Raw genomic sequence first — 576,716 nt, 5'->3', positions numbered from 1 at the left:
TATAACAACCCGGGCTTCCTAGATTTAAAACAAATCAGAGTTTCTTGGTCCACATTTGTCTGAATAGTGAGAACAATACATTTCACTAAATATATCTTCAGGAATAGAGATGATGCTCTTGAAAGATTTGCCCAGTTATTGTTAGTTGCATCTTTAGAACTGGCCTGCTTTACTGACAAAAAGGTGGCACAGAGACTTCATCATAAGTGACGTCTGGTCTGTAAAATAAGTTAGCTTTGCTCCACGTTTTATCTCTTTGCTCCACGTTTTGTCCCTTTTCAAAAGTCATCCTTCTAATCTTACCTCCCAATTACCCAGAAAATTCCCTCTACTGTAGCAAAGTTATCTAAAAGTAATTAATAGGCAGTGGTACTGATTCGATATGTTACACCTCTAAAGAATATTAAAGGTGACCAATACAGGTTTCACACCAAAAGAATTTATTGATTATTGCAGGTAAAATATCAAGCACTGTGGTCCAGAGACAAAGGAAGCCCTAGGTATAAATTTTTTGTGGTGTAATCAAACAACATAGACCATCTCATCAGGCAGTTTTGACATTTCAGCTGCCTCTGTGTAAAAGATTTTAACACATAGCAAAAGCAATTTGGAATTATGGTTCAATAAAACCAAATATTATGCATATTGAAAAGTAAAAAAAAAATGATAAGCTAATAATCATAACAATTCAAGATGTGTAACTGGAGAAAAAATGCGTTAGGCATCTAGAAAATAACTGAGTAATAATGTGTCTTAGGAGAATCAACTAAGTGATGATACAAGCAATTTGCAGTAGTAATAAGCAATCTTGTTGAGAGAACATCCAAGTTTTGGGGCCAAGTTTAGAATTATCATCAACATCAATTAACACAATTTCCTTCTTTTATTTTTGCCACTGGTTCAGAAACTATGCTCATCTAATTACTCTCAATTACTGTTACTAATATACTTGAAAATATGATATTTTATAATAATAATAATAATAATAATGCACTGATATTTTTTTAAAGTGTTTTCCTTGGATGTGTGGTGACCTTAGAAATAATTTTGCTATATGAAACTGAATATATAACATACTAAAGTAATCATTTAATGTTTATAAATTTTATACATTATTCTATCACTAATTTTTTGGTAGAGCTATTGGCTCCCAGTCTTTTTTTATTTTTTATTTTTGATAGAGTTTTTCTTGGTAAAATAAATGAAAGTCATTCTTACATCATATTATGTCAACAAACAGAGACCTAATGGCTTAAAGCAGAAAGCTTTCCCTTAAATCTACATAGTTATCAGCATCAAGAAAAGAAATAATAAAGATCAGAGTAGAAATAAACAAAATAGAGTCTAAAGAAAATAATACAAAAGATCAATGGAAAGATCTTTGAACAGATAAACAAAATATAAATGTTTCACCAGCCTCATCAAGAAAAAAAGAGAGAGGACCCAAATATAAAATCAGAAATGAAAGAGAAGTCACAAATGACCCTACGGAAATACAAAGAATAATAAAATAATACTATAAGCAATTACATACTGACAAATTGGACAATTTGGAAGGATGGATAAATTCCTAGAAACGGTCTTCCAAGTCTGAGTTAAGAAGAAAGAGAAAATCTAAATTGACGAATTATTATTAACAAAATCCAATCAATAATCAAAGAACTTCCAACAAACAAGTCTTGAACCAGATGGCTTCACAGGAGAATTTTACCAAACATTTAAAAAAGAATTAACAACTATTCTTCTCAAACTATTCTAAAAAATTCAAGAAGAGAAAAAGCTTCCAAGCTCATTTTATGAGGCTATCATTACTCTGATTCCTAAGCCAAACAAAGACATTACAAAACAAAACAAGACAAAACAAACAAACGAACAAACAAAAAATTATAGGCCAGTATCCCTGATGAATATAGATATAAAAATCCTAAACAAAATATTAGTAAACTGAATTCAGCAACACATTAAAACGATCATACACCAGACTCAAGTTGGATATATTCCTGGGATGCAAGTTTGGTTCAATATCCAAGAATCAATTAATGTGATACACCACATTAAAAAATTGAAAGGAAAATTATATGATCACATTAATAGAGCCAGAAAAAGCATTTGATAAAATCCAGCATTCATTTATGATAAAAAAAAAAAAACTCTCAGTAAATTGGAAAAAGAGGGAAGATATCTCAACATCATAAAGGCCATATATGACAAAGTCACAGCTAATATACTCAATGGAGAAAAGCTAAAAGCATTTCCCTTAAGATCAGGAACAAGACAAGGATGTCCACTCTCACCACTTTTACTCAGCATGGTATTGGAAGTCAACCACAGCAGTCAAACGAGAAAAAGAAACAACAGGCATTTAAAGGGGAAAAGAAGTAAAACTGTCATTATTTGCAGATAATGATATTACATAGAGAACTCTAAAGAGTCTACCCCAAAACTGTTAGAATTGATAAATTAATTCAGTGAAATAGGAAGATACAAAATTAATATTCAGAAATCAGTTGCATTTTTGTATACCGATAATGAACTATCAGAAAGAGAAATTAAGAAAACAATCCCATTTACAATTACATTAAAAAAAGATAAAATACTTAGGAATAAATTTAACCAAGGAGGTAAAAGACCTCAGAAAATTATGTCATTGAAGAAAGAAATTGAAGAAGATACAAATAAATGGAAAGCTATACAGTACTTACAGATAGGAAGAATTAACATCATTAAAATGTCCATACGACCCAAAGCAATCTATAGATTTAATGAAATCCCTTTCAAAATACCAATGGCATCTTTTCACAGAACTTGAACAAATAATCCTAAAATTTATATGGAAACATAAAAGACCCCAAATATCCATGGCAATCTTGAGAAAGAAGAATAAATTTGCTCTCTGGTATAAAACTAAACAAGGCTATTGTAATCAAAACAGCATGGTACTGGCATAAAAACAGACACAAACAGAATAGAGAATCCAGAAATAAATCCACACCTATATGGTCATTTAATCCATGACAAACAGTACGAGAATATACAATGCGGGTAAAGACAGTCTTTCGATAAACAGTATTGGGGAATCTGGACAGATACATGCAAAAAAAATGAAACTGGACCACCTTCTTACACCATATACAAGAATAAACTGAGGATGGATTTAAGACTTAAATGTAAGACCTGAAACCATAAAACTTCTAAAAGAAAACATAGACAATAAACTCTCTGGCATTGCTCTTAGTAATATTTTTTTTTTCTGATATATCTTTTTGGGCAAGGGAAACAAAAGAAAAAATAAATGAATTATGTCAAACTAAAAGTTTTTGCATAACAAGGGAAGCCACCAACAAAACAAAAGGAACCTACTGAACAGGAGAGGATATTTGGCAATGATACATCTGATAAGAGGTTAATAGCCAATACTTATAAAGAACTCATACAACTTATCACCAAAAAAACAAACAATCCGATTAGAAACTGGACAGAGGACTTGACTAGGCATTTCTCCAAAGAGGATACACAGATGGCCAATAGACATATGAAAACGTGCTGAACATCCTTAATTATCAGAGAAATACAAATTAAAACTACAGTAAGTTATCATTTCATACCTGTCAGAATGTCTATTATCAATAAATCAAAAAACAAGTGTTGGTGAGGATGTGAAGAAAAGGGAACCTTTCTGCACTCTCGGTTGGATTGCAAATTGGTGTAGTCACTATGGAAGACAGTTTGGAAGTTCCTCAAAAAATTAAAAATAGAACTACCTTATGACCCAAGAATTGCACTTCTTGGTATTTATCTGAAAAACAAAACAAAACAAAACACAAATTTGAAAAGACATGTGCACCCCTGTGTTCACTGCAGCATTATTTACAATAAGCAAGATATGGAAGAAACCTAAGTGCTCAACAATAGACTACTAGATAAAGAAGTTACGGTATATATATACACACTAGGATATTACTCAGCCATAAAAAATGAAATCTTAACAATTTGCAACAACATGAAAGGACCTAGAGGATGCTAAGTGAAATAAGTCATACAGAGAAAGAAAAATACCATGCAATTTGACTTACATGTGAAATCTAAAGAACAAAATAAACAAACAAAATGGAACAAGCTCTTAGGTAAAGAGAACAAACCAGTAACTGCCAGATGGGAGAGGGGTTGAGGGGTTGGGAAGCTGAGTGAAAAACGTGAAGGGATTAAGAAGTACAATTTGGTACTTACAGAATAGTCGTGGGGATGTGAAGTACAACATAGAGATTATAGTCAATAATATTCTAGTAGCTACGTATAGTGCCAGGCCAGTGCTAGACTAACGGGGGGATCGCTTCATAAATTATATAAATGTCTAACCACTATGCTGTACATCTGAAACTAATGTAAAATAATATCAATTATTAACTGTAATCGAAAAATTAACATTAAAACAAAAAGAATAGAGTTTTCTTTTAGTTTCAAAAGTCCAGATGATAATAATAGGAATATAATCAAGGATTGGATAGTATCTTTTCACTTTGTGAGAAATGAATGAAATGAAACACAGCTCACGCCACTTTTCAATTGTTCTAACTTAGCTTTCAAGAAGTCCTGAACAGCAATATTTATTATAAAAAACTTGTCAGAGAGAAGTCATTCATGACTACATGAAAAAGTAGTCAGACATCCTTCTACACTTGGGAGAGAGAGAAGGGCTAAGGTCAGCATACAAATAAATTTTGTTAGACAAATGGGGAATATGAATGTAAAAGAATTGACTTGTTAAACATATTTGGTTCATCATTTTGTGCCAAAAAATGTCACAATCTTATTTGTGGTAAAGGAGCCAAATGACAAAATCTTAAGAAAGGAGAGAGGAACTATAAGAGGGTTGTAATAAATTATGGACCTTAATGTCAACATCTGGTATGAAAAAAAAAAAAGGGTGAATGCATTAAACACAGGGGCAAATACCTGGAAAGGTACAGAGAATTGGCACACGACAAGGCTTGGTATGGAGAGGACAAATCAACCCAGTCTTTCTCTCTGCTTCCCAGTCATAGCCCATGTGGAAAAAGATGTGTAAAAATTCAGGAAGCCTTTGAGATCTTCCCATTTGAAACTGTCAATAACAAAACCCTAAGATGTGATCGTGTCATTGTTAGTAAACCATGCAAGTCACCAGAAGATTTTTTTTTCCTAGCTTGTGGCAAACCAGGGTAATAAATCAAAGCTCGGCCTAGTGCAGGTTCCCCTTTGGTGGGTGGGCATCGTTATTGCCTGGAGGGCTCGTAGAAATGTGGATGACTGGCCTTGCCCCAGTTTCTGATTAGGTAGATCTGGGGTAGGACCTGAGAATTTACATTTCTCAAGTTCCCAGATGATTCTGCTGGTCTGGTGAGCACACTCTGAGAATCAATAGGGAAACTGGGAGATATAGAGATCTTTGATACAGGCACCTTTATCAACTACCTGTATAAAAGCCTTGTGCTAACTCTCTTTGTGGTCACAGATGATCAATAATGTATTGTGCCATGATGTCTCTCCTATTCAAAAATTATTTCCTAATTTAGTTCATACTATTTTAAATACGCATCTTCTCTTTCCATCTATAGTAAATTACATCAATGCCTCTGATTCCTCACATCTCCCGGTATCCAAATATTTTACAATTTCCCCTAGAAGAGAGGCAGAATAGTTTTTCCTTACTTCTCAATTCTAGGTTGGGCTTGTGACTTACTCAGGCAATAGCATGAGGCAGAAGCGACAATGTACAGTTCCCAGACAAGGCCTCAGCAGGGCTTGCATAGTTCGGTCTCCTGCATCACGAGAAAGACAAGGGTGAGCCAGCCACTGGCCCCAGGTGGAGGATGAGAGAAGTAGGGGCGGGGGCACAGGGGCCACTTCTGCTGAGCTGCCTACCAAGCCTGGCCCAGAGCAGAACTATTAGCCAACCACATACACATCAAGGAGCCTGGGCACCATCATCCATGCATCCATGTCTGGCTGAGACAAGTCACGCCCCACTAGATCGATAGGTTACCAATCAACCCATAAACGTGTAAGTTCCACTGATAAATGGTTATTTATGCCATTGAGTTTCGGGGTGGTTTGTGAGGCATTAAAACTTAATACATGACCCCTAGACACTAAACCTTCTTCTTCTTCTTTTTTTTTTTTAACACTAGACTAATTTAATTAATCAATGTCATAAAAACTAGATTTCATTTAATTCTACCTTTGCTGCCAGCATCTGTGGGGGAAAACGTTTCAATAACTCAACGTCATGCCTGTTCTGCCTCAGGTAACAGTGGGAATTGTGATTTTGTATAAATGTAGGAAATAAATTATTTGTGCAAGCTATTATTCCAACGTCTGACATCTAGTCACATCTGCTTCTAGAATATAGAAACCCTCTCACATTGTAAGCTTTGATAAAATTGGAAATAAATTTGTTAATACTTGAATTTTATATAACTTTACTACTTTCTTTTCAACATTAGAAAGTATTATTTTAATAAATAGTGACATTGTTCATGATCCTATACCTTGAATACAGAAAAATGTTTAAAAAATAGGTAAGTGGCATTACAGTTGATGGAAGAGAGATTATATTAATTTTAATAATGAAAATTGGAAGTACTGATTTCTCGTGAGGTTACACAGCTAGTATCACTTTTCCTCCAACTATCTAAGACACAGAAGCTCGCTGTATTTCTCATCAATAGCTCATTGGAAATTTTTAAAAAATCAATTTTATTTCTTCAAAATAAGAGATTTATATAGTCAAACTATTCTATCAATGTAATTAAGCACTCAAAAGAAGCATTTAAGAAATCAAAGAAATTCTATTTGAAAAGTATCAGGGAGAAAATGTCTCTATATGTTGAGACTATGGATATAAACTAAAAACAATGGCTTCTCACAAGAAACTAAAAATAGATGCAATACTAATATACAATCAGATGTAAACCACTCAAGCGCTTTCTTTAAAATTCATTTCCGAAGAATTCAAACTAGCCTGCTTCATTCTTCATTTACATTTGACTATATAAAGCTTTCAATTCTTGCTTCTCAGCATCCAGATATTGCTACTTAATAGAGGCCAAAATAACTGCTTATTTATGCCTTTCCATAAGTTCTCCTGATAGATTTTCAATGGACTTCTATTTTTTTTTTCTTTTGTATGTACGGTGAGAACAAATCACCATAACTATTTCTCACATTTCCTGTTTCCTATCACATCCATCATAGTGAAGGCGACAGCATTTCTCTTGCATAATTTTGGCCATGTCCTCCGAGGGACAGGGTCTGCCACTCCACAAGGACATCTGGAAAGACGGCATTGTGACAAATATTTATGGAGGAAAATTAGATGCCAGGCACAGTTTTAGGCTTTAGGGATACAGAAATGACCAAAACTTGCTTTTATGGACAGACAAAAATATGTATGTAATGTATCAGAAAGAATAGATGCTATAAAAAGGTTATTTATTCCCTCTGAAGAACTAACAGGCTTTCAGATATGTTTGCTAATTCTCTCAGCCTGTCATTTAAAATGGGACGCTAAAATCTTAGGATGTACAAACAAAGCAACTTTTGCTAATGAGTAAATCCCCAAGAGAAAAAATTTTCCTAGGATACAAAATGAAGCAATACTCCTTTTACTGACATCTAGTTTTCTAGTACCACTGAATCTGTCGGCTAAAGTTAGAGATGAATATATTTCGAGGCACTTTGGAAAGAAAGGAAGAGTAACAACATTTGGCCTTTATTCAGGCATATGTGCAAAGCGACAGTGTCAGAGTTTTTGAAAATGAGAATTGTTCGGCTGTGTTTCATGACTCTTATCTTCTTTCCCTTTGACATCTTTTTATATTAAAGAAACGCCTTCAGAACAATAAATGAATGAATGAATGAATGAATGAACGATTTTTCCAGCGAGTCTCGCACTAAAGCAAAAAGGAGTTAAGATGAAATCAAGCCTCGTGTTGCAAGTACCTGTTTTAAGAAAGCCTAAACACTTCAGAGTGAACGACAAGATTAGCACAGATCCCGTGCAGGAAAGTACAACTGTGGCTGCCTGAATATTTGTCAGAAAGCAACTCCAAAGGTCGCTGACCTCTGCAAGGCCGGGTCACTTGCCAGTACTGGGTTGGATCCCATGGAGCGAGTACGGAAGAGCTGCGAGGTGCGAGGCGCCCACCCCAGGAGAGGGGACTTCTCTGTCCTGGATTTCTACGTGATTCCCACAGAAACTCGAAGAGATTTTCTTGGCCGTGCATCATGAGAACCTATTAGGGTTCCTGGAGATAAAACCTAAGAATGTATGCAGCTCTCCAAAGGTGTGACCCCGAGGGGTTTATCACTGTCATGCCTTCAGCAATTTGCTAAAATTACCACTTAAGTGTCTGTCTCTTCCAGTTGTGATTCCAGTGGCTTCTGTTCCAGTTAAGCTGATCTCACCTGTGATTCTCTATATTCACCTGTTTCTCCCAATGTGGGGGGTGGTAATTTGCGTTACAATCTCAGTTCTCTAATGGGTCCAAGAAAAGTCATTGATTTTTCAGATTGCTCAGCTTAAGTCTCACTGTAAGTGTGGAGTGAGGACTTCTAAGCTCTTTACTTGTCAGAGGTAAAACCGGAAGTCGAATACATGATTTGCAAGCCCCTGCCCCCGGAAAACTTGCTCCACTCAGCCCTGGCTCACGGCGACCTTGGCCATGTGCCCCTGGCTCCCACTGCATCACATCCTGAGCCTTATCCACACAGCTCCGTCCTGGGATCATGCGACTGCAGAATGGCGAACGAAGGCACTTAGATTGTGCGTTCTGTTCACTCACCCCAACCCCAATTACTCCGAAGAGAACTCCTCCACATGGGGTAGGTTTCCAACCCCTCATCAGTGGGCAGAGCTTGTCCTGGGTACAATAACGAGGAGGCAAGTGGACATTTGCGCTCTTCGACTTCGCTTTCAGTGACAGCGCGCAAGACGCTTACCGCTCTCATACTACTTGGGGTCCCCTCACTTTAAACCCCTGCACCGCCCAACAGCTCAAATAATAGTTGGGGTTTAGATTCCTATTAACATGGTTTTTAAAGGCCTCTAAGAGCTCTCCAAGTAAAAAAGAAAATTAAAACGACATTAAAGATGTTTTCAACCGCAAGGTCGCAAGAAAGGGGCATTTTAGAAAGTACAAGACAGATCTTGAGTGTCAAGGTAACGTAATTTTGTCAGCTATATGAGGCATAAAGCGAAGGAATCTTAAGTAATAGAACCTACTTAAGAGTTAAAATAACTGAAAAAAAATATTGAAATATATATAGTATTGCATTAAATAAATGAAGCACTCAGAGGGTAATAGTTGTAAATATTTAGAGGAATGAGTACTTGCTTCAATCTGGGAGTGGTCAGTAATACTGGATACTCTTTGAACATCCTTTTAAGTCTCACTGCTAGCATCTAGGATAATACTAAGGATGAAAGAGAATTCCAGTGAGTAGAGGTGAGAGGTAACCCTGCCTTTAGTATTCTTTATGTTCTCAAAGAATTTCAGACAAACTGGATATGTCAGCTCCATAATTGAGTCCAGGTCTATATATACTAGGGGAGTGAGATGTGTGATGGAGACATCTATTCTATTCAGGTCCCGACAGCCAGTGACAGGGGCATTACATTCTGTCCCCTGACTGCCGGCCAGTCACATAAGTCATTACAGAATTCCGAAGTCTTGGGGTCTTATCTACAAAGGTGTGTGTGGGAGGTATTCGCAGTTCTTATCAACTCATTTTCATTTGTGCGCTCGGTAAATTGATTCAGGGAACCATTTGGAAGAATGTCTTATAGAAATCTTAAGCTATTTTGCCGTTGAAGAAATGTCACCACACTCAAGTCTCTGATAAGACCCAGAGCTTTATTACTTAATTTTTTAAAAATTAAATAACCATATATTTTTATTGCTATCATTACAAATTGTGTTTGGCTCTTTACAGATATATGAATAATTCTGGCTCTGACTTTGGGGGGAGGGTCTCACGAAGTTTATTCTTGTTAAAGAAGAGGTTTAAACTACTGATAGACCAGGGGGAAATTTATTGCTTTGCTCTCTCAAGATCCAGCCTAACTATAAGCCCATCTACGAAATGCTCCTCTAGCATTTTTTGACTCCTATAGCACTTTGCATATTCTCCTGTTGAATCACACCTCCTTCACTGTAACTGGTTTATAGGAAGAAGTGTCCAAGTCCCCAGTTGGACAGTGAACACATTGAGATACAGGAGGGTCTTATTCCCCATTGCACCCCCATGCCTAGCACTGTGTCTAGGAAATAGGAAGCATTCAGTTACTGCTGAATGAATACGCTTGAATGTGTTACTTCCAATTATTTGATTAAATCGGGCAGGTACTTAGCCCTCTCACGTCTTGACCACACATCTGCCTACACTTAGCACAGAAGTGGGAGACATGGAGCTGGGAATGGGCTAGCTGAGGCTGCCCAGTGGTGGGTGCCGGTGTGGATGGCAATGAACCCGCTCCATGAAGTCACACTGGAGCCAGGAAGATCCGGGGTGATAGTTTCTGGGCCACACATTTGCGCTCGATTTTATAGTTTCCTGTCTAACGTTCTAAGTTTCCAAATTTTTCATAGTTACCATCTTTTACTTTTATGGTTCAACAAGGACCAGAAACTTGTTCATTTTCATATAAAATAAAATCATATTTCTAAGGAACAAGGCTTATATTATGGTAACCACTATGAGGCTCTGCCTGCCTTTATCATATCTTCTCCTCTGTCTTAGACTTTGGTAGGTACCATAACCAAAATAAGGATGCAACCTCCCAAGGTGACTATTTTGAGTGGGTTACACTCATTCATTATGTTTCAATTAGAAAAATGGCTATAATATTTTATAATCATACAGTCTGGAAAACAATGTGAAGAAATCACCCTAATACATTTGAAGTAGTAAAAGAACAATGCAAAACAATATTTAAAGTTCTAAATTGATTGGTGATGGCAGTCGTTGTTAAAGAAGTTGAAATTTCAGGACGAATCCTAGGAGATTTGTAATTTCTTCCCTTGGAGCTTTGTGGCATCTCTAGAGGTGTCTGAATGGACAAGCTTCCTCAGACTTGGATCTAAACAGGGAGGTATCACCTGGGTTGTTTTTGTCAGCATTCAACTATTAAACTTGTGATATGAAAAGAGGGGGCCGGGGGAGAATTATATACCTTCCTTGTTACCTGGGAAGACTAGTTTGGTTCCTTGCACAAATCAGGGGTGACACCCTTACCTGAGCTAGGTATAGTTTTAGGACGGACATTACAAGTCATAGAGAGCCAAAGCGGTCCTCCACACTTCCCTTCATTCTTTGCCCAAGGAAATGCTTGCTATGCAACATGCAAATATTACACAGACCGCATCTCAGGCCACAGCCAAAAGCATTTTCATTCCAAGAGTCTCATCGGTAAAACTTTTGAGTTGGCATAGCTTGCTTATCTTGGGGAGCCAATGCATCAGGGGCTGTTTGTATCCCTTAGCCAAAAGGTGGGACTACAAACAGGTGATTACCAAAAGGGAGACCTCTTTTATTACTTCTCTAAAACCAAAATGTCAGGTATGGGTAATATTCAGTCATAATTACATTGTTGCAAAGGGCAGAACCTCTATAGTCATGAATAGCAACATAACCCCAGATGGAAGAATGTTCTGCCAAAATCGTTACTCGCAATTTTGCAAAATAGCCATATCTATATCTATATCTATCTGTCTATATAGCTGTATCTATATATAACTACATATAACTATATTCTAGGCAAGTTGCACCTTGGGATAAGTGATAGGCAAGAGTCATGATTTGCTCTTTGTTTCCACTGAGAAAGGGAAAAAAATCATAATGGAAGGATATTGGGAAGATTCAAGTTTCTTAAAGGGAATTTTACTGAGGGTTCTTTGAGCTCCTGGAACAGCCTCATGGAGACAGATTGTAAATGCATGTAAGTAGTAACTTACATTATGCGCCCATTTTTAGTTTCTGCATTCTTAGCCTTTCTTACTGTTCTGTGATTTTCACACCATCACCATCGACCTGTATGCATAAAGTTAGCTATTCTCAGAAACACGGTATCATTTCCTTCAGGTGGAAGTCCACTAACTCATGACTATTGTGTCATTCTTTTCAACTTAAAATCTTCCCTTTTTTGAAATTGAGGAATTTCCTCTTACCTCTCTTCTTCAACGTTATTCCCTCAATGGATGCAAAGACAAATTGATTCATAATAATCCAAATCCTATCAAAAAGGCAAAGAATACTTCCAAAATTTTATTCCACGCACCACAAAACAAAGCAAGTGGGAAGAGTGAGCGTATCGTGGACTGAGAAGGTGAAAAAAGTTTTACAATAGAGGTAAGTCGTGAGATAAGCCACGTTCGAAAAATTGGGATACAATAAATGGTAAGATCAGTGATTAAGGACAAGATTATTCCTCAAACCTTTTTATAACATAACTTCTTTGTGAGAGACCAGCTACCCCACTCTGAATTAGATCCAAATATATGTTTGCCATTCAACACTGGCCTTTGAAAAATAGCAATGAACGTAAATAATACTGACTTTCTGGGAGAAGAGAAAACACATTGCATCTGTTAAACCTGCCATCTTAATTACGTATAAACACATGCAACGACCAAAAGATTTTCATCTCGTGTGCTAGTCTGCTAAACATTAGCGCACTCTATGCTTGCTGTAGTATGACTTTATGATGTTATATATTAGCTGCGTGTTTATCCCATTGCTTACAAACAGCAGGCTTATTCTAGTTTACAATTTTACTTTTAGCCATTCTGAGCATAGGAATTTTAAAGCTGTTCTTACACACCTATGAAAGAGTTATTGATTAACACCCAATGTCATTGTAGAAATTCTTCTTTTTTGTAAATTCCCAGTTGCCAACAGAGATCAGATTTTAAACACTATTTAGCTTTCCCGCTCACGCTCTCAAGTCCCTGAGAACACAGGATTCCAGTAAGTAGGCTCTCTCACAGTGCAGTTAAGTTCTATCCTCTGCTCAGAATACTCTTTATTGGCATTTGATTCTGGCGGTGCTAATGCATTTAAATAAATCTTCCAAAGGTGAAAAAAAATCTGTTGCTTTATAATGACTGTGTTCTAATTCTTCTACAAGGGATACTATAAGCATTTAGATACTACTGCTACTTTTACAAAAAGACTCAAACTCATTGAATTATTTGTGTGATACAAGTTACAAGTACAGATTCACGGGAGCTATGTCAGCACAAAAACTAAAGAGGAAAAAGCGATCAATTATCCAGTGAAATCCAGCTATGTGGCTGGCTAAAAAAAATCTTCAGTCTCTAAACCTTTCCATAGCTCCTCACCTATTCAATGCTTACTAATTATTTCTCTACTATTTCTAATCTCATATGAGCCACACAAATTTTTAAAAATTTTTATGTAAAGTTGATTATGGAATTATTATTATTCCATAATAAACCATAAATGTATTATGGAATTATTATTAATTCTATAATAGACCATACTACCATTTTTCATGCCAGTTTTTGAAGAATTTAGCTGTTAAGTTGGTTTCCAAGAAACATTTGCTGAAAAGTGAGATAACCTCTGAATTGCATGTAAATCAAGCTGGTAAATCCACACTGAAACATTTAGAAATGAAATAGTTTCTTCATAAAGAGCTTGAGATATAAATCGAACAAGAAAGCTCTATATGCTTGAGCACACACTATCAATGATTTTGCATTACCTCATATGATATATCTTATTTTTTTGGGGGGGGTGGCGTGATGTGACTGGAAAATTTTTGTAATAGGGAAGTAAAGAACATTTTCTTTTCTACTAAACTTTTCCTTCATGCTATCTGAGAGATGGAGAGTTGCAGAAAGAATCATAGAGCAGAACTATAAATCTCAGAAGATCATCTAACACAAGCACCTATAGATGAGGAAACTGAGACCCAGAAAAGCAGTAGTATAATCTGCATGGCAGCTCGCGAAAGGACCAAGAAAATCACAGGGACATTAAAAAAAAACCTATAGAAGCTTTTTGCTTTTTATGCAGGTAAATCTGAACCAGGGCTGAAGGTAAAAGGAAGGAAGGAAGGAAGGAAGGAAGGAAGGAAGGAAGGAAGGAAGGAAGGAAGGAAGGAAGGAAGGAAGTTAGTTGACAGAAATTTTCCATTTCAAAGGTATTAATGGACCAGAAGAATTCTGCTATCTTTCAAGTTACAATTAAAAAGAAAACAAGAAAAGAGAAAAAAAATAAGGATGACCATAGTTATGAACCATGGAAGCTACCTAATTATACCCCGAAATTATGTACTTTCCTAATTCACTTTAAAGTATCAATTAAGATTTTATAAATTAAGTCCCTTTTGTCACACACACAAACACACGAACATACGTGCCAATTAAGAACTTGAGAGAAGAGGTAAAGAAGAAAAGCCTTGAGGAGAGAGCTCTGCCTGGAAGTCTAAAATGATTTTTCCTTTTGATCATATAAGACTATATCTTCTGGAAGCAGCATATCCCAAAAACAGGAAACAGGAGGGAAATAAACCCCCCTTGGGGAGCTTGATTTGCAAAATTGTCATAAAATGGTGTTGCCCACAGCTCTTGGTATACAAATTGTTATGTACTATTATTATACATTGTCTTCAATTGTGACATGTGAACAAATCTTACCTCTGAACAAGTTCAAGTTTCATAAGCATTAGGGTGACATCCCTTACCACCTGTAAAGCCCCGTTTATACTCAACACAATCCTAATGACATGATAGCTACTTAAGAAATATTAGATTGAACTGAATTGATTAAACGCAATTTGTTACTGATAAATAATAATAGTTTTGGAAAGATGGAATCTTAACCCAGAAAAACATCTCACTATTGTATATCATTCTCTCTATAGAGAGATTTCCCCTCTCCCTCGTTCCCTGCTCCTCCCCAGCCCCTAGCCTCAGTGCCGTGGTAGTAATTTTATTTATTCAAATCGATTGAGAAAATTTTATGCATATGTTCAGAAAACCCTTACTGAGACACATCGCCACCACATACCCCTCCTCATCCTCTCCAGAGTCCGGTGTGAGGCACATACACCGGAAAGTGTCGGAATAATTTTAGGAGCATATTTTAAGGCTAGATCAATAAAAGATAGTAAATTAAGATTTCCAAGGTATCTTTGAACTAAGTCGGGGAAGTATTTGGAGACTTGTAGATAGGCATGCAGCGTCTGTGATGAGGGGATAAATTACTATAGGAATAAAAAATTAAAGGGCAATAGAAAACACTGGCCTGGGCTTTGCAGACAGCCTCCTGGGGCTACGAGGAGAGCTAGCCGCACAATGGCAGGTGTGCGCACATGTTTGTCGGGGTTACCTGTGTCTCCCCATGCACCCTTGCATATTTTCATCTTCCCCGAATATTTCATCTTGTTTGCAACAGCAATCACTCTTTTATCTCTACTTAAATATTATACATTCATTGTACAAAAACTCACACTTCACATAGCTATTTAGAAAAAAAATTACACTTGTCTGAAATGTCATCACCTTGATCTGGATTAATAACCACTAGTCATGTGTTCTTTGACCCATTGAATTTGCTCTTTTTTAAATTATTTATTCATGACCTTTGCCTATTTTTCTTGTCCCCCCCCCCCCTTATTAGGTTATAAACACTCTTTGTACGGTACTAATATCAACTGTGTTTGTCAACTGCTTTGCACATATTTTTAGTAATTTTGCCATATCACAGATTCTATTTTTGTAGTATTTATGATTGTGTGTGTTTGGTAATTTTCTATAGAAAAGCTTTTATATTTATAGAGTTTAATGCATCTGTTCTTCCCTTTGTAGCTTCTGGGTATTCTGTTGCAGGAAGACGTGCTTTTTGGAACACTATGGGGCTGGAGGCACCTGATCATTGTAATATTTGCTGTAAGAACTAGAGGAATTCAAAGTTTGCCAGGTGTCCAGATGCATTAATATCCGTTGTTCCTGAATGGTGATGTAAACCTGTATCTAAAATGACAAGAACATCACAAAACCTAGGCTATTTCTCTACTGGCAAGATCCCGCCTCCTCTGAATGTGCGTCCCCAGCAATTGCGCACCCCACGCATGCTCCAGGAAAAAAGAGGGAAAAAAACCCACAAAGGCATGCCATGTGCAATTGTTCTGGAAACGCACCTCGTTTCTGCTCTTTTGCGTGTGTGTTTATGTCTAACTAGATCGGAACCTATCTGCCTACCAGCATCCTCTGCTCTTGGATGTCTCATAGGTGTCTCAAACGTAAAATGCTCCAAAGCAAACTCTTGATTTCCACATCCCTCTAAACTTGCCCCTTTCCTCCAACTTTCTTTATCTCAATAAAGTTTTATTTATTTTGTCCCTCAGGTCAAAAAGCCTGAAGCCACCCATGATTCTTTTTTCTCACACCTCTCAGCCAGACCGTTGGCAAACCTTGTCGACCCTTCTATCCAAACAAGAGTCCACATCTTGCCTCTTCTCACCCTGCCATTTCCACCACCCTAGTGGTGAAATTGGCTATCGTTCTTAAAGAACTATTTTCCTTGATATTCCTTTGCTTTTAACTGTCATGAAATAGCACCTTCATACACACACACACACACACACACACACACACACCCCAATACTTATGTTTGAAATAATCAGAGGTTATCTTCTCAAAATTATGTTCTTTTTCACAATTATGAGATATTTCTAAGATGCCGGTAGAAGATAAATCACATACCCAATAAGGCAATGTCATTTTGCTTTCAACTGCTTTTAATTTGAGGTATCTATATAGAAAATATTTATGTGTGAAAATAGTTATTCATTTAAAAATAGCTTTTCCCTAGAAATAATAAGAATATACCATTACGTGTAAATTTGTAGATCATTTATTTAGGTTTGTATATCATTTATTGATCATTGGACTTGTTGTCAGATAGTAGAGAAGGAACATTTAGATGACATTTATCTTTCTCTATACATGTAGTGCATTATATGTGTAATATAATATATCACATATAGTATGTATAACATATATATGTAAAAACATATTCATATGTATGTGATATATGTAAAAATATATTATTTTGCCTACCACTCTGGTTACATCTACTGGCTTTATCAATGACCATAAACAGTGAAACAATCTGAAATAACTGGATCTCATGAAATATCTTTTAGGTAGGTGTATTATTTAAGGCAGCATTATTTCTACATATATAATATTTCTTATGGACCACATGTTTTTTGGTTAACCCATTAAAACCATTTCTCCCCTTTTTAGTTCTGTGTCATAACGAACTAGTATATCAAGAAGAGACATACTTGATTGATAACTAAGAAGTTACCTAACTGAAGAAAAAAATATACCCAGAGGCTCGCTGTAGTGCTATTGTCAAGGTCTAGAATGGGGGCCTGGCCCAGGAGACCCCTTAAAATAATGCATCGAATGAGGAACTTCTGAGGACCCTGAACTTTGGTGAGCTTACACAAAAGGGATCTAGTGAGTCATGATTAACCAGGGAAATATCTTACAATAATGCACTGTGATTTCCAAGCACACCGTTGTCATTATTTTATGAAGTAAAAAACGTTTTTCTAAACACTCGATGTAATTATTCTCTTTCATTTATTCGAATGGTAAATGACACTATCTAAAACTCATAAAATGGAAATAGCAGCCCCTTTCTTTTCTGTACATTTCTATCTAAATGAAATCTACCCTACCTCAGGGCTTGCGTTCAGTGTGATGTTTTTGTTTAGTCTCAGTGTATAGCCAATACTGTGGGCTTCGACACGACGATTCTGAAAGCATTTATTCATTTTTTTTCTATTTCAATTCTGTTTTAAAAACTTAGAAATATATTTTCTAGGAGGAAAAAAGAAGCATCTCAAAGATTTTTTTTTATTTGTGCTTTTTGCTTAGCATTTTATTTTTTATAAGTAAGCCTCAAAAGAGTGCGTTTTGCTATTGAAAATCTCACACTTCTATGAGTCTTTGCGGTAACGGTAAACAGGGATAGAATGTACCAAGTAACCTAGCAACCATCCAAATTCCATCTGCATTCCTGGCCTGTGCTCTGGTTCTACAGGAAAGAACCCTTCGGTCTAGGAATAGACAAGTAAGAGCTGGAGAAATTGCAGCAAGCAAAGCATTATGTAACACCAGGGTTTTGATTTTTACAGTTGCCTGTTTTTTTTTTTTTTTTTTTTTTTTGCTTTTTTGTTTTTTAAATTCTAGTAAGAGGACCAAAATTTTAATTCAAGTGACTGGAAGAAAAGAGTTGCCATTTCCTGAAGGGAGAGCAAGTTTACGGAGGAGAGGGAATTAAAAGTTCAGTTTCCAACATTTTCATTTTGAAACACCTTAACAGGTGTCTCCTTGGAGAGGAAGATTGTAGTTGGCAGCCAGTTATCAGGCAAGGAGAGGAGCGAAGTGGCCGAGGAGAGGTAAAATGAGCTCTGAGGTGTGCCAACGCTTCAATGTTTCGAGGTCTAATGAGGATGCACTGGCTCAGGAGACTGAAAAGAGGTCCATGACAGGCAGGGACATGCTAGAACCCAAGGGAATTAAGTGCGACAAGCAGAGTGATCAACCGCGCCCAGTTCTGCTAACTGGGAGGCAAGATGACAACAAACAGTCGTTGGCTCTGGCGACGTGGAAGTCGCTGGGGACAGGGACAGGAATTGCTTCGGAGCAGTGGTGAGGACAAAAGCTGGACGGGTGTGCATTCAGGGGAGACCAAAAGGGGAGGCCATCTCTTCGGGGCTTCCTGGCAGAGGGCGAACCCTGGGTAACATAACGGAGACTCTCAATCATGCACTGCCTTTAACCTTGTGATTTGGGGCAAAACTTTTAAAATTAAAGTGCTAAATTATATGATCTTTATCATTCACTAGAATCTACTTTTCTACTCTAGAATCCTTCCTTAATTTAAATATGCTTTCTCAATTTGACTTTATTTTCTTAAATATTTTTTATATTTAAATCTGTCTTCTCTTTCTCTCTCTCTCCCTCCCTCTCTCTCTTTCTCTCCCCTGCCCCACCCCCATCTCTCTCTGTCTCTCTCTAAGTAGCCAAGAAGAAGAGGAAAACTACCATATAACCATTTGTAAGCCAATTAGGAAATATGAGCTAATAGCAGTAAAAAGTTACATGAAAACTGGACAATTTTTAAATTTTTGAAATGAGAAACCATCACACAATTTCCAGTCAGGCCATTCTCTATAATATTGTTAGACTACGTAGCCATCCTTGCATTTAACATTGTTTAACATTGCTATCTTTCTTTCCTTTTTTTTTCCATATATAGAAGCTTTTCTAAAAACTCAAACACACGCCTACTTATAGGATGGCTTTAATGTCATCTACTGATTAATTTTATATTCATAAAGTGCTTTGAGCTCCTCAGGAAATATGTTTAAAATGAATAAGCAAATACCTGGCTATATCTTTTATTTGTTCCAAGATCAAGTGACATTTTTTATCTGATTGAAGAATAAATATTAAATATAGATAATCTCAAATAATTAGGTGCTAGTTTTTATGTCCTCCTTTCACTGATAAAATCCATGGGAACTCTTTGTAGGACCTTAGTTTTTAAAACCAAGCCAAAATATAAATCTATGGTAGATTCTTTCTCAGTTGGGTCCCTCAACCATTCCTTGAGGAGCAGGGAGGTTGGGAAGGAGTCTGTCCCTTGGCCTGTCCTTGCCTCATAGCATCTACCATCCCAGCTGCAAACGATGGCTCACGAGGCTGAAATCCTAGCAACCATCTAGCAACAGGAACTCCTGGAGGAGCTGAGCCAAAAGCCTGGATGATGGGCTGGAACTTATTTCCCATCAGCCTCAGAGCTTAGGACTGAGAGACCCAAACTTGTGGCCACCTGAGCATATCATTTGGTTCTCCTTCAAATCAATGCTCTGTAACATGTGTTCACCCTTCATTTAGCAAAAATACAGACCCTCCTCTCTCCTTAACTGCCCCTGGCAATTTAGCTATGGTCACAGACTTAACACCCCCGAAATTGTGGCCCCATTCTATTTTGAGAATAATGGGCATCTGTTGTGACTTAAACGTGTTTTATTTAGAGTAATAAAGAAATTATTAGTTTCCTTTTTTAAAAATTAGTAGGCTTTTTTTTTTTTTTTAGGTTTTAGCCTTATCAAACTGAGCAGAATGTACAGATAATTTCCATATACCCCCTTCCTCTCCCCTGCCTCCCACAGATTCTTCTATCATTAACATCTTGCATTGGTGTGCTACACTTGTTATAACTGATAAACTAATATTAATACAGTGTGGTTACCCAAGGTCCATAGTTTATATTAGGGTTCGCTCTTTGTATTGTGCATTATATGGGTTTTGACAAATGCATACTGTCAAGTATCCATCATTACAGTACTGTACAGAGTGGTTTTGCTACCCTAAAAATTAATGTCCGTAACTTTTCCTTTTTAAATAGTTTATCCAAGTATTTCTTACAGAAGATATCCATCTCATCCCCTTTTCAGTGATGTTTCGTTACCTGGAAGGTGTTTTAACATCCCTTCCAGAGGGCCAACTGCCTTTCTGGTCATCATAATCAGACGCTCGCTATGGGGATGGTAAAATTGTTCATTTTTGTTTCAATCTTCCCGAGATAGGATTGCAAAAGTTATGGCTAGCAAGGGAGACAGTGACTAAATATATCTAGTGTTCATACCTGATGTCAAACAGAGGCGAAAATGATGAAGTACAAAACTCAGTGGAGAGTTCCCGGCCTGCTAAATTTGCATAAACATGAAACAGAAGACAGGAAAAGAGGTGATGCCGGCATTAAGGCAAGGTCAAGTGACACATCAAATGCTGGTTTCTTTATACTAAGTTCTCTCGAAGAAGAGTGAGTTTCTTCCTGAAGCAAGTGCAAGTTTCCTGTCTTTGAGAGAGACTTAAATGCAAATCATCTGCTACGATTGTATGCAGGACATGAGTCGGCTTGTTATAAGACATGTAAGTCTAAAGATAATGGGAGGGCAGATCGGATGCTCGGAGTACACAAGAGTTGCCCAAATGACTCAAGCCTGGGCGGAATTCTGCAACTCACGTTTTGAGCATACTGTGCTTATAGAAAAAAGGAAAAAAGTGTGAGCTGAAATATTGGGGTTGGAAAAGATCAATACAACTCGAGCTTTTCAGATCAATGGAAAATTAACAGCACAAAGGAGAGACAATGCAGTGACCTGGAAAGATGACATTTAGACCCAGAGCTAAATTCCAACCTAACCCCTGTCACTTAGCAGCTCTGTGACCTTGCTGAGCTTACAAAACCTTAGGACCTCTAAATTTCTCCATCTATAAAATGAAGCAAATTATTTTTGCAATCAAGTTTGACCAGCATTATAGAGGACTTGATTCACAGTAGGTTAGGACAAAAATTTGAACCACTATTTTCTTTCCTATGGCATAGCCTCTTAAGGAAATTGATATTTTTTAATTGAACTCCTTTTCTTTCTCTAGAAAAGCTTTATCACTGAATTATCTATCTCAGAGCACAGTATGCTTTGTGTCGGCTGATTGTTCATTGTAATTTAACGAAAAATGTCTCTACCTTTTTAATTTGATTGAATTATTCTATTACTATGAATAGACAGTCTGCAGAGGAATAACCATTCGTCTGCCATCAGCAGAAATGAGTTTCACCTCACAAACTTAAATTATCTGTTGGACTTCTTTTTCATGAACAGTCTTTTTTAAAAAAAAAATTGATGATAGCACAAGTACAGTAACTTTTTCTAAGCCAACATGACGGTGGATTTAAAATATAGATGATTATCCTTTCAGAGAAAGAAAAAGCAAGTAACACAGTCTTGTTTCAGCCAGCTTGTCTTTCTATAGGAAAATGGCTGGGAATATAACCTTACACAGCGGCGGTGCTGAAGGGAAATGTAATACATAGCAATGAGTCTTCCCAGGATACAGATAAGCATGGACGAAATCTACTTAGAGTACATTTTTTTACTGTCAGTTTTTCAGTCCCTTTATCCTAATGGGAGTTGTTCTGAACTTTAATTTCCCACATATACAATGAAGTTTAGAAAGATCAGAAAATCCAAGAGAAGCTTCAGAAAAAAACCAAAACAAAACTGTTTCTTCTTTAGCAGCAAATGTTTTATGTAAAACAAGACACTTAAGAGGAGAACATTTATGATGTATCAGTTTGTTCAAAGACAGAACATTAATTTTTAATCATTTTTCTGACTTCGATCAAAGCATACTTTAACATTATTTTAAACTCTGTTTTTAATTTAGCTATTATAATATTGTCATTAATGAGCCCCAAATCAAACACTTTTCTGTATGTGGACAAACTATCTGCAAATTAGCCCATCACCAGAGTCTGTTTGCAGATATAGCCAATCAAGCATTTAGAATTTTTCTCATGGTCACCTTTGTTTTTCTAACTTTAATAGATCTAATACAACTAAATGAGAGATATCACAACCAAGCCCCTGGACAAATGCTTACACTTCCTTATTTCAATTATGGTGTCTTATCAGTGTGGTGACTGAGGGACAGAGAAAGACTGGCACTAGGTATGAGGAAGAAAGACATTTACAAGACTCCTACTTAAGGATCTTATTAGAATTTCAACCCTTGTTCCAATTTTGGCACTTGAAAATAGATAGCGCATCATTCACTTGAGAAATAAATCATAATTGAGCACCTATTATGTGCCAAGACTATCGAAGGCACTGAGGATACAGCAGTGAACCAAACGGAAAAGGTCTCTGTCCTCAGGAGGCTTCCACTCTAACAGAACCTAGAGAAGAACATCAACACATAAACATAAAACCTATTTCAGAGAATGGCAGGTTCTTAGCAGACAGATAAAGAGGGGAAGGGCATAAAGTGATGGAATGTGCTCTTTTAGGTACGGTGGCAGGGAACACTGTTTGAGGAGGAAACCTTTGGAAGAAGCAAATGAATGAAGTGAAGAAATGAGTTATGTGCATATCTGAGAGAAGAGCATAGTGGGCAGAATGAACAGCAAGGACCAAGATGCTGAGGTAGGAACATGCTTGGGCTATCCTTCGAGCCTCTGGAAGGCCAGCATAGCTTAGCCAAAGTGAACAAGGGGAAGTAGGTATTATGATCCATGGTAAAGAGTTCTGATTTTACCCTATGATGGAAAGCCTTGGAATTCAAGCTGGCAGTGACTTGCTCTGATTTCAAGGTTAAAAATAAGTGTGTTTTACTGCCATGTGGAGACTAGACCATGGAGGAGCCAGAGAGAAGGTAGGAAAAAAGTTGGAGGCTTTTGCAATAGTCCAGAAAATATTGGCGGAATTCAAAGCCATGTGACTATCTGTGGTCACCCAGGAAGTGAGTAGTGGTAGGAATAGTCATCGGCCTGAAGAATTAGCCTTACGGGGAGAAGATTTTTTTTTTCTGTGTCCCCAATGTGAAGGCCTTTACTGGAACATTCCCAGAGAAAAGACTACAGCCTTAGAAATCCATAGTCACCAGGAGGATGCATGTCTGTAAACAGCGGTCATTCTTCAGAGGGGAAATGGGGTTGATAATGTAATAACCAAAGTTCTTCTCATTGTCTAAGTACATAGAGAGTGGAGAGTGCTCTGGATGGCATGGATGGAATCCAGGCACACTCATTCCCGGAGCCTCCGTTTCCTCGTTTATAAAATCCAGTAGTTGTAAAAACTCTCTGAGTTTTCTTCATGTTTTAAAAGTCGATTCTCATATTTTACTATTTTCTAACTATATTTTATGATAGACTACTTCTAATATATTTTACTTTCTTGATATGTGTGTGTGTGTGTGTGTGCACGCACACGTGTATATGTGTATGGATGTATATATATACAGAGAGACAGAGAAATACAAGTTTTAGAACTAAAGTTCGGTCCAACCAAGTGCCGTTCAGAATTCATATGCCGTTATTAGTCTTATATTCACACTGAAAATTGTTTTCTTCTTCCATCTTCTGATCTTCTGGACAGTAATGCTATCAGGATAATTCAATTGATCAATAAACTTGCATTTACTGAAGCAGAGTTAAGTCCAGAATTTCAGAAATTCCACTATCGGTTACTACGTGCTGTTTTCCTAAGACTGAACGAGTGCCCTTCCTCTATAGATTCTAACTTGTGCAATATGCACTCTGCCATCTTTCATTTTATCAAACACTGTAAACACATGGAATTAAATGTGCTGCCCCAAAGCATGCTACCCTATGCAGGATCCATACTGAGCCATCAGGACAAGTGAGAGCATTGTATTATAATTTTCTACCCTAGTTCATTGCTACGTGTTAATTCAAAGTTTCCCGAGGCCATAGGGAGAAGATGACAGAGGAATTAGTCAAGTAAGTTAAATCATAATGACAAAAAATTTAAAATTCCTACAACCACAAGGTATTGATCTTTTTTAAACTCTTACACTTTACAAAGCCTATTTAAGGAGGAATGCATAAAAGATGGTTTGTTTAAAAGAATTTCCTAAACCAGCTAGAATATTTATATAAAAATTAGAGTTTTTTTTCTTTTTTTTACTTAGTCCCTATCTTAGGCTATTTGACGTGCATCTCACGCACACACGTCTTCACAGTTATGCAATACATTTACCTAAAAGGGATCATGACCTAAATATACAAAAAAAAAAAAAAAAAGATGTACTTTTGGAAAAAAAGAGAATACATTTATACAATGAAATAATAGGCAGTTATTAAAAATCAAACTTTGAAGATTATTTCATGATCTAGGGAAATGCTCCTGAAAATATTAAGTAAAAAAGAAGTGTACAGAAGGGATATGACTTCAACGTTTTTACAAAGAAACATATTTTAAATTACTAGTGATTTTAAAAAGGCCGAAAGGAAATGTTGATTCTCTAAATGATGGAATTAGAAGTTATTTTTACTTTATTTTTATTATTTATGATAACAGGCATGTGTTTTATATTGAGAAAAAATGTTATTTTGGATAGATTAGAAATGTGAAATCAGATGTTAAAATTATGCTGTATATTTAATATGGAGATAACAGAATCTCATTTGCCTTTTTAATATTGCCGTAATTTTATGATCACCTGTGTACCTGGTATCCAGCAGCTTTTCATGTATAATCTTAAGATTATTTCCACAGAACTCTGATTTGGGGAGGGTCAGCTGTTCTTTTTACATAGGTCTAAATACAGCTTAACACTGTTAAAGAAAAATTGGTCAATGATACTTGTAACAAGACAGTAAGGAAGATTTTACTTGGGGAGGCTTTGCGATGGGCATGGGGACCACTGAAATGGGGGCTTGCTGTTGTGGGAGAGACTGGACTCGGTTCCAAATACAACACAGCCAAGTGGGAATTGATAGCCAAAGAGCGAGTGAGCATTGGTGGATGGAAAATCGCTAAGAGGAAACATGAAGGCTAGAGAGGATTCTGGCTAAACTGGCCTGAAGGGATTCTTGCTGAAGACAGGCCAAGCAAGAGCGGTCACCTGGGGGATTGTGACGAACAAAGAACCGTGTCAGATATCGAGGGTGATCAGATGGGAGATTCTAGCTAAACCATCGTAATAGGACTCTTGCTAAAATTGTAAAATGCAGAGACAGAAGAGTCTAAAAGTTGAGGCTGAATTGAAAAACTCAGGGGAGCCCGAGCAGAGTTTGGTCAAGGAGAGAATCTTTGTAAACACAAATTGAGAAAGTCCATACAATTTAAATGGCATGAATTCTGGAACCTAGTATATATCTCAAAGTTTTGTTTTATATTCATTCATTTGGACCAAGTGATTTCCGTGTTTGGAATGTACAAATTAGAATGTTTAAATTAATCCAGGTGTGAAACCAGCTCTTTAGAAACTGAAGAGCGAATGTGTAAATAACAATTCACCATAACGCATATTTCACATTAATTCATAAAACATAATATGCAGCAGGTGTCCATATCATATATAAGTATTGTTTCATGATTGTTAATTGAAGCAGAGATTAACTTTACCTCTGATTTTACTTTTATTCTAAGAGACAGAATAATTTTTGCGCCTGGTTATGCTCAGACACGAAAATCTATGCATTGAGATGTAAACAATCCAAACACAGTAAGAAGAAGTTAGGAAGGATGACACAGAGTCTATTTTAAATGCTAACGAGTAAAACAGATTTTTATAAGCTGAAATATGTAAGCCTCCAATTTTCCCTTTCGTGTTTAATTTTGCAAGATTTTGACACTAAATGACCATCAATTTTATCTTTTCATACATTTAATTAATTAAAGTATCTGTTTTATGATGTTAGGTCTTCTTTTCACATTTTACATTCCCAAAGGGGGAGAACTATGTCTGCTTCATTTGAATCTATAATACCTGAAATAATGTCACTTGATTGCAATTGTAAAGATGACAAGGATCGTGATAAGCCTGCTGCTGCAATTCAGAAAAGAGAAAAGCCTCAAAAATACCCATCCCACAAGCTTAAAACACAGTTTTGCTGAGACGACATATTATCGGCTCAAAGAAGCTGTAGCCACTTTTCAGAAAGGCCCCGAATAATTGTAAAAGCATAGACAAAAACAAGAGGTACTAATGTATTCACTCCAGGTGGCTTTTCAGCAATGCATTAATTCTTGAACATGAATATAAATAAAGTTAAATTCATCCCAATCTATCATAGCACTTCTTTGACAACATAGAAGTCAACCAAATAAATCAGAATAATAGGATTTTGACAAAACAAGACATTTATCTATTTCCAGAGAAACATATTGGTCACACAACTTATAAATTGCCAATAGAGCTTCTCCATCCATCACCAAGATTCTCATCTAATGACAGGGGAATAATCGCCATACCTCTATCATATCATGCAATCTTTTGATATGTCAGGAAGTGAAGCAATATGTAAATTCAGCCTTCCAAGTGTGGACGACACCTGTGGGGTGGTTTTTTTTGTTTTTTTTTTTTTTTTAACTAACAGCATCTGAATTCTCTCTGAATAAGCGTGGAATGTTTGTCTGTAATTGTTCTATGGCTTCAGACAGCCTTCCACCGAAGGGGTGAATTTTTAATTTTGGACCTTCCTACAACCTATCATAGCCTTTTCCCCACTAACATACCTCAAAAAAATGTGCTTCCTAAGATTTTTCTAAAAATCACAGTGGATCAAGGGGTCCAGATTTAGTTCCAACTCATTGCATCTCTTCAGCTTAAAAACGGAATTTTTTCTAATCTGAAATCTGTAGGCACCGACCAGCCTTGAATATGGATATTTTAATAGATGAATTGGGAAGCCATTCCCAAATTTTACATGTATATATATTTATACCCATATAATAAATATAAATGTACATATGATAAGATCATGTGTGTGTGTGTGTGTGTGTGTGTGTGTGTGTGTGTGTGTAAATATAAGCTTGTCTAGACTGAAAGAGTGAAACTCAGCTTATGTCGAATGAAAAAGGAACCCTGCTATTAACCAGGGAGAGACAGACATACCAAACCAGCTGTGTAACCAACAGCAACGTCGTCTCTCCCAAGACCATGAAACAGTCGTAAAATGCCATAACCACTCTCTTTTTGAGTGACTACTGCTGAATGTCACCAGCGACATTCTCAGGCCCACTTTGCTGTTACCCAATTGCTAAACCTCCCTTGCCTCAGGACTGCACATCATAATCCCCAGTCGGTCTTCATTTAACCTAATCCTGCCTCAAAAGCAGTGAGGAATTGAGAACCGATCCCCACTGGCTTCCATCGAACCCCCCTCAGAAGCCTTCAGTGAGAAGTCACACCTGGTAAAAGACACTTTCTCTCATCGAGCAGCGTTTCTGGGCTCCTCCGGAGGGCCTGCCCTCTGTGTATCAATAAATCTGATTTTGGCAGGCTATGGGTTCTGCCCTGGTGATTAAGTTTCACAGGTTAGAAGTGTTACTGAGGGTTCTCTGAGCCCTTCCTCGTCATGCACCAAGGCCCTAACCCCATAATAATGTGCATGTTTGAGCCACCTTGAATCTCACCTACTCTAGACTTCTCTGTCCCCTGTGAAATGGGTTTTGCACTGAACCAGGGGTTTGATGATTATTTTGGCCCTTTGGCGTCAAGTTTATTATTTGTCTCCCAAGATTCGGGGGTTGTAAATCTGACTTTGTGAGACTACAGGTTTGTTCTTGGTGGTCTAGGAAAAAAAAAATATCTATAGCTATATAAAAAATATGTATAAATATATATATAATTATTTCTTCAGTTCAAAGACAAAGACAGACTTTTTTTGAGATTAAGTTACATTGAAAGTACAGATTTATATATTAACTTTCTAGTTTAATTTTAGTTATTTAGTTATTCGTGCTAACTTCTAATATACTTATTATGATGATTTTGCCGCTACAATGAACTCCCAATAATCACAAATAAGCTAGAATAAAGAATATACATGTATGTAAGAATGGATATAAATAGAAAGAAGAACTAGAGAATTTATGCGATGGGTATATGAACCCCTCTTGGAAAATTACTTTTCAGAGAATATAACTTTTTCTGAGACTTCTTGATCACCTTCATAAAAATAATTTTACAGCTCTTTTATGACTGATTATATGAGTGGATTCATCTTGCCCCTTTTATTCACCAAATAACTTCCTTTATAAAAACAAAATCAGACAAGAACAGAGAAGACTTGGGCCGATGAGCAGACTCCTTTTCCTTTCTCGAACCCTCTGATAATCTGCGCTGCTATTTTAAGATCCATTTTCATTCTACAACTGGCTGGAGCATGAAATGAACTAAAGTAAACGGAATTGAATGGAACCGAACTAAACTGATGAAATAATGTGACTTTCGGTATACTTTACGCCTTAAGGACAAAACAGATGCCTCGCTCATCTTTCTCCCAGAGGTCCCCAAGCTGTGATCAACCCACACGAGACTCTCGGTGTGTGACTGTTGTGTTTCACTAACAGCCATCCACTCCTCACTACATAATCCCTCTGATTTTATCAGGGCTGAAAATATCCTGAATTACATTTAGAGATATATTTTGCTAATTGCCAGAGCACATAACTTTATTCGAACATATCCTTTCCTGCAATCAGATGTGAGAAAACTGAATTTAAGAAACAAGCCAAGAAAGAAATGAACTTGAATTCTCAGCACCAATTTTCCCTTGATTTACCTGGTTTCCCTCTCCTCATCCCATTGACCATTTCTTCTATTTTTATCCCCATAATTTGTCTAGTATTTATTGAATGTTTGTTACAGGCCAATCAAAGCGCTAAGCACTTTCCATGTATAATCACAGCATGATCTTCACAGCAGTTTATAGAGGAGGAAACAGACTTGCCTAAGGCCACCCCAACAGTCAGTTTTGGACCATGTCCTGTTCAAATCTAATCTTGATTCTCCGAATCCATATCATTATTTACTGCAATGGTGAAATCTGGAGTAGACGCGATGCTGTTAGTGCACGAACTAGCCACAGATTTTCCAAGAACTAAATAGGAACTCTCAAAGAACCCGACACGTCCCTTAGCACTATTTCTGCTGCCTCCTTTGTCCTCACTGCCCAAAAGCTCTCCCAGCACCTGAGGTCAACCCCCTCCTCATCCTCCATCCAGCTACATTTCTCTTACCTTGTTCCTGGCAGCTCAGGACTGACTTAAAATTATATAGGAGAAATTACTTCATAATTCCCAAGACGAGAGTTAGTACATTAGGCAGTCTATCACCAGATTTAAAGTTTAGTAATTTCTCAAATCAAAATTGGACAAGGGGGAGTCTCAGGGCCATTTGCACAAGGATCGCTTCAAATATCTGAGAAGACAGGATGGATGCTTGTCAGTAACCTCCCTCTGGATGCTTGACGCGCTTAGGCCTGATATATACAAAGATGCTTATAAATATACAAACTTTTTTGAGGTTATATACAACCCGCATATAAAGTTACATCTGAGTTTTATGACATTTAAAGTGTTCTTTTTTTCTCTTGTTTTCTTGGTTGCTATCAACTCAGCACATTTCTACTTGAGAATCATTAGATAATGAATTTATATTTAGGAAGAGAAAATCCTTTCACTTGAGAAGGGCGCAGATGTTGGTGTTCCAAAGTGCCAAATACCAGATGTGGGTGCTGAACCCTCAGTTTCACGGCAGGATCCACTATCTGAAGACGCTCCTTGAAGACAAGGCTTTCTGAAGACTCAGTTATTCGGAACAATCGTTGCCATTTTCACGTAGCAGATAGGCAAATCATTCTTTCATCATAAACCTTTTTTGTTGGGAAACAGCTTACTCGAATTCTGGGTAGCATGTTTACTTTAATGTTCTTTTCCACAGAAATCCATTCAAAATAACTCCACACTCTTGGCAGTTTAGCTAAAAGATGAATGTCAGACTTCTTTAAAAAGAAAATTATTTGGACAGAATTCTGACTGAACAGCATGTGATTTATTTTTATTTTTTTATTTTTTTTTGTTTTTTTAATATTGCTTTTATTTTCAGTTTGGGTTTTGTTGTCATCAGCTATAAACGCACATAGTCGAATTAATAAAAGTCTTTTTAAAGACACGAGAAAGAACAGGGCCCTGACCCGCTGCCCAACGCATGAGCACAGTTCCCACTCTCTGATTTATAGTTTTCTTCTTATTGTTGTTCACATTTTCCTCCATAACTCTAAATAGCTTGTACTGTGCCTTTTAATATTGTTTTCAGAATAATGTATACATTTCTCTCTATAGAAGATGAAGATTCATTCACTTTCCCTCAACCTGACCAACTTCCATTATCACCTTATACTAAGTGTAGTTTGATTCCTAGTTGATTGTTACCTTATTTATGTAAATACTGTGCCATATGTTAATCTATAACAACTTTTCTGGTTGTGCAATGTTTTTATTTTACCTGGAGTCAATAATTGCCACATTTTTGTTTGCTTAGTTGTGCAGTACTCATGGCTAATTCATCTGCAAGTTTTATCTCAAGTGTCTAAACTTCCTCTTGGAAGTTTCAGGTATGTCAAGTACTCTTATTAAGTTCACCTTAATAAGACGTTTCCTCTGACATCTGCACTGGTTTCTTCCAAGGCCATCTCCTCAGCTGGCTCTTTCTTAACCACTCACTTAAGGTTGGATTCCTTGCCTTGAATCCTGTATCGTCCGTATTGTTGGTTCAGTTCGTTTGTTGGTGGAGCCTATTCTCAATAGCATCCTGAAAGAGCATGTGTGTGGGAAGCAAATTTGACAGTTTTGGTCTGAAAGATATATTCTTGATTGTTAATCATTTTTCCTTCGGGGTATGTAAGGTATTACTGAGGACTTCTTACTTCCAATACTGTTTTTGAGAAGTCTAAAGCCATTCTGTTTCCCAATTTCTTGCATGAATTCTCCTTCTGGATGCTTTTGGGTACTTCTCTTTGCTCCAGTATCTGAAATTCACATTTATGCGTTTGGTGTATTTCTATGTTTATAGATTATGCTACATAGTCAATGGGGCCTTTTCATCTGCAAACTCACGTTCCACAATTCTGGGTAATTTCTCGAATTTTCTGCTTCGATAATGTCTTCTCTCCCCTTGTCTTTTTTCCATGTTATTCAGATGTTATAATTTACAGATTATTCTTGAATTTTTATGTTTTCTCTTTCTATTTTTCTCTTGTATCTCCTGTTGAATATTTCATTTTTATCATATTTTTATTTCCTGGAGCTTTCTTTTTCGTTGTTGCTGTTGGCGATTGTTCTGTTTATACAGAATTTGCTTTTACTGCATAGATTTCTGCTCTTATCTTTCTGTTAAAATAAGCATTTTTTTTCCCTCCCTGGACAAGTTGCTTTTCTCTGTGTGTCTATTTTGCTCTCATTCTTTCTTACTAGACACCTTCCTCAGATAACCAGTGATCTCGAAGAGCTTACATTTAAAAAACAAAACCTGATTAGAAAATCCATGCATGCTGATGAAGCTTATCACCTGTGAACTGTGACCTTCATTTCATCTGCTGGACCTTTTTATTTAAAAAATCCTAACAGCAGGGCTTTTTGTTTGTTTGTTTTTGCACACCCCCCCCACCATCCCCCCCTTGGCTAGTCAGATTGCCCAGAGAAGATTCTTCTACCTACCTTGAGGCTAAAGCCTGATCCTCTGTTTGGGGAGCCAATTCGGGAAAGAGTTCAGGTGTCTCAAAACCTATTATGTAAACTTCCACTCAACTCTTCTGAAAGGCTTCCAGCCCCAAATTATCTGTTCCACCCAGGGTCCTAGCATAAACTGATGGTAATTCCAATTAGGATAACTTTAAAATGGTTTGATAAAAGAATGCAAAGTGTATAAACTGTGTAAGAAAACTCCCAGACAGAGTGCTGAATCTCTTGTTACCAGCTGTAGGCCCAAAGGATTAGGGAGGAGGGGCTTACTAGAACCTAGAAGGAGGTAGTCCCGTAGAGAGGTCAACTTCCGAGGAACTTTGACCTTCAGTAGAGAGAGGAAGTCTTCCCAAGGCGACCTCCCAGATAGGGAAATTGGAGAATAAATGCCTTTACTTTCTTCTGATTTCCTGTCAGGGCTCTCCACTGGCCAAACCCAATGGAAAGTCAAAGAATAAGGGGTCCTTTACTTTAACCCAGGGTCCTTTACTTTAACCCATACAGGTCAGCCTCCTGGGGCAAAGGAAGGGCAGGAAAGGTGGAGAATGTAACTATAGGGTGCGCATGAGAGGTATCTAGCACATCTCTAAAGAAGAACTCCAGAGAATAATCGAGGTACAAATGGCAAATAAAAATTGTATACATTTAAACCCTACAACACTATAAATCGATCTATGTAGACACTGTGAAATGATTACCACAATCAAGTTAATTAACACATCCATCATCTCACATAGTTACAATTGTTTTGTCTGTGGTCAGAACACTCAAGATTTATTTTCTTAGCAAATTTTAAGTATGCCGTGTTATTCTCTGAGTCACTATGCTGTGCATTACATCCCAAGAACTTATTTATCTTATAACTGAAAGCTTATAGCTTTTGGCCAACATATACCCATTTCCCCTGTACCTAAGCCCCTGGCAAACATCGTTCTACTCTCTGCTTCTATGAGTTTGACATTTTTAGATTTCACTTATTCATCAGATTGCATGGGCCATATTTGTCTTTCTCTGACTGGCTTATTTCACTTAGCATACTGTCCTCCGGATTCATTCATGTCACCACAAATGGTAGGATTTCCTTCTCTTTTTGACTAAATAATATTCCATTCTACATATATGCCACATTTTCTTTATTCATTTTTCCATTAATGGACACTTAGTACATTTCAATATCTTGGTTATTATTATGAATAACACTGCAGTAAATATGGGGTTGCAGATACCCCTTTGAGCTCCTGATCTCAGTTACTTTGGATATTATTCAGAAGTAGGGTTGTTGGATTATAAGGTAGTTCTAGTTTTTTGTTATTCTGGTTTTTTTTTTTTGAAACTTCATGCTGCTTTCCATAATGGCTGTACCAATTTACATCTCAATCGACAGTGCACAAGGGTTCTTTTTTTTTCTCTATACCCTCGCCAGCACTTGCTATTTCTTGTCATTTCCACAGTAGCCGTCATAACAGGTGTGAGGTGATGTCTCATTATGGTTTTGATTTGCATTTCCCTGATGATTAGTGATATTGAGCACCTGTTTATACAGCCGTTGGTCTTTTGGATGCCTTCTTTGGAAAAAAATGTCTATTTGGATCCTCCATTGATTTTTTAATCAGATTGTCATTTCGCTATTGAATTGTATGAGTCGTATATATTTTTTTGGATTTTAACTCCTTATCAGACATGCGGTTTGTTTCTTAAAATCATGAATGCTGTCCAAAATTTTGCAATTAACACCACGAGGCTCATGGGGAAATGAGGCTATAGGAACAACACTCAGAACATTTTTCAGTGACACATCAAAAAAGATAAACCCTGATTAAAAAAAAAAAAAACAGGAGCACAATTTTACATATGATAAGTGGTTAAGAGATATACAAGTACTATGACAAATATCACGCTTTATCCTCAAAAGATCAGCATTTTCTAGAGGACGTGAGTGAGCATCACAGGTGTGGCGTTTAGTGAGCAGTTATGAAGGTGGATGGACGGTCAGCTGAAACGGGAGAAACACTACACCACCAGGTGTGGATGAGTGTGACTTACAACACAGGGCCACGAGGTTGCCAGGGGGTGTTTGACGTGTGTGTGCTCAGCTGGTGCGACTTCCTGCTTTCACCTGGTGTTTCTTGCGAATGAAACAGCACAAGCACACACAAAATTCTCGTGTTTCAATTGTTCCCTAATATCATATTCCATACATCATCTAAGAACACAGTCAGGTTTTGAGAACAAGCGTTGGAACTGACCACATTCTCCTCCAACCTAAGCACGCAGACCTCCTCTCAGTCCTCCAGTTTCTCTTTACCTCTGATTCTGCACACAAGCTGAAGACTCATCTGACTGTCCTTGAACCCTCCTTTTTAGATTTGGTGACGGAGAAGGAGGAAGTTGAAACTTCATAGTGTGCAAGAAGAGAGAAAAGGCTAAGTGCCATCATCTAATAATAATTTTTACTCAAAAAATATTTTAATAAAAATTTTTAAATTTTTTAAAAAAATTATATTTAAACATTTTAATTTTAGACATAAAATAAAATGACCTCACTAGTCTCTAATTCCATTAAGGAGAAAATCGTGTTTTTTCTCTTTTTATCTCCAGTAAATTGTACAGTACTTGGCACATAGTAGGTGCCCAATGGTATTTGATGATTTCATGAATGTACATTCCATTAGAATAATAGTTATATCATCTTCGAGTGTCTTTAATATCCTGCTTCAGACTCTATAAATAGGAAAATAAGCTTAAAAAGGAATAAACTAATATAAAGACAGTTGGTAGCAATGTCTTAACACCAAAACACCTAATGACATATATATAGTTATGATATATAATATATATTGATATATATATTACATACATATATATTTGATACATATATTACATATTTATATGAGAGAGATATATATTTATTTATATCTCATAAAACTTTGGAGCACAAGGATCTATTCTGCTTTTTCACAGGATGAAGGAGGGAGGGTTATATCATCGGAAGACCTTCGGCAGGACTTGAGAAAATGTGCTATGTAAATGACAGACTCTAAAGTATCAGGCCCAAAGAGCCTGTCATTACTTTATTTCTGTGGCAGAAATTTATGGCCTAAAGTTACTACCAAATATGCAAAAATAAAGTTCCTGCTTAGACTGATTTGTGTCCCAAATCTTCATCGCATCCTCAAGAACCAAAAAGATACTTAGTTGCTTTGCAAGAATTTAAGAAGTATGTGGCAGTTTCTAAGGTGGAAAAGAACAAGCAAACTAGCTAAGCCAAGGAGGTTTTCCAGGAAGAATTTTCTGTGATGTTCTTCATCCAAAGCACTAAACAGAAATAGCACATTCAGATGTTTCTCTCAAGAAACACCTATTTAGTTTGGTAACTAAGCTGTCGAATTCCCTGTAGTTCATAATATTTACTTGTATGTTTAAAGATGCTTCTAATGGGAAGATTATTAGAGAGTCAGCAGATTCTTTACATGAAAATAAGCTAGATTTAAAAATAGTAAATGGCCTATTTTCATGTTTAAGGCCCATCACCTAATAATAATTTTTGATGATGAAATTATAATGTTACAAAATAAAATAGAATATATTTGGAGAAATGCATTGACAGATACTTTAGAAAAATCAAAAATCTATTGACGAGTTATTATTTCAAAGAAATTTGTAATAAAATCAGTTAAATGGGAATCAAAACATATGCCAGTCATTATTCACCAATTACAAGACTTACGAGGGTCACTAAATGCCTTTGTTTATAAAAGAAATGATTAAATACAACCATTTTTATTAAACTGTGGATTCAAATTAAGATAAAAGCATTATACGGTGCACAATTCCCAAAAAGGTCAGTTAGATTTCAAAATACTTAATGGAGAACAGGAAGTACAAGCAGGATGAAAGCGCCCCTAAAAATATGGATTTCGTTTCAGTAAAAACTGGCACTATAAAAAATTAAGGCACAAATTAGAAGACATTCTAGTTATGTCCTACCAGAAATAACAGGCATTCTGCCTGCTACTACCCAGCTTTTAAGCCAGAGAGCATTAATTTAATCATTCGACTGAAGAGTCATAAGGTTTAATACACATCTGTTCTTTGCTATGAGGTATAGGCATGGCATACAGTTTCTGTCTTCTAAGAGCTTACAATCTAAATAGGAAGAAATAAGATCAACGGTACAAGGATTAAATATAAAACAACTGCTCAGGAGACATCACAAAGCAATGCATTGTTATTTACAATGTGTGTGATCACAATCTTTGCCTTTCTTTTGGGAAGGTATATATGAAATTCAATTATTTTTACAGTTAACTCAATACTGAGTACTGAATTATCATGCTCGCACTACAAGTATTAACTTATTACGATATGAGATTAAGAACATAACCAGACTTGGTAACACAAATAACTCAGTAAAAAGAAAGAAACCCTTTTTTTCTGAGTCATAAAAACCCTCCAAGGAATTCATGTTTCTTTTGGAAGGATGAATTTTCAGAAGGCTTAATAAAGAACTTCCAAATTGATTTTGAATAAAAAGCAAAAATATTTTAATGCAGTAATTAAATGCTAATCACTGAGAAAAGAGATGAGTCAGCATTCCTTCAGGCTTTGCGAAGAACTTGCTTGTATGTAGCCAACAAGGAAAATTAGTTACAATAGATAAAATCGTTTGGGTTGATTCCTTTATTCTCAGCCCCTAACTGCTTCTCTCTCTCTGGATTCCTCACTCTAGAGAAGAGCCTTTCATCGCCCCAAATGCCCATGCTCCTCAAAACTTTGTCCCCCGCTATTCCTCTGAAACTGCTATCAAAAGTCATTAATGGCTGTCTCGCATTGCTACATTCAAAGGCCAGTTCTCACTCATCGCACTTGACCTCCCGGCAGCCTTTGCACGGTTGACCATCCCGTCCTCTATAATGCACTCTCTCCAGCTGACAGCATGTGCACTCGGTTCTTCCCTACCTCGGTGGTTCCTTTGCTAGCTCTTCCTCTTTCCCCTTTTTCTGAACGTTGGATTGACCAAGGGGTCTGTCTTTGACCTCCTTTCTCTTTGCTTTCATCCTCAAGGTGACCTCACCCATTGTTCATGGTTCTAAACGCCATGCTTATACCTCCATCTAAGAACGTAGATCTCCAGATCAAAACTTTCTCCTGAGTGCTAGACTTGAATATCCAGCTGCCAACTTCAGTCCTTTGCCTTGATGTTTATGAGGTATCTCAAACCTATATTGTCCAAAACTGAACTCTGGGCCTCCCCCACCTCGCACTCAAATTGCAGCCTTCATCATCTCAGTCAACAGCAACTCCATCTTTTAGCGTTTCAGGCCCAGAATCACTGTTTCCTAATTTGTCAGGCAATCAAGAGGATTTTACTTCTGAATGGATCCAGAATCTAGCCATTTATTGCCACGTTCATGGCGATCTCTTTCATCCAAGCCACCATCAGCTCTCATCTGGATTAATGTTTAATAGCCCCAAACAAGTCCTCCTGCTTTATCTCTGCTGCCCTGTAATACATTCTCAGAGGAACAGCCAGAGTGAGACTCAAATGAGTCTGATCTTATCACCTCTCTGCTCAAATGACCCTGAAATGACTCCATATTTCGTTCCGAATAAAAACCAAATCCCAAGGATCTTGAAGGCCCTACACGGTCAGATCTCCTCATTAACTGTCTTGCTCCATCACCCCTCATTCTGCCTCCGCACTGCAGGATGTGGGCCTCCTTGCCCCTACTCAGATTTCACCTTCTCAACGAGGCCGGTCTTAGCTCCCTCATTTAATAAAGAAGCCTGTCCCCACTTCCCTGAAACTTCTCTGTGCTTCTCTTCTTGCCACAGTACTTATCACCTTCTAACATACTTTACAATGTATTTGTTTATGTTCATTTTTGTGGTCCTTTTCTTTCAGGGACCTTTGTCTATTTTTGCCACTGGCAAACCTAAGCACCTAATACAGTGCCCAGCACAGGCCTGCATTTAGTTAATACTTGAGAAAAGAGTGAATAAGGAACTCAACCACTTCCCAGTGGCTCCAATCACGTACTTTAGAACCATCCTCCATTCTTCATTTTGCCTAACAATCTCCTCATTCCTACCTTGGAAATGTACCTAGAATTAAACGACTTTCGCTCCACTGCCATGGCTCTGACGCAAGCCGCCACTGTCTACGGTGAGCTCTGGCACAGAAAGCTTCCACTTGGCTTCCTCGCTTTCTCCCTGTTCTCCATGAGTCTGTATTTCACAACACAGCCAGGGAGACTGGTAAAACCCTTAAGCACGTAACGTAACGTCGTTCTTCTCAAAATCTTTCAGTGATTCCCATCGCACTTAGAATAACATCGAATCCCAGTCTGAGTTTACAAGGCTCTCCTTGATTTGGACCCTACCTATGTTCTAATTTCTTTCTTTCCTCTCTCCATTTGCTCACTCCACTCCAGCAACATTGACTTTCTAGCTCTTCAAATAAGGCAAAGTTAGTCCTGCATTAGAACCTTTGTGCTTGTTCTTCCTTCCACCTCTTTTCCCAGATCCCAGATTTCCTCAGGGCTCACTCTCTCCCTTCGCTGAGTCTCCCCTGAAATGTTAGAACTTCAAGGTTGTCCCTGACCATTGTACTTAACAGAATCCCTTCAGTATTTCTCTTCCATCACACTTTATTTTTCTTCGTGATATGCATTATATACGGTAACATTCTGCTATATATTTGTTTATTGACTCTTTCTTCAAAAATATGATCCCCATAAATCAGGGACTTTTTCTATCCACTGCTCTATCTCTGTGCCTAGAACATCGCCGGCACATACATAGTAGTAGAATCTCAGCAAGTATTTACCGAATGAATGAGTGATTGAATTATCAAGAGATTTACTTTAATCCTTGAGCTGGATAAAGCAACAAACGGAAATATATTCAATACACTAGTTTTAAATGTTATGAGCGCTAAATTCCATTCAATAGATTGAGCTTTAGTCACCAGAATTAAACATGAGGTCACTCAAAACAATCCATACCATTACTTGGTTCCAAGTTGTAGACAGACATAATTTGTTTTACACGTAAAAACAGCTACATCTTTTTTTTCATAAAGATCTGTGACTTCTTTCTAAATGTAAAATTGGAAAGGATTTTATTCTCTTCTATTCAGCTATTACCTCATGCAGAAATTCTACTCCACAAACTAATTGCTGAAGCAAGAATGAATAATCCCAGAACATGGCTTTGCCCGAGATTAGAGTCACAAATCGTAATTGCTTGGATTTGGTCCCATAGACCAGATGCTCGACCAAAAGAATTCTTTTTGAGGTTTCTCCAACTACAAATTTTTGCATCACAGGCAATACGTTGCTGAGTATTTACTTTTAAAGCAGACGGACACACCCCTCAACATTTAATAAGATTTTAGCTATAAAATTTCAATGTGTTATTTCCAGTACCTTTATCATCCATCTACTGAGGTCATAATGAAAAATAAATAAATAGTGATAGGAGGAAAAAGTATGAGAAAAAATATGTACTAACATATCAGGTGATTGCTACTGTTGGTTTTATCCTACTTTGGATCTCGGTTTTTACTATGCTGTTATAATGTTGATTTCTATAAGGTTTGGTCAAATGTTGACTTTCTTCCCTCAGGTTTTGTCTAAGTGCTAACCATGTGGAAAAAATTACAATGTGCCATTATACATACATGAATTGTTTTATTAGTAGAGCACAGAAACATCTTTGAGAATTGGCGAAAATCTCACCAATGGTGTATGCAGTAATCCCTAAGCTATTTGCTAAATATTTGAGCAAACAGAGCATTGTTTATTTAGTTCTTGTTAGCTCCCCATGTGCATTCTTGGAATGAGGTCCTCGGTTTTCTGTTTGATTTTAAGGGAGGCCACAACCAGGAAATCGTAAACCTGAACTAGAGAAGCTACAGATTATTCCGTTCAAAAACAAAAAACAAACAAACAAAGAAACAATCTTTTCTGATTCCTCACCTGTATCCAATGACTTCGCTAGCTCCACTAGCATATTGTGATGACCTTTGCCAGTTCACCCTTTAAATGTGGGCCCTGAGGGATTCTAGCATCATTTGTTAACTGCTGGAGGCAACTGCCTGTGCTGGCCTGGGGATTTAAAAGATTTCAAGGTCATGTGTTCCAGAGTAAAATGATCTTCCCACAGCTGGACATCCGAGGTCCCAGGCTTGTTTCTGATTGCTCCCTCTTACATGTTCATCTGTAAACACCTACCTCCTGGTTCAAAATGTCAGAGAAAAACATTTTCTCCTCCAGTTCCTGTTTTGCTCCTCCTTCACACTACTCCAAAGACAAACAGAGCTTTCAGTAGCTCTAAAACTAAGGGTGGGTGAACCTAAGAGATTTTCTAATCCATCTGCCTTCCTAAAGCAGGATCACGCCTTAATGATCTCAAGAGAATGACAGCTTGGTACCAAAAGAGCTTAATAGCAATTTAAGATAGTCTCATCCTGAGCTATCCAAACTAATTGATGGTTTTACAGTCTGGGCCTCTCTTAAGTCGTGTTCATCAGGAAAAATGTCACAAAACTTTCCACAGTATATTTAACAGCAACATTCTAGTGTATTGGCTTAACTTGTTATTATCATTTCAAATTAAGACTATTGGGCATGAAAATTGCGTTTGCAAAGCAGACTCATGTTGTTAGTGGTTGGGGCAAGGATATTTTATTAAGTAGTGACAACTCATGTCTTTTACAATCTGGTGTCCTTGAGCAGTATCTAGTGTGTAAATTAATGGGATCTTTGGAACATCAGGGAAGTTATGGGATGGTTTATGGATCAGGGCCTTTGTTACTGAGCTTTGCAACTCATTTCTCAAAAAAACAGAGAGAAAGTGAAAATTGATATCAATATTTCTAGTGAGTTATTTGCAGCTATTTTATTTTTAATAATTTACTGTTTTATAATAAATAAATGGGAAAAAAATCTTTTAAACTTAGATACCAAATCGCTATTTAATTATAGAGTTGTCATTTGAATGAGTACCACTTAGTGCTTTGGGGGTGAACTATGAGAAGAAAAAGCTAATTGAGTTATTTGATTACAACTTCAGTATATTCACATGATAATATATAATAAATGCCTTCCAGATTTTAAAAATCACAATATCTTCAATTTTAATTAATTAAATTTCAATTTTCCTTCTTTTTCTGGCTCTACTATTAAGAACTATATTAACTTACCAAGAGCTATTCTTTTCCTTTCCATGTCATATCAATATAAAAAAAATTATATACTTATGTTAATAAAGTCTGGAAGGATTAAATAGAAAAGTTTTGTAACCCTCATGTTAACTGAAACTAGCATACCATTTAAAGCCTAAATAAAATTTGTTTGAAGTAGATTTCCCTCCACTTCTGAAAGGCTTGGTCCTTTTGCCTGGCTGCCCTATAAACCCATTAGGTTTAAAGTCCAATAATCTAATAATTTTTTTTGAGCTATATCACAGTGTTGGCTCTGCTAGATCAGCTTTTCCTAAAAAATGATATGGCTTTTAAAACATGCAGATTCAAGTCTTCTTTAATTTAAGGAAGGTTTTCTTAAATTATAGTTTAAATTATTTAATCTAAAAGCCCTCTTTCCACTCTGTTCTCCTGTACTGTATGTTACATTTGCATTAAAACGCATTGGCAGACTATCATATGTGGGAATGTCAATTTTGCACGAGGCTTTGTCCGAACGATTCTACATATGTTATTACATGAACATATTTATAACCCCATGACTTAGGCATCAGTATTCCCATTTTTATAGCTGATGACCAAGGGTCAGGAGCAGTAGGTGTCAGAGCTGGAATTTGAGCCATGTTTTTTTCCTCTACAAACCTTATATTTTCCAGTGCATCATCATTACAAGCGAAAAGCCGACATACGCAAATTCCATGATGACACAAAAAAAGGATACACAAATATCTATTTTTAGATGCTCAAGTATGTGACTACAAAGAATGTGGAAAAATAAAAAGTGATCAATCAAAGCAGATTTTTTTTTAATACTGGATTAGGTTATTTCCTTAATTACAGACACAGCAATTAAACGTCACCTGTTTAAGGTAAAAATTTAATTTCAGAGAGGAAAAATGGTGTAAAACAGTGATTTCTTAATGATAGAACTGAACATATAAAGTGTTTTTTGCATTCAACTGTGTCTCAACACAAAGTTATGCTTCTATTGTCAAGATGCTTTTTAGTATATTTATGAACCCGTGAGGTGAGGAGATGTCTCATGGAACAGTGTATAATGATGTTTCTTTCTCTTCAACTATGAGATAAATACCCGGAAGAACCTCTGCGTGGCTGCTGGCCAGCACACCGGCTCCATGGCTGCCCTGTTGGAGAATTCAAAGTCATATGGTCTAAAATGAGGGTATGGAAATTGTCCCAAAGGGAGATGGAAGCAATAGCTCTGTCTGCAGCACTGTAGGAGCCCGTAAAGACAAATATTGTTCATCACAAAAAGGTTAAGAGTGTTCCCCAAATGTCGCCATCGAGCATTTAGCTATGTGTCTTTTGTTAGATAAGAACTGAATTAAACTTCGACTTTGATTCCAGAACTGAATGAAAAATCCTCTCACTCTTTTGCATATTAAAATATGTGGACTTGTCAATCATGAAATGATTTTAATGTGACTTTGATGTTCATGTATCATCTCTAATTTCACATTCCACTTCAAGAAGTTCCTTTAAATCGCCTCTACAGGTGGTTGGAAAATTCAGAAAAGAGCTTAAAAAAATAAGTCCCGGATGATTTGAGAAGGCTTCCCCCACCCACTTAAGAGTTCTCTGGATGCACGTCTGTCCTTTTGACCTCTCGGTTGTGACTATGGAATCCTTATGTCACCTTCATGCTTCTGGCTAAGGATTTCTGAACAAATTCCTATAACTATGAACATCAGCCATTGCTTCTTGCTGATTTTTTCCACCTGCATCGTTCCACTGAAACTCTTTGCTCCTCTTGTTCAAAGTAACCTTGAGGCCATAAGAAATCCTGACTTGATGGCAGACACCATAGAGTCAGCTAGATCTTGCCCATCGAAGTAAATAAAGCAGCCCGTCTTAGCCTCTTTCAGCTTCTCTCTTCTTTTGCTCAAGGGAGTCCTTGCTTTCCCCAGAGAGGAAAAATCACTCCAGTCAAGAGATATGAATGTAGAAGTTAGTACCGGACTTTTCTTTTAGCCAGTGGTTACCAAAGACCAAGAATTCGTAAAATGCACTATTTAAATGGATAAAGGTGGGTTTGGCAAACAAAATCAAAATTCTCATTCTATCTGCATAAAGGTGGTTCTTTTGGTTGTTAAATTTTTTTCCTCCCTTCTCCAAACCCTCTCCAATGTCATTAGCCTGCTGTACATGGGTAAATGTTGAAGTGATACATCTGGCTGCAAATTTTTCCAGAAAATAAAGATAAATGTGTCATCAGGACAAAGAAAAGAAGGAGAAAAGGATTGGGGTCACTCGCAACACCAGTGAACAAGTCTTAGCATCCCTGGCCTCTGCTTTACTCCTTGTCTCTCTGGGGGCATTGGTGAGACTGGAGTTATATGTCTGGTATTGGGAATGAATGAATTAAAGTAAAAGGAAGTTGCATGCTCACATTTTAAAAGCTTCTGACAAAAAAATATTACTTTTTAAAATATTAAGAGATATAAAAGCATCTAGGTGAATATTTCACTATTTGTCTTGAGCATTAAATTTTCACAGCATAGTAGCACAGACTGTGTTTAATGCATTTCTTATTCTAGCAACAGACATCTGTTAAAAATGAACTTTCGAAATGCCATTTGGATTTGCACAACTGGAATCAGAATCTGCTCCCCCACTTAATAAATATTTGACCTTGAGCCAGTTAAATAACACTCTGAGTTTCCTCATTCGTAAAATGGAGATAATAATAGCGCATTTATAGAGCATTGTTTTGTGTGTTATGTGAACTAATCTGAAAAAAAAGTTCTTAGCAGAATGCCTAACACAAAATAAATCTTCAAAAATACTAGCTCTATGTGAGAAAAGAAAGAGAGGGCAAATAAAATAGACTTGGGATGGGCAGAACGAGGAAAAGGGTCCCGCTTTCTAAAGGTGAACGTCAAATATTTAAAATCTGGGTCAAAATCAGTTCAGAAGAGATGTAATATAATTCTTAAAAGGACACTCCAAAGAAGTATAGACCAAAAATACATTGAGGAAATGTGTCAAGATGACAAATTTATGCACTAGAAATATATAATAGGCTATTAGAGAAAAACTGAAATGCTTTGAGCCCTATTCATATTTATTTCAAGAGAATGTAAAGGAAATAAAATATGACCCTCTAGCAAACTCTTTTCCATCACACTTGTTGGAGTCAAGAGGTCACTTAACACATAACAGCAACTTTTTTTTTTTTTTTTTTGGTCCACTGATGAGAATTAGCATGAGGTAGAGAGAGAGAGTTCCAGCGGAGAAAAGCTACTGTTTCAAGACAGACAGCCCTGAGACTGGTCATCTGTTCATTAACACTGATTTACTGAGTGCTGTCTGTGTGCAGGCACAGTGAAAGGCACAGGGATTAAAACAAAAAACGAAACAACCAATGAACAAAAGCAAATGGGATCCCGTTGTTTCTATGTGTTGGCTATTGTGAATAATGATGCTGTGAGCATGGGAGTGCAGATATCACTTTGAGCTTCCAATTTCAATTTTGTTGGATAAATACCCAAAAGTGGAATACTGGGTCACATTTTTAATTTTCTGAGGCACTTTCTTACTGTTCTCCATAGTGGCTGTACCAATTTAGATTCCTACCAACCATGTAGAGAGTTCCAGTTTTCCCACCTCTTGCGCAAAACTGGTTCCTTCCCTCCCTTCCCTTGAAAGGAACTTTCTAAGGGTACGAGTGTATGTCCGTTCTTCTTCTCTTCTCTTCTTTCTTCTGGTCTTTTCTTCTTCATCCTACCTCCTCACTCTCCTCTTCCTCCTCCACCTCCTCTCTCCCCTTCTTCTCTTCTTCTTTTCTTTCTTCTTTTCTATAATAGCCATTCTAACAGGGGTGAGGTGATATCTTACTGTGGTTTTGATTTACATTTCCCTGATGACTGGTGATGTTAAGCATATTTTCATGTACTTGTTGGCCATTTGCCTGTCTTCTTTGGAGAAATGTTTATTCGACAGATAGAAACAGAGAGTAAAATGGTGGTTGCCAGGGGCTGGGGGGAGGAGGACATGAAGTTCAAGGGGAATAAAGTTCCAGATAAGCAAGATGAAGAAATCGTAGCGTCTGCTGCACGATAGTATGATACAGTTAATAATGCAGTATTATGCATTCAAAAAATTTTTAAGAATATACATCTCACATTAAAGTGAGAAAAAATAAATGAAATTTATTGTGGTGAAAGTTAAAAATAAAACAAAGCATGGCTCACGCTTTCATGGGGCTCACATTCCAGTGGGATGTGAGAGGCCAGGTGTTAATCAAAGAGTAATCCACAGGGTTGTTTATTGTAAACTGGAGCAAAGCATCATGAAGGAAAGGAAAGAAATGTAGCCCTAAGAGATTACAGAGAAACACAAATTCTTGAGGGCAGAATGCATGGGATATCTGGAGATGCGAGATTTATACCGAAATCTGATTACTGTTCGGTACTCAACTATTTATAGTTAAATAGTGATTCACTAGGCATGGAGATTGTGTAAGGGAGGAGAAGGCGGTGTTTCCAGCCTTGGGGAGCAGCACATACCAGTGCCCTGTGTTAAGAGAGAGCGTGGTGTAGCCTAAATGGCAGTGTGGCTGGAGAGAAAGAAGAGAGGGATGGGGGGAAAACCCAGAATTAGTGACACCTTCTGTGTCTGCTTTAAAACTATGTGAAATGAACAACGCTCTCAGCTGAGGACTCAATTATGTCTCTTTGTCTCAGTATCTGATAAAACTGTGGATGCCTCCTTTTTGGGGGGCAAACCAGTACTTAGATTCTTTTGATAGTCACGAAACAGAAATATGGGTAAAATCAGAGGCACAAAATTATTGAAAAGTTTCATTCTAGTCTCCCTTTATTCCTTACCAACATCGGCACGGGGAAATGCCCTGGGAATATTCACATGGTTCCTACACTCTATCCAAAGATGGGGTTTGTCAGCTTTACAGTTTCGGGGCTTCAGAGCAAGTGCAGTTTACTCCAAGGGCAAGGCAACCTCTCAAGCAACATAATTTCCAGAGACGGTACATTTTCAAGGGATTTTTTTTTAGATCTTACTGTTCTCTTCATTCATTATGAATGGGAAGCTGTCTCCAGGAAGTGACTTAAGGACAATGCAGGCGAGACTCGCAGTGGATAATCTTACCCACTCCCCGTGAGAAACCGCGTGGTAGCGCTGAGATGACTCGAGTGAGGTCCACTGAGGGGACTTTCCTTAGTGAACCCATGAAACAGGCCATTAGAACAGTCCAGGTGAGAGATGAGAAGGGCCTGAAATGACAGCAATGAGAGGACGACGGGGGACAAATGCATTCGGGAAGTGTAAGGGTTACACCGTCAGGACCTGTGCCCGACAGCGTTGTGTGGGGACAGGAGGAGTCCTGAGTGGATCCCGTGTCACTACCTGGGGTGACTTAGGGATTCGTGAGGAAATAAAGTAAGTTTATTTTTAAACATATGGAATCTGAGTGCCTGGAGAGCATATTGTCAAGTTGTCCAAAAGGAGCTGGATTTTAAAGCCAGAGGCTCAGAATGTTCTGGCCTGAAGATTTAGATAGAATCTCTCTGATTAAAAGTAAAGGGCTTTACCGATGCGCCCTTGGTGGGATTGTAAACTGATGCAGTCACTATGGGAAACAGTATGGAGGTTCCTCAAAAAATTGAAAGTAGAACTGACATATGACCCAGAAATTCCACTTCTGGGAATTTATCCAAATGAATTGAAAACACTAATTCGCAGAGATATATGCACCTCTATGCTCATTGCACCATTATTTACAAGAGCCAAGATATGGAAGCAGCCTAGGTGAACATTGATAGACGAATGGAAAAAAAAGATATGGTACATATACAATGGAATATTAGTCAGCCATAATAAAGAATGAAATCTTACCATTTCCGAAAACATGGATAGAACTACAGGGTATTATAGTAAGTGAAATAAGTCAGACAGAGAAAGACAAATACCATATGATCTCACTTACATGTTGAATCTATAAAACAAAGTAACTGAACAAACAAAACAAAACAGAAACAAACTCATAGATGCAGAGAACAGCTGATAGTTGCCAGATGGGAGAGAGTAGGGAAAACTGGTTAAAAAAAAAAAAAAAAGGTAAAGGGAATTGAGAAGTACAAACTGCCAGTTATAAAATTAGTTATGGGGATGTAAAATGCAGCATGGGGAATACGGTCAAGAGAATTATAGTAACTATGTACAGTAACAGATGGATATTAGACTTATCAGGGTGATTACTTCATGAGGTATATACATGTCTAATCATTCTATTATACACTTGAAACCAATATAATATTATAAGCCAACTATCTATCTATCTATCTATCTATCTATCTATCTATCTATCTATCTATCTGTCGTAATAGATTTTAGCACCGGACATGACAGAGGCACACACAGAAGGTGAGCAGGGTCTGAGGAGCAGAGGGGCCAAACGGACAGAAGAAACTGAGCTCTCAGAGGCTATGAGGTTTTGGTCACAGATGAAAATGATCAGCGACATTAAAGGCACCAAAGAGTTTTCAGTGGAAAAAATTCTCTGTTGTGTGTGACAATTAGTAAGTCTTGGCGACCTTAGCAAGAACACTTTTGATATAGTAGTTGGAGCGGAAGTCAGATTTCAGATGGCTGGACTCTATGGTTCTGAGATGCTTTGATGAAGAGAGAGAATAAGTGTTAGATGACTCAGAGAGGGTTACAGGCCAAGGGGTTTTCAGGTGTTTTAAGTAAAAGGCTGAAATGGAGAAATGGAACAGAAATTGGGGTCCAAATTTCCAATTCAGTTGCTCTGGGTAAAATAACATAATTCCTTAGGAAGTGATCCATATTTTCAAATTTCTGTAATGAAATACATGTCTGTATAGTCTTCTTTTAGGATGGGTCAATGCTTCTTTCAAGGGACCCTGGGCAAGCCGCTCGGTGCCTTGACAAGGAAAACTCTTCTTCCGTGCTTTAGGCATAAATATTTCCACCCAGGCACAGTGGTGAGTCAGCACAGCTCAGGCTTAACTCCGTGAGGCCAAGCCAAGCAAAGCCTTTGCCCGAGGTGCCAGAAAACCTGTATCTGAAAGATAAAAATGTCCAAATAACCATTTCTAAGGGGAAAAAAATGCAATTTTCTCCTCCTGGAAGTAGCCATTTTGTGCCTCTCCATCCTTTCTTCTAATTATGGGTTTCATTACATTTCATCAATCTGCAGACTTCACTCTGATTGAAACGTGTCTGTCTGTCAGTTTTCCACTTCACTGTGTCTGCGATTAGCTTGCGTTTGCTGACCTCTGATCTGTCTCGATGGATTGCCTTGACCGAGGATTCTCCTTGCTCTGAGAGGTTTCCATTTGCTTTGGCCTTATTGGCATTTGTCTAAGGCTGGGCCCCTTCTTCAGGGTCCCTGGCCCCTTCTTCTCATTATGTTCTCAGGGCTACCTGTTGGTTACAAGTAGACCCTGTGTCCCAACTGCTATTTACTTAAAGAACATGAAGATTTAACAAGCGACCTGAAGAGTCTCAAAGCATGTTATCTGTTTGTTGCTCAGAGATAAGTCTGACACGTTTCAGACCTTGCATGACTACAGATCAACATTATGAATGCAACGTCTTGGAAGAGTTTGAAGATAATTAGGAAGGAAGGAAGGAAGGAAGGAAGGAAGGAAGGAAGGAAGGAAGGAAGGAAGGAAAGAAAGAAAGAAAGAAAGAAAGAAAGAAAGAAAGAAAGAAAGAAAGAAAGAAAGAAAGAAAGAAAGAAAGAGAAATTTACAGAGGTCGATACAGATCAAATTTCTGGAAAGCAGACTCTCAGCTGGAGATGTGTGCAGCTGGCTTACTGGGGAGGTGCTCTCAGGGGTGACACCTGTCATGAAGTCAGGGCAGCAGGACTGGGTGGAGGAAGAAGGTGAGCCGTGAGGCAGTTGTGACGTAGATGGCAGATGGGCCCCCAGAGAGCTCGGGAGCTGGGTTGGCCCTTTGGTGATTTCCTGAATTGAGGTGGGGGCTGGGTCTCTATCATTATATGTTGGTTGCCCCATGAGTGGGCACCTAGCAAGGGGCTCACTGTGAGCCGGCATAGGTCATCACCCAGAGTGGCTGGGGCAGCGAGTCACCTAATCCAAAGGACCGGGTAGTGCACTACGCCATCCATGGTGCTTCTCAGCCCTCTGGGTCACAACACTGCACAGAGGAGTCCAGGATAAGCAGAGTCAGGTGGGGTCACTCCAGTTATAAACGGGAACCCTACCTCTCTCTTCCCTTTCCTCACTATCTTCCTCCAGGGCCGTTGCAAGAATGCATTTTCATTTTAGAATCTCAGAAGTTCTTGCTTAATCCTCAAGAATCCCATCATCTGACACGCTAGGGAAGCCCCTTTGGGGAGACCACTCCCCACCTTCGAACGCTGCTCCATTTCACTTCCCACCTCAGCTCCCGAAACCCAACCACCACAGCTCAGCTCTTGTGAGGAAAGTGACGCTACCTCAGGGGAACCACTATGTCTGAGGGAATATTCTATGATAAGAGTTAAATGATCTGAAAATCATGATCGAGGAATCTTTCACTGCAAGTGATTCATCCCTGTGGAGATCGTTCAGGTTTTCTTTCTCGGGAGAAATCTCCCCTGCAAACTTGGCTTCCTCTTTGAGGAACCATATAATTATAGAAAAGAACAGAGAACACCATGCAGATTGAAATGACAGGTTCTTAGTCCTTATAGGAACCTGGATGCTGAAATGACAGCATTCAGATGCCCTTTAGTTCACCTTTCAATGTGGGCTTTTTCAGAACTGGGAACTTTTTCAAATGAGGCATGCTAGCTGCCTGAACTCTCCTTCATTCTCTTACCTCCCTTGCCTTGTGCGAAGAAGCCCTTTAAATTGCCTTCGTACCTGTTTACTTTCCTCCAAAACTGCCTTTCTTTTAGTCCCTCTACTGAGTTTCTTTGATATCTTTGTTTGAATGGAAAATAATACATTTGAGCCACTGCTATGACATTAAAACAAACAAACAAACAGAAAACTATTGGCTGCTCAGAATGGTCCATGCATCGCATCCATCATTTACAAGCTCTTCCCGCAAAACGAGGTGGAATTTGTATTCATGATGCTTCTCTTTTCTTTTTCCTGGGCTGTCCTCCACTCTGTTCCCTCATTCTCTCCACCACACACATTCAAATCACTAAGGGCAATTCTAGGAGCCGAAGGCACGCTTCCTCACACCAGCAATGAAACTTTTTTTTTTTTTTTCTCATTATCTATAACAGTACATCTGGCTGGATCCCTATTTATTCACTGCTTACTCAGCAAAAGCAGGTAGTCTGGAAAGAGTTCAACTGTCAGAGTCAAGAAAGTGATTTTAGGACAGACAGTGTTTGAAAATGGAAACACTTTTCCTGACACATGCTATAAATCCACAGTTAATGTTGTCTCCAGGAGTCTTCTGCCAGGTTATCTCTTTCATCACGCGCCAGAATAAGAAAGGACGACACACTGCATAAAAGCATCCTGTCAGCCAACTAAGAAGCTCACGTACCCGTAGGAACGATGGAAAAAGTTGCCTTCTTGTCTCTCAGATGTACCCTTTTTCTTCGCTGTGTACTTCTCTGAAATGTAGGGAATGCTTGCTTACATTTCTTAGGTTTGTATATTAAAACTTCTGGAAAACAGCACACAAAGCACTTGATTGTTTAAATGAGACTGTTTTTATTTCAATAACGCAGGCTCCCTTCCCCTTTATAATGTGGTTCCCTTCTGTGGCCATCTTCCTCTGTGGAAGCTTGAGGGGAGCCTCAAAGCCTACTCTTTGGGATGAACCCATAATCAACAGCCCTGCCCTCTACACACCTCAGCTCAAATGAGCGAAGCTATTAGGATCAGAATCGTCTGGTGAAAAACCAAAGCATCAAGCTATGTGCCACAGCAGAATGAAACATTTTCCCATGAGCGCGCAATCACTCCCTTAGCCACAAAAGATAACACTTATGATTTCATCAATAAATCACTTGTAATCAAGACATTCAAGCTCAGGTTCAAAGGGACTGGAATTTTAGCTCTGGAGTTGATAGGTAAATTTGTCAGATGCTGAGTCACGTGAATAAATGGTGAAAAAGGAAGACTATTAAATACCTCAGGAAAAAAAAATTTTTTTAACTGGAAATTTGACCTAGATGTAAAAAATAAAGTTGAGAGCTTATTAAATATTTGCTTTTCTCTTTCTTATACCTTTGACTGCTATTTCTACTATGATCTGAAATTATATTCTTGAAGTCATTGCTGTCTGTCTAATGTGTGTAGCTTAATTAGAAGAGGAATTTCTCTTTGTATTTCATCTGCCACATAATCGAATTAACTTTAGGAATTTCATGTCATTTTTACTTCAGACTCCAAAGACACATGCCACTAAGAAACACTTGCGGACACACATCTACTTTAACAGTCACCAGGTCTAGCTACAGGAAAAAGAGAGAGGTGTCTTTTCTGTTTATAAAGAGATAATAGTGGATGTGTTTACCTACACTGAAAATCAGGAAGTAAGATGCTTTCTTTATAAAATGTATTATGCATAAGCTCAGTTTGAGGTAGTGTTTCTAAACCAATCCATTTTGAAAAATGACCAAAAATGAAAACCTTTTAGAACCAAAAGAGATTTATCTAGCCCCATCTCTTTTCGTGAATGAAGCCACTGAGGGCTGCAGATGTTAGAGAAGGAACATCTACTTCTGCTTCCCAGAATCAACTCAATAGACCCATAGTCAACATCCCTGCCCCAACCCACCTATCACAACTAAAATTTGTGAAGCCGTATGACTGAATCATCCAACGAGGGCCAAAGCAGTGGCCGCATGCCACCCCAAAATGGAAATTTTCTGCTGGTCTCCTCGCCCCATGTCCAATGAGTTTTTATATTATGTTATATTCCCTTAAGGAGGAACAGAATTCATTTTCCATCAGATAATATCATAAAATATCCTGCTTTATAAATGACCAATCATGTGGCAGATAGAGATTATTAAGTTACTAAGGAAGAGGTTGCTTACATGGAGATCTGAGCTACTCAGAGAATTCTCATATCCTGTGTCTGATGGTAATCGCTTCTTTTAACAACAGGGTTTAAATAGCAATTAAGAAGGAAGAATCAGACATCCCGGCTCGTGCTGGTTATCCGAATAAGAGACAATGGTAAAGTGCACTCGTATTTTTAAGACACATCAACTGAATACAGATATTAATATATAATATTAATGTATCATATATTTATTATAGAGTTAAATATTCACTGTAATTTTCATGTCTTTTGGCAATTTTCTTTTGGTTTATAGGTTAAGTTTAACAATGAGGCCACCTAAATGAATATCTTGTGACTTTTCTGCTTAAGTTTTGGCCAGATCTAGGTTATTTAGAAATATGAGTTTTTCCCAACAAGGAGAAAGATTGAAATCAGCTCTTCTATTCAGTAAGCTCACTTGAACATGAATGGAATCTTGCTATTGGTATTTTAGGTGAGGAAATACGTTCTTGCTTGTCTGACATCTAAGACACAATTACCGAAGAATGAATATTTCTTCTTTAGTAATCACAGTAAAAAAATTAACTTTGACTTGTTTCATACAACAAATGAGCATAAGAATATGATACAGTCAGGGATCCAGTGACCACTGACACCTGAAATAAGTCAATGAAATGAAGATAATGTATGAGTTTCTCAGATTATCAAGGCCCAGCTGGAAATGAGGTAGTATGAAATCTGGCAGTGGAGTGAAAGGTGCAGGGCAGGTGGCAATCCTGAAAGGCAGTGTTAGGGGTTGATAGCCAGTCCTGTCCACTATCACTGTTGTTTTTTTATTTTTCTGTTTTTTATTTTATTTATTTATTTATTTATTTATTTATTTATTTATTTATTTATTTAGGTGAGGCAACCCTTGGTCGACCTCACCGATTGCAAGGACTTTGTCAGTTTACGATCCCTTATTTATTTATTTTTTTATTTTTTACGCCTATAGCACCTTGTCTTCCTACGTAGTCTCCCATCCAAGTACTAACCAGGTCCAACCCTGCTTAGCTTCTGAGATCAGCTGGGATCGGGCTTGTTCAGGGTAGTATGGCCATAGACTCTACTGGTTTTTATCTCGCTTTTTTAAAGTTATTAAAAAAGACAAAGCTATTGACATACAGAAGAAGGAAAACTATAAGGACAAATCATAAAAACTAAAATGTATAGCCTATAAGACACAATTCAGAAAAAATCTAATTTTTGTATACAAACTCTTAACCAGCCTAGGTAACACCAAACACGGTTATGGTATGGTAGATGGCAAAGCTTTGAACATAATGTAAAATGATGAAAAATGAATTCAAACAGGCATCATAAAATCACGCCCCAGTCTTATTTTTTTTAAATCATAGAAAAATCATGAGCTTCTGTCTATAATAGTTTATTAAGAAATAACAGTAAAACATAAACACTAGGAGATCTTTAAATAAACAATTACTATAAGCAGAGTCCTGAGGAAATTTGAATGTTAAGAGAAGATAAACCTTAATGGACTGAATAGGTTGAAATTATTCCCTGAGATTTTTTTATTTGTTGCAAACCTTAGAAACAATATAGTAGAAAAATGATAAATTAGAAGAGCCCAGGCAAGCTAAGTTTTTTGTTTTTTGTTTTTGTTGTTTTTCTATAGCCTTGTTTTCTACGGTAGAACCAAAGTCCAGATCTGTATATATTTTAAAAATCTGAAAGGGTCAGATAACTTTTTTCCTTCAGGAAAATTCGATGGCCTCAGCTCTTGCTTAAGTTTTATTCAGCTGCTCCTAATAACTTTTTAATATTGGTTCCATAGCTTAAGACAGATGTCTTGTGAGCTTTCCAGGAAAAAAGAAAAAATCATTAAATGTGCAGATCCTCACTATGAGCCAAGAAAAGAAAGAGAATGTTCAAGGCAAGATGTACCTTGCACCAAATTCCCCTAACAGTGTGTTTTGACATCAGTATTTTTGCCTCAGTATTTAAGTGATTCAGGCAAAATTACTAGGTTACATTTTCTTTCCCACTTGGAGACACTATTAGATAAAAAAAAAATCTTTCCCTTCATTTTGGTAGAGTTGTTTGGTAAACTTTAAGTTAAAAATTATTACACTTAATGATGAATAGGAACATGGATAGATGGATAGATGAGCAATAAATCAAATAGGATAACAGTAGAATCTAGACTGTAGAAAAATAAATGTTGACTATAACACTCAATTTTACTGTATATTTGAAAATTTTTATAATTACATGCTGAGGGAGAAAAAAAAATCACAGTGAAAAAGAAATGACCTTTCTAAATACCACCACCACAAAGAAAGGGTTTATTTCAATAGTCGCAAGTCAAATCCAACATCATGCTTGTAAAAATAAAGAAACAAGCAAATGAACAAATAAAAATTATCGAGAACCTTCCAAGTGCTTTATGAGGGTCACTTACCAATATTTACAACATTAGAAATTAAAACGGAGAATTTTTTAAAATATTTATTTATTCATTTATTCTTAACATGTCAATAATGAATTATTACCCGTTAATGTGAAAAACGTATTTTTAATGGGACCTAATTTCTGGACAACTCAATTACTATTCACTCTCGAAAGAAAGTGCAAAAACAGTAAATACCAGTCCGATTACGAAAATAGTTCTGACTTCATGATTCCCCCAAGAGAGTCCTTGCATTCCTCCACCCCAAGTAGTCCCTGGATCACACTTTGAGAACCACTGCCCCTGAGGCAATGACTAACACTCTGAGGGTTCTTAATGACACCTGCCATTGCAAAACTTGCCTCTGGACTGGTCATGGCAGCCTATGTACACGTACAAAACCAAGGTTGAAGTAATAATGAGTTTCAAGGAGAGGTAAGTGACCTACTTACTTTGTATACGCCACCCAAATGGCTGAGATAATAGTAGGCGAATTAGTCTCTAGGTTTGAATTCTTCAAGGGGTTTTGTTTTCTTCCCCTTTGGAGCCTTTAAAGCTGATTTTTTAAAAACAGCTTAGCTCCTTGGAAACATAGTTACAAATGATTTCTTCATGTTCCCATCCCCATAATATGGGCAAGCAAATTGAAGGAACCCAATACAAGTCATCAGGGGCTGGCAGATGGATTTCCACCATCTGATGTACATCTAAGCTTGCCCTGCCTCTCTGACTGGATCTCTCTGTGTTTGCACTAACTCCCCAGACATATTGGCAGCCGACTGCTGGACCTTTGTTCATGCCCTCTCTCTGTATAGCAAACTCCGACTCATTCTAAAGGCCAACCAAAATTGTATTTGGCAATCTTTTAGCCTTTGTCATCTAATAACTCAGAAATTCTAAGCTCCATTTTTAAGAAAGAACAAACCGAACCTTGGAGGATGTAAATCTCCCAGGATCCCATACAAGTAATTGGCCTAGACAAAAATAATACCAAGGTCATCTTTGATCATCATGACCCATGTGCCAATGAATTGTCTCCTGTGCCTCTGTATACAAAGCTGACTGCATTCCTGACTCAGTAAGTCAAATATATTTGTCTCTCATGTTAAAACTGGAAGGGCATTTATTTGTGCTATGCTTTTCTTTTTTGTACTTCACTAAAATAATGTGGAGTTTTATCGCAACAAATGCAATTTTTGTTTAACTCTGAACTGTAGGTTGTTCGAAGGTAAAGACCACGTCTGCATTTCTTCAGCCTTTCCTCTTTGGATTTTCACAGTGCTCTCTCACAGGAGTGACTCCTTAAGAGCTAAAGAATAATTTGTTGTTTTTTTTTTCTCCTCCTCAGAATTAACTATTTAATGTCAGCACCGTTTCATCCATTTATTCAGCCAACAAATAGTCATTAGACATCTATCACATGTATTAGATGTTGGGGATACATGGCTTCCATTTGTCTCTTTTTATAAGGTTATTCACAACCTCAGAGAGTTCGAGAAACCTGTGTGATCCGAGTAGTACTGATGTATCGCCTAAACCTAAATCCTCAAAACCTTGCCACCACCATCTTCTGAGAGACCAGCAGGAAAAGCCCCATCTAGTTGACCTCACTCACACAGATGCTCATTTCTTTCCATACAACTCTGTCACCCACTAGCTGCCACCGCCCCCTCTCCTGAAACCTTTCCCCAGGTTCTCTGTAACTCACAGCAAAACCAGCTAAATCCTCAGCTCTGCTTGCGACATTCCCTCCAAGCTTTGGTCTGAAACCTGGTCCAATGAGAACCATTGAACAACGCTTCCTGGAGTCCTTTTAAGTGGATACTCCCATTTCTTCCCATGTGTAGTGTCTCGCAGCTTGGAGAGGAGGGGGTGTCCTGCTCACTCGTCATATATGGATATTGAAATTGCTTTACAAAGAGAAAGATAAGAGCTCTTGGCTTTTGTCCCTCTCTCTTCTTTAAAGCTCCCAAACCTTGCAGCTTATGCCATCAGAGCATCAACACATATTTCTTGAGCATGTGCCATGTGTCAGACACTGTCCTGGGCATTTGAGACTTAGCAATAAAACTAGAGTAAGATAGCTCTGGAGTCTAGTAAAAGGAAAACATACAAAATAAAGTAAGTGAAATATATAGTATGTTAGATGGTGATTGTTCCTGTTGAGAGAAATAGAGCAGAAAACAGGGGAAATATGTTAGGATGGATGGGGAGGTTGATTTTTATAGGATAGTCAGAAGCCATCTTACTGAGAAAAATGAAATATGAGCAAAGACCTCAATAGGTGAAGGCAGAAACAATGCTAACATCAGATAAGATTAGCATTCCGGGCAGAGGGAACGGAAAGGCCTCAAGAAGAAGCAAGCACACGGGAAGTCCATCTGCTCACCTTCTTGTTACAGTCCTATCTGTCACCTCTTGGTCACACCCCTCGTTCTTTAAAGGTTTAGCTCCCGGCTCGTCTTTACTGTCTTCAATACCATCCTACCTCTTGATGCTCCTTCAACACCCCGGCCTCCCAGCTCCCTTGAATCCCTTTTCTCTTGTGACTGCCTCAGCATTACTTATAAATGTATTTCTGTGGTCATACCCTAGATGTGTCATGTCCAAAAACCCAAGCGTCCCGATACTTGAACTTGAAGCATCTCGCTTTCTGACCCCGACTTCTTTTTCTACTTTATTCCCCCTACATCTCCAGCTTCTACAATTCTTTAGTCCCAACAGATTATACAATCCGTTGACACTTCTGCACTGTCGCTGCATTCCGAGCTCATGTCCTCACTCCCCTCCTCATCCAGCCTGGCCTCCGTGGTCCCTCATCACGATGCCTATGCATCGTAATCCTCAGGAGCTGTGCTCCCCTTTTCCTCCATCTTACTTCCTCAGCAAAACTCCCGTCCTGGTGAAATCTAGTTCTCTGCCTACCCCATGTTGAGTAGCAGTCAACTGTTAGTGGACATTTAGGTTGTTTCTGGCTGGGGGCTATTAAGCATAAAGCAGATTCACCCAGATTTCACCTTTGCTCACATCATTCCTCCTGTAGGATGTGGCTGACTTTTTTTTTTTCTCTCTCTCTTTCTAGGTGGGAATCCAATTACATGAGCATTGGCCAAGGCTCATAAGCTAACCACTACTATCCTTCTCTTTGTAAAGCAATTTCAAACTAACTACATATTTTAATAAAAATTGTATACTCACTACCAGGATTAGAATATAGCTGCAAATTCTGTTAGAAGTCACAGCCACCACCATGTCTTTCTGGCAAGAAGTGATGCAGTTAATGCACGGGTCAGGGCAAAGGCACATGCAGTATGATAAGGACGTGCTCACTAAATAATATAAATTACTTCCCGGTATGCCATGTCTGGGACAGCCCTAGCTGTACCATAAGACTGTAGGGCAAATTGGGGAAACCCAGTGCTAAGAATATTAGACCTTGCCTGGCACCCAAGTTCTAGAGCTCTTCTCTCCCCCAAGCTCACCACTTGACTTTCATCTGAGGGTTTAGCATCTGCATTCTGGTTCTCACACAACCTGTATACCAGCCAGAAAGGATAGATTTAAGCACTCTCAACACAACACAGAGACAGCTGGCACCAAGTCCCCTTGACTTGGAAAAGGAAATAATAATAATAATAATAAAGCAGAAATGACTAATCCTGTAAAAGTCTTTCTCTGCATATATATTTTCTTTTCTCTTGGGAAATTATCTAGGAGAAGAACTGACAAGTGATAGGGTAGATGTTTATTTAACTTCGTAAGAAATAGTCACACTGTTTCTGAAGTGGTGTTACCACTTTAGAATCCCTCAGCAATGTATGACGATTCTGGTTGCTTAACTTGTCCTCCAACATTTTAACTAGAAGTCAAAACCAGTACTTCTTAGTGACTGATTAAAATTCAGTGCAGGGAAGATGATGCACAATTTACTCCTTGTAGCCTCACAAAATAACCAGGTGTATATCAGTAACACCAGCCATTTCCCCAAAGGGAGAAAAAAAAATGACATCTGTACTCATTTATGAAAAATAAAAAGGAAAAAATACTGTCTTGCATTCTAGGAATTGAAAAATAGCTTCATTGCCACTGCTGACACTGGAAATTCCATATCATCTAACATAGGTACCTCTATTATTACTAGAAATGGAGTCAGTTATAGGCAGTAACTGTTTGTAGTCAAAATTTCATAAAGATTTTGGGTCAGTGGACTGAAAATAACTACAGACCTATAGTGAATGGGACAGGCTCTAAAGCCTTATGATCCATTTTGGTCAAAGTTCTACTTCTTTAACTTGCATTAGTAACAGGAATTTTAATATAAATATAGTACTGTTATCAGTACAGCAATACTTTATGGTTTAGAAATAATCTTCCAAGAGAGTGTCATCTGTAGTAATTTACCACGGCTATAACAAAGTACTGCCTCCCCCAAGCTGGAAAGAGCTACAAAGAACTGGCTTTCTCTAGGTATTAGAGCACTTGATTGGGACATATAAACATTTATAAACATTTAAAGCATTGTGGGTCTGAGAGTTTGCTTCCTTATCCTGAAGTATCTGGGACCAGTCAATCATGGAGTCTCACTCAGTAAGGAACAACAGAATTTTTTTTTATCATTGTCATAGATGAAGATTTTTTCCATGACACCTATGTGTACATACTGAATTATTCTCACAGCTACTTTTGTGAATTTGTTCAAGGAAAGTTACTTTTATTGGGAAACACATTTTTTTTTTAATTCTAGGAATAGTGATCTAGGATTTAATGGCAGGCAGAACTGCCATTCCCAAAATGTCATTATTTTAAATGGAAATTCTTGGTCTATGATGAAAAAAAGAAACAAATATAAAAAAGAAAAAAAAATTAACTCTATCTCTTAGCTTTTGCTGCTTATCAAACTGGAGTTCTTCACCCTAATTACCCATCACCCACATTGCCACCCCAAAGTAAGCACGCACCTACTTTTTCTCAGCACCCCGCATGGCAAGTACAGCTGAGCCAATAATGACACCAATGTCCTAGATTAGAAATTTGTGAATTTGGAAAAGTTGGGTCATTCCCCTTAGTCTTCTTGACCGCACTTCGCACACCTTCTTAAGTAATAGAGAAGTAGCTTGAATATTAATGAATAGTCTGGATTTTTTCCTAAACAAAGCTCTATATCTAAATAGAGCTTGTTGCCCAGATAGGTGTCGTCAGGAGGCTTTGCTTCTGCCGTGCAGAGGTTTTTGAAATTCCCCACTGGGAACACTTTTTTTTAAAGCTTTCGATGCCACATTCCTTTCAATAGCAGCAATGGTGGAGCACGGTTTCTCATGAGTGGTAGATTGGATTTTTGAGAACCAATGCAACAGAAAAATGTCATTTGTTTAGGGAAATACCTTGCTGGAACACTTTTGGGTGAAAACAAGATCCATGGCCTGCCACAGGGAAGTCAAACACGTTTCCCAACATGATGGAATCTACAGTGAGATTCCGCTTTTCCATGGGCAACACACTTGATAGTTTCTATTTGATTCTAGTTCATTTTCTTAAGATGCATGCTCCAACTCATAGAATGGGTTTCTCAGCCCACTAATAGGTCACAAAAGCAACTTGAAAAGCACTTGTCTAGGAGGAATCAGGAAAACACAGAAAAGCTAATCTACTCTGAATAAAAAATTAGCAGGAATTTGGAGGAGGAGGGAGGGAGGATTGAGGGAAATCAGAGAGAAGAGTGGTAGGAACTAAGGAACATGGCAATAAGTTGGGAGATGGAGAAAATGGCCAGGGAGAAATTCTCAGTAAAAAAAAAAAAAATACGTGAAGACTTCTAAGATGAGGGTTAACGGTCTATCTTAAAGTGTGTAGTGACAGCTGTGTAAAATAATTAACCACTCTCATTACTACAAAACTTCATTAAAATCGTGTTGTACTTTGCAGTTTGCATTCATTGCATTTTGGGGAGACAAACAAGAGCGGTGCTTGCATAAGAGCATGCAAAACGTGGCAAGGTCATTCAAAGACTGAAATATTTCAATGAAATACGACTCAGAGCCAGAAGAGCGCTAACCATGTAACCCAACTTCCTCTCTCCCCTACAAAAAAAAAAAAAAAAAAGGAAAAGAAAAGAAAAACAAGGAAAAAAAGCTCAAACACTTTTCAAGGACACTAGATGTCTTAGAACTCATGGAGTGAAGACAAGTCTATTTTCTTTGAATTTCAAAGGCTAAGATACTTGCAGATAGTATCTAGGATGCACACCCAGAATTTCATTCAGAGCCAAGGCAAGTGATTGAGGTACATTATCAAGCTGAGTATTTCCATTTGGAGGAAAATGTTTCACAGAAAGCATGCTGTTCGCTGAGCTTTGAAATAGTAAAATCATTAAGTGCAAAGACTTAGGTTGTTCTCTTCATTGTGCACAGACCTTCTTGAATACCTTAGAACTTGATGACGCCCAGTCCACTCCCGTGAAGACAAATTCTGCAGAGCCCAGTCTTCGAGCTCAAAGAAACACATTAACTTTGCGTTCACCTGTTTTTGCATATGCTTTCTTAGGTGTCAGGTGTTCGGTTTCTTGATCGGAGTAAAAAGAATCTGTTATATTCAATATTTATTCTTGCCTTCACTGACTCTGTGCTAATTTAAGCCATTTAGTCATCCAGTTTCTAAATCAATCTTGACCAAAGTGAGTCAAAGATCAGTAGGCTTTGATGCACCAACTGCTGCATCTAAAACGACTCTCATCGCTAATAAATCCAGCATCCAGGGAGGCTGTGGTGAGCCCAGGTCATCTGCCTGCCCATTGCTCGTTGGCCATCAGGTCACCTTTGCTCTTTATTTACATCTATCTGATAAGGATTCTGCCTAAATTGTTAGGGGACCTTATCCCAAACTCTGGTGAGCTTAATTTTGATCCCATGAGCTTAATTTTGATCCTATGCTCCTGTCTAACCCCCGAATCCTCTCACTTATACTCCCAGCACTACGGGCAGGAATCCTAATAAATAATCTGTCTCCCTCCTACTCACATACTTTGACTGACACTCTTCCCAGGACTCTGGAACACCAGCTGCCCTATCCCTTGCCAGAATCAGATCATCTTGGAGACCAGCACTGGTCTAAGCAAATCTGGATGTGATTATGTTAACTACCCCCACCCAATTCCCAACGGCCCCTGGACTGGCCCACGTGACCTCCCTCAGGTCGCGTCACTTCGTCTCACCGTCCTTCCCTCACTCACTCTCCAGAGCAGGGGCCTCGTGCAATCTGCCCTGTGCCTAAACTCGCCAGCAGAGGCACTCAACACTAGGCCACTTTAACCTGCTTTTTGAAAAGAACGAAATAAATATTAGGCCCTTTCCATTTCTATCCCAAGGTATGGAAGTAGCTGCATAGAAATACGTTTTGTGTTCATACCTTTCTTTCAGAACGAGTCCATTTGCTCACCCAAATCTTCACCAGCCTGAAGACTATCGACTGGATAAGTCTACATCTCTGACCTCTAGAAAGCTGCTTCCTGCTTCCCCATAGATGGCTGCCCGTCACCTGCGAAACCCTGTACTTAGCAGCAGCTCTTGCTCTTAGCTTGGCTTTGTGAATGTTCCCTCTGCTTTGTCATGGGAGCCACTCAAAGATATTTAAGCAATTGGATGTATATTCTTTGCTCCAAAAGTGGTTATTTGTTTTTATATTTATTTTATGACACGTATAAACAAACATAGCATAAGACGGCCAGCATCGCAAATCAAGGCACGTGCTGCCTGTCTGTGATGATCTGTGCTCCTCTGTGAGTCACTTTCTCACACCTTTCTCTGTTTACACCCTATACATCTTTTTTAAAATTCAAGTGTATTTAAATTAATTTTGATCTAAGAAATTTAGCATCCTCTCATACCCCTAGAGATCACTGGTAATGCCTAGGAATAATCCTACATGACAGGACATGACAATTATATCTCAACCACGTTAACAACTCACACAGACCTGAGTCTATGTGCTGATAGAGCAGATGCTTCAGAATCACTGATCTTTCTGTATTTCATCTCCCACAGACAAGCCAACATCTGAGGTACCCTTTTTCATTACAGAAGTTCCTCTTTACTTATTTAATGAGGTAATAATTCTGTTTTTGCTCAAATGTAGGGTTCTGAATTCTAATTTTTTTAATTTCAAAAGGAAAAGAAAAATCTTTGATATTTTAAAATTTCTTCTTTAAATGGAGGAAAAAATTAAACGGCACATGTGATGGTAAAACATACACTTCTCTGAAAAATTTCTTACACAATTAAAGAGGCACTGTTTACCTTACTTTAACTTCCTTCCAAAACAATGTGTTAGTTTTCAAATGTATTTTTGTGGAAGCCTCTGCTCTTTGAATATGCCGAGTCTATACTCACTGCACCAAAGTTCCGGGTGGCAGCAACAGAGATGCAAAGAATTGTTCTACAAATGACAAGTAGCAGAATCTTTTTCACTAATGTTGACCATGATTCATCTTTCAAAGTCACTTTACTTTCCTGATACATGTCCTACTGATTCCTTTATAGGAAAATTAGTTTAAGTAGTTTTTAAAAGTATTTCTGAATTTCAAGAACAGGTGATAATTTTATGTGACTGTAATTTGACTTTTGGGAATTCTAGAGAATTCTAAAGGCATCATGGGTTGAGTTTGCTTGTTCATTCCTCCTGACTTTCCTTGTTAAAAAAAATTCTGTAGCTCAGGAAAACCTCACCTGAGCAGAGGATGCTAGCGCAGGTGAGAGACCTTGCCCACCCCCTAGCTTTCCCTCTCTCCCCTGTAAAGGAATCTAGATGAATACTTCATTGCTATCAGAACAGAGAAAGGCAGATTGTACCAACGAGCAAGCGCTCCTTCCTCTATTCAAGTAAACGTAGAGCAGGACACAGGTTAAAATTACTGTACACAGAGATGTTTTAAATGTTCTGGCTGGCTGCTCAGAAAAGTCCCACCAAGCTCCATTTCCCTTGATGAATTTGCTACGCCCCAACGTCTGGTCTCAGGCTTTCCAGGTTAAGAAACCTGATTTTACTGAGTCCATCAAGGTAGCTCTGTCACCCCTCAGAGGCAAACCTGCCCTAATCAAGTTCACAGAGACCGAACGCCTGTTTATTATTATATAATGAGAAGCACATATATGGGAAGGCAAGCTATTGAAGGTTTTCATGGAGAGCAAGGAACTGGAACGCAGAAGTGAGGTGATCTTAAAATGAATCTCCCAGCGAAACGGGCTTCAGGTCCACCCACCAGCCACAGGAATAGCTCTGCTGATGAAACAATAACAATCGTTTATTGTCCTGAGGTCTCGTCCTCCCTGGGTGGTATTTGGACGGCTCGTCTTTGATGATGGGGGCACTTACTTTTGTCTCTGCTTTTTGTTATTGTCCAACCCCTTTGGCTCATACACTTATGGATAATATTTTGGTTTCTGTTCGATTACAAACACAGCAATCATTTCACCCACTCTGTTCAACTCCCAAGCTCTTAAGATGATAGAGTATACATTCTACATGCACCAAGGTCTTACTTGCCATAGTGCCTACTCACAGCAGCAATTATAGCAATTAATAATTCTACTGATAATTAATGAGCACTTACTATGTGCCCGGAACTCTACTTGGGAGGACGATGTGTACAGGTGAGGTGGGAGATGTACTCCAGCCCTAAATGCTTTTGTCTGTCTGTAGAGGGCAAACTACCTCATGCCAAACATTTTAAAACTATAAATGGCAGTATAAAACCATAAGTGGTTTTAAATACAGACGAATTACTGTTGAGCTAAAATAGGTGAGGCTTTCTGGAGAAGGGAGGATGGAGCTAGCTTTCGAAGGGTGAGTGAAAGAAATAATAGAAAGTGATTTTCCAGTCTGAAAAAGAATCGTACACGAAGAAAATAATACGGAAGTTAGTACAAAAGCCTAGAAAGTACTGGAACATAGGTACTCAAAAATACATAATTGCATAAATGTGATAAAGTTGCATAATTGGACCATCACGAGAAAAAAAAAAACAACTTCTTTTAGTAATATGGAGGAGTAGACCAAGTCTTGAAGCCAGGAGCAGTCATACCGACTTGATATCTTATTAGATATACAAAAAACACTGGAGACTCAACTAAAATAATAACTTTCCAGGTTCTTTTTTCCCTTTCTCAATCAAAAGGCAAGCATTTTTATTGTGGCATAATTCCACCCGCAAGGAGTTCTACTCAAAACACATAGTGCTTAAAATGAAATTTCCAGACAAATTACAAGCAATGATCCAAGTAGGTATAACTATTCACCTTTAGCATTCTGCACAACTCTTTTCTAAAATCAGAAGCTTTTCCCAACTTTAAAATTGTGATATGGAGGTGGGAAGACTCATTTTTTTTTTTCTCATTTGTTTCTCCCTTTCCCTTTCTTTCCACCTTTCTCATTCATTTATCCATTCAACAAATATTTAGTGCTTATTATTTGTCAGGCTAAGAATAAAGTAAGTGCTGACAAAGAAAAATGACATGATGCTCCCCTAATGCAGAAAAGAGACAGGAAGAGGTAAGTAATAAGAGATAAGTAATAAGTGTGTGCTGGCAGGGAGCAGTGTTGGGAAGCGAGCGTTTCAGGCAGAAGGGGCGGCGTGGGGGAGGGCCCTAAGACAGAGTGGTCCTTGGCCTATTCGAAGCGCCCCAAAGGAGGACAGTTTGGCAAGAGCATGTTGAATTAGAGGATAGGGGAGAGGAGCTGAGGTGCTTGGTGGGGTACTCCAGGCATAGCTCATGAAGCACCTCTCAGGATGAATTTGGTCAAAAGCGTGAGCAGGACCTTGACAGATTTATACTTTTTAAAGATCGCCCTGGTTTCCAGGGGGATACTAGGTTCTCAGGATGCAAAGTAAGGGTGTAGGAGCACTGGGTAGGACTAGCACTGGAGCCCTAGTGAGAGCTGACGGTGGCTTAGCCTGGGAACAGTAGTTAGAGAGAAGTGAGTGGATTTCGGACACATTTTGAAGGTAGAAAAGATGAAACTTATTGATGAATTGGAGGTTGGGAGGAGAGAGGAAAAAACAAGAATGTCTGCTTATCTCTCTCCCTCCTCCTTCCCATATGCAGTCCGCAGTCTCTTTAAAAAAATTTTTATAGCACATAATTCATGGTGACATCTCCCTGCCTTAGGTTAAAGGGGAGTTTAACTATAGTAAACGCCACACAAACAAACATCCTGATTTTCGACAGTGCTATAAATAAGAAGTAGATATATCTGAAATACAATTCTCAAATGACACTTTTAATCGTATGAGAAAGAAAAGCAGGCGATAATAGCGTGCTATGCATTTGTCATCAGACCAGAAACCATTATCTTTCATTATGAATTGTCTAGAGAGACCACAGTGAGAGTCACAACCTCTATTCACTAGTGATTTAATTAACACGAGAGGGGATTTAATTATATAAACCAGGGTAATGTCAAGGAAAGTTCCACACAAACGCACCACCTAGAGAGTGAAAGTTTAATCACCATATCTCACGATGGCAATTGTTTTAACATACGAAGCCCAGGAGACGGGTAGAGATGGCACATGTCCCTGAGTAGAGATGGCACGTGTCCCTGAGTGCTGCAGCCACATCACAGTGTGGCACGTCCTGGCACGGTCTGTGTCCCACTACGAATTCTGTCCCCAAGCTTAAAGTGCTAAGTCCCAACTTTGAATACGCAGATGCGTTTATTAGTAGAAGTAGAGCAGTGTTTTTTTAAAAAGTGTTCTCGAAACAACCTTTAGAAACAGGCAAGTCGAAGCAAGTTGGCAAATGAAGTCTGTGGGTACCTTCATCCCCTGAGTCCTCGTCCTCACACACTCGATATCAGAAGGGCTTGTTCGATTTCAACTCGGATCCTTGGAAGTGACTTAAAAGAAATAATTGTGCAGGGGAGGTTTGTTCCTTTCAAGAAGTAGAACACGGAGCTGCATAACAGCCTATATTCAAAACTGTAATTGTGGCCAAAATAGGTGCCGATCCAAACACAAAAATCCTCATATTTTGCAGCTCTGAGGTAAAAGTATCCGCCCTAATGCAGCTTGGTTTGCAAATGTTAGTAACATAAGTCAAACTTATTGCTTTTTATTATTTTTGTGTTGTTCTTCTCTCACTTTTAGCTCCCAGTGGAGGGGAGCTACCTCCAGACAGCCCCTTAGTTGTACAACAAATATGTCTTGAAGATATATCTTCTATTTGGGAACATATTTGTCTGGGAGAAAAATGTCAGAAATTCAGAATGTCTTAAAAAGCCCATTGTAGCCATATCTCCACAAACAAACAAAATGCTACTTCTGTCCCAGCGATGGCAAGAGCTGTATCTTGGTCTGACTTCAGGCACGGAGCAGTGTGGCACTGAATTGTCCCTACCCCTCAAAATCACGTTGAAGTCCTAACCTCCAACGTGCAGATGTGACCTGATTTGCAGACAGTCATTGCAGATGTAATTGGTTTAGTTAAGAGGGAGGTCTTGATGGAGCAGGATGGATCCTAACCAAACATAACTGGTGTTGTTAGGACAGATGCGCACACAGGGTGGATGCCACGTGAAGACAAGACGATGCTTCCGCAAGCTAAGAAAGTACCAGAAGCGACAAGGGGGGCCTGGAACACCTCCTTCCCTGGGGTCCTCAGAGGGCGCTCGTGGTACTCTGTTACCTCAGCCCGAGGAAACCAGCACGAGGACCATGGGGTGTTCCACCGCGCTGACCTTCCTTACTACCTGCTCTGCCCTTCACGAAAAGACTCCTTCCTTCCACGGTATTCTCTTCTCGTACTCGACAAAACCTCATCTAGCTCAGAGGTCCCTCTTTGCTTAGCCCAGGGCTTCTCCATTCGGAGCACGCACTGGAAACTTCCAGGTGATTCCCAGGTTCCGCTCAGGTAAAAATCGCTGTACATCTTCCCCTAGGCCCGACCACTCAGCTGCATGACCATGCAGGCAGAGTGCAGGTATGAGATCACCTGGGCAAAGCCGCCGACTCGGAGACGGACCCTAGACTTCCATATTACAAAGAGGGGTGCAATTAATGCAATAACTTGAAGCTTCTGTAATAGGATTTCCAATTTAACCTAAGTTTTGTTCACCTTAAAATTCAATAATGACAAGAGAATTAGTAGCACGAGCTCTCCAGAAGATTGTTCACAAGGTGAACCAAAGAATTTTGGGGGCAGGCAGGGGAAGGGAGATTCGCAGTGGGAGACAATTAAAATATACATGTTCAGTAATAGGAAAGAAGCCAGGCATTGATATGAAGAACCATCCCGAGCTTGGCAGAAGATCTGTTATGCACATAGCCTCTAGCCCCTCAACCATGGAATCATGGGCCATAGCATAAAAATGAGAAATAAAATGGCGGAGTCTGTGGCACTGAGAGGTCCAGGCCCATCGGTCCAGGCCCAGCATTCCCTGACAATGGACGTGGCGAGACTCACTCAAGGCATCCAGGAGCTGCCCCTGCAGGAGCCTCAGTCAGCGACGTCACCAGGAATAACGAGCGAATCTCGCAATGAGGCGCCAAAGCATCATGCTATGGGGCAAGAAAGAATTTGATCAGAGCACAAATGAAACACCTAGGAAGTAACAACCTGTCTGGAGATATTTAAGGAGGGGCTCTGGGCAGGGCGGGGCGATGGAAAGAGCCAGAAAAATGCATCTACTTATGGTTCTTCTTGTCATTCCGATTTCATTCCCAGGAAAGAGTGACCTGAGAAAAAGAGATAAAGCTTTCTCCCTCGCTGTAGCTGACATTAATGGAGAGATATACATGGGCACAGTCACGAGCAACTCAAATGGAATCGGGAGTTGCTCACGAGAGCTCTGGTTATCTGGGACACTTTACCTGGTGAGTTTGCGCCATGATTATTTAAAAATCAATTTCATGAATGAGTGCCTATTCGCCAGCACTCTCTCCTTATCAAGAGAAGAAAAGATATGAACGTGTGATTGATATGCTTCAAGAGTCCTTAAAATCCGGTTAAAATTACTGCAGAAAAGACCAGCCCAGGAGAGGGAGGCGTAAGTGGGAAGGCATGGGCGGCTCGCAGGGCAAAGATGGTGCAGCCCCAGGAGGTCCACGGACCGAGTGTGGAGGAAAACCAGGAGCACGACAGCCATTTATTTCAAAAACATCTTTAAAAACCCACATGATACAGTACTTTCAGCTTCTCTAATAAAGAAGTTTGTCTTTCTCATAAGAGTACTCTAGCTACGACTCGGGGAAAATTGAATCTCATGGGAAGTTGCTCTTATTCGATAATAAGTTATTTTTAAAAAATAGTTATTTAAATGAGTTATTTAAAAAAAAAACCTATGGAAAGACACTAAGACTCTTGAAGTCCATGCAGTCTCTTCCTCTAGTCAAAACACTAAGCCTGTGACTCCCCTGCAAATGCCCTGAACCCCCAAAAGATCTAAAAGCCCGACCAAAGCATTAAATAGGCCTCCCTACTAGGTCAGAAATTTCTTTCCCTAGCAGCAAGAACTCCAACTCTCCCTCCATTTTTCCCATCATAAATTCTGTCACCATCTTTCGCAGATGCCCTGCTGATGAGGCTAAACGTCAAACTGTTGGTTTGAGGTCTTCTCACTGAAAAATGGCTGCGCGTTTCTTGCTTCCGACCCACTGGGTTCGGACACAGCACCCCTGGGAGGCAAAGCTGGACTCCATGTCCGACTGGGCTTTTACAGCTGCCTGAGGGTGTGGGGCCGAGAAAGGACCCCTGGGAGGAATGGGAAGGAGAAGGGGATGCCGCTCACACAGCGTCAGGGTGTCCCCAGCTGCACGTGCAGTGTGGGCGGAAAGCGAACATGCTGAATGGGAAAGTCGACACGTTGCTCTGCAGAGAATGAGCAGAACCCCAAAGGTTACGTTAGGATCCAAACTCTACGCCGGCACAGCCGAGTAGCAGTTCATGAGAAGGAATGCAGAAGGAATGAGTTGACAAAGTCACTATTTGGTCCAGTGTTCCTTCAACTTGGAAGGAAGGAAAGAAAGAGAGAGAGAAAAGAAAAAAGCCCTTACTATATCTGCTTCTCTCGACCAGCCTAGAAGCTTTGCATTACATTTCACTTTCTGTAGTTGGTATTATGAAAATATAGGTGTACGGGGAAAAATCAGCTACAAAGACCACCTCCCCCTCACCGTCCCATTATTCGCTGCTGGGATACTCATGCATTTAGAGACGAAAACAGTAGCCATTCCGGGACACGATGTTGCTCACTGAGAGCAGGTGTGACATGAGGGAAAGGAGCGTCCTCACCTAGAAGGAATGGCGGAGTGCCACGTGGGGAGTATGGCAAAATGACTTCCTGTCCCACCGGGAACGTTTGCAGCTTGCTCTCAAAGTTCAGGTTACTCTTCCCAGCAAAAGAATCAAAATGAAGAACACAGTTGCCATCACCGCTAAGTGGGTGGGTCAGAGACACTGTAAAGCGAGAGACACAGATAAACAGAGAAGACCTAGCTACCAGTACGCCTGGGACTACGCCACTTCCTGGGTGATGAAGGACAGCAGTGGGTGTTTTTGCAGAATGCCGGATGGGAAATAAACCACCCGAAAAGCGATCAACGAAACTCTACATTTATTGTGAACTTGGAGGATGTTTATTTTATTTTTATTTTTTTGCATAAGTTTTAACTGAAGCCTCTGAATTTTTTTAGAGCTTAAAAATAGTTATTTTTCTCTCTCTGCACATGTGCATCAGTTTCCATACAGAATGACGTGAATCTGGAGCAGGAATCTCCCAACAGAACCAGCAGAGCATGAATCACAGAGGATGAAATGAGAGAATCCCCAGCCCTGCTTAGGTGAGGATGCCACCAGTTTCTAATGAGGAAGAATTAAAAGGCGAGAAGTTCACATCGGAACATTATTATGTGTTACGTCTGGTTCACAGCATCATCGTACTTCTGTTCACTGTAGGGCGAATGCTTATTCTCACTCCATGAGTTAATTCTGTTTCAAATAAATTTACTGGAAAACTTTCATGGACTAGGAAGTATGCTAGAGAGGCCCCAGAGATACTTTATATATATATATATATATATATATATATATATATATATATATATATATATATATATTTTTCAATCATTCTCAAAATCCTTTCATCTTTTTGCAATGCTAGTTCATTCCCTCTCCAAATATTGCCATAACAAGCCAGGGGAGCCCAAAGGACCAGACACGATTCCAGTGGCCAGAGAGAGTGTGCAAAACAGGTCAGCATCCCAGCTGAAGTATTCTGCCTCCAATCTTTTATCCGACTGGAGGAGCTGTGTGTTAAAAATCCTTTTTTTTTTTTTTTCTTGATTGGATGTTTTCATAAACTCCTTTTCTGGTTGTTTTTGGTAACCGTACCATCCGCTACAATGGAATTTTAAAAGTTCAAAAGGACTTTTGAAACCAGACAACTAAAAGTGCGTTTTGGACCCCCTAAAGTTGTCGTGTGGATATTTTTGAATTGTGCTCTTAATGTCTATTTCTCTACCAAGAATGGAGCAGCCGCGGTTGAACTAATGTTTAAGTGATCTAACGACCTGGAAATGTGGGGATTTCTTACACCTTGCTTTCATCTCGGGGCAAAACTATGAGCTTTCATTAAAATGAAAATCAAACTTAAATAGCTTAGACACTTTCAAGCTGTGAACATCAACCATATGTGCAAACCTGGGCAAGTTTCGTCTCTGTGGGATTTTCGTGAGTGGGTGTAGGAAATGGATGATCAGATGACTGGACAGATGTTCAAAGAGATCCTGGCATGGCAAGAGAAACTGCATTCATTTCGGCTTCCTTAGAGGCAAACAGAAAGAACAAACAAACGCCAGGAAGTAAGGCAAAGAACGTTAATTGCAGGCCGGATGACAAAGCAACTTAAAGACGCAAGATTCCATTAACAGTGAACACATTTTCTTAGGGACAAAACATTCCTTGAAAAGGGAAGTAAAATTATGATGTTGGTACCTAGTGTGTAACTCTCACAAAGGGTTCAAACACAGGACAGTTTCTCAAATCTATGCATTGTAGCTGATGTAAAAACAAGACTAAGCCTCAGTCTACATCAATCAGAAGTAGCCTTTCCTCTGTCTTTGGTCTTCAAAGAAAGGTTGCGTGCAATGTTTTCTTCTGCTTTCAATGACGTTCAAGGGCCTGTGTAGGAACTGATCTGCGAAAAGAAGCTGAGGAAGGCCGCCTGGAAACCTAAGATGAAAATGAAAGAAAATCTTACAGAATCTTTGTTATGTATTGTTATTCTGTAAAGGGATCTTTTCCAGTGAGTTTTCTTACTCTGAGGATCAGAACCATGACTGTACAAGACGAGCAGACTTCATGATGGATCCAGTTGGACAGAAACGTGACCTCTGTCTGTGACACTTACTGAAACACCATTAACCAACCTGCCCTAGAGGCAACTGGTTAGAACCTTTCTTCTTGGGGCCCATGTTTACAGCTCTTTAAAACCAATCAGCTTCTAACTTTTCTGAGTTATATAGATATTGATAGCTGGGAAGCGTTGCTTACATTGACTTCATCCCCTCATTAGGCACTGATAAAGTTGAAGAAGATGTATTTTACCAAACCATGTGGTTGCCTTCTTTACCTACACAAGGTGTGTCGCTATAGGACTTCTCTTCACTTGGCCAAACATCTCCTTTTGCTTTGACTTGTGAGTTTACTTCCAAAAACATGTTTTTTTCAAAATAAATGCTTGTAGGCTCAGTGATCAACTAAGAAATAAAGGCTAAATTGATTCACTTCTCCTGTCTCCTTGCTTCCCAAGGGGGGTGCTTATCTGTTTTTTTCATTTTCCTAACTAGGTTGTTACAGAGTCTTCAGGAAGTTAGAGATTCTCTGCTGCTTTTAACGAACCTAAGTGTATTTCACGTTTAAACATAAATAAATAAAATACGTTCACATGAAAACCTGCACATGAATATTTATAGAAGTTTTATTCATAATTGCCAAAAACATCCCAAATGTCTCATGAATCTATCCCAAATGTCCGCCCCTTGCTCAGTGGGTAAATGAACTGTGGTGCTTATGTACAATGGGATACTTCTCAGCAGTGGCCTTGTCATTACTGCCGAATCCTGTGAAAACACAGATACGGCTAAAATGCATCATGCCAAGTGAAAGAAGCCAGGTTCACAAGACTACATACCATAGGAATCGACTTATATGACATCTTGGAAAAATACAAATAGGGATAAAAAGCAAATCGATGATTTCCAGAGGCTGGGGAATGGTTGACAACAAAAGAGCTTGAAAGAATTTGAGGGATAATGGAACTCTTCTCTGATTGTGTTGATTATACAACTGGATGTGTTTACCAGAGGGTGAGATTTTACACTATGTAAATTATACCTTAATTAAAAAATGAATTAATTACATGAACTGCATTTGAAATTAGAAATACAATGTAATGGTTAGGGCATACGAATGCTGAAGAAAAAATCTGATTCATTCCTACTCTAAACTTAGCTGTGGTCGATGTCATCGAAGTCTCCAGATTCAAGGGCATGAGTGATGAGATCAAGAGGTTATAAGAAAAATTAAGGAAAACAAATAGAAGAATAAAGTGAATACAATTTCTGCCTCCCTCAATCTTTGCTTCTCATCAGTGCCTGCTCATAGCTTGTCATGTTAAGACAGGACTTATCTAAGAGCAGGGACATCTAAATTCAATGAATGGGTCGTGCCCCAAAGGCCCGTTCCAAAGGCAGTAGTAAATGGAATGTGTAGTGCCTTAAGAAGGGTTAAGACAGGACTTAAAATAAGGGCAGGTGGGTTCCTGGGTGGGCCTTTGAAACTCGCCTACCTGCAATGCAGGTCAGGAATGGGAGTCTTGATTCTAAGCAGAGTATAGAAATAAGGGGCCAGAAAGCATATGAAGAAGGGAGCTGGGCCTCTGGATCGACGCATCCTTGGCAGGGCCCGTCCTAGACAAACTTCAGAAATGGATGGCTTAAGCTTTCGGCCTGTCGCCCCTTCCATAACTCTCCTTGCCCCTTGTCTTAGGTGACTATTGTCGTCGAGAGACCTCAGTCCTTAACGAAGGGAACATGCTCAGGTCTGCCCTTCCAGTCGACTCCACCCGTTGCATTTAGGAGAGAAATAACTTGAAATTATTTTAGATTTCAGTATACAGAACAAAAAGAATCTTTGGATTCTCTCAGGGGATTGATAATCGATAAGAAATACATCACCGAGTGAGAAGGAAAACTGGTCATTTATCTAGTTTAACACGCCTTATTTTAAGTAAATAAGCTTCAGCCTGAGATAAAATTTCTTACCCAAGGCAAGAGCATATTTAGCACACACAAATCACAAGTTTATAATAAAGATCTTTTTAAAAAGTAAAAGAATGGTTGTTTATGTTCAATGCGGGTAACTATAAGCAAAGTTACGGAGTTAATGAGTTAGACCGAAATGAATTCTTATCGTCTCAAGTTATGTCACTTTTATTATTTTTCTATCCTTGTTCTCCATCCCTACAATCGCTACCTAAACAAGTGGAAGGGTCGATCCATGTATATTCTCAAGACTTGCAAATGAATCCACGAGGTAAAAATACAGCTTTCCTTTTTATTTCAAATTAGTAGAAACCTATAATAATCCTATCATAGAAATTTTCCAAACATCAATCATTTGGCTGCCGCCTTCACAATCTTTGCTGTAGCTAAGACCGCTGTGCTCATGTGTCCTTCATATTTTTCTTTAGCTGAAATTACATTAAAAGAAAACTTTACATTATGACTTAAAATTTAAAAAAACTACTAATTATAGTAACTATCTTAAGATAAAGCCTAAAAAAGTAAAAATCAGCCCTGTTGGTAGTCGGAGATAGTCTTAATGGAAAAATCGATGATCTTTCTAACAGAACCTACGCAAAGCCACAGAGCAGCTGCAAAATGAGCAACATTTTTTTAATGAAGGTGCTTTCTTACAATTACTATTCCCAGATTGTCCTCATTCTGCCCACCCTCTGAGCGAACATCACTGAGACACCTATTTGCTGCACTGATAGCAACAGTCTAGAACTGAGCCTGGCTCCTTCCACCCCTGTATTAATTTCTTGGGGCAGTTGTCACAACGTATCACAAACTGAGTGGCTCAAACACTTAGAAATGTATTCTCTCACAGTTCTGGAGGCTACGAGATATCACCTGGGCCCTGCTTTTCCTCGCCTCTCCAGCTTTTGGTGTTCGTTAGCGATCCTTGGTATTCCTTGGCATGCGGATGCATCACTCCAGTTACATGGCTGCCTTCTCCCCGTGTCTTCACATCTTCTTCCCTCTGTTCATGTCTGTCCGTGTCCAAATTCCTCTTTTCATAAGGACACCTGTCATATCACATTGGGATTTTCCCTAATGACATAATTTTAACTTGATTACCTCTGTAGGGAACTTATTTCCAGATAAGGTCATATTCTGAGGTACTAGAGGTTAGATTTCAACACATCTTTTTTGGAGAGGACACAATTTAATTCATAACAATCCTTTCTCAGAATCCTTTGGCACAAGGCCAAATTGTATAGTAGGTGGGTCCCAACCCCGTCTTACGAGGATGCTACATGCATCCTCTGGGCACTTCCCTTTTGCAGCAAGTTGAATAACCTTGACTTTGACTTCAGATGCATTCCTGGTGGTCTTTACCAGCTGGACTTCAAATGTCTTAATGTCATTTTAGATCATCTTACCACCATGGTATATGCACCATGCTTTGTATCTATGAAATAAGGTACAATAGTACTTACCTCACTTGTGATGGCAATTAATTAATAACAAGTGCACACTCAGCTCAGCCTGGTCATGTACTAATCGTTCAATTAATGTTGGCAATAATAATGATGATTCATAGGGATATCATGTACTATAAATTGTCAGGGAAATGATCGGAAACACTAATCTCTGGGACTTTGCAGGATTCATAACATTTTAGAATATGGTGCTAGACTGGTCCTTAATGATGCTGGTCCAGCCTCCTCAACTGTTGGAGGAAGAAGCTGAGCACTGGATGGATTGGGTGTCGCTAGAGACCACTTTGTGATTCTCCATTGTCAACAGCACCCAATATCAAAGACCTATGCTGAACTCTTCAATCAGACACAGCTGTATGTATTATGCTCTCTCCCCTGAAAACAGCACAGGCTAATGAATTGCTTCCTTATCTGGTTCTAGTTTTCTGTCAAGTCTCTTCAAATGTCAATGTTAAATCCTCAGTAGGAGGATTTAATCACACTGAGGGTGGAAACAGAAAACGTGGGGACATCCTGCTTCTATCAAGCATAATAAAGTCATTTTTAGAAGTGAATTACATTGAAATACCATGTTTTCATTCCCCCACCTGGCCAAGTAAATAAATGAAGTTTTATAACTAACTTTATAAAACCTAGAAGTGTTTTTTTCTAGTTTTTAAAATTTAAACACATTCCAAAAATCTAAAAGGAAGTGGTAGAAATGAATATCTTTAAAGAAAAGGAAGAATTAAAAATTATGGAATATATCTATCTCTAAATTGTATTAACTCTCTATACTTAAAACAATCTTTTATAGAGTGCAATATAATTCTGAGTGTTTTCCTGTGTTCCTCTTGTCTCTGGAAGTCAGAATTGAGCCGAGCACTAAATACAAGGCAAAGATTTAGCAACACCATGACCTTGGGTTTCTGGTATGATTCGTTATACATACCTGTCTTCTCTTTTTTCTCCTTCCTCTTTTCTGATTACCTTCTTCTCCATGACCTTTAATCTTGCACTCGTTTATTTATTCTAATGTTTACCGAGATTCTACATAAGAACTAGGTTTTGGCAAAGTGAAAATGGAAAGTTGTTACGGGCTGAACTGTGTCTTCCCCAAAATTCACATATTAAAGACCTAACACCTGGTGCCTCAGAATGTGACTCTATTTGGAGACAGGGTCTTTAAAGTGGTAATAATGGTAAAATAGGATTGTTTGGCTGGGACTTGATGTCCTTAAAAGAAGAGGAGATTAGACCACAGACAACAGACATGTGGGGACACAGAGAAAAAAGTGGCCATCTACAAGCCAAGGAGAGAGACTAAGAAGAAACCAAACCTGCCAACATCTCAATCTTGGATGTCTAGCCTCCAGAATTGTGAGGAAATAACATTTTTGTGTTTAAACCACCCAGTCGGTGGTATTTGGTTATGGCAACTGTAACAGAGGCACAATTTCTACATCGAAGGGCTCAAAATTGAGAAAGAACAGCAGATAAGAAAAAGAAAATTACAGTGTGGTAATTGCTATGGCACAAGGAAGCATGAGGGAAAGATCTGCTGCTCAGATCAAGGGTGGTGGCCATCAGAGAAGACTTCCTGGAGGAGGTGATACCGGACATTCCAAGCCAAAGGAACAGCATGTGCTAAGACAAAAACATCTGTGAGTGGCAAATGAAAACCTAGTTTGCATTCTAACTTTAATAATTTATTTACTTAACTATTGGTCAGCATCCCCATTAGCAGCTTTTAACCCTCGAAGCAGTGAATATCGCGTGTTCTTCATTGTTGCAAATTAGTTCTAGCTCGATGCTGCCTATGCAAAGGAAGACAATGGATGCTGGCAAATTACACAGAGATATAAACTGTGGAGGTAGATTTCTCAACTTCTTTAAGGCTGTAATTCTATTTAGTGAATGCTTGTTAAGTACAGTGTACCTCAAGCAGTGGATTTTGGCCACCTTCCGCCCCAGGACATTTGGCAATATCCGGAGACATTTTTAATTGTCCAGACTTGGTGGGAGGGAGGGATCTATTCCATGTGGTGGGATTGAGGCCAAGAAGCCTGCTAAATATCCCATAATGCACAGGACAGCAACCCCCACCCCTCACCAAATAAAAAACTTATCCAGCCCACTGTACCCATAGAGCCAAGATTGAGAAACTCCGCCTTGAAGTAATGCTGACCTATAATGGCCATAATATTGACGAGAGACCATCCATGTTTCAGGATCATATTGTGAGTCAATCTAGTACCAATCATCGCAATAAGATCAATTTGGAGCAGGACTTATGCAGACTCTCACCGATTTTTTCTAACCTTTACATTAAAAAGCCGTGACATTCATTTTAAGGAACCCAAATATCATTGCATAATACATGTATTATATTGTTTGGTGTTTCTTTGCTCTTGCTCTCACATTATTTCCTTCTGATCAGATCGCACAGCGATGGGGAATCTATAACCAACAAGAGAACACGCACTTCATCACGTCAGGAGACATCCTCCACCTCCGCACACCTCTTTGCACTGGACAAACAGAAAGAATGTTGATTTTTTTCCCCCCTCTATTCATTTAAATTAGCAAATGACGAAGCCACTAAAGCAAGTTAATGGCCTGGTTAAAGTTTGGCACTTCCTTAAAAGTTTCACCTCATTATGAAGGTTTAATATAAACATGAAATCGGCTTAATTAAACTGGACCATCGGAGCTATAAAAGTTCTTCCCACAAACTCTGGGGCATATGCAAGGCCTGTTTAACCACTTAATTGCCTTCCTCCTGAACCAGACCCTGTGAATTTCTAGTCCAGTCATTTCCTCCTTCCTATTAAAGTATAACCACAATGGAAACATTTTGCGGGTTCCTCCAAAATTAAAATAGAACTACCTCATGACCTAGCAATTATACTTCTGGGTATTTATCCAAAAAAAAAGTCCAAAAAGCAAAAAACAACTCAAAACACTAATTCGAAAAGATATATGCACTCCTGTGTTCACTGCAGCGCTATTTATAACAGCTAAGATACAGAAGCAACTGACGTGCCCAACAGACAATCAAATAAAGAAGAGGCGGTACATATATACAATGGAATATGACACAGCCACGAAATGAAATGAAATGAAATGAAATGAAATAAAATAAAATAAAATAAAATAAAATAAAATAAAATAAAATCTTACTATTTGCAACAACATGGATGGATGGACCTAGAGTGTATTCTGCTAAGCGGGATAAGTCAGACAGAAAGACAAATACCATATGATTTCACTTATACGTGTAATCTAAGGAATCAAATAAATGAACAAACCAGCAAAGCAAAAAACAGACTCATAGATAGATAGAGACAACAAACTGATGGTTGCCATATGGGAGGCGCGTTGGAAGGTTGGGTACAAAATAGTTACGGGGATGTGAAATACAGCATAGGAGATATAGTCAATAATATTGTAATAGCTATGTATGTTGCCAGGTGGGTACTTGACTAATTAAGGGGATCACTTTGTAAATGTCTAACCACTATGCTGTATGCCTGAAACTAATATACGATAATATTGAATGTCAACTCTAATTAAAAAATAAATTTTTTAAAGTAAAAATACATAAATAAGTAAAGAAGAGGAAAATAAACATTGCAGGCAATGAGTGAGCATAGGCAGATGACAGAATCATGCCCTGTTTTATGTTCTACAAAGACAATTCATCAACGTTTCAGTTCTTTTGGAATGGGGCAGTCCATCTGCTTTCCGGCCTTAGGGCCCAAAAACATTTGAAAACATTTCTCTTCCAATTTTCTGTCAGCTGAGATAAAGTTGGATGTGAATGTTGGCAGTTTAGAGAACATCAGGCTTGTTTTTTTTTTTTTCTTTTCTCCTGAGAAGGAGGCACATTTCTGAGCCTCCCTTTCTTGAAGCCATTGGGATGGGTTCTGCTAGCCTTCAAGATACAGTGACAGGCTACTGGGGATTCAGATTTTTTTCCAAAAAAAGAAAGAAGTATCTGTATGAGTTTTAGTCCCTAATTTCTAATCACTCTGGATTTTATTTTTTATTTATCATTGCCCAGATGATCACTGGCTATTCAATACATTGTGTTATGAACATGAAAATGAAAAATAAAACAAAGAATGAATGATTTTATCACAATCGACCAGCAGCGCCCAAAGAAACTGGAAGTCAACTATTTATACAAAGAAGAAAAAAAAGTTGCTCGCTAAATATGCTTAAAGGTAAATCCAAAATTCCCAGGTCAGCCTATTAAAATGAAATGAATCAATAAGCACTCATTCAATGAAAAAACAAATACTAAAATTCTCATTTTATTCATTTATTAATTCATAACGATCCTAGAAAATCTGCTATGAGCAAAATGTTTTGGTATACTCTGAATACGAAGATGAGACAGATACCATAGTGCGGTTTGGAAAATATCTGTGTGAATACGTAATTACAGTGTAAGGTAGAGAATGATGATAAGAAGAATCCTTCAACTACTCTCAAAACTTGTGGCATGAAGTTCAACCTCCAGAGCTCACCCATTTGGCTCCTGGCTACGTTTCCTGACACCTCCCTCTATGTCTTCTTTGCTTCCACCAGCATGAACTCCTACCACCAGCTTTCGTATATAACTTTTCCCTTTCGCCGGATTACTCTTCCCATCTTTCTTTTCATCTAATCAACCCTTGGCCTTCAAAATTCAACCCAAAGCACCACTCTTGCAGAAAACCTTGCATGAAGACTCTCTTCTATCCTACCCCACACAGCAAACACTATGTTATCTGATTCCCCAGCTAAGTCCTTGAGGACCTGACATAGACCCTGATCAGTGAAATAACTTAGAAGATCAGAGAGATTTTGTATGTCATTTAAGTTGTACCTAAATGAAGGTAGGGTTTAGACTATCAGAGGTCAGAGAAGGCTATTCTGCTATGATGGGAGGAATGAGGGTAAGAGCAAGGTCATGTACAAAACAAGTGCCAATGTGGAGGTGATCCTGCGCTTACAGAGCCTCTACTGGGTGTAAGGAGTGTACAAGTTGCTTTATTCGTTTATCCCATGTAATCCTCACAGCAGCAAATAGCAAATACCATGTCTGAGATTTGGTACTCATCCAGTGGAGTAACAGAAGTATTGGTGAGAAAGGTAAACTGGGGCCAGAAAGGAAAATCCCTGACCCACAGGGAGCTTTTGGAAATATCTGTCAGAGTGGCAGGAAGACCATGCACGCTAAACATCCTGCAATGTACAAGGCAACCCCTCACGATGAAGGATCATCTTGTCGAAATGTCATTACAGACCAACGGGGCATCCTCAGAAATTTTGAACATAGGCTAAAGAAAAGGAACATTATTTGGCACCTAACGGGGAGTGACTGAGGGCTTTATCATTTCCCGAGGTATGTGGAGAATAAAACATGCACCTCTTACACACCTAGGTGAAGTGCTGGCCACATCGCAGGGGTGACCCGAGAAGGAATGGCCATGGAAACAAAATTCTTCACTTATCCCTCTCAAACTCAAGCGGAGATCGAAGCATCCTGGCCTAGAACTCATGTGGAAATTGGCACCATGATCTTCACCCTGCCTCGGATATGCTGTGTGAACAAACTGAAGCTCTATGGAAATTATTTTTGAACTTCCTCAAGCTTTTCAGAAAGATTAAGTTTGTTTTTGGAAGGGAAAAACAAAATTGTCTTATTCTGAATTGAGACTGAAATTGAAAGACATTTTTTTTTTGCTTTGGGGAAAGACTTCAAATGAACAACTTTTCAAAAAGAATGTGTCATTAAAAAGACGGTAGAAGTTGAACCCGGTTCCAGAGGTGTTAAAATGATGATCTAATTTTACTCTTGGTCGTGAGAAGATATAGTCATTAACCTTCACGCACAAAACGCAATTATCCCAGGCCACCGATATAAGAAGAGGTGGACCTAAGTAATGTTTCTGAAGCGCTTTGGGAGGAGGTACCATCCTGAGTGCCTCATGTCTAGACAGTTAGGAGTGTAAACTTCCAAAACAATGGCTGTGTCCTTATAACTTAGGACTCCAAAAGTGAGGTGTAACATGGGAATCAGCAGGATAGTTTAGTTATTTGACTATTTTTGGTGGACAAATTTGTACCTACGAGTGGCCCTGATGGCCCATTTACAAAGATGCTGTGAGGTAGTATAAGCCTCACACATCTGCACACTAAAGATATAATACACCTCACCTGGGAAAAAGCAAATGGTGGCCTCTACATTCCAGAATTTTACGCCACAGACTAGATTACGCACTTTAAGTTTGCCTAAATGATGAGATTCTGGTTTCAACTCTTCCCCTTGGTTCTTCTCATCCCCTGCTGCTGCGTGTTTGTTTATCTGGGCTTGCAAAAGCAGTCTGGAATCAAAATTGTAAAAGTCCTTCTGTCCTCACCTGAGCCATGTTAACAGCAGCTGGCCAACCGGCTGCGAAATGCCATGAGCTAATGACGTGAGCGAGGGTGAGCGAGGAGAGAATTACAGATGTGAATTGCTGGAGTTAAGAAGTCATATTTCCCTTTTTACGCCTTTTTTTTTTTTTAAGGTCTCTATGAACAGATGCTAATAGTACTGAATTTGTGAGATTCTCAGCAGGACGCTCTAATGAGTCCTTTCTTCATCCAGAAGTCCAGGATCAGAGAGTGGCAAGAAGGGGGAATAGAGAAAGGTTTAATTGGATTACTTCACTACGTTAAGGTGGCCGGAAAAATACATTTACACTTGAATTTCAGATACAGAAGGAATAATGTTTTAGTATAAAGTGTATCCCATGAAATATTTGTCCGAGTATGGCATGGGATACACTTCTACAGTAGTTTCCCCTTACCTGTGGTCTTGCTGTATGCGGTTAACCGTGGTCAGAAAATATTAAATGGACAATTCCAGAAACAAACAATTCGTAAAGTTTAAATTGTGTGCTGTCCTGAGTAACATGATGAAATCTTGAGCCATCCTGCTCTGAGATGGGAATTATTCTTTTGTCCAGTGCCTCCATGGTGTCGATGCTCCTACCAGTTAGCCACTTAGTAGCTATCTTGGTTATCAGATCAGTTATCGGGGGGTGGGAGGGGGAGGGGTAAGGAGAAAGACTACATTCACACAACTTTTATTATAGTATATTGTTATAATTGTTGTGTTTTATTATTGGTTATTGTTGTTAATCTCCTCATGTGCCTAATTTATAAATTAAACTTTATCATAGGTATGTATGTGTAGAAAAACAAAAAACAGGATAGATAGGGTTTTGAGCACCAACTTGGGGTCTTGGAATATATCCCCCATGAAGAAGGGGGAACTACTGTCCTCAAAAACTATTCATTATATAGCTGAAATTCAAATTTAACTGGGTGCCCTGTGTCTTTGTTTGCTAAATCTTGCAAGCCTAATTAAGATAAAAAAAATTGATGAGCAGAGGCCTTCATTTAATTCCCAAGTTCAGCATGTTGAAAGGGGGTAGTGACACCATTATCAAGGACAAAGGCAAAGGCATAACGTTGAGCTTTGGGGTGAGTTTGGGTATTTATATTTGTACATGGGTGTGCTCTGATGTACTCAGAATTCACATCACTGGAAACCATCCCAAGATCACTGAAGGAATTGAATATTATTGATGTTTCCTCCAGCCTCTGCTCTTCCCCAACACCCCCCCCCCCCTCCACACAATTATCCTTGCAACACGAGCAGCTCCCCTCTTGACTAGATGGGAAGCAGAAACCGAGGCAGGAAGGAGGTATATGTTGCCCGTCTTTCCAGAATTTACAACCGGCTTAGGTTTTTACATTTTATATAAGACTTTTTCCTTCTTATAGTCTCCACTCAAGGTCCTATATAAGTAACCAAGTAGATAATGTATAGTTTGCCTTCAACCAGGACACAATGCAACAATTGTAGTATGAATTTGGAGGGAAAAATAAATGATATGCTATGGGTACATTGAAATATCATTGTCTTATGAAAATGAAGGGTCAGCTCGGGTCTTCGGTTGTCCACCAAGTAAAAAAAAGCATACGTAAAAATTCCATCACCTACCAGAAACCCAATGCATCTCCTATCTCATTATGTGCCGTTTGGGCAATAAAGAGAAGCACAAGACATTTGTGGTCATCAGCAAGCATTATTTTCAAGCCACCCCTGAAAATCCCGAAGATGGATATAACTGTCGAGATAACACTCTCTTCGTGACATAGAGGAAAGGCACATGGTAACAACTTCTGCCTCCCGAGGCTGGGAAACCTCAAGCATGTAAAATGTAAAGTGGAGTAAATTGTTTAGATTTCTACGGTGCTGCCTGACTTACACCACAGATGAATAAACACAATAAGACGGACTAGATGCCGCAAATAGTGTTTACGAACCACGTCCGCTCAAGATGCTGTGGAAACAAGCTACAGCTGCAGCCTGGAGATGTCAGAGCTATTTGACATACAAATCTAGAATCAAAGAGCTTTTGTGGCCTTCTTCAAACAATTGAAGAATGGCAATGAACCTATGGTGTAGGCGATAGTACTTTACAATACTAATATACTAAAAGAATAGAGGGATAAGAGCATGACCCCGAAACCTTGATTTTCACATTACATGGTTGGAACGTGGCTGGGAAAACATTATGATTTTAAAAGTCACACACACACACACACACACACACACACACACACACAGCAGGCGTGAAAGTGAAATTCTTATTACTTCAATATAAACTTCAGTTCAACTGAATCCAACAAGCAATTTAAGGCCTAGATGAGTGAGTATAGCAATTACCACAGATTCAGAACCAGCCATAGCATAAAACACAAGATGTCCCTTTCCTTTTTTTTTTTTTTTTAACTCTTTCTTTTTGCAAAACGAAAATATTGCCATCTTTGGGCTTTAAACATAACTTTGAAATGGTTTGAAAAAGAATCCAGTCAGAAAATGTTAAGCCATGAATTAGGTTTAGAAGAGTTTTCTTATCTTGGCTTCGATGTGGAAAAGTAAGGATAAATCAGTCCTCGAGATTAAATCTCGGGGTTTCTCAGCAGGAGCATTTTGCTGATTTTCCTGGCAAATAGGGCAAAATGGGAAGTCTAAGATAAAGAGATTTAAAAGTGGCTCTCTTGTAATTTAAAAAAAAATTTGGGGGGTAGAATCTATGAACATGTAAGAAATTATTGCGACTTACAAATGTTAGTATAATGGGACTGTGTTAGGCTCCTTTTCTCACTAAGAACAGCTCCACAGTATGTGAAATATGCAGACTCCTTTGCATCAAAACAATATAAGTTCCTAGGTAAAGGTAAGACTTTTATCTGGGATTTTACTATTACTTAGTTAAATGTTACTATTATAAGTTACATAAAACATACTATAAAATGCATACACTGTATTATATATTATTATGAAAATTATAGAATTATACTATTTTACCATTAGTTAATCATATCCACTAACACCTCAGTGCCCTACTGACGAGTGGCAAAATAAGGTTTTTGGAAGAAACCATAAAACAAACAAGGCGTGTGGACCCAATGAGGCATTGAGGACTCGGGGAAGCAAGAGGAGAGAGTTTGTAAGTGCTGGAGGGGGACTCGAGGTAGGAAGAAAGATATTCCAGTGCAGATGGAAAGGCCTCAAGTGACTTTCTGTCATATGGAGCTTCGACACTTTGAAGACTCCAGGCAGCTTTCCAAGGCTCCGTTTGTGTGTGGTGATAACCCCGCACCTGCGAGGCTGAGGCAGGGAAACTGGGAGACTCCATACGCCGTGAAAATAAGTGGCGGCGACCCGTAAGAGGGGAGTGGGCCACAAAATATAATCATGATTTGGAGGTAGAATAGCTACAATTTCGTATGGCCGTGCCGTTCGTGAGTGAGATGATTCTCTGATGCACGTGCCAGTAGAACTTCATCGTTTCCAACCTCATCTTCCTTCTCCCAGGTTATTGCTGCATTGAGATAGAGACCCAGCTAGCCATCCTTATATACCGCCTTAATAAAGATTCACGAAGCACTTCACTGTAATCCTTTCGGACTCTCACGCGGTGGGGGACGGTATGATCACGCCACCCCGCCAGTCCTCTTCCCTAGAAAATGCTGGAATGCACATCTGCTCATGCCCCGTATGGTATGTAGTTGAATTTCTGTACCTGGAATGTTTATAGCTTGGCTCTAAAAGGAAAGGCCACCTTCTCCTTAAGATCAGGATTCAGTACTGTGATAGAGGACACTTCGCTTCATGCAGAAAACTTATCAATAAGCCGCTGCCTCAGAGTCAGTGACGATTCATCTTTCCCTTTCGGTCCTGTTGTCTATCACTGAGAATCGCCTGATTAACTTTTCTTCTGGTAGCTACAAAAATGAACTTTTACTCAAATATAATTCATTCTATGTAGTCACTTAAATTTACCAAGCCATGGAAGGATACTAGATTTGCATCTGCAAGGGGTAACATATTTGCAAGAACTTCATATCGTAAAGAATTTTGTTTCCATCAACAAGATTTTCCTCAGCAAGGACTGTACAACTGCCAAGTGCTCTAAATCTACAATTCGGCTGCTTCCTTATCTGTTTTTTCTGCTGTCTGAATCATTCTTCCCAGAGCTCAGGACTTTTTCTGATGTCTAGTTTTTTTTCATTCACGTTAGAATGGTTTTGTTTAGTTGATTTGTTTGGGAGTAGGGAGTCAGTCTCTGTCTTTCTGTCTCTCTGTCTCTCTGTCTCTCTCTCTTCTTCCCCACTCCCACCCCCTTCTTCCTCTCTTTCTTTTTAAAACTGTTTTCAGGCATTACACTGACTCATCTGAATTTATTGATTTGGTGGTGCGTACTCATGATCACCCATTGTGTCTGGAGCCTACTTTTTCTTAGTACATAATAGGATTTTCTCTCCATTGCAGTCTATATATTGCCTGTCCTTGCTTCGGCTAATACCATGTCAGCCTGGGCACCGCAGACAATGAAGTAAACTTTCACTGTAAATTGGGTGACTTTAAATTGCGACCCTTTACATTCCTTTTTATTCTATTGCTATGCTTCAGTAATCAAAGCTTTACAGGTAGTTTAGCAAAGAAATATCCGTCGCCATTATTATTTAACTTAATTCTTACCTTGTGAACAAGGTAAGAATTTTCTTACGTCTAAAAGCAATAAATAAATAAATGTATAAAACTGAAATTCTTATTTCTCAACAAGGAGATGAGGAAAATAAAAGAAACAGTGGCTTCCCTTCCTGTTTTTCTTTCCAACGTGATTCTTTTCTAGCACCTTTTCACTTTTCATCGTATTATAGCTTATTATTCTCCCTGTTCTGCTTCCAACCACCTCCGCCACCAGCTGCACTTAGAAAAGTTCAGATAAACAAATTCATACTTTTACGACGTGATTAAGGTGTCTTTTCTCTCCCTGAGGATTTCATTTTAATAGGGAATACTTTTTAATCCAAAAGAATGAATCCCTAACAGAAGAATCTCCTGACAAGTAGAAATAAAAGATAATCCAAGGGCAGAGGGAAGTTTTCTGGTGTCTTTCAAATCATGCCAGATTTGAGACTTCTTTGATCAGTATTCTACCATCTTTGAGAAACACATTTAGGTACCTTATAAAAATAGACAAAAACTAACATCATAAAATTAAGGGTGAGGGTACAAATAATAATAGAGGGCAAGATAATCAGGGATAATAGCACACAAAATATACATACAATAACAATTTGAATGATTGCTAGAACTGGCCTTTAAATTTACCTCCAAGCATCTTAGATACAAAAGCAAAGGGGAAAATATAACTAGCTAAAATTCACAGCATAGATAAGATTGCAAACACTGTTTAGATGATACTACACTCCAGATTAACCAACTAGCTTCTGGGTGGGGTTAGTATTATATATAATTCATAAAAAAAAAAAAAACCTCATAAATGCTCATAAAGTGTTTCCTTAGCAGTTATTCACGACAGCCCCAAATGGGAAATAACACAAATGTCCATTAAATGAATAAATAATTTGGTATTACATCTAATGAAACACTGTTCCACAATAAAATGAATTGAATTACTGATAAATATGGGTGAATTTTTAAATTATTACGCTGAGTAAAAGATAAACACAAAAGTGTACATACTGCTCGGTTTTATTTACAAAACATTTTTGAAAATGTAAACTGATCTGTAGTGACAGAAAACAGATTAGTGGCTGCCTGGGGACAGGAGTGAAGGAGGAGTGAACTACAAGGTCATGAGGAAACTTTCGAGGGTGACAAAAATGTTATGTATGTTGATCGTGACAGTTGTACGGCTACATACGTCTGTCAAGTCTCATTAAATTGTGTACTTTAAATGTTTTCTTTAAAAAAGCAAAAACAAAAAACTGGAAACAACTCAAATGGCCACCAACGAGGGAATGAATAAACAAGTTGTGACACATTCTTACATGGAACACTGCCCCACGATAAAAAGCGATGACCTGACAATACACACAACAGCATGGCTGAATCTCAAAATAATTATGCTGAGTAAGCTCCTGAAAAACTAACCTATAGGGACAGAAAACTGATCTATAGGGACAGAAATTACCTCAATGGTTACCTGAGAGTGGGAGGAGGAGTGGGAAAAGGGAGGAATTATGAAGGGGCATGAGAAAACTTTTGGGGATTTGGGGTATGTTTAATATCTTCATTGTGGTCATGGTTTCATGCCTATAGACGTAACCCCACATGTACCAAATTACGAACTTTAAATATATTCAGGTAGAGTTATTAGTTTGGTGTAGCATTTGGATTTTTCTAGTTCTTCTGGTCATTACCTTCAACTTGATTCAGGGTCACTAAAGGCTTCACTAAAATTTGTGATCGATTTTTGATTTTTCAGTCCTTGGACTGACTCAAAAGGTATTTTCTCTCTTACTATTTACTTACTAAAGTAAATAGTAAGAGAGAAAATGTCCTCCCCTTGGAAGGTTTCTGCTCAAAGATAGAATTAATGTGAGTGAATCCCCCAAGAGCAGATTCGGCCATGGGAATATTCATGAATCCTTCCTATCTCTACATAAACCACTTTTGCCTTTAACTTCCATTCTCTTAGAAATCTTCCTCTCCTTTGAGAAGTTTTATATTCCCTTTTAATTCATACTAAAGTGCTAGTGATAAATACAGGCATATTTGATTTTTAAATGGTTTAAGAAAAGATATATGGGGAAAGCTGGAAATATTGCTGATTTCAATATTTCTTTTTTTCTATGACCGAATAGTATTTTGTTATACGCATATTCCACATTTTAGTATCCATTCATCGGGCAATAGACATTTAGATTGTTTCCATGTCTTAGCTATTGTGAATATTGAGATTCTGACTTTAATTCTTTTAGATCTCTATCCAGACGTGGAGTTATATGGTAATTTTATTTGTTGGACCATATGGTATCTATTTCTTCTAGGTCGTTTGATTTGTTGGCATATAATTGCTTAGCGTAGTCTGTTATGACCCTTTCTGTTCCTGTGGCATTAGTTGTAATGTCTCGTCTTTTGTTCCTTATTTTATTTATTTGAGTCTTTTCTCCTTTTTTCTTAGTTAGTCTAGCTAAGGATTTTTTTTTTTTAATCATTTCAGAAAACAACTGTTTTATTGATTTCTTTTCTATTGTTTTACTATTTTCTATTTCATTTATTGTTGCTCTAATCTTCGTTATTTCATCTTTCAGCTAACTTTGGCCTTGTTTTTTTCTTTCTTTTCTCCCTCCTTCCTTAAGGTATAAACTTAGACCCTTTGAGACCTTTCTTCTAAGAAGAAACTGAGTTTCTTCTTAGTTTTGGTATGTTGTATTTTTGTTTTTGTTTGCCTCATGGTATTTTCTAACTTACTCTTTTGCTTCTTCTTTGACCCGGTGGTGGCTCAAGAGTGTGTTGTTTAATTTCCACAATTCTATAAAGTTTCCAATTTTCTTTCTGCTACTGATTTCTAGTTTTATTACAGTGTGGTCAGAAAAGATACTTGGTATAATTTTCATCTTCTTAAATTTGTTAAGACTTGTTTTGTAATCTAACATGTGATCTGTCTTTGAGAAAGATCTATGTACACTTGGGAAAAATGGGTAGCTTTCTTTCATTGGGTGGAAGTTTCTGTATGAGTCTGTTAGGTCTATTTGGTATGTAGTGTTTTTTCAAGTCCTGTGTGTTTTTTTTTTTGATCTTCTGTCTGAATGTTCTCTTCATTGTTGAAAGTGGAGTATTGAAATCTCCTATTATTGCTTTGCTGTTTTCTAATTTGTCCTTTAGTTCTGACAGTGCTTTACATTTATAGGTACTCTGATATTGAACACAAATATTGTAAGTGTTACATTTTCCTGGTAGATTGTCCCTTTTATCATTATGCGATGTCTTTTTTGACAGTTTTTGAAAAGTGTTTTTTGTTTGTTTTTTGTTTTTTGGTTTTTTTTTGATATAAGTATAGTCATCCCTGCTCTCTTTTGGTTACCATTTGCATGAAATATCTTTTTTAATCCCTTCATTTTTAGCCTATGTATGTTCTTAAATTTAAAGTGAGTTTCTTGTAAGCAGCATATAAATGAGTTATATTTGCCCTAATCCATTTAACCGTTCAATGTCTTTTGATTGGGGAATTTAATCCATTTATATTTGAAGTAATTTTTTAGGACTTTGAGTGATAAACACACAATAGAATATACCAATGTCAAATGATAATGTACATCTGAAAATTGTATAATTGTATTAACCAATGTTACCCCAGTAAACTTAATTTTTTAAAAAAAAGTAATTTTTTTATAGGGAAGAATTACTGCTTCCATTTTATTAGTCATTTTCTACTAATGCTTCATCCTAAGGACTGGTCCCCACTCTAGATGGTGATCTTTACTTCAAAAACCCATGCAAAATAATTTAATAGCTACTTGATCTAAATGAATAGTTGTGCTTCTCAAAGACAGATCTTCAGTGTTTGTGACAACTTGTCATCTATGAGCATATTTTTTTTAAAAAAACTACTTACTTTTAAATATATAATGATGCTTCTTTAGCAGACTTGTGCATTCTGATCTTATGTGGTCATGAATACAACTATCAACTGCTTGATAAATAAGAAATGTGTTACCCTTCATCATCAGCTTCCTAAGAAAATTAAAATTTAATATTTAAATTTTCCATAAACATTCCTTTCTTTTAAAAGTCATTGCTCTAGATGACTTTTTGCAATTTTTCTTATTACTAAATAATAAAAAATAAATAGCTGTAGATTTATACTACGAAATGAATGACAGTTACTGTATGTAGTAAGAGAATTCAGACCACTCTCTAAACTTTCTGTGGCAGGAAGGCAGGATTGCTTAGCCTCTAGTGCCCACACAAATTTCATATATATATATTCCCATATTCCACTGACTTCATTGACCAGCAACCTGATGGTTTAATGCATCTTGAAGGTTATAAGAAGGCTATAGTAAAACTAGCCAATACACTAAGTGGCAGTGAGTAAGCAGCATCAGATACTTCTTCTACCATTATTGAAACAGAAAGGAATTAGTTACCTGTTGCTGTGAGAGTCTAAGAGTGCTTGGTTTTATCATTGGATGCCCTGAAAACTGTTTTTAAAAGGGAATTTTTAGTTATCTTGGGTCTAGAAAGGCTCATAAAGGAGAGACAGGTTATTGCCTGTGGTCTTTCATATTTACTTATGTTATAAGGTTAATAAAGGGGAAACTTTTCACCCATGCCTTTACCATAATGTGGGATGATACTATAGCAGAAAATGAAAGGATAAAATGAAGGTCTATCAACCTCCAGCCTTAGTTTAAATGCAACTATTAATAGTAAGATTAATAATAAGTAAAAACCATATCAATATAACTCTTAATAATAAACAAACGATTATGTTTAAAACAATTTGGACAAAACCTAGATGGCCCCCTAAAAGATGCTGTTTCTGCTCTTGTGTGGCCCAGGGCCATATGCCTTTGTCTCCTCCCATCTCTTTCTGAAACTGATTCGTGCTTACTCAACTGCCAAAAGGATCGAACGAAATATTGTATAAAATTCCTCTAGCTCTCACATATTATGGTCTCTTTTGAGCCATTTTTAGCTTAACACATTAAAAAATCAGAAATATTTCTGTGCTTTACAACAGGTTAAAAGCTAATTTAACATTTTTTTATCATCGTTCTATTATTATGTTCATAGTTCTTCACATGCAGTATACTGAAATATTGCATAGTTCAGGTGTTATGTAACAATCTTCATAAGTGATTTAGGTTTTATTTTCAACTGTGACTTTTAAACATAATTACTCTATGTGTAAAAGAATATTTGTTTTTTCTTTGAATAATATTTGTTAGCCCCAAAGCTATTTCTAATGAAAGCAATTCTATTTCTGAAAAAACAAAAACAAACAAAACAAAACAGTAATCGCCTTCTTTACCCCTTTCACTTACTTTTAGCTTACTCAGCATTTACAGTTTACACTAATTTGTGTGCCCTTCATTTCATTTTCACTAATTGGAGGCAGTAGTTACGTGCTGAGAAGATCGTCAGGTAATTCCATCGACTTTTAGTATAATGATTCCTCCAGGTGTATCACCCATTTCCTGACCTGTAGACTTCTAACTTGACAACTACTACCATTGGCTCCAGGACTGGTTGTTGAACTTGACCTTGTTGTAGCTTTGACCCCTGGCCTGGATCCTAACCCAAGAGTAGTGCTTACACCCTTGGAGTTAGAAATGTGAGAATGACGCTCCTGAGAAGAAATGTTGCATCAGTTCCTAAACTGCAGGTTTCTAGGACTATAGAGCTGTTACGTTGAGCTCTCACTTTGTTTTGGAGCAGCACCTGCTTGGCCCAGCACTGCCCTGGGTAGTCATATGCTTTCACATGGACCCATACTCACAAGGTCTATAACATATCAGTAAAATATAAATCAACTGGTCTCCCTTCTGCAAGGTCAGATGCACACTGGAGATGGGTCCCAGATTCCACCTTTAAGATCAGAAAGTCTTAGGCTACATTTCCAGATTCCCACTAGAGTTGTATCCCAGAGTGGGAATAAAACAAGAATAAGAAAAGCAGTGACTGCCTGAGCACCATGAGTCATTGATGAGTCCTGAGTAACCTAACAGGTTTTGATCAGCAAATTTTCTAGTAAAAAAAGAAGTAATTTAAAATATTACAAAAATATGCCTGTATTAAAGGTGAATATTATTTTCTGAAACATTTATTTAGGCCGTGTGTGTGTGTGTGTTGTGACATAAAATATTTTTTTTTACTCTGAGTCTACATCAAAACAAGTTTGAAAGCCATTGCCTTGAGAGACTCAGGATATTTACTAAGGAAAAAGTAAACTCATTTAAAGGCCCGAAGGGAAAAATAAAGACTTATGCTAGAGAGAATAGCAGAACTAAAGGCAGAAAACGTAAATTGCAAAGGACAAATTTTGGCTTAGACAGTGAATAAACAATTCCTTCCCAAGAATGAAACAACCAGCTTCTAGAGGACATTGGTTTCAATTTAAGAAGTAGCTACATGGTCACCTGCATGAGCTGTGGAAGTGGCAATTCCCACGTGTAGAGACTAGTGGCTCTGGATGATTTTTGTCCACTTCTTTGGACATCTGTTTTTCTACGGTGATCACAAACCCCCAAGTTGCTGGTTTTTGCCATTGAATTCTAAGTTTTTAAGCTATTATGCATGTTTTATTTTATTTTTTTTTTAATAATTTGGCCTCTTTTCTGCACATTTATATAATGTCCTTTCTTTAAAATAGCACTTCTCAGGGTTTGGGACTGAGAGTTTCAAAATGGCAAAAAGCAATTGCTTTAGTTGAAAAGTAGTCCAAGTTATGGTCCATTTTATTTATCTTTCTTTTATGTTCCAAAAATATGAACCACGTATTACAAAATAGACAAGAACAAATAAAATAATACCAGTTGCTGAGGGAACACTTTGAAATCAGTAGTTACAAAAATAGCACATTTTCCACTGAAGGCTACAGCATATTTTAAAATGAGAAGCTATATAAAATGGTCAAGATTAGTATGCTCATGGTTCACAATCGGGTAGGCATATAAATTCGGGACAGGATGTCACATTCAACAAAGATGTGACAAAGTAAAATATGATAGTGGCAAGGGTTTTGATTTCCAATCTCAAAATTCAACATGCTGAATTTATAGATTCTCAGATACAGGCCTGGCCCCTGGTATCTGGTTATAAAGCTTTAAGCATTACAGATAGAGAAAACTTTCAACAGGATGAAATGCCACGTTAGGTTTTATAAAGATCATTTCAGTAAAGAAAATTAATGATTTCACTTGAACTTCACCACCTGGTTCCACAGTCGAGGAAGGTTACAGGAGGTTATTTACCTTGCCAGAGAGGACATTAGTCTACGGATATCAACCTTCTGTCCTATTCTCTATTCTATTCTCTTCCATTCTATTATATTTAAGCTAATGGTTCCTAACTGCCAAGAAGAATCAAGCAACTTACAATCCTCAGAGAACCATACGTTACATTGATCTCCTGGGTCCCCCACAGGTAAACACACAGAACAGATGGAAACAAGAAATCAGTTAATGAGATAAACTGGCAATTCACCCCACGTGACAAGCCGTTGAAGACATTCATATGATCAGAAGCTTGAACAGGTCAAAATTTATTTTACATTAAATCAATTAAAAAATTCAAATGCAGTAAGTAAGCAATACTGGTTCATTCAACCTCATTAAGTATGCAAAACAGTCATCTATACGCTTAATCACAAGGGTCAGAGTATGCACTAAATAACTTCACAAACATAGATAATCAAATATATTTTTGCTGTGGAAGCCCAAATTGATCACCCAGTCCAGTTTTCCATCAGCAATAAAATATCCATTAGAGCTTGAAAGAAAATAAGTGGCATAGTAATATACATGAGACCTAGAACATTCTCAATTTCTTGTTATTTTTTCAGTAATGCAGATGCCTATGCCCCTTTCACACTGAAGGAAGAGAGTGTTGGTACATGGGCCAAGTGTTCCAGGTGACTAGATTTTAAAAGTTCTAGTAATTAACTTAGACTATTTATACCCTGGGAATATGATGTCGACCACTTGTCATTGGCAAACAGGTTCATGAGCTTTCGCGGCCTCACAGACAACTGCTTCTTCCTGTCACAGCAGCTCATTATCCCAACGATTTCATAAAACACACTCCCATCTGTGACCTTGGCCTTTGCCATTGGTAGAATGCCATTGTATTAGTGTAGCAGGATTTTCCTTTCATATGTTTCGCATTGTTCTCATCCATTAAAATCTCTGCTAATATTGAAGTGGATTATTTTTCTCTGATGTCTGTCTCTCTCTGGTCATCATTCCTTTGATAATACTGCTCATTTGCAGCTTCTTTTTCATATTCCCTAAACTTCATCTTTTTCATAAAAAGCCCTTTTTATTTCTTTTAAATCCCATGCTTTTCAGTTCATGGGCACTTTTTACCCCAGTTGCTCCCTCGCGAATGAATCTTTTCAGTCGGACCACTCCCAAATCTTTTAGGTCTCAACAGGATTTTCAGGAATACAGACCAGGGCAATGCAGGCCATGTCACGTCTCTGTTTAGAGGACGTCTGCTGTATTTAATTGTGCTCTCTCTGAGGATGCTAAGTTTCTATTGTACTCGTGAATTTTAACTCTCCTTTCTAGAGCACCAAGCTGACTCGGTTTCTAAATTCATTTCCAAAGGAATTTCTACCAAGTATAACATCCTTATTCTGCTGCCATCTATTAAAAAAATGGGCATGGAGCAGCCTCCGGGCTCTCAGTTGTTATTGTTCTTTTTTCTTTTCCTGTATATCTCGTAGTCTTAACTGGGCATTTTTGATTTTGATTTGTTCTTGAGTTAACAGGTTACCATTCAAATTAACCCTGGCAATTCCTTTCCACTCTAAGACAGGATGCTTTCTATACCAGAAGGAGGGAAACAGAAGTGAAGGCCAGAGCTCACTTCAGCTGTGCCTTTGACCTGAGGCTGCAAAGAACCAGCTGCACTCAGACACCTTCCTTCTGGTGACAATGTTGAGGCCTGACTCTGATTCCGAGCAGTACCTGGGGTAGGCAGGGTACAGGTTTTGGAGTTGGGTGCTTGCAGCTTTGCATCCCAGCTCCACCTCTTACTTACTATCTGTGGGAATTTAGGCAAATTATTTACTCTTTCAGATCCTCAATTGCCTCCATAGGCTTCGGTAAGAAAGTAAAGGTACTGTGCATACAGCACAATAAGCGTTAGCTCTATTATCTTTATCAACAAGGATTTGGCAAAGTGTTCACTGCATCTCATTAATTGATTTAAGGATCTTGGTGTTTTACAGTATGGTGGGGTTAGAATAACTTCCACTTCCTCTATAATTAGAGTAACTTCTTTGAGTTTTCCTACAGGTCAATCTCTATGGGACCTCTATAGTCCAGATAATTTCCAGTGAAAGAGACCACATGGAAGAAAGGAAAAACAATTTAAGACTAATAGGTTAAAATAAATAAATAAAATAAATAAATAAATCAAAATCCTTGTTACCCAGAGAGTATGTTTCTCTAAAATGGAGATTTTCTTCCATTTTTATTTTCGATCAATTCTATCAATAATTGAATCAATTGTGGGCTGCGCTATGCTACGCTCTGGAAAAAATCAAGAGAAGTAACAACCTGATCTCCGACTCACAGAAGTCGCACAATGATTCAGAAAACCAGACGCGTGCACATGAGAAGTGTTAGCATAAGACGAAATATAATTTAATGCCAGCAAATGTGAGCTGGAAATTCGGAGGGCCTGGTTTGCTGCTCTGAACACAGCTGATACTCAGCCCATACTCATACCTAATACCAGTCATAATTTATAACCAATAACATCAGAGAATATATGCCTAGACACCTCAAAATAATAATTTTCTGAATATAAAAGTTGACCGTCTTTACCACCAATACCAATGGTGGCTATAAAAGTTGGCTTTTTGTTTTTTATTTTAACTAACAAATAAAATGAAACAAAAAAAATTTAAGCACACTGAATCATAGGAGAATTAGAGCAAAATAAATGGAGTGCGGGCCATTCCCCCTCCTGGACCCCAACGATTGTGGTGATTCATACGTATCCGAGATGCTGAGATACCCTGACTTTATGTTCCTGTGGAAGAGGCTTATCAACAAGCTTTCCTCTGAGCCTTTCTCAAGTGTTCACCTCTACAAAGGCACTTTCTTCCCCTAGATTCTTGTCACTGTTCCTGTCAACTGCTGTTGAGAGATGGACAGCCCAGACATAACCTGCAAGCCTGTCTTTCCGGAACACAGGACCAACTGGGATGCTCAGAGAACACAATTTTTTCCTCTCAAATAAGTACCTCTCCTTTGTTACTTTACCCTCATGTCAATGAACTCCTATGACTTGAAAAAGAAACCCTCTTTAAAATCTTTAGATAAAAAAGAGGCCAAGAAAACATGACCATTCACCGACCTCAAGCAATATCCAGTTATTATGGCACAAAGGCAGCGAGATTCTCTGTTGGGAGAAATTTCATTATCCTACCGGATATTAAAATCCTGATATCAAGGTTGTCAACATTGTGATAACAAATACAGCCCCCAAAGTGATGGCTTCTTGGAATGTATCTTTAAAGATCATTTATAATCCAGTAATATCACTACCACCCTGGCTGCTAGTATTGATTAGCAGTCAACTACATTAATCAACTGCACACAATGAAAACCTCGGGGAGAAAGAAACACAGAAATGAAGAAAAGTCAGAAGGAACTTCTCCAGGACCGTATCCACCAAGGGAAAAATCGCTTTGCTTTTCTTCAACTTCTGATCTCTCTGTTATGATAAGAACCAAGAGCAAAGTACAGTTTCAGCAGCGTAGAGAAGAAATAGAGAATACACTAGGAAGTTATCATAATACTGAATGTGACTTATTCATTCTAAGCTTAAAGATAAAAATAAAATCAGAGTTTATAAAGAGATCTCTGGCATCTTTAGTAAGAAACCCCTTATGATGAGATTCAAAGCTGGGAGGCGGAACTTAGACGATTCCCACATGCATTTCCCATGATGCAAGAGCGGAGAGCCAGTGCTATTGAAACTTGTAGGCCAAGGTTCACAGTGGGATGTAATGCTCCCAGATACCCCAGGTGTGGAAGGTGGAGCTGTGTATGCAACACTCATGTAAATAACTGAAGAGAAAGACCTAAGAACGCTCTGTTCCACTTATGCAGAAGGACCAGCTGTGTTGGTTTCTAGAACACTTTCTACTCTGCTTTTCTGAGGAGATGTGGGCTGCCAGATAGTACTTAGCAAACCCCTGGATATGGATGTGTGGGACACTTGGAATGTTCTAATGGCTGGGCCATCCAATCAGCAATAGCTCCTGTCCCTCATTGAAGCCCTAGACCAACAACGAACACTTTTAAGTCACCAAGTCAATGACAATGGACTCACCCGAACCCAAGGGTGGTTGGTGTTTAAGTATCACTTATTTAAGTTTTCCTATCACCAAGCTACTTTTTCTATTCCTGCCTAGAAACAATTCTTGGGCTTTCCAGATGATTATTTGTGTCCGCCTGGGTCATGAGAATGCTACTATAAAAAAGCAACTATGGGACATTTTCTACTCAAAAAACGTAATACAATTAGAGGACCCAGTTGAGAAGAACTGCAGCAACTCTCTAAGAAAGCATGTAATTAACTCGTAACGTGAGGACGTACGTACGTGCACGTCTAATCGATCCAGCCTGCCGTGGTTGTGGGAGTCAGGGGCTAGAATATTTGTCTTTTCTCCTCTTTCTTTTTCACTCTCAGCAATTCCTCTGACCTCTTCTGACCTCCAGATCCCAATGTCTTTTTTGGAATTTTCTAATCCTTTAGCCTGACTCTCTCTCAAGACTCTATGCTCAGCAATATGGACAGGCTGTTTTCTTTTCTGTGTTCTGAAAGTGAAATTAATAGTTTCTGTGAAACAAGGTTAAAAGGAAAGGCTACTCTCTTCGAAACAACAGTTTAGTTATTTACATTTTTTCCCCTTTTTTAAACAACACTTCTGTACCCCACACATATACACATAACTATGAGGCAAGGGAAAGATAAACATTTATAAAATAAAAAGATGGAGATACTAACAAGATGTTAAGTGAGAAGCCTTCATCTCATCATCACAGAATAATGGCTGGAACCTCAGAGCCAAAAATACAAAGAGATGTTCACGTATTCTAAAGAAAGGGGATGATCAATAAAGTACATGCTAAGGGGTTATTAAAAATAAAAACAGACAGGTGACCTTAGCTCCACTACCCTCATCTCAAGCCAAGTAATGAAGGCTTCCAGAAAACCACTCAATGACTGTGCCGATGTTTCCAGGACAGAAACATGCCCTGTTGGATGCTTGCCAATCTGCACAAAGGCACAGGTCTCTGTTTAATTAAGGGGCTCAGAGGAGTAGGAAGACAGATATCTTAGAACTCGATGTGTCCCCTTGAGTTTATACAACATAAAGACTGGTGCCTGACACTTACAGAAAGTCTAAAGATTAGAAACTTGCTGAGGTTTTCCTGCCGATTCAGCAATTAGAGAGGCTACTGTGAAAGCACAATGCCTTTCCTGTGATGAATTTACCTGTGAAAAAGACTAGACTCCCCAGAAGTTAGCTTGGCTTGATTTATCTTGAAAGACCAAGAGGTCTGACAAGGAGGTAAGTGATCCCAACAAAGAGGCTGTGAGCGGTACGCCACAGCAGAGTAAGCAAGAAGACATTTTTGTCAGAGTGTGACAGGAAATTTCAGAAGTCCCCAGTGGGAGGATCTCTGAATAAACCTGTATTAGCTTTTAGTTATCTATTGCTGCGCAAAAACAGAATCACAAATTTTTGCGACAACACACATTGTTATCTCACAGTTTCCATCCAGGCATGACTTAGCTGGGTCCTCTGCAAGGCTGCAGTTGAGGTGTGGTTGGGACTGGGGTCTCATCTTGGGCTCGACTGGGGAAGGATCTCACTTCCGATCTCACATGGCCATGGGCAGCATATTTGTGAGTGTCATACTGAGAGTCTCAGTTTCTTGCTGGGTCCTAGCTGGAGGCTGTCCTCAGCTCTTTGTCATATAACCCTCTCCATTGGCAGCTTACAATGTAACAACTAGTGTCAAAGCCAGCAGAGGAAATACAGTTCTCTCAAAAGAAAAAGAAAAGCTTGCCGTGAAAGAACAAGCCAGCCTTGTGATGTTGACCTTGACAAATGGCATTTGAGGGAGGACCAAGGAAAAGCTGAAGACAACACCAGCCGCCTGAGACATGAGCACTGTTTATCTTTCCCATCTGTCCTCCCTTTCTGCCAATTCTGGAAGAGCCAGGACAGGTGAAGTGGAAGACAGGAGAGGCAAGATCCCGGAGAAATGGCTGAAAATATCCCTTCCCTACTGCAGACCTCTAATCTTATACCAGCCTGGGAGCTGAGAGGGAGGAAAAAAGCATGAAGATAAATGAGGAATTAAACAATTTTTTTTTTATGATATTTTGCTAAACTTTAAAAATCTAGACATAAGACTATCTGAATACATCGAAGTGACTGAAAAAGCTATAAGATCATCGAAGACATCATTCTGGAAATATCATTTAAGCATTAATTTATTACAAAAATATTTTAAATTTAAAAATTAGTTTATTCTAGAGCTTTATTGCTATTAAGTCCAGTTGATTAATGAAACTATTTTTCATAAGCTTATTCAGGAGGCTTATTTAAATGAGGAATACAGAGGTATGAAGGAAAAAAAGAAGAGATAGAAGAATGAGAAGAAGAAACAAGAACATGAAGAAAGAAGAGAAGAAAGAAGAGAAGGCTGGAAGGAGAGCAAGGAGGAGGAAGGATGAGGAAGAAAGAAAAGGGGAGCGATTCACCCAGAGGAGACTGGGTTTTATGAGGCGTCTATCTCAGATATCATAGGGACAGATGAAAGACCAGGGAAAAATAGGTTGCTTTCTGACTTGTACCCAAACAGGTCTAGTTTGTTCATAAAATGGAATACGACTGTCTTCAAAGAGTTACTATTTCAGTAGAAAGCAAAATGAATTACTCTTAAATCATTGGATCATTCTCTGCTCTTCCTTATGGATTTCATTTGCTCCTAATCGAAAATGCCATTGAAAATTCAATCAGGCAATGTCTCTTAGTAGCACTGAGTATCTGCAAGATACACTATCATTATTTTTCAATTTATATAAACAAATTTTTGTAAATTTTGTTTACATAATTTAGTCTCATCTACAAAAGTAGGAAATAACCAAAGAGTATCAGAATTCTTAAAATGACTTCAGTCCATCCCTCCTCACTTCTAGGCCTAGTTCCCAGTTGTATTATTTGTTTTGTTGTTGTTGTTGTTTTTAACCCTCAGGCTATTTTTTGTTCTTAACCTCTTTTTCCAAACATTATGCTTTGTTTTTGAATCTTAATTTTTAAAATGTTAGGCATTATTTGTCTGCCATTGTGATAAAGATTTCTCCTTTTAACACTAACACACTATCCCTCACCCAGCTTTCCATTACAATTACATCATAATTTTAAATTCATCATTATTTGCTATTGATTTATGTAAATAAATACATATGTAACATATTTTCCTGTAACACTAAGTATAAATCCATAATTACACTTTTAATTTTTTTCCCTTAAAAAAACTTTTAGTCTAATTATTTTTCATATTTTTTCTTAAATAACCTGTCCAACATCAGCCTTCTTTCTGGAGAACCTTGCTGGAGTTTTCCATTCTCCTGCCCCAAGCTGGGCTGGCTCTTTCCTAGGTTGGCTGCAGCCTGTCATTTGGGGGCTTTTTGCTGATCCCCTAATTGAGATCTACCATTTCCAGAGCCCGTATCTTCCTCTATTTTGGTTTACTCTTTTATTTTGCTGAAGCAAATCTTTACCTTCCTTTAAAAAGATGCACAGCAGGAAAAAATGTCACTTGCTGATGGAAATTCATTTTACAGAACAGGGTAACAAAGTCCTTTAAGTATGTTTAAAGTCTTCAAATAGATACATAAAGTTTCTTGATGATGACTCATCTATTAAATAAACCTTGGGAATACTCAGCCTATGGATTTTTTTTTTTAATGTGGTAATAAATGTCCTCATTGATTGAACCAGGTTTTTATTACTTACCACAATTAAAAAAAAAAATCTTCCTTGCTTCTACATAATATCTTAGGAAGTGTCAAGGTCATCCAGGTAAACACCGCTACAAAGCAAGCAAAATCTGCAGCCTAGTTTTGCTCTAAGTCATAACAAGATGTAAACTTGTTCGATATGTGCTTAAATCACGGTAAGTTTTCTGCCATTTACAGAATGAGAAAAGGTAAATTTAGATTTTGACAAGAAAATTTGTAATTAAATATGCATGATAAAAATTAACATAATATTGAATGTCAAATGTGACTGAAAATTTTCTTAAAAATACAAATAAAAGAGCTGGTGAATAGAGGAAGGAATTAAGGATAACCACAGAAATAATAGAACTATACTAGATTCCAAATCAATCAAGGGAAGTAAAAAAGAAATGTAGGAAAAATAGAAATCCAACACACAATCAGAAAAGGACAGAAAACAAAGCAAATTAAAAGGATGTTGAACACACACATGCACACACACAATAGGATGTTAAACACACACTTACACAATAAGGCAACATTAAAAAGTCCAAATATTTCATACTAGGCAATGGTAGTGCATCTGACTCCAATTATTTCAAACTAAAACTATTAAGCGGGAAAGTATAGAATTGGATAAAAGTGTGTACATGGTACTGGGGAGAGCTATAAGTTACCTATACAGAGGTGTATGTAAAACAAAAGTCATAATATGGTTGAAAATAAATAGATATAAAATGTCGTACAAATATTTATAAAAAGAAAGCCATTGTAGTCATATTAATGTTTGACAGATTAGACTTTAAGAAAAAAATTAGAAATGAAAAGATACCACATAATAATAAAAGAAAAATCCACCACAAGGATACATAAATCGCAAGCTAGCAACATAGCATCTAAATACATAAAACAAAAACTTACAAAGATATGATGAGAAAGTAACAATAGATAATCTCAATGGGATATTTTTCTTATTGTTAAAATTTTGTATTAAAATTATTAGGGCGACATCAGTTACTAAAATCAAATATGTTTCAGGTGTACGATTCAATAATAATAAGTCATATGTATATTGTATCATGTGTTCACCATCCTCAATGGGATATTTCAACATAACCTTTCTGAAAACAATAAATCAAGAACCCACAGAGAGTAAAAGACTTCAACGACACACTTAAAAGCTTCATCTAATATATGTAAAAACCCGTGCCATTCAAATGTGGATCATGTACTCTTTTCATACATATGAGGAATATTTGCCAAACTTTCATGTATCAGTCCATAAATAAAGCTTCAAATATTTCAAATAATTTATACCATACAGACTACATTATGATAAAATAACAGCGATATAAAAATAAAAGAGATATATATATATACATATATATAATCAAAACAAAAATAGGCATTTAAACGTACATTTAAAAGGAAACATTCTCATGGAGAATCTCATAGTGAAAATTGCCAATTACATAGGAATGAATAACAGATACTACATAGCAAAACAGGTGGGATTCAGCTAAAATGGTATATACCGATAAGTTTATAGTGTTCGATATCGCTATTAAAACATAAGAGAGCCTTAATTTCAAGAAGCTAGAGAAATAACAAAAGAGTATAACCGCAAAAGTACGAAGGAAGTACAAGGAAACAAATGTTAAAGACAAATACAGATTTAATAAAATGAAAAATAAATATAGCACATCAAGATAATTAAAAGCTGATTCTTAAAAAATAATAATTAAAAAAATACCTCCTGCAAAACTAACAGAAAAAAACAGAAAGGCAGAAATAAACATTACTAGCAACAAAAATGGCACCAATGCAGATAAAATAAGATGTAAACATCAAAAGGAGATACTTTGAAAAACTTTATGCAAGTTAAAACAATGAGAATAACTTTTTAGAATCCTATATATCGTTCAATTCTCAAGAAGAAATTGAAAACCTCAATAATTCAAAAATAGCCATTAAAGAAATTTAAGGGTAAAAACCACAACTAAAAAAAGAATCATAAACCAATTTCACAGTTAAACCCCATTATATGTCAAAGGAACAGATAGATAATTCTCATCTTATCCAAGCTATGTCAGAAAAAAGATAAAGCTCTTACCTGGCATCAATCATTACTAATATCTTCAAAAGCATAAGCAATTATGAGGCACAGGAGAAGCAGAGAGAGGTCGTAGACCTCCCGCATCACACCCTAGGGCCTTCCTCCCTGGACCCATCCTCTGGCCCAGAGTAATACTGATGCTCATCGATGGTACACACATTACTACCACACACAGCAGGGAGCATTTAGGGCATGAAATATCTCCATTTATATCCCAGATAATTCTATAGTTTATGTACATTCCCTATGCCTAGCAACTCCCTCTACAGATTCTGGTTTACCAGTAAGTGATCTTAAAGCTGGGACATCATGCTAAGAGCATTCTAAAAAAAGGACTTCCCATCCGGGCAAATATTATTCATCTACTTACCAGAACATCCAGTTATCAGCGTTGTTTAAAAATTTATCAGGATTTAGCCACCTACCTTCTTTCTCTGGGAGAAGGACCGATGGTATAGCTGATTTAACTCTTTCCTCCTCACTCGCAATACCGATTTCATGAAACCCATATATCTTTGATGCTCTAAAAGAAGACCAGACAAGAAAAGAAAAAAATTGAGATCAAGTTTATTTATAAACATAAGTACAAAAATCCTAAAGAAAATGCTAAGAATGTTTTTTAAAAAGGTAGCAAAACGAATTTGAATTTATTTCAGGAGTTCAAGGATACATGATGTTAATAAATCACATTTAAAAATTAAAGGAAAATAATGATGTTTTTTTCAGTAAAAAAGCATTTTGTAAAATTCAAAATATGTTAAGCATGTATCCAATAAAATATTAGTGATAAAATATATTTTTAGAATTTCTAACATGTTGCATATTCATGTTATGAACATTTTTAATTCATTATTTATTAAAATAATTTTGAAATACCTAACACCTATAAGAAAAGAAAAACGAATTGATAAATTTGCAAAAGACGTGAACAGTCAATGTACAGGAGAAATCTGAATGGCAAAAGAATTTGAAAGATGTTCGATCTCACCAATAAGGGAAATGCAAATTAAAACAACAATGAAATACTTATGATCATCAAATATTTAAAAAATCTCATCAGCTGGGCTACCTTTACTAGAATTGAAGGTGTGCATACCTTCAAACCAGCAATTGTCCTTTCTAGGTGCTATCCCAAAACAATTCTATCTGCTCAGAGATCTGTGCTCAAATATTTATTGCATCATTGGTGGCGATATTTAAAAACTGGGAAAAGTAGGAGAAGATAAATAATTTATGGCATATACAAAATGAACTAATTAGATCTACTTAGTCTAAATGGATAGAAAAAAATGCTCAATAGCAGAAGAATATTGGCGGTATAATACTGTTTATATAAAATGTGAAAACATTCGAAACGATATCTCTAATGTTTATCAATAGATGTTTATTAATGGTAAAAAAAGATGTCTGGTCATGATCAACACGAAATTCAGGAGAGCAGTGACCTCCAAGAGGGAGAAAGGAAGAAAAATGAGGTCAGAAGGGGCTTCTGCTATATTCTTAATGTGTGTTTCCTAAAATTATCTTAGGCATATATGACTGACAAAAATTTTGCATTTGATAAACTTGGTTTGTAGTTATACTGGTGGTCATATTATTATTCGTTATTCTCTCTATGGGTTTTAGTAGTTACGGACTGGTTGGCAGCTCCGTATACGAACACAGACAGAGGTGGCTGATGGTTAAGGTTCATTGATGGGAGAAGGCGCTGGAAGTCCCTGGTACCCCAGGAGTTCCAGTGCCAAAATATGCGGGGCTGCTTGCTGAGAAGTTGTGGGTGAATGAGGAAAGAGAACTGGGGACCTGTATTCCCCAGCACCGTATCTGGGCTCTCTAAACGGGATAAACCTGGGGTGGTAGAAGACAGATTGGATCTTCTAGTCTGTCTCATTGTGTCCCCTCCCTGCTGCAGTGACCTTGATGTTCCCCTACCTGTCACCCTCCTATCATCTGCTTTCCACCTACATTACCAATACTCGGACTCTCCAGTTCGCTTCGTCCCTGAAGGTTTATCCACCTTTGTCCCTTTACTGTTGTTTGAATGGGATCTTTAGAGAGAGAAAAGAGAATGTGTATGATTAATCTGACATCCTTAACCTGAATGATAATGAACCTGTATGAAGAGAAAAGCTAAAAAGAGAGGGTATTACGACAGGCTGGATGTCTGAATGCCCCTGAAATTTGTATGTGGAAACCCTAATTCCCAGTGTATAGAGATGGAGCCTTTGGGAGGTACCCAGGTCATAAATGTGTCCTTGTTAGAAGAGACACTAAAAAGCTTGCTTTCTGTCTCTGCTCTCTGCCATGTGAGGATGTGAGGAGAAGGTGGCCACAGGCAAACCAGGGAATGTCCCTCCCCAGACACCAGATCGCCAGCCTCCAAAACTATGAGAAGACAATATTTGTTGTTTAACTAGGCTACAGTATCTGGTTACAGCAGACTAAGATGGGTAGTGGAGATACTCTTTATTACATCCTGGGTGACTTGGACATGTTTTCACATTTTAGCACGTGAAAACTAGCAGATAGGATCCAATAACACAAAACTAACGTGGAAAAAGAGGAATGAAAATTTCATTTGGAGACGTGCACAAATAATCCTGGACAACCCCTAGTCCGCTAAGCATCCGTGTTTTTGCTCTCGTGTTCCATACACAAGCATCCTGCTTGGGAGCAAAGCTGCCCACGTCACAACTGCCGCAGTTGGTTCTCTTTTCAGTCAACAGGAGGACCCTTCGCGAATCACCACATACCACAGATGGAGGTAATGATTGGTGTGTGTTTGATACCTAGAATTTTTAAATGCCGAAGGAACATTTCTGGCAGCAAAAATCATACCAAACTGGGAGTTTCTAATTATAAAAATCACTGTAGAGATTATTCAAATAAATTTAAAGATAATCCAATAGGACTTTGAATGCTAAATTTATTTATTCTTGTGCTTCTAACCTAACATATAAATTTATCTGCTAGAAGAGAAACATTTAAGAAGAGAAATACAGAAGGATAAAAGGATCGTAGATAGTAAATTGATCATAGATAGCAGCTTAGGCATGATACATAACTTAAAAATATTTTTTAGTTTTGAGGAGCATTGCTATCTGGGGGAAGAATTTTTCATGGGCTGTTCTAAGTGCAGAAAGTCAAATTCTCTTGGCCACATGTGACTATCAGAGAGCGCTTTGCACTACTGTGGACGGCTGACCACTGGGCTGGAAAACTGAGCTCATCTAGTATCAACTGTCACATTGCTCAATGAGAAAACATTTTGGTTTTTAGCAGATTTGGCATTCAAGATATGAAATAATTGGTTTTCAATGATATCCTCTTCTCGTCTGCCTCCCCGTACACACAAATAAGCAGTTAATCATCACAGAAAGTGCTCTTGAGAGAGAAAGGAAGGGAGGGGAAGAGAGAGAGAGAGAAAGAGAGAGAGAGACAGAGACAGAGAGAAAGAATGCGTTTTCGGGGCAGGAGGCAGAACGAGCCAAACCTTTTAAATAGTGTAATTGTTCAATCATCTGGAGAAGAACAAATGAAGTAATTTACATTTTCTGTTTTAAAAATGCAAACCCTCTCATCAGAAGATGACAAACGGTTTATGAACACTGTCCCTGACAAACGCTCCAAAATCGCTCTCTGTTTGAGAGTAAAAATATAAGCCGCACACAGGTCAATAGCCTTCCCAGCATTAGCAAGGAGTGAGCAGAGCTAATTTCCACACCACAGTTTATCTCTCTCCCAACAGGAGCTGGGGGCCAGCCAGGTGCTGATGCTGGGGATTGCTCTGCTAGTCCTCCCCCACGAATTGCAAAGCATCACATTGCCAGAGACCAATTCGAGTTCACATTGTTAATGCTCGGCCTGATTTCCCCTTCATCCTTTGTTTATATACCTTCATTTTAATATCTTTATGATCTTTCAGCATGCGTCTCTCCATCATTACAGCCTCTCAAATATCACAGGACCTCGGCTGAGACTATGCTTTTGAAGAATTAACTTGCTCAATCTTTCAACATTTTCCAAGCCAGTAATCTTGCATCTTAATGCCAGTGAGCATATGCCACATCCGGACCGATGGGAGGTATTCATACGTTATCAGGTAGATTCATGTCCCCCAGTACTTCTCCTGTCATTCATCATAGAGGCGATCTCTATGACAATCTCTCATCTGTTACCCCCACCTTTACCACCCCACATTCTTCCATACCTTTCTCCACATTCAGGATCAAAGCAGAAAACAGAGAGGTCTAGGAGAATAACCCCTCGTTATTTTGGAGGGCCTGAAATCTCTCTTCAATGGCACCTCGATGTTGGGGCTGGCAAGGTGCGAGGCCCTAAATCTTTGTGTGTTAGTCAGGATTTTCCATAGGAACAGAACCAACAGTGTGAGTGTATGTGTATGCCTGTTTGTGTTGAGAGAGAGAGAGAGAGAGAGAGAGAGAGAGACAGAGAGAGAGAGAGAAAGAGAGAGAGAGAAAGAGAAGAGAGAGAGAGAGAGAGAGAGAGATTATAAAGAATTAGCTAACATAATTGTGGAGGCTGAGAAGTCCGAAAATCTGCAGTTAGCCAGCTGAAGACCCAGGAAAGCCAACAGTATAAATTCCAGTCCAAAAGCCAGCAGACTGAAGACCCAAAAAGAGACAATTTTTCAGTTCAAGTCTAAAGACAGGGATAAAACTGATGTCCCAGCTAAAGCATTCCAGAAGAAGGAACACCCTTTTGCTAAAGGGGGTGTCAGGCTTCTTGTCCTACAGCTGTGTGCTTCATAACCACCGAGGTCTCTAAGATTACAACGGAGCTGAAAAATTCCTATGCCTAGTGATGCCTTAACCATAGTGAAGTCCTCTGTAGCCAACCTGAACATCACAGTACAAAGCATTACTGCTGTGTGCCAGTTTCAGTCTATCTTATCTATTTAAACAATGTCTGGGGGTGCTCACGTGGGGCCTGTGAGCTTCCCATGGACATGTCCCCTTTCTAAACCAATGTTACAGCCAGGCCGACCCTTGTGGTTCTTACTGTGATATTAAGATGCCCTTCAACAATATACATTGAGGAACTTGGAAAGAAAAAAAAAAAGTTTATTATTGCAGGAGCTCTTAGGGGTAGAAAGAGAAAGCACATGGTCCTGGGCATGGGGTTCTGTATTTATTGGGGTCACACATAGAGGTCTGTGTTTTCCTGGGCTCACTCTTTATTGGTGAATTTAAAACATAACCGAGAATTTAAAGCAGGGGGAGAGAAAAAAATTAATCTAAGTGGTCAGTTATCAAAATCAAAATCTCCAAAACAATGGAGCCTCCATGGAGGGAGGCAGCCTGGCTGTGTCTAGTCCTGTGGCCCGCAATTTGTTTATTCTAGAGAGCCTTGCCTGAAGTGGGTGCCCGGACAGTTAAAGCTTAAGTCAGGGACTTGCATGGCAGAGCTTACGCTACGATCGCTCCTGTTTGTGGTGATGCTGGTGTAAACAAACCTACTGTGCTGTCGGTCATAGAAAAGTATGGCACCTACGATGATAGTAGTCAGCTATACCACCGAGGTGTGCGTACGTGCACCCCATGATGTTCGCACAACTATGAGAAATTACCCAAGGAAGCATTTCTCAGAACAAAACCCCGGTTAAGCGGCCTGTGATTGTATTCAGGTCTTCAACAGAATGGACGCCAGCCACCCGCATAGAGGAGGCCATCTGCTTTACTCAGTCTACCAATTCAAATGTTAATCTCATCTAAAACCACTCTCTCTCTCTCTCTCTCACACACACACACACACACACACACACACACACACACTCAGAATAGTGTTTGACCAAATATCTGGGCATGCAGTGGCTCAGTCAAGTTGACAAGTAAAATTAATCATTAGACCTTGGTTTACAGTCTCAGCTGTAAATTGGAAACAAGTAAGAGCTTTTTAAAACCTTGATGTAAAATCTGAATCCCAGACCAACTGAAATTAGAATCTCTGGAATGTGAATCAGGCATAAGTATTTTTAACGACTGTCCAGTCAATTTGCAATGTAAGCCCAAGGTTGACCGCTATTCCCCAAGATCACCCTACATGGAATTATCTTTTTTCTCTATGTAATATATCAGTTGCACCCAAGCAGGAATGCAAGTCAGGTGTCAGCCGTGTGAGGAAACGGGCTCCGTGTGGAGCTTCAGTTTTCGCTGTAAGTTGCAGATGGTAGCAGAGATGTCCGGCCTGCAGAGGTAGGTTGAAAGAGAGAGTTTTCAAAGAGAAGTATACGCTCCTGATAACTGTTCTGCCTGCAGTAGATGTGAGTTAATGGCATTTACGTCTTGGCGGTGACACCGCATTATTGATGGTTACCTCGATAGGCCACAATTCTTAAGTACTGTTCTGGAAAGTTTAGCCTTAATCTACTTCTCTAGTTCTCCTGATCATTAGGGGAGCTAATTAATATCTTTTAATAAAGCCCCTTTCTGTTTGCAGCCCAGCACCCACACCAATCCATTTCTATGAATCCCACTGTGCGATAAACGTCCCTCTGTACCCCTAACGCATCTTCCTCTCCATGTCTCATATATCGACTCTTAAATATAATACGTTAACAGTGTATATCTGTAAACCAGTTTCTCCCACTACACCAAAAGCTGATCTATCCGCAGCAGGGACCATGTCGTATTCATTTTGGAGCCTTCATTGCCCAGCCCAGTGCCTGGTGTACATAATGACCACTCAGTGAGTGGTGTTGTTTTTGTTTTGTTTTTTGTTTTTTAACAGAACTGAGTATTCTTCTCTCGCAGCTCTAATCACAGTCACCTCACACATGAGTTTCTCTCTACTGGCACACTGTAAACTTCCTTGAGGATTAAGGAAACTTCTGTTTCATCCTTTTACCTCCACCCCAACTCCTACAAGTATAGAGAATTAAAGACAATCATTGTTTAAGTGATAACCTAGTTGAGGCATGATTTTAAAGTTCCATCACAGAGAAGGCAATAATACATTAAGAAGGTGAAATTCTCTTATGGCAAAATTTTCCAGAGCAGACAAGTACAGTGTTTCAGTTTTGAGCCAACAAATTTCTTAAATTTTTAAATTCTGAATAACTAAATGGATCGATAAATCAGCAGCAGCTATACGTGTATAGCTCACTAACCGGAAGAAAGAGAAGCTGGGTTCAAATCCTACTTATGGACACAATTCAGTCCACAGCACACACTCGTAACTTGTTAAAATTAACACCTCCTACTTTTTTGCAGGACTCAGACTGATCTAAGTTCATATATGAATTCAATAAAACCAGAAGAGCCAAACAATCTTGAAAAAGAACAGGATCGAACGACTCATACGTCTCTATTTCAAAACTGACTACAAAATCTCTAGTAATCAAGATTGTGTGCTACCAATTAAAATATGTAGATATAGACCAATATATAGAACTGAGAATCCAAAATGAACTCTTACATTTATGATCAGTTTATTTTTGACAGGGGTGCCAAAATAATGCAACAAGAGAAAGAATAGTGTTTTCAACAAATGGCTGAGACAACTGAATATCTACATGCAAAAGGATGGTCATCGAATCCTTACCTTGCACCATATATAGAGATCAAAGACCTAATTGTTAAAGCTAAAGCTATAAAACCATTAGAAGAAAACACCTGCAAACCTTTGTGTCCTGTACAATCTTTGGAGGTATAAGGCTATGACTTCTTAGATATAACACTGAAAGCACAAATGACGAAAGAAAAATATAGATGAATTGCTCTCATCAAAATTAAAACATTTAGAAAAATTAAAGCATTTTGTGCTTAATGCGCGCAATCAAAAAAGTGTAAAGATAATGAATGCATCGTATAGTATAAAATATTTAAAAATTATATTTCTGATAAGGATCTTGCATCTAGAATACATAAAGAACTCTCACAGTTAAGAAAAAAATATATGTTTGAAAAGAGATTTGAATAGATCTTTTTCCAGAGAAGATTTACAGAATGACCAGTAAGCACAAAATCTCTACATTGTAATATAATTCTCCCATTAAGAAGAATGCAGTATTGATACATGCTACATCATGACTAAAACTTAAAAACATCATGCCAAGTGAAAGAAGCCAAATGAAAAAGGCCACAGATTGCATGATTTTCTTTATGCGAAATGTTCATAATAGACAAATCTATGCAAACAAAAAATATACCAGTGTTTGCCAAGGTTTGGGGAGGGGGTGGAGAGGAAGCAGAGAGGAATAGAGAATGACTTATAATAAGCAAAAAGTTTATTTTTGGAATGGTGAAAATCTCATAGCATTATGTAGCAGTAATGGCTGCCCAACTTCATGAATATACTAATAGTTCACCAAATTGTATACTTGAAATGACTGGTTTTCATGGTCTATTAATTACTTCAAATTTTTAAAACTTTAAAAAATGTAAAGGATGAAAAGGGTAACATTTGTCCAAAAAAAAGCTGGTATGGCTATGTTAATATCAAGCCAAGTAGATTTTATAGTAAAAAATGACACTAAAAATTCTCAGAACTCAATCATCAGAGTCGAAATTGGCAAAAAAAATAAAATTGAACTGATACTTCATCAATGGAAATATACAAATGGAAAATAAGCTCATGAAAAGATGCTCAATAACCTTGGTCATTATAGAAATGAACGTCGAAATCAAAATGAAATATTATAAGTACCTATTAGAATGGCTTAAATAATTTAGACTCGTGTCAGGCAGGATATAGAGGAAGTGGACTGTCACATTGTACGTCTACTTTAGAAAACAATCTGGTAGTTTCTTAAAAATTAAACATACACCTATGAAAGGCCGCAGCCACTTTCTACTAGTATTTACTCAAGAGCAGTGAAAACCTATGTCCATCCAAAGATGTGGACATGAGAGTTCACAGCAGCTTTGTCATAGTCAAAACCTGAAAACCACTTCAATGTCCATCAACAGGTGACTGGACAATCTGCACGTTCTGCATGATTCCATTGGTACGATTTTCTAGAAAAAGCAAACTAGTCTATAGAGATGGCTTCTCATCAGTTACCTGAGAACTGGTGGGCAAGGGGCCGGGAGTGGAGCCAGGAAGTGTGGAAATTTGGGAGGTGATGCTCATTATCTTGATTGAGGTGAAGTTTTCATGCTGTATGCATTCGTTAAAAGCAAACAAATTGTATACTTTCAATATGTGCAGTTTAGTGTATTTCAGTTACATTTTAATAAAACTGCAAAACTATTTAGCCACCGACATGTTTTTGTTTACTAATCTTGGGTCTGTTATATTTGTATTTTCCCTGTGGATTAATTCTCAGAACCTATCCATCCCTGTCATTCCTCCTTCTAAAAGATTTTTTTCTTATTTTCTTTTGGTCCAGAAATGCATCTTTGATAGCTTCCTTAACTTTGTTTTCAAGGCAAAGTAGATATCCACAAAGCATATAAAATTTCTCATGCAATTCTCAGGAAAGGGATTAGGGAAAGGGAAAATTGGGGTCTCCTTTCAATATGTAAGATGTGAGGTACTTAGCTAGTCACACATTCTGTAAAATATGGTGAAGCAGCCTGACCAAGGCACAGGCCACGGGAAAAACATGGAGAGCCAAGACATGGCATGGCGTGCTGCCTTGCTCATAGAGCACAGATGTGGCAGGCTGCATTTTCTGGAGATGTCCTCTTTGTGATTTCGACACTCTTCCCTATTGAGAAGTGGAGTCTCTGTTGTCACCCTTTGAATTCACGCAGGCTTGTAATGGGGGCCGAAGTGACACGATGTGACCTCTGAGGCCAGATCATACAAGAAGATACAGCGTCTTCCTGGTTCTCACAGGACACTTGTTATTGTAACCCAGGCACCATGCCGTGAGGAAGCTCAAACAGCTACAGGGAGAATCAATGTCAGGGTGTTCAGGCCAATGACCCCAGCTGTGTCAACTGTCAGTCATGTGCATAAATGAGACTTCAGATAGTTCCAGTTCTCTAGCCATCAGATCATCCCAACTGAAGTCCTAGGTATTGTCATACAGAGACAAGTTGTCCCCTTAGTCTCTTTTTCCAAATACCAAATCAACAGAATAAGAATATCTTAGCATGATAAAAATAGTTGCTTTATGTCTCCGAGCTTTCAGGTAATTTACTACACAACAATAGAAACTGGAACAAGAGGCCAGACAATCATTGTCTTTATTAATTTCCATCCATCAGGAGTCCATCATTATCGCTGATATCCTTAAAATTACTTGTTAAGGTCATTCATTGGGAGGAAGACGGAAAACAACATGCTCTATAGCATGTTTCTGCAAAGACCGTAAGCGTGAAATCCACTGATAAGGGTGTGATTTCAATATATTGATGCTTTGGCAATGAAGCAATGTAGAAACCAAATGGAATGCTTTCAATGAAAAATTCAAAACCATACACTCTTTTAGTAAGAAATTCCTAAAATGAATTAATTAGTAGAGCTAATGCTTATTGACTCATAAGCATATTTTTTATCAGTAACATTATTTTATTAAATATGATAAAATTAGAAACAGAGAAAACGGGCAAAAAAAATCAGCATTCTTAATTTTGGTAAAATATAACATTTATATATAAAATTTATTATTTTATAATGAATTTAATGTTATTCACTCTGAAATGTTCACCAGCACAGGCGCCGCTTAGCCAAAAGTTCATTGATGTCACTTTGATTTTCCAGCTCAGTAGGAAATCACATAGTATTCAGAAAGTTAAGCCACAATTTTCCAGCTTACTTCAGTAGAAATGTATTGAGCACATACTAAGAAGACAGCAGCAGGATAGCTCCACATCCTCTCGCAATGTTCCCTTCTCCACAGGCATCTTAACACCATCAGTTTTCTGATGGGAATGGAGGTGAAAGGGAAGTCCACCAGAATGAATGGAATGATACCATCCCTGTCAGATCCTGAAACACAATGTTCTAGCTGGATGTAACCCACCCGGGACAAATGATACAGCTTTTTAGAATCAACTGGCTCAGTCAGTTAAGTAAATCTTTGGGCTAATGCCTTCTCAAAGACTTCTACTTGTTTCTCTGAACTAATGAAACTGACTGGCTGTTTTGTTATTGCACACACCCAATACTCCCCGTGCTTCATTTTAATCTACATAGCCTTCCCAAGCTAACAGAAGGGGATCGAAATTCTTAAAATTGTCCATGCCAAGAATCATAAATGAATTTTTCAATATTATTTTTTCCTGGCCAAAAAAATAAATAAATAACAATGTGCTAGAAAGAGCACTAGATTAGAGAGTCGAGATAGAGTTGGCCGTGTCACTGTCACCAGCGAGCTCCGTAATCTAAAAGAAGGCCCCCCTCTTTCTCATTTTTGTTGTGTATCTGTGATTCTAAGATACCGAACTATGTCACTTTGGCTAAATAGATGTTCTATTGCCTAAGCTTTAACAAACATTAAAAATATGAAGTTATGTTTGAAGTTTTTGGTTGTGAGAATCTGAGTCACAGGACTTTAGTTCATGACACAAGTAATAGAATATCTTGGCTAAACTAAGATGCCTGTAGACTTTTCAGCCCCAAGAGAAGCTACTCATATTTGGTAAATCCCGGGATAGCTAAACACCCAGAACAAGTTTAAGCTTTACTACTATGACTAGTGAGCCCCATGGCTTTTTAAATGTACTGGTTCTTCATTGCTTTGGGTTACATTTCTTGGCCTTTATGATTTGGTTTAAAAAAAAGAGGAGAGAAAATAAACTAATATTTACCAAATGGATAACATTTTTTGAGGACCTGATTTGGTTCTGGAGAGGTAATATTGCAAGTCATCGGAAGACATCTGTGGGACAGAGATCATTTTCCCAAGGTCGTCCAGGTCAGAAGTAGAACCTGGGTATTTCCAGCCACAGGGGTTATTTTGCACTCTGCAGCACAAAATGACACTGCCAAGATATTGGAACAAACATTGACTCCGATGTGCTTTTCTTTCTTCAACATATCTCCCCAACGGTCTTGTCTCTGGAGCCCTAAATTCCACACTATTGACATGATTGATTTATCATATCAGCTCACTGATATGATATACTGATGCCCATTAATAGGAAAATGTAGTATGCAGCTAATTGTGCCCATTTTGCTTTTATCTTTGTGGGCATGTTATCAACCCTTTTCCAACGTACACGTCAATAAATGTATACCAGAAAACAAATGTATATAGGAAAAAGTCCAATAAAGACTCTTTACCAAGTGATGAAGGCACCAATAGCTGTTCCTGGACTGAAAAAACTCATGGTCTAGGGGATACAAATAAAAATATAAATCATTGCTCTGCAGCTGTTCACAATCAAATGTCTAGAGTGGAAGAATACAGGAAGTGAAGCAGGGTTATAAAAATAGTCTAAGAAGCTTTCAACAAATCACAACAGGGTACATTGGAGGACTGGGCTAGATGTTGTCCATTTTTTTATGAAGAAGTGTGAAAAAAAGAGCTTATTAGTCAGGGTAAAGGTAGGTAAAGAAATGGCCCTCTCAAATTAGGGATTTTGAGGAGGGAATAACCAGAAACAACTTACAAAGTATGGACCAGTGTAGACAGGTGTAGGACAGGTAACATGGTGCCCCAGGACTAGTTATCACACCCAGACGTGAAGGAGCGAAAGGGAAGGGTGGTATTGAACACACGGGCAGAGAGCCACGTGACCGGAGCCACGGCCTCGGTGAAGGACACGGCCCCCCATTGGTGACTGCACTTGGAGGGAGGCATGAGAATAAATACCTTCTCCTCACCTCTTCCTCCCGCCAATCTCCTCCTGGTGCTTGCCATTGGTCAAACCCAACGAGAAGCCAGAGGTCAAAGATGTTGTTTGAACAATCTAGCTACCTAGGACAGAAAGGAGAGTAGAAAATGAACCTGGACAGGCACGTAGAAAGTATTCAGACAGGGAAGTCATGTAATTTATAGAGTTTGTCCCCGAACTGTTGAAAGCCATGTGTTGATTTAAAAAACAATGAGCAAAGTTAGGGCACTTTTGATTGTATGCTTGAAGCTGATAGTCTTATCTGCATACCTCATGGAAAAGACTTCATCTTTCTGAGGAAACAATCTAGAGGAAAGAATGACCCACTTCTATTTGAAGAAAGAAAAATAATATATTTTACAGCTTTTATCAAATGGAAAAGAGAATAATTCATTGGAAAGCTATGTTCCCACCATCTACATACAGAGAAAGGGAGCCAACCCAAAACCAGGACAGAAAGGAAGGTGTGCGTTCATGGCATGTTTTGAAAGCTAAAAATACACTTTCTCCAGGAACTAAAAAGAATAGTTGAGTGAAAACTTAAAGCAGAGAATCAGACTTTAGAGGCTGCATCAGTTTCAGATGATGTCAGATTTAGAGGTTTATTGTTTCAGGGAATATGTCTCTGTCTTACATAAGGCTTCACTTCTTGAATGGTCTTCTTGTTTGTTATTTTTTTCTTTTTCATGTTAGCTACTTGTAGAAATTTTGATGATTGAAGAAACTACTAGAATTTTAGATGTACAAAATTTGAGAAGTGTAATTCCAAGGTGATAGAGAGGCAGGGCTCCTTCTGAATTAGGGCCACCTGTGTTGAAAAACCCACCTCTTAATCAATGACCAGTACTAGTCTGGGAGCTTAATTGCCTAGCAAACTGGACTCAACATATTTCAGAAGAGTCATCAATTCATTTTCTTCCATAGTGGCCTGATTAGCCACTGCAACAAATTTGGTCCCCCATGATCACTAAGAAGATAGATTAAACCATCCTCCATGACCCCTGAACTAACCTGAATCAAGACCTCACCTTACCTCTATCAAGTGTGAGTCAGATACGCACTGTATGAACATTTCAAGAATGTGCTAATGCCCAGAAGAGTTCAACCAATGTTTTTGATGCCTGGGTTCAGTTATGCACAAGAAGGAAGCAACTTGATTTCTCTCCTTCATCCTCTTTAAGCTGCTCTAGGGGATGAATAGAGGAACCCATAGTTTTCTTTAGGCACTCTGGATACCAATAAATAGATAAATACTCATAATTTGTAATCAGGTATTCCATTTTCCATTTGTCATCCCACCTCTAGCTCCTCCCCTTCCTCATAGCTCAGAGCTTATCCACATTCAAAAAACTAGAGTAGATTCATTTCCCTCCCCCCTCCATATCCTCCCCTACTCAGGAGTTTCTTATAGCTCCTCTTGGGTTGGAGCCACAGGAGTCAAAATAGGTAGGGGGACAAAAGGTCTTATGGAGTGGTGCTGTGGTGGCCAGGCGTTGGTGTCCTCTGTGTGGAAGATGCTTAAACGACCTTCCATAGCTGGAGGTGGCTCTAGGGCTGGGGCTACTTTTCATCCACCTATTAGCAAACTCTGCCAATGGAGGTGCCAACACTAGTCCTTAGCATGTATTATTCTCAGCTAAAAAAAAATCCAAGACCATGATAAAGTCCTATTTAATATTCTTTTATATCAAAAAGAATTGAAGTTGCAAGGTGACAGGATATAATGACAACAGCCTTGCCCTCGGCATCAGAACATCTGGCTTCCTACTTGGAATGGTTACTGGCTGCATTTGTCTGACCAAGTCCATTAACTCAACTAGGTCTCATCACTTCTTCTATATTCTGTTCTTGGTTGGGTAATGAGAGCTCAGAGTTCTTTCCCATACATAGTTATACTATTTTCCTATGAAATAGGACTGCATATATTGTACAGTCCAAAGGATTAGAGATGTTCCAAGCCACACAGTAGGAGAGCTCCACAAAGCACGTCACTGCCATGTCAGAACCCATATCCAGGCGGGTGTAGGACATGAACTTATCGAATTCAGAAATCTGGAATTCTTGCTATTTTCTAAAACCTGTCTGCTTACCCCATTCTGCTCTACCTTCACAAATATCTTTTAGCATTTATATTTTCTTTCTTGTGCTCTGCTATATTTATGTGGGTTTTTATCTGATACTTTAAAAAAAGTATTTGCAAAATATATCCGAACCAGATTCAGAAAATAAAAATCTCCCATGGACTCAGGCTGTCAGAAAATGTAAAACTTTTCAATGTTCAGACACCAGGGTTTTCTGACCTGAAACTGTCAAACCTCTTCCATCTGACTCTAATTCTACCTTTATCCAATTATAATTTATTAATTACCAAAATAGAAGAAACTGACGGTTTGTTGAAGGATAGCTTTTTAATTGCTAATTTAAGGAGTTTCATGATAGAAGCAAATAAGTAAAAAAAAAAAAAAGAAAGAAAAAAGAAAAGAAAAAGAAAAAAGATACTTACTAATGACATTAAGATAGTGTTAGGTAAAGACAACCCTTAAGAGACAAGGCTCTCACTGTGAGTGCTTTTGATTAAATCTGATGATAGCCCTTGTGGCCACATAGGTGTGTACCCTTCTGGGAGAAGGCCTATTGTTAAACTTCGGTACTCCTTTGTAATAAAATAGATACCAGAATCATACTGGGAAAATTTCCTAGCCACATAATTTCAGGCTATGTTAGACACAAACCAAATACAAGTGTACTGAACTTCTGTTAAAGGAAGCATCGTGGGTGGTAAAACCACTCCAAACCACCCAATTAGGAGTCGTGGTTCATCTGTATGACTTTAGGGTAACTTATTTGACTTCTCTGGGCCATGATTGCCACCTTCTTCAATTTTTTCATCAATTTTTTCAGCTTATCCAGTTGTTCCAGGACCTTCTCCCATTGAAATGCAATGGCACGTTTGTCAAAATCAACTGGCCATACCATCGACAAAAAGACAAGAGACAACAAATGCTGGCATGGATATTGAGAAAAGCAGATCCTTGTGCACTGTTGGTAGGATTGTAAATTGCTGCAGCCACTATAGAAAACAGCATGAAGGATCCTTAACATTAAAAATAGAACTACCATATGACCCAGTAATTCCATTTCTGAGCATATATACAAAAGAAATGAAAACATTAACTCAGAAAGATATCCAGACCCCCATGTTCATAGTAGCATTATTTACAATAGTCAACATATAGAAACAGATAATCTAAGTGTCCATCAAGGAATAAATGGATAAAGAAGTTGTGAGATTACACACACACACACTGGAATATTATTTAGCCATAAAAAATGAGGAAATTCTACCATTTTCAACAACACAGATGGCCCTGGCAGGCATTATTCTAAGTGAAATAATTCAGACAGAGAAAGATAAACACGTGTGATCTCATTTGTATGTGGAATCTAAAATGAAAAAAAAAAAATCAAACTCATAAAAAAAGAAATCAGACATGTTGTTACCAGTGGTGGAGGGTGAGGGAATTGGAGGAAGATGGTCAAAAAAAAAAGTCCTAGGGACATAACCTACAAATGACCACTGTAGTTAACACTGCTGTAAGATATTGAGAAAAATTATTAGACTAAATTCTAGACATTCTCAGAACAAAGAATTTTTTTATTTGTTTTTTTTCTTTTCTCCTTTCTTTTCTTTATATGATATCTATATAAGATGATGGATGTTAGCTGAACCTATTATGATAATCATTTCGCAATGTACGTAATTCAAACCGAACGCCTTCGACTTACTTATACAGTGATGTATATCAATTATTTCTCAATAAAACAGAGAAAAAATCAATTGGCCATATAAGTGTAGGACTAGTTTTAGAGGCTCTTCTAGTCCATAATTCGTATAAAGCCATGATTATAATATCTTTGTACCATAATTTTAAAGTCTTGAAAGCAAGTAATGTAAGTCCTCTAACTTTATTATTTTGCAAGGTTGTTTTGACTATTCTAGGTTCTTTGCATTTATACATAAATTTTAGAATAATATTGTCAATTTGGGCCCCAAAATTTTGCATTTTGATTGTGCTACACGTATAGATAAAATCCAGAAAAACTGATACCTTAACAGTATTGAGTTTCCCAACCTATAAACAAAAACATTTCAGTTTTCTGTAAAGCAATCTTGCACATCCTTTGTTAAATTTTTCCCTAAGAATTTTAAGATTTATGCTATTGCAAATAATTTTTTAAATGTCATTTTCAATTATTGGTTACTACTTATAGAAATATATTTAAATTTGGTATATCGGCCTTGAGAATTTGCTAATTCTAGTTGTTATGTTGCATCTTCCCGAGGGTTTTTGACATAAACATGCCAACTGCAACTAAAGGCAGGTTCATTTCTTCTTTTCTAATATATGTGCCTTTTATTTCTTTTTCTTGCATTATTGCACCATGACCTTAAATATAATGTAGGATAGAAGTGGCGAAAGCAGACGTCCTTGTCCTGTTCCAGATCTGACAAGAAAGTGTTCGAGTTTCTCTTTTAAATTCTTCATAGGTGGATGTTTTCAGATTGAGAACATTCCCTTCTATTTCTAGTTTGCTGAAAGTTTTACATCATAAACAGGTTTTGAATTTTTCAAACACTCTTTCTAAACGTACTTGAAATAACCATATATATATATTTTTATTCTCTTCATTCTTGATTACGGTGGGTATTGATTTTCTAGGGCTGCTCCGACAAAGTCTTGGTGGATAAAACAACAGAAATTCATTTCATCACAGCTCTGGACACAAAAAGTCCGAGATCAAAGAGTTGGCAGATAAGCTTTCTTCCGAGGATCATGACTGAAGGGTGTGCTACAGGCCTCTCTCTTTGGCGTCTTCGCCTTGTGTTATCACGTGATCTTCCTTCTGCATATGTCTCTGTCCAAATATCATCTTCTCATCAGGGTACCAGTCATACTGAATTAAGACCCATCATAATGACTTCATTATAACTTAATTACCTCTTTAAAGACCTTATCTCTAAATACAGCCACATTTTGCAATACTAGGGGTTAAGACTTCAACACATAGATTTAGCGGGGAGGGAAAAGGTGGGATGTGGGGTCGCACAACTTAGCCCCTAAACAAGATGCATTATTTTTTTACATGTTACTGCATTCTATTTACTAACATTCTGTCAGGATTTTTGCATCTGTATCATGAGCAATATTGGTCTGTAATCTTAATTTCTTGATCTCCTCATGAGGTGATCAGTTCCCTTGCAACTCTAGCATTCAATGATAATACAAGCTGAGAAGAACAGCTCTGTAAATGTTCACCTTGCCTAAGCTGAGCACCAGAAGAGAAGCTTAATATGCAATATGGGGTGACCAAGTCAGCTGCACTATTGCACATGGAATGATCACATTTTGCTCCGCCTCTCCACAGATCCAAACTCATCCATTCTCTAGACCCTGCCTCCATCTTTGTGAGGACTCCCCCTCCAGTCCCCAAGAGGGCAGTTGCCCTAGACTTCTCACTACCTACCCTTTATTATGTGCATGTGGTATCACTGCTACTAGACATGAACTCTTCGAGGGGAAAAAACAAATCTCTGTTCAATTTGTTTGTTGTGTCTCTCGGAATCTAGGACACAGTGGAAGCATCAAAAATATTTAATGAAAGCAACATTTTCACTTCTTTATATGCTGTGCATATACATATCTGTTCTACATCTGGGCATGATTCACTCACTCCTGCGTTCTATCGAGTCAACAGTTTTCATTTTATAACAAGCCCCAGAGTCTCAGTACGAGACAACCTAACCTTGACAGCAAAAAATATAACTGCTCTTCCTAGACTATAGGAATTCCTTCTCTTCAAAATTCTAAATCTCTTTTGGACTATAGAGCCCACGTTAAAGACATTTAGCTGAATTGTTAGTTGTAGCAACAACACATTTGCAAAACTACATTTTTCATAGTTATGATATAACCCAGCGTTTCTTGTGATCTCTCTATATAGGTAAGTCCACATTTTATTACGGTTGGAACCACCTACCCTTGGATTTATCCCTCTGAGCTACGAGATAATCAAACTGGCTGGAGTTAACAGTGTTTCAAGGTACCATACAGCCCTGAAACTCAGTAAGAGAGCGAGATAACTGGTAATGGAAACCATGTTTCAGGAAATAGCTGTTTCACGAACAACATCTGTCTGCCAGGTGTGAAATGGCAGTAATGGGTACTTCGGAATGGAAATAGATTTTCAAATGGAAATAGATTTCAAATATCAATGTACCATCCTACGAGATGGGTGTCTGGCTTATTGTGTCTTCTTTCAAATGTGATTACTTCTGAGGCCACAACTGAAGGAAACTCAAAGTAATTCTATTTCGAAATGCAGTCTTGGCCAGGGAACTCGATTTGGAATCAAGAACTATCATCCAGGGACTTGCCCCCAGTGATCTTTCTCCGTTCTCTAGATGACTATGTTTTAAGTGACTGGCATAGTATGCCACCGCGTCTATCTTGCCTGCCCTGGAACCCTGTGGTCGGAAAGGATGACGGCATCTCCTGAACATCTGTAACCCACAGCCAGGAAGATTCAGAGCTATAAACAGCTGCAGTGGTCATCACGGAACATCCGTTTCTTTGAGCAGCTTTTTCGCTAACCAGTTGTCTCATCTTGACACAAACACTTAGAATCTCTATTAAACCTGTTTCCATTCTAGGTGATACAGAGGTGTGTACAGTAGACCATACCAACCAGATCATAGATTTTTTTTTTCTTTTTTCGTGAAATACTGCTCGAGATGATGATTCCTTGGACTACTAGTTTAGGAAACGCTAACCTAGCCAAATGCCACAAGCAAGGGGCCTGACTCAACGGTTGCATAAATGTCACAGTATTAGTATTCATGAAGCAAGGTTGGGTCACAAAGGGCTCAGGTGTCACAACCTCAAAGGTATGGCTACTGAGTTTTTGGGTTGTGGAGCAGATGGGGAATTCTGTCCATGCCAGCCTTTCCAGATGTGCCAGAAATAGGGGCTTCCATGAGTAGGAACATGAATAAGAAAGGATCTTGTTCAATCTTGTTTGAATGAGAGATAGCATGGCCATTGATGTAGAAGACAATAAAAGAGAAGGAAGGTCCTGCCAGGATTGAGACAGGCAAATTTTTTTCTGTCCTCCTCGGGGAAGTTCCACAGAGGACAAAGCCCAAGTTGTACTTCCTTGGAAAGAAAGAATGGATGAAACTAGGACTTTAGTGTATTTCCCATTTAGGAAAAAAAAAGGTGCAACTCACTGCCAGCGTTAATTTAATTTTACACAGACACACTCTTTGAGGCTGAAGCAAATCTGACTGGTTTTCAGCGTGAAAATAAAATATAAAAACTGTTATTGGAGTTATTTCTAAACAGAACTTGTCTCTAATCCTAATGTAATAGAAATGTATACATAAGTCAATTCATCAAATGAATCTGTGGCTAACAACCATTTGAAAACATTAACATAGGAATGCTACGTTTTCCAGGATTTGATGTTTTTAGCAATTGAGAATTCCTATATTTTGTAGATGGGAACATCACTACTAAAAACAGAATGCTATAAATAGAATGATGTCATTTGTTTCTAAAGACTATCGATATACTAGAGCGATGCAAAAAATAATAACAAAAGGGAGATATTTCACGGCAAACTTTGGGGTGAGGTTAGGACTATAATCAGTGAGTTATCTCAGGGTAAATGCTACAGCCGTAAGCACCGCCAGCGAGTATTCTCAAGGCAAATGGGAAGTGGGTTAGTTTCAGACAGACTTGGATGAAGGCTGAGCTCTGCCACTTGGTCTAGTTACGTGACAGAGGTATGTTTGTCTGCAGGGGGCAGGCCTCAAGGAGAAAGTGTCACCTAAAGCAAGACCTGAGGATTCGTATGGGTTAGCCAAGGGAAGAAAGAGGGGCTTTTAAGCAAAAGAAACAGTACAGCTGAGGCATAAAAGCGAGGAAGAGTGGCTTGTTGGAGACACTGGGAGGAGCTTAGCGCGGCAGGAGGGAAGCCCTGAGGGAGGCGAGTCGGAGCGATGAGTCTGGAGATGCCAACAGATCATGACGGGCCCTAAGAAGACCGGGCTTCATCCGAAGGGCAATAGGTTCCAACAGAGAGCAATGACCTAACCAAGACGTGGTAAGCGACAGAAATGACTATGCCCCTTCTGTGGATCATTAGACTCAAGGAAAAGCAGAGAGACAACTCGAGAATGGTGTCCAGTTTTCTAGAGTAGGCGACTGAGTGAATAGAAACAAAATCCGGACCGCAGACCGTGTGTCCAAGAAGCAAAGTTGTCATTGAATTCCAACATCGCCATCAGATTCCAAAGCGGCAGCAGTTCATGGCAACGGCAGAACAGAGAATTACAAATCAAAAAAAAAACCAGTCTTTTTCAGCCACCTGAAAACATCAGCTGCTCATCATTAACTATTAAATAACAAGAAAAACGCTCTTGCCACAGTGCCGTATTGAGTGTCCTTCAAATGAAATAATTTAGATAATGGGGTCAGGCTGGAACCCTTCTGAAAGACGACAGTCCGTGCCAGGCATCTAGAAAATACTCGCAGAGTTATGGAATATTTTAGAAGCCAAATGTCGGCTTTGCTTTCTTAGCACAGGAAATTCGACGAGCCTGGCAAAGTGCAGCTTCCCACCTGCGAGAGCGTCGCGATACCCACCAGGTGGAAGTCACTGCGAGCGAAAGAAAATTTTCAGTCGCTGACTGTCAGGCTTGGTCATAAATGGTGAAGGACGCGGAGACCCTCAAAATGGGACGCTGCACTGGGCTGGTGGCGACCACAATTTCTACAGGGTGCTGGATTCAATGAGAAAGAGACTTTCTTAAAGCCCCTGTTTATTTATTTTTTTTGAATGGCTATTTAAACAGCTGTGAGCTTAAGAGCTTAGAAAAGATCCCCCCCACCCCTACTTCCTGTGCAGAAATCCTGGCTTGTGCGTTACAGGGAGGAGGTGCCGTGGAAGACTTAGAACACGAGCCGGCTCACTTCCCACCACTTTACGTCGCATGACTGTTTTGTGACCAGACAGCATCAGGCCATATATACCTTTTGCAGCCTTATTCAGGATCCCTGAACAATCTCTAAAATGTACGATTTCTCTCTTCTTCTTTGCCCGTAATTTTCCTGTATGTCTTGGCTTTTGCTGTCCTCACGGTCCAATTATATTTTTTATTTCTCTCGCTCAGGGACCTAAGACGCCACCAGGAATTTTAAAATTGGGATCCTTTTATCATCGTCCCTTATCATCAGCCACCGACGCTGATTCTGTGTGCTGTTTTCCTCACCATGGCTGCCAACCAAATCGCCTCCAGCTACAGTCACATGACATTACACGAGCTAAAGAGAAATGCAGAGGACTCGGTCCACACCCGGATCATCTCCGGTGAAGATGTGTGTCTGTACTGAGTGGACATTCATCGGGCATCAAATCACACTGAAGGAAACGTGTCTTAAATATCGTGTCTAGCAGGTTACTGGAAAACGTACTTATATATTGCATTGCTTTTTGAAAAAATTAAATGTGACAGCCTAACTAAAATGCAGTATCTAATAAAGATAATATCGAGAGCATCACACGGTAACTTTTATCAGTGATATTGGAGATTTTTCTCCCCTCGCCGCCTACTTCCATCAGAGAGCTAATAATTGCAGCTAATAATCAGACTCACGAAAAAGATTCTAATTGTGAGATGTGAGGACACGTGTTTATTTCTAATGCCTCGGCGGTAAACCTCAACAAAACAATCAACCCTTCAGTAATTTTTGTTCCCCAAAAAACCATGAAGCTGGCAATAAATCTATAAGCAAAGGCCAGATCTATATTAGCGAAACGAAGCAGAGAATTAAAGCAATTATCTAAATAATTTATTATGAGCCTGGGGTAGGTGGCTGAATTACTTAAATGAATATTTCAGGGAGAAAATGCATTTTTAGTAAAAGGACTTTGAAGACTCTCTTGGCTCACTGCACATAGAATAGGAAAATCATTATAATTATGAAGTCCATGTATACAGAAAGTACCCCCTACTGGAGCTTTGCTTTGAAAATGCAAAAACATTCAAAAATGTTACTGTGGTTAAGGATTTGAGGCATTCGGCAAAACAAAACAAAACAAAACAAACCCTAAACCAAAAAACAAGGCTGAAGAGAATGAATGTTTCGGTCACTTAGGGTTCAGTCCTATCCACGCAGAACAGGCTCAAAGATCCTTTTAGTTGTACTTCCCTTCCCTGCATTCATCTCTAGGTGAGTTGGAGGTCAACACTTACCCCGACTGCAGTTTCTTAAGATGGGGTGTTCCTCTGCTTTCTTCAGTGCTTAGCAAATCTCAGAAGGAAGGTTGTCTTTGCTCTAACTTGGTCTAACTCTGTTTCTATATTCCCGTCACGTAAGCGCCTTGGTGGCAGGCCCTTGAACTGGTCAGGAGGATGCAGAGCAGAGAATCAGACTCTCTCTCCAAGCAGAGGGACTTGCAACTAACATGCAGCTCATAGACCAGCAGGATCAGCATCACCTGAAGCTCGTTAGAAATACTGAGTCTCAGCCCTCACCGGAATCTGAACCGGCAACCCAGGAGACTGACGTTTGTGAAGCGCTGATCTTCACAACTCTGTGGGATGAGGAGGGCAAGGGGCAAATTTTGAGCATGAGCAATCGAAAGAAGGAAAGAGGGAGAGGGATCCCAGAAGGCTGCAGGGTCCAAAGCCTAGAGGTCTGAAAAAAAAGCAAAAGGGATGCGAATAAAACAGGTTATTGAATTATGATCCCAGGGCCTGCTGTCTGATGCTTCCAGCTGAGTGTCAACACCTGGGGATCACAGGTGTTAATGATGCTCACAAAAGGCTCAGAGGCCTGGCTGAAAAAACGCAAATGCCTTCAGAGAAATGCCTGCAGCCCTGTTGATGGCTTCCTTCCTCAAAGGCCATGATGTACCCAGAGGATGGCCATTCCCTCGGTATTTGTAAGTCCCCGGGGGTGGGCAGGGAGCTAGCAGAGGATAGATGACAGTCCCCTGCTTTCAAAGTTTCCCCCACCTGAGTCAAGTGTGATAAAAACTGCTGTTTCCACAGTGCCTATTGTGTTAGTTTTCTTTGAATGTGTTTCTGCTGCCGTTCATTTAATTATTTTATTGACTCGTGTCACAGAGCTTGCATCCTGAGGCTTTTTTATTTTTATCTTTTTTTTTTTTAAGGAGAAAACTCGTTTCGGAATAAATTACAGATTCCACATGTGGCTGAAACCCATTTCCTCTTGTTCAGTCCTCAGAAAAGATGGCGAGCAGCTGGCCACCTTCCTCCACGTACACTTAAGGGGATGACGGAGTCGCAGAAATGCCCTCATCTGAGAGCAGGACTCCAGGCCACTGTCCTTGCTCAGCATCTGCAGTGGCCGTTTTTTGAGGGCCAGCTACGAGTGAGGCGCGAGGCTATTGTCTCTTTTTCGTAACAGATCCAAGTTCCCACTCGGTTCCCCTTTCCTCAGTTTACCTGCCCTTCAAAAGGTGACAAAACTACCTGCCCTGGGTGATCCCTGAGAGCAGTGCACAAAAAATAAGGGCTTGTTACTCCCGTGGAGTTTTCATTTTCGTCTAAGACTTCCTCAAGCCCTCCACAGACATTCCCAGGTGGGAATGCTGTCACCTGTGCTGAGAAGGACCCCTTCTGATCAGGACCACTTCCTGCACTAAGGAGGCGCCACTGAACCACTCCCGTCAACCCCCTTCTCCTCCGCTCCTTTCCACAGAGCCAGCCCTCCCTCGTGGGGCGGGGCGGGAGGCTCTCTGCCTTTCCCTCCCTAAATGAATTACACACTCTTGCTCGTTATTAAACTTGTCACACCTTATACTTAATTCCAATCCTGTCTGTTATACTATTAGCCACACACACACACCCAGCTAGAGCTATTAGCAAGTCATCCCCGGAGCCCTACTGAGTCACATCGCCCAAACACCATCGGTGACATCAGTTACCCACCAGCTGCAAGACAGTTTAATTTATCTGAACATCAATGTCTTGGTGAAGTCTGACTGACTGTCCTTTAACACACCTAATCAATACTGCAAATGCTCTAGGATAAAATTCAAGATTCCGGATAACCCTTCTGGTGACATGAGACTCGGACTCGATAGAATGTTTATTAAATACCACCTCCCCCTCCACTGGGCTCCTATGTGAGGCATTTCACCTATATTATATTATTCAGTCCTTCGAGTGGCCTCTTGAGATAAATTTCAATCTCCCAATTCTGCATCCAAGGAAATGGAGGCTCAGAAGCGAAACGACTCGTCCAGTCATGGAGCTACCTGGAAAACCTGAAGTTCAAATCTAAGACCCTCAATTTCAAGTCCAGACGTCACTCCACAAAACCACAGCTGCCATCGAGAGCAACGTGGAAGAAACATTTGCGGCACCGTTCACGGAAGGCCTTGCCTCGATCATATCCGGGAGCTTTGTAAAAGCGTCTCGAGATGCTTAAAGAGGAATGTCACTTGCTTGAGTTAGCCGAATATCTATTTTCCTGTCACTACTTACTTCATAAGGGCGCAAAACACACGAAGTGCTGACTGCGGTGCTTTATAGCGCTCGTTTAAAATGACTAAGTGTTATTTCATATTTGGCAGTGACTAGTACATTTTGTCAGTCTCAAAGAATTTTTGGCCAACAGGTTTTGTTCAGGTCCACAGTTGTTAACTATTAGAGCTGTCTGGAAAAAAAAAAAAATCAGATTGGGCTGGTTGAGATATTCAACTGATGGCTGCGGTCAACCAAAACTGAGACTCTAGTTCTGCTACGCTGCCAGGGACCTGACGTGGAGAAGAAGCTAATTTTCCCCACAAGTTCAGGACGTAGGCTCCCGGATATGAATTAAATGTTTCTGTTCTAAAGATGAGCTATGTAGAGTATACTATTCTGCAGGTTTAGACCCGCCAACCTGTTGAGGAAATTATCTTTCATAAGAGAAAAACCAACGAGTTGTATTATTCAGAAATATCATTCAACTATTGGCAACAAAACCCAAAAATACTAGTGACTCCTTTGATTTCTTTTTCACATAAAAAAAAAAAATCTGGAGGCAGGCAGTTAAGGGTTTGTGTAGCAAACTTTCTACCACACTATCAACTGCCCAGGGTCCACCCATCTTTCTATCAACCTTTTTGTATAGCCTCCATTGTCAATACGGTTTCTTGGTGCTTGCTGGCTGCTGGGGCTCCAGCCAGTATCTCCACATTCCAAGGAAGCAGGAGAAAGGAAGAAAGGCAAAAGAAGGCCGAACAGCTATCTGAGGCCTCCTTAAGAAACCTTCTCAGATGTTCTGTACAAAGCTTCCTACCGTCAGGAGAAGCCAAGGTTGTGTCTTTTAGTTCACAGCCAATAGAAACTGAAAAAAAAAAAAAATAGTGAATGGCTATTAAATAGTTGACTAAGAATCTCTGCCAGTTGCCAAGGGATGAAAGGCTCCCTGTCCACTTGGAACCTTCTCTGGGTGGATAGCAGTCATGGGTTCATAAGCTTTTAGAGAGATCAGCAAGTCTTAGAAAAGCCACTGGAGTTGGCAAGACAGCCGAGGGAAGTGAGGCTTGGAAATGCCAATCTTGAGTTGTTTGGACCGCACCACACTTCCTTACAAAGCCGGGCTCAACGTGTCTTTGTGTTGTTTAGGGTGTCTATACGTATTTTTTTCTTTCCTTCTTATTGAGGAATAAAGCAGAGAAGACTAAGATCAAATAACTAGCTTTATTACCGATAAAGGTGACAGGGAGGGCAGTGTAGTTACAGAGCAGTAACTGAAAGGGCTTCTCCTCACCCTCGCTCGCCCCATCTCCATCAGCTGGACCGCTGGTAGCAGAACATCATTTACCAGGGCCTTAAACAACAAACACTTCACTCTCCGTCCTGGAGGCTGAAGTCTGAGATCAGGGTGCCTGCCGGGGTGGTTGGGTTCTTGGTAAAGGTCCTGATTAGGTCCTTTCTGAACTTCACCTTGGTTCAACCTTGTGTTTCTTTCTCTTTTATAAAAAAGACATTAACCCGTCATGGGAACTCTACTCTCATGACCTAATTAATCTTAATTTCCTCATTGAGGCCCCACTTCCAACTCCATCATGTTGGGGATTAGGGTTTCAACACGTGAATTTTGAGGGGACACACACATTTAGTCCATAGGACCCACCCAGTCACAAGCAGCACTCACTGCCCTAACAGGACAGCCTCTTGGAGGTGTAAACCGGGAAAGGGTACAGACAGACACACCAGAATCCATGCCCCCTGCAGGAAGGTGGACCAAGGAAGGAAGGGGCTGCACTGCGCATGCTCCGTGCCTTCTCCCAGTGAGAGAAATGTCCCCGCCACCCCTGCAGGGTACAGAGGAGACAAGGAAAGATGAGAGGGCATCCTTTTCATCACCTACAGTGTGTTTGTTTTTGTCCTTCATACTTCCTCCCCTAAGACTATACACACGGCTGACTTCCTACGAGACTTACCGTGTGGTCGGGCAGAAAGGAGTCTGGAAAACTAAGGCGCAAATAGGTCAGGGAATTTACTCAAGGTCACACAGCAAGTTGGGGACAAAGCCAAAACCGAGGTCCAAGCATCCCACGCCACTTTCTAGCAACTTTCTCTGCATTTGGCTGCCTGTCTGGTGATCTTCCTGGGCTTGGCACTCACTGGAGACGTCCTGGGGGGCTGGGATAGCTTCTGAGACTTTGGCCAATATTGAGATCATTGTCCCAGCAGCGAGCAGCAGTCTCGGAGGGTAAAGCACCTTCTGGGTAACAGGATAGCACGGGGATAACATGGTAAAAACAAAGAAACAAGCAACAACAACAAACGAAACAAAAAACACTAGCTGGAAGCTGACATAGCCTAGTCAGGAAGACAGACGAGGAAACAAAAGGCTCTCGTGTGACAAGAGCAATGACAGACATGCGCGTGGCTGCTAAACAGGGGAGGGGACTGGCCTTTGGAGCAGAAAGCACGCGGGGCGGAAGATCGCGTCGCCTTCGGATCATCGCAAATCGCTGGCATGTCTGGATCGGGAGATAAGAGCGAGTGCGGAGGGACAAATGGAAAGAGGACACGGGGCAGGTCGCTGTGGCCCCTGGTTAGGCCCCGTCAGAGGCCCTTCGAGGCGGTGAGGTCATCACAGGTGTCCCCTGGGGCACCTATCACTTGAACAAAAATAAACCCAGAAGCCTGTAATCTCGTTTCGATTGTTCCAGTTCCTGTGGTCAAGTCCGGCCGCCAACATCCACGCAGACTCACAGATACCACCGGCTCCCTGCCAAACCGTTTCCTGTCCTGTGGACCCGGAGCGGCCCGGGGAATGTGCTTTTTCCTCAGACGGACTCTTCGCGTTGTGCGTTTGACATCTGCACTTAGGCCTGGTCTGTAGCTCGGGCTTCTTCCTCAAATGGGAGGCAGAGAAGCTGGAAGCAAAGTCAAGCAGACTCAGCGCACCTGAGAGCCGGCAGCCGAGCGGGCTGAATCGGAACCGGGGGCGCTTCGTTTTTAGTCTCCACTTCGGGTTTAAAGTCTTTGAAATGGCCTTCTGCACAAGAAAGAAAAAAGAAAGAAAGAAAGGAAGGAAGGAAGAAGGAAGGAAGGAAGGAAGGAAGAAGGGAAGGAAGAAGGAAGAAGAAAGAAAGAAAGAAAGAAGAAAAAATTGTAGGTATAGGGAAGTTTTTATTTTCATTTTTTAATTGCATTTATCGGGGGTGACATTTGTTAATAAAATTATATGGGTTTCGAGGGTACGATTCGATAATACATCATCTGTATATTGGATTGTGTGTTCACCACCCAAAGTCAAATCTCCTCCCCTCACCATATATCTTTATCCTCTTTTTACCCTTTTCTATCTCTCCCCTGCCCCCTTTCCCTCTGGTATCCACTAAACTGTTGTCTGTGTCGATGAGTTTTGTTTGTTTGCTTGTTGCTTTCACTTTTCTGAGCCATAAATCTTTTTTCCAAAAGTTGAATATCCCGGATCCTCACAGAAGAGGCAAACACCTGTCCTGCCGAGTCTTCCCCAATTTATCCCCCCGACGCTCCTCGGTAGCCAGGAGACACCTTCATAGACCCCTCCCTGGACCCCCGGCAAGATGCGGTGAAAACGATTCATCTCCCAGCCAGCCTGAGAGCCCCCTGCAGTTCCAACGGGAAGAAGACGGGGCGTCTATATAATGGTCCTCGTGATGCCTCGCTCCTTGCTGCATCTGCGGGTCTGCGGATGTGGGTCTTGCCGCCTCACCTGCCTCCCGAAACCCTCCCAGTTCCTCCAGGTTAAAGCCCCAGCTCCGGCCCCCGGCAGCGCTGTGCATAATCCAGCTCCAACCCCATTGGAATCGTTGGAGCTACAGGATCCCGCTCGCGTGGGATTTCCAAACCCTAGTCAAGGGCTCAGTTACGGTAAAAATAGTAAATGTAGCGCCACTCATGGAACTCGCTGTCCCTGGGGTTTCCAGGCCTCCTTACTGCCTTAAGTGTTTTTTTTTTTCTCCTGGATATATTCCAGTTTGCCAGAGTCTAAGAAAAACGAAAATTTAAAAATGAAATTTAATTGCCCATGACTAGAGGGCAGAATTATAAGATCTCTTTTTGTTTATTCATTTGTTTGTTTATTGGTGAAAAGGCATGGAAGGCAAAATGTTTAGTGATGGCTCTTATATTCTGGGCATTTCGTGTTTATTTCATCCTCTAATGTTTATGCAGCAGGTAGGACGAGGCTAGACCACCAGGAAGAGAAAGAATCTTTGTTGATTTTTCTTTCTTGTAGAAAACAAACAAACAATGAAACAGAAAATCACTCTTCAGACCTGAATGTCTTCTTGGATTCTTCAGGTATCAAGCGTTTTCCAGCTTGTAATTCTCTCTTCCCTGGGGCTGGCCCTTGAGCCTGCGGTTTGAAAAAACATTTCTCTTCAGATGTCAATGTGGGCGAGGGAAAAAAGTAGAGGAGCAAAGAGAAGGTTCCAGCTCCCTCTCAAGGTCAGAACTTGGTCACATGACCATACCTACCTGCAAAGAGTCTGGGAAATGTACCCTTTGTTTGATGACCATCGGTTCAGCTAAAATTGATTTTACCTTGGAAGAAAGGGAGAGTTGCTATTTAGGGACAACTGGCAGTGTCTACCATACCTTACAACAACTCCATGAAGCAGAGAGTATTAAACTCACCAAACAAATGGGGAAACTGAGGCCCAAAACATTTAAGCAACTTGCCTGAGGTCAGTCATCTAGAATGTGGTATCACCACTACCTAAATTGAAATTTGTTATACCAAAGACTTTTATTTCCTCCATATGTCCCCATAATAAGAATAAAATGACATGTATATATAAAATTGTCAGATTTTCCAATGGTTGTATCCTGTCCTTGGTTTTCGGTATGCTCATGGTGAACTAAAGTATGTCCCCTTCTCGTATTTCTCTTGCCACTGCCACCGGCCTAGTATAAATCATTATTGCCATCACCTACTAATTAGAACCTCTTCTCTTCTCTGGTCCTCCTCTAATTTATTCCCCACACGGCAGGAAGTGTGGGCTTTTAAAAATTCAAGTCTAATAATTTTATCTCACTGCTTAAGAACATTTAACAACTTCTCATAGCTCTTCGGTAAAAACCAAAACCATTAATGAGATTGCCAGGCCTTGCATCTTCTGGTCCCCTCTACCCGCCCTCCCCCATCCCCCAGCTTTGTCTCTCATGAGTCTCCTGTGCTCCTCTAAACGTCTGTAGATATTCCATGGTTTCTCCTACCTCAGGTCATGCTTCCCCTCTGTCCAGAGTCTCTTTCCCTATATTTTTGTCTCCTTAACATTTTAAGTCTCAACTCAGAAAAACCCTCCTTTACACCCCACACTAGGAGAAGTCTTTCCGGTGTATGTTCTCAAAGTACCCTGTGTTTTCTGGACCCTGAACACAGTTTGTAACTATGTATGTGTTTTCATATCATATAATTTATTCCCGTTTCTGCTAGTCTGTAAGATCTCTGAAGGAAGGACCATTTTTCCTTATCATGGTATCTTCAACATCTAGCAAATGTGTGTTGAAAGAAAAAAAAAAACAGTTGAACCAATAACTTCCAATTTTTAGTTAATTTTAAACCAAAATGCAAACGTTACATTTATCTCTTCATTCACTCAAATTATTACTGAGCATCTACTATTCTCTAAGCATTATACTAAATTTTAGAAATAATGCCGTGGACAAGACAAGCTACATTCCTGCCCTCACAGAGATTACATTCTTATGGGAAGATAAAGAAGGACAGACAGATGGACAAATAGGTGGATAGACAGCTAGATGAAAAGGAAGGATAAAGGGAAACAAAGGAAGGAGAGAGAGAAAAGAAAAATATGAGGCTATGTTAAGTATTGTGAGGAGAAGTATAGCAGAATAAGACAGGAAAGTGGTGATGTGGGTGTGAGATATGTAGGCAGAGAGCCTGGAAAGGCTTTTCTAAGGTGGTGATATTTGAACAATACTGATCGATATTAAAGGGAAATCATGTAAATACTTGAAATAAGAGCATTCTAGGGAATGGTAGGCCCACTGTGGCTAGAATAGAGGCTTCAATACTGAGGTGGAACGTTTCAATCTACTGAGATAAAAATAAACTCTTAATTCTCCCAATAGCAGAATAACTTTCAGCTTTATGTCCTCTATAAATCTGGTAGATATGACAGGTATAATGGTAGAGCACGGTGACCCATCATTTTAATCTACCCCCAAGGTCACTCTTGATTAAAACAATGGTTGTGTTCAAATCAATAACTTTTCCTACTAAATGTTTAGTGAAGAACAACCAATTCTATTCTATCTCTTCCACAAAAAATGATGGCATACTTCTCAGTTCATTTTATGAGGCTTATATTATCCTGAAGCCAAGACTAGAAAAAGACAGCACAGTAGAAGAAAACTACAGACAACTCAGGAATATAAATGTGAAAATCTTTTTTTAAAATATTAGCAAAGAGAATTCAGCAATGTATACAATTATATACTTCGATTAAATGGATTTTATCCAGTCTGGCTCAAAATGCAAGAATCAATGATATTAAGAGGCTGAAAAAAAAATCATATAATCACATCAATAGGTGCAGGAAAAGCATTTGAAAACCTCAACACCCATTCATAATTTAAAATACTCAGAAAAATAGGAATAAAGGGAACATTCTCAATTTGAGCATCTACAAGAAACCTAAAACTCACACTATACTTAATCTAGAATGACCGGATGCTTTCCCTATAAGATCAGAAACTCAGTACAGGACTTGTATGGTAAAAACTGCAAAATTCTGATATAAAATATAAAAAACTAATATCTACAGAAATGGAGACACGTGTCATGTTCATGAATTGAAATACTCTATACGATATAGAAATTAATTCTCCCCAATGCCCATGTATATTTACATAATTCCTATCAAGATCCCAGCAAGATTATTTTGTATGTACAGACAAGATTTTTCTAAAATATATATGGAAAGGCAGGGGAAGTAGAATAGCTGAAACAATTTTGAAAAATAAGAATAAAGTGGAAGGAATCAGTTCATCCAATTTCAAAATTTATTATACAGCTCTGGCAGTCAAGACTGTGTGATATTAGTGGAAGGAAAGATGCATAGATAAATGGAGCAAAATAAAGAACCCAGAAATAGACCCACACAAATGTGCCCAACCGATTTTTGACAAAGGCACAAAAGCAATGGAATAGAGGAAGGAGAGCGTTTTCAACAAACGAAGCAAATACGCAAAATAAGAAACCTCGACCTAAACCTCATACCTTATATAAAACTCAAATCAAAACAGATCACAGACTCAAATGTAAAACATAAATGAAAAAAAATCTTCAAGTTCTAAGTCTAGGCAGAGTTTTTATACTTAACACAAAAGCAGAATCCAAAAAATAAAAAAAATTTTTTAAATAAAATTGGACTTCATCAAAATTAAAAATTTTTGTTCTATGAAAGACCTTTTAAGAGGATGAAAAGTCAAGCTTCTAGCTTGAAGGAAATATTTGCAAACCACTGATTTGACAAAGGATTAGTTAGTATCTAGAATATATATTTACAAATCTCTCAAAATGCAACAGTAAAAATAAATCTAATTAGAAAATGAGCAAACGCATGCACAGACATTTCACAGAAGACAATAATGGTAAATAAGCACATAAAGCTTTATACTCAACATCATTGGTCTTTAGGAAAGTGTGAGGTATCACTACGCACTTACCAGAATATTTAAAATTAAAAAAAAAAAATAAGTGACAATGTCAAATGCTGGTGAGCATGCAAAGAAATTAGATCATTCATACAATGCTGGTAGGAATGTAAAATGGTACAGACTTTCTGGAAAATAGTTTGCAGTGTCTTAAATACTAACCCCGCAGCTATCAATGATTCAGCAACTGCCTTCGTGGGCATGTATCCCAGAGAAATAAAAACTTAGGGTTACACAAAAATCTATACACAAATTTTTTAACAGCTTTCTTTCTACTAGTCTAAAGTTGGAAATAACCAGGTGTCCTTGGTGGGTGACTGGTCAAATAAATAGTGGTACGTTTATCTATACTATTGAATACTACCCAGGCAATACAAGGAGACTCATGCCAGCGGGGGGAGGGGCGCGGCAGGGAGGAGGTAGGAGGCAATCCCAAAGGTTACATGTTGTATGGTTTCATTTACATCTCATCTTGAGATTACAAAATAATAGAAATGAAGATGCAATGAATGGTTGTCAGGGATTGAAGACAGAGAAGAAAAGGGCAGGAGAGAAGTAGGCGTGGGCCGTGAAAGGATGACAGGAAGACTCCCTCGCGAGGATGGATGTGTCCTGTATCTAGACTCTGTCAATGTCGATATCCTTGCTGGGCTATTTCACCACAGTTTTGCAAGACATTCTCATTAGGGAAAACTGAGTAAACTGTGCACAGAATCTCTCTACACAATTTCTTATAAATGAATGTGCATCACCAATTACCCCAAAATTAAATGCCGAATTAAAAAAATTTAAAATAAAGTTTATGTTTAAATCTTTTTCCTTGTAGGACTTTTTCATCGTAACCTGCTTAGCAACTTCCTTATGCCAACATCATCAATTTTTACTGTTTATTTTGACATTTATTTTAGTATACGATATTAAAAAAAAAAGGTTCTAATGTGGTTTTCAAAAACTCTTTGTTAATCAATCCATCCATTTGTCACTGGTTTGTGACATTTTCTTTATCACACACTAACTTCCAAAATATACTAGGGATGGTTTTCTTAGCATTCTTACTTTGTTTTTTCAGATACATACAGAATGTTTTTGTCCAAGCCAAAGAAGAAATTCTTTGTGATTTGTTTCAGGATCCATTAAACATATAATTATTACAGAAGCATTAACATATTGGCAATGTTTAATCTCCCCGTACAGAAATGCTGTTTTCCATTTATTCATAGTCTATCACTCGTCAAAGTTCGACATTTTATTCGTAGGTTTGGTTGCTCCTGTGACTGCAGTGTTTGCTCCCAAGCAGACAGGCGTTGCTGTCCAATTTTTTAGTTTTATAGAATTCACATTTCTAAAGCAGAGATTAAACGGAAGGGGAAGAACTCGTCTTTGTACCCATGTTTAGGCAATCATTTATGGATTACCGATCATCACTTTTATCAGCCCTGAATTTAGTAAAAATTCCCCCCACCTAATATTTGCCCTAACTTGGTAGGCTGTCCTAATTTCAATTTTTTCCTTTTCCTGTGTCTTTATAGATGTTCTAGTAAGAATCTGCAAGCAGCAACATGGACACTTACCAAATGTCACTATGTACCAAATTTTTTATTTTTCCACTCTGAGCATAGGTCCCAGCCATCCAAGAGTACATTCATACTACGTGCATCTTGCCATATTATCCATAGTGATATCTTGACAGATTTTGCCAAATGTTTTCCCTAAACCAAGAAACTCTAGGTCTTTGTCACTCCCCCGATCCCTAAGCTCATAAAACATCTTCACGAAAGATGATGAGATTAGTTTGGCGTGATTTATCCCTGGTGACTCCGTGTCTTCTAGCAGTCAACACATTCCTTTCAAAGTGTTCATGAGACATCTGCTTAAAATTCATTCTATAATTTGACCGAACGTTGACCACAGCTATTAGTCAGTAGTTTCCGGAGTTCACCCCTTTTCAAAACCCGTGACATTTTCATATCATCCATTTTCTGGTCCCTCTCTTGTTGTACGTGATTTTTTAAAAAAAATTACCAGGGGTAAGTCCCTGACTATATACTTACATTCCTCCAGCACCCTGGGAGAAATCTTGGCTGCACCTGGAGACATGAACTCATGACGCGAATTAAGGCTTGCTCTCCGCGTCCAGCCCTTTTGGGTTGCAGTTCCTTTATTACACAGATTGTGCTGCTCTGTTCGAATGTGGAGACAAGAGAGAGAACCAGTAGCTGTGGGGATGCTGTTATTCTTACCAGGAAAATTGCCACAGAAGCAAAGTACATCCATTGCGATGATTATATATGGTGACGGATGGGTACGAGATTTACTGGGGAGATCCCTTTGTAAGTCACAGAAACGTCTAATTGCTACATTGTACATCGGAAACTAACATAATGTATATTGTACATTAACTCTAAATAAAAAAGGTTGTATTAATTTAAAAATCAAAATAAAGCGCACCCTGACTTGTGACCAAGAACGACATCCGGGTTTCTGGTGGCATGCTTTACTCTCTGATCTGGATGCTTTTCCTGGTTTCTCAGGTTCAGCTCTGTCGCCTGCCTGTTTCCTCTTCTTGGAAACCCCCATGTGCCGTGACCACTTTGAACATCCAGCTCGAACTTCCGGTCTTATATCTCACCCCTAATGCTTGGATTGGACCTGGCATTGAGACCTTATGATATACCCCTGTCCTGTCGTTTCTGGGTGAACGTCCCACAGCCAGTTCTCGAGTGTCTACGTCCCTTCGCCTTCCAGCCTGCCCTGTCCTTGCCGCCACGGCCGGCGTCTCAAGCATCTTCTCCCAGGGTCCACTGCTATCCGCATGAATTTGTCAAACCAACCTGCTCTGCAGCACCAACTACTGACCCCACAGCCAGAGTGCCTGCTCTCTGGGGACACACGGCATGTCATGACCAAGGCACTTAAAGCATATCCCACCCCACCTCCTCCCTGATCAATTCTATTCTTGTGGGTGCATGGCTTCTTTGCACCCACATGAACTGGACCTTGCTACATGTAGATAAAGAATGGATGTTTATTGAAATGATTTAAGTAATAGTGATCTACCTGCATTTGCTTTGGAGAAGACTCTGTACGTTGTATAGCTGCCTGTTTTCACGAAGCAGAGGTGTCCTTCCAAAACCAGTGTCATCTTTGCCGAAGCACAGGAGAGCCATTACAGTGGCATTCCTGATCGGGGCTGAGACAGCCCTCTCTCCCACTGTCCCCATGTGACTACACAAGCCCTTGAAACAGAATAGATTCAGACCTAGAACTTCCCAAGCATCATTAGGATCCCTCGGCTCACGGGACACCATCCAAGTGCCCAGGGCCTGTGTAACCCCCCCAGGACAGGACCCACCCAGAGTTCACATCACGGCACTGGCAGGAGACTCCAGGTATCTATCATGCAGGATATTTACCTGCTGTGCGTTCAAAGGATGCCAACCAAAATTAAGCCACCTTCCCGATTCTGTGTGAAACACACAGGACTTGAGACGTTCCTGTCCATTCCCACGGGATTGCTGAACTCTGATGCATAGGGCATACGTTTCATTCCAACATGGCTGCTGCCCGTGGGGACCAGACTATCCCTTGATTTACGAGCATCACCACCCTGCGCCCACTTCACCCACAGACCAGTCAGATGTCCTGTGTAACTATAGGAACTACAGCTAATCAGTACGTGTTACTGTGTCGTTACCTATCCACCTTTATTTACCAGCGAGGATGTGTGTGGTATCAAGAATTAACTTACTTCTAATTAAAATAACCATTACATTTCTATCAGAAGTTTATGAAAGACTGAGAAACTTAAGGAAGTTTAAGTGTATGATTTCCTAGCATACCGATTATTCACATATTGAATTTTTAACCTAATATATTATAGCAAAAGAGATTCAGGAACAGTACACAGCTGCCCTCTTGTGTTACTTTCTCATAAGTAAATCTATTCGTGTTTAACTCGCAGCGATTCAATTAGCTATGCGTGTTTAAAGGTCACCATGTACCATTACTTTTTGGCTTCTGAAATTAATATCCCAAATGGTCATTTACAAAGCACAATATGCAAAAATATGCCAGCTCTCTCTATCAATAGAATCAGAACTTATTGGCATACACATCTAAATATTTAAAAGATAATATAATTTACTCGGTTCAGGTCTTCTCCTTACCCAAATACCCAGAAGTCTTAACACGCTTTTGTATCATCTCATTATACTCAATTAGTGCTCGATTAATATTTAATCTGTTCTTACTGACTGACTGCATGGATTTGTACTAATTCTTTGCTACTGGCCAATTCAATGGCCCCACAGAAGATGAAGTGAAAACAAGTTCCCTTTTACAGCAACTGAAAACGGCATCTCCGCCGAGGGCTACTGTGGTCTCTGTGCCTGTTTAATAAGCACCTCTTGGGAACAAAGTTCTGTGCTAAGATCATTACAAATAGAACACAGAGCACATACAATAAGAGGGAAAACTCATCTCCGCTGAACAGATAAAGAAACCCAGGCACAGGAGTTAGGCAGTGCCTTCCAAGAATGAGTAAACATTCTTGGGCAATGGTTACCCCGTTCTTCAGACTGTAACTCTGCCAGCGAAGAAAGCTACTCATCCTTCAGCATCTCCGCACCTCCGGCCAGCTCCACGAGCTCACAGTCAGCCAGCTTGTCAGCATCCTGAAAAGAATCTGATTCAAGCGAGAGGATGTTTAGGGAATGAACATGAGTTTACCGTCAGCGTTGACGTAAATGATGTTCTATTTCTTTATTAAGTTGTTGTGTTTCCTTGTTAAGTACCGTGTGGGTCTGGTCTTGTATAGTATTTCTCTGAACTAGGGAAGGGTGATGTAAGAAGTTGAAAACAAGCCGTGTGGTTTTGGGGAAATTAGAAACTATGCTTTCGCAGTGGCCAACGCTGGTTACCATAACCAGGTAAAGAGAGGATACAGTGGTGATGTAAGACCGAACGAACCAGTTGTTCAGTCTTAATTCCTCACCTCCTTGCGGGTAGAGCTTCTAGAAGAACTTACAACAAAGAGATGGAACTAAAATGTCATGAAGAAAATACATGCCGAGGAGCTATATCCTGTGACCACAAACAGACATGCATGGAGGTTCTGGAGAGGCCTCGGAGGTAGAGGAAGCACGAGGAACAGAGGAAAAGGGGAGACCGCACCTCCACGTTGTATCGATAATACACCCGACTCTTCTAGCCGGCGGGCAGGGGCTCCAGAGTGGACATGAAATGAAATCGATGCTGATACGTAGACTCCAAGCCGATGAAACAGGAGCGATGTCTGCGGGGGGGGGGAGGTGCGGGAAGCCATTCTTCTGTGGAACATAACTCAGCAACGGGGCTTTGGGACGTGTGGCAGGGGATCGCTTGGCTCACGACACCAGCCAAGGGGTGGAGTCAGAGCAGGAGACCCAGGGCACAGCCTCGCTGCAGAGCCACGGCCCCCGAGACAGCATGGTGCAATGGGAACACCCTGGCCATCGAAATCTTGAGTCTTGGGCTCCTGTCCTAGCTCTGTGACTAGCTTGCTGTGTGACTCTGAGCCAATAGCCTCACCTTTATGGTTTCTAGTTCCTACATCTTTCAAACGTCCTCCTTGAGCACACAGACAGACCCTCCACTCTTAAAGCTCACTAAACTCAGTCCCTGCCATACCACACGTGGTTGTGCCTGTGTGCCCACGAGTACTAATTTTTTCATTCACTGTTGGGCTGAACTGTGTCCCTCCCTAAATTTATATGTTAATAGCTCAGAATATGACTGTATTTAGAAACAGTGTCTTGGAATGGTAATTTAGTTAAATAATGTTATAAGGATGGCTCCTAACCTAATACGATTAGTGGTACTACAAGGAGAGGAAATTTAGACTCAGACAGGTATAGCGGGAAGGTTGTCACCTGCAAGGCAGGGAGAGAAGCCCCAGAAGAAGCCAGTCTTGCTCACACCCAAATCTGCCTTCTGTCCTCCAGAACTGTGAGAACATTAATTTCTATTGATTAAGCCACTCAGTCTGTGGTACTTTGCTATGGCAGCCTGAGCAAACTAATACAGTTGCAAACTCTTTTCCTACTCATCCATCCTCTTTCATACTCCGTTCCCTCTCTGCATTTTCCTTTCTCTTTATACTTCCTCTTACCCTGCAACCTTAAACACTTATGGGTTAATGGGCACAGTCTCCACTACGCCCTTCCACGTCTCTCTTTCTGTTCTGCGTACTGTATATATGTATGTGTGTTTGTGTGTATATATATATATGTATGTATATATATACACATATACACACACATATGTTTGTGTATACGTATATATACACATACATACATATACATATACACACATATATATACATATGTGTGTGTATGTAATTATGGCATTAACATGCACCAGACAGAAAGCGGTTTCTGTAACTAAAAGGGGTACCCATGGAAAGTCAGACAAACAATGGCATTCAATGTCAGAAAGGGCTTGAGAAACAGCCAAATAAACTGTTGCTGGGAATATAAATTAGTACGAACTTTCTGGAGGGTAATTTGGCTATACACATCAAAGGTTGCTTTTTAAAAATTCATACGCAAATGCTGACTATCCCAGGGAACAAAATGGAAAACCAAAGAGTTAGGGAGAGGGGGAGAATGAACTGCAAATGGCCAACAAGCAAGTGAAGAAAATGATAATCCTCCTTAGCAATCACGGCAATGAAAAGATATAAAAAAGAACAACCTGCCGATGGTAGGTATCTACATTACTAAATCTTGCTGAGTGACAGATTAACAGTATTTATTAAAAGGCTTGAAAGTTTATGTTCCTTTTGTCCCAGCAATTCCATTTTAAGGAATTTAACTGAAGGAGACAATAATGGAAATAACAATATGAAAATATTCATTGCATCATTTTAAAAGAGATGCAATCTAAATATCCAGTAAGAGGGTGAAATATATATATATATAGAGAGAGAGATATATATATCAATATAATGAAATATTTTCAAAAAATTATTTAGTGATAAAAGAAATTTTCATTATATAATATTAAATAGAGAAAAGGTACATAAAATTACATCTAAGACAATTATTGTTAAAAATATATGCACATGTATAAATATCCTGTGAGGATACACATCACCACCAATAATTTCTTGGCAAGTTTATAAGTCATTTTGTTCTTTTCTTCACTCTCCTGAATGTTTTATAGTTAGAATGGATTTCTTTTTTTAAAAAAGCATAGAACAACATGTTTACTTAAAAAAAAGGAATGGAAAGGATGAGATAAAAGGAAAGGAAGGAGAAAACAGAACCATGCACATTGGGAAGGGGTGATGTCATCACGTGCCACACATTTGTCTTACGGTCTGAGTCTGAACTCAGCTGGCATCACAAGTTGGGCATATATTAAGTATTTAAAAAAAAAATGTTGGTTGACAAATGATATTTCATAACAACCTGGGTCGAAGTCCTGATGCCGTCGACCTACCCAAATGACAAGCTATCTGCATTTGGAGCAGATGGCGACTTAATTCTCCCTACTGAATCTTCTCAGGAGAAGGAAGGGTTGGACCTGGAACAAGAGAACAGATTCTGACTGAGTATCAGCACTCTGAAGACTCTGTCTTCCTCTTATCTTAATTTGCAGTCCTCGAGTCTTAAAGGAAAGAGATACCGACTTCCTGACCTGTGAAAAGAGAGTCTGGACACCATCAATGCTTCTGCTACTCCTCGATGTCCTTACTGTGGTTTGGGGAATCAAAGCCAGGCCACCGCCTGGGATCACTTTCCTCAGTGCTCACAGCTGTTACTGGGACATGAAAGGAACAAGGATGACTGGATATGAGCTCACTGTCCTCCTCCTCATTTTACACACACTGAGAATCCACCAAGAAAACTAGCAGCTGATGGGAGAGGCACAGTGGCAGAAAACAGAAGAACTGAAGTTTTATCCATCCTTTGAATCACCTGCCATTTGATTATGACCAAGTTGCCAATTTTCTTGGTCCATGAGCTTCTGTCTATAAAATGAGACAAGCATGCCGTATCTTCCTGAAGGCAAAGTGTTGGACTGAGGTCTCCGCTCCCCTAAAACTCTGTGAGTCTAAGGGGAACGTGCATGGAGATTCAGACATGTCGCCATCCAAACTCATCTACCTCAGAAACGTGCGATTATCCAAATTCAACAGAATGCAGATTCTCTACTCGAACTTTTAAAAAATCCATAAAAGAGCCGGGGCATCACAGAATCCTAAATTTAAAGAATGTGCCCCAACTTGCACTCACGTGAAGTTAATTTTCAGCATTTTTCAGATGCATCCTGAATCCAGCTTTTCGATAAAAGGGTTAAACGAATGCATCATCGTTTTGTGGATATTGCTATACTGTAAAGACACAAAAAAATAAGCAAGGACAACACAGATTCTACTTCCTGATACTGAAATAATTTCAAAAGATCCAATTCTACTCAAAGCTAAAACTTTCGAGTTTTTCATCCAAACAAGACATCAGGAGCTTTGTGTCTGCCCTTAACTCAGCCACTTCCTCTCCTGCCATGATTATCTTCGGGATTTCACTCATCTGACACAGTTCTCTTTGGGATGAGGCCTTCTCTCCACCCCAATCATAATATAAATCTTTGACCTGTGCATAAACATAATTAAATTAAATCTTTCCAATTCTTAAGGGTTAAAAATTACAAAACTGCCATTTTAGAGTCTCAGCCATGATCAAATAATTTATATCAAGACCGAAAGCCTCATTCAAAGTTCTGAAAATGTTTCGCCTTCGCATCCAAAACTTTTTAATGACACTAAGAGTCTGGCACAATATAATTACTGGTCTCCTACTGCAAACATCTTTTACTCGCCTGCTTGGAAAATGAATCATCATGAGAACTATCCTCTCCCTCAACTTCTATATCTTTCTGGAACATAAATCATAGAAAATAGGAAAATCTCATCATGCCCTTGTTTCTCCAGCTACAGGCAGAGGGGAGCCACACCACCTGGACCACTGGATGACACTTAGAGGGAGCCTGCTCAGATGTGTCACGAAAATATGTTTGTCCCACAGGTATTTCAGGAACCTCTTCTCCCAACCCCATGGAAATGAATGTAAACCAGAAGGAATATGAGGTGTAAATAAATGATACTATGTATTGTTACAATATAGTTTATTCCTTGAACAGGATTTTAATTGCATAGGCCCACTTATACATGGATTTTTTTTTTAATAAATACATTGGAAAAATTTTGGAGATTTGTGACAATTTGAAAAAACTCACAGATGAAACTACGTGGCCTAGAAATATCAAAAAAAAGAAAAAAGAAAAAATTGGTATTTATCTATGAACCCATAAATGTATTTTCTCTTCCTTATTATTTGCTTAATAACATTTTCTTTTCTCTAGCTTAGTTTATTGTAAGAACAGAGTATATAGTACATATAACATACAAGATATGTGTTAATTCAGGGGTCCCTGTCAGGAACTGGGTCGCACAGCAGGAGGTGAGCAGAAGGCAAGTGAGTGAAGCTTCCTCTGTATCTGCAGCCGCTCCCCAGCACTAGCATCACCGCCTCAGCTCCGCCTCAGATCATCAGGCATTAGATTCTCATAGGAGCACTGGTCCCTCGTGCCAAAAAGGCTGGGGACTTCTGCGTTAATTGATTATGTTACCAGTAAGATTCTGGTCAATAGTACATTATTAGTGGTCAAGTTTTGGGGGAGTCCAAAGTTATATGTGGATTGTCAACTGCATGGGGGAGGGACATCAATTATAAAAATATGACACCATGGTTGGATCATTAACACTGCCCTTTTTCTTAAAAAAGCAACAAAACGAAAAGTTGTGTAGACATTCAGAAGTCGCCTTTTGTGGCACCATCTTGAAAATCAAAAAATTTCTTTCTGAACAAAAGCTGTACATGCAGCCAAGAAATGTTTGCAAATATCAATAATGTTCTGATAACAAGCATTTTATTAGGCATTGATTAAGGAAACCAAATACATCCCAAATATTATTAATGATTAATTTAAATGAGGCAATGGCATCCAAGATAAAGTGTGCAAATATACTTTCAGACTTTTAAAGGAGGCAGACGTTCCATTTTCTTGCTAGAATTCTATAAAACAAAGCTATAGTTTACCTCAGAGCAAGGACTTACATGAAATCACTAATGACTTTTTTGCACTGTGAGTAATTTTTCTCTGGACTGTCCAGTTAATGTAGCAAGTCTAACTCATATAACATATTATATAGGAAGGACAACCCCCAAATCTTTGAAATCTAAAATGAGCGAGAATGGCGTTTTAATCAGTGGTCCTCCTGCGACTGTATGACATAAACTCCAATAAGCACACACTTTCCAAAAATATTCAAGGAGGAGGTAAGGACACAGGAAAGCCTACATAATAACCAATCATCCAAAAAAAGGAAATGAAGTATTCCACATCTATAAAACTCTGTTTATACAACTAACGCTTTTCAACCTGCTGAATGTTTTTAAAGAAGAGTAAGTTATAATTAGAATACTAAGAGCAGTATATACACATAAATTTATGTACATGCATACCCTGACTTTTGTCCATGAAGAATTTTATTAAAATGATGAAAATCTGCCACTCTGACTTAAATTAAAATATAGGAGTGGACTGGAGTACTTCTATTACTGGCTGCCAATGACTCAACTCTCCCGCACACCTAATGCCAACCTGGACACATACTGCTCTCGGTGTGGCTTTCAGAACCCAGTTCGAAAAGCAGCTCCTCAAAGAAAGTCTTCTGCACCTGCCCCCAAATCCACGGCCACGAGAACTCGGGAGCACTGGGCTTCCCTTCTGTAACGTCTCAAACTGCAATTCAGCAATTCGTTGTGTAAGTATACACGAGCATATACAAGTGTGTAAATATGCATTCTTAGTTGTGTAGTATGTGCAAGCATTGTGCGGAGAGTTTCTATGTCTCTTTCTTGAATCACCTAAACACTTAGTGAATGTCTGCTGAATGGATAAGTTGCCGTTACTGCTTCATCCACCTTAATCCAGAGTAAGCCTGACAAAATGAGGTCTTTCTGAAAGCGCCCCCAAAACAAGTCAGCATTCGTCCCTGGAACGACAGTGCCCACATCACTCAGGTGGCCCCAGTTACTCCCTTGTTCTTTGCCAAACATGTAGACATCACGAGAACATTCCCCCTAGTCCTTTCTTTGTACTTACCCGCTGGTTGAAGTTAAACTCATTTGCTATTAATTATGGGTACCCTTCGAAGGGCTCAGGGAAACAATTCCTAACTAACGTGATTTTCAATGGAATGTATAATGTACTATATCATAAAACAAAAGAAAATTTAAGACAACTTTGGGTCCTTTGAACTATAATAATGTAATTGACATTTCAATCACATTTGCCACTGCTTCATTTGAGGGATGTGGCGCGAATCTTTCCAACATTCGTGACATTTGTATGTTTGCCAAGATAAGAGGCGGTGGCCTCACAGGGACAGCCGGACACAGCCTCGTGCACCGGGCAGGAGTGTGGGCACACCCTCAGCAGCAAGCGTTGGGGCTCCCTAATTGCAGGGGCATCCATGAACGAGAATCCTTTTCTTTTCCTCTTTTAGTGACTTCTGCCTCTTCCGACCACCTACTTTACTTTTTACTCAGTCTACTCTGAATATCTTTTCCGCATCTCATGACTCTTTCTTGCTCATGTTTTCCACCTACTCCCAGCTTACCCATACTCCTACTTCCTTCTTTCTCTTCTAGCTTTTAATAATACAGCCAGTTAAATAACTTGCTTTATGCTGTGAACTCAGGGATCCCTGATTTGGATGGGTTCAATCACCATCATCCCTACTGGGCAGAGTTCTTGTGTCATTTCCATTAGGGGGACCTGGGCCGCCTATACTATAGATCAGTCACCTCGATCCAGTAACCTATAACCAGAGTGCTGACATCAAGGGAGATAAGGTTCATTTGGCTTTGGATAACAACCCTCTGGCTATCTTGGACCGAGAACCAGAAACAAGTTCATTGAAAGGTAATCGAATCTAAATTTGGGATGCAGAAAAGTTCCTAACTTTTTCAAGTGGAATAACCAGAGTTCGGAGTTGGCTCTTTCTCTATTTTAGTCTACTAGTTCCTTTCATGTTTGGTACTTAAAAAAAAAAAAAAAAAGTGAAAGGTGGCAAAGATCAAAATGTCATGGTATAAGTACAAAATCAGTAACTGGGTCCTCTGTTCTAATATTGACTTTTCACCCTTTAAATCTATTTTCTCATTCTATTTTTCATCAGAACTCTGCTGCTCCAAATACAAATATAATAGACAAAGGCCTGAGAATTTTGCTTAGAACTACAGAAAGTAGTGTAAGTTCTCCCTTGGACTGTATCCAGTTTTCTGCCATCACAAAACTCTTATTCAATCCTGTTTAGGAGAAGCAGATTATGTAGAGAAAGGAACAAAACTTTCCTTTTATCTACTTTTTAATTTATGATGTCTGAGTATTTTTGTAAAACGTTATTTTGGTCGACTTCTGGTGGTCATGTATGTCTCAAATTCCTATAAAAGTAACTTCACAAAATTTTAAATTGGTAAAATTACAAGCATAGTATATTCCTAAATTATTTTAGTTTAGAAAAGAAATCTTGCTAAGTTATTTATTTCTCTGTGGCTTGGGTTCCAAAGAGTAAATTTATTATTGTGAAGGGGAAAAAAATCTTGGAGGGGGAAAAAGAGTAAATTCTTCAAATAAATAAATAAACAAATAAGTGAGCTTTTTTGTAATTTGAAATAGCATTATATTTGATGATTACTATCATGCAAATATTCATTTCATACTTATGGAATATAAAAAAGAAACAGAAAATTCAAGATTAAAAAGAAGTGTTTATTCTAGGATCAAGTGTCCTAAATATGTCATCTGCAAATTTTATCAGTTTATAATTAGGAGAATTTATGTGCTATCAAAGAGGTACTTCTATAAAAATAATACAATAAGGCTGGTCAAGGTCTTAGTCTCAATAGATTCACATGAGGATAAAACTAGGGACTAAATCACTTTTTCCAACTATGGAAAAATTAGAAAAGCAATTATGTTCTATGATAAATGAGCCATTCTTAGCTGAGAAATCAGAGCATCTTCTCATTTCATGTACTTAATTTGTGCATTTTCTGTTACTGCTGCAAGCTGTTTCTTTCATCTTACAAATTCAAGAAAATTATAATTGTACTATTGAGGACATACGAAGAATTTCATCTCAAAAGAAATGAACTACAAAGACGTTTTGTTGTACTTTGATATGAAATCAGAAAAATTCTGAACTTTAAAAATCATAATATTGTTACCATTTAAAACTAAGTCTATTTGCAGGAGGAAGACATATTTTGAATAACTCATCAGTGTAAGTGCACTAAACCCAACATATACCTTTGATGAGATTCAATGTGAGTTGTCGTGATAAACCTAATACCCAGAATATTATCAGTGACCCCATGCTCCAAAAACCAAGAAGTGGAATCATTTTGTTATATCCTGCATTTATTTAAGCAAACCGAATGTGTAGAGATAGGAAATTAAAGCGTTATCATGTTTTACAAATACAGAAAGAAGACACAGAATAATAATACCCTGAAAAAAGTGCATCTGAAAACACAGTTCTGTCATAGGAGAACATTTGCAGTGACCACACTGAAGCCATGGCCGACAGATCCACCCATCACTCTTGTTATGACATCGTTCAAGTAGTTTTAATAGATAAATCAGTGATTTGCTTTTAAACAAATAATAATACTAATGATTATGGTAGCCTCGAAGGATTCGTGAGTGACTATACCGCACATACGTGATGGTAGGCTCAATGCCACTGTACAATATGCAGGGGGAAATATGTCTTATTACACAATTGCCGTGACATCCACTAAAATGTGAACTAGTTTGCATAGGTTAGTCCTTTGGGCAGCACGATGTTGCTCTAGTCCACCAAGGCTTAAAGATTCACAGTGTAGAGGACAAAAACATGAATTAAAGCATTTCTACTAAAATATATTTTAATAGCTGGTGTTAATAATTTGCATAACAAAAGCCAAATTATATTAGTAACATTGTGTCATTCTCTAAGTCCCTTCAATTGAAAAAACATTGTTTCCTTCAAAGCTGTACCTCTCAAAGTTAGAAGAATCTTGCAAATTAATCATCAACCACAATTTGACAGATTTCGAAGCAAACAGAAGCCAAAGTGCACGATGATTCAATTTTGCGTAATCACAGGTCAAAGGCTAACGGTTCCACACTATGCTTGTATCACGCTTATGGCTGCTTCTAAATGCTAAGCCGCTCATCATGTGGACACCAAAAGTGGGGACTATGATGCAGATTTCTCTTTTCTTTTAAGAAAATCATTCTTACTAGCAACTGGATTACAAAGAAGTAGATACTACGCAAACTGGATACCATATATCAAACACAAAAAGCATATGGAATTCCCATGAATACACTAAAGTAATATGGACAGTTGGGGAGGAAATTTGCCCTGGGAATCCCTTCCAGGATTGTGGATTCCAGTAGTTTAAACATCACGGAATGACGGCCACAGTAGCATCATACAATGTCCTGATTTTTTTTTTGATCAGCAAAAGTTGACGGCTCCCTGGAAAGGACCCCAGTGGGCATGGAATACTTGAGAAGGGCACCTTCATTTTAGCATTCGTTTACATAGCTTCTTACTTAACTAAAGCCTTCTCACCTCCATATCACGATAACCCCAAACGAGCACAATCCAGCCACTTTCAGACAATCAGCAGCAAAGAGCTAAAGTATCATGAACTCATGAAATGACTTTCCTCTTGTGCAATGAATGCAGCCTTGAAACATAAATCTTCTATCGTTGTCTTTCCTATTTTTTAAATTAATTATTTTTTCATGGTGACATTGGTTAACGAAATCCAGTGTTTCAGGATAAATCTTCTATCTTACAATAGGTATTTTATTTTAAATCTCAGACCTAAAGTCAATGTTTATGCATCTCAACTATATATAAATCCACAGAGAACCTTTCAGAAATAGATAGGAGTCCATATTTTCTAAAGTTCTAAATCTTTGGAGGTAAAATACAATCAGCTATCACCTCATATACGTGTCAGGAGCTAATCTCGTTTCTCCACCGCAAAAATACCAATCATGTATAATAAAATATTACTATAGAACAGGCAGAAGCTTGCTTGCTTGGTTTTCTTTCCAACACCGTGGTGGATAAACCAGGGTATCAAAAAGGCACCTCTTTCTTTATAAATCTATATTACAATTGGGGTATAAACTATATCCACTTTCTACAGGGATGTGTTATTAAAGGGTCACACACATTTTTAAAATCTTTTCACTAAAAACAATCCTCTGGAGAAGGATAAACCTGCAAAAGAGATGCATCTCCTGAACATCCACTGTTTTAGAAGAGCTGGCTTCTTGACCCCTAGCTCACCATGGAGAGGATAAGGAAAGAAACACAACGGGTAAAACTGTCAAAACCGCATCTTCATCCTCTCTGAGCAATGGACCTCGTGGTGGTATGAGAGGGGCCGCTCTAGTCTCATCCATCGTCCTGCAAGGTGCTCTTGGAAATTGTGCTTGCAAATTCCTGTGCGGTGTCTGGAGGTGGGAGGGGAGGCCTGAGAAGGTGCAGGGGCATGTGACCATCAGATACGTATTTCAAACCAGGCTATGCCGCGGATGTGTAAACAATAACAAGAACACACAAGGAAGTCGTTTTGCCACAGGTGAGAGAGAGAGGAAGCTTTCCTAGAGACAAAGAACTAGTAAAAACGTTTACTACAAAACCTTACAACAAAAGCATTATATTCTGTTGCTATGCTTTTTCTCCAGAAAGATATGATCCACATACAGGTTTGTTTTCGAAACCTTTCAAAGCATATCAAACTGCTCCTTGTGCTTTATCAGGCTGGAGAACACATCAAATTTATAAAAGCAGGTGCATGCTCTCTGTAAAGTCTACTTAAACTTGATTTTTAAAAGATGTGTTTGTTAAACCCTTCTTTAACCGTCAGTGTAATGTATGAGACATCTGTTATGAAATTAAATGGGGGGGGGGGGTGTGGAAAAAGGTAAAGTTGTTCAAGAATGTAATTTTGAAAATGATGCTGTCAAAATAGCACTTTAATATTATACATATACGTTTCCTGTATTTCCACTGAGATGGTTACTATCCTGACAAATTTTAGAAACGATAACAATCCTATCAGATTACAGTGTCAGGAACATGTGATATCTTGTTCTACCTCAGTCTTTATTGTAAAACTACTTCCCTCTAGTTAAATTCTGATCAGATCTTAATTCCTAAAGGCTGGAAGCAGAAACACCTAGCTGTGCAAACACTGTGTATAAAGCTTAAAATCTTAGGAGAATTATCCCCCAAATAAGTATGACTTTTACATTCAATGAATCTGATTTTCTGATCTTGAAATCTGTGAAAGAGAAAACCAATGGAATATCAAGCTGCTACTTTATGGTAACTTTCCCCATCATAATCATTTTAAGTTAGTTTTCTTTGAGCTTCTATAAATGTGCTAGCTATCACAAATTGTACCTGTCCTACATTTAGTCTCCAAATTTAATCAAAAACTATGCCTTTTTATAATCATGAAAAGAGGTCTGTCTGGGTGAGACGTCAATGTTTACTTAATGATATAATAAAATTGAGCCAACTTACTTCCCTTAGTTTTAATACACAGAAAATTTTGCAAGAATATTGCAAGATCCGCTTGTGTTTGTAGGTTTGTGTACAAGACATCAAAACCAACATGGGCTTTAATCCATTTAATCATGACTGGTCATTTCAATGCTAGAAAATCAGTCAAGTGGTTATTTAGCAATCTGTAAAGCCCCCTCAAAAAAATCTGTAGTAATATTCTCAATTTTTTTCTGTTTAATTTTTTAAAATTTTCAGTTACAGTTGGCATACTTTTTCTCTTTTCAATTTATGTCTGTCATGTAAATGCAGCTCACATGTGATAAATTTTACTTAATACTCTTTAGGCTGAGTAAAATGATTTTCAAAAGTATTTGCTCAATTTTCAAAGGTGTAAAGGAACTAATATTTGCCTTTGGACTAATAAGCATTTCGATAAAAGACATTTTACAGGGTATTTTGTTAATTTCTTTGAATGTATCATATAAGGTAGATATCCCCAAGACCCATACATTTTATTACAGTTTTGTAACTTTGTTTTTTTAGCTTCATCACAACTGTAGAGTCAGACCCTGCTTAAATGCTACCCTGTTGCAGTCCCCAATAACTGGCACAATCAGAAAAACAAAGTTGCTGATAAACAGTAATTTCTCGTGATCTTGACCTTGAACTCCAGGTGGAATTTCGTGAACCATCAGCAAAGGCTGCAGTCACGGCTGTGAATCCAGCAAGAAACCACAAGGTCATTCATTTGGAAATCAAACTCTGACAGTTCCTTTTTTAATGGGCTTATACCTAAAATCTCTGATGACATTTCTAGCTCACCTTCTGAATGTGATTTAGAAAATAAAAAGCAGAAAGTAGAAAGGAAGCCTTTTCATTAACCAGCTTCAGTGGCTAGATTTCCATTCCAGAATCCGAATACCACTTTCCAAAATAAGAAACCAGATCATCTCTATCTCTCTGGGTGAAGTTGGTAACTTTTCTTTGCTGGTTTTCTCCAGCACACTTCACAGTCCACTTTGTCACTGGCTTGTGTGAAGTTTTCTTAACTTTTAAATCAATGGCGGCATTAAGTTAATGAAAGCTGTTCAGTAAACACCTAAATCACTTATCTACTAGAGTACACGACTATTTCCTAAGGCGCAAATCCTTCGAAACTAGAGTGCGATGCAGCAGGAGAATCTCAAGCAACTTTTCGAAATATGTTTTTCTGATGAGCTGGCAACTAGAGGAAAGGCTTTTAGAGACCAGCCACACTCTCTGCTCTAATCACAGGGATGGGCGGGACAGCTGCCTATGTTACAGAAGCTTGAACCTACATGTCATGCAACAGGGTAAGGGCAATTAGGAAACAATATAGATGGCCTTAAGTCTGCCCTCTGCAGAGTAGCTGTGAAGTCATTTGGTTCTGATAGTCTATGGAACCAAGCATACACTTGGGGCCACAGAATGTAAGTGGGGAGTAGAATGTGCCTTAGTCCAAATGAGAAATAAAGAGAACCAAGCTAGCCAAGGAAACGAAAAATTTTCTTGGTTCAACAGAAGTTTCCAGGTCCCTAAGGCCACCAGTCGATTTAATTTTAACCCAACTGTTATTCTGCCACTGCTCGCATTTATTATATTAGGCAATTTTCACTGGAATTGGAAACTGCCTAATGACTCCAAAACAAAATAGTTTTTAAATTATTGGCTGTGTTACTGAATTAAGAGAACTGGCTTCCGGTGATTCCAAAGTGACAGCTAAGAAGTCTCATACACTTGTTACATTTACGGGACAATCAACATCTCTATTAAAGTCTACAAAAATACATTTCCCAGAAGGATTCGATAGCCAATCAAAAGAAACCAATAATACAATTAGCAGCACCAGGTCTCCAGACCTAATTATTCTGTTTGTAGGAATTACTGAAAATGCTGCTGTTTTCAGCCCAGAAGTCATTCCTTCTTCCTGGTGCCTGTGTGTCTAATTGTCAGAGTAAGGAGAGATTATTGTAAAATAACTGCCAAGTTGTCTTAAAAGTAGCTTCTATCTCTTAAAAAGATTAGGTTTAGTATACATCAGAATAAAGCTCAAAGGGCCAGGAGAAAGAATTAATTAACAAACTCGATGTAATTCGCGGGGAGCATCCCCGTTTTCCCGGTTCTCTGCACCGTGCCGTACATCCAGCCGTCATCGATGGGCTGCACGTTGACGATGTAGTCGCCATCCCTGAAGGAGACCTCGTCTTCATCCTGGGCACTGTAATCGTACATGGCCCGGTAGGTCCTCTGAGAAAAGAGAGACGGGGTCACACGATGAATACCAAAATGGTCACAGCCACACATGCCAATCCCAACGAACCGGCCCGCACACAAAGTAAAAAACTATTAGGAATCTTGCCAAGTACATTTATTTCTGGAGATCTAGAAACCGGAGCCTGCTGCCCTAACTCTGCCCATGTTAAGTTTACTAGACAAGCCAAAAACTATAATATTTGGGGGCAGAATGGGGATAGAGCAAACCACTAAATACAATCGCTAGCCCATCGAAGAGTAAGCTCTGAAGAGTAAAGCCCAACTGCCCCGAGTTTCAGCTTAGATTGCATAGTTTCTCCCCGGGTCCCCAGGATTCAGAGAACAAAACCTGCCAAAGTGGCAGACAGATCGAAGTCACTGCAACTGGTCCCCTGGCACAGGCAATTAACTTTTCTTAAACAGATATTAAGAATGGTTATTTTCTCTCACAAATATATATATAAAACAAATAAAAGGGGAAAAAATCAATAATATACTCATTTTGTTGGTTTTTGTATCATAGTAGTAGAAATTTAGCATGTAAATGTTCTAAATATTAAGGTAAATATAACTAAATCCTTGATGAAGAAAATGTTTGCCTCCTGACTTCAAACTACATTACAAAGCTATAGTCATCAAAACAGTAGGGTACTGGCATAAAAACAGACATGTAAATGAATGGAACAAAATAGCCCAGAAATAAACCCATGCATTTGCAGTCAACTAATTTATGACAAAAGAGCCAAGAATATACAATGGGGAAAGGACAATCTCTTCAATAGATAGTGTTTGGAACACAGGACAGCCACATGCAAAACAATGAAACGGGACCTCCATTTACACCGTACACAAAAGTTAAGTCAAAATGAATGAAAGACCTGAATGTACAACCTGAAACCATAAAACTCCTACAAGAAAACACAGTCAGTAAGCTCCCTGATTTTGGTCTTGGTGATGTTTTTTTGGATTCAATACCAAAAGCAAAGACAACAAAAGCAAAAATAAACAAGTGAGACTATATCAAACGGAAAAGCTTCTGCACAGCAAAGAAACCCATCAACAAGATGAAAAGGCAACTTACCTAATGGGAGAAAATATTTGCAAATCATAAATTTGATAAGGGATTATTATTGAAAATATAAATTGAGGTTTACTATGCTTGTTTTCATTTAAGGTCTAGAGTTTAGCTAATATGAACATCAGACAATCTCAAAATCAATCGAACTTATACACTGAGGAAATTGGCTGAGCCATAAGGATTTTAGAGTGACTAAAGATAACTTTCAAACTGTTGAGGTGGGGGGTGCACCTGTTCCTGAGTTCTCAGGCAAAGGCCAAGTGACTATGTCAGGAGCTTGGAGAAGGAATTTCAGCACGAGATGTCACATTTGACTAAATGACCTGGAATACCACTTCTGAACTTTACATTTAATGAATCGATGCTTCAAGATTTCCAACGAGAGGGTTCAAAGACATGTTGATTGTGTCATGTAGGTTTTAGTGGCCACTCTGATTAATGTCAAGATTAACCAGTTAAAATGACCAAATATTTGTGCTTAGCAGCCCTGAATGAAGATCATAATTGGCTAATACTGATCATGAAGTTAACAATTAAGATATCGTACTGCTAGATTCTTTGTGTTTTATCCTTTACATGTTTTCACATTACACACTCCTTTCTCAGTGGTTTTTCTCTATAACCCTTTAGCTTCCTTCAAAAGGGTTAGACAAATGGAAGCATACCATTTACCTTTTATATGAAAATGTGCATGTCTATCAACCGATGAATTGATACAGAAGATGTGGTCCATACATATATAATGGAATATTAATCATCCACGAAAAGGATGAAATCTTGCCATTTGCAACATGAATGAGCCTAGAGGGCATAACGCTAAGTGAAATAAGTCAAAGAAAGACAAAGACCATATGATTTGACTTATATGTGGAATATAAGAAGACAAATTAAATGAGCAACAAACGAAACAAAACAGATTCATAGATAGAACAAACTGATAGTTGCAAGGGGTGGGCAGGAAGTAGGAGAAATGCATGAAAAAAGTAAAGGGTAATAAGAGGCACAGATTTCTAACTATAAAATAAGTCAAGGAGATGTAACGTAAAGGACAGGGAATTTAGTCAATAATATCATCATAACTTTATATGGTAACGGATGGTTACTAGACTTATTGTGGTGATCATACGTAAGATACGTAAATGTCACATACTACATTGTACCTGAAACTAATATAATATTGTACGTCACCTAGACATTAATAAATAGTAAATTTTAAAATGTAAAATAAATAAGACTCTTTTTAGCATCTAAAAAAAAAAATGTGCAATAGTCAATTCAACTCTCTTCCACGTTTATATTTTGGAGATGAAATGGAAAACCAGGAGAGAAGGCACGTTTCAAAATCGACACTTACTAGATTCTGCGAATGCTGCATTGACCTCATGGATGAAAGGCTGGTCTGGTGCATGTACCCATAGCCTTGGGAATGGCTTTGCTGATAGGCTCCAGGAAGAACAGGTGCTGTGTACGAAAACGCACATAGATTCCTTAAAGCAGGTCTCAAAACACCCCTCCCGACCCCTCGAATGACTTCATGCTCTTCTGGACTCTTCTGAAACAAAATCCCATTTTCGGTGTCATGTGAAATTTGAGTATTGATGTTATAAGTGATCTCTAGATTAGTATAAATTTCAGTAATTTAGGATATATATAGGGAATCAGTTGAACATACAGTCAAAATATATTAGAAATATCTGTATTACTCTATCACAGACGCTATGTTAAAATAACACAAGTGCAAAAATAAATTTCCCATAATCCCTATTTTCCCCATAATCCCCAAGTAAAATCATGTTTTCACTTGGCCGTGGTGATCCTCATAGGCATTAAAAAAAGGATATTTAAAAGAATTTCATTGGATTGTCAAACCAATGACAGAGTGTGAACGCTTTCACTGGATACTTCGGAAATAATGGGATGTTCTAAATATTTTAAGACACAGAGCTGAATGTTACTTTTACGAAGATGGTAAACATAGCAAATATTTAGCAATGTATGTTTATCAGTTAATAGTAGTTCTACATCCTTAAAATAAACCTTTACTTACAACACACGAATTCCCAATTTTATTTTGGCTGTAAGTCAAGACTAAATCAATCAGCTGAATATGTTACAAAAGCCTGAGAAAACCAACCACTTAAGGAATTTCACAAACATATTCTTCTACATCAAAAAAAAAAATAGTATCAAAATAGTATTCACTTAGTTTGTGCTGTTCTCACCACTAATTTTGACATTCAAAAAACAGTTCCTATTTGGAAGAACACTGAATTCTAGAGAAACCAACACAGAAGCTAGATAAAAACCACAGAATCAGTTGATCAGTTTGTGTGTTTCTCTGAAAGTATGTTTAAGAACTGGTAAGTAGAAGCTTGGGCTTTAAATGAGGATATTTTACTAGTATGTCCTTCATTATGTTTTTAATTAATTAAAGGATACATTAGTAAAATTTGCATGATACACGTGCTATAAAAATCCAGAGCAGTTGCATTTTTGTTGCGTATATAAAGAAATTATTATGGGTTGATTTATTCAGGGCAGTTTTTATAGTAAAAGAAAAAAGCAGATGTAATTCCTGAGTATTATGAATGATTAATGTTTTATAAGTGGCACATTCATTCTAATGATATATGAGAACATCAAACTTTAAAGAAGTTTAATCATCAGAAAATTACAAATCATTAACGTGTTTTCCAGACGATAATGATATTATGTTAAAGTGCATTTTTTTTACTAGGTCTTGAATTAATTCATATTACAATGTTGTTACAAGTTGTGTTGATTTAATGTCTAGATGTGTCATCAAAGAGAAATTGCCAAGATCTTAACTTGGATTCGTAGTACATTATAAAGTTCTTAAAACATCACACATCAAATACTTCAGAAAAATCGTACTTTTTAACATTATCAACTCAGTTTAAATATTTAATGTCAAGGGATGTCAAGGATATTGTCAAAATTCTCTCATGAAGAAAAATAATGAAATCCCCATGAATATCTAGGCCCACTTAATCAGCTGAATAAAAGAGCCTTTTCTGTGTTGGAAGCCAAAAGCACTAACCATTTATTCATTCCCTTGACTTTCAGCAAATATTTATTAAGTGACTTCATGTGTGCACAGGGTTTACCCCACTGCTTGTCATTTAGTAAACCTCCCTAAAGTTGACAATTATTGCTGTCCACTATGTTCAAGGCTTGCCAGGCCCAAGAAAAGTGACAAAAACAACTGCCCTCCCAGGACAGTAATGGCCCTGGACATTGGCTGTTTAAAAATGGCTCTGGATCCTTAGGGCTTTTCCAGTTTAATACATTAGTCAGTGATTCCAACTGCGTGTTCCAGATTGGCACTCCTGAACTGGTTTTTATCCATTAAACAAGTCATTTCATTAATTATCATTTTAATGTATTCATAAATACTAAGTAAGATTAAGTAAATAACCCCGTAAATTTATTTAAAGTAAAAGTTAAACTTTTAATCCTTTGTTACACTATTTAACTCTGACCTTTAAACTTTGATGTACAGGGTGAAACACAATCATCTTAAAATATTTTTGGGGAAAAAACTAACAAGAAAGGACAACAGTGAAAAAAATGTTAAATTTGTTATTTCCTATGATGTAATATGTTTATGTTTACATAGTTTGTACACCATACTTCTAGTCTAGTGCCCAGAAGTACTGACAATTCAAGAAGTTTTTTACAACGTTCTCTAAATTTTGCATTTAAAAATCAAGTATATTTACATCTACTTGATTACTCAAGTTTGACCTTCAAAGGGAATCTGTAGGTATTATCGAATACAGTGGGAAGCAAAAGTAATATATTCGTCCTAAATTTGCATGTGTTTGAGAGAGCAGGATTATATGCTAAAAATGAGAAACCTTGAAGTAAACATAATATATCTAGTCTCATGGTTTTTCTTCATGTCTCTGTTGATTATTTCCATTTTTCTCTCTGGGTGCATTATTTAATGCAAGTTCTCTGGAGTCATCAAACCTTATTATCTATCTTATACCTGGTACAGTGAAAGAGTTTTTAGGAAGCTCTTGTTGGGGCTATAAAAAACATAACTGAGAGCCCAGACAAATCAATTTAGTAAAATCAAATGCCTAAAACAAAACAAAACAAAAAAAGCAGACAAAAGCAGACTTATACGAGACAAAATAGACTTTAAAACGTAAGTTATAACATGAGACAAAGAAAGACCCAGTGATCCCACTTCTGGGTATTTATCTGAAGGAATCCAAAACACTACTTCAAAGAGACATGAGAATCCATATGATTATTGAGGCATTATGTACAATAGTCAAGATATGGAGGCAACCTGGCTGCCTATCGATGAGTAAATGGATAAAGAAGTGGTACATATATACAGTACAGAATGAAATCTTGCCATCTGCAACAACAGGGATAGACCTAGAGGGTATTGTGCTGAGCGAAGTAAGTCAGACAGAAAATGACAAACACCATATGATTTCACTTATATGTGGAGTCTAAAGAACAAAATAAACAAACAGAGACAAACTCATAGATACAGAGAACATTTTGATGGCTGCCAGATGGGAGACAGGTTGGGGGCTGGGTGAAAAACAAAAAGGAATAAAGAAGTATGGATTGGTAGTTACGAAATAGTCGTGGGGATGTAAAGTACAGCATAAGGAATATAGCCAATAATATTGTAATAACTATGTATGATGAGTAATAGATTTATCAGGGTTAAGTTATAGAAATATTGAAGTTATAGAAATATTTAATCACTATATTGTACCCCTGAAACTAATATAATATCATATACCAACTGTAATTTAAAAATTTAAAAATTTAAAATTTTAGTAAATACCACTTTAAGAGACAGACATTGATTTTTTTTTATTGTTTTGCTATACAAATGCTTTTTATGAACCATAGGTAAAACAAGCAAAAGAAAATTAAAAGCAGTAGCTTTGGAAATTGGGTTTATTAAGAACTTAGCTAAAAGATAGTTATTCCATGTGAGTCTGAGATCGATTCCATAAAAATATGGAACTCAGAGGGTAGGGCAAAAGGTTGATAGGCTAATTCCATGACAAGCAAGGACTTCTACAGAAGAGGGGAGTGCACAGCGCCCTCTTTGTAAACCAGTGGCCAGATCCCACGGGCGTTGGTACAGATGCATGATGATAAAGGAACAATGGTCTTACAACCCAAGAGCTTTGAGTTTGAGGGGTTTTATTGCAAAAACGTGGAAATCACACACAATAGCTTTCATTATCCTAAGGCAACAATAAAACACAAACGTGTGACTCAACTTTCATTTCACATTGGTAAGATTTATTGACCCGAGATCCAGAAGCCGAGAAAGGCGCTAAGGGCTTCAGGCTTGATTTGGAGCATCCTTTATCCAACCCAATATCACTTTCACTGCACAATAAAGTCCTTGCACAAACAGCCAGTTTACTACTACTTTCTATTTGATGTGTATTCTTACAACGGAAGGAGATAAAACCAAGATAAAGAAGTAAGTAGACATGAAGATTATGAAACAGAAGATGAAAATGGAGGAAGAAAAGATTTAGGAGCCTTCACAAATCTGAAACCGAAAAAAATGAGGAACTACATGCAAACGTACAAAGGTTAGAGCAAACGAGCCAAAGAAATGCACCTACAATAAAGGTGCATTTCCGGGGGACATGCCCAGAGCAGGTGAAAGAAGAGAAGGGGAATTCCTACGTGTACTCGGTGTGCGTGGACTTCCATGTTGTCTTTTAGTCATTCAAACAGCTGACTTAGCTAGGCATCATTCCCGCTTTACAGAATAAAACACAGAAGATGACAGATTGAGTGGGAAGGTGGTAGAACAATCATCTCCTCATAGTGACATGACAAAGGTCTCCCCTCATTAAAGATGAGCCTCGCTCTGACCGTGACTGTAGGGTAATAGTCGATGGCCAGACTCCAAACGCAAACAACAAAAAGCGTGCTTTATCAATGCCTTGGTCCATTTAATCTGCTGTAACAAAACATTACGAAATGGGTGGCTAAAACAAGAAACATTTATTTCTTATAATCCTGGAGACTGGGAAGTCCAACTTTAAGGCATTAGCAGGTTTAGTGTCTGGAGAGATCCCGCTTCCTGGTTCAAATTGCCATGTCCATGTGCGGCAAGAGGGGAGAAAGGTGCTCTCTGGGGTCCCTATCATAAGGGCACTAATTCATTCATGGGGGCCCCATCCTTACGGCCTAATCATTCCCCAAAGGTCCCACCTCCTAACACCATCGCAATGGGGGTTAAGATTTCAACATATGGGTTTGGGGGTGCCGCAAGCACTCAGTCTATAGCAATTAGGTAACTACAGACATAGCACAGAGAAAACGATTTGGGGATTTTTCTAACAGGCTTACTTTTTAAAAGTTCCAGAATAAGGAGAAAATCACCAGAAGTTTTCCTACACAGAATACAGGGTGCAGTAAAATCACTGTCATAGTTCTAACACTGGACTATGTTTTTATCAGTTAATGCATGTCAGAGAACTTAATGTGGTTTTTGCAGGGCAGGGTTAGGACAAAGAATATTTAGACAATCACAAGGGGAATCCTAAACTGAATGAAGACATAAATATAAAAGAGAAAGTGTAGATATGCTGCTAGTTTTGCACAAAATATTAAATAATGAGCTATATCCTAATTAGATCTCACCTAGGCCGTGAGCAAGGCAGTTGAGTGGTAATAGAGTAGGCTCATAATGTGAACCCTCAAATAGCTTTTGCATTTGCCATCGAGAGTTCCATGTCAGAACCCCAAGTCTCCATGGCATCTGATTCTCTTCCACAAACCACAAGTAGGTACTGAATCCACAACATTTATGCCCAATCCAGCAATGAGAAGCTATTTTTTGATTTGAGAAAATTCCTAGCACTATAAAAAATTCTTTTCCTTCCTGGCAAAAAAAAAAAAAAAAAAAAAAGAAAGAAAGAAAGAAAGAAAGAAAGAAAGAAAGAAAGAAAGAAAGAAAGAAAGAAAGAAAGAAAGAAAAAGAAGAAAAAGAAAAGCTAGATTGCCTCTAGGTTTTAGTTGTTGGTTTTTAATGATAAGCTGTGTACAGACAGCTGCCTAAGACACAGGCTTGCTACTTAATAAACCGCGAATGAACAGACTTTAACATAAAAATTAAATGACCTATAACTGCGTTAAAACCAACAAGTTTCAAAAACACACTTAATCATCATAAGTGCTCAAATGTTGGAAATCATATGCAAAAACAAAAGCAATCGTTACTTTGAGCTCAGGTAGGGACCCTGAACTGTAGGAAGGAAGCAGACAGAGGAGGAATCAGCAACTTGCAGTGGTTCCCATCCTGGCTGCATATTAAATTCACCTGGGATCTTTTAAAACCATGTTAGGTCCATGTCCCAGGCCAAAGAAATCAGAATCTCTGGGGTGGGAATGGGAGGAACTGGACATTTGTGCTTTATTTTTAACATCCTCTAGTGATGAACCACTGAGCTACCATCAGCTTCCTTCTCCCCCGAGTGATGCAAATTTAGGGGCGCATGCGGCTCTATTTATGCTAGCCCCAAATTCCCTGTCCCCCCATCAAATGGACTAAATCTTTTTGTCACCCTCCCCCATTCATATGCTGAAACCTAACCCCTGAGGCGATGGTATTTTGAGGTGGACCTTTAGGAGATGACTAGGTCATGAGGGTGAAGCCTCATGAACGGGATTAGTGCCCTTATGAGATGAGGCCAGAGAGCTAGCTGGTTCTGCTTCCATCATATGGAGACACAAGTTGGAGACAGCAATCTGCAACCTGGAAAAGGGACCTCACCAGGCCGGACCATGCTGGCAGCTAATCTTGAACTTCCAGCCTCCAGAACTGTGAGGAAGTGATTTCTGTAGTTGATAAGCAATGCATTCTATGGCATTCTGTTACTGCAGCCGGAACAGCCTAATACATGCACCTTGCCTGATGACCTGTTTCTAATAAACACAGGATTTAGGAAGCAACCAGAGATTCTGAGAAGAAATTTGAGTCAAGAGGAAACTCACTGGGGAATAATTCAGAGGCCAATACGCAACACTCCTGGTAAGACGAGCACCACAAGGCACCACCAAGGGGAAGCTGACTAATGCAAGCTGACCCTACCTCCTGGGGACTGACCAGAGCAGAACCTAGTCACCATCTGAGAGGCCGGGGGTACTGTGTAGCCAAAAATGTCTTGGGAAATTCAAAAATTATCTCTCAAGCCAATGCTAGGGTCCTAACAGTTTCCTCATCTAGATTCACTCCCATAACATCTCTGTTTCCATTTTCTAGTCTTGGATAAATTTTATTAGTATAAGTTACTCAAAACCTCTTTTAAGAAAATGCAGTACACACGAAAATATTTAAGCACCTAGTTATGTGCCCCTATGAAACTTAATGGGGGAAAGATGGAACAGAGGATTATTTCTCAAGGAACACAAGATGTGAGTACAATAAAATTTAAATAATGTAAATGGAATGCTTACAATTAGGGGAGCGAACTCAGTTGGTTCAGGACTAACCCAGTTTTAGTTCTGAAAGATCTTCTCAGGAAGGCCCTTTATCCTGGGCAAACCAGACGGTCAGCCTCCCTACTCGCAACGTGCCAGGCCCTGGGCTTAGCATGTCACATGCGTTAGCTCGTGTAATCGTCCCCTTTTTACTGATGGTAAATCCCCAGTTTTCACAGATGGAGACAAGGTTAGCAAGATCCAGAACCTTGGTCAAAAGTACCAGAGCTAGATAAGAGCCAAGATTTAAAAGCCAAAAATCTGGCGTCAGAACCTGAACTCTTGACTATAGCACACCAAAATGACCATGGAAAGGAATGACAAGACAGTTTAAGATTCGTCTCCAAGTAACCATTGTGAATTCAGAGATGTGAAAGAATACCACGCTCTAGAGAGCAGAGAAGCTTCTCGAAGTAGTGAGGACTTGATCTGAAGCTGGAAGAGTCGGCAGTCGACCATTCATTCCTGCCAGTGGGGCAGACAGGAGTGAGAGGGAGGGATAGGCAAAAGGAACAGGGTGTAAACGCTGAGGAGATAAGCACCTCAGGCTGACTATGCTTCACGGAGGTTTCTCTTTTTGTCACTGGCTTTTTTGTGGTAAACCCTGGAGTTTAAACTCCGTAAGTTTATGTGCGTGTGGTTGATGAGGTGTGCCAGACCACCTCTGGAAGAAATTGCAGTGAGAATAATTCATTCACTTTTGAAAAAGCAAGCTCGAATCACAGAAAGTAGCATCCTATCTGAAGCAATGGGTTTTAGATTTTTTCAAGTATCATTTCGGCATTTGATAAGTCTCTGATGTGTGTGTGTATGTGCTTAATCTTTCTTTTTCCCATTGTTAATGGCATCCATTTTCTCCCCCAGAGCAATTGTCACTTTATCTTGTATGAATAATTTCAAGTCTGTATCCAAATCACATCTCCACTTTCCCACTAAGCAACAGAGGCCCCGTGATAATTCTCCCTAACAATTTTCAACATCATTCTGTAAAACGTTGTCTGAAAATGTTACTCCCCCAAGTCAGCATCGGAATAGTGACAAGCTCTTCTCCCACAGATGTTAAGAATTTAGTTGAAAATACAATTAAATCCAAGTGATTATTTAAACATTTTCTTCCTTAAACTTAAGTAATTGTCTATAATGTTGCTTTAATCAAATGCATGTTGAATATTTAAAGTTTCTAATTACTTGTTAACTACAAAAGGAAATATATACAGATTATGTACTTTTCAGAACTACCATACATATATATTACTTTTGACCATTTCATTTATGTATTTGGTTTAGTTGTCTCCAGTAAGAATTTTTAATGTATTGTTTTGGGATTCTGCAGTTCCTTAATATTGAGAAAACATACAATTAGTTATATTTTAAATTATCGCCTAGAAAAGCAGTGTGTTCTGATTTCAAAGCTAACTGGTTTTCTCTAGAAAAAACAAGTGTGAATGTTCTCCAACGTAACTGAACTAAGACACAATATGATTTGAATAAAACTAGAGATTTAAGAATACCTGTTATTTTGCCTCAGCATAATCTAGCCAATTTACTCCTACATTTAATATTTTAATTTCGACTTGCATATTTTTTTTTTTCAGATTTGTCTCTAGTTTTTAGCTACCTACACCAGGATAAACTCCCCGACCTATAACTATAACCTAAATCGCAAAGAAAAGCTGGATTGTCACTGAAGGGAAAAGAAATTATTTCTGCCCCGAATTACAAAGTCTTTAATAATGTTCTCATGGCACACTCATGTGCAGGCAATCCCCCAAAACAAAACAAAAAAGAAAAGACAGGAATGTACAGTATAGATATACGTGGAGTTTCGACAAGAGCTACAAAATGTGGGGCAATCCTTTGAGAAGATGAAACCAATAAAGACCTTGAGGAGGCAGGTTGACAGGGATGCTGTTTCTATTTGGTAAGTCATATCACCAAGACTAGCTTTGGGACATAAATTATGCCATGACTGAAAAGCCAGCTTAGAGCAAATCTTAATTTTCCTCACTAAATACGATTGCAAATATTATGTAAGTAAATCAATCTTACACAGGAAGATTCTTCATTTAAGTACAATGAAAGAAAATCTCATAATGTCATTGCAGAGAATATTCTGTAACTACTCATTTTTATGAATAAATACATATGTATATATAATATATTTTTAAAGACTTAAAACTGGGCTATGCATTTGGTTTGTCTCTTGTGCTAATCAATTTAAATCAATTCACCTCTTGGGGACTATCATCAATCCCAAATAGTTCCCAAATAGTTTTGCATTAGACACACTTAGTGATAAGCCACACTAAGTATCACATATAGACACATCTCGGTGTTGATTATATTCTGAATAAGAAAGTGTGTCTATATTTCAAGCAATACACACCTATGAAATGAACTCGTTGTGTACCTGACATGATTTGAAGATAGGAAAATGTAGGGAGATGAATGTAAAGAACTATTTGGGTCTTATAGAGCCTGAGCTTCAAGTTCAAAACTAGGGCTGGAGAAACAGGCAGGTATGAAGAGTCACAGTCATGTAGGGAGGTGAGCAGCAGGTCATTGTGATCAAAGGCATACACTTATAAGGATGTTTAGACAAGATCTTGGTAAGATCCTAGGTTTAAGAGACAGACTAGTAAACAACAAGTTCAGTACACACGGTCAGGAATATGGTGAAAGATGAAAGTGAAGAACCAGAATGGCTGGAAGATGAGCCATGGGCAGATGAGGAATATTGTAGGGGGAAGATTAGGCAATAAGGAGCAGGGAACCTGGTCACAAGAGGAGCAGCATGACAATCAGCCTAGGCAGCAGGACGCGATGAACAAACAAAATGCCGACACATAACATATCATCCAGCTGTATCGGCCCATGGAAATTTTAAGTAGTTCCTGTAAGTCAGGATCCCATCCCTATGACCTACTGGCCTGGGGCCTGGGGCGGAAGGATGTGGGGCACCTGGATGAAATAGGAAGTTGGGGATAGCAGGGAAATTCATAACTCCGAAAACACAATTATGACTTTACTGTTTGATGTATAAGACAGATACGTAAATATGTAGGTATACGCAGTCTATTACCTGACCTGGACATCAGTTTGAGCCATAAAAAACAAAAACCACTATTTCCATTTTCATTTCGATGGTTGGACAATATGTAAAACAAGGATATCTATTCTCTCCTTCACATACATGCCACTTGACAACTTATAAAGCTCTTCCAAAGTTTTTTTACTTGACGCACATACTATAGCCACATTTATATCTTTCCTGATGATCAAACCTCCTCTTTTTCTCAATCAACTCAGCTTCACAGGAAATACACTTTTAATGTTTTATAGTTTGCTACTTTAAGTGTCAGATGGTTCTCCTTCATACACAGATGGAACCCTTTGATTTAATTTTGGCAAATCAATGAAAGACACATGTGCATCTCGGAACAGGTGCTATTCATTAGTATTTAATCCTTTCCCCAATTTCACACTCAGAAAAGGAAACTTATGACATTTCTTTCATTCCAAGTCTCCTGGTACTAAGAATATGAGTTTCCCTAAGTATGTCAAAATCAATCGGAATCCTAAACCTTTTTCTTAGGGGAACAAAAGAACTAACTAAAAGTTTTTAAAATTTGCCTTGAAACGTTTTGAAATTTGTAAAAATTTCTAGAAATCGTACGATGTGTGCTTTTTAATAAGCTAGATGGCTAAACATAATCATGTAATATTCTACTAACTGGATTTTACATTATAAAGGAATCATTCATTTTCCTATACATTAGTTTCATACAGAGATTTAGTATTTCAATGATCAATTATTTAAATTTTTTCAAACATGTATGGAGATGCTAAAACAGCACTTTTTTTGACAGACACTAACAAACTTCTCAAACTCAGATAGGAAATAACACTAAAAAATGGTGGGGAAACACACAGCTGAGATTCTCTCGTTAAATGTATTTGCTTTACAGAAGTCAGGCTAAGAAGGAGTTGGGATTTTTTCTGGAGACTGGAGATTGCCGATCAGTAATCAGAAAACTGAAGTAGTGGTCACAATAGAAATACTGGCAAGTTTATTTTAAATGAAGACCAAGAGTTCAAAATCAGGAGCGTGTTTTCTAGTAGGTTGTTCTGGTTATCTCATTTTAAAACTATGCTCATGATTAAAAACTAATAACTCTGAACTTCGATGCCATCTATAAATCATCAAACAAAAATCTTCAATGGGAAAAGAGAACCAACAGACTTATAGATTCTAGTCATATTAAAAGAGACTTTGAAACACTGCTGGTTGGAAATACTTCACTTTCAAAATATATTAACAGTTTATTACTGTACCTGAATTTAATATTTCTGTTCAGTTTAATGGCGAATTTAACTATTAATGATGGCGATTGTCCTTAGTAACTCAAAACACATCCCCATGGTCGTTGCTGAGTCTAGGCAAGTGATGATTTGTTCTTGCATTTTCCTCCTTTTATTTATCATTTACCTATTGAGCTCTTCCCATCCTATGCCAGGTACTGGAAGGGAACATTTTTCTTGGGGGAACTAAAGTACTAACTAAATGAATGACACATTCATTCTGTCTCTACAGAGTTTATGATCTAATGATAAACTAGGATATACTGAGCTAGAAGCCATAAAAGGCATGAATTTCAAAATTCTGATGGGCGCTTCTACTTTATTGAGTCCCTGCTGGGAACAGATGTCATAACTAAAATACACAAAACACTAAGATGAGAAGTACTTATAGGAGAACAGACGTGTTAACGTAGGGATGATTTACTGATTTCTTGGTTATGAAAGGTCATTAGCTGACTTAGGCTTTGTCATAAACACAAGTTACAATGTTACATTCCAGTGATACATCTTACATTACTGCTTTTTAAAAACTTATAATAAGAGTTATCATCGCTCTGTTATTCTCAAGTTGAATTAGCTTTAAATAAACATTGATAAAGACTAATGCCAAGTTTTAGTAATTTCACACATGGCAAAGCTTTTCTTTATATTTCAGATCAAATTTAATTTGAATATATTTATATATCCCATATTGTTTATTGAATGTCTATTGTAACATAGGTACTGCTTTAGGTACTAGTTATAAAATAGAGAATAAAAGCAGGCCGAAAGATTCTGTTTTAATAGAGTGTGTATCTTGGGGGAGATATAGGCACTATACAAATAAACCGATTAATACATAATGAAATATCAGAATGACGGTCACCAGGGGCTGGAAGGAGGATGGGGAATTGTGCAATGGGTATAAAGTTTCCGTTATACGAGAGGAACAAGTTCGAGAAATCTGCCGTATAACATAGAATCTATAGACAACAATAACTGTAATGTGCACTTTAAAATACGTTGATGACAGTTCTCATAGCACATGTTTTTACTACAACTACCTCCTGCCCTCCCCATGAGAACACAAAGCAATGTACAGGTTGTAGACGTCTGTACTTTGATTGTGGTGATGGCATCATAGTACAAAAGCCTATGTCCAAACTCATCCAAATGTACACATTAAATGTGTGCAATTTTGTATATAAAGTATGCCCCCAATAAAGCTCTAAAAAGAGTTATAAAGAAAAGTAAAGCAGGGTAAGGAGACAGAGTGTTATGGGTGCATAGAAGGTTGAGTGCCTTCTATGTAGAGTGATCAAGGAAACCCTTTCTGACCAGTTGCCATTTAATCTGAGACCCGACGGAAGTATGCTAGCCACACAAACACCTGGGAGAGTGCTCCAGGCAAAGGGACAAGCGGCTGCAAAGGCTCAAGGCAGGAGAACGCCTGGCATGCTACAACGGCGAGAGAACTGTCTTAGCTGGAGCGAGGAGGCTGGTGGAAGGTGAAGAAATCGAGGGCCGGACTATGCAACACCTCGCAGACCACACACCACGATTTTCAGTCTGAGTGCGACTGGAAGCCATTAGAGCATTCTGAGCAAAAATATAACGAGATCGGGTGAAAGGTTTTAAAGGAACGCTGGCAGCCGGGTGGAGGCCAGACCCAAAGTGGCAAAAATAGAATTACAGAGACCAGGAACCTATTTCTGCAGTCTCAGGCAGACAGGATGGTGATTGGTGATTTCCTCAGGGTACAAGTGGTGAGAAGTGGCTGGATTTGGGACGGATATGTTTTGAAGACAGAGCCAACAGGCTTACGGAGGGACGAGATGTGAAGCATGAGGGGAAGACAGGTGATAAGAATGATGCTATGGTTTTTGCCTACGTATGAGCGTGAATGATTACGTCATCAGCTGAAATGGTGAAAACAAAAAAACGAAAACAAAAAAAACAAAACCAAAAACAAGAACAGATGTTTGTTTGTGTGAGAAGACAGGAAATAAGAATTTGTTTCCAGACGTAAGATTTGAGATGCCGATTAAACATCTAGCAGTTGGCTATTTTGTCTGGAGGCTGGGAATCAATAGAGTGGAAAGGTGCTTTGATTTTAATGTTTCTGCTTTTCTACATAAATGACAAATGCCAACAATAAGGCAGGCTGTGAAGTTTGGAATAAAAATCCACAACGCTCTCTGCACATCATTAGCCCCTTTAGATGACTACTAAGAAGGCCCCTGGTCACTTGATGTCCAAGGAGTTGATGCTACGGTAAAGCTTAAATTATCCAGTGCAAAACAGATTCTAAGACAAGCTCCCAAGGCAGAGACTCAACCGCCTATCAGTCTAGGTAACTGGTCCTCTAAGTAGCTTCTAATTTACAGGTGTAACACTAAGAAAAGTGCCCTGAAATTACGTTCAGTTGAACCCCGTCTCTGAAGGGACTTGGCTCAGCATTGCCATACTCTGGTTCTGGTCTTCCTTTTCTGCCCACCTGCTGACACACACAGCCCCTGGGCGCCGGATGTACCAAAACGCACCAAGCTTCCAGTGTTCTGCGTTCTCTCATATGCTACTTTTCTGCCTACAACTTCCCTCCCCTCCCCTCCTCTCCTTTCCCATTTCCTAGCTAATTCTAAACCTAGGCAATACGCCACCATAATGCCTTCCTGAGCAAAATGGGTTTATGTATCTGGTCCACTCGCCAGAATGTGGGTTCTTTGAAGACAATAGCTGCGTCGTTTGTTTTTGTGGTCCCAGCATCTCACAAATATAGGGGATAGTACATAAATGTTTGGCGAATAAACAGATGGAATGATGGGTGCCTATAAAATGCCAAGACAGTTGGCTACTTAACTGGTGTACCGCTTTCTGGGATGCCTGCAGCAATATACTGACAGTTACGAAACGTACTGAGGCATCTCTCGCAACCTAACGTTTTTCGAGAACGCATTACATGGGATGGAGTGCTAGAAGCACGGCCCAGCTAGCGCTGTCACAGGATTTGGACATTTGTTAAGGCAGGACTAGGTCATCCCAATGAGATTCTTTCACAGTAAAATGAAAACGTTCACAAGCTCGAAACGGCGGAAAGGGCTCTTCGAAAAGTGTATCTGCTTCCCCTTTGCCATCCTTCTTGTATGCTCCAGAGGAAGACCGAAACACACAAAATACTGAAGCAAGACTGGACACGAATTCAAACTGAGAAGGGTAAACAAGGGATGAGACTGCAAATGTAAAGACACGAGCAGCAAGACGGAGCACTGTTAGCTAAGCAAAACCAAAGAAATACAAAGTGGTACCAGAAGGCAAATGCGCACTGCAGGCAAGTGAATTAGACGAATGTGAAGATCAAAGAAAACCTCACAGTGATATAAGCAGAAGCCATCAGGACTGTTTCCACTCCAGGAACTGTATCAAATGAAAATCGGTTAACTTAATCTAATACCGAAAGGCAATAAAGATCATTTCAAATAATACTATTCAAGAATCAGCCCCCAATTCGATGAAGTTTAAATAAAAGCCTCCTTAATTGCATCAAAGTAACACAATAGAGATGTAAGATGAAAACCCTTTGGTAACTTAATACCTTGGAAAGTAGACTGAAATGTAAAGAAAGCCCAAAATAATCACATAAGAAAAATGAAAATATTCATTGATCAAAGCAAGATGGGAAAGTATCATGAGAAACACATAACTAAAACAATGATAAAAACGTAAAGCAGAAGGCTTCCACGTTAATGCTCATGAAAACCAAATGGGAATGATGAAAACGATGTCCTTTAGCCTCAAGGAGATGAGCTGATTGTTTAACCGTTTGTGCCAACGATCAGAATTTTCTCTAACTCTCAAGAAGAACCCGAAAAATGACGGCTCTCATAACCGCGCAGCTGCTTAATCCACAAAGTAAGCAGGCCACCACCAGGACATAAACACATTCCCATACAAAGCAGGGACAGAGAGAAAAATAAATAAAAGTTCATTTAAGTTTATGGCACTTAGCAGAGGAAATGTAAAATTTCTTAGAAAGCTTCCTGTTCTATATCCTTCTCATGACACATGTGGAATCTGAGCCTAATAAAGTCAGATCATCTCCTGTGAACCCAGACCAAGCAGAGAGGGAGGGAGCCAGGGTGAAGTTCAATGCCGTGTTCCCCGCACCGCGTGGTGTCCACTATAACACAGTGCTGCCGCACACCTCACCTGACAGCAGGGAGATGGCCCACTTATTATTAAAGGACACCTCTCTAGGACATAAAAACACTTATCATAAAATACCCTAATCTAAAAAGAAACTAAAAAGGCTGGACCCAAAAAATAAAAAAGGGCATTTCTAAATCCTACAAACATATTCTTTTGCTCCATCTTACCACTAACGTGTATTTTTCTAAAATTCTTTTTAATGTCTCGGATAATATTTAAACAAACAAAGGCTGTCATGACCAGAGACATTAAGGTTTTCATCAAACAGTTGTCATCATCATAAAAATTTCATCCTTCTACGTAGTCAATCATCGCCTCCTCACCAGGACCCAGCATAGCGCACATTTCAAAGAGGACCCTAAATTTCAAAGCAACCCAAAAAAGTCATGGATACCACTCTTTTTCTTCCCCACCAGAAAAAAAAATATATACTGGGACTGTTTCCACTTTAGGCTTTTTTCAGCTGTGCTTTAATGTTATTGAAACATATCAAAACATCATCAAAACAAAATGCAAGAATTTTCTTGAAAGCCTTCCAAGATGGAATTTTCTTTTAAGAAAAATCATATTTAGATTTATATACGCAGTTCTAGTTTTTTAAATATTAATTTATTGTATATCTAAAACTAATGTAATGTTATATATTGATTATATCTCAATAAAAAAAAATGAGTGAGCCAAAAAAATATAATTTGACCATTTCACTCACCAAATATTTACTGAGTGCTTAATCTAAGAGCTGGAAATAGATTGGTAAACAAATCAGCCAGTATCTGTGCTCTCGTGGGACTTTTTAGTGAGACAGAGATAGATAAGCAAAAAAACAAATATGTATCTCAGGTGGTGTCAAATGCTGTGCAGAAAAAAAAAAAAGCAAGGTAAAGGGACAGACAACACAGGAAAGGGTACTATTTTATCTCCGGTAGTTAGAGAGGTCTCTCTGATGAAGTGACATCTGAACAGAAACATGAAGAAAAATGAGGGGAGGCAAGCAAATATGGGGGTGGTGGGAGCGTTCCAAGAAGAGCGAGCAGTAAGCACAAAAACCCAGGCAGGAGCTTCCTTGGGAGGTTTGAGCAAAGCTGGTAGACCAGGATGGGGTGGGCGGGGAGGGCAGTGGACCAGCGTGCTGAGAATGGCAGGCAATGAGCTCAGGGCGGCAGCCAACACCCAGATAGACTGAGGGCCTCGTCAAGCAGCGATAGTGAGGATTTGGGTTACATTCGGATTGACATGGTAGCAGAAGCGTGACATGATCTGACTTATGTTCCAAAAAGATGCTTCCATTTTTAATTTTTTTGAAGAAGCTCCATATTATTTTCCATCGTGCCTGTACCAGTGTGCAGTCCCACCAGGAGCGCATGTGGGGTCCTTTTCTTTCTTGCCCACATTTGTTGTTTGTTGACTTTTTGATAATAACCATTCTGATACATGTGAGGTGATATCTCATTGTGGTTTCAATTTGCATTTCCCTGGTGATTAGTGCTGTTGGCCATTTTTTCATGTGTCTGTTGGCCATCTCTATGTCTTTTTTAGAAAAATGCCTATTCACGCCTTCTGGCCATTTTTTAATCAGATTTTTTTTTTTTTTTGATGTTGAGTTGTACGAGTTCTTTAGATACTTTGGATATTAATCCCTTTTCAAATGTGTCATCAGCAAATATTTCCTCCCAATTAGTCGGTTCCCTTTTTGTTTTGTCGATGGTTTCCTTTGCTGTACGAAAGCTTTTTAATTTGACGTGGTCCCATTTGTTTATTTTTGCTTTTGTTGCCCTTGCCTGAGGAGACATATTCAAAAAAAATATTGCTAAGAGTTGTGTCAAAGAGTTTATTGTCTATGTTTTCTTGTAGGAGTTTTATGGTTTCTTACATTTAAGTCTTTGCCCCATTTTGAGTTCATTGTTGTGTATAGTGTAAGAGATACATATTTCCGGTTATAAAATTAACAAGTCACAAGGATGGAAATACAGTCAACAACATCTTAAGAACCTCGTACGATGACGGATGGTTACCAGACTTAGCATGGTGATCGCTTTGTTAGGTATGTAAATGTTGAATGACTGTGTTGTACAACTGAAACTAATGTAATATTTTATATTAACTATATCTTAATTAAAAATAATTACAAATTAAAGATCCTTTCGAATGCCAGGAGAAGAAGAGACTGAGGCAGAGGGTTGGCAACATGAGTGGCAAGAGCAGAAACAGAGAAGTTGGTCAGGAAGCTACCGCGATGATCCAAGGGGAAAGAGAGCGGCAGCTGAAATCAGTCGTGGGGGCGGGGGCAGGCACAAGCCGCTGGATCCTGGGTGTCTTTTTCCTGATAGAGCTGACGAGGTTTGCTAATGGGTTGGATGTGGGATGTAAGTGAAAGACAAGAATGGAGGACGACTCTAAAGGGTTTGACTTCAGGCCCTGGGGAGTTGCAAGCTGGGAAGCACGAAAAAGTAGCAGAGTTGGAGCGCGGGGAGGCAGGAAGTGGGGAGACGCTTTGGGGCATATTAGGTTTGACATGTCACTAATCATTTGAATACAAACACAAGGTGCCAATTGGTAGAATGTGCTTTGCTGTACTTAACATAAATGTAAATTAGGAGTACACTACCTTGGATCCTAAAATCTTTCAAATAAACACAAGTGACTTGTGGGTATATCACCACAAGACTTATTGGTACTTCTTTGCTTTTGCAATAGAAGTAACTTCATACCTCCTATACCTCAATTTCCAAAATAGGAAATGTCGCTGAAGACACAGCATCTTGGTGTTCGTGACCCAAAAAAAAAGAAAAAAAAAGAGAGAGAGAAAGAGAGAGAATGACAGAAGTTTATAAATGCCTCCAAAGAGTCAGCTTTTCTTACAAGGCATTATTTGAATTTCCGGAACCTCCTCTTTCCTGCCAAAAACCTCCCCTCTGCCACCTTCCATGAAGTCTGAAATTCCCCCATTTTAAAAGATGTAATTACTACCTCTTAACTGTATGTTATTCTTACTCGAATTCTAATAGAAATGCAAGACTATTTATCCATATCTTCCTTCAGTGGAGACATGTTCTCATTCATTAGGCATAGCAGAGTATCCGCTTGCTAGAAATCATTAGAAAAAAAGGCTTGACAGCTTGAGAAGAGAACAAGATAAACTGAAAGCGTCGGGTTTTTATAACACAGCTTCAGAGCCAAGAATGGAACTGGGGACAACTGAGCCTGGACTTGGTCGCTGGATCAGCAGGACCTGAGACACCTGTAGGGGCTCTGAGTTCTTCTCTACATGGATTCAACCCAGACCTTAACACTGACAAGGATGATGACCTTCCACGCTCACCCAGTGCAGGCTTCTCCTCTGAACTCTGCCTATCGATGCCTCCATTGGAATGTCCCATTGACACACCATTTCAGTGCCCTGTTCTCTCTACCAGAAACATTTTTCTCCCAAAGCCCCCTTGGCCCAGTTAACTTCCGGTCAGCACTCATCTCTCAGCTCAAACCATCTTCCCTGGAGAAGGTTTCCCTGACATCAAGGCCAGAGGGAATTCCTCTGTAATATATCTTGTGGCCCACCACCTCCTCCCACCCTCCTCTCATACTGCTTACTCTCCTCATAGTTATATGTAATACTTGGGTAAGTAGCTGCTTAATGTCAGGGCCTCACACCAAGCCCCGAGCCCCTCAGAGCAAATGCATGTCTCTTTTGCTCTCTGCTGTATGCTTTGCCAGATCCAAGCCCTTGGCTGGTGTCAGACAGCACTCGATAAACAGTTGGTGAGTAAATGATGGTGAATAAAAGAGTGAATGCTGCACAGGTGTGTACAGACAGTGACAGGGGCACCGTGGAAGCAAAGAGTCTATGGGATGTCACATTTGGGAGAGACACCGACTCCAGTATGCTGACCTGAGTTAAAGTTAAATAAGGTTGCTTGAAATTTGTTCTTGTGTTTGCCTTGGGTTTTACTTATCTCATCATTCTGTTCCTATAGAACCACAGAGACACTAAGGGGAGAAATCAATAGCCCCAAATCAAAAAAAAAAAAGAAAACTCTCAAAAAGTTACTGAACCCTTTGTTAGAGAACCAGACCCAGAAAGGGGAGCTCCCTCCCGTTTACCTTAACTACGGTACAACAAAACTAGTTTATAAATATTTCACTAGAATCACAGAGAAATGAGATCTGGAAACATTTTCTACCAAGGTGAAATCCAAAAGAAAAAAGAAATAGAATATAAAAAAGTGTTTGTCAGGGCTGGAGGATGGGGAAAATAGGGAGATTGGTAAAACGGTACCATAAATTCAGCTCTAACAATGAATAAGGTCTGAGATTCTCATGTAAATTATGGCGGCTATAGTTGATAATACTGTATTGCAGAACTGAACTTTTCCGAGACTAGAGTGTAAATGGTCTCACCAAAAATAAGAATAATAAATAAATAAATCTTTAATAATAGCTTCATCAGCAGGATTAGTTTAACATCTAAAACAATTTCTAGATCTGACCCACCAACCTGGATGCAGAAAACAGAAGGTAGAGGGAAAGGGTGGATATGTAAAAGATAGAAAAGTTTATTTGGGAGAATGGGGGGAAAGGTTAAAGACGTACACATTAGTGGCTGCTCGATGGTCACGGGGATGGGGAGCATGGAACAGGGAATGCAGTCAGCAGCAATGTCATGGCTAGGTGGAGGGCCAGAGGAGAGAAAGCGCAATCAGGAGAATCACTTTATAAACTATATAAATGTCTAATTAATGTACTGTATGCTTGAAACTAATAAAATTAAATTAAAAAAAAAAAACTAACATCCCAAATATCATACCCAATTTCTTTGTGGCAAGATCTAACTCTCATTGCAATTGTCTATAAATCTTTAAATGCACACATTTCACAGCAACCTCTTAGCCATGCAAGTGTTTCTATACGAATGACTTCCGTAATGGGATCAGATACAAACTCTGCAGAACTCAAGTTTACACTCTGGCCGTGTATATCCATCACATACAACTCCTGTGAAACAGACCCACGAAGCATATCCCAAGACCCTTTTATCTTTAAAGATCCATGTGCAGTGAAAATAGTGGAGACAGGAAAACCAAACATGCAAAAATGCAAATTAGTAGGTTTAAAAAAAAAAAAAAAACGGATTTGACTTTCTAAACGCGATTTAAAATTTTCAAATACACCCCGGCTAAATGTTTATGCAAAGGTGAAGAATGTGTTAAAAACACACGTGTGACACATTTTTAAAAATGAATGAATTTTCTTTGAGAGTGGTTCATGCTCGATACCTCCTTCATCAGATGGCCTTGTCGCCTCACTGCAGCATGAAAAGCTAGGGTAAATCTCAGAGATTTCGGACTTGTCATCTCCCAGACCTGTCCCAAAAGTGCTGCTCGAATGAGATCGAGACCGCTGTCTCCTATAGTGACTCGCCTTTTCTATATTGGAGGGAAAACATTCATACGTGTGATTAAAGCGAACTGAAGAACAAAGAAAACAAGAAACTACTTCAAAGATGAACAAAAAAGAAAAACACTTCCTTATTAAATAATAATCCAAAACCTCGGCTATCGTAGGTTCTAATTACCTATTCCCAAATGTCAGTGTACATTGCGTCAATTATGTTAATGACCTAACAATCATTTAGACTCATTTTTTATCTATTAAAGGAGAGATGGGATATGGGAAATTGATGAGAACTAAGAAAACATTACCAAACTAATAATTTTCTATCTAAGCATAAAGTCTGGTGATAACTGTTTTCAAGTATCACAAAGCCTATAGTATTTGTTGCTTAGTCCTTATTTTTAGAAAATTAAATGACAATTTGGCTAATTGTATAGATAGAATTGACTATAAAAGTATTAGAATTCCTATTTTGCCTTGGGCTTTCAATTTTATTAATGTCAACAATTAAATCTAGAATAAAAATCAGGGAGCAGGGCAAGACCTAAATGGTCTATGGCTCTTTATAATTGTTTAAAATAATTGCATAATTGTCAAAGCTTCGGTTTGCCAAACATGGTCTGAAAGTCTGAAATGTCAAACTATGCTATCACTATACCCAGATATCCAAGCCATTTGGTTTTTGCTTTTAATTATAAACACATAGTCTAAGTAAAAAGTCAAACTTCCGACATAAACTATAATTCTGCACTAAATAAAAACTCAGAAGTAAATTTTAAGGATTCTTGAAAGTCTATTTTAAGATATTTATGATGCTACACAGAAAACTCCCCACCGTTTTAGACATAATTCTTTAAATCTACCTTTAAAATGTTGTAACGGCGTTTTTCATGAAACCAATCTCCTTTATGTCTTAGCAGTTCAGTACAATCTAAATAACTGCATTTGAAAGCCAAGAAAACTTATTAAATCATATTCGCTAATAAAAAGCAGATGTCCGTAAGGTCTAGATGCTTTTCTAAATGAATCTAGAACTAATTTGGATGTATTGAGAGTCCTTTTACAAGTTTCGTTTTCATAAATGATTAAAAGTATTCTAAAGCAGCCTAGCACTTTTTGTGGTTTTTCGAATCCTCAACTTTAAAATTTACATGACACACTTGGCACAATGAACCTCCGTGTAGCTTTACTTCCAGGATAAAACCACATAAATGGGGAGGAACTCGAAACGCAGGCAGTACCCGAAAGCATATGCAGACTTCTAGACTGAATATTGTCTTCGAGGGGATCGATGTCGAAGATGGAGCCAGGATCTGTGCGCCAAACTTTGAGGTCTTTTACCAAAGGGGAAGAAATCAACACATCGAGAATGAATTAAAAAAAGAAAAAAGAAAAGAAAAAGACAAAGAAAGTCAGCACCAAAAAACGTCAAGTGAAAGTCTGGAAAAGGATGGTTGCAAAAAGCAAACATGTGATAAGCAAACCCACGCTGCTGCAGATGTCAGGGGAGAACAAAGGGAATTCACGTTCACCAGGATTTACGAAATCTTTATGATCAAATTTAAGTCGCCCTGTTTATTCTCCGCTGACCTTCCGCGTGCAGCCTGTGACTCATCACCCGGCACACGTGCACGCCAGACAAATCCGTGCGGCCCTGTGCTTTCCACACACTGAAACAGGTAGAATGTCTGATCAAAACTCCTGATTAAGGACATATGAGTAACTCACGGGAAGTGACTGAGAGATTTTGGTCTGAGCGAACAAAACAAAACATTCTCTCCCCAAAACAGAAACAAATGTTGAAAACGTAGGCAAGTGGCAGCCCAGTTTTCATTCTGAGCTAGTGAGCGCGAGCTGACCCACATAAGATACATTTATTCAAAAAGCGAAAGGCACCCAGTAAGGACCAATGAGAGGGTTGGACAGACGAACGAGGAGCAGTTTCTTGCTCTCAGTGGACCACAGATTAGTTCACTGCTATGGTCAGTAATCAGACCGTGCAAGCCAATTTACTCTCCTGTTTCAGCTGGAGGCAAAATCCAAATCTAATAACTTCCAGGTTGATCGGTCTCACCACCTAATGGTTATCAGGTTCTAAAATGATCTGTATAGCACTGTACCAACAAACAGGGGACTAAAAACCTAGGTATGGACCCATGGCAGAAATGGAACTTGAGTAAAAGCAATCAACTAGCAGCCTGAAACTGTAGATCTACTTGTCTGTCTTTAATAATATACAGGGCTTACCATAGACCAGGCACTATTCACAGTTATAACATAAATCATTTAAATCACAACATATTAAAGTAGGTACTGGTACTATCTTTATTTTATGGATGAGAAAACTGAAGCAGAGAGAGACAAAGTTAGCTTGGCCAAGGTTACGACTAGTCAGTAGCAGAGCCTCCAACAAAAATAGAAGCCACACACAAACCAATAGTCTGAATTGCTCAGAAACTCTCTAAACCTGTATTTCCAGGGCTGGCTCAGAAGTTAAATGTTTGCTCGATGTAGTCCATTTTGTGGTTTCATAGACCAGCCCTCAATGGAAAATATTTCCCCCAATTAGAAAAAATAAACTGACTTCTGGATTGCCCGGGAAGTGAATAATTTAGAGGTTTCTATCTTCTACTTTTTAAAAAATAAGAATTCCTATCTCAAAGGTCATGAGTCCCGAAGTCTAGACGATCTCACAGTTTCCAGCAAGGAAGGACCTCACATTCATTCCTGGCCCTTGCCCTAGGGCAGGACCCTGGTGCAGGCTATGAAGACTTCAGCATCTCTGTCCTCATGAGACGAGCCAGACCCTCTGCACTATCCCTTAACACAAAGCAATGAAACTCTCTAATTCTCTGATACTTTTGATGAAAACATCATGACTCGGACCCAGCTTACTGTGATCCTTTTAAGCAATCGACTTGGGAATATCAGCAAAGTTGCCAACTGTCTACAAACACGCCTGGAAGCCCTTTTGGCAAAATACCTTCAGAGTTGCTTAATAATTTCCCATGTAACTCAATGCCCTGACTCAGTACCCCATTGCACATTAAGACCTGAGCCTGTCAAAGGTACACTTACCTCACCCAACTCACCTCTAAATGGCCTTTCACTAGTCCCCCAAAATAACAAGCTTCTGCCTTTGAAGATGAAGTTGACCTAACATGCCTAAGAAGCATGTTTCATGGTTACCGAAAATAGTATTTGAGCAATATAGTTGGGCTAGCTGTGAAAATTTAGAAGCCAACTTGCTCTGAAGAAGACAGTAGTCACTTGGAAGTATGGGTCATTGATACGTGTTGAAACATCAATATCGTTCCTGTCAAGCCCTGTCTTAGACTTTGACCCTTGGTGTCTCAGCAACCCTTGCACACTATGCTCCTAAGATTTTCTGACTGACTAGAAGGAACAGCTGGAAGAGAAGGTTCCTGCCTCTCCAATTTATGGGACTTTCAGACAACTCTTGGTTATCCCAGTACAGAGGCAATATTTAAAATATATATAAGCTATTCGTATTATGGGATACCATCAGAATCTCCTGGCATGTTTATTTGTGGTAAAAAGACCTAAATAAAATTATTTCTGTCTACGGCCATGCCACCCTGAACAAGCCCGATCCTGTCTGATCTCAGAAGCTAAGCAGGATCAGGCCTAGTTAGTACTTGGATGGGAGACCAACTAAGAAGACCAGGTGCTATAGGTGTAAAAAAATAAAAACTAAGGGATTATAAGCTGACAAAGTCCTTGCAATCTGTGAGGGTTGCCTTGCCTAAAAAAAAAGAAAAAAAAAATTATTTCTGTCACCCATGCAGATGATGTCTTCAGTACAATAAATCGGTCAAGCACATTAGCTAAAGGAAAAAAAATAAAATAGTTGTTCAACCTTTGTTAGCATTCATATCAGATATTTGGGTGCTTCTTTGCTTAACAAGTAGGAACATTCTTAAGACCAGAAAGTTATGAAACACAGAAAATACCCAACAACAGAAAGGATTTGCAACGATATCTGGTGAACGCCGTGGATCCCCTCCAACACGGTACAAAAGATAACACTTTGCCTGTGGTCCATTTTCAGTCAGGCATCATATCAAAGACTGGAAGAGGAGGCCAATGACCAAGGAGGGTAACTCTAAAGCTAGGGCAAAAACCATCTTTTCCACTGTGCATCCCTGCCAAGATGCCCGTCGGCCAGCTCACCGACAATGATCCCAGGTCTCCTGTCCATCTCCACGATGTGCGGATGGACCCCTTTGTAGGCGGCGTCGCTCACGACCTGGGTGTTCTTCCTCACTCGCTCTGTCACAGGGTCGTCCATGACAGGAGTGAAGCCCCTTCCCTTTGTCTTTTCAAAATCTTCATGATATTTTACCTGAAAAAAAAAAAAAAGGAAAAACAGTATTAGCTCAAATGGAAATTTCCTGATTGCTACACAGGTCACAGAATTTGGATATAATGACAGCGGTCACTGTACCACTCTATCTAGATTGTTTTCTACATATATGTATCTTTTCCAATTATTCCAAAAATGACATCTGAAACTTCAGCTTCCCAGCATCAGAAATCAAATCCTGATACATTCACAGTTTTTCACTATGATTAGCAGCTCTTTGAAATTACATATAAACCACTATATCAGTAAGAATTTTTAAAAGATATATATTAAATATATATATATATATTTAATTCTGGTTAGTCTCTAAAGGTGCTAACTTAGGTACAAATTAATTTCCTATTTCTTAGCCTTTAATATGCAACAAAATGATAAGCTGTTTCCACACAAGTATTCAAGAAAAAAATCTTATTTAAAATGAGATTGAATTACAAATAATAATATATATGCAATTTTGTATATAATTACAAGAACACATACATACTTCAAAACATACATTTTTCATGTTCTGAAATCAGACTAGGGTGATATTATTCGACTCTGTAAATTACTATAGAAACCACTGAATTGTACACTTAAAATAGGTAAACTTTATGGTATATAGATTATATCTCACAAAATTGTTCTTAAAAACACACATATTTTTATATTCTTTGAAACATGCAAACACACCAGACAGACTGTCTTAAAATTGAATGGAAATAAGTCCAGCCAAACATCTCTCATAAAATACATTTGTAGTAGTCATGTTAGAAATAAAAACACGCCCCCAAAAAACAACTGAGAAAAATTATTTTATTAGACTGAATATTTCCGCTACATTTCAACATGATTAAAAATTCTCCCCCAAATGACAGACCCATCCACATTTCCATGCTTTGTTAGTCATCCAGATTAATGGTGAACAAACGCCGTAGATACACTGGTGATGCGTTCCTTAGTATATTTTAGTTGGGAGAAGATGGATCTGCTTGTACCCTACCATGGAAATATGATTTTGTGCTTCTTTGACATGTCTCAGACCAGGTGTATCTAAAATCAGACTTGGTCTACCTTTCATCTGTTTTTGGTCCTGGGTATATTTTACCTGCAAAGTAAGTAGTAGAACATACTTAACAATAAGACAATTATAATAAAAACATTACATAACTTTTTCAACCTTTCCAAATGAGTGAGACATAATACAATACATTTTGAATTATTTACCAGGTAACTTGTTCGGTGAATTACATTTCCTTCTAGAACAACAATCTAAAATTTTACTCTCAAAGGTTTCCTTTAACGACTGTAGCAAAAATGATATAATTCTCTCCATCAACTGAAAACAAATGTGTGAATAAAGAATATCCACTAACAATGCAGGCAGTAAAAGTGGTAATCATGCTTAAACAAGGAAAATCTAAAATTAAATGGAACCTAAATTTACTTTTATGTTCCTATATTTCCCCATTTTCCACCATAACACTATTGGAAAATGCATACCAATCTTCCCTCCATTTCCTTTGATTTCTCCCCTCTGTAGAGTGGAAGGAATAATGAGGAACAAATCGAGTTTCCTTCTAAACAGCCACAATTTAAAGGTAATTCATGTTGAAATCAGTCAGCATCTCTGGACTGGAACTTCACTGGAGAGCGACAAATCATAGGCTAAAAGCTGATTCCCGGGCCCAGAGTTCCTCTCAACAGCTGACCATCTGAACACTGCTATTTGTGACGCTGAGTATGTGTAAGATTAGACTACCGCTTATTGCAAACCTGAGGGCTTATGTGCAATTCAGAACTACAGCCCTGACATTCAGTAAGAGAAAGCACACTACCCAAATAAGACACTGATACACACCAGGGAACCTTAATGAATAACTGATTTCTATATTAACTATATATATGTTTCTTCCCTCTAAGATCTTACTTTGGAGTAAGGACTCATTTTTTTTTTTTTTTTTTTTTTTTTTTTGCGGAGAGCATATAACAATCCACATTCGATGGAATACATCTGTAAAATGATAATTATTTGACTTACGCATCAGAGACTACCACTTTCAAAGACACTGGTTTAAAAACATAAATCCCTGTTTAAGTGGACATAATATCGTTTAAAACTAAACTTTAAATATCATTGTTGGTCATATCTGGAAGTATCAATGAAGGATTGCAAGAAAATGTAAATGTATACAGTGGCAGCTTCTGGAAATCATCTAGAACAACACATGTACTTATTGCAAAAGTCCCAAATGTTTCTTGGAAACAGATCTTTGTTTTCACAGGAAAAAAAAAAACAGGATTGTAAGTAAATAATAAATGACACATCCTTTGTGATAGTCCAAAATGAATAAAACCACTTGCCGAACTAATATTTTCTTGATTCTTCTTTACTCTTTCCATTTCGGGAGTTACACTTAAAGCTGTAGCTCTTCCCAGCTGACCTTTATAATAAACCTATCATTTCAGAGAACAAAAAATAGAATACTGTGAATCAATTCAACTAAATAAGAGTCTCATAGTATTTATTTTAAAGAGCTAGCCAAGGAAAGGAAACTATGAAAAAAGATGTCATCAGAGGTCTAGTCATATTTTAAATATCTACACCTTAAATCAATCTATTTTAATTCATCCCAAAGCAGTGAATGTACTCAAATATATCAGCATATCATCAGTAAAGCTATAATAACCATTCCATCACAAAGGAATATAATAAAAAATGGCTTCATGGATATTACTTAAAGGTACTCTACCCATATAGAATGGTACCATAATGTCACGGTTTCTTAGTAATTTACAGTGGTAGAACTTTTGAAGGTATGTTTTTAAATAGATGACCATGGTCACACATGAAAAGGCCAGTGTGCTTCCCACCCCTTCCTTCCTCCTTCTCAATAACTATGTTCCTTTTTGAGAGTAACAGAGTCACGTCAAGTGTGACTCTAAATATATTAGGAAAAGATGAACATTTACTTCTCCAAAATACAGTTGTTAGAAAAAGTGGCAGACAATAACCTGCCATCGTTTAATAATCTGGTCAAATGACTTGAAAGTTTTGAAGAATACAAGGTTTCTTTGAACCTAATAGATTTCCAAATTTCCTCTTCTAAAGAACCCCATCTATATGTTAATGACTTCAGAAGAGAATTCTCTCAGCGAAGTCCAATGGAGGATTATATAAACTGAAAGGAACAGAGGAGGCCAGGAGTTAGTGTCTGAGTAAAACCTGACAGCCCTAATCAAGTGCCCCTAAAAAAAAAAACGGGCCTGTCCCATGAGACCTGTTTAGCTATGCACACTTTGTAATTTCTTCCTAGACATCATCCAAAAATAAAATAAGAACAGCTGGGAGTGGGCTGGATGGGCTACAGAACAAAAACACACACAGGTAGGGTCATGATGCCAGGAGCTACCACTGCGTCCCTTTAAGGAACCACACAGCAGCCATGAACATGAACACACCGTAAGAGGGATACACAATAAACTGCAAACAAAGATTATACGGGCATGTCCCTGGAAACTGGAGCAGGAACACCTGGCTGTCCCCACAATACTTAAGACCCTGAAACCTTTCGAATAAATTGGTAGTCGATTGAAAGCAGATTTCAAAATCAGCTCAAGGTCAAGAATATTTTGTAGAATAATCCCTTCGCTGACATGTCGACAATACGTTTGATATCATATGAAAGAAGCTGCTAAGATCACACATTGCTGATGTTCTTCTGATTTTCTTTAACCCTCTTCAGCTCCGGTGGGTCAGAAATGGCGGTAGCCTGTTTGATCTCTCCTTTGTATTTTACCTGTGGAGGGTAAATAAGAATTTTAATAGAGAACAGAATGGTCTCCACCCAAATACCACAGAGGATAAACCTCAGAATTAACTCTATCTATCTTTTTATACGTTTTTTTTTTTCCATCATAGATATGCGTCAACCCTCCTGGTCACGTTTGCCCCTAGAATCTGATTCGTCTGATTGGGCAAGCGCAAGTGTTGGCTTCTCAAAACGAGTTTTTAATAAACAATTTGTTGTTCCATATCAAAACTAGCTGCAAAAATTCCAGGGTGGAAAGTAGTGAAATTATAAGGGGAATACATTGAAATGAAATCATTATAAGAGAATGACAGCGAGGTCGCCATGGCAACCTGGGAAGGCCACTGGCCCTCTTGATGACCCTGGGGCTTCAATCTTCAAAAAAAAAAAGCTAAAGAGAAGGGAGTTGGGGGGATGGAAGAAAAAGTTGAAAGGCTTAAGAAGTACAAACTGCCAGTTATAAAAATAGTCACAGGGATGTAAAGTACTGTAAAGGGAACACAGTCAACAGCATCGTAATAACTACATAAGCTTCAGATAGGTGGGTACAGGACTTATCATGGTGCTCAATTCATAAGTTATATAAACGTCTAATCACTATGTTGTACATCTGAAACCAATATAATACTGTATGTCAACTACGAATTTAAAATTAGTTAATTTTTAAAATCCTCAAAAACTGGGAAATCTGTCTCATTGTCCAAGACTCTTGTGGTTACAGGACAGGTAATTCTAATAGTGGAAATTCCAGTTGAAATTTTACATATGCTGTTTCCTTATTTTATATTCTGCTTCCTCGTTATTGTTATTTTCATTTTTCTGGAAACTCTGTGAGTGTGAGGCCAAGATGGTTTTGTTTTCTTACAGTTTATGACTAGTGGAATACTTAGCATGTATCAAGAGCTTAATAAATATCTACTGAATAAATGACTAGATTAGGACAAAGAAAAATGAAAGCAAAAAAAAAAAAAAAAGAAGCTAAAAATTCCTCACTCCCACTGCCCTCCAGGGATATTAAAAGATCAAAGCAGTGCTCACCCCAAATTTATCCTCCACCTGGGAGAACTCACTCAAATAAATTATAAAGTCTTTCAAAATTACCTGTTTGTAAGAAGAAGGCTACTGTTTATATTGGTAAAAGTTCCATAAAAGGATCAAACAATGGAAAAAGTTACTATGGTGGGGGCATCTTTGAAAAGACTTCTGAATTCCAGGATGCTTGGGCTCAAATCCCTTATAAATTGTGGGATCCCAGCATGTCTCCTGACCTCCCTGAGACACAGACTAGCCAGAGAAATAAACTGTGCCAACCTCATGGAAAGACACTTTGTACAGGGTCCATGTCAGAGGTATCTCATGACGGTCAACTATCGTTGCTTTATTAGCAACAGATTATTGAACGACTGAATAATGTTTTCTGTTTTACTCATAAGGCCCCCTGCCCTGACACCATGTCATAGAACCCCAATCAAGCCAGGTCTTCTTTTGCCCTATTCCAACAGGTAATTTCTTCTGAGATTCATAACAGACCCACTCTTCTCCAGGTCCTTAACTGGATGCAGTTTTAGAGATTTACCAATAAATTATGAAGTCCATGAGGACAGAAACTGGGTCTTATCCATCCAGGAAAATATCTGGCATGTTGGGTTTCTTAATGAAGATTTCCTGAATAAACAAATGTGGCTAAATTATAGCAAGACAGTCCCCACTTTCCTGGGCTCACACGAGAGGGCCACAATTTGTGTCCTTTTATATGGGATTAGGAAAAGGACCATCTGCTATAGAGGTTTCGAAGCTTTTCCAGAGAGTGTTTTGAAGAATAAAATAGGCAATGTTTGATAAAATATGAGAAAACAGAGATAACTTGCCGGACTCAGCTGCTCTTGGTTCCTCTTCACTCTCTCTATCTCTGGCGTCACGCTCACTGGGGTTGCCCTGTAGCTTGGCTCTTTGTACTGGAGCTGGGAGACAAGGCGCAAGGCCGTGTGAGGTTATGGGAAGGACACGTGGACCCATGTAGCGGAATACATTAGAAGAAATGTACACAGCTCCAGAGCACTCAGTAGTTAAAATTTTCATTAGGATTTAAGAGTGAGATACGTATTGCTAAGAGATTTTATCACACTGACCCCGGACTAAGCTTTTTCTTATCCAAATGGTTTTGAATTCCACCCTTGGTTGTTTGTTATTCTTCCAATGGTATCATGTATTCGATCTCATCAGTATTCAATCATAATAAAGGATCCTTTCTGGGAATTCGTTTCTCTTCATAGCACTAAAGCAACATTTATTAAATTACTATTTTATATTTAGAAAGAATAATTCTGCATTCTTATCATTAGAAAAGAGGGCAGTACCAAGCGCTATGCTTGTGCCTCAGTGATGAACGGTCATGATACAAAGGCATCCTGAACGTCAAAGTTTCCTTCTTTGCAAGCTTCCAACATGGGAAGGACCAGCCCGCTGACCTACTACATTGAGGCGCCCTTTCTTAGCCCGGGGATCAGACCCATCATTTGAGGTCAGCTTCCTCAGCCGTTCTGCAACACCCCTGGAAATAAATAAGCATCCAACCCAGGGGGAAAGAAACGTATGTCTGTCCATTAAATTTTTGACGGGCAAAAGTAAAACTCAAGGTTAAAATCCCATTATAATGAACTCCACAGGAACAGACTCGGTGATTTTTTTTTCTTTTCTTTTTTTTTTAGAATTTAAATGTAGCGTTAAGGAACTTCTTTTCCAAGAAATCACCAGGCTTGAGATTCTCACCCTCAGCAGTGAACATGCAAGTGAAGAGGTGTTTGATAAGCTCGGAAAATAAGTGACAAAGGGACAGGTCCCCCCTCCCGTGATGTGAGACTTTCTTTGTGCCATGGTATGTAGTTTCTGAGTTCAGGCAGATGTGGTGTCTGGGAAAATCGTCTGAGTGAAAGTGGGGCAAGATCCATTGTAATCTATATTTACGGCAACATAGAAGGAGATTGCTCTGGGCGGAGCTCAGAGGGGGAAAGTCTATAGAACAACATTACTGACGTACAGAGGCTATTGCAGCCACTTTCTAGTGGATATAAGTTTGGGGATATAAATTTAATATGGAGAGTGTTCATACCTTGCAGTCATCTATTTACAAAGTTGCTAAGTGCTTTATAGCCGATATCTCACTGCATACTCTAGTCCCTGTGTTATGAGTGAGGAAACTGAGGCCCAGAGAAGTTGGTGGCTTATGCAGGTTATACAACTAGGGTCTGGGGCTGGGATCGAACCACCTGTCCGGGGTCCACGCTCATCCCCATTACTCCAGAGTTACTCAGATTTCCACCATTTGCACACCACTTCCCATATGCCATGCCAGACATCAAATGTGCTGTCATTCATGGTACATTTTTTTCACCTAATTAACTCACTATTATTTTCAAATAAAGTTACTTTTAAGGGAGTGTTACGTTTCTATGATAAATTGAAAACTAAGAACCCTTCTTTCTGAACAAAAGACACATAAGACAATTGAATCACTAAGTCAAGACCTGATCACTGGCAGGCCACTTAACACTACTGGGACACCGCGGGGCTCCCAGCTGCCTCCTGGTGACCTAGATCACTTCTCTCTCCACTGTCATCTCGTGCCGCCCTTCACCCCAGGTGCCCATCACACTAAACCTTCCCCTCCTGGAACAAGCCTTGCATGCTGAACATACTCAGTTTCTCCTGCCGGGAAGACCCTTCCTCACAAAATCCACCCCAAACCTTTACTAATGCTTCTAGATCTAGCTCAAAGGTTACTCTTTCTCCAAGGGTTTTCCTCTCTCTCACTGACACAGCTTCCCTTCCCTGCATTTCCACAACACTTCACAGGAGGAATTACTTATTATTAAATGAGATATTGCATGTAAAGTACTCAAAAGCATAGTAAACACCCCATAAATATTAGTTTTTGTTATAACACTTAAACAATGCATGATCGTTATGCATTCTTCTGTCTGCTTCTCCTAGAACCCTTGAGAATCTTCACAGCCCCTGACCTTAGGGTATACTCACTCATTTGAATTCCCCCAAGAAGACAGTAGGAATTCAATAATATTTTTTTAATAAGCAAATGCATGTGAAGCGTTGAGCGAGGGATGATGAAAGACATAAAGATGTGTGAAATCTTATCTCTACCTTTCGAGACATGGCCCTCCTGTAATGGGATTCATTATAACGGGACATCGCCGGGCCAGGCGGCATGCCCTCGCTGTATGAGCCAGCCAGTAAAACAGAAAACGATACTTAGAGAAATACGATCACACATTGCTGATGTTCTTCTGATTTTCTTTAACTCGCTTCAGCTCCGGAGGGTCCGAAATAGCTGTCGCGTGTTTTATCTCTTCTTTGTATTTCACCTGCAAAATTCGTTAAAACAAAATTATGTGAGTTTTATTCAACCGAAGGCTTAAAGAACAGTCAAGAACTCTTTATTTGTCACTAGTGCATAATTAAATTTTTATTATTTCGACATTAATTTTCCTTTAATGAGAACACAATTTTTTTATTTGATCTGATACTTTCAGGATTCCTTTATATACAGTGCAAATAAGCCTATATCTATTTACCTATCCATCATCGTAAGAGTTTTTTTTTTTAATTAAACTAAGCAAGTGTTGCTCATGAAAATGTTTTATTACTAGGCACATGCACAAAAATACCTTGGAAATTATCTTAAGTAATATAATAATTTATTATTTTCTATCCAAACTGCAGTTTCTATTTATTAACATGTTAATTAAAATTTACCATGTATTTAAAGGCAAACATCAAAATGAGTCAGCTACACAGTCTAGGAAACACTGCTTATCTGGCTGATACCACTCGAATAATCCAGAATAAGGAAAAAAATTAAGTGGCTACAATAAAAGGAGCAAAACGGAGGTAAAGGGATGTACTAAATTAAGCAAAGGTCACTGTTTCCTGATCACTATAGAAAAGCCAGTGGCAGAAAGAAAGTCAGAAAGTATCTTCTCCCCACAGTCGCATTATGTAAAGCCAGCCTAAGTTCGGTCATCGACTTCACCCAAAAGCTCCTCCTCTAAATTTATTTAGAGGAACATCAACTCAACAAATGGTAATGCCAGCACACAGTGAGGCATGGGACACAAAACAGCTCTTTAACTTACAAAATGATTAGAGATGCCCTTATATCAGGTGATATTTTAATGTCTAAGATTTATGAAGGATTGGAGTCAAGAAAAAGGACACACACGCATGTATTTATATGTATGAAAACGAAGGCTAGACTTAAAAGGCACACATTGAATTTGAGCAAAGATTTGAATCTACACAAAACATATTTTAGAAATCACTTGGTAAGATTTAAAATGATTAAAGCTGAAATCTATGCTGACAGTCAACAAAAGCGGCACCTAAAATATCTTACGTGTTATGTATGTCTCAGTATCTGCAGATTTAATATGAGTAATAATGCCAATATTAGTTTGGATCCAAAAAAAGTTAAATTGAGAGTATACCAGGAGAGGCTACCCTCAAATAAAATTCAAAAATAGTTCTTAGAGAAAGTTAGTAGCTAAGTGGCTTATACTCTGGAGGTAGAAAATGTCGAGATCTTTAAATGTTAGAGAATCATATCTCGATTTGACAGATCTAGCTAATCTTGAAAGGGCAACTTTCCATTTGAATACTAAGCAGGAGTTTATGGCCCGACCACATAGAGACACAGAACTATGAATTTATTTGTTGGCTGGGACAGGCAGCGGGATGCCGGGAGAGGAATGATATACAGTACTACTTTGTGCGATTTTCCTCGAGTGAGAAGTTAAACATGATTAAAGATGAACAGTTTTGTTTTCCATAGGACTCCAAACTCATCAAAACAGCACAGTCATTTCACTGTAGGCAATAGAGCTGCGCGCTACAGAACACTTATAACATCATATTCCAGTACACTGACGGTACGTTTCAAATATTATCATTTGAAAGTGAAGGAAACAAAACATTTTACACTTCTCTGCCAAACGAATTCCTCTCCCAGACCTGAGTGTCACAAGAGACAGGCTCTCACCACGGTGGATTGGAATACATTTATATAACCTCATGATTAGACCCTTCTCCTCTGTTTTCTGGAGGAGATCGCTTCATTCATGCTACAGGGATTTTATTATACTAGTATTCTGTACAATTTCTGCAAATTCATTTTGAAGCATGCTTTACTACAGTATCACCTTGCCTTTTCTAAAGTTTTCTCTGCAAATGCCAATGCACGCTAACATTCTAAGGATGCCAAGTAACGATCAGAGTTCCTGACAGGTGAGTCGAATCAAGGCAGTTCTACCGGGATTACTTCAAAAAACGCTTTGTCTTCAAGGTGAAGGTAAAGAGAAAGGTCAAGAAGGGGATTTAAGCAAAGAACCCTTTTGATTTCCTCTACAAGAAACTGAACACATCACACGGACATGGGAGAATACCCGTTGAGGTGAGGATAGCAATAATCCATTGTAAATGTCAGGCATTGAATGGAGTGGTTATACTCATAGCATTAAGCATCTCCTCTACCCTTCCCCCTAGCTCAAAGGGAATTGAGTTACAAATTGCAGTGAAGGTGCATGTTTTTCTTTGCTGGAAACTGGAAGAAGTAGAAAGCAAATGGAGCCTTTGAAACGTCTTAAACCACCGAATAAATGTTCTAGAGCCTTTAATCATTTTCCGGGGTAATATTCCTTCCTCCCAAGTTGTAGAGTAGGACTGGGATTTATCTTTTCTCTGAAAAATTTAATACAGTTAAAATTCTGTTTGAAAAGATAAAATCTAATCTTAAACGTTGTTACTGCACCACTCAAGTGATTTACCTCGTGCACTATGATATATCAAGATGAGGCCCTGGCCTTAAGATCACAGGGAACAAGGCTAGTTTTCCTTATGAAAGTGAGAACTTCGACATTTGATGAAATAGCATGTCGACAAAGTGAAAAATAAAAGAAAAAGGCAGCCAGTTTAGCAAAGAACGAAAAACATTCATCCAACTTATATTTGCTTTTGGAAAGGATAATTAATGCCATAAAGAACTCAAATATTCTGCTGACTTTTCTTCACTCATTCAATCTCTGGAGTATCTTTTACTGTTGTGCCTGCTCCTACTTCTTTCTTATAAAACACCTTTATTATGAGAGAAGGAAAAGAATAATTATATGCTTATTAGAATTTGAGTCCTCGATTCGATTCTTATTAAAGAAAGATAATTTCCCAGGTCTTAAAGTAATGTGAATACAGATCAATGTTACATTAATCAATTAAGTAATCCATTATGAGAATAAATGTCCAACTTTGGTTTCATATGCCATAATCTTATAACTAATGACCCTCTCACACATGTTCCAGGGCAGCGGTCCCCAACCTTGTTGTCATCAGGGACTGGAGAACCTATGAGGCTAACACCTGATGATCTGAGGCGGAGCTGAGGCGGTGATGCTAATGCTGGGGAGTGGCTGCAAATATAGATGAAGCTCCGCTCACCTCCAGCTCTGTGACCTGGTTTTTAACAGGCCACGGACCTGTACCAGTCCTCTGTCCAGGGGTTGAGGACCCCTATTCCAGGGCATCCCTGGTATCTTAAGTGGCTACAGATTATTTGCTCTAAGGATATGTTAGAAAGCTTCTTCAAATATGAATGTCACATGGATGTTTAAGAAGAAAAAAACAGTGCATATTATAAAAGCTAACTAAATGGTTATCATTTAATTCAAAAACAACATGAAATCTTAAGCAAGTGCTATTCTCCCAACACAAAGATGCCCTCATTCTCGTCAAAGAAAATATCAGCTCTATCATCAACATCAACATAACTCAGCCTATTTTCCTCATCTTCCACTTATTCATTATTCCACAACTCTCCACCTCTACCAATATCCACCCCTTTCGAACACAAAGCAAAGCAGAAGAGCTCTACGGAAAAATAGAATAATTATAAGGAAGTCGTGAAGACAGAACTACTTCCTCAGTCTGCAGTAATCCTGTGGGCCCTGGTCGGGGCGTAGGAGATGTTTTCTTCCAAAAGCTGGAAATCAGGAACATGACAGGATCACAGGAGCTAAGGACCAAAGCAGCCTTTTTCTCTGACCCTGTCTTCCAACGAGACTCCATTTCTCAGCAGAGCTCGACTACAAAGACCTGCCCAGCACACCGTGAGGGTCAGTGCTTGCAAATTCATTAGAAAGTAGAAAATATACTAGAAGTCTTCAGACTTAACAGAATTTATATTTTGACGAGACATTTGCTTAACTACTACATGAGTTAATTCTGTATTAAATGCTGGCTGTATGGCGAATTTTCATAATTTTAGAATTCAAATTCATATATCTATTAAACATATAGACCTCATCTCTCATTTAATGGTGCTGATGTAATTCCTATGACTCAAAATAAAAATGTGTAAGTTTAGGAATTGGTTATAAACTAATAAATTCCTAGACATATTATCAGTGCAAATAATCGATGACAAGGAAGGAAATCAGTTCATACGACTATTTGCGTTTTCACAGTAAAATCTGTTTGGATGATCCAGACCTCTTTCCTGGGTGAAATTTAAAAATTCAGTCAAAAATAACTATAGCTTGTACCAATGAAGAAAATTTAATTTGTAATTCTAAAGCAATCATGATAAAGTATAATTCGCAAGAACATTTGGCATTCTTATTTAAAAAATGAAAATAATATATTTGATAGGAAATTCAAGCAATGTAGCAAACAAAAACAAAAACACACAAACAAAACCAGAAAAACGCTCTTCTTACAAGCTAAAATCTCAGTCAGGCAACCGAAAAAAAAATAATGGCTACTTACTGCACTAATGTTTTGTTGAGTTGTCTTAATTCTCTGAATTTCAGGAGTGTCTGCCACAGTAGAATAGTTAGAGAGCATCTTCTCTGCTTCATCTTTATACTTTCTCTAGAAATAAAAACAGTTACTCTGTGTGTGTGCGTCCACACGCGTGCACACGTGTACGTGTGAGAAAGGCAAGAGACGGAGAAAATGGTAATGATAGTACTTCCGGTTCTACCATATCACGTGATTCAAAGCGGTTGTTGATGCAACAGTAAAAATAAAGGGACTGTGCAAAGAGAGTGGCCTCGCCTCTGCTCAGGCAGTAGTTCCCAGCGCAGTGCATCCCACAACCAAGGGAGGGCTTGACCTCTATGGCACTCTGTGTTTCCACAGGCTGTCCTATCCCTGCTCAAAGCCTCCCCACAGCTCCTGCGAGTAACCTGGCTCTCTATACCTCCTTGTTTTCGCTTCTGGATTTATGCTCTGCTTCTTACTTCAGAAAAAGATGTATTCGATTAAGGGAAAGGTACAAGTATTTTTGTGGTTGAGATAAAAATCTCAGGGTTTTTTTTTTTTTTTATCTACTAAATGTACTATTATGAGCTCTGATACCACCTGGACAATGCCTTCTGCTAGTACCAGCACTCACATAATACTCACTCTGCAACACGTACTGCTCTAAATACCGAACACACATTAGATCATTTAATTATCCCCGCAAGTCGATATTGTCATTATTCCCTCTTACAGATGGGGAAATTGAGTCATTAACTAAGAAGTGTCAGAACTAGGATTTAAAATCAGGCACTGTGACTCCAAAATCAGTAATGTTAAGCATATGGCATGCCGTTACTTGTTGAGAAAGGTAATTATTCTTCCTGTTGAAATGCACCTCAGTGTCATTATATCCTCTTAAGAATTCCATTGTATCCAAAATATTATATTTCCTTAAAATTAGATGTATCCTGTGTCACACTCAAAAAATCAACTGTTAAGTTAAAGCAGGAATTCCGGCTCAGCCATCACTTCCTCTGGGAAGCCTTTACTTTCTGATAGTGTATATCGTGGTTTATAATACTCTGTCTGCATGGTTATTCGATTACTAGATTAGCCTGTAGCTCCCCAAGGTCAAAACCATATCTAATTTTGCATTTAAATGGGTGCTCAGGGTATATTTGCTGAATGAATGAATGAATGAATGAGTTTGATAGTCTTGAGATAGCAACTTCTCTCCACTGACTAAAATGGCCATTTGTCTATTTTATGCATTTATCTAGGGTATTAATTTAGCTGATATAGTCAGCACCGACTTCAAGGTCACATGCCACCCTGAGACACTAAGGACAGACGGACGTGCACTTCAGGGCCACGTCGACTGGTGTGTCATCCAAGGAACATGAGGAGCAGACAACTGCTTTGACATTTGACCCTGCCCTCTTAAAACTGACATTTCCAACCAATATAATGTTTAGAGTCCTTGCTTATGTTTTAAGCAGATTTTTAACAAATTTAGTCAAATTTTGTCAAAAGTTCTTTCCAACATAAACCCATTATCCAAATTTAACTCCTTAGTATTCTATAATCATTTTAATTTTTTTTTTCATTCTCCTTTACTGTATTTTTCCATCCGGATTCATTCTTTTCCACGCAAATTTTACAGCAAAGAAATTTTTCTCTAATAAACTTTTGCCCAAATCATATTTTAATTCTTCCACTAAATATTTTCTTTTGTGGTCATTCTTTCTCCCGTATCCAGTTTTTTTCTAGAGGCTATATGACAGGTATATGGCAGACTGCATTTTACCAGGAAAACTTAGTTCTTCATATTCACTTTTATCTTACACTTCACGCAGTTTTATTCACTCTTAGTTTTAGTTGGAACTGATTATTTTCATGATAATATTTATCATAAAATGGATAAAAGACAACTCACTTGTGATCTTGTTTCTGTAGTAAACGTCAAGGGTGCAAGAGAATTTAAAGAAAAAGGTCAAAACGTCCTTGGACTCCAAACAGGGGGCCTCAGCAGAGAAGCTGCGACATTGAATAATGTCTGCTGCCTTGAATTTGCAGGAGTTGTCCCTTTCATCAGTGAGCTTAATTAACTTTGGCCAGTGGTTCCTTCGTAATAGAGTGCACTGACTTTGAATACAGTACACTCAAAAAGGTATCAATCATAGAAATGCACATAACACATGGTGACCAGGTATTAGAAGACATTATTCTGAGCATCTTCATTCTCTTACCAACCTGGCTATAGATTTCAGATGCCCTCTTGGCCCGAAGCATATCTGGAATGTCCATGCTCACTTGCATTCCTTTCCCTTTGATTTCATTTTCTAAGTCTTTCTTATATTCTTTCTAAAAGAGCAGAAAATGATCATCAGAGCTTTGCTTAACCTTCCAAAGAAGGTAGATTTTTATGTGTTTGTATCTCAAAGCCACACATATGGAAATATCACTTACATTCTTTCTATATGCCATTCAATGCGCTTGTTTTAAATGGCATACGTCATTCATTTCTTACCTCGCTGGCCATTTCCGATGCTTTCTTAGCTCTCTGGATATCAAGCGTGTCTGTGCTCACCTGCATGCCCTTCCCTTTAATTTCAGTCTCCAGATCTCTTTTATAGTCTTTCTATAGAAGATAAAACATGCAATTAGGGCTCTAGAACAATCTTAAAAACTTGATGTCCTTTCCACATCAGGATCACGACTTCTGGAGATAAGCTGGACCATTATTTCTTTTATTTCCATAAAACTATAAAGTTTTAACTTGTGATAGAAACGTCACTAGGAATGACCTATTGATAAGAAATCAGGAAGTTTTTTCCTACTAACCTGAATTAAAGAAAACAAAGTTAGTCAGGGAAAAATTTTATATTTCAAAGTGATAAAATTGATCAATTGTAGGTTAATGTATAATTTGGTTGATGAGTATCAATAAAACGGGATTGTAAAATTGCAGCTTTTTGCATTGTAGTGAATAATTGCTGGTTGCTTGCCTGGAATGTGACCCCTCTTTTGCTTTCATTAGCTCCCTAAATTTATCACTGGGCATCTCACTGCTCCCTCATTCTAAACCACTCAGCTTGGGTAAGACTACCCAGGTCTGTGGGTCCTGTGAGATTCAAATCGGTCCTCATACCCCACCCCTGGCCCTTCATGACTGGTTCAGGGATAGGTGCATTCATTTTCCGCACAAGTTATCAAGAGACTTTCTTTTCCTACTGGGCATGAATGGAGAAGAAAATGGTGTCAGGAGCGGCTGGGTGCCTCTTTGGGAACAGGAGAAGAAAGCCTGCCTAAGAACTGAAAGACAGAAACCAAAACCAAATTACGTGGCTTGAGTCCTAGATCAAGCTGTGTCTAAGAATTTCTCTGCTGTTTGGCAGAAAAATAATAAATTATTAGCTATTTTGAGCCAGCTTGAGTTGGATTATCCATTACTTTAAAAAAAGTGTCAAAATTACACACACATACAAATGTCTTAAAAGACTCTTGTCACATTTTAAAACTGCTAATTATAAAATTCAGCAAACTCTACAGTTATAATTGTACATGTTATTCTTCAATGAAAAGTTTTATTAAAAGGAAAAAAACTACTGACTATATCTAATTACATTTCCTCCAAAACAGTTATTTCCCATTGTGTTGACATACTCTAGATTTGTAGATTATTTCTTTTAAAGTAAATGTTGTCTTACTTATTTGTGATGTTCTAAATTTAGAGTAGTTGTAAACAAAACTCAATTTCACAGAAATATTATATTTTCCCCTAGTTTCTGCTTGTAATCTGCCTATTCTCACTGACCTAGATCCTCATTTTCACTTTTTTGAATAAAAATCCAAATAATAATGTTATCTTTCAAAAGAATAACATTCAATTATTACTCTGTCTGTAAAAAAGCTCCAAGTTTTTAGTAAACCTCTTAAGGCTCCAAAACAAAACTTTATTCAAAGGACAATATATGTAGGAACTAAGGCAGCCATCATAGACAGCCACCAAGATCCCAGGGTAGAAAGTATGTCATTTAATTTTCCAATATGAAGTTCTAAATCTAAAAGCATTCTGAAGTCCATAAGTAAGACTACATAGGACATGAGGCACATCAGTTACTCACCGATGCATACTAAAACACCCTAAAACTTAGATGGCTTAAAACGACGTGACGACATCTATATTTCAAAGGCGAGCCCCAGTACACACTTCCTTTTAGAGCCTCTGTCTGTCTGTCTCATGAGTTTGCTAATGCCATTGGCTAAAGAAAATCAGAGTCAAGCCCATAGGTACTAGAAGGTTTGACTATTGAGAATCATTCATGTAAAAATATACCACATTGACATGGACTTTGTTAATCTATGTCGCCATAATAAATAAAAATAATAAAAATAAATAAATCAACTTTGTACTATGGCAACGTCCCAAATTCTAGTTGAAAAGGATTTGAAAGCCTGTCAATAGGGCAAAATGGGACGTGGCTATGATTATATGCAAATGAAAACTATGGATTATAAGATAATAGCATCACCAAAATTAGCTCGGGCTCTATGTAATTATAGTACAGCTAACTTCGCCAGACCTATTTTTCCCCTAGGTTCTTAATAACTAAATGTACACCATTTTCCTAATATGTGGTCCCAAGATACACAGAGAAATCTAAATCATAATCTTATCCAATTAATCATTATCATAAAAAGAAAAGGCGTGACATTCCAACTTTTTGTAAAATACGTTGGAGAAGCCTGTTTTTAGGTAAAAGTGCGAAATACAAAATTTCTGTTCTTTCCACATTCTTTTCTCCAGTGACAGGATGCTTTCTTTTGGCTTCAACAATCAGTTCCATGAAGATGCTTTTGAAAACTCTTCCCCAGCCTCAAATTCCCTGCCCACACCCCATACTCCAATCTAGTACCTTGAACTGACACTGGATGTCACCCCCTCCTCACAATAATGAGAAAATTTAGAAATCTATGAGTAGTAGTTTGACAGTTACTGGGTAGTCACTCAGAAGCCCAAGGAGGCCAGCATAAGAAAGTACTATTAAATCTAAGAAATGAATAACAAGAAAGAGCCAAAAAAAGAACCAACCATGCAAAGACCAGGGGGAAGACTTTCGCAAAGACAGCAGAGCTGGACAGATACCCTAAGACCTGCAGGGCACACACTGGAAGCCTGCGAGGCTGGACCACAGTGATGAGGAGAGAGGATGAGTAAGAGGCATGTTTTGAGCATGAGAACACGGAGTATGGTGTCGACGCTGGACGTGACTGGAAACCACTGGAGAGTTTTGAGTAGGGGCAGGGGGATGGGTAACATAATTTAATACTTCAAGGATTGTTCTGGCGGCCGGGCAGAGAATGGGTACTAAGAGGACAATAATGGAAGCAGAATTCTGGTTAGGAAGCTATTGTAATGATCCAGGCGATCGAGATGGTAGCTTGGACTAGGATGAGGAGAAGAAGATGGGTTTAGGAAACCATCATGGGGGTGGAGTCAATAAAACGTTGACAAGAGGAATGAAAGTGACCTCTGGGATTTCAATGATGCCATTTGTGAAGATGGGGATGGGAGAACAAAGCAGATCCGAGGAAAAATTAAGGGTTCTGATTTCAGCATGTAATGTCGACTCCTTGTTACAATACACTATACATGTCATTTACATGTGGTGATGCCTATGAGACATCAAAAGCTACAAGGTTGCAGATGCACATCCATGTTATGGAATACTTAATTTTTCTGTAAGAATTAGGTAAAACTAACTATTGAAGTGACCTGGAAAAGGGTCTATAACATGAAGTGAGAAAAGGAAGCACAAAACAAAGTTCTTGTTATTTAAGTTTTTTAAGTCTGTGTACAAACGTATACACAAATATAGATCTGGAAGGTTCTATAACAAATTTATAACAATGGCTATCTCTCGAGAGGAGAATAGAATTAGGGCTGGGTGAAGGAGGTTTTTAAGGGCTCATTCAGCATGTATACCCTGCTGCCATTTCTAAATGGAATCCCTATTGGCCAAGAATTCCATGCCATCCTCAGCTTCTTTATCTAAACCAGTTATGGCCATCCCGTTCCCCTGGCCAGTATCTAAACCTGGGGATAGAGACAGATATCGACCCAGCAGTAACTCCTCGGCAGTTAGTCAGCTACCTCCATCCTCCAGATATCCTGGTGGGGGTCAACCTAAGCCAGCTCTTCCTAACTGCAAGGGCCACATTATAGCTGTCAGAGAACACTGAAGTCTCCCCTCAGTCAGCCTTTCAATAAATAAGTGGCACTCCGTAACCTGCACCCCCAATTTTCTCTACATATGCTTCTGACAAAATCATCTCTTTCCCATACTCTCCACCCCGCTGACCCTTTTATATTCTTAAAATTAGAGGAGGGAGGTCAAGAGGTATGGGACTAATTCTAGGGTATTTCCTTTCAAAAATACACACATGGTCTGAGTCTGACGACTGTGTTATCTGATATCTATCATATCATAGCATCTAAGTCAAAATTCTAAATTAGCATCCTGTCATTGCATGTACTACATGAAGAGGAAACGATATTAGATAAATGAACATGGTCATTCAGGTTATATAATACCTCGACCCCAAATGCTGACTCTGAAGAAATTTCAAGCATGGCGATAAGGTCACAGAGGACATTTGCAAATACGCAATCAAATCATGCAGAAATGGCTATGAACGTCATGTTAGAGTCTTAGCACACTATTTTCAAGTTCCGCTCAGAAAGTTGGAAACACAGATATATTGAGTAGCATATGGTCTATCCTTAAAGAAAATTCAGCATGAAAACATTTATCGTAGCCCAGATTAATGTGATATTTGCTGTATTATGGGATGAGGTTAAGATGCGTGTGTCCGTGGGTGTCTGTATTAGTGTGTTTTTCCCTGAATTTTCTTTGACACATTTAAGAGAGATGAGCAAGGCAAAAACTGTAAATTTTCAAATAAGCATGATGATTTAGAATGGTTTCCGTTCCAAACTATTAAACTAGTCACAGAAAACTTTGGAAAATTCTGTGTACTAATCGAGTTGTTGATATTTGTTAAGTTCCAAAATACAAATTTCCAGGTCTACATCGCTCACCCCGCTAACCTCACTAGCTAGCTCCAAAGCTTTTCGGGCATGTTGTATTTCAAAGGTGTCAATGCCAACTTGCATTCCTTTCCCTTTAATTATATTTTTACCAAATTCAAACACCCAGGGACAAACATATCTGTTTGGCTAAACATATTTATTAAAAAAAAAAAAAAGGATGAAAACACAGCTCACTTTGTACTACGAGTGATTACCTGGAACTAAGTTTTCTGAACTGCTCAGGGCTATAATCACTATTCTCACTGAGGAATGGTACAGAAAGCTGCGAAGCTTTTTACTACTGAAAAGGCAAACGCCAGGGGAGAATCTTCACTGATCGCTGTCGCGGGGTCTAGAGGACAGGGAGGCAGCTGTAAGTGAGCGGATGCTGTAGAAGGAAGACTGGCTTTAAGGCCAGAACACTCAGCGGCTGTGTGACTCCGGGAATGTTTCTTAATACTTCTGGTTTACTCATCTGCAAAATGAGGGTAATAATTCCTCGCGCAGGATCACTATGAGGTCAGTGAGACAGTATATTGCCGAGCGCCCTGCACGCAGTAGGTGTTTGATAACTGTTAGCTTCTTCTGGTCTTTTATTCCTATACTTGTACACCAAGACCTGATTTATAGTTGCCTCTGCCACCATCTTGCCATTTGTTTGCATGCAGTAGGCTCTGCCACTGATAGTTTAAAAAAATATTGCCAAGTATTACTGATAAGAGATTATAAGAGCTGCCTCTGAGTGTGGTCTGGACACCTCACCATAATAAAAGAATTTGTAGAAAATTCCTGATGTAGAGATATGTAATGACAGTGTGTGCCGAAGGCATCATAATGGACATATGTTGTTTTTTTCCTGACCAGCATCCGTTCCTCCTTCTTTTGGCAAAAAGTTCCATAATTTCTTGTTCAAGAATTACCTCTAACCCCTCTCAGTTCATACGCTTTGGATGGGTTGATTTCCCCATTCTCCACATGTATTTTTAATTCCACTAAAATATGTTTAAATGTTTCCTTTAATTTATTTAAAGAACAATGGATATGATCAAAGATGGATGGCAAGTTTTTCATAACACATAACAGTTTATATAATATTTCATGCTTAAAACATTGTTAAACTACCAAAGAAGTTAACTAAGCAAATGGGTGACCACGAGAAGCATCCTGGGTCATCAGCACACTACATTCCACTGACCCCGGGCACAATGCCTGGGTCAAATGTGGACACAGGACAGAAGGTGGTCACAGTGCGATTCAATTCTTAGGTGTTAACTGTCACCATAAAAAAGCAGATGCTCACTTCCCACTGGGATTACTGGCCACAGATAAGAGTTATCTTGTCGGTAAGAGGGGCCAGCACATAGAGACAGTTTCCCAAGAGTGAAGCAAGAGAGAAGATAACAGAACTGAGAGATGAAGGAAGAGAGACATCATTTAAATTCCAACCTGAAGGAAACTCGATCTTTGTACTTTGTAAGCCAAACATTTACTCTGTTGCTTAACCCAGGGGAGCTGGGTTTCTATCATTTGCAACCTGACTCATAAGGCCCATCATCATCATCACCACCACAGTTTACCAGGCACTGAACTTGTTCACTGCTAAATTCAGCTAGATTCTCCTCAAAGCACAGTGCCATGATTTGATACCAAAATAATGACATAACACATAATAATGTGATATGATAATGACATAAAGGACTGAAAGCACTTCATAGGCACCTGATTACTTCTTATAAGTTTTATGTAAAGTGGGCAACAGCCACTTTCATTTTGCGAAGGGGGTTAACTAGACTCATTCAGCAGTCCAGGCAAAGACTGGAGTGGCCTGTTCGGCTTAAGCGTGTGAACTTTTAAACTGCTATTAGCAACAGACTATGATAGCACACTGTCCTAACTTGATCTTTCACTTGCTTAAAAGATCAAGTTAAATCTTATAAATTTATTTTGGTTCATAGTACGGATTTTTCTCTAATATGGGAAAATAGTCATTTTTCTCATATCACGTTGAAAGAGATGGTGAGCGTTTTTTGTTGTGTTTTTTTTTTTTTTTTGAATTCGTTGAGTGGGAAAAGACCGCTAGAATGTAATTGTTTATAATCATCTTACACATAAAAGTTGTGGAATACACATAATCTTTGAGAAATATTTATAGACAAGGAAATCAGCTGAAAAGCCACACATTCTCAGTTGTTAAATAAATCTACTCACCTCACTAGCCATTTCAGATGCTCTTTTTGCTCTTTGAATATCAAGAACTTCTGAATTAAGTTCCATTCCTTTCCCTTTTATTTCATTTTCCAAATCTTTCTTATATTCCTTCTGCAAGACAAAAATATTAAAGTTTGAAATGTACTTGGAAACTCTTTAACGTATAGATAGTTTTACACGCTTTCTAGAGACCGTAGAAAAGAGAAACTACTTCTAGAAAGGAATGAACCAGACTCCTGAGCATTCATAGTTCTTATTTCATACAGAAAAATTTTATCTTTTAGAGTGGTATCCAAAATAAGTCTTTTCTCTTTCTTTCCTTCTTTCTTCCAGTATATTTTGGTATCATATTGGTTCCATGCTTTTAAAAAGATGTTTTCCCTTTAAATGGCAAGGACGATCTTAGGAATACATGCTTCTTATTAATTATTTGAAGCACTGCTTTGAAAGCTGTCCATAAAATATGAATCACCAAAAGGACATAGTTGAAAAAGAATGGAAAATTACAAAATCGAAAGCATTGATGTAGGCAAGATTAAAAGAAAAAAAGTTTTTTCATTTTATTCAGAGTCATTAAACCAAATGATTTCCTACAGATTGATAATATATAGTTTGAATTTCACCTATTTTAATATTATATTTTAAATAGATCCAAATGTCTTTACTAATGCATATGTAACTCATGTTTTTGTACTAATGAATTTCCAGTTTTCTTACTAATTGCATTACGAAAACAATAAATATCTTAATCCAATTCAACTAAGTTGCATTTATGATTAACTTGCCAGATGAAACATGAGACTTCCTTTAATGATAAGAAATCATATTCCAGTTAATTCCAGGGTTCATTTCATATTATTTTCTCTTTGTCCAATATAATTAAATTAGCTGGTCCTCTGCTTAATAGCCTATGAGACACTGTAATGACCTGCATGTAATTTTGGAAAGAGCTCTGGTGTCAAATGACCTGGAGGAAAGTCAGAGTTCATTCAATTATTTGGTCATGTGACCCTTCAGAGGACTTTAAGTAACTGAGCCTTGATTCCCACATGGGCACAATGAAAATAAAACTACTTGTTCTACTGATGTTAAAGGGAAATCAGGGGAATCAAATGAAGTATAACATGATACTAGAACACTCTAAACATCAGCATAAATGTACGAACCATAATAAAATAAAAAGTGCAAAGGCAATTTAAAGCTAAATGCTTACACTTAGAAAAGGAAGTTACCATTTCATTAGGTCACTAAGAGTCCCTTTTTAAAATTCGACATCTCTTTAACTTAATTAAGAGATTTTTAATGATACTCTTCTGGGCCTGTTTTCTATCATGAAGTATAAATGCTGTATCAATAAAAAAAAAAATTCACTCAAAAAGAGAAATAAAAGAAAAAAGCAATAGTATTATATTAAAGTTATTTTGGATCTCAAACTAGATCTCACATTGTCATGTGTATGTAAATGAGGAAAAGGGTCCCCTTTTAAAAATTCACATAAAATACTGCATATTTTTTTTAAATGGAAGACAAGAATAGTAGGAAGTTGGCATTTGATTCGCCTTCGACTTCGAAATATTCTATAAGAATGAGAAATGAGAAAAGATAAGGTAGCAAGAGAACTCTTCCATAAATCATATGCCTATTTCAGCCCAATATACATCATAACAGTGAACCACATTAAACGTATCAACGCAGTTACATGGTAAAAGCCAGTTGGCACTTAGTTTTTAAGAAGTTCATGATGATGCACATCTATGTAGGTAATTATACTCATTTATTTCACTTGTTTAAGACCTTTCTTTCAGGACCGATTTCTTTCCGTTCAAACTTCAGGATGAAATGGATTAACACCTTCTTTTAATGTAAGGAGAATCTATTTAAACAAAGAGTTGGAAGAGTTCTAAGTTGCTTTGTAGCTATTTATTTAAAAAAAAAAAAGACAAAAATTTTAATGTGATGGACTTTAAGCATGTTATTGCTAATTGTTAGATGTGAGGACCTTAACGCTCAATAAATTTAATACACTAATTATGAGCTAAATGCACTACTAAATTTGGAGGGAAAACCTGCTGAGAATAAAATAGAAAGTGGACATGAGTTCTTGTGTTCTATCTGCTAAAAACATTATTTTTTTTCCCTACTAAGGACACGAATCACTTATAAATAATGTACCATTTATCTGGACTTTCACACATGATCACCTCATCTCTGATATCAAATCTCATGAGAATGCTACAGGGAAGTTTCAGAAAGGGCTGTGAAAATAAAAATTAAAATTAAAAAACTCTAATGGTAGAGGTCAAAGTGAGAGAAGGAGTAATGGATTAACAACTGAAACTCACTGACTTAGTAGAGAATTGGTAAGTTAATATTGCCAGGGTTATTTCTTTAGTTTTTAGTCTTCTTTTGCAATATTTAGTGATAAATAGCAAGATCATACCTCCTTCAGAAGGTTGGTGATGTACTTTACATGTAAAAATTCTGGAGTTTTGTCTAAATCCAGCGATGACCTTCCTTTAATCTCCTTCTCAAAATCCTCTTTGTAAACTTTCTGTTAAATAAGACAGCATCGTTTTAAATTTAGAAAATATTAGAGACTATTGAAAAAGATGTTAGAACAAGGGTCCCTAAAATAAAATTGATATATATATATAATATATATATATTATATATATATATAATTCTACCACCTCAGAGTCTTCTTATCAACAGGAAAATAACTCCGACTTCATCATAAATTTTAGAATTCAACCAAATAAAAGCAGAATCATCAAGTACCGACATCCTCTGGGAGATCATCCTGACTGAGGCTGCTTAATATCTATGGTCCTTTATTGTCTGATATAGGAGAACCAGTAAAGTGGGCTATGTGATTGGATCACCTGACTGGTTCACTCAAAAGGCAGCCGATCCATCCGCTGGAAGAAAATCAGGCAGCACAGAAGACCATTGAAACCAAAGTAGCATTAACGTTCGCTTTCTCATCATCCCTCTTACGGTCAGTGTTTTGTGAATTTGGGAAAGACCATTTCTAAAATGCAATGGAAGCTGAAGGGTTAGATCTTCCTTCAATAATCTTGTCATTCAAGATACTTCTTGTATGTGTGATATGAATCAAGTTACACTTTGGAGAGAATCTTATCTTGAAGTTGATAAATGGTTCTTTAGGTAAGAGTTCCCACCAAGAAGTGAGAGATGCTGACGGTGGTTGTGAAGGGCTACAACGCACACCCCACCCGCCCCTCTGACACTCAGCCACTGTTCCGCTCCAATTCCCTAAATTCCAGCATTTAAACTACACATTTGAAAATCAACGAAAACACACACTTTATGACTATAAAGACAGTCTCTCTAAACAATGAAAATATCCAACCATGTGAAAATATTCACCAAACAAGGGCCCAGATTTTACCTGCTAAATATTTTATTCACAAAGATAACAAGAAAGAAAGAAAGAAAGAAAGAAAGAAAGAAAGAAAGAAAGAAAGAAAGAAAGAAAGAGAAAGAAAGAAAAGCATAAGATTGTTATGAATACAACATGAAAAGCTATGGCCAGGTTCATTATGTACTTGTTACAGAGACAGGTAACTGTATGAAGAAATTTTCCAAACCATGAGGGAGGATAAGAGAACAGGTTGTCTGTCTCCTCGCCTACGTCTGTGTTACATATGGCTGTTTAACAAATAATCTAGGTATACAGCCAGAGAAAAGGTCAGAATGATGTTCTGTAAATACTAAAACTAACAAAACTAATTATGAAATAGCATTGAGAACATTCTGAATTAAAGGAACTGTAGACACACCAAAGAACAGTATTGAGATGTTCTCCTGTTAGGTAAAATTAACTGAGATAGTATAGTTTATAGGGTAAATCTAGGGCATTTCCAAGCCAAAAAAAAAAGACTCTTTAAAAAAGTGAAATATAAATATATGTGTTTATTTCAGATATTTCACTTCAAAAAGCCCTTATCCTCTAAAAAAAAGTTATTTTACTGACGTAAGTTGTTAAGTAAGTCATTACTTTGATTATAACTAGAAGTGGTCAATATTTAAAAAAAAAAACACTTTAGTCTGCATTTTGTTAGGGGAGGTCTATTTGTAAAACTGAAGACAAAGAACTATTCAAAACCAGATTTAGAGATTTCTAAAAAACATTGATTAAAGCTACATCTAGTATCAGAAGGAAGAGAAAACGGCATAATTGTGGGCTATAAGAAATATATGAGTGGCTTTTCCTGCGATCATCAATACGATCTCAAAAGCTCATGGTCAAGTTTACCTCTTAGGGGTAAGCACCATCTCTAGGCCGGACGGTTCTCTTAGTGTCCGCTTCACAAGTCCCACATGTAAAGACATTTTTCATGTCAAACTTTGTCTAACTAAGATGTTCAGATATTTTATTTTTCTAGCATAAAACTTAAAGGCTAAATTGCATGGAATAAATTGCATAGTATAGCTCTTTATAGTATAAATTTGGTCCAAAGGTATTTCCTATTGGATGATTTCTTTTTCCTTAAGCTCTGCTGAGCAGAAACATAATTGCTGAGCCTAAAAATCTACAAGTCAATGGCTATAATTAAAGGGAAACATGTCTCAGCCTCTGCAAAAGACAACTCCCCCCAGTGACAACACCAGAAATTAGAGCAGCAAAAACTGAAAGCCAATATTAACAAAGGCACACACTTTAAGTGGATTCCACAACATATAATAAACGCGTAACTACAGTTAAACATCAAAGCTGATTTACACCTGGTGTCAAAACAGCCAACCAAAAGCCATGACTGAGTTCATCTCACAGATTTTTTTATTAGTTTTCAACATTTAATTTTCCTTGTCTTCTGTGGGGTCACAGCAATGGTAAAAAACCAAGTGCTAGCTACAGATTTCGAGATCTGCACAAGAAAAGATGGTACATGGAATGCATGGCACTTTTTTCAGTGTCCAGGGCACCTTTAAAGTCCCTGCCATCTGTGCAGTGAAATTTGTACTTGAGGAATCTTTTCTCATGTGAGGGCCCATTGCCAAAAAGAAAAAAAGTCAACTGACTATTTCATGTAAATAAAGACAATTTAGTCTACTTTGCCCCCTGATCCTTTAAGAAGAAAATATCCACATGTTTGGGGGGGCAGGGTTTATTAAGATGATAAAAGACATGAAAAACATAAGTAATTATCTTCTCTTCTCTTGCTTGAAGAAGAAATTAAGCAACCGAGACTATTCAAGAAGCCACAGTAATGTCTGAACACCCTTTCCCTGTGAAGATGAATTATAGCATCTCAACAAACAGCACAATGTTTACAAAATTCCTACGAGAGTTTTATTGTCCAGAAGTTATTGTTTCTCCTTGTTTTGCTGTTGTTATTAGAGAACAGAAAAGATCTTTCCCACTGAGCACATCTGGAGTGAAGCACTGGAGTTACAATCGACTGATACCGCTGACCACTATTTCTGTCTCTTTGAAATAATAACTTGGTTGTACCCAAAGAATTCAGATGTTGACTGCAGACATCTGGTGTCTGGACCCCAAATAAAGTACGAAAAAAGGAAAAAAAAAAAAAACCCAGAACATAAAAATATCTCACTGGGACAGAGTAAAACCAGTATGGGGAGTACAGGGATATGACTTTGCATTATCTTAAGTAGAGAAAAAAAGCGGATAAGTAGAAAAAAATTCTTAATTGATCCCTTCTTCTCGTGACATTTTAAAACTTCCATGTCACTGTTTATTGGTAGGGTGGTGGGAGGGAATCAATTAAATAAGCTAACAGAGAAGAGAATCAGTCATGACTTTGACCAGGTCCTAAAACATTGACATTTGCTGGATACCTAATTTTAGGTAAGACCAGTCTAAGGATAATGTCCACCTAGCATCGTTACCTTGAGAGATTAAATGAGCTGACAAATATAGAGTACCTACTCAGCATGGAGTATTTAATAAATGTTAGTTTTATTGTCATTGGAAAAAAAGTAAATAAGGCAACCAGTTCTTCATTTTCTATTCTTTTTTTTTTTCTATTCATCATAAATTTTACATGAACACAACCCCAAAGTGTCACTTTTATAATCACAGAATGTGAGAGGGACTTTACGGGCTCAACTGGCCTGATACCCACATCTACTAAATGGGAAAAACTGAGGACCAGAGGATCTCAATGGCCCAGATAAGGTGCCTGGGTCTAGAATGCAGATTCCCAGAGCCTTCCCATGCAGGGTTCTCTAAACCCACTAAACATTCTGGACCACTTTCCTCGTTCCTCTCAAATGATAAAAGACCAAATATGCATTAAATGACTGACAAGCCAAACGGACTCACCTCACTCTGCATCTTCTGAGCCTCCTTTGAAGCTTGATATGATGGTGTCTCAACAAATTCAAGCATCGATTTCCCCTTATTTTTCTCGTATTTTTCTTTGTACTTAACCTTCATTGAAAACAGTATAAAAAGCACATAAAGCTCATGAACCTTTATACAAATAGAGCAATGTAAAAGAAATATATCCAAAATTAATCATCCTATTTTCTAAAATCACATTTAGGTTGATCTCTGGGTTCTCTGTGGCAAATGACATACAGACAAAGTATGCAGGCTACAGATACATAGTTTTTTAAGGGATAAAATAATTTAAAGTTACTAAAAAATGTAGTTCTAGAACTTGATTAAAGTATTTAAATAGCTGACATATATAGATTTATATTGTACCTATGGGGTTATATATATGTACACATATGATATACATGTAGAGGGACAGAGAGAGAGACAGAGAGAGACAGAGAGACAGAGAGAGCTCCTTGTTAAACCTTGGAATGTACATCAGTAAGTCAAGAACAAGAGGGAAAACATAGATGTGATTCTCTATCTTTCAAAGGGAGGACAATGTTCTCTGACACTGCTAAATTTTTCCACAGACATTGAGTAAAACATGTAGAACTTTTATGTGATTTCTTTCGGCTTCACTACACATTATTTAATAATGTCGTATTATGAATTCTTTATTTCCATTACGACCAGTCCTTTTCTTACTTCAGTTTAGAAAATGATCAATATTTTCTATATACTGATAACAAAATCTAAAACTATATGTAAACTGTCAGAGTTAACTTTTTAGCAACATACCTTTTTAAATTCAATACATTGAAGTTTTGACCATGATTCATTTCATTAAGGAGTATATTTTTATTAATGGTCTTATATTTAATAATTATTTTTAAAATTGCTTCTTAAATTGTATAATAATAATGATTTTAATGATAATAAAATCCAAAAGAATTTTTTTTTATACTTAGAACTTCATAGTGGCAGAAAATATAACACATTTTAAAATTTGTATTTGTAAGCATAATTTTTTAAATAAATTTATTTATTTAAATTCGTTTTAAGTATACAGTACATTGGTTAGACATCTATACTGTTCATAAAATGATTCCCCTGATTGCTGCCTCCCTCCCCTGGCCCTCCACCTCGCCATCATATTCATGCTGACTGCATTCCCTCTGCCATGCTCCCCATCCCCGTGACCATCTACCAACTACTAATTTGTACTTCTTTAACCCTTCGCCCCATTCTCCCAGCCCCCCATTCTCCCTCCCCTCTGTCTGTCACCAAATTGTCCACTATATTTGTGAGTCTGTTTTTGATTAGTTTGTTCTTTTTGTTCCTTTGATTCTACATGTAAGTGAAATCATGTGGTATTTATCTTTCTCTGTCTGACTAATTTCACTTAGCATAATAACCTATAGGTCCATCCATGTCATTGTAAATGGTAGGATTTCATTTTTTTAATGGCTAATAGTCCATTGTATATATGAACCATAATTTCTTTACCCAATCATCTGTTGCTTCCATATCTTGTAGGCATATTTTTATTTCAAAGAAGGATAATACGTAACCAATGCAAAGTATAAAAACATAAGTATAAAAACATACTATATTAGAATAAATTTTTATGGGAAAAATGAAGTAAAAATAAGAATGCAAAGAGAAAAAAAACATACATTTCCAAACCTTAAAGACAAGCTGGTTTGTGTATTTTTAAATAAATGAGGGTGGGTATCAAATCATTAAGGAATGCATATTTCACGAGGTGTATTTAAAAGAGTGATATAAAATTTAATAGATGCTGGCATGACATCTTTTGCAACTATTGTAACTCAGAATAAAAAAAATTATTGATATCAACTTTAAAGTGTGCAAGGGCGTAAATAGAATTTCGTAATGCAGCATACACTGGTGAGATAATTTTCCTGTTTCAGTAACACTTATAATTGAATGGAGAATTTAATACGCTTTGTGCCTTGAAAACTAATTCCACAGCTAAAAACGTATACTACAAATGTACACAAATCAGTACACTCTAAAAATTGAAATCATCATGACATCTGATCATTTAATTAATTCACATATTTGAAGTTCTGAATTGTGTGAAGTTACTGTTATGTTATAAAATGCCTTGACATTGAAATACGGTTCATGCTTCACCAACTCAATACATCCAGAAGAAACAGCGTTTGAGCTTTTGGGCAGCGCCGTTCGCGTTCTCGGGTGGACGCATGCGTCTTTCAGCAGCTGCACCTGAGCGGGTCCAGGCAGGCCCGGCGCGTACCTGGCTCTGGAGTTTGGCATTGTCTTTGTGGTGCAGGTGTTCTGCAGCGTCCGCATCGAAATGATACATTCCTTTATTTTCCTCAAAAAGCTTTCTATACTCTCGCTAAAACAGAGAACACAAAGAGAAATTCAGAATAAAAGAGGCTGATGAGGGCAACTAAGAAACTGAAAAACGCAAGCCAACGAGAGCTGTGAAGCGGCTACGGAGTCCCCATCCGCAGTTATTTCCAGACACTGAGATAAACCGACAGCACCACCCAGACCAGCTTTCAGTGGTCAGTGGGAACAGCATACGACACAGTCTCGTGAGAAGCAGAGGACAACTAGCTGTAAACACAAGGTCAAAGTCATGGCATGGGGGAGTGGCAGCGGAAAAGCCAGTGACAGGGACTCGAGTGAACAGGCAGGTGGGCAAAACAGAAGCCATCCGCCCTTCCCTTGTCCTAAACCAGGAATGCGTGGACCTGCCTCTTCGAGAGACGAACAGAGGAAAGCAAGGCTAGAGGCAGAAGGACGAAAAAGCCATATGCGAGAGCTCAGCCAGGAGGAAGATCGGTGGTGAGAGAAAAGTGAGAAATGGTTCGACTCATTTTCCTCAAAGGAGAAGGTAAGAGGCGCCCAGAAGAGAATCGAGGAATTTGGGTACAGTTGGTTGAATTTTTAAGGTAAGAAATTGGATAAAGACAACTGCTTAGACATACAGACCAAAAAAAAAGGGGGAGGTGGGCAGGGATCTGGAAGAGACCAGAATGGTAAGGATGCCAAACCAAATTTGGCAACTGTAGCACTCACAGAAGCCCCAGTAATACAGAAATTGCTTCATAATTTCTATCATTAGAGATGGGACACCTACTCTGCCCTATTTGAGGAAGACTTTTAGAGGTAAATGGTAACTCACTCTCAAGACTCAACGCTACAGAGACTTAGGCTGAAGTTGGTTGCTCATTAGGCAATGAGGATTTCAGTGACAAGGGCAATTTTGTGGACAGTGAGGGAGAGGGAAGCAGCAATCGAAAGGGAGCAGAAAAGATCTGCCCATCACAAAATTGACCTCGGGTCTTAGCAGATTCTCCAGCCGTCTGGGCGTGAACCAGGAAGAAGGCCCAGGGTCAGGGATGGGAGGGGTGAAGGGTACACATGAGAAAGGCTGTTCCAATGGGATACAGCCCTGGTCCCAGAGGTGCCTTCAGGCAATTAGGACACTAAGGTGTGTCCCCCAAAACTCTAACTACAATAAAGTGAGAGAGAAAAAGCCCCAGGAAGCTTATGAAAATATTCACATAGCACAGTTCGACTAAAAGAACAAGTTCTGAATTTTGGCTCTTCTGCTAATTAAATCATCATCATCATCATCATCATCATCATCTCAAAATACTTAGAGATTTTATCATTTGATTAGAAGTTATTTTATAATATATATAATTTATAATGTATGCTTATAAAATATTATGAACTAAATGTAACAAGCTAAAACATATGCCGTACGGAGTTAAAATCCAGAACTAATAAAGCCTAGGATATTATGTTTGGATATACACTAAGAAAAGTTCAATAAATACTGTCCCGAAGGCAATGATCTATTTTAGTTACAGAGAGTTTCAGAAACTCTTATTTTTAAAAAAGTTAAAATAAGATAAACAAAACCTATTCGAACTAAGATCTGCAAAAGAATTTTTAATACTTGCTGTTCCTTATAGAATAGTCTCTGCTGCCTCCTAGTGGGAGTTACTGACAGTAACACAAATATATGTATATATATTTTTTAAATTTATGAAAAGTTATAAAAGAAACTGAAAGCTAGTAGAGCTCTATTTTCCAGGTGAAAATGTTCCCTCAAAAATTTAATTAGTATGGCTGTACAAACTCATAAGCAGTAATTTCTCTATAAAAAAATTATGATTTATACCAAAGAGATTTAGAAGTCTTTAAAAACAGCCATTTATAACAAACTGACAACTAATTTGGGCTGAATGTCTTTTTATTAAGCATTCTTTCAGTCAATGTTTTAATAAAATTAAATTGCCTTTATAAATCAACAAAATTCCAATTCTCATTACATTAAAATTTAACAGAAAACAATGCTAATATATAATCAGTTTGAGCCAATGTAGTATCATGAAACTTTAATACCTCAGAGTAACACATTTATTGAATCTCAAACTTTCTCTTCCACAAAGGAATCATTAAGTCACAATCTTTCTATGGGGCAAAATGTTTATAATATAGGCGAAAGTACCACTGGAACAAAGATTTAAACTTTATAAATGGTATATGAAATAAAGGTAATATAGGAGACTTTGGTGAGTTTCCTCTGTTGAAGAGATGCTAGAAATAATCTATATTAAACTATAATTTTTTCACCATTATTATAAAACAAAGGTCAATATTCTTGAAAACAAATATTGCCTTTGAGTGGCATGAATTCTTCCACCTACCGAATTTTTTAATTCCCACCATGATATTTTTATTGTATTATTTACATGTGAACTCTCACGTCCTACAGAAAGTTAACCCAAGTGTGGATGAAGAATGATACTCAAAGGCAAAATGCCAGCCAGCGCAAGGATCAAAACCGGATGCCTACGATTGAATGTGGAGAAAGCAGCTCGGAGAACGAATACACATGGATGTTAGAAGCACACCTATGAGTCATGGAGGCAAACACGGAGCTGAAACTGAGCCACGCAGGGGAGAGAGGGGTGCGCGTGGAGCTGCAGGGTGAGCTCCGGAACTGCGGGACAACGTGAACGACGCACCCGGGGACTGTCTGCCTCTGGGCCTGACAGTTCTCTAACTTCCATTCTCTGCTCAACGGATTGGACAGAATGATGATCGGTTTTTCCTGCAAGGTCCGGTGATTTAAAACATTGATTAATTAAGAAAATCTCTATGAGTATGAATTACTTATATGCATAATGCTTTGCAAGAAGGATGACAGCGGTGGTGGTGGTGGAGCAACGAGGATTATGACATTATAAACTGAAGTTTCAATACATCAAAGACCAGGGTACACGTCGAAGCTATGACTCATTATATAATAGTTTGGGAACCAGGTTTTACCTACAGGTTTGTTTGTTTGTTTGTTTGTTTTTAAATCCCTGACTAAGGGCACATCTCCTGAAGACAGCTCTTTGTACTTTTCCACATCCCTTGCCCAGCACATTTTCTCATCTGATCTGTACCTGGCCCAAAGCAGGTAGTCAAAAAATATGGATAATTTTGAGTGAGCAAGCGAGTAATTATTAAAATAGGCAAAGAAATACATGAGGTCAGGTTATGGTTGCTCATCACCATGGGGCATCCTGAGATGTAGGAAATGGGAGGCTCAGGTGAGCCGGGTCATCAGTTATGAGAGTCGGTGACATCCCTAAGTGTCTGAAACAGTATGCAGAAGCCGAGTTTGATGGAATGACCACTTGGGAGGGTACCCAGATATTTTCATCAGGAGATGAAGAAATCACCCTCCCCTCCTGGCTGCACTGGGGAAAACAAAACAAAACAAAACAAACAAACAAACAAACAAACAAAAACCAAAGCAAAACAGGAATCTTCACAAAACGAAAAGCACTGTCTCAACAGAAACATCTTTAGAATTTATTTAAAGAGAAAATACAAATTAGACTAAGACTTTTTTTTTTTTTATGTTACTGAGGCTTAGTAAGTACCAGATACTCTGGCCTGCATAAAATAAAAAGGTGTCTGACTTAAGAGTCTGACTTTTAAGTGGCTTCAATCGAATACGGACAGAAGAAAAGGGAAGAAAAAAGACAGGAAGAACACTTGTCCAAACACTTTGAAGTGTAGTTGTTCAACGAGAAAGTTTGCCTTCAAGAGATACTAAAGAGTTGGGGGAAAAAACAAAAAACTTTGTAAGGCAACAGCGTTGGTGGGATGTAAGCAAGCCGATTACTACTTCTCAGTGAGTTAGTTATTCAAGGAGCAGCAATGCCCAGGCACACCCAAGGAAGCAGGTGCGCTCATGATGAGCACTGCGGGCACATCGGCTCCAGGGAACCAGGGGACATCTACAGCTGCCATCAAACAACCCACTTACACCGCTGAGCATTTTGCTGACTTTCAAAGCATGGTCTAAAAACAAAGTTGGGAGATCTGAAACCGGATCATGGATGTACTGAATGTCTTTCTTGTACTTCACCTATGAAAATAACATGGAACAAAATACGATCTAGGAGAAGAAAATATTACACTTTTGCATTATTGCCAGTATCATGTTTAACACGTTACAAAGTACTAGTCAGTCAGAAATTGACAGATGAATTTGCAAGTAGCCACTAGATGGTGCTCATTTACTACTGAATGAGTAAAAAAAAAAGTTCGTTCTAGGGATCTGGAAATATTTTGATACTTTTTGGATTGTTTACATATTCAGAAAGGGTGATTAAACAGAATCAAGTAATTTTAACAGAAATTCTGCTTTGAAAATCTAAAAGAAATTTCCACTTTATTCTTTAGAAATTACTGCCATATTTCAATTATGCTTTGTGGCAATTTTAAGGCTTATTCATGATATTGACATATAGTCTTTTCTTTTTTTTTACCAACTGCTTTGGAAATATATCGGTAATCATAATAATTAAATATTAATAATATAAAATATATTGAATACTTGCTGATGCCAAATACTTTCCTAAATACTTGATGATTTAATTTCCACACCCCTAGAAGGTAGGAACTTTAAGCATCTTTATTTTACAGATGAGGAAACTGAGCACAGAAAGACGAAGATATAATATTAAGGAGGGAGTAGGCACTGTGGTCTAGGTTCCTTTAAGTGTATTCCAACTCAATTTACTTTACGTTTTTCCCACACACAAAAACAAAAAAGAAAAGTCATTCTGATATTCCCAGTGGTCCTAAAGGACAGAAACACCCATCTCAGTTGCTGGTAACAAACAAAAGTTGGTTAATGTACTTTCTATAAACATTAATGAAAATAAGATCTACTACGTCCCAAGGATCTGACGGGAGTTGAAAGGTTTAAACGATCTAACTAAGCAGCAGTGCTACAGTAATTCATCTTAACCCTTGAAAAGGTTCTCTATACAACCTGCAGCTACAGCAAAGTGATCGATTTTCCTCCATGTTTCTGTTTTGATATTCTGTCTAATTTCAATGAAAGTTTAAGGCATTTTTCCTGTTAATTGAAACTTGATTATTTTTTTAAAAAATGAAAACAAATCTTGTGAATAGTTCACAGCATTTACATGATAAATAAGAATGAAATTGTAAGCCATTACAACTTCTGAAAATTTCTTTACGATAAGCTACCATGTACCAGGTAGCACTTTACAATAAGTGCTATTTCATGGGCACAATTACGAGTTAACTGCCGTCATAACCACTAATTTATCATACTATACACGATCTTTCTGCAAAACTCTGTAATCTATTTCTACTCTCAATTAGATATAATAGTTTTATTAGCAATACAATTCCTACTTATCAACTAAGTAGTAGTAATCAGTAACATTAATAGCAAATTACAATGATACATTTTTCTCAAAGCTTCAGGAAAATATGCTTCAATGTTTTCAACTAAAATTGCTTGGAAATTACATGATTCTCTTTAAGTATCACTGGTTCCAAAACAATCAATTCAGAGAAAACAAGAATCAAAAAATATCAAAAATAATTTCTATGAATTACAAGTCACGAGACACAAAGTAACTTACATCACTGGCCAGTTCAGTGGCAATCTGACTTTGCCGAAAAGAAACACTTTCAAGGGGATTGTAATGATGTTTCTTATCCTTCATTTCATTATCAAATTTTTCTTTGTATTTAATCTGCCATAAAAGAAAAAAAAAACAGGATAAATTAAATAGCACATTTGTTTTTAAGCTTTCAAAATAATATTTGATTTTTCATTAGATCAGATAAAACCTACCTTAAAAATGAATGATAGCAAAGTTTAAATTCCTGATACTTTCTTCCATATAAAGCTTAATTAGGCATAAATTTCTTATTTTTTTTTTAAAAAAACCTCTGCTTGAACATTGATCATAAATGCAATTAGGCATGAACTCAAATCCTATTAACAAGAATTATGCACTAAATTCTCAGGATTTTTAAATGTCACTTTTCATTTCTGCATTCTTATAATCTGCGATCAATTAGAAATTTAGACCATAAATGAATTAAGTCTTACTTACCATACTTAGAAAAGGGATGCTAAGCCCCAGAACTTGAATATGAATTTTCCTGAGGGAATGATTCCAAATATAGGACATGGTTTGTAGCGGTTTTTCTTATCATTTCCCATTTGTTCAAAAATTCATTTCCAAGAACTATGTTTTCTGAAATGTCCTGGGTCTAATTAATGTCATTTTTTATTCCTCTGCTTTTACTCTATGTTTGTATTCAGCAGCAAAACTATTTCTAATATTCACTCTAAATTATTTTTCTCTTTTCTTAAGTAGCCTGAGAGCCACTAGAGAAACCATTATCAAGTTATCCTGCAGAACTGTATTTTTCTCCATGGATAGAGAAATATGGGAATGCATATTATTATAATTAACTGGAATATAGGTGTAAGTCCTTTTCCAAACAAAAATTGCCTACTCAGATCTCACATTCACTTTGATTCCTGTAACCAGGAAAGGATTCACAGACATTTAAACCAAAAGTAAGCTGTTTTGTTCTCTTATAATATTTTTACACTATATAATATTTACAATATTTTGGTTTCTTACAACATTGTCATATTGCACCTTTAGTCATACAACTTAAGGCTGTTCCTTGAAGAGGTTTTTATTACAAAGTAAATTAGGGATGGCCAGTTTAATCACGTGTAGATTGCGGGATGGTCTCCCTCTGGGGCCTGTATCTAGAATGTATGGGAGAAAGCGAGTGACCAACCTTAGTGGGAACACAGTTGGAAAATATTTCAACATGGCTTTCAGGAAATATTTTCTGTCATGGTTCCTCCTGCTCATAATAACTTTCTGACATTCGCATTGCTTCATAAATTCAGACAAAAACTCCTTTATTCTAATTAATTGGTAAGGCCTCTCAAAAACAAGAAAAACTCTGACTTTTAAGAGTTCTTTTCTGTCTTGAAATCATCAATGGAATACATTTAGATTTCATTCACTATTTTCCACTGTCTCTGGCACCAAAGCAAAGGTTCTCCCTACCTGGTTGACCCCTAAACACACTCTCTACACCCTTCTGCTTGGGTACTTGTCGCGATATTTTAATCAGTGCTTTTGCCTCTCTCTAGGTTTTTCATGTCTACAGGGTATTCGCTCAATAAGTGGACTCTCTTAACTGACCTCCACTTGAATGGCACTCTTGACTCAGCCAGACTCACAAACACTCTGCACTTACTGGGTAAAACATTCTGTCTGAAAGCGCGGGCCCCTGAACACCCTCCCAGCTGGTAGCTGTTTAGCTCACTGACCAATCCCGCTATGTAATTTGGGCTCGCATCAAGCTTTCTTTCAGCCATTCGCATTCTCCAAGCCGGGGCACCATGACTGTCTCAGGTACACACTAGCTAAAAGGCAAATATAAGATCCTTACACAAAGAGAACTCATTGTACGGCCCTTGCACAATGGCGCCTGGGACACTCAGCGGGTATTACCTGGAAATTAACCTGACAAATTCCCATCCGTCATTACATCTGGCACTTGCCCTTCCTGGGTAAAGGAATATTCCTGAAATAGCAATAATCAATCCACGTTGTAATGATTCTTTCCTTCCTCTGTTCATTCAACATTGAGCCTGTGCTGACTTCCTACTACGAGGTAGCATGAGTTCCTCCCTGAGGCTGGGAATACTGACATGACCCAGACACACTCTGTCAAGTCTAGAGTCAATAATCTCTTGCAAAAGCAAATTTGATTGAATCGCGCTCATACTTAAGAGTGGTTTTGTTACAAGTTAGCTCCAGCACTTCTGATGCCATTAGGTACATTGTATGCTTGCTAAGAGTCAACTGAGTTTGTCCCTAATCCTGTTTATGCTAGTCGTATTTATTATCATTATAACATTTAATTTAGTATGTCAAACACTAGTAAATTTACTGTAAAAAATCAGTTATTATTTCTACAAGACCTACGTTATTTCTATGAAAGATTTCAGGAGGACGATTCCCTAAAAAACTATTGTCAATTTAAGGGTAGTCAAGACAACCAGAAGAGTCAGGGACAGGGGATACAAATAATCTAGAAGGTACTAGAACTTGGATACAATAACAACATATCTTTAACAAAATGTCTTTCAAAATGCAAATCATAGACAATGCAGTGTGAGTATAGCTTGCAAGAAAAATAACACAAAACTCCAAACCGAAGATTCATTTGTAAAGAAAGATTTGTCACTACATCAAAAAGTTGTTAAATAAATGAACACATAAGTGTTTTGTGTTAAAATAGCTTTCTAATAGATCTTAATGAGAATTTTATTTTTGAAGATTTCTACCAGTGTTTTGCATTGGGCTATATACCTTAAAATTTGAATTTTAAAATGCTGTCTAACCTTTCCAGGTTATTTCTGTAGTGTGAGATTAATTATTTAAAATATACCTGTCATTCATATCCTTTTAATGAATGAAATAATAAGCAAAGTGTTGTGAAATTTATTCTGACCTGCAGTATTCTGCATGATTTGATTTGAAAGTGCCTATGGAAGAAAATCCCAAGAATTTCTCTTATTAACCGCTAAGTAAAATAACCGCATTATATTAAAAATATATATACATTTATCAGACACTGACACCCAACTGTCCCATACCTGCTTCTGAAAGGTTTGCACATAAGAAAATAGCCAAATGGCTTAAATGGTTCCCACTGTTCACCTCCTGACTGAGTCACTCACAAACTACATATATACACCCAACATTCGATCTTATTTTCAGCCCACAGTTCCCACATCCGAGTGTCTATCTCCCCGTGTACACTCACATTGCTTAAGGGGCCAAGGCAATGCTTTCTTATGATGATAACTGATAACCAAGGAATAAAAGATCTCCCTTCCAGTTGTAAAGCCATTTAAGAAAGATAGGTGTTGGGTGGCTTGGCTATGTGATCTTAAGACACAATGTTACCTCTTATACCTAACTCAATTATTTTGGGGAAAAAACAAAAAGCTACTTATATCTATGACTGATTTCATTTACATTATGAATCTCATATATAATAATCTTGATGTCTATCTGCCAACTTTTTTAAAAAAATAATCAGATAGATGTAGAAGATCGAACTCCTGAAAGTTTTAAAAAGAATCTTAACAGACTTAGCAGGACTTTGAGAGGCCCAGTGTTTTTGGAGAAAACACTGGAACTGTTGAACTACAATAATATAAGTTAAACTAGTTCCTCCGAACTGCATCTGGACAAGGTGGTGTTCCAATGGTCTGAAGCTGGACCCCTAAAGCAAGGGGTTCACAGTGTTCACCATGAGTGGTGCCAGGCTTCACGACAGCGCCAATGTCTCAGACTCACAAAGAGCCAAAAAAGGTAGAGAAAAGCAGACCCTGAACAAAAGCTTTTCATCATAGCCACAGAAACAAATGTTAGGAAGGAAATGGAAAATTTTACGCGTGCCTTAGTGATCAGTGAAAATGAAAGTAAACAAATAACATAATGCCACATATCTGTAGGCATCAATTTCTTCCAATTTTGGCTAGATCTGAACTAAACGCTGTGGAGCAAGAGTATAAACAGATTTTCATGTAGAACTCGTCATAAAAGTGAGAATAGTTTTATCTCTGCCTTCATTTTCACAGTAAAACAATATCTTACCGACTTTGCACCAAGTGTGGATGATCTAGAGAAATTTGTTTAATTGGTCTATATATATATATATTTATTGAAAGATTAATCTGCCATTCTGTAATGGTGAATTAAATGTATATAAACCCTGTCCCCACGGAACCCATTATGTGGTAAGTGAAGTGGTTATTTAAAACACACATATACATATATATGACTCTTAAAAACTGTGTTAAGAACTATAAAGAAAAAGAACGGAGAGAGTGTTACAGTTGTCAGGTCAAGGGCATGACATTTAAGCCAACACTTGGGTGTAAGAAGGCCGGCAGACACAGTGCTTATCGAGAGTGAGACATTCCCCAAACCAATTAATACCCTTTATGTTAAAAAAAAAAATTCTTATTAAATTTTAGCAGCAATCTAAAATGTAATTTTTAGGCTTAAAGCCTATTCTTATCAACATGGCAAATGTGATTTTAGAACAAATTATAATTATTATAAATACAAAATTTTGTCTTGATATTATGAAACTGAAGAATTTCATTCATCATGTAGATAAATCCCAAGTAACAAATCAAGATGATATATGAATATGTTAACAAATTAATTGCTCTTAGAATTTTTTAAGATGATGACTCCAACAGTGACTACACGTACAGCTGAGATACTTGTAAACACACAACTCTTTTTCTGCTAGCATGTGAGATTTATTTTTATTTATTTATTTATTTTACTGATTTCCTTTTAATTATTTGACCACAATTTTAAGTGTCTCCCTATGTTTTAAAAAAAGGCAACTTTATAACTATGGAAGCAAAGCTATCACATATAGGAAGTGTTTGGATGTGTTTCCATTACCTTTTTCTGGGTTCAGTCCCACAGAGCTCACTTTACAGGTAAAATGGGAGAATTCGTCTGCCCACTTGCTTGCTCGTTCTCATCTTTGCATCAGGCAGGTCTTAGTCCCTGCCGTGCGCGCTGGCCTCATCACTGCCTTCTCTCTCACATCCTTCTGGCGCTATGATGCTCTTTCCTTCCTTTCCCCACTTTCTCTGCTTATTGCTTTCCTAAATCATTTCCCCCTTATGTATTTGCTTGCCTTTGAGGGATCCTGTATTCACGACCTGCCATTAGTGTAAGAGCAAGAGCGTACATGATCTTCAAAGCTGTCAATGAAAATGAGAACTAGACAATCGGCCCTCGTTCTAGTGAATACACCTAAAAAGAAAGGCAAATGGAGCATCCTGAGTTCACTCCAGAACTCCTACATATTCATCTTCCCAGTTTCCCTTTTTTCTGAAGAGTTTATATTCTATAAGCTCAATAAGAATATCATGAAAAAGGAAAAAGGATGGGTATGACTTGCAAATTACAATTTGCTTAAGTATCTGATCATTTGGTGGCTAATGATTTTTTTTTTTTATCTGCCTAAAAACCCATGTAGAGATCAAATGGTAAGATTTTTGGTGACTGAATTTGAAACATGAATATAAAAGCTCAAATACCAAAACTTTTTCTAAGGACTTTGAAATAAGATTATAAAGGAGGGAACTTAAGACCGGCCTCTAAGAGCCAGTGTTGTTCTTCCTGCTTCATTCTGCATGTGAATTCGTGTCAAAATGCAGAGTGGAGTGCTATTCTGAATACCTACTGTAAAACTATTCCTATGAAAGTATGTAGTGTCTCTATGGGCCAGCGTTTTCAGTGGGTTTTACTCACAGTGACTCATTTAACCCTCACAACCCTAAAAAGTTGGTATTGCCATATGGCAATAGGACAGAGCATATGGCAAAAATAAGCCATTTGTCCAAAGTCATTCAATTAGCAGAACCAGGAGTTTAACTCAAACAGTCTGATTCTAGAGCCCATTTTCTTCACTACTCCACCAAACCATAATGCTTTTCTAGAGTCTTCTGCATCTCCTATACAATTGAGGGAGTCAATCTTTGCCCCCAGAAAGGGCTGAAATCGTAAGAGGTCAGATAGTTATGCCGGAAATCTTAAAGCGATGCCAGAACGGTTGCCAAGTATGTGGCAATATACCCCGGCTCTCTGACAGGCGTTACTGGAAATGAGAAAAGCCTGGAGTCGCGGCCCTTTTTGTCCCTTGATAAGAATGTCACCCAGATGAGTCCTCGATTTCTTAGCCCATCAGCCGCTTCCTGAGTCTCAAAGTTGTTTTATAAGTGAAAGTGTCTTATAAACTGTAAAACTATTATTGTGAGACAAAACAAAGTAAAACAATCTATTCGGGCGTCTCTCATTCATTCCTTCTCTCTGCCTCGTTTTCACCCCCGTGGCCAGCAAGTCCTTTCGGCTTTTAGTTCCTCTAGGTGTGGATATCACAGGAACATTATCAGCCGGCCTCTGGGTTTTTCGCCTCTTGGGAGGCCAGCCTTTCCTGCAGTGTTGCCATATTAACCCTCCTTGAATAGTCCTTTCTTCACAATGCTTCTAAATCTGTGCTAATGCGTTTCTTACCTGAAAGTAGAGGCTACTTGAGAGAAAATGGTCAGAAACAGTACTGATGGCTCCTTTTCTGAATTTGACTCTAAAAAGCTCCATTATTACATTCCAAAATCACTTCCCTTTTTCTTTTACAGAATACATTACTCCTAAACTGCTCTCTAAATGTGGCCTATAGTCCAAATGAAGATAACACTGACCCATTTATTATCACACAGCATCTTAACTCCTCCCAGTTTCCCACGTGTGTTTATGACCCGCATCTCTTTGCTAGGTCATCTGCCCCTACTGTCGGACCTCTCTCCTCTGTCATGCATGGTCCTAATCTTTGGGATCTTTCTCTGAGCAGAGCTTTCTCTCCCTTTAAGTCCAACTTAGCTCAAATCTACCTCCTACACAAACCTTTCTAACTACTCCACCGTCGCCGATGCCCTTCTCCACACTCACAGAAAGGGATAGGTATAAATAATAGTTCGTTTTTACTTTTTTGGCATTTCTTTTTCTACAAATAAATTTGAGCATCTTTTTCCATGTTTACTAGTTTTTTATATTTGCTCTTCTGTGAACTGTCTGTTCACCTCCTTTGAAGACCACTGATCTTTTTCTATGTTAAAGAGCTATTCTCAGAAAGAAATCTAACTATGCGAGGTGAATGCACAGTGTAAATATATATATGCCTTGCTGTTAAGGTGTATAGCTGAAACTTACTGGAATTCGTTAACCAATGCCACCATAAAAAATATTAAATAAATAAATAAATAATGAAATAAAGAGCTATTCTCAGACACTCCCTTCTCCTTTTAAAGTCTAACTTATTTAATTTAGTTAAATCACTTAATTTTATTTGTACATTTTAAAAGCCTGTTTGGATCCTAACAGGAATTGCATGAGCTTCTAAAAATTAATTTTGGAAGAACCGACATTTTAAAAATATCGAGTATTGAGACTCCCAAGAGAATATTTATTTGTTCAGATAGCATTTTATTTTTTTCAGTTAGATTTTTAGTTTTTCTCATTTACATTTTTTCCTTTCTGAATTAAGACATTTGCAACTTGAGAATGAATATTTCAAAGCTGAAAACACTGTAAATGTATGAAACTTACGGTTTGATATCATTATTGACTTGGCAAATGTTATCTTTTTCTATTGAAAGAGTTTACATTTTCACACAGTCAAGCATACCTAACTATTCTTTCATAGCTTCTGAATCTCTGTTCTCATTTAAAAACAGTTCTGTTGTTCCTATTTGGTATATATAGTCTCCTGGATTTTCTTTTTTAGGTTTTTAAATGATTTTATTATTTACATTCACATATTTAATCCATCTGGAATTCATTTTTTATATGGTTTAAGATTCAGGTCCAATTTTATTTTTACCCTGATAGATGACCAGTTATGTCAGCACCATTTATTAACTAATCAGACTTTTTCCCACTGACTTGAACCAACACTTTCATCATATATTAAATTCTTATTCATACTGGAATCTATTTCAGGACTCCCTATTCCATCCTACTGATTATTTTATCTTTTACTATACCAATCCCATATTGATTTAATTCCAGTGGTTTTATATTATGTTATGGTAACTCATAATTTAAGTTCCCCTTTACTGATCTTCATTTTCATACTTTTAAAGGCTATTCTCAGGCATTTCCTTTCCATTCAAATGCTAAGATCATTTTATCCATACTTTAAAAAGAAAAAAAAAAACCCTGTTGGAATCTAATCGAAATTGCATGACATTTATATATTAATTTGGGGAGAACTGAAATTTTTATCTGTTGAGAACTTCAACCAAAAATACAGCATGTCTTTATAGTTTTTCAAGTCTTGTTTTATGTTCTTCAATAACATTTCAAAGCTTATTTATTCTCATCACTTTTCTAGCTCATGATTAAAGCATTTAAAAAAGAAGAAAATTAGTATTTTTTTACTAAATTAAAATTTGCATGTATGTGTATCTGTGTGTGTGTGTACATGTAGACAGACAGACAGAAATCTTATTATCTGGTATAACTATTGCTAAGTAATAGAAATCCTGGGAAATATGACAATATAGCTAGACTCATCAGAAAAGGTTAGGATTTGAGCCAAGAGAAAAGAAAACTCTGTTTTATACTTAAATTAGACTTATTTTTTCCCTTGCTGGAATTTATAATTATTGTAATCCTATCTGAAATGGTTTCAGAAACATATCTTTGTATAATCTTGCGATTAATGATATCATCTAAAATGAAATACTTTTCTGTGTTAAGAGGAACAAAATCTCTGAATAAAATCATTATAGAATCATCGCTAGAGTCTTACTTGACTAGAAAGTTTAGAAGCTTCCACTGCATGTTCAAAATCTGGTCTTCCAATTACAGCAGGCTCTTTATCCATCACTCCTTGTCCTTTCTTGTACTCTGCCTAAAATGAATAAATAAGAAAATGTTACATCTTTCCACTTTCCAATGAAGAATTACATTGGCATTAGCCAAAATAAAACATAAAGACCCTCAGTCTGTAAAAAATACTCCTTTCAACTTACTAAACCCTGGAATGTTGACCACTAAAGTGAGAATTGATTTCATAGTCTGGTTATTTAAATAAACTTAATTTTTTTTGTAGTAACATAATTACTAATTTTAAGTCATAGATCCAGTCATCATCTTCATTAGGTTTGTAAACATTAAAAAAAAAAATAGGGGACATTTCTGGGTAATTGAGACGTTGCGTGCTGCATACAGATGGCTCTCATGGCCTTGTTTAATCTCGGAAACTGATCTAACCCTGTTAGATTAACACACCGCTGAATTTAGGAAATACTTATTTATTTTTAAGGTGATGAAAGCTCATGTTGTTCAACTATTTGGATCAAGTTAAGTCATTACTTTTAACCAGGGTTTTAGGTGTGTTCAAGTAAAACAGTATTAGCCAAGGAGGATGCCTTAGGGAAGATAAGAAACTGCCTTGATGTGTAGGACATACACAAGGGTAAATGTTGGCAGAAGAGAATCTGCACAATTAACAGCAACAAGGCAAGAACAAGGCCAAATGAAGCCCTCTGGTGAAGTAAGAGATAAAATGGGACCAGATGACTGAGAACCTTGACTTTCGAGCTGAGACATTTGACTGTTATCTTATACCCAAACAGTACTTATTGCTCTAAAGGTATGATAATACTAGCCATAGTCAAGTTAAGTTTGGGTAGCTTCTACAGATATCCGAATAATTTACACAGTCAAATGGATAACTCAGAAAAAAACCGAGATGTCATTAATGTGGATTGATTAATTTTATTCATTAAATGAACTACCCAACGACCCAAGCCATGCTTTGTCTCCTGCAAAAATAAGAGATCATTTCTGCTCAAGATAAGAAAGTGAGATTACATTGCTTATGATCTTGGAGATCTGCGTTGCCATCTTAATGTCTGGTCTGTCGAGCTTCGCATTATACACGTGGGTGTCCTGCAGATCTTTTCTATAAGAAATCTGAACAATGAGACAATTTTGATTGAAAAAAGAAATTAATGATTTCATATTACTACTAGTCTTAATGTTCATAATATTATTTTTCCTTGCCTTAATCACCTTAGAGAGCCCAGTGACCACATAGTTTTTCTAAAAATTTTTATGCACGATATTTATTTGGATATAGTCTCTTTTTACTATACCCATGCCTCACTGACATTATAACACATGAACTGAGTTTATACAACATAAGAAATATGAGCCCAAGACCTTGGCACAAAATTAGTCTTATAGGAGTTTACATATACCATCCTCATAAGCGGGTCACAGTATAGAAGTGTGTATGCACACATTCATTCACACAGCATCCTCATAAAGGGCTTTAACATGCCCATCGCAGTCTCTACCCCCAGTGGATGCAGGATAAGCCCCAGTGCGTGAATACAGAAAATCACTTCCGGGGGTTAGTGTATGCGAAGATATATAACTCTCCAGCTCTCACTGCCCCCATCACACCCTTCTCTCCTTTTTCTGACCGGACTCTCCAAATGCTGAGAATGTCTGAGAAGCCCAGTCATGGGTACCAATAGTTTTATTATCCAGTATGTGTCATTGCAATGACTTGATCCTCCCAAAATAAAAGCAATTACATTAAGGAATATTTATCTCCCAAATGCACACTAGATACAATCAAATCAAAGTGTGGAAAATAAAGACTTAATACACACACACACACACACACTATATATATATATATAAATATATATATATTTTTATATATATATATATTTTCAAAATGTACTTTAGGTGACAGTAGTCATCTAGATTAACTCGACTGACAAATGGGATGAGAAATCAGATGATCTACTTCTCTATTTCTTGAGATCATTCATGGGTTTAAAGAAAATTTCCCAGAAGCAATTCTATTATGTAATGGCACCAAGGGCTGGTCAACTTTTCCATTCTATTCTATTCTATTAAAGTTACAATGCAAAGGATATGGAAACTGTTTCAAAAATGACACCATCTTTATTCTCTCAAGGCACAGAAAGATGGAACCCACAACAAATATTTCTAATACTGCCTGCAAATGTCCTGCCATAGCATCATCTGGTTTACTTATTTAAAATTTAGATTTCTGAGGTCTATCCCACCCCTCTGGAATGGAATTTCAGTAAACAGGCCCTAGAATCTGTATTTTAATGAATTCCCCAGTTGACCACTGTGAACCAGTATTCTAGATAATTCAATATATCTTGTTATTTCTCTTTCAAACTTGCAGAGTTAAAACAAACAAACACTGGTTCTTTCTTCCTTCAAAAATAATATCAAGTATAAGACATGATAATGTATTAAAACTTCATATTATTTCAATGAAACATTTATATACATCTCTATTTATTTCTAAGACCTTTCATTTGTCTCATCATCAAGACTTTTTTTTTCAACTTGTTGATAATAATAAACCTGTCTGATGAATGAACACAGCTTAATACAATTAGCATAATTTCAGCAAGAATGTCTGTTTCTTTAGTATTTCTATTTTTATAGGCTTTACCTTAACAAGTAACTTCGGGTACGTTTTGTGTGCACGCAGGTAACAAAAGAAACATAAAAACAAGCTGAAAAGTGAGTTATTTTGTTGGGTGGATTTGAAATCTTTAGGGATTTAGAATAAACCAATTCCATTGGCTTCAGAAAGCTACACACTCACCCACAAACGATAGCCAATCAAACTCCGCCTACACTGAGTTAAGTACAAGCTGTGTAAACAAACAGCCACTCTCAGGTGAAAACAAACCAAAATTATTACCCACCGACAAGACTCGCTGTTTCTAAGTTACTACATTCATAGGAAAACCATAGGGAGGGCATGTCTTTTTGTTTAGAAAAGAATGAGGGTAAAATGGAAACCCTTACTTTCTGAAAAGAGCTGCACCCTTTCAGAAATCGAAGCTTTCCGTGGGTTACCTAATTATATGCTGCTCGGCCTAATGACGGTGGGAAGAGAGGTGAGCGGCTCAAAGGCGGCGGGAGGGGGACTTGAATAGGGCCCCGTCGGCCATGTAAATTGCAAATTAGAGGCCAGCATATGTGACTCAAAACAAATATTAAGATTGACGTGAGCTGCAGATTCAAAGAAGGGGACACCACAGAGCCACCCAGGAGAGAAGCGCAGGAGCCTGGTCACTAGCCCCATGTTCCGGAGCGTCACTGCTTGGGGACAGTTCACAGGAAGGGACACTGAGAGCCGCCAGGTCCTGGTTTTCGCTGTCTGCAAGGGCGTCTGAACATGGATCATTTTCCTCAGTTATTCTTTTATAGTAGACACGTGTTCGTATTTTTTAGCTGCCTAATTTGAGAATTGCCCCTCCTTTTACTCCGTGTGGTTCGGTGGGGTTATCAAATGCAGCCTACCTTCCTGGTGGCAGGATCGGCCATGTGACAGGCTGTCCGATCAGACACCCCACCCCGTTGGAAACTATGAGGAATAAGAAGGCAGACACCCAACCCAAACAAGGCCAGAGTCATCTGAAGGACGTGAGGCTGGAAGAGAAAGAGCTGCCGTAAAAGATGATATAATTCTGGAAATACCAGCTGTCCTCTTGAGACCACCTAGACAGAGTCTGTCTGCAAGTGAAGCCACAGAAGCTTGCAGACCCATGAGATGGGGGGAGAGAGAAAGAGAGAGAGAGAGAGAGAGAGAGAGAGAGAGAGAGAGACTGGTGATACTGTGGAGCTTCTGGATCCAGCTATGCCTGAAGGCAGCCCGAATTTTCCAGTTACGCAAACGCATAAATCCTTGTTTTTCCCTTGACCTGACACGGGATGGATTTATCTCACTAAATGTAGGAACTCCTGACTGCACTGCCTCCGTTCCGTCTGTTTCACTGCAGCGTCCAATATGCTCTTCGCTGCCTCCAACAAAGGTGTAAACCCTATAAAAACCTGCAGTTGGATCCCTTCCTTCTCTCACCATGTTCGCTTTCCCCCTCTGCTTCTTTTTTCATCTCATTTTGTCTTCCAGTCTCCGTCGTTCTCGCCTTAAAGCTCTCTACATCTGCTTCATGAGGCCATGAACGTTTCCTACCTTAATGCAAAATGTCCAGCGGGGCAGGCACAGCTCCAAACCCTTTACACACATTCATTCACTAAGTCCTCACCCTAGTCCTGTTGTGCCAGATTAGCTCACCTGGGCTCCATCGACACACCTGCCCAATGGACCTTATTATCCAGAATCCTCTTCCTTGTATTGTTCTGGGTTGGACTGGGCCAGTAAGTGACTCATTCAATTTTAAAGGCAGAAGTGAAATGAATGCTATTTTTCTCCATGCACAGCCAGACATGTGAGCAGAAAAAGGATTCTCAGTGACTTTTCAGCAAGCTTTTCATATTTAGGAAGCAGTAATTTGAGATTCCTCAAGAGGTGAATTAATAAACTAAAGAGAAGCAAAATCTCCACCAAGATTTCCCTTCCGATAAAATTCAAGCACCTGGAGATGGGAAGATTGAGAGCTGAGGGATGGCAGGCAGGATGGGACCCACAGACTGACAGACACCTGTGGGGGCCAAAGGCCGTCTGAGCAGATAGACTTAAATCCAACTGGCCCTTTGCTACTCTGATGAAGGTCAATATGGTTCTTAGTGGGAAGAAACCAGAGAGGACATATATCTTTTAAGTTTGTGGGAAAGAAGCGAATAGTATTATCTGTATTTAGGTACAATCTTGGCACAGCAGTTCGGTCATTCTCCAGAAACACTTCTATCATCATAAACTCTCACACTAGGAAGTTCTCAGGGCATCATCAAAGAGGCACATGAAGTTCTATCTTAGGCTTATTTCTGGCTGGGCATACTGCATGTAAAAAAAAAAAAAAGACTAAAGTATTCAATTGTAAATATGATTTTTATAAGAGAATAAACTTTTTAAGTATAAGTAAATGGAGGCTCCGATAGTCATCAGAAGACAGAACAGTTTTCAATCTAAAAGACAGAGCTGTGTCTAGAATAGTTCATCATTTTTATTACTGTTGTTTATAAAAACTCATGGGAAATGATTAAGTTTTCTTATTCATAATTTAATTCCACCATCACCACAATCTGGTGAAGAAGGCAGAATCGATATTACTAACCTGTCTTAGAGATGAACGAAACACTAATATACCTATTTTAATACCCTATCCTAAAAGAACTATTATTCTAAGTCACATCAAGGAATCACATAGCCCTAAATGTTTTCCTAGTATCATTTTACTGATTCATCTTTAAGCTTTTTCACTTTCTGATGGAACAGAAATTTCATCTACTGATAAGATTTTATTAACATGAAGAAAGTACATACATCATTTTTGAAAAGAACATTGAATCTCTTGTTTTCCCTGCTGAACACATCTTTCTAATACACACTGAATTGATTACCAATAAGGTGTTTCAGAAAAGTTTACCACTCTAATTTCACGACAAGTCTATACAGACCACATTACTTATAAGATGTAAAATGGCAGTTTAAAATTTGTTTGACTTACTTCAGAACCATTGGACTTCATGTCTCTGGTAAGATTGATGAGGACTAGTAACATTACCAAGGTTTTCATTACGAGCTCATCTTTAGGGAAAAGCAGCAGGAAAAATACCTCCAGTTCCTCTAATTACATTAGAAAATTTGGCAGGGGTGCCTCCCTTAAGATACGAAAGGATTTAGATTGGCTCTTTTAATCATTTTTTGATTACAGTATCAACAAGATGGATAGTTATATGGGTATTGGGAACCTTTTGAATGAGCCCTTCTGACCTAAATGCTTCTTAATATAAATTTCATATTGATTTGGCCCATTCATAAAATCTTAATTCTTTTTAATTGTTTCGAATTAAATCTTAAATCACCCTTTAAAACTAGAGGGGGACCACATGGGACTCATATTTTAAGGAGTGGTTGCCCTGCAGAGCCTTTTATATATATCATTTCACATAACATTTGCTAGAACCCGAATGAGATGAAGATCACTGACCAGTTTTACAGATGGAAAAACTGAGATTTGAAGTTATCAGTCACTCGTCCAAGGCCATGCAGACAGCACGTGGCAAAGTGAGCACTTTAACCCTAGTCTGACTCCAAATTCCTTTTCTATGATATGCTACAGAAGAGGATATTCTTAGAAATATATTTTCCCAGTTTCCTGATCATTGAATTTTGGGGTGGTAAAAGAGACTACCGCCCCCCAAATACTCCTCCCCTTGGAACTCCCAGTTACTCAGAGGCCAGTCACAAAGAACCCTGTACCTACCCTCATCTGCTCACACGCATCGCTAAAGGAGAGAAACGTTTTGAAAAATAAAGCGTTCCCTTCGGCCCACTGCTGAGAGTTCCAATAACAGGTCTGAGTGGAAAAAAGGCAGAAACGAAAGCTTGGAGGGGTAGTCGTCTCAGTTTCTTGGGTCTTTAACAGATATTAGAGAGCCGACTTGATTTGGATGGAAGCCTAAAAAGGTAAAAACGAAGATGCCCTCTTGCACTGTGTCTACATAAGTCAGATGCACCTGTGACGACACATTTCATTTAAAATTAAATTACGTCATTTACAGGCTTACTGCAAAGTGACATTGCACATTATGAAAGGGTAATCCTATCTGGAAATTCTCTGTGAATGAATTTCATTAGACTGAAGTTTTATGGGAAGAAGGTTTTGTCTCCCATGGGGATGCTGCAGCCTCATTGACCGAACCCCAACATAGATGTACTTCCTTCCTTGTGGCTTTCAAAACCTCCATCAAATTTCATATGGTAGAGACAACGAATGTATTATTCGAAGTGCCTTGACTCCAGAGGAATATCAACTACTTCACAGGTAGAATACAAATATCCTTCTCACTTCAAATCTGAGCAAATAGTCTTAAACACTTTCTAAATCCTATTATATGTACAAACTCAGCACGTAAAGGTTGAGCTTGGTAGGCAGAGGAGTATAAGTAAATACGTCCCTTTCCCCGTAGGTACACAGTATTGAATATAGGCGAAAAGGGCTTTGTACGCTATTCCCTCAATCCCTCAATCAAAGACCTTTTAAAAGAAAAGGCGAACCTAAAATAATAACCGCAGGTCTGCAATGAGGAACTTCTGTATTTGGATTTCATTGCATTACAGAGTGAGAAAGGGACCCCCAGAGGAGTCCGCGTGATGCCAGCCCCATCCCCCACACACTGACACCTTCTTTTGTGCAGTGCGCTGGAGCCATTGGTCTGAATTCTAAGGATAACCTGTTCTGCGTGAGTTTAAAATTTTCATTTAAAATCTTGACCAATAGCCAGTGACCTTTCAAAGGGAGGCCAGCAGGGGCTAACAGAAAGAGCCAACTGGAGGCTTTGATTATTTAGTCTCATTTTCCTCATCTACAAAATAGGAATTGGTACAGGATTTTGCGAGACTCGGAATGATCAAAGTCTCAGCACAGCCCTAGTACACAGCGGTGCTCGCTAAGTGGCAGTCATTATAATTATTATGGTCATTCTGTAAGCAAACTGTTCTTATAAAGCGTCCCCTGAAAATGACCTTGCTGGTAATGACAGACATAGAGTTTCCTCATCTCATCAATCTCAAACCATCTTAGAAAAGTGCTTTTGGTATTGGCATATGTTTACACATTTGGACGAAAATGTAAAACTTCACTCAGTTTTTACTTAAGCATTGACCCTACTATAATTCAATATCAGATTAACTGCTGTCATCTTGCAAAGGACACTCTGCACAGCTGGGGCTCTGAGGACACAGAGCCTGCAAAGCATCATTCAGTAAGAGAACTAAGTGGTGGGACAAGACCCTGTGTGATACGACCATGATGGTTCAGGTCATTTTCTAAGAAGGCAAGTTTCTTGACCCAACTAGGATAGATACTTTATCTTAGCCGATTCTAACCCACACCTTGACAAACAGGTCCTGTATTCATTCCTTCCAGAGAGCAGAGGATTCGTGAAGAGGAGAGAGATAAATAAGCTTTCTCTACGATTTCAGGAAGACATTTTTCTTCCAGGCCACCAGGAGAACAGTGATAAAAGAGCAAACACACGAACGTTCTGATGTACTTGCTAACTTAAAACCAAAGAAGAAACTCATCTTCTACAAACTCACTTCCGCCCTCTTGGCTTCTGCTTCCAAGCCAGCCATTACTCATCTACTGCTTTTCCGTTTGCCATGGGTCCTAACTGGATACCTTGCTCCCCGCCAACGTTCTAAAAGAAACATTAGTGGGGTATGATCTCACTAGCATCTGTGAAGGATTCGTCCCTGGGCCATTGATTTCCAGTGTACTTTCCCCCAGTTTTTCTCCAATCCTAGACTGGAAACCACGGGAGCTTCCCCATCAAGTCAAGGGATTCCTAAGAAATATTAATAACCCAATAGGTCCACAGTATTCATCTGTCTCATTCAAAGCAGAATTTCCAAGGCCTGCAAGTGACTGACATTTTAAAAGCATTCCACCAGATTTTAATTATTCTGTTAACAGAATAATTCAGATGTACTTCGAACCGAATATGGAAAATAAAAATTTAAAAAAAAATTAAGTTCTTTTTGAATAGCAGTGTTATCGTATTTAAATTTCAGCAAAATAGCCATTAGCTTTGATGTGGGTTAAGCACGATTTCCCAGAAAATCACATGGAACAGCCTCCTTACATTACTCTGGTATTTATTAACCTCCATGGCGTGTTTGATCTCCGGTGGCTCCTTCATATGGGCATAATCTGAGAATCCTTTGGCAGCATCATGTTTCTGCTTGTAGGCAATCTTAAGAAAAAACACACACACACACAATCATAGGCATGGCTATAATATATATTTAAATGCCCCAACTTTTGGGAGAAAATATAACACAGGCAAAATTCTCACCCATGTCAAGCCCTATCCCCTGTTAGAGAAAGAAGCATCATTTAATGCCATCGATTATCACCAAGTTAAAGTTCTTTCATACTCGGATGGAGAGAAAGTATGAGAATGATTCTTTCAACAGTAGAAGCAACCAAATTCAATAAGAGAATTAGAAATTAAAAGAACCAGAAGACTGCAAATAAATTATCCCCTTATTCTGTCTCTGTCATTCTCCTATTTACTTCCTTCGCAGTTTTTAAATACTTTGTTTAATTTCTGTCAAATCACTCATTTTCTTTCTGCCATCACTAGAACAAAATGGTCTAGTTCACTGACTGCCCAAAACCCTGAACAGTGCCTAGCACAAAGCAGTACTAAACATCTATCCACTCAGTGAGTGAATAAATAAATGAATGAATAACTGAATGAGTGAGAATAAAACAGAAATAAATGAATAAATTATTTCAAAATTAATTTAGACACATACCAAAGTTTATAGGTAAAGTAAGTACTACATGGCCCAAGAGAAAAAAGGCAACTTAAAAACAAAAATTAGAACAGTTTTATCAAGAATAAAACAAGATCTAATTTTCAATAAAAAAGAATACAGTTAAATTTAAGGAAAAACTGTTACCAATATGAGCTCCTTGAGAGCTATGCCTCTATCTTATTCATCTTTTAATATCCTGTGCCTATCATAGTGAATGACAGAGTAGAAATGCAATAAATTTTTAGAGAATGGATGAATAAATGAGTTTATTAAACATTCTCATAAACTTAATTACAAAAGTATTTTAAGAAATAAAATCATCAAATATGACCACAAAAACAAAAGCCATCTAGGATAATTATCAATATTTAAATCCCTTCTCTACTTCCTTCACTGAGTTTCTCTTGAAAACTTTCAGTGAAAGAGAATTCAAGCTGGGGCATCGCAGTTTTTAAATTCTGAAAGCTCTGATACAAAGTTCCTCCTTTAATGAAACCCAACTCTAACTTCCCATAACTGCATATACTTGGCCAGACAGGAAGAGTCTAGTTCACAGGACGGAACTTTGAACATGGGAACATGGCTGACAATGACTTCCGACGAGTACCGAATACCTGTACACCCTCAGCACAAATCCCAATTAATCTCTTTCTTTTTCAAGGTGCCCAGAATGTTCCAGATATAGTCTATCCTCATTAGAATTATTCCATTTAATCCAGACTATCGTCTTTCATATGCTATATGTGATCAATGCCTCCATAGATCACATTTCCCTTTTGATGGCTATATCGAGATTTCTATCTACTAATGTCTTCAAGTCTTATTCAGTCCCACCCAGCCCTGTTCCTACATCCAATCCTGCATATCTAGTCTATTATTACAGCTCACATGCAACTCTTCACGTTAGCTCATCTCGTTAGAGTCTGTCCAGAGATTTAATCCTTCGGGATACCTAATTCTGATGAGCATATCTTTACATTTTGACCAATTAATTATGTTAAACAGAAAACCCATTAAGAACCTCCATTTGAGCTTAGAAAGTCCATTATTTCAGTTCCATTACATTCTATAACTTTGGGAGGAGGGAGAAGTTTAATGGGTGGCCAAGTCTATTAAGCCGAGAAAAGATTACTGTAAGATTTGTTCCTTCCACTTAAATGAAAAGAACTAGCTTTTTGCTGGATGCCTGATTTTATATATTAGATTGACTATCATACTTGTGACTTTATAAATGTAACTAATGCAGCTGATCATTGGTTACTCATTGCAGATATGGTGAGTCATCAAACATGACTTTAAAAAGAACTCTTTCTTAAAAAGGCTATATAATTTTCTACCTGCAGCATTAAAACAGTCATTTCGTTTATAGCTGCTACTAAGCACCACTTTAGAATTAAGATTACATCAAATCGAAGGGAGCTGAACTTTAATTTATCATATTAATTTTCATCCTTAAAGTAGCTAATGGAAAATTATGTCAAGCTAATAAATTTCCTGATAAATTTAATTTCTTAGGATTTGTCATTATTGCGTAGCATTTCCCTAGATCAATAGTTTTCTTCATGTCTTGAGAATTAAGGTTGCTACAGAACTGGACACCCAACCAGTGGAGGACTCTTGTCATAATCCTGTATACTTTACATATAAATATGTCTATATAAGTAATGTATACATTTATCATATATATTTGATCACATAGTATATATATATATCTCCTATATGCATATATAAGATGTACATGTATTCCTGACTTACTGCAAAATTTAAAGCTACTCTATAGGTAAATGTACTTCTAGTCAATAGCACAGATGCCTCTGACACTCCTGAAACAGGACCCCTCGACCAGTATAGATGAAAACATAGGTTCTCAGAAACCTCCTTGGTTTGGATGCCTAAGTATCCTGTATTCCTTCTGTAATATGGGATTATTTAGCCTCTGCGTGAAACAGCCCTGGTGAGAAGGATTTCACTAATCCATAGCTAACTTCACGTCATCACTCTAGTTTGAATGTAAGCATCTCAGAATGTTTGCAAATTGGTTTTAAGATGATATTTTGTTTCAGTGTCAAAAGTTTGGGAGACTTTTTGTGAGAACCCAGAAGCCCATTAAATTTCAGATTTGGCTAATACTCTAATTTAAGTTATTAGCGTAAATCCAATACTATTTGGACACAGTAAAATTTCAATAGTCACAGACACTGTCAAATGGTTCTATGTTCTTGACTGTCATTTTACCAGGTAATTTTAACAATAATTAAATTGATGTACACAAATCTAAAGAAATGGTGTTACAATTACATAAACCTTTAAAATAGATACCTTATTCAGAGTTGAGGTTTTTCTTTATCAATAAGTTCAGTGACTAATTACAACACTAAGCAGCATTACTTTTTAAGGACGAACTTATTTTTCCCAGGGCACATATTCTACTAAAGATAACACATATTAACAAGATAAGCAATAACCTATTCTGGCAAAAATAAAATAAAATAGTTTCCAAAATACACGAAATGGATTATTTTTCATGTCAAATTCTGTGTTGCACATATCTGTGTACTATAGACCTATTCATGCTATAAAAGGTCAGGAACATTGTGTACTTTCAAAGCAACAAACATTTAAATATCTGAAAATGTTACCTTCCCAAGTAAGTATAAAAATAATAGATTTAAAAATTTTTTCTTCTTTGTTGCATAATCGTTATTTGTCACGTATCGAGTGTTGTGTTATAATTATTTGCTTTACAAAGTAGTCAGTATTATCAGCAAGTGGCTAGATGACCAGATGCGGACAGCCAAAAAAATGGAGGGGAGCATGTCAGTCGTGATCAGCCATGCAGAACTTCGACACCATATATTTTTAGCCTCGTGTTGCATAGTTGAGATTGGCTTACTGCCAATTTGGGTACACAGCAGACATTTAAATTTGTAATAATGAAGTACTTAGAGCTATTCTGCAATATCCATGAATATTGCAAGGATATTGCAAGGATAACAATGCTTGGTATTTTTGAAGAGTAATCTATTTTCAGGTTATTTTACAATTACCTAGGTATCCTCTACTTAAAAGTAAAAAGATTTAAGTAAAGAAGGAAACTCGTTTAATAATAATAATAATAATAATAATAATAATAATAATAGATGGAATGCTAAGAAATGCTAAGAAAGAGGCAGTACAGTGTGTGGTTAAGAAACTAGACTCTGGAACCAGACAAACTTTGTTTATGTGCTGGCTCAGCCATTTATTGGCTGTGTGACCTACGGCAAGTTACCTAACCTCTCTGTGCTTCAGGTTCTACATCTCCAAAATGGGAGATATCTCATAGATTGGCTAGGAGGATTAAATGACATAAATATATATATATATATATATACATATACATATACATATAAAATGCATTGAATAGCACCTAACATATAGTAAGCATTTCTATGTGTCTACTGTTATCATTAACCTAAAACGTAGCATGAAGAATGTAAACTATGTAAAAGGAAATATTTCCTTGGAAAGAAAATTAACAAATTAAATAAAAATTCATTTTACGAGTATTTCTTAAACTTTTCCTATGCGCCAGGGATTGTTCTAAGCACAGGGTACAGCAGGGGACAAGACAGATGAGGTCCCTGCTCTCATGGCACTTAGGAAGACAAGGAACAGATTAACGAAGTTTAAAAAAATCAGATTGTGCTATGAAGAAAACAAAACAATAAGATGAGTGAGAAAGGTGAAATATTCTATTTTGAAATTCTGTTTTAAGAAACAGAACAAATTAAGTGCATTAAGTATTCCTTATGTGTTGGCGTACTATAAAGGTAAAATCACCCTTGAACTCTTGTGGATTCAAAATGAGTTTACATGATGACAGATGCTAAGTTTGTCTGTAACTTGTAACCACTAAAATGGCCACTTCCACTTGATGGAGGCTCTTTTTGGTAGCCTGAGATATTCCAAATAGAAAAAAAAAAAAATCCACAGAGAAGGAAATTCAGGAACCACCTGTCTAATTGATGGAGGCCAGACATGTGGATCCTCAATCTAACCATTAACTCTGTGTGTGACTTTTAATAAGCTTCTGGAATGTTCTCCACTAGAGATCACATATTAAATCAGAGACTACTTTAATATTTGCTATAAGATTTCAGTCTAAGTGAACTGTTTAAATAAGATTAAATTTCGCTCTATTAATAGCTGTGAATGAGATTAGGAAAAATAGTATTATGTGACTAACGCAAACTTGCTTATGCTTTCCATTTTCTGCAACTCCACCAGTGACTACTGACAGGCCATCAATATCACTTGCTTCCATCCTTCATTCAGTATTTACTACTCAAGATAAACAACTTTTTAAATAATTTACATTAGGTTATATATTTTATCCACATAATTATACAATAATTCAGGAAAACCACACCTCACTCTGAAGCTGCGTAACTTCTCTTGCAAAGACGCTGTCAATTGTGGCTGGCATCCGCTTATAAAGAGAATTGGAAAGGTCCGCCTTAATGGTGCCTTTGTATTTTGCCTTGGGGGGAAGAAAAATAAATAAATAAACATTTCTCTCTTTTACTGTAAATACTGAAAGAAAATTTTTAAAACTGCTTTCTTCAGAAACAGAATTAATTAAAAAATCTGAAGACCATTTAATCTTAGCTACTGGATCTGGTAAACCTATTTTGAAGAAATATAAATCCAATTTATCACAGAGCAATCTTTAAATGAGACCAGCAGGGAAAAAAAAAAATGACTATTTTTCTATTTAAAGCCATGCACATTTCTAAATGTAAATCTATTTGTGTGTATTGAGAGTTTCGTGTTTGATCCCTGAAGAAAAAGTCTGAAAGCAATGAAACATTTGAGTTGTTCCAGAAAATACGACAGTTAGAACATACTATCTAGAACCTGCGTGCAAAGGACGGTTGCTTTTTTCAAGTCTTCTTAACCTCCTTCTCTCACAATAGGGGACAGATTACTTTTCTGCTTTTCCTGTGCCGTCCCACATCCAATCTGCACTGTCCCTAAGTGATCTCAATCTGTACTGTAAAGAGAAACACACATTCACCATTTTTACTTGGGAAGGTTAGGTTCAAAGTAACAACAGATTGCGTACTTTTTTTTTTGCTCTTCAGTTAACTCCTTCAGGCAAATGAACCAATTAATAATTAAGATATCAAGAATTTCTCTGCACAGGAGAAGTAACAGCTAACACAAATAAACAAAACGGTGTTTTTTCACACTCTGTCGACAAGTCTCTGATATGACTCCCACTCAAAGCTAGATTGAAGCACTGATTTATTGAGCATGTGTCCTGTATAAACCTTGCATTCCCACAAGGATTTGGGTACTTAATAAAAGGAAATTTGGGTACATAAGAAAAGGACATTTACCGATTTGCCTCACAATTTTTTCGCATTAGCAAAAAAAAATTTCTAAGAAATATTATGTTGATCTTTTTCCAACATATGAAACACTAGAGGTCAGCCGTTTACAACACTATTTTATTCATTCTCTTGTCAAGTTTATCTTCTCTAAGTAATCTATTCACAGACTGCAGAAATGCCTTATCACAGAAATCGCCATAACACTGTTTTTCAATGCAACATATATTGTGGTCCTAAATGCTCTCGGAAAGAGATTATATGATTTTTCAGCTGGAAAATAAATGTAGTACATTTCTCACTCTCTGGTTTCAAAATAGGTATCTCTGTTGAACTGATGCTACTCAAAAATAGTTTAAATTGATTTAGAATTATTTACCAAAAATATCACATTTTATGAAATCAGTTGTTAAATTTAATATATTTTCAAAAGGATATTCGATAACATAACTAATAAGTCTGTTAGGAAATAAAATAATGGGACTTCTAAGACTAACTTGCCAGTACTTTCTACTTATTGAATAAAAATACCCCTTTTCAAGAGTAATTCTATGTAAACGGGAAAGGGTTGGAGTCAAAATATAGACATATATAATATATCCACCACAGACAGTAAAATATGTCATATTACATGAATTAATTTATAGTACATACAATTGCACAATTGCATAGATACCACCAACATTCAGTGATGCTTTCAAAAATATTATTCTCTAATGCACAGACTTTAACCCTACATAACTAGAAAAAAGAAAAAAAATGCGAGCCTTTTTGAAGCTTTTGATGCCTTACCTCAGAAATAAAAGCACCAATATTTTTCACGTGGTTTAGCATAGGCGTGTCAGTCACAAATGTACACTTGTCCTTAGACTTTTTATATTCTTCTTTATAATGGATCTAAAAGAGAACAGTTCACATAAGAAGAGAAAGAAGATAAATGGTTGAATGCTCTGTGTTTTGAATAGAAAAATTAACTTGAGAAAGTCCATTTCTGAAGTACATTTTCAAATGTGGAATGATACTCAAAACAGCCAAATCAAATAAACACACCCAGCAGAAAATTGTAAAAGCAGTAAGGCATAATAAAGAAATCCTCTTCCTTAGATAAGCATGGGTTCAGTTAGCATCAAGGATCACATGTGTTGGACCCACAATGATTATGGGAACCTGTTGCCCAGTTCGTCCAAAATAATTATTAAATATTCTCCATTTAACTCTCATGAGTATCCTGGTTTACTGTTACGTTTAAGCCACTGACCTTAGCAGTTAAACCTGTGGTTAAACAAATATAGCTGCCTACCTCTAGGTTGAAAACAAGTAGTCATTGAGACAGATGGAACCATTTAAGAAGTAGAAGCAGAAATTAAACAAATGAAGATTACTATTAGCATCATCACCTAGACATGCCAGATTAGAGGAAGGAGCTTAATTGTTGCTGCGATGGGCTTCCTGCTACTAATTAATTCCCCTCAAATCAAGCTTACTCAATTTATGAGCACGCATAGGCCTCCCACCCTCCTCGCCTCCTCCAACAAGAGTGCACAGAGAGCTTGCCGCATGTTTGAGACCATCCCACAACATCCCCCTGCTGTGAGTAAGCAGATGAGCAAGAAAAAGGCTTTGCTAAAGATGCTCATTTGTCCTCTGGAACTCACTAGTAAAATGAGTCATCCTTTCTCCTTGGGGAAGGGCCAGAATTGTTATCCTGGGCAAAGACCCCGCATGGACACAAGAGCCAGAAAGAAGCCAGGAACTATGGAGGAGGGCCTGAAATGTAATCCCACTGTTACCCTAACTACGACCCAGTCTGGAAGCTGGTGGGGGGCGGGGGGTGTGTGTGTGTGGAATTTATGACTCGTTGCAAGGATGAAGGTAATTTGCTGAAAGTTATATCAACCTGTAATAAGGTCATGTTTATCAACCCAACACTGTAAATACTTAAGCTGAAGAAAATACCCCAGTTCAGATGAGAAATTACATGGTCTCCCTAATTACAACCTAAAGGGGAAGTTTAATTCGATATACTACCTGTTTTTTAAAGGACATGACTAATAGTGATGTTTCACACAAACATTTCATTGGGATTTCACCTTATGCAAACCCGATTTGAGGGGCATTTTTTTTTTTTACTATAACCAGATATTAATATATTAAAAAACATTATTTCAAAATACCATATTTCGCAGCAGCGACTCTTAGATATTACATACCTACCACATCAAACATTTTGCTTTATTCGTGAAATCAACATTAGAACATATTTATCTTATCTGAGCACTAAATGACTTTTTTTCCTTCTAGAGATTAGCCATAATTTTAGGTCTCTGCAAATCACCCTCCTCAGTCACTAGTAATTAAACTGTTAATGGCGGTATGATAAATAGTGGGCTATTTTGATCATAAGGAGGAAAAGAGAAGTGTCTCTGTCATATAATTAAGTGCGAGAGAAAATAACCTATCATTAGGCTTAAGTCTGCCTCATTATTTTTATCTTTTGCCACCACCCTTTCCCTCTTACATACTGCTGTTTGCTGCAGTGGTACGTGCTATGGCCGCAAGACTCCTGAAAAGCTCGGTCCTGAGCAGAACGTTCAGGACAGGAGCGCAGGACAAGGGCAAAGGAGTTACTTCCTTTGCCATGCAGGCAAATAGCTCAGTCTGAAGTGTGGTATCCATGCCTTTCTTTGGTCTTTAGTTAAAAGAGAGGTATACACACACATGCGCAAACACGTTTCTAATCGCTCATGAATTATACTATACGAATGACAGACAATAAGCTAATGAGCTGAAATTTTCATACAAAAAAAATGTTACATATTAGTAGCCTTCCTATACCGGGAAAAGAGAAATGAAAGAAAACTGTACTGATGACTGACGCGCGAGCTTCAGTAAAATGAAAATCACTGAGTCGACAGCCATCTCCTAACACAACCTATCTATTGGGTAATTGCCTATCCGACCCGCTTCTTTCCTATCGCAAAACCCGAATGGATTTACAAGACTAGCAAGGCCCCTACCCCAGCCCCAGAGGACAAATTCCTCTAAACCAGGCATGGTTTTCTTCTTCCTCTCGGCCAGTGATTGGCCTGGGGAGGCCAGGAGCCCAGCTCTGGCCATGAGATATGAGTCGAGGCTTCCCAGCAGTATTCCGGTATTTCTGTCATAAAGGCAGACAGCCCTGGGACACTTTGCAGGGTACCACACTTCCGCCTTTTTCCATGCCCAAGAATCACAGCAAGATACAAGCAATGATGTCATCATAGGCAATAAGCCACCATACTGAGGATAACAGAGCCCAAGGAAAGGAACCTGAGAGTCCAACAGCCTCCATTCTGCCCTGACTAGACTCCCTATCTCCAGGCTTCATGCGTAAAAACAAACAAACAAACAAAAAAAACAAGCAAAAAAAACCTATTTGTTAAACCTCTGTGCTGGGGTTTTCCTGTGACTTGCAGCCATTTGTCCTTATAACCAATACAGCAGCCAAGTTATTTTCTGATTGAGAACAAAAGGGCAAAGTTGATAACTTGATCATTAAGATGCCACAGATATTTACTTTCTTCTTTGACCTCACGCATGAATCCTACCACGTCTCAACTACAATGAGAGTTAAATTAGTTCAAAGGCGCTTCCTCCTCCTCGCCTAGTTTTTTGTTTTTTTTTTTCTTTTCACTTAGTAGGAGATTTAGCTAATGGCTGAAAGTGGATGGCAGTTGTAAAAATGTTTGAGGATATTTCTTTTTACAAGCAAGCACTCTTAACCAAAAGTACCGAGAAAGTCTTTTCACAAAAGGAGCCATATTGGCTCAATGCAGTAAACCCTGGAAGAAAGAACCGTACTTCATGCTGAGTGCTCAGAGCTGAGGCTGTTCTCCCAGGTCCTCTCCACAGTCAGAGCTTTCCCTAGAGGGGGAACCACAAATCTAATGTTTTCAGCAGTGGAAGGATTTACCCACAGGAAACGATGCTCATCAGCCTGAAAAAAAAAAGTGTTCTTTCTGCTCCGCGCACATGAACACCCTAAAAAGGCTTGAACCAAAACATTGAGTCAGAGGCTTCACGCAGATGTGGCCAAACTTGCTCTGCAGAAGACTTTATACTTAATTTATAAGGAATGTACAAAAGGTCCCCTTTAACCGAATATTTTTATGACCATCTGAGAAAAAGCTACTAGATCCGTGATTCTGACTGCTCAATACAGTCGACAGATATGATTTGTGTAAGAGATTGATTAGATAGCTGACTAACGGGATGAAATAATGCAGAGAGGATATCTGAAGAAATAAAAAGCATGATGTGGTTAACAGAAAAATAAGAGAGGCTGTGTCAGAGGACCAGGTGTCCTCTAGACTGGGAAGTGACTTATGCAGAGGGAAACCCCACAATATGGGCAGGGCACATGCAAACCAGAAACTAGGTGAAGCAAAGACAGACTGAAAAATGCCTCGTACTAATCTCCAAAGTGAAGCCACCTGGCCCGAAAAATGGAAAATTCTATAAAGTGCAGGCTTCCCAGGACATCCCTCTGGATCAAACTTAACATTTTAATAAATGATCCTGCAAAGGCGTGATACCGCCAGGTCCACAGGCCTGCTGCTGACCTCAAGTGCTCAGGGAGAGAGAAACTGAAAGAGATGAACTGGGGAAGCTCTCAGAGGGCCGAGGGCAGACAAAACAGATGGCGGTCATCCCTAGCACGGTGAAAATCATTCAAACTGCTACTAAGAGATCAGCTACAAGCCAGAAGTGAGGATCGCCAATGGCTGAGCACGATGTCCAAAAATGAGGTTGCTCTAACAGCTCTCTGCAGCCCCCAAGCCCAGGAAACTCTAAATATCATCACAAAGGGTTCAGGTACAAAGGGAAACACCGTTCCACCCTACTCACAGTCACGGGTCATCCACATCTGGATGGCTGTGCACAGATCTGGTCATTACGCTCCCCCAAAAAGGCATGAAAGCCAGAAGAGGGCCAAAGAGACACAGAATGATGATGTGGAAGGGCTGCTCCATGAAAGAGAAACCCTTAGAGCTACCCTTCTAATCTAGCAAAATGGAACAGAGTGGCGAGTGGCTAAGTCAGGCTCTGGACTTAGCTGGACCAAAGTCTGAATTTGGTCCCCACCCCTGACTAGCCAGGTGGCCCTGGGAAGCTGCTCAGCCTCGGGGTGTACCGGCTCTGAACTGAGGGTCAGAGAGCCTGTGCCAATGCTTGGTACGGCACAGAAGACAACCATGTGTGGCACACAGGAGAGGAAGACATCGTGGTGGCCGAGGCGTTTCACACCCCAGGTCTGTGGCTCACTAGCTGTGTGGTTTGATCGACAGAATGTGAGGCTGCTTCTTAAGGCTTTGGGAAGTAGGACCACTGAGCAGGCCAACAACACACCACGTCCTCTTGGTGACGTAGGCTGCAAACAGATTGAATTCAGACAAATACAAAGCCTCAGGTAAAGCACACAGGCGCCCCGTCAGCATATAATGAATTTGAAAACGAAAGTGAGGGGCTTGAAGGTTTGTCTTTAAATTGAGGTTTGAGACCAGGGAAAAGACAGGTGCGCGGCTAACAGAAGGCTTTGTGTTCCAGTGCTACTCCCCACTGCTTACCTGTGTGACCCAGGCAGGTTACTCAGCCTCTCTGAGCCTTTACTTCCTCACCTTTAAAATGGGAAAAACAATAGGATCTACCTCATAAGCTGCAATGCCTGGCAGGGGTATGATTCCTACCAGCCTCTGGCTCTTCCTAACAAATCACAAAGCAACACAGAGTCATATACAAAACACGATTGGACGGGCACAAAAGTCATTTACAGACGTAGTAGTGAATAACTCAAGCCCTGAGTACTCACAATGTTCCAGTTTACTAAACACTTCAGCCGTGTACCATTACTCAGTCTTACTAGTCCGCCTGTTGCCCTTGAGAAACTAAGCCCGGCCTGCCTGCCCAAGGTTACTGTTAAGCTCACTCACACAAACCGACTTCAAAGAACTCGCCAGCTCACCACCCCACTGCCTAGGATTGACTTCACTTGAAAACAAACGTTTGTAAAATATTCTGATCACATGGCTCGTTAACCACCACCAAAACGCCCAGTATTGCGCTCGCCTCCCTCACATACAGACGCAGGGATCTGTCTGCTTTTCGTGAGCCATTTTTCTATAGTTCCAGCTACTCTTTTCCCACTGTTTTAGGATCATCTATATTCTCATTGCTACTGAGTAATACATTTCCTTGTGCTTCTAGTATTGTAATTTACTTATTTACTGTAAATATCTATAAATATGAGTTAATTCTATAATTCTAAGATCCCCTGGAAGAATAAAATAAACCAAGTCTAGTTCATGAAAAAAGTCACAACAAAAATGCTCCTTTTCACTAAAATCCTCCTCATCATCTAGTTAAGGATTCTTAACACACAGTTCAGTTATCCATGGATCCTAAGTTGAAAATCAGCGTTATGTGCACATAGGCAGTCTACGCATTTTTCTGGTTTGGAAAATGTGTTCATGAGATTCCTTAAAAGGTTCTCAAAATGTTTTTTTTTTTTTTTTTTGAATTATACATTTAGACAGAGATCCTCCCGAAACAAATTACATCATTATGCAAATTGTAAAAGTCTGTATGCTCTGAATTCAATGCTTTATGATTTCACGTCAGAGTGACAGCGAAATCCATAAGGCACAGAAGTAAGAACACAGACACCTGATTCTGCAGAAATTTTCTTTATGAGTGACCTTGGGGAAATCACCTACAATTTCTGGACTCGGTTCCATGATCTGGAAAATGATTGTGTTTTAACAGATGATTTCAGGATTTACTCTCTGGTTCTATGATTCTGTGACATAATAGTGCCACACACATAACACAGAAATAAGACAAAAACTACTTAAGTCACTTACATCACTAATGATTTCAGTGCATCTTCTGGCCAGTTCCATGCTCAGGTCTTCAATAACAGGCTTAAAGAACAACTGTACGGAACAAAAGAGGGAAGAAAATGTATTTCTAATCATAGACTTAGAAGAACAAATATCCTTCTTCAGTAGGTACCTGCCCACTCACCCTGTCTTCTTCATCATTTTCTTCTTCTTCTGTTTTTTCCTGTTCAGTTTCATCTTTTATATCCTCAAATCCAGGGACCCTCATTTCTCTCTCTCTCTCTCTCATATATATACACACACCTTATACTTTTTAATTCACCAAAGGAGCACTTTTTATGTACTGCAGCACCCTTGAGATCTTGGAGTCTGTGGTGTCCTGGCAGGAATGACCTTGCCCAGGCCACCTCCCTATTTAGCTCACACTTCACTCTCCTTATCACAACTCCGTGTGAGTGGATGGAACAGGATCCCGGAGGTAGGCCAAAGCTAGCTTCCCAAGTGGAAACAACATTTAAACAGGCAAAATTCAATCTCATAAACTTGTAAAGTCGACGTTCTTTTAACTGGTTAAGAAATCCAGAGGAGACCATTTATTTATATTTCACTAATTCGATTCATTCATAAAAGGGCTTGAAAAAGACTTTAAAATTCTGGGGAAACTACTCAGCTATAACACTCAAGATAGCATAGTCCGATGTCTGTTATCTCAAAGATTCTTCAGCTCCTTCTAAATAAAGCTTTCACTAGAATGTCAGCCATAGCTCTGATCTGGTATTGTGACTCTAAACCATTCAAACTCATTTCATTAACCTAAATTAAATTTTTTGAGACACACATGTACTTCTCACATTCTAAAAAATATATTAGCTAACTAAAGGCTAGTAATTTATTAAGAAAAGCCCTTTGAACCCTTCGAAGAATCTATTCTGAGTTAATTATGACTGTTAATGCTATATTGCTATGTTATGTTAATTGTAAACATCATTAAACATGAAAAATTGCAGTTAACATAGGCTGATATATCATTTAAAAGTTCTAGAAACATCATTATTTCAGAAAATAATAATCATCCTTTTTCAATTTTGCCCATTGTGTCCATTTTTACAAATTCATTACTTTTATATTCCTTGGAGTGTAATACACACTTGAAAATGTTTGGAAAAATAAACTATAACAATATTTATAATGTAGTATAGACATCATTGTTTATATAATTAAAAATATATTTCTCAAACCCAATCCTTTAATGTTAATTCGGGCAATTCTAAGACTCTATCCAGCTCATAATTTATCAATTTGGTTTTTAAATCCTAAACTAAATTTCTATTTATACACCCATAGCATATCAGTATTAGACATAAAAAACACCCTATAGCGAATAATAAAACTAATTGCATAACATACAATTTTATTCAAAATAATACAGCATTCTAAGTAGCCAAGTATAATGCTGTTTTCTCTTGATATCATATCTGGTTTTTAATTTATTTTTTTAAATTACTTTGGCCTTGCCTAAACTAAAAATTCTGACCAGAAAAATTCTACATTGTCATTGTGTATAGATTATTTTTCAAATTGCTGTCTATGAGGCTGAATGAAGTTCCACAGAATAGTCTAGAGTGAGAAAGTGTTTCTTCAACAAACATGTTTAGGGAAACCTGTACGTGAATATCCACCCTTGCACCTTCGAGACCCCCATGGCATAATGACACAGTAGGAGACCTGAGAAGACCTACAACCTAGAAAAGTATGTAAGTTTGCTTAATCCAATCCATGAAATCCTATCCATCTAATCTAATCTAAACTATTTATCTCCCTATCTACTTATCTGCCTACCCACCTATTTTTAATGATACCTGATACTCCAGAAAACTAACATTCTTTTGTGAAATGTTTCTTAGGAAAGCATTGATCTATTCTGAAAAACAAACAAACAAACAAACAAAAACGTGTTCTAGAAGAGTTGTTGGTCTTTGCATGAAACGGTATTTGATACAGGCTAACTTAATGGCACCGCATATCCTGCTTATAAGCAAAATGCCCAAAAGGAATGTCCCAAGGGTGCTGAATTTGGAAAACTTAACTTTAAAATAACAGCAATGTCATGCCAGTGTAGAGGATTCTACGAAGAAATTCTCTGTACATTATATTTCTTCCCTAAAGGAGCACGATGTGTGGACTCTGACTGATTCCTCCAAGTCCTCTGCCAAAAGACTGTTCTAATATTCTAGAGAAGATCTATTATTTTGTCTTTATTTGGAAATACGGAAGTTTGCTTTTCTTGCAAACTTCTAGAAGTGTAGGGGGAAAATCTTGCCCCAGCTACCTAAAATGCACCTTTGAGCTAGTGTTTGAGGTGACAATACTTGTGTTGCTCATGGTGATATCTGTTCCCCATGGTGAATTACCTTCATCAGACTTCAACGGTTGCTTTTTCTCATTTCCCAGCATGTAATAAGTTCATATTGGCTCTTCACTGTGTTGGAAAAAAAATAATAATCTGTTGAGATTATGCACAAAAGTTTTGAAAGCAAAACCAAACACCATATGTAATGTGAACATAAATTTTCCATCTGAGTTTTTAGCATCAGAATTTTAAAGCCACAGGGATCCTTAAGAAATCAATCCTACCAAAGCCCTCTCTTTGACAGAGGACAGACTTAAGGTCGAGAGAAATTAAGTATTTGTCTTATTCACAGAGTTATTCAATGGAGCCTTGGGACCAGAACTGAGCTAGAGCCCTACATTCATGCCTTCAAATAAGTGTCATTATGCCAGGCTCTGTGCTAGAGATGCGAGAGTGAGTAAAACATACTTAGTGCTAAGATAAGGTAGAAAATAAAAAACCCATCATTCGAGACTTGCTGGAGGAACTCCTTAATGGGTTGTTTGGCAAGCTAGATACATTATTACTTTTGATTGAATGCATTCTTCCTTTCACCTATAGGTATAATACAAAATTCATGTAGTTTTCTCTAAAACATTTTAAGCCCTGCACTTTATCACGGCAAAGCACTCTTGTCAATAGCTCCAAAATGTGACTTGGGGAACAAAAAGAAATTCTTCTCCATGGTTAGCTATCATGTTTCAAAATTCCCTATCATTCTCTCTCTCTCTCTCTCTTTTTTAAATCAAGTTAAATGTTGTATTTTAATCCATATTTTCACCTTGGGGCATCCCAAAAGGGAATATCTGTATAGTTACTAATCCCTTTTCCTTACTGAGCATTTCATTTTACATTTTCTACTTTTTGCTTTAGTATTCCATCCATGCCCTGATTCAGAATGAGACAAAGGTGGAGACCATGTTACTTACAGATAGACCCCTGCCCCCAGGCCCTCCTACAACCTCTAGGGCAAATTATTGAATCTCTCTCTCTCTATCTCTCTTTCTCTCTCTCTCTCTCCCCCCCTGTAATTCTCCACAGTTAAACAGAAAAACTGAATTGCCAGAAGTTAATGAAAGAAAAGCAGCTTAAAAATAGTAAAGGCCCTTACAAGAATGAGAGTTTTTTAACTAGACAATAAAGGTACACAGTTTCAAGAAAAGCACTTAACACCAAGAGTCTTCTCATTTGAAAGGGTGAAATTCTATCCCATCACTATGTTTTTAAAGGACAGAATTGCCTCATACAGTATAGTAGCTTAAGGATTAGAGCTAACGTGTGTGCTATGATACAGAAGTCTTTGCTCTTTTAGGGGTTTGAAGTTTATGTGTAAGCAATATATTTCCATAGAAAACATAGAGTCCAGAGTCGCCGGGGGAATTCAGGTCTTGGGGACACGGACCCCAGCCAGGGAAACCCATGTATGCCACCATCATGAGTCACAGAGGAATTGCTGTCTTCAGTCTTCTGAAGGTCACATGAGACAAGAGTGTTGTCGGTTCTGACAAATTTTTCATACTTATTTTGCTTTTTTCTCCTTTCTTTTCTTCACAGTGATAGAAAATGTGTTTCTCCTCGACATGGTGATGAGTGACTTACAAATGGAAATCCATAATGAACACTTGAAATAGATTTGGATTCAGTTCTAAGTTGAGAAAAACTTACAGACCTAAACTGAATGTTTCCATTTTAGAAATTCAGGCAACATTCCTTATGACAAAACGTTCACCCTGAATGGTTTGGCGAAAGAGGGAATAGTTCATCTGACTTGGCTCCCATTTGACTTCCTCTTGGGACTCTTTTACATACTCATTTCCAGTTGCTTGGTTTTGTTTATTTGTTTGTTTGTCTGACTGGTTCGTTGGTTGCTTGGATGTTTCAATGGAGGATCATTTGTTTATAGTAACTGTCCCCCAGAAGGTCCTCGGTTGAATTCCTGGTTATTTTACATTTGCTTCATATATTTCCTCATTGTTTGGCATTGGCCCAAAAGAGAACTTTACTAATAGATGAGGGGGAGAAATCATTTCTTAAAACAAGAAATGGAAGCTCGCTAGCGCAATTTGTCTTCTTTATAAAAGAGAAGCATGCTGCTTAATATTAGCCCGATCTATTCTTACAATTTACATTCATTAAGCCTATCTTCTTCTTTTTAATGGCTATTTCATTACTGTTGTTAATTAGAAATGAAAAGAACACAAAGCAACCTAAATAACTGTCATCCTTACCAATTAGGCTATTAATGTAAGATTTAATAGAGTGTTTTTCTGTATTCTTATTCTTGTTTTCACAAATATATATCCTATTCACAAATGAGTGTCTGGACCCTAGGCTGATAATGGAGGAGAAGAACAAGAAAATTGCAAATAATTTTTGACACAACAATTTCCAGGTTGGGTATGGTTGGGATACCAAAATTAAAAATACGTGCTCTTCCAAATATATTGACAGGGAAGAAAAATATTCTTATCCAGAGTTTACATTAACATAAGCACCCAGTAAACTGAAAGACTTTGGTTTAATTTGCTACTTGAGATTATTAGTTCAGTTTTAATAACAAGGAAGCTAATATCACAATCACACTGTAATACTTCTAACGAAGAGAAAGAAGTCCAAGATTTGAGCAGCCTCTCTATAGCTTGTAACCAGAACCAGAGGGTCAGGAATTAACAAACAGCTTGGCTATCCCAAAAAGCATCTAGAGTTTTGCTGGAGATGTCGGAAAAAATTGTGAAGACTTTAACCCTGGCAAAAAAAAAAAAAAAAACACACACACACACACACACACATGCGCACACATACATACATACACACATACATACATATGTTACCTTCTGCCTAATTTGGTTTTTCACTGTCCTTGGACTATTTTACAACTCCATAAATTATCGAAAACTGATAATGATGCTACCGTTGCTTTATGCAAATTAATTGTGTCCTGGGGAAAAGCAATTGATTATTGCCTTGTCGATAGACCTTTCCTGCATCTATTTATAAATTCATTTCAGCAGTCCTTATTACTCATGCATGTTTGATTCTTCAAATTCACCTTTGAATCAATTTTAACATCTTACTGTTGCCCTCATTATGAGTTAAAATCTTTGAAACGTGTTCATTTTGTTTCATGAGAATTATGATTTCACCATTTTAAAAAAAAATCTTCCAACAGATGCAAATGATTTAATCATTCTCGTTTCTTTAACATTCAACAAAAACAGAAAAAGGGATGGCATTATTCAATAAAGCCCAATTCTCTCCATTGTTAAATACAGCTATAACAATTCTTGGCGTTTATTGAAATTAGCTTTCCGTTTTGTTTTGTTTTCAGGTCTGACTCATCTGACTATTGGCAAATGTCACATGTGTGCTTGTATATATGTACATTCACACAACACACACACATACACACAACATACACACGCACTCCAGCAGAGTTAATTCACCACAGATGCCAGTTCCCACTTGAAAAGCATACAAGGCTTCAGTAAATGCAAAGACTTAATTACTTCTCACATCTGGAAAAACTTGAATATGAGAGTGGATTTATTGAAGAAGCTCTTTGCTTGACTGTCAACGCCTTATCAAGAGCCAGAGAGAGCGTGGGTTTGATCAGTGCTGGCAATCCGTTAACCCTTCCAAGAGAGATGTTCTACTAATTAATTCATAACATGTCCTGCTTACACGATTTATGAATTTTACAAAAACACAGGAAAATAAATAATTTCCTAGCAACTTCTAAAGAAAAGCTGTTTTTGTCATGTTTCCAGCGGGTAAAATCGTAAAATTTGGAAATAATGAGGAAGTCCTTTGCAGTGAAGGGGAAAAAAAAAAAGGAAAAGCTTTGGGAGTTGTAGAGCATATTGAAAACAGCCATTAGAACAATAACTTACGCAAATACATGCAAAACTAGACAGTTCGGCTGTGTATGGAGAAAGTGTAATAACGTTTCTAAAAGGGAAGTAAGGGAGTTATGTGAGCTCATAGCGAGAAGATTTAGAATGGAGAGAGATGAGGGCAGCAAAGCATCCGGCAACTGATGACCTCAGGGAGAGCTTTATGAAGTGGGTTTGAACCATGAACCTTTTACAAATAACACAGTTCCTGGACAATTGACTATGGAAACAGCGACTTGACGCCTACTCTATGCCCTTCATAGGCCTTGAATTTGACTTTTACCCCTTTACTTTATCATTAGTCAATTGAAATACTCCTCATGTATCTGGACTTTATGAAAATTCCTCATGAAAAATTTTTTTCCAGGTTTATTAGTCTAATAAAGAAAAATAGTCAAAGGAAATTCATTTATGTATGTCCAAAAGTAAATGGAATTTGCTAAATTTATAATAAAAATTCACCCTTCTAGTTTTCTTCAATTACAATTTTATTATTGAAATGCACCTATTTTATCTAATTTTTATAAAGTGACATTAATCTTAAGCGTCGGGATTTCTTCTACCCTGAAATCATGATTTCATCATAGTTTTAAGCCAGGGTAAACAATACGACTGATGTTCACAAGTTCAGAACTTTTGAAGTATTAATTCCTGAGTCTTATTTCAATTGTTTCCACAGAGCTTTTTCATGTGTAACTCAAAATATAAGATAATGTCAAAATAGGATCATAATTAAAGGCTTCATTAAAACAGCTATAAAGTTGGTGATGTTTTAAAGTAATTGGTACTCTTTGAACAGTGCGAACTTGTTTAACATACGTCGGTAGTAAATTCTCTGAGGACTCTGTCTTCTTTATTATTTTATTTGTGTGTGTGTGTATCTACCTTCATCCATTCGTTTCACAACAAAAAAGAGTTGTGAAATCTCCATCCATCTCACCTATTTCAATCATACATTCATCAAATATTATTGACCATCTATTTTTATGCTTTGCTTCCCCAGTATATTTCAGCACTGAATATACATGTGATGGTCAAGATTCACTCCTCTATTAAGTTAAAAATATTTATTTTCTTAGGCTATGATAAAATTTGTTGGACTGACAAAAGCTGCATTTTCAAGAATTTTTAAAAGAATTTTTATCAATGTTCAAGTAATTTTGTAGATATCAACTTTCTATTCTATTTTATATGCTAGTTCTACCTACAGATGATTTTTTCCATTCATCTTTTCTCAAATTGCATATGCGAAATTTTCCTTTACAACCCTAATATGCTTGGCATGTTTTTAATTTGCTAATGAAATGACATCTCTTGGGCAATATCTATGATGTTTTAACTATTTCAGAAATCATTCTCCGGAGCAGTTCTATCCAGTAGGAACATGATGTGAGCCACGAAAGGTAATTTTTAACTTCTTCATTGCTACATTAAAAAAAAGAACCATTAAACTGATTTTAATGATATATTTTATTTAGCCCAATATATCCAGACCATTACCCTTTCAATATGTGAGCAATATAAAAAGTGCTGAAATTTTACCTTTTTTTTTTTTTTACTTTCTTTGAAATTTAGCACCTTTTAATTTTACACTTACAGTACATCTCAATTCAGAGGAGCCATATTGGATAGTGGCTGCCACAGTGGACAATGTAACTGTACACTAATGCTATGAGACTGGAAATCATTTGCTAGTTCTCATTTTGATCACATATACTTTAAATGTGAAAAAAAAAAAACATTTAAAATTAAACTTCTTAAGATGAGAATTTCAGACTCCTAATAAGCCAGCAATAAAACTACAATCTATTTTACTTTCCAGGCCTATCTAAATCATAGTGCTCTGTATAAGAATGTATTTTATTAAAGGTTTATCGTTACGAATAATGAGTTAACTCTTTAAATTATGTTTTAATTAATTTCACTAAAGGTGTATTTAAAATGCTATCTTGTTTCATTAATGAGAATGACATATTTAAAGTCCCAGCAGTTTTCAGGATAAACATTCGCTCTTTAATTATCTAATAAATAGATAATTATATGAGTGAGTAATAGGCGTTCACTCTTAATTTCTCTATCTAAATAGTAAAAAGTCTAAATAGGGAAATATCCTCCACTGAGACTCCCATTTTTAACTCATATAACCCAATTTAAAACATACCAGCAATTTGCTCATCAATTCGGCTACGTAAATCCTTTTTAAACCACGCCGTAAAGCAATGTCACAGTGAGTTATGAGATTTTAATAAAGAGGTTGATGGATCATTTAAAGGACCTAAGTGTTTTAGTGGAATGAGATTTTTCTATTAAAAACTTTACATTTTCAAATCCTCAATGAAAAAAAATTTTCAACAAAGGAAAAACACAGTATCTCATATTTCTGTTCCACAGACAACTTAGCTCGTTTCCTTGATGGAGCCAATAAAATGAAGATCTTTTTAACTGTTGGGATTTTTAATAATATCCAAATGCAATGAAGTGCTTTGAATCTAAAAATACCGTTACATAAAATGATATCCACGGTCTTAACTGTTATTTGTATTATCCTTTATCCAAGCTCTGCTGAATGTTTTGGAGAAAGATGAAACTACATAAAAATGGAGAGAGGCATTCAAAAACTCTAGGAAGGCCCCTCTTCTGCTCACCACCAGGAGGGCACAAAAGGGTGATCATTGTATGCCAAGTACTGTCCCCTAGGCTTTACAAATAAAATTCCACTTAATCCTCACATCATTCATTTGGCAGTGCTACTGGGGCTTAAAGTGATCATGCACCCAAGTTCGCACAGCAGGAGATTCAAATCCAGGTCTGCACGGCTTCATTTTGCACAAAACCTGCTGAAGCATGGAGCAGCAGAACGCTGGCTGTTATTTCTTTCTAGTAGTGATATTATTACTTTTATCACTTTTTTCATTCCCAACTGCAAAAGAATTGTCATTACAAATAATTATTGAAAGCAACGGTACTCTTTATGGTATAGAGACAATTTGGTACCTACGATTGGCAAAAACAAGACTTGCCAGGAGTGACAAGCAAGGGTAAAAGCAGATAATAATGAAAGAATTATAAGAATCTTTGACCTTTGACCTGGCAGGCACATAACCGGAGAAGCTTTCCTGTTTTTAACCTAAGCAGTGCTTTTTATCTACTGATAACCAGATACCGCCAAGATCATAAAGTTCGTGTTTGTGGTGCTCTCAAAAACAATTACGGTGTATATAAAATATTATACACATAAATGAAAGAAGTGGAACGGAAAATAATTTAGGAGGCAGATTTTATTGTATCCAAATAGAGCCTGCCCTTCCTACATAGCTCTCTTAATGGCAAAAAGGAAAAAGAAAATAAGATCTGGAAAGTTTTCTTTTAATTATATTTTATACGTAAGAGTTTCAAATATAATTGTCATAGAAAAAAATGTGGTTGTATTGACTTTTATCGTATGCATTCTCTGATTTACACATAACTAATAAAGATAATTTACAAAAAAAAACTGGAGAATTCTCTAGATTTAGTCTAGAATATTAGGACAAATTCATCACAAAATATAATAGCAATAATTGTGTAAAGAAATATCAGTCTTGTATGCACTTTGAGGTGAAAATGAGAATTTCATTTAACGATATGGATCCTTTTTTAATGTACATACTCTAGCCATTTCTTGGAAATCTAACCCTTTTTAAAGGACATAGAAAACAAACTATCTATGACAAACTATCCCCAATTGCTCTTTTTAAAGAGCAATCATACTCTGAGGGTTTTTTTTTTTTTTATGTCAAAACTTTTACTTAAAAGTAATTTTTCTGACACGTTTTAATGAAGTATCAAGGACAACTTTTTTCAAGATTTTAGTTAAGCTTTGATACTAGACCGCTATCATCATAATCTTATGAAATGTATTTTTCCTATAGAAATATCATTACATGTGCATTTGATCAAGGCTGTAGTTGGTTCCTTATTTTGAGATTTAAAATCACTATAAATGCATTTCCTTTGACAATTCTTTATGGTATTTACATTACTTTCTCTTGTACAAACAGGGAAACCACAGATTTTAATTTAATCAGGTTAAATAGCTAAATTGTATAATCCCATCTTAAACAAAGTTTCACATGTATGGATTTTTAAAAACTTATTATAATAACTTTAGATTTTCTTAACAAACTTTACTAGATCTCTTTTAGAGAGTACCTAATTGTTAATTAAGTGCAGCTACCTCAAAATACAAAAATTCCTATAAAGGAGTAAATTATCTGTATTATAAAATCTAATTTTCTGGGATAGAGTTTCACAAAACTTTATTATAAAGAAAATTACATATAGTTTTATGCTTTAACTAGTTCTTTATTTAATTCATCTTTTTATTATAGCTAAGTTCAACATTTTATTAACTTTTTTCCTACTTTTCCAAAACACAGCAATGGTGAACATCCTGTTTAAACAAACTATCTTTGTTTAAATATTCAAAGGTTTAAACGTTTATGATCTAAGAACTAAATATTTTTCCAGCATCATCAAAAATGTATCTTCTAAGGTATATTACAGGCTTTTATGATGTTTGTATTTCAGAGACAGGACCAGTGATCGTATTTGGGGCTCACGATTTGGCAAAAATTATCACTGACTCATGAACTACGTTATAATGGGTCTTCTGCTCAAGCTCTTTGTGTTAAACTCAAAAAACAGAACATCTGCATGAGATGATATTCCACACTGAACTGACAGCAGAACAGTCAGTTCTATATTCCAGCCTGGCAAAATCTCCACAATTGACCAGACAAAAATGGCCAAAGACAGAAGAGATCTGAGGCTCACTAGATCCTCTGAAGGAACCATAGTCACAGAGCCATCATATGGCAGAGAACAGTTCCAGAGGCATCACATCTGATGCATGGTGTGGGAAGAGCACCGCACAAGAAAAAGTCCCAGGATCTGGGTTCGAAACCTCACGCTGTTAGTGACCTGCTATGTGGTGGCAGGTGGGTCATCTGAAGTCATTGGTCCTTTATTTGTCCACTTGTAAAAAATCTGGCCAGCCTTTCTAGCTCTAAGATTGTATGATTACCTGGTTTCCAAATTGATCTGCTTATCTACTAATCACCATGTTACAAATAGTTCAAAGATGAAAACATTATCTATCAACAAACTCTTCAATGAAATCATTTTTTTTTTTTTTTTTTTTTAGTCAAAGATGAATAGAAGTAACCTGTGTTGAATAGCAGATCCATAGTAAGTTCTTTCCAGATCTTATCTCATGGCATACTCAAAACTGTCTGGACAGTAAATACCACCAGGATCCCCGAGCTGAAGCTCAAGAAGGTGTGGTAATTTGCTTAAAAGTCACATCAACAGGACCGGAATCAAGACCTTCTGTATGTTTATGTATTGCCTCGCTATATATACGCATTGTGTACATTCAACACCGTGATGTTATACAACTGGAATCTACTTTTAAAAACTCCCTTTGTATTCTGACGACAGGTCAAAACTTAACTAGGTATTACTGGACAGCTAATAAAGTATAGGACATTTATAAAGCCCGTTTCTATATACATCAAAATGTTTTTAACTCTTGTATAAAGACACAGTCTTTAAACAACCATAAGGACATTTTTTTTCATAGTCTAGTCTAAAGACTATTTAAATCCAGGTACATAGATAGAGGAAATATAAGTGGATTCCATATGCACATAAAACAGGAATTATTCCCAAGGCACGGGAAATCGTCGGTGATGTAGGTATGCTGAGTATATTCATGCTCTGTGTTCCAAAATCGATATAAACATAATCAGTGGGAAATTAAATTTTGATAGAGCCAAGATATGGCTTTGAAAAGCTTTTAAGCATTTATCTCTGCAGTGATCTCATGGGGAGTTCAAGCTCGCTTTCACGCAACGACACTGTCCAAAGCCCTAAAAAGCAGATACTTATCGTAGCATTCAATCTGTTGCAAGAATGTCTTGGCAATTCAATATAAGAAAATATATAAGAATATAAGAATTTCAATATAAGAAAATAAAGTTTTCATGCCATGACAAATGCGGAAAGAAATTATCTTAAGCAGTACCTTTCTTTATCCTTCAATTTAATTAACATTCTCTCTCAAGGTTATAATAATAACTTCTGTTAGTCTTCACACTAATTTTGGTTGTTCTGCAAATATGCACATAAGTGTGCAAAAAATAAAAATCACTTTTTAAAGACAAACTAGATGACCAACACAACCTTATTCTGTATTAGTTCTGTTTTCTATTTTCAGTTGAATTACCATCTCCCGAAGGAATGCTTAGAGACTGTGGCCTACAAAAAAGGGCAAATCGATGGTATTGATATGTTTGAAATACAAATGTATATTGCTCTTGTATATATTATTTTCAAAATAATTCAGTATTTGATTCAAAATGTCAATATTTGAACTACTACAAATAAACGACTATGTTAGGCAATGCGATAAATATAAAACAATAAAATCTAGCCTTTCATGTGCAAGGAGTTTATAATCTACGAGTACAGGCGAAGCACTTAGAGGACATACTAAAATAAAAATAAGAGTGCTGTGAGGCGTAAGAGGACAAAAAAAATCACAAATATTAGGGAGGCTCTAAAGTTCCATGAACATTGCCTTTGATCTGCATATTATGACGTGAGAAAAAGTGGTTAGAAGACGCAGCGCAGGAAACAACAATAAAGTAGCCACACTATGGCCACCATGAGAAATGAGTCCGGGGTGCGTGGAGAAGATGAGGGGTAATGAATACATGACAGGCAGAGGAGAGACACCTTCAAACGTCAAGCCGACAATTTTATATACGGTTCAATCAGAGGCGCTGCATCCCAAAGTTTTAAGCGAGGGAATGACATGTAAGTACAATTGATTAATCTACCTGCGCTGCAGGTAGGGTATGCTGAGATAGAAGGAAAAAAGAAGACCACAAGATTGCAAAATAGTCCAGGCACGAAGTAAAGACCAATAACCAGAGTCGCGAGAATTGTTAAAGGTGAAGATACGGGACACGCGAAAGGTGTAGACTGAGCCACAGATGTGAGAAGAGAAAGGCTGTTCGCAGGTATTTTTAGTCACTTGGTTAGGGAGGGAGACGGATGCGGGCACAGGTGTGTTGAGTCTTAAATGGAGTAGTTCAGGCCAGCCATGAGTTACATAGGCACAGCAGGCAGATGAGGGCACCGAATCAGCTCAGGGAAAGAAAGCGTCAAAGTTCAGAGGACCACAGACATGTGGTGGAGAAAGTAAAGAGGGAACAGTGTTCAAAGGCTTCTCCTAAAGAAAACCAGTTCATCCCCAAAGACTGCTGATTGCTCACGCTGTGCACAGAAAAAAGGTACACTCCTAAAGCAAGGTCTCCTGTGAGGCGAAAAAAAATTATTCTGTTTTTCTTAACAATTCTCAAAAATTGGACTATTTTAATAATGGAATGCTTCATTAAAAATATTTATTGAGACATTCATTATATGAAGTAGGAAGTTGAAACACAAAAAATTATTATCTGCCCCAGGAGGCCTTTATAACCAGATGCTTGTCTGGTAGCAAACATGATAAATGTTTATAAACATTTTAAATGGAAATAGCAAAAAGCATAAAAACCAAGTGTTTGAAATATTATATCAGGAATTGCTGGATTTTAGCAAATGCTTTTTCAACATCATCAGATGGCTTCTCTCGACTTTTTGATCACTATCAACAGCATATCAGTTTTATTATATTATATTAATAGGCTTCCTAATGTTGAACCATCCTTGCATGCTCACCTTAAATACTACTTGGTTTTGGTAGGTTATCCTTCGAATGAAAATGTGTTTATAGTGTTTATGTACTCATATGTGGGTGGCAATGCATAAACATGTTCCTAACTACAGCCATTTATGTTCACAAACTGAAGTTTTCTTTCGAGTTGTCACCTTTTTTGTGCTCTATGCCAATTTGTGTTCCATTGAAATGATTGTTCCCTGAAAATAGGACAGACTCACTAATAAAACTATAACCGATACGTCAATGAACTAATGTGTGGATCACGCTCAGGTCGCAGGCTCCCGTGACCGGATTCTGAAACATATGAGCTGACTGTCCGGCTACAGCTCATTAGACCCACAGCAGATACTGCACCTGGGGGAGAGGACGTGCATTGGCCATTCAGTGACCAGTAAGAATGTGTTTCGTGAGTTTAAGCCAAGAGACTTTTAACTGTAGATAACCAGATGGTGGTGCGTGTTGGAGCTATGAGGCCAGGTAGACTCAGGTGGGTGTTTAGTTTTCAACCATATGCTGATAAGCAGGGTAAGAAATCCTGTATTCAGGGAAAAGCAAGGACAGAGAACCACATAAACACTGAAACACAGTGGAAGAGATTAGCTTTCTAATAACTCCCCAGTTCCCTTGAAGTCCAGCCTTACTTGTTGCAATCGTCTTCTATGAGGTTAGCCTACATTCTTCCTAAAAATCTTTTCTTTAGTCGTTCCTTGCAATCAAACATTCCTAAGATAATACCTGGAACAAAAACCTTTTATAAAGCTAATTATTTCATAATATTTTTCAATGTATTCCTTAATTACTGCTTAGCTCAGCTTTTCTAATTCCTCTAGTGTCAATGTCTGTAGTCTACATGTTCCTTAAAAAAATCCGTTTCATTTATCCTTTCTAGATTTATTAACATAATGTCCTCTCTTGGGTTTTGAATTTAGTGATAATCCAATCAGACTTTGAGCTACAGATAACTACACATGCAGACAGATGTTCAAAATATAAAGAACGGTTTGAGAAGGTAAAAAAAAATGGAAATAAGAGATTTTTAAACTATCAAGACAATTTTAACAACAAATTTAATGTACATTGACTCTCAAGATTTATTTTTTATATATTTTCTCAATAAAAGTTCTTTATAGTACAGGTCAGTGATCTAATGAATGAAAATAAATTAACTTATCATTAAATAATATTTTACCAATAAACACTTTTTAGAAATGATATATGAGGCACCAGGCTTTGAAAATTTTAAGGTCAATATTTTAAATCAGATCTGCAAGCAAACATGACATATGTATATCCAGAGAGAATATGAACATTCTATTAAAAACATAATTAGTAAAATTCATTTCCAAATGTTATTATATCCTTACAGTTAGTTATACAGCATAGTAGAACATAAAAGATTGTCTTTTTACAATAAAATCCTGTTAACTAAGTCATCCCCCATTTCAGAAGCATCTACCCTTTTATTTCCTAGGTGAAAACTGAAACATAATGAATCACTAAAACAACTACAAAAGGGGGGAGTGAGTAGAAACAGAAGCGAACTATAAATTTAAAATATAAATTTTAAATATAAAAAATTTAAATGTATTAATTTAAAATATTAAAAAAATGTAAATGTAGGAATTGCCAGAGTCTTACTTATTATGAATTCTTTCTTAGGCAGCTCTGAAGAAAACTTTCAAATAGTCCCTTGATTAAAAGCTTCTAACTTTGATTAGGGATAAAATGTACCCCCAGCTGAAGCTCCTTGAGGCAATAGGCTGTTTTACATTCTGCCATTAAAGTAATAAATCAGTGTACTCATATGCATTCTACACTACACTGATGTGCAAAAAAAATCATTAGGATGCCTACCAAGAATTTTTTTTTACTCTTAAAATTTAAGAAAAAAATCTTTATAACTTATAGATCTCTAGTAGCCCATGAATGTAATTTATGAGTAAGTATGAAATATACTGGGAAATGAGCTCAGACTTTTATTTACTAATAGAAAGATGAGTGCACTAAGTGATAAACCTCTGGATGATAGGAAGTACCCTGTCTAAGCCTAAAAATCCATGTGTGCCTAGAACTGTGCTGAAAAGACTGTTAACTTTTTGCAAAGTTAAAAATCAACTTCAGAATCCAAAGACTACCATTTTGTTCTCGGCCAGCACACAGACACACACAAAATTGCACTTAAAATGCTGCCAGCAAAATGCTGTCAGTAATATTGTAATTTCACACTGACTCAATAATATAATTCATTTCTCTCTTCACGACATCCTTTCTACCATTTCTCCAAAGGAACGAATCCATAATGGCAATAAAGGTTTCATCTTTTTTACTGATATGTTGTTGATTTCACAACTGAAGTAAATGCTGGATTGGGCATTAGTGAGCTAGGCTGCAATTTGAAGCAGTTCAGGAAATGTCTATTTTATTTACTTCTGATTGATTGCACATAAAGCTCCAAACTATTCACACTTCAGCCATGCATCGCTATTACCATGTGTCTTATCTTTAACTCAGAATTTTGGATAATGTGGATTTGGGAAGGATGGGAGAGGGGGCCAAGAATCAAGGTACTTATGCAAATTTTGGTATAAACAAACTAGCAGGAAGGATGTTCAGTCAACTTAGGAAAATAAACTTCCTGAACATTATGTAAAACGTTTGAGGAGCACCCGTGTCTATAAAATCAATGTGTTTTTCTGTTTCACACTGACTGGCCTCCTCCCTAATTTTCCCATTTTATTTTTTAGATACTTCTCTGTGTAGATGACAAGCTCTTAAGAATAGTATCTGAAGAGAAGAAAAAAAATAAGAAAACATATTTTTAACCTCCTCTTCCCGCAATCTGGTATAAGCAATTTAATTATGTAAAAAGGATGGTGATATTATAAATAAAATTTAATATGATCATTGAGAAAACAAAGACAAGCACGTTTGTTAAAACAGCAATAAAAAAATAGGATCCTCATGACATAGAAACACAGTGAGCTCAGTGGTTAAAAGACAGGTATTGGTGTAAATGCAAGTTAGAGTCCAAGCTCTGTGAGGCTGGGAAAGTTTTTTAACTTATCAGAACCAAGCATTCCTCCTCAGGAAAGCTGAAATAATAAGGATTAGATCCCTAGATGAGTTTTGTGATAATTTAATAAGATAATGTACTTAGAGTGCTCTAATCACTGTACTTAAGTGCTTAACATGACTGTCATTCTCTCAAAATTGTTTCCACTTAGCATGATTATAAGAAAGCAAAAGATTATGCGTTAAAAAATTCTGGAAAAAAAATGACCAAAATGTTAACATATCTCTGGGAGTCAGTAGTAGAGTTCTCTTCCAAATGTTCTAAAATGCATGAGTCGTAATTAAAATAAATAAATAAAATCCTGTATTATTTTAAATATTCAGAAGTAAGGAAATATTTTGTGGCAAGAGATGGCTTCTAATCTGGGTTTAGGTTTGCTAGGGGACTAGTCACAGATGTTTTCCAAAGAAATCATATCTTTATGAGAAAATCATGCAGTACATTGGTTGGAAACATGGGTTCTAATCCCACTGCTGACTAGCTGAGCAATAACCATCTTCAATGAATCTGTACAACCTCTGAAGGTGACCTCCCTTCTTTGCAAAATGAAGTAATTAAAATGGCCCAGTCATAGCTATCTCTAAAACTGCTTCCATTTCAAACTTTGTTTTTATAAATACAGGAATCGTGTCACCATGACTTTTGTTTAAAAAAAAAAAAAAAGATTTTTAACACAAATTATAAAGCCTCTCTTATTAGAACTGTGAGCTACTGGACATTGGTACCTAAAATGAGATAAACAGTCCAGAGACAGAGTCAAGTGCACGCACAAGGTCATTTGAGTCAATGAAGCAATGAAGACACCTTGATAAATAATGTTAGAACAACATGGGAAACAAATATAAATGGATCCGCACCTCATACCTCACACCGAGACAAATTTCAAACGAGATCTAATCGTAAAATGTGAAACCACTAAAGAAAACGTGGGCAGTTACTTCATAACCCGGAAGTGGGGAGCCATTCTTACCACAAAACCTGGCACCAACGCAGGAAAGAATGTCTTTATAAACAACGATTTGCATAAAAATAAAAATGAATCATAACCTAAAATGTACACATAAAAAGAAAACACTGTAAACAAAATAAAAATAAGTAGAGAGAAAATTGCAACAGATTATGAAGGAATAATAGCACCAATATATAAGAATCTTCTAAAAACTCAGAAGTGAAGATAAGAAACTAACGTGGACAAAAAAAAAAATGAACGTAAAGTTCAAGAAAAAGAAATGCAAACGGTCATCAGGATAAAAAAAAAATGTTCAACTTCACTAATAATGAGAAATGTAAATTAAAATAACACGAGTTTGCATTTTTTACCTTTCACATTAGCAAAAACTCCAGAAGCTTACAACACGCTCTGTTGGTGAGACTGTGGAGAGAAACTGGCACTCTTGTATATTTTGGTTGGAAACACAAAACTGTTCAACCCCAGTGGGGGTGAATTTGGTAATATTAGCAAAATTACATATGTATTTACTCTGATCCAGGAGTTCCTCTTATAACTTCCCTCTCCACCCCCCCCCCCAAAAAAAAAAAGTTGTGGTAAAAAAATGAGATGATATATGTACCAGACTATTCATTCATAAGACTAATACTAGCAAGAGACTGGAAATAACCCAAATGTTCATCAACAAGGGACTGGTTAAATAAACTGTATAATGCAACCGCACAAAGGAACTGTCAGACCTGTAAGGCAGGTCTCCACATGCCGACTGCTGTGGAGTGCTCTCCAAGACACAGGTACAAAGGAAAAAAGCAACGTACGTAAGAGCGTGTACTGAAAGTTACCCTGTGGGTGAGAAAGGAAAGACGGTATGCTATGTAAACAGCTACTTACACATTCAAAAAGAAATAAAGGAAGGATAAGCCAAAACTAGTGAAAAAACAAACAATTTTTATCAAGGGGCAGAACAAGAAGGAAGAAATGGAGATCAAAGTGAGATCGCTCACATATTCCCAATGTACCTCATTTCATTGTTTTGATTTTAAAAGTCATGTAAATATTTTATATAATTAAAAACTATAAATAACTCAAAAAGACAAAAATAAAGCCAACTCTACAATTCAAAATCAAACTAAACTACCAAATAAACTTAACTGTATATAAAATTAAGTAGCATAACCACACAGAAAATAATTCTTTCTAGTATTTTGATATGCTTCATCCAGTATATTTCGGTACTAATAAGGTGGTTATTTTGTAAATACTGTATTTTTCTTTTTTAAAAAAATATGTGTGTTTATGGCTCTGTCCACAGAAAACATCTAGAAGTAATGACAATCCAGTAAAAATGGGTAATCCAAATAGGAAAAAGACTATTTTAAATCTGTTTTCAGAAACAGTCTGAGAAAGTGAATTTATGCCTTATTCTAATTCAGGAAACGTCGAGATTTTCTCTAAACTGTTAAGGGAATACAAAGTCATGCTGATTCATGGCAAGTTTTTCAGGGCTAAGGGGGGAGTTAGAAAAATAAGACCAAATCTACACACACACACACACACACACGCACGCACGCACGCACACTCACACACGTGCGCCTGGTTGTTCTCCATCTGCCTCCAGCTCTGCCCCATGGCTCCCTCCTCTGCCCTGCCCCATTCCCAGAGCTGACTCTTGAGTACCAGCTTGGCCAGTGCAAGGCAGGGACAGATCAGAAGGCAAGAGAGAGGCAAAGGTGTTTGTCCCCACACCCTCCCTCCTGGGGCGCCCTATCTCTGGGTAAGAGCTTTGTCCTCATAACCACAACACCACGATTCCAATTCCCATGAGCTTAAGCCCAAAATGTGTGTGTGTGTGGGGGGGGGGGGTGGCCATGACTCCCTGAACCGGGTGCCTCACTATCTCTTGCTTGTTCCTTTAACCACCCCCACACCTTGGAAAACGGTCTCTTTATTCACTATGAAGTGGCTTTACTCTGCTTCCTGCTGCGCCTTGACCAATACATGCGCGCGCGCGCGCGCGCACACACACACACACACACACACTGCTATACCTATATATCTACCCATGTATGTACATGCACTTTCCTATATTGATATATGTACACATAAATATATATGTGTGTGCATGTGTGAGGTTGGCAGGAACCCTTACTATAATTTTATATGAAAATGCGCTTTTTTGGAAGGGAAAATAGCTTAGGTAATCCTAATTAGGATCCCCAAGTTGTTTGTTTGTTTTTTTTTTTAAAATAATTTTTTGGCTCCTAATCAAACGTCTGGACACCGTATGACAGCACAACCCACAAACACAACGAAGCTTGAGGGTCAAGAGAAAAGAGCATGAACCTGCAGAGCCGACAGCCAGGAATGGCATCTCCGCCCTGCGTCAGCCGGGCTGAACATCTGCGTGCCCGGGGGGCCCAAACAGGGGCCCCACCTGCCTCGCGAGGCTGTCGTGGGGCTCCGAATGCGCCAAGTGCTTCGAAAACATTAAAAGCATGAGCAAGATATAATTTATCCTATTTATCCAGGATGTGTACAGTGATACATCAATAAATCCATAGAGTGTCACTTTACATCCCTTCCTCCCCCCGCCAAAAAACAAACCCATCCATTTAAGAGCACTCAAGACTGAAACAAACCTTGACAGAAAAATCTAGCCTCTTCCTTCTAATCAGCAGGACTTCATCCAAACCATTCTGGACAGATGGGTGTTTTGTTCTATGTTTAAAGACCTCCGGGGAAGAAGATTCTACAAAGTGCCCTAGCAGCTGAGACACGGATGCACTGTAGGGTAACTTATAAATATAAGAATGGTTGGGGAGGGTCCCCAGAATGCAGCCCAGCGTGTGTGCGCACTCACGGAGCACTGATGCACAGCTAAGGATTCTTCTGAAAATCCTAGCCATCTCTGATTGCTCTTCCTCTTCCTTTTAACTATACTTGGTCCTTCAGAAAGCTAGTAGATTAAGTGGAGGAGAGGAGACAAGGCTTTTTGTTAATAAGAAAGATTCTGAATAATATAAAATAAAACGATCAGATCGAAAGCACAGAAATAGAATGTTTCGTGCAAAGTGAGGGTGGGTGGGGGCGAGCCTTTTCCTTCCTGGCACATGGTAAATGCTCAGTAAACTGTTCCTGTTTTAAACATCTATTAGGTGAACGCATCTGAGAAATATAATCTGCCTCCTACCCACGTTAAGGAAGAAGCATTTTCTTGATACACTATTTGGAAGTGACCACCGCACAGCTAACATAAGGCCAAGCCTGTCGTTCCATCTTTCCACATGGCTCCTGGCCTCAAGCACCTCTCAGGTGGACTTCTGAACTTTGTTCCAGGCCGTGGGAACTCCTCACATCCAGCAGGAATGACCAGAGGGGACAAATGGAGGATGAAACCCAGCCTCCACTTCCTTCTCTGGCCCTTCTCTAATTCATCCAGTCAGAGGGGCATCTCGTCTAATTCTGCACGAAGCACTATGTGAGCTTTCAGAAAGCCTTGCTTGGCCCTCACCTCTGGGTCTCCAAGATTCCAAGATTTCTCTCTCGATACAGAACAATTCTTGGAGACCAAAGAGCAAATCCAAAATTATTCCAAATCGGTGACTGTCAGCTAGGGCAATTTTGCTCCTAGGGGACATTTGGCAATGTCCGCAGATACTTTTGATTGCTCTGACTGGGGGTTCACACTGACATTTAGTGGATACGGGTCAGGGTTGCTGCTAAACCTCCTGTAATGCACAGGACCAGGACAGTGGCCCATGACAGAGAATGATCTGGCCCAAGATGTCAGCGTCAATGTTGAGAAGCCCTGCGTTCCATTCGTCCTTTCTACAGTGTCCGAGGCCAGGAAAGTTTTATCTATGACAGTTTGCAGTGACCAGTCTGCTCAGGCACCCACACCTTAATGCGCTGATCCAATAATTATTTACCGAATGCCTAGAGCTCTCCACTAGGCATGTGAACAAATGAAAAGAAAACTCAGAAAATTCAGAAAAACATATATAGCAGTTGGAAATGAAAGTGCAGAAACAGATGGTACCTTGTCGGGGCGGCGGGGAAGGGGACCAGTAGGTGTGCAAGCAAGTAACCGAATACAGTGTTTTTGTCATTTCTGATGAGATGGGCGAGAATGTGGATGGATAGGGCCTCCTGGGATCAGTCTAAAGTCCTTTTTTTTCCTAAGGAAGGTAATGGACATAAAATTAAGAGAGAAGGATTGGAGACGATTTAGTTTAGCATGCTCTCTGGAACACTGTAGAGTTTTTCCCCATAGAAAAAGATTATAAATAGCAGTTCATTTCCAGGTCAGCCCAGAAAAGCTTATATAACCATAATCCAGCTGAGGAAATAAAACGGGAGGAGCCCTGGAGTATGAGAGGCCTGAGCTTCAGGACTCAGAAGAAAGAAGGACAAAGAGATTACCTGTCCCCCTCCGCCCTCCCCCAACGCGACACCGACTTTCCCAAGGGTGAGAATAATCCTAGAACACTCTTAACTAGTTCTTTCTTTTTTTTTTTTAATTTAAAAGTAAGGTACATAAAAAATTCAAACTGTACGCCCCAAAACTGCAAATACGAAATCCTACCTCAGACCCAGGGCCTCAGGCTCCTTTTCCAGAGGCAGCTCATGTTAGCGTTTATCGCATTTCTTCCAGAAACACTCTCTGCACATACTCACACAAACAAAGACATGCACACAGGCATGCATAAACTTTCAAATTCATATACAGAAATGGGAACGCATTCTTCGGTCTGTTTTGCACTTATTTCTTCCCCATAAATCTACCTTGTTTCTTTAGTCACTGCAGACCAGTCCATCATACGGATGTACCATTTGTATCAACATTAGGATGGCTCCTAGGAATATCTTGAACAAGCAGCTTCTCTGTCCCCTCTAACAACCTGGTGCCCCAAACCCCAAGCTGTCCCCATCTTCAGGGAAGAGCTGTCCCAACCCCTGCCACTCAATCTCCTTTGCGGAGCGTCCCCCCTCCAAAAGGCACGGGCTTTGCCCCTCCGCCCAACACACTTCCTTTCTTCCAGCGTCTGGCCTCCCTGACCTTATTTCGAAGAAGGCAATCTGAGCCACGCGAATGATTACATGAATTACTGACAAGTCTTTAACTTTCGCATTAAGAAAAGGAGTTGATTGTCAACTAAGTTGAACCCAATTATTGCAATTCCAGAGAGAACAACAAAATTAAAAAAAAAGAAAAACAAAACCAGGCAGAATAGAAGCTGTCAAGAGCTTCTTTTGAGGGTTACCGTATTGACTATTGACTCATGTGAGAAAATCAAGCAGAGGTAGCTGCCTCTAACTGATGATATTTTGGGCAGTTTCTTCTTTTCTTCTAGCTAAAAGTCCACTTGTTCTTCCAAGGTTCTGAGATTTTTCACAGAGCCTAGTCTTATTCGGTAGGCAGACTGGAAGGGGCAAGACAGCTGTCCGTAGGTATAGGTCATTCATAAATGGGTACTTGTGACGGGGAGACCCACCATTCTGAGACTTGTCACCAGTAAATTGAGAAAGAGCAGGAAAAAACATTTTATTTAACTAAACTCTCCACTATACCTCTTATGAAATCCCACGCCTTATAAAAATACCAGTACCTCTTAATCAGATGTACAAAAAATTGCCTGAGTAGCTAGCTACTGGTATCTTGTTGTTATATTATACACAGAAATAAGTGTTCTTTCGCCAGGGGCAGGATGGATGCAGACTCACTTCCGATATTATATCCTGTTTGGAGAGAGATCCAAAGTAAATGTTGAGGTACCAGGGTAACATGGAGCTTCAGGCATGATTTATATTAATGGGGTTCTTTTGCTCTCCTTATGAAACCTGACTAATTTTTCAAAGAGGCCTTAAACTTATGATTTGATTCTATAAAATTCTGCTTCTTTTAAAGTCTCTTTACTTTTTATTTTATTTTTTTGTTGTTTGTTTAAGTCTCCTATCGCAAGCTCTGGCTCATAAACAATGAGCCAATGCTCCGCCTAGACACCTATAGGGAAATTATCCACAGTTTGTCCCGAGGTTACTGCGTACTAGATATCATATTCTAGAGGAGTCTATCCAATGATATTCCCCAATGACATATTACTATAGGACTTAGACTCCAAGTAGAAATCTGTCCCTCGTTAGCCAGAGGAGCCAGAAAGGGGTTTTCGTTGGACCCGCGTAAGCTGAGCAGACACGCGGGTATAGAACACAATCTTGCGTCCGGCAAAGGCCTCCAGCATCAGTACTGACTGCGCATCGGCAGAACAGTGATGCTGGATAAGCTTTGGTAACAGGATTCGGGAGTGAGGGAGAGAAGAAAACTATAAGACCCTATTAAATATCCTTTGCTAGTGTAAACACAGAAACACGGTGTCCCTGAATATTTCGTTCATCCCTGCCAACGGCACGAGCTCCCAGCTCGGACCTGAAAACTCAAAGATGAAACAGACAAAGGCTCCGCTCCTGAAAGAGATGACAGATGAGTGGGGAAGATGAATGAGTAAACGATCAGATATGAATGGGAGCGAGACGAAAGGTTCGAGGCGAAGGTCTGCACTAGGCAAGGACAGTGGGGAGTAACAAGGGGAGAGGGAACCCGGAAGGACGTGGAGTCTCATCAGCACGGCCGAGGGCTGCGTGCTGGGGCCATAGAAAGGCTCGGAGATGACTGACGTTTCCGACTTTAGGGACGAGGCGTGTGGCGGTGACACTAAATGAGATGGGGAACGACGCAGAAGAGGAGGAGGGATGGGCGATGAGCTCAGTTTGGGACGGTAGATACCGCGGTTGATCATGAACTCCAACTTAACCCTTTACAATGTATATTAACTTTAAGTTATTCCCGTAAAAAAATTAATGAGTCTTTTCTTCGCAAGGGTGCTTAATGAAAGCTTAACGACCTCAAGACAAAAGGAGAGTTTCATCGAGTATAAAATGATGGACTAAGTGCACGCGAGCAGCGGGCGGCAGCAGAGACAGTGCACAGGGCAAACGCGGGCCGTCGTTACTAGTAAATAGGGAACATGAAAGAGCTCACTGTCAGTCCTGGAGTTCAAGGGCAGGGACAGGCCCAACTGTAAACTGTGTGTCCTCGGGTAAATCAAAGCCAAGTCAGTAACAGTACATTAGAACCATACCTCGAGAGTCATATTTTCGACTGCCTAAGTTAAAAACAAAATTCTGTCCTTTAAGTGTCCATGTAAATATCCTTTGCTAGTGTAAACACAGAATAACTCGAGAGAGAGGATGCACGAAATGACTTCCAGGTGCCGTGTGGTTCAGGGCACAGGCTGCAGGCAGGGCTCAAAGCCCAGCTTCGCAGCCTTGAGACCTCATTTCCTAAAATGTCACCGCTCCTTGTGGGGACATACCGATCACCCCCAGGAAGGCATGACCAAGTATCAATATCAACCTTTTTTACGGGCACAGCCCCTAAGACAGTGTCCCCAATAAAAATATAATGCCAGCTACATATTAATTTTAACTTTTCTAGTAGCTGGTTTTAAAAGAAAAATTTTAGAAATCAAATGCCAGTAATCTATCAGTGTAGTGTAACTTAACATACCCGAATTATTATATTTCAACATGTGATCGACATAAAATTGTCAACAGGACAGTTTGTGTATTTAAAAAGGTGCAATTTACATTCACAGCACACCTCCAGACAAACACTAAATTTTACTGGAGATACTTAGCGTAGTTGAAAAGTAGATTCACGTATCTACGTGGTCCCAAACACAGTATAAGTTTTTCAGTAACTAAATCAAGTGTCGATTTTAAAATAAAAAAAATTAAATGTTCGATTCTTCCATCGCACGGTCCCATTTCAAGTCTTCAGTATCCATACGTGGCCAGTGGCAACCACACCGGACAGCTCGGCTCTCAGGTCAGGCGAAGCCCTGAGACTCACTCGGAGCCTGGCTACACCCTTGCTCAGACACCCACGGGAGGACTTGGCCATCCACGGGATGTGCGATCGAGCTGTGGCTTGAGTTGTGCGGAATCAGTTTTTAAGAACCAAGAAAAAGAGAGATTCGAGGCAGGAAGCATGGAGGCAGAGCAGGCAGAGCCCGGAAACCTGGGTCTGTAACGGTGGAGGCAACCCACTGTCGCTCCCTCGGCTTCCCGCCGCCAACCATACACCCGCCTGTAACTAAAGACGGGAACTAAAGCCATACTTCCGCTTTCCCTCCTGGCACAATGACAGACACACGCCTGCACCCCATCCGAGGCCAACCCTCCACCGCGCTCCCCAGTCCATCCCCGCCATCCTCTCTCTGCCACATCGCCTGTGTCTCCTACCGCCCTGGATCGGCTCTGCTCATGTGAGTCAAACATGCTCCAATAGTTCCCGCAAGAGGAAATGAAACACCTAAAAATGATCAATACAACAAAAATCTTCTTGACTTCAAGTTGACCTCCCCTTTCAGTGCCTTCTTTGCTGCCCTCTACCGCGAAGCTTCTCGAGTAAGTTACCTCTGCCCACGATTTCCCACTCACGCCCTCGCTCTCCAGCCTGGCCTTCCTCCCCACCGTTCCACGGAACCTGCTCTGGCGGGTCGGCATCTCCCTTGGTGGGAACAAATTTAATGAGCATTTCGGCGTCCTCCCTTTCTTTGACCCCTCGGCAGCATTTGCCAGTTGATTGCTGTCCTGTTTAAAAATGCTTCCTTCTCTTGGTTTCTGCTTCCTAATTTACTTTACTTCTCTTCCACCTCACTAGACCCGTCTTGCTGTGTTCCTCCTTCTCTCCAGACTTCTAAAGGTGGGAGAGCTTAAGGCTGGGTCCCCATTCCTTTTCCCAGTTCTACACTCTCTCCCTAGGTGGCCGCAGCCAATGGCAGGTTTGCAAATGCCATGTAGGCGTCGATGGCTCTCTCAGATGTATACCTCCTTCCCTGCTCTCTCTTCTGAGTTTTATGCTGTAGAGAGAACAGCTTCATGGTGGCCTCCGCTTGGACAGCTCTATCTATGTCCAACCAAAAGGAATTCCTACCTCCCTCTCATTCCTTCCTTAGTCTTTCCTCACCTAAGTTAAATGGCCACGCCATTCACCCATTTCTAGAACCAAAACTCTAAGAGACGTCTTTGTTTTCCCTGTTCCCTTGTTCTCAGCATTTCATTCTTCAGCATGAAGCTAACTACCTCCGAAATAAAACTGGAAACTGTCCTCTTTCCTCCATCGCTATTGCCGTCAGCTTAGTCCGAACCCCCACGTCTTACCTGTCCCCCACGACTGTTCTCTGTGTTCGTTCTTGGCCCCATGCAAATCATTCTTTCCACACATTGGCCAAAGTAATCTTTTAGAAAACGTAAATCGAATTGTGTCACATCACTATTTTAAAACTTTCAATAGCTTCCACTGTAGTTACAGTAAAACCCCGACTCTTTATCCTCCTACATCCCTTTGCTCACTTTAAACTTTCTCTTTGCCTGCAGGATACCAAACTTGTTCCTACTGTAAAATTTCTACACTGGATACCCCTTCAGCATTGAGCCTATGCAGATAGCCTCTGCTTAGAGATGAACCAAGTAAATACCAACGAGAAAGACAAAACCCTCTGTGCAAATGGTTCTGAGCTTCCTCCAGCGCAGACAAGCATATGTGATCCAGGCCCCAAGTTCTATACCACAGGTCTTGCCTAGAATCATGTAACTGGAAAACGTTCAAAGCAGACAAGACTCTATATCCATTAGAGATCTGTGACGATTTAATCAGTCATCTCTGTCATGTGGCTAGTGGCAGCCTTGCCTTCCACATTTGAAACACAGAAGAAGGAACCTGCACCATCACCCCAGTTAATCACGGAAAATAAGTCCCACTTGGGCTTTGAAAAAAGACAGCGGAACTCTAAGCAAGCAATTCCTTTCAACTTCATACCTAAGGCATTCATAATTTCCTCAACCTTTCCTTTCTCATAAGAAACAATTAGTTCTCTGGTATTTCAGCTTAAAAATTAGCTAAGCAAAATTTCAGTGGGAAGATGTTGCTTCAGCATGAGAAAGACACTATAATTCTCAATCCCATCCAAGCAGCTGGAAAATTTTAAATTCCCCACTGATGGGATACAAAAACAAAAATCTTTCACACATCTTTATATGGCAAAACTGAGATTTCAGAATCAACTCTGTTTACTCTTGTCCTGCCACGAACTGTAACATGTGGGACCAAAAATTTACCAACAAATAAGTTTATAAATGAAAAAGAAACATTTTGCCAGTCGAACCTACTTACAGACAAAGCAGAATCAGAAGTAAAAAGAAATCAAAGAAAGATTTTCCTCTAGACTAACAAAGATACGGGGTAGATCACCAAGCAGTGGGGACTATCAACCCCTGTGCTTTGTGACAGTGCCCTAGAAAAATGTGTAGCCCTCTGAGGGGAGGTTCCTTAGCTTGCGTAGGGAGGCTGGACCCCAAACACCAGGATTTCCAGCCTGGGAAAGATTCCAGAAGCCAGAATCACCTGAGGTGACACAAGTAAGCAAATCGACAGTGACCAGGAAGGGACTGAAATGACTTCCTCTCCACCCAACACTCCCCTACGCTGTCATCCTTTACATTCTTACACGCATCCTTTAAAAAGGCAAAGGAAGCTTTGTACTGACTGAGCCAATTATTTCTCGGGGTCAAATTTAAGCTAAAATAAATAAAGAATAAAATACTTCTTACGGAAATTATTTCATTACCAACAGCATGTTCTTTGTACTGGCAATATATTAGAGTAAATGCTCTTTGTGCAAACAGCTACATTTTCTAAAACTTCTGATTTCTAAAAGTTGCATTGCTGATTAAAGCTTTGTCATACACATCTATTAAATAGAGTGCAATAAAACCATTTTATTTGTCAATATTAATGCTTGTGCTATTTCTCTGTATGCCTTTTCTAGTCACGGAAATTTTGTCAAAAGGACCAAAGTTAAAAACTGTAACCTCAGCAGTCACTAACTTTGGGGACTTCTCCCCTGGTACAAACGTTCATGCATATGCAGATTTTTATCACATACTCAGACAGATGCCCTTGCATTGATTTGAATACTTGCATAAATATTAATGTGTACAAATGCTTGCATGCAGAAAATCCATTTATGAAATATCCAATTGCATAAATTAAGAACATTAGATTCTAACTATATTAACACTTCATAAAATACATGCACAAGTTTGCATGACCAAGAAAAAAAAAAGACACAATCCACTGCCAGATTCTCCTGCTGTGTTTACCTTCTGTAGTGATGAACTCGGGGTTTCCACAAGCTCTTTGAAGACTTTAAATTACTCACAGTTCACTGCTCACATACATCTCTCCTGGTCTGAAAACGAATTAAGTTCTTCTCTTAGAGTAATTTTAGAAACTGTGACCTATGACCCCAAGAGGAAGTGTCAAATTTTTAAGTCACCAAATGGTCTCAGAAACTAGCTTTTTCGCAAAGAATATGCCTCAAAAGTAATTTTCATACGTCCTCCTCAAAATGTACCTATATAACGTTCCATTATACGTCTGATTCATTCTCAGGAGTGGGAGGTTAACGTAAACTTTAAAAACTACCAAAAAAAAAAAAAGCCTCACAGTTTAGTAAAAACACAAGACAACTGGCAATTGGCAGTTGGTGCCTGTCTTCTACCCAGCTCCGGTTTTCAAAAGAGGACAGGCTAAAGTCTTATCTCAGGGAGACAGTGTTTAGAAAATAATTTCCTCGTGACCATCTGTAGCTTCTCAGTTCAGTATATAGCCAGCTGGGTACGCTATAAGTTTCACTTTCTTTATTTTTATACTTTTCATGACAGTACAGATAAACTGAAAAATATTTTTTGATTAACTTTGAAAAAAAAAAATAAAGTCTGCATTTTACACTTGAACTTTTTGTACCTTATTTATCAAGTTCTTGCAAAGTCTCACTGCCCACTTGAGATCGCGCATTAGTCTCATCTGTGGCTGCACTAGACTGAAGAGACAGGTCCACAGTCAAAACAAAGGAGACGGAAATGGAGTTCTCAACCCGAAGTATGGCTTCCAACTATAGAAAGTGCCTACTTCTCCCTGAAACTCAAATTCAGCTTGTATGAGAACATGGCAAGCATTTTAGAGGCTGAAAGGACACACCAAGCGTTTGGAACTGTTTCTGCCTGACTCAGAAGAACAAACTTTTGATCAAAGGGTATATGACAGAGACTGACCCTGGCCACCAATACCTACTTTTCGTCGTCCTCCTTGGCACACCACTGAACTAAATTCTGGCCTGTGGGATACGAACAGATGTGATATACACAACTTGCAGACCTAGGCCCTAGAAACTCTCATGACCCATCATGGTTCCTCTCTCTGCTTCACCGCAGGCCAGATGTAGCTCATCCAGTGGAGAATTCTGACACCCAGGGGACGACAACAGATAGGCCTGGATCGCTGAATGACTGCATGGACCAGAGCCTCTAAACCCCCATCTCTGCTTCCAACCTGCACTGGCTGTGATGTGAGAAAAAAATAAACCTTTATTGTGCTCAGACCTGAGGATAGTTTATCTCCAGTTAACCTATTCTGACTCATTTAAGTAACAGCCATAGCGCATACAACATACTAAATCTTTCCTTAACAGAATAATCTTTAAGGCATTGCAATCTATCTCTGCTAGGATTCAAACAGGAGGAGAGGGGATCTAGGCGTGTGGCAAGATGGGCCAGTGAAAATGAATCTGGAAATAAATTTACATGCTGTGCAGCAGTGAAGCAAAGTGCCACACAATTTTATTCATTTATTAAAACATTTATTGGACGCTAATTCATGCCAGGCATCATGTCTGGTGCTAAGGTTGGAAATGTGACTGGCCACATTTTCTGAGAGCAAGGACCCACAGTCCAGCTGGCTGGGGAGAAGGAAAATTAAATCAGTCCTTCGACACTGTGGGTGAGCACTGTAAAAGTCACCCTGAGGAACCTCCTCTCAGATGAGGATTTTGTGTTATACACACACGGGTATCTATAACAAAGATCACAAAATAAATTCATTTCTAGATGAAAAATAACAGAAATTTGAGCCCACCAAGACTGTGCTAACTATGACAAATGGCTACTGTGAGCCTACAAGCTATACTAATAGCAACAGATGCTGTAGATGACTATCGGCATCTCTTTAGCAAAGTCGTTGAGCACTGAACGGAAGAACACAGATAACAGGACTGGGGACACACCAGGTGAGTCGGCCCACCTGGTGACATGCCTTAAACTATCTACGTCACCCGGAAATTGCCACGGACACTAACAGATCTCCTTCGGATCAAAGGCTGACTCTGGAATCTGTGCCTTTTAATGAAGCAGGAGTAGAATTTAAAAGTTAGTTTCTACCCTTGTAAATTAAAGTACAGACTTCCAACAGACATAGAGGCTCTCCTCCATCCTCCATCCTTCTCCTCCATCCTGTTTATAAGGTGGCATTTAAAAGCCCCCGACATTTATAACAACGTTCGTGAGGAAGCAAAACACCATTAGGGATCTGTCCGTAATCCTTAGGGTCCTGAGCCTCAACTGGGAAACGACTCATTCGTAAACTTATAATAACGTATGTTGTACCAAGCTGTATTAATGAGAATAATTTTCTTCACCTTGAATACGTGAGAATCTTTAAGTCAGTATGTTTATTCTCATTAAAAGGACCCACTTCTATTCTCATGTGAAACTATTATAATAGAGATAGGCTCCCAAGAAAATTTTTTGTTTGATGAAGACGTGTTATACAAAACTATGAGGGACAGTAATCAAAAAATGTTATTTTTGAGGGAATCTAAATAAATTAAACAAACTGTTATAAACGGTAATAAACTTGAAGGTTGGAAATGCTGCTATTTCTTACAAACACAAACGAAATGACTGGTTCAAACATCTTCGTGCCAAGACCTTGTCTCAATTTCCAGTTTATCCCATAATAAGAAAACTCAGTTATTGAGCGCCACACCAAGTGTTTTAATTACATTATAGAACAGCTAATATTTCATCCACATAATAATCCTGCAAGTATTTTTTTTTATTATTTCCATTTTTCAGATGTGTAAACTTAGGGGCCCCAAAGCAAATGAAACAGACATCATTTATTACTCCATTTCCTAGAGTAACGGAGGTAATAAAAGGAGATGCTGCCATTTGAACCAAGGTCTTGCGTGTCTCTGAAATCAACTCTTAAGGCCCAAACGTCTGCTGAGGAAAGAACCTGGGAAACGGGGGGCAGTCTTCATGAAACTGGAGTAGGCAGGATCCAAGCTCAGGTCTCCTCGTTGCTCTGGCCCATGTCTTTTCTGTCCTGAATCACGTAATTAACTATATCTGTTTCTCACTTCACTTTACAGTTAGATCTGGTTTACGAGCGTGAATTAAGTGAGAGATTAAAGCTCACCGACAGCTTCTTCTCTAGTCTACAAACACACCAAAAAACAGAAAGCCAGCTGCCTCTCCCTTGGCACATTCCCACTAAATCCAAATAAATAATGCAGTGTTTTGTGTGTTTTAATTTTCCTTAGGATGGCTCTTCATGATGGTTCCATTTCTGCCTGTTCCAATCACTGCCCAGTGTGTCCTTCGAAACGATCTTACGATCCAACATTGTTGAACGTCCTCTCACCTTATGAATAAGGTTAGGTCGACTCTTTCTCAGGTTCATAAACATCTGATCAATCTCACACACTCTTTAAAAGAACAAGACCATAGGGAAGAAGAAAACTAGACCTTTCAAAAAAAAAAAAAAATATATATATATATATATATATATATATATATATATATATATATAGTTTTTTGCCAGGTATCAGTCTCCACTTCAAAACAGAATATTTTGGAACCCTCTGGAAGAATTACCACTGCTTGGCTTCCGACGTCTGATCTAGAGGGATTTAAAGGGCATCTGCCAAGTACAGGGCAGCCCAGCTTTCTCCTCCTCTACCTCGTGCCCACATATCTCCCTGACTCCCTGCCAAACCACGTTACTTGCCTGGTGTTTCCCAACTACGTTTTAATAAAATTATAAAAGGCCGAAAAGAAAAGTCGATCATCTCCTCCTGAACCTATCCCCAGAGAGAGGGCTCAAGTTCATATTTTTATTTAACGGTGCCTTTCTTCTGCATAGCGCAAAGGGCTTTTCCATCATGCTTTCATTGATCCTCTCAACTTAAAACAAGTTTCAAAGAGTATCATTCTTGAGAAGTAGGAGAAAAGAAACATAATGATATGATATAATTCTCTGCTGAAATAGGTCACTCTAAGAGTTGAAAGAGCCTTAAGACTTATCATATAATCCACATATGGCAGGAAGTTATTTCTTGTTTCTTACCCTCATGTCTTGCTACAATTCAAAACTAACTTCCTTTGCTTTTAACTAGGATCAAGTCCTCAATTCCTTACACACACAGAACTAAGTCATTCAACACTATTCGACTGCTGGGATTGTGCTCCTTCGCATTCTAACTTAAGGAGTCAAAGGTGAATGAGTTCTAAAAGGCACCCTCAGCAGCTGCCAAAAATGAATCATTCCAGAGAGTATCCTAAGGATGACCGGGACCCCGGGTCATCTCTGGGACCGTCACTGTACAGTGATCACCTCGCGCTACAGTGGTCTGTGTTGAGCAACGTCCACGATCTCTGGCCTGTTTAATGGGCAAGACACAGTCAAGTTTCTGAGTGCAGGTTGGCGGTGCTCTGGTTTGTCATCTAACTTCCGGAAATGTTGTCCATAAGGGAGAAAAAAGGTTTGAGCTTAACCTTTATTACAACATAACAAAAAGTCCACCAGCACATGCCCCCCCACAGACAGTTCAGTTAGCCGAGATTCTTCTCTCTGTGTTTGTGTGGAGCTTATGCGATGCTGAAGGCGCACGTATTTATGCAAGTTTGCACTCTCAGACCTGCCAGCCGGACATTGTGTTTGCGACCAGCCATCCCGGCTTGTGTCACAGTCGGGGCGTGAACACACCACTGCCCTATTTACATACTATACAGACACCTGTGCTCAGTGCTTGTCATTCGATTCGAAATCCATGCGATAAAACCACGTAAGTTCTTTTTTCCTAATTGGCATAGCGAAAAATACAGAGATGCAAGACTCATGATTCTTTCCCTTTTGTTCTCTAAAAGCAGACCCCTACAGATACAGGTGCTCTAATCACCCCAGGCCCAACAGCCAGAAATAAGGGGCCTCAAGAGCCCGTGGTGAAATGCAACCCATATACACGTGGAGTTCACAAGGGGACAAGATAAACCACTCCCAACATTTACGCAAGCAATAACCCTACACTCTAGTGTCCTTCCCTTACTAAAAAAGCTCTTTTAGTTACCACTCCAAATCCTCAGGGTAAAATTAGTATTTGCAGTTCCTCAAGCACACCATGCAATTTCATTCTGGATTCCGTGTGTGTGTGTGTGTGTGTGTGTGTGTGTCTATGAGAAACTCATCTCATGTCGTCCTCTTCTGTAAGCCATCAGTGACCATCACCAAACCACAGCTAGGGCTAGGTGCCTGGGTCTGTCCTACCCAAACCTCGTCTCTCTCCGAGCACACCTATCAGGCTGGGCTGTGTGTCCTGGGCTGAGAGAGAGAGGTGTACTTAGATTTCTGTTAAGAAATTTGAAACTTCTAAATTTGGTCCTAAGATCACCACGTGACCTCCAAAATGCCAAGTTAAGGATAAATTAACTTCTGCACCAACAAAAAGAAGCTCATATCTGTGATATTTCCTCTATGACACAAGGGGTCTAGATATAACATATAAGACATATGACCTCAGGACGTGGTTCCATAGTGTAGCGGTTAGCACGTCTGCTTTACACACAGAAGGTCCTGGGTTCATGCCCCAGTGGAGCCACAGTCCATGGTCTACAGCCATGCCACCCTGAACAAGCCCTATGTCTGATCTCGGAAACTAAGCAGGGTTGGACCTGGTTAGTTCTTGGATGGGAGACTACCTAGGAAGACCAGGTGCTGTAGGCATAAATAACAATTTTAAAAAAAGAAGAAAAAGAAAATATGAGCCCCAGATTTTGGTGTAGAGGGAAAATCCTGTATGTTAAAGGTCAGAAAACAATGAAAACCCTGGACTCAAAGTCCACCTCTGTTCTTCGCTGGCGTGTGCGTTTAGGCAAGTCCCTTATCCTCACTGAGCTTGTTTCACCTGTGACGTGAGAATAACGACAATTTCTAGAGACTGCTGAGAAAGACAGATGAATAACAAAGGTGAAAGACTGCCCCCTGCGCCGAGTGTGGCCTTCCTGGATGTCTGTTCCCATCTGCATCCTCTGTTCGGGGCCAGGCGTCACCTCAGTACAGACAGAGGTGCACAGTGACAGGGCCTGATACGCTAACGCTAGAGTCCTGAAAGGCTGAATGAGGGTGAGTCCTACAGACCGTGTGCTTTAACGGTGCAAGAAGCCAACGAAGTTTTCTCCAAAGCCCGTACATTGTGTCCATATATAGAAATCGGATTTTTATATTGTCACTTCACTATGAAAATCTGCGTTTTCAAGATGCTGTGGCCCTTGTGTTGACAGTGCCTAGTCAGGGGGACGAGTTATACACACAAGGACCTTCAAAGATGGCCAAAATACTCTATTTCTTAAGCTCAGTGGTAAGTACATGGGTGCAAAATCTTGTTACTATTTTTTAAACTGCACATAAGGTCCAATAGACTGTTTATATATTTCATAATTTAAATTACAGTCTTAATATTGGGAGACTGAACTCAGGGACCCCAGGTGTGGAAATCCCATGGCATTTACTAAGGATAATGCGTGAGCATTTTGTCCACTTGAACTGATGCATTTCTATGAGCCATTGATAATATTTTAGAAGATTTACAGTTTAGTACTTAGGAGACCTTTCTGAATGCACCTTGAGAGTCTATTTCTGAGCGATGACTTCAAATTTCAATGATGCCCACCAATGTGATTCCAAGAGTCGCGCCTCCAAAAAGAAAGGCAAGCCAGATCAGAGGACAAAAGACCTCAGTTCTCTCCCCCAATTCTTTGACTGACAGTGTCATAGTGCTACAAGCTAACTTCCACAGTATTCAGAAAATAGACGTGAGATCACCCTCGTACGGGATGATTGCAAGACACAGGCTATTTTATGAAGACAGGCTAAAGGCTGACAAGCCAATACTGCTCCCCTCTTATGCCTTCTCGCGGGACATTTTTTACCCCCTACTTGTTGGTAGGACTTATGGCAACAAGTTAAAAAACGATAATTTAATGATTTCTCTTTTCATGGTATTTTAATAACCACAATGATAACTGAAAGAGCCTTCTGAAAAAGAAAACACCGCATTGATCAGTTCTATAGTATTGAGTAGCTGTGTTGTGCTTTGCCATTTACGAGTCACGGGCATAGACGTTTGCACTGGGAAATCTCACACACACACACACACACACACACTCACAAACACACACATATACGCAGTGTCAGGAGACAGAGGGTAATAACGTAGGAAGCGTATGGATAGGAGCGCTCTCTCCTAAGCAGACTGAGTACGTGCTTCAGACAGAGGCCAGGTAAAGGGCCCTAAAATAGAAAAAAAGAGTTCGAGGAACTTACCCAGAAGCCAGCAACCAGAACAATCTAACAAACTACTCACTATTTTCAGGTTATCTGTGTGTTTTATGCATTAGAGTTTAGCCACATTGTTGTTGATTTTTAAATTTATTTCATTTAAGGGGAAGTACCATAATCTTCGTAGAATTTAGAATATTCAAAGGTTTAAATCTAACCTTAATAGCAGAAATAGTAATAGAATAGAGGCTGGAAGCAATGTAAATAATTCAAGTCATTTGTTCTGCCTCTTGCTAAGTGTTTCAGTTTTTTTAACCGATAACATAAAGCCTATGATCAGAATGCAATACGCTAATCAGTTTACTCTAAATAACCCAGTGATGTTGTTTATTTCATAATGTAGGTGACATTAATATCATTAATACACAAAAAAAGGTTTTTCTCCTTAAATAAAATAAATAATGACCTAACCTTCCCAGTACTTAGTAATTTAACAGGCCAAATGCGTTACCTGGCAAAACATAAATGTGAAATGAAGTTATGAAAATGTGCACAATAGATGCCCGGAGGTGAGCTGGAAAACGTTTTGGAGAAAATGAGGGAAGTAAATGGTTAACTGCCCGCACACTCACTCATGCCGGAGGACACAAAAAGGTTCACAGCAGTTGTTAAATTCATTTAGAGAAACTCACTTTATTTTTCCAACAGCGCTCTCACCAGCTAATCTGTATTACAACCTGCAGGAGTCTTAATATTCTCAGCAGGATCAAGATTTGGGCCACACTGATTCAGCTATTTAATCTTGCAAGAGAACAATATTTGGCAGGAAAAGACCCCACAACACTGAGAGGGCGTCCCAGAGGTTCGTTGTCAGCCCAGACTGCGCCAAGAACACCCAAGGCGGAAACCGAGCCGCACTAAGTAATGTTTACCATCTCCTTTCAGAAGCTCTCCACTCCAAACATCCCCACACTGCGTGTGTGTGCAAAACATACACATCGCACGCGCAGAGGTGGCTCCTGCAGATACACGTATGGTTTTTTGAAAGACAAAATATTTTCCCAGTACTCTGGACTGTGTTACGAAAACATTTTAGTTCCAAAGCATCACTACAGAGGTTGAAGAAAGAGATGAAGAAAATGGCCATAATTTTATTTTCAAACCCTTTCGACGTCTTAAACACCGAAAACCAAAAGGCAGAACATATGTGTGAATTACTACATGTATGCAGATATTCATACTGATCTTTTTAACCATCCTGAAACTAATAAATCTGATGATCGATACTCTTCCATTAATGAACATGTTTTTCCATGTTAATTCCATTTGATTAATTTGGATATTTTCTGGAAACCCATATACTAGCAGGTAGAGAGTACATACAGAGACAGGCGAACTTAAAAACAAAATCGATAGCACTGGTTATACAAAAGAACAGCATGAATCACTACTCAAGAAAATGGTTCAGTAAAATTCTTCAAAAACTGTTTTTAAATAGCAATGGCAAGGGTTCGATTCCTCCACCTTCCGATCCTGGTTAGTTGCGCCTCTGATAATAACACAGAGTTCCCCTCTGTCAAGCAGGTAACGCTGTGCAGCAGTGACCTGCTCGCCTGGTGGAGGGTCAACAGCAAGCTCTCTGAGGTCAGGGGTCATATCTATTTCATTCCTCATTATATCCCACAGCACCCCTCCAGCAAAGTACCAGGCCTATAATTAACACTTTAAAATGTTTGTTAAGTCGTTCATTGTTTTCAAAAGTGGTTTCCTGTAGATAATTTTTTTTTGGATTTATAGATACCAAAAATATACACATTAGAAAATACAATAGGACTCTCAACAATCTCGCCTCGATCTACATTTCAGTAATGACGTCTCTCTCTGGACTCTAACAAGTATCTGAGGGGCATTCTCAACCTTATCAGGTTCCCTCCTCCCTTCCTTTGCTCATTTCAACGCCATCTTCCTCCCCACAGACACCTTAACATTGCCCTGGGGTTCTCTTCCATAAAAGCCTTTCCTGGCCACTTCATGTGTGCTAGCCTGAGCATAAACACATGCAAAAAGTGGTTCCCTGTTTTTTCTGCAATCCACAGGGTCCGATGCAACGTGATGTCCATCGCAAACTTTTAATGAACAAACACACACACCTGTGTAAGGTAACCGTGAAGGCTACATCTACTTCTACCTTATCCTTTACAGTCAAAGCACCGAGTCCTGGAGGATTCGAACATGAACCCGAAATGCTGCTTACCCTCACAGGCCTCATACTAATTACACAATGAAAGTAAATATTCAGATCGCTTCATTTTGGGGAAATCAATTCTATCAAAAGAAACAAGTGCTACAAAGGACCAAAAGATTTTTTTTAAGTTTTTCTTTCATTTTTTTTTCTAAATCTACACTGTCACAGTTTGCTGGACACAGGCAAATTCGGACACGTGTAATTTTCAGAATGCAATGATACAAAAGCTTAATTCAAACGAGTTAAAGGTTGATTCTGTTACAGTTAATAATAACCACAAAAGGAAAAATCAATCAGAAAAATGAACAAACCAACAAAAAAAAAAGATCACAACTTCTTGCTTCCTGTCCTGGGAAGCAAGTCTACAGGTACTTTATAAAATCAATACGTCCTTCAAACATAAATTTAGAGCTATGCTTTTATAAGCAGCATTGCGTATAATTCTGCACAGAGTGGGGAAAAAAGCTACAAATGAGCTCTGACGACAGGGAAAGAAAAGACAGCTACAGTGGAAAGCAAAGCAAAAACTAAAAGCAATATTCATGACGCCATCCTTCTAGGAAAATGAAATACAAACTAGGCAACATGTCCGCATATACTTTTTAAGAATTTCTTGCTTCTGACTTTCAATCATGCAATTTTCTCCAACTGTATAACTTGGCTTGGGTTACCAATGGGTTTTAATTAAATCTCTGTATGTCTCCTATGATTCATGACCTCCTAATAAGTTAAAAGGACATTTGACTATTATACTCATTAACTGGAAAAATGACAGATTTTTAAACCTACCTCCGAAAATCCACAGAAATTGTAATGGTGTGGCGTAATTATTAACGACGGTCACATCTGGGGACTCCACAAACAAGATGTCTGGCTTCAGTATGTGCTCGCTGTACGAATGTCCCGAAAGGTATAACATAATCTGGAAGAAAATTCAGATACTTTTTAAGTTCAAAATCAGTATAATGCACTGGAAATTGAGACTTTTTAAGAGCTAGTCTTTATTAGACATTCCCTGTGCCATAGGAATATTTCTTCTCTATTGTCACAACTCCGCCCTCCATTTCCTTCACATCCGCCCCTGCCAACCTGCCCGCCCAGGACCTGTGAGTGATCTACATAACTCAACTCAAACCTGGAAAACGAAAAACATAACTACTACTACTACAAGTTATCTTTCTTTCTATAAATGACTATGTCTCAACATCTCAAATTAAAAGAGGTGAATCAAGAACTGGGAATGGGATGGAGAAGGAATTTTGGTTTTTGGCTTAAGATGGTTCAGTTTGAAAATAAGAAAAAATTAAAAACTGAATGTGTACATTTTCCTGGGATATGGCAACAGGTGGTATCATCTACCTTTTCCCGAGAAACTGGCTGATGACAGTCGCTTACGGTTACAAAATTATGTTACTTGTCTCCGAATTACCGTGACGTACGTAGGTCATCCCTCACTTAGCCCTGTTACGAACTGAACTGTGTCCCCCCCCCCACAATTCCTATTTTGAAGCCCTCACCTCCACGTGACTGTATTTTGAGGTGGCATCTTTAGGAAAACAATTAAGGTTAAATGAAGTCATCAGGGTGGGACCCTGATCCTATTTCACGGGTGTCCTTGCAAGAGGAAGACGCTCCAGAGATCTGTCTCTCACGCACGCACACCAAGGAAAGGCCACGTGAGGTCACAGCAAGGAAGCGGCCGTCGCAAGCAGGGAGAGGGCTCTCCCCAGAAACCAGCCCTTTGGACTTGATCTAGGACTTGCAGACTCTAGAACTGGGAAGTAATAAATTGCTGTCATTTAAGTCACACTGCCTAAGGTATTGTGGCAACTCGAGCAGACTAATGCAAGCTCTAGCTTCCTCAGGTACTTACATACCTGAGAAAAAGAATTCCCCAGCTGTGACATTTCAAAACAGGGGTGGGTCCTAGTATTTCTAAGAAAATGAAATTCTCAGATGCCACATTAGAAAGCAAATGGTCCTGCTTTACCGAGAGAATACCACTGCCATCTTTTGATTGCAGAACCCACTGAATATTTAAGTAAAACTCGGAGAAAGTGAAAAAAGAGTGTTTATCAAGCACCGCAAAACACATGACATATTCACAGCAATTTTAAAAACTAACCCCCTTGCAAAGAGGGGTTTCAAGAGAAAGAATATGCAAAATTAGTCAACAGTTCAAATGTTATTGCCTCATTCATTTACTCAGCAGACAATCACTGAGTTTTCGCTATACGCCAAGCAGTATTCTAGGCTTTGGCAATTCTGTGTTAAAAGGATAGATTAGTTCTCTATCCCATTGTGGCCCTTTTCCTAGGAAAACTGTATTTGCCTACACTTAGAGGTGGATAGGAAGGCAGACTCTTCTGAAAAAGAAAGAAAAAAAAAACTTAAGCAAATGGAAAAAATGACACCCTTAAAAGAATTCAGTCATTTACCGAACAGGTACTTAGTAAGTCTTATGCTAGAGAATGGAATGGAGGAAGAAAGATCTGGGGGTTTTAAGGGGGGGGAAAAAAAAAAGATATGATATCTACATAGGTCTTAAAAGAGATGTTTGATTAAAATAAATCTAGAAAGATTAAAACTCCCTTTAATAATCTCCATTATAAGATGAAATTCACACTATGCTAGTGAGATTCTCTCCTGAAAGTATCAATATGAGTGTGTTGATCAGGGGCCGTCCCGAGTAAGCCATCTCAGAGCCGGCAGCCTTGGGCAGAGTGAGAAGCCATGGGAAGACCTGTTGGCGCAAGAAGCCAATTCACTTGTTTATAAATTTTAGCTCCGTGCTAGGCCCTGGGGCTACAGAGAAAAATACAGAGCCTGAATCTTCATACAGTTCAATCTAGGAGGAAGAAAACTTACAAGGCAGCTGTAGAATCAGACGGCCAGGTTGGAGACAGAAGAGCAAGGACCAGGAAGAGAAAGGAAGCTGCTGAGCCACATATGGATAAGGAGAGGGAGCAGACGGCCTTCCGGGCAGAAGGTCGGAGCGGGTGGGGGCCCAGGCCAAGGGAGACACCCAGGCTGGAGATCTCAGCTGGCACTAAAGCGGGGGCAGCCTCACATTTCATGCTAAAGGTTTTGCATTTTACCCCAACAGCCATGGGGAGCCATAGGCAGGTTTTAAGGAAGAGAGTAACATGATCAGATGTGTGTTTTAAGAACCTTGCAAGAAATCACGAGAAGAGCTTAGGTTGGGAGAAGAGGCAGTACTGTGGCAGGCAAGGATGGTCGAGACAGTCACTCCCACAACCCAAGCAAGGGATAGGGAGGGCCTAAATTAAGGACACGGCAGGAAAGCTAAGGTACAAAGCACCGTGGTGCACGTTCTCGGAGATATAAAAAAATAAATTGAAAAAGATGTGGACGATCATCATCTTCACGAAGTTTGGGGGTAGGTGGGGATAAGACACATACCATGTGGAAGGTATCAGTTCCAGATGGTATAAAATTGCTCCATACAAGGGGAACGACTCATGAAGAAGCCCAGAACAGAGTAAGCTAGCCAGGCCTAGAAGAAATGGAAGAATAGTGTTGGCGGTCAGTGACAGATAAGGTGCAAATAATTTCGGAGCAGACTGTGGAGGGTCAATGGAGTCAGAATTCAGGGATTTAGGAAATCAGACTTCATTCTTCTTAAAGTGGAGGTCCAGGGAAAGTTGTTTAGTGGGTCATAATTAGGGTCTTGATGAAAGAGATATTTTGAAAAGAGTCATCTGGTGATAGTGTTTAAGATGCAAGGGAAGGAGCAAGAATGCCTAGCAGGAGATAAGGCCAGTTTGGAGGCTCCTGCATCAACTCACAGGCAGGATGAGAGCCAGAACACCGTGGGACCGAAAAGAAAAGAATGGGGAAAAAAGAGATTTCACAAAGGACAGATCTTCAGAAATCATTTTGCTGGATCCTAAATCTCCATTTCCAAGAAGAAATCACATGTGTTAATTCTTTTATTATGGGGACCTTTCCCAAACCACCCCCTTCAGACAAAGCCATTTTATAACCACTACTCTTATACTTGCCATGCACAAGTAATTACTGGTCTGGGATGTATTTGTTTTTTCGTTTTTTTTTTTTTTTTTAAGTGGCTTTGGCTAAAACTGAGAATAAAAAGAAGAGATCAACCTTTGAAGCTCTGCCCTAGGTGGAAAAATAAAGCAAAACCAGGTGTAAGAGGAAACCACGGATTTGGAAATGAGAAAGGACTACGAGGTGATTTTCCATACATTCTTCTCATGAAAGTTTAAGTATTCCTTATAGAAATACTTTCCCTGAGGAGAGCTTGTTCACACGCTCTAATTAGACCGAGGATGTCAAAGTGTTTCGAAATGGATAAAGCATTCATACATGTGTTAGGTATTATAAGAAAAATACGTGTTAGTGCCCTACCGCTTTCTCTGACATATTTGATCTTTGCTTTAAAGATAATGCTACCGACCCACCGTTACTCAAAAATACGTCAGTCACTGGTGAGATAAGTTGGAGATAAAGCTGGTCCGTTAAAGTGACGGATAAATTTGCTCTATGAAAATAATAGGCTTCAAGGGCTTGAATCTAAATCATTGACCTCATAACTAATCATCTATGTTAATCAACCCAGTTATGAGTTAAAACAGAAGTACCATCCCATTCTCTTTTCAAACTACTCTTGTGTACTAGACTTCACTACTCAGATTCAGAAGATTTCATATCAATTTTCATTAGTTATAAAACTCTTATGCTTCTTGTATAAGGAACAAAATTAGCGAATACTCTGATGTCAACACTGAATGACTTTCTTCTAACTCTTACCTTTCTTCCCTTTAAAAAAAAAACGCTTTTTTATATTTGCTGAATATTAAAAGAAAGAAAAATACTATGTCAGTGGTTCGGATTCATATAAGACTTAATTGCCTCATATACTCTAATTTTGCCACCAGTTTACAATTAGCATGCATTTCTCATGCATGAGTTGACCCAATTACATAACAAATTTTGCCTTTGGGGATTTCTCTTGACTGCCTGTCTTCTGCCCACCATACAACTCAATTTCACACCGTCAGCAGCCTAAACACGGCCACAGTCAGTCTCTGTCAGAATGATTTATTTAAATTACAGATACCAGATCCCTAGATAGTGTCCTTACCCTCATGATCACCCTTACGCTCAACCTAACTTTGAATCAAATCTTTTAATAGTCCATAGATACTGCTATTCAATTATTAGGCCATATTTACCTCCAATAATCTAATATTTTAAAGCTGACTCACAGAGTCTCTGGGAATGTAGTCAACAGTATCTACTTGAGCTTATTAATGGGCATATAATTTATTTTGTATTCTAAGAAGTCAATGAGAAATTATGTAGCCACATCAATAAAACTAAAAATAATTACATTTCAATATTAAATCACAGAGAGACTCTTTTTTCTATAATGTTTTTTTCTTTTTTCTTTTTTTTTTTTTTTTTAAAAAGGCTTTGATCTTAGCTTTTCTTGTCAAGCAAGTAAGAGCTTCTTAGGAATGGGAATGTGAAATTGAAAATGGTAGTAAAGAAGATATTTAGGAAACAGAATAGATAAGCAAAATTGCAGATACTAACAGGGTAAGGGAAAGACCATAGAGCAGGTGAAAATACTTTTGTCTATGTTGTCAGTGATCTAAGAAAAGGGTGTTCCAAAGATAACACACATGGGCACACCCATACATAGACACAGAATGCATAATTCTTTCCCATGTGAATCAAGAATAGGAACAAATCCTGACGAATCATATAATGGTACACTTACTATTTTAGTCAGTCTGTATAACACAAGATTTGTCATCTGGGTTTTTCTTTCCTTCCCCTTCACATAATATTTCTCCATCGCCTGAAATAAATCAGAAAATACGCATCCAGATTTTATCTACAGCACGAAGACTGTAAAAGTCTCTCGGAGATGGGCTTTACCATTTTATTTCACAATTTACCCACAGACTGTCTCAGCTAATTGAAAGTGCAGCTTATATTAGTGTGTAAGCAGGCAGAATGAAACACATAAATGATCTTCTCAAGGATGGATGAGTGATTCTGCCTTGCTCTCCTGCTGCTGGTTCCCTGAATGCACTACTTATAAACTTGAAGTTGGCAACCGCCTGGGTAAGAAACAGCCTTTACAGACTAGAGTTGTAAAGACAACAGGGGTGGGGGCAGTGTTATTCTCTTTTTTAAACAAAACTTTATTAGTAATAGTTTTCAAATATGTTTACCAAAAAAAAAAAATTTTTTTTTTAAATGTCCAAAAGCACAGGGATTCCTCAATTCTTGTGTGTACACTGTCCTTAAGAAAGTTTTCCTAAAAGGTCACTAAGTAAAGAAAACATGGAGATGTACTAGGACATTTCTGTCATTTCTGAATTTATGTCCTAGAATTGGGTAGGGGGGAGCTGACAATTAGACCTCTTCTGGAATTGCACAGAAAAAAAAAATTTTACTTGGAAATCAGTTCTGTTTCTTTCTAACCATTCGGTAAATTCTAAAATCTGGCCTCTTTTCTTATTCTTTCTGCAGCTCTACTGAGTAATATAGCAGAAGGACTTTAAATTGTGGCAACTGATGATAAATCTCCCAGGTTCAATATCATCAAAAGAAGGAAGTCAAGACTAAACCTATTCTCACCCTCTCATTACATACAATTTCAAATTTACAGCTGTATTTTACCCAACAGCCCAGTAACATCTGCAGACTGAGTGGACATTTCCAAGTGATTTCAAATCCTGGACAAATGAATATGAGAGTGTCTGAAAAAATTTCACAGAACTGACACAGACACAAGCAATCAAAAATGTCCATCCGTCCATAACGTATTACTACCCAAAACACCCAGGAATTGTCATTAAATCCACTGTTTTATATCTTTATATTTTCTTTAGTCCAAAGGGGGGTAAAGGCAGCCTAGAAAGATCCAGATGATATTGAAAGATAAAAATAAAGTAAAAACAAATAAGAAAATGAAACAAATGAAAAAAACAAAGGTTGTGAAGACCCTGACTTAGTTAATCCACCTACATCAATCTATATTAAACTTGGAGCTTGAATCTTATATCCCTTGTAATTTTCAGGATGAGTCCACTTCGTCCCAGCATCTCCAGCAGGAAGACTCTGGTGTCTGTCCAGTCTGGACATTTTCTCACCTACTTCCTCTCAAAACAGACACAATCCAGGACACTGCCAAAAATATCTGTCTGGATTTGGCCAATATATCTCAGTGTTTGGGTTTATCTGAAAATAATGTGGAAAAATGAACTAGCCAAAGTACCTCCTTGCAGATGAATCCAAGTTTCTTATAGAATAAAAAAAAAAAAAAAAAAAAAAAAAAAAAAAAAAGCATTGAGTAATATGGAAAACCCCGTGAGGTCACGGAAAAAGTTCATAAAGTTGCAGCCTTATAAATGAATAATAAATTCACTAGACCTCAGAATATTTTACAGCTTCCTTTCTTCAAGAGTAAATCCCTAATGGTAACGTTATGAAATTTATATTTGTTACTGCTATCCAAACATTAGTTTGCCTCACCCTGGCTAAAAGAACTACTTGCAAGATTGCTGTGGTTGCTAACATCAAGACAATTGCCCCCAAAATCAATGTTATCTAAATTATATGCTTTTAAAAATCAGCATTGTCTAAATCATAGGCTTAGTAACATAGATTTTTAAATGTAGATTTATACATACCTGTGTTACAAGAGGTTTTTTTTTGCATAATTAATGATGGATCTGCAAACAGCCTCGTATTGATTGTATAAAATGTATATTCCTGCTAATGATAAAGGTTGGTGAAATGATCAGTTCTTTCCTTGTTGAATATGAATATTGACTTAATTTGAATATAAATTAAAAGGCTTACCTTTGAATCCAGTGCAATCCTTATGTTAGCTGTCACGTGGATGTCTTAGGTAGTAATATTTAGTTCTTTTTGAAATAAATTTCTGTGATAGTTGAAGACTGATAATACAATTTTGTTTTGTGCAGCATTATTTTTATTTATTTATTTTTAAAGTTTCTCCAAAAAAAAAAAAAATCCGGGAAGGGAAATGCTACTGAATGTAACTGTCAGAAGAATATATCTCTAATTTATATTTTTTAAAAGCAAAAATAGGTTTTCGATTTAAGGAAAGAATGGAGAGAAGATGAAGGGAGAAATCTTCAGTATTCATGATTGGAGAGTTGTCGAGATTAGGGAGTTGTCGAGATAGAGTCGAAAAACAGGAACAAAACCTCTGAATCCTTACAATTCAACCCTTTCTCTTAAAAGGAAAAAAGTCTTTACTAAAATAAAATGTCCATTTAAAGAGCAAAGAATGGATAAACCTTAGAGAATATGGGAAAATGAAGTATTTACTCTACTTCTTACCCCCTAAATGTTTTTTACACGTCATTCTGCTTTTCGAACTTTTGACAAATAAAATTATTTCTCAATTTATATACTACAATTCTATCTGCAAATTTGCACTCTATATATGATGATGGCCAAGTATTAGTGAGTTTAAAACCATCTGCTAATTAAACATTCCCTGGAAATTAAGGCTATATCACTTATAACATCTACATATACAGTATGAATCCCGCATATTTGCGCATACTTTTATATTATTATACACAGTTGTTGATTTTCATTCATATTTCCTCTTGGCTATCTGATATTGAACCAATTTTTTCTGAAAAAAATTCATTTTGAAAAATTTCATTTAATACTTTGGAAGAAACGATCACAGGCATGAATTTCAAAAATTAAGAATTGCTATTTATCCACCTTTAATTTGTACAGAATTAATACTTTTTGGTAGCTAATAGGTTTTGAACTTCTGCCAGTCTCAATTTTCTTTTTCAAAACAATATATTACTGAACAAGACACAGCTTCCAAATCCAAAGGAACTTCATATATAAATGTTTATTTCAAAAATTTGATGTAATATGCCATTTCAACAAATATGTAAAGTATGAAATCTTATGTACACATAATTAGAAAATGTGAGCTTTCTCGAGATACTTGACCTTATATATGTATTTTCTGTATGCTTATCCATGGCAAAATGAATAACTGTCAGGCTTTTGCATTCAACTATGAAAGTCCCGTTTTAAGAAAAAAATCAAAAGCTGAGAACCATCCAATATGGAATAAGATGCTACATCACAATAACTTATTTTAATAGCGATGACAGTATTTTTGAGTACACCTTTAATTTATTTAATTAGACTGATTTATTTAGTAACCGTATTTAGTAAATCAATTTAATCATATAAATTAAAAGTGTATTCAGAAATATAGTTATCTCTATTAAAGTGTTAGGCTCTAGGTAACTGTGATGAAATCAAAGGGGAGGAATTTCACAAATGAACTTGGCACATTTTACGAGTCCACTGAGTACTGCTTGCATACCATACAGCAACGAGAACGCTCTGGGCCGCCTAATGTCACTCTCTCATCCAAACACACAAGTTAGGGCTATCACATCACTGAACAAACTGTCACCTACGTTACTGATTTGTTCCTGAGTCCTCTTCAGCCTCTGTAACTCAGGAGTGTCCGTAACGACGCTGAAGGCTCTTCCTTTGCTTTCTTCGAAATCTCTTTTGTACTTGACCTAAAAGGAGGGGCGAGGGAGAGATGGAAGGAAGGAAGGAAGGAAGGAAGGAAGAAAGGAAGGAAGGAGGGAGGGAGGGAGGGAGGGAGGGAGGGAGGAGAGAGAGAGAGAGAGAGAGAGAGAGAGAGAGAGAGAGAGAGAGAGAACTCTCCTCCTCTCTCCTCCCTCCCTCCCTCCCTCCTCCCTCCCTCCCTCCCTCCTCCCTCCTCCCCTCTCCCTCCCAGCCCTCCCTCCCTCCCTCCCTCCCTCCCTCCCTCCCTCCTCCATCCCTCTTCCCTTTCCATTTCCTTTCCCTTTCCCCTTTCCATTTCCTCTTTCCATTTCCTTCCTTTCCTTCCTTCCTTCCTTCCTTCCATTCCTATCCTTCTATCGCTTCCTTTCACTTCCTTCCTTTTTCCATATTCCCTTTCCACATTTTCCTTCCTCGCTTCACTTCCTTCCTCTTCCTTCCTGCTTCCTCCCTTTCCTTCCTTCCTCTCTCTCGTCTCTCTCTCTCTCTCTCTCTTCTCTCTCACATCCCTCCTCCCTCCCTCCCTCCCTCCCCCCTTAGGAAAATCAACAGAGGAGTCACAAATTCCTCTCAGGATAGGTCTGGGCCAAAGAAGCAGCTAAAATTGGAGGCGATGCCTCCGGACACAGCTCTATCAGCAAGGGGCACGGTGAGAGGCGGCGGGGCACAGCCACACCACCTGGTTTGTATCCCAGCACCACCACCCACTGTGTGACCCAAGGCAGCTTACTTACCCACTCTGTGCCGTGGGCATAGACAACAACAATATTTAAACAATGCGATTTAATAGACAGTAAGGATAGGACCAAATCTCCTAATACTCGTACCTGGACAATAGCAAGCAAGCAATAGTAACTAATAATAGTTACTATTATTATCATCACCAATAGTTGCACTACTGCTAAAGAAAAAAAGAAAAAAGAAAAAAAGTGGGAAAAGAAAGCTCAATCTTCTGCTCTTATGTCCGTCTCGTCAGTAACAAAGCATCATGTTGAGCCTGGAATGTTCTGTGGAGAAGGAAGACGTACGAAACCATCCACAGCTAGCCCTGTGCTTACAAAATTTTCATTCTATTTCATCAGGCAAAGCGTGCAGACATGATTGTACAATGGGGTAATTGCTACATGTCAAGTATGTAAATGCTTATGGAAATATTTATGAAATAGGCCACACCTAGAGATTAAAAGACTTCAAGCGCATGCCTTTGGCATACTGTGTGCTGAGGTACCCAAGATTTTTTCTCGGTATTTAAATTTACTTCTTTTCTAATTACAACCCAGTGAAGCTGAATTTTACAGTTTACTCCAGGGACCAGAATAGCTAATGCTTAATCTTACTAGAGCCCAATCTTCTATTATTAGCATAATGATAATAGCTGTCATGCCAGTTAAATATTCTGCTTGTTAATGACTGAGCTGGGTACATCACGTCGACTGTTCTTATTTCTTTAAAGGCCTAAACAGAAAAAGAATATGGAAACGCGGTTTTGATAGCCCATTTTACATTCATAATTATCGAATTAAAACTTAAATTAATAATTAACATTAGGGGTAGCTAATAAAAGTATGTTTCTGTAAGCGTAACTCTCAGTATAAATGTTAAAAGTTTCCTTAGCTGAGCATGGAATGATTGTTGAGTCATGTCTGTATTTAAATATTCAGTTCTCTCAGGCACTATTGTCCTTGAGGCTACTGGGAGATTTCTTTTTACCAGAAAAGCTTAAAAGAAAAAAAAAAAATCCCAGATGACAAGAAATACACCGATCTAGACACTCTCATCACTTTAAGCTTAAAAATACCTAATTTTCTCCACGTATTGTCATTTAAGTTTATAAAAGTACTAAAACCCTTACTTGAACTATTTCCATAAATTAAAGGTCAAATAAACCACATTATTTTCTTCCACAGAAAATGTCGAATGAGATTAAACTTCTAACCCTCAATCTCCCAGCATGTGTGAAGATACACACACCGGTGGATTCTCAGTGTTTTATGCCTAACTAAGCAGGGAAGCCATTTAGCTTCGCTTGAAATAAGCACTAGGGCACACAACAGTCATATAATAAGAAAGATGACAAGGTTATAATAGCAATAAGCATGAAAAAGTAGGAAGGAAAATCTATAAACCAAGTTCTGACATCATTTACGCTGGTTCCAGAGAAGACACAATCACACGTTTTTCTGTGATCAGTTTGATTTTAATGGCAATTTCTAAAGAAGAACCATTAAATCCCCAAATCATAGCTTTTGAGTAGATCACCATTTAACAGTCCTTTCCACATTCATAAGATGCATAAGGATCATGATTTGGGCTTGCACCAAGTGACTAGTTTTAAAGAGTATACGATGATCATCTCCATAAGTGGTTTGCAGAGTTTTAGAAGATGTGTACTCTGTTTAATGGTGTGATCCACAACCAAGCCCCATACAGTCTAAGCACCACCCCATCCCATCTTTACTGCATACAGAGAGCCTTTGAGCCAGTAGTCAGTGCCTCAACTTCCCATATTCCCAATCCTAGCTTTTAGATCTACGATACATGAATCTTGGGGTCAAGGGCATGACCTTACTCATCTTCGTAATCCCAGAACCTCGGTTAGCACCTCGCCTGCAAAAGTTGATCAACAGATGATCAAGAAAGAGGCGGATGGCGGGAGAAGGGGAAAGGAAAAGAAGAGGGGTGGAAGCCGAGAGCAAGGGAGGGAGGCCCAGTTCCAGAGGTAAGAGCGGAAGCTCATTTTCAGGGATTGGAAAATGGATCCATTTGACTGCAGCCTCTGGTGGAGGAGAAAGAGCCAGGAAATTAAGCTAGGAAATACAGATCTAGACCAGAGTTGGAAAGGAATTGCTGGCCATAGTTCCTCTCTCAGTCCATGCCCACATGGGACACTGTAATAAAAATGCCATAGACTAAGCAGTTTATAAACAACAGAAATTTATCCCTCATAGCTCTGGAGGCTGGGAAGTCCAAGACCAAGGCCCGGGCAGACTCAGCATCTGGGGAAAGCCCATTTCCCGGTTTGCAGACTGCCCTCTTCCACCTTATGCATGGGAGGGGTCAGGGGGCTCTCTGGGGTCTCTTTTACAAGGGCGCTAATCCCATCCATGAGGGCTCTACCTCCTTGACCTAATCACCTCCCAAAGGCTCCACCTCCTAATACAGTCACCTTGGGGGTAAGGTCTCAACAGACGAATTCATGCAGGGACGCAAACACTCTGACCACAGCAAGCGTTCTTGTACATTAATTTATTCGACATTAACTCAGCAAGTATTCATTGAGCCTCCTATAAGTTAGAAACTCCTGCTCTTTCCTCAGTAAAAATGCCTTCTTTTTCCCTTATGCTTCAGCGTTGGATATGAAATCATCATCATTTCTGATCTCTTATCAACTCTCCTGTTAAAAAGTATTTCATGATGATACTACGAGTAATAATGGCAGTATTCTCGAAATGCCATGCTCTGGAAATTCCTCCTCGAATATTCACTCATTCAGTCTTTTGTTCACTCAACAAATGTTTATTGAGCACCTACTATGTGGCAAGTATGGTTCCGGGGGCGGGGGGAAACAAAGCCACAAAGAAAAGAGTCAGTGATCCCACCCCTCAGGGACCTGATATTAACAGTGGGAGAGACAGAAAAGACATAAGAAGGGAAATAAATGGTAAGAGAAAAAAAAAGCTAGAAAGCAGGTGAGAAGGCTCAGGAAGGCTGCCCTTTTAGAAAGGGTGTGAGTCGGGGAAGTCCCCAATAAGATGGCGATAGAACAGGAAGACTTTTTAAAAGCAAAATAGTGAGCAGAGTTGCAAACTGAATTATTTGCTAATCCTGAGATATAAGTTCTCTGCCCCAAATGCTGCAAGCTTTATAATTATTACTATTGTAACAATATAAATAAATATAGAAAATGAAGAATACCATGCTTAGGCAGAAAGCCATTTCTTATGAAAAAAGCCAAGTGGAACTAGAGACTGGTAAATTGTTGAATGATAAACGAAAAGAAATTAAATAAGTTTGAGCAGTAAGATGGATATAGCTCAGCAGCTCCAGGCCCAACTATGCTCTTCTCCAGAGAAACCCTTGACCGTGAGCATGTCGAGACCAACATGTTCATAATAACATTGTTTATATTATCAAAAAATTGGAAACAACCTATATATCTATCCACAGGAGAATGAACAAATTATTGTATCTTCCCACAGTGGGATATTAGCCAACTGTGAAAATGCAGTACAGTTCCGTGGATCCATATGGATGAATCTCAAAAACATTTGGGTGAAGAGGGAAAAAAACCAAGGCATACACATAAACATGGTAAATAAACGGGGGGAAAGGGACTTGATAAACATGACGTCCATGAGATCTGCTCATGGAAGGGGAGCTTCACGGTGATGTTCGAGTTCATAAGTTGGAGGGTAGATTCACACTTAAAACTTTCATGTACTTTCTGTATTGATCAAATATTTTACAATCATTTTCGAAGAAAGCAGAAACAGAGTTTTAAAACCCCAGATGGGGAAGCTGAAGTACCAAAAAGTTAAACCAAAGTCATGAGCAGAATAGAAAAAAGAAGATGAAAACTAGGAATTCCGTTGATATTTTCAGTCAGCTAAAGACAAGACTTGCGTTTTCCGTAAATGACAAGTGAGCGAGCCAGTGGACATCCCTGTGCAGAAAGTTAAATTACTCTACAGGCAGGAAAAGTAGAAATCAAGAGAAGGTGAGAGGGTGTTCCAAACGGGATCCCAAACGAGAAATAATTAGCAACAGCAGTAGTGCCGATCGAGGCAGACCAGACAGTGAAGAACATTCCAGGGCCGGAGAAGTCAACGAAAAGAGAACATCATTTAGCCTTGTCAGAATGTGCTTCACGGAAACCTAAAATCTACAGACGTATTTATTACCGATTCATGTTATTCTCCTCTTTATCCCACACCTTTAAAAGTCTCCATCCGATACAATGAGAACGATGACCAATTTTATTATCTTTCATGACATGATGGATGTTTTACATTTATTCAAGGGGAGATGGGGAGGGTCGCATCAGTTTGACCTGCAAAATTTTAGCACTTCGTTATGTAGTATCTTGCATAGTTCAGCAGATTTTAAAGTACTGGAGAATACGGAACATAGGCTTCTTTCCATCCATCGTATTTTGCTTGGTGCTAAGTAAATATTAAACGCTTCTTAACTATTTTGTAATTGAATACCATCTAGTTTTTTTTTAATGTCTAAAATGCAAAAACTGGCTAATGTCACAACACTAGATGGGAATTAAACAAACCACAAAGGAGAATCTGATTAAGGGCTTTTTTTTTTTAAAGGCGAAGTTAATTTTAACACATGTTAAGTCAAATGACTCAAAAAAGTAAATTTGCTTTTTATAAATTAATGTAATAATTTGTAAGCTTATGGTTAATTAAAGAAAATTAAATTTTTAATTACCTTTTTAAACATAATTTCAAAGCATTAAAATAATTTTCGTAGATTTCTAAACCTTAAATTAGCCTTTCACTGCATTCGCAGGGGTACTTACTGATATTTACGGATTTGTCAGTTTTCTATGTATATTCACAATCCAATTTTATCAGATTTGGACTGCCTTTACTTTTAACTGAATTGTTTTCAGTTAAAAAACACTAACATCTCAATTTTGTTTGAAACGAATACTCTGATACATAAAAAAATCTATCTTAATTAATTTCTCAATAAGCTAATTAAATATCACCCCTAAGACTTACTTAAATGTAGCTTAGAGGTTAATGGTGCAGGCTCAGAATTTGATGAATTTGGCTCTCATTTCATCTCTTATTAGCTGTGTGGTCTCAGGCAAGTTACTTACTTAATCTCTCTGAGCCTCAGTTTGTCTGCGTACAAAATAAGCATAACCGTACTACCATACAGATAGCCCTTCTGCCAGAATTAAGTGAGATGACAGTAATAATGCCTGACACCCATTCTCTGTCTACTATGTCCCAGGCACTGCACTAAGAACATCTAGAGAATATATCCTGCCACAGGAGCCAGCACCGTGCCTCCTTCCTTGGGAGTTAAAGTCTTCTGGAGCAAAAGAATATAAATAAATGAAATAAAAATTAAAATACATTTTTCCTGTATGATCTTTACACAAATCCTAGTAGGTACGCATTTTAAAGCCCATTTTACTGATGAAAGAAAGAAGTTTGAGGCAATAACAGAGCAAATAGGGAACAGAGTGTTTCTCCGCCGAGTCCCCAGAGATTATCTTTCAATTTACCTGACGATGGGGAAAAAAAAAAAAAAATGCCAAAACGAAAAAGATCAAGATGAACACAAATAAGATATAAATAATGTCCTGTAAAAAGAGAGGAAAGTGAGACCAACCAAATATTTCTGAGTAGAGGATTCCGGAAGACCTACGTAACTGAAAATTGTAGCTAATTCATTTTTTGTAATGGGAACGATGATGTCACAAAAGGGACAAAAATTATCACCCATGAAAAAGTTTAACATAGCTCACACTTTTCATTCAAAATGTGTTCTCGGGTGTTTCTTTTGAACAAAATGATTGTTTAAATATTTGATTAATGAGGATCAGGCCGGAGGGGAGAAGGCCATTGACAAGTTGTAGTACTGGTGGAAATATTGATTCAAAGCAAAAAATCTTATCTACATGGATAAAGAAAATTGGGGCCGAAACAATATACAAATATTGCATATTTTCACTAAGAATTTCACATTAGAAAAAATGTAGCTAATGCACGAAATTCTGCCTGTGAGTTATAAATTACTCTGGGGAGTAAATTAAGTATTTGGTGATGATGATTAACTTCTTTGGGAAACTAAAGTATCATCCAATCAACTATTCAGGTATTACAGAAGCAAAAAAAAAAAAAAAAAAAAATTAATATTCTAATACCTGATGTAGTCCTGAAGACTAATTGACTCGTAGAGCCTAACTACTGCTGATTTATGTGGTGGTGTTACTTTTTAAATAACATTTAATAATTCAGATGGTTTATGAATTTTGATTTCTGGACACGTGTTCTCTCAACTATTAATCCTTTAAAGAAAGCCAGCCTCATCCCATTACATGATTATGATTTTTAAATATAAATTGCCTAATTCATACGCAGAATGGAATACACTGAAATTATTTTAAATCAGAAGATATCATGCAAGGTTAAATTAAGGAGAAGATAATAAATTACGACAGGGAACATTCCTGTGTGCATAGTCTTAATTATAAAGTATTCAGAAATGGGTCCTTTCCAGTTAGAAAAAAAAAATTAGGGAATTAGTAATTTAGAAAAGAAAGCTACATCCAAACTTCAGTGAAGAAAAGAAATAAGGATAAAATTGAGAATCAAGCAAATGTAAACAAACAGCTGAACTAACATAAAACAGTCATCAAAGTGAAAATAACCTGTCCTTCATCTCAGAGAGTCACAGCTGATGAAGGTGACAGATGATTCCTTTCTTTCTTACATATGGCTGCTCCCTAACAGATTGATAATGTCATTAAAATTGGTCCTAACGACCCCCTGCACCTGCGATGGCATTATCCATCAGGTGATGCCGACTGTTCTTGTATAAGAAAACGTGCTTCTTCCACTCTACAAAACTAAAAAAAAGGAAAATAAAAGCTGTAACACAGAAGAAAATGCAAAAGAATAAATTGAAATACATTCTACTTAATATACACAAAAAACGACACTGAAATTAGCTTCCATGATCGATGGCTTTCACCACACAGAAAAACCCATCTTGGATCTCAGCCAAGGCATTTTAATCAAAAAAAAAAAAAAAAAAAAAAACCAAAGATTAAATCCTTACCACAAAATGTTATTTAAAACATAAATCTCCTAGAAATTTCTACAGGTTATTAACATATCTATGGTACAACTAGAAACTTAATACTAATTCGGGTCTTCCACAGGGAAGAAACTACTAAGAAATAAATATGTTGGAAGCGTTGAAGAATAAAGTGAAGAATTATGGCTTCTCAGGCTTCTTAGTTAACACTGAGAGCTTCGCGCTGATTACAGGTGTCAGTTTTGAGAAACGCTGGCTCGCTGCCGCCCTGCTATGTATTAGCAGCTTTGGTTTCTACAAGAGCTACAGACATCAGACGTTACAGTGGGCCTTTGACAGACTAACTCGCTTCATCTGCAAAACTACTCTGTAAAAGAGAGATCCATTTTGCCATTTTTTTTACATATGAGCAATGTAGTGGAAACCTATTGTTTGGCCTACCTAAAACCTCCTTCCTTCTGGAAAGATTCCCATGCCTCACTCTCTCCAATTAGTTTTTCCCAGGAGGTGCCGTTTTCCTGCATGACCCCACTTCCTTCACCACCACTGACCAGCCCAAACAGATCAGTCATCTGACCTAAGCTAGTCCAGGTCAAGATGCTTGCGGGATTTGGGAATTGGGACCCAAAGCGTAGAGTGAGTCTCTCCCTCTGGTAACAAAACTCTAAGACTTAAAACTTGGGAACTATGACAGTCAGGTCAGCCACCACCCGAATATTGAAAGGCAGATGTATCTCACCTGCCTGCCAAAGAGAGCACCCTGGCCTGGTGGCACTCGAGTCCTGATCCCCACAGTTCCTGAAGCCCAAACAAGCACATTCCTGCCTTTGGATTTTTGTACCCTAATATCCTCCAAAAATTACCATTTTGTTCAAGTTGACGAGATTGGGTTCTCTGTCCTTTGCAGCCAAGAATCCTAATTAATACAGGAAACTGCAGCTTGGTGGTTAAGACACGAGGCTAGCTAGCATCACCGTCCGGTGGACGGTAGAGTCAGGATTCAAACCCAGATCTGTCGTGAAAAACTCTGTTCTCTCTACCTTACCATGCTACAAGACGGTTATTCAAACATTTTGTAAACTTCAAAGACCTTTGCTTAGATTGAAATGTAATTTTAGTGAAAATACACCATTTTCTTTTAAAAGATTAGATTTTATTTTTATTTATTTTATCTATTTATTTATTTATTTTATTTTTTAGGCAAGGCAACCCTTGGTTGACTTCACAGATTGCAAGGACCTTGTCAGTTTACAATCCCTCATTTTTTTAACACCTATAGCACCTGGTCTTCCTAGATGGCTCCAATCCAAATACTAACCAGGCACCAACCCTGCTCAGCTTCTGAGTTCAGACGGGATCAGGCTTGTTCAGGGTAGCATGGCCGTCGACAAAGATTAGATTTTAAACAATAGTGCAAATGAGATCTTGAATAATTTTTAAATTGTCTTACATGTTACATGCGTTAGCCAGTATTGGATATTTAAAGGTTACGCACGCTACCAATTGCACACTCAGTAGGTAGGTGTTCATCAAATGAGTGCGTGAAAAACTAAAATAACTACTTTGAAATTAAACTTGAAAATGATTCCCACCCGCAACCACCAACTTAGAAAAGTCTGTAGATTATTCAGTATTTTCACTTTTAAATTAACTCTGATTTCCACCATGAAAAATTAGATACTAAATTATTTAAGAAAATCCCAAAGTTTAACTTACCATTATAATTAGAAAAACTACTGCATAAGCCTACATATCGATTAATATATTATCTTGGCTGCTTTTCCACGAAGTTTTGTGATTCGGTGTAATTTCATGGTTCTATTGGAGCAATTACTACATCATTGTTTGTTCCCTGGCTGACCGATAAGTCTCCCCTTTGATCCGAAGACATCAGCAGGGTCTAGTAAGTCCATTGCCCAAAAGAACAAAGGTTCTTTCTTTTCCCTCCAGAATAAACCTCTCAAGGAGCAATCGTATTTCTTCTTTGCAATGTGGAAATACAGAAGAACTGGCTTATAGCTACTAAGAGAAAGAAGAAGGAAATGTGACTCTAAAAGTAATAGTAGTGGAAAAGAGGAGTCGGTCTGGGTTGACATGGAGAAGTATTTTCACGTCTCTCATTAATCCTGTCTTCGGGATGTTGTCCGCCTGAGCGCGTGAACGTCTTGCTTGTACAGTTCACAGTCTGTGAGGGCACAGCCATTTGAGAAACAGAAATCCATTGGCCTTGCCAACGAGCCAGGTGGCGGCAGCGTTTGGAAAGCATCTGGTCCGAGTTTTCCCTTTGTCAGCAGCAATAGCGCTTCGGTAGCGAGAGCTATTCTCGAGATCGTGTGTGTTGTGTTGCTTTAAATAAACTCAAACCGAACTACCCTGAATATAAACTCATTATTTCTTTGAATCGTGTTGACAGAGTATGAGACCCCTGTCAAGATGGGTCACCCCTGTACACCTGCATTCATCTCGCAGGGTCACAAAACTAAGTGAGAAAATACCAGCAGTGTGTCCACAGCTCTAGCAGCATCTCTTGGTCGTATCAACCTTTAATGGGGTAACTCCTACCCAAGCTACCACTGGCAAAATGAGGAATTCTCTGCTGAGGCAGATGCCAAAGCAAAGTTGTGTATTCAGTGTAAGCTGCGAAGAGATTTAGATATTGGGAAAGCTCAGAGGTACTGCTATTCAATCAATCAGTCAATCAAGAAATAGAAGGGCTCTAAGGAACTTAAACCTCGTAATCCTAGGCTTGACTGACTCCTCATCCAACAGACAATAGGACAAGCCAATGTGCAGTACTCATCAGATCACTGTTGGACCGCAGGACACGAGGAGACAAGGGCATGCAAAGCACGGGGCCCTCACCTCCAGCTAAAGGAAGAAGCAGAACTTAACTAAAAATACTGGGCTCTCTGTAATACACCTCTGTGAACTGACGTTGGCATCGGCGAACCTCGTTTTCTAAGACCTTAATCTCGGCTTCGGTCAAAGATAAAGTTTCCACATCAGACTTTTTTTATCAGAACACCCAAAGTCAAATCTCCGTGAATGCCGGCATCTACCCTCCAAAGGCAGGTCTCTGTGTCATTTCCCTGTAAATAGAAGCCAGAAGTCACCAAGTCACATTCGCTTAAGGAGGAACAAATCAAATAGGTTAGGGTATTGACCTAAAGTTAAAAGAGAGAGAGAGAGGCTGTATGAGATTTTACTTTCTTCTATCGGCAGATCTTCCTTGCCCACCCCCCACCCCCTCTTTGCACCGATGTTTGACTTGTCAAAATTGCTTTGCTGCACCTACACCTGACATCTAAATCATCTGACAGGCACATGACCTTATCAAATTTCTAGTTAGAGTACAAATAGAGGTAACAAACCATAGCCAATGAAACTGATAACAGCTCACCACAGAGAGCCACAAGGCTGTGACTGCAGAGGAGGAGAGAGCCAAGCCAGACGCCTGGCCCAGAAGCCCATAAAAGGAGGAGCCTGAGACACGTGAAGGCTAATGCCACCCAATCCAAACGCTGCTCCGACTGTTGTGGCTCAGACTGAAGCAACCGAAAGGCCCCTCGCTGCGGGGTGGAACACATTGTGCAGTCGGCGGTGTCCGTCAGCTCCGACCTGCATTTAGACTTCAAACGCAAGGGGCGCGAAAGCATCAGAATGCCACCTTTGAAAGTTCCCTGCCAACCACTGTTTGCCCTGATACATTAAGTCAGGTTATAAGGCGCCACGTCTTAACTCGGCAGGGCAATGCAAGGAATGATAGCTACGCCCCTGGTTTTATCTGGAACTCAAGCCAGACCTCCCTCCTCATCTCTACCACTTGCTCCGGAACAAATAGGGAAAATAGTATTTGCACAAAAAGAATCAAATAATAATATAGCACGTGAAAAATTAATCTCGAATCGCTGTATGAAACATACATCCTTTTAAAATTTTTGTTTCAATTTAAGTGATCTGGGCTCCCGATACTTTGGGAAACACTGCAAAAGAAATCAAGGAACTAAATGTGAAAAATATATGTAATTGACCAAACAATCCCCTGGTTCAAGGACAGACCGAAAAATAGATTTAAATTCACCCATCCGGCTTCCTAAACACTCCCCTGGTTTGAGACCTTTTAATCCCAGTCCCAGGAAAGACTCATCCAGGATTAAATGCTCTAACCCGAGCACAAAATCCTCTTACTTTTCTCGATGAAGAACATACAGGTAATTAGTATAAGATGATGATCCGTGAGTCTGCCATACTCACGCCATTGCTACGTAAAATTAACAAGTTCATTTCTAGGTTTCCAATTTCCTCTCTCTCCTTTTCCTCCATCTCGGCCCACCTAACTCCCAGCTATACATGGTAATGATTTTCTTTCCCCTACATCTCAAATCCAATTCTCTTTTCTCCATCCCCTTCACTAATACCATATTCCAACCACCACCATCATTCACTCGGACAACTGTAGTCCCTTTATACCAGTCCCTGTGTCTGTCCTTCATACCGATCCCTCTGTCTGTCATCTCGCCTCTGCGATCTGCCTCCAAAGTGAGCTTTCAAACGGCAAACCTGGGGACCTCATTCCTTCATTTGAAACTCATCAGTGCATCTTCACTGTCCTTGGGTAAAAATCTGGCCACTCAAGCTTTGTGATCGAACCCTTGGGTGTCTCTGTGATCACATCCTTCCCATTGTCCGTACTATACTCATGTTCCCCAAACCTCTGCAAACTGTCATCAGAGGCCACTAAAACAGCTTCTCAGAGCTCAAGACTAGTGCCACAGCACAGCCAACACCACCCTGGATTTGAGAAAAGGCACTGATACAGTCTTAGCAGGGTGATCATGGCCCTGGCGCCTGGCTCTTCTTGCTGCTTTTGTTAGCAATAGAGTCACTTTTCTATATAAGTATCAATACTTTTCAAATCATCTTATACACTGAGCATATTTTAAATTTATTATTTCTCCCTTCTAACAGGCAAGAATTTAATATTTTCCCAAGTCTGATCACAACTATGCTCAAAACGTTCCATGAAAGCCTCAGAATCATTATATATTTAGTCACGGCTCCCTCGCTAAACTCCGCTGGACACCCCCCACACACACCCACACACACACACACATACTTTAAGAAACAAGTGGCTGGTTTCTCTCACTGTCTTGCTACGCTGGTACAAGCTCAAAACTCACGTGTTGGAGCTGCAGGGGCTAGATAGACAACACATAACATTCAAAAATAGACATACTGGGGGTGGGGGGGGGAAGCAATTCTTATATCAGACAAAATACACTTTAAAACAAAGGCTGTAACAATTGAAAAAAGGAGCCAGCAATTCCACATCTGGATATTTCTCAAAAAAAACCCTCAAAACACTAATTTGAAAAGATACATGCACCCCTATTTTCACTGCAGCATTATTTACAATAGCCAAGATATGGAATCAAATAAATGTTTATCAATAGGCAAATGGATAAAGAAGTGGTACATATATACAATGGAATATTATTTGGCCATAAAAAAGGATGAAATCTCGCCACTTGTGACAACATGGATGGACCTGGGGGGTATTATGCTAAGTGAAATAAGTCAGAGAAAGACTAATACAGTATGATCTCACTTATATGTGAAATCTAAAAAAAATAATAAAATAATAAAAAAATAAACAAACAAAACAGAAACAAATTCATAGATACAGAAAACAAACTGATGGTTGCCAGCTGGAAGCGGGGTCGGGGGGACAGGTGAAAAGGGGGAAGGGATTAAGAAGTACAAATCGGCAGTTACAAAATAGCCACAGGAATGAGAAGTACAGCACAGGGAACAGAGTCGGTAACATTGTAATAACTAATATGGCGCCAGGTGGGTATCAGACTTATCAGGGGGATCACTTCATAAGTTATATAATATTGTATGTCAAATGTAATCAAAAACTTAAAAATTATTTTTTAAAAATAAAATATAAAAAATAGTCATATTGGTTCAAGGATAAGTCCTGTTAAAGGACCATTTGGCCGAAAGCAGCTTCAAATACTAATATAGTTGGGGCGGGGGGAAGCATTCTAATGTTAGCTTCACAAACACAGGAAGATAGTTTCTCTCACTCCCTTCCTGGTATTATGAAATAAAGGATTCTATTGCATTTCACAATAAGTGCAAAATTACAAAATGCAAAAAAGGTGGAAAACACAAACTATCATCTATATTGAGATTAGCATCTGTCACTCTGACTACCCAGCACCCACCACCCCTTCCTCTGATCTGACACCCTTGGAAAACTCAGCCCTTCCCAACACTTCCCAAAGATGGGTAACAGGACATGGAACTGGCCAGACACAATGCTGCATTCCCCCACCTCAGCGATTCGTTCAGCCACAAACACAAGGTCCAATCAAGCCAGAAAGAAAGGGTGACATCATTGGTGGGAGGGAGCCTCCCTTTCACTGGACTGGAACCTGCCCGAAAGCCAGTTTCACCCCTGGGCGCCTCAAAAATCCTAATGCCAGATAGGGTTGAGTTTTCTGGCATTTGCAGCAAAAAGAATCCTAACTGATATGCTCAAATACATTTTGTTAGCATGTAAAATATTTAAATGGATTTTAGAGCCTTCCAGATTACTTTCCTCTCAGGATCATTCCTTTCATCTGTGGGGCTAAGAGTTAACCCAGCTGTTTGTGATCAAGGCTCAATTACACAAACTAACAAAAAGTGGTTCAGATAATCCTAAACGGCAGATACTTGAAAATCATTTGCATATGGTGTAGGAATCTGTCATGTAAGAAAACAAAACAAAAATATATATATATAAAATATGGTTTGAACATTTTTTGACAACTCTTCAGATCGGAGTCCCCTTCCCCAACACAACAATTAAAGCTTGAGCAAGAATTCCGTTTTCCAGCATTTTCTGGGATGTCACTGTTTGAGCTGCTGGTGACATAACCACACTTAATTATCAGAGTAAACAATAATAAAACTAAAATGTTAGTCAAGACAATTTTCAAAAGGGGATAATTTCACAAAATAATTGAAAACAAGGTAACTGTCACTCAGCTGTGTACACCCACTGTTTCTGCTAAAAGGCGTTTTCTCCAATACGCAAAATTTCTAAAAACCTCAGAACAGGGAGTGGTACGCATCCCATTTATACCCTTCTGAATATTTTTTAACGCTTAACACAGTTGATATTGAAAAGTTCTCCCTCACTATCTGTTGTTTTTTTTTCTAGCCATTTTCATAGTTTATTTTTCAATTATAGTTTAGAAATGCCCATATGAAGAAATAAATGATAACTAGTCACATCAGGACAATCATGTCTTAAGTAAGAATGCCAGTTTTATATGGATTTGGGCAGATATGGATCACAATTACAACTCAGAACATTCACTAGAATGTTTCACCTATAACTTCATTTTAATTTAAAAAAAAAAAATGAAGAAAACGCTAAGGCTGGAAGCTGATAAGCTGGGTGGATCGACACCCCACTCCCTGGGAACGGGGTGGGGGTGGGTGGGTCATGCTGGTGAAAAATTATGGATTCTAAACTTGGAGGTGAGCCTAACACAGTGTGTGACCTTAGCAGGTTTCCCGAGAATCATGTTTCTTCACTTGTAAGGTGAGAAAATGAAACTAGATAATCTCTGTAGGTCTCATAAATGTTAAACATTTATGATGCATTCTACAAAATTATCTAGAGTCTAGAGAATTAACCATGAAATATGGTGAGAACAATTACCCTGAGACAGCTTATAATAATCACCAAATAAAAATACAATGAGCACGCTTCTATTCTAACGTGAAAGTGCGCACTAAACTTTAACTGCGACTTAATTTTGACGTATTTTAGAATTATTTTGAAAAATCATCAGTGAAGTTAAGGGGGTTTTCTGATTAACTGTTGGCTAACCATAACATTGAACTTGGAACAAACCTCTCCTTCCTTAATCATTCCAGTTTTCTTTAGCAGGAAATATACAAGGTATTCTCAAAATGCAAAGACTTCTAAGTATTCATGGCATCCGGTGATAACTAGCAGAGTCTGATGCTTACAGGGCAGAGAGAAATTACGGTAACTGGCGTATCCAGGGACAGAACCCGACCTCGGCCTCATTCATAAATTGGCTGGGACAGCTGGGCAGCCCAGCCAAATGTGCACTGACAACACATATGTACTTACGAAAGGCTCCAGAAAAATGCTACATACACACGGTAAGGGAAAAAGTGCCTAGCCATATTAGATGCTAAGAAATACTGGTTTCTGATGGTTGACTATAAGTTATACTTTGGTTAATCAAGTCCCATTTTCAATGCCTCGGGGAGCTGGTATTTAAAATTCCCTTACAGTAATTACTTTTTTAAGCAGAAAGTAATTGACCCTAATTTATCTATTTTGTAAAACCATGCCATTTATCAAAGGGTAAAAATATTAAATGGCTCACCCAATAATTAATTTTTAACCAAAACCTATAAAGAGGAGAAAAAGCACTTTCTAATATTAAAGCTTTCCAGGCAAACATTCAAAAATCCAACAAAAAGTTTAAAGAAAACTCCATAAATCTCTACAAAAAGTAAAGATTATATTAAAAACAGGTACACAAAGAATACATAGTAAAAATCTAATATCAAACTTGTTTAAGATACATTTCCACCAGCATTTTAAATCAAACTATCATGTTTTTATGATGTTTTTCCAACTTAATAACAAAATTATTTGTTTCCAAGCTATCTGAACAAGGTAGCTGTCAGTTTATTTGACAGGGTCCAAGGTACAAAACTAAATAAAGTGGAATGTTGTTTATGTTTTTCATAGAGAACAGAATAAAATATTGAACTAAAACTATTACTCCTAGAGAGAAGGCAAACTGCTAAACAATTTTTCAACCCGGCACAAGAAGAACAGCTTTGGTTCATCAGGTTTTGACAATGAGAAGTATTCACCCTATAAAACTGTGGATGCAACTTTTTTAAGCTAGAAGAGAGAAGGGTTTGGGATATTCTGTGAGTCGGGGTCACTCCTTTCATCTGGGGTTCATCGGCTCCCGTGCACTGATGAGCACTTGTCCATTGCAACCCTGTATTCTTGGTTTCATGCTCTAAAGAAAATGCCCCACGTTTCTATAAAGCCCACGAGCCTCCCTGGATCCTGGCAAATCCACCCCCATGGGTAAGGTAATCAAGGATTCAGAAAGGTGCTTTCATACACACACACACACACACACACACACACACACACACACACAAAATCGTGTTCAAAAAATGTATTTTTAAAATCAGGCTCTGTGACATTCTAATAAGATTGTCCCCACATAAAATACCGGAACATGGATTGACTTTATTGCCATGAAATCTCCATCTAAGCTGCTAATTACATATCAGACAAACTTCGGCCAAATTTCTCCCTGAATCCTCCTACTCACTTCAGTCAGAAACAGCCATAGTGGTAAAAAATAAAACTCTTCTGTTCTATTTGGGAAAGGAAAAAAAAAAAAACACCTCTCAAATACATCCCACAATTACAAATACTCTTCTATGCTAAAACTAACAATATTCAGGGTTGAAAGCAGTGCTAAATAGAAAGATATATGTGAGCTATGATTAAAATTATGTTTTTGTTTTGTTGCGTTTTGTTTTTTTAAAAGCATGCATCCATATACAAAAAACCTGGAGGAAAAGAAAAAATGTTGATGCATTAAGATTCTTAGAAAATGGGCCTCTGGGTGATTTCAGATGTTTATTTCCATTAATGCTATTATAAACTAATTTGTGCAATAAATTAAAGGTGTAAACACACGTCTCTTGAGATTACAGGTTTCGGTACATTCTGGAATCAGCAACTTTACAAGCAGGCAGACAAGACCCTGCTGCTCAGGGAGAAAATGGACAATATCAAAACAGGCAAAGTGCCAAATGGGAAATACACATCATAAGCAATCATACATCGTAATTCACTGACCTCCTGCAAAGGTCTAACATACATGTCACTGTGCATACGTGCTTTTTCTAAATGAGTAAAACATAACCACATAATAACATATACCACGTACAATTCATGCAAAGCAATCCATGTCTATATAATTCATATAATAACATGTTGTAATGAAAAAAAAACAAATACAAATTTTAAAATAGGGCCAACAATAACAGAAATATCACATATCCCACTGTCCTAAGCAAAATAATTAAGGTGAATGTAATTCAATAACTATTCTCTTCCTTTCAGAATTTCTAAAGCACATTTGCATTAGATGCTAACAGAGGCAACTCTCTTCATGTCATGGGCCCTGTTGGTCCTCTTCCCAAGCGTCCTGGCATTCCAGTGTTTTTTCACGAGCCTAAATGACAGCTTACAGAAGATTAAAGCAAATGATATCTAAAACCACTTTCAAAAATAAAATCTGTGGTTCTGCAGTTATCCTAATATGTAAAAATACAGATCCACACACATAGGTGATTTACAAGTTCTTGACGTAAAATAGCATCAGAATATAATGAACAAGTCAAAGTTTCACAGTTTCATTGTATATGTTTGAATAAATGACCTAGAACCCTGTTTTCTGTTGATTATTAATTTCTGTGATATATTTTACCCAAAATTTAATTGAAAATTTAAAATGAAACAAATGAGAAGGAAAAAGTGAAACCATACTTTTTCCAAACACTAAAGGGAAGGAGCAGGATAAGAAATCCAAGCATCCTTATATTTACAAGAATTTCTTTTTATCTCATTCAACTACAGGAGTCCCACTTTAACCAGCCCAAGCATCGTTACTTATTTTGAATTTAAAAATTCATTCCTGATCCTACATTCTTACAGTATTGGTTGGACTATAGGCTGATTCGACAGCTACAAGTCAATCTACACTTTCTAAAGTGTTATACCACATTGCTGGGACTGTATATACACCATCTACGGGATGGTTATTGGTGCAAGAAAATTCTTGCTTTCTCATATTAGCATCTACTTTTTTACTAAAACATTCATACATAGGGTTTATTTCAACCAAAGCCTGGCTATTTCCCATGGGTACTGTTTCCCAAGTCCCTCAAGTGATGACAACATTTTCTCCTGATCCCCGGGAAGCTGGGATGAGCGGCCCCATTACTGCCCGTGCATTGCTGCTTCCAGGCCTTTACTCTTTCCTCTTCCCCAGCAATGCTGGGGGCCATGCTGGGGATCACACACCCACTATTCCATGGTCACAGTTATCACAGCAGTCACGCCGCCTCATTTAACCACTGGCTCACTGCTTCCCCTCTATGTCCACTCTGCCAACTTAGTTCCATTCTAAGTGACTTCAGGGTCACTCATGCAACATATCCCGCATCCGGGGTCCCTCAGATCTTAACCGACTCTCCTCTGTCCTCCACTCGGCTGAGCCTCCCAGGACCCAAGCCAGAGCCTCTCTGTGTCTTCATTCCGACCACGTATAACTTAGATTCTATGGTCCATCACTGGGATCACTTCCCAGCAATTACCCCCAAATACCGTTCCTCTCTCCCGCTCTGTCGTATTCTCCCAGCAAAGCCCAGCCCTGGTAAGACACAGCTCTCTGCCGCCTCGGCATGGCACCCCAAGGGCCCGATGTGGGAGAGATGTGGCACTATGCTATCTGATCTCAGCTGAATTTACGATCATTTCAACTGGGCCGTCAGCCTTGTGCGGCGACCCCACGACCTGTCCCGTCCATCACTCTCATGAGTCAGAAAAACTGTTTCCACGCTCTTCCGTTCCCTCGACATTCTGTACCCACTCCTTCAGTCACTTTCAGTTGACAACTTCACTTTGCGTCTCACTGTGGGAAATGGAACTGCTCAGAAGAAAGAGTCACCATTTTGCCACCATAAGACTTTTCAGCCTTTCTGTATCCGTGCCCATGGGATTCTGTCTGCTCTCGGACACGGCAGGACTAACTGCCCTGGCTCCTAGATAAGGCCAACCCCTCGACTTGCTGGGTCCTATCCGCTCTTACCCAGTAAAGGACTTCTCTCCAAAAATTAATCCCTCTCCTCTCCAGCATCAAATTTCCCCTCTCTACTGCACTATTGCCATTAGCATGCAAACACGCTAGATCACCTAGAACTCGATTTTTCTGCTCCTTTTTGTAGCATCGGTGCCTCAGATAGTTGTATAAACTCACAGCTCTTACTTGTCTCCTCGTACTCAGTCATGATCACATTCCAAGCAGACTTTTGTCCACCCACACCACCGAAACTATTTTGGCAAAGCCACTCATTCAACTCCATGTTGCTAGATCTCAGTCATCAATCTCTAGGAAGCATTTTGATAGAGATGACTTAAACCTCACTGAATCACTTCCTTCACTTAGCGCATCCCAAAAACCTTGAGAAATACCTTGCACACAGTAGGTGCTCAATAAACCTTTGCTGAATGAATAAATTAACTAGTTCATTTAAATTTAGGCTGCTCAGCTGTTTCATACTAAATAGTCTCAATATGAGATTACAATAAATGTTAAGGACATAATTGCTCTAAGAATTTTAGCTGCCAAAACGTAGTTTATCACTTATTTAAATAATAAATTTTCTAAAGTGTCACCTTTAATGCAAATAAACAAAAGATTTGTGATTTTGAGACGTACACACATAATAAGTTCTTGTTTCTCGAGACAGCCAAAATCTTCTTGAAACAACTATTGTCCCTAAATTACCTATTTTAAAAAAAGTGAATTTAACCACCTTTTTTTTTTGTAGGCAAGGATTTCCAAAGATAATCATTCAAAATATGTTTTACTGTTATTCAGCAGTACGTGAAAACCCAAATAAATGAGATGATGTACCATCTTCATGGACTAGACAACTCAATAAATGCGTCAATTCTTCAAATCGATATATGGGTTCGATGCAACTCCAATCAAAATCCCTATGGATTATCTTTCAGAATGTCACCATTCATAAGGAAGAACAAGGAACCAAAACAAGCCCTGCACTCCGGAAGTATGAGAAGATGGGGAGACGGGACTGCTTGCCTTTCCACAGAGCAAGAATATTAAAAGCCACAGTGCATGCCGGCACAGGGACAGATAAACTGATCAGCAGAACACAAGAGAAGGCCCAGCAGCAGGGCCACACCTCTACAGACACTTGATTTATGACCATCGTGTCTGAGGGATTCACTGTCCAAGGTGAGTCACCCGACCAACGGACATTCACTCACGCCTTCAGAGCGAGGGGTCCTTACTCATGGAGTGGGGGACGGGCTGTGGAGGGAACTCAGGGAGTCAGGGGAAAAGGCATCTTCATTTTTACTCACTTTTAACTGAAATTGAGCACTTAAACATCAATTATTAGTAAAAATCAGAGATATTTTCATATCGCTTCAGAATTGTTACAGATATTCTGAAGTATCACTTATATTCAGCCTTGCTTTGAAATTTTGATACTTAGCACCTTAATAAAAGCTATATATTATTCAATTACATATTCGTTTTTTAATATTCAGATAAATCCACTTTAATATAATTCATGGACTTGTGATCTATCATATTTTATGCAATTAAAACGATTTTTTTCAACAAAGAAGCCAATAAGCTTCTCCAAACTGCCAAAGAAGCCCATAGCACATAAAAAGTTAAAAGAAAAACAAAACAAAACCTGCTTCGGGATACAACAGTACATACCACTATGCACTCAACGTCTGTGTCTGCCCAAAATCCATACGCTGGAGCCTACACCCCAGTGCGATGGTACCCGGAGGTCTGGGTGTTTGGAGGTCATGAGGGTGGAGCCCTCATAATGGGATTCATGTTCTTATAAGCACATGAATGTTCATGTTCTATGAACCTGGAAGTGGGAGCCCCACCCCCCCGGCCCCCATCTGTGGATGTGCCAATGCCTTGATCTCGGACTTCCTGCCTTCAGAATCGTTAAGAAATAAATGTTCGTTGTTTAAGCCACCAGGTCTCTGGTATCTTAGAACAGCCCGGACCGACCAAGAAATTTCAAAGTACCAACACTGTGCAGATGGAGAATTTATGCGCGTTAAGTTAAAAAATTCCTTCCCAAATGCAGCTTAGCCGGCCCAGTAAAATGACAGTCTTCCTTTTTCACCCACTGCGTGATTCGCTCACTAATCTCTGGCCAGAGAGAATACTTGCCACTTTCTACTGCATCAGTACCTAATCCCTCTGATTCAGGTCACTCATCTACTCTCTGGTTTTCTGAATAACAATCTGACTGCTGCGTCCAGATTCCGCTGGGCTCCTCCAAACAGCTCTCACTTCTCCTTCGCCCACCCCGCTCCCTGCCACACATCTGGGTGCTCCGAGCATGCTGTCCGTCAATTACACCCTGCTCCATACAACAAATTAGCATCCCTCACACAAGCGCTCACGTTTGACAGCTTTTCTCTACAGGGACACGGGGGCTATAATTTAACATCCAAGATGTGGTGTGGGATGTTTCCTCACAGGTTCATTTAACAGTGTTCTCTGCAGCAAATGAAATGTTCTAACTTCAATCCCATTACTAAGTGGGGAATTGGGTCTCTGACTTAATGAAGAGTTTATACGGTAGATTTTAAAGGTAGATTTATGACTTTCAAGCCCTAAAGGAAATCACACGATGCTGTCAGCTTGATGAAAAAGAAAAATGTTGAATTAAGTAGAATTGTGTATAAACAGATGGTTCTAAAGTTTGAGAATTTAACTCAGTGTTATAAACACTGCCATATTGTGAAACTGATAAACCACTTTAGTCAAATTGATTGTCATAAACTTTGAGTAAATGGAATCTAAATTAATAAGATTTTAATGTAAAAGAAAAATGTTTACTCGATATTTGCTTTCTGGGGATATTTTAAAGAAAGTGCCCAGTTGAAAATACATGCCTATAAGGCCAGAAGTTCTGTTGTTATTTTTTTAACTAATGTTCATTTTTTAAAAGATGAATGAATTACCTTCATTTTCACTTTTTAGAAGTTATTATCCTAATTATAGTAATTAAGGTTAATTTTAAAATAGATATGATGGATTTCTGTGGACATTTTTATGCTTTATGACAACCATCTTTTTTAATGTTTATTTTTTTAAGTATAGTTGGTATATAATTTTATATTAGTTATATTAGTTTCAGGTGTACAATATAGTGACTCGACATTTTTATACCTTACAATGTGATCACCTCCTCCCCCCCGCCAATTCTAGTTATCATCTGTCACCATACAAACTTATCGCAATGTTATTTACTATATTTCCTTCACCTTTCTCACTCATCCCCCCATCTTTTGAACAATCTTCCTAAGTTTCGGCGATTTCCCACCTTCTAAGTCTTGCTTCCCCAAGGTCAAAATACAAACTCGCTTTTTTAGTCTCCTTTGCAGCTAGGATATAGGCATATAATGTAACGTTGCCCGTAAGAGGCACCCACGAGAGCCTTTAATTCAGAAGAGGACATGAGGAAGCAGAATCATATTCCTGATAAGGGTGAGGACAAAGGTTCCTGGGCTCAGAGCAGCAGCGACATTGTCGGCAGAAGTTCTGGGGTCCAGCAGCGCATTAGGGCAACAGGGGCCGGGAACTCCCATGGGCAGGTTTCAGAGAGGCCTTGCTGACAGTCGCAGTGCAGTCTGGGAGCCCTGTTCCTGGCGGCTTAGCCGCCAGACCTCTCTCTCCCACCCTTACCTTGAACTACCTTCCATAACTTCTATGAAATTTTTCTCCCTAAACTACGGCGAAGTGGACCATAAGCACTAAAAACTCTTTTACGGGATTTCTAAAAGTCATTTAAATTTTCTTTTTAAAACAATCGAAAAGCCTATGTAAAGTTTAAAAGTATCTAAAATCCTCCCAAAACATGATTAAGTAGGAGTGTCTAATTAAATTAATATTTAATTTAATGTCTAATTAAATTAATATTAATATATTCGGGCGACCTATGGTCATGAAATTTCACCTGACAGGGTGAGAACATGGATCTGAATGTAAAAGAAGCCTACAAAACCCAACAAAACAAGGGCAGAAATTTTGGGTTTTTTTGTCGTTGTTGTATTTTTTTGGAATACACGACCATTAGCTATTTCCACAATTACAGTGCATAAGGAACTCTCCCAAAAGGCAGTGGCTTATAATCATAAGCATTTATATTTCTTGTTCGCAGATTAGCAAGTCAGTTGTCACAGTCTTCTTGGCTCCAGGTTTTGGGGTAGATTCACTTCTGCTCCACAAGTCTCCACATTCTCCTTAGGCCAGTAGCTACTCAGAATATGTTCTTCCCATGGTGGATGGCAGAAGCATCAGCGACCAAGCCAAACCACAGCAGCACATGTAAGATCTCTATTGGCATACTGGCGTCATGTCTGCTAAAAGTCTGTTGACTGACATGAGCCACATGGCCACACCCGATGTCAGTGAGACAATACTACCTCCTTCCATAGAAGATCTTACAGAGTCCCAGGGCGAAGGGGAGAGTGTACAGTTCTAAAAGGGGAAGGTGACCCATGAGGAAAAACATTGCAACCGACCACAGAAGGCGTCCCCTCCCTACTCTAAGTCACTGCCACCCTCATAAACTCCCTAAAGAGCAAAATACGTTGGTTTATCATGGTTTCACAGGCTTCAACCTCATATCACCCACCCTTACCTTAGCCAGTGGTACCGCATACTATGTATAAAGATTGGACCGGCACATTGTCATATAAAACACTGCCCACATAAACAACCAAAGCCATCACACAGCAAACACAATAAATATTACATATCTCCAACCGCCAACCCTCAGAATGCAAAGTGGTTCTTCCCATCCAGTAATTTAAACCGTCTCTCAGTCTAGCCAGCTAAATCATGTTTTCTCACATTTTGAACTGTGCTGCCCTAAATGAAATATACCTTGTCACTGAGTCATTTATTTGATGTCACACATAATTGCTCTCTTTAGTCCCTCCATGTGTAGTCAATTTATCAGACCAAATGTATTTGAACTTGAAACTGACTCCACATAAGAGAAGCTAAAGGCAAAGTAGCTAACCCATCTCCAGAGGGATCTTTCACTGAATTTAACCTATGGGATCCAAGAAGAGTAATTGCACCTATAACCCACATTAATCCAAGCCCCAAAAATCAGTGCAGTAATTGATAGATATGAAGATCGCTCGAATGTAACTAACTCAATATATTTTTGCCTACAAATTCAAACAAAGATAATTTGTTTCACTGGCCATAATCTAAGAAGCCAAGTTACCCTGTTATACCAAGTTAACTCATAAAGGTAATTAGTAAGGGGTGATACACTTACAAACACCTCTCTGGTAGCCAACAACAGATACCCACCTGGGGCTGGAGAAACTCCAGGGCACTGGAAACCACTCACCTTTGGAAACAAAGGCCAAAAGACAGGCCAGGGAAATGCAAAAACAAAAAGCAAACAAACAAAACAACGTTCCTGAAAAGCAATAGTTATTCCCCTTTGGAAAATGCACAGGACCTCGCAGTCACTGAGAAGAGAAACGCAGGGCTGAGGGAGCCTGCAGTGCAGACATCAGAAAAACGTGTTTGCAGTCCCTGGGGGAGGGGGCAGCCAGCACTGCCTTCGCAGATAGGAAAGGTATTAATAATTGCATCAGATGTGAAGGTAGCTGCTTGACCATCCTGCCAGTGAGACAAAAGGAGCAGGTCGATCGCTGTCACTTTTGTGCAAAATTAAAGCTGCCACACAAAAGAAAAAGGGGCCCCGAGCTGGAGCAAGGCCTAAAAAGTAAAGATTCTCGAGTTCAGTGCAATTATGAAGGGATTCACAGCCACGCTGCATGTCGAGGAATACCAATGAGCGGCTCTATGGTAACCGAGGAGACAAATATATCAGGGAGATAAATAGGAAGATATGCTGCAGAACCGAAATGAACTCCCAACTTCACTGTTCTGTATTTTTGAAAACTGTTGCTAATAACCCCCACACATCAAAACATCCTTGATTTTTTTTTTTTTTTTAATTTCCCAAACCTACTTTTATGGTTTATTCTCAAGCAATTTTCACACATTCTACAGCTGACACAGCTGTTTGGAAGCTATCTCTGCAAATGCTGCTCAGTTTGAAAATAATTATTTCTGAGTGGAGAAGGCTAGCTATGAGCTGGATGCTGTGAGCAGCAATTCCTACTGCCGTCTCAACCCACGTACCCCTTTGCGGTACTGATTCTTTTTCCTTTACAGGGTATTAAAAAACAATCCGCACTTCCATTTTTAATCTGCAAAAGGGAGCACCCCCTCCTTCTATGGCCAGCGTGCTTCACACGACTAATCTCCGCTGGCTTGTAACTCAGTCGATCATAACAGGGCGTTCGTGGGCCACTCTCACTCACAGACCTTGGGAAGCCGAGACTTCTAGATGCTTCCTCCACGAAGCAATGCAAAATCAGTTCGTGCACCACAGTTCGTCATCCAAGCCAGAGCTGCAGATTAGAATATGTCCAGTCTATCAAAGTCAGCTCTTCCCAACGTCGTCTATTTTATATAAAATATACCAAAACTGCTAGGTCTTCTCACAAAACTGGGATTCGCCATTTGGAATGTTTTTTGTTAGCATGAATATACTTTTGCTTGATTTGTTCATCAGAATAGTGTGGTTTTCCACCTCATTCCTGGTTTAAGCCACGAAGAACACAAGGAGAGTCCAATGCATTCTAAATCATATTCATAATGCCTTATGATTTGTCAAAGGTTTCTATGGATTCAAAACATAACTTTATTTGTAGGGAATCTAGTCAATAATATTGTAATAACTATGTATGGTGTCAGGTGGGTATTAGATTTACCAGGGTGTTCATTTTGTAGGTTATATAAATGTCTAATCACTACGCCGTCCATCTGAAACTAATATAATATCGTATGTCAACTGTAACTGAAAACTGAAAAAAAATTTAAATAATTTTACTTGTTTTTCTTCTATTTCTTTTACTACCTCCTTAAAACTCCTCTAATTCAACAACTCACCAACGGGTAGGTAGGTCATGGGAAATAACTGGCTGGTTCACCTTTATTCTGATAATCTCTCCTGAGACTCCATTATCATTCTCTAAATTCTCAATTTATCACTGTTCCCTGGGTATTTTCCACAGCAAGTTAATAGATTATTTAAGCACACGTGGTGAGTTATTCAATAAGTAATGTCGCTGTTTTAATACATCGGGATTTCCGTAAGCTTTAAAAATATCAAGTAATATGGTTTTTCCCCCCTTTTTAATTTTGGAAGTAATCGTACCGGGAACACCTCGATACGCCATCCAGCGTCCCCGCAATCTGGCCTTGGCCTGGTTTTCCCCCTCCGTTTTAAACCGCTTTGCCCTCGAACCTGCTCTGTAGTTCTACTGGATTTTCTCTAGTTCTTCAGACATACTTTGTCCCACGTCACCTCACGACATCCATGTGTGTGGCTATGGTACGACATTTTACAGAAATGGACTCAAAAATCAGGGGCAGCCCGTTTTGGCACCCCCACCTGAGTCCACGCCCTTTCACTCTGCCTCATGGGCTGTCAGCGCCAAGCCTCGGAGGGCTGGGGACGTGACTTCTTCAAGGCTTTCTCGCTCACCATCTCCGCGCCATTTCCCAAAACAAGGCTTCCAGCCGTCGTTTTCAAAAGTGATCAGTATCGTTCTATGGACAGTGAATTGAAAATACATAATACGCTGGGGCAAAAAAAGTGAGTGTCGTTAATATTTGCACGGTGCCTGCTGGCTCCGTCCGCTATCACCGACCTCACAATCACCTTTTAAGGGAGAGAGAAAACCGCCACTTTAAAATGAAGAAAATGAGAGTTTTAGAAACTTGTCCAAGACCATACAGTCTGGAGTGGTGGAGACAAATTGAAACTCAGCTTTAACGCAGCCCGAAACCCTCACTCCTTCCTTCACATTCCACGGGCCCTCCGGGGGGTTAGACTGTATCATGGCCAAGCCATTAAACTGCATAAGCTACCTTCTTAAAAGTGTCATGCTGATCTTCTAAAAAAAAAAAAAAAGTCAGAAAGATTTACAGGGGTATTTATTAACTCTCTCAATATCAAGACAAATGGCAAAGCTAAACCAATCTTAAAGAATAGCCCAAACCCTAATATTAACTACCTTTGTGCTAAGATTTTTCTCTGCTCTCTTTCCTTCTGTATAAACCCCAGAACAAATTTTGAAATGTGTGTGTGATCAATCACCAAATTGGCCATTTTAACAAATGTTCCAATGGGATAACAATTCATAAAGTATAATCTATAACACTTGTGTAACTTTTCTATGCGTCATAAGTGTTTTATTTTCAAACTCAATCTTTCTATATTACAAATGAATATGGTTTTAGAATGCTATGGTCAATAATAATTGGCTTTCTCCTGAATGCCACTGTTTATATATCTGTAGAGAAGTCAGTTCCCCTTAAATAACTGCCAAACTCTTCCAATCAATGCTAACCCTGAACTGGCTCACTCACTCAATCCTTTTTTCATTCAAACATTTACATTTGTGGGAAATCAGAGACTATGGCCCCCTGACCAATCCCCCTCCAACCACAGGCATGACAAGAGTCCCAGCTATTCAAGCCTAGAGCCTCAAAGGCATCCATCACGTTGGACTCCATCTCTCCCAGTGGTACCGCCAAGGGGGTCTGGAGTAGGGAAGGAAGTGGCCACAGTCTCCACTAGACAATCCCCCAATGCTGCAAACCACACCAAATCAACACACGATCTCAGTGAAAACAGCAGCTTGCTACGGGAACACAGCATCCAACCACACTGCCTAAGTACCGTGTGGTTTTTTAGGTGTACCCTCCTCCGACAGAAATTCCAAGAGCACCCCCCGACCTTTTCCCCCATAGACAATCACTCTTCGTAATGTGCCTCCTTTGTAGCTTTCTCTCCCTTCCTTCCGTTCCCTTGCGTATCTGCTTGATTATCATGCACTTTCATTCCTAACTTGGCTTCTCACTTCAAGTCTCTTCCTGTCCAATCCATTTTGCCACTTGATTAATCTTTCTGTGATATCATTTTCAACAAATCTCTCCTCTGCTCAGGAACTTATAGATCCCTACACCTAGCGATAAAGCCCAGCCTTCTCAGCATGCCCTTCAGATGCTCTACAAACAGGCTGACCTCTTCTGGATTTTTCTGCAGGGTCACAGGTCCCATGATGGCCAATTGACACATCTATAGCGTTCCCAGCTCCACCCACAATATCCTGGGCCCTGCCATGTCTTCTGCCACCTGTCAAAGCCCTGTTCCTCCTCTCAGGCACTTCTTCCTCTAAAAGGCCTTGCTTTCTATCTCACTGTACTCATAAATATCCTCTAAGTGTCTTCCATTGAGAGCGATCTTAAATCCTCTGGCACCAGCTGAGCACAGGACAATGATCACGATGCGTGCAGACATACACACACATGGAAACCCCTGCGACCACATAGTCGACCCTCTATCCTCCTCCCTCTCCCTCTGGTAACCACTAAACTGTTATCTATGTCTATGAGTTTTTTGTTTGCCTTGGTCACTCGTTGCTTTCCGTTTATATCCCACGTGAGTGAAATCATATGGTTCTCAACGTTTTCTGTCTGACTTATTTTGCTTAGCAAGACAATCTCAGGATCGATCCATGTTATCACAAATGGCAGTATTTTATCTCTTCTTATGGCTGAGTAATATTCCATCATATATATGTACCAAACATGCAATGTAATATATGCGTGATGTATTATATAGAATTGCACACTTGAAACCTATATAATTTTATTAACCAACATCACCCTGATAAATTGAATTAAAAATGGGATTTTTATCAATTAAAAAAAAAGAAAAAGAAACCTCCTGCGAACCCTGCTAACCTTGCTCAGATCACTTCTGGTGCTCTCTATATCACCTTCACTCGGCAGGTACTAACAAGGTTAGCTTCTCTCCCATGAAATTTTGTGCTGAGTAAAGTCAGAAACCACAATTCACCCTGCTCGGAAGCTCCCAGAGGAAGCACTGAAACAGTCATGGACTTAATGGGTCCTCTGGGGTGCTGAGGCATCTCGGAAAGGAAAGACAGAGGATCGGATGAGATGGAGAACGTCTCTGGCAATAAAATCAACTCTGAAGGATTGGCGAGTAGCACTGATTCTCCGGCACACTACGTACTCAAGTAGTTAACTGGCTGCTCACCAAAAAAATCAAATTTCTAACATAATTGGGAATTTTCTATGATCAGACCTACTTTTAAAGCGTTCTTGAAGTGTGAATAATTTGCCCTTTTTTCATTGGTTTTGCAAGTTAAATGGAAATACTCTGATCAGCAGTAGTTAAGTATAGAGATAAAAAGTTTAAAAACTAGACGCATGATATGAGCCTATATAGAATTAGAATAAAAAAACAGTAAGCTCAGAAAACATGAGACATCTACTCAATACCAATCTAAATAAATAAAGCAAACGAAACAGCAGAGCTGTCAAGGTACGAGTTAAACTGGCGAAAATCACTGACATAGTACCAAAAAGTCATTGCATAACTTAAACAATTAAAAGTATTAAAAACCTCCAGGGATGACAAAAATCAAAGTGAGGACCAAAATAACCCCCAAAATGAATAAAAGAAAATAATAAGATATTTATCATAATTTATCACTTTTAAAAACCCAAATGTAAAAATTTTATCTCATGAGGAGAATATGAAGAATTTTAAACCTAAAATGTCACAGCACTGCTACAATATGGTACCAAAATCACAAGATGTCATTTATAATAAAGGCTATGCTGAGATAGCCTGGCCTGGTAAGGAACATCTCAGGCTTTGGACCTGAGGCCAAATGCCACCAAGGGCCCTGACCAGCTGTGTGACTCCTGGGAGTTCGCACAACCTCTCTGAGCTGCGGTTCCTTCATCTACAAAATGAGAATGATCATGCTTACCTAAGAAAATTATTGTGCAGACTTGATGAGATACTACACCAAAAGCCCTTAGCACAATGCCTGGCTCGTTGCTTTGGTTTTCAACCCTTTGCTCATTCGCTCATCTGGAACCCATGGAGAAAGCAAAGAGGAGGGCTCTCCATCCTTGCTGGAACTCTCTCAACACAGGTTTTTGGAAACCACAGGCCCTGACTGCGACGAGAATCGTGCGGATAAAAGAGAGAAGGAGATATGACAGAACAAACAGCCAAAAAAAGTGCTATATCTAGGACTCGCACTTGACATCGAAAAAATAACAAATACATAATCTAGCAGATGGCTGTGAGGAAAAATAGAAATTGTAATAAAGCACAGGGCATTAATACCTAGTATCTGCGTTTTACATTCAAAATCCAACCGGCTTTGCTTTTAGCACTCTGTGACATGTGACTCGGATGCCCCTTAAAAAGCCACAATCTGAATTCACAACTGGCCCCAATTAAGTCACTTAAGTGGCTCACTACCTTTTGCACCGAGTGACTCCTCTCTGTCCAGTACACAGATCGGGAGGATGGTGGCAAAAGTGAGATTGCAGGACCACACGGAAGAGCTGGTCGCACTCGCGACAGGGGCTGGAAGCTTGACAAGAGGCAAGGTCGACCGTCTGGAATCAGGGAGCACGCCAGATACTCAGGTCAGAGCCAAGGAAATAAGCCCAAGCAAGCAACTCTTTCCCAAGGTCATGTTTTAATCGCTTATTCCCATCTGCAGTGCCCATGTGTCCCCAATCCCAGGACTGCCTGTACCCATCTAAAAACTATGGAGAAGCCCAGGTGTGGGGGCAAGAAAAAAGTGGGGGGACGTCCCCAAGTAAAGACTTCTCCAGTTTATTTCGACACTCATTTACTGATTGTCTCGTGTGTGTTAGAGCCTTGAGATAAAAATAAGATCCAGCAGTGATGCTGCACCCTCCCATCCACAGAAAATATACACACCGAAAGGACCGTCCAGAATTGAAACACCCAGGATTTGCAAAGTCCCAGGGTTCTGCCTGCCACGTGTCAGAACCGCGTCTCAAGAAATAGAGTCCCGCGGTCCCATGTTCTCTTACGACCTCTTCTTCAACCGCCTCTGAGGCCATTCGGCTTTTCACATTTATTCGTATGTAGCCATGAACATCCTCCCCCCCCCCCAATGTCTGTTTTGCTCCCATCATAATCTGTACTCTAATTCAAAGAAATGCAATTTCATCGTTGGTTCACCAGGCTGAGGTTTGAGAAAAGATCACGTGAGGCAAACCGTAATGACTGAGGAATATAACGAGGACGACACGGGCTGACGATTCCAAGCAACACAGTCATTTACTAGGAAGTGCTTCCTTCTCTGATGAAAGGTTTGGAAAAAATGCAGCTCTAACTGCAGCCAGGAAGTGTTATATCTTGGACGCCACGCTTGCCACGAGAACTGTGGCCACCACGACAGACTATCCTTCTGCTGGGGAGTGCTGGCTTAGCCCTAGGTGGCGTGTGTGAATGGCCACACCCCAGGGGGGGGGGGGCGTCGGGGAGCGGGCGGTAAGCCACAACTAGAGAGGGGTGGTTTCACTTAATGCCTGGATGCTGCACTATGGGAGCCGGGGTGGGGGGCTGCTGGTTTGACTTCTGTCCCCAGTCAAAAGTGGCTCCCGCTGCCCAAACAAAGTCTACGCCCTCCCCATCCACACACGGATGCAGGATGCTGGCCTTCCACAAACAACAGAGGTCTCTGAAAAGAATCCTTTCCTTAGGGAAATGAATAAAGCAGGACAATAGCATTTGCAAAGGAGACAGTGAAATGTCTGCAGAACAAAAAAAAAAATAAAATAAAATAAAGTAGGTCTATTTAGATCTAAACTCTGAATATTTGGAGATAGAAGAGTTAGATATTTATTGTAAACAGAAATAAGGCCCCTGAAAGGAGAAAGTCTGACCCCCACATGGATATAAGCGACCAAAGGCCTCTGGAGCACAGGACACCAGACGATGTATCTCTGGTGTCTCTGTGTGCCTTGACGTTTGGGAGACTGACGCAGATCTGGAAGAAAGCTGGTGACTGAAGAAATCACGTGTAAGGAAGGGAGGAACGGAAGGCAGTGGTCACGCGGTCGTGAGTAGCCACGACGGGAGCCAAGGGCAGAGGACAAGGACAGGAAGCACGAAGGAGTGGCAGAGAGCTGACCGAGGATCCCCTTGTTTCCCTTTATAGATCCCATTTTCTCTCCAGAAAGTAGCAGGCGAGGTGTCAGAGAGATGAAGATGATCAGGGAAAAGCTAGTCTAAGGTCACGCCTGGACACCAGGTCCTACCTCCCTGGAGCTTGCCAGCTGACAAAAGCTGACACGGGCCTGGCCGTCCCATTCCATGGGGAGATGGAGCACTTGGTACAAGAGGAAGATGGGTGTGTATGAAGTGAAGTGGGCACCTCCGTCCCCCAGACACTCCACAGGACATGCTGACAGCTGGGGATGGCACCAGGGGGAACAGTTAAAAGATTCTTCCCACTCAATGATCTTTCCAAGTTGTAAGGTGGACACAGTTTCACAAACTCCCAAAATAATTGATTTGCAGGGTAAGGTGTGGCATTATCAAAGATACCCCAGGGAAACAAAAAACCCAGGGAAATAATATCATTATTAGTGAAGCCCAAGTCTTAACAATTAGGAGGTGACAAATTTAGCATTCCACATTTGAACAGACCGCTGAAGCCAAACGTTTCTTGACAAGTCAACACTCTCTTCAAAAGTCTTTTCTTTTTTTTCTTTTCTTATTTTCTTTCTAATAGTCCTATGCTTTGTTTTCCAACAGAAAATAAAAACTGGTTTCCTCGCTGTTAGACAGCAATTTGATGTAACCATTCTCTACACCCACTATACCAAATAGTCCAAATGAGTTCTCTATTTTCCTAATATCACTATTTCTCATACATGAATTGATCTCAAAACACACACAGGAAGAATAAAGCCAGTTCTTTTTCTTTGTAGGTAGTAATTAAGGTGATTTGTTTGGTTGGTTTGGTTGTTCTAAGCATACTTCTTTTTTCCTCTCTGGGGAAATAAAATAAAGGACTAGTTTAGCACAAATGCTAACTTCTTAAAAAAAAAAAAAAATAGGTACTTTTTGGGCAAAAGAAAAATATCCCCACCGTGGGAAGGTGGGAGGTTCTTGTGTGTTGATGAAACACTGTTCTTTGAAATGTTAATTTACAATAGTCTTACTATTGTGAGTCATAAAGAATTATTCACAAATAATTTTCGCAGAGCTTTGTATCCTATGAAGGAAAAAACATCTTATACAATCGCAGATTACTTTGTGAGATGAACACCAGGATTTAGTCATCTAGTACTTATTTGCCATCTACAAAGTTATGTAGACTATTTACCATGTCAAAGATCAGTTAGATGGCTTTTGTATTTTATTATCCATATGAAGTTCTAAAATCATAAATCCACAGAAAAATAAAGATTGAAAAACAGTTCATCAGGTTTGCCTCCCACTGCTAGCCAGTGTTTCTCCTCTAATTTAAAATGAGGATGAGTTTAATGGACTCACATATATTTTCACACTATGGCTTTTTTTCCCAGCTTATCCCTGGCATCCAGTTTTTGCCAAAAGTAGCCAGGTTTTGCCTCTCTATTTTCATTGATACCAACCACCCCGATCCAGCTCCCTAACGTCCTCACACTGGGCATCTTTAATTGCCCCAAGCTTTGTGTTTCGTAAGGCCCGGATGACTCTTGGGCAGCCTTCTCAGCACCCAACTGAGGACCCGACCATGTGCTTCTGGGGCTCCTCCCACCCTCCTGAGCACAGGCTCGCCCGACTGGCGGCGGCCCACACCACAGAGCTGGCACCTTCTGGTGGAAACCGCTTTACGGATTATACCTGTGCTTCTCCGTTCAGCTGCCTCTCTGCCGACTCGCGTCCCTGCTCTGTATCACCTCCGCCCCTGTCCCACACCACGCCCTTCCTGTGGGTTTCCTAGCACCTGTTGAAATGGCCCTTTGCTATGGAACGATGTCACGACGTGAACACTTGAACTACTTTCTGAATTGGATGATTCTTCAAAGACAGAAACCAGGACTGTCCCTTGTGGTACCTAATCCATAGCTCTGAATCCAACTCACCTCGATCAATAATTATAGATTGAGGGACAATGTCACAGGTTTCTAGCCATCGACTTAGGTTGTATACATCCCACTGTGGAGATAAAAGGTTCTCAGACAGGCCCTTTCTAATCAGACTATCACTAAGATTGTTGTCTACACAGGTACAATCACAGAGGGATGTAGAAAAACAGTCACAGAATTCTGCTTTTCACATGAGCTTTAATTATTTTGACATTTTAGGTAAAAGGGTTGGGGAAGAAACGTGCGTAGGGGATAAATCTTCGATATCTGAAAAAACACTTTCAGTTCTTGTTTCTATAACGCAATCAATAATAATTAATAAACCAAAAGGAGTCCAAAGAATCAAGAATTCCAAAAAAATTGCAAACGTGTGCCAATTCCAGTTTAGCTTCTGCAATTACAAACAACAAAATGCACAGTAACCTGAAATCTTCTCTTATATATGTCTAAAACAGATGTGTTTACTGACTCACGTTAAAGAGATCTGAATTTGCCCTTCAGATTGTTGACTTTTTAAACCATGCTAGTCTTTTTCTGACCTGCACTGATTTCTTGACATTCGAAATAAAATCGCGCGTTTGGCAACAACGATTTTGTCAGAAAAAAATCGTCTCTTCATAAAATCTCCTCTAAGATGTAGGTAGCACTGATGAACAAAAAGATGAAAATGAAAAACCATTTAAATATTGTGAAACTTTTTATAAGAGCATCTGCTGAGTCAAATATCAAAATGTTGTAAAATTAAATGAAAGCATCCCTCTCTTTATCTACGTTCCCTTGACTTGGAACCTGAGCAGTGGCATAGACTTCAGAAGCCTGTCTACAGCAGCACGGGACTCCTCAGATGTACGTCAATCCTACAAGCAGTATGAGAAACCAAGGAATGCAGACCCGTTTCCACATGGCAAAATATCTAAGCTTCCACAGCTAAAGCTCAAAGATAGGGAAAAGTCTTGGTAAAATTCTGGGGGGAAAAAATGCCAGGAGGGCTCAATATTTGAAATAAAATTTGGTAGAACTGGCTCTCAAATATTAACGTGTGTAAGAATTACTTGGGGCACTTAATAATAATGTGGATTTCTAGGCCTCCTGCTCAATGGTCTGAGGTCAGGCCCACTGATGAGCATTTTCAACGTGCTCACCAAATACCTGTGACACGGGAAACCACAATTTTGAGAAGCAGTGATCTACAGAAAACACCTCACACACTTCTTTTTCCTCTAAAATCCTTTCAGTACTCCCTCTCTTGAGCTCTTTGGGAGAATTAGACAATAGATCATTTAATTAAGCAAAAGACAAAAAGTCAAGACCTCACTCCAAACTCTTAGATTACTAACATGAGAGTAGTATATATGCTCTCCATTTTACACACCCACAACTAACACAAATAACAGATTGAGGGGAAGAAGCTCAAATGCAGCCGTAAATGGTTCCTGACTTGGACACACACAGACACACATGCACGCACGCACGCACACATATGCATCCCCACACATACACACACGCATACACACACATCCATACACACAAACGGCTTCATTCTTTGAGAACTTCCCAGCACAAAGCCTAATACATGACACAAACATTTCTTAAAAGACCAAATCACGTTAGAACAATAAGTCACAGGTAATCCATCTACTAAGTCAGCAAGGAGAACCCAGGCTGGCCACGTTGGCCAAGTAAGGCCCACTAAACTAAGCTAAAAAGCTCTACTATTACTGCAAAGAAGTAAAATCATGAAATATATATGAGCAAATGTTTCTAAATCATTATTTTATTTCTTTTAACAACCCACAGAGATATATATATAATTGTATACAAATGCATTAATGCCATCATATATGTGGTTTAATTTAATTTATTGCAATCTTTCCCCCTTTTATTTTTTCAATTCATGGATAAGCTCCCAGAACTGATAGTAACAGCCTAGAATATATTCGTCCATACTTTTTCTCCCTACATATACGTAAATAGACATAGATATGCACGTGCATGCATACAGGGAGTTTTGTAATTCATACATTTCTCTGTATCTGTGTTTCTCACTGAATAATACCTCATGGGCATCTATTCATCCTTTTTAATGGCTGCGTAATAGTCTATGGTATAGATTAGATTACTGTAATTTATTCTACTATTATCTTGTTGATGAGTTTTTTGCTACTACAAACAGTGCTGTCCTAGAGATGCTTGTACGTATGCCTTGTATGCTGATGATTTGTTTCTACGGGAGAGAGTCCCAGGAGTGGAGCTGCAGAATCAAAGAGTTTACATATTTTTAAGTTCTAACAGGTGTTGCTAGATTGCTTTCTTTTTTTAACGGCAGTTATATTTCACAAAGAGTTAATATCTTAATTGAGATAAAGTTGTGCTTCGAAGGCAAGGAATCTATAATCTTTTTGGATTCTTTTGACAATCCCCTGGTCTCTGCTAGACCTCTGCGTCCACGTTCCTCTCATGGGCCAGCCTGGCCGCCTCCCCTGAAGCTTGGGATTCTCCAGCATTCCACCGATGGCTTTCGCTGTCCCGTGAACTGCCTGCAGTTATATTCTAACGGCATATTTTTGCTTTTGTACATTTTTCAACAGAGAAATTCAATGACTTTCTTCAAATTCCCAAGGGGTCCATGACCCCAAAAAGCTTAGAAATCCCCTCTCCGGAGTCTGGAGAATAGCAAGAGAATTGGAATATCGCTGACAACGGGATACGATTCTGCTCATGACGATCCCCCCACCGCACCCCCCAAAAACGTATTCTATTGGAAAAGCTTTCCTGTGTCCATGAAGCAATCAAAAACATTTTTGATCCACATTATTTTAATAAGGAGGAAGCCTTACAAATAGTTTACAAAAGGCCACAGGTGCTGGGGGCGGAGAGGAGAGCTATTTCCAAAACGAGATGAAAAGATCATTTCTTCTACAATATAAAGTTTCTCAGAGCAGTTGGTATTTGATCTGTGTAAAAAGAAAGAGTCATTTTGGGCTCCCATTCAAAATGTTTGACTGTTTGAAATTCAAACATTTCAGTGGAGAATGAGAGGAGAAAGCTAAATAGGATAGAGAAAAAAATAACAGTTTACCAAAGTTGGGAGCATATCTTTTGACGAGGCCCAGTGAACAGCTCTAAGTCAGGCACCATGTCTCCTGTATTCATTCCCTTTCCCCCAACGCTGCTGAATTCTCCCCACACACCGCCTCAGCCCAAGAGCAAGTAGGGCCTGACCAAAGCAGGCATTCAGTAAATGGAGACTAAATCAATAAATAACTGACACAGCTTTATGCAGAAAAAGTTACAGGAAATGTGGATGGGTCCTTAAGCGAGATTTCTTTGCTAGTTAATATTTGAAATCAAGAATGCCATGATTTTTCTTGATTTGTAATTAATGCCAAGAAAGAATTAGAAAGACATCTAACTCTCAAGAAACTGTTGAATTCTTCATTTTAATAAGAGTTCTGTTTTTCATGAAATTACCTTCTATTGTTCCGGCTTCATTTCATGCATTATCACATTTCATCTAAAGGTCTAATATAATCCTGACAATTGCTTAGCATGATTATTAAATAAAAACCATTAAATTAATAAGACCTCTAGCCTCTAGTTTAAAACCTAAAACAAAAAGACAAACATGAAAAGTTATTTTTTGACTATTAAATTAATATACAAATTACGCATCACGTAAGGCCCATCAGAACAGGTAAAGCTTTAATTACCTCTCTGCTCACCATGCTGTGGAGTGATCTGTCCTCTGGGAAAGAAGATATTTTGAAAAAGAACTCCATACCTCACTTCCAGAGACACTTTTTCATTTTAGCTACTTCTTAAAGCATATGGAATGACTAAAAGACACAGGGACTGCGAAACTAATTTACATGATGGGAACTTAGATTGCAATGGCACAACTGTCTGGGTCTCCAGCAGTGAACTAAATCATACTTAGCCATTAATAACAAAAGAGAAAAGGCACTTCACAGTTTCTCAGTCTTTCAACTTTTCGAGGGGACTGTTTTCGGAATATTGCCCTTTCCAAATTACTGCTATTACATCCTTTGTATGTGTATATATGTATATGTGCAGGTATGTGCATAAAATAGATATATACATGTGAATAAATATTCGCATGGTGAAGATGTGTGTATTATATTCACATATCCATGTAAGTATTTTATATGTATTATATATTCTATGGAGTATATATACATACTTAAGACTTTAAGTGGCATTCCCATAGAGAATAAAATATTCTAGAATGAAAAGTTTCAGAGCCTTGGAGATTACCCAATTCTAAGAAACTCTTGTAAAGAATGTGTTCTTTATCTAATAGAAACATAGTTAAGATTTACACATTTAAGTTTTCATTATAATGGTTTATAAGCATTAGAGCCATTCTAAAGATAAAGGGGGAAAAATCTGTGAAAGGGTGTTAAGATTGTTTACTTAATTAAATATAGGATAGGATTCTTGGCTTCACTATTCTTTACTTCTCTAGTTTAAGTAAGAATTTTAAATTTGGTGCATTTAGTCATTTAGTGTCTAAAAGTACTGTATACTTAGGAAGCTAAATCTGTAGCTAAAGATGCTTGCGAGATTTCCTTTGAAGATATTTAGAGATTATAGATTTCCCTTGAAATAAAAAACAATTCTACACAAATAGGAACGCAAGAGCGTCAGTCAAAAGGGACCCAGAAAATTTCCCTAGTTAAGATCAAATCTGTTGCTTTCATTTCCAACTGATCATCATCCTGACTTTTAACTTCACCAGAAATCAAGAAAGAGGAAGGGCGGGATGAAGGGAGGGAGGGAAATTCTAATTGTTCTCTTTCAACATTTTGCAAGGAGAAACAGTCCATTATAAAAGCACAACCGATACTTTTGGAAGTCCAAGGAGAGATCTCGTTTCAGAACACAATACCGTAGTTGTTCCAATGAAACCTTTTTTAAAAAATGAAGCCAATTAGTCATCTCTCTGCACGGAATTTCTTGAGCCAGTTCCCATCGTTACAAGGCCCCTCCCTGTAGAATTCAGGGGGCGGCGCTTCTGAAATCCATGGAAGCCATAAGCAAAGCTCTGACACAATATGAAGGGATAATTAGGTCAGATCATTTCTGGTACAAGGAAACACAGGTACCTTAGGAGAACTAAAACATTCAGGGTACATAGAAGGCCTACTGTGTGCTTCTGGCTACCCTTGGAGTCACTCCTGAGAGCCTTTCCTGAATCCAGTATTTTACTGCAAATTTGGTTTTGTTTGCCCGATTCCCTCACGAGGCAGTGGTTTCGGGGCAGCATCCTCTATTCAAAAAAATACATTAGGAAATTAAAAGTATTAAAAAATACTCAGACCCTTCCTGCACCTACTAACTTAATGAAATGGGACTGCTTTGGGCGAGTAATGGCTTTGGGTGCGTGTGAGGAAGCGCAAAGAAACACTGAACTGAGCAAAATCATGTTTCATCCTCAAGGGACTGCTTGGACCCACTGAATCAGCTCAAGGTTGTGGGCCTCGGCAAAACGAATTGCTTCTAGAAAGGAAAAATAAAGGGCAGTAAGGACCAAATAGCACTGTACGGAGACGAGACCAGCTTTGAAAATTCAAAAGCTGCCATGTAATCAAAGACGTTCAAGAAAAAAATTTAAAATAAGAAAACCTAAAGGAAGTGACTCAAAATAACTAAGACATTTCCTAAAAGCATACTAATGTATAGAGTTATTTTATTTACTTCTGCATAAAAAAAAAAATTTGAAAAATAGATTAACTAAAGGCAAGACTAGCTGCTATCAGTGAATGCACGGTGGTAGCAATTTGTCTTTTGTCCTCTTGTTTTTAAATGAGTTTAGCGCAAAATTAGACATAGCTCCGAAGGCGAAGTTGATTTGCCCATTAACTTCCTCAGACCTGCCTGTGTGATCTCCCAGTGACAACCTTCCATCAACACCTAGAGAACCACCAAATGAAATGGCAGGGTTAGTTATTATTTTGGCAGAAAAGAAAGCACAGTGTTCCTTCTGTTCAGAGTCTTATAATATGAATTTGAGACGCGACTGCAGAATGTTTTTATACTATAGTCAAGATCATTACGACCATAGGGAATTTTAGGGGTCATTTAGTATATCACATTATTTCACGCCCTGAAAACATCAGAGGTGCCTAAAGTCATATTTATTTGCAGAGGCAGGACTGGAACCCAGAGCTTCTGATGGCTGGTCTAGTGCTATAACTTTAGCAAACAAAATCAAAGGTTAGCAATTGCCTTACAATGAATTGAATACAAAATTAGGTAAATAAGCAAATCTTCATTTCCTACAGCTGCTCCTGCCCTTCCTCACAAGTCCCTATAGCACTGAAGTGACAGTTAACTAAATTTAGTCCCATCCATTAACCCAATCCCTTTCAATGACTGCAACAGTCAACGTGGGGAAATTCAGACTTCCTCCCGGTTCCTGGCTCCTCTCCGAGATGGCATCTAAGTGTGTGTGAGCTGGGAAAAGTCTGGTGACCTCAGACTGAAGAAGGAGGAAAGTGTCAGATCCATGCCCGCATTCTCTCGTTCTCCCCCTTACCTCCTTTGGCCCCAGGAGCATGCCCTTGTCCCCTTGGTCACTGGGTGCCCTGCTGGTAACTAATGCTGAAGACTGTGGCTGGTGGCCTCCTGGTGCATTCTCCCCTGACTCAGAAAGAGCTCAGTGGTCGCATCTGCCGGATCTGTCCCTCCTTGCTTCTCGTGAGGTCCTAGCTCTATTTCCGGCCTGCATAACCCTGTCCCAGCTACAGTGGCACTGTCCCTGCTAGCTTCCCGGCAGGACTTATGATATCACTCCAAAAGGCGCACTGGAATGTCTGTCTCCTTCCACGCCACGTGAGAGACTGAGATAGGGAAACGGAACTCAGGTTCTCCCCTGCCCACCATGCTGCGGAGGGAGGCCCAGGCTCCTTGCCAAGGTGCGAAGGAGCTGGGAGTACATCTCACAGGGGTTCTTCTCTGCTCTCTTTCTCTCTCTCTCCAGCCCTCCCCCACCTCCATTGAAAGCCTGCTATCCTCCCTCCTGGAGACTTCAGCCAGAAGAGAGAGGGGAAGTCACACTTCGGTCTCAGATTTTTCTGCTGCTTCCTACAATCCACCATGGCCAGAGGCCATGTGAAACCATATCTCCTCCTTCCCCAAACGAGGTTCACTCTTCTTTCTCTGGACCTGCAGTGTAGGGTACCATGGCAGATCCCGACTTACAACGGAGAAAGATGAACACCGCACTGGTTTAATATTTTTAAAACAGTCTCCTCATCGTAGCTGCTGTATTCCTGATTCCGGCCCACGGAATAAGACCAAACCGCGTGTAGACGGTATGCAACCTGCAGCACGCACAGCCCCCACCATGAGCTGTGGCGACGATGGAAGGGGACACGGGACGAGCCGGAAGGGCGTCGAAGGCCCACGGCGCTGGGACTCTGAGGACAGATGGGAAGAATGTAGCCTGTTTCAGGCGGGCGAGGGAAGACCGGGCCCCTGGGATGAAAGGCTCTAAAACCCCGTCATGACACAGCGAATCAAAACATCTTGGTTATTTTCCTGCCCGTCACTACTGGCATTTTTGTCTCTTGCATCATTTTACCCAGAAGGAAAATAGAAAAACAATCTGACTTACGGGGAACTGTGGGGGTCAGAGTTAACAGCATGTTACGTGCCCTGAAAGAAACGCGCCACCTCCAGTGAATTAACATTTCTCTTTTGAAGTCGTTACTCGCATTCAGCCCTTCCGGTACGTGCAACATCACCTCTCATCGTTTCCACTGCCTCCCAACCTTGAAAAGGAACATGCTGAAGCTTCTCCCGGTGAACTCTGACCTTTACATACATGAGAAAGCGCTGATTACGGGAAGTAAGAAGCATCACCGTGGGACCAGAATACATCATCAAACAGTGAAAAATCAAAAGATGGGAACTGTAAAGCTCCCAAAACGAGATTCAAAAAAAAAAAAAAAAAAAAAGGAAAATTAAAAGGCAAGTATGAAAGGTTTCTTGTCTAAGATGAGCAAAATACAAGAATTCCCAACAAACGGCATCTGGAGAGACAGTCTTCCTGTTTAGAAGTCTGGAGTTGTCGGACGAGATGAGAGATGGGAAGAGGACCCAGCAAAGAGCAGAGAGTCAGCTAAGACCGGAAATGGAAAAAGTGTGTGTGTGTGTGTGTGTGTGTGTGTGTGTCTGTGTGTGTGTGTATACACACACACGCATACATATATGCATTTAGAAACGGGATTCACAGCTGGGCCCGATGCAGTCGACCACCCTGAGCTCCCATACATAGCTATCTGTCTGCAGGAAAGTGCCCAGGCCTCCAACTCCCTGAAAATGTTTTGGAACATAATAAGAATACACACGGCTCTCTCTGCAGCTCTTGTCACAGCTGCAATTTTACCTCCTGTTATTTATTTATTATCGTCCTCTCCCCCCAGACCATAAATCCCCTTAGAGCGAGGGCTTTATATGGCTTTGCTAACTGTGGCATCTCCAGTATCTAGCACAGGATTTGGCATACGATTGGTGCCTGATGGTGAAGGAAATTTAGGTCAAATTCATAATAGGACGGGGCCCTTGGAACTGGATTTGAATCATACGGAGGATGCTATCCAAAATAGCTCTCCGATTGTCTTTTGGAGAGTCACCAAAGTTCCACAGTCGGGGATTCGTCACTTTGAAGGAAGTCAGTCTTCAATGATACCCTGTTAAAAAGGAACTGTCCCCTGAGAAGCTTCAGTCTTGTGGTGGGTAATTATTTAACACCTTAGTAGATGGTTAGATACCAGATAACTGAGAGGAAAACTCTCTGGAAGTGGAACGCAGAATAAGGAGGTACAGAAAGGTGCCAAGGGCAAGTCAGGGAAAGAGAAAGCATCCATCACACTGCCTCCTCGAACTTCCGGAGGTGTCTTCATTTCTTCCACAAAGATGTCTAACTATCATGTTCCCCATCTTAAAAAAAAAAAAAAAAAAGTCACCTTCTCACCCTTCATTCTATCCTGTATCATATTCCCCCTGAGCCGTGACTTTTATGCCTCCACAGAAAAATGGATTACAAAACGAGGACTCCAAGGTTCCAGAGCAATTGCCATTCTATCCTTTCACATCCTAATCATTTTCGATCTTTCGTCTAATCGGCACTCATAAATTACACACACTCCCTTCAGGAGCAAGTGAGCGCGGGGTCTCTATTATTGTCAGCATGCTTGCACACAGTTAAACCAACCCCACGAACGACTAAGCGGGAAGTGGCTAACGTGGCATCTTCATTTGGAGAAGTGGCTTTGAGAACGTGGCCCTACAGGGACACGGGGCTTCCTATGACCGTCACCCAAGGCGCTGGGATGTGGGGATGAGAAGCAGTGAGGCGAACACACAGCAGGCTGGGGTTTGCACCCCCCGTTCAGCCGCAACAGCCCCACTTTGCTCTCTTTTCTAGGAGGCGGGGCTAACATCCCAAATTCCAGAAGTTTGCAGACCCTGGTCCAAAGCACTCAAAACACCTGTGCCTTTTCTTCCACTAAAGGTATGCAACACAGTGTGACAAAAGAAACATCTGCTACAGCATAATATTAAAATCGGTTGAGAAAATTTCTTTCTGAAAGGGCTTTTCGTCTTGCTACATTTTTGAAGTTTGCGGGATTCCTCGATTCATAAAATATTCCAGAAGTTTAGTTCTTAAGGTAGAGCTTTGGGGAAGTCAGGGCTCACTCTCCTAGAAACGACGATCTGTCGTCCCCAGGCAGGCAGTAAAAGCTGGATGCCCTACACGCGAAGTGGAATGTTGCCTTTGCTACTAGAAGCGAAGTTGTCCTTTGGCTCCCTTGCTGAATGGGCTGCTGCGGGCCAGTGGGGGCGCCTCGCCACCATTCATGTTACTTCTTTGAAGCAGCTCCTCCTGTGATGTGTGTTGAAACAGGAGCTAGCTAGTGACTCACTCTCTCTCTCTCTCTCTCTCTCTCTCTCTCTCTCTTCCCCCCTCCTTCTTCTCTTCCTCCCTCCGTCTCTCAGCTGCTAAGTTCCAGGGCAGTCCACGTCCATCACAGCCAGCAGCTGGCCAAGTACACACGCCATCAGTCGTCCGCAAGCTGGATAATGCCTGCAAGCCACTGCCTGGCTCCAATTCCGAAACGCTAACTTGTTTGCTTGCTTATTCTCCAATATTTTGCATCATTTTATTGGAACTACCTGATACCCAATCTAGATCCCCAAAAAGCTTGAGAAGATCTAACACTTAGGCAAAAAAAAAAAAATGCTGGCAGTGCTTATTAGAGAGAGAGAGAAGGAGAGAGAGAGAACAGAAAAAGATAACATGTAACTATAAATAACTGTCTGGGTTGGACTAAAAATTAATTTTTGTTTTTCCTTCATTTTTGCTCATTTGGAAAGCTAAGGAGCTGAAAGAAAAGAATTGGCTTTAACCAAACAATTCTAAAGGATTTTAGAATGTCAAAACTTGGAGTTATGAACAGATTTGACTCATTTAGCACCACAAATTAATGAAACGAGTAAATAAAATATTAATAGTCGATTTCCCACCAAAATCATTGAGCTGTTCAAAAATCTTGATATCAAAACTCTAAGGAAATGCTCTGCCTCAGAAGCAAATCACTTGATATGTTAAAAATTACATTCGTTGCCATTAAGGAATAGTACCGTTAGGATGGATATCTTTCCATGCCTTTGTGAAAACAGATGTTCACTTATAGAAGTGCTTCCATCTCTCACCCAGAAAAAAAAAATGATAATAATAACGGTGAGGAGAAGAACATCTTCCTATGTGTGACTTTTGCACTTTTTGCAAAATTCTACCTTTACAAATACTACACAATCACCTTGTACTGCACTTTTTGCTTACAGATCTCCTTTCTACATATTCCCTGAGTAAAGGGGCCAAAATACTGGTTAAAAATACTAGCGGCTCACAGATCTAGATTTTATTTCAAGTTCAACTCCTTACTAAGTTTGCACGGGCAAGTCATGTATAGTCTCTAAAGGCCGAGTGCTTCATCTACATAGGGATAATAATAAATACCTGCACTGGGCTGTTTGAGATTAAATAATACATGTAGAATTGTGCCCTGAATACAGAAAAGGCTGATGGTGGTGATGATGCCTTTACACCCCCTCCGCCCACTGCCCAACACAATCCGGCGTATGTCTCTTGACTTGAGTTGTTTCCCCACACTGTCTGCCCGACAAAGTCCTCCGTTTCCTATCTAGAGGAGCGGACATCTGAGAAAAGCCTTTACGAGGATCGGACGCCTCCCCGCCCCCACTACTCTGCTCGGAGAACCCACGGCGTGTTGTGCGAACCTCTATTCGCGCCCATCCCACCAACCTGTCACTATCTGTGTGCTGTTGCCTCTAAAGCTTGCTACGTGAGGGGGAATAAAATCAGCTTTTCATAAAACAGCTCCTTTTTTCTTTGCGTTTCTAGCATCAGGCACGTGCGTAAGACCACAAGACTCTCTTATTCCTGGGCCAAGCTGAAGGCACCTATAACCGGTAACTGAAGCAACGACAGGGAATGGGGTCCCATCCGGAGGAAGGAGACAAGGCTTTACGGCAGATCCTTTCTCAGCCTTCAAGGCTCCAGTCAACGCCCCACTCCAGCGCAGAGCACTAAGCAGTCGAGGCCACTCTCATCCCTCCCTTCCTGAGTCCTTACTATAAATTAAACACAGTCGCTCTGGGAAAGTGTATTTAGTCCTGTTTCCTCAGACGCCCAGCGAGCTCTGGGAAGCGAGGATTAACTAATTATAAATTCTTCTGCAAAGAACAAGGACATGTAATAGGCAGGAAACAAATATTTGATTGCTTGATTTAATTCTGTTTTACAATGTGCTTGAAGTACTTCTGCAGAATTATCTAATTAATCCTAACTTGATGAGAAGAAAGGCATATTGGATCTGCACAGACTAAGCCAAGCCCTGGCAGCCTCCACCGTGTGAATGAGCAAAGGGTGTTCTTGCCGGCTCTGTAACAGTGCCTTTCCTTGGCCAGCACTCAAGTTTTTGAACTAATGGCTTAGCACACAAAAATTAGCATTTTACACAAACCGAAAACTAACTGCCAACCAAGTCTTCACGGTGTTGTTAACCAACAGTAATCTCTACCTTGAGTTATATTTCCTCTAATTAAATGGACTGAGAAGTAGTCCCAAGTCCCTCAGAAAGAGGGTGACAGAAACTACCATCTCCCCTGTGATCAGATAAACTTGCAAGGAAATAATTAGACCCTGGTGCAACTGAGACCTCACTACTCTCACCAAGGATAGCTACATCCTGATGTTTTCCAAGATTATCAGCTAGACATCTCTTTCCTTCACACATTCTGCTCTTCTCCCTTTTCCATAGGAAGGGGTTTCAGGGATAATAATAATAATAATAATAATAATAATAATAATAATAATAAATCTCTACAGTCATACAATCTTTTTTAACTTTTCAAAATGCTTTCACACCTAACAATTGGATGCCTGCAGCCACCCTCAAGACAAGTAGACAAGACAAGGTAGACTGTCTCACTTTACATAAGCACAAGAAATCTGAGCAGCTGGCCCAAGGTCCCCACCAATGAACAGCAGCAGGGGGACGAGGACGTGACCTTCCCCCCCCCCACCACCCACTCCTCGGTGCTGTTTACCCAGGCAAACCTCAGGGGTACCGCGGCTCCAGACCACAGCATTAACGCGAAGACAGCAATAAAGCAAGTCACATGACATTTTCTGTCTCCCGACGCATATATAAGTTATGTTTGCACTATGTTGTAGTCTGTTAAGTGTGCAATGGCATCGTGTCCAAAAAAACCAATCTATGTACCTTAATGAAAAATAGTTTACTGCTAAACAACGCTAACCATCATCTGAGCCTTCGGCGACTCATCATCTTTTAGCGGGTGGAGGGTCTTGCCATCCACTGATAAAAAATGCAATGTCAGCGAAAGCGATAAACTGCAATGAAACAAGTGTGCCTGCACGCTGGTGACCAGCGGGCTGCAGTGTCATAATCCAGCACCTTCCCACACCACGGTGGGCGAGAGCTGAGGCAAGTCAACATCTCCGAACGAGGGCACCCCCGATCTCCTCGGAAGAGACCCGGCCGTCCCTGCGAAAAACACCGCCGTTCAAATCCCTGGTCTCGACCACTGTGTCTTGCCATATTGGAGGCAGGTTTCCTTCCAAAATGGTTGACCGGGAGCCAAGTGTGGTGTTCTAATCTTTGTTCATGCTGTCAGTGTGACATATGAAAGAAATATGAAAAACGTGACAGGATGAAAACAAAGCGAGTGACTGGTGTGAGACGCACAGACAGGGTGTCAGCCCCGCACGCTCTGCAACTGGATCGAGTTAACACCTCTTGTTTCCCCTACATATGCGGCGTGGGGAAGCGATGTATAAAATGTTTCTAAACATTTAGGACCAAATAAATCAATATTGTTGGGAAACACGTACTCTGACCAGAACGCGTTTGCTTGCCACAGTCCCATGTGAATAACAGAACCGAAAATACGGGGACCATCCGAGACCGGGAACACAGCAGATGTTGGGTGGTTTCACCCCGCGCGCCCACCCAGGCCTGCCCGCCGTCTCCACGCCGGCTGGGGACCCGGCAGGAACAGCATGATGACAGGAGCTCAGAGGAGCGGCCGGCCTTGCGAATGGCATTCAGTGCCCATGCAACAAAAACAGGCCTTCTAGAAATTACCTGACTCTGCAATTCACTTTGCTGCTTCAGGCGAAGATTCTCGGGGGTATCCGCCACCGTCGTGAAGGACTGCTTTGGGTAGTGTCTGTGGAGAAATTTTTTTTAAAGAATAGAATTAAAACATTACGATATCGAACAAGGCTTTCACACCGAAAGTTTCCTCACTCCCTTCTGTCACAATGGAAGGAGGCGTTTTTCCTCTGAGCCAAGGTCATCTGTCTATCATCATTCTGGATCCCGCCCCCTTCCTCATTCTCATGACGGTCTATCCCCCGGTCATTCCCACCTTCACCCCAAATTCCAACCTCAGCTTCTCCACTCTCTCAGCTACTTCCCGTCAGCCCGCAGGCACGCTTAGCCTCTCCTGCCTCTCGCTGTCCCTCCCCACACACCATTCTAGCATGTGGCAGCTAGAATCTAGTCCCTCCGTTAGCCACACATTCTTAGAAAGAGGCCTAACTCACTGTCCCTGCTCATCTCTTCATCTCTCTCTCCTCAACTTTATGCATTCTGTCTTCCGGCTTCTGTTTCCGGAAGTTCCTCTGGTCGAAATTGTAATGACTTCCTGTGGCCACACCCGGAGGACATCTTTGGTCTTCCTCTTGCGTAGCCTTCTCTCCATCTTGAAATGCCCTTTTTTGGTTTCCCTGCCACCAAGCACTCCCGACCTGGCTTTTCCATCTCTAGCTCTCCCTTCTCTCTGCTGCGGGCTCCTCTCTGTTGAGCTCATTCATTCTCACGTGAGGCTTTGGGCGAGCCCTCTATAAATGCTAATTAACCCCAAGCCTGTATCGCTAGCCCAGTGTCCTCTCCTGAAGGTCAGATCCACTGGCATTTCCACGTACGTGTATCTCATACCCACCACGAAATCGACCAGTCTGAAACTCAAGTGTCCTTCATGCCGCCCTGCTCCCCAAACAAGGATGCCTGTAGTCATACTCTCATTTATTAGTGCCCAATTGCCTACACCAGAAACCTGGGAATAACCTTGACTCCTCACATATCCAATCAATCGATCTATCTCCTAAATACAGCTCCATCACATTTACTTCTCTACATCTCCACTGCATTTTGTTTCATTATAGACCATACTTATTTTTCAGGTAACTATAACACCTGGCGGTCTTGCCCGTCCAGTCTGAATTGCCAAAACAAAGGTTCTCAAATCCCAATCTGAGTAAACCTTTCGATGGCTTCCCATTGATCAGAGAATAAAGCCCAGCCTGCCCCCTTCCCCCACGATCAGCCCTCTGCAGGCTTCTCGCCCACACTCCATGCTCTGGCCGTGGAGTTCACCCGTCTCCTCCCCCATGCTCTGTTCCCCTGGCCGGAAACACTCATCCCTCTCGACACACTTCTCTGGCTGACTCCTCTTTATCTCTCAGGTCTCGCCTCGGATGTCACTTTCTTCAGGAAGCCTTCCTGCTCTCTCAGATGTGCCCTGGGATGCACTTCCCTCCCCGTGATCATCCTTATCGTCTCCATCTGTACGCTCCTGCTGACATGTCTCTGTCTCACGGCACGAGGAAAGTTCTGTGGCAGCAAGAACAGGCCGCCCTGTCCTATGTCAGAGCACACTCAGCACCTACCAGTGTCTGGCTCGTAGTATGACTTCAATAAATAGTTGTGAGAAGAAGAGAAGAAGGAGGGAGGGAGGGAAGGAAGATAGGAGAGAGGAGACGCAGCAACCGGTCAGAGCCTAAGAGCTCGGGGCAGGCTACAGTGAAGCTTCGCTGTGTCACATCACGCATGGTCACACGTGCGCAAACACGCGGGCATTTGCTGCCGTGTATGGGTGAGGGCACAGACGCCGATTCACGGCCGGCTGCCTCCTCCCCGTGCCCGGGAGGCACTGAGGGGACATTTCTAGCTGCTGCAACTCTGTCACCACGAAAGCTGTGGAACTCAGAGCTGTTCCTCAAAGAGTCTCCTCCCTGGTGAACGCCCACCCTGTGTCTCATGGTGCGCTTTCTTGGGAGCCCACTGTGCCTCACTGCTTCAAACTCTGCTCACTCTGTAGAAGGTTCTTTTCGGCATCCCTGTTCCTGGAAGGCTGAGGCAGTAATCTCATGTCGACACAGATAAACTCTAAACAAGCTACCAAAGGACGCTAGCACTTCTGAAGTAAGGATTAAACATATTTTGTAGCCCTGTGGAGTCAAATTCGTGGTGGGAAAACATTCATTAATGCCTCGTTTTCCCTGCATTCTTCAGCAATTAAATTGTCCCACATAAGTCAAGTTTCCAGATAACTGAAGTTAAAACCCTATAACCTACCAGATGCATTTTTAACTATTTTAATTAACATCCTTCGAAAACCTTGACAAAATTTTCCTGGCTTCTTAGCGTGTACACACATCTAATTTAAATTTTATCGTGATTGCTTAGGGCATCCTAATAGATATTGTCAGATCATGGCACAGGAAGTCGTGCTTTTCCAGCCCAAGAGGACAGGGATGGCCTAGTTGGACGTGATAACAGAGAGACAGCAAGGGGCCCTTTCTCACACTCCGCTCTCTGCCTTCCACAGTTTTCTCTTCTGGCTTCCTCCTTCCAACCCAGACTGAGATACGAGATAGTCGAGTTTGTTTTGAATGCTGGTAAAAACTAGAGTTATTGATTCAAGCGAGGAAGCCGTAGAAGGCAAGGTCTCCCCTTCCCTTTATCCCGAAGTCACAGCCTCTACATCGGCCACACCCATTGGGGCCACTTCTGAGCTGTGCTCCTGACACATGAGGCTGGACAGACAACGTCAGTGTGTCCTGTAAGATTTACAAGTCAGTCTTGGAAAGTTGAATAGTGCTGGACTTTAATATGTAGCAATTACATATGGCTCTACTTTAAAGCGAAAGTAATAGCACTTTTTTTTTTTTCCAGAATACATTCTGTAAAGTTAAGTTTCACAGAGATTTTCAGGGGACCATGATGTTTAATTTAAAATTTTTATATATGCCTTTTAACTGCTTTAAACACCGTAATAAAAATCTGCTCTCAAATGTGTTACAGAATTAGTCCATTGAAACCCTACTGTACTAACTTACACATTAACTCAGTTTGGGGGCAGCCTTTGAGGGGGAAAACCTTCTCCTGCCATTTATGTTTAATTAAAAGCTCTGCTTAATTTTTAAACAGAGATGGAAACGTGAACTGGTGGGGGAGGGGGGACGGGAGTATACGACCTGCAGCTACTCGCCTGTGAATACATGAATTTCCTCCACGCCAGCTAAAAATACTTCTATTTTTCTAAGAAAACTTAACTTGCCACCTGTGCCTCTCATTCTGAAGTTTCATTTCATGAAATAATCTCACCATTTACTTTACAACAAGAAAAGGTAATAGATTTGAACTGATAAAATACATGCATATAAATAAAACACTTCATATATGTTAGATCTTGGCATCTCATACTAAATCCTATTTGGAACAAAGGTTATGCTGGAAAAAAAAACAATTTTTAAGTTTCTGGGTTTTTTTTTTTTTTCCCCAAAGACATAATCTGCTGCCCTGGTGGCCAAAACAGCAAAGCTACTAACATGCCGTGCAATTATATCAAGCACTATAAACAGATGCCAATGTTTCGTACTTTTTCCAATATCCTTTTCAATTCTAAAACGTAATGATTTTCTAATAGTGAGGTCATCTATATCTAACACAACATCTCTAAAGAGGCTTAACAGGAAGAAATTCTCCCAAGTTCTGATCGAAGAGAAAAAGTTTAACTTTAGTGTCAATAATCGAAATAATAAAGTCTGAGTGGGAAGAAGCAATTCACATCTGAAACCACCAGGAATCATGAGTACTGTAACAGATGAAAACCGGAGGCTTTGGAGATCCAAGTTACCTTCAGAGCTAGCAAAATTCAAGAGAATGAAACCGTGGCGGCAAAAATGCCTGACAAACAAGAGATTGTGGAACAGTCTCATGAATCGGAAACATAAGACTCAGAAGAAGTGAGTGTAATTTCAGAAACGGCAGCACGCGCCGCATTCACTTAAATAATCACAGTAGCTGGAGAAACCTAATTAATTGTGCCGAACTTGACATATCTGAAAATCCTGGATTTCTCACTATCACGTCCGTGCAGTAATTTCCATCTAGCCAATCCAAATGAACACTCTAACGCCATAGTGTCAACTGCCGCTCACCCATCACCCCGCCTGCAAAAGAAAACCAGACACAGAACAAACTGTAAGATCACAGACACTGAGAAGCAAAGCATGTTAAAAGTAACTGATGCTACTCTACGGTTCATTCTAGCTCTGTCCGAATATTGTAGGAGGTCTTCCTAAAATAGATATCTTGAATAGAAATCTTAAGAAAATAAGATTTCTTCACCAGGCCTCAATGAAGGACGTTTCTCATTCTTTAAAGAACACAGCGCAGAAGGCAAGGAGACAAGAGAAATGGATGTTAAAAGGGAACCAGGAAAAACATTTTAAAAGCGTGTACCAAAGAAGAGGTGGGTGAGTTGGTACATGAACAAATTTCCTGGAAAATGGTGGCAATACGACATGCACCCCATTGGGAACTGACGGAAAGAGCTGAAGAATATCGTGAAATGTTTAAGCATCATAAATAGAAGTCTCTTCGCTGAAGTGTGCAGAAATTGGATGAAGTGTGTGTATCAAGACTAGGCTGACAGCTGCAGCAGATCCAGATTGCCATGAAATGCCACGTTCAAGATAAACAGAGAAAGAATCAAGATAATAACAGAAGACTGCATCTGAAATAGCTTAAGTTAGGTCGCAGAAAGAACACGTCCGATCTTTTTTTTAACTCCATGAAATTCGGTTGATAAGAATGTAGGAAAGTCATATGCAAATCAGTAGCCTACAGCTGGGCAGAGTTAAGACAGCAGTGTAAGCAAGTGGCAACCTCCCCAGAGACAGGAATGAGAAACGCTATTGGACGAGAGCGAGAACCCAAGATCTTTCGCTTTTTATCCAGAGCCTGGTGGTCACGACAGCACTGGAGCCTGAGTTTGAACCCGGCTCTTCTATCTACTAGCTGTGTGTCTTTGGGCAGGTTTCTTAACCTCTCTGGCCTCAATTTCCTCATCTGTAATAGCAATGTAATGATAGCACTTCTTAGGCTTATTCCAAAAGCATTTCAAACAATGTCTGGTTCATAGTAGGCACTCAATAAAGTATCTATTATTAATAACAATAATACTATTATTAGTATTACTACTACTTTGACGACTACTTTCTCTTTGCTCTACGGCAAAATGACTTAACCTCTGTCTCATTGCCTTCATCTCTACGAGGAGGATAAAATACCCCTAGTTCTCTCACGAAGTTGCAGCTAAAACCATATTAAAGAGCTTTATTAACAGAAACTACTGTGAATGTGAGATATTATTAAACCATTTAAACATATGAAACTCAGAGTTTTATGAATTTATTTATTGTAAATCCCGTGTTAATAGTGTGGTTTTCAACCACCTTCCCTGGAGGACATTTGGGAATAGGCAATGTCTGGGGACATCTTTGGTTGCCACATGGGAGGGGAAAGGGGGAGAGAGGCAGGTGTTATGGGCATCTAGTGGGTGGAGATGCCCATACATCCCACAACACACAGGACAAACCCCCGCACTCACCCCAACAAAGACGTCAATAGCACTGAGGTCAAGAAAGCCTAAATGATAGACACGAATCTCTAAAGTTAGAGGAGGCCATAAATTCTAAGACTGCTCGCTCTTTCTGGCCAATCTCTAATCTTTGTTTTCATTCTCATCTCCTGACAAAGCCAAATGGCCCACCGCCTCCCCCTAATCCTTTATCATGCTGTAATTCAATCGCCCCTATCTGAATCTTCTCTCTCACAAGCCCTTAATTCTCCCCTTTCCAGTTTTTTGTTTATCTGATCACTATTACAGCTCCTCTCGAACTAGAAAATCTGAGAGCAGAACTCAGGTGCCAAAAGAAGTTGTTAGTGTATCATCATTTCTTTATGGGCGGTGTACAGAATCGAGTTCACAGAGCAGGCCTGGATGTTGGATTTGAAAGGCCAGCGTACAAGGCTGTCCCTTGGCTGGCGTCCAAGAGCCTGGATTTAGGGAGAGTTTCACCCCTGTTAACTGATGAGACCGGCACACTATGCCTGAGCTGTTTGTACACACGACGTGGTTCACGTGAAATATTTGCCTTTTTCTGGGGGTCTGGAATTTGGGTACCTGCCAGGCAGAAGGTGCCTCTGTGAACAGCCCCCAGTAAAGATCCTGGAAACTGAGTTTCTAACCAGCTCCGTTGGTCGGCCACATTTGGCACACACTGTCACAACTCGATGCTGGGGGACTTCAGCGTGTCCCGTGCGCCTCTTCTGGGAGGGGACTCTGGAAGCTTGCTCCCGGTGTTCTCCGGACTTCGCACCAGGCACCTTTTCCCTTTGCTGATTTTGCTCTGTGTCCTTCTGACACAATAAATCACAGCCGTGCGTATGGCTGACTCTATGCAGAGTCCTATGAGACCCCCTAGGGAGTCATCAAATCTGGGGGTGGCCTTCGGGACTTCCGACAAAGGCCTCTGTGCGCCCCTTCATGCATGGAGGATGTGTATTAACATTTTAAATACGTTATCTACTTTTTATGAAAATGCAACTTTATCTCTTAAGAACATTCAGATGGCAAGAGTTCAGACCTCGCGTTATTAAAGTGGCTTTTCGGCTGTGTCTTTCTGAGTGCGCTGAGGGCCCTATGACTGCTCTCAACCGCCTTTTTGTCTAATTTAACCACGGAAGTGTTTTCATCTGAGGGCCAAGGTCATAATTGTATTGGATGGTGGGTCAATGACAGATTTAAACATAATTTTAAGCACTTCTCCCATTTTGTGGCAATGATGATTATTTCATATCATTCAAAATTATCTTTAAAAACTGAAAAATAAAACATTTTTAAAAAAACAGACCCTGAGAGAGATTACCACAACCAAGATCCTCTATGAAGTTTTTTATAAATAACGCACTTCGGCAAGAAAGAAAATTATTCCAGAAATACAAGCTTAAATGCAAAAAGGAATGATAAGCAACTAATATGGTAAGTGTCTGTGCACACACACACACACACACACACACACTCATGTGCACACACCTATACACTGTGTGGAATAATAACAATGTCTACCATCTGGGATGTTTTTAAAAACAAAGTTAAAACACTGGACAGTGAGATGGGAAGGTAGTATGAAAATTAAAGTATTCTAAAGTCATTCTATTCTTCATGAGAAAGGTTAGGATATTATTTTATACTTTGCTTAAATTTAGACTTTGATAAAATTTTAAGGGTAACTGCAAAGAATGGAAATATACATAAATTCAAATACTATAGAAGGAAAAACTCAAATTTTTTAAAAGAGCCAAATTCCAACTCGATACAATAAAAAAAAAAAGAAAGAAAGAAAACAGTAAGAGAAAAAGAAGCAAAGAATAAATAGAACAAATAGAAATTTAACAGTTGGACGAAACAATTCAATAACCACAAAAATGTAAATGGGTTAAATTTGCCAGCTAGAAGGGTAATATTGTCGTACTTTATTAAAGCAGCTATATTAAAATGAGACAAGTATGGTTATAAAAGAAAGACATTATTAAAGATAGATACACTAGATAATCAAGGTTCACTTCGCCACAAACAAGTATCATCCTATGTGTGTAAATGTACGTCTGAAAAAATTTTTTTACATGTATGTAGTGTATATGTATGTGTATGTGTGTAGTATATGTGTGTGTGCACGTGCATGTGTGTAGTATGTGTGTATAGTATATGTGTGTGTACATGTATGTGTGTAGTAGTGTGTGTAGTATATGTGTGTGTGCATGTGTGTAGTATGTGTGTGCACATGTATGTGTGTACGTGCATGTGTGTAGTATGTGTGTATGTACACACACATTTATACATATGCATAAAAGCAGAATGCCAACATGTGCCATATAGAATGGGAGCAGAATAACCAAAGGAAAGGAAAACTCTCTCTGCTGTGACACTGACATGCATGGCCTCCCCCCCATCTGAGGGAGCTTCCCCGAGGACGCCTGCATCTGAGTCCAGATGCAGTGGTAGTGCGAAAAGGCAGCAGCATGAAACCAGGGCTGGGGCAGAGAGGCAGGGAGGAGGGGGCGAGAGAAAGAAAGGCTATGACCCAGACTGCGACCGACCATTGCATGCTGGACGTGAGACACAACCACTATCACTACAAGGACCTCCCAGAAGAAAAAGTGTTGGCGGGAGGGGCCCAAGGGGCCCTGCGTCTGCACAAAGGTTTCCAACGCGAAGGCACAACAGGAACAGAGCCTGGAGACACACAATCCAGGCCTCGCTATGAGACTGGACCAAACCACACACGCCCGTGAAGGGATGGAGGACCCGAGGGATGGATGAGACGGAGCAGCTTCAGACAGAAGTCTGGGCAGGTGCATTTACGTAGCTGTCACGCTGCGTTCTCCCCAAAACTCAAAGGCTGACAGATTTGTTTAAGCGAGACCCCCTTCGATGCCCAGGAAATCTGAACGGACGCCAGCTCGGATTGCCCTTTGTAAACGCTTTTGCTGCCTGAGCTCGCTTTGCCAGACACATCGGGGAGCTCCTCCCGGCCACGTCCTGTCCCACACGGAACCCGCATCTCAGAGGACTGACCACCTAAGCCAAGCGCTGGGCTGTCATCACTCGGTTCTCCGAGGGCCAAGCCTGGGCGCCCACCTTCCTAGTCATCATTCAGATTTCATCCCCCCAAAAGATTATCTACCTTAAAAGTCACAATCATTGTACTGGGAAGATTTTTCATTGGTTTAAGAGCCGTAAATGAAAATGGCATCGCATACGGGAAAAGAAGAAAACCTGGAGGGTTTTTTTCCCTCGAATGAAAGTTCTTAGGAAATTTCACGATTATTAACAAATTTGCAAAAAATAATCCTGCTTTGGTGATCTCTTCAGGCATGTAAAATTGTATACATTAAGAAATTCTCTTATGAAACCTTTAGGACTCAGATGCTGAGCAAATGAGTAAATTCTACATTATTTCTACGGATATTCCAGCTTGAGTGCTACCAGTTAACAGGTGGAGGCATTTTAAGATGACATCTCTGTTACATGTTGGACTCCAGCTGGGCGTTTTCTCCCTGCTGGAACCCTGTAAGTAAAAAGTTGTCAGTGGACCCTCAGCGCTAGTCGACATCGGCCAAAGATATCATATCCTAATGCTCACGATTTTCCTTGGGTGTCAAGGGCTTCTTTCACTATCTGACTACGTCACTGCGGTGCTGTCTATTCACGAATGTCCTCCCACAGCCATCCTCTCGTTCTTCGTTCCGTCACTAACCACCTTCCCCGTCGCACCTCCGTACACAACTCGCACAGAGTGTGCTGGCTGCAAAACATCAATTTTTATGATGAAAGGGGAAAAAGAGACGGTGAATTAGAGAAAGTAAATGGGGGGGGGGGGGCGGGCGCTTTTCAGAGAGGAGGCTTATGAAAGCTGCCGGTAGATCACATAAAGGCGCAAAATGGATTATGATAATGCGCACAGGCCACACAGGCCCCAGCTGAAAGGAAGGACAGATGCCAACGCTCGCTCTCTGAAGGGCAGTCAATACCGCGTCTAACAATTTACCAAATTCTCTTTCTGGCTGGAAGGGTCAAGCGACGTGCCACCTTTTGATTTACTCCCGCGGCAGGACTTCATTGTAACTTCCCCGTGTGTTTACAAAAGACGGGCATTATCAAAGAGATTACACGGTAAACCTGACCCACCGCACTAGGAAGTGCTTCTCGGCTGTTCGAACGTGTCACCTAGATTTTGAATTACCGTGTCAAAGGTGAGACATTAATACACACACACACACGCGCGCACACACACACACACACACACACACACACACACACACACCTAGATGTTGTTTAAGAACAGGATAAGCCGGGGAGACTATTCCCTAGGCCATTGCCTATACTGACCATAGGAATGTAGAAACGGAAGTACGCACGGCTGAGCAGCCCTGTGATTTGTGCCCAGGACACCAAATGGCACTGTGATTGTGGCCCAGGGGAACACATGCAGATTTGGGACTCAAGTATCTAAGACATCACTATAGTCTGAAATACATTAAAAGCAAAGTCTGTAAGAAAACAGAAAATTAGAACACTTTGAAAGAGCACATTATATTTCCTTTGTCGAAAAAAGAATAAATATAGCATCTACCGTAAATGCTCACTATCAATAAAAATAAGTATTTAAACCCTAAAGAAAGGGGGGAAGCATAAAATAATCCCATTTTTAAGAAAAGCTCTATGCAAAATTAAGGAATGGCACCTTACACTCAGGGGCGTATTTTCCTTAAAAATTGTATAGCCTCACAGACAAATGTATCACTGAACAACAAGTCAAATAAATTGCGGGAAACTGATAATGAATTATAACAGGGACAGCCACCGCTGGCGTAATGGTCTATACTTAGCCCGTGTGTGACCTCCCGTGCTCAGGACAGACGACTCTAATCACACCACTTTCTCTGGAGGGTCCAGAAAGACCCACCGTTCTCCTCGACATTCTTCTTGGTGACCACTGCCAAACATCCTGGACTACAGGCTCCATTTCTCTGCCATCTATCGATTCCACCTATTTGACGATGTGCAAATCAGTTGTTTCTTAACGTTTCAGGCTATACAAAGAACTACAAGGACCTAAAATCTAATTACCCACCGGCCTGCACTATGCAATTAGAGAAATTTTCTTATGGAGAGGGGGAACTCTTCAAAACACTTCACTTTGTTCAGTCCCAAACTATGTATGTTAAATTCATTTCATGTGTTGCAGAATAGGCAGACTGAGGGAAAACTGAGGAAATTATACCAGAATTGGCATCTTTCGCGTCAGCATTGTTTAAGAAAATGAGAAGTAAATGTTGCCCACAACATCGCCAACTGTCCCTGCCTGTCTCCCTCGCCTCTTCGGAACGACTCACTAGGCAAGTCACATTCCCTTCCTATGGCCCACAAAGCAGAACCTAACCACAAAATGGATCAACTCTTCTTTAAATGTACTTTTTTTTCCTGGCTATTTATTATATAACTAAACCAAAGCCCAATCGATCATTAGACTTCTGCTGCGTTCAGCGACTTGGATCAGGAGAAGGACGTGCAGGTTTAAACCTTTATCATCACAGGTTAATGACAGAGGAAGAAAAGACAGATTTTGTGAAAGCTCTGAACGAAGGGCCATATTTTTACAGAGACGTAATGATCACTTTCGAAATTGTAACTTCAATATGTTTGACTCATGTTGCCTCAATATTGTTGACTCAAAGGGCAAACCAACCACCTCCTACCTATCTAGACTATTTGGCTTCTTTTTCAGTCATAAAAGTAGACAAGACAGCCAACGTCCCCCCACCAATTGCAAGAAAGAAAAAAACAAAGATGTAAAGATGAGGGAGAGAGAGTGTGTGTGCATAAGAGAGCATGGCAAACCCTGGAAGAGACAGATGACTCATGCACGAGCCCTCTGAACACGTTCGAGTGGATATCACATCCACTACTTTCAATACTACGACATAATCAAGTTACATCAACAATACGAGAACAAACTGCTAAGGAAATAAAGGGAAATCGGAAACACCAAAGAGCTACTAGAAAATTAAAGACTGGAAATATACTTGCTGAAATCAGTGGCTCACGGAAGCTGGGGGCGGGGATCAAGCTGACTGCAAAGGGGAAACAGGAGTGAAGTTTTTGGAGTGACGGAAGTGTTTGTTCTGTATGTTGATGGCGGTGGTGGTCACTTGACTGTAGGCCTCTGTCAAAACTCTTAGGCCCACACTCCAAAAAGAGTGAATTTAACTCTACGTAAAATTCAAAACGCGAATTTAAAAATATACGGTTGTTGAAATAAAACGGCCAACAGGGAGATGGAATAACGAGGTGAACAGGCCCACTGGTTTTCTTCAAAATAAACTGGAGAGGAAAAAAACTCAAAGAGATAGACAATATGAGAGAAAAGCTGAGAAATCTGTAAACTAATCCATTTAATAGGAGGTTCAAACAAGGGAATAAAAGAGCCACTTACAGCTTCAGCTCTAAAGGGAAAACTGAGTGCCCAGCAGAACGAGCAAAAAAATCTCTCTCAGACATACTCCAGTGAGATTTCAGAATTCTACAAATAAAGAAAATCTGCAGAAAGCTTCTGGGGAGAGAGGGGAAAGCAGTTTGCCCAGAGAGATACGAAAGCATCGGCCTTCTCATCAGCAAAACCATGCCTTTGAAATCTGAGGGGAACATAGTTTTATACCCTATCAAACTCTGAGGACAAAAAAAAAAAAAAGACATTTTTCAGTCAAGTAGACTCAAATTTATAACCAATGCACCCTCTATTTTAGAAATACTACTATAAAGCAACTGAAGTGTCCGACGATAGGTGATTGGATAAAGAAGCTGTGGTACATATACACAATGGAATATTACTCAGCCATAAGAAGAGATGAAATACTGCCATTTGCAACAACATGGATGGGCCTTGAAATAATCATATCAAGCGAAATAAGCCAGACAGAAAAATTTGAAAATCACAATATCACTTATATGTGGGATATAAACCTAAAAGCAACAAATGAACAAGACAAACAAACAGAGACTCATGGACATGGACTATAGACTAGTGGTTACCAGAGGGTAGTGGGGAGAGGGGTGGTAGATGGGGGGGAAAAAATTTAAATCATTTCTTCAATTTAATTAATTAATTAATTAATATGTTTTTCCATGTTAACAAAAAATTTAAATATGCCAAATTCAGCGGCAGCTGAGAATGATCTAAAAACAGTGTTTTTCAAACTCTGACTAGAACCCACTGTAAGAAATGCATCTTACCCCACAGCTCATGACACACACGTATATACAACAGAAGTTTCAAAACAACACCTACACCTGTTTTATGTGATGTCTTCTAACGTTTTCTACTTTTTTCTAGTGTATTCCTTTCTTATTTTCTAATGCTGGTCTCGACCCACTAAATCAATGTTCTGACTCAGTAATGGGTCCAATGCCACAATTTGAAAAACGCAGCACTAACAGAAGCAAAGCCAATAAAATGAATGAATGAATGAATGAATGAATATAAAAACTTAAGGAGCCACTGGACCTGGACCCATGGGATCTGGTGACTGGCAGAGGTGTAATGGCATAGGATTATGGGGCTGGAAAATATTTTTGAAATACCAACTTTTTTTTGTTTTCCCAGTACTTCCCCTCCCATCTCGCCAACCTCTCACTCACTCTTTCTTCCTTTCAGAGTTCACAGATAAAAGGGAAGAAAGCAGGAATGGCCAGCTAGCCTCTGCTTTGTACTTCCTGAAGCCTGAAAACCAACCGAGGAGACCGCAGATTGTGCTGGGTGGCCCTTGAAGGAAAAACATCGCAGAGAAAGTGCTCTTAAGAGAATACCGTCAGATGAGAAAGGAAGGGGAATAAAGAGACTAAAGGAGACTGCGTCCCCTCGGCCAGGCTCAGAGCCTCAAGTCCAGCCCCGACAGGCGGTGGCTTCCAGCGCCTGGACCGCGGTCCATACAGTGTCCCAAGGTGCACTCTGAGAAGGACACAGAACCACTAGAAATGAAAAGACCATGGACAAAAAAAAAAAAAAAAAACAAGGGACATCTCAAAGGTGACCTGTGTGGGTCTGGGCTTGACAACCAGACAGAAAGACCAAGACAGTGGGGTCCTCCAAGGTACTGGCAGCCACGCGAAACCCCCAATAATTCAGCCACAATCCCAGTGAAGAGCAGATGGAGTCCAATGTGCACTTATATTAAACTTTCATCTCCCCACTGGAATGAGGGCTTACTAGATAGGAACTGAGTTGTCATAGGAAAACGCAATGCCAGGCCACGTTAGGACTGAGACGACAATTACACTTCCTTCTGAATGGACCAAACCACACACACAGTTCTCCCATGAAGATCATCGCATACGCTATACCTCCAGTGCTGTTTTTATAAGATTTGGTTTTGGAGGATCGATTTATAAACAAAACACAGAAAACTTAACTGTAAGTACTGCATAAATGTAAATATTATAAATATATACCTTTTAATTGCTAAAATAGTGAATATTGATAAAAACAAAAGCTTTCTCTCAATAATTTTTAAGAGTTTAAAGGAATCCTGAAATGGAAAAATACTGAGAACTAACTGATTTAAAGCACTGTTAGTGAAATTTTTTCTGTGACTAAAGTCACAAACATTCTTAATCAACGAAATTATTTACCAGACTGAAGTAAAAGTAACACATTAAAGAACTCTGGTTTTAGACTAGATTTTTCTTACTCCTGAGATCCAGAAAATTCGGATAAGGAAAATAATTTGAATGTTTTGCTTTTAAAAAATCTTTTAAGGATTTTTTTTGTCAGGATTTTCAGATCCTAAATCAGTAAGATTCAATTTAATGAGGTGGTACTTAACAATAATCTAAAAAGATTTTAGTGGTTAATAGTAAATGATTTAGATTTTAATTATCTTACTTGTTATTATTTAATTTTTCAACAACTAATTTTCCCTCTTAACCCAAACCCCACGACCTCCACTGCAGCCTTTATATTCAGTTTATACTGAGTTGTCTTTTTTGGACTCTGAATAAATAACCTGCCAGTTTCACTCTAAAGCTACAGATGCTTCCGGTATCAAAAGCTTATTTACAAAGATATCCTGGCATCAATCCTGCAATAGCTCTGTGAAGACAGAATAAAGGTGCCAAAGGTGCCAGTGAAACTGAGGAAAGATTCGGGCTAAATGGAAAAAGTCATGGAGAAAAAAAGGGAACTTCGACTTGAAAGATCTATCGCTTTTACTAAAAACAAAAAATAAAATAAAAATGGTTATGCTGATTTAGTTTATGAGCCCTTACTACCAACTTTCAGCCCATTCTTAAATTCATTTCATTTTAAATAACTAGGATAGTTACACATAGAGCCTTACGGCTTTCCCTTTATTATGCAAGATTTAACACCAATAATAACTGACATTTATTGAGCACTTACTATGGGGCAAATACTGCTCTAAGGACTTGTATCTAATATCTCATTTAATCCTCTCAACAGGCTTCGCAGCAGGTTATCGCACAGCTACCAAGTGTCGGACACAGAAATCTAACACAGGTCTGTCCCACCAGCAAGCTGGAGCCAGCTTGCTCTGGCTCGTGAGATCCAACTATTAAATTCAGGAGGATTTCGTGAGCAAGTTGCTAAATACGAGCACTTTTAAAAATTAAACTATAGAAACTTAATTATAATTAAATAAATTATGTCACAAGCAAAGGTGACAGATACTCGAATCTCACCACTTTCTAATTATTTTTACTACATTGTATTATAATCTATGTTCTTGACATTATTTACATCTGCTGTATCTGTAAAGGAAAACACTATATCATAATTGCTATTGTGTATCTCCTTCCTGACTCCATGTTCTGTGATGTCAGGTTGGTGGCTTGAAATTAACCATGGTTGGGAGTCTTTTCACTACAGACAATGGCAAACACTGCAAATCAGGCCTTTTGTCCCCCTAGAGAGCTGGTTTTCAAACATTTACCAGCACAACCCTGGGATCCTCCTGCAGACCACAAGCTCTTAACTTTACAATTTTCTCTGTCACCTGATAAGCGTTATCCATTAATTTTGATTAACAAAAACAAATGGTTTCCACGGAGAGGCTCTGCCTTAAACTAGAAAATTAAACCACATGAAAAGTAAAAGTAGTTCACACCACTGAACCATTTAATTAAGTTCTCAGAGAAAAATATTGCCTTTTTGGTTCAAAAATAACATCCCAAGAAATAAAAGGGGGGGGGGGGAAGGAAGGACTGCTCTGTAAATAAACAGGAAAGGAATGTATTTCCAAAAATATCTCCCTATAAGCTATTTTTCCAACTTCTAGTAAAGATTTAAATCCAACCGTAGTTAACTTACCCAAATATAGTAAATTTTGTACCTTAAAAAGGGTGAGATTTGAGCTCAGTTAATACCTTTCCTCACTACATACCATCACCCTCCAATCTGATACTTCACATCCAACAGATGGTGGAGCCGTTTTTAATGTTTTTCTTCTTCCAATAAAATGGAGCAACACCAACCAGTTGTCAATCGACAAAAAGACAGCTCTTGACGTTGACTAATTTAGAAGCGATCTTGTCAGAAGTTTGAAAGCCTGCGATCATAAAAACCCAAATCTTCGAGCAAGCTTTCCATGCACAATGAACAAGACAATTAGCTCCTTTCCTTTAATACTTAATTTTCTCATTTAAGACAGAGAATTGCTAGATACCATTCTCCAAAATTTAATTTTCTCTGAAAGAAAATAATGTGATGTGACTCATCTGTGCACACAGGCACATATACATGATTAAAGGAATTTTCTCATTAATTTATTTATAAACCAGGTATTCTTTTTACTTGAAAAAAAATTATAATGGGAACATTTTAATATCATCGTCTTTCCCACTGAGAGAGTTGCATGTGTTGTAACTGTCACTCTGAGTAAAATATCAGTGAGAACAGGACGCAGGCCTCCCAAACCTTTATTCTTTCAACAAGTAATTATTAGGTATCTGGTAACAACGTTGTTGTATTTATTCAACACATATGATTGTGTATTTGTTTTCTACTATCACCAATCAAATATAAAATAAAAATAGTTGCCCCAGTTCAGGGTGAGAGGAGAGAATTACAGCAGTTCGCCTCTGACCTGCGGGAGACACATTCCAAGACCCCCGGTAAATGCCCGAAACCATGGTAACACTAACACCTATGTATACAATGCTTTTCCTACCCATACATGCCTATGATAAAGTTTAATTTACAAATTAGGCAAGTTCATAGATAGAAGATACATTCTTACTGAGGATCTTAGCAACCTCAGCATACAATTTTCTTCCTTTCCTTATTTAAGTCGAGAACTTTTATCTTTTCACCTAGAGAAAGCACTTTCCAGCATCTCTTGGGCATGTCCGAACTGCCAGCATCACTGCTCTCGCACTGCGGGGCCATTATTTGGTAAGATATGGATGACTTGAACACGAGCACTATGATACCTTGACAGTCCATCTGACAACCCAGAGAGAGGGCGACGAAGTGATGACCAGGCAGGAAGTGTCTAAAGCGTTGAGACCCTGGACAAGGATAATTCACGTCCTGGGCCAGACAGAGCAGGATGGGGCAAGATTTCATCATGCTGCTCAGAATGGCGCGTGATTTCAAACTTATGAATTGTTTATTTCTGGACCTTTCACTTAATATTTTTGAACCAACGTTGACCACGGATAACTGAAACCACCAGGTAAGAAACCTTGGATAATGGGGTCCATCACACACTGACCTGGCAGACTATATCACAACATGCATACCACTACCTGAGCTACTTTCTACAAAATTGGCGCTAAAACAAGGCTAAGTATATTTCTTTAAACAGAAAGTTGGGGTTGGATAATATGATCACAGACCAATGTTCCCTAAATAATGTTCCGTGAAATATGAATTCCATGGGCTGTTAAAAAAACTGTAAAGGGGGGGGGTGGGAGGTAAGTACTCTGCCATCAACTATATTTGGGTAATGACGCATTAACAAACTTAAACAGGATATTTACTGGGCTGCTCAGATTTGGCCCTCTTCGGCCAAGATCTTACACAAACAGCGTCCTTAGACACATCCTGAGACGTGCTCAGCGATCAGCCCTGTGGCCCAAGTATGTAGCTCAGAAAGGAAAGTTTAAGAGACTTAAAAATTCATGTAACTGTCTACAGGTTCTTTCCTCAGCACTGGGGTTCCCAGCCTGATGCATCTGCTTTTCCTTTTCCTTGACCGTGCTCTGCCTGATGGCTGAATAGTCAACACCTGCCAACGCTTTCGGCCTCTGCTCAAACGTCCCCGTTTCGTAAACCCTTCCCTGACGCCCCGGCCGCACACTCGAAGCAGCATTGTGCAATTCCCTTGTGACAACCCATCGTATCAGCACTCGTGTGCACGTGTGCAAGCTGCTGTTAGTCACTGTGTGCACGCCTCCTGTGAGGAGGAGGGGAGCTTGCAAAACACGCTGGATTAACAGGTGAGTGACTGAAAGACGGATTCACTGAAAGAACGATACACTAACCAGCTCATTGGACACTGGTGGAAATAGAAAGCCGTACCTGGCTCAAAGTATAGACATTCTCAGAAGAATGTTAATTATAGGTGATTTTGCTAAAATGAAAATTAAGCTTTTCCAACACATCTGGGTTACCACAGGCTTTCATAAATTGTTGAAATTAAAGTTGTATTTCTCACATTCCTTAAAATTATGACTCCGATTCTGTACCACCTGCTCAGACATGAAATCTGACCACTCAGGTATTGAACAAATCATTCACTGGGAAACACAATTTAAAGAAATGTGGTCCCTCTTAGTGGCACAATCCCAGTTTTGCAGCTCTAACTGCAGAAAATTAAATATCCAGGAAAGAAAAATACTGGTGACCTCAGTACTCACAACCTCAGAAGACACCAAAAAACTCTGCGAATGCCCAGTTCCTTAAAAAGATAAAGCCTCTTTGTCCAAGAATAAAGGCAGAAATGTGACTTCCTGCTTTTTTGCTTCCTGCTTTTAAAATAGTTGTATTCTTTAGTGCCAGGTTATAAATCTAATTTTCATTTTTTTTTTATCATTTGCCACTTTCCTTCAACAATTAAAGGAGGAAATGTTCATTTTGGATGGTCAGTACAAGGAGTATACACACATCTTTTAGTCCATCTTATAGTTTTATATTTTCAAAGAAGTATGACTTACAGAATAAAAATTTTATGAATCTGTCTGCCAAGTGGCCTTTCCAGATACACTGGTAGCTGATCCCTAATGATATCCTGAGAACAAAAAAGCCACAGATTTCAACTGTGAAAAAAAAAGCAGAGCATCTAGTTAGTCACTTTTCGTCAATACTTTTTTTAATGTCTTGCTGATTTACACAAACAAAAATAAAAGATTGTCACAAGCTCTATACATTGATAACAGTCATGCGCAAAGTGATGATCAGCACACCCCCCGTCAAATGTCTGGTAGTGCTTGAAGGAATCACATCCTCTCTGGGAGCTCTATTCCCAAGGACAGGAAGTCACTCGATAAGGGGCTCTGCCACCTTTTAGTTATTTCAAAAGAAGGATCTATCAATAATATAGTTCACATTTCTCCTAAGCTCACTCCATAACAGATTACTTCGTATTTAATATCTTCCCATATGAAGCTATTAAAAGAACTCTTTTTAAAAAGTATACTCCACTAGGTCCCACCAATAAATTAAGGTCAAGATAAAGTAAATATCGGCTAGGTACATAGGGATCAAACAACGTCCTGGAGCTTTATAGAAATCTGTTACCTAATATAACCTAAGCAACTATTGTGTGAATCAGAAGAGATGAGTCTTAATTCTCTGTGACCTTGACCAAGTCACTTCATCTCAAGATGGTAAAGTGGGATTGTAATACCTTTCCCGCATGCCTGAATGACTCTGTCAAAGGCTAACCACTGAAATAAATCATGAAAGGACATATAAATTTCAAGTATTATTCACTTTGCCAAGAGGGCCACTTTTATCTCACAATGACATTGTCATAGAGCTCATAAGCTTCTCTTCTTTGTGGGGCGCACAAGCACTGTAGAATATTTATACAACTGATAAACCCAGAATCTACTCAACAAAAGACTTCTGTATGTCACAACATCAACACATTTCAATGCAAAGTGAGCAGCTTTCTGAGACGAAAATTTCCACTGTGGCAGCCTAACCAAGAGGAGCATCCTGCACTGAATCCTTGCAATGTCCCTTGTCATTTGCATGGGCACTTGTTTTCTCCTCACACGCTGTTCTGAAAGCATTTGTGTCCCATCCGTCACAGTGACAGCCTCACATTACAGATCAATGTAATTTGTTTATCGACTTCTGAATACCAAATTCTTCCAAGGAGAGTCACAGATCCACAACGTGCTGGAGAAACATGGCTGGAAAACATGTAAATACGGATGTATCCTGACAGCTCTTGATGGCTGCCACTCAGAAAATCTCCCAGAGTGCACTTCTTCCTTCAAGGACCATTCTACTCTTAAACATGAAATTTCTACCCCCACCCCCACAAAAAGAAAAAAAAAACACACCTAGATAACAGAACGTAAACAATAGATTTAGTGCCACTTGAGTTTTAAAAACAGAGATGTGGTAAAGATATAAATAGCTTTGTATTAGGGTTCTCCAGAGAAAAAAGATGGATGTATGGATGTATAGATGGATGGATGGATGATGATGATGATGATGATGATGATATAGGTAGATGGTGGATTAAAAAAAAAAAAAAACAGATGATTTTAGAGAAATGGCTAATGCAATTGTAGGGACTGGCAAGTCTGAAATCTACAGGCAAGTCTGACAGACTGAAGACCCAGGGAGGAGCTGAATTCCTCCTTCTTTCTAAGATCATAGACTTTTTTCTTTAAGACCTTCAACTGATAGGATGAGGCCCACCCACACGATGGAGGGTAACATGCTTTATTCAAAGTCCACTGATTCAAATGTTAATTTACAAAAATACCTCACGGCAACATTTAGACTGGTGTTTAAGTGAAAACTGGGCACCATGACCTGGCCAAGTTGACACATAAAATTAAACATCACATTTGCTTTTCACATTGGGGGTGTGTTTTTCACTCTGGGGGTAACTACTGTCTGGCAGGCTCATCCCACCCAGTGTCTGAGACACCCCACCCCCACCCCCGCTTTGCATTTTCAGAGAAGAGAGTTTACCAGTTCATCGGGAACTTGAGTGAAAACCTAGTAAATTTATTTATTCTAATCAAGTTCCTGAGACTGATTGCAAATCAAAGACAAACCCGACGCCGCTCCAAGGCCTAGAATGTCATCTGTGCGATCTTCGTAGCTTTGCTTCTACTATCCTCCTTCCTTCCATCTATCTACTAAAATCTTTTTATTCCTTTAAGACTCTGGTCAAATGCCACAGTCTCCAAAACCCTTCCCAGTCCATTCACCCCCATTAATCCCCCACGCCACCCTGATACTCCCTCACTCCATCCTGCCCCACTGCTTGGTGACTGTTCTCAAGCTCCCCCACCCCCACCCTGCCCCCACTGCAGTGAGGTCATCTTGCTCTTTGGAGGTCAAGGCTGTGTTCCACATCTCTATTCTCTAAAAGCAGGGAGAAAGGGGTCACTTAGAGGCAAAGCAAATTCTGCACTACAGAAATATTCTCCTCCCAACATTGTAATTTTTAAGCATTAGCTCTTTTCGGTATAAATCCTCAACTGGCTAGAAAAAAAAAAAAAAATGCCTCTCCAAAATGCCTCCTCCCTGGAGAGTGGCTATGTCCACATCCCCAAGAAACCAAAGTGAAAATCAAAGGTTACAGATCAACACAGAAAGTGGGTGACCTTGGGAGATAAATGAAGAGAGAGCGAGGCTAACTAACATCACGGGTCTTTTCCCGCTCTAAGTTCTAGATCATTCAACCCGATAAACTGCTCCTGTCTCCTAAGAGAGCACGTGTTCTTCACCGGCATTTGGGCTCACCAGACAGATTCTCTCTTTTCTGTGGACGCCACTAAACATTGATAAATTCTTACTTTCCAATTTGACCTTTTCTACATTCCCCACTGGGACTACTTGACTTCTCTGCTTGTAGTTTTTTTTTTGTTTGTTTAACCTTTTCTGAATCCGGTAATCTTTCATAACATGATCATCGTAACAACTGCATTTAAATACATTAAAATCCTTTTTCATAACCAACACACAAGAGGTCTGTATCATTTCGCCCCTTTTTACAGATGAGGAAACTCAAAGCCATTCAATATTCTTCCCAAAGTCGTAAAGCCACCTGGCTTCAAGGTATGTGCTCTCTCTTGGACATAATACTGCTTATGTTAAGATTACGGCTACAGCATTCCTTAGAATTCCCAAGGCTACACATCAGCTTTCATAGGCATTATTTAAAGTTGGCTGCTTCCTGACAACATGAGGAAAAACATTTTAAATCTCTCTCCTTTTTCTTACCTCAAATCGCATGTGGAAACTGCTCACTCTGAGGGCTCTCCTACGAGTGTGGCCAACCATTCCCCCTACTGGGCCCGGGAGGAGTCACCTAAGAAGCGGGACTTTCAATTCTGAAACAGAAAGGCGATCTGGGATGGCTGGCCACCGTATATCCTGCAGACCTCCACCGTCGTCACTGCACGGGTACTTGTTAGCTTTGGTCATGGTCATTTTAGGTCCCTAATTTTGATGACTTGTGCCTTGGCCTACTTGCCTTTGCTCCTAGATTTGGCCTCCATTTACTGTGGAGACTCTAGCCAACCTTGTATGGAATACAACCAGCATCCTTTTTCTTTAAAAGAAATTATATACCCTTAAAACTGAGCCAGCACTTGGGTAGGTGGGTAGGTTGGTAGGTGGATGGATGATTGATAGATAGATAGATAGACAGACAGACAGACAGACAGATAGATAGATAGATAGATGATAAAGCCCCAACCCTGGTATCTGGGACAGGAATGTACCAGGTGAACCTCAACCTCAATCTGACTGCAATCCCATCATTTTCTTTATACAAGAAAGCCACCTGGTATGTACTGGACTTGTTAAAATAGTAAGATGGAGAAAAATTAAGGAATTAGAAGTTAAAAATTCAACTGACCATGGGCGTGCAAAAGTCACACTCATAGGACCTAAGCTTGAACAAATCTGAATAAGATAGGAAAAAACCTAAAATTCTAGAAGATTGTATGATAAAGATCAAGATATTAAGAAGCTACAGCAATGATAGATTTTGAAAGAAGTTTAGAAAACACTATAGAAACACCATCTCATGTACTAAAAAAACAAAATTTAAAGGAGACTCATTTAAAGATTGAGTTAAAGAATGACTCTATAACCTTTAGGGATTTGTATTCAGAGATCACAATTGTTTTTGAATCTTTAATGGAATGGAAAATACATATTGGGTGAGGGCAAAAATGGTACCCATGGTGTAAGCAAAAGGTGGTTGTTTGAGGGGTTTTTTCCTAGAAAAGAAAATGTCAAGTGGTAATGAGCTACCATTAGTTGTCAGGAATGGTTCTGAAGATGTGGACCCGGGTACTGCTGGTGAGACAGGTCGAGCCTACATTTCACTAAGAGAAACCTTAAGCTTCTTACTTCAATTCTCCAACTATTTCCCAGCCTTACCACAGTAAGAGCAATGGCAGCTAAACATAAAGTAAGATCCAAGAAAATCTAGCAGTAAAAATCACCCAGTGGCCAACCCAGTCTTGCTCAAGATTCACAAAGTAGGTGGAGAAGGGAACTCACCCCTTCCCTACATGGGGAAATTCAGTCACCAACTGACTGTCACCAATCCATCATCTACATATAGAAACTCTTTGTACATAGGGCAAAGTCTGTAGAGACTCTAGAGCCAAGATTAAGTGGCATTACCTTGAAAGAGCATGGATAACCGAGTGAAATCAGGAATAGCCATTTCCTTCCAGGCCTCAGATTGGGATTTTACAGAACGGGTCCTCTCCAGCCCACTGCTGTGGAAATGCCGCCTCCTCGAGTTCTGTGAGAGTTGGCACCACAGCAAAGATGGCAGCGCCAGCTTTAAATGCAGAGGGAAAATGCTGGGGACCCATCTGTTCTGGCCTAGTCCTCCCGGTGACCCTGCCGAAGGACCTGGGGTCAACATAAAGACTTCACTGACACGTCAACCCCAGCATCTTGACCATGCACAACACGAGATTTGTAGTTTGGAGATTTCTGAGGCAAAAAAAAAAAGAGGATGGGGTGTTAACCTGACTTCTTGATGATAATCTCATGTCGCATTACTTTCAAATCGCAGCTATCCTTCTAGGCGTTTTCTGCATGTCCATGAGCACTTGTACATACTCCCAAAACTCTAGCAGGAAAACAATGCGAAATTAACCCCTCGGATTCTTTATAAACCTCACCCAGAGGTCCTTCATTGTAATTCGCAAGGAAGTATATGAATCCAATGAATCCAACATTTAGCATTGCATTTTTAAGGGTGTCCCTGAGACTTGAGCTAACCCAGTAGGAGAGGTTGCATGAAAAAGTAATATACTAAAGGAAAACTAAAACAATAATTCATGAAGACCTATGCACTCCAATATTTATGGCAGCACGATTTATGATTTACAATAGCCAAGATATGGAAGCAAACTAAGTGCCCATCAACGGATGACTGGACAGAGAAATTATGGCTCATATGTACGATGGAATACTACTCAGCCATTAAAAAGAATGAAATCCTACCATTTGCAGCGACATGGATGAACCTAGAGGTTATTATGCTGAGTGAAATAAGTCAGACAAAGATAAATACTATATGATTTCACTTGTATGCGGAATCTAAGGAACAAAAAGAACAAACTAATCAAAAATAGACTCACAAATATAGTGGACAATTTGGTGACACAAACTAGTGGTTGATAGTTGGTCACAGGGATGGGGAGCAGGGCAGAGGGAATGCAGTTAGCATTAACATGTTGGCTAGGTGGAAGGTCGGGGAGGGAGGCAGGGAGGTTTGGGGGAATCGTTTAATGAACTACATAGATGTCTAATCAATGTGCTGTATACTTAAAACTAATTCAAATAAATAAAAATTTTTAAAGTGATATCCTAAGCATTTAGAATATCAGGGCAAATTGGGCAAAACAAGAAAAAAAAAAGGAAAACTTTTGCTAAAATACTCTTTTCAAACGAGCTTCTCACCAACCTATGATAACACGGTGCTGTGACCAATGAACTCAAAGCAGTGCAGAGGTAGCTTGGGATCCACTGATACTTTCTCTTGTTTATCCTGTTTTCTGTTTTCTGTTTGTTTTTACTCTTAGGACCATTAGCAAGAAAAACCAAAAGTGCAGGTTAAGGCCAAGTCAGGTGGGAGATGTTTAATGACGGCTTTTCCTGGTTGGTTTTATGGCAGGCATGTGACTCGCTGGCATGGTCCTTAATGCTCCGTGTCCACCTTTCCCTCAAGCGTTGGCATGTCACAGGCCTCTGACAGTGGTCAGTCACCAGGGCATCGTTTCCTGGCTCAAGAACAAGCTTCTTCTGTTTTCTTTGAAATTTGAGAGATTCCAAGTTTGTGTTAAGTTCTTTTCAATTCGCATTTTACATTTAAGTCCTCTTGGCTCTGGATGAAGGAAAGGACGACAGCGCAAGTGTATTTTTCCCAAATGTTTGAAGAATTTTGAAAGACTATAAAAAAGCCAGGCTTTGCCTGAGATCCCTATTAATGTCATTCAAATTAACTGAACTTTATTGAAAGTCGTCAGAATTAAAAGAAATGTATGACTTGGCGTTTACTCCAAGTCACCCAGTACAAGCACAGTATCCAAAATGCCCAAATATTTCAGTGTCATGAAATTTGAGAGTTAATTATCCAGGCACCACAAGATAAGTGCTATATAAACACAGACAGATTTTGATGTCTTAGTGTTAACCTTATAAAACAAAGTTGTATTTAAAGAGGTATTACTTCTGGGCTGAAACTACAAACTAATAAAGTTGCGTTTCTTTTGAGAAGATGAACTACATCGAAGCAGAAAATGTATCCGATTAATTTCAAAATGGACATAGTTCATTCTACCACTGGTACTGAAATTTTTTAATCTTCCGCTATTAGAAACTTTAACCACCACATGCTGTCTTAATTTTATTAGAAGCAATGTAACAATCTTGAGCGAAGACTAAGAAATTGAAAGAGGGCCCAAGCAGATCTTTTGAAATCCGTAATTTTAGGAAAAATATTTACAATGCTGAGCACCAGTAAGACTTCTCACAGACCTCAAGGGACATTATAAAGAGGGTGGCATTCAGCTGGCAGTAATTTTTTAAACCTGTTAATTCACGCACCAAAAAGAGGCAAGGCTGGAGGTGGTGGGGTCAAGGGTCAAAGTTACAACTCTTGACCTGTGGTGTCAATGCAAATTGACACACAAAGGTGGAGACACAAGTCGATCATGTGACATAAATGAAAATCCACTCACCTGCTTCTCTAGCTTAAGGTGACTGTCAAACGCCTCACAGCATCTTGGCTCTACTACCCGCAAGCACTGTCCCTTGGGCATGTTATTTAATATCTCTGGGTCTCAGTTCCATCATCTCCAAAAGGGCAATTATAACAGTATATACCTCACAGAGTTGTCATGAGGATGACAAGAATTAGCACTTGTAAAGTGCTCTGAACAGCTCTAGCACACAGTAAGTGGTTTGTATTAAATGAACTGCAGTTTACACAATGGCTTCTGCCCGCCAACTCTACGACCAGCCTGTAGTGCAGAAGATCCAACCAAATTAGTGTCAAACGTAGCCACGGTTCCTATGAGAGAGTTCAGGGGGCTCCCAGGTGAAAATGAAAAGAAAGTATCCAAAATGACTTGAAATAGATGCACTATGGTGACGCACACACGAAAATCAGCTAGCATACTGGCTCGAGCTCCTGCGGCTACACAGACAAATGCCTTGTTTGTCCTGCAGCTTTGTTGTCTGTGGGTGAGTCATCACAACACAGACCAGTGAACCATGTTCAAATGTCCTGCATTGACACTCGAGCTGAGTTAGATGGGAAGGAAAGAGCAACCGCAACCGGTATGCACTGAGCGCGGACATGGGCTGGAGACCGTGAGTCACCTCCGCTCATGCCGCAGAGATGGGTACCCGGTTCTCACAGAAGAGGGCATTTTGCCATCATGAAGTTTGTAAGCGGTGGGGCCAGAGTTCAAACCCAGATGCCTGATGCCAGTCTGGGGACGTTCACCTACAGTGTCCCCTTTTGCTCATTAAAAAAAAAAAAAAAAAATAGAAAAAACTAACAGAAAACTTCAGAGATGAAGGGGAAATGAACGCAGCTTTTGAACCCAGCATTTCCCAAACCTGTGAAAGAGTCGATGTTAAAAACTAGAAATGCAAATAGAGTGATGGTGAGTGTCCTCCAGACACTTAAAAGGCAGTCAGGAAAGGTGTGGGGGCAGGAGGAACAAGTCTGGGAGAAAAAGTGAGCACGGCCACTTCGGAAAACAAAATGGCATCATACTTCGAACTCTGAAAATACACACGGACCCAGCCACTCCACTCCTTGGTATACCTTCTAGACTCAGAAGTACTGCATATTCGCACCCGCAATGTCAGAGCAGAAAACTGGATCCATTCTACCCTGCAACACCGCACAACAGGGAAAATCACAGCAGCGATGCATAGCCACCCACAGCACAGGGACGAGTCCCCAAAGCACAGCCCCGGGTGAAATCAAGCAAGGCAGGAAAATGCACACCGTTGTATTCCACCAATATAAAGGTTAAGAAGCCATAAAATCAAGAAGCATGTTGGTTATGGATTCATACACATGCGGATTAGCTATAAAAGAAATTCGGGGTGGCAGTGACTTTAGGAGGGAGACGAATGTGGTCAAGGAGGATGTTATAACCTGAATGTCTGTGGCCCTCCCCCGAAAATTCACAAGTTGAAACCCTAATCCCCAAGGGGATGGTATTAGGAGGTGGGGGCTTTGGGAGGTGATGGGATCACGAGGGTGGGACCCTCATGAATGGGATTAGTGTCCTGAAGTAAGGGACCTCAGAGGGCTCCCTGCCCTCTTCTGCCCTGTGAGAACACAGAGAGATGACAGCTGTTTATCAGTCTGGAAACAGCCCTCACCAGACACCAAATCTACCAGCACCCTGATCTTGGGCTTCTTACTCTTCAAATTGTGAGAAATAAGTGTTTGTTGTTTTAAGCCACCCAGACTGAATGAACTGAGGCAAGGCACCATGGGACACCAGCAGTCTCTCTCAAACCCAATACACATATAATTTTTATGATTTTCCTAAACTGTGTCATCTAACTTATAACCTTTCACATGCACATTTCATAAAATAAAGTATTTTAAAACAAGTAGATCAAATTTACTCTATTAATGGTTGAAAGCGGTACCATCATACATACCGATAGTCACGAAATAAGGCAAAATATAATGAGAGAGGAAAGGCTGCTATTCCCTGAGTGTCTTCGTGCCAGGGGACTCTCGGATAAGTAATTTCATAAAAAGAACAAAGGTGAATGGGGTTTCAGAGGAGAGACGCCACCTGGCTGGCAGGAGGACTTCCTGCAGGGGGCTGCCAATTGACTCCTGCCATAGAAGTGGGTAAACGGCATTTAAGTTAAGTAGTAATGGGGGCAGATCAGGGAGAGAAAGCAACATTTCGAGAGAGGGCAGCGGAAGGGCACTGGGCATGTCCAAGAAACGTCAAATGTCCGATGTAGATCCTTGTCTCAACTCTGTGTAGCCAGAGATAACCAATTCTTCAGTCTGAGATCTGTGTAGAGTCTGGATGACCCCTACTAGCTTATAAAATCCCCGAGCCTGTACCGTTAATTTATTCATAGCTTCATATGACGTGAAAAGAAAGTTTCAGACTAGACTTCTTTCGCTTCTCCACATTTCCTCAGCAAATCAGTCTTCAACATCAGCTTCCGCCACCGCCAAAGGGGAAGGTTCTAACGTTAAATCTATTTTTACTGGAAGATACGTCGATTAATTGAACGCAGGGCAAACATCACGGTTTTACAGTCCGCTGCCATGAGTTTTGTGCGTTTTCTCAGAAATATCACTCAGAACAGCTACAATCTAAAAGAATAACGTTCATTCTGGAGGTGACGGGACCCAGGGTCCAGCACCACAATCCATCGGCTCTTTCCAATCGGGTCAAGAGCCTGCGTTCATGCGCATCGATCGGTTAGACCTGTCTCCTTCCGTTCTGCTCGACCGTCACAGCGGCACCTTCTCGCCATCCCAGCAGAGCACACATATGATCCGCTCTTGCACCCTGAGACCAGTGGAAGCTGCCTGAGGCCACACTTGGCATGAAACTGATGTATTCGATAACGTTTCCCTGGGAGTTCCAAAGTAATCAAATAAAAATCATCTCATGCACACATGAGATAGCTTTAATCACTTTTAACGATAAGGCTTAAAAATATGGGGGAAGAGAGGGGAAAAGGGAGAAAGCTATCTATCATAAAATTTCATGTTTGAAAAACTACACACCAAAAATTCCTTCAGAAACAATGGCAGTGTGCATAAAGTTTTTTAAGGCATTTTAAAAGTAGTTTCTTCTAAAAGAAGCGATGTTATCTTTTGGCATTAATATCAAACACAACATTAAACACAGAATTATCTCATTCATCAACCTCAAGCTAAGCTTCCTTAAAATTTCACACAGCTATTGTATCAGAGTAGCATCTAAAAAACTTCGCAATTTCAAGGAAAGTTAAAGACATTCAAACATCCTTTAAATGTCCGCCGGTTGTTCTAGAACATGATTTGGTTTATTTCAGAACCAAGGATTTCCTTAACTATGGGTGTAAATCATTTGGACTAGGACTCTGATATCCTAGGTTTTGAGCTGGGCTCCTACATTAACCAATTGTGTGAACTTGGGTGGGTCAAAGGCTCTGAGCCTTGATTTTCTCTCCTGGTCTACCTATACATAGGATGTTTGTGAGGATAAACTAGAGGACGTAAAAGTAACTAAATGTAAAATGTGAAATACTATAATGTATTATTATAAAGTATTGAAAAGATCATATATTGGAAAACCTCCTCTATCATGCAAACCACTGATCGCCATGACTGGTAGTCGGGGTTAAGCACCCCGCCCCCATCTGGGCAGCCACTGCACCTGTGCCTGCATCCATGGATGCTCTCATCACAAAACCATGTGCTGGACTGTCAGCCCCACGAGCCTCTGCACCCCTCACACTCTGCGTCGCCTTTGCTGGACAGACACTCATCTGTGGAATGTTGAGTGGACGGTCCAGGGTGAAAAAGTGAACACAACACTAGCACAGGCAGAAGTAACAAAATCCCCAAGTCGCAAGAGGCAAGTCTCATGCCGGATCTCCTTAGACACATTCAGGGAAATGAGAGAAATAACTTCCTAATACCGAGAAGCAATTTGAACCCTTTCTGACCACTTCTGAGGGGGGAGGAGGAATGTCCTCTCGACCAGTGTAAATCTCAGAGGCTATGGGATATGTGGGCTCAACAATCTCCTACTTTCTACTAAATAACATGCATCGATATTCTCAAATCCATTTCAGCAGCTAATAAAGCATAACTCTCTATGCTCAGCCAACATCTATTCACATCGACTTATTCTACTAAAACCGAAGACAGTTTCTACGCTGATGAAAACTCCATTGTCTCAACTTTTTTCATTCCCCTAACATTAAGCAAATGAAAGTGAACTTTAGAGACTTGAGAAAGTATGGCTATATTATTGGAAATTGTATATTTTAGAATAAGAGTGTGTCAAAAGAGCCATCATATGAAGGTAATAACACCAACCTACAGCTACAATTTATAGTGAACAAAATAAAATCGTACAATGGTCAGACAATACCAATCGGGGATTTTACTTCGCAGGTGTTTTGATGGAAACTCTAGGTCATATTTTATGCAAACTCAATATACAAAAATTTGATTTAATAGAATTTGGGTATTGGGACATCAATTTGTTATATAGTTTTTGAGTCCTGTCAAACACAAAACATTTTAAGTCCCTGTGACACTCTCTTCACTCTGCTAGGGTCATCTAAAAATAGCACCCGGACACGCAGCCAGATCTCCCAGGCAATGCTGAGGAGGTGGCTCTAAATGGCAGCAATCTTAGTTTAAAGGGACAGTACAGCTTATTAAGCCCCTCGGAGGAAAGCACAGATGAATTGCCATCCCCCGCAGCACGACTGCCCGTGTGCGAACGCTGCGGTCACATTCCATCGGAGTTCATTCTTCGCGCACATTAGGCAGTAATCATCATTCTAAACGAAAGTGGAATTTCATATTCAGGTGATGGAGTACAACACATCGCAAGACACAGAATTTTAGAAGGTCCTAGAAATCGCCTGGAACAACACTTCTCAAACTCGGGCGTGTATCGGAATAGCCTGAGTGCTCACGGACAGCGTCAGTGTGGCTATTAGATCCCACACTCTCTCACCTATCCAAAGATATCACTCTGGAATTGTCCCCTTTTCCCAATGATATGTCCCCCCCTCTACTGGTTCATTCACACGGGTATATAAGCATGCTGCTATTTCTCTCATTTTTTTTTTAATTCCTTAAACTCCGGTTTCTCCACTGCCACCACCCCATCTTTCTCTTGCCCAAATGCAGAACTCTCCAAAAACATGTCCGCACTTGCTTTCTCTACTTCTTTTGTTTTCAATTTCTCTTGCACTTTGGTCCAATCCTCATCTTCACCAGTGAACTGAAACGACTCATCACAAGGACAGCCACCAATGGTCCCCACGCTGCCCAATCCAACGTTCAGTCCTCAATCTTCATCACGTTTGCTCCATCAGCAGCATCTGACTCAGCTTACCCATCCTTCCTGCCCAAAGCACATTCTTCACTAGGCTTCCAGAACACCATGCTCTCTTAGTTCCCTTACTACCTACCTCACTGGCTGTGTGAGTCGAACTGTGTCCCCCAAAAATAGGTATGTTAAAGTTCTAACCCTCAGTACCTGAGAATGTGAATTGGAAATAGGGTCTTTGCAGATTTAACCAGGTTAAGACGAGGTTATTAGGGTGGATCTTAATTCAATATCGCTGGTCTCCTTACGAAAGGAGAAATCTGGACACAGACAGGCACAGAGGGAAGACAATGTAAAAATACACAGGCAGAAACAGCCAATGTGCTGAAGTGAGACATCTATAAGTTAAGGAATGCTATGGATTATGGGTAAACACCAGAAACTAGAAGAGACAGGAATAATTCTCCCCTAGAGTCATTGGAGGGAGCACAGCCCTGTAACACTTTGATTTTAGATCTCTAGCCTCCAGAACTATGAGACAATCAACTTCTGTTGTTTTAAGTCACTCAGGTTTTGGTACCTTATTACAGCAACTGCAGGAAACTAATACAGTGGCTAGTCCTCTTTAGAACCCATGGATGGCCTCCTATCTCCCTGACCTTGGGAGGGCTCAGGGCTTAGTCAATGTCCCCGTCACTTTTCTGTATTTATCCACACTTGTTGATCCCAACTGGTTTCATGGCTTTAAATGCCTACTCTATGCTCATGACTGCAGCCTGCACTTGTCCCTTGATCTCTAGACTCCTGTGTCCACCTGTCTTCCTGACACATCTTCTTCAATGTCTGATAGACAACGCAAACCTACCAAATCCCACCCCAAACATCTGATTCTCCCTAGAAAACCTGTACGTTCTGCAGTCTCTCCCATCAGTAAATTACTAGTCACTGACCAATTGTTCAGAAAGAAAAAAAAAAAAAAAGTAATATCTGACTCCTTGCTTTCTCTATACCCCACATCCCAAAAGTAAATCCTGGTGACCCCACCTCCAAAATATATTCAGAACATGACCTCCTCCAATCTCTGCTACTACTATTACCATGGTACAAACCCCACCATTCCTTCCCTGGGTTACTGCAACAGACTCCTGAATCATTTCCCTGCATCCACCCCCACCTCCTCCAACCTGTTCTCAATGTGGCAACCAGACAGAACTTTTAAAACATAAATCAGGTTCCAGTCAAGATGGCAGAGTAGGTAAACACTGTTCTTGGCTCCACCCACAACCACATAAACATTACAACTAAACTACAGAACAACCATCATTGAGAATTGCCTTTAGACTAGCTAAACGGAGTCCTACAACTAAAGATATAAAGAAGAAGCCACCTCAAGACTGGTAGGAGGGGTGAAGATACAAATGGGCTAGTCTCATATCCATGTGTAGCAGTTCAAAATGGGGAGAAATATCTTAGCTGCAGAGGTCCCCTCTTGAGGGGCAAGGGCTCCCAGCCCCACACCAGGCTCCCCAGGCCAGGGTTCCAGTGCCAGGAGTAGAAATCCAGTGGAGATTATGGCTAAGTGAGATGGATGATGTCTGGAGTCCCAGGCATTCCTTTTAAAGGGCCCATAATAAGCCTTACTCACTGATGGACTCACTCGCTCTGAGTTCCAGTGCTGGGACAATAACTTGAAAGGTGCCAGGGACATATAGGGAGGAACTGAATTGTCTAGCTTCAGGGTAAGGGCTGGAGAAGCAGTTTTCTCCCAGACAGATGTGTTGGCAGAAACCATTACTCCTTTGTTGAGTTCTCCCCCGAACCCAGCATCCAAGTACAAGCCAGCACCACATCTGAGACTCCACCAACCTGGCTAGCACTGTGATTCCCCGAGTCCCTGCCTCGTCCAATTTCCAGGCCCACCTGCAACAACATGGACAGACCTAGAGGGTATTACGCTAAGTGAAATAAGTCAGACAGAGAAAACAAATATTATATGATTTTCACTTACATGTGGAATCTATAAAACATAATAAACAAACAGACAAAACAGAAAAAAACTCACAGACACAGAAAACATTTTGATGGTTGCTGAATAGGAGGAAGGTTGGGAGGCTGGGTGGAAAGGGAAAGGGATTAAGAAATACAAATAGGGAGCAAAATAGTCATGAGGATGTAAAGTACAGCATGGGGAATATAGTCAATAACACTGTAATAACTATGTATGGTGTCAAATGGGTACTAGACTTATCAGAGTGATTATGTCACAAGTTACATAAATGTCTAAGCTCTATGTTGTACACTTGAAACTAATATAATATTCATATCAACTGTAATTGAAAAATAGCTTCTAAATGCAAAAAAAAAAAACACACATAAATATCATCAGTCAGAGTAAAAACACATTTTTTGAATCACCTAACGACCCTACGAGATTCCCGCTTTGCCCAGCCCCACTTCTCCGACTTCGTCTCCTCCTCCTCTGCCCTGTGACATTCGTTCTTCTTTTTCCCCCATCACACCATGCTTGACCTCCTATCCCTATCCTTGTTCTACCCCAACGTCAGCACAGCCCAGCCCTCGCTTCCATCAGGTCTCTGCTCAAACATCACTTCCTAAGAGACCACCCCTGACATCCTGCCTGAAACAGTAACTCACCTCTCGACCCAATGTTCTCGTCTCTGTCTTACTGTTGCCATGGCATCAGTAAATGGTGAATATGAGCTATTCACCTTTTTTTTTTTAATCTGTCTCTCTTCACTAGAATGAAGTTCCATGAGAGCAAGCAAACTGCTCTATCCCCAGCTCCTAAACTGGGCCTTGTACTTTGTAGGCCCAGGATACACAAGCTCTGAGTGAATACATAAATTCACAAACAGGTGGAAACTCCCAATGTAAAGTGAAATTTGCTTTTTCGTAGAAACAGTGTTTTTACAAGTTCGTCCACCTAAATTTCACCGAAGTTGGGACAAGCATTGCAAACATTATGCCCATAAAAAAAATAAAATAAAAAGTAAAATAATCAAATAAAATTAAAAAATCAGAGATTCTGTGAAGAAATAAAACTCTGCGGATTTAAAAAAAAAAAAAAAAGTATGCTAACATTGTACACCTTTTAAATCATATTTTTAACTTCTAAAGATGCTGAGTGCTCCTCAGCCTCACAGTCACCAGAGACTGAGCCACCTAAATGAGGTGACTTTTTGGCATCAGGTTCTCCCTGCAGGGGTTGTGCCTGGGTCAGCTCTGTGCTTACAACAGCGACACTGCTCTAGAGATCACGATCTATATATACATTGTCACACTTTATACTAACATGAGCCGTAGATGCAGTCACATGTCCATAGGAGTCAAGTGTCTGCTTCTGCAGGGAAAAAAATGACCATCCTGAGAGTTATGTTCCTACTTCCTACCATGCCAAATGAAAGCCTGATAAAAAGACGTTAAGACGAGGAAATGAAACAGCCGGTAATGGAGATTCTGGTGGCATTCAACGCAGAATGGCAGCGACATCGTTTGCAGGTTTAATTTTGCCAGACTGACTTTGATTTCATATGCCAAGTTTTCTCTGTTAGGATTTCAGCCGGTGCAATGTGGCAGATCAATATACCTAAATTCTCAGCCCCTGAGCTAAGAAAACTCTCTATCGCAATGTGTCGGGGTGAGAGACAGCAAAAATTGGGAGGAAGGCGAGAGAAGAAAAAAGCAATAAAGAGAAAGAGGTGAGATTTTCAAAGGAACCTGTTATATATGCCCAACGATGCTGCTGGAATTATTGTTCTTTTGTTTCCTTATCTGAGGGATTTAGATACGTGTCTTATACGGCTAACCCTTAAGCCTGCCGTTAGTCTATCATTAGCACAACATACCAGATTAGGACTTGAAATGGGGTTTCTGAAGGTAACAGTGCTGTGACATCTATGTTTTTAAATGTTCTGAGCACTTGAGCACAGTAAGCGCATAACTGAAACAGAGAAGGTAAAGAGAGACCAAGTGCGGTCAAGGAGATGAATCCAGAACAGTGGTCTTCCTTCAAGGGAGACGGGACAGTGGCAGTTAAATATGCAAAAGATAAAACGAAAGAAAAAAGGTTACACAAGAAGCCACAAATATACTAAAGCCAGCGTGATGTCAGCTTGGGGATACCCAGGACATTACTATGTATGACCAATTGCTCCGAAGGACTAAAAACCACAGCAAAACCCCTGTCATTTACACAGGACTCTCAGCCACACACACACAGTTATGATCTTGCTCCCCGGTGTCTTTCAGCCTCATTTCTGACCGCCCCCGACGCCCACCCACGCACATGTCGCCTTCCTGGCGGTGCCCACAGATCGGTCCACACGTGCCATTGAGGACATGGACCACGTCTTCTGTGCCGGGTACCTAATGCTCTGAATTCGCAATTAACATTAAATCAGCCATAGTCATTAGATACCCAATATTTTAGACTTACATGAGAATAACATTTAATTAAAGTTAATGAGTAATAACAGTAACATGGAGTTAAACGTCTTTTCATTGAAATCCATGGATTTCTGAGATCATCAAAGTTTTCAATTCAAAACTAGAAAATCAATATTGGTTATAAATAATCCTTCTGATCCTCACTGCCGAACAGAAATGCTTTTTAAGATCGCTAAAGGTTTTTTTTTTTTTTTTTTTGACTTGGGGTTTTTGTGTTATTTGGGTTTGTTTTGTCATTTGAAAATCATACCAATGATGGAGATTTAAAAGAGGAAAGTCATCTTATAGCCATGCCACCCTGAACGAGCCTGGTCCCGTCTGATCCCGGCTGCTAAGCAGGGTCAGGCCTGGTTAGTACTTGGATGAGAGACCACCTAGGAAGACTAGGTGCTATTGGTGTAAAAAATTTTTTAAAAATAAGGAATTTTAAACGGTCACGGTCCTTGCAATCTGTGAGGTCAACCAAGAGTTGCCTCGCCTAAAAAAAAAAAAAAAAAACACACAGAAAAGTTGCACTTATTTAAATTTATAGTAGAGGTCACAAAACAATCTGAATTCAAATGAATTTTCTAAAAATATACATATATTTCCTTTCTGATTTTTTGCAAATTTGTTCACTCCTTTAAAAGTTTTATGCTATTTTGGGATTTTACTGCAAAGCCAAGATAAGCACTGATTTTAATCTGGTAGGGCTGTTTCCCTCTCAGAAAACAATCCAGGTCAACTGCCACAATAATTGTAAACACAATGGCCAAGGATTAGAAAGGAAAATTCATGCTTTCACATTCAGTATATAAGACTCTGACTTAACCTTGAGAAAATATTAACAGTATACACAATTCCCTTTGGAAGTCTAGTTTAATTAACCATTTAAAGCAATCGAAAGTTTTTATTAACTTTTCCTAATTAAATGTATTCTGTTTCTTTATTGTTCTCGATGTTGTAAAAGTAATGATTTTAGGAGACGTATCTCTAATTACTATTTCTAAAAATATTGCAAGCCATGTTTTTACCATCTTGAAATGATCCAATTACCTGGAAATGCCCATAACTGGAAATGCAAGATAAATTCTGTGCTAACAAACCAATCCATTCTGTCGTAAAAACAGGATAATTAGCAGAGATACTATTAAACAGGGAGCTATGGTGATAGGTGTCGTAGAGATGTAAAGAAAGATTTAAAAAATAAAATAGAAAAGGCAGCCCAAGAAAAGAAATTAAGTCATTCGTGCAAGCAGGCAATAAATAAATAAATAAATAAATAAATAAATAAATAAATAACTTTGAGAATGAGACAGGAAAAAGACAGGAAGAAATGAAGAAGGAGGAAGCAGGGGGAGTCTAATTGGTATTAGGAACATGCATTGGAACAAATATTTAGTATAAGTAGTATTTCCTATATATCTGAGTCTGCCCAATAATGAGTCATCTTGACTTTTACTGGATTTAAGGTTTTTTTTTTTCTTTCGACGGCACTGGAAAAAGATCCTTCATAAATGTGAACCTGTATTTGAGGAACAGGGAGAGAAACCCCCTTTGAGTAAAGAGAAAAAGAGAAAAATGTGACCCACAGTATATATTTTCGTTAACAAGAAGACTGAACTCTTACTGGTTGGTTTTGTATTTAAGTCGTGACATTGACCACAGTTTTCTGTTTAACACATAAATGAATAAAAGCATTGTTTTGTTTCTTAAAACCTGACAAGAGTTTGAGAGGATCTGAGATGATTTAAAAAAAAAAAAAGTGTTGGTGACAAAAAAATTAGGTACACAGCCTCAACTTCATAAAAAAAAAGAAAAGAAAAAGAAACAGAATACATGATTATTTTTCCATACAGTGCCTAAAATGAGTTACGTATAGCAGGTTCCCAGTAAGTACTTGTGTAAGGAGAAAGGAAGATGGGAGGTAGGTAGAAACAGTTCTAAAACATGGCAATCTCTTAATTCATGTTTCTTACTACAAAAGCTGCCCCACCTGCCACTCATGCCTTCACTCAGATCAGTGGCATTTATTGAGCACCTACTATGTATGAAGATTGCCCCTTTCATGGCTGTCACTCGCTATTAGTTTTCAATCCTGCATCTGAAAAGCCCCAGGGGCTGTGAACAGCTGGGACTAGTAATAGCATATCACTCGACCCAGCAACACCCTCACTCCATCTGGCACATTATTCCTGGAACAGTCACTGGAAAAGGAATTGCACTAGGTAAGAACACGAAGGCAGGGTGATGGGTTTCAACAGAAATTGCCTGTGACAAGCAGCCCTTCAGGTCTTACCATCAGCAGCTGCACGCCCCTCTCCTGCCCAGTTAAACGCCAGCTCTCCTCTCAACCCTTCCACACCTTCATCCCCAGTGCCTCCTTCTCTTAGACTAATAGTTCTGCCAACTCAGGATCCATCAATCTTTTTACATCAGCATTAAGCTGTATGGAAAACAGAAGAGAGAGTGAACTCAATCCTCCTAGGATTGGGTCACAACCCTCCATTCTCACAGGCTTGGCTCCCTCGTCTGAAGTCCGCTCGGCTTCTCCTTACTATCTTATAAGAAGTAAATGCTTCTTAAAGATGCCAGATTTCCTTTTCACATACTTTTACAGACCAGACAATACATATATTGAAGTGGTTGAAAATGCTAATTATTAGTGAACTTTTCATGAAAACAGGAATAATCACCTAAATGAATAAATAAATAAATTTGCTACTATTTCTTATAAAGATGATGGCAATTCATTGTGGATACATTTTATTCATGTTCATGCTTATAAAGAAAGTAAAAGTTAAGAAACATGGTAAAATTTAGTGATTAAAAGAGATCTGATTTAAAATAGAAAAACCAGGAAATGGAATGATATATACCTTCTCTAAGTCAAAAAATGTCTAAGGTATTTAGCTACAGGAAAAGCACACTGATCCAGAAATGTAAGTGGTAAAGCCAGCAGAGAATTATTAATAAATGAGTTTTATTTTAAGCCTCTGAATTTCCTTTAAAAAGCCAAGATTTAAATATTCTTTGCTTGGACTTACCATGCTAAAATCACAGGACCACAAGAGAGAACAATGAGATATGCTTGCTTAAGAGTTCATTTACTAGGTCAAGTGTGCATTAGAATCTTAATTCTGATCGACAAAAATCATTGTTCTCTTACGATTTCACTGAATATTTATATTCATGGCCTATTTAAGGAAATCAGAATTATTTTCATCAGGCCCCATTTGCTCCATCTTATAGAATACTTGGAACACACACACACACACACACACACACACAAAGTTTAAAGGCCTATGTTTCTAAAATAATCTGACTTTCTAAATCGAATACATTAATGTTTGAGAGTGCTATTTTTAAAATTCACTCTCATGATAAACTCTTTATATTGAGCCCCAAACCATAATTCATTAAGAAACATGATAAACTTCTAAAAATGAGTTACATGTCTAATGACTGTCTTGAAATTGGAGGGACAGAGCTGTCTCCGATGGTGAGCACCTATAAGCCTTCTTTATACTACAGGAAAGGAGCAAGAGGAAGGAGACAAAGAGAAATAGGTATGTACAGCCAAGACATGAAATGGAATTTACAAGAGCTTGGAAAGATTAAATTAAATAGGGACCATTAGTACGAAGTCGAGGGAGGAGGGGAGGAAACTTACAACTTCGTCTGAGAAAGACTCCTTTCCTATTAAAATGGAATATGCTGCCTTGTGGAGTAATAAACACAATACCCACTAACAGAACTCAAGTAGACGCTAAAAGACAACCCGGCAGGGACATTGAAGTTGTCAGGAAACCAGACTAGGAGGCCCGCTCTGTGAGTCCACATTTCACGTGGGGAGAGCCGAGTGCGTCGAATTCTTTTACAAAGCCAAAAAAGTGTAGGTCAGCACTTTTAAATAAATGCATTATAATTTACATGTCGGTGATGAACACGTGCTTTGGTTGCTCAGCAACCGTATTCCTCCTCTTGGTCACGTCCCTTTGGAATGTACCTGGTCCCTCTGGTTTGATTGAGTGTGGCTGCTCTACCACCTACCCGCTCCGTTTGTACCATCCTCCTGATGACAGAGGTGGGCATGTGACTAAAATCAGCCGCAGCCAAATAATCCCGAAGCTTTCTTTCAAACTATTGGGGAAGAAAAGGTCTTTCTGCTGAGCTAGCTAGGACGTAAGCCTGAAGCTGCTGAAAAGCCATCTTGTCACCACAAGGAAATAGGCCGCCCAGGAAAGAGAGGAGAAAGAAAGAAGAGCTGAGGATATCCTCTGGGCCCATCGATGCCTGGGCTTTTCAGCCATTAGTATGCAAGCCAGGACATCCCGTCTTCTGTTTTAGGTCAGTTAGTGTTGAGTTTCTGTCCCTTGCAACCAAAAAGTCCTGACTAACATCAAAGGATGAAATAATGAGAAAGGGAGCGTAAATGTCTCAATAGTGGCTAATGAACTAATTCACTGGGATTTTCAACCTTTAAAACATGAAGTATTTAGGGTGTCGGAAGCTACGTAATCAGAAGCCCCTTGGTATTAGAACCGGCTCACATTCTTCGTCATGGCGATTTTCCAATTTGTACTGAATCCGCTGTTCTCCCAGCTGCGTGCCTCAGTTTCCTCAAGAGGTTTCTTGGTTCTCTTAATCCACCAAGAAACCAGTGACACGGGTCACATCCAGGAGTCACGCGCGATTCTGTGCCCCTCTTCCTTGTGGCACTGCACTCACGTGCATCAGCTGGAAATCTCTCCTCTAAGTGGGCAGACCGTTTCAAAAAAACAGGATTCCAGAAATAGTTTGTCGAGCAGTCCGGGTCCACTGTTATGAAACCACTTCCCGGGCCAGAAGAACCAAGCTATTTGCTCCCTGAATCAGGGTTTTTTCTCCATGATTCTTAGGCCCATGAACCAGGGCACCCTGAATCTCATCACTCCACACTTAAGTCTTCTGCATTTTTGATAATTTTTCAACCTTTATTTATATTTTCTTAACATACCGAGAAGTAGTTCAGTTTACAAATTTTAATGTAACCTGGAATGGGGCCATTGCAAAGTGAGAAATCTCACTGGCAATTGTTTCTAAGCTCCTACAGAACAAAATAAGGTACAAGGAGCTAGAAATGTCCATACTCGTATTCCGATTTGATCGCTAATTTTTATTTAATAATATTAAATCATAACATCGTTTATTTCGAAAGACGAAAACAAGTTTTCCAAAAGAATAAATCCGCGATTTTCTCCCGTCGGTGCCAGTCATGTAAATATCCCCTGCCACGAACTTACGAGCAGCTTAGCCCAAGTGCAGACGCTCACAATGGAAACGCAGCATCCGATCTGCTGCACACAGAGCCACCTCCACACAAAGCCTCACGCTTTGGGACAGGAAGGGAAGAATAATGCTGTAGCCATTGGTAGCTGCAGGGGGACTTTTCGGGAGCAAAAATGGCATTACTGGAGTTGGAATTTGGCCAGGACACTGGGGCTAAATACCCGGACTGTTATGAAAAGTGCCCCGGGATGGTTAACGCCCTTGAGTTGTCAGAATCTCAGTTTTGTCTCTTCTATGAAAAGAAAAGCTGATTAGATCGTTTAAGTAAATCTCTCGGTGGGCTTCTCCAGCTTCTGATTATCTAGATATGCTTTAATCACTGTCAGATTGCCCTGGTTAAAATTAATGACAGATTAATTGTGAGACACTCCAAGGTATCAAAGCACCAAAATATATACCGCGATAATATATCACATATATATACTTTTTCCATTCATTCCCCAGGGGATTAATTTAGAGCCCCAGCAATTCCTATTTGGACTAAATCATGCTGTTTTAAGGAGTACATAATATCCCAATTATCCTGTTGCCCTTATCTTTATGAGTCTTAACCTAAGTAGTGTGATTAGATTTAATGCCACATCCCTGAAACCAAGGTCCTGTTTCAACAGCCACTCTTTTTTAAACAATTATGCTGAACATTAAGCCATCTACGCTATTTACTAAAGCACCCATAACAAGACTTCAAACACAATTACTCGTCTCTGTTGCCATACAGAAATCTAGAATCTATTCAGGTTTCTTAAGGGAATAAAGAAACAGAGAATCCTCATTTTAGGTGGTTCATCAGATTCATAAATATTTTTAACTGGCTTACGTGTCTAAGAAAGGAAACATTCCTTGTATTACATGAACAAATGCTCTTGAGAAAACAAGGTCGAGGGAGGTCACTGGAAAATATTAGTGAGTTCTTCCTCCCCCCCTTAGTCATTAGTGCCTACAAAACCCAAAAAAAGAAATGAATTCATTCATTTATTCCCCTTTTTTCTCTCTATTTTTTTTTTTCAAACACGGGCCTTTGTCCTTCTTCAGCAAGCTGTTTTTCTCCTTCCCGTGCTTCACAGAGGATTTTTAAAATTTTTTTCTTTGGATCGCAAGGTAGCTTTGCTGACTCTTCATTTCCTCGTCTGTAAAATGGGACAGCTGGAAGAAATCCGAGGTTCTGAACCCAGGATGCACATTAAAATCACCTAGGATTTTAGATGTAGGTGATTTTTTTTTACTGTGTGAAAATATTAAATTTTTAAAATATTAAAAATTTTAATATTAATCCCTTACCCCAGGCCCTTGGAAATTCTGATTTTCAGCTGCTTTGGGAGAGGAATCCGGCAACTATGCTTTTTTTTAAGTTTTCCAGGTGATTCTAATGTGCAGTCAGGACTAAAAATGACAGATCAGGTATTTTCAGGATTCTCCCAGCCCCGAATCACTACATGTCCATCTTTCATTTGACAAGTATTTAGCTAATGTGTTTGGCACACTGGATGTACTGGCAAATTACCACAAACTTGGTGGCTTAAAACAACAGAAGTTCATTCTCTCGCAGGTCTGAAGTCTGAGACCCACATTTTCTCAGCGGGGTTCTTCCAGGAGGTTCTGAGGGAGAAGGGTTTCCACGCCTCTCTCTCAGCTTCTGGAGGCCACTGGCAATGCCCGAATTCCTTGGCTTACGGCTACATCACTCTAACCTGTGCCTCCATCCTCACCTGGCCTTCTCCTCGGTGTCTCTGTGTGTCTTTTCCTTGCCTGCCTCTTCTAAGGACACTTGTCACTGGCTTTCAGGCCCACCAGGATGCTCTCCGCTGGACGGCTGCACCTTAATTACATTCCAAAGAGGGTCCCCCTCTGAGGCTGGGGGGCCAACATTCAACCCAACACACTGCACGGGCCACTTTTATCAGAAGCTGAAAACAGACTCATCTTGAACACGGGCTCGGACGACTGAAAGGCACGTCACGTGGAGACAGTACAGGCTGCAGGGCTTTGGGCCGCCAGAACGGGGGGGGGGGGGGGGGGGGCAGGCCCAGGTGGCTGCAGGCCGGCTCCCACAGGCAGCGCAGGACTCGGCTGTCAGGTCGCTGCTGCTCCTGTTACAGACCAAACGGGCCAAGAGGGGAATAGGGCCTCCCCAGCGCCTGCTCCGTGCCGGGACAGAGGCCGGGGCGAAGAGGAGCGTGTTGTGTGGCCTCCAGAAAGAGGACCGTGGAGTTTGGAAAAGCCTACCGTGACCTCTCAAGAAAGTACGTGTTCCCCGACCCTGGTAAAAGGTCTTCATTCCTCACGTTCAATAATCTCACTGCTTTCATTCCCCTCACCCCACTTACCCCACCAAAGAGAAACAAACCCTCACACCTAATGGCTTCGCATGAAGCTTCGCACACACGGCCAGGAGGAAAAGATATGATAAGCTAAAAATACCTGCCCCAACTAGAATGCTGCTTTTATGCCAACCCGCATTGTTCCCTTCTTTCAAAACTATGCTCAAAATCCCCACCCCTTCACGATTTCGCCCCAGCCCTAGGCCTAAGGACCATCTCGGGCCTCATCCTTTAGCATAAACACTTAGGACTTTAACTGTTATTAGTATGTTTCCGCCACACACCCCTAGCCCCGATGCGGCTGACGGCCAGAAACCAGCTTCTCTGGGATTCTTTCTAGAAAATGATCCTAAGGGCAAAAACATCTCTCAAACACTCCCCAGTTTCTTCATTTCTTTAAAATGGCCAGAGACCAACTGGGCTGTGTCACCGGCTGACGAGAGGTGAGCTGAACGTGGAGAGCTTGTTTTCCTCCATCAGCACCCTGAAGCAACAGGACCTAAGAACCACTCCATCTTTACCTGATGACCTGAGTCTCACGAGGTTACACCTGTGATTCGTGACGTTACACTCGACGCCAATGATTTCACACAACCATCACACCGAGGGGAAGAGAGAGCGAGAGTCATTTCGCCTTTGCAGACCCAAACCTCCCAGAAGCACGACGAAGCTGCCCAAAGGTGGAAGATTCTGCCCCGCTCACAGCACGGGTGACCTGTCCAGAGGGGACCCTTCGTTTCCTTCAAAACCTTAGTTTCGGGAGCTGTCCACTAAGTCACACAGCAGAATGGTAGATTTTTTTTCGACCTAGGGCATCATCCACTTAAATCGTCAATTTACTTAAATATAGCTACCTGTAAAAAACGCTTGCAAATCCTTTATCTGATAAGGGATTGATATCCAGAATACACAAAGAACCCCTACAATTCAGCAACAAAATTACGAACAACCCAATTTTAAAATCAGCATAGGACTCGAACAGACGTTTCACCAAAGAAAATCTACAAATGGCCAATAAGCACATGCAAAGATGCTCAGCACCATTCATCATTAGCTAAATGAAAATCAAAGCCACAATGAGATACTGCTTCACACCCTTTAGGGTGGCGATTATTTAAAAATGATAATAATGTGTTGGTGAGGATGCAGAGAAACTGGAACTCTTATACACTTTTGGTGAAAATGTAAAATAGTGCAGCCACTGTGGACCTAGTAATTCCAATTAAATTGAAAAGCAGGAACTCCAACAGAGTGCACCCATGTTCATAGAAGCATTATTTACAATGGCCAAAAGGTGGACACAGCTCAATGGATAAACGGATAAACAAAATGTGGCATCTACATACAATGGAATATTACTGGGCCTTAAAAAGGAAGGAAGTTCTGGAACATGCCGAACTCTAAATGAATCTTGAAGATATTACGCTAAGCGAATTAAGCCAGTCACAAAAGGACAAATACATGATTCCGTGCACATGAGGTACCTAGACTCGTCAAATCCGTAGAGAAAGAATGTGCCTTGACGGTTGCCAGGGTCTCGAGGAGGGAGAATGAGGAGCTGTTGTTCACTGGCTACAGCTTCACTCGGGGAAGATGAAGACGTTCTAGAGGTGGATGATGGTGACGGTTGCACAATGCGAAGGTCCTTCCTGCCACAGAACTGTACTTTTTTTTAAGTGGTAACTTTGATGTTATATATATTTTACCATGATAAAAAAAAAAGGGGGATGCATTAAAATATACCTAGCCAAGTCCAAAAATGATCTATATTAAAACCACTAATTTTAAAATAAATGTAAGTCGTTAGAGCCTATTTGGTGTTCTGTTCTGAACGGTACTGAAAACCCATGCTTCACCGATCTTTCTTTTAAACACAAAGGAAAAACAAAGAAGTGAAATCTTTTTTCCACCATTCATCCCCCTCACTTTCGCTGCATCGCAAGGTGAGTTTTAAATTGCTTTTGATAAAACCAAATGTAAAAATAAAACCACTGTCATTTTTTCAGTTGACGCTCTGTTGGTTCCAGCCCACATTTTTGCCCGTTCCTCACTTTCTGTGCCTCACCTCCATCTCGTTCCCACATCCCCTAGCTCTGGTCCCTCTCACCCACACACCCAGAAAGCGAGAGGAAATCTCTCCTCTGGGGTCGACGCCTCAGACACAACAGAATTGCTAGACCTTTTAACAGCCCCAGCTACAGGCTCCCGACACCATTACTGACCACAAGAAAGTGTTTTAGCTCTTAGAAAAGCAACACTATAAACAGACAAAATATCAAATAAAATAGATGCTGCAGAGTCAAGATCATAAAAGGAACACCGAGACGCTAACTCGAGAACACTGCCTCTCACCACGGGCACTGTTCTGGAAGCTACATTTCATACGGAGTGGAGGGGAGGGCGGACCGAGAAAGAAAGGAATGACTTCCTTGGGAGAGAAAAAAGCAATGTAACGGGGGGAAGTAACCATCAAAGCTGGAGGCTTATCTCACATTTTCCATCTAAAATTAGTCCTAAAAATGAACACAGCGGCATAAATCAAAAATACATTTTTTTTTCCCTTAATGATAGAAGAAAGGGCAAGGATGAGGTTCCCGTGTATCTTAAAACCTTAACATTTCATGTTACTCACCAAGTGTTTAATAGCAAAGAACTGTTTTTGAAATACTAAATCCTCCAAGTTATTACAATGGACACTTTAACAATCAGAAAAAAAAAATGTTCTAAGTAGAAAATGAAAAGATCACAGACTGTAATAATACAAACGTTACCTTTTCCTACATGTAGTCGTTTGTGTTGTCTATACTATTTATCACCCTAGGCCTTCGACATCTGGTCAGTGCACCTTGAAATACTTCTCGAATCTCAACACACACAAGCCCCATACTTCTGTTTTTATCAATGACCTTGTACACACATTTGCAGAAGTATCTGTTTCCATGACGTGCTCAGTTGGGCAGGCCTTCGACTGTTTTGATGGCTTCATAAAGAAGAACCAACTATCCGAATTTTACAATGTGCCAAAGGAAGGTACATTTTCCCAGATCATTCTGTCTATACCCATCCAAAGAAAATATACTCCATCTTACTTTTAGAGAGGCAGAGACAGACGACTTGGGCAAAGCACTTCAAGAAGTGGCTGGCTTAGTGTTTCCACTTGCTGATTAGCCTGGTGCCACTTGGTGGCACTGTTGATCCCAGTTTGCTCCCTGATCCAGGGGATGGGTACGTCAACTGATCCGGCCATAATAAGCTCGTGTCTCTGGCTCCATGAGGAACTTCATTAAACCCTGACAGCCTTTATAGAAACATCGGCATGTCTATATTCCTACCACCTCCAGCTCTACATGGTAAATTCTATAGTCAATGTCCCCCTCTTCAAATCTCCCATTGCTCTTTCTCCAAATACAGAAATTCAACCTCTCCTTCAGGGTGCCTGTCTTCCCTACTAACTGTAGTAGCCAGAGACTCCCATGGGGCCTGGCACCTGGGAAAGTACCTTGGGTGCCATCCTGGTAGAGAGACAACTGGGCAGAGATTGGGAAAGAAAATGAGTTGGTGAAAAAGAAGTCATACCACCATCTTGAAGTTTTAAAAAAATACAATATAAAACACAAAGGAAACAATGCTTGGATTTATTTGGTGGATGTTTCTTTTAAACCTCTCAACACACCTGCGTGAGCACCTCGTTTGGAACCAGGAAAGTAAGGTCCATGGGGTTAAGTGACTTGCTCAAAGGTAGGCACACAATTAGGATTTGTGGGTGCAGGATGGGAAACTCGTCCTTTTCTCCAAGTCCCGGCACCACACTGTCTTGACATAACGGGCTACGCAAGGGCTCCCAACATAAATACATATGGAGACCCAACAACCTCTAACCCAAACCCGAGGACTGAAGCAGGGCAGCCTACCTCCCAGGAAGGTCGATGGCGCTTGTGTTCCCTTCCCCCACTTACCCACCCGCCCCACAAACACATAAATGCACTTTGGGGCTGCGCATCCTTCATCCACCTGTTTTCGATTCCTTCCACAATGCCAAGGCTGTTGATTTTTTAAAGATCCCAGTTACACACACTTTTGAAAGAAGCCGCACACGCACCAACACACGTGACTCTTGTTTTGTTCTCTGCACTCCTCGGGGGAGCTCTGCTTCTAGTCCGTGCGGATTTTTTTTTCCTTTTCGGTGTAATAAGAAAACATGACAGAAGGCTTGAACATTCACAGCATAAAATTCTCAGGGGAAGAGCAGAATATGGATATTTTATATTAATAATTATTGTTATTGCTTCGAACAATAGGCGTTATATTCTTTAGTGGTGAGGATATCATTATATGATGCCTCAGTGAGCTCAGATCGTAATCGTCATCAGTGAAGCATAAAACATAAGATATTTCTAGTGGCTATGATCTTATTATCAGCATTTAGTGCATGACGCATATAAAATATAATTGACTGTAAAGTAATGATGCTGATCCTTTAACACACACCACAACTCGTATACGCAATAAAAGAATGCCATCACCTTCTATAAGATCTAGAATATTATATATTCTTGAGACTGCTCGAGACCCTTGTGAAAATTTTTCTTTTGATAATTGCACTCAGTGCCTGAGACATATACTTTTGTTTCTTCTTGGTTAGGGTAGATATTCATACTTAGAGGGTGAATCTCATTTTTGGAAACAGCTGAGTCATTCGGAACTAAATCTAGCATACAAACTGAAGAAAACTAAATCGAAAATAAGATTCATTCATTGAATGACTCAACATATATTATGTTCGACGCTACACAACACGAAGCTAGTCCCAGCTCTTAGGGGCTCACAGTCTAGAAGAGAAGATGAGTGTGTAAATAAATAACTTTAATAAAAGTGACACAATTTCCCCCAAAGATATTTAAGCAGCTATGGTTGCTTTCAAGTAGAACTGGAGAATAACAAAGCTGGGTTTCTGGATTGGCTCATAAAGCGGGAATAAAAGCTGTTTCAGAAGGAAGTGTTCCAAACCCGTTAGAACAACAGCAGGCAACTTGAGGTGAAGGAGTGTGCAACCTCCCAGCAGGGCTCGTCCCACAGAAGATGCTCGTCCAGATAGTAGTTACATTCTGATAGTAGTTACTTTTACTTTGATCCAGGGTTCCTTTATAGTTACATCTACCGACCTCGACAAAGCTGTAGTCATGGGCTATGATACCAAATAATAAGAAATCTTTCTATTCTGCTTCCCAAGCTGGCCTAACTCAACGTGACCATGAAAGGTGGAGAGAGGACAGTGGCCTGGCACAGGACGGCAGAGCCTCCCACAGGAGGGCCGAGAATGGCCAGCCGTAGCGGCACCGGATTTGTTACATACTGGATTTGGTCAAATAAATAAATATACAGAAGATGGCAGGAACCGGATTTCCCACTGTAAGAGAAGAGAGTTACAAACACAGAAAAGGAGGAAACTGGAACTGGAGATGTTGATGTGAACTCACAGGTCTAGAAAACAATGATATTATTTTCTAATAATTTCCAAGTTCTAATAACCCAAAGCAAATTACAGATTCAGTGCAATCCCTAGCAAAGTTCCAATGGCATTTTTCACAGAAATAGAACAAATAATCCTAAAATTTGTATGGAACCACAAAAGACCCCAAATAGCTAAAGCTTTTAAGAGAAAAAGAACAAAGCTGGAGGTATCACGCTCCCTGATTTGAAACTATATTTCAAAACTATAGTAATTAAAACAGTATGGTTTTGGTATAAAAACAGATACAATCAATGGAACAGAATAGAAGGCCCATAAACAAACGCACACACATATGGTCAGTTAATTTACAACAAAGGAGTCAATAATATACAACTGGGAAAGGAGAGTCTCTTCAATAAAAGGGGCTGGTAAAAATATAAAGTAAGTACAGCCACATGCCAAAGAATGAAACTCAATCGCCATCTTATACCAGACACAAAAATTAACTCAAATTGGATTAAAGACTTGAATGTAAGACCTGAAACCATAAAACTCCTAGAAGAAAACATGGGTGGTAAGTTCCTTGACATAGGCCTTGGTGATGATTTTTTTTAAGACACCAAAAGCAAAAATAAACAAGTGGGACTACATCAAACTAAAAAGCTTCTGCACAGCAAAGGAAACCATCAACAAAATGAAAAAGCAATGTGCCTACTATGTGGGACAAAATATTCGCAAAAAATATATACCTGATCAGGGGCTAATATTCGAAATATATAAAGAACTCATAAATCTCAACAGGAAAAAGAAAAACAATCCAATTAAAAAATTGGCAGAAGAACTGAATAGACATTTTTCCAAAGAAATACAGATGAACAACAGGTACATGAAAAGATGTTCAGCATCGCTAATCATCAGGGAAATGCAAATCAAATGCAAATCAAAACCTCACACCTGTTAGAATGGCTATTATCAAAAAGAAATATCTGTTGGCAAGGCTGTGGAGAAAAGGGAACCCTTGTGCACTGTTGGTGGGAATGTAAATTCGTACAGCCACTATGGAAAACAGTATGGAGGTTCCTCAAAAATTAAAAATAGAACTGACATATGATTTAGCAATTCCACTTCTAGGTATTTATCAAAAAAAAAAAAAAAAAAAAAAAAAGCTCATCAATACAGAACAGATTGGTAGTTACCAGAGGCACGGGGTAGAGGATAGAGGAAATGGGTTGAAGTGAGTCAAAAGGGAAAAGAAAAAATAATTATAATAATTTGGGGAGGTAAGAAGTGGTAACACATGAAGTTTGGCCATGAGTTAATTGTTGAAGTTGAGTGATACTAAATTGGATTCATTGTATAATTCTTCAAAAAAAGAATACTACTTAACACACACATACGAATACATGCATTTCCTAGCTCTGCCCTCTGAGAGGGTTGGGAAGAGGCAATACCCCAATAGCAACCGGCAAATCTAACGCCCTAATGCTTGGTTTCTAAATACCATTCATCAGTAAAAGGAACCAGAGATTCCTGGAGAAATGGTTGATTCCAGGGAAAATATCAGATGACCCTGAACATCTTAATGTGCCAGAAAGTAGGGAAGTGCCCAAAGGATGATAGAATTGTGTAAAAAAAGACATAGAAACGTGTTTAAAGGGGTTTGCACTAGCCAGGTGTAGGATAATTGAAGGGTCAAAAAAAATAATAATAGTGATGAATGGAAAATCCTAAGTCCATACTGATAAAAAATAAACAATGAACAAATTAAAAGTTTGATGAGGACCAGGACACACACTGAGTCTCAAAAGACTCAACAAAATGCATATTAATTACAAAAAAAAATGTAATTTTATAGTGGAGAAGCCTAGCTAGCAGACACGACCTTAATCAAGTGACCAGAGTGAGCATCATCATTAATGGGACAAATCAAAATGTGTCTCACCTGGTATGATGTAATGAAATTACTGCACCATATTCATGAAAACCCTGCCAACGACACCTAACTTGAATATAATCATGACCAAATATCAGCCAAGTTCAAATTGAGAACATTAGCTAGCCTTCGAAAGTGTCATGAAAGTCACCCAACGACTGAGGAATTGTTCCAAGTTAAAGGAAGCTAAAGAAACATGACAAGTAAATACAGTATGTGATTCTAGACTGGCAGCTTCTGATCTAAAGGAATATTATTGGGACAACTGGCAAAATCGGAATGGGGCCTAAGGCTTAGATGACAGTGATAAATCAATATAAACTGCCTGATTTTGATAGGTGTACTGTGATTATGTAGGAGAATGCCCTTGTTTGTCAGAAATCCATGTGAAAATATTTCGTGGTGAGGAGGTAGCTTGCTCTCAAAGGGTTCGGCGGGGAAAAAATGTTCTTTGTACTACACTTTAATATTTTTGTAAGCTCAAAATCCTTCCCAAAGAGGTTAAAAGAAGAATGTGTAAAGAGAGTAGAATAAATGGTTTGACTCTGCAACAAAGCCACTTCCTCACCCGCTCCACAGCCCAGCTTGACCCTATATATCAGTGAATTAGCAAAAGGAGGAAAAAAATACTACAACTCTCACAAAGGACGTTAGATAAAATACATTTTATTTTAAAAGGAAAAATTATGAGAAATGCAGGAGAGATGTACCCTTTTCTTGTTGACCTGCACCAAGGACCACCGTGACGAGAAGAAACATAACACTTGCCAGAGGCCATCGGAGCCCCCTTGGGTATAAAAGCTTTAAAGATTTTTATAGCATAAGAATATAAAATAAGTTAGGAGGGCCAGGCAGGGCAGAGCTGGGGCGGCAGAGTTTCAGAACAAGCAACAGTCTATGCGAATTGGTTTCACAGATGGGCCGAAAGGAGCCGCGTAGCTGTGTATTTGTCCAGGAAGTCTCTGTAGACCTACTTCTGGGCATGGACCGTCCCCCTGTTCCCCAGTCACCGCCCTCACAGTCGTGATTTGTTTCAGGGGTTCTCTGGGACCCAGAAGGGCAAATCTGAGTTCTTTCTGAAACGTTTATACAATGATAGAAGACAGTTCTCTCTTGGCGCTGTGGCCATTAGCTCTTTTTATGATTTCAGTAGATACTTGGGTACCCTTCCAGAGCAAACGGTCTCTTTCTTACCAAAGCCACCATGGACTGGTTTCTCTTATTGTCCCCGAAGAGTTATGCCATACACCTATCATCTTGGAAAAAGAGAGTCCCTAGTGTAAATTGGTGACCCGAATTTCCAGTACCAGGTCCCCTGTGTTTGTGTACCACATGCTGGTTTCCAGTCCCAGAGGGCTGGAGCCAGGAGAGTCAGTCCTGGAGTCCAGAGAAATGCGAGTGGCCTTGAGGTGTCCTCAAATTCCTCTGCTCCCTTAATTTAACCGCGAATGGCCAGCTCTGCACCGTGTATCTGCTGAGGGTCCGAGTCTCGCATGCAGTTGTACATATTGTCGTGTTTGTACGGCTCCTCTCCACAGTTACAACTTAACCGCTGTACGGCCAAGAACTCGCCTCCCTCCCTCCCTCTCTCTCAGGACAAATCGCCGAGTAGACACTCAATAAACATGACAGCATGGTTACCACGAGTAGAAAAAAGTTCTCGTTAAACCTCAAGGCTCTTATGAAAAATGAGACTAAAGACCGCTGCAGAGTTTCACTCTAAATCCACAATGCTTTATTCGGGATAGACAGCCAAGAAATTACTGAATGAATGAAGTAACCTTGCCTTCCGCCTCCTGTGAGATCACCAGCAACACTGGTGCCAAAGCACGGAGGTCGTGCACACCAGCACGGGGCGAGCCTGCTTGCTGCCAAGCCTTGACGTGACTCTAGCACCTGGTCTGGTCATGGTCCTTGGTCAACTCATTAGGAAGCCTGGTAGGGAGTTTATGCATGGCTGGCCCCATCGCACATGAATGCTTTTTAGAAAAGAGACCAGTAGGTTTGTGCAGAAAGATGTGAACGGGTTATGCCAATCCGATCTCCTCTCTCCTTCGGCAGCGACACCATGCTTGTCACACTCACTGTGCCTACGCTGCTTCTTCCCAGCCGCGGACATGTGGGAGACAAACGGCCACAGATCCGGTGCCGGTCACCTTCTAAACTGCTTGACTTCCACGTGGGGACCCGTTTTACCTCTTCTGTGACATCACGCGCTATCGTTGAAGTCTTCAGATTTCTTACGAAAACATGATGTATGCCAGACATTTCTAAGTCACATCGGCTTTTTTCTCACTGTTCCAGAAACACTTGATTTTTAAAATAGTGTCTTTTCAGTTACTACATTTTCAAACAACAAACGTGTAAATGCTCCTTTAATTAATATATGAAAGCCATTTTTTCTCCATAAACATTTAAATGTTCGCATTTGGTTATGTAAAATTTTATTCTAATATGAATACATGTGTATTCATGGTTGTGTGTTCTATTATATGTAATACATATATTGTATGTAATATATGTTATACATACATAAACCTCATAGCAACTAGGCAACCGCATGAAAGGAGGCAAAAATATGTCTCCCACGTTGGCATCTTATTGTACACAGAGACAAGTCACTCAGACATCATGAATAAACATAAAAATATTTTAGATATATTGGAGGGTATGCAAATATGCACCATTTCAATTAGGATTTTCTTAAAATGGGCTACATACTTTGCCTTATCTTCATAATGTTTCTTTGATACGGTATAGTTTTCAAAAATCCATAAGTACGGTTCCACCTGGCAGAATTTAACATTCTGTTGGTACACTGACATAGAAAACAAAGAAAAGAAACGGAGCAATACTCCTGCTTGTGCTTCATCATAATTTTCACAGGACTTTAAAGCTTCAATTCTATGCTATTTGTCATCAGGGCCAATTTCAAATAGAGCCCTTTTGTATTAAGGTTTAGAAATAACCCATAATAAATATCAGTTTATGCAAAACTGAACAACTTGTGTGAGGAAAAATCAATGACATAATAGATCATTAATTTTTCACCAACTGCACTAAGACTCCATAACTCAGACAGGATGATGTGATTTCCATAAGTTTATCAATGTTCCTTATCTGTTTCCTGTCAAACATGAAAAAGTTATTCTTTAGAACACTGAGGCCAAAAAAAAAATGGCCTGGAGAATTTTGTTTCTAAAGGTACAAATTAGGAATCAGACTTCTGGTAAAACTAAAAACAAAAGATATGTACCAACTTGCTAAAGAGTCCAGTCATACCTTGTATATCTGCCACCATGAAGGTAAATGACAAGCCAACCTCATCACCCTCTAGAACCCACATGCCCTCCCTTCATCACAAGCACCCCACACGCTTTCATGCCTTGGCACCTCGGCGCTCACTATCTGTTCTCCCTCAACCCCAACTAAATTGCCAGTCCCAAGCAAATTGTTTATCTGCTAAACTATCCATTAGACTCAGTAGAGCTGTTCCTTTTGCAAGGGATCTTTCTTAATCTATCACCCACCTCCCTCACCAAGAATTCACCTGCTTCTCTTCTGAGCTTCCAGCCCACCCTGTATCCATCCCTCCAGGAAAACACGTAACACGGTGTTACATTCATTTATTTTTCTATTTCCATGAACTTCTGGAGGACAGACACAGTTAACATCTCTTTATGTCTTGAATGACTGGCAATGACTGTCACCAACAATAAATGTTTGTTTAATGAATAAATGAATGAATGAGTTTTCTAAAAACTAAAGCTTACTATTTTTTATCCGTTTTACTTTTCATGGTTAGTCTTTGTAAGATGACTCTGCCTTATTAGTGTATAAGACATAATTAAACTTTTTTCTCAGTGACTCAAGTTCATCCAGCCCTCTGCCTATCGATATGTGCAGGAATGGTCACTGCAATCCCGAAGCCTCCCCATGGCAGGAACTTGTGAATTCTTGAATCACTTCTTAAGTTTCTATCTCTCTCCTTTTTTTCAGACTTTCTCTCATGCCTGTTCTGAGTAAAATTACCTCTAATAGTACTTAAAATCCATCTCTCTTAATTGGTAGCTTTTAATCTGTTAAGCGCAGAGGAATTTAATAACTAAACTTGCTAAACCTGTGCAACTAAAACCAAATAGTGGTTGAATTAGTGCCTGTAACGCGACAATGCCTCTGGGCTCTGGCATTTGGAATATGACAACTGCTTTGGCTCTTTGAGTCTCAGAAATTACCTGACGGGTTCTCCGCCCTAGCCCTGACCTCCACATAACTGAGATTTTTATAATAATTACCTTAGATATGACTGACCATAATCCATTCTTAAAAGAAAAAAAGACACACGTGGAAGTCCCTCAGAAGCTGGAAGTTTAAATAAATGAAATGACTCGGTGCATTCTGAAAAAAGCGAATCAATTTCTGTACTGAATCAATTTTTGGACCATTTACAAAACAGAAAAACCACTACACCACTGTACATAGGGACTGTGTCTCAGTCAGGATAGGCTGTGGGAACGAACAAACCACACCTATCAACGTCACCACTGACAAGTGTTGTGTTTTTTGTTTTTTGTTTTTTTCTCACTCATGTTACACATCCAGCACGAATCACCTAAGGCTCTATATTCACACCCTGGGACCCAACCATCTATCTCAATGTTGTCAGCCTGCTGGCAGAGGGGTAGAGATGGAGACCTCCGTACTGGCTCCATAAAACTTCTGCCCAAGAGTCACGCACATCACCTCCGCCCTCATCTCACTGGCCAGGGCAAGTCACATGGCATGGCCAGACCTGAGTGCAGCCAGGCAGGGAGGTACAAGCCTCCTGCAGGGAAGGGAACTATGGGAAGGAAACTGGAATGTTTGGTAAACAGAAATGCTGTTGGCCACGGTTTCCATGAAAGAAGGCGTGCAGATATCAGGAGTGAATGTCGTCACCAAAGAACAACGACATAGCCCTTCCCACAGATGACAAACTTCACCTCAGAATCTCTCGCCCCAACATCCCAGACAGCCACCACCAACTGACTGAGGTTGGCAAGGGGGTAAAAAGTATTTGCCAACCCTTCCACAGAGCGTCAAATAATCCAGTATTGAGGGTTCAGGGAAGACTTCCTCAAAGTCTTCTGAGGTGAAGATGAGCTGCATCCCAACCGGGTAATAAAGAGGGAAAGATCATTCGAAGCAGCAGCACATGGAAAGTTCCAGAAGTGAACTTTCAGACACTCCCAGTGTCTGAAGTCGCGTGGTGACAGAGAGTGAAAAAACAAGACACGGCTGAGAAAGTCCAATGGATTCGACTGGATCGAGTAGGGACTGAGGAAAAAGAAACCGAGGCTGACATTTGGGTTTTGGGCTTGAGCATCTGCATGATGCTGACGTTCAGGAATGGGACACACGGAAGGAGGAACAGGTCTGTGGGGGAAGATGAGGCCAGTCCCGGGCCCGTGAAGTCTGAGTTGCTTGTGGGACACGAATTTAGACACGTAGCAAGGCTTGTCCAGGGTGCGGCTAGAGAACGTGATGTGGAGATCTGGCCTCCAAAAACAGATATGAGCATCGTCAGCTAAGGGAGTAATTAAAGTGCTGGGTCTAATGAGATTGCTCGGGGAGCCATTAGAGTGAGAAGCACGGGGAACAGGTCAGGGCTCCGAGGAACGCCGCGCAGGAAGGATGGCGGTGAGTGGGGAGGCAGGAAGCCTGGGCAGAGAGACCACGGAAGCTGGGACTGAACGGGCGATGCTGGTGACCTGCGAAGAGCAGGGACGCACCCACGGGAGTGCGGGCAGGAGTGGAGCCACGACTAGAAGGGCGAATGGGAGGTGAGAAGGCAGGAACTGTCTTAAGTCACCAATACACTCGGATGGCATCAACGTCTTCCTTTGACCCCCTCCCAGACCTGCTTAGATATAACCAACTGCTCCTCAGAATAGAAGCCCCTGTTGGAGTTCAAATCAGAAGATAAAAACCATGTTTTCCTAAAAAAAAAAAAAATTCACATGGTTCTAATATTCAAAATAATCTCTTGCAGCATCGTGTCTTCTTTTAAACTTAAAAATGATTTCGCATCACCTTTCTCGGCGTGGCGTGGATACAGCGCCTCTGCGCTGATGACTCCCAGGTCCGGATTTCCAGCCCGGGTCTCTGTCCCGAGTTCTGGCCGTCCCACTGAACGTCCCACTCACACCGTAACAATCCAGCCACAGCCGAATTCCGCATCTCTGTGAGCCCCGGGAAGATGGAATTCCCGTCCGGTCAGACAAAGATGGTGCCGAAGTTATTCAAGAGCCACAGTCTCTGCAGCGAATTGCTTACAGGGCGGTATTTATCACCCCGAGAATCGCCGCCTAGTGAAACTGCAAGCACAGATTCTTGCTATGAACAAAGATAATGCCTATGTTCTAAGTCATGGGTACATGTGCGTCCCTTCCTTGCTTCTTCCCCTTAACTACAAGAATATACTTTTATAATGAACATATTAGTCGCATGGTATTTTTGTTCCAGTCCTTACCCACCTCACTGACCTCTGTTACACCGAGCCGCCTGCGGCCGGTTGCCGGCTTTGAGAAATTAGAAAGTTGAAGGCCCTCCCTATCCGCACCCGGATTTGTCATTCGCCATTTCCCGCTTGGCTCAGAACTCACAGCTCACGCTTGCTGGTCCCTGCTGTCCACCTCCTGCTGTTTGGTCTAGGTACATTTCTGTACTGAACTTTAGATAGACATAGCCGACTGGCTGGCACCCGGATCCACTCAGACAGCCTGCGCAGACTGCAGACTCACATGACCAAAATCCGGTTCATCGCCCGCCCTCAGGAAGGAAGGAAGGAAGGAAGGAAGGAAGGAAGGAAGGAAGGAAGGAAGGAAGGAAGGAAAGAAGGAAGGAAGGAAGGAGAGAGAGAGAGAGAGAGAGAGCGAGAAGCACGTCGCGCTCTCTCTTAGACTGCCCTCCCTCCTCCCCCCGCACTCCCGACCAAAAAGAACCGATTAAAAAAGAAAGAAGAAAAAGAAATAAGAAAGAAAGAAGAAAGAAAAGGTCCTCCCCCACACCCCATCACCGACCAACCAGGCAGCCCGACCAGAACCTCAGCATGACTTTGGCTCTTCCTTCTCCTCCACAGCCTGAATCTCTCTCAGTTGGTCCACGTATTCCTCATGCTACCACCACTGCCTGGGTCCCAGCTTCCATCCTTTTCCTGGGCTTATTAAAATCCCCGACTGGAAGCAAGGAGACAGGGCAGTAGTTCACGATTAGCTAAGAAGACGTTCAATGCCTACGAGTGCAATTCCGTTGTTGTTGGGGGAGGGGAGTCTTATACTATCTCAGTTATATAACATTTTCCTGTTTGAACATTGGAACTTAGACCCTTATTTTCCTCAAAAAAAAAAAAAATCTTGAGATTGTTTAACGAGGCTGTGACATTTCAATAAATGGAAGAAAGACTAAAGGATCAAAGATCCTAGCTAGAGTTTATGTTTTTCTACTGCAAAGAAATAGTGCAAGACTAATAGGCAGCATACAAAATACAGTGTAAATACAAAACACAAACACAAATCACCTCTTGATCCTGTTAGCTATCAGGTGCCTTCGAGTTCTCCTCTAGAATTTTCCCCAGATTCAATCATGGCTCCCCTGCTCTCCAACTGAGATTCTTAGCATGTCATGCTTAAATTGCCACCTTAGGACAGTTTCTCTTCACCTTATATTTGCTGCTGATATTTTATCCATAATTAATTTCCTCTCACTGCACGTCACTTATCCAATTTGTTAAGGGTGATTTGAATTCTTTCATATTTATAGAGTATCCGCGACTCCACGAAATCTGCAAAGGTGATGTCATGGTCCCCAATTCTTAATCAAGTTACCTACAGATATAGTGCCCAGGTGCTATCACTCCTCATATAACTTCACTGACTATGGGAACAATGACAAATGTTCTACGCATGTGACATTCATTCATTCACTCGTATATCACCACTATCGTTAGAAGAAAGTAACAGCTTACTGAAATTAAGATGAACACGGTTACTATCATTTCATTATTTACCAATTCTTTCCTTCACAGACAGGAGGCAGTTAGATTAGTCTAATGCCATTTATTTTATGTAAAACTCAGTTGGTAACTAGGTTCCTCTAGAAAGGCTAATTAATGACTTGACGATTTATTTTCTGAATTGGATGTTAGGCTGACTTGTCTGTGATTCCCGTGGTCAATCCATTTGGCTGTGTGTTTTTTAAGCCGGCCACAATATTTTACATGTTTTAATTCCTAGGGACTTCTCCTTAGCGCCATAATTCGAAAATAATAATAATGGCGACTTGCCGCCACGGTGACACCTGCCAGTCCCCTCCGTACCCAGCACGCCTGACACAAACAGTTCCCGTTCTTCAAAGCACTTTTTAACTCTTTTTCCATTTTGACTCTCTTTACTTTCATCAAAACTGGGAACTGTTCCAAAGCCTTCACATCTGATATCTCTCACGAAGAGTGAATTGAATAAGACATTAAAAGCCTCTGCCTTTTCACCAGCTTCTGTTATCAGTTTTGCCGGCCTGTCCGTCAGGAAAGCATGCCAAGGAACTGGTGAAATTACATTACAACAAAGTCTTTCTGAAACTTGCAGTAACCAGCCCATATGGACGGGGTCCAAAGTGGACTCACAGTATATGCTCTGATGTGGGGAACGTTCACGACAAGAGAATAAGAAAAAATATAGATGGACTTTTTCAATGTACTAGATTTTATTTGGCCTCTCGGCTTCACGTGCACCTTCCAAGAGAAAGGAAAAAGAGCGAATATTTTTTAAAGAGTATTTCTATTGATTTAAAATCAGGTCGGTCCATTTTTCCTTTTAACACAGGCAAGTGAAGATTTTTCGAGACTCCGTCTCCTTTTACCTGGTTGTGTCTACCCTGGTGACTCAGAGGAGAAGAATTTGGCAAAGATATGAGTGGTGGTGCAGGGTCTACTGGCCCAGCGTGTTTGAGGCGTTTTATTAGATGGCCGTGAGTTGGACGAAATTTTATAGATGGAAAGGAAAGAAACGGGTAGGAAAAGATGGCTTCCAGTCTTTCTTGGTTTGCTTCTGTCTGCTCCTCCCATCACACAGCGCTCCGAAAGAACCCGGTTCCCAGAGCCAAGTTCATCAGGCGCTCCGCGAGCAGTGAAAAAACTCCATCGGTGTTTACCCAGCCTGCTACGCCCGTGAAAACGGGGTAACGTTTCCAAATTGCCACTCTTGCCAACAAGCTGAAACAGGAGAAAGAATGTGCAACTCTATGTGGTCAAAATGTTTTAAGTGCTTTCTTCAAGATTAAAGAGTGTTGGGAGAAGCCACGCGGGGCCTCCTTGGCTCCTGTATCCATAAATCTCTATCTTGATCAAATATCTCAGTTCACCCACTAGAAGAAGAGAAAAATATTTCTTCCTGAAAAATCTACAGCTTCATACACAAATCACTACACTTCTTATGGAAATCTTTTTTTTTTTTTTTAATGTCCTAGACTGGTTTTCTAAGCCTCCACTGCGTATGTTATTCACACTCCATGAATCACACCAAAGTTCTCACTGATCTTGTTTTGTACAGAGGTAAATTTTTTTCGCTTAGAACCAGGAAACATTTTGTCATTTTTGTGAAAGGCCGTTTTCCTTTCCAAGCTTTCCTTAAAAAATTCTGTGTGTCTGTGGTTTGACACGTTAAGCATCATTACTCATCTTTACTTGTTCTTGTAATTTCTTAAAGAAGGCCTAAGGTCTAAAGAAGGCCTGAAGTGAGCTACTGTTTAAATTCTGTCCCTTCTCCAATGTCACTCTTTGGTGGTATTAGGTGTTCTACACGTCCCTGTTAACATCAGATGACAAAGTAAGGTCACCTCTTGTCTTCCCAGCCTCACATAGCTGAAAGTGAACTTCACTGAACAAGATTCGACAACTGGAAGATGACAACATTGTAGAAGATACTAGAATTCTTCCCCATTAACTGTTCTTAACTGCTGATAAAAAAAAAAAAAAAGGTAGCACCCACAGAACCAGTGGCTGCAAAAAAAACAAAACCAGAAAAGGCTCTTACTAATTAGATAATTAGATCCAAAGTGTAGGTGTCCCTATGATTTATATTAGTGCAACCAACCACCTGCATCAAAGTCAATGGGAGTATTCGTTTCAATACAGGTTCCAGGGCTTCGTCTCAAACTAACCGTATTGGGATCTAAGAGGTGAGGTCTGAGAGTCAGCTCCTTAGGCTATACGTAGGTCCACCAAAATTTCACGGATAAGTCTCACAAATGTTCTTACCCAGCACATTCATCCTGCGTGTGGTCAAGTGTGAAGACACTTGGCCAAGGTGTGGATTGAGTTGGGGAAAATCTAACCTAAGAGAAGCAGGTAGGAAGAACAACAAGGAGATCAGGGTCAGAATGAGAGAAATCGAAACACTACAAGTTCCCCTAACATAGAAGGTTCGTTTAATTCTGAAATCAACAAACTTTTGGAAAACACTGAGTTAAGGATGTTAAACTATGATGTTAGCATATTTCTACCCTTAAAATCCAACCACTAAACTGCTACTTAAATTAAGGATTTTGAAGCAAATCAGATTATTATTTAGAGTGTAAAATAATATTTAATGTATATATGCCGAAGTATGGAAAATATGACTCGAATCAGAGTGGCAATTATCTCTTAAATCTTGAAATTATTTTATATTAATTCACTTCAACTTGAATTTAGAATACCGTGCTCAAAAACAGAAGGATACCCCAAGCATGTGTGTCTCCTGGCCACTGGTTAGCTTCATTCTGTCTCGGTCAGAAGTAAGCTATGGATGTCAACTTTTTGAGACTGGGACAGGAAAGATTTGGAGTTAGCTGTTCCTACCTCTTTTTCCCACCTGTCATCACAGTATTCTAGAAAGAAAAAGGCCAGAACCAGAATGTAAGAAAACCTGGGTCCTGGTCTCCACTAATTTTCTAACTAGATTAGAGAAATCACTTAACCTCATAGTTTACAGCTTCCTCATCAGCACAACGAAGAAGTAAGACCAAATTAACTTCTGGCTCCAACATTCTAAAATGTACCATTTAAAACAACAGTGATGCTGTGCTTTTTCTTTAAATAGGATAGAACTCATAGGCATCTCAACTTATTTTCCTCCAAAGAGAAATGTGCGGGTCCAAATGATCTTGTTGTTAATACTGTGACAAAAAAAAAAAAATATCCTATGTGAAAGAAATACAATCTACCTTGGGCTTCAGAAATCAGTGAAATCCTAAGACCCTCTTCCCTTCCCCCCACCCACCTTGGCTTTCTCTTCACTATGTGACCTCAATCAGCTAATTCTTTTAGCTCGACCTGGGCATAACACTATTTGCGGACAAAATTTACTCCTCAAAAAAACAAACAAACAAACAAACAAACAAAAACACCTTTGTTGACGGCAGTATCTTCAATTAGTCTGAAGAAGTTATTTAAATGGTCTTAAAAGATCCGTAAAGAATGGAATATTCACACAAGATTTTAGAGCTACTTGATTGTCGGTGCATATTTTTAACAGAGATTTAGACTGGTTTCACATCAGCCTACCTTTCCTTGTCTTAACTTTTCCCCTCACTCTACGCCCACCGATTTCATCCTACGTCCCCCATTGGTTCCTCTACCCTTCTTAATCACAGCGTCAATAACCTGCAAGCTGTCCTTACAAACAAAAACGTGATATATCTCTCAGCTTACATTTCATTTAAATACACTTGTAGGAGTTTTAACTCCTCAGATGCCACTATTTTGGAAACTTTGGCCCACACACTGCCAATTCTGCGCCATTTACAAACAAAATTTACAGTATCTCTTTGTAGCCTCTTAGCAAATAAAATGAACTCAATAATACAGGATGTCCCTCCTCTTTCCTATAGCAATAGGCCTGCCCCCATTTCAGCACTGCTTAAACCAGGCCCTTTGTGTGTTGTCAGGCTCTGGGCTCTGCCTGTGCCATTCTGGTTACATCATTACCAACAAAAGATTTACGAACAGGTTTCCATGGCAAGCAACAAGAACAAATGAAAAAGTTCAAGGGAAATATAAACAGAAAAGATAAGGCTGAGTCAATCTCCGATGAAACTGGAATGCAAAGCACCCAAAAGCAACTACTTTAATCACAACTGAAATTACTGGCATTTCTCTGAAACATGACAGGAACCACACGATAAATAAAGACTTCGGCCTTTTTTTTTTTTTTTATTGATGTAATGCAAAAGACTCTAATGACACAAAGTTCAGTCACCTTCTGCAGCCTAATTTTTTCCCTTGTTTAATGGACTAGACAAGTGTTGCCATTTTAATTCATGGCCCTACATAAAATGAACACTTACAAAAACGTCCTTTTGAATTTTGATGGGAGCTAAGTGCTGATACCAACAATTATCTAAGCATAAACAGTTGTTGGAAGAGGCAGAAATCAGTAATGATGGGTCAGTGGGAAAGAGGCAAAAACGTGGGGTGGGCGTGCGTTTCTGACAGTGATAGGACTCAGGCTGGAAGCCACTCTCAGGTAATAACGCTGCAGCCCGTACACAGAGCACAGATACGAAAGGAGAGATTTCCGTTTATTCACACAAGACAAAGGCAAACCTGGGACTTTTTCCTTTGTAGCCCTAAACCTTTTCCTGGCATACAGTAAGCAGTCAATAAATGCTCACTGAATGAAAACATAGGGCCAAGTGCAGAGTCAGGAAAGCCACTGATGTTAAATGATTATTATGCAAATTAGACTGCATCCTTTCACCCAGAGGAAATGTGGATGGGTGTTTCTGTCCCTCTGAGTAAAGAGAAGCCACTTTGCCCATCTTAATGCTAGAACTAGAATCATTTCTTGGTTCTCAGTTTCCTCTCTCTCAATAATTCCCGCCCTCAAATATTCCATGAAAATGAACTCAGGTCATTTAGGGTTCTACGAGACTGTTAAAGGAAAGCACAAATAGTCTTCAATATGCATCATGATAATTGAAATGTAAACAGAAAAAACAAAATGTGATGGGGTCCCTCCTGGCCCGCTTCCTCCCGTGGCCTCTAGTCTGAGATGATTTGAATACTCGTTTTGCCTATCACCACGGCAACGAAGGCAGAGTGAAACACAAGTTTGCATTCTTCATTAAACATATCACAAAAAGGTCTATTACAAGATTTGAACCTACTGAGTAAATTATTAAACTAAAAAGGAAGGGTATAAATTCGATCATCCTATTTCTTTCTGTGTAACCCCAAACACTCTCAGTACCCCCCTTCTGCCCCCCCCCGCCCCCCACACATAGCGGCCTCCTTCTCCCTTCTCCCCTCGATTCCTCCCCGTCTGGTGCCAGCCTGCACTCTGTCCCTTTACACCAGCTTGTCACTGCTATTCCCGCCATCTGGAGTCAGTTTGCGTATCTCTTGTCTCATCAACTCTCCATCTATTTTAAAATATCATCTGAAAACATATGTTTCCCCCCCACACACCCCTTTCAATTTCCTCTCTGCTTTTATTTATTTCATCCTCTGACTTCCTTCAGCTCTGGGAGAAAAAAAAAAAAAACTCATCTGATTCACTTCAGAAAACTGCTCTACAAAGGGCTGTAACTGAATTTGCTATGAAAGATTGTAATCTCTCGGGTTTGAAATATCTCATGTGAGTGGTCAGCACATGCTCCTCCATTGTATCTCCATGAAATGATGGGAAGCGCAAGAAAGAGTATCAGCCGGAAGAATCGGGGTGTTTCTAACATTAAAATTGCCTCAAACGCCACAGGAAGCCAGCCCAAGCCCCTTACTGGACATCGCTGCCCCGAACATCTTTTTAAACACTCAGAACTCAGTAAGAAGCTGCTTAATCCATTAAGGTTGACAATACAAGAGTCGAGGGAAAAGAATCAAGCCTCCCTTGATCCTTCCTATTTCCCTTCAAAAACTTGCCCAATAACTTGAAACAACAACAAAAAAAGAAGGAAACGAAATCCCAAAACAGAGCAAAAATGAATGTGCACTGGACACCTAGCTGGTCAGGAACTTCCGCTTCCAGATTGCCAGGCCGTCTTGTTCTATTGCTTCTTCACTTTCTCTAATTAACCTCTGCCGCTGCGATCACCCACTTTTAATTCTCTCAGCCAGCGTTTATTAATCATGAGCTGGACGCGTGGTCCCTGATCGTTCTCCAACATCAGCCAGCGCTTTTCTGCACCGGGCTGTTGACTGTGGTACTTTCATCCTATTTGCCTTTTCTTTCTTTATTCTCCTTCCCCGTGGTGAAGAAGCTGAAAAATGAGGATCTCACTCTCAAACTCCACTCTATTGTCAGTTCCACGGCTGCAGCAGTTGCGAGAGCTGGAAGAATCACTGTTGCTAAGCAACACTTTTGCGCCCCGTGTGAAAGATAAAGAGCATCACGCACGGCTCTGAGGACAAGACTGTCCAGCTCCCTGTGAACTCAGGGGGGCCCACCTCGGGACAATCTACAGAGACGTGTTGATTCTATGAACACAAGGCTTGGGAAGGAAAGTTCTTAAATTTTTCTTTCATTTTCTTTAGATCGTTTCTCACTTTCTCCCAAAAAAAAGAAAAATAGGACCTAATAGGCAAAGACATGGATGGCAAACCCATAATTTGGGTTTCCAGGATTGATCTTTGCCACAGATGTCCTCCTCGAACAGAGCTGCTTCATTATATATCCTCCCATGATTCGGTTTCGTCCCTTGGAAAGAGTAAGAATTAAAATCAGCTGCTTCGCGAAATTGTAAGAAATTGATTTTTTTTTTTTTTAAACAGCGTTATAAAGTCCTCAGCAATGACTAAATTACTAAGTTACTGCATGGTAACAACACATTTCCTTCCAGTCTTCCTCAGATGCCGCTTGTAGCAGTTTTGCTTATCGGAGATTCCACTCTGCATATCGACCTTCCATGGGAACGTTCTGTGGTTTCTTTGGAGGAAGTATTAATGGCCAGAATGTAACTTGAGAGAAAGGAGGGTTGCCTCCCCCGTCACAGGCTGAAAGAGAAGTGTGTGGGCCGGTAATGGGGTAGAAGCCTGAAGCCTTTCGGCCTCACCCCTCAGGCCCTCCCCCATGTCACACTTCCTGAATGGAGGCAAGAAGTGACCGGATGAGACTACGATATCATGAACTTCTTGACTTCTAGTCATCTGTAGGGCTAGAACTGCTGTGGTGCTCAGATTCTTCCCTGTGACTAAGACTGCCAGTCCCTCCCCCACCCCACCCCATCCCCCCCCCAATACACAAATCTATTCTCTGTTCTTCCAAGATAAGGCTTCCTGCCCAGCTCACTTGCAGCTAGGTACAGCCAAGTAAGAGCGCTCTGGCCAAAAGATCTGCACAAAAGTGATGGGTGAAACTTCCCGGTTGTAGCTTTCATTTCTCCTCCCCCTGCTCTTTCTTGTTGCAGGGGAAATGGATGTTGGTGGGAGGTGACCATGAAACCTCTGGACGAGGGCAAGACATAGGGATGGTGAGAAACAAGCATGAGGCTGGGTCTCCGATGGCTTCATAGAGCAGAGCCACTGCCTCGGTCCAGATTTAAGTGACAAGGAAGCACACTTCCGTCTTGTTTAAGCCACGTTATCTGGCTTCCCTGTCATGTGCGGACCCGAAGTGATATTTACCGCAGTCATTTCTACTCTACCTCAGAGACCTTCCCAGAACCAAGAAGTGTCAAGCACACCAGTAACACAACTTCGTGCCCAAAGGAAACTCTGAAAAGTTTAATGAGTGGAAACCGTAACAAGATCTGCCGCTTACTGAGCACATCTTTCCACTGTACCAAGAAAGTAAAGCAATTCTCATCTATAATTGAGTTTAGGAAACATCATGCTTTCAACTAACCGGCATATATTTACTAAGCACCACTGTGTACAAAACACTAAGAGTGGAAACCACAAAGATGGATAGGACGTGCCCGTCATCTGGGAAGTAATATACTCAGGGGTGTGTCACGAGATATAGCATTTTGATAAGGCTTAACTGAATGATGTAGGACGACCCTGGACAAATCAGTCAAACTTTCTTTTAATTAATGTTTGCAGGTGATGCCTTTTGGCACCCTTTTATTTGTAATCTGTGTCTTTATATTTAAAGCGAGTTTCTTATAGCCAGCATATAGAGTTGGGTCTTGCTTTCTTATCCAATCCAACACAATCTGCCTGAATGAGTGGAGTCTAGACCATTCAACGTGATTATTGACATTGTGGGGTAAATATACCAGCACACTATTTTCTATTTTTCCTATCTATTCTTTGTTCCCTTTTTTCCTCTTTTTCACTTTTTTGAATTTTTTTCTTATGATTCCATTTTATCTCCTTTATTGGTCTATCAGCTGTACCTCATTGTTTTTCTTCTTCAGTGGTTTCATTAGGGTTTGTAATATGCATCTGTACCTTATCCACCTCCCACCTTTCCGGGACTACAATTTCAAGTGTGACAGGCTATGTACTATTATCCCACAACCCACTGATGCTCTGATGATTTTTTTCAGTCTTTTGTTTTATTTTAGGTACTAGTTATATCTTCGAATTTACTGATTATTTTGTCCACAGTGTCTAATCTGTTGTTAATCACCCCAGTGTATTCTTTTCATGTGATTGTATTCTTCAACTCTATCCAAATTTGATTAGGATATTTTATATGTTTCTTGTCTCTATCATACTCATGTTTTCTCTCCCTACTTGAACATCTGGTGTATATTCATGATAACCTTGTATTAGTAAGCTCTGGATGCTGTAACAAAATGTCATAAACTGAGTAGCTTAAGTAAGACATTTACTTCACATGGTTCTGGAGACTAAATGTCTAAGTTCAAGGTGTCAGGCAATTTGGCTCCTGGTGAGGATCTTATTGATCGCAGACAGCTACCTGGTGTCCTCACAGAGCAGAGACCAATTTCTCTCTCCTCCTCTTCTTATAGAGCCATTAATCCCATCATGACAGTCCTACCCTCATAATCTTAGCTAACTCTAACTACCAAATTACCAAGGCCCCATCTACAAATACTATCACATTGAGGGTCAGGGCTTCAACATATGAATCAAGGGGACATTTGTGTTGTTTCTGGGCTTTTTTCTATAGATTGTTTTGCTACTCATTATAGGTCATGTTTTCCTACTTCTTTGAATGCCTGGTAATTTCCGACTGGATGCTAGACAACGTAAATTTTACTCTCTTGGGGCTGGAGTTTTTATATTCCTTTAAATATTTTCAGGCTTTGTGTTGAATGCAGTAAAATTACTTGGAAACAACTTGATCCTTCCATGGCTTGATTTTAAGCTTTGTTAAACAAGACCAGAATATTCTTTAGTCTAAGGGCTAATTTTCCACCGCAACAAAGGCAACATCCTCTGAGCACTCCAACTGATCCCCTGTATGGTTGGAGGTCTTTCCACTCCGGGTGGTAAAAAAAAAAAAAAAAAAGTAAATTATTGAGCTCCAGGAATGATTCTACCTGATTCTTTGCCATCTCTTCCCCTGGCCTCAAGCAGTTTTCTCGCATGCATCTACTGAAAACTCTGCAGATTCCTGGCGCTGTTTGTCTTTGTAGTTCTCTCCTGCCCAGGACCTTACTCCGTGAATTCTGGTGGCTGTAGCCTCTTCAAACTCTGAACTCTGTGTCTTCCCCTAAGGGTGATAGCTAAGCTCTGTTATATATTTGAAAATACAATATATACTCCAGGAAGTAAGCTGAAGCAATGTCATTTGTTTCTCTTCCCTGAAAGATTACTACTACTTTGTGCTACTTGTCTAATGTCTGAGAACTGTTGTTTTAAATATTTTCCCTAGTTGTTTTTAGATTTTTAACTTGAAAAACTAATTCTAGTCCCTTTAACTCTATTATTACTAGAACCATGTCATCTCTTCAAAGTCTCCACATCTTCTTAATCTGTTCTCTCCAATATCAACTTGAGTCGGTTGAGTATAGCATGGTGGTTAGAAATGAGCATTGAAGTCAGACAACCTGGCTTCAAGTAGCAACTTTACCATTACTCTCTGTATGTCCTTACATACGTTATTTAACCTGAGTCTACCTTGCTTATCTGTAAAATAAGAATATTAAAAGTACATATCTATATCATAAGGATGTTGTGAGATTTAACTGAGAAAAATAACAGAAAACATTTAGCATCACTCTGAGTACATAGTAATTACTCAATGATTGTTGTCATTCAAAATATTCATCATCATAATCTCCTCATATGCCAACTAACAGGGATAACAACCCAGAGTGTCTCGGGCTAATCTACTAACCTCACCGCCATGACCAATGAAATCTGGCCTACCTCCCTCTGAAGAGGCAAAATGTTCATTTTCCGTATTCATTCCCATGTTCCACATACATCGACTCGATTTTATATTTAGTATAACAATAAAATTCTGAAAGCATACTTAAAAACGTAAATTGAAATTATTACAAGTCAACAGCACAGCAAGCAACTCGGAGCTTTTCTCTACTTAATATCCTACTGACTTATGTTAATGTTCTTCTTATTGGTTCTTTACCCAACCTGTAGGGAAAGATTTTTCCATAAGCACAACTGGTTAAATGAGCATAAAAAGTGAAGTTCTGTTTCATTTCCAAATAAGCTAATATTTATTATATGAATTTAGACACTGTTCTATATATGCCAAAAGGCAGAACTCTGTTAATCTCATCTAAACGGAGGCAGCTTTATTTTTCTAAATTACATATGTTATGAAATGAGTCTGAATGAAGCCACTGTTCCAGTTTGTCTTCCTATGAATGCATATTCTGTATTCTGATAAAATACAACACTGGGTATTATAATTCAGCACAAGTTACACCCTAAACACAAAGAAACTTAGAGACATTATTTTCACAGCTTACAAAGCACTTTCACATACATTATCTCATTAATTCTTACAACCATCCTGTGAGCTAAGGACTCACAACAGGAGAAAGTCAATATTGTGGAAATAGGAGAAAGACTATGTCCAACAGCGATTTTACCTCTAAAAATACTCAATTCTAGACTATCTGAATCAAGCTCACTTTATGTTTGTGAACACTTATCTGCAATGGGCTGTGTTGTCTAACTTTGCTTTATCCAACAGTAATGAAGTGCCGTATTCCCATGAACATGAGTTTAACAACTCAGCACTGGTCTCCACTAACCTCATCCCTTAAACGAAAGTTCTTTTTGTCACAGCTTTTGACTTCGAAAATTTTCAAACTTCAGAAAGTTTTCGAACATAGTGCAATGAATGTGCCCTCTTTCTAGATTCACCAATTATCAGCATTTTGCCATATTTGCTTTATACATGCACACATGCATCAAGCAAATATGTATAATATATTATAGTTGACTAATTTGAATATTTACATTTGTTATTATATAAATTATATTATAAAATTAGCATATATTTTATATATTCATATTGAAGTTAGTAGCAAGCACCATGACAATGAAGTCATGAATACCTCAACATGAATCCATTAAGAACAAAGACATTCTCTTACATACATAAAATTATTACGCTCACAAAACTTAACATTGATACAATGCTATGATCTAATACACAGTCCACTTTAGAATTTCCCCCAGATGATGCAATAAATGTCCTTTAAAGCTGTTTCCCAGATCCAGAATGCAATCTGAGATCACACGCTGCATTTAGATGTCATATCTCTTTTGTCTCCTTTAATCAAAAACCAGCTCCCCCAGCTTTTTTTGGTCTGTAGTGACTGGTATTTCCTAAGAAGTCTTCATTTTGGGACTTGTCTGACTGTTTCCTCATGATAAGATTCAGGTTAAACATTTGGGGCAGGAATGCTGCCTAAGTGACAGGCAGGGATCAAATCAGTAGGTACGTGACATCAATTTTTTTCACTTTGGGTGACGTTAAAGTGCTTAAATTTGATCACAGGTTTAAGGTATTCTCCATGTAAACGTGTCTTTTCCCCTTTGTAATTAAGTGATCCACAGGCTACACTTGGAGAATATTCTGTGCCCCAATGACCGTTCACTCTCTGATTTTAGCATCCACTGATCATTCTTGCCTGAATCACTTTTTAAATACTATGGTGGTTGTAAAATGGGGGGGGGGGGGTTCCTCCATTATTTCTTCTACATTTATTAATTGGCACTTTCAAAAGTACTTCTCGATAGCAGAGAACACCCAGGATCACCTATACCAGAGTGTCAGAACAAAAATGAGGATGCTGCTGGGGAGAACTGAGCTCACCAGAGGAAGACACTGGAGCTCGTGCTACATACACGCAACTCTGCACTTGCCGTTATGAAGATATTTCTCTATAGTCGATCAGGTTCAAAGGAATTCTTTCATTGTGTAAGCTGTAGATGTTTACCATGTTCTTTGTTTCAAGATGGTGATGAAATACTGGCAAAGGATCTAAAGGAACTACATTTTTCAAGCTTCATACAATAACCTCTAGCTTCCTCCCTGAAGCAGAGGGAGAACCCCTGAAAGCATCAGACCGAGAAAATTGGACATGGCTGAAAATCCCAGGAGATCATTTCTAAAGTATGTCTGGCTCTGAAACTTTTTTTTACAGTGTAGATCAAGCACCCCAAAATTACAACCTTTCATCTCTTGTCCTGTATGGCTTCAGTTCAAAGAAGGAAACAATATTTCTTTCTACTCCTTTCCACCACTCTTACAAAGAGATAGATGCCCTGAGCCTTTAAAACTATATAACTTAATAAACTTGGCCAGGCTAATTGTCTGCAGACCACCTTAGTGCCATGATAACGGTAAACACAGTGCTTTCAATTCTTCTCCTACCAATGAGTTTCACGTCAACAAAGTCAAAATAATATTTTAGTGTAATTCAGTAATCACAGCGTAACCAATGAACACTCTGCCAATGGCACCACCGTCAGAAGTCATTTTTAAGTGTTTAAACTTATGCCTTCCAAGGTGCCACAAAGAAAGCCAAAATCAATTCATGCCTATTGCCAGCATATTACATAGCAGTAAAACTAAATTGCCAAATAATCCTCTTATGAATCACTATAAAATGATAAAATCTTAATCTTCAAACGGGTCACAGAGAGTTAGTCCAATCTCTGACCCAATGCCAGGCTCATATCTTCAGCCTCTGCAATAGTAATGCCACCTCTGTTTAAATATCTCCAGTGAGAGAGAGCTCGCCACACACGACAGTCCATTCTAGTGATTTACAACTACACATACAGCAGCCTATAGAGATCACGGAGCTAAGAATCAGCATGTTTGTGTATAAACCTACCAGTATACCAGAAAAATACAGTAATAAAAGAATGCAAATTTCATAATAGGCATCCTTTCAATACTAAAACATTTAAAGCAAAATTCAATTTATCAAAATCTGACATACCAATATTAAGCAAGTTAACAGATAAGGAATGTGGGAATTTCTCCCCTTGTGTCACTTGCCCTGAAACAGACCTTTCTCGGTACCCTTAAGTCAAAACTCTATCCTCTATCATCTGTGTCTTCCATCAGCATCCCGAGAGCATCACTACTTCCTTCTCCCACCACACTTGCTCTGCATATTTGGGCTCACATGGTTAAAAATCTCTTCTATTCTCTCGATCTACTCACGATCCAGAATAGAGTAGCCATGGCAACTGAAAAACATAAGGAAATACGGATATACGGAAATAGTCAATGATTGTGAGCCTGAACGACAGTGTTATAATAGACAGATAAAGGAAAAAGGGACTCGATCTGGTTGGATTCAGAGATCTGAAGCTTACGATGATGGGGAAATGCTCAGTGTCTAGGTACGAAATCCAGAACACACACTGATTTGAGTCCTCAATGGAGATAACAGTTGATAATAGGACGTAGATCATTTTCGTAAGGCAAAAAGAAACAACGAGCATCAGTGAAGATACCCACGTTAACGCCCCTCCAGTCTTTCTGCCTTGTGTGTTGTCTTTTGATTTTCTAATTTCTCACCAATTAATACTCTCATCTTCCCAAAGCAATTTCTGTAATGCCAAGAATCAAGTCTCACATACCTTCTATGTTACTGGAGTTAGAGAAGATACTCCAAAAAATCATTTTGGCTGGTTCTAATAACCATCTAAAAATATTTATGAAAAACCTACTAGAAATGGACTTAACTTATGTGTAACGCATTCCCCAGACAATGGAGCCCACCTTCTAAGTGACTGTCATTTACAAATGCCTCTCTTGAGGCCAACACCAAAGGATGTCTTTATATTCATCCAATGAAAACTATTCAAAATCAACCACATACAAGGTACTATGCTAAGATGCACCTCTTGGGAGATACAAAGCTAAATAAGAGCAGATCCCCACTCTTTCAGAACTTACAGGAGTACACTCATCTTGTGCAAGGTCAACAGTAAACTTGTGCCTTGAATTATTTTAAAGCACTCCACCATATTTGCTAATACAAGTGCTTACAATTTTATAGTTTTCTTTCAACCTCTGCAAACATTATAAACTTCTTAAACTAGCATTGATATAGTTTGAGTCTCATGACTACTTACTTCCTGTCTGTAGATAGAACTTCACATTCTTAAAGTTCTCTATCATCAACTTCATCCATACATGAAAATGGTTAGTAAAACACTCTCTAAATCTTCTATGTTTATAAGTCCTCCATGTAAGTCATCCTGGTCTTCCTTGTGGTCCACAAATGCTCACCATCTGGTCCTTTTTCCTGGACTTGCCAGTGCCATTTCTCGTGACTTGAGTCTTCCTTCTCCCCAAAATTATATAAACATTTCCGTATAACTAAATATAAACATTTATATATAACTATTTATATATACATAAATATTTAGAATTGTTTCCTTATATTATTTAATAAATGTTTCATTTAAGTTTTTACTCCCTCTCTCTCTACTAGAATATACCGGTAAGTCCTTTGAAGGAAATCCTCGTCTGTGTGTGTGTGTGTGTGTGTGTGTGTGTGCGCGCGCGCGCGCGCGCGCATGTTTTCACTAGCACCAGTTTATGCAATTTTGTACATATAGAAGGCAGACAATATACGTAAATGACTGAAATTCTTCTTGGTATTTACAGAATGCCGTAGAATACCTTATATACGTGGCCCTTTGACGAATGCTTTTGGATCACAATATTGCTTACTAGGCCAACATCAATTCATCCTACTCGTAACCTGACTCTTCAGAAAAGGTTCTATTTTGATGGAAGATAAAGGAGTATGGGGGCAAACTGCTTAGTATATTGATATAACAATTATCATTACTGTATTACTGTCATTTATAATTTAAGACATCACCAACAAAGATTAGAGATAACTCCAATGAGTTGTGCGCTAATTACATAGGAATAAAAAGAAGTCTAGAACCAAAGCTATCAAAGCTAATAATATCTTGCCCGGGTTCATCTGTGGGCATGCAAAAATCAGACCATGCCTTTCTCCCTAGCAGGGGCCATGAGCTCATTCATACAGAGTAGAAGTTTCTTCCTGAGAAGTCACATGACCCTCATAGCAATAAAACGACCACTTTAGGGTCATTAGGATCACTCTTTAAGTAGAACCACTGCCCAACTATATCAGGATTCGGTTTCAAACAGGATAGGGAATACAGAATTATAAAAATGATCAGAAATAAATAAGCCAAAGCAATAAAAACAGCACAGCTTGAATCAGTCTGCACGGAAGTACAGGTGTGGAAAAGTAGCTGGGGAGAAGTGGGACACAGAGGCCCCCCAAAAGAAACTCACCCCGAAAACACATCAGAAGGAACTATTCTGTGTTGGTAAGGGAGAGATAGACTCATTGCAAACAACCTTGCTGTCTCTAATTTCTATGATTAATGGAATCTCAGGGTCTCTAGTAGCTTACACGCACATGCACATACATGCGCACGCACACGCACACACACGTGCACATGCATGAGGCTGAAGCTATATTTGCTCATCACCGAAGTGTCCCACCAGATGGAAGTGAAACCAGCTCATTTTTACAACATAAGACTCCCATTTAAAGGGCGTTTCATGGTTATAAACAATCTTAAGAACAACTGTTTTAAATTCTAAAGACACTTATGGTGGAAAGAAAGGAGAAGTTGGGATGGGGGAGATTAACAAACTGGGCTGTTGGAGGCTGTTTGAAAATCATGTACCATCACTCTCGCCTTCTCTCTGCAAAACAGAGCCTCAGAGTAGGAAGAACACACGAGTTGAACGAGTGGAAACTGTCACCGTAGAAAAACAAAGGTGGATCTGCTAAATGCAGATGAATTTAGAATGTGAGTTTTGTGTCCCAGCCATCAAAAATAATTTGGAGGATGTGTGCCAAAATGTGAAATAAAAGCATGCTCTTTTCTCCCTGCACCCTGGAGAGCTGCCTTTGAAGTCTCATGTGCTCCACAGGGCACAGACAGAAACAAAACTCAGGCCCTTCTTATATGTTATTATACGTGGTTCAGTTTGAGACGGTATCCTTCAAGCGTTTATAAAAACTCATTTTCAGCTCCCTCTTCTTAGATCTGATAAGCTTTTGTCTTATGCCCTGGAATTTAAATCCATGCCTCCCCCTGCTGATGCCTTCTGGTCCCAGGGACAGCCTCGGGGACTTGGCCCGCTTGCCTGGATGTGTCAGGCGCTGCCTGGATGGACGGGCTCCAGCTCCCGGCTTGTAAAGACTCAGGCTGACTCTGCAGCCACCTGGCAAGACCTGGCCAGCTTTGCAGCCTTCTGCACTTCCATGAACAGCTCATTGGGGGGCCTCAGGCCCTCCTTAGTTCCCTGTTCTGCCTTATCAGGGCTACGGGATGAAATGCAGCCATCCGTTCTTCCGGCCTGGTACCCTACATAGATGGTGAGAAAAACATCACATTTGGAATAATAACAACCAGTCTGCTGATATATTTTAAAAGCAAACCATCTTCAAAATCAGGGACTTCCTTAGTAAGCCTCATTAGAGCCTTAAGCATAGAAATGTTTATATCATTTGTTTTGCAGATACTTAGCTTAGAGTGTGGAAGCATCCTACGTCCTAAGCCAGTATGACACTAATCAGAGGGAAAGACACCAAAACATTTCATATTCCAATGCATTAATTCACCCACTGTCTAAATTCTTAGGAGAAAAAAAAATGAAAATGGTGTATGTTTAGCATTAGAGATTTTATCGTAGAATATTAAAATACAGCCTCTTTTCTCTGGAAGGAAAGCAAGAACTAAAAGGAACTCTAAAGACCAACTAATCCAATTATTCAAAGAGATGGAAACTGCTGCCCAGAAGTTAATGGCTCAGACTAACAGGGTAGTGTCAACAAGACCGACGGGCCAATTAGGAGGAGCCTCCACTGGCCAGAGATGGGACGATTTGAATACCAAAAAGAATGACTGCCACTGATTCGAACACATCAGATCTATAAAGTCTATGGGTTTGTAGTGCATGATAAGATGTCCTTCTGCCTCGACCCCCAAACAGTACCGAACAGAGCAGTTCACTGGTAACTACCAGTAAAAGTTTCTAGGGCCCCCAATTCACTGTATTCTGACAATCGACATACAAAGGCAAGACTGAAGAATGTATCCTGCTTTTCCTTTTCAAATCGTATTTCAGAATGACCAAATAATCGGTGATGGAAAAGTCATCCACATGAAGGAATTCCAACTAATACATGCAGAAATAATGATGGAATTAGAAAATTTTCCACTTTGTAACTCGCTTGGTAAAATCGTCAGCAGTTATGAAACCCATTAAGTGGAAGGTGGATGGGCAACTTTGTAGAGGCGGGATCAGGCACACGGCTAAATCCTCTGAGCGTCTTAACATTATTAAAACTGGGTCCGACATTATGTCCCTTCTGACTGATGCAGTAGAAAGTACACAGCATCACCTGCGATAAAATAAAATAAAAACTGAACCAGATTATAATCGGACATCTCTACATAACTATTGCGTTTACAGGAAACACGGGCATACGGGCACAAGTTAAATGACACTACAAGGAAGCAATCAGCCAAACCCAAAATACGGGACATTCTGTAGGGTAAATGACCTGGTTTCTCAACAAATAAAGGGAATTATAAGGGGGGTGGGATACGAGGGGGCAATTATAGATGTAAAAACACTTACTAGACAAAACAGTCAAGTCAATAAATGTACCTTGTTTGGCTCCTTATTTGACCAACAATTTAAAAAAAAAAAAAAAGCAATGAAATGTGGCTATAGACTGTGCATTAGAGGAAAAAAGTCATCATCACAAGACAAAAATGTATAACTATGTGTGGCGACGAATGTTAACTGGACTTGCTATGATGATCATTTTACAAAATACGCATATGCTGAATCACTATATTATACCCCTGAACCAAATACAAAGTTATAGTCAATTATATCTGGGTTTTTTGGGTTTTTTTAAAGCTGGGTTTCCAAGCCTCACTTAACTCCCAGTCTTTAAAAGACAGCATGACGGTAGGACACACTGAGATTAAGGTTGATGCCGGGCTAAGCCCAATATCAATTAAGACCCATGCATATTAACTAGAAACAACAAAGTTTCCGAAACTATTAGTATGTCTCCTAGTGAGACTACTAGGTCTCAGTGGGCTTTACTTTGCTCACTATGAGGATTCTGTCGAAATAAAGAATAAGCCGAAGTAACAAAACAAAACCAACCCAGCCGGAGAAAAGTCCAGCACGGTGCACAACTAATACAGGTGGTGTGGGGTCAACACTCAAATGTTGTTGTTTTCGAACACATTTGGAACCTCCGAGTGTTCGACAGGCATGGCACGAAACGCTGACCTTGACACTGAAACAGAAGTGCCATCTTTTTTCCTCCCCCACTGAACCAGTCATTTCTTCCAACTACTAAGTTTGAGAGAAGGAGTGAGAAAAAGAAAAAAAGAGGAAAAGGAAGCTCATTTGGGAGGAGATGGATCCCAGTCCCCTTTGGCTCTCAAAATGAAGTTGGTAAAATTTCTGGCTATTGTATTTTTGAACGGTCAATAGCAACTTTGTTTCATGCTTTTCCCAGATGGGCGGACACGGCTTTCTTATTTGTTTGTTTTTTAGGTGTGTGTATATGTTTATAAACTGAAATACAATTCTAATACCATAAAATTCTCCTCTTAAATAGTATATTCTCGTGGTTGTACAACCATCACCGCCAGATAATTCCGGAACATTTTTATCACCCCAAAATTAAACCCTGTACCCTTTAGTAGTTACTCTCCATTCTCTCCTTTATCTTAGATCCTATGGCAAGTACCCACCAGTCTCTATGAATTTGCCTTGTCCTGGGCATTCCATATAAACGATATCATACAACATTCAGTCTTTCGTGTCTGGTTTCTCTCATGTAACTAAATGTTTTCAAGGTTCATAACATTACATCATGTATCAGTACTTCATTTCTTTTCAAGGCTGAATAATATTCCACTGTATAGAACTACTACATTTGTTATACATCCATCAGTTGATAGACATTTCCACTTTTTGATGGATTCGCTTTTTTTTTTATGGAGTTCCACTTTTTGGCTACTATGAATAATGCTGCTTTGAATGCTCATGTACAAGTTTTGTGTAGATGTATGTTTTCAATTCTCTTAGTTATAGACCAAGGAGTAGAATTGTTGGATACGACAGTAACTCTACATTTAACTTTTTGAGGACTGTTTTCCAAAGTAGCTGCACCACTTGACATACCTCTGCAGCAATGTACGAGGGTTCTAATCTCTCTACACCCACACCAACACTTATCGTTTTTCTTTTTGACTATGTATATTCCAGTCTGTGTGAAGTGATATCTCATTGTGGCTTTGATTGCATTTCCCTAAAGCCTAAGACATTTCTCATATGCTTATTGGCCCTCTGTATATCTTCTTTGAAGAAATTATTCAAATCTTTTGCCCATTTTTAATTGGGTTATTTGTCATTTAATCATCAAATTGTAACAGTTCTTTATATATTCTAGATACAAGTCCTTTATAAGATATGCTATTTACAAATATTTTCTCCTATTTTGTGTGTTGTCTTTTTACTTTCTTGAGAATGTCTTTTGAAGCGCAAGAGTTTTTAAGTTTTGATAATCTAATTTATTTTTTCTTTTGTTTCTTGTGCCTTATCCTATAAAGCCATCACCTAACCCAAGGTCACAAAGATTTGTGCCTTGTTTTCTTCTAAGAGTTTTACAACTTTCAGCTCTTACACTTGAGGCTTTGATCCACCGTGAGTTAATACTTTTATATGATACGAGGTAGCAGTCCTACTTCGTAGTTTTGCCAGCTTTCTTTTTGTGACCCTTTCAATGTTTATAAGACCTCAGCCCTCACATCACCTACATCAGTACAAGTCCGAGCTTCCGGGTAAAAGAAGCAGGTACGATTTTGAACAAAATGACACTACTTGGAATGCAGGCAGTACACAGGGCGGCGAGAAGAGAATAATTTCTGAAGCCAGACTCTATCTCGATTCTACTACTAACGAGCTGTATGGTTTTGAGTCAAGCGATTCTTTGTCTGTACTCAGATCCTCCTCATTTGAAATGAGGAGAGACAAAATAGCGTGTCTCCAGAGAGTTGTAAGAGTTAGATGAGTTAATACAGGCAAAGCACTCGAACAGCACACGGCCCATTGTAAGCACCCAGCTCACATTAGCTATTATTATCAGTACAGATCTGATTCATCCTATACGGCTATAGTTTCCAAAGAAACACAGAACTCAAAATAAGAGCAGAATAGAGACTGAAAGAATGATGTAGCCTCTGTGACGACATCAATCTCCCAGGTAGCATGCTCGCACCCCAGAGCCCCCAGCCGGGGACCGCTTGATGTTGACAGTCATCTCTGTCCTGTGTGCAACTCGCTCTGTTTAGTTTTCCACAGACTTGCAAGCTTAGCTAAGACAAATCTAAACAGGTGCCAAATTTCCATCTCACTCACACACACACACGCACACACACACACACACAATTTGGCTTGAATTTACTCAGAGCAATGTTCTACTCTTTTAGACTCAAAGCTGCTTTATTCTTTCTCTATAGCATTTTTGTTTCAGGTTGCTTTAATAACAGTACTAGAAATACTTTGTAAACTTCATCACAGGGCAGGATTCATTCTCTCAGTCTCGATTTTTTCAGGAATTTCATGCACATTTCATAAATTTCCATTAGTCCATGTAAACCCACATCATAAATGACCTCTTCCAAGTATTTTTTTTGGTTTTGGTTTTGGTTTTTGGTTTTGGGGGTTTTTGTTTGTTTGTTTGTTTTTGTTTTTGTTTTTTACCATCAATCCCTAATTATCTAGGTTTGGAGAAGTTTCCATTCTAAGGTGTTAGAAAGTTTCTGGAGCATTTTCCTTCCCATCCTCACAGCTATCCCATCAATTAGTATGTGTTTAACTAGTGCAAATTACTTTGAATATTAACCTATGCAAATATAATTAGACGGGAAACCTTTGGGGATCAAACTCCTTACTGGGTGATTACTGAGTTCTGACGCCGTTTTAACAGATGTCAGGATCTGTTCATCCCAAAGAATGTTATTCCCATTGTTACCTGAAAGTGAGCTACTCTGAGTCTAACAAAGCTGCTGTGGCTGAAAGGTTTCCGATTCCTCTTAAGAATTTCTTTCAGACTCTGTTGGTTATCTTTGTACAGACACACACTCCATATTTCCTACTTTAAAAAAAAAAAACAATAACAGGTTTATTCAACTTGCCCATTCGCCCAGTCCACCCTCAAGCGAGGACAGCACTTGCCCAGGTTCCAGTGTGCTCACTCGTTTCTCCCTGGACACCCCTCATGAGTCATTTTAGTTCAAACAGAGCCGCGTCTGTGGGCCCTGTTTTATCCCAGAGCCCAAGCTGAGAGCAAAGCAGCCTGAACTCCACCCTCAGAACATTCTTCACTCAAGAAAACGCATTTTCCTCTTCCAAACTGAATTCAAGAAGAATATGCTAGAGCGTCTTTAAGCAAATAAAAGAGAACCACTCAGTGAGGCGAGGCCACAGGGCCTCTGCCAACGGGGCAGCCCGTCCTCCCTTAACCTCCTTCTCTGGTGTTTCCCCATCCTATTTTCTCAAGGAGCTGTTGTAAGACCTAATTTATCCAGTCTCAGTAAAGCCACACCTAGTTATAGCCTCAGTGGAGACTGGAGAGAAAAAAAAAAAAAAAAAAAAAAGACCGCAATGATCCTTGACATAATAATATTTGACAAAAACGAGGCGTTGAGAAGTTCCTTCAAAGGCCAGGTGAGGCTACCTGCATTCAGCCTCATGCAGTCGCAGGAAATGATCCTGCAGAGCCAAGGTAACTAAACCACAAACAGCTTCTCCATTAAAGAAAAAGGAAGCGCTCCAACTGACGTATGGGACATACCTGTTAAGCTATTCACCTGGCCTGCAACACCCTGGCACAGCCCTCCCGCAAGCCAAGCAGACTTACTGATGGGTCTCCACAATAAGGCCTTCTGTGCAAGTAGGGTGGCCAACCATCCCGATTCGCCCAGGACTGTCCAGTTTCTGTCCTGACGGCACTGTGCTCTCAGAGGCCCCCCGACCACCATCAGCTCTCTGCGGCTGGCCTGCTCTTCCTCTTCCGCTTTACCCCAAACCAGCCAGGACAAGGGTGGAGGCTGAAAACTAACAGGTGACGAAGAATAGCGTGGCCAGTCTCTGAAGCGGAACTTCCTAGGTCTTAAAGAACTTCGACTGGTTAGATTTAATTTAACTCTCACAGAGAGAAAGCCCTTTCTTTATTCAAGTACCTTCGGTAGTTCAGCCAGAGAGTCCACGCCCTCACAGAAGCCACCAGACCATATTCTGGTTTGGGTCGTAAACTTTTTATTAGCTTACTGGATGTTTCCAAAAGCTTTGTCTTCGGATCGCCTGTGTTAGAATAACCTGGCGACATTGGTCAAACCGAGCTCTCTGGCCCATCCCACGCCTGCCTGATCAATTCATTAGCAGTAGAGTTCAGAAATCTCCATTTCTTAAGAAACCTCCAAAGGTGTCTGGTAAATACTAAAGTCTGAAAACTACTCTCCTGACTGCTGCGTCTTGCACGCCCTCACCTGCAGCCTCACCCAGTTACACACCAGGGCTCAGTGAGCATTCCAGAATCTGGAATCCTCAGGTGAAGCCAGAGGAGAAGGGGGGTGAATCTGACTAGGGGCATCCCCACCATGTTTTAGCCTTCTAAATCCCCTCCCTCCTCCCTAACCACCCATTGCACCTGACTGCTCGCCAAGGCCTGCCCTCTTCTGAGGGGTCAACCTCTTCCAAAATCACCTCCAATTTCTCCTCCCTCAACCATCTCATCTTTTATTCAAGAGTACACGGCAGCTTACTATGAAGAAAGCAATCTGGATGAAGTAATTCATACTCAGGGCAAAATGACCAATATAACATCTTCTCTTATGGAGGAGGAGGAGCTATTTACGACATCACTCCTCACATCATATGCCTCTCGGGAAGGGACTGCAGCACAGGCCCTGGGTGTGGGCAGACACGGCCTAATTCTGGCTCTACACCACCTATTGGTCATGTCGCTGTGGACGGCATATTAACCCCTTGCTCCTAAGACTGGAGATAATTCTGACACTTATTTCAGAAGGTTGTCAGAATTCACAAAACAATTGTTTTTCAAAGTATCTGGCATCTCATACTAAACGAAATATTATTAGCATTATAAAAGTATAAATATAGTAAATATCCATCCAAGTAACTTTGCTGTATTCAACCACACAAAACTATTTTGGTGTGTTCAGTCTTCATGCTTAACTGTTCATATAGCTTCGGTGTTCATTTATAACTCTAAAAATATAGGGAAAACACCGGTCATCATCAACCTGTTTTTGCCCCAGACAAGTAGAGATTTGCAGAATTAGTCTCATTGACCAAATGATCCTGTTCAGTGTCTCAGAACTCCACGGCTACTGCTGCTAATCTCCTCCTGGGTTTTCAGTCTTTAAAGTCCATTCAAGGTCATGGTCACTGAGGCTACTGCCTCTCTGGCCACCTTACCGAAGCGTCACTGAGCACGAGCAGAGGAGCTGAGCATGGTGTGGACACTGGGTCCTGGGATGTCTGCCAGCCAGCGGTCCGCTCCTCTCTGCCCGCCCCCTGCCCAGAGTAACGGTGACCACAGCCACAAAGGACAAGGTGGAAGCAGCCTCGAACTTGCTTCTTCACAGCGGAGAAACTGAGTCACTCTCACATTGTTGGAACGACCACCGCCACTCTCCCAGTTCACACTAACCAACTAGAAAATGTGTCCATTTTCTGCTGGGAATTTCCAAAACGAAGAAGACACGGCCGTATACAAGAAATGGCCACCTGAGGTAGAGAGCGTTGATGGCCTGTGGATTTCTACCAAGCTCTACATGTGGTAGCCCAGAGGGAATCCTGAGGGACTCGCCCAGGAAGCAGAGAGAAGTAACCTTTACAATAAGTGGGAGCGGCATCAGCTCTGCCTCCACCATGGTTACGGGGTGAAGAAATACATAGTAAATACTCGATCCGCCACTTATAGCAAAACCAAGAGAGGGGTCATGGATCAACCAGATGTGGTGAGGCAGACCAGGGGCAATGCGTGCTGATAAAAACACAAGCATGTCAGGTTAGAGAAAGAGAGAGAAGAATGATGAGACAGAATAACTTACAGGCACTGTAAGTAACCACAATGAAATTAAATTATCAAAAGTAAACAGTATACCACTATCCATGACTTCATAATATTCTTATATAGGCTCTATTCCTATTTGATTCTATATGTTCAATTGTGATTAAGCCGTCAAATCTGATCAAAAGCAATTTAATAACACAACTCAAAAGAGAGCACACTTGTCTTCTCTAGTTACGATTCGTGCACACAGCTCATAGATGTTAAGAACAGTGGTCGGCCTAGGAATTTTCATAATCAGGTTACACAGCACTGGTGGAACTATTTCTAGGAATCCAAGCCAAGCTCTAAAGGCTATAATTCAAGGTAATATGAAATAATTAGAGAAAGACATTTTCATTAGCATGAAGTTTTTTAAACTTGTGGCCAAAGATTTGAAAGGAAACGCAAAATCTAATCAGATAGAATAAAACGTCTATATAATGCTGCCAAGAGCTAAAGACATGCAGAACATAATCAAGCAGTAAAGGAAATTAGTTGCAAGTCGGATGAGATTGCAGATGGATGTCTACCCAAATCAGATGCGGGAAAGGTATAAATGACATCAACCCAGCAGACCAAGGTTGAAAATCCATCACATCTGAAGGGTGTGGACTGCTACTGTTGTCATAGCAACAGGTCGCAGCCTCCTGTTGTCATAGTGATTATAAAATAGACTTGCTGGCAATTCAGAAAGTCCCTGGACATATACTTCCTCAATCCCGAAACTCTGCCAGATAAATAACTTATGGTGGCCCAGTTACCTTAACCATTAGCATGGCCACCTCAGCCTACCTCACATCATAGATCTTTTTCCAATAATGAGCATGTGTCTTGATAACCCTGGGAAGATTTGGAATTAAATAGAGACACTGAAGTAAATACGAGCAATAGTATTAATAGTTCTGTGTTAAGTTCAGAATAATCTTTGTAGGCCAGGTATTAAACTATATGGAATGCTTAAGAATCTGACATCTTTGGGACTGAGGCAAATTATAACGAATTTTAGACTTGTGACTGAGTAAAAGGTAAAAATACAAGTAAATTTTCAAATGGTTTTAGAAGGTTTAAGAGAATGAGAAATCCACAATATTCATAAGTTTAATTTTTAACTTTACGAGGATTATTTAAGAGCCTAAAGTGTTGTTTGCTAAGGTTTACTTTAGTAGGCATTTAAAGTGATTAAAGAGAAAACTGGCTATATTAATTTACAAATGCACTGTTAAGCGTTTAAGGAAATATAATTCAGTCATAAACTAAATCGATTAATGGGAATTTAGTCTGTTCATCTTGAACTTATTGACCTTTATTAAAACAAACACCCAAAATGTATTTGTTCTTATTTTATACATTACTTGCTAGATTTATACATAGAATAACAATATATTTTATATAAAATAAAGGCAAAAGTAAAAATAAATGTAGTTTTCAATAAATCAATATTAATTAAATAGTAACATTCAGTTAAAACTAATATAATTTCTTTTGCAATCATAATCTTTTATTATGGTGACACTAGTTAACGAAATAGTTTAGTCCTGCCAAAAATGCATAACCAGAATCTGATCATGAGGCAAAATCAAACGAATATAAAATAAAGAGCAGTTTACCAAAAAACAAACAAACAAACAAAAAACACCTGATCTATTCTCCTCAAAAATGTCACTGTTACAAAACAAAGAACATCGCACAATTTTCAAAATTGGGAAATTAATATTGATACTATAGTACTATCTAATCTACAGACCTCATGCAGATTTTACTTGTGGTATTTACATGTAAGAGAATCCTTTATTTTTAGGAAAAAAAAACAGTTAAGCTTTTAAGGACAAAGAGACATCATGTCTGCACTTATCTCAATGGTTAGGAAAAAAATAGAAAGACAAAATGTATTAAATGTCGTCACTTGGAGAATGTGGGTGAAAGTTATGCAGAGAAAGGATTATTTAAAGTATGTTAAGCTTTCCTCTTCTTAGAACCCAAAGTCAATTACATCCTTTTGGATGAGGGCTCTGATATTGAGGGCTCTGATATCAAGAATGTGGTCATCCTACAGCAAATTCCTGCCCCAAGGTTTAACCCAACAGGGTTGCTGGGGTTCAGGATTATTAGCCCTACCCAGTACACCCCCTTCAGCAGAATTCCTCTTCTTGAAAATCTCCCTCTTGACCTAATAGCAAATGCTTCTAGGTAGAAGGCACAGGTCCCACCTTGGTATACATATTTCAACCTCAGCCAGACCAAGACTAAAGAGTTTGTAATGGGACAAAAGGCCTTATTCAGTGGGGAAACGTGAACGAACAGCAATTCTCCTAGCATCCTCCTTGGTAATGTAACCCATCATTCATAAGCATGCTCTATGGGTGGTATTCCCGATACACAGATACCTGACTTCAAATGTGCCTGGCCCTCCTCTAAGACCATGCCCAGACAGACCAGCCCAACACAGCTTCAGCCTGAGTTGTACCGGGCCCATCTATCAGCATGACCTGAGCCGCCCTGTGCTCTGTACCTCACAGACTCTGGCTTGCCCTATTCGGAGGGCCCTCTACGTGACACCACCACAGTGGTTCATGGCTGCCTTCCCTCTCTCCCCATGGCAAAACTACCGACCCAGGGTTCAGGACAAAACGGGAGAAAATGAGAGTCAAGAGCAGCCTGTGAAACAGAGGCTAGCGCGGACAAAGGAATATTCTAACAGGGCCAATTTTTTAAAATCAAAACAAACACCTAAAGGTGTCCCCTGCTTTACATTGTTTAAAGTCATGGGAGAATTTTTTACCAAAAATATTTCTAATACTCCATGTCTGAAACTGGGAGACAAACTATATAACACTTCAGTGCTCACACACCGGTGAATTTGAGACTAAGGATGTGTGCGCGCATGTGGGCGTATGTGTGCGTATGTGTGATTGAAGCATAGAAATATACAATTGCCTTAACCTTTTATTAATTCAACAAGTGCTGACCAAGCACATGTTACATGCATAACAAAAGCTGGGAAAGGAGAGGCTTCCCAAAACATGCAGACAGGGAGGTTAACACCCAAACATTAGAAGTGCTTTATTAAAAGCAGTTGACCCTTGAACAACACAGCTTTGAACTGTGTGGGCCACTTATACAAAAATTTTTTCAATAAATACTGCAAATGTATTTCCTCTTCTTTATGATTGTCTTAGTAACATTTTCTGTGACTTAACTTTATTGCAAAAGTACAGTATATAATACACATAACATAGAAAACACGTCAATTGATTGGTTATGTTATCGGTAAGGCTCCCAGGCAACAGTAGACTATTTTGGGTGAGTCAAAATGTATATGAGGATTTTTCAACTGTGCAGGGATCAGCACCTCTGACCTCCAAGTTGTCCAATGGTCAACTGTACTTAGCATAACCGTGCAATGAAATAAGGAGGGCCAGTCTTGTTTTCAAAGTAGGAAATCTGGAGGAAAAGGCAGGAAAAACTAGACAAATATCAGAAAGATGTTAAATGACACAGCCAGATATAAAACGAAGAGCCCTCAATATATCTGTAATAACTGGATAATCTTTTACGCAAAGCACTCCAGTTACAGATCTTAGATTCCCTATCTGTTCAATAAGCAAATTGACCAGATGGCCCCTAAGGTTGCTTCTAGACCTAAAAAACAAAAAAGTCTAGAATTTCTATCCTAGGACTTAGCTCTATTATGCATACATGGCAAGCCAGATCAGGAAAAGAAGAGAAACAGCCTGAAATAAGGCCATTTCGGAAAAACTTTACATCTAGTTTACTCTCTTACACAGAAAAAGAAACGGTAATTATTCAATCAGAAAAAAAAGGGTTATGATTATTCAAATGAGGCACTGCAGAAAACTCAAATAAGGAGAGGATCTTTGTTCTGTTTCTCTTGCGATTACTAAGAATAGTAACACTCTCTGGTGTCTGCAGTGCAGAGGCAGCTCAAGCAGTATTTGTGCCCTTGGAAGGAGGAGAGGTGGAACCTACAGGGGCTGTCACTCTTGCCTTTGTATCCGCCCCCTAAGGAACAAAGACACCGTCATCGGCCCTCGGTTCCCCACTTACCTTCACCTTTTCCCAGGACCAGGTAATTCCTGCGGGCTGAGTCCAAAGGGCCAGTAGCACCTGAAGCACCTGTGCTCAACCCCATCTCCCTCCTGTGACCCCGTGGCCTCGCTCACGCTGCTTCTAGCCATCCAACTGCCCCCCTGAGGCGACCCACCCTCCCTGGCTTCCTGAACCTCCCGACTGCTCAAATGAAAGCAGACTGGGCTGGGAGGCGCCTGGGTCTAACCCAAGTCCCTCATTAACTGGCTGTGTGACCTATAACTAGCTATTTAACTCCATGAGCCTCTTACCTCCCCTGTAAAATAAGGTTAACACGACCTATCATCTAAATGGAAAAGTACATAAAGTCGAATATGTTTTAAATAGGTAAAATGCCCTTCGAATTAATAAGAAAAAAAGATATAACTCACAGTAGATAAAGAGGTTGCTAAAAAGGCTAATCACAGAAGAAGTAATAGTAGCCAATAAGGATTAAAAGACGATCATTAATTTGCATATTGGTGTAGCCACTATGGAAAACAGTATGGAGGTTCCTCAAAAAAAATAAAACTAGAACTACAATACGACCCAGCAATTCTACTTCTGGGAATTTATCCAGAGAAATCCAAAACACTAATTCGAAAAGACAAATGCACCCCTATGTTCACTGCAGCATTATTTACAATAGTCAAAATATGGAAGCAACTTTAGTGTCCATCAGTAGATGACTAGATGAAGAAGATGTGGTACGTATACACAACGGAGTATTACTCAGCTATAACACAGAATGAAATCTTGCCATTTCTGACAACATGGATGGCCATATGTGTATTATGCTGAGTTAAATAAGTCAGAGAGAGTAAGACAAATACAGTCTGATTCCACGTACATGTGGAACCCAAAGAACGAAACAAACGCAACAGAAACAGACTCACAGGCACAGAGAACAAACTGGTGTTTGCCAGACGGAAGGGTAGTTGGGGGCCTGGGTGAGAAAGCGGAAGGGATTGAGAGGTGCACATCGGTAGTTACGAACCAGCCACGGGGGTGCGAAGCACAGCACAGTCAATAACATTGTCATAGCCACATACGGTGTCAGGTGGATACTGGACTTACCGGGGGGTCACGTCATACAATATTGAAACTAATACAATATTGTACGTCAGCAGTCATTGAAAAACAATTTTAAAAAAAATAAAGATCATCACGAACAAGTCAAGGAATAGAAAAGCACACAATTGGATACCGTGCTTCATCCAACAGGGTAGTCAAATTTAAGAGAGTGTATTCCAAGACCGTGGGAAGATGGGTGTTCTCATACATGGCTGGGCGGTGGGCAGTGGGTTGTTAATGCCTCTGAGGGAGGAATCTGGTTCTATCCAACAAAACGTTAAACGTGCGTAGTTTCGATCTGGCAAAATCTCCTGGAATACTCTCCTGGAGAAATATTCTGACACGTGCCGAAAATATAAAGATGTTCAATACGGCACTGTTTACTTCAATGTCCATTAGTTGCGGGATAGTTAAATGTCGTATGGAATGCCCGTGTGATGGAATATTAAGCTTCCATTCAAAAGGATGAGTATTTGTCCCGACACGGAATATAGGATGAATCTAGAACGGCGCCTGGGACGCAGGAGCCACTCGGTGAATATCTGTAGAATAAATGAATGCACACGTATCTTTTCGCAGTACTTTTACATATTCTATCTCATTTACTTCTTACAACAAGCAGATATCCTCGTCCCCAGTGTAAGGATGAAGAAATTAAAGCTCGAGTGGTTATGACTTGCCCGAGATCATAAACCTAAAGTTTATAGGACCAAAACACAACCAGACCCCTCAGTTAGCGCTCTGGTGGCTGACACCCACTCTGCCCGCGGCGGGGGGCGGGGGGGGGGGGCAACCTGTCAGCAAAGCGGGAGTGCCAAGTTTGCAGACAGCTGGTGGGTCACTCAGCAGGTGCTCATTGCCTGGGACAGAGAGAGTCTTCTTTTACCAGCAAAGCCTTCCATGAGGTGAGGCTTGGTTCGCTGGACCTCTACTTGGGCCCACCGGGCATCTAATGACAGGTCTGAAAGGAGTCCATTCAACGACGGGTCATTATGGAAACCCTACACCCTTCCTCTCCCCCATGTCTTTGGAAAGAAAGGAGCCAGGCATGATGAATAGGGGAAAATTCATCTGAGCCTTCCTTTACAAATAACCGAAAGAAGGACACTGTACATTGTTGGAGTACAGAACATGCCCGCATCGCTGCCCAATCTAGGTCCGTCACAGCAGCAAAAGACGACGACTTCACATGGAGCTCGCTCTGATGTGTCCTTGCGCATGTGTCTGACCGCACGAGTCCTGTTACCACGTGGCCGAGCCTGTGGCGCCAGCGACAGGTACTCTCCTGTTCACGCCAGGAATACGCATGTCAGACGCCAGAGAAAAAAATATTAACTGATTTGTGTAAACACACACACACACATACATTTGTCCCAGAGACGCTCAGGAATGGCCAATGTATTCAGAAATTTCAGACGCTGTGCTCTCACTAAAATAGGGTCTTCCACTTTTATTCATCCTACTCTCCTATTATCAGAAAATGGTGCTGAATTTGGGCGCTGTTACCTTGGAACTTTCATCTTAATTACAGATGCTCTTGGTTACCGTTGCTTGGTAACAAACACATTTGAAATAGATTTGTTGACTTATTATGAGATGCTCTGGAAAGACCTGAAAGTAAAATTCACGGATGGAAAAATAGCAATGGGATGGTAAAGTAAAAATATTTTTTAACGGATCACTTACTCGCAAAATTAAGATATTACCAGATGCCAAAGATGTTACCGAATGCCTACAGTAGTTACATATAATTTGTGCTACTTTCTTACTGATCTCTTGTTTTCTGAACCACCTCAGATGCAGTAATCTGATTAAAAGGCTACCGAAGCTCTGTGAGATGGCCCTTGGACTCTAGTCGAAGCATCAGACACACAAAAGCTTTGGCTGCTGGATTTCCACAGACCTGACATAGCATCCGTGGCAGAGTTTGAACACCACTTCTCTTCAAGAGTTCAGGAAGCAGCTGAGCCCTCCCTTCCATTTTCAAGTCAGAAGGGGAAAAAAAGCAAGGGACACTCTCCCTCGATCTTTCCAAGAATATTTCGTTAGCACCCGTTAATAAAAACTGTGATAAAAAAGTGGAAATGGAAATGCATTGTAGGACTACATGCTATAGTCATCTCTCCTGAAGCAAAATCCCACAGGCTCCTCACTGAGCACGTGACCTCCTCCTGCCTCCGACGAGACCTCAGCATCCTCCCAGGCGCCGCTCCGCTCTTATCACCACCACAGAAGGGGTCCTCCCTGGCAGAGTAAACCCCCACCCCCATTCCCTTGGATCTTTCTGGTATTCCCCTCTGCCCGTGCTTCTGTCCTGGTCTTTTTAATTCCTTTTTTTTTTGACAAACTCCTCCAAAGAGAAGTCTCCACTCTTTCTCACGTCCCACTCATCCTCAACCCACAGCCATCTGACTTTACCTCGTGATTTCCTCTTCTAGTCCCTATTTCTGTTGATTCTAGAAAAGCTTCGATTAAGAGTAGTGTGACTGTCAGAACTCTGTTTTCCCGGTGCGTCTGTCTTTGCATTTGCAAACACACTGCCAGATGTTAAACCACTGGATCCACCAGCCCACTCCCCCTGGCGCTTCTCTCAGCTCTGGCGTGGACTGTCGCTTTTAGCCTCGTAACCTACCAACCAGTCTCCTCGTCTGCTTGAAGGCACCCCACGCTGCCAAAATTCTCTTCCAAAAACACTTCGCAAGCGGAAGATCTCCCGCCTCTGCTCAAAATCCATCTTGGCAACTCCATGGCCGCCGCCGTCTTCCTTCCCAGTTTTCTCTACCACCTAAGTCCACCCCACTCTCGCCCGTCTGCCCAGGGAGCCTTTCACCACAGCCCAAGGCCACACCCCTGCGAGGAGGAGAGCGAGCTTTCCCTGACGGAGGGATGAGAATGCCCGCTCCGTGGGCACCGGACCGGGACGTTCTCTCTGGTTTCCCGGCACATCTCAGGTGGCTGCCCCACTCCACCTCTGCAGGCATTTGAACTTAAGGCTGTGGACCTAGGTCTCCGGACCAGCCTTCCTGCGGCCACCCAAACTCAATTCATTCGTGGATTCCTTCATCGAACAAGTATTCATCAAGCGCAAAAACGCTTCAAAGTGCCAGGCGCTGTTTGTAGGCAGTGGTGACGCATTGTTAACAAAAAACAATAACGAAACTCTCTCTAATCTCGTGAAGTTCGTAGAATAAGGAATCGTTCAAACGCAGTAACCATAAGTACTATGAAAAAGCACTGTATACAGCTGTGAGTTTACGACAGAGAGAACTAGCCATATCAGAGATGCATCCTGTTGAGAGGTGAGAGCAAAAAAAAAGGAAAAGGCATCGCCTAGGCTGGGTTACATGATGGTGGGGGCAGGGGGGGGTGCGGATGAGAAAGGTGGTACTTCCGGAAGAGGAAGACATGCAAAGGTCCTGTACACTCACCGTTGGGGAACCTCCCCTCTGAGTTACGTTTCTTGTTTACCATGTCATATTGACTTCCAAACTAGACAAAGACTCCCATTGTAAAACTCGGAGCAATCATTGTTTTTGAAAAGACTCGGGCTGACACACACAGGGCCTAGGTTTTCAAACACACACTTACAAAAATATTTATCTATGTCTCGAGACCCTAGTTGATTCGCAGCTTGCGTCTTTTTTAAACTGAGGATGTAAAGCCGAGTGCTGTAAGCACTCGCTTCTCATCAACTTTCTGACAAATTCCACTCGGAACAGCTGCTACCATAAAAGTTAATTTGCCACTTCCCCAAAAAAAAGTCGCTTCGATGTAAAATAACTTTGCCTTCTTGCTAATACTTTACAGCTAATTAGAACTGAAATGACGGACCGAGAGCCCCCCACGCTTGGCTCCAAGCACAGATCCGCACGACCACAGCCTGGGGAAGGGTGGGGGGGGGCACTAACTCATGAGCGTTGGGGAGCACACGACACGTCTCCACACATTGGCACTGCCAGCGATCGGAACTGGCGGGGATGTTTGGCAAGTGGAAAAATGAGACGCGAAAACTCCACGACAATTATCTATGCAAATCAGTTTCCGTGTTTCGAAAGTTCCAGACACAGAGTCGTCCTGCGCTCCTAACTTTGCAGTACCCATCATTTGTACGCCTTTTGCACAAAAATCGCAACCGAAGCCAACGGACCGGCAAATCACGTCATGGCCTGTGTTGTTGTTAGCCCGCGAAATGAAAACTTTCGTTACATGTTTTCCCTAGGTGCCTTAACTGGACAAGAAAATTAACAGGGAGCGGCCTCACGCCAACCTCCGGCCACAGCACGCGGTTCCGTTGCCGACGCTCGTTCTCACCAAGTGGGCACTCTACGTTCACGAGAGAGGTGACAGGCCTGCTTCCTCGGCCAAGCCACGGAAGAGCGGTGGCCGCCCACCAGAAATACGCGGTGCGTTAGGGCGACGCCCTCAGCCCTGCTCCTCGCGGGAGGGCAGGACAGGGGAGGATGGCACGGGGGAAGGCAAGGAAAGGAAGGAGGTCGTCTGTCAAGAAACCCACAGGACTCCATCGTTCCACAGGATTTTCCCCAAGTTCCCTGTAAAGCAATCCAGGTCTAGACTCCGTCCAGGGAATAAAAGCTCTGTTTTTGCCCATAAAACCACTCGCGCGATGTAGCCGCCCTGCTGACGTCCGCCGCTGTACTTAGTCACTGACGATGACAGGAACCCCGAGGGCTGGCCCTCTCCTCTCCTCGGACCCTCGGGTCCTAGCGACTCCCTGGGGACAAACTCCCTCAGGACTTGGCCTCATGAGAACGCTGGGTTCAGTTTTTTGTATTAAATACTCTTACTTACAGTAAAGGTGATATCAGTACACCCAAGATGTGACTGTCCTTGGCATATGCACATAAAAACGCTCTTTTTGGGGAGGCGTGAGGAGCTGGGGTGCCAGGGCCCTATTAGTACATTATCTTCACACCAGCCAGAGAGATCCTGTTAAAAACCTGGGTCACCTGTCATGTCACTCCTTCGCTCAGCACGCCCAGTGTCCCCCTCCCCACTGAGTCACTCCTACTCCACGGCCGCTATACCGGTGCACAGGCCCTGCATGACCCCCCGGCCCGGCCATCCTGCCCTCCTCCCCAGCCCTATTAGCTGGCTGCCCTCCGGCTCATCGACTGCTGTCCCTTCCTGCGCTCCCTGCAGACTCCCTGACTGACCGGCTCTCCCACAAGCTCCGAGGCCCCTGCACGTCCTTTCTCTTCCCTCAGTCTCGCTCTCCACAGGGCTCACGCCATCGCCTCCCCCAGTTTTTGTTCAAACATAAACACTAGATTTCCCTGACCAACTTATTCTAAATTGCAAGCGACCCTCCAATCCCCTCGCCCGACCCACCGACACTCCATCTCCCTTCCCTGCCGATTTTTCTCCATAGTACTTATTGTTTATTGTTGTGTGTGTTATCCGCTTCTTTCCTAAAGAAACTTCCCTAAAACAGAGTCCCATGAGAGCAGGGACTTTCATCTGCTTCGCTCACTGCCGTATTCCCAAGTACTTCAGACAGCGCCTGACTCAGGTAAATGTCCAATCGATATTCGTTAAGTGAATGAATTCCATCCTGGATTGAGTAAACGAGGAAGTGACTGAATTCCCACCATCGAGAAATGGGACAGAGGAGGCGAGCTCAACTGGGCAGGACAGGTGTGTAAGCAGAGTCCGGCCCAATTTTACTTCCACGCCGGTCAGCTTCCAAGGAGCCTGAGATGAAAAGACAATACGATCCAGGTGGATTTTCATCTCACGTTCATGTTCTCCGTCTGGCCGTCCCTCCACCCCCGATGCCGAGCTTCTGGTTATGAACTAACTTCTGCGTCTGACTCCAGAGAAATATTTTTTACAAACATTATCCTCGAGAATGCCCTTGGCATCCAATGAGCATCCACCTGCCACCATTCTCAATGTCACGACATGGGCCACGCCTCATGTCACAGGCCACACGGACAGAGGTATCTACCTTCGACAAATACCCAACATTAATCTAGAACAGAACAAGCCAAAAAGAAAAAGAAAAGCATACCATTTCATCCAAACATTTAACTAGCCTGGCCAAGTATAGATCAGGTGACATACTGGGTTCCAGACACACACTCCACCCTGAATTCATGAACCTCAGGACAGTAATTCAACTTTCTGTTTTGGAGAGGAGAAGGGAGGGAGGCAGGCGTCAAGTTCTAGTCCGAGAATCCAACAACCACAAAGCTTTTCCTATTCTGCTACAGTGAAAAGTGACTTTGGAAAAAAATACTCTGTATCCATTTCCTTCTTTGTAGCAATATGAATGACAGAATAACCGAACAGGAAAGCAATATCCCCTTATGTACTGAGAACTGAAGTCTTGGTCTCCTAGGTCTGAACCTCTCTCTTCAGCCTTTGTGGATTTTCTCCAGCCGAGAATCCCAGCTCTCCAGTCTCCTAGTCCCAATTTGTTTACCCAAAACCGTACATCTTCTAGCTTACAAACTTGCAATGATAATGGCTCAGATACTTGATACACATTGTCTCACGTAACAACTCCAGGGGTAAATGCCATTATTATCCTTATTTTACAGATAACGGAGGATGGACAGATGAAGTGACTTTCCAATCGAGTCCAGAGCTCAAACTGAAATGTCTGACTTCAAAACTTGGGCTCTTAATGACCCCACTATATGGTAAGGTGTCAAAGACTGATGTATCACCAATTAACTTCTTGAAATAAAAGCATATACAGGAAAAAAAATGTAAGTCTTTACCACATTAAAGCAAGATGAAGGACCGTGTTTATGTTTGTTAGGTGGTGCATAATGTAATGAGGACACATGAAATAAAAAAGTTAAATAGAAAATTCATAATGAGCATATATATACGTTTTTCAGAAATACTTCACCTTCTTCAGTGTTCTTGAGAAATGTTTACTAAAAATTAACCTAATGATGAAAAGACCAATTACCCAGTTCAGAAGAGAACACTTTATATTATTAATACTACACAGAAAATAAATATTCTTTAAAGCAAAAACTAAAGTCAAATTTAGAAAGTGAGCCACAACAGAAATGCGCTATAACATTAAATCTTCCTGTCTGTTGCGCTCATGGGCCTCCACAGCCTGTTTATTTAGAAACTCACAATAAGAAAGAGTATGAAAAAAAAAGCAGCACGATTCTCAATATTTTTCAAAATGCTAAAGAAACAATGTGCATTTTCGACAACATCATAAAATAAATCTTCACAGCTAAGGGTCACTTTAATATGTTTACCATGAGGAATTTTTTTTTAATTGAAGTTTAAAGCTAATTCAGAAAAAAAAAAAAAAAAGAATGTCCTCTCAAACTCTCATTCAAAATCTAAATCTTACAGAAAATCTAAAATAACTTGCAGATGCATTCCGATTTGAAAAATCTACAAGAGCAGTTTTGAAATCTCGAGTCCTGTGCGTATAAAGTTTAATACTTCCACTTTAAAACACACGCTCAAACCCCACCGCATTGCTAAGGCTCAACGAATGGCTGCATTTGAAAAGAAGGCCAGAACAGGTGGATGGGTAGATCATTGCCCAGTTCTAGAAAGAGGAAAACAGACTACGCAAGGGACACCTTGGAAAAGCTGCGTCAGGTGTTCGCTGATGCTCCCATTTCTAGGGGGCCATGCCCTGTGCTTTGTTTTAAATACTCATTCTATCCCACAGTCAATCCGTCTGCAGCAACTAATGCTCACTGCATGATGGGTACAGAGCTGCAGTGGGTCCCTGGCCACCTGCCTTTGCGGCCTCTCAAAAGCCACATGGGTAACTACATTACAGCCTCAGGGGGGCCCAGAAATCCTCCTGGAAATAAAGGTTTTTCGAAAAGTTAAAATGCCCATCATACCACAAGACCGACTTTCACAAGTTGTTAAAACAGAAAGAACCTGCAGAAACTAAAGGAAAAAAATTCTAGAGGCATTTATTCACTTGGGGGCAGAGGAATTAGAGTCGTATAATTGGAGAGAAGTAGCCTTGTCCTTTTTTCAAAACCCCCAAGAGCTGCCCATTTGGCATCCCGTCTGTCGATGGGTGCAACATGCCCAAAGAGTGACCAAAAAATTAATTCCAGATGGAAACATCAACAGGACTTGGGAGGCCTTGAAAGTTAAGATGTGATTACGGGAAGGAAGGAAGAGAAGTGGGTTCGGGGTTTGTTTTCAAAGTCAGGGGCTGAGGCTGGAGGCGGAAGGCGGTTTTTCCGAAATACACATGAACTCGGTGGGTGGATAACACTATCTGGTGACAAAGTTTACCTGGGAGAACAGCCTAACCAGGCAGCCTGTCTACAAAAAACAAACCAGGACCAACACGAGCCTGTCACAGTGTCCTCCTGAGCTGTGTGCATGTACACATTCCCATGGGAGCCCCGAACTTACCTATAAACACCAAGGTGAAAAAAGATAATCTTCTCAACTACCTCTTGAAACACAGCTAAAACTCTTCGTTGCTTAATAAATTAATAAAAGAAGTTTTAAGAAAGTGAAGCTATCTGAGAAAGTTTTATCATAAAATTAGTCATTAAATTCCGAAATTGAAACATAAACCCTAAACTGTGGAAGTAGTATGATTATAAACCTCCGTGCCAGAATTTCTTAGTTAAACTAGAAGCTGGGTCATAGTCATGAGATTCCTCGTCCCTCTTTTCAAAATAAAGTGATAAGAACTGTGTCATTTTCTATGAAATCTTAAACCCTATTTCTTCTGGCCTATTCCATTTGAAACTGAAATTCTCTTCCCCATAAATATTTTAATGTTATTCTCCTGTGAGCAGAAACGATCCATCAGCGAACAATTTCATAACCGTTTCACAAGCTTACAATGCACAGAATGCCACAAAGCAAAGGGCCTGAGTGGAAGAGAAGAAGGTTCCTGCACTTTGAAAATAAAAGTGAAGCCTTGAGAATACACCGTCAAACGAAGAAACAGATACTGCAGTCAACATGTAATTAATTCAAATGCAGAGTAAACCAGCTGCCCGTGAGGGAGGGAAAGAGGGAACAGGCTCACCATCAATTCCATTCATGAAAATTAACACTGTCAAATACCTTTCTAAAAAAAAAAAAAAAAATCAAAGTTCATTGTGTATGTTTCTTTTCCCTATACCATCCAAAATTAGGGCTAATTTTGCTTTGCTTGACTATTATTAGTGACTCTGTTATGGGCTAAATTGTGTCCCCCTACAAAAAGGTATGTTGAAGTCCTAACCACAGTCCCTCGGAATGTGACCTTATGTGGAGAAGGGGTCTTTATAGAGGGAATCAAGTTTAACTGACATCATTAGGGTGGGCCCTAAACCAGCATGACCTGTCCAGAAAGAAAAGAAGAGGGAGGGAGGGACGGAGGGAAGGAGGGAGAGAGAGAGAGAGAGAGAGAGAGAGAGAGAGAGAGAGAGAGACAGAAGAAAGAGAGAGAGAGAGAGAGAGAAGGAAGGAAGGAAGGAAGGAAGGAAGGAAGGAAGGAAGGAAGGAAGGAAGGAAGGAAGGAAGGAAGGAAGGAAAGGAAGAGAAAAGAGAGAGAGAGAGAGAAAGACAATGCGGTCACAGAGAGACGTGCAGAGGGAAGATGACGTGAAGAGACTCCGGGAGAAGGTGGCCCACTACAAGCCGTGGAGAGAGACCCAGAACGGATCCATCCCTCAGAGCTCCGAGAGGAAACCAAACCCACGGACACCTTGGTTCTGGCCTCTGGCCCCGAGAACTGTGAGACAATCAACTTGCACTGTCTAAGCCACCTTCTGTGGTACTTCGCACGACAGGGCAAGCAAACTAGGGCAGAAGCTACAAGGACTTTTTGTTTTGAAGTCCCCACAAAACATCTCGGTACTTATCCACAGAAGAATTTTGCCAGGAATTAATGTCAAATTTATTAGGCTGTAATTTCAACAATCTGTCTCTCCTCCCCTTTCTAAAATTTGAAATATTTTTCCATCTCGAACTCAAAACTCTCAAAGCTTTCTTTTGCACATAATTTCTCAAAGAAGAGGCAATAATGAGTGTAACTAATACTTAACACGGTATCGATTCTGTGTCAACTGTGTACATAAAGTGTCTGATTTATTCCTTACTGTAACCGGAAGAGATAGTATGTACTCTTTTTATCATCGGGTGAAACACAGCCTCCTCATTTTGCAGATGGGATAACTGACTATGTCACCATTTTACAGATGAGAGAACCGAGGCACAGGGAGGTGAAGCAACCAACCCAGCCGGGCACCTGAGTCCATCCTCTTACCTGTCCCACCACCTCTCTTCTCGTCCTTAATGGCTGTGGCTCCACGGTTTCAGTACCAGGACGACACAGACTGGGTGTCCTCAGGCCCCTGAGATGCCATTCGGCTGGACCTAGAGACCTGAACTCCTGCGTCCATGAAGAATGGCTTGATGTCTTCCTACTATTCATTCTCCTTACCTTTAATGTCTGAATAATGTTCGTGGATCTTTTCTAGTTTTAAATATCTTCTTCTTGATTGAAAGGATTAAAGTTAAATAGGAATTGAATAATTCTATTTTTTTCCTTTGTCATCTTGTATTATCATAGTATCTCTCCGAAACCATTGTTCATCTTTTTTCTCTTTTCTTTGCCTTTCGAATTTTTCACAAGCCATTGCTCACACCGGCCATTAGCTTTCCTGATCCCATTCTTACTGTTTGTGCATTTCTGAATTCTCAGTTTGCCACCTTTGAAACCGTGTGTTGTGCTAATCAGAGCTTGGAATGCTCCATGGGATGCCCTACGTGGCGGTTTTGGGTTTTGGGTTTTGGTCTTTGTTTTAGAAAGTATTGCCCTTTTAATTACACATTTCACTCAGAACTTTGCCAAACTCTTCTATCTTACCGAGGCGTCTTTCTTATTAGTCCTTCTTTTGTCTGTTCGGTAAGTCTTTATTAAAGGCCAACTGTGACAGGGGGGGTTCTAGTCGCCAGGTACACAGGGAGCATCAAGCTCCACGTGGCTCCCGCCTCCCAGACTTGCTCATGACCGAGGGCTCCCCGAACACGCACGACCCCTCGCACTTCTCACACGCTCTTTTTTCTGTTCCATTGAATTTACTGAGGTAGCATTGGTTAATAACAGAATTTAAGTTTCGGGTGTACAACTCTATAACACGTCATCCGTATATGGCATCGTGTGCTCACCACCCAAAGTCCAGTCTCCTTCCGTCACCATAGATTTGACCCCTTTGACTCTCTTCAGCCTCCCCACGACTTCTCCCCACTTCTGGTAACCACCATCCTATTGTCTGTGTCTACGAGTTTCTTCGTTTGTTGCTTTCTGTTTTATATCCAACATCCCTCTTCCGGGTATCTACATGGAAATTTTAAAAACATTTATTTATAAAGATGACTGTACCCCTGTGTTCACTACAACATGATGCGCGGTAGCTAAGACATGGAAACAGCCGGTCTTTCGACGGATGATGGGCTAAAGAAGCTGTGGTACAGACATGCAATGGAATATTATCCAGCCATAGGAAAGGATGAAATACTGCCATTTGTGACAACATGGATGGATCTTGAGAGTGTCTCGCCAAGTGAAGTAAGCATCATACGCTCTTAACAGACTTTCCTGAAGTCGGGGGTTTACTCCTTCTATCACTCTGATGAACTTCAAGAGAACGGAGACCACTTCTTCCAAAGTTTCCACAACTACTAATCACCAACCAGTTCTTCCTTATTTTCCCCCATTAAGCCTGACGCGGCTCAAAAACAGTGAAACTATAAACAAAAGCAAAGCAAAAAAACAAAAACAAAAACAAAACAAACAAACAAACAAAAAAAAAACTGATAGCCCCTTTTAAACTTTCAGCAGCCGTCTCACCAAAGCCTCCCCTTGCCCTGCATGCTGCCTCCAAGCCAAAGCGTAAACACGCCAAGGTCCTCCAGCTGTGTTTCCCACCTGTAGAAGACGCTTGGTCTGCCCACGGCACGGCCGGCCCTGTTCCTCCTTCGTTTCTTTCTCACCCCAATGTTCCCCATCATTTTGTCCCCTTCGAGTTTCGCTCTATACATGGATCTACCTATTAGACAAGTTCTTTTTTTGCTTGTGTTTGTTTTTGTTTTTGTTAGCACAGCAAGCCCTTCTGCTGCCAGAATTGTGTTACCAGCCTGGCCCCATCACACACTGGCAATAATTCTGGATGTCACGAACCTTCTTTAGTGTCTAGGCATCGGTACAGATGGGTGAGACCATCCTGTCGATGTCCTCTGAGGATTACTCGATCCTTCCTCCATTCAGGTACTTCTTTTATGTTACCACCTGTGTTCTCCTGCTAGGGAATTAATTTTTAAATCCTGAGAAGCAATCTCTCCTGACCCACCAGAGAAAGATGCCAAAGTTCGGAAGCTTGCTATCGAATAAAGGACTGCTGTAGCCCATTCAGAATAAATGTTCATTCAAAATCAATCCACACGTGTTTATTCAGTGTCTATTATGCACTCATCGCCGTGTAAAGAAAAAACAATATGCTTTTCTTTCAACATCTGTCGAACGGCCACTGTGCAGGATGTCTCCCGGGCAGCTGCTCCTCTGCACAAATTATAGGTGCTTTTCCTCACTCCAGAGCCCGCCAGGTACCCATGACACAAGGGACACACAAACAAACCGGCTTCCTGCCTCCCAGCCAATTAAACCTGATGTTACATAATGACCATTTAAAAAAAAAAATAAAACACACACACACAGAGGCAAACCCTCTAAACAGGATCCTCTTTCTTCAGCAGCCTCTGAGGAAGAACTGTTCTAATATAGCGTTTCTATTCTTGACAGGAATAGCCCGTAATTATTATGTGCCTTAAGCATCTAGAAATTTCTAAACAGAATTCCATTTAATGTTAAGAAAATCAGAGGACGACGTCAACGGTAACAGAGAAGACTCGAGGGTGGGGGGAAGAGAGGGAGAAGACGTGGGGGAGGCGGACGGACAAGAGCCAGGCGGGGGAGGAGCGCGGATTCTGCTGAGTTGTTTTTGAAGTTCCAGAAATCTGGGGAGAAGATACAAGCACACCGAAAGTCACCCAAGAGGATTAAATTCTTCCACGAGAGAATGTAAAGACTTTTCATTAATCCCTGATTATATTTTAAGAAATAAATAAATCATACTTATTTCCAAAAATATATATATATATATGTAGACACACACACACACACACACACAGAGTTAGGCATATGGCCTGATGTCTTAAACACAGAACTCACTTTGAAAAACCTTGCTGTAACAAAGTGATTTTTACAAACTACCTTGGTAGATCACGCTCTTCTAGTCATCCATTGTTCAGTGGCACGTCAGTGACCACCAATCTAGCTATAAATGCCAATATTCCACCCAAACGGAGGAAGCGGCGGCTATCGTTCATGTGTATCGTCATTCTAAGCATGGCCGGCTGCAGCTGAGACCCCATACAGATCCTCGTGGAAAGAAAAGTCCGTTCCTTCCGTTCCTTCTTGTTGAGGGAGCTCTCAGCTAGGGATGCTTGAGGCTGAACTGTATCGCTTGGAGGGCCAAGGGAGCTTGCTGTGCCCCCACCAAGACGAGCTGGGAAATGTGCTCTCTCGAGGGGACATTTACCAAGGACACAGGAGGTCCTGGAGTCTACAAAGGCAACTGGGACCATTCCTGCACTCAAGAATGTGATTGTGAACAGGAAAGACGTCCTTATTTATAAAAACCAAATCTAGAGAGTTATATCCAGGGTCCTTCCCCAAATAGGTTCTCCTGTCCGTCTTCTGTGTGCAGGCGGCAAACTGTGTATGTCCCACTCACCTTCGGCTGCTTGACCAAATAGATATGGTGGGTCTCTGACCATCATTCTTGTCATAATGAAGGTTCATGTGTCAATAGTTCAAACGGTACATCCTATGAGGACATTGAGAAGCGCACCTGGTGTATAATAATGAACTTGACTAGCATTTGTCCATGGTTCCTCGGACTTAGTCTAACAGTTGGAATTTCCTGAGTATTTGAAAATGTCACTGTCATTCATGAGCCCCTGGGTCCAAATTTGAGTTATGCTACCAAGATGGCTCAAGAGGGGCCTGGCCACTCCAGAAATCCTGCGAGTGGAGTGTTGGGGCTTTCATTCAACTGATATCCATGGACCACACCCAGGGAGGGACCATGGGTGGTGGAGGGGGGAGGGGCTGGAGATTGAACAACCACATGGTCAATGAGTCATCATGCCTGCGTCTCGAAACCCAAATAAAAACTCTGGACACTAAAGCTCAGCAGAGAGTCCCAGTTGGTGAATGCAGGGATGTGCTGAGACAGATATACCCTGATTGCGAGGGGCCGGAGCAGGGGAACTCCTTGGTCATGATCTTCCCATACCTCACCCGTCTGTCTCCTCACTCGGCTGCACCTGATTTATGATAAAATAATCTTAACCATAGCCTTTTCCTGAGTTCTGTGAGTCATTCTAGCTAATGATCAAATCTGAGGGGGTGGCGGGAACCCCCACATTTGCAGCCAGTTGGCCACAAATGCGGTGTGGCCTGAGGACTCCCGACCTTGCGGCTGCCATCTGCGGTGCGGGCTCTCTTGTTGAGGATTACACCCTTAATTTGTGAGGCTGACGCCAGTTCTGGGTGCTTAGTGCTGGACTTGCACTGAAGCCTGGCAACCCCCATTCTCAATTCCTTAAACACATGCCAGAAATAATCCCTTTAAGAAGCAAAGCTCTTGCAGCTGACTGCACCTCCCCGCCCTCGACCCACATCCAACCCCAGGCTGGGAACTTCCACGGTCCCATCTCAGCAGGAAACCGCCTCAGAGGAGCAGACAAACGCAACCATAGCACGGGGCAGGCTTTTTCATAAGTGACATAAATGAGGTATGAAAACCACAATGAGAGCACAAAGAGAGAGTCCAGTAATGGAGAGATTCAGAGTGGCTTCCCGAAGGCTGTCACGCCTATGTGCCTCAAAGATGAAAATGAACTTTAAAAGCAGGCGGGCCAGGAGGCTTAACAACAGCGCGAATCAAGGGGCCAATCACCGTGTCACGCTTAACGACGGCCAAAATTATATCTGATTTTTATCATCTCTTTACTAGGTGCCTGAAACTGTGCGAAACGGATTTGAATATTCCAATGAATCCTTAATCCTATGAAGCAGAGTCTACTATTATGCCCACTCTATAGGTGAAGACACTGAGACTTGGATTAAGGAAGGTGATGAAGGCATCGGAACCAGCAATCCAGTGTGGGCGAAGTGGAAGGAGCGAGGAGAGGAAGGTGGATTGGGAAAGGCCCTAGGTGTGTGTCACAAACCTGGTTGCTGTTGGTTTTTTTTTTTCCTACAGGCAATGGGGACCCATCAGAGGTGACTGTGCGAGGGAATGATCTGCCCCGAACTGTGGTTTCAAAAGACAACTGTGGGGGCAGGAAAGGCAGCCAAAAAGAACAAGATTAGCACAGGGAGATCAGTTCGGGGATAACGGTCAGATCGGCGGCCAAATATGATACGACCGCGTGAATAAGGGCAAGGACAGAGTAAACGGATGCGTGAGGATGGGGAGGGAGGGGAGGAAGGTGTGGAAGACGACGGAGATGCACAAGGCTCCGGGGCCTGGGTGGATGGTGGGCACGGGAGCCAGGAGAGGATGGTACGGACATCCAAACTCCATCGCTATCCGTCTGCGAATCCGCTATGTCTGTCTAGACTGATGTGTGTGTGTTTACGGTGCTCCTGCCCAAATTTGGTGGAGTCAGCACCCTTGACCAATTAACGAACAGTGAAGTCACATGTAAAGACCAAGTTCAGTACTGGCAGGCCACCGTCAAACTCCGCACCCAGATCTCCAGCCGCCCCCCTTCCCCACACTCTCTGTGGTTGACTCGCACCTGCCTTTGATGGATAAAGAGCATCAGGGGAGCTAATCAAAGACTCTTGTCTAAATGGCTTTTCAGACTGCTGCGCTGAAGCAGAAATGTAACAGGCCACCAGTCTACGTATCGATCTGATATTATCCAAAACCGCACACACCACACTCGTTTCTAGCTTCTCCCAGGATTCGGTGGGAATCGGTCAACAGAGAGTGTGGGAAAGTAAACAGGAGCTGGACACAGAGCAGCTCCCTCAAGGACTCTACTAAAAGGCACAGCTGACTAGAGAGATAAAATTAATACTGAGTTTCCAGTGCTGGATTTAACAATCCCGGCAGTTCAAAGCTGGTCCTTCTCACAGCTTCCTGTTCACTGCTCAGGCCTGCACCCCACACCTAGATGTGCTGGGAGAGGCTGAGGAACTGTTTTATTCATAAGCTGACCTCTAGAATCAATAAGAATCCTTTTACTAAGTCCTTAAAATGTTCTGGCTACTCAGCTCATAAATGTTAGTCTGGATCCCACGTCTCACACGCTAAATGCTTAGGCCTTGCTAATAACCCGACTGTAAGAGAAAAGAAAAGAAATTTGACTTCCTGTTCCTCTCGAGATGGAGCCCCGAGAGGGCCTGACGCTCTCGGGTGGGTATGTCTGCATCTCTCTTACTCCTGACAGTCCCAGGAACCACCCTCCTGGTAAAACATTCATCTGAAAACGTTTAAAGAAGACATACTGAAATGCACTCTTACACAGGCCTCAGACACATAATCAATATCCCTTTACGCGCACACATCTATATCTTGCATCAATCCTGCACTTCACCGTGATGTAGGAGATTTTTGCTGGGCTTCACCTCCAAATCTTTTCTAATCTGACATCATTCCATAATAAATACATCAACATAGAGAGAAACTATACACTGAAGGCAACTTTTGTAAACATTTTCCAATGTGACAGAACTCAGTCCCTGATTTGTAAATATGGGCTTCTACTACGATTTCAAAAGACACTAAAATTCATAAGATGTCGTCGAGGGTTCAGTAAGGTAACTGGGAATCAGATCATTTTGCCTATACACTGGAACCCTTTTTTTTTCACATTAAGTGTCTCCTTTCCTCACTTTCAATCATTCAATCTTAACAAAGAAAAAGAAAAGAAAAGAAACTGTCATCCTCTTCCTATATCAGGTCTGTGCAAGGAGCAAAAGGCCTGATTTTTTGTGTGGTATGTAACTAAAAAGTCAAACCAGGCATATCACAATTGATGCTAATGAGAACTCCTACTCACCACAATATCCTTCCATAGAAACTAAGTGTCACTTTTAACAATGTGACATTTTCTCCTCTCTAAGGGAGAAACCAGACAACAACTTTCAACTTCTTAAAAATGAGGGAAGGGACTAATATTTGGGTACCTAACAAAGTATCATTTGATGTGCTAAAGCTTACAAATACTCCCCCCATTTAATTTCTATAAAGCTCCTGTTAGGTAGAAAGTATTATCCCATTTTACAGATTATCATTAAACCCCCCCAAAATTAAATGAGTATTAATAAAGAATCTTCTAGAAAGATATGTTTTGAAACCAAGCCTGAAAGCAGTGAGAGGAAATTCCATGTTCGTTATGGATTGGCAAAGGTGGGGCCCTCCTGTCGGTGGGGAGACTTTACTGCTGGGTATTCAAACACCCAGGCTCCCAAGCCAGCTCCTCTAGATGGCCCAAGTTCTGTCTGCCTCCCCAAAAAGACCGAGGCTGGGCGGCATCTTGAACTGGGAGTTAAGGCAGGGACTAAGTCTGCGATTCAGCACAACCTTCACACTCACTGATGCACCTCATCTTTATTGAGGACTAAGTGCCAGGCTCTGGGAACGTGCGGGTGAGCAAGACAGGCACCCTTGGAGTCACCCCAAGTGAGAGGGTTGGGTACAGACAGGTAAGCCCATGGCTCCTGGTGTGGCCTGTGCCTTATACTTTGGTATGCTGGAGAGGCTGCAGAACTGTTTTATTCATAAGTAGACCTTTAAAATCAATACTAATCCTTTTACTAAGTCCTGGACATGTTCCGGGTACTCAGCTCATAAATATTAATCTAGATCCCACTTCTCACACTGCTGAAAGCCTAGGTCTTTTACTAATAATCCTAACCCATTTTACAGATGTAGAAACCGAAGCTTAGGGATCAAGAGACTTGCTCAGTCAGATGTGATGAAGCCAGGATTCAAATCCAGTTCTGTGTCGCTTTAAAACTCCAATTACACCATAGGGCCTTTCAGAGACATTCTTAAGTAATCAAAGCTAACGTAATAGCAAGAATTTCACAATTTCCCTTGAGATAACTCGCGTCCTTAGAGTGTTACAGAACCAGGTTTGGGAGGCCTAAACAGAGATAAGAGGAAAACTCTGAAGTTTAAATTTAATTTCCTTCCATGTCCTCTGAGTACCCCCTAGTAAAGGCCCTAATAAAGAGTGACCAACAGAGAAATGGTAAGTGAGAGTCAGTGAAGCATCAGCCTAAATAATGTCCCTCAAGACAGGCTGGCTGGATGGCACTGACCATTCTGGGTGGCTCATAATGACAGCATCTAGCTCAGCATCTTTCCGGGCTGTTGACAGTCAATAAATATTCACAAGATGGAATGCTAACACAGGCAAAACCAAAGAAAACACGTGCACAGCTCCCACTGTTTTATTTTTAAAGTCTTCCAAAATTACGTTAAGTCAAACTACTTGGTGAGAGGGAATCTTCTTTGAAAGGATGACTAAACATAATTTAGCACAGATAATTGTACCCTTTCATCCCTGTAAGTAAACATACATTTGACACAGCTATTAGGTATCTAAAACGTGGGCAGGTCGGGACATATTTTTCATCCCCCACTCCCAAAAAAGATTTCCACCAAAGTGACGATTTGGAGAAATTATTGGCAAGGTCCTGCGAAACAATTGCATCATCCCTTGACCTGAAATAACTTGACCTTTGGTGACAGTGCACTAACTGGCCGGTCATTGGCACTGCTAGTTCTACACGGTAATATTTCTCAGAAAATTTTAAGAACTGATGTGTTTTTTACAAACAAATGCGATTTTGACTTTCACACATGATCAATTAAATAATTTATTTGACAAATGGCCCCAGGGTTTACATTCAGTGTGTGGCTTGCTGGGTAGCAAAACGTTTATAGTTGAACTTGGCATATAAATTCACATACAAATGTGAGCTATGTTTTTTGTCTAATCATTTAGTGTTATTTTCTCAGCACCTCTTAGCAATAAAAATATTGCCATGTCCTCTTTTCTTTGCAAGTTCCATGACGAAAAAAAATCCTGAATATGCTCAAAAATCCACTGCCTGCTTATGAAACATAAAGACTTAAGAAAACATGGCACATACTCAAGTAGACCAGTTTGTTTTTAAATATTTTAATAGTGTCCTCCGCTGCACTGGGAACTAAATGTGTATTGTGCCCAATATTACATCCAGTGTGTACTATACTTTGATCATTCTATCAAAAGATCAAAATTTAAATATTATGTAAATTATATTTTAGACATGTTCTCCTTTGCACGAAATCAAACGGCAAACTTGTTTCTTCTCTAAACACATGAGAATATATAAAGAAGCAACAAACTTAAACAGAAGAAAATACTACTTCATTCCATTAAAAAAAAAAATGCCCTCAGGTATCAATTAAAATAAAAAGCCTTTATGTCTTAACATAATCCTAAATGTCTATGTTTATGCTTTCAAATTTTTAAGCATATTCTTAATGTTTATTTTAAAGGTTTTAGAGTTAATTATGCATGTTATTTTCACAAGAAATGCTATGTCAGTTCCCTTCCCGAAAACGCTGACAGGTTATATAAATCAACAGAAATGACGGCAGAAATTAAAGAGCTACTATTCAATATTCAACAATTTTACAAAGTTGTCATTTCCATAACAACTAAACACAAACCATGAACCTTAAGTGGATCCTGTTTTTTTAAAAAAAAAAAAAAACAGCTATAATAGACATTTTAGGACAATGGGGCAAATGTGAACAGAAACAGGATATCAGATGTTTTGAAATTTTTGTTAATTTTCTCAGGTGTGGTAATGGCTCTGTAGTTCTTTAGGAAAATATCTTTATCCTTAGTACTTGTATGATGTAATTTTTAGGGATAAAACATCTTGATGTATGAAACTGACAAATGGTCCAACTATTAATAATAAAAGTACTTGCACATATAGGTAAAAACATGAAGCCAATATGGAAAAATGTTAATAATAATTGAATCTCAGTGCAGGCTATACCTATGTTCATTGTATTCTTTCAATCATTTTGTATATACAAAAATTTTCACAATAAAAAGTTGCTGGGAAAAGAATAGTCATTTTTACTTAAGCATGGACGTATGTATATTGATGCCTGAAGCAAACTAGGTACAGATACAATTTTGCTTTACAAGGACATACAATGTTTTATTTTCCAGTAGCGGTATGCTTCAGAGAATCAATTTTCCACCATTGACCCAGAGAAATTATGGCAACCCTTCTGGCCAAGACCACAGGGAACAGCTGACTGACACACACACACCCTGAATTAGAGCAGCGGCATCAGGCTCCCCAGAGGGTAATTCACTCTGACCAGTGAGTTTGCATGGCAACCGGTGCCCTTGGAAAAATTAGGCTTGAGAACGGACGCTTGTAAGCCAAGAACCTTCACAGCAGATAGAACCTATCACTTTGCCAGGCTCCATTTTCTGGAAAGAGCATATGACATGAAGTTAAAACTAAACGAATTTAAATCATCGACTCTACTCATTCAGGCACTAACAATAGATTCCAGTCTTCTTTTGGTGGGCTACCAGGTTCAATATTAAGCAAAAGATCTGAGATGCTACTCCGAAATTCAAACTAAACCAAATGACAAAGTTCTGGAATTATATAAGAAATTTTAGAGAGAAAATCTGTAAGCATTTGATTTACAGATAACTGAAGTATTAAAAGTAAGACTCAGACCTCTGAAACAACACAGCAGGACATTTCTTTTCCACTAAAAGAGGCTTTTTGTTTTGGGGATCAGATCTCAAAGGTTTTGGGCATTAGTTCACTATTAAGTCAGAGTGCAAGCCAGCCACTCATGACTTGCTGCAGAATCTGTCACTCTTTTTAATTGGACCGAACTGAAACTGAGCAGTAAGCACTGAATTTTCAAGAGGCCCAATGCAATCAAAGACTCTGCATCACTTGGATCTCATTTTTCTGTCCTTTTTTCTTTTCTTTTTCTCATATTATATTACATTATATTTATAAATGTTGTTGTCTCCTCCTGTTCTTTCTCTTCCGTCTTTCTTCTTCCCCTCCGGTTCCTCCAGGTCTACCAGGCCCCCTCAAAGGCATTGCTGTCACCAGGTTAAACTTCCGGCTATGGAGCTATAAAGAATCTTGGCCCATAAAGCCTGACCAAATCAGGCCAGGAGCCGGAATACTTACAGGAAGAATGGTTCACGTTCCTTTAACCAAAGGACCATTACCCTGTTTATGGGCTGTCAGGGCCCTTTCCCTTAGTTACTGCTGCCTGCCTTTGATCTTCAACCAATCATTTATACCTCTCTTTAAGACAAGCAGGAGACCATGACCCTGAAATCTCATTTTGCTTCACGTTATGCCAGTAAGAGGCATGACGCAGGAGGGTTGAAAACATCAATAAGTTAGGGGGATATCTTATCCAAAAAAGTCCTGAATTCTGTTCAATGTCCCCATTTTCTGATTTTTTTTTTTTTAAGTTTCTGGTCTATCCATAAGCACTAACCTAAGACTGGAAGGAATTACAAAGTGCCTTTTTTTTAAAGTTCTTCACCAGAAAAGTATTAGCACTTTATATCTGTTTATCAAAAATTTACTGTCTATGAACATACACTCCCATGAGTGAAACATGAATTAACTATGGGCCCTCCATCGCCAGGAAACCTGAATGAACCTGCTTCAAACACTCGAGGAAGAATGAATCCCTGGCAATATTCCAGCCAAAAGGCCAGGCAGCTCCTCTGCCTCCTTGAGGCCCGCAGGCCCCACAGGGAACTGGAGAGAAGGTTTAACAATTAGGGCCAAGGGCCTACAGATGAAAACAGTCTGGGTGGGAGGATGCTCACAGAAGTAGAGAAACATCTGCCTCAGGGCAGCAAGGCAGCCTTTTGTAAGCACTGGGGAACCGTTTAACCATTTGCAGCCTCTAGGAGTGATCTGAGCCCCTTCCTGAGGCTTATCCTCTCCCTGCCTCAATTTCTTTACCTGTCAAATGGGAATAACAATAGTCCCCTCCAAAATGGTAAGGTCTGTAAAGATGTAATGAGTCAGTATGCACAAAGGGCTTGGAACAGGGCCTAGCTCGTGGTAAGTACTGTATAAATGCTAGCTCATTGCTATTTTAGGCTAGATGCATACCCACAGAAAAGCCTGCAAGGAAGCTTACCTTCTTTAATCCACACCAAAAGAACTACTACTAACCAGTCGGGAATATCCACGTCTCAATTCTTTGGTTCCCTGTTTCAGGATCTCTGGAGCGGTCTCAGCTAGGACCAAGTGAGTAAGACACCTTTCCATAACAGCTAGGTTCAGATATAAGACCTCAGTATGGCAACATCATAAGATTAAAAATGGAAATTGACATGTGACTAAAATGGAAAGCTATCTGACATGAACTTCAGAGCCCACACGTTCTCAGTGTATAAGTTCTGTGGCTTCTAACAATTGTCCCCGACTTGGCATCCCTGTGAACCTCTTAAAGTAACCTTCAAATTGAAGCTGCCCACAAATTACCCTACACATCAGAAAGACAAAAATGCAATGACCTTCGACCAAGTACATGGCCCCAGAGTCTATGGCATAAACAGGTAAGTGCTGCCACACCTGGGTGACACGACACAGCAAGTCAGTTCTTCAGAACAGGCCGAACGGCTCCCTTGTGTGCCCTGACTGACGCTGGGCCACACTTGGCACTCCTTGTTGACAGTACTTACGCATTACAATAGGGCTTCTTTTCATAGCCTTTGTAGTTGTTCATGTTCAGAGCCATCTTGCAGACTTCACAATGGAAACATCCTTTATGCCAATACTGAAAAAAAAATTTGTCAAATTTTAGTACGATGCCAGTTGTTTCCAGGATGAGTACAGAAAAGAGACATTTTTTAGTGCCTCGCAGTCACAGCTTTTATTTGAAAAAAAAAAAAAAACTACGGCAAAATGATTGATGGTAACGGTGGATGTGTCTGCCTGCTTTGGGTTAAGTAAATAAAGCAGGCAGCTATTAAAATTGAGTTAGAGATGAGTTCCCACCACCACGTACAGGCTCAGACGGAAGAACTGTCAAGGCTCTGTCCATAGTGCACTTCTCTGAGCAGCCAGAGTGGGATTCCGAGCTTGGTCCGCGAAGGAACAGAGCCTGTGAAGTGGCTTCAAAAGGAAAACGACTCCAGTTCAAAGTGCCTAAACACCGTGCTCGTAGGATCTCGATAAATAAGTGACCACAGGAAGTCGGGCAACCCGCGGTGGCAGGAGGCGGACTGCGCAAGAACACTTCGCCCCCATCGCTGCCCAGCTCCCACTACACTGCGGGAGAGGTGGACTCCGTCCGGAACGGCCGGGAACGGCAGCGCGCTGCTACGAGGTATCTGTGTCGCCGCACGCAGATTTCACAGGGACCGCCTCCGGCGGGTTTCAATTGTCAGGCCCTCGGGATAGCGCCGGGGTCTGTCTCCCGGGCCGTTCAACGCCATCCGCGCCCGGGAAGGGCCGGCCGCAGCGCTGCGGGGGCTTCGCTAAGGCCCCGTCCTCTGGACTTCCCCAACCGGGTGGACCGGCCCCCGCGGGTCCTGCTCGCCGCGCGGAGCCGGGGCTCCCCGGGGGATTATTCTTAGCACTGCGGCAGCGGCCGCCCCTGACATATTAATTACTATTTGTCTCTCCACCTCGCCGCTGGCATGGGAGGCGCTGGGGCGGAGAAGTCGGGGTGCGGGCGGCTCCTCCGGACCGCGGGTGCGGGGCAGGAGTGAAGGTGGGAGGGGGTGCGGCTGGCCGATCGGCCCTGGGGTGCGAGGCCGGGCTTCCCGGCCTGGGGCCGCACTCCACCCTGCGCGCCCCGCAGAAGCTCGGCGGAGGCCAGCGCAGCCCCGCAGCCCGCAGCCCCGCAACCCTGCAGCCCCGCAGCCCCGCAGCCCCGCAGCCCCGCAGCCCCGCAGCCCAGCAACCCGACCAAAGCGGCTCCGCGTGCCAGCAGCACCGGCGCCAGGCGAGCTCTCCGACACTCCCGCGGGCGTTTTCCTCCGCGTGCCCTCAGCGCGGGCCGGGACCACGCAAACACCCAGACCCACGCGTCCCTTTCCGTCCCAGATGCCAAAACTTCTCGGAGCAGGTGCAGCCCGGCGCCCACGGGTCCGCGCCGGCCCCGCGCCCCTCGCTCACCTTATCCAGGCAGTTGACTTTCTCGGTGGGATACACGACTTTTCCGCAGCGTGCGCACTGGGGGTTCATTGTGGCGGCTCCCGTGGGTGGCGGCGAGGCGGTAGCGGCTGGGGGCTCCGAGGAGCCGCTGTGGCATCCCCCGGCGGGCCCCGCACGGGCGGCCGGGCGCCGGAGCCGGAGGCGGCGCGGGGCGCGGGGCGAGCGCGGAGGGCGGCGGGGGCGCGCGGCGGGGCCTGGCGCCGGGGGGCGGCCGTGCGCTCCGGCTCGGGCTCGGCTGCGGCTCCGGCTGCGCGCCGCTCGCTCTGCGTCGCTCGCACTCCAGGTACCGGTGACTCACGCAGACACTCGCTCCCGCCCCTCGCGCTCACTCGCTCCCCCGCCTCGCCGCCGCCGCCGCCGCCGCCGCCGCGCAGGCCAAACCCACCGGCGCGCCCCGACCCAAGTGGCAGGGGACGAGCACGTCGGGCACCGAGGAGGGAGGGCGAGGCGGGGAGGGGGCGGGCAGAGCCCGGCAGAGCTCCGCAGACGTCGCGGGGTGCGGCCGCGAGGCCAGGGAGCGCGCCCGGTGCCGCAGCCGGGGGCGGCCAGGTGGGCGGCTGCGGGGAGGGGCGCGGCGGGGGGCGCGGCGGCTCTAACCCTCGCGCTCCCTGCCCTTCCCCTTCTCCTCTGCCCCAGCTGGGACACCCCCACGCCCAGGCTGCTGTTCCGGGCACCCGAAGGGCGCGGGGCGCGCCCACCCTCCTCCTCCTCCAGCCCCGGGACGGCGGGCGGCGGCGCCCCGACGGCGCGCAGCGAGCGCTCGGGCGCGGGAGCCGGGTGACCCGCGGGGAACCGGACCCAAGTCCCCGCGGCGCCGCGGGTGGTGCCGCGTCCGCTCCCACGGCCTCTGCCGAGAGAAAGCGTCCCCCGAGCGCCCGCCTGAAGTCCTTGGGACCTGGATGGCGAAGCCTTCCCTCCCTGGTTCTCAGACCCTGCACTTTTTTAAAAAATCCTTTCTTGGAGAGCGGCTGGTCATTTTAGGCCCCATCAAGCCTTTCTTGATTAATAAACGCTCGTCGTTCATTTTGCTGTGCGTGTGTGTGTGTGTGTGTGCGCGCGGTGTACATTTTTTCTATTAAACACCACGGGGCCTACGCAAAGTTCTTTACTTGCATTAAGAGAAGCAATTACAAACTCATAGTCCTAACCAGTAGGGCCAGAAAATCCAGCTGAAGGCTGAGGGTCGGATGGGACCAAAGGGAATAGGAATCAGTTTGGGTTTTAATAAGATCCCAGGTTATTGGACTCGTTTTACGGAAGGCCAAAAAATTAAGCTACGTTGCCTGAGTTCAAAGTCCAACCTGCCATTTCTTAGCCTCTCTGTGCCTCAATTTTATAATCTACAAAATGGGGATAACGTAACACTACAAAACAGCTCCTGCCCTCCTACTGTGAGGATTAAATGAGTCAGCAGTTTGAAGTGCTTCGATCTGCCTGGCTCTGGTGCAGCAATACAGTAAGTATCAGCTAGGATTATCATAGGTTATTGCAAATAACACATTCCATTGCTAGCACACAGATTAAGACCTGGTACCACATAGCAACTACTGTGACAGGTATTTGTCTTTTCTTTTTTTTTTTTTTTTTTTTCTTTTTTAAATCATAGCTGCGGCCTTTCATGAAAAAAAGAAACATTGATTTCTGGGCCTCTTACACAGGCTACACTGATGAACTATCATTCTTAATGACGTTGTGGTGGTTGACTTTTCAAAAGAGATACTTTCTTAAAAGGGATTCAACAGCCTTTGAACCACTTATTCCTCTGCTCACGAGATCACCCCAAAAGCAAATAAAATAATAATTTGCTGTCAGAGAGGATCGGTTGTTATTTATAAAGACCTCAGAGCTATTTAGAAATGCCTCAGACCATGGATGAACCTGGAGGATTTTATGCGAAGTGAAATAAGCCAGACAGAGAAAGACAAATACTGCATGGTATCACTTAGACGTGGAATCTTAAAAAAAAAAAAAAGAAGAAGAAGAAGAAGAAGAAGAAAGAAAAGTTCAACTCAGAGAAATAGTAGAAGGTGGTTTCCAGGGGCTATGGGGGTGGGGGAAGCAGGGAGAAAGGGTACACATTTTCAGGTATAAGGTGAATAAGGCCTGAGGATCTAATGTAAAACATGGCAACTGTAGTTGTTAATGACATATCATTTAACTGAAATTTGGTAAAAGAATAGGACTTAAAAGTTCCCACCAAAGAAAAGGATAAATATGTGAGGTAATGGATGTGTGCACTCAATGAGGGGAATCTTTTTACAATATATGTATATCAAATTATAACATTATATACTTTAAATATCTTAAAATTTTATTTGTCAATTTAACCTGAATAAAGCTGAAGGGGGAAAGGACCTACATTGGATATTTAGGAAGGAAGGAAGGAAGGAAGGAAGGAAGGAAGGAAGGAAGGAAGGAAGGAAGGAAGAGAGGGAGGGAGGAAGGAAGGAAAATGCCTGGAAAAAAATGATATTTTTACGATCACCCGAAAGGTGGTATGTTCTTTTAGCATTTGGATTTTCATAACCGTGGATCATAAAATGTAGTTTTAAAATACTATTCTTTTTAAGTGAAAAGCAAAAAAATCCGAGGTAAGTGATAATGATATGTGTCAGGCATTGTCACCTATCACAATGCCTGATACATTAATTAAATGTTTGTAGAAAGAAAATATGAATAAAACAAATGACTATATTAAAGTTGGAATTTATTCTCTCACAAAGAAACAATGAATGCTCAGAGTTATAGTTTCCTCTCATATCTGGTTCTCTTACTGTTTTCATTGTCTGTATTAAGCCGGCTTCTAAGTTTCTTGTGACATTTTCCTGATGTAAGAAGAATCTTAATGCCATCTGTCTTATAAGGACTTCTTTATTTCAAAATTCAAAGTACTATAAACAGAATTGGCAGAAACCTGTCATCTAGTCAAGCCGTCCTCCTTCAAGTAGACGAATTATTTAATTATCCACTAGAGAGACCTTTGACCCTTTCATGTCTTTTTTACTTGACTAGTCAAGAAATCATTCCTTATGGAAACTAGACACCAATGTCTCTAATTAAATCCTTTTCTGCTGGTGTGGACATCCACATATATAAAAAATAACTTACCATCATGATTCTCATGAAAACATTTATAAACTTAAAAATTAAAATTTTTTCTTTAGCTTAAATTCCAAAATCTGTTTACTTTTACCTCTGGGGCCTATTTACCTAGAACCTATTAAAGACTTTATAATCACTTTTATTATTTAAGCCACATGAGTTAAACTCCAAATTAAAAGCTTTAAAGACTAATTAATATTACAAAAGGTGAAATAGTGGCTTTGACAAACATCGGACTCAGATTGCGGTAGATTATATTATTGGTTCACAATTTTTTTGCTCCCCACCACCCTGGCAACACTTCCTATAGGTAAATTGTATTTCCCCACTACAGTGACTCTGAGCTCGATCGTGTGACTTCCTTCGGCCAACGGGATTCAAGTGGACATGACAGATATCATTTCGGAGCAGAAGCTTTAAGGGACTTGCATAGTTTGCCTTTGTTCTCTCACCTTCTTGAGCTCTGGCACCCCGCCATGAGAAGATCATGTCCCAGGGAGTGGCTGTTTCGTTGACCTTTGTCCAGGAATTCAAAGACCTGTCTAGCCAGTAGAACCTAACTGACTTCAGTAAGCCCAGCCATGCCCAGCAGAACCACAGCAAGCCCATAACCCTCTCATTAATGGCACTAAGAAGTCATCATTTCTGTAAGCCACTGAAATTTAGGAGGTTTTTGTTACCACAGCAAAAGCTGACTAATACACCAATGATGATAATTGAAGAGAAATGGCAAAAAAAAAAAAAAAAAAAAAAACCTAACAGATTTAGATACAAGATTTAGTAGGGTGTTTTTTGTTTGTTTGTTTACTTTTCTCAAAGGTGTGTTGTTAGAAGTATAGTGGCCAATACAGCAGAGCTCTTATTATTAACTAATTAATTTTTCATTCTCTCATTACACAAGGCTTTATTATGTACCTTCAGCTTGTGAGACATTGTGCAAAACTGTGTACATTTTTGCCAGTTGGCTCAGATTCCCATGGAGGAAAGTTTTCCAGCCAACGACTTTGACAGGTGAAACTAGAGGAAAATGGTAACATTGAGCTCACAGTTTCATTTAATAGCTGCCTATGAGACTGAGTCCAGGGAAGCATTTAGAGAAATTATCTCATTTACCATTACAGTACCACTACGAGTCAACGAGAAAGGTAAAATGAAAACATTAAGGGACGTCTAAGATCCAGAAGTCGTTCTAGAAACAATTACTTTTATTCATCCACTCAATATGCTATCATCGGTAGGCAAGACGGACTGCACAGGCGGCTGCAATGGGGATTAAGGCACGATCTCTGCCTCCTACAAAATCTAGTTGGACAGATGAATAAGCAAAAAATTACAATACAGTGTAACAAATGGTCTAAAATAAAACTCTGACCCCAACATCATGGAAGAACAGAAGAGGAACTTCTAATTCAGCTAGGAAGTCAGGAAGGATGACCCTAAAAATCTGCCTAAACTCCTCCCTCTTTCCCTAACAAACCCTGCACGGTTACCCAATCCTGTCAATTTTATCTCCAAAAGAACTCGTGAGTCTGTCTCCAAATCCACTGCCATTGCCTTGGCTTAGCAATTTATCATGTCTTCCTTGGAACATTCTATAACAACCCACTGAGAAGTCTTATCATCGTACAAGACATGGAAAGAGGCAGGACTTCACCTCCCAGACAGGGTTTGGCAATGTGACAGATAGGAAATCTCTATCTCTGGGCTTGGGATCCCCCAAAACACACGTTATTATTTTTAAATATGAAAATTAAGTTATATAAAGCAGTGAACATAAAGCCTAGCATCCAGTAATAAGTAAATAAATGTTCAATCATTGAATGACTGGAGTCATTCATAATAATAAATAAATAATATAATAAATAATAAATTAAATAATTAATGAAATTGAACTCCCTGATTTTTTTTAATACAAATCAGAGGGGAGGTGACAAGTGAGAAGAGTTATTATTACATTTTTCATGTATTCTAAGACTAACTTCTGAATTGTCTGCCAAACTTGATGAATATCCAGCTATAAAAATAAAACTTAAATTAAAAAATACTTTGCTTAACATACTCACTTGAGAAAAAGTTATATGTTATTAAGATTACAATTTGCCTTTAATGTGCTATGAACTGAATTACATAACCTAAAAAACTCATATATTGAAGGCCTAACCTTCAATATGATGGTATTTGGAGATGGGGTCTTGGGAAGATAATTAGGTTTAGATGAGGTCACAAGGGTGGGGCCTTCCTGATGGAATTAGTGCCTTTTTAAAAAGAGACACCAAAGAGGTTTTGTGTTCCCTCTGTCTCCCCCTCCCCCACTTCCTTTCCCTCTATGCCTTGTGAAGACACAGAAAGAAGGTAGTTAACCGCAAGCCAGGAAGACAGCACTCACCAGAACTGAACCGTGCTCACATTCTGACTTCAGACTTCCAGCCTCCAAAACTATGAGAACATAAATTTATATTATTTAAGCCACACAGTCTATGGTGTTTTGTTAGGACAGCCCAAGCTAAGTAATATAGTACCTCAGCATGGCTTATAGGCAGTTGAAAACTAGATCCAATTCTCAAGAAGGTGGGCAAAATGGGTTAAGGGGGTCAAAAGGTACAAATTTTCAGTCATAAAATAAATAAGTCATGGAGATGTGATGTGCAGCATGGTGACTACAGTTAATAATACTATGTTGTATATTTGAAAGTTGCTTAGGGGGTAAATCTTCAAAGTTCTCATCACAAGAAAAAATAATCTGTAACTACATACGGCAATGGATGTTAACAACTTATTGTAGTGATCATTTCACAATATATTTAAATACTGAATCATTAAGTTGTGCACTGGAAACTAATATAATGTTATACGTCAATTATATATCAATAAAAATGAAAAAGGTTTTCTGCCACTGAAAAAAATTAATGAAGAATTAGATCAAGAAAAATGTTCTTCTTGATCTAATAATGATAGAATAAAAGATAAATTTTTTTAAAATTCCCTATAGTAAGTTCTTATACTTTTTACACCAAAGCTCTGACTCATTAATTAGCATCAATTTGGAACTTCAAATGAAAGTAGATTTCTAATTTGCTTGGCAAGAATTGCAATTATGTTTAGTGACAAATTAAGGGATCATCTTTCTCTTAATATACACAAAAGCAAATAAAATTTTAATCATTTCAAAAAGTAATGTTAGATTATATGATTTTGGAGCAGCTGCTAAAGAGTGGTTTTAGGTATTTTTTAAAAGCTAGGGTTAGAGTAGGTTGATTAAAATTTTGTGTGGACCTAACAGAAAGATGAGATGGTGAAAGGGCTGGAATATACCTAAAGCTGAAAGCTATTTTAGGAAGAAAGAAAACATTAACTCTAAAAGTTATGCAAAATGAAGGTAGTATTTCCTTTAGACTCTGGTTGCAAGAAACAGCCATTCGAGGACTTTCAATGAAAGGAGGGTCATAGTGGCATTTGCCATATGCAGGAACCCAGGACAAGTTGAATGACCAAATTTCAGAATAAGGAATCTGTAAAGACACAAGAAAAAAATTAGATCAGTAACAGAATCAATTCAAGGCTCTCCACTTGAGTAACCTGTTGCTATAGTCTGAATGATCGTTTGTGGAGCCCTCACAAATGGGATGGGTGTGTTTATAACAGAGACCCCAGAGAGTTAGTTCCCTTCCTTCTTCCACCACATGAGGCCACAGGGAGGAGGTGCTGTCCATGAACCAGAAAGATGGCTCTCACCAGACACCAAATCCGCTGACACCTTCATCTTAGACTTCCCAGCCTCCAGAACTGTAAGCAATAAATTTCTGTTGTTATAAGCTCCCCAACCTGTGGGATTTCAATTAGAGCAGCCCTAATGGACTAAGACGTTTGTCATTAGAATAATCGAGCCGATCGCGACATGTCTGCTTCTCTCCGTTACTGCCAACTTGCTTATTGTCCCCTCATCTGTTTATCTTACATGCTTTCCACAGACAGTGTTCCCTGTTCACAGCTCCTGCTTCCTCACAGTGCCTTCCTTATCCATTTGGCTGGCCATGGCCACACATGGCCCCTACTGCTTCTCTTAGCTTCTTTTCATCTTCACCTCCCACTAACAGCCTTATTCTTTCCCTGTTTCCGGATCAGAAACGCGTGCTGATCAGCCCAGCTCACCTTTTCATATCTGGGTCACGGGCCCACCTCTTGGTTGTCCCAGAGGCGAGTCTTAGTAGCTCTGGAGGAAATGAGGAAGGGGCTTAGACGAGATCATGGGCACAGGGGCCTTCATCACAGGCCATGGTCATTCATGATAGACATTTGATGGCCTGACCCATCGAGGGTACGAAGGGAAGCCCAAGAACAAAAACTGGGGAAGGACTGGGCGCATCTTTTAAAACTGGATATCATTATAGACCGAACTCTGACCACAAATAAGGCTTCAGGGTTTTTGTTGTCTTTTTTCTTCTATGTTACATTTACAATAAATTAGCAGAAATGTATATATTCTCGTCTTTTCCCGTTTCTAAGAAGCAAAGGTAAGGACGAAGAAATCATAATGGCCTACAAAGAAAGCTCTGACACCTTAGCAGTTGGAAAATGACGAATTCTGAGCAGCATTCCGAGGTCTGTACATGTGCCGTCCCACGGAAATGCAGTGTGAGCTGAAAACGCATACCACATGTGCCGTTTCAAATTTTCTGGTAGCTGCATTTTTAAAAGTAACAAGAAACAAGTGGAAGACATTAGGTGTATATTTTTCATAACCTAATTTATCCAAAATACTATTCTTTCAATGTAGTCAACATGTTTTTTTAATTAATGAGATAGTTCACAATTTTTTTTCATACTAAGGCCTCAAAATCCAGGGTGTGTTTTATGCTTGCAGTACCTCTCGGTGTGGACTGCCTGTATTTCGCAAGCTTCGTAGTCACTGGTGATCGTTGGACAGCATGATACTTATCCAGCCTAAGACAGAACAGGGTCAGGGGCAAAGAAATGGGCAGGTTCTTTTGGTCTGCAAGGCTCAGGGCAGGAGGGACTACACTGGGCTATTCATCTTCAGCACCTCCCGCTGACATCGAAACTGCTGATTTCTATGAGTTTGGTTTTGCATGTTTTGTCAGTTCATTTGTTAGTGAAATCATATGGTTTTTGTCCTTTCCCCGTCTCACCTACTCTGCTTAGCATAATGCTCTCAAGATCTATCCATATCATTGCGAATGGATTCAGACAACAGAATGGTGGTTACCAGAGGGGAAAGGAGATTAGGGGGAAGGCGAAGTGGGTAAAGGGAGCCAATATGGGGTGACGAATGCAAAGCAGACTTCAGGTGGTGAGCATGCAATAGAGTCCACAGGTGTGGCATTAAATGCTGTATACCTGAAAATGACATGTTATTAACCAATTAATTTCATTCAGAAAAAAAAAAAGAAAAGAAAAAACCGCTGATGCACTCAGCTCCAGTGTGGCCGTCAGAACCTGGAGCTAGGTGCCTGGGGAAAGAGGCTACCACAGGTGCAGATGAATGAGTCACCATAAAAGGAAAGGAAGAAGAGGTCAGAAGAGGGGAAGGGAGGGAGGGAAGGAAGGAAGGAAGGAAGGAAGGAAGGAAGGAAGGAAGGAAGGAAGGAAGGAAGGAAGGAAGGAAGGAAGGAAGGAAGGAAGGAAGGAAGGGAAAGAAAGGTGGGAAAGCAGAGAGGGATGGAAGAGGTGAGTACAGCAAGCATAATGCAAGAGGAAGTCTGAACAGGACCCAAAAAGGGCACCGCACTGTGTGGATTGAAGCTGGTGAGCAGGAACCTCTGAGCCTGCCTGGCAGGAACGAGGGAGGAGAGCAAAGGGAAGGGCCATCGAACTCAGGGGGCTCCGTGGGCACCGAGCTGCAGTGCGGCTGAGGTCAGCCGGGCTCAGAAACGTGCTTGGGAAAATCATCAGAACGACATCAAGGACAAATGCCATTTCTGCAGTTGACAAAAGGAGAATAGGTTTTGTTTTATATCAACAACTTAATTTAGTTAATTAATCTACTTAATGCTCCTGGTAATGAGCTTCATGTGAAGGCCTCATAGAAAGAGAAAAATCTTGGCTGGGCAGGTTTTTTCATGAGTGAGGAAGAAAACAATTGCCCCAGTGGAAATTAAGCTAGTCATTCCACTGACCAACATTCTTTTCATTTTTCCTTGGCCATAATTATCATTTGTCAGGGGACTATGGGTTCCAGCTCGTCAGAAGATGTTATCCTGTTTCGAATACTACGGCAAAAAATGTCTTGTGGCAAAACTCTATCAGAAGCATCCATGCTAATGCACTGGCTCATTACTCAGCCCAGAAGTCTGAGATCTCACGGAAAGATCTGGAAGCTGACTTTCCCTTCATTTACAGTGACTCGCCCAACAAGGCAATGTGGCATCTGCTCCTTCTCATTTTGCAAACATGCGCTTTACGATCGTACCCATTAGCAGTAGGTTCCAGGGCAAGTAAGTGTCCTTGGGTATGATTACTATAAATTAAATGAAATAAATGGATTGACTACATGGAGACAAATGGAGAAAAGAGCCTTTATTATATAAAAAAGAAACCTGAGCCACTGCTGCTCCTGCTCCGGCAGCTTCATCCAATAAAAATAGGTATTAAAGCTCAAATAAAACAAAACAGAGATGTAATGTCACAGAGTACCTCTTAAAAATTAAAGAGGAAAGGTAAAACATGATGTTAAGGAGCATTTAATGACATAAAAAGATGTTTCTGATATTTTGTTAAGTAAAAAAGAGCAGGTTATAAAAACATATGTTTGCTATTATCTCATTTTCGTTAATTTTATAAAAGTAAATGTGCTCAGAAAATGTTAGACTGGTGTACAGTAAAATATCAACAGAGGTGGGATTCCCATTGATTTACATTCTCCTTTCTATCTATAGTTTTCAAATTTTCTACAGCAAACATTATTTTAACAATAAAACTCTTCCCTAAAGCGTACGTGTGCTTTGTTTTGGGGATCGGAGTCTAACATTATCCCCCTCCACCTTCCTCGCCCACCCCCCCAGGCCCCACCTGACTCAACGACAGGCATTAGCAGCAGCTGCTCTACTAGTCACTCGAATAGCCTTTCATTTGCTCCCTTTACAGAGAGAAAGGTAGAACTAAGAGGAAGTAATGACCAGTTTTCAGGACACATTTTAGGGTGTGGGCTTTTGTTTCGGTAACGTTTTAAAGAATGTGCCTGGTAACACCCAAGCTTTTTACCCTGCAGCCCTTGTTCCAGCTGCTAGCAAGAGCCCAAGGTTACGGAGAGGTCACCGTTTCCAGAGGCTGCTGGGACCCGCTGAGACCTCCTGGGCAAAAACTGATGGAGGAGAAATAGAGGCCTCAGTCTCTCCTGGGACTCCTGGCGGCAGGGAATGGAGGAGGACGGGCTTCTCAAAGCTCACCGCCGAGCTGAGCACACAGAATTTCAAATTCTCTTTCTGTTTCACTGTCCTCAGACCCTACGACACACGGCCTTCATCAAATTCCAGCAGTACATGCAATAGATGTGATTTGGAAAATTCCCATGTCTGATCTTTGTAGATTTTCCATTTATTCTCTGTTTTTTTTTTTTTTTTTACTTCTCAACATGTCAGCTGAAAATGGGAAATTCAATTATATTCCTGCTGCTTCTTGAATTCCCAGGGAAGCTTACTAAAGGCGTCAGAGATTTGGTCCACAGTGGCTCCAATTTCTGGTGAGAGGACTGTTTTGTTAATTCCCGTTTTCATTTCTTTAAATTTCCATCATTTACTAAAATAGCAAAACCAAAAGTAACTTATATTTTAAAACTTAAGATAACATGAATCACACTTTTGAAACTTGAAAATGTATTTTTATGTATAGAAAGATATTAACAATATATTGAATAAAAAATATAAAAACAGATAAAACAGAAAATGCATAATGATCCCATATAAAAATTATTTTATAGATAGATGTAACAATACAATATATATATGCCTCTGAAAGTGTTGACAATGGTTGTTGCTAAACGTTGGAATATTTTTTCTCTCTGGTTGTCTCACACACACATACTTGATGAAGTTGTTTTCTAATTTTTCTAAATGCACAAAATCCGTAGTATTTTTATTCAACAAACACAATTCAAATTGTATCAGCACATCACCTATACCATGCCTAGCTAGCATGTAGTAGGTATTTAATAAACATTTTTTCTCTAATTCTGTTAGAAAATAATAGTACATGGCATTTATCGAGTGTTTCTTATGTGTCAAGCACAGTACTAAAAGTCTTATGTTAACTCTTTTAAATCCTACAACAACATTATGAGGTTAATAGTTTTATTCTGTTTTCCCCCTTTTTAAAAATGAGGAGATTAAGACATAGAGATTTAAGAAGCTGGAGAAAGTCCCAGAACACTAGGCAGTGTGGGCACAGCCCATGTTCTTAGTCACCCCACTAAGGAGCGGATTTGGTTATAAAATCAAGTCAAGACCTTTAATATGGTTGGATTAATATCTACCATATTTGTAACTGTTTTCTACTCATGCTTTTGTTAGTTCCTTTTATGTCTTCCACTCTTTTCCACTCTTGTGAGCATTTTATATGGTTCCATTTTTTTCTCCTCTCTTAGCATATCAATTACACTACTCTTTAAACTTTTTTCAATGGTTACCCTTGAGTTTGCATCGTATATTTCCAACTAATCCAAGCTCTCTTTCAGATAATATTATGCCACTTCATGAAGAATAAAAACAACTTACCACAAAGAGTCCCCAGTTCTTCCCTCCTGTCCCTTAAACATTGCCATCATTCATTTTAGTTATCCATAAACAATACACCTAGGTACACTGTTGCTGTTATTATTTTGAACAATAAGAATAAGAAAATAAATATTTTATTTTACCTTCATTTATTCCTTCTCTAACACTCTTCCTTTTTTAATGTAGACCTAAGTTTCTGATCTATATCATTTTCCTTCTCTCTAAAGAACTCTTTACAGTTCTTGCAAAGCGAGTCCACTGGCAACAATCCCCTCAGCCTCTAATTATCTGAGAAAGTCTTTATTTCTCCTTCACTTTTGAAAGATAATTTCACTAGATACAGAATCTTAAATTGGTGGACTTTTTTTCTTTCATCAGTTTAAATATTTCACTTCACTCTCTTCTTTTTTATATGGTTTCTGAAGAGAAATTCAGTGTAATTCTTCTCTTTATTCCTTCATAGATAAAGTGTTTCTTTTCCCTCCCTGGTTTCTTTCAAGATTTCCCTTTATTTTTGTTTCTACAGTTTAAATATATGTCTAGGTACAATTTTTTTGGTTTTATCCTCCTTGGTGTTCTATGAGCTTCCTGAATTTGTGGTTTGGTGTCTGACATTAATTTGGGGGCAATTTTCAGTCATTATTGCTTTAAATATTGCTTCCGTTCCATTCTCTTTTTCTTTTCCTGCTGGAATTCTCATGGTACATAGGTGATACCTTTTGTAGTTGTCCCAGGGTTCTTAGATGTTTTGTGTTATCTTTTTCATTTTTCTTCTCTTTGAATTTTAGTTTTAGAAGATTCTATGACATTTCTTCAAGCTCATTGATTCTTTCTTCAGCCATGTCCCATCTATTCTTGAGTTCCTCAAAGGCAATCTTCATTTCTGTTACAATGTTTTTTATTTCTAGCACTTCCTTTTGATTCAATCTGAGAGTCTTCACCTTTCTGCTTACTTTACCCATTTGTTTTTATGTGTTTTCCACTTTTTTCATTAAAGCCTGTAGCATATTGATCATAGTTGTTTTACCTTCCCAGTCCGATTATTCCAACATCTCTGCTATATCTGAGTCTGGTTCTGAAACTTTCTCGGTCTTTTCAAACTATGATTTTTGTCTTTTAGTATGCCTTGTAATTTTTTGTTGGAAGCAGATCATGATGTGCAGCGCAAGAGAGCTCGAGGTAAAACAGGCCTTTATTGTGAATTGTTGTTTATGTGGCTACGGGTTAGGTTGTGCTTACTGTTTGCTATAGCTGTAGGTGTCAGAGGCTAAAATGTCCCCTGACGTCCTATTTTTGTCTCCCCTGTTGTCGCTGGGTTTCTCTAGAGACTTCTTAGGTGAGATCTGAGAGCTACAGATCTTTCGGTAGTATTTCCCCAAAGTCCTACTGATGTGCTAGTAAGTATGTGGGAGGGAAAGCATTCTATGGTCCTAAGATTAGGCCTCAGTCTTTTAGTAAGACCAGTCCCCTTAGCTGTGACCTTCACAAGTACTTCTTATATCCTCCTGCCTTCCCTTATGTGAAAGTGAAAGTCTAAAATAGGCTGGAGTTAGGTTCTTCTCTTTTCCCAGTGCAATTAGGCTCTGATAAAGTAGTTTCTCATGAGGTCTGGACTTACTAAGAAGAACAGAATGCTCTGAGTTTATTTCAAAAATGGTTCTTTCTCCACTTCCCATAACCAGAAGCATGAGGGGATTTTTTTTCTTATCTTACCAGTCAGAACCTGGTAGGGCTCCTGGTAGGGGTCCCCTGAGACTAGGTCCCACTAGGGTTTCTAACCAATTCTCAGCCTTGTCCACACTGAGCATCCAGCAATTCTTCGATTACAGCTTAAGTTTTCATTCCCCAGCACCAGTTCCCACGAAAGTTTCTGTCTGCGGGCTTCTGCACTGATAAGTTGTGATTGACTGTATCTACTATCTGTCTCTCCAATTCTGGGAGCCTTGGTTTGCCCTGTGGCTTCATTTCGCTAATGAATCCAAGAAGAGTTGTTGGTGTAAGTTCGTTCAGCTTTTTTTTCTTGTTGTGTGGACAGGAATGGTGACTTTTACGCTCCTTACATGCCCAACTGGAAACCTGAAGTCATGGTATAAGACGTTCTATGTCTTCTCTTCTCTTTCCCCATAGCCAGATAGCACATACGTGATCTGAAACTCGAAGGAAATGCCAGTGCCTTGGCATCATTGCCACAAGTGTGATGTAAAAACAATTGTCATTTCTAGCTAAAACTTGTCACAGCTTGGGAATTTGAATTCCTTCTATGATTTACAAATCTGATCTATTTCTTATCAAAGTTTAATATAAGTTATAATAGCAATATGTATAAAATGTGATAGTTGCAAAATGTTTATGAAATTAAAATATGCGATTGATAGATATATAATGAATTCTCAATTGTTCATTCGAGTAGAGAAATAACAGAGAAGCTCAAACTATTTTAGAGGAGATATTTTGGCACCTACATTTTAATAGGATATGTAAGATTTCTCTGAAGATTTGGAACATTTCATAAAAATATTGAAAATACACTGTAAAGACAACTGTAGTGCATTGAATAGTGGCCCCCAAAAAGATGTGCCCATGTCCTAATCCCCAACATCTGTGAATGTTACCTTATTTGGAAAAAGGATCTTTGCAGGTATACTTAGAGATCACGAGATGAGGAGATCGTCTTGGATTATCTGGATTGGCCTTAAATCAAATGATAAGTGTCCCAATAAGAGAAAGGCAGAGGGAGAGTTGAGACAGGCAGAAGAGGAGAAGACAAAAAAGAGAAGGAGGTTATGTGACTAGGGAGGCAGAGACTGGAGTGATGCAGCCACAAGCCAAGGAATGCTGACAGCCACTGGAAGCTGGAAGAGGCAAAAAACGAATTCTCCCCTTGAACCTCCAGAGGGAGTACACCTCCGCTGATACCTCAATTTCAGACTTCTGCCCTCCAGAACTGTGAGAGAACAAATTTCAGCTTTTTGAAGCCACCATATTTGTGGTAATTTGTTAAGGCAGCCCTAGGAAGCTAACCCAACAATTTACAAGGGTTTTCTAAATTATCCATTTTTCTCCTACTCAGAACTCTTCCTGATATCACAGCTCCTCACCTGTGGCTGATGCAGAATAACAGCTTCGGTCAAGTTATCCTTTTAAAAATTTCCAAAATTCCAGATATCATTCAGGAGTCAGGTGTTTTGGATAAGGACAAAAAGAAACCACTCTGCCCTACTAAATTATAAACAATTGAAGCGATGGGAGGTTATGGATAATTCCTCTTGCTGCCCCAGCATTAAGCTTGACCCAAACTCAATATTTGGTTGGCAATTGACTACAAAGACAACAAAATGATCCTGGATCTGGTACCCTCTCTGATAGTTAATAAGAATTTGGAAAGCAGGATCAGGATCATCCAAGACTAGTTTGAAGTACAGATGATCCATTTGTTTATCATTAGACGTGGATTACACAATGTAATTAATCTCTTAATGTAATTTAGATCTAAAATGTGCTTACTCCAAACTTTTAAAGCATCATTAAGAAACAATTAATTAATAAACACAAGATCTAAGGTCCAAACTGTTGCTGATATTGAAACGTACTCATAGAACATAGAATAACTATTACTATGCTTATAGGAGAAACTAAAATGCTAAGTTGATCAGCAAGTAAGTAAAGCTATATAATAGATGTGTCCTTTCTGTTAACCAACTACAGTTTAGTGTTCGAGGGAAGTGATATCTGAATGCTTCCAAATTACCTTCTCAGAATTTAACTTCTCCTCAATCTGACGACTGAGAGAATAAATACATTTCCAGAAAAGAACTGGGCACTGCCTTCTGATCACTTTTTTGCTTTGTATTTGTTCCCCGCTTTATAAATAATAAGGCCTTTAAGTATTTTCTGTTGATGGAGAAAATCAAAAGCCACTTAGAACAGAGGGATGCAGTTTTAGAAATGTTTGCTATTTCGTTCAGGCGCATCCACAGGTGTTGCTACACCATTGCCAATTTCTGACCTGGGGCCCCACCCCAAGCATTCATAAATCTGGCAAGTGTTAACACTTCTCAAATGCTTATGCGATGCCAGGCACTAGTCTAAGCTCTTCACTTATCTTACCTAATTTACTCCTCATGAGAACAGTAGTGGTAAGAAAACCCACTTTACAGAGGAAGAAAATGAGGCATGTGGACGGCAAGTAACTTCCCCAAACCACACAACTAATCAACACAAGAACCTGGACTTAAGCCCAGGCCATCTGCCTTTAGAGTTTGAATTCTTCACTTTTTAAATTTATTTTATTTAATTTATTGTACATATAATAATTAATGTATGTCTGTATAGTTGACATATAATATTATAGTAGTTTCAGGTGTGCAACCTAATCATTAGACATTTCTATACCTCACAAAGTGATCACCCTCAGAGTTTGAATTGTTACCTACTATTCAATATTGGAATGAGCTGATACTTCTTTATAGGATCTGGATACTGGGTCAGGAAGTCAGAGCCAAGATTTTTCCCATCAATGAAAGCTCTTATCTTTGAAATGTTCTATTCTATTGCCAGGACCACACCCGACATTACTAATGAGTTTTGTTGTTGTTTTGGCATAGGTAGGAGAGGCCTGTTCAGCAAGGAAAGAATGAGCCAACTTCTGCTGCTGGCTTCTGTAATCCCATTATGTAATTATTTGACACTATGCCCAAAGCCTTTGACAATAGGTACATTTTTAAAATATTATTGTTTTTAGCTGCAGGCAGCCTATACAGTGAGTCATTCTTATCAAAAAAAAAATGAATCTCATCAACTTCACAATCACTTTCCCAGCCTCTCCTTTTGTAGGCCTCACAAGCTTTCCCACAAAATATTTGATAATAGAGAACTACCCCAACTCGTAAAACTGGAAATTGGGCAGAAGATCTGGGGGCTGAGGAAGGCACTGAAAGAATGACAGCCAAAGGTCTGTAAAGCCAAGTCTTTAGAATTTCCCTTTTACAGGCTTAGCAGGGGCATTAGGGGGAAGAGAGTTATTGATTGCTCTTGTCAAAGGGGTCCCAAGGTTTTTGTTTCTTTAATGACTTATACAGTAGAGGGTGTCTTAATGGGTAACTCAACATTCATTCCCATGAAGAAATCTACTTCTGAATACATGGGTTCTTCTAGGCAACAGTCTCTAGGCACTTCATTCATTCGTTCCTCCAATTCAACAAAGGTGTATTTTTCAAAACGCCAGTCATTGTGGTAAGTACCACGAATAAAAAGTTACGTGACAAAACGCCTGACCTCGAGGTGCTCACAGTCTAAAAACACTGAGATAGATAAAAGACACAAACATGCGCAATGCTGATGGCATGCCTAGGGAACCTGCCTTTGGAGGTGCGCCTTACTCTAGAAAGATAAAAAATCTCCCCAATTGACTCAAAGTTGAGTTTTCAAGGAGGAGAAGTTTGCCAGGCCCTAAAGAGGAGACAGAGCATTCCAGACAGAGGGAAAAGCATGGAGGAGGTGCCCGATCCTGGAGGAGGCAGCAAGCCCACACTCCAAGGGCAGGAAGGGTAAACCAGGAAAGGGCAGTTGGGCCAGAAATCTGGGAGGACGTGGTTGGTCAGCACCTGGAGACCTGGACACTGGAGGCGGTCTACGGATTCAAGGAAGTCAGATCCAAGCACACACAGCCAGTAGCCGGAAGTGCACAGAAAGCTGATTACTGATGACAGCAAAGAATTCAGAATGTTAGGGTCGCAAGCCTCGGATGGCCTTAGGCCAGCAGGAGCACATCCAGTAATGCGCTGGGAAAGCTTCTGGACCCATCCCCACTGTAATCTCCCGAAGCCCTCTTCCAGAGAAGGGATGAACATGCTGTGCAAATACCGTTTCCAGCCAAGTCCTACAGAGCTCTCTCCAACAAGACTGCTTGTCCAAAGCCCTTCCACAGAAATTCTAGAGCAACCGCTGAGAGCCAGAAGGACAAAAAGAGAAAAAAATGCGGATTCCACAGCCTAAGTCTGAGTAATAATTGATAATAATTATAGCCAATATCGATTGAGGCTTACTCAAGCACAACATCATCCATTTTTCCTGTACACGTCCTTAAATCTTCACATGGTCCTGTAAGGAAGTCCACGTGGGCTGTTACTTACGCTGTAGCACTATTTATTTGCTGTCACTGCAGCATGAAAATTTTAAAATTTAACAGCTTTTTGCATGCATGTTACTTTTAAATGTTCAGACTCAAAGAGAAGATGTTAAGCTATTACATTTATTTCTCCCCATTTAAGAATGTAGCTTCACAAAACTAAATGTATTCTTAAATATTTAAATTCTACAAAGTTTCAAGAAATACTGTGAAATCTAGCAACCTTTTTTTTAATGGAAAAGAAGTTATTAAAACAAATAAGCATTCATACCAAAAACAAGACAACTAACTATTTTATAACAATTTATCAGATCATACAGACTTTGATTTTCTCATTACCAATTTGGAGCTAATTACTAATTTTTATTATTTCCGGTTCAATAATTTGATTCGTACAACTTCACAGAATAATTTTGGAATCATTGTTCTTATTAGAGAGACAAAGTATACTGACTTAAATGACGTCTAGGGAAGGGCACTATTTTACTGAGTCTTGCAAAGCCAGTCCACAGGCCGGCAGCAACCCTGGGAGAGGAGCTGAGAATGGACAGAGAAGCAAGTCCTGTGTCCATCCTTCGAGCCTCTCCTGAGATCTCTCTTTGCACAATTCAGTTCTATGAGCCAATTTTTTTTTTTTTTTTTTTTTTGCCGAAGCTACTTTGGTTGGCGTTTTCAATCACTGGCTACCAAAAGATCCTGACCTGTTGCAGAGAAACATGGTCAGACCTGTAAAATTCGCTGCAGGGTGATCAGGTAGGAAGCTAATGACATGGTCCAAGAAAAGGAATGACAGGGTTAGTCACCTAAGGGCAGCACAGCGGGGGTGGACTCAACAGGTGGTCAACAGATAGACAGATAGATGGGAGCTGGATAGACAAATGGGACGAAAGTGACGAGGGGGAGGAAGTAATCTAAACTGACTCCCATTTCTGAGCACCTTTTAGAATTTCATAAATTATTAACCAATAAAATTAGAAATTCCCTATACCTGGCCCACTCTCTTTTCTCCTCCTAGGATTATTGTAAAATCACTCTAAACAGTCTCTCAAGAAGTGTCGTCAGGTAGATAGTTATCTTTATAAAAGGAAGACCTTCAAATTTTTTTGGAGAGGCATCACTCAGCAAGATTAAACCACAAGGAAGAGAAGTAGATGGTAATAAAGGAGGAAATATACCTGACTCAACTTGAGTGACAGCCATAACATTAGCCCTATTTAGAATGTTTTCTAAAAACATAAATCTCCAAGTCGTCAGGGTGATGTTCAGCATAAAAATCACAACATGTCCAAATATATAACATATTCATGTAATTAAATCAACTATCTATCACCAGAAAGGGTTTTTATTCCCTCTGAATCCGTGGTCTCCATGAAGCTACCAGGCCACCTCAAACATGATGCAGGTGCTTTCAGTGACTAGCTAAATACCAGCTGTCAGCCATTTCATTGTATAACTATAATTCCAGGAGTTGAAAAACACACTCATCTTCACTGCTTTTTTATATCATGTAACCACATACCTCACTCCTAGTATCACCAGAGTTTAAAACAAACATGTTATTATTCTATTAGCTCTAAGTAAATCGGTTACCAAAATGTGCTATAATCAAATGAAAATATTGCTGGTATCTGATATCGATTATAAGGATTCTGGAAAATATTTGTTGAATTAATTTCACAAGGGCTATATGTTCACACAGCCAAAATTTAAGCAACCAGTCGAATTTATACCCATACAAAACCCTCCAAAGAGTTTTTTTGTTTGTTTGTTTCATCGACTTTATTCTGACACCATTGATGCTGGCGACAACTCTTTATTTTTGATGTCTGTCCTGAACCAGGACTCTTCTTCAACAAACAATTTGAAAAAAAAAAAATTTTTTTCAAGCGCTGTTTGGTGCCACTTTGACCCAATCTCATAATTGAGCATTCTATCACATACCTGAGCATTCTTTTAAAAAGCTCAGGATCTTGTTCTAAATGTTCTTTCTTTATAATCCTACCCTTTCCCTAATACACACCCAAGCTTCTCCGCTCAGGAAATGCACAGCAGCATCTTCCGTGAAGAGCAGTTCTCTGGGATGCTATTTCGTTTTCTCACATTTCCAGTTAGCAGTTAGGATGGATCTCGTACTCACAAACTAAAAGCGTGATAAGGCTACATTGGCAGAGAGTCCTCTAAAAATAATGACATATTTAATTTTGATCTTCAGCTTGTGAAGAGTTATTTCTCTTCTGGTGAATTTTATCCCATGGTTTTCCACAGCAGTGGCGCCCAGCCCGGGTAATGCATCAGAATCCCTGTGAGGTTGTTTAAACATACAGATGCCCAAGGTCCTGCTGCCAGAAATTCTGAATCTGTAGCTAACATTTGTATATTTAAAAGCTCCACAGGTAATTCTGAGGGGCAGCCAGCACTGAGATCCGCTGTTCTACAATATGTCTAAGGACTTTTCTTCTCGGGGAATGGAGTGGAGTATCAAGATGAAAGAATTCTTAAGTTTTGGAAGCAATGATTCAATATTGAGCCACATTCTTATAGAACTCTGATGGAGAAGAGGCTGTGTAAGTAAGACATGGGGAACAAGAAGGACAGCCGTGTCCCACCATAGAGTCCTACATCCCAGTTGTCACACCTTTCGCCAGCCTCCACTGAACACTAACTTGTCCCCTGTGACACAGCTGTCTGCTGCCCAGATGTCCCCAAGTCTTTCAACCTGCTGGAACCACTTTCTTCTTTGAGATCTTGACAAACCTGAATTCAACCCCATTCTTTAACAGGGGAAAACTCAGAGACCTTTCGTAAAACTTTGGGATTTATTGGGAGGGTAAACAGGAAGGTAGAATTTTGCTCTTTGGTCTTTATGTTCGTTCAGGCTGTTCTATCAAAAAATACCATAGACTGGGTGGCTTAGAGAGCAAATATTTATTCCTCACAGTTCTGGAGGCTGAGAAGTCCAAGATCAAGGCGCTGGGAAATTTGGTGTCCGGTAAGGACCCACTTCCTGGTTCACAGATGGCCATTTCCTCGCCGTAACCTCACCTGGGACAAGTGATCTCTTTTGTAACAGCACTAATCCCATTCACGAGGACTCCACTGTCACCTCCTGATCACCTCCCAACACCACTGCTCTGGCAGCTTATTAGGCTTGAACACATGAATTGAAGGGGACACAAGGATCCACGTCCCTGCTTCCTCGGAACCCCTCCCCCTGCTTTCCTGGTTTCTCCTGTGTGCCACCCACCCCGCTGGTTACAGCTTCGCCACTCCTTCCCCACAGTGCCACCATCACAGAGGAGGCTGGTAGCGGATGTGAGGTGCGGGTTTAGAGCCGCACAGGTGGAGAGAGAAGAGCATGGCTAAGATTCTGATCTGAATACTAGGAATCATTGTCCTGAAAGTCCCATGGCCGTTCTTACTCCAGGACCCCCCTCCCCGTCTCCATTCTTCTGCGGAGAGCCTCTCCCACTGTTGTGTTGGTCACCCAGTCTCCCACCTGCTCCCCTCCGGCCCTAGGCCCAGACCCCAGGACCTGCTACTTGTCATGTGCAGAGTCATGTCGCTTTGCCCCTGTCACTCCAGATCATGCAGAGCCTGCTCCATGATGGGCCCTCCCCTATTTCCCTAAAAAGCTATCAAGTTATTTGATAATCCAGAGTGGCCATGCTCTCTCTCTCTCAGGAACTTTACCACTCACCATTAAATTAATTCTTTCTGATCATTAAGCGTGTCCCCAAACACCTAAAAGAGATGGAACTGAATTAATCATTTGGTTTTTAAAAATCTGCAACTTCTTTGAAAGGTTCAATAACTAAAACCAAAGAACTCCTACCATAACTTGAAAACTCCTCACCTTTACTAACTGGCTGCATATTAGCATCTCTGTGGTGTGCTGGGACATTTTTGACAACTGGCCGAGGGTGAGGGAAGACTGATTTGTAGCTTTCGGAGCTATCAGGACTCCCACCAAGGTGGATTTCAAGCTCCCATGTGGCATTGCTGAACACCAAGGAGAGAAGAGAGGGCACCAATGACTCTCGAAGGCGTGGCTCCGGCCCACATCAATGGCCCTTAACGCGAGGGAGCATCCCCCCTCCCCAGAGCTCCCGGTGGCACCTGCATCTTTGCCTCACTCCCTTTTCTGCCTCCACTCAATCCCGCATCCCTCACTGCCCTGCAGGTGCTGTTCCCAGGAGACTCCCCCAGCTACAGTCTGCTCAGGGGTTCAGGATGTCAACACCTGTTCCCAGGAAACCTGATTGAAGACGACTGGCTACATTTATTGACTGGTTAGTCAGAATCGGTCATGTGAACTGACAGATCCCAAGTATAATTTCAAAGCGGCCATGACGCCAGAGATTTTTGCAAGACGATGCTCAAAATACTGAACTCCCGGCATGGTGTGGACTTCCACGAATCAGAACAGAAGCCCAGTGTGGTCAGTGGGCACACCTGGACAGGCATTCAGGATTTTTCGGCAGCTGGCCATTTCTCTCATACTGCAAAATTTGGTCTGCCATATTAATAGGGACAAACACTCAGGCCAGGGTGCCAAGACACAGTGGTTATTATTTCAACTGTCTGCCTAATTCACAATAAAGGAATATAACTTCCAGTTCTTCTCAGAAATGAGACTGTAATGGGTTCTGTCTCACACTTACGGTGTGAAAAGAAGTCATTTCTTGACATAGTGACCAGATGCTCTTTATACTTTTAGAAGCAGAATTCTAAAGACCTAATCTAAAAAGGATCTCCCTGGGTACATCAGAATTTATCTTGGGGTATAACTAGCACATTTATATTCATGACTAGGAAGCAGGGGGAAGATTCAGGTTTCGAGGGTCCTGAAGCTTATACAATTCTGGAACCCTTCTTTAAGGAAAAGCATACAAAGTTATAAATACAAAAGCAGATGCTAACATAAATAAGCATTTCCAGTAAAAAAAAAAAAAAAAAAAAAACATTACAACTTGCAAATGTCAGAAAGAGACAAATACCGCAAACACCACAAAATATATAATTGACACACCTAACACTTTTTTTTCCCCTATATTTTTTGGTTGCATATTCTTTGACAGCATCAATTTTGTAATATTTTCACAGAGAGAATACAATAAGCCAGTCTTTTTTCTAGCATGATTGATCAAATTTTTTTTCATTATCAATAGTTTAGAAAAGTTTCCTTCAACTTGAAAAATTGTTATTGGTAATGTCATATAAGTTTTTAGGACGATTGTCAAAGTTAAGAAAATAAACTACCGTATTTTTTTACGCAGATGTAAAAGATATTCTACACAGGCGCTTGTGTCTCCCTGCATTTCAAACTTCTTCCTCGACCTATAGCCTTCTAGAAAGAACCTTGCATTGTACTCCAGTTTCCTCTCATGATTCAACATCTATCTCTGCATTCTTATTTCGTGACATCGGGCGATCACTAAAAGTCTGCGAAGGTCACGAAGAGAGAAGACCTGCCCCGTGTACCTCACAAAGTCGTTTTAGTTGTTTGTTTTTGTTAATGTAAGGATTAAACGTGAATAGATATGAACGGCACTTTATAAATAGTAACTAATTCTATTGTTTAGAAAAGTATCGTAATTGTAAGTTAAAAAAAAAAAAAAAAAACCCTGGGAATTCCTGTTGTATTATCTGTGATCTTTGCTCAATCCGCCCATATTCCAGAAGCACATAGCGAAACAACCGAAACAACCGGCAGAAGCTCGGGCCAGAATAGAGTTGATTCGACTTCTTTTTTTTTAGTTTGCATATGTTAAAATACCGAAAATGTTGTCTTTAAGAAGTTGTGGCTTCATTGCTGAATGTATGTGTACCTAGGACAATTTATCTAGCTTCCTAAGAAGTTCTGCTCACACCAGAGAAAACCCCCTGCAGATGACAAATGGCATATTAGAGTTAGGAGGTTTGGGAATGCATTTATGGGAAGTATACTTGCATATTCATTTTAAAAATTCACACTGAGAGAATGGGAATAAGGTTTTTGGAAATCGAGTTCCTATGCTCTTGGAGGTTCCAAATCATTACTATAGTTCTTAAAAAAAAAAAAATCTGCATTGATTAATATGCTTCTTGTTCTCCTGCAACAAGGGTTGTCAATGAGGAAGAAGAATGCTATACTGTTTCCTCATTAGCAACAAATCATCTCTCTCTCCCAGGCCCTTCTCCGTGTAGCCATTAGCCAGGCCCAGGAGGCCAAAAGCTTCCTCATCAGAACCTTAGAAACCTTGAGCTAAGTATTTCCCCTGGAGCATCCACAATCATCTCTATAAGTTAGTGTAAAAAGGACTGAGAAATTGCTTTTATGAAAAAGTTCTCCAACTTGTGGATTGAAACCCCCTGGGTGTTTACTTGGGTAGCAGAATTTCTCACTTCATTTCTTTTTTAGTCTAAGAGTGTTTGGTAGATAATTTTCTGTTTTTGTGGAACTGCAGCAAATGCCCGATTACTCCCCCTGTAATTGAAATAGAAGAATGGGGCTGAATGACAAAGAAGAATAAAAGGGGAAAATAACATCCGTATTTTATATGCAAATGATGGCTTTCACAACAGGTCTGAATGCAACCTGTTTCCATGTCGAGAAAATAAAGGAACCCAGCTAAAGTACACAGATGATCCCTCATAAAGAACATGTATTGTTCTTTTTGGCTGGCCAGTATTTGAATCTCCTTTCTGAGCCTGACAGCGTGAAAACTGCATGATTGTGCCAGATACTGGCTTTTCTGGGCTCTCTTGCAGCCAGTGCGCTGGCAAGACATTGTCCCCCACCTTCCACGCCCCAGACGCTGACCCAGAGCACAAGAAGCAGCAACAGAGCAGCAGGCCCTGTCTCCAGAGTCAGTGACAGCTTTGTTTCAGGAGTAAGTCCGTTGGCCCTGATTATCTATCAAGTCAGATTGCCCCAGAAGGGAATCCTGAGATAAGGAATGGAAGACAAGTAGTTTATTTGGGCCGTGACCTCAGGAAGCACATTGGAGAAGAGGCGAAAGCTGAACAGGATGCTTCTGTGAACAGGTTGCCCTGTGCGAACCTGAGGCTCGGTCATGCTGGGACCTGCGGGAGATGGTGCAGAACAAGCCTCAGCGTTATGCCTCTGAGGAATGAAAAATCTGGAGCATTTACCCTCTTTATGGACTGAATGTTTGTGTCCTCACCCCCCAACAAAATTCACATATTAAAGCCCTGACCCCCAATGTGCCTGTATTTGGAACAAGGAAATAAGTAAGGTTAAATGAGGTCATAAGGGTGAGGCCCTGATCCGATAGGATTAGTGCCCTTATAAGGAGAGACACCAGAGAGCGCTCTTTCTCCCTCTCTCTCTCTCTCTCTCTCTCTCTCTCTCTCCCCACCTCCTCTCTCTCTCCCTCCCTCTCTCTTTCTCCTTCTCTCTCTCTTTCTCTCTCTTTCCATGCACAATCAGAGGAAAGGCCATGTGAGGACACAGAAGGAAGGCAGGTGTCCTCAAGCCAAGAAGAGAGTCCTCGCGAGGACATGAATCAGGCTGAACCTTGATCCTGATCATCCCAGCCTCCCTAACTATGAGAAAATAAATTTCTATTAAACCATTCACTCTATGGTATTTTGTTAGGCCCACCTAAGCCAACTAAGACATTTTTCGATCCTCATTTGTCCCGAAGTCGTTCACCCCAGCCTGCCCCACTCTGGCTGGACGGAGCATTGCTGGAAGCAGTTCTCACGTTGGGGATCATGGGCGCTTTCAGAAACCATGACCACGGAAGGAGCAGCAGGTGCCAGGGGCGCTCACGGGCACTGACGGAGTCTGCTGCAGTGGCGACCTTGAAGCTCTGGCATTCGCTGTTTCGTGGCAGTAGTAGAGGCTTCTCACCAGACCGGTTCTGCTGCGTTATTTTCATCACTCATCCCAGCTGCTTGCCTGGCACCAGGGTCTCCTGCCCTCCCAGGATTTAGAGAGCTGCCTCTTCATAAATTACTTTTCTGCTTAAACTGGTTAGTTCCATTTCTCTTATTTGCAACCGAGACTACTGACTGTACGGTCCAAGTTAAATTCGGACATGACAACAGGAATTTATCAGTGTCAGCTACATCTCACTATCCAAAATTACAAAAGCAACGGTAAATAATTCATGACTGAACCAAGGCAAATTAGTAGATGACCCTGAAGGGAAACGTTTTGCCAGATAAGATTATTATATTTGCCCCAAATATGTAGCAAAAGCCTTAACACTTTGTTTACCATGTTGCCCAGCAGTTCTAACTAGTTGTTCTAATAATTAGACAAGAGCTCAAAGGTGAATACCAAATAATTTTTCAAATCATTGTATATAATAGCAAAAAAATAGAAACAAATCAAAAATCAAAATCGAGGAAGTTTTTAAATAAATGACAATACATCTGTAGTGAAATGTGTCACAGCTATTTAGAGTGACATTACAGAAGTACATTTTTAATGTAAAAAAATCATGATATAAGTAAAAAAAAAACAAGTAAGAAAACAGTATATTCAGTGGGATTTCATTTTTGTAAGAAAAAAATATATAAACTTTAGAGAAAATTCTGAAAGGATTTATATCAGTATGTTAATCAAAGTTACGTTTGGGTGCTAGAGGATAGATTATTTTTATTTTTACTTTAATATATATATACATTTATATAAAATGACTGTTCTGTAATAAGCATTAATTATTTACCAAAATTTGTATATAATGGTAGTAATACCTACACTACCTAACTCACAGTGGTATTATAGTGTAGGAAAGCGTGCTTATCACTAATAATTTCAGAACATGCAGTTAAGGAAAGCTTCCACAGGAGAAGATGTATGAAAATCTTCAAAACAATTTAACATGTAATTTAACAATGCATTACTAGGACCGCTATGATTAATATCAGCAGGCACAAAAATAATGCTAAGATGATGCACAATTAGCCAGCAACTGTGAATCAATATGGGAATTCACTCAGTACTAAAAGTACAAACCTAAGATTGTCTTCAGCATCAGTTGCCACAAGATGTCCTGGAATAAAACCAATTACAAGAGATCAAAAAGTCCTGGCCAATTAAACAGCACTGGATAACAGAAAAAATTAATAAAGTAGTGGATATTACTGATATCATAATTGCTCTTAGCACTTTCAAAACCTAAGGAGACAGAATTAAACAAGTAGCTCTGGCAGAAGAATTAAAGCAAATGTGTAAGTCAAACACTACTAAATTAAATTCTGTTGTCCTGGCAACTCTAATGCTTTGACAAATAAGTTATTCGACATCTTAAAGAACTTGGAATTTATCATGCGCGAGTGAAAATTCAGAAGTTATTCCTTCTATGTACTTGTCATCCAGAGAAAAGACTTCTATCTCCAAGAAAACTCATATCATGTGGTTAGTGCCCAGAGCTTGAGAGATACCAGCGAGGTAGCCAGTTTTCTCCCCATTAATTCTTATCTCCTTCCGCCATCCTAACAGAACCGAGATGGTTTGGGTACAGACTCCTTTCACACGTAGCCTGTGCTGATGTCCCCACCAGATCTGCTCTCCACCCTTCTCCACCCTACTTTGTCCTGGGAGTGGGACCTGCCCTAACTACACCTTGGGTGCTCATGAGCATAGGCTTCCAGCTGGGTTTGGCCAATAGGAAGCACCTACAGGAGATCAGAAGGTGGGAGAAGGGTAAGGCCAGGGTCATTATTCCCTGTGGCTCCTTCCATGCAGGCTGGCTGCTTCCCTCAGCTAAGTCATAGGACTGGACCAGCAACACCCTCCCCACAGTCTATCTGTACCCATGGCACCATTGTCACTAGGTTCTGGAAACCATCCTTCAATCCAACCCACCCCGGTTCTGCTATTACTAGCCACAGGGAACTACACTCATTTGCGGATTCCTTACACCCCTCTTATCTTTAAAAATAGTAAAGAATTTAACAGCTTTATTACACTCTTCCTCTAATTACTCTGTTTCCTGCTAGAATTCTGACTGATCAAGTGCCTCAGGGGAAGCTGACCCCAGCTGCAGCTCCAAGGCGTTTTGTTTAGCCCAATCAGTGCTTGTCATTCCGTTGATTGAGAGGCAGATGGAAGATGTGTGACTCAATAAGAATGAATCTTGGGATTCTGGCTTGGGATTCTAGGCCTGAAGCAGTCTCTCTTACAACAGATATGTTGATTTAGTTGACTCCAAGGAACCCAGCATCTTAGTGGCTTAACTCATATTACAGTGCAATGAGGGTCAGCGTGAGGTGGGAGGGGTTCATGGCACAAAGTCATCACACACTCAAGTGGCTTTCACCTGATGTCCCCACTATTCTCCGGAGCCCCTGGTTCTTACTGCAGATATGTGAGCCAGGCCTGGAAGTTGCATCCATCACCTCCGCTCATGTTCTGTTGGCCAAAACTCAATCACACAGCCCCACCAACCGCAGGGGGCTGGAAAGCGTGGTGTAGCTATGTACCAAGAAGGAAAACAAACTAGCATGGAGAACCACTACCCGGCCTCCACTTCACCCCTCTAGCAAGGGGTCGCTGCATTGGTTAGGACCACACGTGGCAGGATGTAAGCAAACTGAACTACAGCGACTCACACAAATAAGGGCTTTTTATACAAGGGGAATCTGGGGATGGGAAGATCAGAGCTGCTCAAGGAACCAGCTTCTCCTTATTTCTCTGCAGTCCTTAAATGGCTTATATTCTCCTGGTTGCAAGATGGCTCCGTCATCTTGTCCAAAGCCCAGGCAGGAAGAAGGAAGAAGGGCAAAATGCAAAAGACAAAAGAAATACGTCTAACAAGTTTGATTCCTTTTCTAAAATGCTTTTCCAGAAGCCCCACCTAGCAGACTGTCTTTTTCACAGCCAAGCTGCCTTCAAGAAAGCCTGGGATAGGGTTGCTGGATAAAATACAGGATGTTCCATTAAACGAGAATTTCAGCTGAACAAATAATTTTTCATATAAGTATGTGTGTCCCCTGCCGGTCATCCTGTTTTTGTTTATTCGTTTTTACTAAATATGGGGACATATATATTTTTTTAATGGCCACATTGCCTTTCTGAAAAGAGTCGAGGTTCTGGTGATAAGAAAGAGGGGAAAATGGACAATGGGCATGACCCAGTACTTGCCAGGAGCACCAAAGCAGAGGTCTGTTGGGCATGGCTGCCAAGAAGGTTTTGTCTTTTGCCTCCTGATACAAGTGGGCAGACTTGACTTTTTCCTGAACTCATGTAGACGTGAGTCTTGGGGGCCCAGCAATCAAGGTGAGACCATGAGGTAGCAAGCATGAGGACAGAGACAGACAGGTCAAGGATGGGGGAGCAGCAAGGTGGAAAAATCTGGATCCGGAAGGCACTGTTGCACCTCTGTGCCAACCTGATGACCCGCCCAGCCCACGCTTCTTAAGACGCACAATAAACTGCCGTCTCTGCAAGCTGTTGCTATGTGGCTCATTCTTTGTTTCTTTTCTCTCTCTCTTTCTCTCTCTCCCCTTCTTACCCCTTCTCCTCCCCCTATGTGTTTTTCCAGCAAAACACACTTGCAAATGGTACATCTCTCTTTCCTCGCACTCCGTGATTATGGGCGCGCTGCTGTGCCTCTCTGTCAGGGTGAAGGAAATCGCATGAGAATTAAACCAAGACCCCAAAGAGGGTACAGCTGAACAGCTGATGGAATTTCCCCAAACAAAGCCAGACCCACCGGGCGATACTGACCCTAAAGCCTACCGTAGCTGTAGTTACACGAGCTGACAGATGTCTTTATTGTTTAAGATCATTTGAGTTGGACTTTCTTTTCCTGGTAGGAAAAACATCCTGATAAAACCAGATTCTTCAGTACAATACATATCCTCCTAACGAATTTGACAACATTTATCTCATTATACCAAGACAGGAAAATAGAATTAACATTAGGTGATAAAACATGGCAGGCATTTTTAAGTAGGAATATGTACATGTTTAAAAAAAAAAATGAAAGTTCAAAGTAAAAATTGTATGATTAAATGTCTTTGTCAAGCATGTTTTCCCCTATTACTCTATGTGTTTTGTGAGGCCCGTAAATAGATTAAAAATTTTAGTATTAATTATTCCCACTGGTTCCATAGTCATGCAATGAAGTGCTGCATTTTTAAGTTTCATTAATTGGACTCCAGAGACTTACAGAGAGGAAGAACATACGTTAAGATGTCATATTCTATTCTCAACATGTGACTGTCATTATCTTCCAACTCAATAATGCTTATAAATGTACAAGCTATGTCTGAGCTACTGTAAGTCTTTAAAATCCTGTCGCTTGACATTTATAGCTGTCCTAGCCAGCAGGAGCTCATTTTAGCTGGGTTGTTCTGATTGTTTCAAGCATGCCCTCTAGGTTCTTTGAAAACACTATAAAATATTGTGGCAAAAAAAAAAAAAAAAAAAAACTGTGATCCAAATCCTCAGTAAGGTTTTCTGTAACATGAGCCATGTGTCACAGATTGAATGGGAATAAAGGCCACCAGGGAGAATGGGTGCTAGACTAAGTCTCAAGTCTTTTTCTGCACAAACTGATTTGATCATTCTTATCAATGTCCCGTAGGAAGGGAAAGTCCTGGAATGGAAAAACGCTCAAAATAGTTATTTTACTGAGTTGACTGATGTGCAGTCAAAGCCCTCGATCCAGTCCAATCTGGAATGGCCCCTTAAAAATCTAGCTTCTCTGATAAGAAAAGCCAACTAGCCATGGTCCGTCCTCACAGTTACGGCAACTTCCAAAATCCATCCCAGTCCTTTGGTTCAGGTAAAATTTTGTTGTGTCCAGTGTTTATTATGGTAACTGAATTGTCCATTGCCAAAGGAGCTCTTTTTGCTAGAGAGGGATCCTCAAAGTACCGATTATTGTGTTGACCAAAACTGACCTATAATGGTAGTTTCATTGACTCCTCGACATTAGTTGGAAACATAGAATTTCTCACTGATGCTTAGATCAGATGTTGCAGAAATGACCTTCCAAGTTACCATCAACCATAGTTACTAGTAAACACATGTCAGCGTTAAAATTACTCAATTTGCGCTCTCTCTCCCTACCCCCATAATCATTATTATATAATATAAATAATACTTGTATATTATGTTATAGGTCTATTATTATACATTATACATACGTTATTATACATTTGATATGTACGGTATTATACAGTATTATCTCTGTATATAATACTGTATATATAATACTATAGATATTACATGTATATGTGAAAAAGATAATGCTGAGTGTATTATTTATTGTATGTTGTATATAATAGGTACACATAACAACTTGTAGATTTACATATACCTGTACAACAAAATTTTTTAATCTTTAAGAAAATTCTTTGAATAAACTAAAAGAACAAATATTTCCCAATTAGCACAATCCTTGCCCCAGCTTTCTCTGCAAAGATTTCTGACACTGAGCACATCTGGGGGTACCCAACTCTGGACTGCCTTCTCCTCATCCACAGAGTCATCCGAGGAAGGAGCTAAAGGCAAACAATGACTCAAAGGACAGAACAAATAAACAATCAGTCATCATTTCTCAAGAATTTCTGAAACTTTCCAGTTTCTACTTTGGTTCCTTTGGTGTAAATTAAGGAAGATTTGGTCAAGAGGGTAAAATTGTGTGGTCCTTCAGCTTTGCCTCGTTTGTCGGGTGACCCAGGGACATCTTCAGATTTTCATTTCCATGTCTGCCTCATAAACCAGGTCCTTGCGCAAGTGCTTTCCAATGGGCCTGCGGCTACTTAAAACTTTCACTGGCTTCTCCAATTCCTATTCTAGTTTTATTTTGGAAATAGTTGCCGGTTTTCATACCAAATAGCTGGCTTGACTACATTTCTCACTCTTTTAGCTGCTGTGTCAATACTTCAAAACATTCAGTCAGTTAACTCAATTCAGTCAAAAATTGTCACAATGTTTGTCATTGTGTTGACACAGCCCATGGCATTGGAGGAAATACAGCTCATTAAGTTCTTAGTGAATCTTTACAGAGCAGAGTTACACACTGCGACTGAGCCACAAATGTAACCGCTGGACCGCTGTGACCAAAGGAAGGAAAGGAATTACAGCTGAAGAGCCACCTACGTGCCAGCCGCTATGGTAGAATTTCTCCCCATTTCAGCCATTTAATCATGCAATAATCCAAGCCCTTCCTGTTGACCATCACCCAGAGTTGGACTAAGAATGGAGTTTCTATTTCCACACTAACACTCGAAGAACACAAAAGAAAAAAGAGCTTAGCAGTCAAGTTTCACTGGACGGGTTAATTTCCTTTGACTTGTACTTGGGTTGACTACAAACTGATATGGCTCCTTTAAGAAATCGGGAGGCAGAGCCCTGTCTCGATATGTCACACATTCAGAGAAAGTGGACTTCAGAGAGGATTAGACACAGATGGAGAGGTGCGGCTGGTTGAAGAAGGAAGGGGGAGAGGAGAGGGGGTGGAGAGACTGCAGAGAGCCATGTGCTCTAACCTAAAGGACAGTATCTGTGACATGCATGTGCAAAGCAATACCATCTGAATGCCTACTGTGTGCCATCACAGGGCTGACCAAGAGGGTTTAGGAAACCGGAGGAGACACTAATGAGCAGCCAGGAAGCGCTAATGAGCCTTTTAGGGACGACTCTAAGGACTTTGCAAGGAGAATGTCCTGAGGCACAGAGCCAGGGCTGAAGAAGGCCTGAGGCGGCCCGAAAAGCAGGAAGTAAATAAAGAAAACCCTAGAAACGACCCTATAGCAGCTGTTAACTGCAATGTAAATGGAGTGTACATATTAAATAAATTGTTCCATTTTTACTCTAAAAATTTCTCTTTAAAAGAACTAGTGAAACGTCCACACGTTACATACCTGCTTGGCATCCATGTCCTGGGCCCAGGGGACGTCCTACCCTGGGCTAGCACCCTCCTGTGATGCCTTAATCATTTGGAAAGCAAAGAAAGAGGCTGTCCATAAAAGTAACCAAACCACTTCTGCTGAACTTTCACAAAAATATCACCCGGTAAGGGAATGGCAGCAGTGTCGTGTCTTGAATGACAATGATATAGACAGATAATTAGATCCTAATTTCTGCTTCAGTATTCTTCCGTTCTCAACAACTAATTGGTAATTTACTCATGAATTTTCCCTTTTTATATATCCCACATTCAGATACAAAAAGTGAAAGTCAAAGACAACTCTTTCCTCTCTTATGTTTTTTTCAAATTAAAAATTTGTATCTTGCACAGTGTTTTAAAAAGTATGAAATAAACCATTCTTTGAAGTTCCTAAAGCGTTATTAAGATGCTAGTGAGTCTTTATGCATTTATTCTAAGGAAAAAGGGAAGGGAGGGAGGAAAGGAGGAAAGAAAACAGTCTCCTCAGTAAAAGTCTTCTCTGTCTCTCTCTCTCTCTCTCTCTGTCTCTCTCTCTGTCTCTCTCTCTGTCTCTCTCTCTCTCTCTCTCTCTCTCTCTCTCTCTCTCTCTCATTGGTGCAGTAGGGCAGGGAGAATGGGGTCTTCTCATGCTTCTTTTTGATTACTAATACCTTCTATTTACAGAAAGATCAGAAACTATACATTAAAAAAAGAAAAGAAAACCACTACTAATTCAGCCTTTCGGAATTAATCATTCTTGGTATTTTTAGGTTGACCCTTAACATTAGATTCTTTGAAGAGAACATCCTGTGCTCTTTTCTTTTTTTTTTTTTTTTTTAAGGAGGAGGGGAATAAAGAAAGGACCTGCTGCCTCCCTGCCCATTAGCAGCAATAAAGTGTGGCCTCCACACCCACGCCCGCACCCCCAGGTCACTGCACCCCACCCTGTCCCGACACCTCCCACCCACGAAGTGATGTCACCAAACCCCATGGCCCAAAGATCAGATCTAAATCATTAAATAAAGTTTTGGTTTCTGTTCTCATCTCACATCAAATTTGGTTAGATCTGCACAAATCAAGATGCATATTGACACTGAATTGTCTTAATATAGGCATTTTGTGGTGGTCGTGAAATTCACTTTGGGAGACTTTATGGAGCAGCTGTTTCTGGAAAAGAATTTTCACCAAATTTAAAGAACAGGACTTAATTTTTATGCAACCTGAAGCTTATATAATTCAGGAAAGGGGGTTCTTTAAGAAAATGAATACAAAAACATGAATGCAAATGTAACACACACAAAAATATTTATTCAGAGTGAGAAAAGAGTTCACAACTAATAACAAATCTTTAAAAGGTGGCAAATACCCCAAATACCACAAAATCCAAAAAAATGACATCATCTGTTTAGGAACAGGCTGCTCACCACTGTGACATTTTTCCACAGCCCAAGCTTCCGGCTCCATTGCTCCTCCTCCGTGCCCCGCCCCCTTAAAGGGCCAGAACTGCGGGACAAATTCTCATCACAGTTCAGCCTCCACCCAACGTCTTCATTTCACACTAGCAGGCAAGTTGCCATTGTGGGAGGGAGGGTGTTCCTCAAATGCATTTCCACACCGACAGCCCGCAATAGTTTGTCTACAGGACTTTGAACCACATGAACATGTCCCACTCAGCCCCAGCTTTTAAATATATCCCCACCTCGTCTTCCCTTTAGCCAGGTCCCAAATATGCCTGTGGCCACTCCAGTGCCACTTGACTGGAGGGAAGTATGACAAGGAGAAGTCAGAAGAGAAAGACACGATGAGCCCTAAGGAACTGCAATTGAAATACCTTCCTTTTGCTGATTTAGTGAAAACTACTACCATACAAACACAACGCCCCCCTGGAAGGGGTCACACGTTGAGGGGCCCTGATGCTATAGCTCTTATTAGCTTCTACCTAAATCCACATCTGGCTCCACGGTGGCTCGCGGTTACTGAGTGCTTTGTGCAGCACCCTAGAGAAACCCACATCCCCCAGAAAAGCTGAAAGCAGCCAGAGGGTGAAACATATGAAACTTACTTGAGAGGTCCTGGAGAAGTGAGAAGCCAGCCACGGCAGGAATAGAAAAAAAACAAGCAAACGGGTGCTCCAGGGGGAAAAAGGCAACCTCCAAATTACAGGCACAGATTCGCAAAGAAGCACTTCTCCCCAGGGAAACTCTATATGGTTCGCTCCAGAGTGAGGAGCAGCAGCTGTTTATTTATTTATTTAAGGGTGGCAAACAGCTCTCTGGGGGAAAGCCAGTGACTTCCAAATACAAACCACCTTCCCATAATCTGAAACCCCTATAGCCGACAGTATCCTGCTGTTGGAGAAGTGCAGGTTTGGGGCATCACACAACTGTGGATTTAAAGCCAGACTCTGCTAGCTCCTGGCCACATGACCCAGAGATGGTACTTAGCTACTCAGAACCTCAGTTTTCTCATCCATAAAATGGGTTTAATAACACCTACTCTATAGGACTGTGCCACAAATGAAGTTTTCAGCAAATAGTAGCCATGATTATCCAGTTGTCGTTCCCATTTACTTTGCCACAGCACAGAGAAGGCACCTGAATGGTGGCCTTGCTCATCACACAAGTAAATAAATGCTCATTTGTTAGGTAGAGATTAACAGTTGCACACCGATTAAAACTCCAAATGAACTTGGGGACTGTGTGTGTTCAGGTTAGACATTAATATTCCCATCGGCCTGTGGTTGACAGGAATAAGTGGAACTTATTAATCTGGGGGAGGCAGTTGGTGAGGGGAAGAGCAGAGCAAGAGGAGACGGTATTCACAGCAAGTAATAAGTAAAATTTATAATTTTTGTAACTGTGGGCTACGTAAATGACAACGTAGTCAGGACTGATTTAAAGACTAGAACTTCTGCTGCTAACATATGCATGTTGGAGGTTAAAAACCTATTGAGATTCAGGAGTATTAAAGTATGCAAACTTATCTGTTCTCCTAGCCACTACTATCATTTTCTTTTTTCCCTCAAAGATGCTTATTTTGGTGTTATAGAAAAGCTGATATAGATGTACCCCCCCCCGCACGCCTGAGAATCAAGCCCCCTGCAGCCATAGCCTAACAAAGGATCTTTCAATGAGCCATGCCCAAGCCAGCCCTCACGTGTCTCTAACTGATCAGTGCTTTCTTTCTAGGCCTGCCAATTTGACAAGGAAAACAGAAATCAAATTTCTTTTTACGTTTTACAAAATTTGTTAGCAAGTCTTACTTGGGAATTCAGCCTTTACGTTTCAAAACACTGTGAATTTCCTGGGTTCTATCCTCTCTTTTTGATTTTCGTGTTGTCCACCCTTCCACGTAAATATTAGGACTTAGGCATCCATCAAGGTTGTACGCCCTTTGCTGGTGAGGAATGAGCTCCAGTGATAGGAGGTGGTAAGCCTTTTCTCTTTGCCGCCCCTGAGAACCATAGAGAGCAGGCGTCCCCAGCCCCCAGGCTGTGGACTGGTACCGGTCCATGGCCTGTTAGCAACTGGGATGCACAGCAGGAAGTGAGCGGCAAGTCAGTGAGCGAAGCTTCATCTGTATCTGCAGCCGCTCCCCTGCGCCAGCATCACCGCCTCAGCTCCGCCTCAAATCACCAGGCTTTAGACTCTCATAGAAGCTCTGGTCCCTGGTGCTGAAGAGGTTGGGAACCGCTGACTATAGAATCAGATGTGGAGCCATCTTTGGGCTTCGATGAACTCTTCCATGCTCACTTCAACAGGTGTTAGATTATTATCTTATCTCGACATTTATATTTTCAAAATGTTACCTATCCAACATTTAAGAGGTGCTTTTGAAAAGCTCAGAGATCCGAAATCAGATTTAAGTGTCACTCTCATTGTTTTTAAATCCTAGAGAATAATTCATTCCAACTACAGATTTCTCTTTGTTTTGTTTAGACTCTTCAAGTCTCACTTCCTCCTATGAAACCTACAGTTTACTTACTGCTGTTACTAGTTAATAGCATTCATTTATCTTTGTTCTACTAATACCTTATTGCTGCTAAGCCTAAAATTTCTAACCCTGTCAAATCCTACTATTTTCTTAAAATATTGTCTTTCCTCCTCTCACAGGATCTCATAGATAATTTTACCTAATTTAATTCTTTATACATTTTTCTACAAAATAGCTGAAATCTCAAATCAGTAACAATTTTTTTGCTGTTTTCTGGGTAGCCATATTTGTCGGTTTTATATTTGTTTTCTTTATTTGTTTTTGTTTTGACAATTGAACATTTTTCAATCTGTGCTCTTAGAAACCCACTTATGGAACAGTTCCTTGATCTAATTACATCCTCCCTCACTGAAGGACCTCCTCCCTACCTTCCCTAAGCTAATTCCATGATTTAAGGTTGTTGTTTATCTATAGCCAGAATGTCCAGACTTTTAGAAGTTTTCGCATCAGACCATGACTTATTTTTATACCCTCTCCTTAAAAAAAATATGCCGTATGGCTCATTTCTAATTTAAAGGAGATAAACATTAATTTTGCGTCATCATCAGAAGTGGTTTCCAAGCACAGGGGAACGTTTCTCTTGGAGATGTCTGACTTTCCACTCTCTCTGGCTATAAATTATCTCCCCCAGGTCGGGAAAAAGCTTTACACTTTTACAAAGTGCATTTTACTTTGCACTGTACTCAAATATCACTAAGCGTCATTCAAAAACACTTGTTTTGTCAGGACATCTTGAGAAGGAGAGACATGGTTAAAAATGCAAATAGTAAGGTTAAAATATTAATATTAAAATAGATATTTAAAGATTTTAAAGGTAGTTTGGGAATGTTCAGATCTTGAGAACGAGAAACAGAAAAGAAGAAAATGATAGCCTTCTCATTTGGATTGAGTATTTTATTTTACTCTGCTTGCCTGAAGTTAGAGCTACTCATCCAAAGTTATGGACACTCCTTTGAATCGATTCAAGATAACCAGGCTGTCTTGTAGATTTGCAGACCTATCTCCCACGTGAGTTACTCTCTACAGACAAGCATAGAGCTACTACAATTTTTCAAATTAGAATTGAATGAAAAGCAAAAATGTTTTTAAAAACCGCTATTAAATGATCAAGGGAAAACAAAATAATTTTTTAAAAACTAAACACATTTATCACACATTTAATTTGAATCTTATCCTCTTTTACATAAGTATAATTTCTAAGGTAGAACCATGTTAGATACTTTTCTATTCAAGATATATGGCAATTACACCTCATAAAACCTTCAGTCTAACTCCAGGCTTGTGGAGGTCGTTTATTTCGCTCACAGACTATTTCTGGCTCTCTGCACTTCCTGTATCCCTTGTGTTTGGGTGGAACCCAACAGTGATGGCCCATGGAAGCGAAGCGTGAGACCCTCCAGAGTTCTCTCTCCCTATGTCACAGCCTATATCCCAGAGTGAGGACAATGACAGCGTGAAGCAGAGTCCCTTACCGACCCATGGTGGACATACAGTGTGTGTGAGGTGTAAAAAAATCTTACTGCTTTAGACCACTAAGATTTGGGACTATTCATTACCACAGTATAATCCAACCCATCCAGACTACTCCAAGGTCCATATAATAACATGATAAAATTTCACCAAATTAAAATAATGTAAAAAAAAAAAGAAAATAGGATGAGTTGGTAATGCCTCTGAATTACAGAACTTTTAAGAAAAAGATGTTACTTCTGACAACTGTCTGCTATGGTATTACCCCCACCCAATTTCACCAACTACCAAAACTCTCAGCTCTTGGTTACTGGAGAATAAGTGACTATTTTAAATGGTTTTATTCCCAATTGTTTCGTTTCTCCTCTGTGTCTCTGAAGTAGGTAGTAGGGGATATAGCCTATTGGGTAAGGATGCAGACAGGAGCAGATGCATCTGGCTTTCAGCCACACCTCTGTAACACACCAGCTGGAAACCTTGAAGGTTATGTACCTTCGCGTGTAAAATCAGGATGATGCGAGTCAGCACGGAGCCTGGCAGGTGGTAAACCTAACCAGTGTGTAGTAAACCTCGACCGGTGGCCTGACATTACCAGAAATTATTCAGAGCAGGAGCCTCCCCTTTACCGTCAAATTCGCATTGCACAGCCCAGCTCTGCCCAGAGCGGCTACCTTGCAAATGCAACATTTTCCAAATTAATCAACTCTTCTCCTTTCTCCAGTTCATGGTTCATCAGCTAATTCCATCTCTCGGGTTAGAGACCCTGCTGTGGCATTTTTAGATGCAGACATCCCATTTCATTTTTAAATTGGAATTGTGATAGTCCATTAAAATAATACAAATATACCTATGAAATTCTCACTCGAGTTTTCCCCATAGGAGGCAGAGTAAGGAGATAGAAAGAACGTGGGCTGGAGAGGGAGTCAGGACAGGGCTGAATCTCAGTTCTGCCTTTTATTATGACCCATGGCAAACACGTGATTCTCTCATTCTCAATGTCCTTACCTCTGAAAGGGGTAATAATACCCGGCCGGTAACGTGGTCACGACATGAATTGAGCATGCATGTTAAAACACATGACCTGGGATGCAGTATCTGCTCACTTAAAAAGAGAAAGGAAAACCTCGGTATCTTCCCCATATTGTGCTCCTGAGGTTTTGACATGGTTTACTAAAATTTAAATTACTGTGAAGAGAGTGGTGGTTTCAAGACCAAATGTGTCAATAATCTCACTTTCATAGAGCTGCTCTGAGGCTGGATTTTAAGCTTAAGATCGTCTGCAAACTGAAAACCAAAAGTCACTTATGTTAAGAAGCTAAAGCATCCTCTACGCAGGCTGATTTCTTCACACTCACTCAAACTAAAAACCGTTCCATCTACCTCCATTTTATGTTTTCTGTCTAAATGAAGCAGGACCCATTGAACAAAGGAAAATCAGTAGATTCACAATAATTCACTGCATAAGGACACGGGTTCATTCGTTCATTCGTTCGCTCATTTCCGTTGAGAACTCACCCCGTGGCACTCACTTCTTGGTGGCCTCAGCAATTATCAAGAAAGACAGAATAGCTGTCTTCGTGGAACTCACATTCCAGCGAAGGAGACAAGCAAATGTATAAATAATAAAATACGGAGCGTCTTGTAGAGGTGCTTATCGTAAAGAGAAGTAAGAGAGTGAAAAGAGTGAGATGCGAGGAGGGAGCGATATTAGTTAGACTCAGGAGAGAACAGGAAAGGAGGGGCTGGGAGCTCGGCGATGCCAATGAGCACGCTGGTGAGACATCTAGAGAAAGCGCCTTCCCGGAAGGGGAAGAAAAGATTCTAAAGCAAAACAAATTTGCTGAGCTCAAGGGACAGAAAGCCAGCTGGTGTGGCCAGCAGGAGCAGGCAAGGTAAGAAATGAGGTCAGGGAGCAAAGTAGCAACCAGACCATGTAGGTCCCTAACCCAAACTACCTAACTTGGGTCTGCTGTTTAGTGTTCTCGGAAGCCGGAAGCAGTTAGAGGGTTCTGAGCAGGAGGGTGACTTGGTTTGATGGACAGTTTTAAGCAATCGACTTAAGTTTCTGTATGAGAATGGGCTGCAAAAGGCCAGGAGTCGAAGCAGGAGACATAGGAGGAAGTTGTGGTGGTTGAGGGGAGATGATTATAGCTCGGGTTAGAATGGTGGTTGTAGAGGAAGTGAAAAGTGGGCAAAGGCGGGGGATGCTGTGAAGAGGGAGCCAACGGTACTTGCCGGGCAGCCGAAGGGGAGATGTGAAGGGAAAACGGGAATCGAGGGCAACTCGCAGATTTGGGGCCTGAGCAATTGTGCGAAATGGGGTGCCATTCGCTGAGAAAGATAAAACTGGGAGGCAAGCAGGGTTGGGTGAGAAAGTCAATTATTCGGTTTTAGACGTCTTAGGTTTGAGATGCTTTATGGGACGTCCAAGAGATGGTGAGTAGGCGGTGGAATATATAAATCTGGAGTTCAAGGAAGGATTCCGGGTTGGAGATAAATTGGAGATTCATCAACATTTGGGAGCCACTGAAGCGTTGGGACTCGAAAAGATCCTCCAGAGAGAAGAGTCTGAAGGATGAGGACTCAACTTTAAGAAATGAGGAAGACGTGGAAGAGCCATCGGCAACAAGGGCCAGGCCAGCTGGTGTGGTGAGAGGGGACACGGGAGGGCGTGGGATCTCTGAAGTCGCCCCAAAAGGGATTTGAAGAGTTTGGTCAGCCAAGGAAAGTCCGGTACAGAAGCCAGAAGTTGATAAGGGATAAAAGCAGGGTCGAGGTAGTGGAGGGAGCTGAAAGAATATGCAAGAAAGGGGCTTCCTAGCTTGACGGACAAAAAACTTGGGCACGTGACGGGGGGGTGGGGGACAATGGATAATTTTAAAGCTTTTCTCTTGTTAACCTGTCTTGTGTTACAGAGACCCAGCTGAGAATCTACAAGGATAAAAGGAAAAAGGTATTTTTCCTCCCGCACACCATTAGATGCGGGGATCTCATAATCCCCTCCTCCCACCTTCAGCCCACCTTGTCGTCCGGCTCCAAGATAACCTCAGCTGACACGGATCAGGAATCCAGCCTCCGAAACGGAAGGCCCGATCGGCTTCACTAGGTCTCTGGAGAAGCCAGCTGAATCGGCAGGTCCTCCCGCCCCCGACACAGTGACCCGTCACTCAGCAGCACACTCCCTGAAGTTTCAGAAGACTTGAAAGTTGTCGATTTGCCTGGAGAGAAGCGACAGGGAACAGATGGCTTCCTCCAGAGCAGGCCAGCACGAGGCTTGGCCGTGAGAGGCTTGGCCGTGAGACGCTTGGCCGTGAGACGTACCCAGCACCCGAGGCCTCTGGAACAGAGAAAAGGGGGCGGACTTACAGAGATCTAAGAAGAAGGGCCGCGGAGAGGTCACAAAAATACGTCCAGAGGTCAGAAGAACCGGAAGTGTGACTGTTTTTAGAACTCAACCATTGTTCTCCAAAAAATGAACGTGAGGCAGCCTAAGCAATGCAGGACATGATGACTATGAACAGAGAATGGCAAATAAAAACATTCTGAGTCAATACAATTCTTCCAGATTGCTAGCTGTTGAAATAATATTTACCTGGTTCTCACCTATAATTAGGGATCAAGGCCGTTCAAGGCAGAAAAAGCGTTTTGCTACATCATGTATTGATTTATGACACAAGTGTCTCATCTGAGATGTGAAGATCATTCATGCTTCCTGAAATATAGGTCATCAGTCAAATCTCCCAGAACATATTACAAAATGGAAAAGAAATGACTTTTTAAAAAAATGACATATCGTAGAGTCTTGTAGCTTTTTATGGTAGAGAAGGGTTCAAGGCCACCAGCTTTGACATTCACTGCCCTCATAGGTTTTATTTATATGATAAAATAGAAATTGTTCCTCTTGAATCGATTTCCCTTCACCTGTACAAGGTTAGCATTCGGTAATTCTTTCTACAGGTGTTTCGTATCAAATCAATTCGCAACGCTTCACGGTTTCGATCATGGAAGAGAAGAGTCAGCGTGGTTAGCAGTTGGGTGCTATGGCTAGAAATACAACAAAAAGCGACTGCTCCCAACACTTAATGAGTGGATTTTACAGCATTCTTACTTTCTGATGTTTTGTTGTTCTGGTGTTGTTACCTACCTACTGGGGGGGGGGAGGGGAACCTTTAAAGATTCCCTCATTGTCTATGAAATTAAATATAAACTTAAATCTGATATATTTTAGGCCAAAAAATGAACCCAAAACTCTTTCCAGTTTCATAAGTACTATACTTCCTACTCTATTCCACTCATGACAACAACAATGATAATTGCTAACACTTTTTAAGCCCTTACTTTAAATCAGGAATAGTTCCAAGATTCTCACACATCTCAAATAATTTAATTATTAATTAAATTTAATAATTTGCGAGGTAGTATTATTATTCCTCTTTCTTTCACAGATAAAGGACTGAGGCCCCAGAGAAGTTACTGACTTGCCCAAGGTCACTCAGTGGCATGCAGTAGAGCTGGGATTTAAACCCAGGCAATCTGGCACCTGAACCTAAACACTTCACCATTTATATCCTTGAACTTGACTGGTGGGTCTTTCTCTGTCCTGTTTTTTGAATACTCTCCTTGAAAAAAAATTCACTGTAGAAATTCTGTTGAGGCCCATTTCAAATACACGTCTTCCACAAAGCCTCCTTGGCTGCTCCCATCGAATTAATGTCTAGTCTTCCTTGGAGATTATGTAGCATTTATTCATATCTGCTTATGTCCTTGATGACCCTAATTACATTCCACCTTTATTTATCATTGGGTTTTTTGTTTGTTTGTTTTAGAGTCCCAAATAGTCTATAAACCCTGAGCACAGGAACTAAGTCTTCATCATCCCGCATCTCAGGCAGGAGCTAGCAGAGTCCCTGGGACATCGAAGGCTTCAGATAAACGTGTTCAGTTAATGAAATTTCTTCTTTGTTTTCATCTGACTTCCTAGGGCGCAAAATAAAAATGAGTCTCAACTTTCAGGTATAAGATCATGTGGCCTGGCCTTGCATTATGTCAACTTCAACAACAGTTGGGAGAAAGCCAAATAAGTGCTCCCACATTTTCTAGAATGTCATTTCAGGGAAAGGGGTTATTGTATGACTTGGCACTTGCCATGTGGCCTAAGTGAATGTTGAAATAGTTGTACTTTTCCCTAATAGCTTAAAGTCATAATCCAGCTTTGCAACTTCATGAAAGTGAGTGTGGAGTTTTTCCTCTAAAATAAAGAAGGCCAGAGGAAGGGGAAGAAGAGGGGGAAAAAAGAGGATTTTTATTTATTTATTTATTTTAGTATACTCAGCTCAAAAAAACCTGTAGAACTCGGTGGCAGGTGGCTGACTAGCTAACGCACGAGGTGTCTCCGATATTGGTTTGGCAGGTTCAAGTTACCAAGAAAACGAAGGCTCTGGTTACCTTGACAACACCCGAAACCTGGGGCTACAGCATGTTCGACTCTAAATTCTCTTTTAAAACCTTAGTAGATTTAGTACCATTTTATCAGAACTACACGCCTAAAACTCTTGTCTCTGTAATAGATTAAAACTGCACCAGAAATGGTTTCACAGGTAAATACATCTTTTGTTCCGGGATAAAGTTACATGGCTTTAATAATTCTGATACACCAAGTCTCCTATCTTGAATTGCCTAGCCCGGTTATCTCTGCTGCCCAAAATCCCTGGATAATAGTCCCCGTTCTGTTCCAATTTGCCCTGGCGAGATGGCATAGAGCCATTTTACGTATTTTTAGCAAGCACATTGCAGTTAGCTTTGGCCTCATGTTTGGATGCTGAATACTTTACTCTTCATTAAAAATAAAAATTTCCAGAAATAGTAATTTGATGGGATCAAATTACCTCCTCAGGGAGCTAGTCGGTTGCTGCTGACACGGAGGGAGTCGCACAGATGTCCCGGCCCACAGGCGCAGTGCCAGCTCCCCGCTCACGCCCGCCTCAGTCTTCTCCGGCTCAGTGCAGGCTCACAGGAAGAACCTATCTGCAAGATCTTCAAACCTAGGGTTTCCGGGAGCACTACTCCCCCAAAATCTCTGGGGTTCCACTCCACGCACTCCACCCCCATCTGCCAGAACCCCTGGGGTCTGGACCCTTCTCCCCTGAACTCCTGGAAGGTTCACGATCTTGGCCAGTGAGTCGAAACTCAGGACAGACTTTCCTGTTAAAAAAATGTTACAAGTGAGAAGTAATCTCTGTATTCCTGCTGGTGCTATAAAATATAAGCTAACTAGAATTTTATACACTGGCCTAACCACACATCTACGCCTGATATCACTCCTTCTATCAGGAACACTGCCGAAGCGCAAACCAGCTAAGTGACGAACTCTCGAAACCTAATGTTAAGTTGGATTCTGCCCATATTTATGTAGTTTTTCAAAGCGCTTTACACATTGGAAATTCCTTTATTAGTTCAGGATCATAAGGCTTCATTGCATATACAGAAAACCTAAAGAAATTCAATCGCTTATTTTGCTAAAATAAAAAAGTCATTATGTTTAACGTATTAAATATAAAAGTAACAGTTAATACCATTATAAGTTATTACTGAATTTATTTTTTCATAGTTTTTAAATTCATAACAATGGAGTTACGAGCTCAGAATTTAAAATATCATCTTTAGTTTTGGCTAGTTTATAATAAGCAAGAAAAATCTTAAGATCAGAGGAAAATATTTTAAACAAAGTCATAGTTCCTGGATTTAATGTTCTCCATGCCCCCTGCAAAAAAAAAAAAAAAAAAAAAAAAAAAAAAAAAAAAAAAAAAAAAAAAAAAAAAAAAGAGAGGAGGACTTTCATTTTCATTAACAGAACAGGGCAGGAAAAACAGTATCAGAACATCTCCCTAACCGTCTACAACTTTTGGCATGTGGAGCATTTTCTATTGAGCTCCACTGTCTGGGTTTCCATTCTCGTATTGCCTGCTTATTCTGTTGCTTTATTTTTATCAACTTCACAGATTTGTGAAAAGAGGAATTTCTTCCCAGATTGAAACATGTTTCTCTATCCTTTCACATGTTTATTCCTGGGCATACGTTCAAGCTCATGTCTCAATCATATGTCACTCTCTCTCGAACGCGGAATGAGCCCCTCCTTTACAGAGTTCAGAAGCTAGAAAATCCTGATGCCAGAAACAGTATCAAGAGGAGCCAACGGCTGGGCCAGCCTGAGCCAGGCCAGCACGCTGCCTGTGGCCTGAACTTGTTTAGCTCCCTCGTTGGGCTCCTGGAGGCTGTTCTGCTTCCCACACGCCCCCGTGAGTGATGGATGTTTTTGCAAAGCAGTCGGCACAGCACTAACAATCATGGCTGACATTTCTGCCTTTGTGCTAGGAAAAACGTTCTCAGCGTAAACTCTTGCAGAATGTTCTGTGGTTGATGCTTAATCGCCCTGTTCCTAAGAAATCATTTGCCAGAGGCTGGAAGAGAGAGAACGGCATGCGAGATTTTTCTCCACACCTGGAGAGCAAGATCCTAGGGGAGGAGGGAAATCGGGCCACAGGCACGTTTGGGTCCAGTACAGCCAGCAAGGAAGAGACAACGCTATCCAGCGCTGAAGAGGAATCAAAAGAGACTAAGCCTGTGACATCGTGTAAAATCAGACCAGGACTTGGGATCCCATACCATCTCAGCACATCCTGTTCTTCAGTAGACCCATATTTCATCTAAGAAATGTTCTACCATACTGGCTGAGGGGTATACAACCTACTTGGGTGAATTGAAGAAAGACGGCATTATGCTCATAATCCTATAGGTATTTTGTACTTGCAAAGCATTTAGAGCAGTTTAACAGATAAAATGGCTAAAAGAATGAGCTGTTGTTTCTCAAGTCAGGACTGGAGAAAGAGCTAGTTTGTCCAAATACCTCTGTCTAAGGGAGTTGTAAATCAAGTCACAGGCAGAGTGACATATGGAATGTCAGCAAGGGCTAGGGGAGGGAGGAGCAGAAAGGGAAAAAGCAACAGAAAAGCCTGAGCACATCGCAGCCATGGGAAATCCACCAGGCTCCTTTCGTGGCAGGGCTGGAGCAACGCGGCATTTCTAATCCTATGAGGGTCTCGGAGTCCTTTGACCTTTTCTTTCTCTACCATGCACACGTGGAGGAATGAATGATCCGGGGACCTAAAAGAAAGCCAATTGCCACACTCCGGTGAGTTTCCAGTTAGAATCTGCTACATCCGCCCCTGTTCCAGGAGTGGGAAGTGTCTAATGAGTGAGATTAAAGTCACTGGAGGCACTCATTCAAGGTGTCCAGACCCCTGGTGAAAAAGAAGTAACCAAGCTGACAACCTGTGGGACCAAGCATAACCCAGCCCTTCGCGGGGAAGCTCTCCTGGGTGACTTTCATTGCAGAAACATTAGTTTTTAAAAAAACAAAGCGCTTTGGATTGTTACAACACACCAGGAGCTATGCCGAGAACCTTACATGCATTATCATCTTAAATATTCACAGCAACTGCATGACGCGGGGGCCATCACTTTATCCCTACGTGGTAGATATCAACCTGCATCCCTTTCTGCATCCTGCTCCTCATCCAGCAGCAATGAGAACATTCTACACTAATCCCCTTGGTGATGCTACTCAGAAGTGCAAAGGAAAAAAAGGCTGTTCTCAGTTTCCAGCTACACGTTTCAAACTCAAAATAAGTTGAGAGAAAAACAAAAAGTAGTTTTATGAAGACGTGATTTATTTTGAATTTTCATGTAAAAGAATTGTAATGAAAATTAGAAATCCTCCATCCCTCCCCTTCCCACTCTTCAGAGTCACAGCTTTCAGCCCCTTAAGCTTATTCTTATGTTTATTTTCTTATCCCAAATGAACTTATATGACTATATATTGATTTCTCAATATATTAAATGTTTTCTATTGACTGCCCATTATGGTAGAAAAACATGGGGCTCTCCACCTCACCACGTCTACTTTCCCATCCACCAACATCTTAAAATAATTACATCGTAAGTTTTAGCTAAACTGTATTTTGTATTTGCACTATTTTGATTGTGGAAATACTATTTTGTTGCATTGTCAAGTGGTGTACTATGATTAAATATCCTTTCCTGAATATTATTAGTCTTTATTGACTAAAATTATGGAGCTTTTTTTTCCACCTGGTAGAATGTGGTCTCACGACAGCAATAAAAATCAGTTATCAAAAAAAGAAAGTTATTTTTGGCACACCTGGGTTTGCGGTCTAAAAATTTATAACCACACTACTTATTTTAGAGATTTTTTTTTTTAAAAAAAATGAGACTTAGAATAAATATCTTGCCTAAATTCGCACAGCTGTTAAGTAGTAAATCTAGGATTAAAACTTGAGACTATTGCATGACAGGGCCTATGTTATGAAACATCGTTTTTCCCATGGACCCAGGCTACAATTTTCCAAGAGGCCAATCCTGCCTGTAGAATCCAGGTACCTTTCAACCAGTGGTTCTCAAACTTCAGCATGCATGAGAATCCCCTGGAGAGCTTGTGAAAACAGCCTCCCGAGCTCACTCTCAGGTTTTCTGGTTCAGTGGGTTTGGATGGGGCCAGGGAATTTGCATTTCCTATCAGCTCACAGATTAGGTGACGCTAATGCTGCCGGCCCAGGACCCAGGACGGCTCTCTGAGAACCACTGGTCTAATCGAACAGAAATTCCTAAGGGCCTGTCACAATGTCCACTCAGACAGGGTCATCTCATTCGGTGGGAGAAAAGTACAGGACACACTGCCCAGCCCAAGCCCTGACGTCGGACCATTCTCCATAGGCCCCTGACAAGCTGCGCAGCCAGTCTGAAGGAGAAAAAAAAAAGAGAGTGATTTCTCCATCCTGTTTTGAGCTCAGTTTTCAATGAAGAAGAAGATCAGAGGCTCAAAAAACAACAACAACAACAACAACAACAACTGATTCCAACACAAGATCTGAATCTGAATAGTCTCATTAGTACTGTAAAACGTTACTCATTTCTTAAGAAAAACTCTCCGTATATACCTAGCCGTGAGGAAAAAGCCAGAAAGGAAGACATCAAAGAACCCGGCCTCTGGCTGATGACCATCGATTTATAATCAGTCACTGATGGCCATTGCAAAGCCATCAGTTTACAGTGAGCAAACAAGCTAAGAGAGGTGCCCCTCAGGAAGGGAAGAAGTTAGTGACTTTAACCCTAGTTATAAAAGGAGTCACCTTCCTGCCTCCTTCTGAGAAGGAAGTCTACAGCTCTATCTAGAAAAGAAAAAAAAAAAAGCAAGCATTTATAAAGGTCTCTCCATCATGAAAGAAAACATCGGGGAAGAAAATAGAGCCGAAAGCTTCAATATGACTGAGGACACTGAGTTTGTCCCATGCTCCTGAGAAACATCAGAGAATTTATCAATTTTGACTAGGCTCATGTTGACCTATTATACTTTTGATTCTCTTTTGAATATCCTACCAAATAAGTAATGCAAGTTTAATAATATCCATCAAATTAACTATTGACGATAGCAGTTCGTCCTAGTAAGGAAGGGCTGGTTTATCCTTGTATTTACTCACATTTCCTCATTTTGGAATCAGCAATAAAATAAACTGAGGGTCAGTCATCTAGTAACGGAGCCAGCTGGACCAGGAAAAAAAGAACCATGCATTCCAAGTGGCAAAAACAAAAACTTTTCTGAAATTGATGGTATATTGTTTGTGCCTGCTGTAAAATCATGACTGGCATGTCACCACAAAACAAGGCAACGGTATATGACAGTAGTAATCTTGGAATCACGCTACTTGGAGCAGAGTATATTGATTAACCACAAAATTCTTCCTGGTTCCCTAGAGAGTATTTTACTTTTTTCCTCCTGTGTCTCCAAATATCCTACATTGGCTTGATCACAATTACTTAGTATACTGTTTAGAAGTACACTGTATGACCTTGACATGGTTATTGCTGTCGGCTTTTAATAAACGTGACCACAAACTCCTCGAGAGTGATAATTATGTCAGTGATTCTCTAACATCTTGCACCATGCCAGGTGCTTAAAAAAAACATTTGTATTATAGCCAGTGCTGACAAGGATGTGAAGCAATTGACACTCCACTGGCGGGAATGCCTAAAGATACAGCCCCTCTAGGAAATGTTAATTAAACACACACTTCCCATATGACCCAGCAATCCCACTTCTGGGTATTCATCTTAGAAAAGAAAAACTTATGATCACGTAATACCCTGTATGCAAATGTTTATAGCAATTCTGTTCATTTTTGCCCCAAACTGGAAACAACTCAACTGTCCTTCCACTAGTAAATGGATTAAAAAATGTGGTATATCCACACAAGGGAATTCTATTCGTCAATAAAAAGGAACAAAGGACTGATAAAAACAACAACGTAGATGAATCTCAGAGTCATTAGGCTAAGCGAAAGAAGCCAGTCTCAAAACATTTACATACTGTATGGTTCTATTTCCTGGACATTCTCAAAAGGACCAAATTAGAGTGATGGAGAAGGGATCCGTAGCTGCCAGGAGTCAGGGCTGGGGAAGGATGTGACTGCTAAGGGAGCGGAAGGGGGTTTCGGAGAGCAAGGGACCCACTCTAGACGCTGATGTGGTGCTGACATGAATCTAAACGTGTGTTTAAATTCACAGAGCTGCCCAGAAATAAAAAATTCCATTTTACGCACGATAGCTCTTAAGTTTGTTTAACATAAGTGAACTATTTAAAAGTCAAGTTATTTTTCTTAAGAGTAAAGAAAATTTAGATAACAGGAAGTACGGAGGTAAGGCGGTTCCAGGGTTGGTGTAGGGACTCCCTGACACCCCGCGCCCATCCCAGGGACGTGGGCTTTTTCTACTTTTCTGCCCATCGTCCTCAGCAAGTTGGCTCGTTCCTGGCTGCCGGACGCCTGCAGTGGTCCGTGCGGTTCACTCAGGTAAGGCATAGCCAGAGCTTTCCCACTGCTGTGCGACCATCACCACTATCCCTCTCCTGAACTTTTTCATCTCACACGGAAACTCTGTACCCTTTAAACGATAATTCCCCATTCCCTCCACCCATTGGCTTCTGGTAACCACTGTTCTACTTCCTGTCTCTACGATTTGACTATTTTAGGTATCTCTTGTAAAAGGAATCATGGAATATCTGCCCTATGCCTCTGGCTTAGTGTAATGTCCTCAAGGTGCATCCATGTGGTAATAGGTACCAGAATTTCATTCCTTTTTAAGGTCAAATACTATTCCATTGTACATATATCCACGTTTTGCTTATTCATTCACACGTTGGGTTGTTTTCACCTTTTGATCATTGTAAATATGCTGCTATGAACGCTGGTGCTCGAATATCTAATTAAGTCTCTGCTTCCAATTCTTCTGTGCATATACTCAGAAATAAAATTCCTGGATCAAATGGTAACTCTGTGTTTGATTTTTGGGAAACTGACACACTGTTCTCCACAGCAGCTGCACCATTTCACATTTGCACCAGCAAAGCTTAAGGGCTCCAATTTCTCCACATCATAACCAACACTTGTTTTTTTTTGTTTTGGGTTTTTTTTTTTTTTTATAACAGTCATCCTAATGGGTATGAGGTGGTATCTCATTGTGCTTTTGATTTGCATTTCCTAATGATGAGTGATGCTGAGCATCTTTTCATGTGCTTATTTGTAGATCATTTGTAGATCATCTTTAGAGACATATTCGGGTCCTTTGCCCGTTTTGCATTGGATTTTTTGTTGTTGTTGTCATTGAGTTCTTTATGTATTCTGGATATTAATCCCTTATCAGATATAAGACTTGCAAATATTTTCTCCCATTCTGTGGGTGGACTTTTTACTGAGCTAACAATGTCCTTTGACGTACAAAATTTTTTAACTTTGCTGAAGTTCAATTTTCTCACTCTATTCTTTTGTCCCCTGTGCTTTCGATGCCGTATCCAAGGAATCAGTGTCAAATCCAGTGTCATAAAGCTTTGTCACATTTTCTCTTTAAGAATTTTATAATTTTAGGTCTTACATTTAGGTCTTTAATCCATTATGATTTAATTTTTGTACATGGTATTAGACAAGAGGCAGACTCTATTTTAACATTTTATTTAATTTTTATTTGGCATCACATTTAAAATAATTATTTGAACATTAAATTTATCTTTAGAAGCTCTTTAAAATATTTCCCGAGTTTATCTAACACTGTATTTTTTAACACACTTCTCACGAATGATCTCAATACTGAATTATTTGGAAAAACAATTCATACCCAAAAGGTACATCCATATATTCTTCTGGGACCGGTCCAATAAAACTTTCTGTAATGTTGGAAATTTCTTGGTACAATTCATTTCAGTACAGTAGCCACTAGCCATACATGGCCATTGAGTAGTTAAAATATGAGTCGTGTAACAGATAAATTAGATTTTTAGTTTTATTTAACTTTAATCGATTCAGATTTCAATTTAAATAATCTTGTATGGCCAGTGACTAACATATTGGACAATGCAATATCTAGATTCTCTCAGTTTTTCTCCCAGAAAGTTATATACTTGGACATTATTATTTAGCTTTCACACAAAGCTTTCAGAATATCAAATTAATATTTATACTCTTAGTCTAAGGTTAGATATAAGAAACGCCATAAGAAAAAAATGTCTTTGAATTTCCTGTAGAATTCCTATCAAAGAAATCACATTTAATCAGTCTCTGTTCCCTCTATAAATGCCCTTTATGACAGAGTCCTCTCATATCCAGTATTTTTAAAACTATTTTTTAATCTCTCAGCAATATGGTTTGCTTTCTTGAACTAAATAATAAGGTCCTTATAATCTTTCATCTTTCCCTTCTCTTGATTTCGAAGAAACTCGGGGCATAGAAGAAATCTTTTTTGATGAATTGAAATTGTTCCTCTTAAACTGAGTTTTCTAGTATAATCATTTTCTTCTCTTCCGCCACCCATCCTGTGCTCCCACAAACGGCACTATTTTGCTTGTGATCTTCTATCTTGATTACAGTGATTTGTTAGTATCTGTTTCTTTCATTTCCTTTTGGAGTAGTAGTTAGCCAGATGTACAGTAACGTGGCAATTTCAACCTCAACACTGCTCAGATACAAACAGAAAATGGAACTTATCCATTTTCTGTAACTTTAATTTTCCTAATGAGCCCCCATCCTTCTAGGTAGTGGCCAGGGTGGGGAGGACTATTTAAATTTGCCAGTTCTGAGGAGCTCAGCCTCATTAGGTTGAAATAATCCATTTTGATTACATCAGTCTCTTTTGGGTGAATGGTCAGTGTTTAATTTTTCCTCTGCCTATGTAGTAGGTTGAATAATGTCCACACCCAAAGCTTGAAATCTGTTAATATAATCTTATTTCTTCTTCTTCTCTAAGAGACCTCGAAATGGGGAACAAGGCATATAATCGTCCTCAGCTTTCAGCTTCCTTCTCTCCCCATCCAAAACCAGCCCCACACCCAGGAATCAGATCCAGGGAGGGAAGATGGGACTCACGTGTCTGATACTGGCTTCCTCTGCCCCTTGACTGCATTCTCCGGACTGAACGGCACCAGCTTCTCCTACTTCCCAAGTACATCATCGCCTTGGCTTATGGAAAAGCCTAACAGTCATCTCTCAGCTTTTGCCGCATTAAAGGGAGCTTAAGGAACTTAGAAAACACTTCCTCTATTTCAAAGTCTGATCTTCCCATCTCACTGTGGACTCAAACATCCTGTTTTGGATATCAAACACTTAACATCGATTTGTTCTTTCTTTTTGCATGTCTCTGTAATAATCCTAATCCTCCCCAAGGCAAGGAAATGCCCCTGGCAGAAGAGGTGGAAATTCACACAAGCACTAAAGGCAGACAAGAAAAGCAGAACTATGTTGATGATGATAGATAGATAGATAGATAGATAGATAGATAGATAGATAGATGATAGATAGATAGATAATGAATGGATGGATGGATGGATGGATGGATGGATGGAGAGATGATAGATGATAGATAGATAGATAGATAGATAGATAGATAGATAGATAATTGATAGATAGATAGATAGATAGATAATTGATCGATAGATAGATAGATAGATGATAGATAGATAGATAGATAGATAGATAGATAGATAGATAATAGAGATTTTACATTAGCCTCCTTACAGGAAGATAGAAAGAAAATAAATTCTGCTCCTTAATTTTAGGTGAATTAATTTTGGATCTTGTAATTCTTGTTGAGTTTTTTCAAAGAACCGAATTATCTAAAGGTAGTAAGTCCACAGATACTAACTAAACTCGAAGAATAAGCACCCTCACTAGGAAGAAAAGATATGAAATGTGCAGAACAAGACTCACACTAAAGCTGCATATAAGCATATAAACATACTCTGCCTGCCAAAGCAAGGCAGAACCCAGAGACTGCTGGCTGTGGGGTGCCCAGAAGTACAGAGGAGTTGAGTCACAAATAAGAGCAGCTTAGCGAGGCTGTGTGGAAGGGGGTAAGACTATCTGCGCACTGCTGTTCAACCTTTTCAAGTCGCGGCACACAGAAACAGAAACATTGGCTTGGCATGCTGGGAGGAACTGGAAGAGATTGAGGGAGAGAGCCATTTATCGGATACTTACTGGAAACATACATTACTTTTTAACCTTAATTACAATAAGAAAAAAAGACAATCGTTAGAATATGTATTAAAATATGAACTTACGTAAATGCCAAATAAATCTTTTTGAATTTTTTTAAACGAGAAACATGAGCTTACTTGAAAGAATATAACTTTTTTATACCGAGTTATGCCAATGATGGCGAAAATGCCAACTTTTTTAACAATATCTTCAGATTCTTGAAAGTCATCATCGGTGAGAATCTCTGAATACATATGTGCTAAAGAACTCAAAATTAAGTTTACAGCTATCAAAAACATACAACAGTTGAAATGATATTTAAAGACTCTACTAATGATTCATATGCTTTATGGATAAATGAAATATTTAGATGTCTTGTGCTAATATGGATGAATTTCTAAGTCAATTGAACGTTTTTTTATAGAGGATTTCAAAATAATCATGGCATTCTCAATTTGCAGAATGTGCGCGTGGCGTTAAGGCAGTTAAGCAGCAGCAGCCCGGACGCCATCACAAATACTTATCAACGACCCCGGAGCTACGCCCGCCAGGAAGCTCCGTGCTGCCCTCCCCTGGGTCTTGTGCCTCACTTCCTGGGAACCTGGAGCCTGAACTGGACACACCAGGGTCGCTTGTCCACCAGGCAGTGACCCACTCTGGGTCTGGCTGCTGAGGTAGGAGTCCAGACGGTAAGTGTCTCCTTAGCCACAGAGCGCGCTGTGGTAGCTCTGCGGAACATGTATGTCCCTGGCACTCCCAGCCTAGAGCCCCATAGGACGTCTGTCAGACCCTGCTTCTCCCAAAACAAATCAACTTGAGTCTGAAGGTGACTCTCCCAGGAGCCCCAAACACACCAGGCCCTGCCAGGCCAACCCCAAAAGTTGAAGAGGCAGCTCACGGGCACAGATATAACCCATAAGAGGCACATAGGGGAACGAGAGCAGGAACGCCACTTCCGAAGGCCGGATAGGAGCATCGGCTGAGTATGTAAGGAAGGGATGGAAGAGAGACCAGAGGAGCAGGGTGGAGGGACCTCGCTGAGGGTAGGAGCGGGTAAAGTGGGTGGCTAAGCCAGCCAGAACCAGGCGGTACACGCTGAGGAGCTGGCACATTTCACAATAAAGACCCACTAAAAACTACTCACCAGAGTGTCGGCTGTGCTGTTCAATACCGTAGCCACTAACCCGCATGCAGCTATTTAAGTGTAAATTCATTTGTCACATTTTAAGTGTTCAAGCGTCAACATATGGCAATTGGCTACTGCATTGGACGGTATCCAACTGAATAAGTAATAATAAGTAAGTTCCACTGGGTGGTGTTACATCAAAGAATGTTCCTTCCTAACTACTGATACTCACTCTGTTTTTAATGTCACGGAATAATTCAAGTTCTAAAAGTGACCCACTTCCTGCCTTCTGAGACAAATTTTGATGATAAATTCATTAGTAAAAATTCTTTTTATCTCTCCTCCAAGCCACGGTCCACAGATATCCTGGAGCCAGCTCATACCGGCCCCTTGAGAGCTGACGGTTAGTTTTTCAGGGTTTTTGCATGCCAGTTGCTAACCATAACCATTATTAAAAATTAAATTGCATAAGCTTACAGTTAAATTACATTAAAAACAAAGGTAAGAAATACCATTACTTCCTAGCTATTTTTCTACATTTTACTAATATCTGTGCTGTTGAGGTTATTGTACTTACGTCTATTGTGTCTGTTAGTGAAAACAGTACATACCTGTCTGCTACAGCACGGTGCATCCCAACTCCACGTCAGCGGCTTGAAATCTGCCACGTTGGGAATGTTGACACCGTGGAAATTGGCAACCGCTAAAAACAGGCTTTTTCTTCCAGAATGCCAGTTGCTAAACATTTATTGCCATATCATAACTGCTCTCTCAACAATTTATTACCCATCGAGGATTTTATATTAAAACTATACGATTTGGTTCCTGGAATGAAACTACCAAGTGAAGGATAAAGTAACAATGTGGCTACAGAGTACCATCAAGTATTGTTTTTAAGTATCTGCTACATGCCACCCGGATTCAGACACCTAGATAAATATCCTTGCTCTGCTGCTTACCAGCCTGCCGTCCCCAGTCAACTTCCTAGCTGTGCCTCCTCAGTAAGTCTGGTAAAGTTAACCTCTCTGAGCTGAGCCAAGGTCTCTTTGAGAGCAATGGAAATAATGATAACAACCTCACAGAGTTCTTTGGAGAATTATATGAGAAAATGTATGTAAAGTGCCAGGTACGTAATAGCTAACAAGCATGGGTCCTCTCCTCCACTGCTGCAGGGTCTGCAAAACTAAAGAAGTTTAAGTCATGGTTTGTTTCCACAAGAAGTAACAATCCGGTTGAAATAAAAAGAGAAAATCTTTTTATGTGTGTGTATACTACATTAAATACTACATATATAGTGTTTAATACCTTTAAGTCTGAATTGCGTACTGTCTTGGTTTGGGTTCTCCCAAAAGCAGAGCCTGAGATAAAATCTTGTGGTGCAGGTGTTTTGTTTTGTTTCGTTTTGTTGTTTTGTTTTGTTTTGTTTGTTTGGGGAGGCGGCAGGATTCCAGGAGACAGGAGTGAGAAGCAGACAGAGTAAGACAGCAAACAAGGCAATGACCATAAAAAGGAGCATTATTAAGATCACCACTATATTCAAGTAGGATTCTAAAGGCAGAACCTTCTAGAAACAGGCAGAACCTTCTAGGAACATCTGCTCCCCAGAATTGCCAACCTGAAGGATGGGAGGATGCGGCATGGAGCCACCAGCTCTTGACCCTCACTGGTAAAGATGGCTCCTCTAGTTTTTGTCTGTTTTTGTAACAGCTTTCCTGAGCTTCATTATTATAATTCATGTGCCATCACCAATGAAAGGTTTTCAGTATCGTCACAGATGTGTGTAACCATCGCCTCGACGAATTTTAAGACATTTTCATCACTCCGAAAAGAAACCTAGTCCTCATCAGCGATTATTCCCATTTTTCCCGCAACCTCTCTCCTCAACCACCAATTAATCTGTTCTCTGAATCTGCCTTTTATGGACATCCCATGTAAATGGGATCATACGACACGTGGTCTTTCGTGTCTGGCTTCTTCCACTTGGCATAGTTTTTTTCAAGGTCCATCCACATTGTAACATGTATGACCACGTGTGACTTATCCATTCATCAATCGATGGACATTTGGGTGATTTCACTTTTGGTTATTACAAATGGTGCTGCTATGAGCATTCACATACAAGCTTTTTTGTGTAGACATAAGTTTTCCTTTCTCTTGGTTATATACTTAAGGGTAGAATTTCCGGGTTAAATGGTAACTCTGGGTTTAACCCTCCGAGGAACTGCCAGACTATTTTCCAAAGTGGCTGCATCATTATATCTTCCCACCAGCAGCGTATGAGGGGCCCGACTGCCCCTCATCCTCCCTAGCACTCGTTATTATCTGACTTTTTGACCCATTTCATCCTCACAACAACCTGGTGAGAGAGGTTCTATTATATTCCCATTTTACAGGTAAGGATATTGAAGGCCGAGGATGTTAAGCAACTTTCCCAAGTCGTATGGCTGGTGGGGAGATGCTGGTGCCTGGCCTGGGATACATGGTCTCGGTCTCTGGGCTACGCTCATCTATTTGAGGGGAAGCTAAGGAAGAAGGCATTTAAATAAAAGAAGTGAGGACTCGGCTAGGAAACCGATTCGGACAGGCTCCTAGTACATCCCCACCCTTCCTTCCTAGGGTTCAGGATGTAACTCCACTGTCTGCTGCTCCCCCACCCTGCGCTCTAGCCTTTCCCTACCCAAAAGGTCAGGACCTGGAGAGGACACATGGCCTTTGCTCCACCAGCATCCGACCCCTCCCCCTGCTTCCCTCTCGCTGACAGCCCCCGGATTTTCCCCTGAGGAATTCCGGTCTTCCTGGTGGCAAAGCCCTGTGTTCGAGGTGGGATTGCCCCCCAACCTCCAGCCCTGAGGTGCGGGAGGGAAGAGGAGGCTGATTGAACCAAACCAGTCAGCAGCATTTCGACCCCCTTTGGCACAGTGATGGCTGCAGGAAAGGGTAGTGATCCAGGCCTAAACCTATCGACGGGTCTCAGCATTTCCTTGGCCACAGTGATTGCAAGTGTATAGCTGGAGGGCAGAGGACGACCTAAGGTGACAGGGAAGATGCAAGACTTTTGTTTTGACATTCGAAGGAGAGACGTGCTCTCATCCACAATCTCTGAACTCGGAGGAGGAAGTACAATCACCCTGAAGGCAGGCGGCGACCACCTTGCAACCAGGAGAGACGCCAGCGTTGGAATAAATCTGACGACACTGGAGGCGGAGCAGAAAAAGAGAAAGAAACATTCCTATTGGTGACATCATTGACCTGCCAGATCTAACCAGCCCGAAGTCGGGGCTTTTCTGTTAAGTAAATCAATGTTTCCTCATGGCCCAAGCCAGTTCGAATTGGGTTATGTTGAAACGGAAGGCTTTCTTCATGATCAAGTTCCCCAGGAAGCCCTAGAACTAATCGCCCCTCCGAGAATCCAGTTCAGACTTCTGCAGCCTCCAACCCTGTGAGGACAACTGCAGACAGGAGCGGGTCATCCAACCCACTCTGCTTAAGGGGCACTTTCTCCAAGGCCCAGAAGGCTCTGCAGAGAGCCCAGGGCCCGTAATGAGCCAAACCTGCCGACAGGGTCTGCTGGCTCCAGACACAGCCTGATGGGCTTCTTTATTCTATCATTACGGTTTCCATTTTCTTGTTGGCAATTACAAACATTTCCTTTTAATTTAGATAATTCCCTTCTGTTTCTTTTGCCTGCTTTTAAAATTGATCTGCACTGTGATGCCACTTTACAAACTGCCCTTGATTCTGTGTTCATTTGTTCAAGTATTTGGTATGTTTGCAGCCAAGAAGCCTTAGGCTCTGGATCGTTATGTCCCTCTGTTTTCTCTTTTCAAGTACTCAGTTAAAACCCATGATGAAACCAGACAGGCAGCGCTCTCGGGCATTCTTCTGAAGGTTGAGCCCTTCTCTTCTGTACCCCAGTCACCTCGTACTTGTACCTCGTGGCTCCTGAAAGAAGAAAAACTTTGCCCTTCAGTGTGCCCGGCCTAAAGTTCCGGCCACACGCAAAACAGAAACACCCTTCAGCTCAGAGGAACTTTCTTCACAGATTCTTCCAAAAGCTTGACAGCAACGAACAATAAAAATCTTGCAAAAAACAAACAAATAAACAAACAAACAAACATAGGGAGAAACGGGCTCTCCCAGTGCTTAAAAATCTCTTGGAAGATAAACACTTCGAAAGTTATATAAATGTTGGATCGCTATGATACACACCTGAAACTAATATAATATTGTATGCCGTCATTGAAAAATTTCTTTTAATTATAAGAAATAAATCTCCCGGAGGCGTGCAGAAGCCCTGCTAAGGGGCAGGACAGGAAGCGTTTCCATTTAAATCACTAAGGGGATCGTTGACGGCGAAGACTTTTGATCAGCTGACCCGCTTATCGGATTTCTTTCTTTGGTGGTTCTACTTCTGGGGACTGCTGGAATCACTGGTACTTTTTCCAGGTCTTGGCTTCCACCCGGGATACTAAACACACCCCGGGAAAATGGTGGGTGACTCCAGTGTGGGCACGTAGTGGGCATAAGGGCAGTGTGAGTTCACAGGGCTCCAGGCTTCTCTGCTTCATGTCACTGGTGCAGGGTCACAGAGAATTCTCCAAAAACAAAATTATCTCGATTCCGACCTTCGATAAAGGACACTGAGCCACATGATGAAACTGTTTCCATCCTGATCACTCGACCTTTAAAAGAAAGAGGCAGGAGCGTCAGTTCCGACTCACACCCACGTGCAAATAAAGAGCCCCCGTGGCCAGCTGGGAGGCCAGGGCCCCAGCCTGTTGCCATGGCTGGCTCAGGGCCGGCCGGACGCAGTCGAGGAGGGGGGGGTGGGGAGGGGGTCCTGCACGCGGCCTTAGGCCAAAATCGTGCCCAGGATAAGGAGTGGAGGCCTCAGCATTTGGAAAGCCAAAAGGCCCTCTCTTTTGTGAGGCTGCCCCCAACTGAAGGCAGACAAAAAGGGGAAGGATAAAATAAAACGGACTTTGTCTTATTAACCTGGCACACACGCCTGGTGATCGGTGGCTTAGCTGGCAAATTGCAAAGACCTCAGTGAAAGATTCAAAACGCAACAAGTGGCTGTCACTATGGAAACGGTTCAAAGGAACCCCAAGAATGAAGGGCCCCGCCCGGCCCGGGGAAAGTGTTGGAGGACGGTGGCTGTTGCCTAGAATCTGACATCAGCTACGGGCCGCACCGGGACGGAGGATAAACTGACTGAACAAACGCTTTTGCGTCCTGAAGTCAACACGAGGATTGGCTCCCAGGTCACAGGATCCAGAAATAACGGTCGCTCTCTCTCCCGTAGGCTGGGGGGACCCGGGCTGCCCGACTCTCGGTGGGCTCCTGGCCTCTGCCGCATGTGCTGCCCTTGCAAGGCCCATGACAGAGCTGGAAACCCGGGGCGAAGGGAAGAGAAGCAAAATTCATTTGGGGCAGGACACTAAACTAGGGCTTTAACTAATTCAAAGCCGTGGGCAGTAAAGTACAGGGCCGGATGTCCTCTCGGGAAGCGATCAGATTCAAGGTCATTTTTCAAAAGAAATCTCCCCTAGAAAAGCCTCATTTTCAAGATAAGACCAGGCTTGTGTCTGAGCAGGGGGGCTGGGGGCTGAGGGCTGGCCTTAATGACATCTGTCGTTCCTTTCAGCCTGTGATTCGGTGATAATTGCCAACGAGTGCAGTGAGTTTCAGTAAGCCATGATTACAAGACACTCTTTAAATGCGCAGTGTAGACATTCTAAATAACACGTTCAGAGACAATTACCCAGACAGGAGATTATACAAACGCAATAACTCACATGGGGCAAGGTCCCCTTCCAACATCTGGGGCATTAAAGGTCATCTGGAAATGGTTCCCAGAGTCCCTCCAGGAGGATTTTTGAGGGGCAAATATATTATCTCCTTTGGGTCTTTAATGGATGCACAGACTTAGTTCTGTTTGGTGTAATAATAAAAATAATAATGATGATGATGATGATGATGATGATGCAGCAAGAGTAGTAATAACACCAACTGAAAACTTACTATGTTCTAGACATTATTCTAAGTACTTTTACTGTATTAACCTCTTTACCCTGTATCTCAGCTGAGGTGGCCCCTTAGGGACACAGCCTGGGAGCCGAGGCGTGGAAGGCTAGAACGGCACAGGTGATACACAAAGGGCATCTCTGATCAACCCCCAGGAGGGGCTCCAGGACAGCCAGAGGCCACTCTCCAGTGCCTTTCAGGCAGCACATGGTCACCATGGAGGGACTGGAAAAGAAGCATTAGCTAGACCTTGGTCCCAGGAATGGCCCGGGCCTTTGCACCCCCACAGAAGCAAAGGGCTGCAGGAAACTAGGTGGCCCCCTCCCGTGGTCACTCAAAGCAGCGTCCCTGACATGACCTCTCTTCGATGCCAGTGTCTCTTCTCGAACATTCCCAAAACTTCGGGGAAGGCACGATGGTTAACATTTCTCAAACTCAACAGAGAAAGAAAGTCCTGGGCTTGGTTTTCAACTTTTGGAGTTTGAGGTGCCTTTAAACACCCAAGACTGTGCACCCGGGCGCTTAGCCGGTGAGCCCTCTGCACACGGAAGGACCCTGAAGCTCTAGGACGAATGCCGTCCCCGAGGGAGAGAAAAAACTCAGAAGCAGAAAGGTCTGGTCAGTCGCCACCTTCTCCCACTCCACGTAAAGCCACTACACAGCAGCTTTTAGGATCACCAAACCTGTCCTGGGTCCCTTAAATTTGCTTCCATATCTCCTCATTTTCTCCCTCCACAGTCACCTGAAGGAGCCGGTCTCCCTCGAGGTCTCACACTTTCCAGACTCTTGAGAACTTTGAATCACAGCTTTCAAATGTAAATCAGATCTGCAGGTAGTTTGCAGGGAAACAGGACCTAAGTTACCTGGTACTGCTCAGCCCTGCCTCCCCCATACCGAGGAGGAAGGGGTGTCTCTGCACCTCGTGTCCTGGCCACAGATGGCAAAGCAGAACCCAGAAGACAGGACAGATCTAGCATGAGCAATTTCTCCAGCTCAAAGGCAACCCCACACTGTAAGCACAGAAGCAGGAACTGGCACCGTACAGGAAATAGAGCAAAAGGCTACACATTGATTTTGAAAGTGGAGGAATTTGAAATCCAATCGGAAGAGAATGTAACATAGCAATTAATTAAAAGCATGGATTTTGGAGTCAGACAGACCTGGATCGGACTCCCACCCAAATCTGCACATGACTACCTTGATGACCTTGGACAAGCTTTGTCAAATCTCTGAGCCTCAGTGATCTCATTTATAAGACGAGATCGATAAATAGACTCCTGTATCTGTTAGGTCACTTTCAGCTGCAAATAATGGAGGATCTTAATCCCAGCCCACCAGGGCTTTGGTTCGAGGTCTCTGCGTGTTGGCTTCTCTTCCAGCTGGTAGCACCAGGGCTGCTGCGATTCCAGACGCTCTATCTAGATATTGGCAAAATCCAGCGGGAAAGAATGGGGCGCGGGGGGAGGGGGCGCCATTTCTTCTGGTGCGTCTTCTTTGAATTGGAAAAACACGTTTTCCAGAAGCCCCCAGCAGTCCCCTCCTTCCATCTCATTGTCCAGGCATGGATCACATTGAGGGCCGCTCTTGGCCTACACCCCCACCTTTATGCAAATCAGAGGAAGTTCCTCAAACAAGACCTGGCCTCACGGTCCCCCAGCTGCTTGCTCTTGGCAGTGAGAGCGCACACGCCTGCTCTCCTGCGTGCGTTCTCGGCGGAGGGCACTGATACGGATTTGTGCTCCAGAACTGCATCGCCCAAGATAGCGGCCGTTAGTCACACAGGACTATTTGCATTTAATTTTAAATTAATTAAAATTAAATAATATTTAAAATTCGGCGCCTCGGTTGCACCAGCCACATTTTAAGTGCTCAGTACTGGCTAGAGGCTACTGTGCTGGACAGTGCAGAGCATGTCCATCATCGCAGGACCGTCCGCGGGACATAACCCTGCCAGCAGGCCCAGGGTCCTCATGCTTGAACACTCTCATGAGTTAGTGTACAGCTTTGATGTGAATGGTGCCCCCTTTGAATGTGGTACCTTTGCGTGGTGCTCAGGCCAACGTGTGCTGCACTGACCACATATTCATTCCTAAACCAATCACTGACAAGGCCACCAAGACCCCTAGGATGGGCTAGGATGGGCTTGGCCTTCGGCCAACCATGACTCAACCTGGGTATTCGAAACGCACCTCTCCCACGGCGCATGGCCACTCAGAGCAGAGCAGAAATTACAAAATCAAGACAGTGCCAACGAGGAAATGGGGTGGATTTGGGGTCTACGTACAACTCATAGATACTTGTAAGAATTCAATAAAATAATGCATCCTTAGCAGTTTCTATGGTGCCTGGAACATAATTACTTAATAATGGATGTTGGCTATCATGTTATTGTCAATCAATAATTATGTCTAAATTGCGTCTTAGCCGTTGCCAGAGTTGAGCTTTTCACAAGAATGAGATAAAACACCATAGGTTTCCCCAGTTCCTACTGGGAAAATAGGGTTCACTTGCCACCTCTCCTCCCCAGCTGGATTTCCATGAGGGAATTCTAAATGTGTCTTAGCCCTCTGGAATCCAGTTGCCTTCTGGGTCCTCTGAGTGGAGCTGGCTAAGTAGAACAACACTGTGACGGAAAGAGCCGGCTCGGGCAGGTTAGGCTCAAACAAGTGTGCCGTCATCAGGCCCAGCGAGAATGCAAATGAGCATGCTGGTCACAGCCACCGCCAGAGAGATGGGGTCTCCCAAGTAAAACCTCGCAGGAGCTTTGGGCTTCTTGGGACACACTCTCCGTGAGCACAACATATACAGTTGCTTTCATCTTCCTCACTCCCTGAAGATTGGGTGTTTAATATTCCGAAGCAGGCAAATTTGTCAAACGAAACAATGAATGTTCATGGTTAAAAATATCCAGCAACACCAGAACATTTTGTCTTCAAAGGCTCTATTCTCTTTCATTATCAAACATTATAAAATATCAACACATTAAGATGGAGCCCACAGCTCATTAATGCTGAATATAATTGCATCAGGCTGTCCATACTGGCTTTTCCACTGGGCTGAATCTGTTGTTTATCAAGCGTTGCTGTAGGGAATATATTTGCATATATAGTGGGGAGCAAATGCCTAAGAGAGTAAAAAGTTTACCTCCAAGGTGGTGGCCCTCCCTCCCAGCCCTGGTCTCCAGGAACAGCTCTCTGCTGCTGTCATTAATCCCTTGGTCACTGGACTTGCCAGGGCGAATACTAAAAGGCGGTGACACCCAGCTGGGAAAATGAGCCAACCTACGGAATTTACTTAAGAGAAAGTTGAGGAGCTCCTTGTTTGTTTTCAGAATCGCTATTGTGAATGCGCCTGAACTCCACGGAAAATTATATTAAGAAACTTATTAACGTCTCAAACAGGCTAAAACATCTTTCTAGCCATTATCTCAAACTTACCACAACGGCCGCCTATAACCCCAGAGCAAAACTCTGTAGAATTCTATTGAATGGTGGCATCATCTGGTGGACATAAGCGATACTGCAACTCTCCTGCAGGTTGCGTCATCTTTCTGTGAAAAATACTAATTTCTTAAGTGTGCTAAATGGCTCAAGAATTATCGTAAGTTCCTGAAATTTCCTCCATGAAGCATCTTCAAGTAAGCCACCCATCCCCAAATGACTATAGCACTTACAGACGAGCTTACAATCCAATAACGTCAGAGTCTGCTTTCCGTACTTTTCTAATAGTCTGGTATATAGATCTTGTCTCGTCCCAAAGGTCATGAACTCCTCGAGGGAAAGCTTTCCCATTCTTTTATATACCTTATGCTTCCTACTGTCTTAATGGGTTCTCAGTAAGGACTTGCTAAGGATAAAATAATTTACACGAGACATTAGTATCTCTATTAAGGGGAGCGGAACCGCACAGGGGGAAGGTACAGAATGTGGAGGCAAAATACCCTCGCTCTTGTTCCAAGTCTTCCGTTTGGCAGTTGTGTGGTATCGGGTCATCTCTAAAAGTTAGTCTCTAAATCTATAGATTGAGTATATTAATAGCTCCCTCCCAGCATTATTTTGAAGAATAAATGAAACCGTCAGAGTAAAAGAGTAGTGTAAGCTGTTAAGTCATTTTAGTGTCCTTTATATGCATCCTCCCTGGACCGTTCAGTATGCATTTTGGCTTTAAGTTATTGTTATTATATCCATTACGGCCGCCCCACCAGAAAATTGCAAGATAAAGTCTCCCATTAAGTCCAGGCGCACTCTGGCCATCTCTCTTCTTGGGAGTGCAAAATGGACAATCTCCTTTTTACTGCCCCCAATAAAAACAAAGATACCAATAAAGATGCCCAAGTACCAGAGAGAAGAGTTTTGACTCAGGAGCTGCTCAGTGGAAACGACTTAAGTCATTCATCGACTGGCGGTTCCAAATGATTGAATGTGACAGCCAGTCAGAGGGCGTGGGGAGCCAGAGGACTCTTGGTTAATAGAAAGACGGTTTGTAGGGAGGTGAGCGTTCCCCCTCGCCCCTCCCACATCCGCTGTGAACATATCACACCCAGAACACGCTATGCAGCTCTGAGCACCAACCTTTAAAATTTAACCAGGAAGAAGAGTCCAAAGAAGCTGGATTCTCCCTTTGAGGACCGATCTTGTGAATGAGGGAGTTGATTCTCTTTGAAGCAGAATAAAGATCAAAAGGAGCGTCCAGGAAATTGATTCATTTCTGCGTAACAATAAACTTTCTAATAGTCCTGGAGGGAGTATGGAAAGAGAATTTCCAGCCTGGGCACTTGGTCCCACTGAGCTAGGCAGAGGGATTAAGCATTACAGGGCTGGTGGAACTTGCAAGCCTTTAAGGTTCAATCTAATTTGAAGTATTGGGGTTCCATTATCCCACCCCTGCTGACCTTGAGAAGGGGCCGATCCCTCCCCCACACCCCACAGCCTCTACCAAGTGTTAGTGTGTGGTCCAGTGGTGATAATTCTGCAGAGAAACACAAGAAAGACCACAAGGCAGAAAGCAGAGCACTCCTCAGGATGCAAATCCTAGCCATGCCCTGAGGGGTTGAGATGAGGAGCCAGGGTACTGCTGAGTGGTGATCTGCCCAACCGAGGAGTCTCCCCACTTCTGGAATTTAAGGCTCCCTGTGGTTCTCAGCATATCTCTCCACACAGGTCATTTACTCCTTCTTCCCCAACACTCCTCCCCCTTTGCCGGACTGTGCTCCCCCATCCTACTCCACCCCAAGCAGATGCTGACAGTCCCTGCCCACATCCTCTCTGCCCACCTTGGCTGAGGAAAGCAGGCTCCAAGATGGCGCCAATGACCTCCACTTCCACCTCCCAATATTCATGACCTTTGCAATCCTCTCCCCTTAATTGCTCCTAACCAATAGAATAGGGCAACAACGATGAGGAGATATCACTTCTGTGATTAGGTTACAAAATATTCTCTCTTCCATTTTGTTAGAAGACTCTTGCTAGCTTTAAAATCAAGCTGCCAGGTGTCAGGAAACTGGGCAGAATCCAGCCAATAGCCAGCAAGGAGCCAAGGCTTTCGGTCCAGCAGCCCCTGGGGACACGAATCTTGTAAGTGTGTTAAGAAATGGGTCCTTTCCCAGTTAAGCCTGCAGATGAGACCCCCACCCTAGTCAACAACTCTATTGCAGCTTCATGAGAGACCTTGAGGCAAAGAGTCTTCAAACTAAACTGTGCCTGGATTCCTGACCCACAGGAACTATGACATAATAAACAGGTCATTTCAAGCCGTTTTAAACCTTTAATGAATGCACTGGCTTTCCACATCTCTCCGCCCAAGAAGCATGCCTGGCCCCAACGGGAAACCCTGCACTAACGATCCTCTATCGTCGGAGCTGGATACTTTTCTCCAGCTTCCTGTCCTTCAGTGGGATGATTTCAAACCCACCGTCTCAGGGTGTTCCAAGCAGACGGGGGCGTCGGTTGCTCAGAGCAGTAACTCCTCATCGACATTCCCTTTCCTAGCTTTCCCGCCTTCCCTTCCTCGCTTCCCTACTCCTTCTCTGGGTTTCCTGAGATCGCCTCCAACAAAACTATTTGCACCCATACACTCGTCTGCTTTAAGTTAGAACCTAAACTAACATGGACCGATTCACCTTACCGCCTTCCTGGGTTTATAGAAACCCAGACTCTTTTCCCTACGTGTCAGAGCTAGCATAGTTATGAGGTTGGTCCACATACTTGGCAAAGAAAAAGAAAAAAAACACTTCATCTCACCGCAACCCTCTGCTCCCCCTTCCCCAGAGTGGCCCCGAGCTTTTCCAGGCCTCGCCACAAGCTCCGCATCACTTCCTATCCATCTTCCACCCCTTCCTCAGCGAAGTCTCTTCCCACCCAAACGGAGCGGCAAGGCGAGCTTGGCGGGGTGTCCGTCCAACCTTCCCGCCCATTGTTTACAGTTACATGGCCTGGGGCCAATGCGCCTAACACTTTACACAAATTTTTGTTCCAAACGGTTCTGTGTGCGCGAAACAGAATAAGCCCCATCCTTTATTTTGTTTCCGGTTCTGCTCCTCTTTCATTCATTTACTGATTGAATCAAGCATGTGTCCCACAGGCATCATGGCAGGCCTTACCTGTAAGCGTCAAGCAACGCCTGTGAGTGGGTCCTTCTCCATGTCTCACAAGCTGCCTACGAGCATCTTGAAGTCCATTGTCATCGACTCGCATATTTTTAAAAACCATTAATATGTCAGTCCTCCTTGCTTATTGGTGCAATGGAGTCTCTGTGTTGCCAAATCAGCCTCGGGTACTTATTAGGGGTCCTAAGAGGTCTCACTGGGCTTTCCTGGGTGCGGGATTCTCAGCTACTCTAATTCTCTCTGTACTTGGCCTTGCCACTGTGATCATGTTTTCCCGCTGGCGAGTGGGAAGGCATTCTGGCCGTCGCCAAATGTCCCATTCTCAGCAGTCTCTCTCCAAGGCAGCCTCTCTCTCTGGTGGGAAACTCAGACCCACCATCTCCATTCTGGGTTTAGCTCTAAAGGTCCATCTCTGCATTTCCATGACCGCAGGACCTGTTTATTGTCCTGATACCTCTAGGAGAGACCCCAAAGGCAAATATGATGGCCACATGTCTCTAAATATGGTAGGTATGTTATGGCAGCCTCAGTAGGCAGAGCCCTATTGCTGGCCGAGCCATCAGTGAGGCTAGGCAAACCTGAGCTGCCGTCCTCCACCAGGTATCCAGTCTTCAAACCCCAAAAGCCTCCTCCGGGAAGCTCCCAGTGGGCCTCCCCATTGCACTTTCCAAAATACAGTGCTTTGGCTTTGTTCTGGAACCTACTACTTGGCCCAGACTCACTGCTGAGCTATTGGGTATTGTGGGTCAAGTCCTTATGTGGACACTTCAGCCCCACCTGAGCTTGTGTTGCTGAATTCAGCAGTTGGAGCCCCCGTCAGCTCTGTGCTCCCCAGTCGGGGATAGGGCAGTGCTCCCCAACACTCCGGTTTCTCTGGCAGAAGTGAACAGTTCTCCCCGTGCTCCCGGGACAGCAGCGGAGGACCCTCTCTGACACCCGAAGCCCTCGACGTGGCCCCACTCGCGCGCGGCGTCATCTGACAGCGGCAGGGGCATCACGCCTGGTTCCCGCCCTGCCATTCCCACGGTCTCCACGTGTGAAACCGCGGGCACGTGACCGACACCTCTGAGCCTCACCTTCTTCTGTGGCAAAACAGGGCGGCTCTGAGGGTTAAATGAAATTGTGCAGGTTATGCGCAGAGTGAGCTTAGCTCGATGGAGAGCTCCCCCTAATTGCTCTAGGCCTGTGCTGTTCAATACAGAAGCCACTAGTCCCATGTGGCTATTTGACATTTGAATTTAAATGAATTAAGATTCAGATCCTCAGTCAGACCAGCCACATTTCAAAGATACAATAGCCACCTGGGGCTAATGTCTACAACACTGGACATTTCCATCACCACAGAAAGTTCTATAGGGGAATTTTAATGATAGAAATGCCCAGGTGGCACCTCTGAGCAATTAAATCTGAATTGCTCCAAGTGGGGACCGTTAAGCAACTGAGTTTTGGTTTTGGGGTGTTTCTTCGTGGTTTGTTGGTTGGTTTGTTCGATTTGGTTTTTAAGCTCCTCCGATGATACCAAAGTGCTGCTAAGGCTGAGAACCACTGCCCTAGGCGAACTCTCCACACCCTGACTCTCTACTCCTGAATATTCCCCCGGCACACCCACCTGGAGACTCCCTCCTAGACGTCCCCCTCTCCTGAACTCCACGGCTTTCGCTCGTTGCCTCTGCCCCTCATTCCGCACTGAACGCCCTCCTCCCTCAGACGTCACTCTTTCCTGCACATGGTTTTCCACGGCTCTGGCCGGCTGCGAGCCTTTGCAGGACAAGAACCAGGGTACCACACCTCCTCCCTGGACTTCGAGAGCACTGGCCGCAGGCCCGGGCACGCCCTACACACAGCTGTGCCTCCCCTCTTCTGACAGATGCTCAGCCCCTGAGGGTGAGACCTGCCTCTGTCTTCGCAGACCTCGCGGGGCCTTACTGATGAAAGCCCTCGCGAACGTGAGCAGGAGCAGATGCGGCTGTCCTGGGACAGACAGAACCTAGAGAAATATTGAAACCTGACCTTGCTTCTTACAACCTTAACTACCAGATGATGCATTCATTCTTAGGGGGCAACTATGGAGTGCAAAACCCCATCGTAGGTGCAAAAGGAGGGAAGCGATTTGGGGCTCAGCGATGGGGAATCTCCACACTGTCATCTCATTTAATCCTCATGGTAACACGCGAGGAAAGAAAGAATGACTGTTCCTGTTTACACGTGAAGTAACTGGGGCCTGGTGATTTAGATAATGGACCCAAAAACCCAGTTAGTCAAGGATCGATTCAGAATTTAAACCCTGGTCTTCCAGATTAGAAAGCCAAAGCTTTTTCTACTGTCCTTTGTAGCTGATATCTGTCCCAGCACAGTGGGGCTAGTCCTGTCGATAAAAAGGTAAGACACACACCGGGAACAATCAATGAACTTGAGGGTATTATTGACAGAGGTTCAATAAGACAAGATTCTACCTTGGCCATTAGGGCAAGTGAAAAGAGTTAGACCTCCCCCCCCCCACCCCCCTCCGTAAAGAAAAATGGCTTTGAACTGGGTCTTTAAAAAACGGCTTCCATAAAAGAAGTGGACAAAGCATTAGAGACGGTCCAGGCAGACTATGTTAACATGGAAAGCCTCAGAGCCTCACATTCAGAGGAACAGAAAAGGCAAGGGGATGATGAATGATGATGGCGATAGACGGGAACGGCTATCAAGTGCCGAGCAATGCCAGGCACTCGCTGCGAGTTTTCTCCCACCGGCTCACATAACCATATGACCGGCCCTATCACTATTCCTATTTGACCTACGAGGAAACCGAAGCTCAGAAAGGTCAAGTCTGTGCCCAAAGTCACACAGCTAGTGAGTTATAAATAAATCCTCATATCTGATGATTAAAAAAAAAGTGGCCCAAGAGGAATGAGGCATCCACACTCCTTCTAAAGGGACGGGCTTTGATGCCAGATGGCCTGGGTTTACACCCTGCCTCTGCGTCCCTAACAGTGGCATCTCCTGCGCAAGACTCTCCAGGCCTACTTCCTGTTTTGTGAAATGGCAGTAATTATAGCACCCACTTCACTGGGATGTTGTCTGCATGAAATGACAAACAGCACCTCACAGACAGTTTAGCCCAGGGTCTGGCAAGTCTCCGTAAATTTTAGCTGTGATTATTATGATGATCCCCTGGGTGATGATTGATGCCCTGAGGGGAGGAGCCACCCAGCACCGAGGAAAATTCTGGTTGATCAGCCAGACATGTGGCCTCAGAGTGCACGGGACTGGCATCTGGGTCCCAACCAGCTCTCTGAAAAGGACCCGTCTGATCTAGCCGAGGGTCTGGGCTGCTCTTCATCAGTGCGGAGGACGAGATGGACAAAACCCTTACCCGGCAGGGCTGGGGAAAGTTTGCAAATTTCTTCTGTACAGGTCTCCACTGAAGGACTCAGGCCGGGACCCTGTTCTGGCAGAGAAGCCCTACCTGTAGCTGTCGAATGTGTTAGAAGTCTATGTGAGAATTCGTTTGAGTAAAAGATTCTGCTAAGTGGGAGGCAGGAAGCTGAAGTGCAGCTCCCCGGCCTTTGCAGATCTGAGGATCTCAGGGCGGCAGTCAGGTGATCTGGCCCCACTTGCCCAGCCAGGCAGCTCTTAGCCCCGCCCCCTGCAGAGTCAGGCAGCCGGCTCCCTCAATGCAGGAGCCTTACTAAAGCCACACCCGGCTGCTGTCTATGCCGGCCTCCTCCAGGGGGCACTATTCCCATTGTATTTTATGCGAAAGGCACCTTCCCTGGGGTCATGCAAGTCCGGGTGCCTCACAATTACAAAGCTCAAAGCCCCAGCTCCATTCAGAAAGATCACGGCGATGATAAGAATGTCTTTTGTGTATATGGGCCTGAGTACTCAGATCACAGGTCAGCAAGCTTTTGCTGTCACCGCTGGATAGTTAATATTCCAGCTTTACGGGCCATTCAATCTCTGTCGCACCTTCTCAGCTCCGCCTCGGTAGCACAAAGCAGTCGCAGACACAGTAAAGGAATCCGCGTGGCTGTGTTCCAATAAAACTTTATTTATGAACACTAAAACTTGGATTTCATTTGATGTTCACGTATTATAAAATATTCTTCTTGTTTTATTTTTTTCCAACGGTTTAAAAATATGAAAACCATTCTTAGCTGGTGGGCTACATAAAAACAGGCAGCAGGCTGAATTTGGCCTGTGGGTCATAATTCGCTGACCCCTGGTTCATAGTATTCATTCATATTCTTGTCTCTCTTGAGCTTTGTAAGAGTTACGAAAAATTGGGATGACAAGTATAAAACTGACTTCCTACAAACATATATGGGCCGAAAGTCAGAGAGGTCAATTTTACAACATATTGCCCACCTTTAAAATACCTCTGCCTCTGGAAGCCACAAAATGCCCTACAGACCCCCAAAAGGAGCCAGTTTTAAAGTAACCTTTTGCTTAAGGCTGCCTAGAACCAGAGCCAATCTTGCAAGTTATGGTCATCTGGGTCCTTTTCAGGATTTGTTCCGCAAGCATAAATCTCTGCAATGCACCTTCAGCAAATTGGAACCAGCCTGGGCTCCGGAGCACACGGGTAGAAGTCATGTGACTGTCTCTTCCAGGTGTGCGGTTCTCATTTCTATGTATAAAATCGATCACCCACAAACTCCCATAAACACCAGACCAAAAAGATCGGAGTTCAATGTTAAGTTTACAGCTCCGCCCTAGGTACTAGGAGAACAAAATAAATCTAATTCTATACAGGAGTTAGATTTGAGATGGCGAGCAATGATTGGAAAGAAATACTCTAGGATTTTCAGCCTGGAGACTTGCATATAGGAGTTGGGGGGAGGGTGTATTCAAACAGGGTTTATTAGAGAAAGCCAGCGGCAAGAAGGTGTGGATGGAAAACTGGGGTCTCCCGAGTCGAGAAAGAGAGATTGCAGGTTTTTTGAGAAAAGAAGCGAGTTGAAGAAAGCAGGGAAATGCATTTTAACCAGCCAATGTTGTATAGGATGGTAGAGAAAGAGGCGCAAATGTCCAAAGATTCAGGAGATTGTTAGAGTATTGCAGGGGTGACCTAAAGGGAGCCTGACCCACAGAGGTAGGCAACGTCACGTCAGAAGGCCAAGTGCAAATGCTCCTTCAAAGGAAGGCTGGGGAGGCCTGAGGTTCACTAGATCTAGGGGACGAAAGGAGTCAACAGGGACTCCAGCATATCTGGCCTTGGTGAGCAGACGAAGAAGTGACTGCTTCCTCCACTTATGATTAATCATTGTGTCTTCACTGACGATAATCAGCATGAACGCAGCAAGCCTATTACCAAAGTCTCCAGAGCTCCAGCTCAGTGCAAGACTTTCTCTTTCAAGTTAATAAGTAGTCTTTCATTTTTTAGAGCCATTGTACGTTCAGAAAAATTGAGTGGAAAGGACAGAGTTCCCATGAACCCCTTGTCCCCACACATGTGCATTCTCCTCCACTAGTGACACCCCCATTGGAGTGGTACCCGTGTTACAATCAGTGAACCTATGCTGACGCATCATTAGCACCCAAAGTCCATAGTTTCATTAGGGTTCGCTCTTGGCGTTGTCCATTTTATTGGTTCTGACAAATGTATGATGACGTGTGTCCCCCATTGATAGTGTCAGAGAGCATCATTTCACCGCCCTAAAGATCCTCCATCCTCCGCCGAGGCAGCCTTCCCTCCCCCCAACGCTCTACCGCTGATCTTTCTACTGTCTTCCTAGTTTTGCCTTTTGCAGAACGTCATATAACCTTTCTCTGTCTGAAAAATAAATTATTTTATTTTCAAGTAATATCCGTAGAGATGCAACAATAGAAGGATCCAATGAGAGGGAGGGAGGAAGGAAGGAAAGTTTCCCTCCTCCTTTCCAAACGGCCACTCATCCAGTCCCTCCCTTACTACCAGTTTCTACCAATTCTCACATATTCAAGTGTGCAGGGGGGAGGGGCATGGGATTTGAGGGGAGGTGCTGAAAATGAGGTGCTAGCAAGAAAATTAGGTTAAGAGAGCAGTAAACATCTGCAACAATGGAAAAGGAATTCCAGCGACACATCAGACCCCAATATGTAGATTCAGGCGCCTCTGCCCAGGTGACAGCTGGGAACAGATGAGCTCCCCGGGGAGAGTAGTAAGCCTGAAGATTGGCGGTCCAGGCCTTGGGGACTTCCGTTATCACCATTATACCTTAGAATCTACTGTGAGTGAGGTCCCGTGGGGAGCATCAGCCTCGGGAAAGGTGCAGACCAAACAGAGGCTTGGTCAAGAGGCTACAGGGAAGTGTAAAGACTATAGCAACATGGAATGAAGCCAAGGGAAGAGCCAGCGCAAAGGGGATGTCACGCCTTTGCCACCAGATCTAAGAGAAGCAAAACAAACCAAAACCTAGGGAATCTGGGAAAAAAAGGGAGGGGGCGCACGGGTGAGAGAAATTTCAGCTGGAGCCTGGGGAACGAAGCCCGATACTGAATTAATAGAGAATACACAGTAAAGAAATGGAGGCTAGAAGGAAAATATTTTAACCACAAGTCATAACTCTATCAGAAACCTTTGGAGTCCGATATACTTCAGAATTCAGACCTTTCTAGAATTTAGAAAAGTAATACAGCACACACACTATATTAGATTAGATGTAACACACCCCGTGGAACCTGGAAGGAGACCCTATAATCAAACACATCAATACTTCTGCAGTGAACCGTACAAATAATTCACACCAAGCGGGATAGATAAAGATCAATAAGCTTCAGCTCCAGTTTAAGAAAACCTTTTCGGTTTCCAGAGATTTTTAGATTTCAGAGCAGGTAAGAGACAGATACAAGACCTGAGCGGAACTACTTTTCCGCTGTTAGGTCCGGCGGCTCAGGCTTATTTTTATACCTGTAATAAGTCTTATGCTGTCACAAATAGTGAAAATCCCTCAAGGGGCTTTGTTTCACACACGCGTTCTTCTCCAACTGGACTCTGAGCAGCTCGAAGACACAATTCAAGTCTGATTCTTTACGGGTCTTCGGCATAGGGCACAATACCTGGCACACGGTACGTACGCAGTGATTAAGCTGCAGTGAATTTTCACGCCTTCTGAAAATTCCTTTGCACAGGTAAGATCCCAACTCGGCTAGTCCTGTAGCACAGCCTCCAGCCGTCAGCCCAAGCTCTAGAATTTCTCCTCTATTGATATGCAGCCGGCACAGCCTATTTCTCTCCTTAAATCCAAACTCAATAGCTATCTATTTGTTCTGGTATTCTAGCACTAATTGCCATTCCTGATTTTGTTTGATATGTTTGACCTGGTATTTTGGAACTAACTCTTAATTGTGTTTTTATTTAATATGGATAGCACATATAAAGCGAGAGCATAAGAAGTGCTATATAAATGCAAATTTTATTGTATTTCACTCCAGACCTCAGAGACTTGCCAAATTTGGTTCTGCTCTGAAGAAGTTTCATTCTCAAGAGCTTCGGGAAGAGTCCGCTCTCACCCTAACGCATCTTCTTCAAAGGTGGGCAAATAAAGAGACAAACACCCGTCACACATAAGCCAATATCTCACCAACTGGTCCATCAACCCTAACGGTTTCAGATACTACTGAGTTTTGCATAAAACTAACAAAGCTCACACTCGGTTATAACATTTTTTATCTTGCTTTTGTGAACTGATTAAGCATTTTGCATTAAGAAGTATCATCCTAGCTGGGTCATTATGACATTATTTATTTAAAGTTTAAGCTTGCAATGTGAAAAGGACTGTTTGAATCTTCTGATTTTCGGAGAACAGATTCATTGTTACACAAATGCACCATTAACCAGTAGATAATTGGTACAACTTATGAGGCTCTACTAAAATTTTTCAAGATAAGATATGGCACTCCCAGGAAGTGTCTGAAGTTATTATTTTAACAAGATTTCAAATCCTGTAAGAATTGAGTAAGGCATCAATCAACAAAGTAAAGGAGTAACTCTTTCGACTTGTGAATCATCCTATTTGGGGGCTACTAAACTGCCACCCATAATCCCTATGCTCTAAGCAGCCAAGCCGGCCCCCACGCCACATAAGAGTTTAGTGCTTCCACTGACCAGAGTCTTAATTTTGAACTTTTCACCCTGACCCCTTCTTCAGGCCACATTCCATGCAGCTCTCATGGTTTTGGCTTTTTACATCATTGTTCATTTTTCCATTTCTGGTTTCTCCTTCTCTTTAGACTTGGCTGTCAAATCATCCTCCTAGCTAAGACCTTGGCTCTCTCTCAGCCTATCTACGACTGAATGAATGAATGGGTTTTATTTTCTATTCTTTCTTAGTCACTGATTCCATCCCATTGTGTTCATGAAACAGTCCAATAGGTTATACATGTCTGAAATGTGAACAGCATATTTGGTTTTCATCACTGGGGACAGAAAATGCTTGCCATTTCAAGAATCTTTATATCTAAAATGGTTTATTTAATAACATTCTTTGTAACCCAAAGCTGGTCTTGGGAAATTACTAACATTCTCCATTTGTGGGGCATGGCCAGGCCAATGAAATGCTACCAATATTATTATACAATCCCCAATGATATTGTGCCCGAAGAGAACTGCCATGTTAAAAAAAAAAAAATATTCTGCTATTCCATATTTTATCTTGCATGTGTCGCCATGAGGTTGAATATGTTTTTACTGTCGCCGGCCTTTAGAAAACCGGATGTAGACGACAGCAATAAAGATTGTAGGAATCATACAGGAATGGAAATTCCCACCCTTCCTCACCCTGGAGTGGAGGTAGCAGTAATGCCAGGTATGGCCAGGAGAGGGCGGTGGGGAGGCAGAGGGTGAGTGTGGGAAGATACCGGAAGTAGAATCTAGGTAGAGAGTCAAGATTCAAGTAGAGTGAAAGCCTCAGCAGGAGTCTATGATGAGTCACCAAGGCCTGGTAAGGGTTTCAGCTGCTGAAGAGCCACATCTGGAAGCTACCAGTAATAGAGAGGCGAGCCCTGGCATCTAGGAGGGCATGAAGATGCCTGGGAAGTCAGCAGAGCTGTGGCAAGGTCAAGAGCCCAGGACGTCATGAGAATTCTGCTCAGAGGGATGGTAGTTGAGGGCCTTGGTTAGGAGCCGGTTGGAGCCTGTGTTGGTATCCATTTACCACATACGTGACTCTGGACAAGCTCCTACTCACTCCGAGCTTCAAGTTTCTCATCCGAAAGAAAGGAATACTAATAACATGGCTTGTATCCCCATAGGATTATGAGAATGAAATGAGATAACGCATCCAGGGTGCTTAGCCACATACCTGGCACCTAGAAACCCCTAAAGAAATGGAGATCATTATGACACCAGTCATCAAGGAGGTGGAATAATAACAATACGTGAAAATGATAGCCATCAATCTTGTGTTTCATGATGTAGCAGGAATCAGGACCTAAGCCTGGTGGGTCCTGAGCCTAGAAGAATGAACAGGAACATAATTGCCTCTGGTTGAACGGAGGGTCTTATAGCCACAGGGGGATCCTGATACCTGCCTGAAGCTGGGTGTGAGAAGAACAACTGAGCATCCAAGGAGGACTGTCTGGAAGGCAAGCAGGCAGCTCGCTCCTCAACTAACCGGTCTCCACTTACCGGTCTCAAGCCCAGACCACCAGCGCTCCGCCCCAAGTGCCTACATCCTCACGTTGTTTTTCTGATCTGTGCTTTGGAATCACACCCTTGTCTCACTCAGAGCGTTGGTAACCACAGCTGCATGACACTGCTGCTGAAAATGGGATGCCGTGGACCTTGTCCCTTACACTGCGAAATGCCCCTTTCTCAGGACCGCTAGGCGATTATCAAAGCCACAATGCCACAACTTCATCAGGGCAACTGGTGTGCATAAATCTCACGGAAAGCGGGATTTCTCAGTGCAAACCCAGTTTTCCAATTTGCTTTGACCTTCAGGAAACTCAAAGCTAAATTTGGACAACTTTGAGTAATTATCCAGGCCCTTCAGTTATACAGTTCACTGTGACATATTTTCATTAGCTTAATTTTAATATTCTAGGTGTACACCAAGAATGCGAAAGCTACAGCTTGTGTGCCAACCTGGCCAGCTGCCCGTTTGCTGTTCCAGGGAACATAAAGATCCATTTGACTATTGTCTATGGCTGCTTTAGTGACACAATAACAAAATCGATAGTTGTGACAGAAACTGTGTGGCCTGAAGGCCAAAAATCTGTACTGTCTGGCCCTTTATAGAAAGACTTGGCCAATCCCTGCTCTAGACTTATTTTCTTCCAAATTTGTTTTCTTGATTTTTACCCTGTTGTGTGTTTCGTAAGCCGCCTCAAATCCACTTTGAAAGAAAGCAGGTTATAAACAATCTAACATTAAAGAGAGACCACCAGAAGAGAAGGGAGTTAGGGGGAGATGGAAGAGGGTTCAGGGGGACAAATACAAGGTGACTGAAGAAGACACACAGTAGGGTGTGCAGATGCTGTATCACACCTGAAATTACATGTTACCCCAATACATTTAATAAAATTTTTTAAAATTTAAAAAGAAAGAGGCCAATGGGCCATCTGATTCACTGTGGTTCACAACAGCAGCCACATACACACAAGTGTACACACACACACATGTGCGCACACAGACACACAAACAAGAGACTGTGCAGGACACTCGACCACCCTCCCTGGAGTGGGCATAGATATTCACGCCAATGTGTGGAGTAATAATCAGAGCAGAAGGCACCATCGCATTTCCCCATACTGGACTTCGGTCCTGGGTCTTGAGGGTTCTTCTCTCCCAGGCCTCATTAAAGTTATTCTCCTTCAGAGCTTTACAAAGTTCCTGCAGAGAACAAATTTTCAGCGGGTCCCACTAGATGCTAAAAAAAGAAATACCGAGCAAGGAGAAGGGGTACCGCGGGAGGCTAAGGAGTCCTGGTGAGCCGGAAGCCGCTCGTGACCCTTACCGCTCAGCGCCAGGCTTGACATGGAAATTGGATTGTGATGATGATAATTATGAAAACTAAAATCCTTAATTTTTTTCGTAATTAAACCCATATGCAGATGATAATTGCTGTTATGAGTTTAATGCCCAGACTTGCTTCTCTTCCAAAAAAAGTGAAAAAGCGGTTAGGCTATAACTTAGTAATGCTCTTAAAACTGACTTAACAAGGAGCAAAACATTTGATTTTCAAGGTATTTGGTGTTTGATTCTCTCTAGCTGAAAGTGGTATTATTTTTCTCTCCACACAGGATATTTTTGGAGAGTCTTTTGTCAAAAACAACCACTTTAAGGGCCTGTGTTTATCTTGTTAAGATTTACATGTTTTTCAAGATCAAGTTTTAATTAACAAAGCATTGTAAGGTCTTATCTAGCAAAATCCTGAAAATGCAAGTTGGCCATTTAAGTAAAATATAAACCAGCATATCATTGAAATTGTCTAATGTCAATGCAAAAGATTGCATTTAGGAAGAAAATTTATGACTTGAGTTAAAATAAACATTAGGCCCCTGAGAAATTTACTGAAATGTACTGAGAAAGTAACTTTAGGTACTTTTTTTTCCTAAAAACTGTTCAAGCCTTAAGCAATTGTAATTATACTTCTAATCTTACAGTAAATACTGTCATTATAATTAAGAAAAACATCCCTCACGCCTCTTCTTTTAAAAGGGACTTTTCCCCTCTGTTTACCTAAAAAGGAAATCAGTGTTGTACATTTTCTAGTGACATCATGAGACAAATCATGAAGGTATCCACCTCGTGAAGGAAAAGCATGTCAGCATCACACGTCAAATTGGATATTGACAGAATCGGAAAGATATCATCCATCGTCGTTTCCCTAGAACATAAGAGAATTGGAATCATTTGCATTCTTGGCCATTTTTCCACCCACAGAGGGAAAACGGGAGGAATGCGGAATCAAAGAGAGCAGCATTCCCCTTCGCCGCTAAGTACTCAGACTTGGCACGTGGCGACGACCGGGGTCATCATCGCCAGTGATTGCCAAGCAGCACAGAGCTCAGGCCTAGTGCAAGTAACAGCCTCTGCGGCCCCTTCCGACACCGCGTCGGTGGCATCAACAACAGAGCATGTCGCAGGACACGATCCGAACATCTGTGTCCCTTGGGGATTCATTACTCGGCGGCGCCCGCTTCGCCATCGTTAAGTGGGACAAGAGGCGTTCGCTCGGCAGGACTTTGACATCCCTTTAAATGGTTTCTGCATCTAGTCCAGTAGAATGGGTGTGGAAGTGTATTTATTGCAACCACAAAGATGTGCAAATTTATTTATAGTAAACGGTCCTTATCCACAAGTCCTGGCTGTCAGCGACTCCTTATTTTCCTGGAGCGCCTTTGGAGCCAAGAATGTTTTGTTTCTCGAGCTTGGTACCTGGAGAGCTAAAATAACAGTCTTGTTAATGAGAAGACAATGGGGCTAACTGCTGTTTTTGCAGCGTTTCCACGGGCCGTACCTTTTAATTGCCGAGTGCTGGCAACTTAACAGACGGTAATGAGTACATTGTTCCTCTTTTTTTTTGCACACAGCCCTTAAGCGCGTCAGAAACTGAGTTGGTTTTGTGTACAGAGCAGCGAAGATTCTTATTAAAAGCCGAGGGAAGCGTTTAAAACGAGGAGTTTATTTTGACTGGTGAGGTACATCCTGATAGTTTGCATTCAGATGCGAGAGGAAAAAGAGATCAAGTGGATTAGCCTCAATCATCTGGGAGATGACATTTCTCGCTGTGTTTGAAGTATTTTATGAATTAGAGAATGGGACTGATTTTGAAGCCTAAATTAATTTAATCTGTTTGCCTTTGTTTGATGCAGCAGCTGCAGCGACACACCCTGCTTCTTTTGAAAATCTTCCCCTTTCGAGGGTCTGGGCTTGCAAGAGTGAGCACAGCCAAGTGGTGGTGGCTTCCTTGGGTGGGGAAGGGAGTCCATTTTCCATCTCCCTGGTGGACAGCTGGCATTCTCAGACAGGGTTTTGTCTCAATCTTGAGGCTGGATGCTGTTGCACTTGCCCATCATGCTTTTCATTAAAGGAGAACTTGTCTGCCGAAGCCAACACGAGAGAAAGAAAGGAAATTATTACCCCAACCTTTCCCTCCTAGCACGTTTTCATTAGGAAAAAAACCCCTTCGGGGTGAACATGAAAGAGGCAGAAAGGTTCCCATCGGTCATGGCCCATTAACGGTGACTGACACGCGGTTCGCCACACATCCGTCACTTCCCCGTAGCGTCTCCAGTTGTGTTCAGCATTGAGATTTCTCTGGTGTTGTAGATGAGCCAAGAACTGGATAACAGCCACGCACATATGTCCCGTAATCTTCGTAACTCCATCTCGGAACCTAAGGACTGTACGTTTCCTAGCAGTACGGAAAGAAAGCATCTTTACAATAATGCTGTTTGAATGTTCACAGGTCAATTTGCCAAAAATTCCTGGTTATTTTAAGAGGACAGTAGGTTAACCTGGTTCGTTTCAATATCAACCGATCACCAAAATCAGGTTGATACGCTGATAAGCAGGAGACTATTTCAAAGTTGAAAGAGAGAAAAATAAATTTTGTTTATCGCGATGCTTTATCCAGGATATCAGGTAACAAACAGTTCACTCCCTGACTCCGTCTGGAAGGAAAAAAGGATATCTCACTTTAGAAAAGGAGGTACTTGTAGAAATCGAGAAGTGTCTAAGCACTGTCACATCAGACTGGGCGGTCGCTGGCGTCACAACATTACTTAAAGTCCGTTATTGTTGATTATTGATCTACTACAATGAGAACCTTAGAAGTCATAGGTTGAGGGAAAAAAAAAACTTAATGAATTTTCTGATGAAAGACTCATTGATCAGGCATTTGCTTACAACACAAGTCAAGCTTAGACCTGTGTCCCGCAATCTGCGACCCAATGTGGACACAGGGCTGGCTGAATGCCAGGTCCCCTCTTTCCCACCAGGAGAAGCTGTTACAGAGTCACCGCTCTGTCCCTTCCAACCACACCCACAGTAAATCCATGACTTCAGGTGAAGTTTAAGAAGGGACCTCTTCTCCAGAGCAATTCAGCTCCTTCTAAGAAGTCCTCCCTGTGAACAATAAACACCCCCGCCCTCTTCGGCAGCCTCACTCTCAAAAATTTTCTCTCTAGATTGTAGAATATTGTTTAGCATTAGCTTTTTTAAAAAAAGAAAAAAAATTACCGCCGACATCTTTGAAAGGAAATGATCATTTCCTAAAATCAACACAAACATGTGGCCTTTCTTTTCACCGTTCCTTCCTTTCTGAGATATAGACTCATTCTCTGCGAAGACCAAATGACACGGGACTTGGTGGCAAAAATATGTGAGCGAGTTTTTCTGTATTATACAACTGGTTCAAACAGATCCACTGGCACGAACATCGCGTGTGCAATGGTGACAATTAGAATATGTCACCCCAAAATATAGAAGTTCAGGACATGTTACCACCAAATAGGCTGCTTTGGTATATGGATTATTTTGAGTTGTAGGCACTTAAACAAAAATAAAAAATAAAAATAAAAATAAAAAAACAGGTACAGGGAGAGGCTTTCTCTGAACACCCCTCATCTGCCTAACGACAGAGCCTCCGAAAGGAACTCAATTGTCATAGATCCCCTGCCAGGCAGTTTCATCCACCAGGGAAGATGGACTCTAACCACAGGAGAGAAGACTAGAAAAACTTTGTCACAAACTATCCTACCTCAACCTATTCTTCTAAAGGTCCATTCATCTTTCCTAAAAATTATTCGTTCCCCCGAAGAGACCTAAGTCTCCTCACTCCTTTCCCTGTTAGGATGATATGTAGGCCTGAATTCTAAGCCACCTCTTGGAGTTACTCATCTTTCCTGCATCTCCCCCATATATACAGAAGGTCTACAAGTCGATAAATTTCTTTTTGTTTTTCTCTTGTTAATCTTTTGTTATAGGGTCTCAGCCAAGAACTCAGAAGGGCAGAGGAAAACTATGTTTTCTCCCCTATGATGGGCAGTTTTATTTTTTTCTCATTATAAAATATTAATTCAGAAGAAAATGAAACATCTTTTTTTTTAATTTTAGTATCAATCTTTTTTTAAGTTTATTGGGGTAACATTGGTTAATACAATTATATAATTTTCAAATGTACATTATAATTTGACATCTATATATTCTATTGTGTGATTACCACCCAAAGTCCAGTTTCCTTCAGCTACCTTATATTTGAGCCCCTTTAGCCACTTTACCCTCCCTCTACCCCCCTACATTTGACCCTCTTTACTCCATCTACCTCTCCCCTCCTCCCCCACTCCCTACCCTCTGGTAACCACTAGTAATGGGCAGTTTTATAATTCCGTCTTTCCAAGATCAAATATTTCAATAGAGTGAGGGGAAAAGAGTAAAAACAAGAGCAGCAGGAAGAAGGAAAGACAGCCTGGTATGCCCAGGGTACCAGGATGCTAAAAGTAACCAGGATGCTCCTGCCGGGCCCTCTCCTCTCAGCCCTCCCTCACCCCTTCACTGCACCCTCCGTTTCTCTGCTGCTTCTCTTCCAAGGAACCGTTAAAGCAGATTTGTACTTTAAATGGCAGCTGTGGCCAGTAACCAGACGGAGTGAAGGTCTGCAGTGGGCTCAACCCTACCATGCGACCAGGCCGGGCAGCCGAAAGCAATGTCACCCACGAGCCCTGCCCCGGAGCCATTCCATGGCCACAGGCTTCAGCTGCAGCTCCATCACCTTCAAAAGCAATTGGTTTTCAAAGAGAGGTTCCCACAGCTTGCAGTTCTGTTTGCCCGGCTTGGATCTAGAGCTCCTTCCTCACCAGGAACTCCTGCCCTGATGAACCCCCTTCCAGCAGAAGGGCGCACAGCTTTGGTTAAATGGCTCTTTCCTGGCTACCCAACCTCCTCATTGCCCAAGAACTATTCACCGCGTTTCCACAACAAGGAGATTCCTGACATGAATGTACATAAAGTCTTTGATTGCAGGTTTGGAAAGCTGTTCGGGCCATGTGGAGCTGGGAAGAATCAGGGCCCTGACTTACGGCACAGGTGCCTCGAGCCCGTAAAGTCTGAAAACAATTATGAATCTCCTTAAGCCAGTTGGTCTCCCTAGGAAATGGCAAAACAATCCCAAAAATCTGCAGAGAAGGCCCAGAGAGGTTAACGATCTTCCCCTTGGAAGAGGGACAAGTCCCAAGGGAGCCCAGCAGGCATTCCAGACTATTCTCTAGGCTCTTGCTCCAATTATCATTTAAATCACACAATCTCTTTAAGCCTCTGTTTCCTCCTCAGTAAAATGGGAATGACAAATTCCTACATGACAGTTATTATGACCACACGATGAAAGGTTTATGTATACCGTTAAAACTGAGCTTGGCATTGTCAAAGCGGTGTCGCGATAATTGTTATTGTTATTATTACATCTATCAAACTGCATCATCATCTTTACTCCGGGAATTCATTTCTGATGTTATATCTTCTTGTCTTTTTCGTAATGAAGTTATTTGCCAGCAACCGAAGGGCAGACTTAGCTAACATACAATGAGAAACAACTCTGCTAGGAATACATCCTGCCATCTCTGGATTTAATAGAGATGTGGATTTAACCACATTAGAAAGTAAAACACTCCTAATTAATACTCATCCAAGATTGCAGCATGTGTCAAAATGTAATTTTCAATGTGTGTGTGCTTGTTTGTTAAGGATATCAAGTCATCTAATTTTGGGGGCACCTACTCTGTGTAAAATGTACTGAATATTGAAGACATACATAAATGTTTTTAAAAAGCTATCTTTTTTTTTTTCTTTTAGGTGAGGCAACCCTTGGTTGACCTCACAGATTGTAAGAACCTTATCTGCTTACAATCCCTAATTTTTTATTTTTTATACCTACCGCACCTGGTCTTTCTACGTGGTCTCCCATCCAAGTACTAACCAGGCCCAACCCTTCTTTGCTTCCTAGATCAGACCAGATCAGGCTTGTTCAGGGTGGCACAGCTATGGACTAAAAAAAAACTATCTTAATTCAAACCAATGAAAGCTATCTTCATTTAATTATGAACCCATTGTCAACATAATATAGCCCCCGTCGTGGTCCGTCACTTGCAATTGACAGAATCCCAACTGAGATTGGCTTTAGAATAATTTCTTAGCCTGTGAACCCCGTGGAGTAACAGGGGAGTTTGCGGAAGGAAAAGGATGCCCCCTCGAAAGAAGAGAGACGTCAGTGCAAGTGCTCAGAGCCCACCACTGCCCCAGCTGGTGACGTCATCATCATCCCCATTCACATGAGCTACACCAAGAGTTCAATGAAAACCGGCACGCAAAGAAGACATTCTTGTCTAAATTGATAAAATGATAGCACTCGAATTTTCAGAGCATTAAAGCAAAGTGGACACAACAGTCCTACCAAGTGGCCTTCCACGGGAAGCAGTGTTCCCATGCTTCCGCTCAGCTTAATTCTAGAAACCTAGCATGTTTGAATAGATGGAGGCGGCAAGGGCAGAGATCCGCATCTTCTACCTGCGCCACAATCCCAGGGTGCTGTGCGCGCTGGGTAAGATGCTCCAGAACAGCTGGCCGCCTTGCCCCTGACGGGGCCACAGATTGGGTGACTTTTCCCTGTCAGCTCTCCGTCTAAACAGCAAGCTCTGTGAGGGGCAGCAGTTGAGTCTGCCCTGCTCACAATTTTTTGAACGCCTACTATGTGCCAAGTAGGGCCACAGAAGTGAACAAAACAAAGCCCTTTTTCTCGTGGAGCTTGCATTCCAGAGCACACGGACGGGTAATACGCATCAGATGCAAGAGATGCTACAAAGACGGTGGAAAGAGGAATGAGATCCTGAGCGAGAGCGCTGGAAAAGGCCTCGCCTTCCTAGAGATCTCGGGACCTCAGAGGCCGAGTGGCCCCGGTGGCAGAGGACACAGCAAGCTCTGATGTCCAGGGGTTAGGAATCCCCCTGGCCTGTTTGAGGAGCAGCACTGGGTAGGGGTGAGGTTAGAGGGAAGGGGCAATGGTAAAGATTAGGATTTTATGATGGCTAAAATTGAAAGCCATTGGAGAGTCCCGAGCGGAGTTTTTTGTCTCAGGGTTTCAGACATTAATGAAGCAGAACAGGATATGCCGCCCTGGAATATGCCTCTTCGGCATTAGAATTATTTTGAGCTGAAGGCATTTGAGTTCCTGAAATCCCTTATCTGCCTAAAAGCAGAGCTTCCCAAAAGAACTCAATTATCATAGACCCCTTTTCAGAGAGGAACTCAAATCTCTTCCAGGAGACAGAAGCATCCACCCAAAAAGACATTGTCACAGAACCCTCGTTTCTCCCACCTATTCTCCTAGGGGCACATTTACCTTTCAAAAAGGTCATGCACTCTCCTAGAAATGCCCCTTCGCCCATCTCAATCCCCTATTAGAATGGTAAATGAGCACCCAAATCTAACCGACTCCTCAGGTCACATTCCTCTGTCAACTGCCATGCCTAAGAAGGTAATTAAAGCCGCTGTCTTCTGTTGCAAGTCTGTCTGTTGTCAATATAATTTGCGGGCGTCAGTTAAAAAACTAAACAGGACGGAGGAAAAGTGTTTTTTTCCCGGACACCTGCTTCTCTTCAGACGCCGCCTTCTCCACCACTGGCCCATTCACATTTAGGCAGAATATCTAACAGATTTGTTCTCAGAATTTGTGAAATGATATGTTTAAGTATATATGTTCCTACCTAAAAACAACAAATATATAATAATATCTTAAGTTTTCAAAAACTGTCATGCAAATAGTATATTTTTGTTTTGTTTTGTTTTTTTAATTTTAAAGGTTTATTAAGAAGCCTTGGTACTCCCAATCTCTGTCATCATCTCAACTAATCTCATAGATGGAGACAGTTCTTCAAGGGGCCTGCGTGGTTTAACCTTAAAACTGTTGACTTTCACCCTCTCAGTCTGCTTCTCTTGCCTCAAAGGTAGGGAAGCAGGCCCTCGCAGGTGACAGCCATGGGGGCAGGGCGAAGGCAGAGCCCAGAGATAAATGAGCCAAGGCTAAGGGGCCAATGGCGGGTCTATTCCCCTCACTGAATAGCCGCGGTAGAATGTTCTTCAGTCCTCCTTCAACACGTCATCACCATTGCATTGCGCACCAGGAACAACCCTTGGAGTAACGCTTACACGTTCTTCAGGGAATGCCGAAATGCTTTTCCAGAGAAAAGCACCACATTGTCTCATCTGGGAAACGAGGAGGGTAGAAACTCCGAGAAGTTACGTACTCGACCAAGGTAGCCAGAAGGTCAGCTGCTGACTCCAAAGGGGATCAGAGGAGGCAATTCACTGAGGCTGCTTCTCATCGATCACAGACATCCCGCCTTGGTCTAAGTTAGGTTCTCAGTACCTGTGACTTTGTCAGGTAAGACTGCACACTTGCCTGGTCATGGTCCCTACACTATTTATTTATCTGCTGGGCCCTTTGATGTCTTAATTATATCTGACTTGCCTGGATTTAAAGTTCAGTGCCTGAGTCTCTCTCTGTTCTGAAGAACCCAGAGAGCAACGCGAACACCAGAAAAGCAGAGTGTCCTGGGAAAAGGGCCTCCCTAAGTAACTCATTAATGTGTGATTCCCCAGGGCATCGTGGGGACCAAGAAATAGGATCCTTCTCCACCCCCGCCCCGCCTCCACCCCCTTCCTATAAAAGCCTGATTTCTTATTACTTTAATTAAGTTTCTGACGTCATCCCAGATGAAGGCTTTGTATTCATGCAGCCTTGCAGAAAATAGCCCAGAACCCCACAATGGCAGCAGTCACCCATCCAAACCCCCCACTCTCTCCCCTGCCATTGAAGTGTCAATGTTATTAAATGCAACAATCAGAGAATCAAACCTTTACCTGAGGTGAAGGCATCTGGCTGCCTGTCTTGTCTTTCTGTTCCTCTTCCTCTTCCCCCCTCCAGTTAGCCATCCGCCCCATACAAGGACGGGTCCCTAACTCCTCCAAAGTTAGCACAGACATTGTCTCTTTTCAGGAACAGCCTTCGGAGGTCCCCGTTGCCCCAGTGGCCTAGCCTCAGGGATCACAATCCCCACAGAACGGCTGCTGGAACTGGACCCTCCACGTCCTACCCCGAGCCAGAGCAGGGGCAGGGTCTGCTCCAGGAAGAACGCAGACTTGAACGCAAACCACATTTCAAAGCACGACCGTTAGCGACCATGGGCAAACCACAACTTTGTGCTTATCTCTAATATCAGCACCTTGTTCTACTCGGGCTCTCACAAAGAGAGACGTTGGTCCAAAGATCTCAGGATGTTTTTCTGCTCACTCGAGACAATACAGACTCTAATCTTCAGTGTAATCCATGAAAACGTCTTCCAGACAGCCGAGTGATTCAGCTCGTACATCTGACCCACAACAATACCTTGCGTTTCTAAAGGACGTTCTAGCTTATGAAATGCTTCATGTCCGTTTCGCCACCAGGCCTTCGAGGCCGGTGAGGAGCTGGATTCACCAGGGCTTCTAGCTGCTGGGGCGGCACCTTTCTCACCATAGCACGAGGCTGGAGCGAGCCGAATTTCATTCTAAGAAAATCGCACAAAATGCATAGCTACTTTCAGGACTGTGCATTGAATATTCACTCGACAAAGATTTATTAAGCCCCAACTGTGTGCCAGTCTCTGGCTAAGCATTGAGGACACTGTGTAGGAAAAACAAACAAAACGCATGGTCCCCTTAAATTCTAATGGACTAGACAAAACATTAATCCGTAATCACAAAATAAATGGAAAGTTGGCGCTTCTAACGATATGGGATGCTGACTTAGTCAAGGGGAGTTTCCTGGAGGAAGTGACCGCTAAGCTGAGACACAGAGGACTGGGGACATCGGGAGAGGAAAGAAGGGAAGAGTGTTACCCGGAGAGGGGCCGCTCTCGTAAAGGCGCCGTGATAGGCAGGGCATGGACGGGGAAGGGCCTGGGAAGCCCGCGAGTTGGGGGTGGGGGGTGGGGGGCGGGAGCACAGGGCACAGGCGGCAGGGCGGGCGGGGGCAGGATGAGGCTGGAGGTGGAAGGGGGCCCTGACATGCGGCGATTATAAGATTATAAAACGGAAGGAGTCAGGGTGGGGAAAGGTAAACAAGTTCAGATGCGATTGAAGCAATTTGTGCGAGAGATGACGATTGAAGCAATTCGTGCAAGAGATGACGAGAGCCCGAGACTGGGGCAGTGGGCCGGAGGACAGCGGGAAGATCCCAGAAGTGGGAAGCTCAGCCGATGGGAGTTACAGACGAGTCAGGCGCGGGAGGAAGAGGGAGACATGAGGGTGTCATTTGTAATGGAAATATTTTGTACTTTAATGATATTCACTTAAATACATATATTTAAAATATATACACACACACACAGAGGAATCTGGTTTCACAACTAATGTCCCCCAAAGCGAGCTGTTTCAGGCATTTCTGTGTGCCACGGCGAAGTTCTCAGACTCGGAATCTGTAAAGTGCTCTGACAGGTTTCGACACTTTATGGAGCATCCGTTACCCTCCAATATCTTGCTTCTTTTGAGATGTAATCACATCAGACCTGATGATTCTTTTAATGCTCTAAGCATTTAAGCAACTGGCCTGAAGTGACCATGGAGCTACGATTCACTGCTAAAGACAGAACTGGGTAGGAATTGAGACATCGTGGCTTAGGAAATTAGGGCCTTGCTATCTCTAGACTCCAAGAGTTAATATTGCATCACTTTACAGAGAGAAGTAACACACCATTCAAACAACACTTCATTAGAGCGCCCACGAATCACTACTGGAGGAGAAAGGTGGGGTGTATTACCCACGTCACCAGAAATACTTTTATGCTTTAAGGTATTAGAAGCCTGAATGCAAAAATCAATCCCATTGGATGCTGAGGAATCAAAATTACCCCAAGTTCAAACCAACACCATAAAGTCAGTGCTTTGTGTTTCATTCAACAATTTTTAGTAAGTGAACTACCTTGGGAACGTTATTTAACATTTGGGGGTCTCGGTTTCCACACTAGTAGAAGGGGGATAATGATAGTACCCGCTCGATAGGATTGGCATCGGGATCAAGTTGATTCACGTAAAGGACGTAGCCGAGCTCTGGCACCTTCGGCACCGTCTGGGCCCTTCTCCCCCAGCTAACTAGAACCTCACCACATCGAGCCTTCCTTTCCCCTCCTCGGAGCTTTCCCACATGTATTTTCTTTCATGAAAATACTCGGTCTCTGTCTAGCTTCTATTCATCCTTCGCATGTTGTCAGGGCAAAAATAGCAGGAAGAGATGTAAGGGCCAAAGCTAACCGCACACATACATACACGGACATATATTTATATAAGTCAGCAGCTATTAGGGGTAGTGTTATTAGGGGCAGAGGCAGTGTCTGTACGAAATGAGTGTCCCAATAAAAACAGGAGACCCTCATGTAGGAAACAACCATACTATTCTCCTCTGCATTTACCTGACCTTTATAAGACTATCTCATCCTATTGTGGTCCATGATGTTTTTGTTTTTGCTTTTTTTAATGCAGTTGTTGATGTAATTGAAGTTTCCAAAAAAGTGTACCATAATTTACTAAGAGCATAAAAAAATCAATCTTGTAAAGAAAAGTCGTAATAATTGGAAGAAAGACAAGACTAACAGATGACTGACTGTCTCCCTTTAGAATTAAGTAGATGCCACTTTAAAGAATGCTGTGTCTGTGGAAGACAGAAGGAGACAGCTTCCTTACACACGAGACAAAGCGTGCTTATAACAATGGAGCACACTGACAACTGGATTCTTGGTATAGGAAACATCTAGACTATCTTCCCTAGGATTTAGAACCTGCCTGCACTGAGTTAGAATCTTGGCCCTAACACTAACCAGCTGTGTGAATTTGAGCAAGAAATTAATCTCTCCAAGTCTTTGTTTTCTTCTCCGCAAAATGCAAACAATAATATCTACCTCATGGGTTTTTGTAAAGTTTAAGTGGGATAATCATTTGTTCCTGGCTTTTAGTAATAATTCAATGAAAGCTGGCTCTGTTGGCCACTTCCTACCTCACTCCCCACAAAGTTGGTCAATCTATTGTTAAAAACAAGACAACAGGCCCAAAATGGAGTTGCTCATACTAAGCCCCACGTCACCAAAGCAAGACTTAGTTATAGTCTGACTCTTTAGGAAACAGAATCTTAAACCAGTCATTCAGGAATCGCCTGATCAGCGCTAGTTAGGTAATTTGACTAACAGACCCTGACCATCCCCTAAACTAGCGGTCCCCAACCTTTTTGGCACCAGGGACAGGTGCTCCTATGAGAATCTAATGCCTGATGATCTGAGCTGGGAAGCGGCTGTAGATACAGATGAAGCTTCACTTACTCGTCCACTGCTCACCTCCTGCAGTGAGGCCTGGTTCCTAACAAGCCACAGGCCGGTACCAGTCTGCCCCTTGGGGATCAGGGACCCCTGCCCTAAAGAAAAGTGACTTTGCAATAACCAGCTGGCTTTTTTACCTACTATAACTTCCTTCTTCCTGCTCCCTCTGCCTATAAAAGTCTTTCGTTTTTGTATAGCTCATCAGAGCTTCACTCTATCTGCTGGACTGGATGCTGCCTAATTCATGAATCATTGAATAAAATCAATAAGATCTTTAAAATTTACTCAGTCGAATTTTGTTTTTTAACAGTATCAAGAAACTGTGATCAAGAAATACATTTTATTTCTGCATAAACTGTACATAAGAAGCATTGAGTACCAAGAATATTATATTCTAAACAAAATTAATCTGCAAATGATGTATATGGAAAGAAAGGGGAGTTTGTTCCAGAACAATCATCTTACATTTTAAACAAAAACAAAAGGCTTAAAAGGTAGGAAAGGCATTCTTGATGAATAAGCAGTAGTCCACAGGATCAATAAAAATGTTTGGGCAGTCAGCAATTTGGCTAATTCTCACGGGTGATTGACTGGGAGAAGGAAGGCCGAAGAGTTAACTTTAGATAAAGAAACAGACTCTTCCTTAGAGAAAACCTGAACATAATGATGGCACCACACGTTTCTGAGTGAAAGACAGAAACAGAAAAGATGTACGTGCCCTTTGTCCTTATTGTCGACGGAAAGCTGAACAAACGGCACATTCTTGAGGGATCGAGTAAGTGGTGATGAAGTGCGTGTTTTCCAACAGAACCGGGAGAAGAAGTGTCGATGTCTGCCGTGGGGCCCTCCAAACGCTGGGAGGATCCCAAACGCCGATGCATCAAAACCGCAGCCGATGACAAAGTTAACGGGTTTCTTTGACGTCAGTCTCATTGTTCATACAGAATTCATTCCTCGAGGTCAAAGAGTCCGCTGAACTTATGTAGAAATTCCAAGTCCCTTGATAGATTCTCAGCGTTGCAAACAGAGGGAATTCATTCTAGCTCAAGACTTGAACTCAAACTGTGCCTCTTTACGGTATTTTTGATTTAAAAAAAAAAAAAAAAAAAAAAAAAAACCCTAACACGATGCCCTCGTTAACCAATCCTTAGTCAGGCCCCTCTGAACCTTCTCCTCAGCTAGGCCTCAGCCTTCGGACTTCCCCATGGGCCTTCGTATCACCCAATTTTAGCAAAATTTCTGCTACATTGGTTTAGCAAGAATCCCCCCCACCCTCCACCTCTGCTCACCCTTGACATCTAGTCAAATTCCTCGTCCCCTACTCTTGGCATCTGATCATCCGGCCTGTTTTCAGCCAGAACTCTATGTCGTTTTCGCCACAGTCCCTCCCTTGGGCATTCCCATCTGCCGGCCCCCACCCCACTCTGCAGCTGCGGGTCGCCACTGGCCCACCCCGTGTTTGGACTGAGCTCCGTCCTGCACCAACATCGCTCTTCCTAACTGAAGTTTATTTCCACCCTGTAACTTCTGTCTGGCTCTGGTTTTCGTCGACGCTTCCCAGCCTGATGGCTCGTCTATTCTCCGGTCTCGGCTCCAATTATTTCTAAGTGTTCTTCAAAATCAAATACACCCTCCGAAGATGAAGATTCCCTGCCAATAACACCCCATGAGGGTCTGTCGATGTTGTAGGCCTCGAGAATAAAACCAAAAGAGGGGTTGTGGAAACCTTTGTGTTGTTTGAACAAATGACCTCAGGTGACCACTCTTGAGGTGACAACTATTATTTGGCTGTTTATGTTTGCTTTTTCGAAGATTATACTACTTCATAGGCACAGCTCTTGTACTTAGTAGGTAAGTCACAGATAAGTGACATCCAATCGCTTGAATTAACCTGAGTTATCTCCAGTCTGACTTCCTAGCTCACTTTTACAGATTCCTCAGCCCCTGTATAAACCTTGTCTTCCTTTTAACTCTTTGGTCTCCAGCAAAGTGAAGCTCTTTCTGCATGAGTTCTCCAATCCTTCTTACCCTCTCTTTTGGGCCATCCATATTCCAAGGAGTTTACTAATGTCCTTACTGGTTAAGTCCTGGAATCTCAGACCACACATTAGACTTAAGATCTCTCTCTCTCTCTCTCTCTCTCTCTCTCTCTCTCTCTCTCTCTCTCTCTCTCCCTCCACTTTTGAGGCCCTTGAACTACCCAGTCCCCATTTACAGACCTGCTCCTTCCCAAGCCTTTTCCTGCCTATTGCACCAGCACTTTGTCCAGAAGTCTGATGAGAAGATTCCTTGGTTTCTGTTTGAACAGCTGTCTCTCTAACTACCCTACAGGCCTTCACTTTTATCCACCCCAGACATCCGCTTGGAACCTCGCTTCACATCCTAGGGCATCTGAGCCCCTAACGCCACTCTCTGTCACTTCTGCCCACACACCCACTTTGACAGGGCAATGTGCCCGAGCCATCACTGTTTTCAACAAAACTATTAGACTTTCTGTTACTTTTTTCTTTCCTTTTTTAAAAAAAGGATATCTCACCAATCAGGGTTTAGACTATCCATTCTGTCCAAGAGAAGTCCAAAAGAGACAATATACGGGACATGAGTTTTCCAGGAAGTCCTTACAAATGACAGGCACTGTTTTCAGTTCAGGTGAGCCCGGGGCTGAGCTGGGGCTCACCGTCTTGGCCTGTGGTCCAGTAGATGAGCCCACTGGTCCATTGACAGGCTGTTCAGCCCTCAGGCATCGCCTGGCCTTACGACTCAAGACTCCAGAAGCCACCCAGCCAGTGGGAGCAGCAAGGCTGGTAGTAATGTGAGAGGGCCGACAGCACTGAGTACATCTAAAGACCCTTCTGTTGTTTTCCTTCAAATAACTTCCAAAGGGGAATATCTCAGAAAAATCTGAGAGCATTCAAAGAACAAAGATGTGAAAGGGGCTGGGAAATAGGACCCGGGAGGAAAGGGGGAAAAGCAGCTATGATTCTTAGTCTGTGGAAGAGAAAGCCTAAAGGCCATTTAACAAGGGCCTGCAAGGTTTAAAGGGATATTCCTCAGAGGATGGAGACCAGCTGTTCACTGTCTCCAGCGAGGACACAGGAAAGGAAATGAGCTTCGGCTTCCACATGAGTGATCTAAGCTAGAAAACACTCTGTGCCAATGAGGCTCTCGGACTTCGGGTAAGTTATCAGGGAGATCGGGGCCTGTCCTCTGGACCTCTTCAAAAAACCTAGGAGCCCATTTTCCTGAGCAGCTCAGGTGTGAGCCTGTCAGCAGCCAGAAGGCTGGAGAAGACAAGTGTCCAACGTCTGTCCAGCCATATGAGTCCATGACTTCATTTTACAAATAGCCTACGCTTTTGTCTTCACGGTACGTCCCGCAGCATAATAGATTTTTGGACTCCGGCTTTTGCAGAATTGAGTCAGGGGAGAGGTAAAAGAGAAGGCATGCAAGGAATGAGAAAAGGGAAGGGAAATTGATTCATTTTCCATGGGTGAGGGAGGGAGAAACTGCAAATAACTAAACTCAGGCCCTTAGTAACTGTAGATTTGTAAAGTAAGAATCTCTCACTTTTTCATATGAAAATTAGCTGCCATATAAATACACTAATTGGCCATTCTTTCCCTTTTTCTTTCAGGGTTTCCTGGCATCCCTTTGAACACTTTCCTTTACACCTTCGATATTAGCCTGCTTCAGCTCCCTGCACAATAAAAGCCAAAGACAGAGTCTTACTACTGAATCCAACACTTTACGAATCCAAAGCCAGCAGCTTCGGTATAATATTCTCCACCTATTAAACTCACACCGAGCTCCTAATTCCTAAATATTTTCCTTAGTTTTAATTCCTTAAGACTCGTCGATGTCTCCCCAAGGCTTCAGACTTCCTCGGTAAGCCCACATCGCATGTTGACTCCTATGTCCCCAGAGCCAGTGTCTTTGAATCAGATGGGCATTCAGGGACAGCCATGCCCACTGAGCTGAACCACCCAGAATCACTCGCCCACCTCCCCATGAACAGCAGGGCTATTCCAGGAGCTGCGTCAAGGTGTAGGAGAGTCACATCATCTGTCTCTGGCGTCCGTTCCCACTCAGAGCAGGCTCTGAGGATGACAAGAAGGAAGGGACGCTTGTCTATCGTTCTCATCCAAGTGTCCGGTGGTCCGTCCCCAGAGCGGCCACCCTCAAGACCTCTTTCTTCAGGCAGCTGTGATTGCAGGTGCCAGGCGGTGAACCCCACCAGAGCCGGGCCTCTCTGTCTGGCTCCCTGGTGCCTAGAACAGCGCCTGGCACAAGGTAGAAGAGGAATCAGTGTTCACTTCCGCTGACCGAACGAACAAATGCCAGGGCAGGAATAAGCCTTGGAGCCCATCCATTCCCACCCTCATTCCAGACAGAAAAAGTTCAGCACGAGACCTTTCCCAGGCTCGTCGTAATCCTTGAAGACCTGTCTGCATTGTCTCATTTCCTCACCGCTGGAAATAAATACCTTTGCTGATTAATTGGTCCATGAGAACGTGTCCACGGGCACTAACGGGTTAATGTCTGTTTCTCTCTCACACTCTAGGCCTGAGGCTGACCTCCCCCTAGACCCTCCTGCACCAGCCCCGCCCTTGCTCAGCCGTGGACATTCATCCCCCGAAGCAGAAAGGAACCTCCTCCACTGAGTGCCTAAATTCTTGAGTTGGTGCCAAGAAACAGCCAGCTGGAGCAGAACCAGTTGAGATTAGAGTTTCACACGTCTGCCAAGGACAGATTCTCCTGGCTGCCCCGGGAACCAGTGCTCACATAGCTTTGCCCAAGTAGAGTGAACACAGAGCAAGCCCTCAGGAGCTGGAAGAAAGACAGTGACCCTCGGGGGTGCCAGGGATCCTCGTTGTGACCCCAGCTGGGGACTGCCAGCAAGTCCCTGAGGAACCAGGCTGTGCTGCCCAAGTCTGTACAGAGGTGAGAGACGAAGAGTAAAAGCAATTGACTAGAGCAGGTCCAGCTCCCAGAGAACTACCTGGAAGCTTTTTAAAAGCAGATCCACTGTTCCCTGGCCCAGATCTACCAACTGTGTCAGAATCACAGAGGGCAGATCCTGGAATCTGTGTTTTTTAAAACACAGTGATTCCGACATCCAGCCCAGTCTGGAAATAACTGCCCTACTGGCCAATCCACCTACGTTCCCTCCCTACAATTTTTTTTTCTCTATTGGAAGGGAATTTGGCTCATCAAGTTACACCAGTTGACTGTCAGCATTGCTAAGTTTTTCTGTCATTCTCAGGATGACTTTAAGTCTGTGTTCCTCTGAGTCACATGTGAGTGGACATCCTGAAGCCAGAATCTTCACCCGGTATCTGACATGAGTTTGACTTTTCCTCTATTATGTTAGGAGGTGAAAGGCAAGTGCAAAACTTTCTTTGTTCAGTTGAAAAAATTGCACCACCTTTCTGCCTTGGAAAGGGCTAACAAAGGAGAGAAATTCTTTGTTCTCAGGAGTCAGAAGTGGTGGTGGGAAGCCGGGCACGTCCATGGCTGGGCAGGAAAGGAATACAGTGAAAGCAGCAGTTACCAGGTGGAAGCAAACTTTGTTGGGACTGGGCTCTGGAAGGATTATGTCCAATCAGAACCTGAAAAGTAAGCTCCTTACACGATGCCTGCAGGCTCTGCTTTTAAGCATGTTCCAGAGGAGGGACCTTTAAGGGCCTCTGGGGGTAGGTTTCTTAGCTTCCTGAGTGGTGGGCCGTGGCCCTCTCTGGTGCTTATTCACCTGGAGCTGGACCTTTGGCTGATTCCAAGGGAGGGAGCCCTTGGGTTTAAGCTCCGGTCTGCGGATTTGAGGCTCCATCCCTCTCTGCAGCCAAGGCACTGGTTTGCCTTGGAGCAGCCACACCCAGGCAGGTGACTGCAGGTACCAGGGTATGAACCCCACCAGAGCTGGACCTCTCTGTCTGGTTCACTGTGTACATCTCTGCTGCATTCCCTGCCCGATTCTAGTTTCTTCCTGGGCTTCTCTCGCCCCCTCCCCTGTCCCTGAATCCTTGCCACAACTCCACCTGTTGCCTCTTGCTGGCTCTCTGTGATCCTGGCCACCCGCCCTCAGAAATGTCGCTCCCTCCTGCCACCCCCATCTCCTGGTACCATGCTCTGTCTGCGTCATCTCCTCCTGGTCCCTTCATCTGTCATTCTCCCCTCTTTTACTTCTCTCCTCGTTCTGTCTTAATGGGAACATCTGATAAAATGAATCATAAGTTGAAAGGGCCCGTGTAGAGGATTTTATGTATAAATGACTCTGTTTTCTTTATTTACTATTACTGCCATGCAATTAGTTGCCCTTTTAACCAATAATTTATCCTAAAACAATGCCCTTTTTTAAAAAAAACAATCCTAAAACAATGCCCTTTTTTAAAATGTTTTCATCTCCATAAGATTTTTTTCCCTTGATAATAATGGCAGTTGCTGCTTCTCTTATAGACCTAAAGAGTTAGAGAGTGTTCCTTTATAGGAATTCTCTACCTTCACTATAATCACCAGGGATGCTTTTAAGAAACACAATGACTGGCCTCCACCTGTGGATATTTCGGTTCAATTGGTCTAAAGTTGAGCTCTGAGGTCTATCTACAGTAATGCCACCCTGAACAAGCCCGATCTCATCTGATCTCAGAAGCTAAGCAGGGTTGGGCCTGGTTAGTACTTGGACAGGAGACCACCTAGGAAGACCAGGTGCTGTAGGCATAAAAAAGAAAAAGAAAAAGAAATAAGAGTTTGTAAGCTGACAAAGTCTTTGCAATCTGTGAGGTCAACCCAGGGTTGTCTCACTTAAAATAAAGAGATAGATAGATAGATAGATAGATAGATAGATAAAAATAAAGTTGGGCTCTGCATCAATATTTGAAACATACTTCCCGGGAGATGCAAATGTGCAGCCAAGCGTGGGGTTTACTGATTTATAGGAAAATTATTCACAAGAAATATATATTTAAACAGTCAATTCATGGAAGTCTTGATTTGAAGCAGTGATTCCTTAACCACATTTATTTTTTTGAGGCAAAGCAAAAGATCTTAAAGGCTGCCCTACCACACCCATTCCCAATTACCATTAAGAAAAAAAAAAAGAAACTCTGTAATAAAGTATGAAAGATAACAAACGGGTGATTTTCCATTCAAAATAATGCTATATATACTTTAAGGTAACCCAGAAATTATACAGTTTGCTAGTGTTTTAAAAGTTATCTGAAGAACATGAAATCGCTGGTAGCATGTCATCAGTGATCTCTCTGTGTACGAGTAAATGTTAGCGAAATTATATAATCAGGGACTTCAGCAATAGGCATACGGATGAATAACATTGAAACAACAGCACTTCCATATGTGGGATAAACACTAGTTGCTGGAAAATAATAGGCCAAAAACACTTTTATGAAAATACGTACCATGAACACTATCGCCATCACCAAACCTCATTCAAATTTACAGGAATTCATTATTTAAAAGCATGACTAGCAGCCACTTGAAATCACAACCACATGTACTCAAGTGATATAAGGCATCCTTCCCCAGTTTGCAAAAATTCCTCCAGTGCCTACGTAATATTTGCTTCATGTTACCGACATTAGTGGCATGGCAGCCAACACCTTAGAACAGCGGTCCCCAATGTTTGTGGCACCAGGGACTGGTTCTTCCATGAGAATCTAACGCCTGATGATCTGAGGCGGAGCTGAGGCGGTGATGCTGGCGCTGAGGAGCGGCTGCAGATACAGATGAAGCTTTGCTCACTAGCCCACCACTCACCTCCTGCTGTGCGGCCCGGTTCCTCACAGGCCATGGATGGTACCAGTCTATGGCCCAGGGGTTGGGGACCCCGGCTTTAGAATACTGATGTTGTGCCACCACAAAATGCTGATAATGAAACGGATTTAATATTAAACAAAATGACTCTTCATCACTCATTTAGTAGGTTAGTGGTAAGTAGCTCTATAAATTGAACATAAAAAATTTATAAAATCTTGCCTCATTTGTCCCAAAGAACTCCCCCACCAAGGCGCATATTTTTAAATCTGTATCAGCCCATAAAGAAGAACATTCCTGGTCAAGGATCACACTATGAGATCTCTAGGTTTTTCGGGATGGAATTTACTGCCTTTTGAGAAGGAAAACATGTTTTGTTTTGTTTTTTAAATGCACGTTCAGATAAAAATCTGACCTACCTGGTTACAAATACTCCCAAAGCAAACATTTGTTATTCTAATGAATTCATTCATTTGCTCACCTGATCTTTCAGGCAAAAAAAAAAAAAAAAGTGTCTTTAATAACTGAGAATTCAAACAAATCAAGTGAGAAAAAAAAAAATCACTTTTAATTGGAAGTTTTCCAAAGGCAAATTTGGCATAGCCTGAATGACTTATCCAAACCTTTTTTCCCCCAGAACAGCAATTTCTGATGACAGAGAAATAGAAAAAAAAAATCAGCCTAAAAAAATGGAAGCAGTATAAACCATTATAAACTCAAATATCTAGATCAAGCAAGACCCGTAAGATCTGAATATAAGAAAATCCAGAAAACCTTAGATAATCCAGAGTTTTTGAGCCCCTTTGCAAAGATACTAGAATTTTGAGGCTTAGCTGAAATGGAAAAATTGAAGCCTAATTTTTGTTTATTTTCATTCTCTAGATTTCCAGAAACAAAATACCCATGACTTCCTAGAAAAGTAGGAACTTACAATTTGAGCATAATTGCTTTAATAAGTATAAAATATATCCTATAAATATAACATAAGACTTTAATTTTACAAATTTAAAACGAAGGTAAGAATTGTGATTTTTAAGTTTCTGGAGAGCAGAAAGTTCATATGGTTTTTTATCCCAGGACCTTCCAATACCTGGCACAATACTTTCTATATTACAGTTATTATCAAAAACCTATTGCCTCAACTAACAGATGAGCTTTAGTGCTTGTGGAGCAGAGAAGATTCTAGGCATAAGCAGCCCCTCCAAGGAACCGCCTTCTAGAAGTCTCCATAAGCACAACAGCATGAAAAATCTCTTCTGTTAAATAAGGGACACTAGCAGTCAATTACCAGCACCTGTATTGAATAGCGTTTTGCCTCGAAGCTCACAGAATAAGCAGGCCCTCGCATTTTGGGGGACTCATCTTGACTACCACTTTCTAACAGAGGCTGTGGGGCACCAACAGAACCCATGTCTGACAGGAATAAGCCTCCAGTGTTCCAGGTTTTTGCTCCTTTTGTAAGGTAACCACGCCCATACTCTCATCACAATTTCCCAAATGTCTTAGCTCAGGCTGCTATAACAAAATACCATAGACTGGGTGGCTTAAACAACAAGAAGTTACTTCCTCACAGTTCTGGAGGCTGGAAGTCCAAGATCAAGGTGCTGGTCAATTCAGCACCTGGTGAAGCCCCTCTTCCTTGCGGATGACCTTGTGGACAGCCACCTTCTCACTGTGTCCTCACGCGGCCTTTCCTCCATGTGTTATAGGGAGAGAAAGAGCGAGCTCTGTGGTTTCTCTTCCTATAAGGACACCAATCCTACTGGATCGGGCCCCACCCTCATGACCTCATCTAACCCTAATTATATCCAAAGGCCCATCTCCAAATACCGGCTCCTTGGGAATTAGGGCTTCGACATATGAATTTTGCAGGGGGCAGATTCAGTCCATAACACAAGTTTCCTGATCATTACGAATCCCCTAAAATACGTCATTAAAATAAACCCAAACAAAACCAGCTTCCTAGTACCTGCCCATGGATGTTCTAATTTCAGAAGCTTGAGGTACAGCCCCGAAATCATCTAGGTGGTTCTGACGATCAGGCAAGTTTGGGAAACACTGACCTCCCTAACAACGTCTAAAGTGGGAGCTGACTTTCTCTCTCTATCGAACTCTTTCCCTCATCCGGCTTGTGCGAACAGGCAGGCCAGATGGCTCAGACACCACCACATTTGGACTCTAAGACAATACATATGGAGGACCGACCATAGCATCCCTGTGAAGTGTCGCTGGTCTTTGTGCATCGCCCAGGGTGGCCTGGAGGAGGTGAAGGGCTAAAGCTGCCCTAAGGAAGAGGCGATGGACAGGGGTTTTGTGTTCCTGAGAGGCCTCAGTGATGTCTGCCATCCACTGGTACAGGAGAGTGACTGGAATGGCTGCATTTTGTAAAATCACGATGTAAAAGCTGTTCTTTTTCATAACATAAAACTTACCATTTAACCATTTTTAAGTGTATAACTCTGTGGCATCAAGCGTATTCCCATTATTATGCAACCGCCACCATCATCCATTTTCAGAACTTTTTTATCTTTCCCACCTGCAGCTCTGTGCCCATTATTACTAATTCTCCATTCTCCTTCTCCAGTCCCTGGCAACCACCATTTCACATTCCACTTTCTGTCCCCACGAACTAGACTACTCTGGGTACCTCATATAAATGGGATTAGACAATATTTGTCCTTTTATGATTAGCTTGTTTCATTTAGCATAATGACTCCAAGGTTCATCCATTTTATGGCATGTGTAGAAATTTCCTTCTTTAAGGCTGAATAATATTCCACTGCATGTATACACCAGATTTGGTTTCCCCATTCACACACCAGTGGACACTTATTTGGGTTGCTTCTACCTTTTGACTATTGTGAATGATGCTACTATGAACATGGGTGTGTAAATATCTACTCAACGTCCCTGCTTTCATCTTTTTGCGTATATAACCCGAGGTGGAATTGCTGGATCCTATGGTAATTCTATGTTTAATTTTTTGAGGAACGGCCATATTTTCCACAGCAGCTGCACTATTTCGCATTCCCTCCAGTAATGCACAACGGTTCCAATTTCTCCACATCCTCATCAACATTTGTTCTTTTCTGTTTTGTTTTGTTTTGTTTTGTTTTGTTTTTTTAAATAGCCATTCTAATGCGTATGAAGTGGTATCTCATTGTGGTTTTGCTTTGCAGTTTCCTAATTATTAGTGACGAGTCTTTCTTTCAGGGAACAAAAAAAGGAAAACTGTAGTTCCAAAGATTTGATTGGAAGATGATCCCAGGAAATGAAAGCAAATGTGCAGAACTGCAATAGACAAGAGAGAATGATGCCGCTCTACAAATATTAATCTCCATAAGTCTTTAAAAATACATGTATTGTTATCTTAAACAAACAAAATCAGAAAGGTATCTCTGCCCCTAAGGTATAGAAAGAAATCAAACTGCCATGAATAAGCTTACAACACACGTACACTAGACGCAGAAAATCAAGAAATAACTAAGGCAACATTTCTCCAATGTAAAAAAAGATTAATTTACTCACTTATCGCTTAAAAAATTCAGAGGAAATTTGATCTATCAGGAGATTGGTTTCCCAGTGATGAATCAAATTGATAAAAATCTTCTTGCAGCTCACGAGAAGACAGAAACAAAAATTCCTCGTGTCACTTTAAAAATCTAAATCTCATGTTTTGTCAGCCAACATTCTTTGCCCAGAAGATGTACAGGTTTGGGGTTAAGCAAGACTCCCCATGAGAGGAATCAGGATAAGAGATTAGCAATGAGAAGTTTGGTATCAGGCAGAGGAATGTTCCAGAAAAAAAATGTCAGTTTCTAACTCCCTTCTCCACATATGCAGAAAGGAGTGTATTTTCACAACACATAAACATACTTAGGATCAGCATTTAAAAGCTCACTCAAAAAGGGTATGAGTGCTGATTCTGTACAAAATACAATATAAAAATGTCACTCCATTTACTGCGACGTACACAAAATCAGCAGTATTTTGTTGTTGTTGTTTCTTTTATTTCTAAGATGCAGTCGGCTTGCAATATACCACATTAGTTGGCCAGAAATTTAATTCTCATGCTTCTCCTCCTTTTCTCAAATCACTTTCTTGTCTTAAGCAGTCAAAAATAAGTCCTTAAGAATGTTCTGAGGTTTGCGTTTCCTTGTGAATAACAGGCAGAAGTTCATTGGAATCATCTTAAGTGATGCGACTTGGTTTCACCCTGATGTTAATTCGAGGTTCTGTTCACAACGCGCCTGTCCGCTGGGAAGCTGGGATCACACACCTGTGATTAATCTGGCTGAGTGCTGGGGCTGCAATTGTTTTCTCACGTGGCTGCAGCTGAGACAGCAGTCTTTGTCAGTAACGTGTAACCCCTTGAGTGCCTGGACCAATGGATAATGACGTGGAGAAGCCACAATGGGAGGTTAGGACCCTCCCTAGTGGTCAGCGAGATCTGGGTGAATGTGAAAAGTCAAAGAGGATGAAAGAAACATCATCCTGAAGGGGAAAAAAATGGTCTCAGCTTCCTAGGCAAGCATTAGAACTCAAAACCAGCAAATATTTCTTCAGCAAAACCAGCATAATATTTTCTGAGTTCAGCTCTGCTCGCAGTCCCTCCTTCTACAACCAAGATTTCTGTCGAGATAAACTTCCTATAGCCAATGATCAGTAGTTTGGTCAGAGCTCTTTCAATAGCACTTTCCTTGTGCACGCTTCAAATGGTCGCTGCTAAGATAAACTGAGGCATATTAAAAATTGTAAGAGTTTATTTGAACAAAAGTCAGTTGGAATCAGGCAGCACAAACCGGAAGTGATTAAAAGTGCTCCTCTGACAGAAGCCGGGGGAAAGACTTTTATAGAGAAAAGGCAGACGCAAAGCAAGGCTTTCATCTGATTGGCTATAGCTCACAGCCCAGCCGGCCGTTCATGATTGGTTGTCCTTAGGTTTCAATTCCATGACCCTGAGGCATTCACAGGCTTAGATTTTGGTTTGCTTACATAAGCCACCACAGCATTCAACCCACCAACTTGTTTAATTCAATATCACTAACACTGAGCAGTAGGAAAACAAAATAAATAGCATCCCGTGTGTAGTAAGTACTATTTGAAATGCTTATGTGCTGTCATTATAAGAGTTAGTTAATGAACTGTATTAACTGAGGGTGGGTACCAGACAAAAAGTAGCCACACTACAACAGAATTCAAGGGAAGTCATGACCATATTCGTTAGAAAGGATTACCTCCCCATGACAACCTATTTTTTAACATACTCAGCAGGGTCTTTAACCTAAAACATATTGAAGACAGCAAAAGTGTCACCAGTACCAAGGATTTCCATAAACAATGGATATAGAGTGGGTATAAGCCATCCCACTCTAAAATCAACTCATAATGGATAAAAGATAGGCAAGTTAACCCTAAAAACAGTAATTCTCAATTATTTTGTATATTAGACTCAAGCAGCATGTTGGTTTAAAATTCAGATTCCCAGGTCCCTTTCCCAGAGCCTATCTCTCCTAATGAGATCCAGGAATCAGCATGTTGAACCAGCACGTGCATGTGTGCGCGTGCACACACACACACACACACACACGCGCGCGCGCGCGCGATTCTGATGCAAGTATTCGGAGGCTTACTCTTTCTGCCCTAAAAAGTTGGGATGATCCCCAGATCCTAAGCTTGACCTAACCTGATTCATTCATAAGACTGTGGTGAGCCATAGAATCGTTACATAAAGACGTAAAATGTCACAGGCATATGTTGGCAGTGGCCCCCTAGCCTGGGCCAAGGGAGAGGGAGCCATGATCTAACCCAGGAATTCTCCCCGCCTCGGCAGGATGGCAGGTATTTTCCATGTGGAGATGAACACATCAGATCATCTTAGCTTGGCATCATAAAACATCTGAATTATAAAACTAACTGCCCTCATCCCAATGTCTGTGGTCACTAAGCAACTTCCTCTTATAGAATTTTACTTCCCACATAGTCTGCCTTTGCTTTTGGCCAAAGGCTGCCAGTACCCAGCCCCCCTTGGCCCTTTTAGTAATATAAGTTGGCAGCCCCTTTGGTTTCTTCATCGTTCTTTGAGTTTGGTTCATGTGACCCCACCCCTGAGAAACATTCCACTGTCCACAATTCACGGGTTGATAAATTAGGTTTCTGCACTTTTGAGGCTTACAAGCACATTCCCAGCTATTAAAAAAAAAAAAATTCCTATGAAATAACAAATTCTCAGACCTCCTGGGAACATGCCTGGCAACGCACAACCTCACCAATGACCGTTCCCTTCCTGCTGAAACCTCCTGGCCGAGAAGCTGTTGAGAGTGACCGAATCCACTTCGATCAAGGGGCCTCTGGGCCATTTGCGATAAACTATAATCAGAGGCCATAGAGGTTCTGATATTAGCGTCCCGGTGCCTGTCACCAGAGCCAGACCAGACAGACAGCCAGGTGAGAGAAGGATGAACGTCACGTTCCCACATCAGCTCTGCTGCTTACCCCGGGTAAGGTCCCATTCTGAGATTCCAGGTAGACACTTCTTTTGGGGGGACACCGAGTATACCGAGTAAAAATCTTCCCGCCCACTGTAACGTCCCCTTCAGCTCGGCTCTGAACAAATGCTGAGTAATCTAGGGTTTCTTGCTTAAATGGTGCCTAAGGTTTGCGAGCATTCTGGCCAAAACACAGAACAAACCCCAAACGGGAAGTGCTTTTCTTTATGTTCTAAACATTGGAATTATTTCTCAGTCTCTCAGACGTAAAAGGCTGCTTCCCTGAGCTTTTACAGTTGGCTGTGGTGTCAAATCTCAACAGAGTTCATGGCCACCAACCTCTTTGTAACCAAGAGCTTCCACATGCACTTAGGGCGGGAGATACTGACAGTAAAGGCCTTGAGAGGAACAAGAGAGGAAACACGGCATCAGACCGCACCCGGGAATCCCGGTCTGGAAAGAGAACAATGTGACGGGCAGGCAGGTGGCAATGAGGCTAACACAGCGGCATCCATAGATCGGATGGCAATCCACGACTTGAGATTTCAGGGTCTGTCAATGCAAGCCGAGAGGTCGCCTATCACCCTTTCGTCGCCTTGTGGGATGCAGTCTTCCACACCAGGATGTTCTTTTCGTCCTATTTTGCTGTTATCACACCATCCGGAGTAGAGAAACTGCTAGATCCCTACTCGGTGCTCACAGTTATTGGAAGTAGTAATGAAGAAGACAAACAGAATCAGCTTAATGTGATGTGACACTTCTAATTGAATTGTATTGCTTTTTGCCCCCTCCTTTACCTTTTAGGGCCAGACACCTTGATATATATGCAGAGAGGGAAAGAACGGTATCGATCTCTATAGCCAATGAATTCACGCCTTTCCCCATGTGCCATGAAAGCTTTTGTATTATGAAATCACTGTATTCCTCCCAGCCAAAGGAAAGTTTTTCTAACCATCCTTACATAGCGCTTTCTTCCTAAGATCCTTAATCTTTACTCATACGTTTTACTCTCATGGCATCCCAAAGATGGAACAAATTATTATCCTCCCTAGTTTCCAGACAGAAAAATAAAAACATGTACAGGATTTGGGGGAGGGGTGGCAATTAACCTATATAGAGAACATAAGCGACTCGTCCAAATGTAACCAGTAAGAGAACCAGAACTCACAACCTGTTCTCTAAGCCGAACTAAAATGTCCGCCAAAATATCTGACACCGGAGAGTGAGTTAAATGACAGCACAACAAAGAAATCGGACTAATCCAGGACATAGTTATTAGGTAGGACAAATGACCTGGTTTTATCAACAAATCAATGAAAGTAGGAAATGGGAGATGAGCACTGATATAGGAGGGGAAAAACCACTTAAGAGATAAAAATCGAATGCGATGTGGGGACTTTGGATACTCATTTGAAAAAACCAACCGTAAAAAATAAAACATTTTAAGAATGATCAGAAAAATCTCAATATAGACTGCCCCCAGGTAATACTAAGAAATTCTTATTCGTTTTGTTAGATGTGACAATGGTACTGTGGTTATTTAAGAAAATGTTTTTAATTTTTGAAATATAATGGTATGTCACCAGAGCTTTTCTTTAAATTCATTTCTTACCTAGAAAAGCTTCAAAAGAAGAATCGGCCCGGGGGGAGGGGGCATGCCTACAGGCTGAGCAAATGTCATGGTCCTTAGCTTGGCAGTGACCACAACAGGTTGTCATTGTAGGGAGCTCGCTTAGCGGCCAAGTAGAGAGCGGGTCTGAGGAGAAAGGTGCCAAAGAGCTGCAGCCAGGTGGGAGCCCTTAACAAGTCTAGATGAAAAATGAGGAGGTCCCGGCCTCGGGCGATGGCGTTAGAAGGGGCTGTACAGAGAAAGAGACCGAAAGGCAACAGATTTAGAAGAGAAAAAGAGAAGGGAGCTCAATGGTTGATTAAATATCTTAATGTCTTGCTCGTCTCACAGTCCAGTGTGGGACTTACGGGTAGGTTCGTCCCCATCCCAGGCTGGCTGATGGCAGTTCTTCAACACACGGCGTCCGAGGTTGGCCGAGCTGTGGCCAAGCCAAACGATGAGAAAGGGGGAAGAGCTGAGCTGGGGGCCAGAGACTTTCTCTAACGAGAGTGGCTCAGAAGTTGCTCCCAACATTTCTGCGCATGTTCCACTGACGGAGGCTGAGTGGCGGGGCCACATCTGGCTGCAAAGTCGGAAGGGGAGCTGGGACTTGCAGTCCCTGGAAACGCAACCAAGATCCCCATACCGCTCTGATTCTGGCGAGAAAGGGAAAACGGAGACGGGTCTCCAGCCAAAACTAGGTGTTTTTCTCCACCTAGTAGGCGACTAACGTCTGACTCCTTTTTTTTTTTTCTTTTCAAAACAAAGTGCCCAGCTTATTGCTAGACCAGATAAGTATTTATTCCAAACTGTGATTAAGATTTAAGAATTGGTTAAGTACTTAGCTTATATGATAACAATTACCATTACCCTGTTAGTGTATATCTGTTTTCTGAATTTATTGATGCCATGTTAATATTGAAAAAAACACATTACTAGGCAGTGAATGTGTCTGATATCTTTGTTTTTCTTCTGTTTTAAGATAGTACTTAATTCTTTAAGTGTGTATGTGAGTGTGGGAAGCAATATAGTAGTAAGCTAGTAGTATAACGATATGCAAAAGAAATATAGAGGATTATATTTCATTTATTAGATTCCTCCCAACTATTCTCAGCGGTAGTATACATAAAACTATTTTTTTAAATTATGCAAAACACTTTGACAATGACTCATTTAATTATACTGTTGCTTATTCTCTTCAGGCAATTATGATATTTTATGTTTTCTTACAGTAATTCAGTTCTTTTCGTTATATTCTTCTTTTCTATTTTTCTAATGTGTTCTAAAGTTATTTATCTAAAATTGCTTTGTAAGTATAAGATTGCTTTGTAAAAATACCTACATACTGTGTGAGATAATTATCACTTCTTCTCTACTACCTTCTTATTAAATAAAGAAAGCCAAGAGTGACGTAATAATTGACAAAGAAACAAAAGCCATCCTGGTTATCTCAGTGCTCAGATGGCTCGAGACTTGCTGTTGCTAAAAGCAAATAAGATACAGCCAAGAAGCTGTGCTGCTGTTACTTAATAGGAAGGAAATTTTGGGGCATCCATAAAGTTCAAGATGACCTTCAAGGAGAGCACAATGTCAGCGACTTGCCAAGTCACACATGAGGGAAGAGAATATACTATGACAGTTAAATATTTCTTCCCCCAATAATTTATGCCACTCGGTCATAAACAGAAACAACAACACAGGAAATATCTGGTCCTTTCACCGCTGGGTACTGCCAGGTCCAACTTGGCTAATTGCTTGAGTTTCTGAAAAACAAGGAGTATTTCAGAAACCTCATAATGAGAAGAGATATTTGCAATTTATAGGTCAATGAAGCCAGCATCGTGCATGCTTACATGTAACCAGGCCCCTGTCACGTGAACTCTGGGCAAGTTAAAGAGGCTGTGACTCACCCTTTGAGGCAGATAAAGATGCCCTCAGCTCACCACAACGCTGGGAGGCTGCAGAGCTGACTCCTGGGAGGACGTTTCAGAGCAGATGTGAAAGATGCTCCCTAACCTGCAGTGTTATCATTGCGGTTGTTAACAAGATAAAAGTAAATACTCTCCACTTAAACTCTCCATGAACTTAACTTCACAGTTTATTGACTTGAATTCCCTGACACACCGCGCCAGGTGCCTAGGATACAAAGATGAACGAGGCCCAGTTCAGTTATATAGATGGGTGATGACAGGACCTGGGGAACAGTCTAGGCCGGATTCCAGAGGAGGAGCCCAGATATCTTCCTGAAGATCAGGAGCGCCTCCCAGGCATGAATGCGGGAGCTGAGGCAGACAGAGAGCGAGCAAGGGAATTGTCCTCGCTTCCCCGAAACCCGGAACACAACCATTTGCATGTGACTTGTGGAATAACCAACCTTCCTTCCTTCCTTCCTTCCTTCCTTCCTTCCTTCCTTCCTTCCTTCCTTCCTTCCTTCCTTCCTTCCTCCCTCCCTCCCTCCCTCCCTCCCTCTCTCTCTCTCTCTCTCTCTCTCTCTCTCTCTCTCTCTCTCTCTCTTTCTTTCTTGCAGCTTCTTTGGAAAAGGTAAATAATATTCATATAGGCTGCCATTTATTGAGCTAGGCATTATGCTAAGCCATATTTTACATATATACATTAGGGCTGCCATAGACTGGGTATCTTAGCAACAGAAATTTATTTTCTCACAATTCTGGGAGCTGGAAATCCAAGATCAAGGATTGTTTTCCACTGAGAAGTCTCTCCTTGGCTTGCAGATAGCTGCGCTCTTGCTGCCTCTCCACATGGTCATTTCTCTGTGCGAGCATGTCCCTGGTGCGTCTCTGTGTCCTAACCCCCTATTCTTATAAGGACACCAGCAATATTGGAGTAGGGTCAACTCTAACAGACTCATTTTAACTTAATTACCTTTTCAAAGGCCCTGTCTCCAAATATAGTCACATTCTGAGGTACTGGGGGTGAAGGCTTCAACATATGAATTTCGAAAACACACAATTCAGTTTATATAACACATATACTGTATGTATGTATTTAAATATGTAATTTAATCCGCAACAAACTGGAATGACGCTGCTTATTCCATTTTACAGACGAAGAACAGAAACTCAGGAAGGTTTGATAATTCATCCACCACACAGTCGTTAAGTGTTAGGAACTGTGAACCCAGGATGGTCTGCTTGCAAAGCCCGTTCCTTTTACCACTATGCAATCGTTTGAGGGGGGGGGGGAAGAAGGGGAAAATAAAAGTAGGGGAAAAATTAGCAGTTATGAAAATTCTTGTGTTATCTAGTATCCATTCTCATACTCAGCTGTGCCATTAATTGACCCAACATTTATTGTGCACTTACTACATGTCCCAGCTAACAGTGGAATGGCTTGGAAGCTGCGATTCTTCCATGTAAAAGTTGCAGAATAAGTTGGAAATAACTATAATATCTGTAAAGATTGTGCACTTCTCGCAGACAGGAAATCCATGGGGGAAAATGCAGAATTCTGTCCAAGTTCAAGGATCCTTAGGCTAAGAGAAAAGATTGGCATGCAAAATCCAATCAAAGAATGTGGGGTATATACATGGTGAGAAGATAAAAGATTTGGTAACAACAGATTTAAGGATATGGGATTACATGGCCATCTTCTTTAAGTTATAGAGTTGTTGGCATAGCAACTAGACTTGTGTCAGGGTATTCCTACCATGTCGCAAACACGAATTCTGCTGCATCCTCCCCGCCATATTATCTTGAGAAGGCATTCCCTAACTGTTATTGGTCTTTACTGGGGAAGCATACTTAACCTTGGGTGGATTTAGAATTAAATATAGAAACGTTTGAGAGAATGAAACTTGTATTACTAATATCCTGATATTAAAGAAACTGTACATAATAATAATGCAATATTCATAATACTAAAGAGAATTTGGTTGGGGTTATTTATCAATCGTGTAATTCCTATTTGATGTATATAATTGAAGAATTAATTTATACTTATAATTTTAAATTAAAATTTTACAAAGTTTGTATATAATATTGGCACTTAGAATTAAGGTTGGCCAAATTTAATGTTTGCAATTACCAGACTTCTAGGAATTAAACACTTAGGAAGTTTTAACAGCCAAATATCTGCAACACTTTAAAAAGGATTCAGCATGTTTCTTGGTCATAACTGTTGTTTCAAATACGTAGAAGTTTCTATTCATAAATGGGACCAAATATCATCAAACCTCCTCCTTTAAGGCGTTGAGATTTGCTAGCTTTATAAATGGAATAATATTTCTAAATTCACCTTAAGAGAAAGGACTTGAGTTTTTGATACGCAACCTATATGAATGACAGTTTTTCAAATCATAGTAAATCCACAAATGGGCCTCTCAGTGGACAAAACTACCCTCTGAGACACCAAAATCTCTACTTAACACCAGGCACAGTACTAGGCACAAAGGTACAATGACAAGAAGGGAGTCCCTGTTGTCGAAGCCCCTCGAGTCCAGGAGAGAAATGCACAGACAGGTACAACGCAATCGTGGCTGTTACAGAGATCAGTAAGACGTGGCTGGAGTAAAGGGGTGCCCACACCGGGAGGCAGAGAAAAGAGCCGCGTGGAGACCTGAAGACCAGCAAGAGCCTGCCCCTCAGATTAAATGGGGAAGGGGGTATATTTCAAGCAGAAGCGAAGAAACGTGACAGCTACGGCTACAAGTACTTCAGCATTCCTGAGTCACAGATGGCGTGGGACACAAGCACAGATGAGGTCAGGGAAGTCAGCAGGTCATGAAGGGTCTGGTGTCCAGGAAAAGGCGTTCCTGTTTGCACCTGTAAGCAATGGCGGGACGTGGAAGCATTCCATCAGATTTGATCCGATGTGCCTGCTGCAGAGCTCACACTGGGAAAACTAAGGTGAACCAAGACAAAAGACCAAAAAAGTGACTTAAGTCCCATTAAGAAGTTTTGGAGCGTGAGAGAGAAAGTGAGGGCAGAAAATATAAGATCGTGTTTTATCTGAATGATATTGAGAAATAGATAAGAATGTTTCGAGTGACAAAAATCATCAGGATAATAAATTTCCATCGAAAGAAGTAACATGTGCAAACATTCGGAATTGTGAATGGGCCATATGAGCTCTGTGATAATTCGAGTAGAACTGGAGTTTGGGCTGTACAGTGGGTATAAGAAATAGAGATGAGTTTGTAATGCCGGTACTGGCAAAATTATGAACAGTGAGCCATGTGGAAGATGCTAAGCGTTTTTTTCCTTTGCTCTGTTAGTAAGGGTGTAATATAGCCCAACTAGGACTAATTTCATAATAAAATGGAGTGTAGTAACTGAGACAACAGGCTTATCACAGGACTTTCGTGAACAAACCAGAGTATATGCTTACCCACACAAGAGAGAGCCGAAGTTTTGAGGTAAGGCAAGAACCTAATAAGAGCTTCTATTTATTTTAACGATTCTTATAGCAATAAGAAGGGGAGCTAGAATAAAAGAAAACCCTTCTGGAGCCTATTGTGATTGTTGCAAGAATGATGTAAGTCATTAGCAATGGAGATGATAAGGAAACAATTCAGGAGATCTATCTGAAGTAAAATTGGCATGCTAACGTGACCAATTAAACGTGGAGTGAAAAGGAAGAGAGGAGAGACTGTCCAAGCAGTCTCAAAAGAATTTACCACAGGGAATGTGCTTAAAAAAAAAAAAAATAGATCAAGCTAAGCGCAAAATTAGTGCCTAACATATATTCTCGTGGGCCATGTACACTTTGCTAGAGGTAGGCTGTAAATTTCATCAGATAGAAGGAAGGAAGGGAGGGGAGGGAGAGAGGGAAGCTGAGTCAAATTAAGGTGAGAGACTTGGGCTAGAAGTATGTTTTAGGCATCAAAAGCAAATAGATAACTGAAGCCCTGAGTATGAATGAGATTCTCCAAGGAGGTCACGCAGAAGAAGACAGGGGAGAGAACAGAGCGTAAGTTAAAATCAGAGGGAACGTCCACACCGAAGGTGCAGGGAGCAGAACAGGAATCAGGGCAAGGTGACCGAGGAGGGTCAGCCTGGGAGGTAGAAGGTAATCCGTGAGAGCTAGGAGTCAGGTGTCAAGGGAGAAGACCCTTTAAGAAAGTGGAAGAAAGTGAGCTCAGTTGTCAGAAAAAAAGACCCCGAAGACAAAAACTAGTACTGTGCGGATCTACCCAGCCAGGTGTGTGAAGATCATTCCGCCCTCACCTTTGTACCACTCCTGATAAAATAACAAAGAAAGGCGTTTTCTCTGCTTTGGAATTGCCTTCTTCTATTCTCCTTATTGGCCTGAGATCCATTAAACTCCTTGACCAACAGTCATTTGTCAACGACCCCTTCTACGGCTTTTGACCCCAAAGGGCCACCTCTTCCTTAAGAAACTCTGCCCTTCCTGGCTTCTGTGCTTTAGCCCTTTTTTCCCTCTTCTCTTTCCTCCTCCCCTCCCCCCACTTTCTCCTTCGCCTTCTCTCACCCACACACTGCAGGCATTGCTCGAGATTCAGTGTTTACTCCTCAGTTGGTCTTGTTCTACACTCCTGGAATAATTCTGCCAGGCTGATTTAATTTCCTTCTTCGGTTATAATTTTTTGGCTGCTATTTCCTAGAAACTACAAAATGTTGCTACTGCAGTTGCTCAATACATCATTGCAAGGAAAGAACTGCTATGATGTATATGTCTTCCGTTCAGAATCACAGATACAAAGTGCCGCACATACCTCATCCATTATGCTCCTATTCTCTTTTTCTATTATTATTTTCAAGTAGCTCTAGGCAGCTTGGTCCATTCTAAGCTTCTGGGACCATTGGCAGGAATAGTAATGACTTATCCAACTGCAGCAACAAATCCAACCACACAACCACTATTTCTGCAAGTGAGTTGAAAATTATGTATGGTCCTGCCTGCTAGAGCTCACTCCAAGGATATACCAGACCCGCCAAGAAGTGACATTATCAGCACCACCCATGCAAGTGGGTCACACAGCACTAGCCTCTTCCTTCTATAAGAAATAGTTCTACACTTTTATCATATTTCCTTGATTCTAAGAGTTACATACCTTCCACTTTATAACTTCTCGGAAATTGAGATACATCTAACAATTATAGTTAGCAGCACTTTTCTTTGTTATCGGAATACGAAATAATGAGGAGTCTCACAAGCTATGGTATCATAGCTTTGACGAAATTGGGGTATTTTAAAAATAAGATGCAAAAGTAAATTAGTTTCACTCTGGGAGACAATTAGCACAGTGACTAAAAGGAAGGTGGGCTTAGGAATCACAGGCTGGGTTTAAATTTCAGCTCTGACACTTAAGCTCTAATAACTTGGCAAAGTTGCACAATATTTCTGAGTCTCCATTTTTTTTTCTCTTTTTCTTTTTCTTTCTTTTTTTTTTTTTTTTTTAGATGAGGCAACCCTTGGTTGACCTCACAGATTGCAAGGACCTTGTCAGCTTACAATCCCTTGTTTTTTTTTTTTATTTTCTTAAACCTACAGCACCTGATCTTCCTAGGTGGTCTCCAAGTCTCCATTTTCGCTGAGAAATTGGACTAAGGGAGCAGCAATCCTTACCCCACAGTTTTAAACGTGAGGTTTAAACGTTATTGTGCAATGTGCTTCAACAGGGCCTGGCACCTGGGAAACACTCGGAACGTCAGCTACAACCTAATCCTCTGGCTTTTGCAAAAGGAAAAGCTGCAAGAAGCACAGGGACCATATGAATTCTTACTCTGCGGCGAACCACTCTCTCATCACTATAATCAAAGAGAAAGAAAAACAGCCTGCGATCGAGAGTCGAACGGAGTCATAAACTAGGCTGAAGAGATTCTCATGCTTGTAAATCACGAGCGAGTTTCCCCCAGATGATAGGCTGGTGCTGCTCCTTCCCTACCTCACGCCACTGACAGGCATATAGCACATGTTGCCTATTAAACCCACGTTCTCCTACGAGGAGACCCAGCTCCCTCTGTGAGCACCCACTCTGGCTCCCGCAGCTACTAAGTCACCTCAGTCAGTCGAATTGAGGTGGTTCCCAAAATATTTGGCTTTTTTCTTTTAAGGAAGTTATAAAACTGTACACAATATAGTCCGATTTCAGTAATTACACATATATTCATAGAGAAAGCACTGAAAGGATATCTACCAAGTTGCTAACTTGGATAGTAGGATTATGAAACTTTTTCGTTTTCTTCTTCTCTATTTTTTAATGTCTCGATACAGATAACGTCATTTAATCTAATGTCGTTTTGTTACAATGTTGATGAGATGCCATAGGAACTTATTTCTTGTTTATGACAATTAGGCTATGGTAAAATTGGTTTTGTTACATGTCAGTTTGCTTAAAGTCACAGAACCTATTGATGGTATTAAGCGAGGACTTACTATAATTAAAGCAACTTGCTTTTAAAAAAATTTTTTTAAAGAAAAAAAATGACTCGTTTTCAACAGGATTTAGAAGAGATTCTCTTCAGCTGATATTCCAGAGGTTACTTTTATGGATTTAAACTTAGGAGACATTAATTCAGTATTCCTTATGAAGGCTATTAAGTAGACTCATACAGGATATTTCAGGATGACACACAGTGGTGCCATATTCATTCTAATTAATCAAAAGTTCACTCTAGCAACTCAGAATAAAAGAGAACTTTCTAAGCAAGCGTAAGCGAACCCAGGGTAGAAGAGACAAAGTAATCAGCTCACGCAGACAGCTTGAGATAACAATTTTCTTTTGAAGTATGTAGAATATTTTTGGAAAATCATTTAGCAAGGTAGAGCAATATCAATATCTGTCATGCTACATGTCTTACCAAAGAGACAAACTGCAGTAGTTGAAACCAAGAAATAAGCTTCTTTCCTAACCTCGTCTTAGTTCATACATTAGTTCACATATAAAATAAGCTGCTGTCACAAAGGGACCCAAAATGATCACTCAAACAATACAGTTTATTCCCCTCTCCTGTGGGTCCCAGTGATAAGGAGGCTCTGCTCCAGGAGGCCATCGAGCCCATCACTCTATCACCCGGGACTCTGGTACGCTCACCTGCGTGGCGAGGCTGGCTCACCATCACATCTTCACCCCTTCCTAAGGGAAGGAAAAGGAGAGGAAATAGCAGGTAAGCAATCTCTCTTTAAGAAAGTGATGTGAATTTGCCCATGTCATTTCGACTCACATCACTAAGTGAGAACTCAGTCGTATGGCCCATCTGCTACAAACGAGGCGGGCGCTGTGGTATTTACCTGGGCACTGCAGTCTCTAACTGCTAAAGGTCAGGCAGAGAGATGTACGAACTAAAAGAAAAGGAGGCAGCTGGCTGCTAGCAAATAGTTGCAGCTTCTGCTACAGGAGTAATTTTTAATGGCAATTTCTGTCTTAAAATTTTACTTCTTTTCTGTCCACCGACTTTCAAAATGATTGATAAACATTTCAGGTGCAGCAGCGGCCAAGCTCTGCTGGCAGCTCCAGAAGCCAGAAGAGGCTAGAAACGGTTTCTCCCTAAAGCCGCTGGAGGGAACGCAGCAAGCCAGCGCCTTGGTTTCAGCCCCGTGATACTGA

The 576,716-nt window shown here is 40.3% G+C and overlaps 2 protein-coding genes and 6 pseudogenes across 5 annotated transcripts; 4 read left to right on the top strand and 4 right to left on the bottom strand.

Annotated features, from left to right (window-relative positions):
• Window positions 1–53,343: 53,343 nt before the first annotated feature.
• Window positions 53,344–53,462, bottom strand: LOC118608936 (annotated as a pseudogene).
• Window positions 53,463–150,353: 96,891 nt separating this feature from the next.
• Window positions 150,354–251,538, bottom strand: LOC107499789 (nebulette). 4 transcript variants are annotated; one of them, XM_016124290.2, is made up of 26 exons: window positions 250,677–251,537; window positions 250,514–250,585; window positions 244,407–244,511; window positions 242,651–242,761; window positions 237,558–237,668; window positions 229,809–229,910; window positions 228,742–228,843; window positions 219,921–220,034; window positions 218,282–218,383; window positions 214,226–214,330; window positions 211,939–212,046; window positions 208,066–208,176; window positions 205,626–205,736; window positions 198,852–198,962; window positions 198,575–198,685; window positions 196,343–196,447; window positions 191,803–191,895; window positions 189,385–189,477; window positions 187,412–187,504; window positions 186,069–186,161; window positions 184,708–184,812; window positions 183,533–183,704; window positions 180,580–180,672; window positions 179,221–179,370; window positions 158,244–158,350; window positions 150,354–155,805 (listed from the first exon to the last, which is right to left on the bottom strand). In XM_016124290.2, exons 1-26 carry the CDS (start codon window positions 250,779–250,781, stop codon window positions 155,629–155,631), a joined length of 2,862 nt encoding a protein of 953 aa, XP_015979776.2. In that variant the 5' UTR covers window positions 250,782–251,537; the 3' UTR covers window positions 150,354–155,628. The 4 variants fall into 4 exon arrangements, with proteins under 4 accessions (XP_015979776.2, XP_015979800.2, XP_015979811.2 ...); XM_016124314.2 differs by lacking the exon at window positions 218,282–218,383 and having other exon boundaries at window positions 250,677–251,538; XM_016124325.2 differs by lacking the exons at window positions 179,221–179,370; window positions 180,580–180,672 and having other exon boundaries at window positions 250,677–251,534.
• On the top strand, window positions 182,920–183,038 carry LOC118609220 (annotated as a pseudogene).
• Window positions 251,539–252,903: 1,365 nt separating the features above from the next.
• On the bottom strand, window positions 252,904–460,531 carry LOC118600331 (LIM zinc-binding domain-containing Nebulette-like). Its single transcript, XM_036228148.1, is given in 7 exon segments — window positions 252,904–252,971; window positions 290,119–290,251; window positions 295,100–298,006; window positions 298,813–298,934; window positions 347,459–347,543; window positions 458,926–459,020; window positions 460,367–460,531. Coding segments are annotated over 5 exon segments (444 nt in total). The 5' UTR covers window positions 460,436–460,531; the 3' UTR covers window positions 252,904–252,971; window positions 290,119–290,251; window positions 295,100–297,933.
• Window positions 285,415–285,530, top strand: LOC118609275 (annotated as a pseudogene).
• Window positions 308,006–308,124, bottom strand: LOC118609276 (annotated as a pseudogene).
• Window positions 383,578–383,696, top strand: LOC118609146 (annotated as a pseudogene).
• Window positions 460,532–557,918: 97,387 nt separating the features above from the next.
• On the top strand, window positions 557,919–558,037 carry LOC118608854 (annotated as a pseudogene).
• Window positions 558,038–576,716: the final 18,679 nt, after the last annotated feature.

Source organism: Rousettus aegyptiacus, unplaced genomic scaffold (assembly GCF_014176215.1).
Source record: "Rousettus aegyptiacus isolate mRouAeg1 unplaced genomic scaffold, mRouAeg1.p scaffold_m13_p_10, whole genome shotgun sequence".
Taxonomy (NCBI): domain Eukaryota; kingdom Metazoa; phylum Chordata; class Mammalia; order Chiroptera; family Pteropodidae; genus Rousettus; species Rousettus aegyptiacus.
Note: the sequence above shows the minus strand (reverse complement) of the source record. Positions and strands in the feature narration are given on the sequence as shown.

Coding starts and splice junctions, on each gene's coding strand:
- LOC107499789 (XM_016124290.2), bottom strand. CDS start 250,781: ATGAGAGAGAGAGAGAGAGAAATGAGGGTCCCTGGATTTGAGGATATA. Junction 198,686..198,851: donor CATCGGAAATGGCCAGCGAG/GTAAGAAATGAA, acceptor CTGCTCTTTTAG/AAAGAATATAAGAAAGACTT. Junction 179,371..180,579: donor AAGTCTGCATATGCTTTCGG/GTACTGCCTGCG, acceptor CCTCCAATATAG/AAAAGGCGAGTCACTATAGG.